The sequence below is a fragment of the Apus apus genome, chromosome 10 (genome assembly GCF_020740795.1).
Source record: "Apus apus isolate bApuApu2 chromosome 10, bApuApu2.pri.cur, whole genome shotgun sequence".
Classification (NCBI taxonomy): Eukaryota; Metazoa; Chordata; class Aves; order Apodiformes; family Apodidae; genus Apus; species Apus apus.
This window is the reverse complement of record NC_067291.1, coordinates 5,997,826-6,525,793: the sequence shown is the minus strand read 5'-3', so window position 1 is coordinate 6,525,793 and position 527,968 is coordinate 5,997,826. Positions and strand designations below refer to the sequence as shown.

The 527,968-nt window shown below is 38.2% G+C and overlaps 8 protein-coding genes and 1 long non-coding RNA gene across 40 annotated transcripts; 3 read left to right on the top strand and 6 right to left on the bottom strand.

Moving 5' to 3' along the window:
* Positions 1-38,272: 38,272 nt before the first annotated feature.
* LRRC49 (leucine rich repeat containing 49) lies at positions 38,273-78,871 on the bottom strand. Of its 5 annotated transcripts, XM_051629022.1 has the most exons (17): positions 78,678-78,871; positions 77,821-77,883; positions 77,208-77,295; positions 76,354-76,551; positions 74,748-74,847; positions 73,638-73,841; positions 72,056-72,122; positions 67,304-67,447; positions 64,219-64,280; positions 58,374-58,521; positions 52,271-52,354; positions 48,268-48,419; positions 47,013-47,250; positions 45,579-45,764; positions 41,592-41,701; positions 40,772-40,925; positions 38,273-39,376 (listed from the first exon to the last, which is right to left on the bottom strand). In XM_051629022.1, exons 1-17 carry the CDS (start codon positions 78,729-78,731, stop codon positions 39,170-39,172), a joined length of 2,259 nt encoding a protein of 752 aa, XP_051484982.1. In that variant the 5' UTR covers positions 78,732-78,871; the 3' UTR covers positions 38,273-39,169. The 5 variants fall into 5 exon arrangements, with proteins under 5 accessions (XP_051484982.1, XP_051484981.1, XP_051484983.1 ...); XM_051629021.1 differs by lacking the exons at positions 48,268-48,419; positions 58,374-58,521 and having other exon boundaries at positions 78,678-78,850; XM_051629023.1 differs by lacking the exons at positions 72,056-72,122; positions 73,638-73,841; positions 74,748-74,847; ... (2 more) ...; positions 77,821-77,883; positions 78,678-78,871 and adding an exon at positions 68,414-68,583.
* A 2,586-nt stretch (positions 78,872-81,457) lies between these two features.
* On the top strand, positions 81,458-86,474 carry LARP6 (La ribonucleoprotein 6, translational regulator). Of its 2 annotated transcripts, XM_051629028.1 has the most exons (4): positions 81,458-81,680; positions 83,200-83,392; positions 84,501-85,581; positions 85,711-86,474. In XM_051629028.1, exons 1-3 carry the CDS (start codon positions 81,469-81,471, stop codon positions 85,554-85,556), a joined length of 1,461 nt encoding a protein of 486 aa, XP_051484988.1. In that variant the 5' UTR covers positions 81,458-81,468; the 3' UTR covers positions 85,557-85,581; positions 85,711-86,474. The 2 variants fall into 2 exon arrangements, with proteins under 2 accessions (XP_051484988.1, XP_051484987.1); XM_051629027.1 differs by having other exon boundaries at positions 84,501-86,474.
* A 1,421-nt stretch (positions 86,475-87,895) lies between these two features.
* On the bottom strand, positions 87,896-97,133 carry ADAL (adenosine deaminase like). The gene is made up of 10 exons (XM_051628331.1): positions 96,918-97,133; positions 95,269-95,399; positions 94,773-94,833; positions 94,070-94,157; positions 93,421-93,502; positions 92,515-92,641; positions 91,737-91,817; positions 90,610-90,748; positions 89,994-90,094; positions 87,896-88,735 (listed from the first exon to the last, which is right to left on the bottom strand). The coding sequence occupies exons 1-10, from the start codon at positions 97,125-97,127 to the stop codon at positions 88,544-88,546; spliced, it is 1,212 nt and encodes a 403-aa protein (XP_051484291.1). The 5' UTR covers positions 97,128-97,133; the 3' UTR covers positions 87,896-88,543.
* Positions 97,133-102,861, bottom strand: TM2D3 (TM2 domain containing 3). 2 transcript variants are annotated; one of them, XM_051628332.1, is made up of 6 exons: positions 102,767-102,861; positions 101,746-101,844; positions 100,752-100,909; positions 100,017-100,191; positions 99,379-99,454; positions 97,133-98,245 (listed from the first exon to the last, which is right to left on the bottom strand). In XM_051628332.1, the coding sequence occupies exons 1-6, from the start codon at positions 102,846-102,848 to the stop codon at positions 98,080-98,082; spliced, it is 756 nt and encodes a 251-aa protein (XP_051484292.1). In that variant the 5' UTR covers positions 102,849-102,861; the 3' UTR covers positions 97,133-98,079. The 2 variants fall into 2 exon arrangements, with proteins under 2 accessions (XP_051484292.1, XP_051484293.1); XM_051628333.1 differs by having other exon boundaries at positions 101,746-101,841.
* Positions 102,862-103,630: 769 nt separating this feature from the next.
* Positions 103,631-118,165, bottom strand: LOC127388960 (threonine--tRNA ligase 1, cytoplasmic-like). 2 transcript variants are annotated; one of them, XM_051628986.1, is made up of 19 exons: positions 117,878-118,165; positions 117,237-117,329; positions 116,263-116,453; positions 115,552-115,675; positions 114,467-114,588; positions 113,560-113,677; positions 112,907-112,971; positions 112,147-112,225; positions 110,793-110,939; positions 109,753-109,851; positions 109,258-109,424; positions 108,571-108,733; positions 107,739-107,876; positions 107,282-107,359; positions 107,083-107,183; positions 105,871-105,975; positions 105,362-105,434; positions 104,515-104,629; positions 103,631-104,392 (listed from the first exon to the last, which is right to left on the bottom strand). In XM_051628986.1, the coding sequence occupies exons 1-19, from the start codon at positions 118,148-118,150 to the stop codon at positions 104,244-104,246; spliced, it is 2,400 nt and encodes a 799-aa protein (XP_051484946.1). In that variant the 5' UTR covers positions 118,151-118,165; the 3' UTR covers positions 103,631-104,243. The 2 variants fall into 2 exon arrangements, with proteins under 2 accessions (XP_051484946.1, XP_051484947.1); XM_051628987.1 differs by lacking the exon at positions 117,878-118,165 and adding an exon at positions 117,626-117,775.
* Positions 118,166-127,376: 9,211 nt separating this feature from the next.
* Positions 127,377-149,570, bottom strand: LOC127388961 (uncharacterized). Of its 4 annotated transcripts, XR_007890520.1 has the most exons (5): positions 149,539-149,570; positions 147,183-147,334; positions 144,007-144,109; positions 129,785-129,927; positions 127,377-128,105 (listed from the first exon to the last, which is right to left on the bottom strand). It is a non-coding gene; the product is annotated as an uncharacterized LOC127388961 (long non-coding RNA). The 4 variants fall into 4 exon arrangements; XR_007890522.1 differs by lacking the exon at positions 147,183-147,334 and having other exon boundaries at positions 149,539-149,569; XR_007890523.1 differs by lacking the exons at positions 147,183-147,334; positions 149,539-149,570 and adding an exon at positions 148,541-148,698.
* Positions 149,422-310,370, top strand: TJP1 (tight junction protein 1). 10 transcript variants are annotated; one of them, XM_051628978.1, is made up of 30 exons: positions 149,554-149,615; positions 158,501-158,633; positions 262,712-262,753; positions 266,580-266,636; positions 271,581-271,705; positions 271,910-272,012; positions 273,446-273,725; positions 274,232-274,335; positions 275,074-275,242; positions 275,602-275,746; positions 282,283-282,419; positions 284,792-284,897; positions 285,608-285,758; positions 286,271-286,379; positions 287,041-287,260; positions 287,683-287,867; positions 288,021-288,116; positions 288,548-288,630; positions 289,521-289,731; positions 290,256-290,356; positions 291,494-291,844; positions 292,247-292,498; positions 293,276-294,175; positions 294,520-294,614; positions 295,680-295,904; positions 301,501-301,676; positions 302,398-302,839; positions 303,893-304,110; positions 305,377-305,520; positions 308,783-310,370. In XM_051628978.1, the coding sequence occupies exons 1-30, from the start codon at positions 149,554-149,556 to the stop codon at positions 308,875-308,877; spliced, it is 5,517 nt and encodes a 1,838-aa protein (XP_051484938.1). In that variant the 3' UTR covers positions 308,878-310,370. The 10 variants fall into 10 exon arrangements, with proteins under 10 accessions (XP_051484937.1, XP_051484936.1, XP_051484935.1 ...); XM_051628977.1 differs by lacking the exon at positions 262,712-262,753 and having other exon boundaries at positions 149,422-149,615; positions 305,377-305,460; XM_051628976.1 differs by lacking the exon at positions 262,712-262,753 and having other exon boundaries at positions 149,422-149,615; positions 305,377-305,481.
* Positions 310,371-317,506: 7,136 nt separating this feature from the next.
* Positions 317,507-436,617, top strand: ENTREP2 (endosomal transmembrane epsin interactor 2). 9 transcript variants are annotated; one of them, XM_051628195.1, is made up of 13 exons: positions 317,507-317,534; positions 371,647-371,703; positions 387,998-388,108; positions 399,009-399,140; positions 412,138-412,245; positions 418,465-418,482; positions 420,505-420,665; positions 421,290-421,425; positions 427,695-427,770; positions 428,645-429,232; positions 433,134-433,208; positions 433,770-434,092; positions 436,070-436,617. In XM_051628195.1, the coding sequence occupies exons 3-13, from the start codon at positions 388,010-388,012 to the stop codon at positions 436,253-436,255; spliced, it is 1,902 nt and encodes a 633-aa protein (XP_051484155.1). In that variant the 5' UTR covers positions 317,507-317,534; positions 371,647-371,703; positions 387,998-388,009; the 3' UTR covers positions 436,256-436,617. The 9 variants fall into 9 exon arrangements, with proteins under 9 accessions (XP_051484155.1, XP_051484154.1, XP_051484158.1 ...); XM_051628194.1 differs by having other exon boundaries at positions 421,287-421,425; XM_051628198.1 differs by lacking the exon at positions 399,009-399,140 and having other exon boundaries at positions 421,287-421,425.
* Positions 436,618-437,752: 1,135 nt separating this feature from the next.
* APBA2 (amyloid beta precursor protein binding family A member 2) lies at positions 437,753-526,939 on the bottom strand. Of its 5 annotated transcripts, XM_051628191.1 has the most exons (15): positions 526,890-526,939; positions 523,629-523,694; positions 476,164-477,170; positions 468,341-468,421; positions 467,004-467,040; positions 461,392-461,537; positions 460,043-460,078; positions 458,429-458,515; positions 452,940-453,125; positions 449,616-449,795; positions 447,553-447,765; positions 446,637-446,756; positions 440,437-440,577; positions 439,549-439,603; positions 438,946-439,005 (listed from the first exon to the last, which is right to left on the bottom strand). In XM_051628191.1, exons 3-14 carry the CDS (start codon positions 477,130-477,132, stop codon positions 439,571-439,573), a joined length of 2,229 nt encoding a protein of 742 aa, XP_051484151.1. In that variant the 5' UTR covers positions 477,133-477,170; positions 523,629-523,694; positions 526,890-526,939; the 3' UTR covers positions 438,946-439,005; positions 439,549-439,570. The 5 variants fall into 5 exon arrangements, with proteins under 5 accessions (XP_051484148.1, XP_051484149.1, XP_051484150.1 ...); XM_051628188.1 differs by lacking the exon at positions 439,549-439,603 and having other exon boundaries at positions 437,753-439,005; positions 526,890-526,938; XM_051628189.1 differs by lacking the exons at positions 439,549-439,603; positions 523,629-523,694 and having other exon boundaries at positions 437,753-439,005.
* Between the last annotated feature and the right edge of the window lie 1,029 nt (positions 526,940-527,968).

Sequence of the window (527,968 nt, the reverse complement as noted above, 5' to 3'; positions counted from 1 at the left end):
CGAACTAGTAAAAGAGGTTGTGTTGACTGTGCTATTTGTGGCATCTAAAAACCTACCCTGCTCCTGGATACAGGCTACGGGCATAAGATCCACTGCAGAAAACTTACTTCTTCCTCTATGTTCACCAGGCAATCGCCACAGCACAGCACTCCCAAACAGTTCCAGATGCCTTGTGGGCACCACGGCTGATCTCGGTTGTAAAACGACAGCTGTAAACAGCTGTATGTTAAAGATTTCCCACAGGCAAAGAAAGGCTGCATTACGATACCAAGAGAAGGTAGCTATGCTACTTCCAAGAGATCAAGGTCTCATGTGTAGGAAGTAAATAGACTTGGAAGCCCCAGATTAAATCTGGACAGAATTCCTCCAGTGCCTCCTGAGTTATGCTGTGCTTTGGTAATGGGTAAACCTGTATCCATGCTTCAGAAGCTAGACTAAAGCCTCTCTGGCAGTGGTAGACAATCTAGCAGGAAGCAAATACTGCACTACTCTGGACATGATCTAATGAAGGACATAAATAAGTGACTAATTGCTAAGCCAGGTAGCATGTGGGCAAGAACAGCTCTGGCAGATTACAGCATTTCTAATCTCTACTACAGAGCAGATGCTCTATTTCATCTGCTCCACCAATTATATGGCTACTGTTAGCTTCTGGGACAGACACAGCTGCAGCCAGATGCACCTGAGACAAGAGCTTCTTTCAAGAGCAAAGACTAGAGCACTTGGGTATTAATATACTAATTAATGTATTTAGCTAACATTGTGGGATTGTTCTGCTTGAGACAGTTCCTAACTCCTGATACTGAGGAAAGATTACTTAACCTGTACCAGCCTGCCACCTAATTCTGTCAGCCCTCAGGGGGAGAAGGATTTGCTTCTACATTAAGGGAAGCTGAACATCATCAGCCTCCACCCTGGAGGTCCCAAAGGCCAGCTCAGCTGGGAGCTAATGGCATCAGAGGAGTTGGAGCCTCAGTAAATTAAAGCAGAGACCACAAGGAGGCCTTTTGAAAAGCCAAGGAATGTACACTTACGAATTTTTTCCTTCCTGCCTCTTTTGTGGCCTTTAATTTTCTTAACCTATCTCTTGTTTCTATTTGACTTTCACGATGACTGCTCCCTTCCAAGGGCTAACGCAGAATCCCATCTCTTATCCCTCCATCTCCTCCTCCCCTTCCTGATGAACTGTTCAGAGCAGCATGCATTTCCCAGCAGTCTCAAAGGAAGTCCTCATGCTGCTGAGGAGAAGAGCAGTCCTTCCCACACATTATCTGTGCATCAGAGCAGCTGACACTCAATTTGTTCTGAACAATTGTAGAGCTACTAGTCCCCCCGCCTCTATATATTGCAATGTTATCTGAAGTCTTTAGTGGTCTCATATAACAAATGTGGCTAACTAAGAAAAAAAACAACCATGTACTCAGGCTATTGGCTGCTCTTTTCTAGGAGATGGGCATGAAAGGGATTGTGAACCGGCACCATTCATGTAAAAATAAATGCCTGAAAGAAAACATCATTCACTAAGTGATTGAATGTAATGGTTCTTACAACAGTTCACAAAGGAAATGCCTGTTTGTAGTTTTCATTTGCCAGCAGAGCATGCAGTAGAAAATAATGCATTTGAGGAAAGTATCAACTCATCAAGCAAAGATCTGAGCTAGGACAGGAATCAACCTACTTGACCACTTGTTCAGCACATGGTGATCCAGCCACATCTTGTCTCCTTGTGTGAGGGCAGGGATAGCCACCAGCACCACTCACCCAGCAAGTTGCAAAGATTCAGCTTTGAGATAGGAGGGGTTTCTTGGTATTTTTAATTCCAAAGGTGAAAGACTTGCCTGCCCATGAACCAGTTCTTTGGCCAGCTGCCTCAGTGAAATAATAGGAATCTATTTCAGTCAGTTTAATTAAAATTCTTTGGGTTACAGCAGCCTGGGAACAAGACATTACTGCTACTTTGAAAATTCAGACTAGATTACAGCATAAAATGATAAGGCTGGCAAACAGATAAAAGGGTAGAAGAGGGGTCTGCCTTGCAGGACTGAACGGCTGCTCACTAGTCACAAAGAGTCACCTCACACTAACAGTGAGAATGGAAGTGTGTGAAAATCCCCACTGAAAAAAGGGAGGAGAGAATCTGAGAAAGAAGATCAGATTGTGGTAGAGTAGGAAGCTAGAGTTTCCCTCCCTTTAATTGTTTCAGCCACTTATTATTTGTTTCAATACTTCTCTGTGAGCCACTAATTGTCGCAGTGGGATCTTTCTGCTTCATTTCCTTCTCTTTGTGAGAGCAGGCGTCAACATTGCAAAGAGTTAGAAATCTGCTGCCTAGTATACAGAAGACAATGTCAGATTTGCAACATGTCCAGCACAGGTCAGTGGCACAGTTAAGCCTTGGAAAGCACCTTTTATACAAGCATTAGATTTCAAAATCTGGGAGGAGAACACTATTGCAAAATCCAAAAAAAACACTAACAGAAAAAAACATTTAAATGGAGGCATGAGTTAGCTTGCTGGCCTGGAAGGGCAGTGTGGTTTTAAAACTTCTCTCTTCACCCCTAGATCTGCTGTTCCTCTCTAAGTAGTAGTATTAGATAGAGTACGTGACACCAAAGGAAAGGAATAGTAGCTAGCTCAGTTGCAGCTTGGCTATCCTGAACAACAGCAGTGTCTTGTAGTTCACACCCAGAAGCTGTGTTCAGAAAAGCCTCCATTTTATGTCCTCTATCTATGCCTTCCCCCAGTGCTAGGAGCTCAGTCGTCCCTCAATAGTAGGGGACATTCTTAATGTGGACATACTCACTACTTTTTTCCATTGCCTTTTCCTACTAACATCTTTGGTCCCTTACAGCTAGTATTACAAATTTTGTGTCAAATAACCTGTCTACACATGTTCCCTGCTTAAGCTTTCCTTTTAAAACATCTTTACAGCAGGAAATCTGAACAAAAGACAAGCAGAAGCTTACGTAGATTTAGGTGAAGCAAAAATATGCATTTAGGAAAACATGAGTGTCATTCCACTGAGAGGCCTTTTTAGCTTGTTTTTCTTATCTTTACTATCTAATAAGCAAGATTGTAGACCTACAGCACACAGAGCATGTGCTGGGTTACATTTATTTTCTTTTCTTGTTTCTCAGCTGTATAATTTAAACCTTCTTTCTTTTACTATATCTGTAACTACAACACATTCTAATATTTACAAATGGAGAGTGACTTGGCACAATACTGGGTCAGTCTGTCTGCCATCAGAGAGGCCTTCTCCAAACGGGCCTGCCTGCTTCAAGAGCTGGGAGATCTGAACTGTTTGTTTTAAACCTAACAACTTCCTCCAAAAATAGCCACACACAGCTGTAGGTCTATTGAAAACTGTTAAATAACTGGAGATGTAGATCAAAATATCAGAGCAGGGTTAGAAACCTTTTAGTGACCAACTAGATATCCCAAGGTAAGTGGGTGCCCAAATTGTTTAGAAACAAGCAGCCAGGAAGCAAGCTCCTGTGCTGGGCTATTAGGGCTCCATAATGCCATGGAAAAGAGGAAAGAACTCAACTCTTGGACCTTAGAGATAATCATGGACTTCAGCATCTCTCATAGGTTAGAAACTGCAGATGCCCAGCCACAAACAGTCTTTGCCTAAGACATCTTTATTTCCTCTGGATGCAAAGGGATAGTTGCAAAGACCTAAGCATAAGACTCAAAATGTCCTGTATTCTAGCCAAAAAGCAACTATGAAACAAGGGACAGGAAATGCTGAGTAGAAGACTAGTTATAAACACCCAGCTCACTTAAGATGCTCCTAAATCAGGGATTTATTGGTGGGAAACAATAAATAGCAATGTTTGTAGTGCAAACATGTAGTACTGCTGGCCACAACAGGCAGCATGTGCCTAGAAGCTTCCAGTAGAGAAGCTCTGCAGCCAAGATAACCACCTCCATTAAGTGCCACAAAGATGGTGGGGGGAAAATCCACACACCAGTTCTCCTTGCTTTGCACCCCCTCACTCATCACAAATTTGTGCTTTTCTCCCCAAACTGCAGCACTACACTTGAACCCTCAAAAAAGTGTAAGAATAACAGGATGATACTGAGGAAATTGTTCTTGAGCATGAGCTTTGACCCTTCCAGGCAGTGAATATGAGACATAGGATCTGGGCAAGTCCCTGGCACATTTGCTGCCTTTGTGAAGTTATTTGCTGATTCAGAGGTGTGAAACTAAAAAACACTGTGGAAGCAATGGCACTGCTTGTGGTACTGAAACAGCATGGATTCCTCCTGGGCTGTTACGACTTCGTAAATATTGACTTTGGATAAATCTTCTGACAAAATGTTGCTGTTTCTTTTTTTTTCTTTTTCCTCCCAAGTGGGTTTCCAGAGCTAATTTGCTTAAGGCAACATACATGACACAAGAATAAGCCCTTTCAATAGGGATGCAATTGCTTGGTCATGAAATGAAAAAAGGCTGGATTTTGATTGATAGTTGGAGTTCATGCTGTTTGTTTGATTTACTCTGGATTCTTTAACACCTCAGTGCCATACCTGCCAACACATGTCAGAGCACTATTGATTACAGGCTGAAATACTGTTTTAAAGTATTTTCTGATTTCTACCCTTATCAGTTCCCCCTCTCCTCCCAGAAGCAATGCAATATTACACATCAAAGCTTTTTCTTAAAGAAATTGTCCATACTGGGCTTCATTCTTCCTTCATCTGCAGCAATATGAAATTTAAAACAATTTACTTCCGTGAAATTATTCCTATGTAGTATATCAGCATTAGGACTAATATACTTTAGAAAGGTATTGTTTCTCACTTTGCAACATGACTGTAATTGCCTTAGTGCACTACTAGTTGGCAGTCACAACTGTGACCCAATCAACACCAGGACACGATTCTCCCAGTGGTATGCACAGGAAAGCCCTGATCTAGTCCAAAAGTGTCAGGAGGTTACAGTGAAGACAAGTACACTGAGGAACTGACCATTTCTCTGCTTTGGAGCAAAAATCAGACACTTCTTCCCTTAGAAAAGCGCTTCAGTGTCAAACGTGCTCATGTGTTTTGCTGAATTGGGTTCAAATTTCTCGTCTTTTATTCTAAACAGAACAGGCTGAGAGAAGAACAGAGAGAAGAATGAGGGCAGACAATAGCTACACCTGAGAATACAGGAGATTAGTTATGGCATAAGGCACTGAGCTATGCTCTCCCTTGGCAATAGCAAAGGTAGCTTGGTAGACAACCAGCAATATTTCCAGGAATGCAAGAGTAAAATATTAATATTTAATTTGCATTTATTTCTTGCCCTTCACCTCAGAGCCCACCACTGTATCTATATCTCACACATCCTCCCAGATCATACTTTCACACTCAGTTTAGAATAGAGGCTGTTTTCAAACAGTTTTTCTCTTCAACATTACCCACTTTCCTGAAATGCTGATTCTTGGCTGAACTTTACATTATCTGAAAACCATTGCCACTGAGAAAAACTATAGTATCCATAATCAAGCTCTTGCAGAATATCTAACCTGGAGAACAACATCCAGAGATGCAGCTTCTCTGCTATGACTGTGATCAGATACTTGAATGCAAGTCATTGGCAGGAAGACTCCTATCATCATTTCTTGTCATGCTGTCTGCTGGCAACTTGATGCTAAATAGTTTAACATTTGTATCAGCAACTCAATCAGATATTAATTTGAAGCAGAGGAAAGTTGTTTACAAAAAAAAAATAGACAAAAAGCTTATGGATGATGTAAGTGTTGAACTATGGGCTTGCCTCTCCATGCAGTGGACATGCCCAGATGTTTTTCCCCTCATTCATTAAAAACAGTTGGACCACAGGCAACCTGCATACTGAATGCAGGCAAATCTGATATCAAAACACTGGTCTATCCTCAAAACATTTCCAATGTACAAGGAACAGCATGAAAGAAAATACTGTGGTTGCCCCCTCCCCTGTACCTCCTGAGCATTAATAGGTCTTTATCATCTTTTACCCTCAATGGAGGGTGTGAGGGCTAGGGCTCTCCATTCTACACTGAGAGCTGAACACTGTGTACTGACTGAATTGGTAAATGATTAAAGAGAGAAAAAGACAGGACAGTGGAAAATGGACATGTGTTCAATTTCCCTTTTTGGAAAGAACAGATTTTTAGGACGAGGCATGTGCACGCAGCAGTTCAGAGAGTGCACACACAAGTTACTGGTCAGGGCCAAGAATATTCAGCTGCTTTGTAATACTTTCTGCACTGTGAAGAGTCATATTTACAGCTGAATCCCTATGAGCATAACGTGAACTAGATTTTACCCTGTCCTTTGTAGATAGAGGAAATAATTTTGGGGCAAGAAATCAACACATGTTCCACATAACTCATGAACAACAACTCCCTCATCTAATAAGCCCACCCTAGGGCTTATTCTTGAAAAGTTTACCAGCAGAGTAACTAGAAGAAATCCTAACACACTTGAATATATTTTCTATGCTAGAGATTCAGTCCATAAATTTAGCAATATATAATCCAGCAACTACATGATGCACAATTTTTAGCTAATATTCAACAGTTTGAGTCTGATAAACCATGAGTTTTATCACGAGTCACACATCTATTGTACAAAACACAGACACTTTCCTATAATTTCAGTTTGGGCTCTTAAGAAGCATGAAGCTCTAGTAAATTGTTAAAATCCTGCTCTTTTTTTCACTTTATTTATCCCTAGGTAGAGGTGTACAGTAGGCTGTCGATATGGTTGTCTTCCTGCCTTCCTCTGAACACCTCACACAAACAGCAGCTATTTTATAACAGGAAGAATCTTTTCCCTGAGATGATCCAGCGGAGTTGAGCTACACAAGAATCTCAGGTGGCACAGCCCATCCAGCCTTACTTTGCTCCTTCCACTGGGCTGTGCAGAGTAACATTTTGCTCCAGGTTGCTCCCTGGCCATGTATAGCACAAGGCTGAGCTGTCATCATGAAGCCCAACCCAACCAGAGCTGGATCTCACAGAGCCAAATCCTGATCTTCACTGATAATCCCTCCCAACAAGTGCTTGTTCAGCAGCTCATTAGCTGCCTGTTCTCTGCCTGCCCTCTAGACACACGATCCAGCCTCTCAAGAAAGCAGTTGTTTCTAAAACTTTAATCAAATTTATCACCTACAGCAAAATACAAGGAAAAATAAAGGGAGTGGGGAGGAGACGGAAAATATTCTGTTTCATTTAAATAACATGAGGATAATTTAGTGAACTAGACCTCGGATGTTATCTTTTTTTGTCTATAATGTAAACTGAACTCAGATGCTCTAAAGATTCCAAGCACTTAAAACAAGGGCCAAGCAGAGACAAACATAAGGGGACGAGGAGGACCAGGGCTCTTGGAACATCTCAATGTAGACATATTCTTAGGGCTGTTAGGCACTACATATGCCGTAACAAAACACCCAAACTCTGCTGCACTGATCTACCTTCCCATAAAATCTAATCTATATACCAGCATCTGCTCAGCAGGACAATTATACCTCTAAGTGTATTAATCTATATAAATATATATATACAGACACAGAGCCTCAGATTAGATAGCTTCTCAATTCCGTAAGGAAGTAAATGCAAGTACTGTTGTGCAAGGCATTTTTCTCATGTTGGAAGAACACCTTACAGATGTTTAGAGTGTGCAATACTCCTCACTACCTAAAATATCTTTAATTACCAGATTCCTTAAAGCAGGCATTGGTAATTCTTTCAGAAAACCATTTCCTTATGCATTTCAGCTGCACAGAGAAGAAAAGCAGTTCACATGTAGCAGATGTGTTTACAGGCACAAAAGAAGAAAAACATAACCTTAAAGCTATGTAGCAACTTTTCTATTTATAATGTTTCTGGATGTTAACTTTACAGTTTGTGTAGTTTATGGCAGTTTTGGGGGGTTAATGATAATCTTTCTACAAAATCGGACAAACATGAGGAACAAGGGAGGGAAAGTGTGCATTTTATGTACTGTCTATTCATCTTGAGTGAAGCCTGCCCCATGTGTATGATCAAACATCTGTGGAAAGCCTGCACTTGGATCACAGCAATTATTTTTTTGCATTCCAGTTTTTGTAGCTGGTTCTTTTCTTGAATTCTGTATGTGTTTGTATGCATGCACACACATGTGGCTTCAGCATACTTTGCACAAATGAAAGAAAACAATTTACACGACATTTTATTAATGTAAAAGCCAAAAAAAAAAAATCAGTCCTTACACTGTAAACAGGCAGTGCTCTAGAAATTAGCTCATAGGAATTAAGTAGCCTTTAAGTCATATGAAATGATGTGAGATCAGTACAATCAAATAAATGAATCTAGATCATATTTACATTTTACATACGCATAGGATCTTAAAATGCAGGAGATGATCCAAAACAGAATTAAATCAATGAAGAAATACCACGTGGGTTTCAGCCAGCTGGATCAGACACACTGCAAGTAATAAACAGCTTACAGTCAACTTTTCTGTTATCATTTTAGATAGAAAGATGGAGCCATGACTGCTTAAGAGCTCATACTCCTCAGGCCTCTCAAAAACACAGTTTCCTGGTTGTGGTAAATCCACCTGACAAAATAATTCATTTTGGTAACTAAACATTACTACTCCTCCTGATGGAATCTGGCATTTTACTCTTCTCAGGTACAAACTTGCAAATACAGAACGGCACTGATAAGCTCTTAATAAAATGTCTTCAGTCACACCAACATCCTTGCCTTAGTACTTTGAGAGCTCTGAGATTAACTGACTGTTTCCTGACAGCTTCACCACTGAGTTAAGAGTCACACCGACAGAGAAGGCATATCTGCTTCTGGCTCAGAAAGAATAAACGGCCTAGTTCTCCATATATGAACTTTCAACAGACAGATGGAAAGAGCTCCAATGAATTCTGCCTGTTCTGAACTCATTTGTCAAGCCTGAGCTGCACCCATGGGTGGCAGGAGTTCCACATCCACATTCATGGCACATCATCATGCTCTGGTAAACACAGAATAGAGTAAAACATCTTCCCTGAAACAGCACACATGTGCATGTCAGCTGTTCAGTTTAAAAGGCAGGCAGTGTGTAAAAGAACACAAAAAAATTATGGTATCAGAAAAGTAGCTCTGCATAACAGACTTTCAGATACTTTTATTCACTGTCATGTCATCAAGAAGACAGATTTTATTTAAATTTTACATATTATTTTTGATAAATCGTTCTGTCATCAGATGCTGCGATTCCCTTGATCCAGAAAGACACTGCCATGTTCTAAGATGACAAAACAACCAGCAAGAGAATCTGCCTCTGCTCATAGTCTCTGTTTTTAGAAAGTACCAGTTCTCTACTCTAGCATCTCAGATAATACACGGTATTTTTGATACTTATATAACTACCAAGTAGGTTCCAACAAACCAGGCTTTTTAATGGGCTATTAAAACTGCTCCAGCTCACTTGGTTATTACTTCCCATATTATTATGTAACTTCTACTATTTTCTGTAGCAACCACAACCTTTTGGAACATTTTGCAGCTCAGAGACAACTGGACCAACTCCCTAAATTCCATAATGCACCCCTAAAGCATCTGTACATCTTGCCTACCTTACATCATGTTTTTCCAGGGTTCAATGTTCATCTATAAAAAAAAGTCCCATTTATTTTTCCTCAACAGCTTTCCTTTTGAAACTTTAGCATTTTCTATTAAAATTTCATGTAATTTCAGCTTTGAGAAAGCTAGAGAGAAACTTACATCTCTGTATGTATTATACACACTGTCTACACAGTGAGTCAGAGCCTAAGCACAGCTTGTCAACACAAGTACCTAGAGCCAAAATATAACCTCCACTTTAAGGTGTGGACTAGATGAAAGGAATAGAAGATGTATTACACTGTCAAGAAACCTGTCAGAGGCTGAGAGAGATCTTCAGTCTTAGGTAGCACTATGCTGTGCCCTCCCTGTTCCCAGAGTACTGTGCATTTGGGGATTCAAAGTCCCGGTAGCTGGCTGGAGCAGAGAACTCCGGCCCTGCACAGCTGAGGCTTTTCACACATCCACAGAAATGCTCTGCAGAAGGAACTCTGAGCCAACTGCAATGTTTGTTCTCCTACCTGCACAAATTCACAGTTCCCTGGTGTGTGCAATGAAGAACATGAAGCTGTTCAGCTAGTGAATTCTCTTTTGGATGGGACAATCCAGTGCATACTTTAAGAACTAGAGATTTTCCTGACAGATTATGAAATAATTATTTGGACAGAGATCCAGCCCTGGGCCCATTCAGTAGGAAGGCAACCTTTATTCCCTCACAATCTGACTGGAGCTGGATAGAAAAGCTGGAATTTTTGGAATTCAAAGATTACTGTTAGTACAAGGTAAACTCAAGCTCCAAAAGAACTTCTTTAGTAGCCAGCAGAAGAAAACTTATCACAGTTTTGATAACCCAAAAAAAGAATGAAGCCTTTTATACTTTGCTGACACGAGATGAAAGTATTTGGGGAAAAAAGAAAAAAATTCAAAATGAAACAAAACCTAAACACATGATTTAGAAACACTTTAGCTTTATAAACACAGTAGACTGATGCAGAAAATACTGTAATGTCATAAGGAATCAGAAGTTCAAGCAATTAAAAAGGAATGGCAGTACAATGTCCAGAATTATAAAACTTGACACAAAAGAATTAAACAGAATTTGTGACAAAGTAGTTTCTAAAATACATTAGGGGTTTTTAGGGGTGTCTACCATAATGTACCACATGGTCTTTTAGACCCATACCAAAGATAGTGACTGACACCACTCAGTGCCTAAATGAAGTTGAAAAATTACTTCCACAGTCACTTCTGTAAAAAAAAAAAAAAAAAAAGAAGTGGGAAATAAAAGTGCAGTAAACAAATGCAGTCAGGTTCAAGTAGTTTCAAAGCATGTAAAACTGCTTTTAGGATTTTTTAACCAGATTAATTCTGATTCATATTACTTCAGGCTTGGACAGCAATAAGCTAAAAAGCTCAATTGTAAGAAGAGCTAGAATCACTGCTGTTGAAAAGTGAGAATATTGAACTTCAACTGTTGAAAAGGCTGGATATCTTACAACAGAAAATGTCCTGGTATCTTGCAAAATTAGATGTTTCAGCAGATAATTATGTTTCTAAATATGCTAAGATGAGCTCTTTTGTTTACCTGGTGACAAATGAAGTTCTATACAGCTTCTACTGTTAAGAAACCAAGACATAAAAGTAAGGGCTATCAATCTACATGCATTAGGTGTCCTTTGCATTGTTCAAAATTGGTTCAAATTAAAATAAATCCTTTATCTCAGCCATGATTGTTCTGTTAAGAGCATCTTTTAAGCCAGGAAGTGCAACAGCTTAGCATTTCAAGGGCATTTATCTGAGTGTCTTCTGTGTACACAATGTATCTAAATAGTCAGAAAGCAACTGTACAAGCAGACTCAGCTTTTATTCACCAGTTCCACAGGATACCCAGCCCGCCTGTTGAGTGCAGGTTCTTGAAGACTCTTCCTGCTCTCCTACTGCACCAAATTCCTGTCCAGAAAGATGGCTCTGAATAATACAGATATGGGCAACAAAAAACAAGGAAGGCCAATCATAGAAACATCTCTAAAATTTTGTACCTTGCTAGTTGGAAGTGCAGCAACATCACCTGGGGAAAGGTCAGTGCTCAAGGAGAGCAATAAACTAGAAAATCACATACTACAAGTAATGGTGCACAGATGATGTAGAAGCCAGTTGTACAGACACTAAAGCCCACCTTAGGAAGAGCTCAGCACTCTTCATTTACCAAGAAAGCTGCTGCCTCCTCATGTGCTTCACACCACGTAGTTACAAGATAACCCAGCAAAGACCATCTGTCCATCCTTGCACAGAGCAGAGTAAGACTGTGGTCACGTGCAGACATCTTTCTGAGATATTGCTTAGTTGCCTAGGTAATTAATACAACATGGAACTCAACCTGTTATCATAGACCCTCTAACAGCATACAGCTTCCCTGTGTAATGAGAATAGCTCATCTTTACACATCTGCTGGCCCACGATTGATCAGACAAGAACCATCTCTTCCTAGAGTCCTGTCTTAAAGTGATCCCAAATCCTTCTCAGCTTGGCTGTCCAAGGATAGCTCAGGTATGAATGGACTCAAGGAAATGAGATACACATCATCCAAGGCTATTCTGCACTTTCAAGACACCTGTGAGACTGGAGGACCTCATGGCCCAGGACACAAAACCAACACGAGATACAGACTCAGCACACCACTTCATCACGTTCCCTTCTTCAGATTTTTTCCCTTTTAAATCCTTAAGGCAATGCAAAGGGTCATGAGAATTACATGTTGACACAGCATTCACGTGTTTTTTTTCCATGACAGGATACCAAGGCTAGGAACAACAGAAAAGGTTTTTTTCTGTTGAGGAAGACAGGAAGGCTGAAAGTAGCAGGAGATGGAGTGAGAAGGAAAGAGTCTTCCCTAGACTAAATAAAATAGAAAAGGTTCTTCTATTCCGTTTTAAAACACAGAAGGGCTTCAAATGTGTCCATTCTATTACATTTACACCTGCCTACTCCATGTTGCTTGGCTGACAGCATACAGCAGTGTCATGGGAAAGAGGAGCACTTACAAAGCCCAGCTGCAATATAACAAGGTGAGCTATGATCCAGGTATGTATCACTGATAATCACACCTCCACAGAGAAGCCAGAACACCAAGCAGCAAATGAGAACTGCAGTGCTGAAGGATGAATTAAAAAGCAAGTCAAGTAAGTGACAGAAGAAATCATTGCCAGCTTCCTCCTTTACTTCATTTCCCATGGACAGATTTTCACCCAAAGTCTGATGCTGTCTACAAAGCTTCTGCCAGGTCATCTTGAACAACTACCACTGTGCTTGGGCAAAAAAAAAGAAAGTAAAAAAAAAAGTTCCCAGTTGCTGAAAGCTTTCCAGATGCCAGCATTAACTGTCAACTCTTGCTGAAGTAGTCCCCATTTCTTACTCCTATGTTGCTTTATCATTTTTTTTACCATCTACTCACTCCAAAAGGGCAAATGCTAAAAAAATATAGATACATAAGATACATACAAACATACATACACACACAGAGATAGAGTCTATTTCTAATCTTGCCACTGCAGGAACCCTTTTAGTTTCAGAAAAAGGAGCCTGGACATATTTTAATCACAAGAAGCTGATTAGATAAATCTGGCCTGATTTGTTGTTTATGTGATAAATTGCTGCAACAGTTTCACCTACCATGGCACATTGCCAGTGCTGGCCCACAAAGCGGATTTGAGCTCCAGCTCACTCACACCCCTTCCTCCAATAGTGACTCCTTTAGGACTATAAACATGAAAACTTCTGAGGCTGTAACTTGTGCTGTATTAAAGCCTTGTTTGTTTTTTGTTTGGTTTGTTTTTAAACAAACAAAAAAAGAAACCCACTGCTGTTGTCAGTACATCCATTTCAGCAGGTTTGTTTCTAACTCAAACACATTGTTTTTGATGCCAGAGCACTGCTTTACCAGTCCATAGTGCTCATTCACCCTTAAAGAAGGGTCACAGAAAAGCTCAGCAATCAAGGGAGAAAGAGCATCACTCACCCCCTCCTCACATCTGCCAGGCAAACAGGAGATGTGGAGCTTGTTGTCAAGTCACACAGTTCTAATAAGGCTTTCAAAAAACAAATCCCTGCTCAGCACTGGCCAATTATGCATCTTGTCCGTTTTTCCTGTACTCTGGCTTATGAAAGTTATGATGTGTGAAGATAAAGCTGATCAAAAATAGCATGGACTTTATGTTCAAGACAGAAATTATTTCTCAAGCCCTGTAATACAAAAATAATCCTAAATAGCAGCTGAAGATTATTATATGATAAATTCCATGCTGAAGTGTGACTTGAGAAATTTGATCTACATTTTGCAATATCCCTGAAGAACAATATGCTATAGGATCTTAAGTCATCAAGCCAGTCTCTCAGTACCACTGTAAATTGTGCAGCATTATGCCTTAGTCAGACACATAATAAGTCACTGACAGAAAACACTGATGGAGGTAGACCATTCCTCTGCCCATCCAAATTGGTCCTATACTATGTACTATAAGTCCACTTTAGTTTTAAGTCTCAAGCAACAGGAGCAATATTTTAATTTTTGCTGTAAAACTACCCTACATTTTAGGCTGACTCTTTTCCTTGTCTTCAACAGAAACTAAGTTCACTTCCAAATTCACCTCTTTCCTGGAATTTGTCTAGATGTCATTAATCCAAGGAGAGAACTTAGTCACAGCTGGAGTTACTAAGCATCAGCTATGGACAGCAAAGAGAACCCCCCAAAGCTTATGTGCAGACATTCTGGCACCTAAAGGCACACTAAACTATTTCTATACTGTCCTTGAAATTTTATTGAATTTCTTCTATTTAATCAAAATAGCTATAATTTTCTTAATCTCTTTAAATTTATGACTCCTGGTCCCTGTAGTGTCTTCATTTGTGTCTAGGTTCTTAAGTCGCCCAATAATTCTACTTCAAAGATAGGCTGAATAACCAAACCCACAGAAGCTATGAATCTTGTAATCACAGAATCACAGAAAATGCTAATAGCAGGGACTCCAGAGTCTTCTTTTCTGCCCTACAACAGGATCAGATAGACTTGCCAGTTGCCAGTTAGAGCTGTTGTTAAAAGCCCAAGTGACAGAGATTTTATAATCTCCCAAAGAAAGACTACTCTATCCCTAAATGACCATTAGCCAAAACTTAGCAGAATGTATCTTATTGCAATTCAAGCCCGTTATTTCTTATCAAAACTTCAAAACACATTAGTCTTTCTTCTAGGTATCTGAAGGCACTATCTAAGGAGGGAATTTTTGTTCTCTCAGAAATTGTAGCTATTTGAGAAAGCACCATCGCACTTGGATGATGAAAGAAACACATGTAGATGTTCTGGGAGCTCCAAAATACTGGTTTATTTCACTCACTTGAGTAGTGACCAAGTACAAATGACATAACTGATCTTGACCGCACCAGAATTTCAGAAGTGACTCACTGACCCTTTCTCTTCTATGCAACTGCAAAATTAGCAACTTCTAGTGTGTTCTTATTTTGAGTTACTCATGTATGGTCCTTTGGCACAAGTCAGAAAAGCATATTTTATGATGGCACTGCAGGGTCTCTGAGGAGCAGCTGAAACACCTTAAGAGCTGCAACTGTATCTTTTTTTCATTTACCTCCTATGCTTCTTCATTCTGGCTAATGTAAAGAGCAGGATAGAGCAATCATGGGTATCACAGAACTTTGTGCTGGCCATTGGAGCACAAAAACCAACTGTCTGGGGAGAGCATAGCTACATCACTGTGTCTGCACACTTTGCAGTTTAAACTTAACATACATGAGTGACCAATGGCAACAAATACATACCCTTATCTTTGTCCACTAATTTTGATAATTAAACAGTTGTCCTGCTTTACTCCTTTACCTTCAGATTATTTTCTTCTACATGGCATTTTCTGATCAGAATCTCTATCCTTGGTCACACTAGAAAAATTACTTATTGCTGGTTTGGAGTGCTGAAGACCATGCAATTGCAAGCAAAGTGCAGAATGTGCCAGATTAATGCCAGTTCCCAAAATAGTTCTGAACAGACTTTGTCCTTGTGTATGCTGGCAGCAAACCCACATTCATTTGGGATTCTGCTGCAATACTGCTAACATTTAATATCAGCAAGAGATCATTTTCCTAGTATAGACATGAATTCTTTCTTGCCAGATATTAAACTTGTGTCATTCATTCAATGTTACTTTGCCATAGAACCCTTGGGAATAATTTCTACTTGAACTCATTTTGCCTTTCACTGTTGAAAGGTCTAAAAAGAGCCCAATGAAACAGAAGGAAATGAGTTTATGAATGGTCTAAATCTGTGCATTTCTGTTGATGGTGCCAATAAGGTCCATACAAGAGTATGGAGCATATTACAAATTCACATTTTTCCTTTCATTAATATAATATGCTCTGGTCATCTTCATACTAACATAATAGAAAAAAACCCCTCTTTGATTCAGAAGTCAAAACCCCATAAGAATGCAGAACTTCTGAAACCTTGGACTGGGATGCAAGAGCCAAGCCATGTCCACCAGCAAAGGCTGCTGCTGTAAACTGCTTACTCACTTTCATGACCCAGCTTGATGGAGGTTTCTACTTACTCTGCCTCTCTCATTTACAGGACATAAATTGTAGACTAGAAACAATTTCAGGCAAAGATCGTTTTTACACAGAACACTGTTCAGTGTAAGTGAGTTCTGACTATTTCTCTGCGTGTGATCACAATGACTATTAAATAACAACAAGGAAACAACCAGACTCTTCTCCTACACTAAATTCAGCTAGTTATCATGTGCACCATACTACATATCAGCAAGCCAGGGCCCAGTAGCTGCCAAAATAACTTTAAATGTTAGTTATACTTATTCTCATTCAAGTGCATCTTTCTGGTTTCAGGGACCTAAATTGGAAAGTTAGGATCAGTATATTCCTTTGAGTATTTTTTCCACTCCTTACTTATTTACAGTTATTTTTCAGCTGTCCTGGGTACAAATCAGAGATACACAAAAGCCCTACAATTCCACCCATTTTCTTTCCTCCTCTATAATAGTGATACTCGTGGCTTACACTCCAACTTGTCATTCTCCTGCATATCTGTGACTGAACAGAGAGAACTGCACACAGATCCTTTATGTCCTGTATAAGGACTCTGTCCCCAAGCAATCCAGTAAATATTTTAGGAAGACTTCTTTTGTCTACCTGAAGAAATTAGCAAAAACACTGAAAGGCACATGCATTTGAATCACAAACAACAGAAATATCTGCATTAAAAGCCCTGCTTAAGAATAGTTTGGTAATAAGAGAGACACAGAAGAGAAATAAATCCCACCTAAAAGGCCCTACAGCATCTTCAGCAAAAATCCAAAGGAGCCTCAGATCTTCACATAAAGACACACTGTAAATTGCAATGCATTAAACTGAAATTTCTCTGTAGTTCAAAAAAACATGTCTAGCAAGTAACTAGTGACTAAACAAAGATAAGGAATCTGTATGCAGTCTTGAAAACCTCAGGATTTTTAGTCCAACCTTATACAGTTTTGATTCCAACAATTTCAGGAGTTATCAATAGGCGTCCACCAATTCATCTGTTGTGTTTATCCAGAAGGGGTAACTGCATATTACAAGATATTTACATGATTATTTTTAATGCATCAATTCCCAAGGCACTCACAAAGCTCCACATGCCAAAGAACTGCATGTTTGTACCACAGTAGTTTTGTTTGATTTTGTTCCCTTCCCTCCCCACCATCAGCTGCTGGATCAAGGACACATGGTATTTTATGGAGACTTTATATCTTACATGAGAAGATATCCAGAATGCACAACTGCATTCCTCACAACAGAGGGCATCTATATTGTGTTAATCATTACAAGGCATACTGATTTCTGTCCTTTTTCAAAGTTTCACTCTGCTAGTAAGGGGTCAAATGCAATTTTTCTTCAACTATGTAACCAGGCATAAGATGCTTCTATCTCACTCAGCTGATGAAACTGTCAGAGAAAAAGTCCAGTTGCAGACACAGACTTCCCAAGAGAGAGACTTCTGTTCACTAACAACTGGACTGAAATTACCCCACATCTTCAGATGTTACTGACCAGTAAAGAATCACAGAACAGCTACACAACTGTATTTTCTGCATCAGTTTCAGTTTTTGGAGGCTTTCCCAAAATTAGAGGCAGCAATAGTGTCAGAGTGGCTTTTAAGAGCCCCGAGAAAGATCACCAAGACTCATAATGCCAGACCAGAACAAATGACAAGCGAAAACCACCATCCCTAAAAGCTGATAGCCTAGCCAAGCAAAAACAAGACAAAACACAGCCAGGATATTCTTACTCATTTTAAGGCTAAGGCAACATGGCACAGAGACTGCCCAGCCTGCCTAGTTCCCTGGGAAGTGGCCTTGGGTGCTCTAAATTAGCACCATAACTAAACATCATCCTTCTCGTGCAGTTTCCACCGAACTAAACAGCAGAAATCAGTCGGTGATTTTCTTTCTATTTTGTTCCAGGACAACTTTCTGTAGCCCAGGGCACAATAAAATAGTACAGCAAAGCCCCTGCATTCCCTTGCTGCACTCTAACTATCATGAAACTGCAGCCCAAACACTGCAGCATTTAGCTGGTCTTCCACATACCATATTCTGTATAATAACCTGAGAAAACAATAATCCCACTAACTGGCTCCAAATCCATCTTAGCATGTGCCTTTCAGGTCCTTCTCTAGACATCCATACATAAATGAGACTAGATTCAGCTGTGCTGGAAGAAAAAAGTCATGTACTTGCAGTGCAAGCTGCTGCACCCTCCTTTATCCTACCATGAGAAAATCACTTTCAAGGGTAGCTGCTGGATGCTGCCTTGGTATCTTCCCAAAAAGAAAAGATGTAAGATTGTGGAGATCAAAGCTGCTAACAAGAAATGCTGAAATGAAGTCAGCTGGCCCCCAACAGCTGCATTACCTGGGTAAAAGGGGCCAAGGGAAGGCAGAAAGGGCATGGCTGTCTTAGTCAAGAAATGCACTGCTTCAGAGTATGTTGGTTACACTGTCCACTGCCAGGACTAGCCAAGTCTTTTCTGACTGAGTATTTGGAGCTATTCTTTCCCTTATTCATCTCTGAATTTCATCAAAACTCACACAAGCTCTTTGCTAGAGTCAAGGTATAAAGAAGCTGATGTCAAATTAACAGCCTGAAAAAAAAAAAACTCCAACAATTTTTATTAATTATACTGGAGTTAGAAACCAAGCCTACCTTAAGTCATAATTTTCAACTTTTATAATTTGGAAAAGGTGTTTTTTCCCCCCTTGTAGTTTTATAGTGGAGGATTTGCAGGTGTCTTCACACCACAGTTCCTTGGAGTCTTAGATTTCCTTTGAGTTTCTGCCCTGGGATTAGATATTCTCAACTAAAGAAACTTTCTAAGAAAACCCATACATTTTTGAGACTGGTCCTGCAACTCTAAAAGCAAAACTGAAATCACCGCTATAGTCAAGGATCCTGTGACTAGAGCAATCATTAATTCCATATCTCTTCTACTAATAGGTTTAAATGACACTTTGAAAATAGCTACTGAACCAAGACACTTAATCTTAAGGTCACTGTACCGCAGTGTTGACAGATTTAGCACAATCAGGTGATTCAATGTGAAGATGGAGTTGTAGTTTGCACCTGAAATGAATATGTTGCTGTGTCTAAAGTTTCCAAAAACTGCTTTTATTAAACAGGAAGTCAGACTTGTCTGCCCCTCCCATAGTTCAGCAAAAACACTGACTGGCAGTTTTCAAGTAATCACTGCTTTGCACCAGCCTGAAACCTATGAACAATCCTAAATTATCAGTGGAAGGCTTGTGTGTAATAGCCAGGAAATCTGAAGCCTGTCAAGCTCTGAGCTCAATCTGGATGTTCTCTTTTTATAAAGCTTTCTTTCTTCAGCACATAGCACTGTGTGAAGCAAGCCTCCCCTGACAGATTAAATAAATAAATAAAAACAGCACATATTACAACACACACAGCTAGAACCCACATGGAGAACGAAAGAATGTCAAGTTAATTTCCTTACCAAAATTTGTCCCAGCTGCTTGGCTACTTTCAACTATAGTAATAAGAACAATAAAAAGTAATGAACTTGAGTTCTTGATGACTCATACATTTTAAAAATCCATTAGTAATAGATAAGTATATGTTATTTCAGGAAAACACACGCAGAAAGAATGTTTGTTTCAAGATTAAAAAATTTGCTTGGAATTGCTTTATCACTTTCTTAGCATCACGAAGTCTTGAAAGGAATTGTTTAAGAGGACTGACAAGAGGAGCTATATGACAGGACAATACAACTGGGAATCTAATTCTGCTCCTATTGACAACACAGAATAACAGAAATCTCAGGAGTTCATCTGGTTCAACATCTGCTCAAAGAAGAGCTGACTTTGACAGTGTTTCAGGTTACTCAGGGATCTGTGGCCAGCCAACAGAAAAAAACCACCCCATATCTACCAGTAAAATGGCATTCATTCAAGTGAGTCCTGAGAATGAGCCTAGTTCAAGGAAGTTCTTTCCAGCGTTATCATATTTGAAATACTGCTTCCCCAGAATGGGAAAAGCATCATTATCTAGCTGATCCAGATTAAAAGTATGAGGAATTTTTTTTTTTTTTTCAGATATTAATCTAAAATTGCTGTCTTACTTCAAGTAAGTATTATCACATCCCTGGGAATTTTACCAGCAGCACCAAGTATTGGTGTCTCTGTAAAAGCCCACGAAGTATAATTCTATTTGAGAAACAATCTGCTTTGATGAAGATTTGATAATTATTAATAAATATGCCAAGTGCAGTGTAAAGGTTAGAACATGGGAAATTGAGCCAAAATACTTGGCTCTCCTCCAAACCTGACCATGTAATTAGCATGTTGATCTCAAACAAGATATTAAAGTATTTAATTGAGTGATTTTGGAATTGAAAGTCTAAGTACGGTGACACTTCAGGTGTGGGACAATTGGCATGGTAGGAGAAGAAAGGACAGCTGATGTTGTCTCACAGTCAAGCCACAAACACCTCATGAATACAGCTTCTGGAATGCCTCATAATAATGCCTGCAACATTCAAGAATGTTGGTGTGTTCATAGAAATTTGCTCTTGACTTACAGTTTCCACAGGTTCACTTCAGAGTTATTCCTTAAAAACTGCTAGGAGACTGTCAAGAGTATTACAGATATCTTAAGTACAAATTCCACCATTATGCATGACTGGATTCAGCTTTCAACTTTAAGATACTCCAAACACAAGAATGTAATTCTTTACCTTTTTGCGTATCTCTTTCGGAGGAATGCCAGAGTTAACTAATCCTTTTTCTCTCTCTCCATTTCTTCTCTAATGCTTGTTCAATCTTTGTCTTGTCTCAAGCAACAACAGCAGTAGTTGCAAAAGGACACTGGTTGTCATAAGCAACTGTCACTTTTCTTGAAAATTACAATCTACAACTCACTGCCAAGAAATATGCTCTGTAAATCTGCAGCAATTACCTCAACTATCGCTTGGCTCTGAGCAGAACGATGTTTTGTGGAAAAAAGATATTTTACCTCTAAGTTTTTTATTTCACATTAGTCTCCCAGAGAACTTATTTTCCATTTCTTTGGTTCTTACTGAGATCAGTGCTCTGAGTCATATTTCATCCCCAAGTCTAGCATTTTGAGTATGCAAACCCTTCCAAGGAAGAGTTCCAAAAGCTTTCTGATGTTTTGGTCCTACGTGCTCAAAGGCTGCCTTCAGCCCAGCTCCCAGTGCTCTTGGACAGCTTCCTCCTGAAAAGAATCAAGATTTTCAGAGAACCTGCCATTGCCCAGGCAGCAGTCAGTGAAATCCCACAGACGTGTATGCTCTCGAACAAAACATTCCAAGCGTTTGAAGAGAAAAAGCTAGCATGCTTTTTACTCAGTTTCTTACTCCCCCCCATCCTGTAAAAAATCTCAAGTTTTATAAGATAGCAGAACTTATGGAAAGACATGGAAAAGACATTACTATTATAGTATTAAACACACCACAGTGTCTGTCCGTATGTATTTATCCTTTTAAAGAGAAAAGCTAAAAGAATATTTTAAGACTTAAGGGAAAACATTTCTAAGTTTTTTTAGAATCAATCAAATACCATTTCTTACAAGACTCCACTGGGCTCCACTTCTCTTTCACCTTTTCCTCCTTTTTTACTTTGTTAAAAAAAACAAAGAACAAAACACAAAGACAAAAAAACAAAGAACCTTCTGAAGCTTCCCTGATGCACACAGTAAGCAAACAATTTTTCTTCAAACTCTGGAAGGTATTTGAACAAGGAAGTGAATCTTTAAAGTTACTGTGCTGCTACTTTACCTCTTCCTGATCTCCAGGAACTAGTACAACTTACTCATTTACTAGTTGTCCTAATACACACTAAATCAGTCTCATTTTTTTTTAAGCCTCTTGGAAAGCTATATATAATAATTTAACACTCCTTGAAACTTTGCTGGGACCTTTTCAGGTAGAAGCTCTGGAATGAACAATTTTGAAATAGCTGAAAAATCAACAAAAAACAACAACTAGGGAGACCCTGCTACACAAATCACCCTCCAGACAAAAGGTCCTGCCTTTTGCAATCAGTTGCTAGGCTCAGATACTGATAACTGACAACTGTGGTGTTTAGGCTTCAGTTTTGTAAGTTCCTGATCTCATTCATTGTTGCAGAGAAGTCATGGCTTCAAATTTGGTGATGGATTTTAAAAAGAGATTGGCAAATCACATTGAGGTAAAAATAGATGGTAAATTGAAGAATTTATAAACCAGTCAAAGAAAGGACTGTAGAATGTAGACTATAGAATGGTGGAAGTCTACATATTAAAGTCCTCATAATTGCAATGTCTTCAAAGTGGCACGTTACAGTCATTGTCCTATTGTGTGGTCTCATGTCTTACGGCAAAACTAGTTTTCCTCTTCCTTTCACCAGATGCTCTGGTATTCTGAGTTTGTTCCAGCATCCTTAAAGGCCTTTCAGATGTCTGTTTAATAACCCTGTCTTGGGTTATTAAACTCTGCAACTGCTTGGCCCCTGGCTCTAAACAAAACAAACTTTTCTCAAGCACTATCAGTGAACGTAAGGAAATGAATTGCACTCCAACACCACCCAAGAGGAGAATGTTCTCTCTCTCATGCTTGCAAATTTTAAAGGAGCAGAAGAAATCTGTATCATCCCCTCTACCCAGAAAGCAGAGAATGCCCTCTCACTGAGGGCAAAGATTAGATTGTTACTACTATCATTAGCAGGGTCCTGACTCAACAACACATAAAAGTCAAGCTCAGCTATAAGCACATACTGCAATATTAAGTATATGCTTGAAAAACTCTCTTATTAATCCTTTGTTGAAATGCAACCCAAGTACAGACAGATGCATAAAGTTAATATTTAGGCAACACTTCACTTGTACATGTTTTTGTGAAAGGTAGCAGTAACAAAAATGGTGCAAGGTTTATTATTTAAAATTGAATCTTACAGTCATGTAAAAATGTATTCAAGGACAGTTGTATAAACATTTAAAGAACAAACTACTTAATGGAGTATATTTCTCATCAGAACTCTCACAATAACCTTAAAGCTGACAGAAGCAGTGAAAATATCTAGGGTGAAATGCAAAGTGTTTTCTGAGAAACAGGACTTATCTACTCAAAACAATTTATGCTACACCAATTAAATGCAGTGGAAATAGTTCTACCAATTGGATTTCTCCTTAGAAATTACATAATTTCATAATAATGAAACAGTGGAAGGGTTATTATTCTTAACTGTAAATAATCAGTGGAAGAAAACTAAGCTCCTGCAGGTCTGCGCTGAGAAAGTTGTGGGGGTTATTTTTATACTTATCAAAGAAAAAAGTAAACTAGGATGTCTATAACAGATCTGTATAAAATGCCAGACACAACCAGCCCTGGCTGGTTCCTAGTATCACAGATAAAGTTCTATTACTTTCACCTAATAAAAGGTTGGTGAAATCTGCTGAACCATGAGGTGTCCTATCAAGCTCTTTAGTGTAAGATGAATTGCTCAGTATTAAGACCTACCACTTAGTAAGTCAGATTCAGGTTGCTCTAGAGTGTGTCACTGAGAAACACACAACTGTGCTTCCTGTTGTTAGTAACAACTGGGTAAAACTATTTGAGACAGTGTATACAAAAGCATGCACACAAAAACAGGCATAAACATGCATGTGCATACACCCAACCTAAGTATTAATCAACTCAAGCTTCTGAAAAAAGGAGGACAGAAGGGAGCATAAAGACAAGTTATTAGTCAACTTGTAAGTTTATAGATTATTCTTTCTAGATCAAAAATGTTCTTTTCTTTTTTTTAAATGTATAGACTTTATGGGCAAAGAAGAAAAGACTTTATCCGTGAGTTTGTATTTGCTTTTTGTTTGTTGTGTTAAATGCCTGGCCTAAGTTTCTACCATTACAAAATATAATCTTTCACTTAAAAATTTGAGGGGTATGGACCATTTTATGGTTCCTACAACTGAGCAGCTCCTATTCTGACAAAGACAAGTCTGAATGCGGGACTGATCCAAAGGTGAACTCAACCTGACTGCATTCATCAAATTCATAAAGCTGCTGCAAGTATGCAGGTAGTCCCCTCGTCTCTGATATGGTGGAAGCATATAAATGAGCAAATAAAAGCAGTTGGTGCAGTAGATAAGATAGGCTAAACTCTTCCTTTCAGCTTTTTCAGCTTGCTAGGCTTCTGATAAATGTTACAGGCTGAGAAAGGTGGGTGGAGCAGGACAAAAATGTATGCACAAAATGAAACACTTAATAAAACAGAGAATGAGATTCAGGGCAGTAGGTTTATGCACTTTAACATATTTGCTTCCAAAAAAAATGAAACACAAAACGAACACACAAATATGAGGAGGTAAGTAGTTTGCACAGCTATGAAAATTAGCCTTAGACTATTCTATGAGTAGGAACAGCTATAGCATGGTAAGTAGTGTATACAGTACAGAACTTAAAAATAGTATCATAAGCAATTATATGAGGTTCAGAATATAAGCATTTTTAGGACGATCTGGAATTAAATACTTGTTGGGCTTAATTTGTGAGCATCTTTAGAACATTTAGGATTCCTCACACTAGCAATATACTACAAAATGCTACAGCCAAAACACTTACAGAGGACTGCTAAAGAAACATTCTTCTGTTTTGCATTTTAATGCTTGTAACAAAATGATGTTTTTGCTCTGTATTGTGTTGGCCAAGATTTATGGAAGTACCTAACTGCCATTTCACAGTCAAAAATCTCTTGCTGACTTTCAAAGACTGCTTTGGGGAAGCAGATTTACAGAGAAAGCATGTACCTGATGTGTGCATGAAATACAGTATGGCTCCAACATGCCAAATGCCTCTTTCTTTTTTTTTTTTCTTCTTAGTTTTGTTTTTTTTTTTTTTTTGGAAGGAACAATACCACAAGAAAGAACTCTTACAATATAGAAAAAATGCATACTGGAAAAAAAAAAAAAAAAAAAAAAAACAAAAAAAAACCAACACCAAACACCTAAGCAATTGCAGTGAATCATCCAGTGAGTCATTAGCTCAAAGAAGTCAAAAAAACAACTGTAGCACTGGACCCAAACAAGGTGATGTGGATGCAATTTTTCCTTCAAAAAGAAGTTTGTTTCACCTCCCACATCTACAAATTGGTACATACAGTCCTGTTTGATCCGGTTCAAACCAGAACTGATTAAAGGAAAAAAGCATTAGGGTAAAGAAAAACAACAACAACAAAAAACCACCAATCAACCAGTAAGTGTTCAGGACTTCAGGAAGAAGTGTTGGAATTTCAGTCTTGCAAGTGTTTGAATGCTTCCTCTTTAACAATAGTGAGAGTAGGAATGTGGATGAAGGGTGACAGGATTTCTTCCTACTGGATAAACTACACCTCAGAGCTGTCAAAAAAACCTATCAGCCCTGCTCCTTGGTTCCGACCCCACCAAAGCTTCATGTTTGACTTTTGCTTCCTAACTCCACCAACCAGAAGCAAGTCCCAAACGCCACTAGCTCACGCCATCAAAATGAGATGTCCCCCGTCAGACATTATGCAGCTCTGTGGCCTTTTGTCTTCTAATTAATTTTATGGAATGAAGTACTTAATATACATTATTAGACACCACTGCTGAATCTTTGAGTTAACACCCAACAGAGGGAAAGGCAGTAGTTCACACTTCACACTGTTGTTACAAGCTTTGTGAAAACTTCTGTCTGCACCACCTACATCCAACTTCACATATTTGAGGTTTTATTTGCTACCAAACCAGCTAAGACCTAACTTTCTTTAGAGAAAGAATATAAAAGCTGAGGGGAACTTAATGAAAGTCTCAAAGATTTATTAATATGGGAACCTCCTGGCCCTTTTCAATTCCAGATATAGACGAAGCGAGTGGGACACAGACAGAAATGAGTTATCTGCAGCATTTGCTTAAGTTCTTGTGAAAACAAGAAATATTTTTAGTACTTGCACGTCCACTAATAATAAAAGCAGGAGCACTAGCAGTGCTGTGTTTTTATCATGAAGCGTCCAAGAAGGCGTGGATGTTGCTGCAGAGTCAGCCAAATTTCAGCAATGCAAAAACCAGCTGTATTCTCTAGTGATACAGTTGTAAGGACAAAGTGTTGTAGAATCAAAGACAACTGCAACATGCTTTAAATAACTGCATGTAGTTCTAATTCCACTCTCTTTTGCATGCAGGTACAGTAGAGGAATGAGGATTAATGCTGCTACATGTTGGACATTGATTTTAGTTGCAGCTCAAAGCAGAGCTTGAAGTCAATAAAGTAGCTTTTAAATCACTTAACTTGGTGTTGGAAACTTCAACATATTGCAAAGACAACACCACACCTCAGGATGAAAGTATACATCTCTTACTAGCTTGGTTAAATAAGAACAAAGATTTTTGTCTCAGTATATTGGCCAGACCACACTGAAATATGAGTAGAGGTTGATGGGAATATAAAGGAATCAATCAAAAAATTACTCAGTTGAAGGAAGAAAGAAAGAAGAAAAGAAGAAGAAGAAAAAAAAGGCCAGAAAAATGCTTGAACCTGTTTGATCAATAGCCTAAAGTTCAAGTCCTGCCAGAGAAAATACTTTAAAAATATTTGGGAGAGGCATAATGGAGTAACAGCACCATTTTCTGTAAAGTAAAGGGTCTGTTTAGGAGACATTTTAGGCCACTTTGAAGATTCTCTGCATGTTTGTCTCTGATTTTCCAAACCACCAAATAATTCAGGAGACTTCTCAGATCAGAGGCTCTTGATTTGCAGATGTTCTGCAGGAGTGTCTTGCTTAAGGCCAGCAACATGAAAATTTCAGAAAGAATTCTGAAATCATAGACCATCCTCTTAAATCCCATGTAGGAGGAAGACACAGACTGCTGGCAGGCTACCAAATGATGTCACAGACAACATTATAAAGGTGATTAGTCCTGTTCTCAGAGACAAATATGAGCCAGCTCGAACTATAAACTTCTCCCCAGCAAAGGGGAATAGGTGGCTGGGCTGGTGGGCCCTTCCCTGCTTCGTGACTGGAAAGGGAACAGTATAGTAAATTTACATGTGCATGACATTTGCCCATAGAATGTTTTCTGCTCACACGCGAATAGCACCAAGGCAAGATGTCTGTTCATAGCCAGCTGCTGTAATCCACCCCTTCCCACCCACCTGCAGTGCTTTTCAAATTAGGACTGGAGGTACTTTATCTTTTGCCCCTGAAGAAATTATCTGCCATCTTCTCAGCAAAGCCAACAGATGGGAACAAGCTGCTGCCCCATCAGAACAGTTCATCTAGCTTGAATTTCTCTTGAGTTCATCTGCTCTAACACAGAACAGAACTGTAAAAAACACTTTTCAAGAAATGTATTAACCCCTTAATACCAGTGAGCAAATAACTGCTCTCTCTAGAACACTTGAGATGATGGGTGTCACAGACTTGCAGGAAAGTTTAGTTAAGACACAGTGCTGCCTGGGCACATCTCTGATGGAGTACTAGGTAAGAGACTTCATGTAGTAAAGATGACCAACATAGCTGTTAAAGCATCTGTAAAGGGTCTACCCTTTCTAAACTGAGATAAGTATTCATATGATACAGCTATTTTTTGTCATTTTATTAAGTGATCAGTAGGAGTTCCTAGAGTAAATGTAGTAGTAGAAAATACTCAATAGTGAGGTAAGTCACTGACCTGACAGAGGCAACCTGTTTAAACAGTCTGCAGAAAGCTGTCTTCTGGAATGAACTGTGAGAGCAACCAAAGCGAACAGCTAAAGAATGTCATGAGAAAAAGTTGAACGTGCATTGAGGTTGGTGTGCACATATTTCTCACTGAAAACTACAGAGACCTGGCAAGCAGTAGAGACCTGAAATCACCAGTTGCAACCCTGGCTCCCAGCTCACTCTTTCTTGTGTCTAGCCCTCTGTTTCAGCCAGCTGCAGCACCATGCCCCAGAGGCGGCTGGTTTGCCTGATGTGCATCTAGAAGGAGCCCTTCTGAACAGCAGAGTTCCTGACTTCACCTTACCCTTAGAGGCCCTCCTATCTCATAGCCAATGCTCCTCCACTTCTGTAACCCATTCACTCTCTCTCTCCTGCTCAACATAGTCTCTGAGAGGTGAAAATAGAAAAACCTAAATTCCAGATTTTAAGCTGGTTTGCTCCTTATCTCTATTCCAGCCACAAAAATGACCAGTTCCTTCACCTATGTATGATCAGAAGTGAGTCCAAAATTCTAGATGCAGCTGCAAGAATCCATGGCCTTTCCAAGCTCAGCCTCAGAAAGGAGTAATATAATTTGCTACTAATGCAGACACACATTCCACAGATCTGAAAGAAGATGCAAGTTTTCCAAGGATCCCAGTAATTAAAAAAAAAATATAAACAATAAAAAATTGTATTGGCCCACAGTAAACATGCTGCACACGATTGCTTGGTTTAACTGTGTACATGTAACTGGTATTCTTCATTTCCAGATCACCCTTGAGTTTACCCTAGCCAAAAACCGTGATTCCAGACAAAAATGTTATACCTTCAATCTCTTTCTCTCTGATATGAAGACTTGCATCATCACACAATGCTAGAATAAAGAAAAGCCAAACAGACTCTGACGTCATGCTACTTTAGTCCAGAAGTTAAACAAGATAAACAGTTACACTCTCCAAGTTCATCTCTGGCACATTCTGTAAATTCCTCTGAAAAAGATATGCTTTATGAAAGTACTCTTGAGCACATCGTGAAACTCCCTTGAATTGTTGAAAAAGTATTTTAAAGCTTTGTCTAAAACAGATGAAAAATTCAACCAAAAATTATAAAATAATTTTTAATTGAGCTGCTAAAGACAATTTCCAGGAACATACTTAAGCTTTTACAAGATTTTTAGCTGTATGGTAGTTGCCATAAAAACATTAAAATACTTCAAGACAAAAATCCAAGAACTTGGCAATCTTGTTCTAGATTTCCAAATGCTTCTGATTAGGAATCACTGAATTGATTGCATTCTGAAACAAATGTGGATTAAAAACACACAGAAAAAACCTTGTCTAAATAAGCCAATATTTCAGAGAGATGTGAAACATCTCACACAGAAGGTCACTCAAAAATATCTAGTTTCAGTCCATTTTATTTATCACAAATTCCACTCATTCTATAGGTGCAGGGAGCAAAAAAAAGCAAACGGGCATGATTTCTCCCTAGAACATAAGGCAGACTACTTAAATAAAAGTAAAAAATCCAGGCAATACTTGACCTGTGACTGTTACAGGTGAAGGTGTGGTTAATGAAGTCTGTGTTAGCAGCAGCCAAGGAACAGATTCTCTCATCTGGCGATTGAAATCAGAGCAGTCATTTCTTATTTGTTTTGTTTTCTTTTTTAAAAACACCAGGAAAAACAAAATCCCACTTAATCTAACACTACATGTGCTAGAACTATTTTGCACCACACTGACAGCCGTCCCTAGCTTTCTTCCTCTCCACAGAACACAGCTATAGCACTTTACCTTTATCCCAATAATTAATACTAATTAAGGAACAGCCTCTCTCTAACTATTCCCCACTGCAGAGATGGGCAAGACAAAAAAGTTGCCCCTGCTTGCCTTCTGTTGGACCAAGCACTGAAGCTACAAGCAGTGCTGACAATATTTTCCTTAAATAACAACAAAATACAATGGAGCTTGGAAACAAAGTGTGGGGAAAAGTGAGAGCTTTCTAAGGGGAGTAGAAATATAGAAGGATTTGGCTTTACACAACAGTTCTCACACCTCTAAAAATACACAAGGCTGCCTCACTCTCTATAGCTGCCCAAGACTTAAACATACACTAAAGATGAGATATACAGCACCTGGCTACCTTAACACCTTTGTCAGTTCATTACCAGATATCTAATGCAACCAAGTGTTTTTATTTCACTTTTGCTGCTGTTAAAATGTAAGCCATCAGGGGATGATCCTCTCCAAGGCACTGCTATGGTCTCCTTTGAACACTATTTTGGATGAATTTGACAAGTGTATTTTACAAGGTGTCTCTAGAATAAAAAATGAGAGGCAACCAGCAGTGAGGCTGTACAGATGTCTTAAATTAAATATTATTTTGTATGAGAATATTTAAAACTGACACTCATCTGTTATGGTTAAACACTTAAAATACATTCACAGATCACACACTGAGATATGCATTACTGAAATGCTAGGTTGTCCCTGCAGTGCCACAAAGCTCCTTGAATTGAGGCATTAATGGAAGATGCAAAATTAAAAGACTAATCTTAGATGGGCAACCTATGTTGACCAAATCTGAAACCTGCCCTGAGCACGTGTACATCTGTTACAATACTACCCTGACACAGCCTTTAGTTGCTCCCCAAGAGTGAGCCTACAGCTGGCATCAAAGGCAAATACTCAATAAAAACAAAGAAGAAAGAGCAAATAATCAGTAAAACTTTTTCAGATCACCTATGGTTCCTTTTTTGGGTTCTTCTCCAAGCAACTTAAAAAGTTTTATGCAACTTAAAAAAGAGTAACAATAAAGCTTAAGCATTCTTAGCATCTGTGAAGTAATTTTCAAACCAATGTAACTCACTTTCTTTAAAGATGTGGACCACTTATTTTTTTATTTAAATATAATTGGAAATACTGTGAACGGTAACGTGCAGAACACGTGAAGAACGTGTTCAACAACTTGAATACCCACACTATCTGCAAATGACCTACTGTCTTCGTAGCTGCCCAGCTCATCAAAATCACTGTATGTGAGACAGCAGCTGCCTTGCAACCAGTCAGCTTCCTACCAGTGAGATGGCTCCAACTGAACTGAGATAAACTTACGTCAAAATAACAAATGTAACACGTTTATTTCTAGCTTATCACCAAGCACATTTAACATATTTTGCAACACTCTTTACCACCCACATGTGTATACTATGGTAATGACCCAAGTGAAGAAGCAGTTATCTCCTATCTAGCAATGTCTATCCTAATTCAGTCTCCCACTCCATCCATGTGACCATGTCCCTCTCCTACTTTGGCAATGTATGTATTCAAAAGAGCAAAGGAGAGACCTCAAAGCATTTTCAAGTGTGACAAAAGCACCTACTGACCTGGATTTCATTTATGTCTATCATGATTTGGGATATACATCTCTCATTTCAGAAACTTTGGACACTCAAATTTTACTCCAAATCCAAGCAGAGCTCATGCTTGTTCATCATAAAGAGGGTTACATCCCTGGGTTCTGACCAGCATGGAAGAAAACACTGCGTTTAATTGTATTAGAAGGAAGCAGACAACAGGTGGGAAAGACAAAACTTGTCTGTACAAATTCAAACCTTTGAAGACATCAACATCTGGATAACTGTCTAGAATACCCTTACAGGGCAGGGGGTGGAAAAAAAGCGCAATTCCAAAGCATTGGAAAAATGGACATCTAAAACAAGTAGTATGTTTCACACTGTTGAAGTGTCTGTTTTCCTCTAGACAGCACAGAATCTAGATGACTGGTTGAGACACAGATGTCATCACCATAGATACAAAAAAAAAAATGGTTAGGGTAATTCTCACCTTGCATATAGACCAGGTGTGAAATCCCAGTCACTCAAATCACTGGAAATCTTGCAGCAATTTCAATATCATCAATGTTTTAACTCACAAAGGTTACCTAGTTTAGATTTTGCTTTTTTGTTTATGCATCCTAATAAAGAGCACAAATCAATAAATCAAATCAATACCTTTTAGAATCTCCAACAGCACATCAGCTCGCATTTAAATCTTGCACTATTATATCTGCACAGGAGATGTATGATAACACTGAAATAATCCAGCATAAAGGGATCGGTAACCAACCCTGTGGATCACGAGAACTTTTAGTAATCTAGAAATTCAATCCACAAACAAAATTCATAAATTAAGAGTTTAGGCTCAGTTCTACAGCATCTTTTATACAAAGTGTACTCTGCAATACATTACACTGGGGTGGAAAGGAATGGAGACCTACACCATTCATTTTTTAATTAGAAAAAACAAACCAAAACAAAACCCCAGCATCTATAGTTTCATAAGACAAGCTCTCCATTTCCATTTTTAGATACACATTTTTTCCTATACAGGCAATTCCATATGTTTACAAAAAGATGGAAATATTCTTATAAAGCAATCTACTTCACAATCCATCATTAAAGACTGAACAGTACGTTAGGGAGACAATTATTATAGTAAATTAAATCCCTCATGTTAAGAACAGTTCATAGCGTACACTGGATGGGGCTTGGAGGAACCTGGTCTAGCAGGAGGTGTCCCTGCTCATGCAGGGTGGTTGGAATTAGATGATCTTTAAGGTCCTTTCCAACCCAAACCATTTTGTGACTAATAAATAAAAATAACTGATCAATAAAAAGTCTTTAAACGCTCATAATACTTAGAATAATCTAAATATAACTATGGTTATATCAAGATTTGTCTTGGATAAGATATTAATTCAATTTAAATCTACAATATTAGGTTTTTAAATAAAAAAAGGACCCAATTTTTTAATTTAAAGCAATAAACATACCTAATTATGTTGCCTTTAACCCTACATCTCATTTCAGGTAAAAAAACAAAGGCATTTTTTTGGCTATGAGTCCTAGTCTTGGACCACTCAAAAAATAATGGAAATATTCAAGTGTGAGATTAGAAGTAAGCATGTGCTTAAGTATTTTGCTGAATAATGGTAATATGCAATAGGTGGAACTCAATGTCTACAACAACATCTAGAAGTGTTAGCAATTCTCATAGAAAAATCTCATTGTCTATAGACTCCTACACTTTTTCACAACAGGAAAGAATGATTGGCTATCCTGCTTTAAAAAACAAAAGCAAATGTTTTTTTTCTTGACTAATTCTACATACAGGGAAGGCCTCACCTCAAATAAAGCAATTAGCATTGCTATAACTGTTGAATGCACAGTGTAATGTTTCTTCTCATCCAGCTGTTAATTGCATACTGAAGACAGAAGAAATAAAACCTCTAAAGATATGTTGAAAATCCAGATGTAGCCTCTTGGTTGCTCACTGCATTGACACAAAAGCATTAGACTTTTTATTAGCTGGTGGTTTATAAAACAACCAACCAAACTCAAAACAAGTAACTGTTACAACATCAGAGACAGGTTTTCATTCCAGTTTCCACGTACTCCCATGCAGTATCCAAAAGGATGCAAAAACCACAGCAATACATGTTCTCTTTGCTATTCATTCTCCATTCCCCAATAGCACTTGTCACACCTGGGAATCCTTCCCTATAATACTTAACCAGTTGCTCTCTAAACTGACAGGCCAGATCACACTTTCTGGATTACAAAAACTGGAATGTTTACATGTCATTACAGTGATTAACAACTCTTTGGAATCCAAGTAACATTTCTCTAGAGGATCTTGTTTGTAGACTTACACAAAAGCTTCCCAGTCAAACAACTGAGAGCTTTACCATGCACACTTTACCCAGGATATGACAGCTGTACGAATTAATATATTCTGTTTTCCGTGCTGAGTTAGAAACGAAAAACAGCTTTACTCTGTGCTCTTGGTTTCATTTATCACTCTTCAGGATTAATTCTTTAATTCATCACAAAACATGGATCACTGAAGCCTAATGCAAATAGGCAATAAATGTGCTATATCCATATAGAACACCAGCCACAGCACATACTGTGCAATATATGAGCTAATCAATGAAGTCAGCATTTTTTGATTACTGTGAAGTCACAGCTTCTGTATCACTATGATTCTTTTCATTGAGTGTGAAATAAATTAATACCACCATTACTTGTATAAGACTACATGAATATTTAATACAAACACCACATTCACGAGCACCATTTCTTCACCACCGTAGTCCGAATCAACTTTACAATCTCTTGTCAAATGTTATAATATAAATAGATGGAAACCATATGTCACTGCAAACTATCTTCTCCTGAGCTTAAGTATTAATTGCTCAATGCTACACACAAAAAGGCTTTTTGTTATCTTGATGCTTGAAAAGTATCATTCTCACTGCTTTGAAAAGGTTAGTGATGTTTATGTTACCCATGTCTAGTATTCCAGAAAGTATGAACTTGTTTATGAGCTGCTCAGCATTCGTGTGAAGTTCCAGATTTGTTAGGTGTAAAAAGTATTGCTAATAGCAGCATTTAATCTCTGGGGTACCCATTCAAGTCAAACAGAAATGAAAGCAACAGTTTGTCTGAAACTGGAAAGCATCTCAGTTATGGATGTAGCAATATGCTAGGTGCTGTATTTTTATCAGTCAAGTATGTTTCTTCTTGCAATACATCCAATCCAGCTACAACTGAAAAAAACACACCGAAAGCAAACAACTCAGAACTTGAGAAGAGTCAGTTTTTTCCCCAATTAAGCCTTCCCAGCCCTTCATCAGGGCTTCCTGACAATTGATATAATAAGCAGAAGCATCTGTCCACCCAATCCATAGACAAGTATGGCACATGAGATCTAATACGCAGCTTGTAAAGAAATGCTGTTTTCAACACAGTAAACAGAGACAAGAGTTCCTCCAGATGAGCTTATCTTTCTTCCCCTGGGAGCAGAAGCCTAGCAAAGCTAGACAACAAAATTAGGTACTTGGGTTGTATAAACAGTCCCTTAGATTTCATTTCTTTTTTCTCATGACCAAGAAAATCCAGCTCTGAGATGATGTGTGTAAGCAGATCCCAGTCAGCCTTTGGTGACATTGGTTAGAGTCTGTGTAACCTACATTCCCTTTTTCATATGGTACTCTGCAGAAAAATCAGTTTATATTCAATTTTGAGTAAAAGCAACTTTATCATAGCACAGAGCAGAACAAGAGCTAGTCTCCTCTTTTCCCTCTCCTTGCTCTATATGTAACAAAACATCAAGTCCTGCAAATCCCCAAAAGACAGATGCTGCCAACTTGAAGAAAAATAATTTCACTGAAACTGGACTTGAAGATGTAGCAGAGTTTGTGTGATGTGGGAACAGAAACATGTTCAAGTAATCTGTTTTTCCAATCAAATAACTGTTATTGTGATTTTGAAAATATGCAGTACACTGACCTCCCAAACTAAATCACAGCTTTGTGGATGTTACTAAATAGGATACATCAAGTATTTGCCTCAGCTTCTTTAAATAAATTAGTTTTTTTTTTTTAAAAAAAGCATTTAATTTTGATGTATCACTATGATAAAGAATAGCAACTGAAAGCATCAGTATTGGTCACCTTCACAGCCTACAGCTCTAATTAAGAAAAAAGTTAACTTGTCCTGAATTTACAGAATGTGTACATAGCTCGTGGCCTTGCTACTGTTTGCACAATAACCTAACAATCTGTAGATGGCCAGCCTTTTAATAGGTTAACCTTTTAAAAATTATTTTTTAATTCATTTGTAGTATTGGGAAAAGGTATTTTACTTTGGTGTCACTGATCTACACAGACCAGAAAGCGAAGTTTTCAGCTATTTCCAGGTTCAGATGTGACACTTGGTCCCAGGAAACGGAATGGTTTTACTTACTTTATAATGCCCAGTTAAAACCTTTTCCCAGCACTGTTTTTTTCCTCATAACTGACAGGATTCAGCTTTTGGTTTGCATCAAGTGAATCACCTCTCCATTCCACTGTGGAGGCAGATCTGTGGCTCTATTACTTTTTCAGACCCTATGTCAAAAGGAGTTTATGAAATACAGCTCGTCTTCAACCTCCTTACTGAGGATCGAATTTCAGTTGCATGACCAACAGTGACTCTGCATGACATAATGGGGCCTTCATGCATGATATGGCTAAACTGAAAAAGAGATACTTCATTATCTGCCCACGTCTGGACATACAGGAAGTTTGTCTCAGAAAATGAAGACATTGTACAAATCAACAAAAAAATCAAGGGAAAAAAGCTCTCAAAAAGGACTTGAAAGCCAAAACAACATCTTTTTAACCCTTAAGATGATATCTAGCTAACATGGTATTTTTTAAATGATAGCTCCTGCCTTGTGCAGAAATCCAGGCTGCATGAGGGGATCACAAGAATCCATTTTGGATGAAATATCAATAAAATATTAACAATATACAAATTATGGATTATGCCACATTTGAAGGCTTTTGAAACACAAAACCCCCCTCTACGTTCAGCCTAAAATATTTTGTGAAAAGGTTCCCAGCTCCAAAAGTCAATGGCTATTTTAACTCCTCAATTTATACCTGTAACCACAGGAAGTATATATATGTAGTACTTCAGTTTCAGAATGTCTAAGAATGGGCTGCTTACACCATTGCCAATTTTTTAGGTAGTCAGAAACTCCTTAATAAGCAACTACAGCAATGTATCCTACAAATTTGTATGAACTGACCAATAGTTTTGATAAACACATCAATCTATAGCATGCTAACAATATTAAGATTATCTGGCTGCTTAAAATGTTATGTACTCTTAGGCCCTACATAATTTTAGTCTATCATTCACTTGTTTCCTGAAAAGATTTAGTAAAAACCTGAGACTTTTTTGCTCCTACTGGTTTGCTCCTGTGAAAAAAGCATGCAGCCCAACATTACTCTTCTTCATTCATAATAGCTGCTTAGCTACCCTCCCTTCAGCCATTTAGCAATCCTGTTACGAAACAGCTGCTGTGAGTGAAAAAAGTCCAAACTGGCAGCATTCACAGACCCCTGGGAATACAGAGCATTTTAAGGAGATGTTTCTACAACTTGCTCTTAAAAGCCTCCGATTCATTTAATTTAGATTTTTCAAGACCGTAACTTAAAGCCTCCAATCAGGATCATGTTTCTAAAGCCCAAGTATCAGAATTTTTGGCTTTTCTCTGGCTTTTCCCATGGAGAACTTCCTGTTCCTCTAGACCAATCCATCCTTCTTAAAACTTTTAGTTTTTTATTGCTGCTGAATCTGATTCAAAAGGGGCCCATCTGCTCCTGCTACATCATCAGGAGAGTTCTGCACTTGGACACAGCTGCTAAGGTTTCTGTCCCCTTGCAGAAGCTGGAATTGTTCCACCTACCCCCTTTGTACAGAAATAATGTAGATAAACTGATGGTTCCTGAAACCTTTTGCATGATCATTTCTATACTGACTTTTGATAAAACGTAAACTCCCCTTTTCTCACATTTGTTCCCTTAATAAAATGCACCATAAAACCTGACAATGCCATTTTCCAATGCAGAGAAAAAAGAAATCCTATCAAATACACTAATCTTACTATAAATGTCATGAAGCAACTCAGAAAGCCTGGAGGGGTGATTGTTACTATTAAATTCTATCAACTGCTGGAACAGTTCCTTCAGCACTTCTAACATTTCCTTAGAATTTAAGAAACTTAATCTCCATTAAATTCTGTGAAGACTGCAAAGCAACTACCTGCAAGTATGCTTTAAAAGATCACATAAAACATACACCAAAGTGAAACTTAGGTCTAACACTACACACGTCATTGTTAACCTGTAACATTCTCTGAAAATGGATTCTGAAAAGTTAGATGCACCAGCTTGACCTGAATGCAAGTGGATGGTATATTCCAAAATACCAACAACCCCTTGACTCCTGCTACTCATTCAAGGATATTTTCAGGGCACAGAAATTTCCAAAATGGGGCTGTAAGCAACATAGTCTAGCAGGTGCCCCTGCCCATGCAGGAGGCTTGGAACTAGATGAGCTTTAAGTTCCCTTCCAACCCAAACCACTCCATGACTCTATGATTCACACCTCTGCTTTGCCAGAGTCTTGTCCCCCTGAAGTTGAACAACAACCTAGTTTTGAGCCCCAGAAACCCTTCCAGAAGGTTTTCTTTAGTTAGGAACATTTCTATAAATGAGCTTAAGTAAAATAAGTTTGAATTCAGTAAAAAGACACAAAGGTTCTGAGTTAGTTAAGATACATTGGAACTATAAAATTAATATGGCACAACTTTCTACCTGCACATGAACACTAGCCATGGGAATCAGCCGGACCTTCTAGCAGCTCCTAAATCCTTTATTTCTGGGCAGAACTGGCAAGATGCTTACAGCTGAAGTTGTTGTACTATGGAATGTGGTTTTTCTACCCTTCACAGCAAGTTGTGCCTCATCTCTTCATGCAGTATTTAGAAGAAATCTTTTCTTTGCACACAGTACTTCTTTACAGTATCTGTGAAGGGCAAAAGTGAAGAATTTATTTTTATTGATAACAAACATGAAATTTTCACGCAGTCACAAATTACAACTGAATAGTAGTCATCAGTTTTCTTCCCAAATGTAATGCATCCATTTTAGCTCATTTTGACCTTGCCAAACCTCTAAATCTAGTAATTATGTCATCAAGAAAGAAAATGAACATATTTTAAGAGCACAAAAATAAAGCTCAAGTGAGTACAACTTGAATTTATATTTTACCTATAATAATTAATACAAAATAATACAAATTAAATTAAATAAAAACACTTGAAATCAAGTTTAGGCAATTTGTTCAGCTGAGAATTAGGCTCATATGTTGATATACTGGGCACTTTAATGACATTGATAGGAAAACCTCTTATATGATCTCACAAATTAAACAGCAATAATACGTCTTCATCGAGTTCAGGGTGTAAAAATAATTTATTAGCTTTTGCTCATTAAAAAATTGGCTACTATTCTTGATTTTTTTTTTTAAACAGCAGCAAACGGTCAAAAAGGTGACAACTGAATAGTGTTCAATAAAAAGTAAGGCAAGCAGAGTGTAAATCTGTCCTTTAAAAAAAATCAGTACGCAGCACTACAGAGGCAAGGGTAGCAGAAAAAAAATCATTAAGAATTTAGTAAAACATGACAATCACCCAGTTACTCCTTTGCTGTCTCATCAGTTTACCAAGGAAGCATCATTAAAGCACTATGCAAGTAACCTTTTTTTTTCAAAATCATCAAGAGTTAATGAAGATTTCAAAGCATCCCTTTGGGGGGGGGTGTGAAGCATGCCACAGGGATAGTAATTTTATATTCTATTGTTTTCAGTTTGCAAAACATCATAGAATACTGAAACCAAAAGCCTGCAAGACAACAAGCCTTGGGTCTACTGTTTTTGATCAGTGATCCGCTGCAAGCAGAGTTTCATGTAGGAATTTTTATTGCGTATTTCTATCACTGCGTCTCTGACAAGCTCAATGAACATTTGAGGCCAGAGCTTCTGCAACGACTCATTTTTCATATTGATGTCAGCTGCTTCTTTCACCAAGTTCTCGACGTATGTCTGGCAAAATGTTTTTCTTTCCTTCATTTCCTGCATGGGAGAACCATTACACATTGTGTAAGACAAAGGAAGAAAATGCTAAACAAGACCAAACCCAGAAAACAACCACAAATATGTACTGAATCAAAGAACAATTAGCAGGCAAAGAGACCATTGCATGCTTTTTCCTGGTGGTTTTAAGATGCACAGCTCAGCGTCTAAGTCAAGCTTCTTCTGTGTGGCCAAAGATTCTTACTATACTCCTAATATTCGTATTATGTTTATTAATGTATCTGAAATCCACATTCAAGCAGTCATGTAACTATCTTCTAACAGCATTATGATTTTATTTTTTTTTTTGCCTTCTGGTAGAACACTGGAAATCTACAGAAATTCAGCACCATACTATTTTCCTTCCTTCTCTCACTTCCCTTTCCAGCTTTTCATGATTACAGCACAAGAGTTGGAAAGTATGTGGGAATCTACCTGCCCTAACAAGAACTAGGCATATTCTCACAGGAAAAATATATCTGCATGCATCGTTTCCACTGGATCCCTGATGGACTCCAGCAAGTGCATGGTTCCCAACATGTACTACATTAGCTACTGAAGGAACCCCAATCTCTAAAAAAATAATAGAAAAAATATTGCATTTTGTGCAGCTACTAGCTCTGGATTTTAGTCACTCAAATGGTATTAACCCCTCTTTCTATAGAGTTTCTATGAAATGCCATAATAAGCTTTGAACAACAGGTTAGACTGGTGCTAAATAGCTAACTAGGCTGATTTATGGCACTGTTAAAATGTTAGGTCATGCTTCAGACCATTAAAACAAAAGTTTTCTTAACTGAGTGATAAAGCAGAGAAAATACTTCCCAGTTGTTCCATCAACTTATTCAATCATATTTATTTTGTTAGTTTACTGCTGATGGGGAACTGGAATCAGTCTTTTTTGCCTATCTTACTCTATTCTTGTGACATCCTGTAATATCTCTGCTGCCACATACAACATCATGCTGTAACAAAGGACAAGGTGTGAAATGCTGCACAGAGGCATAAATGCATACATTTAATGGACTGTAAAAATACCAAGCTTATTTTACTATAATTCTTGTTCCATGGTAAAGGACAAGAGGAATGCCCCAGTGCTTTACCCCACTGAATCAATGCCAATCACAGTTTTAAAAGCTACTATCACAGCTTTTGAAACAAAAAATTTTCATTGAATCTCTTCATACATGCAGTCACTGTCTCTTATGCTATGGATCTGAGAAAAAAAAACCACAACGCAGTAACTGTACCCATTGTTTACTGAACTTGAATTTAATTTCTTGCACTGGAGGATTTAGGTATTTCCACATAATTAATAAGGGGAGAGCGTACATGGGAGGACAAACTGGGGAAGCCAGAACTCATGATGAAAGTATTTTGCAGTAACATACTTACCTCAAGCTTTTCCAGATATAATTCCTTTGTCGTATAATTCAGCGCTGCTCGAGTTGTGCTTTCCCCTCCAATTCTTCTGTAATCACTACCTTCCTCACTCACAATCCCAGATTTCTTTGCCTTCCCCTCCAGCAGATAATGGAATTGCTTCCTCCTGTGAAATTTTAATAAAGAGATTTACAGTTTAAAGTATTGGAAAGTTTTTATTGAAGTGCAGATGTTTCTAGTGATTTTTTTTTTATTTTCTCCCTTTGAACATGTACTTTGAGCTTTCAAGTTTATTGCATCTTCAAGTTACTCAAAATACATATTACTCTAGATATTCCTCCTTTAATTTGCTTCTATACAATTCACTTTTTGACCTATATCACAGATCATCCCCTACGGAAGAAGTCTTGCAGCTTAAACTGTTATTAAGTATATATCTATAGAAGATTAAAAATAGGTTAAGCATCCTTTTTTTCTTGCAGCACCAACACTTAAATCTGTTCACTGTCACAATACCCACTAAAAAGTCAGCGTTCATTGTAAAAGTCCATAGATCTTCATCAATACCAGTACAATTGAAAAAAAAAACAAAACAGGCAGTACATTTGTGGGCACCTGCCTTTTAATCTTACTCTGCAAACTTCACACAGCTTCTGTGAAAACCTCTGGCTACACGAATCAGAAGATGCTAATATTTCTGCAATAAGCAGAGAATATAACTTCTGTTAGATGTTACTTGTGACATTTTTATCCTTTTACCCAGAAAGAATTTATCACAACATGAATGAAACACTATGTCTTGGACAAATTCCAGCTCCATTCCCTGCATTACCTAGATTCTCCAAATAACGACAGCACGCGATAAGGCGGCAGCTCAGAAGATGCTACGTATGCCAGAATGCCAAAGAGCCTTTCTGCTATGACAAGATCGTTTTCTGTGACCTGTGAGGGAAGGGGGAGAAAAGAAAAAACAATTAAGGCTCAAAATTGGCACATTTATATTATATATGTACGTTGAGAAGTAACTGAAATTTGTTGTACAGAACACTGCATACGGATCTGTTGCAAGCAGATCTTCAAAATGTAGACTGGCTTTTACTGGCACTTTAAATGTACTCTAAAAGAAACCAAACGAGGTACTTGTCCTTATTTCCTGTAATTCTAGAACCTTTAATGTAGACAACTGCCACCCTGTGCTTCATGATAGCCTTCATGAAGGCCAGACATACTGATTCTGCTCCATACTGCATGCACTTACAGAAGGTCTTGTGGAAAACTGATCAAATTATGTTGGAGAAATGAAAAGGTTCTAGGTACTCACATGTGAAAAGGATAATTTACAGTGTCTTATTTTGACAGCATCATAGAGAATGCTTTCTAGAAAGAGAGACCTTAGAGAGGTGAAAGAAAAAACAGAAGAAAAAGGTTGTTCTCTGCATTTTTCAGCACCACCCCCCAAAAAAAAGTGTTCATCCATTATACTTCTCTAAATATCATACAAAATATTGTGTTAACATTCAGCTACAGATGTCTCTTTAAACTGATTTTCGATGGTTGAAAAATTTTCAGTATTAAATTTACACATTTCAATTTTTTACAAAGAAGGTGGAAGGGGTTTATTTTTTGGTGGTTGTTGTTACTGTTTTTTGTTTGTCTGGACTTGCAATCTTTAGGGACCATGGCCTGCATTTCTCCTGCCCTGATGACCAGACCATGAACTGACTTCAGCTGCCAAGAGTTTGCTGGCAGATTTTCCAGGCTTCTAGCTTTCCAGTAAGTGAAGAGAAATCTTTATGAATATCTAAATCTGACCTGGGTAACACAGGACAATGAAATACACTCAGTAACTTCTTAATCTTCTGGATCAAATTTAATTGTTTATCTCATTTTTAAAAAGCAAAACATTATTAAACAAACTTCAATACTCACAATATTTACTAAGTACTTCCAGACAATATTTGTGTTCTGTATCATTCAAATGTGTTAATAAAATTAAATTTTGATCCAAATTAACAGAATTTTATTATATTCTTGTTTAATGTATACTGCAACAGCAGAATGCAGGAAGAAATTCACTAGAGTAAAAAAGGTTAGAAAATTAGAAATGTAAAGTTAATTCCATTTTCAATGTGTTTAGACTTGCTCATTTTCACTTAAATTAGTCTTGGTAGCCTAAGAGTAGATGACCTTGCTAAACACTGCTAACAGAGTAAGAAAGGCAACCAGGGAAACAAAGACCACTGTGAGCAGAAATATCTGCTGGATAAATAAGTTATTTTAATTTCTTTACTTAAGTTAAGAGATGCATAAGGACCAGGTTGGAGACAGCAGCACCAAATGCACTCTCTAGTTCACAGAAACTCATGTTCTGTCTCTTACTCCCATTGGTTGCTCCATTAAACACAAAAAAGATTATAATGGTAATACCACAAAAGTGCAAGTCTGTTATGCCTCCTTCTTGCCAAGCAGAGAAAACAGGCACCAGTTCAGTACACGTGATTTAAATAAAGCATTATGTAAAGTTTAGTAACTTCAAATTTTGACATCTCTTAATTAAGCTGTTATTGCTATCACTGGGAAAAACGTCAAACAGTGCATCTCAATGAAGAGAATTGGCTTCTTTACAGTAAATATAATGATTTGACAAGGGAACAAAATTGTTAAGGACAGACTAACATTCAGCATCTAGTCTGGAACATCCCCAGAATGGAAGGAGAGGATGGGAAGAAAAAAAAAGTTTCCTTTTACAATTTTAAAAGTGCTGGAGTTATGCAACTCTCTAAGGTCTCTCTTCCTATAAAGCATTCTCTTATGATGCTGTCAAAATAAGAGAGAGTTAGTATAAGAGAGTTAGTATATATTGCTTTTACTTCCTGACTATATGTACTCCAGAGCCGGCAACACAATAGTCTTCACCAACACTGCACAGAAATGATAATCAGAACAGCAGTATATGCACATTTCCTTTTCTGTCATCTGAAACTATTCTTTAGGGCTGACTTAATGTCCAAGAGCACACTTCAGGGGCTTGTATCCTTCACATTGAAACTGGATTTTCTATTACTGATTTTAAAATAAAAGGTAATATATTATCTGCAAAGCTGGATACCATGACTTCTGCTGTAGACTAATGAAAAACAGTGATCTGAGCTCTATCTCTTCTGCTTACCTATGATACTCCTCAAATTACTAATGACACCAGGAGAAAAATCCTGTGTGCACATCTTCATACAGTATTGTCTGGCTGAAAAAGTTTAAGGACAAACATATTCTTCAGGCATATGTACTTGAGATTTGATAGGTGTCCTACGTAAAAAGCATGCTATGCTACATGTAAATCAATTACTAAGTTCATCTCCAAACACTATAAAATTAAAGATTGAATTTGCTGACCTCGAGATCGTAACAAAAGGTCTACTTAAATAATTGTGTTATATTCTTTCTTTCCTTTCTTGCTTCATTAAGACCAAACTGGTAAGATTTAGATTAAAACAAAATAGTAGATAAATCATAGCTGTTCATTTTGCAAATATGATGCAGTAAAAAAATAAACTTTAAGCCCATGTTCAACTTGATTTTTTTTAAAAAGGCAAAAAAGTCACTTTGATGGACATTTTTTGTCAAGTACTAAATTCAAGGTAATTTTAAAGTTCTCATGGGATCATTGACTATAATTTTCTGTTTTTCTTTTCATGATCCTGAGCTTCCATGTGTCTTCATCCTTCATCTTTTTCTTCCTCCTGTCTCTGACAGTTAAGTTAGGTAAGCTCTTTAACCCACTCCTGCTCTTCTGTGAAACTACTGCACATTTTACCAAACTAAAACCAAGTAAACCACAACATTCATCCCATGGTTTTATAAGACAACAAATAACACAAATCCTATGTTGATGATGACAACCAAACTAAAATATCAGATCTAATGCTTACACATTATTTTTGCTCTTATTAACTTCTATAACACGTCTTAGACTAATTTGGTATTTAAAATCTAATGCACATTCAAATATTGTGATAGATAATAATTATTCTCACTTCCTTTATGATCAAAGCTCAAGTATAAAAAAAACCATTTTATAAAACAACCATTTTAAATGCATGAATAAATTTACTTTCCATTGAGGTAATGGGGAATAAATAGTACAAAGAATAGCAATATTAGTGTTCTAACTTTCTACTTATTTACTCATAAAACATACACTCAGCAAACAACACACTAACGATTTTGTACATAGGAAGCTGAAGAAGAAAAAAATCCATTTGTCAGACTTTTCATGTAACATGCTTAAAATAAATGCTATTTTAGCTATATTTTGTAACATTGACAAATATAATAATAATGCATAAATTACTAAGTAAACTGCCAACCACACATTTTTGCACAATTATCCACTGCGATCCTTTTGAACATCATAAAGAAGTGCTTCTTGAGATCAGGTTATATTGTGCTTGATTTTTTAATTTTTATTTTTGAAGCACACATGCAGAAAGAAAAAAAAAGTCATCTCTTCAGGCAGATCCCAACCACTCAGGTATAGACTTGGACTGTCATTTGCAACTGCAAACATCTGAGACAAAACAACATTTTAATGGCAACTGAGAATCTCATGAACTTTGTTATTTGTAACACAGAGCAGTTGGACTTAAAGGCACAGCCAAAGAAATTATATGGTGAAGTCTACTGAAAATTTTTTTTGTACCTAGTATTGAAAGGACACCAACAGGTTTCTGCTCATGTTCTTAGCAACATCTGCTTTTTTAAAGACAACAGTAATTTATCTTGTAAGACTAACAGTAAGAAGGAAGCAACACTGTCCTACCTTTATTCCATTTATCTGCTGTAGATTAAAATGGTTCAGTCTAAAGAGAACATAGTATTTCCATAAAGTAAAGTTGACAACCGGATTTCCCTGAGGATCAACTGTCAACTGTTCAATGTGATGCATCTGGGCTAGTGCATTGAACTGCTGCAGTGCCACAAGATTTGTCTCCTTAAACTTCAGGTGCTTAAGCAAAACAAACCACAATAAATTAAATAAGGAAACAATGAAGAGGAAACACAATTATTCCTAGTCTGTGAGACTCAAACACTCTTTAGGGCTGATGAAGCAAAAAATTCACTTCATTTAAGGTCTCCGTGGCAAAACACAATGTATCAACCAATTGGTGTATTATATATTTGAAAATGTCACCATTACAATCCCCTAAGCAATTTAGAAACCTTTCAGTAACAGCATCAGTATTTTCTATGTTATAAAAAGTAGTGATACTACACAAAATATTTATTTTAAACCTGCAAGTTAAGCAACTATAACATCAACATATAAAAAGAAGTACAATATATGTTGTTAAATATTCTGCTTTTTTGGCCAGAGCAGGCTGGCATAGCCTGTTGTTTCTCTGAACCATGCCCCAGGCTAGTGCTGCCAAGAGCATGGTCTGTTTGGCTACACAGTAGCATTACTGAGGGAAGGAAATAAAAATTATGGTAAAGATAGTAATTTAGCTGAGATTCTGCTATCTCCTACAAATGTTTCCCACCATAATGAAACAATTGTGCCACTGAGATAAATAAATTGGTCTTAAGTCCCTCACAACTGTATTTGTCTCAATTAAACCATTAAACTCTGTTATACTCAAAACCTTAAAAAGATGCAGAGAGCTCAAGAGGTATATCATCTGAATAACCACTTGCTTACATCATCACTATTTTACTATTTTCTTCAAAATTACTTATTTACATGTCCAAGGCAAAAAAAAACAACGTGTAGTATTAAAGGGACGTTTCGCTTTATCAGGAATTGAGGAATTCCAAAAGCTATACTAATTTCACTAGCTATTCCCTTTGAATTTTACCTCTCTTTTTATCCTATCAGCTATTTGATCACTGAACTCACAACACAAGTGAGTGTTTCCTGATATCACAGATCAACAACAGTACTGTAGAATAGCAGTACTGTATTTACACATTGGTTTCGCAATTTAAAAAGAATCAGCTAGATGAAAGGAATTAAGAAAAATAAACCAGTCTAAAAAGAAAATACTATCCTATGGGAGAATCTAAATTAAAGTATTGATTTTTGACAAGTATCAAGTTAAAGTTAGTATTATAGGGTAACACCAAGCAGATACATAATTCACAAACATGTCTATTCACATGAAAACACTCAAGGGTGACTACGGCACGTTAAGGTTCTAACGGACAACACATACTCCATAGCTGTTCACACAGTTGAAATCCGAGGCATTCTTACCACAAAATTAGGAAATTTTATCTTCAGTTTTGTTAACACTCGAACAATTTCATCAAATTCTATGAACACAAAGGAGATTGTGACAATAGTCCCAGCTGTTTGAACACTCCAGTTTCGATCCAGGCACTCCAGTGCTCCAGCACCATACAAGCAGAGAGTATCCCCTTCCACTTCCACTAAATGAGACTCAAGAACAGACAGGCCTTGTACTGCACTGCTCAGTATCGTATCAAGAGACCTGTAGGGAGAATAAAAATGCAGTGATATAAACAAGATTATTTTGAGATACTACTATCATTCTGTTGAATTATAGTCCTTTCTGTTACCCAAACCCAGCTGTCAAATGAGACTATTTCTCAGCATTAATTTATTTGCAGTACTCAACCTGGTTCAAAAACATTAAGGGCTGGAAAATCCTTTTTCCATCAGGTAACACTGCAAATGTTCTACTTCTTTGGCAGAAAGGCTTTGGGTATACTTGAGTTGGACAGTGAGGTGGAGGTCTAGGGGTGTGGAAGAATTTAAATAAAGAACTCACTCATATTTAATAATCTGCTTAATAATTTGAACTAAGTACTAACGTAACGTTGTGTTGCTTTAGGTATCTAAAAACAACTTCAAACAATGTATTTATTCAAGCAAAGCCACCTTCACATTGTTTGCTATATGAAATGTAAAAGTTATTACATGATTAATCACTCTAAGAACAGACAGTTGATAAAATAAAAAATTAAAAAAATTCTCAGGAATAAGACTAAGCGAAATAATTGCTGTTGCTGAAACATCACAGTAAGAGCTGCTGCTGTTCAAACTAAGAACACCAACTCAACACACAGATTATGAAACCTCCTGATACACACCAAGAAGTTACAAACGTTTGTCTTGCTCACACATCCTCATTCTGTTCATTTCAGATGAAGGCAACAATCCAAGCTCCCACGGAAATTAATAGCCTAAAGAAGGCTCAAGAATTCATGTTGAACACTCCTTTCAAACATCAAGTCCTCCTTTAATTAGCAAAATCACAACGTAATTTAGCTTGCACTTCTTTAGTCAAGGAGGTGCTGTTACAGTACTTATTTAATATATATTATTTATTACTACTGGCCAACAGTATAATCACAAAATAAAACAGCTTTTTCAAGATCGATCTGGATATATTACTTTTGATAATGAAATACAGTGCGATCTCAGAGGTGAGAAGTAGTCACCTGGAATATAAGACATGAACAACAAGCATTTCCCAATAAAATACCTGCTTTCTTCAGGAAATACATATGCAGCACTGCCATTGATCTGACAGGGCTCATTATCTTTATCTTGGTTTAAAGAAGCCACAAGAGCTATTCGATTCTGCTGTATCTCCCACTGACGAGCAATATTAGAAATTGTTAATCGCTTCTTTTCCTAAAACAAGATGTAAAAATCATAAGTTATTACACACTTATTTTTCTGAAATAAATGTGTTGCTTCATCAAAACCCTTTACATGTTATAAATTGAAGAAATGATAGTACTGGTTGGTGGTTATGCATGAAAACCAATGCATCTTTCTAGTGCTCTTTCGTACAACTGCCAGCCACCCATGATTTCACAAAATAACAGAAAAAAGAGAAGTAACGTAATAAATCCACAAATTCTGAAAGAATGAAGTTAATCTACTTAGTTTGGATAACCACAAAAGTTTCATTTTGACAGTCTGCAGCTGCTTGTAATAGTTCTCACACAAAACAGGGCAGACTGTACTTTCCTCCAGGCTGACAGAGTGACTCCAGCACTTGAGCTGAGGCAACTGTGTAACCGCTCTAAGTCTTGGCAGTAACTGCAACATACTCTGGAAGGAAAGAAAGTTATCTTCTGAAAAAAGGAAAAAGTGAATTTTATAAAAACAGAAAGTGAAATTACCTTCATGCTAAACACCAGGACTTCAACAGATATAAGTTCAAATATTTTGCAACAGTTTTTTAAAGTAGTTTTTATGTTTTACACAGGTCTGGACAATAAACCAGTATTTCAAAAATCTATTAAGTACTTGTTCTGGTACAGCCATGCAAAGACTGTCAATTACATACAATTCTATATACAGGTTACTGTTCTACAGTATAGGTAGATATGATTTAATATTTCCACTTTGGCATACTTCAAAAGGTTCAATAACAAGTGGCTTTGCAAGAGCTCTGAACTGGAAGCTGAACTTTCATCAATTGAAAACTGCACAACCTAAATAACAAAGGGTAAATTCATTGTTTGTTTTACTTAATTTAGTTTTTCTGAAACAGATATAACTCTCTGGAGCCAGCCATCTCACTGCTACACTACTCCCAGTGAAACCCAAGCAGTGGCTTAAAATTTCTGAGAGATAAATATTATAGAACAGCTTTATATAAAAATCAATTAACACCCAGAAAACATGGAGAAAACAGAGTCAACAATTTATTGGTTTATAATATCATACTCTAAATTGATACTGCTATAGAAATGTAGCATTCGAGTCCATACAAAGTAGAACCTTAATTTAAAGCTTCCCACTCTTAGGAAGTATTAAAAAACTGTGATGTTGTAAGAATGCTTTAATTTGTCTCATACTTCAAATGGTCACTATTGGAACTGGAATACAGAAGCCCTGATATTTTAGAATGGAGGGGAGGAAAGTGCAAACCTTAATTTGCCTTGTATAGTATAAACAGCAGTTCATAGGCAGCCTTGTGCATTTGTCATTAATTTCACCCATAAACAGGGGCAGGATAAAAGTTGCATACTCTTCAGTTCTACTAATGAATATTCTACTTCAATGGCATGAAATGTTTGATTTAAACATCAAGTACTCTTTAGCTTCAAGTTGCAATTATCTCAAATTTGGTCTCAAAGGATCTCAGACAAGGTAAATCCCTGTTAAAAAATATCTCCTTTGAGTCTAAGCTAACCACCTTTATCAGTTTCTCACCAGCTTTAAAAGCCAGTTTAATATTGCGATTTTAAACATAATTACATTGTTCCCATCTCTCTTTTGTTCAGGCTGATTAAGATACAAGAAAACAACACAATACTGATTAGTATTTAGAAGGCTGTACCAAAAATCCTGAAGGTCAGAAAGGCTTTGTCTTAAAACTGATCATTTACATTTCTGTTTTAAGAGAGGCTATGGCTGGGAAGAAAAATCAAGACAAACCACAAAGTTTTATTTCAGCCCCTTCATTTTACAATAAGCAAATTTTAGAAGAGTGAAGATTCTGCTAGCAGTATCTATTTCTTGTTCCAGTAAACATTAAGTTCAGCCTCTGCTGGAAAGTAATTATGTTCTCTGTACATTTCAAAGTACATCTTGAACTTTCCCAGAGGAGTGGGTTTTTAAGCAATAAAAAATAGTCTGGAATAAGACAGATGAAGTGACTCTGCTCTTAAGGTAGACAAGTATCAGCAAGGGAAAAAGAAAAGATTACATTGCTGGAATTAACTTGCTTGATGCAGTCAATACAAGAAAACAGCAACTGTTTGCTACTGAATGTTTGTAATTTCATGTATACTGCATATAGTTACAAGGAAGTTTGGACAAAAGTGACAACAAAAATTGCAGAATATGATTCACTAATTACTTCCCTCAGTTTTGTTTACTATAGTTTACAACTTCTTTCACTGTACATTTTATTATTAGATTTCTTCCTTTAAATTAAAATGTGCTGAGCAGAAAAAAATCAGAATCATAACAATAACATATTTACAAAGGAAAGAAAAAAAATCACTGAATCTTGCAAAAGACATTGGCATTTGGCTCTTATGCCACTTAATTATTTGAAGATATGAAAGAAACCTCAATTAGATTATAAAATCTACAATATAATGTTGAAGTCTGAATAACAATGACTTTAAACATTCATTTTTTTTCTTCTAAGGCAGGTTTCCACTACCAAAATGCACTCAGAAATCTAAGCCATCAAGACAAATATATACTTTTTTTCCAGTCCAGAGACAGTTAGCTTTTCAACAGCATAAAACATAACTATGTGTCAATATTATTTACTAGTTTCTCTTTTTTATATGTTACTAAGAACTGGCACCAAAACTCTAAACCTAAAGAGACTTTAAATACATCAATACCTTACAGGAAAAAAAACAACAAACAATCCACACACAAAAAACCCCCACAACACTGCTTAAAAAAAGTATCTTTTGTTATATTAGGCTTTTTGTTTTGTTTCACACAGAAAATCAAAATACACATTATACAAACATACACTTAGGCACCAGACATGGAAATAATTTTTTTCCCTGTTCATATATTTAGATCCTTGGGATTTTTTTAATGTACTTAAAACATCTTTTAATATACTGTCAATATTCTGTTTGTGTCTTGTTTTCAGTTACATACATTTGCTACACTTCTTACAGCCTCCTGCAACTACTTTCAGTTAAATCCCCTTAATGAAATACGATTTTACCTAGGCAACTTAACAATATGGATACCTGAATATTTTTTTGTTTGTTTCTCTACTAAAATGAAAAAGCTTTTTGTATAGCCATTACTGGATGACAAGTTTTAGGAATTTCTTTTTTCTCCAAAGGAAAAGCTTTGGTCTTGCTTTGGAGACAAATGGCAATACTCATGCAACAAATGGAATGCAGATACTTTTAGATCCTTGAACTTTGGTCTCCTATTAGCAACACAGGACATTTAGTCACCAGTCCCACAAGAGCATTCTGGAGTGCATCTCAGTCTCCCCTGTTAGAGCTATTCCATCTCAAGTATATAAGCATTAACTAGGCCAGGTGGCCTGGTAGATAAGCATTCTTCTGAAAAAAAGAGACAGCTGCAGGCTAGCTGCTGCTCTGATGGCTGCTTAGTTCTTGCTACAAAAAGGAAGAACTGCAACAGGAAGGAATGAAGAAAAAACTACTTCCAAACGCCCTGCATGGCAGCAGTTGGAACACTCACCTGAAATGGGGGAGACCAAGTTCAAGGAATTTGAAATCACTTTACTTTAGTCTGGTTTATTTTTATCTCTGGATTTGTGAAAATGAAGCTTGCCATCCTTTTACATGTGTCACAGTCATGCATTCGAACTGGGGGTTTTTTGCTAAAGTATAACTTGCATAGTAGACTGTGGAGAATTTCAGCTGAGGAGTGCACTGCTTAGGCTGTAAAAAAAGTTCACAGAGATTGAGGTGTATTGGGATAGGTAAGAACTACAGCAAAATCTATTAGGATATAGAATATTGCTGAAAACTGGTATGCAGTAGGCTTAGAACAGCCATAGAAAATACCTTAAGCAAGGCCTGTTTATGGCTTTCACGCTTCCTTTCTTCCTCTTTCCTTGCTGCAACAGATGCCATACGTCTTTCTTCTTCCTGGATGGAAAAAAGAAAAAAGCACCTCATAATAGGAGAAATTAATCAGGTTCTGAAAAGTATTACTGATAAGTTAATAGATTCTTGTATTGGTATTTGAAAAGCAAGTTTAAATTTTTATACAACTGTGGGATTTTTAACATTTTAATGTTTCTAAACATTAAAGTAATACTGTTAATTACAAATAAATACAGAAGATACATATCTACTCAGATGGAAATACTGAAGATGAAGCTATTTAATACCACTATTTGTGAAGGTCTTTGAAAAAGCATAAGGCACAATGGTGAGTATGACAGTGAAAAAGAACATTTGAAAATATAATGGTGCATTATATCTTTGCAGTAGTTTTTGCAACCAGGAAGACTTTCTTGCAAAAAAAGACAGAGTAAATGAGCTCATTCTATTTATGCTCAAATAATAAAATAAGATTGAATTTTATCACTATAAACTCTTTCCAGGGGCTTACTCCTCTCAATTAGCAACAGAACTTAAGAGTATTTTCAAAACCAACTGTAGTACATTATTTTGTCACCAATCTTATCACCTATTCAAGAAACTTCAAGAATAAAGTAATTGATTCCTAAATAATGAAAACAATCTTAGTGAAGATGCTCAATTTTCCTAGTACAGCAATTTAATACTGCAGCAGACCCATGTTAGGTTGAATGCTCCCTGTTTATAGAAGTCTAAACATTCTCACAGCACAGTATTTTTAGAACATATATTTTCCAAGAAACAAAAGAAACATTCAGTATGAAGTGAAAAGCATAGAGTTCTTCCAACACAAATATTTTGGAAGCATACTTTAACTTATTTTGATTTACTTCACATGTCATTTGGGCGTTTCTATTAAAGTATCTTCCCAGAATATACAGAAAGTGTTTTGATTTCCTTCAAAATAAAAAGCTCCTGTCCTAACCTTTTCACTTTCACTTTCCAGAAAGTTATGCACTAAGAAAATTAACAAACAAAAATGAACAGAAAACATCATAGGCCTTGAAGACACATATGTCAAAATTTCTGTATAAATAAAACATGCTATGTTGAAAGAACACTGTAAATCCCTAAGCCCATGGGTGAATGTTGACTGGAAGATAAAACAGGAAATTTACACTTAGCATCACTGTTACATTTTTAAGAAACTCAGTTCCAAAGCATTAGAAGTTAGGTTCACATAGCAAACATACTTGTATCTGTGTAAAGCCCACCTGAAGCCCCTTGACCTACCATGGATTTTTACATCAATCTGAAGTGGGATTACTCAACAGACTTCCAAACTGTTTCTCTAAGACTTCAACCTAATATGCATATAAAAAAATAAAAGGAATACCTTCATGCAGATGAAGACATGAGGCTTTGGCAAGAGTGCCCCTAACCCAACTGTATGCAGTAATTTCTCTTGAACACTGTTATAAAACAAAGCCCTTAATAACCTTGTCACAATTCACTTTTACTGTCACTCCTCTTTCAGCTCTCGCTCTTTTGAAATTCTACCTCCGTTTTCTTTGTTCTCCCTCATTCAGCTGCTATTGTCCAGAACCTACTTTGGTCCTTAAACCAACACTTGGTGGAACAAGAGGAGATGTTTTTCCAAAAGGTCAGAGTGTCAGATCATAACAGAAGGACCTGGATGTCCTCTTGGATATTGAGATCTCCTCAATTTCTTAGCTCTCCACTTCCCATCTAAAAAGGTACTAAGTGGCTAAGAAGCAATCTTCACCAAAAAAACCCTAAAAGCTAAAAGGGAGAGGAATATACTTTCTAAAGAAGCAGCACTTTCTGCATTGAGGTGTTCAGGCTGCAGGTTTCTACTCTCAGTGCGAAGCAACAGCAGCACACAAGACTACTAAGGCTCATGAAGGCTGTCCCCAGGGGTGTGTGGCTCTGGCATGCTGAGCGCTCCCCCTGCTGCTACACGAGCACCAACGACACCGTAACGCCACAGACTTTGGCCAAACCTGTCATTTTATCTATCATCAGTCTTTCAAATGGGTAACATTCAGCCAGACCTGAAAAGGATCCTAAAGAGAGTGCAGTGAAATGCACATATTCTTCCTCACTGCCTCTTTGCTATCATTCAAACAAGTTATTTTTCAACAGATTACACTATTTAACTCAAAAGAGGAAAAAACATGGCTACGATAGCACACAAGAAATGCAGTATTTCATTTTCATAGTATACCTACCTTAAAAATACTCAAATAATTTTACTGTACCTTAGAAACAACTATAGTATACTTGGTATCAACTAATGTGGGTAATGGAAAACAACCAAAAAAAAAATGAAGAATGGCCTGGAATACACGTTTCAGCTTTCAAAGCATAAAGAAACTCAATGCAGGAGACAAACCACACAAAATCCAGCTCACTCATACCTGCAGAAGGCAGACTGCTTTTTCTAATTAATACCACAAAGACTGATTTTTACACAAGAATGAATTAAGAATGTAGGGGTGGACTCTAGTGGAAATAAAGCCAAGGAAAACAACATGTACCAAACTTTTGACAAACCGTTCTTTTGTGTGATACTTGACAATAAGCTGTATCTCTTTTTTTTTTTACTTTTAGTATTTAGTATATTTTCACAAGACCTGGTTTAAGAGAGAGGATTACAGCCCACAAGAATGTCTCTATCAGTTCTTAAAGTATCTTATTTTCAAGGGAAAGAAAGAAGAAATAAGAGATCCTTCCCTAAAATCACCAGAACATACCATAGTGGTGATAGAATCAAAAGTTAATTCAATTCTGGATAAAGCAGTACAACCTGCCCCCTGATCAGCAGAGATGTATCTAAGCAAATAATCAAAACCAAACACAGCTCTCTTACTTTAAGCATCCAAAATCTATAAAACCTCAATGAAAAGCAGCAAAGCTTTACTGTTAAAAAGCTGCCGCTTGTCTTTCAATTTAGGAAAGACAGCACATTAAAAATATATGTACATACCCATTATACCTACATGCACAGATAGAATATATACACTTAAATTATTCCGAGAAAGTTTATTTATTCCTGGGTAAATAATTTCTTAGCAAGGAATGTGTACACATTTCATTCATATTTTAATATTCTATTGCATCTGCAGACAGCATCTGCTTGCTGTTATGAAAGACTGGAAGAAAAAAGTTAAGTCACAACTAAACTGTAAACATCACTGAAAAGGTCCACTTTTTCAAAAGTTCAAACCACAAAAAGTATTCAAAAAGCTTCAACTCCCAGAAAAAAAAAAAAAGCATTACAGTATGTGAACCAAACAACGCAAGTGTCTATATATGCAACCTGAGCCTAATCTGAGTGTAACACACTCCACATTAGCCTATTTCTTTGAGCCATAAATCAAGCCACATGACCTCCCAACTAAGGTGGACTAAAGGTGTCACTGTCAGTTACTGAAGGTTAACAAGGTGACACACAGAAATCTGTCTAGCCACTGCCACTCAGCCTCCTCCCCACTCTTTAAGCCTCTAGATTGATCCAAAGTTTGAGAATGTAAAAGGCTTCCACTGAGTTGTTGTTTCAGATATAAAGTAATTTATGTCTTAGTGTAGACAGTGAATAAGTATTTACAGTCTTACAGTAAAACTTGTAACAGGTGACCAACCTCCACTGATTTCAGTGCCATGAGTCCATGCCTCAATGGTTTAAGAGCTTAAATCTTATATTAAAAAATGGCTTAGGAATGAGATGGCCTAAGAAAACATCAGCTTCCTCAACGGGCGGGGTTTAAAAGCTGTCATAATGTGATGCAATCCCTTATAAAAAGGCAAATCTGCCCTGACTTAAAAAGGTATCAGAACAACTACAAAGCAGAAGTTTTATTCCAAGTGCAGAGTATTTGATTTTCATGGCAGCTTCTGAATAGTCCCCTAAGGCAGAGGCAGGTACCACCAAGACTTTTGCTCCGAGGTTCCCTTTCTCCAGCAAATCCTATAGAAAAGGCCTGGTACCAAGGAGCATATGTCTTCTGGAAAACAAATATGAAAAAGTCTCTAACAAACTTTAGGAAATATCCCTCAGATTTTACTCTGTCTTGAAATAATTTTCTTGTCACAGTGAAGCCAGCTAGTAAAAAAAAAAGTTAAAAGCAGAAGTAATAATTGTGTAAAATTCAGTTCTAAAGCAGAAGAGTTTCTGAACAGGTTAGTGAAGAATTCCTAGTTAGAAAGAACCAACATCCAGGTCCAACTATCAGTTCTTTACAAGACAAAGCAATGTGTAAGTTCAAATGGTCTGGACTCTTCAGACTAATGAAGAAAAGATCCTGTAGATGTAATTAGAGTTTAGGTATACTAATAAAAGTGAGAAAAAGCACATACAAAATATTGTACTTCCATTCCCTCAACAAGTTACATTCACCCTTACAGCTGACAGCAATAGCATGTTGTATTACTAGGCAGAAGAGCTGGATATGGAATTGCCAACTCTCTAATTTTATAATGAATCTCACAATGTTTATTATTTTTCTTAAGATCCCAGTTTAAGTTATACAACTATCTGGGTAACAGTTTTTATTAGAGACAACCTAAAACAACCTGTACATGGAGAAAATGTTAAAAAAGTTCTCAAGCCTCAAAAACCAGAAGGCAAATAAGAGGAACACAAAACACATTGTTGTTACAAGTAGATTTATGAGAAGCATAACTGGTGAAGCCTGGTTTTCTATGGATTGTCTTGTTGATTCTCTGATGTTTAACAAGGTGTGAACCCAGATTAAGTTCTTCCCATGGCTTTCCATTTCTAGTAGTTGTTTTTTTTTCCCCTCAGAGAGATCTCATAGGACTAAGAGTTCTACCAGGATGCATCTCCCCTTGAGAAGCAGCGAGAGAGACATTTTCTTTATGTAACTCAAGTTTCTCAAATACTACTGAGAAAACGATCTTTAAAAGCAAAGCAATTAGCAAGTATTCAATTCAAAGAAGTCAGTATAAATTCAAAAAAATAAAAAAATCCATAGAATACCTATGACCAAACAGCTATTTAGTAGCTATTTAGTACTTTTGGTGCTGGGAGTAAAACTCATTCCTCAAAGCATTTTTTTAATATAATGTTTTCTTTCTAACTGGCTCTGTTTTGAACTCAGCATGGATTGGCTACAGGACAACTGGATAGATGGTAAAGCAGTTGGTACAATTTCTAATTCAGTACAGCTGTTGTACAAAGCAAATGAGCAATTAAATAAGGTATACATGTTAGAACATGATCAAAAAAGATAACACTACAACACTGCTGCTTGTAGAGCATATTATATGTGCTATTTTACTGTTGGATAGATTTTTCTTGGAACAAGAAAAATGCTTAAACATCACTTCTGAGTAGAAGAATTAGCATGGCTATTCCAATATTAAGAGATAAAATAGCTGACTTAATGGTAAGGCTCCAGTGATTGCCCTTTATCCTCTACCTTACAGTAAAGGTTCAGGAGTCTGTAGGAGACTTAGTTGTCAGCAAGTCCTCTCTTCTTTATCAAGGTTATTTGAACCTGAGTAGCAGAAACAAATGCATGGGGAGAGTAGCTTGGGTAAGGACAGCAGAAATACAGACAGAGACACATCACGCTGCCTTAGGTAGGCAGACTAAAGAAACCAAGATTTTTAAATGAAAGACAATACCAACAACTCCAGCTTAGGGTGAACAGCTATTCCTTTGGAAGAAATACGCTGTCCCTTTTCAACTACACAGCAAGCCAGTAAAGATTGTGTTGAGAAAGTTCTAACCAAAAGCTTTGCAGATTTTCTCATGTCACATGGTAATTGATCACACAGTATTTACTAATGATGAGTTTAAGCATTTAAAAATAAACATGTTAAAATGGAGCATAAAAGCACACCCTTGCATAATCCTGAACAAATGGAAAAAGGTTAACATTTTAAATACTGTACTGTGTATGCACCACTTGATTCCACACTAACTCAAGGAAAAAGGATGGTATTTTCAATATACATATATGCATAGAAAACCCTACATTTTACTTCTGAAGTTAAGGATCTAGTAAATTTGATGAAAACAGGAATTTCTTACTGTGATTCTCTTCATATCTAGCTGTCGGAGCTGCATCATATGATGGAGAACAGTGTGTTTGTACCATGTCTCCTGAGCTATTGGATTGCCATCAAGGGTGATATCTGACAAAGATGAAGAATCAGCAAGGCACAGAATATCCTCAAAACTGTAACCAAAAAAGTTTAAAGTTTTAATGTCATAGAGTAGGAAAAATTTTGAGATGGAAGATTTGATTTCTCAAGGACAGAACATTAATATTTACTTGTACTGAAAAAAACCACACTCATCAATATTATGTATGATAAATGAAATTTAAAGTATTTTGAAATACCAACAGCTGCTACTGTTAAACTTCTTAACCTCTTCAAACTTGGGTAAAAAAAAAAAAAGATGCAGAATAAGGAGAACTTGTTAACTATGGCAGTTTAGTTTCACCACAAAACCCCCTAAAACAGGAGACAAACTCATATTCCAAAAAACAAGATTTATTTGCCAAAGCCAGCATAAAAACCATGGAAAATACAATAAAAAAGCCAACTACAAATACCACAGAAAGATCCTGGCTGTTTGCAACATCAACAAATATTGGAAGAAAACTACAAAAAGCACCAATTCTTCAAAACAGATCTGTCAACTGTTCCAAGTTCGGTCTACAAACTAAAAATTTGGCTTTTTTAGACATAATCTGATTTGGGTTCCTCACAAAAATAACAAGCCTGTGTAAAATGCATTTAGAGATGTGCAGCCTGTATCATGTTCCTTTCGCTGAAGATGGAATGTGAAAAGAAAGCAGCTGACTGATAAATAGCATTTTTAAACAGAGAACTATTTACCTTGATTTAAAAAAGCTGAAGTGTTATTGAAGTAAATAGGACTCTTCAATGCCTTTTAAGAAATTGATTACAGTATATATAAATATACAACTGTGCACCCATCCTTATGCACTTTGACCTTCAAAAGTCAAGCCTGTGTTGTTAAGTTAAATATAAACTCAAGTGGAAAGTATGAAATAATTTGACTTTGTATTTTTGAGAATGAAGTTTAAAATAAATCTGAAAATGACAAAATAATCAATGATTATCACAAAATAGAAACAGACTATTGCTTTACCAAATAAACAAATACTTAATTACATTCTGAAATAAGAGACCACTTTTCAAGTGGAAAATATTGAATTATTGCAATTTTCAAAATAATCTGATGGTCCTACTGATTGCCCCAACTGGTTAGAGTTCTCACTCTTGCTGGTAAGAAAAGTCTTCCTCAACTAATACTTGAAAGGATACCCAGCCTTAAGTATGCTCTGATCTTAGGGATCAGAAATCACACATAGTACAGATATTCATATTAAAGACTATAATTGAATAAAGTGGCACTGTCTTTATCATTGCTATCACCCAGCTTTCAAAAAAGCATACAATAATCTGCTGAGGACTGATCTGCAGCTACAAAGGGCTTTGGATCTGTCACAATACCCTGTTTTACAATCAGATATCCCTGAAAGATTCTATTTATTAGACAAAAACAATGTATTCAACAACAAAAAGGAATACAGATTAAATATAAAATAGTATCAACAAACAGCAGTTAGCCTCAAGCAGAAAAAAGGCCTGGTTACCCACATAAGCTAACAATAGTAAAGGAAAGGTAACACCTGATAAAAATCTTGAAAAAAACCAACACAATTGGTACATCAGACAAGTAACTTCTACACAATATACAAAATGGATGCAGCAGAAAAAAGACAAAGTGGAAGAATATACTGCCTTTCTGCTTAGTGTACTAAAACATGACAACTGATGGATAATGAACTTTGCACAGATTAAAGTGAAGGCAGTGAAGGTGCTCAGCATATCTGAAGAACTGACTGTTTTGTACATGTGGTTAAGATGACAGGTTTGATTATAATCTTCTGCTTATTTTTGTGATCCAGTTTCCTCTCCATAAAACAGCTTGCATGACCACATTTTTGGAAGACAAAAAGGCTGACATATAACTCCAAATACAGAGTCAGTATGCCCTGAATAGATAATAGATCATCTTCCCAAAAGACACAGAAGTTAGATTTTGCTTGACAAATATGAAAATTTGTTGGTCTTCAAAATTAGGTTTCAATAATGTAAATATATTACAAGCATTACATATATTTACTCCAAACACTTCCCAGTAAATGTTTAACCAAACAGTGCCTCTGCCATTCCATATGATTCACAGATTTTTAACACAACTAAGCTCTTCAGGAAGTGACAGAAAAGTTGAAAGTTCGCTGGTGTTTTCACATCCTTCCAATTACACATACTGCTGTGCTTTGAAATGCTCAGTGCTTCAGTATGCCAGAACAGTCATTCTGCAGCTAAAATGCTTTATGTTTTTAGTTGTCTATTAGCAGCTCCATTTTAGAGTAAAATAGCACTGCAAAATAGCTCTGTTTTCACACCTTTGTATAGACATTAGAGCTTTAGAAATTCAATGTAGAAAGTCTAATACACCGTACTGGTCATACTGGTATGCCAGTCCTAAAGCCAAGCACAGCTTTAATGTAATACACTTACCAAACAGACCACATACTTTACAACCAAGCTTCTGTCTGCTTCAGCACACAGACAGCTGATTGAGCCAAGTGGGGACCACTCTATGGGAATCAAGAGACCACATCTCAATGCTCTCTCTAGCCTCTGCTCACCACAAAAGTCTTTAACCTGCTCATGAAATACAAAGCAGCTGTGGATGATGCTGTTTCAAACTGCCTCAATCAATCTTCAAGTGAAACAACTATTTTCTTTCCAAAAGACCTTCTCCTGCAGCAGTCCCACCAAACTACAGCAAACACCTTTCCCTCCCTTCCCTTCTTTATTCCTAGGTTAATTTATCTTTGCTAGAATGGTAGCTTCAGCAACACAGACACAAGTTGTGAAACTGGGCTAAACTAGTCTGACAGGACTGTATGTTCAAAAAACTTTTGAAGAAGTAAGCTTGCATTTTCCCAGGTTTCTAACCATTAAACTACTGATAATAATAAATATCGCCACAGTCAACCTTTCATTCCTTTGTACTGCTTTTGTTCAAGTATTTAACAATGAATTTATAAATTTTCATTCTGCTGGGAGAAAAAATGGTATCTTCTTGGTTTTACTAGGCTAAAAACATTCCTTCTGTCAGGTTTCCAATTCAGGAACCAAATAAAGAAAAACAATTACATGTCCTTTGAGTTGGTGTCCCACTTCTTCCATATGGCTAGACAACATGCCTTACTAAAAGAAAAAGCAAACACTGCAAATATGGACAGCAGTTTAACAGTGAAAATATGTATTTTGTTTCCAAGACTAAAAAATTAACTTCCTTGGTTTCACATTTTGAAATATGAACACCTCAGTGACATCTTTTCTGAAGAAGAGAGTTTGTTATCTCTTCCTAGTATCTCACAACAAATTAAAAATGGAATTTCTCCCCCTTCTTTATCACTAGTTCTAGAGATATGTATTACCTTCAGCCATCAGGTATGAAAACCTTCAGTTTCTAACTGCTAATTTTTTGGGGGCTTAAGCCAGAAGTAAGATTTCTTTTGTTTCAAATCAGCATCAACTTTTACAGCATTTGGCTTTAGATTATATTATCTTGCCAATACATCCCTTTTCACTAAAAGCTCTGCAGAGAAGCAGCAGCATTCTGGGTCCTCCTCTGAAGCATGAGGGAAAAAGAACATCAGTGATTAAACCCATGACAGATTCTCATGCCTGAAATAATGACACTTTTTAAAAGGCATTCCCAAATCTTTTACTGAAATAGTAATTCATGTATGTCAGTACATATCAGTTAAACACTTAATCATTTTTGCTGACATACAAAAATAGCAAGCAGCAAAACTCTCCATGGGAGCACTGCCTCAAAAATGCTACATATTTTTAACAATCACTAATAAAATGTTTTAATGAACCTGTAACATAAATACATCCAGGTTTTCGCAACATACTTTGTTTTTTTCCATTTACAGGTTTTCTCTATGCAACTACAGATAAATGAATTAGAGTATCTGTGTATCAATTTGATTGTCTAAAAGAAAAGTCAGTTGTAAGGACTGTTGCTAGGAAAAACAATTTTTAGAGTTACCATATGGCACAGAGTAAATGCACACAAGTGGCTCAAAACCACACAAGATAATTTTTAAGGGTTGTAGAAATGTTCAGATGTAGCACAGCACACTAGTACTATGGTTGCATATAACTTCTTCAGTCAGTTCAAACCATATGGTAAATAAAGAGTTAAACTGATCCATCCACCTACCCACATATGTACACAGAATTCACAGAACAGCAGTGTCTTTGACATTAAGAATTAATTTTTATACCTATTCCAACTACAAATTAAAACCAAATTACATGTTTGCATGAATGTTCTAAATAAGTATTCCTAGCTTACTGAAAAACAGACTACATCTACCAGTAGTTTGACTGAAGCCCCAATAAACAAATTACATCAATCATGATAAAGTACCAAGAAAAAGTACCAAGAAGCAAGCTATTGATTACATAAAGTTTAAGAAATCTACTTTAAAAACCTTACAGAAATGTCTTTCCTTCTTTGAACACTGTAAAAATAACAGGAATTTGCATAAAACAACACGAGAAAGAAGTCAGAAAGCTACACAAGACAAAGTATATAAAAAGCTACAGAAATTCCACTGACTGCAGTGATGCTCCCCAGTCGCAAGGGAGCCAGCTACTGCAGTCCCTCATTGTTCTTGCCAAGCTAAGACATTTTTTAGAAAAACAGAAACAAAAGGCCTGTTTCAATACTGGAAATTATTCAGAGTAAAAATGCCAACACCCTCTCTAGCAGATTAATTAAGGGACAAGCATATTAAAGATTCCTGCAGTTCATCTCTGATTTATTTATTTTTTTAATGCTTAATACACATTAGTATTTTAAAAATACTGCATTGGTACTTTCAAGAACTTAAGGAACACTTAAGGAGCTGTCTGCAAAAACCATAATGCACGTCAAGTTAAAATATTCAAGCACCTATTACAATAAAAGCTCATACTAAGTATAACATCTTACAGAGAAAGCAGATACCACAGGAGCAGCATAATATCTGCAGTAATTAGAACCTGAAGCATGTTTCCCCTAACCCACATTAAATTACTTAATTCAAAGCAAAGGTGGTGACTGAAGGGGGGGAAAAAACCATACTAAAATGAAGATAATTTAGGCACTTTTTTAAAAAATAGTGGCACTAGTATAAATGCAGACTGCAAAAATGCATTAATATGAAAAACCATGGAAGACAAACATTTCTTTTTATAACAAAATGCAGTTAGCTACTAGAAACTATAAAAGCCCTGCTTTGCAAGTTGACGTATTCTGCTTCTGCCATCTGGTTTTGAAAGGGAAATAACCACAAATATACCTTTCAGACTTTATTAATATATGGACAAGTAAAATATAAGCATGAAATAATCTAATCATCATACACAGAATCTGACTCAGCAGTTTGTGTAACTCCACAAAAAGGTGACTGTATATTAAATTTGAACCTTGTGCAACATTGTTTTAGCAGATATGTAGTTTAACAGTAAAACAGCATATTTACTATTTCTCATTTTATTATCACTGTAAACAGTAAGATAATTTTTAATTAAAAATAAGTTTCTCAGTAGAATACTCCAAGTACAACTGCATTTACATGCAAAGGGCTTCAAGAATTTTTCGGTTTGAAGTAGAAAACACACAATGGCTTGATTATGCTATCTCATGTTAGGGGGAAGAAAGTATCTGCATTCATAGTGTTTGAATTTACATTTTAATTAAATACAGCTCCAATAGGCTCCTTCAAATATAGGAAGCAAACTGCTATTTCCCTTACCTAGATATGTTGTTGAAGCTGAGGAAGAGACGTTGAAGACGGGGCAAAGTATCCACATCTTTCTAGAAGGAGAGATAGAGGCATAAATTCAGTAGCTGAAAGTAGCTCTTGACCCTCTCTACCTTGCCTGATGAAATATTTTCATTTCTATATGCTATAACCTTGCTGCAACATTGATTTCTGTTGAACATGCAGCTCCATTTCTCCCTAGTGCAGACTGCAAGGGAGTGTTTCAGTGCAGAGATATCTACTCTGCAGAACAAGCTGCATCACTTGCAAAGCAAATCATGTTAAAGAAAAGAGAATAAGGCTGCTGCTGGCTTCTGAACAGGCTTTTGGGAAATAAGCCAAGGTGCTGTCTCAGCATTTAAGGTGCAGGATAAACACAATGTGAAGAAGGAAAAAAAAAAAAGGTTATCCTGTGATCATGCCAAAATAAGGTTTTTTTAGTGCAATACAGCAGTACCATTGCACTACCAGATAGCAGAGACTCTTCTGCCAGAGAATGATCTGAAGGACTCTGTCTCCTTTACAATTAAAATTTATAATAACGAATGAGTTTCATTTATGAAATATAAGCCCATGAAGGCCAGACAGCACAGTCAGCACTGACCCAAATGCCATTCAGACTTCACACCCAGCCCCTCAGCTGAAAGTTTGTATCTCCTTATCCTATTAAGGAACATGCTCCAACTTAGAACCAGTGGACAGCAATGTCACAGGGCTCACTACCCAGCTCTAAACAAACCATGCAGTTGCTATTAATGCAACACTGAATGTGAGCTAACAAGCATTACTGAGAGCCAGAGCTCTGTTTACAATAAGCAGGGCTTACTAGCTCAGCTCTGCAGCAGCAAAGCTCCTGCTTCAGACCTGTTCCAAATCCTCCCAGATCAGGCCATGAAAGATTGAGTTCACAACAGAATTACATCTGAACATCGCCCCTGTCCCTAAAGCTACTCAGTAGTGTTGATGCTTAAAGGGGTGAGTGCACCTGATACAGGTGGATATACACATGAAGACAGGCACTATAGGGCTGTGACCAGTTATTCTTAAGCAGCAAGGATTTTAATTAATCAAATATTTTTGTACTGGAGAATACAAAGTAATTTCCCCCAAAGACAATAACCAGCATGATGTGTTGCTGTCCTGTAACATAGGTTGCAAGTCACACAGGCATGATAGCAAACATCTTAGGCATTAGAAAAAAACCCAACAGGATTGGAGAAAAAACGATCAAACAAGAAGAAAGAAAAAAAGCAAAGCCTCCAGCCACTTGTTTTGATACAAAGTCAAACAGGGCAGTGGACATACAGGGCGGGAGTTTTTTGTTAAAAGATGGTAAACACCTTGACCATTCCTCTTTCAAGTCCAAGATCAAGCTGCAAATGACAAAAACCAAAATTCTACTCTTGATAACCCAAAGCAATCAAACAGGTCCATCTTTCAAAAAAACCCACAAACAACACAGCTCATCTTGCTAACAGTGGATGCGAATTCACAACTGGAAAGTAAACAGGCATTCTGTAATTTGTGGTATGTACAGATTCATGCTTTTAATGCCATGAGACTCTTTGTAATAATTTATTCTATTTGCTCTTCTTGAGAATAGTCAGACTTCCTGAAGACACTTCCAATCCTGTAATATGTGATTCAGCTAGAAGGCAAGCCTCAGGACTGCCTTTTAAAATACTATAGCTTTGGATGAGCCATAATTCATTCTTACAATAGTAACTACTAATGATTCAAGGATTTGCAAAAAACCTCAAAGGCAAGAATAATAAACTTACAGCAGGTGGAGGGGGAAGGTGGAAAATAAAGAAGGTTAACAAAAAATGTACAGAAAGAGAAAGATATTTAACTTATTTTCAGACAGCATGTTGTTTCCAAGACTTGCCTTCGTATGATTTGAGTCCTTCTCTAGAGGAAGGAGAGTTAGCATCATACCTGCTAAAACCACTGTCCAATTAAAAATGAAACAAAATCACACATAGAAAACACCATTCCATTAGAATTTAACCAAGATAAAAAAAGAAAACCTAACCAAACCAAACAAAAAAATCCCAAACAAACCACAATTACAGAAAATAAAGCACTGCCCTGAACAGATCATCTTCCAAATCACTTTGTGGACAGGAAAGACTAAAACATTACATTGAGATACAGCACAGAGTTCAAGCCTGTAAATCACTACTTGAAATTTCATGCTGACTTTTCATTTGTGTCAACACAAAGCACAGAGCAAGCACAAGCTACACCCTAGAGGAGTGAAAAGGCAGCAGCTACAAGCAAGGAAGAAAATTCTAGGTAACATAACTGATGTAGGGGGAAGATACAGTAACAGAAAGAGCAATGAGCAGAAATTTCTTATTTCTGAGCTCATGCATGGCAAGTAGCAGAAGTACATGAAAGGAAAAGCCCAACAGCAATGGCAGACACCAAGAACTAAAGGAATAACAAGGGCCAGAAAACCATAGCTATTTAAGTAAACTTACTGTATTGTTTTAAAATGTGTTTGTTCAATTAATCTACTTGCCATACTTGACCTACAACTCAAACTGCAATGTCCAAAGCTTTATTTTTTAGAACATAAAGACTTAAAACACTAGGTTAAAGGCACAGTTGGGAAATTCTGCTTTTAAAATCAATACCTAATTTTATCTGCATTTGCCTCAGAAATATTAATGAGGAGATGAAATTTAAGATGGTCTGGCTGCTTAGCTGAGCTACAGCAATCAAGAGAGGGTTTGTTCCTAGGAAACACACTGTATGAAAGAAGTCTCCAAATTCATGTGTTAGAACCACAAAGCTGCTTCAGAATCTTTTTTAAAAGCCTGGAGAACCATCATGAGCTATCCCTACAAGCAATCACATCTAAACAAAGTAAGTCCAAAAATAAACTGCTGGTTTTTTTGCCTGTATGTTGTAAGAGTGTGTGTTGCAGCAAGAAAAGCAACAAAATATGGGAAAGCACAAGATTTCACAAATCTGAAATGCTGATATGGTTTTAAAAAGTTACAGAAACAGTGCATTTTGTTAAAAACAAACCAAAAGAAAACAAAAATACAATAATTTTGTTCCTTACTATAGCAGAGACTTGATTATGACGAAGGTTGAGCTCCGTGAGGGAATCCAGTCCGTTAAGGTTTTCTACAATGTTCAGTAGGTTTCTGGCGAGGTTTAACACTCTCAGTTCACTCAAATGACTGATGTTTTCTATTTTAGTAATCTGTGAAAGAGGTATAATTATAAAAATACATACTATGTTTTATATAGATATGCAACAGGTGTATGTAGTACATACATCTGCATGTATGTAGCTTTTTAAAAAGCATACATGAACCATCAACTTAATACAATATAGTGCTTCTTGTGTATTTTTCTAAACCTTAATCATCACGTCACAAATTGCTGCTACAGAACAGCACAGACAAAGTAACTGAATTCCTAATGCTAAGGAAGGGTTAACTAATTTTACTGCAGTATGAGTAGAAAGATATTAGTGAATACTAGTCCTCAATCTCTAGCAGACTGTAGCTTGTTTTCAGCAATCTTGACGATACCATAAAAATAAGATGACATTGCTGATATCATGGTATACCAAAATGAGGAGATTTTTGTGGATGGTTCATCCTTCATTTGTCTGCAAAAGCACTCAAACATATCCATATCTCTGATATCTATGCTACAAGAATATGTGTCATCACATCTCTCTAGCGCCACAGAAGTCTGCACCAATTTCCCTTCATGCCTGTTAAAAAGCCAGAAGGTCCCAGCTCTGCCGACAGACATTCCACTGACAGACTTCCCAGCAGGTCACGAGAACTGGAGCTGCTGAGAGTCAGGGGCAAGGAGCTGCCACAGCCCTCTGGAGAAGGAAGCAACTATTCTGACATTGGAACCTGTGAGGAAGTTGTATGAGAAAGTAATTGCTGGAATGAGTAAGATATACTCAGATAAAAAAGCAGTGTCATCCTTTATTTGGATACACAGCACCTTTGCTGGATAGTGCCCAGCACTCCTTCAGTTAACTCATGGCTTCCTGTGATTAGAAAATTGAGGGGATGAAATAAAGCTACAGTAAACTGGCAGCTGCCAGAGTCTCATTTTTATATTTAACAGCCTATTTTAAAGATTGTCATGATATTGATTTAAAAAAAAAAAAACATCAAAAGAGTCATAATAGCTACTGCACCTTAATTTTATTTTGACTTCTAGAGCACAAGTGCAATTTATCGAGGCTCATTTTCTTTTTTGCTGTTTGTACTTCTCAGAGTGATCCACTCAAGGATCTCTATCCAGATATTTATCTCTCATAGTGCTCTGCATTCTGTCTTCCAGCACCTATTCAGACACTTCAGCACGACTTGCATTCAGCAATCTGTGATGGAGAAGACAAAGTACTGCCACTCTGCAGGGGATATTCCTGTCATACTGTTACTGAAACCCATACTGTATGGCAGAAAGAAAGGAGCCCGTTATCCTAAAGACAAGACTTCAGCCTTCCACAATGTGTGGCAGTGCATCCAAGGATACAGTGCACAAAGCTGCTAACAAGTACAATGAATTCCCTTCCAATTAGAATGATCATCTGCTGGACCACTATAAGCTCCCTTCAACACCCAACATGCTATTCCCCCTCAAAGCTGCCAAGAGCAATTAGATGCAGACAAGCAAGATAGCGACTGGCATCACACCCCGTCCCAGGGACAATGAACTATCTGATGCTTTAGACCAGTACAAATCTGGCCGTGCTAATTTCCAGAAAGTGTCTATCAGCTCCTGGGATGTGAGCAGAGGTAAGGTAGCTGTTATTTATCAGTTTGAGAACTCAATTTCGTTGGGAATTTTCATATATATATGTATGTACACATATAAAATGGACTTAAATACACACCTATGCATATATATGACCAGAATATTCTGCTATAAGTAGTATTTCAGATATTTTTCCATTAAAAAGCATAAAAATGTAGATAGGAAAAGCAAAATTTAATAACATCTAAAACCAACTTTTGATTCAACTGCTAATTCAACTATTGTGCCTTTTCCATTTATGTGTATTATATGTAGGAAATAAAAATTATCAGGATACAGAAATACTGCAGCAAAAGCAAGAGAAAATACCACCAGTTAGAACAATATATTTTGACAGAAAGACCTGTAAAAGCAAAGCCAAGAGCAGATGGTTGGCATGAAGAGCACAGACCTTTGCAGATGTCTGTTTAGCTAAAATTTCAACATGCCACAATGCAGAATATTCATCCTTCAATCATTTTACTGTTTACACAAATATAATTATTTCATCAGCAACATATACAGATACTCTTCATCACTTAGCTAAGTTTTAAGATGAATTCTACTGGATTTTCTCTGTTAGAATTACACATGCACACATGAAGACACACTTGTGTCCTGGTTCAACTCCAGATCAGCAATTAAACAAATTAATACATACTGGGTGTGGGTTGAATAAAAAGTCATTATCCCTTCTTTTTAGGGAATTCAAATCATATTTATTCTACTAAAAAGGAACGATGACTATTTCTATTAATTATAAAACAAAAAGGATTACCAACTCATTTTAGTTGCTTTTTTAATACATAGGTCAAAGACTATAAACATTTAACAAAATCACTAATCTATTGTCTTGTTTGGTTTTATGTTTGAATATTTGGCTATGAAATAGATATGTTTCAGAAAAGATTGTTATGCATCACATTATCCCCCATGTACAGTTAAACCACACAGAAGTTGCATCTTTTAACACACATTTCTGAGATTATCAAAAGTAAGTTCAAGTCTGAAAAAAGTCAAGTTGCATTTTTTCTCCTTTTACTTCTACCCTTGAATTTTTTGTAAGGACAATTATTCACAGAACAAAACAGAACACAAAAAGTGACTACTGACTTTTTAAAATTTAACACATTACAGAATCAGCTTCATTGTAGATGAAGTTAAAATGAAATTCAGCATAAACTTGACTCAACAGGAATACATCAGTTCACTAGAAGACTAAATCCATTTTAACCCTTCCTAAAATATAAAGTTTTAAAACATTTATATAGAACATCTACCGTTTTTACTATTTGACAGCAAAGATTAAGCTAACAATTCACATTCTCTCCATCCACTATTTATAGTGCTTGGAAGCACACTATTTAGAAATTAAATGTTTAGTTCAAAATAAATTTTAAGTTGCAGTCCATTAAATATACCATGCACACAACCATGTGCAGGGGCTTCAAATGATGTAGTGTGTTGTGTGTCCATATGAGCATGTTAATAACTACAGAAACAGTCTCTACATAAAAATTTGATTAAATGTTATTAAGATGCTGTGTTTCCTTATAAATATTTACTGGGAAGTATTAAAATCCTCTACTACCTCTACTAAATCATATAGAAAAACATATAGAAATCATATAGAAAAACAAAAATCATATAGAAAAACAAAGTGTAGTAATATGACATTACATTGATTATTTTTTTCTTCTTTCTTTTGGTTATTTATTATACAAATGGATTTTATTTAAATAGTTATGCATTTAAACGTTTGGTTTAGAAAAAAAAAAATAAATCATACAAGGTTTATCATTAAGCATATATAACTACACCTCATTGTTTTAAAAAACATGTGGTTCCCAGTATGTTTCTCACTCAGTTGGGAGAAGTCTCAAAGTTCAGATCTAGTGATATTATCCAAAAAAACCAGCACCCAAATAAATAAAAATATTCTCCCAAAAGTGAACAAAATTAAATTTTCCTCCTTCTGTTTTTCTCAGCTCCAACCTCTTGCAAGTTTTCCAGTCTTAGAAGTTTCACATTCCATATATGGAATTGGTTTATAACTCAAGAGAGGGAGGTAAAAACTATGATTAAAACTAGATTTCCTCTTAACTTGTACTACTCCATGAACTTGAACAAACAATTTCTAGCTGGGCTCTAGAACTATTTTTGAAAAATAAGGTAAAGAATATTGATATTCTGGCCATGTTATATTTGAGTATTTATATTCTGCATCTGTTAAGAGTGACTGCTGATATTTCTTACCTCATGTAGAATCACTATGTATCATGAAAGAGTTAACATTTTGTTAAACTAATGCATTTCAAATACCTTTAACGTAACTTTTAAACAAGATTGAATTGTCCAGTGATCCTCTGAAGATATCAGCAATAGCTTTGAACACAGATACACACACAAAATAACACTGCAAGTATCTTAGAATATTCATGTAGTGAATTTAACATACCCATTAAGAATTCCTCTTACATGTACTACAACTAAAACTTAATGCATTGATTGAAACAAATGACTGCTCAGTCTCAAACTGGGGAAATTGAAAAGACGTTAAGTGACTTAAGTCCATTCAGAAGCAGCCAAGAGCTTGAACACAATCTGCTTTCTCCTGTATAAATCTAAGTCTTCTATAGCTATGGAAGGGATCTAGTTTTGTAAGATCAACAACAGTAGAAACAACACAAGAATCAACGAGACCTTAAATTCTTCTATGATTTTAAAGACCTCATTATTGTAACTGCACCACAACTGCTTAGGCTAGATCATGATTCTGTAGGTGTGAGTGCTATTATACACTGTTGACTCAGCATTTCAACCATGATAACTTTTCAAAAGTACAATGCTGAATGTACAAAAGAACTAATACCAAGATTCAAAATGTAATATCACCTTTTACTCATTTCCCAATTTCTGTGACCTCAAGAGTTGCAAAATTTGCTACCAGCTCCCTTTCAAAAAGCAATAGTTTGGTAAAAGACAGAAAATGCATGATGACTACACAAGAAACAAAAATAATCAAGTTATTGTACTGTACCTGATTCCCATGAAGATCTAAAACATCAAGATTTTTTAGGTTTTCCAGATTTGAAATCTTCTTTATCCTGAAAGATTTCAATTATGACACGAATTATTTTTCACATTAGAGAAAGTCTCTTTAATTTAGCATCTAATACAAAACATAGCCATTTGTTCCTGCCTGCGAAGAGTAACAGAGAATAACAAAGTTATGAATCATGTTAAAAAAAAAATATTAAATTAATGTCTGCCTGAAACTATCCCCTCCCTTTCTGACTGTCAGTAACACAATAGCAGCAGTGTACATGTACATGGCTCTTCTAAGAAGATGAAAAGGGAAGAAACACTTGCACCACTAGAAAGCAAAGTCATCAACCAACCTACCCAGATCCCTAGATAACAAAAAAACACATTACTAATTTCAAAACAGTTTAAAGAAAGACTATAGTGACACAAGCTTTTGAGAGTTTGTTAAAAAACAGTAAGAAAAATCTGAAAGCCACTGGCCCTTTCTACACAACATACGTACCTACATTCAGCAGTATTTCATCCCTGTACAGCTTCACTGTCTTAAATTTTTTCAGTCCTATTTTCTCAGAGTCTAAACATAAGCTATTAAATACTCCACAGCATCATCTACTGGCTGATGATATTAAAAATCACATGTACTGTGCTTTTGCTTCGAGAATAATCCAAGATCACATAGATATCAAGCTGAAAAGTTGCTACTTTTATGTAAACAAACTATACAGCACTCAATATATTAAAATTCGGAAAATAATTCCTTAAAGCACCTTAAAATTATCTTTTCCATGTCCCAGTATTTTGTTATAAACAAAATTAGTTTCTACAGGTGAGATTTTCAACATAAGAGCTGTAAGCTGTAGTAACACACTGCACTACTGAAAGTTGCCAGTTTTTAATACAGGCTGAATTAGGAGTTACATTCTTTGTAATCTGCATATAAGGTTGTTTACCAACTCTTTCTTTACTAAACAAAGAAAATAAGGAAACTGAACGTAATCAGCACACAACCCTTAGATGTGCAAGCAAATCCTCAGACAGTTCAATTAAATTATTACAATTCAAAGTTATAGGATTTGAACTTCATTTTTAGAAATTAACACAACCTTTATCTCCCAAGTTTTATCTCCCAACAGAGCAGAATCTATAAAAAAGTAACAAAATCCATGATTCATCTTTTTTTTTCCCCAGTTAAATAAATATATCAGGCACAATCACTTTGTATAGGTTATGAAGAATAAACAAATACTTTGTGATAAGGAAAGACATTTCACCTGTCACCCAAATCTAAGAACACATTTAATAGCTGATCAGAACAGAAAATTAGATGGAAACACTTGAAATACTTCAGAACTGTTGTCAAAATTTACATAAGAAAGTAAGTTTCTGAAGAAAACTACAGGCAGAAAGTGTGTGCCTCCTTGGCTGGATCCCCAACACTTGGTTAGTGTTATGAACTAGCTCAGTGGTCTCACACCCAGCATCACAAACTGAAAACTGTGACAAAACCAATGATAGTTCACAGTTGTTAAAGCACCTTACTACTTTGTGGTGTAAGTTAGTTCTATTATTTTTACCTGTTCTTTCCCAACAAAAGGACTCTTAGGGATCTAAGAGATGAGACCCCGCTTATTTCCTCTATCTGATTATCATATAAATCTAAGAAAACAAGATGCTGTAGATTAGAAATATTCTGGATCCGGGTTATAAAGTTATGCTGGAAATTCAAAAGGCGAAGATGATCTTCCCCATCAATAATGGGGCACACTGTTAGTTTTTGCCTGGAAGTAAAAAGAAACAAAACATGTATGTAAGTAACAAATTGGTAACCCACCTCCTACTCCCCTAAGGAAAATATATCTTGATTAAGGTCATACTCTGTAAGTAAGGCAGTAACTTCTTACTAGAGAAAAAATAGCATGAAAATATAGCAGAAGTGCTTCCAAAATTCTCTGAAAGTCTGTCCTCTTAATCAGTGTTGCTTCTTAAATGGAAAATACATAGAAGATTTGGGTTGTGATGACTAAAATGAAACAGATAACAGTCTGCTTTTTTTTTTTTCCATCAGATACCACATAAGCAGCCTGTGTAGATCAGAATTAAGAGTGTTTTATGTCTATGCAATTTTTCTTTTGTTTATAGAATTTACATTTCCAATAAGTGTTAATGTGAAAAGTAAAAGATACAGCAAATGATGCTGAAAATGGTTATTCTTATTTTAGGATTACTCCAGAAGGAGTCTTACAGACCTGGTAAAACTTTTTGGACTGCATGAACTTTACCCCCACCAATACTAGAATTTTTTTTTTTGAAAGATAATCCATTGTCTTTCAGTTAAAACTTTTTTTGTGTCCCATTAAGAAAAAAAAAGACCATTCTACAGTCAATACATCAACCATAACTAAGGAAGACAGTCTCTTTCTATAGATCACTTGCATGACCTTGCATTTGTCTCTTAAGCTAGCTCCTTATTTTCCAAAGAAAAGCCCTACCTGCCTGAGATGACTGCTGTATGGATATATTCATTACAAGGACACTCATAGAATTTCTCTTCTCCAAAAGCACACACACAGAAAACAAAACCAAACCCAGCACTCACATCATTGACACCAGGCATTGCAAGGATGCTCATCCTTTGGGCCATCAGACCCAAAAGAAGCAAGCTACGGGCTGTGTGACCTTCTCACCTTTCCAGGCTGAGTCTATCAGAGTTCAGGATTTTTTCTTCAGCAGTACGTTGCAACACAGGAAATGTTCTTGATGAACTGCTCCCAAAATTTACATTATCTATCAGAAAATCATACAGAGAATTTATGAGCTACTTCTTTGTAGAATAATTTCGTTAACTACAGATAATAAAAGCAGAGTTTTCCTTCTCATTACAAGTAAAGAGTTACACAGTACATCAAAGTGCATTTTGCCTCCATTCAGTGCTGTCTGTTCTATTTTCTGCCATGTTTTTGTTTACAGCTACATCCCTCTAAATCCTCTTTCCGAAGTACATCAATTTACTTACTTTGAGAGATTTTTAACAACAATTGGTTGTAAGCAGATATTCTGCAGATGCTTTTATTTTGATTAAAAATACCCAATGATGTTTTAAGCTAAGGTGTATAATTGTTTCCCAATTTCAGCACCTAAACTTAAAGAAGATACTATCTAACCTTATGTAGATATGATAGATCTAGAAACTAAAGCACAAAAACATTTTAAGAGTCCCACTGTGCCACAACCTAAAGCAAAGTCTTTTTAAAGGTAAGTGCATGCAATACCTAGTAATGATTGGTATTATTTTCACTCCATTATCAAGAGATAAACAGGCATCCCTTTAAGACATATTTACAAACTTTTTCACCTTCACCCATTTTGTTCATAAGGGGGAAGACAGAGAATGACTAAAAATATTTGCAAAGATATAAGAATGGATGCGTTCTGCAAGCTTTGGCTTATTTGGAAAATAAGTCATTGAAAAATATAAGCCAAAAAGGGATCATCATGGATGCATACTACCACAAGAATACAGGATCAGCTTCTACATGTTTGCCCCTTATTCTTAATGTTAATGGGAAAAAAAATAATTCCTCAATTAACAAAGATTAATTGCTTTACCACTGTAGAGAGTTTATTGTTGTCTATAAAATGCCATTAGAAGAGATACATATATAAGTAAAACAACATTTTTCAATTTAGAATCTTTTCAGCGCTACTTTCTAACATTTTATCACTAGTTACTCCAACAAACCAGTAAAACATTCTCTATGTAACCTTCAAAGTTAAAAAAAAAACAACTGTGAAGAAAAAAAACACAATTGAGACCAAAACAAAACAATTAACATTGTTGCCAAAGTCTAAAATTAGTTGTGCCTCAGGTTTTTAAGCCAATAAACATAACATCAGCGACTTAAAAAGCAGTATGACACATGACAAGGTGGCAGTACAGTGAATTTTTTTCTTCTAATGTCATCTTCCTAAAAACGTGTGAAAGATCCCTATTATTGCCTTTGTTACAAAAAGGTATAGAAAAAGCCTGTATTTAAATATCTACATTCTATTTTAGAAAATATTTCTGTTTTCTGACAATGATTTATTAATTTCTCTTGATACCTGAAGTGAACAGTAGGCAACATTTGCTTTAGTTTTGCTATATATAATAATTGATTATAAATAATTCAGTCATACATTCTGACAGCCAGAAGCAGCACGTTCCACAGGTCACAACTTTTCAATACAGCATCAGCTAAAATAAAATTCAAATTAAAAAAAGAGACTAACAAGAGAAGTTCTGGCTGTTACCTGAAACAAGTGAACCAATATTGTGGCTGTTTTGTCGGGATCTGGATTTTGTAGGGGTGTGAAAAGAGGACTCGCCAAATCCTGATAAAGAACCTGTATCCTGCTTGAAGTCCAAACCAGAAAGTTCTGTCAGACTGGATGGTACTGGAAGATATATCTGCTTATTACGCACCAAAGGACTCAATACTCTATGGTCTCCTGTGGGGGAACAAAACCAAACTGCAGACTTAAATTTACTCCACAATATTGCATAATACCCTAAAAATCAACCCATTCTGAACAACCACTGGTCTTCAGTTTTTCCCAGAGTAGAGTAAAGAATTGCCATGATAAGTAAATTGATCTATCCGAGCCAATTACTGTTTTTATACAATAGGCAAGACTGCAGGAGTGTGGCAAGAAGTTTTGTGTTTCAAGGCTCTTCCAGGCTTCGGCACTGTTAGCAGCAGCATCACCAAATATCTTGCTTTTCAAAGCAAGCACAACAGGAATACTCTTCATATTTGGGTTCTGAGTTAGAAATTAATTTTGTATAAATATATTAAAATGTTAAGCACCCAATAAAATGCTACACTAGAGAACTGTGTGGCTTGTGAGAGAATGCAGAGTAGGGCAGAGATTGTGACTTGGTAGGTAGAAGAAAGGATACTTCATGGACAGATGAGAGGCAAAAAGTGATCCAAAAAGCCATCTGCACTAGGACACAATGCAGCAGTAATTATATTGAATTACTGCAGCCAATTAGGAAAAGCTGTCACTCTTACAGATGCTAATGATAATACGGTCTTTCTTCACTGGTCAATCAATGAAAAAATATACAGCAGATAAACAAACCAAACCCTACTGAATATCACCTTGCCTTCCCGAGTAGGTTTTTTCCAAATCATGCTGCAGAAGTCTATTGTGGAAAGATGACTGCTCTTTATTTATCCTGAATTCAAACTGTAACACAATATTTAAGATAAATGTTAAAAGTTTTCAAGTGCCAGTAACATCTAGACACAGACAACAACTGTGTGTGCAGTAACAACTGCAGTTCTCAGGAAACTTTACAAAATATTTTTTAAATTAAGTAATTGCTCCAATAAAAGAGCACTCATTCTGTTAAGATACTACAACTGATAAATTTTACTCTGTTGGAAACCAGAATGAAAATACGGAAGTTACCAACACATTCCACTACAGCTGACTAAATTAAGATTAAAAACCCCACCCTTTAATGAGTACCACAATTACAGGAGGAAGAAGCATAAGAAATCATTTATATATATATAAGTTTATGGCAGTTATGTATATTTCCACATTTCTACTTTATGTATCTTTAATAGGGTGAAATAAATTACCCAAACACTGTGAGATACATTAGATATTACATGTTAAAGTCAACATATTACTACTGAAAGCATAAAAATTGGCTGTGTCATACAACTGCATTAATATAACTAGTAAAGAAAAGGTAATAATTACAGGTTTGCTCTTATCTGCAATTGATGAGGTCTGAATGACCAGCTGAAGACTACAATTATTAACCTGCAAGTTGGAAGAAATGGAATGTTACATTTTTAAAAAACGACAATCAATACAGAAAGGTGAATACAATTTGTTGTTTTGTTGTTTGTTTTTTCAAATAAAGGTATTTTCACCACCAAAATCTGCCAATAAAGGAATTATTTTGCAAAACTATTATATATATCACAGCACCGATGCTGAAGAATTTTTAGTTTTGAAAAACGGGTTTTAGTTTCAACAATACATGGAAAGAGTGACTTTCACGAGGACGTTATCCCCATTGTGAAGAAAACAAGCGTTGACATTTAAATACTTGAAAAAATGTTGAAAGGCAAAGCGTGCTGGTCTTTCAAGTGGATTTAGATGACAAAACACAGCACCTACCTGCTACATAATAACGCGTTTAACAGAAATACCGAACACATCGCTTACAAACCCACTCCCCAGCAAGGGGCACGCAGGCAGCGCCAGGGAAGCCGCCTCCCGCCAGGCCCGGCGCAGAGCAGACCGAGCTGCCCTCTGCCCGCTGCCGCTCCCCGCCAAGCGCCAGCGGCTGCCCCCGGGCCTCTGCCCCCCGCCAGGCACCCATGGAGCCGCCCACCGCCCCCTCGGCCCCGACCCGCCCGGCCGCACCCCCGGAGGCACCGCCCGCCCCGCCCCGGGCCCTCCCTCCTGAGCAGCGGCGGGGCTCGGCGGGGCGCCCCGGCCCGGGAGCGGCACAGCGAAGGAACGGCACCGTCCTGCCCCCGCACCCCTCCCACCAGCGGCTGGGGAGAAGAGGCGGCCGTCACGCCCCCGCCCCCCGCAGCACCTACCGGGCCGGGCGCGGCCCGAGGGGCCCGGCCAGGCCGGCCCTTGCTGGGCACCATGGACACCTGCTCCCTCAGCGCCGCACAACACCTGACACCTCCGCGCCGGCCGCCGCCCCTGTCGGAAATCGCTCCGCTGTCACCGCGGCAACCGCCGCTTCCGGCGCGCTCCCGGCAAGCCTCGCTGGCGCCCGGGCTGCCGGCGCGGCCCCGCGCGGCGGGAAGGCGTGAGGCGCCTTGTCCCGTTGTCCCGTTCCCCGGGGCCCACTCCGGGAGCGATGCTCAGCACCTGCTGCTTGGAGAGGCGGCCTCAGGTAGGGGGCCTGGGGGGCAGGGTTCGGGGAGGCGGGCTCTCCAGCGAGCGGCTGTTCCGCCCCGCTTCCGTCAGGAGAAAGACAGTGATGCGGCTGTGTTTTTCTGAATTCTAAATTCAATTGATCGTGTATGAAAACCCGTGAAAAGGCACAAAGCTGGACGTCCCTGCCAAGTTCTTTTCTGCCTCGGGAAGTTTTCTTGCAGGCACATACTTGTCACAACATGTGCAAATCTGACTCGGAGAGCCCGGGCACAGACGCGGAGCGCTGGGACCCGTCTGGGTCCAGATCGGTACCTCAGCCTTGGGTCGGCTCTTGCTGCTGGCAGGTCAGTACCTGCCAACCGCAGGCAGCTCCTGGCGTCCCGAAGCCCCACAGGTGGATGCTTTTAAATATACACATCAGGAATTCGGTGGTTGGCGAAGCAGCGGTGCGGCCGCCTGCGCGGACGGGCTGCGCGTCGCCCCGCAGGGGCTTCCGCGGCCCTCCCCGTCCCGGGTGTGACTTGGTGCAGTGTCCCTTGAGTTACCGTGTGCTGTAAGGCTGACAGAAAAATCATGTAATTATGGCTCACCTTGTGAGAAACATAGTGTGTGGGGGTGTGCTTTTTATGGTATGTAGACAATACTGTGCCAACAATCTATGTGCTCTAAGAAATCTGTGGAAGTTCTGAACAGTTGAGGGGGGTAGGATTATAAACCTGAGTATCAGAGGCTTATCTGAGAGATGTGTTCCCCTCTGAGAGACTTGCCTATATTATTCATTTGGTTCTCCCATGATTACAAGTACTGCTTAATCTCTGCTGGTAGTGAAGCATTATATAACATTGCTATATTAAAAAAAAAAACACAACACAACAAAACCCCAAAAACAAAACAACAAACAAAACATTAGCCTGGTAATTTGAATGGAGATCTAATAAACAAAGTGCTTTAAACTACATCAATTTTAATCTACTCTAATTCAATATTACTAATGTATTTGTAGCAGACTAGATGATAATTATTGTAGGACTCCTCAAAGAAATGAGCTAAACATTGACAAGGCCTAAGGCCAGTTCTGTGCAGTGACCACTGGTGAAGCATAAAATCAGATATTGTTTTCTTCCCTAGAAAATGAAGTTCACTTAATCTTAACAGAAGGAGTCATCAGATAAACTGAAGCATCTCTCTCAAACATCTTTTAAGTTCACTGTAGCACAAAATTGTTCTTTGCTCATACTGGTCTTTACCTCGATCCTACCCAAGCAGGCAAACAACTCCCATCAACTCAAATACAAAATCAGAGCCACAATCCCTTTAAATACTCTCTCCTAGGATGAGTATTTGTGTTCCTATTTCTGCTCCCACGGAAATCGATAGCAGAGTGATGCCCTGGCCAAGACTTACTACAAAATGCTGCTCCAGCAGATGAGAGATTTGGTTAGTGATGCATGTAAGTGTATTTCATAACCAAAATATTTCACTGCTTAAGGCACCTTAAAAAATAAGCCAAGCCCACTGAGGCAGTGTGGTAATCCCTTCGTGTGTTCGTGCCAGCACATCTGACTCATGAGGACTGTTTGTCACAGTGGTGAGAAGAACTGGCCCCAAGTGCAGTCTCATTTTTTGCCAATCCAAATTTTGAAGAAGAAAACATGGAAGTGGAGTACAATGCAGATGAATTACAGAGACAAAACAAGGATGGCATAAATGAGGCAGTGACTTAAAGATCCAACCTGCATTTTGCAGTTTGGATTCAGGTGGTATTGAAAGATCTTCCCTGACAGAAAAATGAATAATTGCATCGTAAATTGAAATGCTTTACATTTTAATCCTGAAAACAATATTACCTCACTTTACTAGCTGAAACAGTCCAGTGAAATACAGTGCAATAGCTTTTCAGTTCAAAATAAATCAATGCATAAGTGTTTTATAAAAGGGGCCTCCATATTTCAGTAAGTTTTTGCAGAGGAACGTTTTTATTCTGTTTTAAGTACCACGCAGGATTAGAGAGGACTATTCCACAAAAATAACGTATATCCAATCATGCTCTTGTTCACTTCGGTTTTCGTAATTTCCAAATCTCGACCTCGGCATGTAAAACCACACTTACCCCAGCGTGAACTGTCTGAATTTCTGCAAACGCAACGCCGTGTTCGGACACGGCAGCGCAGCCCCGAGGCTGCTCCAGGAGATGAGAAGTCGGGGCGTTGCTCTTCGGTGAGAAGGCAGTTGTTTTCTGTTGAAATAAACGCAGTCCCCGTTCAACCGTCAACCCAAGAGAGACACTGGAACCGCCCGGCCCTCCCGGGGCCTGCAGCCGTCCCGCCGGGCCCCCGCCCCGGGGGCAGCACCGCTGGAGGAGGGACAGACCCACCCGCAGCCGTGCGGGGCCCGCCCGGGGCAGCGGAGGCGGGGGGAGCGGGGCCGCAGGGGGCGGCGGCTGCGGAGCCCGGGCAGCGCTGCCGAGCCCGCCGGCGGCTCCGCGCTCTGCCCAGCGCTATGGCCCAGCGGCGGCCGGGAGCCCGGGGGAGCCCCGAGGCAGGGGAGCCCGGCCCGCAGCTGGCGGCGGGGAGCTGCCCCGTGCAGATCCGAGTGGCCGTCCAGGCGGCCGCGGCGGAGGAGGAGGAGGAAGGCGGCGAGGCTGCGAGCCCGGCGGCGCGGGGCGGCGGCAGCTGCAGCGAGGAGGACTCGGGGCGGTGCGGGCGCTCCAGGTGAGGCGCCCGGGCTGCGCTGGGGAACAGAGGGGGAAGGAGCCCCGGCCCCCGCCGTTCCCCGCGGGCCTGGCTGTGCGGGCCGAGCAGCGGGGCCGCCGCGAACGCCCACGTAACGGTGCGGCCGCGGCTGATGCAACGGCGGCGGGGAGGGGGGAGAGGCGGGAATCCCTCCAGCGGGGACACGGGGCGAGGAGCTGCCCGCGGCCGCGGCGACTCCGCGGGGCTGCGCGTCCCGCCGGGGGCAGGGCTGGAGCCAGGCGGCCTCCGCCGCGGGTGCGTAGCGGGACGTGGCTTCCCACGGAGAAACCGCGGGCTGCGGTGCCTGCGGCAGCTCCACGGCACTGCCTTCTACAGAGGGGGCTTTGGGTTGTTGTTCTGGGTTCTTTTTGTGAGGGCTTGTTTTGTTCGGGGTTTTGTTTTTTGGGGGGTGTTGGTTTGGGGTTTTTTTTCCCGTTTGGCTTTTATTGCATAGAACCGCAGAGATTTTCTTCAGCACAGTTAAGAACACAGACAAGCAGACATGTTCTATGGCTTTGGAAATAATTTGACCAGACATGAACTCAAGAGCAGTTTAAATGCAGAAATATTACCACGTTATAATCTACTCTATAATCTAGTGTTTGATAATGTCAATAGTGTTATCTGTATCTAATGGTAAGTTGCAGGAATTATTACTGACATCTATAGTTGCTTTGATGCCTACCTCTTAACAAACCTGTGCATATTCAGCTTCTCCTGAGGTACAGGTAAAGAGTCATTTGGATGTGGTGTTGGCGGATATGGTTTAGGGGAGAACTTTGTAGAGTAGGAATGATGGTTGGACTCGGTGACCCCAAGGGTCTTTTCCAACCTGAATAGTTCTGTGATTCTACATGAGCTGCTACTGCACCAAAGTCCTTAATCTGAAATGTAACTATGGTTTAAGCCCCTTGGTGAACTGGTATTTAAGTTACTCTGTCACTCTGGCAGTGACCTGGGAAAGGTGCTATAGTCCTGTCACTCTTTCTTACTCCCTGGATACTGGCTGCTGCTCTCATGCAGTGATGAGGCTTGAGAAATCACTATTGCATCAAGTTGGAATAGTCATTCACTGGTATGTGACACTACTCACAAAGCACATAAATATCAAGCCCGTATTTTATAGCTTCATACAGAAAAATAAAGCAGTCACTGGAGAAAGTTTTACAGCACCAAGTGCCTGTGCACCTGCATGTCATGTTTTGGTGAAGGATTTGAGTTGGCAGTGTATTTTCAAGATGCTAGTGTATACATCTCTTGTTCTGCACTGAGATCAGCTTTTGGAATGAGCTCAGGAACTTGACTTCTTCTGCTGATTGGAAAGCTTCAACCTCTGAGCTGCCCTCCTGCCTCAGATGGATAGGGCAATACCTGTTCAGTGCCTATGTATAAATTAAGTTGGGATCAGCATTTCAGTTATGCCTTTTCATTTTGAAAGTCTATTTAATCCACTAATATAAGATAAAGATGTTAATAAAATGATTTAACTCCTTTACAGTGGTGGAGAAAATGATGACGACTCTGACCAGAACTGGAAACCACCAGAAAATGACCTGATCCAGAAGTTAATAGCACAGATTGAATATTACTTCTCAGATGAGAACCTTGAGAAAGATGCCTTCCTTCTAAAGCATGTGAGAAGAAATAAGATGGGCTATGTCAGTGTTAAACTCCTCACTTCTTTTAAGAAGGTAAGCTAACTTTTAAAGACTTCTAAGTGCCTTCTGTAAGCCTGATGAATCTAAAAACATTAGGAGAGATGAGATGAGCATAACTTATTGGATAGAGGCAGTTTTACAGTCATCTTCTTTATCTGCCTCTCTCAGCAGTTGATTTGAGGTTTGATGTGATGTTTAGTTAGTTCTCATCCAGTACTTAAATTGATGAGCTTGTTGATGATTGGCTAGAGAAATAATGGGCTTTTAAGCAACTGGGCTTTTAAATTATCGTTCTCTGTGAAAGTAGGGCATAATAAATGGGATGCAGAGTAAAATATATTTCTAGATCAGCTACTCATGAGTAATGGATAAGTAATCCTGGTAAAGTTACTTTCTTGTCTCTGAGAAGTGAATTTGACCTTTGCAAATGTATGGAGATCCAAAAATTAAGAGTAGTATGAAGTATCTGGTAACTGAAGTCACTTAAAGGTGAGGTGGGTTTTGTTGTTTTGCTTTACATTAGAAACTCCTATGTAAATGTGTACATTACAGATTTGTAAAATTACATTAGAAACACTTTGTCAAGATTCTGTCTGCTTTGCAAAGCTATTCAATGTAGAAGTTAAGGCATTCCCAGTTTCTTCAGACCACTTCAGATTATACCATTGACAAATAAACTCTTAAAAGCAATCCTTGGAAATGGGAAAGTCTGGAATTCTAAACTGAGATTTTTGAAGGGGGAAAAATCGTGTCAATTAAATTACAGCCTAAACTTGGCAGAACCACTTGTTTGGCATATTTAACAAAACCCACAGAACATGCATTTTCATCATTGTTCAGACCTAGATATGGAATGACTGAATATCACTTGAGCAGGCTTTAAGCTGAAGTAATGGTTTTCGGTTAGAGATTTAGTGTCATGTCCTATTTTCAGTAGATTGAGCAGGACATGAGCTTTACAGGTGCTCACCAATGCCCATTATAGCAGAAAAACTGTTAACTTTTTCACTCAGGTCTGCTACATGAAACTTTAAAATCAGTTTTTGTTTGTAGACTGGATCCTGCATCTGCCTTACACTTTCTGTAATTAGTTTGAATGGTTTTTACCAGTTGTGATGCTTAACCTGTGTTTGTCTTTAAGGTGAAACACCTCACCCGTGACTGGAGAACCACAGCCTATGCACTGAAGTACTCAGACACTCTTGAGCTCAATGATGATAACAGGAAGGTTAGAAGAATTACTCCAGTTCCAGTGTTTTCAAGTGAAAACCTCCCTACCAGGATGTTACTGGTGTATGATATCCACATGGAACTGCAGGCTCTCAGCAAACAACAAGAGAATGGATGCATGCAAGAAAGGATAATGGAGCATCTCCTCAGAACCTTTGTAACTTTTGGTGTCATTTCATCAGTTCGTATTCTTAAGCCTGGTAGGGACCTACCACCTGACATCAGGAGGGTCAGCAATCGGTACCCCCAGCTGGGAACTCAGGAATGTGCAATTATAGAGTTTGAAGAAGTAGATGCTGCCGTACGTGCTCATGACTTCATGTGTGCTGAAAAGAAAGAGACTGGCATTAAAGTTGTCCTAATAGGCATGAAACCTCCAAAGAAAAAAGTTCCCAAAGACAAGAACCATGATGAAGATACTGGCAAGAGTCTTAGGAAGGCTAGATCCCTTAACAAAAGGGTTGAGGAACTTCAGTTTGTCGGTGATGAGTCTTCAGCAAACAGCTCTTCTGACCCAGAGAGTAACCCTACATCTCCATTGTCAGGACGCAGGAACACCACAAGTAATTTGAGCCCCGTCATTCATCCAACCAACCATTTGAGTCCTCATGTGTCACCCAGATCAAGTCCTTGGAACAGTCCATCCTCGCTAAGAAAAACAACAAAAAAGTCTCCTCTGGCTGAAGACAGAAAGCTTAATCCAAGCACTAGTCCTGAAATTCCAAGAAAATGTACAGATTATTCCTCAGATAGCAGTATCACTCCTTCTGGTAGCCCCTGGGTACAGAGAAGGAAAGCTCAACCTGTAAGACAGGAGAAGAGCCCTGTCAGTAGCCCCATGTTAGCTCGGAAAATACAAAATGCAGATGGTCTGCCCGTGGGGGTGCTGAGGCTGCCCAAGGGTCCTGATGGCACTAGGGGCTTCCACAGTGGATGTGAACAAAGGAAGGCTACAAAGAATGAATAAATCATTCTTTTAAAAAATGTCACAGGTCAGTCAACTGCTTTTGTTCAATCCTGGTGAAAAACTGTCACTTGAGTGACTAAGCTAGGTCATTATTTAATTTTAAAATATTTTGTATTCATATAGAGACTTTATTATTTGTTTATTCGCTTCACAGAACCAGAGGATGGTTGAGGTTGGGAAGCATCTCTGGAGATTGGCCAGTCCACCTCCTTTGCAGGGTCCACTGCAGCAGGTCACTGAGGGGTTTCAGTATCTGCAAGGAGAGACTCCCCAATCTCTCTGGGCATTGTGTTCAGCCATCCACACAGGAAAAAGTGTTTCCTTACATTCAGGTGGCATTTTCTTTGTTTTGTGCCCCTTTTCCTATTACTGTGGATTTCTGAGAATAGCCTAGCTCCATCTTCTTCACTCTTTCCCATCAGATATTTAAAAAAAAACACTGATGAGATCTGCCCTGAGCCTTCTCTTCTCCAGTCTAACCAGCCCCAGCTCTCTAGCCCTCTCATGAGAGCTGTTCGTGTCTCTTAATCATCTTATGGACTTACCTAATGCAATGCCCTCATCTGCATTATTGTTTTAAAATGTATTAGTTTGAAACAGACATAAATCCTTCATGTAACTACATTATTTGCAAAGCAGCAGTGTGTAAATACTTAGAGTGGTTGTATTAGAAGCTGTTGGTGCATTACCAGTCTAATCATAAGGAATTAAGGTTTTAAAGACTGTCTCAAAAGGAACTGAGAAACTTATGCTACAGGGAGCAGTTGCTGCTTGCATACATCTCCAAAGATGATAATGTTTAGTTGGACCAAAGTGTGTATTTTTGTGTGATGTGAATGAAGACTCTGAACATTGAAGATTGTTCTGGAAGGGTTATCTCACATTATGAGATGGAAATAAATGAAATTACTAACTTGGTCTAGATCTATTTTGTTTACCTAAAAAATAAGTTGAGCTGCACCTGAATAGATAAATAAGCCTTATCTTACATGATACAAAATTCTACATATGGTTACTTGGAATTTCCATTGCATTTGGTGCGGGGGAATAAAGGTCCTCTGCCCCATAACTGATGGTTACTTAAGTGGTGATGCTTCACTGACTGTATGTCATAGGAGTTTTTATACATTGTAAACTAAACAGTGGTTATCTCACTGTTAACTCTGAATTTAAGAAGCAGGCTCAGCAAGAAGCACTTACCTGAAGCCAAAGAAGGAACCTCTGCAGTTTTAAATGTAAAAGTTACAGTCCTAAAAGAATAGCCCAGCAACAGTAAGAAGATAAGGTTTAAGCCTCTAATGTACAGCTTGAGAACTGTGTGTGACAAAGTTCTACCCAGATTATGATTCTTCATCCCAAAACATCTCCCCTTGCTTTCCAACTTCCATTTTTGAAGACACACAGAAGTCAATTAAATGGAAATCTTGATAAATTATATATAATAGCCCATAATATTAAAAATCTCCAAGATAGTGTATGCTTGCATGCAGTAAAAAAGGAAGTTCAAAAGAGCAGCATTTACAAGGGCTGTGCTCTCTGACTGAACACATCTACTCATCACATTTAACATGTAAACCTTAAAAATCAAACTTTCTGTGTAACACCAGAAGTCTGAAACTAAAAACCTCAGACAGTGAATATGACTCTTATTTTGCTTTAGAAAGTTTTTCACTTCAGAGATAAAATGAACGCTGAGGATGACCTCTTCGTAAATAAACAGTAAGTTGACATTCTCTTTGCTAATAAACCAAGTGTTAAGTTATTGAAGAGTTATTAGAAGGCTGTAACCTATAAAAATACTCGCTTTACAATATATTGCCATTTCAGCATAGGCAAACTTACCCTGAGACCAAGATAAATGTAACCAAAACATCTGAGAGAGCTGCTCAACCTGTCTTTTAAAGAGCCTTTCAGTAAGAAAAGAAGAAAACACTTGCCATAGTAATTATTTTTGTAGAAAGAAAATTCAGAGAAACATGATCAAAACACAAGTAATAATGCAACTTGATCAAACAACAAAATAAAATGAAATCAGTGAAACTTTGGCAAGTAATTTAAAGTACTGCTTATAAATTAAAGGTCAGTATGAGGTCATCTGCATTTAGGTAAGAATATATAAAAATCACAGTTTGGCTTCACATAATTTTCCCTTGTCCCCAAAAGGAAAGTTTCCTTCTGGGAAAATATTCTGTGAAAACCTCAGGTAACCTCACAGATCAAACAACTTTGCTTTTCTCCCTCGTATTTTTTTTTTTTTGCCTTTCGTTTCATATTGCCACTTTGGAGTCTGAACAACTACTTTATGCTGATATTAAAAAAGACCAAACCAAAGTCACAAACAGCTTTTGTATCTTTGCATTTATATTCAGTATTCCTTGTACAGCCCAAAATGCTTGCTTGTTTAATTCATCAATGTAAATACATTCTAGGCATAAAATACCACATATCCTACACAATCCACAACAGGCTTCAGTCATACATATATGCCAATAAAAAATGCAATATTTAATTCATTTGGGACAAATATTTAATTCTCCCTGAGTTTGTTCCTGTCCACATATTCAACCAATTGCTCAAAACTTCTGTTTAAAAATAATACAAAACCAGAAATATACACACAGCATACATATAAACTGCTTGGCATAATGTTGCCAGTCAAGACATTTTAAATCCTAACAGCTCTGCCTTTATTTTTTTCTGACTCTCAAATGTTTGAAGTATGATGACATATTTCAACTACTTTTTAAAAGTGTCTTACCCACTGGAGAGAAACTACATGACAACACATGTGGCAGTTTAGTCACTGGTTGAGAGCCCTGCCCAACTATAGAACCACATTTACTCCTGTCCCAGCTAACAAAGAATGCATATCTGTTGTCTTCATTTTTCATAGGCACAGTTTATGGGCTGGTCTAACACACCAAAATTCTGAAAAAAGCCAGGGACTTCAGTAAAAAAAGCCTTACTAAGCTAATGCACCCAAGCTGTTAAGCAAACAGAGTTGGCTTCAGCTTACACCACTGTTCCCTTAGCTTTGATTTGACTACACTTGAAGCAAAGATATAGTTGATTGATTCATAGGAAAGATCCCACATCTGTGATCGAGTCAGGTTAAATGTTCTTGCCACCAGCTCATATTCTTGTGATAGATCTGTTGCAAAGACTCCTTTATCATCAGTCTGGAATAAATTGAAAGAAAAGACAATAAAAAGTTAAAGTTAGTTTCTCTACATAAAAAAGAAATTTTTCTATGCATTACAAAACAGACTTATCTTGCTATTCCACATTTTATTCCAAGGTTCTTTAATCTGTTGGTCAGTATTTCATACTTTATTTGCCCTATTTTCATTGAAAAATAGTAAGTTATTCAAACATGTAGGAAAACTTCTTAAAGTGATGGTACAGCTTATCAAGAAAATATAATTTCCTATTGAAGTTGCGAGAAAGCTGATTATCAAATGATGCATATATGCAAGCTATGTCCATATGTGCAGGTCTCCTTATTCCTCTTTTCCCTTTCACATCTTCAGGGAAGAAACCATCTCACCCTCTGCACGTAGTATCAGCTAGAACCATTTCTTGATTGTCACTGAAGTCCCAGGCTAGCATCAAAAGCTTGTGCTCAAAAGCCACCAAAAAGTTATTAGTCTAAAAGCAGCAAGTTAGGATTATTTAAAGGTTAATGAGATACCCATCAGCAACTCAAAGTCCTTGTGTCCCTACAGAGAAGGGGGAGACTATATGCTAACTATATCCTGCTAAACTTAAGACGCTGTACTACATTCTCTTTTTACTACTCTTGTTTTTATAGGCCTTTATGGGTCATCTGCTTTCTTACATGACTTCACTGGTTATCAAGACTTTTCACAATTGAAAAATCTCAGAAATAATACCTAGTTATGAACTATTTCTCACCTAACACAACAGACTTCAAAACTCAGTAATAAATAATACAATTAAAGACCGAGGCTTATTTCAATAATAAGCACAATGCTCTAAGATACAAATACTTGGACAATGGTACAAACTATACGGGTTAAACCCACAGGATGATATAACTCAAGAACTCTGATCCAACACAATCAATACCCAGGTAAGCAGAAGCTTACAAGCAAGCACTGAACCAATTTGTTTAAGAGAAATCTGTCAGTATGTAAGCCGTTCAAGTTCATTGCATGTATAGCTGATCATCTTATCTATACAGAAGTATTGCTTTACAATAAAACCAAGAGGAATACTAAAAATTCCCATTTGTATTACAAGCATTCTGAAATAGAACATTATGATTTATTATAAGCAGATGATTTGCTGCAAGGTCAGAAATTTTAAGTCAGCTCTGATCCATAAAAGGGATACACTTTTCCAATTTCACACTAGTTTGGCTCGTTGCCCAAATACATGGTTAAAATTGAAAACAAAACAAAACAAACAACTTACACAAAGGACTGCAGGGTGGCCCATGTTGTACCAGTATCCAAAATGGTGTTTGTCACAGGAAGGCACTGTCTGGGTTTTGATATTTGATGTCATGCAAAGTTCTACCGGGGGAAAAAAAAAGAAGAAGCAAAAATATATAACAAAGAAAAACACATTTTTTGACACATTGACTTCTCTGTCAAAGATAATGTCTAATGAAAATCAGAATCATCTATTGTTGTTGCTTTGATTTTCTGTGCTTCAAATATTTGGTAGTATCTTCTGAGGCAAGTTTGCTCATCAATTTGTTCTTAACTACTGGGTCGGTATAAAATTTAGGGAGATTGGAAAGCAGATACAGAGAAAGCAGAATCACCACACAACCTTGCACAGCAACTGAAAGTTATCATTTAGCTTTGTTAACCTGAGACATCAATTTCCTTCTGCTGCCACAAATACATCAATAACACAAAAACCTCAGCAGTGCACCTTTGCAGAGAATTCTGTCACATACACTGCCACGTTTCTCTCAGTCACCCCCAGTCAAAGACAAAGCAGAGTTACTAGCATCAGCAGTATTTAGGACATTCTGAAACCCGGAGATCACCAAGTAATTTTCTTAGCTTTTTTTCCATACCAATAGGTATACGATTCTGTCGAACAAGTGGCACCAGCTCTTCTGAACCTGTTGTTGCAGAGTTGAGAAATGTTCCATGTCCAATTCTGTCAGGGGGCAGGCCCAGGAGAACTCTGGTCTCCTCCTCCTGATTTGGAATCTAGAGAGGATATATTTTACATTCTGTCAAGGCAACATAAATCAGCACATTAAATAATTACAATAATTTCAAGTTCTATTTTCACAGCATATCTTATCCAAAAGAAAATGTTACTGAGACTAAATTATCTGCATTACTACCCTGTAAAGAAGTAAGTAGTGCATGAAAGTGACTCTCAACCAAAGCAGCCATAATCCTACACTGGTGTGTACAATGAGACAATCACTATTTGCAGTTCTGAAGTACTTTCAGCTGGAGGCCTCAAATCACCTTTGTATTCTTCAGTATCAAAACTACCCCATCAAGGCCACCTTTAACACCTGTTTTACACAGAGATTAAAAAAATGGTCCAAGAAGAACTTAAACTGCAGGAGGCCAAAACCAGCCAAACAAATTAAAAGATGAAACTAAACAAAAAGACCATTTAGACGTTAAGAAATAAATTTTCAGAGAAGCATGCAAAAAAGCCTCTGTAAAAAAAAAAACAACCAGAAACAAGTAGGAATAGGCCTGTGACATCATGTATCATACTTCACTTCCTGAAGTAAAAAATTATTTTCGGTATTTATCAGACCCACCAGAGTAAACTTTAGCCACCACTTCAACAGTTTGTATGAAGAAGCCTAGCTCTTCCTACTGATACAAGCAGAGCTAACAGAACTACTCGTGAAAATGTGGATTTTACTATACATGGCTTCTGATAAAATACCTGGAAAAAAACAGTGGATCTGTTGGAATATTACTAATTTTCAATTTCACACCTATCCCCCAAATAGATATAGTACAGTAAGAAAGGATTTGACAGTTCTGATTGAGAAAAATTGTTGAAAATTTCTCCTTGTTTATTTCTCTGTTGTCAAAATGCCCCCTGAAATACCCCTACTTTGGCCTGAGAAGTTCAAAACATACAGAAGTTTAGTTTAGTTTCATCAAGGTTTTTATAAAAATCGTAATTACAGAGAAAGAACAAAATAAAGAAAACTTTCACCTCTGATAGATGCAATGCCAGCTTTAGACCTGCTTTTTTTGCCTCTGAGAGTGGTTCCAAAAAATCTTGACCTTGTCCTGCCTTGAAGAAAGAAATACAACAGCATTCTAAAGCTTGTTTTACAGAACTCTTTCTCTTACCATAATTAAGAAGTCTAGCAACATCAAAACACTTCATTCAAATACAGTTAAATTGAATTCTTTTTCTTTCTTCATTACTTCAGTTTTGAATGTACCAAGTCACATAATGTTCTGCTATATGGGCACAATTTAGACAAACTGGTCAAATGTCAGTAGTTTAGATGATGTCCAACACTTATAAGACAATTGTCTTCATTTTGACATCCTTTCTACAGCTATCACCCAGAGCCACTTCATTTCAACTTGACATCCATCCTCAAATGTTTTTGCTTTCTTAATACACAATAACAATGCTGCATCTAAGCAATATTTAAACTAGTGTCAACTTGCAGTATTATTTAACTTGCCTCAACCCAGTCAATCTGACTGGGACAATTTAGTAACAGACACTTCCCAGATAAGCACTACTTGTCAGTGCCTCATTCTTCAGTGTCATTTATTAATCTATTGATTCTTCATTAGAGTATCTGTCCTTTACAGCAACAGGGACTAACCTGGTATCAAGATTACGACCCATCCATTCAAATTAGCAAAAAATATCAGACAAAAACTTGTAAGAACAGAGTATGATTACAACTGCTTCCTGTTACACATCATTATATACTTGCTTTCAACAACAAAATAAAACAAAAACTTACAGTGGGATCACCACTCAGGTCAATTCCTACTACAACCCCATCAGTGGAAAGAAGGAACTCTTCAGCAAGTTTCACAGTCTGCTTAGCAACAGCTGGGCCACCTCTTCTGTTTATTGCTATTAATAATCTGGGATAGAAATGCACCTATTAACATTGAATACAACCTGTAGTATCAGAAGACTAAATAATCTGATGCCAACAAAAAAGGCACTTCACACCCTTCACAGCTGAGTATAAAGAGTATTTGTCTAGGAAACTGTTGAAGGGATGAAGGTACCAAGTGCAGAGGGTCATAAATGAGATAAACGTAAGACTGAGTGATGCAGTGGGCATGGTGAGAGGTAGGGCAGGGAACAGGATCCTGCTCATTTGCTGCCTGCACTATCATTTGAGCAACCTCTCTAAGGGGCACATGTGAAGAACGAGAATTCTTCTGCTTCCACAAATACATCTAACAGGGGTTGCTCCTAAGAGTATAAAAGACAGGCAAGCAGACTGCCTTCAAGCAATCACTGACACCTTCTGAAACCTTTCTGCTGGTTAGGACTCCCTCTCCTTTACAGAAGGTTGCTTGTACAGCTAATCAAGCAGAACCTTAGCAGTGAATCTAGGCTGTGGAAAAGGAGTCTTAATGCAATTTCCATCAAAACTACTGCTTTTCCCAAAAATGCTGCAGAGAGTATACAGCCTTACAGCTGAAAAACTTTACCCAGTTTCATTCTCTATCTGTAAAAAGGAAGATAAAATTCAGGTTTCATATGAATTACCCGTTTCCATTCCATGTAATCTAGTTTAAGCACAATTTTCTTTCCTACACTTACGGTTGGAAAACATCTCTGCAAACCATGACAAAGCATCAGACTACACACAAACTTGAAACAGAGGTACTTGATGTGCTTTATTTACCTTACATCTATATCCAAGCCTTCTTCTTTACACTGCTTTATACCCTCAAGTACAGTTTCAACATACGCCCTTTTGGTCATACCTACGAATACATGTACACATTTGGAATAAACATTTTAATTAAATTATGTTGCAGACCCACCTCTCTAGCCTTATAAGTTTCATTTTGAACCTTTGATTTTTAGTCCATGGTATTCTAATCTACAGATTTTCAATTCTGTGTACAAATACAGCTTTACTTGGAGGTAGACATTTGAATTAAGCCTCCTCCTAAGCATCTGAAACCAAATAACTTAATGTGAACCAGAGAGTAGCAACAGGAATTCTCTTAAGTGTTTCTATTAAACCACACCTAAAAGAAAATAAAAAATTAATTAACAAAAAGAAAAGGTATCAGCTATTAAAAATGTTAGTAGACTCATGTCACACTGAAGTAAATAACCCAAATTGTTGGGTAGTAACCAACACATTTTTGTTCTCAAAAAGTCTAGTAGTAAAGTGACATGCTTTTACATGGTTAAATCTTTGCTTTTATATTAAAAGTCTGTTTTTATTGACTCAACTGAATTTGACTTGATGTTATTAACATAGCCTTACCTAAGTTTTACAGCACATCGGACTTAAAATTAAAAATTAGAACAGACTGTACCTGTGGACTTTTCTTCTCTAGGAGTGCTCCTCAATTCCAGATACTTGACACCATCATCAGCAAATTCTTTAATAACATCTTTAGTTATCTGATTAAGAAACAATATATTTGACATCATGAAAGCAATGCTTATAATTGGTTATATTTTTATATATATATACTTATATGTAGATACATATAAGTATATATTTATAACTAAAGACCCAGGTATCTTTCGGCATGAAACACTTGTGAAATTTTTAGCTGTGTTTTTAGCTCTCTCCATCTCTGGAAATACTGCCCCACAGAAGGTACTTCCAGTTCCCTTGGTGATACTAAACAGAGTTAGGTCAAATGAGAATTCTCTTTTCTGGCCAAGAATATCCCTTAAATGGTGCAGTCACTATCCCTTTCACAGCTACTGTACCTTTCTGCAAGCATAACAGCCTGCCTAAAAGCCCCTTTACAGGAGGAAAGAAGACACCGCACCATTTTCTGCTCCTTTTTTGATCACACAAGAGTTCTCCTTGAGTTTGAGGTGAACAAAATGGAATTCCAGTTCTGTAGTTTTTGTACGTAATGAACCCAATTAATGTGTTTTACAATAATAGTTCTCCAGTTGAAGAGGTCATTGTTGGTATTGTTACATAGAATTCAATGCTGTTAATTAATTCTGACTGTGTGTATTGCTTGCTTGTTGTAAGTGAACTTTTAATTAACTTACCAGTAAAATATCTTCAGTACTAGTGGTAATCTGATAGATAATCTGAAACATCTGAAAACATCTAAACCAAAAAGTAAAAAAAAATTAATTGGACAAATGTTGAACAGCAAAATTACTATTAAAAAGAAAAATCTACTCTTTGAAAACATGTACTCACTATGCTCGATTAACCAGCTTGTATCTTAAAATACATAGACCATCTGGATGGAAATTTCTGACCTTAGATGCTAACACCGCATTTGCAACAGAAATTATTATTCCTATTACTGCAAAGCTTTTTGAAGAACAAAGGAAAACATGAAAGCGTCCAAAAAAAATGAAACTATGCAAGTCAAATTTATAAATATAGGTAGCACAAAAATCTAACAGACTGTACTGCGACTGAAATCTGAAAATGTATTTTCTGTAGTCACTGTGTAAGGCCACACATTTCTCTGTTTTAAACTTCATTAAAAGACACTCAGCAAATGTTCCTCACACACACGTGTATACTCACTCATCTAAGGTTCTTTTCTTTCCTTTGTCAATCATAGTCATCCCATTCTGGATCTGAAGGTATGGCTTCTGGGCCATCAGCTTCTTCATAGTGGCAGAACTGATAGAGCCATTCAAATGAGCATGAAGTTCCTAGAGAAACAAAAGTAAAAGCCTATGGATTTGTGTCTGGGGAAAAGGATGGCTTCTACATCTCGTTGGTATTACTATTCTATGAGCCTGGCAATAAACCTGTCCCATTTGCTCCTCCTCCCCTGGGGGCAGCTGTTAGCACCGAGCTCAGTGGGGGGAAAGCTGGCCCAGCAAAAAGGGCTCTCCAGTTTATTGCTGGAGTGGTGCAATGGATGGGGGGGGGGGGCACAGGGAAGAGGAAGCCAACAGCTGCCTCAGGGTTAAGAAAAGTGTAACAGGGATTCAAGAACTCTTTCCCCATCTGATGCAAGTTAAATGTATGTGCACATTGTTAAAAAATAGCAACATCTGTATATCCAGTCACCTTTCTTTTTTCATATTTTGAAGTTTTAACTCACATGAGAGATCCAGCAACATTAACAGCCACTGGAGTAACTGCCCTCCTGTGTCTGAGACTGCCTTCTGCCTTTCTCAATAACCTGCCTTTGAAGTTCAAACGTACCATCCTCAGCTCCATTCTTCAGTTTTGCTCCTTCTTAAGATCTCTTGGCTCCTGACATAGAGAATAGCTTCCCAGTCTTCCCAACTCACTCAAAATACATCTGCAAAGCATCTGCTTTGTTACCTACCCCCCGGAACACATCCTTTCTCACTGGGAAATGAAAAACCAGATAAATATTTCTTCAAGCTTTTGATTGGAAAACTTGTTGAAACTGTAACTCCTTCAAGATCTAATTATTTTACCTTTGTGAAGCACTGTATTTCAGATTTCCTATTTTAAAGTAGTAAACTCCCAGAGGAAAAAGGGCCAGATTATCTCAAAGCGTGAAGGTGCACAACTCCAGCTGGCCACCAGCAGCTCCGGCTGCTTACCCCTTCTGGAAACCCAGCTAGCTGCATCCTCATACATTATTTCACAGTCTAACAAGAGAAATACCTCGCAGAATCGCAATAAACACAGACCTTGAAAAACATCTTACTGAAAAGCAACATGAGCATACAAGGATGGTGTGATGTGGTTGTGATTGTGCCCCAGTGTCTTCCCTGCACCAGCTCCTCACTGCAGGACGTGCCGCTCGCTGCTGGACAAGTCCAGAACGGCGACACTGATAACAACACAGCGACCCGTACCTAACGACAGCGCAGATACACTGCAAGTATGGCACACCCTTGGGGACGTGGGAAAAACAAAAGTGTTATCAGAGGCAGGCTCCTTGGTCTAGCCTCGGGGAAAAACACGACAAAAAAAAAAAAGAAAATAAAGATCACGCTCAAGTGATTCACCTGGAAGATCAGACACTAAGCACTGCAAACAAGCTAGACAGGCAAACACCCGCCGCACTCTTCTGTGGGATGAAGGACCTCGTAAGAAGTGGACGTTTAAAAGGAGCTCCGGGAACACGGCGGCTGCCCGCCCGCCCGCGCCCCGCCCGCCCCTTCGCCCCCCGACCCGCACCGCAGGGCCGGCCCCGGCCCCGGCCCCGCCAAGCCCCAGCCCCGCCAAGCCCCAGCGCTCACCACTTTGGGCAGCTGCCGGTAGAAGCCCCGCTCCCGCTCCGCCGCCATGACGCCCGCGGCCCAAGCGCCGCCCCGGGCCCGCCCCGAGCCGTGGGGCCCGCGCCTGCTCCTTCTCGCCCCCGGCCGGGCTCGCTCCCGCCGCTGCCCCAGCGCTCCTCGCTCCCTCTTTCCCGCCACCAGGAGCAAAGGCCTGGTCACAAAAACCACCATCAGTATTGAATTCCATAAAAGCTTCAAGTTTATTCAAGTGACAGGATTTTCAGAGTTACCGCCCCTCCGTGCTGCGACAGTTCAAGTCCCGAGGAAGGGGCAGGGCGCGGCCGCAGGGCTGGGCGAGCAGCGGCAGCCAGCTTCGGGAATGTCAGCGAACCAAACTAAGTTCTTCTTCTGTAATGGCACTGGAGTTCGCTACATGATCTTGTTATGAAGTCTGAAGTGCATAAACACATCGATTATATTGCCAACTCTTTTTTCAAATTAACTTGGCAAGACTTGCTAGCACATGAATATGAGTTGTGCCTTTCACCGATAGGCAGGTCAAACAAGATCTACTTCAATTATTTAATATTTAGCTTTTAGTGTTACTGCAATCTAATTCTAAAAACACCAACATTTTAAGTCAACAAGCCACTAAGCAAATGTTAGCTCTTGCTAGATCCCAACACAGAGCTGAATGTAATTCACATCATAAACTGTGGTGATCTACATACTGCCAGTGTAACTCAGGTAAGTAAGTCATCCTCCCACAAACACAAAAAAGTATACTACTGACATATTTAGGGAAGTTAGCTTTAAATTTAAATTCAAGCATACAAAGATGAAGTAAATACCTCAATATTCAAGTAAGATTGCATTTCTCTGGGTGCCTGACAGCATACAAGTTCAAGCACAGTGCAGAATTTGGTTAGCTGTTCAACTTTTTTTTTTTTCATAGAAAAATAGCATGTCCACAGAAGAAAATTAATTTCAACTTACTCAGTGATCCACTCTTTTATTTTACCTTAGTTCAAGGCAACCTAAGTACAGATACTGTACATTAAAATGTATGCACAGAGAAAGAACAGCTGTTCTTCATTCTACCGTAACAACTCGCATCCCTCTTTTTTTAATTTAGAGCCCTTTCCAAGCAATTACACCTCTCTGAAACATGTTGCACCCACATTTAAATATACAGGGAACCATCTGCAGGCCCCACATAGCCAACACCTATTAATAGCACATCAATCAGTGTCCATATTCCAAGTCCTCCAAAGCTGAAGAGTTTTCCCAAACCTTCCCGCCACTGACCCAAATAGAAGCGATCGGCACCAAATCCACCAAGAGTGATGCTATAGGAATAAACACATGATTCATTATTATTATTTTAGATTAAGTCAGTTTGGGTATCCATACACACTTCTGACATATCTACAAGTTGATGATAGTTTTGCTCGACGCCACTGAATAAACTATACATTTTACGTTCAGAACAGCTAACTGGGTTATTAAATTATAAAGCTTTTGATGAAATTGCACTATTTCTGAGTTAATACTATACATGGACTTGAAAGTTTTGCATTAATGACAAACAAAAAAAACCCCAAAACTCTCAAATTTATAACTGTGTTAATTTTTCTAAGCTAGCAGAAGTTAAAAAAACCCAAGAAACAAGCTTTAGGAACAGACTCAAACACTACACTCAGTAGTATCTTAGGCTTCAGGAACCATCTCGTTACCTAATTTATCATACTAACCACTTTTGAATTATTAAAATTTAGTTTAAAAGGTCTTATCACCAAAAGAACTTCATTTACTTTCAATCGCTATTGTAGTGCTCTGATGACTTCATATTCCAAAATAACCTAAATAGTTTTTCAACTGCTACACTGCTCTCTTCCCTAATAATTTAAAATGCGAGAAACTTTGTCTTAAGGCCTGTCTAGCTGTTATGGGAAAGAAGCCATAAGCAATGTATACCAGCTATACCCAGCTCAGTGGCATCTACTGAATTCATTTCAGATGCCAGAAGTAGTTTTTACAATCTTCAGGCCTAATTGTTTCAAGCATATTAAAAACTAGGATTAAAAAAAAACATAAACCTGCAGACCTTTTGGAGCATTTGTATCTCATTTGACACCACACAAAATACAAGTGTGTCCTCCTCTCAGAAAATGCATCACTTTGTGAAGCCTAAGGATCACTGGCTTTAACTCCAGAGGCAGTACATTCCATGCTGAAATAGGGGAGATGTTTTCTCTTGAACTCTGTTTACTGAACACAGCTGGTATCGTTGCATATGAACTCTTTGGGCATCCTATGCTTCCAAATTCTAAGCTAGACTGCATGAAATATTGGTTACTCAGTACACCATTAAAAAATACCAAGCAAAAAACCACACAAAGTGAAGATTTTATAGACAATTAATATGCTTCTAACAATATTATCTATTCTAGCTTGACACTATTTAACAGTTCTTGTTTACCTTAGTGCCAAGGCAGTAGACCACTTATAACCTCCAGTCCAGTTGCAATAGAGCATCTTAGGAAAGACACGATTACCTAAACATTAGAAAACATCTTAGTGTAACAAAGACCACGTAATACTAGGGAAATAACAAGGAAGAAAATAAGACTCTGGTTAGAGAAACACACTAAGAGGGTTGACACTCATTGAAACTAACACTCTGAACACAAACGCTCATATATAGTTCACAGTCCTCTGTTGCACCCATCTGTCCCACACCAGAAATCATGCAAGAAATAGGGGGAAAGTTAAACTAGTTGGGTGAAACCAGCAGTAATTGTGTAAAACATTCTATGGAGGCATTTGATATTGATTCTATTAGTGATGTCCACATTAGTTTAATTTATAGAATCAATACAAAAATAAAACAGGTCTTCTCTCAAGTGAAGGTATACAACAGCATTAAAATCCAGTGTTTTCAGTTGTATCTCCCTCTTATGCTTAAAAAATAAAATGTAGCTATAAAAAAATTCAAGAGATTAATCAAGGTGCAGGCTGTTACTGCAATGGACATAAAGAATAATTATACTGACCCATTACAAAAATGTAATTAAATCCTTTAGAAACCAAGCTTCTTTACTGTTCCAGGCCACTTACCCAGGCAATGAATGTGATCCCGGACTGTGCACGTGGCGTTGTATCGTTGTCGCGGACAAGAAACCGTCATGCAGCTTGTAGAGTTAGTACACACATAATCAGTTGTTGGAAGCTGCCAGCAAAACTGGCATGTCATGTTAATGGTAAAGTTCTCCTGCTCATGGTTATTCTGATCCTGTAAAAGGACAGTGTTGTCACCTCACTAGTCATACCAAAAATTCACGGTGTACAGCACCAAATGACATTTCATGGATAGACATTTTGGGCAAAAGTAACTATAACCCCCTTTGCTACCTCTATGTCATCAAGTACAATAAAAAAAAATCAACATTAGAAAAAAGATAAAAAATTAAAGTGCAGTTTAACATTAGAGCTTCCTCCAATCTAAGGCGACTGCCAAAAGGAAGACTTAATCAGTCTCACCTGTAAGATCAATCTCTACCTGACAGATATTTAGCCCCCTCACTCTCAAAATGGTTCCATTTTGATTGGTCAATAAATGGATTTAACTCAAATTGTATGGCTGTGTAACAAAACGATCCAACACAAGGAAGGCAAAACAGAGAAACACAAGGTCTGCCTCTACAGCAAAGGCCCCAGCTGAATCAGATTCCATGTGTCACAGACCTGCAAACCTGCCTACGGAAGATCCTGGAAATCGTTTTTTTGTATTTTATTACAAGATACCACAGCTTAATTACTTAAATTTGTGTTTCAAAGCAACAGGTTACTTACAACACAATGAACGTGTGGCTTGACTTGGCAATCAAAAGTGGCTGGCTTCCCATATATACAGGAATAGTTTGTGTTACATGTCATACAGTCTGGTGGCAATCTACTGCAAAGCCCGTTGCTAGGACATTTAGTCACGTAAGATGGAATTTCTGTACTTTCTGAAATGTGAAATATGTGAATGAAATAAAAAAAAAATAACTTTAAAAGCTATACAGACTGAAGTGTATATATATACACGTTTTCTTTTTTACATATGTATACATCCCCCATGCACTGAGGCTCTATGAAGGGCTTTCCTTATTATCCAGCAAACAGCATAACACATTTGTGCCACAGGAACCTGTGTTAGGCAAGTGAGCTACACAACACAGCAGGGCACCCTGCAAGGGTCTCACCCAAGCTTTGTGAGGATAGCACAGCACCACAACAGAGCTTAGCACAGATTAGCACCACCTCAGCCAGCATTTCTTGGTGGAAGTAATCAGTTTAGGTACAGAAGTAGGCTGACACATGTAACCTACTTTTAGTTGAGGTCTAATTAAGTTAGCCACTAGCTCAGCCATTGCTGTTTATTTGCATTCAGAAAAACCTCTTAATTTACTAGCAAGCATTACAGACAATCCTGAGGCACCCCCTAGTAAGCTACAAAAACAGTATTTGTGTTTAAGAGGGAACAGTAACAAATTCTTGCAAAATGCTGAAGTTTTAAAAGAATTTCCATCATCCTGATAGGGCATAAAACACACGAACAACACAGCAGTTGAAGTGGTTGTTTTCTAGTTGTAAGACCTTATATAAGCTGATTTTTTAACTACACAACCCAAACTAGTTGTTAAAGACATCAAAGAGTAATCAATGATGTGTTAAGTGTCTTAGAACTCTGAAAGCATATGCAGGTTTCAAAAACATAATTCAAGAACTTTTCTATTAAATTCAAGACACTAAGGAAAAAGGGCCACAGAAGAAAGTCAAAAGAAACAACATAACACTGTACCTGCTGCTTTAAAATAAGGAGTATTTGTACTTGTTGAAGTCAGACTTTTTGCAAATGTAGACTGTGGCTGTGAATGCTTTGTGGTCATCAAAGACCCTGCTATAAGAAAAAAAGATACGGAAAAAGTTTTATTTCTAGAATAAAATTCATCTTCAGTCACGGTCCGATTTCAGAAGTTACTAGTGAAAAGGTGAAAAAGAACTTTAAAAAAAAAATCCTTTTCCTATTCGATAAATAGCAGGATTTTTAGATTAAGCATTAAAATGAACAATTGATACGGAGAGCTTCTCTTAGACAAGAAGCTCTATTTAGTGGCATTCAGCCTTACGCAGCCGCTTTGACAGAAAGCTGGAACAGGAGCCGGGCTGGCAGCCACGGGCCTGGCCGTGAAGGCGCTTCGTGTTTGTCCCCTGCGGATCCCGCGGCTCAGGGCCGCGCGGAGGGGCGCGGAGGGGCGCGCAGCTGCGCTGGAGCCCCGCAGGCCGCGCAGCAGGAGCGGCCGGGCCTGGGAGGAAGCGCACACCGCGATGTGCCCACCTGCCTGCCCAGAGGGCGCCGAGAAGCCAGCCAGCGCCCCCGCGGCCCCCACACCACCCTCCCCGCGGAGCAGACAAGCCCCGGCGCCGCGGGTGAGCGCGGCCCGGCCCGGCCCGTCGTTCGCAGCGCACAACGAGCAGCGGGCAGGCCCCAGCACCTGCTCTGCCCCCTCGCCCCGCTCAGGGACACAGCAACGCGGCTGCAGCAGCCGAGGGAACGGTCACCTCCCCAGCTCCGTCCCTCCGAAACCGGGTCCGCCAGGGTCGCGCTCAGTCCAGCCCTGCGCCACGGCTGAAGACACCGGGGAGACCAGCCCCCCGCGACCAGCGAGGCGCTGCGGCACGACAGAGTCTCTCCCCCGCCGAGCTCGGGGCTCGGAGCGCCAGGCCCGCCCGCCCCGGTAGCTCCCTGCACCCCCCTTCTCCCACCCAACCCGCTCCGTCTCGGCCTCGGGAAGCCCGAGCACAGCGGTGGCCGCGCTCACCGCGTCCGGAGAGGACGTAGAGCTGGGAGAGGAACAGTGTGACCGCGCACAGCCCGCGCAGGCCGCGCAGCCCCGCCGCCATCTTCTCCGGCTCCGCCCGGGGCGGGGCGGGGCGGGGCGGGCATCGCCTCCCGGCAGCGCGGGAGGCCGGGCCCCTGCGCGGGCTGCTCGTCCCCCTCAGGCTGCGGGTCGTCTGGAAACGTGCATGGCGACAGCAGGGACACAGGTATGCTACAAAAACCACCCGCTAGTTCATCCTGTAAAGTGGTACAGAAGGCTTTCCTAGCGGTTGTGCCTTCTTTTTTTCCCCCCCTCTTAAAAGCAGCGGATAATCAGGTGGTGAAAACAAGATAAACCAAACTAATGCAAGACAAAAAACAGGCCTACTGTGCGGGCCTTTGCAAGTGTCAGGCAGAAGGAAAACACTAGCTTTGTAGTTGTCTAAGATTTATGCACTAAATAGTACTTTCTGCTTCATTTCAGCAACATTCACATCACAACTACAGATGGATAATTTAGATAATTGAATAACATCTTTAAACGATCTATGCCTTGTAACTAAAAAAACCCAGCATATAAAAGTGAAAAAATGTGTTAAGAAAATCTGATTTGGTTGCCTGCCACCGTGAACTTAGAAATCACTTACAAGCATAAACAAGTCAGATAACTATGATCAATTTAAATTCCAACATGCTGGGTTTTAAAATGAAAACAGGCCAGCTGCACCTTTCTAGCATTCTCAGCATTGCAAGCAAACATAATACCTTACAGTTTCTTCAAAGCTAGATTTAGTGGGGGCTGGTTTAGAATAGAGTCAAATCAACAGCAAACCCAATAAAAAATAAAATACTTTCCACACACAGATAGGGTGAGTAATTCAGCTTCATTCTTGGCAATCACCTTTACAGCAACCGATTATCACACCAACTCAAATCAGAATCTTGTTTCAGTTACATTTCCAAAGACACCAATGTAGAACATGAACTCAGAAAAAAAAAAAAATCAACCTATTCCTCCCCCTGCCCCCAAAAGACAGAATCTAGAGTTAGAAAAAGTAAGCCAGAATGCTCCTGATGCATACCTACCAACTGCCAAGCTTTGGATCCAAGCTCACACCAGTGACACAACTGCCCTGTGACTGAGGCAGCTCAGCTGTGGCAGCAGCAGCCCCTGCACTTCCCAGCCTTCCTGCTCCACTTATTCATTCCCACAGCAAAAGCAACATATTTTAATACAGGTGTAGGACTTTTTAAATAAGCAATCTGCAACTTGTGCAGATTGGGATCCCATGGGATTGTGAAAGAAGTTGGCAGTTGCATCTATCCTCTCATGCTGTTCCTGGAGCACCAACATTGCTACATTTGCTTATCTTGGGTACCCATTAACTGAAAGTTCTCAGATGAGCCTTACTGCTCTACAGCAGGAAAGAAACTGTTTCACATGGGCAGCAGATATTTCTTTTTTTCTAATGGCATCATCACAATAATTCTTCTGCATTTAGAGTATGTGAAGTCTTAAATTTCTTGAGTTTTTCAATAGCAGAAGATACTGAAATCTCTCCATGAACTTTGTTGTCTCTTGTTCGCACGTTGACAGCATTATTTGCTTTCTCCTTTTCTCCAACCACTGCAAGACATATCACAAACAATATTAAAATGACTACCCACATTATAGAATGAGTCTAGACAAACTCTATGCCCAACATTAAAACCTAAATGATGTTCATAAATGTAAGATACCACAATTACCTAAGATGAAGTTATACTGGGCCAGCTGAGCATTTCTAATTTTCTTGTTTAATGTGCAACTTTGATCTAGATCCACATCTGACATAAATCCTGCTTCAAAAAATTTGCTGCAAACCTAAAAATAACAAAAAACACAAAACCTCTCACAGTATACATTCCACAACATGAATTTGTACATGCTGTAATCCCTAATCTCTTCCTGTAATTAATTCACGTCTGTGCATAATTGTGTTTTTGTGAATTGTTGTAAGAAAGCCAATGAAGTTATTTGAAGACAACTACATAGACACTTAAGGGCTTAGCAAGAGTCCAGCTGAAAGACAATATAAGGTAACATTCATATCAAATATTTGCTAATCTCAGACAGCTACACTGCTGAACGTCAAAAAGGTTTCCCCAGTCTAAGAAACAAGAAGGAACACAACCACTTATGCTTGCCTTAAAAGAAAAGCTGAGGAAAGGGGTGAACCTCCTCCCCAAACATGGTCAAATAAAACATAGGCCATAATGTAAGTACACATGCCAGGGAATGGAATAAACCAGCTCTGCCCTTATTTTCAGGAGGTAATTCTGTAATCAAACATGAGATAGTATCTAAGATTAATCATCCAGAATGTTTTTTCCTTTAATAATTAATAAAGTACATACATAATACCAGAACCCAACACACTTGCATATCTCCCATTCTCAGGCTTATAGAAATTTGTAGATTATATGAAGAAATTTACCTCTTCCCCTCCAAATAGGTCTCCAAATTTTTTAAAGCATTCATTCTTTGTTCTAGGACAAATACTTAAGGAGCTATTCAAATTACTTGCTAGTATAAAAAGGAAGGCCCTGCTCTCACCTCCTGAGCATACTCTTCAGAAGTAGGTCCCACAGGCACAACCATCACCTGCCGAGGAGACAGCCAGAATGGCCTGGAAAGCAGGACAAATAAAAATATGAAATTAATGTGCATTTCACATTTGCATTCACAGCCATAGTCATGTTCCCCAGTAATAATTGCTTTACTTCATAAAAATATGTCAATCAATTCCCAGTACAAAATAGTGACTTATAAGAAAAAAGGAACAAGAATAATGCAGTATATTCAATTATAATTCTTGTTTCTGCTTTATTGTATAATTTTTCCCTGCAATCTCATGAAATTTAATTTCTAATAATGAACTGCTAATAAAAGGATGTAATATCTCAGACTCAGACCCTAAAATTGAACTTCTTCTCTTGTTATCTTACCCACTAATTTTGAGAAAATTCTAGGAATATTATTTTGCATCATGCCGTGGACATTGGGGAAGATCTGTTCTCTGTACCTTATTAAACATTTCTTAGAGCTGTATTTGTGCCACATACCATTTTCCTCCATAATTTTCTGCTAGGATAGCTATCATTCTCTCCACAGATCCCAAAATAGCTCTGTGAATAATCACTGGCCTTTTCTTATCATCGCCATCCTTCCTGAAAAAGAGTAAGTAAAGTTAAAAAAATACCTTATTTTAGCTCACTGATAATCTTACTAAAATTTTTCTGTCTTCTTCCCATGAAAAAGCAATTTAGTTATGTTTAGGCACAATCTACCATTTCTATTAAAAATGTACCTTTAAGTCACCAGGGCTTTTAAAGGAACTCTGAATAATCACAGTGACTTAAAATAATCATGCCTGTAGCTAGTGACATAGGCACAAACTCCTAATTTTAAAACTCACTCGACTGACTCAGCTCTATTTCTGTACATTTTAATATTTGATGTTCTGCTTCACTCTATTCTGCTGTGTCTTCCTTTTTGTTGTACAGGGTCATACCTGCCTTTACTGTTGATTTCTTTCCTTAAATTACAACCCTGTGATTAAAAAAAGCCAGCTGCTGTTTGTAACATTATTATCACCTACCAAAGAGCTATGACATCTACTGTGGTCCATGCAGCAGGACCAAAACATAAAGATACTTATTTTACATTCCCCATCAAACTCTTTATTATAATGTGCAAAAACAAAGTAAAACAACCCAGAAGACACATGTTCACATCAATATGGTACTAAGATTAAGTGACTCAGTGGATAAATAACCCTCTTCCTAGCTGAAAGCCAAAGTGAATTTTTCATTAAAAACTGTTCTTATTTTGTTCAAAGTTAATTAACTTTATCTGATTAATAGAACAAAATTTTTACAAACATACTAGCTCCTTAAGACACATTTGAATTTGCATGTGATGTCTTCAGAGGAGACAGTGACTAGGCTGAAAGTGAAAACTGACTCAACCAAGTTTTCTATAGCACTACTTATGATCAGTTACCTTCAGAACTGGCAGACAAGACAGATGATGGAATTTTCCTGCAATCAGTAGCACTTAAAAGTAAAGTAAGCTATCATTGCATTGAGGAAATATACTCACCAGGGATGTTTGCTGCCTAACCAGCCAACCAATATGCAGGCTAATCATTGGTTAAGTGAGCAAGAGAGCATTAATACATCTCAGTTTAATGGGAATTACAGATAATGAAAGTAAACTTTAAAAAATAGATACATTTAATTTAAAAGAGGAAGATAAGTTGGTTAACCACTTACCCAACATAAGTAAGATTAAACCGAATGGGTAGTTGGAAGTCAAGTTGGATAGTAGCGCATTGATGGTACCTGCCAATAGCATCTTTGATTTTAATATCAATCTGTGAAGTAAAATAACAGTTACTAAATATAGTTTGCCTGCATTGTGTCTGCAACCTTGTCCATCCCAAAGCTGTATTAAAAATGCTGATTCACTAACCTTAGGACCATAAAATGCTCCATCTCCTGGATTCAAACTCCATTGCTCCCCAAAGTCATTCAAGCTGTTTTGAAGTTGCTAATAATAAAAACGAGAAAATAATTTTTAAATGTACAGCAGTGCCTTTCATTACTGTAAGTCAAAGCATTTGCCTTTGAAATACAAAGGAAGTCAACAGGCAGCATGAGTCCTATTGTTCAAGCATTTAGTAATTTATGAGAAATAGTCTTGAAATAAGAGTAGTTCCTTCTGCAAATGTTGTGATTAATAAAAATCCCATCAGTTAAGGTGTTAAGTAATAATCAGAAAGTTCTTGTTTTATACAAAAACTTCACATCTAATGTGATGGTTTTTAACACTCATTTTTAGTAATCTCACTATTCAACATAAAATAACCTAAATATACACGTCTACTAATACAAATATTAAGGACTCTATTTGCTTTCAAATGCGTTACCTTTTCTGCATGATCCCAGATGTCTAACTCTCCTAGGTAGTTTTCTGGTCTTGTAGAAAGATGGAGTTGAAAGGTGAAACCAAAAACAGCATACACTGACTTCAAGAAATCAAGACAGCCCATAATTTCTTCTTCAATCTTAAACATAAAAAAATATATTAATTATAATTTCTTTACATAAAATGTAATTAAGTTTACTGCATTCACCACAATCAGAATAGAGAAATCTGTTACATAAATTAAAAAATTGAAAATCACATGCAAATGATATCCTACAAACCCAAAACTAGGTAATGGGTGAAGGGTGTTGTGGCTCCAAAGCATGGCAAGAAAAGTAATGTTCTTGTTAAGCCTGGACTTTTGGAGCCATACTGCATGAGTCAGACTTGACAAGAGTATCACTTTGTTCACACAGCTCCACTAAAATCCATGGCATCACTGACATTTATTCAGCATTAAAACCAAAACGTGGTCAACAGCTTTTTCTTTTCAGAGGCAGAAGGGAGATATAAAAGATTTTACTTTTTTGGGATTTAGTTGCCAAATAGATGCTTTTACAGGAAAAAAAACCTATACAGAAAACCTTACAGTGTAATTCACAATTCATAATGCCCCTCAAATATAATTATTTTATTCTTTTTATATAAGCCTTTTCTAATTTCCAAGAGAAAAACAAATTATGACACTGCTATTTGAGAAACTTGTAACAGAGAAGCTAAGTTCAACAGGCCACTGTCTTAAGGGTTGGTTTTTTTTGGTTGACTGATAGGGAGTTTGTTGTGTTTGGGGTTGTTTGTGGATTTTTGTTTTGGTTTTTGTTTTTTTTTCTTACCTGTTCTATTGTGCAAAAGATGTGAGCATCATCTTGTTGGAAGCGCCTCACACGAGTCAAACCACTTAAAGTCCCAGAGAGTTCATTTCGGTGAAGAACTCCAAAATCTGCAAATCTAAGAGGCATTTCCCTCCAGGATCGTGGACGATGGGCAAACATCAAGCTAGAAGTCACATAAAAGAACACTCCTTTTATCCTTCTTATAGAAGGCAACAAACTAAAACAAGATTAGTACAGACAATAATCACATGTTTAAGAATTTACTCTTTCAGATTTGTCTGTATTCTAAAAGGCAGACAAACAGAAAAAGTGCAGCACTCAGAACATCATGCCAAAAACTATCCAGAAAAAAAATCAATGTGAGAGTAAGAATCAAGAGTGGTTTACCTGTTATCTTCTTTTGGTACACCATGTCTGACACCCACCTCCATCTGACACAACTTGTATTTATTAATGGCACAGACTAGTACTAGTGAGCACAAACCTAGCTCACTTAGTGCAGACTTAAAGGCCCTCCTACAAGAACAGTATTTGGTCTGCTTGGGAACACTGTCAGAGGGGCTCCCTGAGCATAGTGGTTGCTTAGTAGTCTACGGGAAAGATACATGACCTATTAATACTAATTTATTTCCCCTCAGCCCCACCCCCAAAGGCTAAATAACAAGTTTTTCACTTGAGAGTACACACCAATGTCCTGGACAATTCATCGGTTTTAGGGCAAAAGTTTCCTTCTCGACCTCAAAGGAGAACATATTTTCACTGTAGTGCTGCCAGTGTCCTGAAGCTTCCCAGAGTTTACTGTTGAAGACGTTTGGAGATACAACTTCAGTAAAATTACGCCTACGATATTCCTCCTATAAAACAAATCCAACATGTCAAAGGTGATAAAAGCTTTTGACAAGCAAAAGCCTAATTCTTATGTGTGCTTACAATGACTTTTTTCTGGGAAAGTAAAGGACTACTGCACATGTAGGTTTTTCACAACTGGAAGAAGGACAGGTCTATGCTTTACTCTGCCCTATTTTCAAAAAGGTTATAACTGCATAATCATAGTGGAAATCTGGTATATATTTACATACATAGATGTTTCCTCTCTCTGAAGATAGATCAGTACTATGAATGGCCTATCAAGTACTTAAGATCAATAATCAGTACCAAGCTTGTTAGGAATTATATACTCACTCGTATGAAATCCACAAGTGTGTTATAAAGAAAGGCACCTCTGGGGAGGAAAAAGCAGCTTCCAGGACTCAAATCATGAAAGAAGAAGAGTTCTTGCTCCTAAGTACATTAAAAACAGCATGTTGTAACAACACTTCAGAACCACAGACCATGACTACTTCACATGTTAAGACTGTCCACAAAAATGAAATATTCCTACAACAAGGTGATTTCCAGCAGTTTCCCAGCAACATTAGTTAATTTATCTGTAGTTCTTACTCTTACAAGTCTGCAATAATACTGGAATTCTATTTGACTGTCTATGCAAATACACATTTCCTCAAAATCCTGAGGCCTTAACCAATCTTAACATTAGTAACCAAAGCAATTAAGCATATCCCAACACATCTGAGGGCTGATGGCTGAAGGCTGGGAGCCAGTAATTCTTTATCAGAAATCTGTCTCAAAACCAGAGGCTCAGCAGTGTGGCTCCAATACATCTTTGGAGAACCTTAACCTCATCAGTATCATTGATATTAGATACATGAGAAACTAGATTAGTTGCTTTATTGATACTAGATAATTTGAGAGGTACAGAAGCAATCAAACAAATACTATAAAAATATTCAAGTCTTAATGTATTAATATAAGTATGAACACTTCTGTAAAGATAATTTCTCCTTCTTCCCTTTGTCCGTTTTCTGTAAGTTCACCAGTGACTCCTCTTTTGAGCCTATTATACAGTTTTCAGTAATTTATCTCTCCTGTGAAAAATACAGTGTTTTGGGTAGGATCTGAAAAGATCTTACATTAAAACGTTTAAGATATACCTCCCTAAACCAAGGGACTACCCCATTACTTCTTCCCAACATTAGTTTAACATTCGTATGCAAGTGACAAGGGGAATTTGTAGGATTAAAATTTTAAAACACAACTGACACCAAGAAACTCATAGAACTAGCTCCCATTAAAACTGTCAAAAAATTGAAAAAAACAAACCACAAGAAGAGACTGAATTATACTACAGGAGCATAAGAGAAGTAGACCATGAAATAGCATACCTTTCCAATTTTCCTATGGTCCCGGTTTTTGGCTTCTTCCTGGAATTTTTCCCATTCCTTCATCATTTTATTATCAGGAAAGGATATTCCATATATTCTCTGCAGAGTTTCCATGTCAGATTTTCCTTCCCAATACGTAGAGGAATTCTGATGCACAAAACCCATACTTTAACATAGTATCGTATTCCTTCTTTCCCTGAGATTATAAAAACTAATCCATTTAAGTGTTATGACTTTTTTCCTCGGGAAAAATAATTATATTCAGTCATCCAGCACTTTTTTGTAATACAAAGATACTTGCACTGCCTTTTAATCAGCATAGTAATACAGGAAACAAATGAAAACGACCGGTGAAGCCATACTTTTATTTTACTTAGATACCTTGTTTTAACTCCCATCATGGGATGCTTTATTATCTCATGTTGTATCTTCTGAAGAAACAGAACGTGACTAGGGAAACATTAAAGACTAAACCAAACTGATTCACCCTCCACTAAATCTTAGCTCTTCTGACTATCTAACACTTAATCCCTTAATCAAGACTTCAATGGACTTCAGGTAGGAAGCCAGCAAAAGCACCTTGATGATGAATATTTCAGCGAGTTTAGTGTAGTAAAGTTACCAAAATTAGCACCTGCAAGTAACTTAAACCACATCATAGCCAGAGGCATCTGCAAACACTGTATCTGGCTTTCCTATGAGCACTACCATTTTTAAACAGCCGCACTTGCCGGTCTGCCAGAGCCCACTTTACCTCCTGTACCTGAAAGAGACCACCTTCCAAGGTCAAAATACTATTCTATGACCCAGTGATTACCTTTGCTGTCTGTTTACTGCAGAACTGAGTGCACACACACACCCCCCATGCACAGATGTTGACAGCAAGTACTGACTCAAACCAGGACATCTGTGTTACAAAATGCAGAGCTGGATGGAGATGCTAGGACAGTACTGCCACATCAAGCTTAGGTACTACACTCCCCTAACTGCCCAAGGTGTAATTGGTCCCACAGCTCATCTAGTCACTACTAGCTTGAGTATTTTTGCAGCTCTCTTCATTACAGACTAAGCATGCATGTTACTGCACTGATACTCTGATGATAAAAAAAGATGCTGTTAACTTTCACTGATGTACTGTTGTGATGGTCAGGAATCAGTAGCCCTTGGAAACAGATGAATGATGGAAATCTGTACTTACACTTGTACAATGAGCAGGGAAAGAAATGAAGGACTATTTTCAGAGTAAGGAAACAACACAAAGGACCAAACATAGTAACTTTATGAGAAATGAACATGTAATAAATAAATCAACAGACTTCTAGTTAAGTTTTAATGCACCATTTCTTTAACTTACCTTAAATATTTTAAGGGCTTTAATTTTTCCAGTGTGTCTCACATGTGGACCCCTGCAGAGATCAATCAGTGGACCACATCTATACACCAAAAAGACAAGTGTGTTTATTTCAAAATACTTGCAACATTTTAAAATACAGTCCCTAATGGCACACAAGATAATGCTTGATGTGTTCAAACACACTAACAAGTATACATATGCAACACTCAGCCAATTCAGTGCATCTGAAAAGTAATTGTGCCCTCTTCCTGAGGCACAACAGTCACTCAGTAAATACTCTGCAAACGTGATCTATTACCAACAGCATCGTAACACACCCATCAATTAATTCAGTACTACATTGAAGTTGGCCAGGAAATTTCAAGCTAGGCACATCAAACAGAAAAAAAAGCTTTGGGCATTTTTTAACCAACTAGTTTTACCCTTGACAATTGAATGAACAGGTTCCTCACAGCTCACTGAGCAAGAGTTAGCTTTACCTATTAGCCATCAACTTAGGTTGTAACTTATTTTAGTAAGCTTACTGAAACAAGGTGGAATGAGTGAAAAGCAGATTTGCTATTAGTCCACAAACTGAGGCGTAATCTGTTCCAGCAGAGAAAATAACATCTGATTTTACGTAAGTAGCAATATTAACTGCAAACTCAAGTCCCAAACACACAAATATTCAGAAGTACCAATTAAAACAAAACTTTCTTCAGTTTAAACAAATACACCCAACTACATAAATACTTTGTACTACCTTTAAATTTAATTTTACCTGTATATTGTGGTAGTTGGTGTGTTCACCTTCTCATTAAGGATACGACACTTAAACTTGTTATACTACAAAGGGAAACATGAAAAGTCAGAAACATCAAACTGTCTAATAAAATTCAATTTTTAAATTATGTATTAATAATGCAAATGCATCAGTAAAAGACAACTAAATAATCACATGATCACATATATATATGAAAAAGTTCCAACATCCTTTTAGAAGGGTTATAAAACAAGAGGCAAAAGAGACAAAGGAAAATGCTTCACACACCCTCAGGGAAATGAGGATTAGTGATTACCACCTCAACACCCCACAGCACTTTAAGGCAATTAAAACACAGCACAGTGAGAGTGGTAACATCCACTGTATGACAGAGGTGACTAGAGCATGAAGTTTTTTTCTCTTGTCTCTGTAAGTGAGCAAGAATGAATGTGTATGTATACTAATTTCTGTGTCATCTCACTGAGATAGAGGTGGTTTTGCACAATAAGAAATTATCTTTATTATTGCCTGAAAACATTCTGAATACTTGAGAGGGGTACAGACAGGGGGAAAAGGATGTTATCAGTTTTTCACTGGACAGGTACTATTCTAATGAGTCAGTAACATGCTGTATTTTATAAAAGTTACATTTTAAGAGATCATTGATTTACCTTAAACATGTCTAAGAGGATCTCCTTTTTGACTTCCAGCCTTTCAAAAGCCTGCTTCTCTTTTATTATATTTTTACAGTGGTTCTCCAGTAGTGGGAATTCAGTACTAGATACACCTCTAAGCAAAGAAGGGCAAAAGAAATATAAAATTAATTGGTTTGATATTCCCATTTTTAAGTGACCACTTTCTAGTGGTCTAATTGGAAATACATGGGATGTGTTGTGATTTGTCACTGTATTTTCTTAGTTTCTAATAACAAGCTGCTCTTTCAGACACTAAACTCAGACCACAAATGGAATCACCCTGAGTAAACTCCCTGCCATCACTCCTAGAACAGTTTTTTGACATGTCTAAAGGTCACAAAGATCCATAGCTCAAAGATCTAAGAGAAAAAGGGAAAAAAAACTCAACCTAGCTGCAAGAGCTAGTTTATCAGTTGATGCAGATTCAGTATTCTCACTGAGTACTAAAGATAAATACATTAAAAACAGAATTGCAAAGCTGTACACAAGGATTAGAAAAGCAGTAAACACCTCATGAGTCACATGCATACATGTCATTTCTACAAGTGACTATGGCACCTTGAAACCAAACTCCCATGATTCTTTAACCAACTGCCTCCTGTATCTCCCAGGAACTTCAGAAATTTTCACTCAAACACTCTACTTTTTTTTTTTACAGAACATTCAACAACTGCAAGTTTTAATGAGCAGATGTCTGAACACTGCTCTGGAATTTAAATATACACACATTCAATGAGTATGTATATGAATAAGACTAACCTGTCAGCTTTAAACCATACTACATGATTTTACTTTTAACACGCAGAAACAGGACTGAGCAAAAGTAATCCTAGTACTGAGCTTCAATACAGAGTATTAAAGGTCTTAGACAATGGAATGTTACCTGTTTTCAAGGTACATGTCGTAATAAAATCCATTCTCAATTGGTGGTCCATAGCATAAGCAGCCCCCAAAATAACCTTCCATGGCCTCTCCAAGAATATGAGCACTTGAATGCCAATAAACCTGCAAATAAAAGTCAGGTGAGCAAGTCCTAAGGTCATTGGCATTGTGTTACTGACAAGAAAAAAAACAGGTATACCTGCAGATTCAATTCCATCACCATAGTACTTATTATACCTTGTTCATTTATCTTAGTTTTCAGTCAGCTACAAGTCTATACAATACTAACTGCATCTACACTAACACAGCTAATAAAGTTACCATTGCTCACATATAGTACATTTATTAATAGGGCTGCAAACCACATTATCTGAAATGTCAGAAGGGAATCAAAAACCCAGATCAATACAAGTCTTGTAAGTCCCTAGTAATTCAGACCACTTCATAGCCACTGCTACAACATCAGACTTTACAGGCTCCTGAAATGGCTCAAACAAGCTTAATCACATTAATAATTCTTTGATAAAATGAAGCCTAATGCTAGTGCATAAACACAGGCTTAGGTCTGAATCCCATTAAAAAAATCTTGGGTGTGCCACTAAGTATATTCATAGTTTAATTGACTAAGATGCTCCTCCTTCAGCTTCTAATAACTGTGCTGGCACAAGGAGGTGTAGGTTTTATTTATGACTCAAATCTGATATTGGACAATTTTTACAAAACTGTAAGACAGCCTCACTGTTGCTTTCAGTGTCTGACTTCAAATGCACCGAGTCAAACCAAAGAAGACACGTTTCAGAAGACATCAAACTATTTCATGTCAGCATACAGAGAGACATTCTGTAGGGCTGTATTTGAGAAATAACCTATTTAAGTAAAAAATACAGGGAGAACAGAACATTAAGATTTTATTCACCTACGGATTGTAGGTACTTAGTACCTCATCTGGGTCAAATACTGTCAAATACATTAAACTTCCGGATGTTTTTTTTTTTCTAATTCAAGATTTTAAAAACCACAGTGGTGCAATCAATTCCACATCATTAGTTCCTTTAATCAAGCAAAAACCACTAGGCATTTACTCACAGCTTTTGCTTCTTCATTATCAAATGTAAGCAACTCCAGAGTGCAATCTCCCTCCAGTGGACGATCTAGGTCCCACAATTCACCATTCACTTTGGCTATGACTGCATTTGAAGCCAACATTGGACTAAGGAAAAAAAGAAACAAAAGACAAACAAAAAACCAGAAAAACAGATTACAAGAGAGTAAAATATTTCGGTTCAGATTTGCAAAAGTGCTTAGGTTTCTAAACCCTGAGAGAACTCACCCACGTCATGTAGCACCTAACAACCTTTAATTTTTCTTTCTATGGTCTTAAACACTTTTCTACTTTTAAGGTACAGACTCTTTAAGTCTTCAAGCTGCATTCAGTGGTTTTCAGTGCTGGGGATCTGAAGGAAATAATGCTTCTAGCAACAGCTTCTACTGTTATCTGGTAACTCTCAAAACTTTAGATGTCTATTAATTTTGAGCCATCTCACTGATTGCTCTATTTTTTAATTGGAAGCAAGCAGTATGATCCCAGCACAGAACCTCAAGCATCACTCAGAGCAGTTACCTCACCCAGCATTTTCTTCTGCATTAAGCTGAAGTTTCAATACTTTCCAAATAAACCAACTTCAGAGAGGCAACGCCCCCTGACCATAACACGTATTTCACGCAGGAATGTAAGAGACAAATGATAGTAACAGATGTATCTCTGTAAAAATACCACTCCTTGAATTTGCAGGTTACCTAATTCCTATAGCTAATTGATATGGTGTGGTTTTCCAAGATTCCCCTTCAGCCACCTTTCCACCTGTCAGAGTAATTTTTATAGGCTTGCTCTCGTTGGCTGCTCTGTAAGCTAGCAAAGCATCATGTTCTTTCTTCAGTGCTTCGTAAAGCTTCAGTCTGTCTTTTATGAAGCTTGGCTCACACTGGACCTGTAACAATTAAACCATACACATCCATGTTTGTGAGAGAAATAGAAGGGTTGACAGTGTTCATGCATGACTAGAGGTTCCAACTGAGACAAGATTTTACTGTACTAGAACTTATACTAATATGCAGTACAGCATTTGTAAGTAATTATACACAGGATTGTCCCATCCAACTTGCTGACTATTTTATAGCGGTTTTCCAATTTCCAATTGGAAATCTGGACCTAAATGGCTTTGTAGCTCTATCTTAGAAAGCAGCCTATATTCCTGCCCCAGAATTTGTATTTAGCTGACGTCCTAAAGCAGCTTGGATCACTCCAACAAGCCCTTGCTTCTGCCACTTCATTCAAAGGATCAGATTCAATTAAGGTAGTTCACAGGAAAGTTTTCTTAACTTTAGCATTAGGTGACTTACTAAGATCTACAAAACTACAGGCAGTGCTGCCAACATCCCCTTTCAGTCATCACACACATGCTGTTTAACAATTCATGAACCATCACTCTCTTTAGGAACCACAGCATCCTGACCCTTATCTCCTCAATAGCCCAAAGCCTTTTGTTAGGTAAAAAAAAGAGATCCAGGAACATACAAGTAACCATACCAATTACATGCAAGACAAAGCTCTTAAATAATTATTTTTCCTGTATGCATGCCATAGCAAGCCTTCTTCCCAAAATCTGAAATTTCAAAATACAGTGAAGTATTTCAGATTTCAGGACCTTTTCAGAACACAGCCAAACAATACTCCTTCTTCTACTAGATCATAGTATAAAATAACTACTTACATCTTTTTGATGCCTGTTCACAGCATCGTTTTCTGTTTTCTTTTCCTCTTTACTTCGATTCACTGCAACAGTTGGACCAACACTGGAGACTTCCTGAAAATAACGGTAATACAAAGTACACCCTGAAGCCTTTAAGACTTCTCCCACTGAAACAAACCAAGCCAGATCAGTGCAACATCGGCCTAAAAAGGGAGTTACAACCCAGTAAGAGATGTCCTTATTACAGAGGAAAGAATTCTCACGACACATATAAACTGCCTGTTGATGATGTTCAGCAGACACAGCAAAACTGCTCACCAAGCAAACCCTTCTAAACACAGTTTACCCAAACTTTACAGCCGTCCCTGGCAAAGCCTCCCCAGGCAGGCTAACACGCGATGATTGCCTACTGAGCAATAAAAACAGCTTTCGGTGGTCAGATAAACTTGTTCCACGCCAGCGGAAAGGCAGTGACGATGGGGGGCAGCGCTGCCCCCCGCCCCGGAGCGCGGGCAGGGCCCGGGACACGCTGCCATCGCTCAGGCCGCTGCCGGCCCTGCTGCCCGGGCCCCGGCGAGTCCCTCCCGCCCCCTCTCCAGCAGAGGCCTCAAGCCCCGCCAGGCCCGGCCCGGCCCCGCGGCTGTCCCCGCCCCGGGCACTACCTCGCCGCTGCCGCTGCCCGGGGGCTCCGCCGCCGAGGGGCCCGGCGGCCGCTCCGCCCTGCTCAGCTCGGCCGCCAGGCTGCGGCGCAGGTGCAGGAGGCGGTAGCGCAGCCTCTCGTTCTCGGCCCTGAGGCGCTGCAGCTCGGGGCTGCAGGCCCCGGGGCCGCCCGGCGCCTCCTGCTCCCTCAGCCGCCCGACCTCCGCCGACAGCCAGCGCAGCTCCTGCTCCTGCCGCAGCAGCCGCCGCTCCGCCAGCTCGGCGGCCGCCGCCATCTTCCCGCGGCTGCGGGGCTGCCCCGCCCCCCCGCGGCGGGACGCGCAACGCGCGCCCGGCCTCCCGCGCTGCGTCCCGCGCCGCATCCCGCCGCTGCTGCGGCCTCAGGCTCTGCCCTTTCCAAGAGCTCAGGGCGCTCAGCTGAGGCGGGGACCCCACCCAGGCACGGCGGGACTTGAGGGGCTTTGCCGGAGAGTTACTGTCGTCATGATTCGTTCTGCTAATTGGGTAAATACGTGGAGCAGCCCTCACGGCTGCACAACCACGCACAGCCGCCCGTCTTGCTCCGGGGCAGAGAAGCAATTGGAAGTGTCAATACCCGCCACACGTGTCCGAGTCCCGCTCCGGTTTACCTGCCTCAGGGGGTTCTTTGAAACGCTCATGAAATAGAAGTTGCACAAAGTGAAGAATCACATCACTAGTTCTTAAAATCCTGGTCATTTGTGGAGATCGTGACACGCACAGGTAGTTGGTGATAGGAAGGGAAAAAACCGTCAGGTTGCTTTATGTTCCCGAGTATCCAGTTTAGCATCTGTGCAGCTCCTGGGCCAACCTCATGGCTGGGGCCAACAGACCCTAACGTTCCAAACTGGGACCATTAATATGCCATAAAATGACACGTAGTTCCACTGACCCTTTCTTCAGATAATGTGTCACATGTGAGGCTTGTTACAGCTACAAACCACAAGGCGACAGGCGATGCTTCCAACGCGGGAAACCTGGGGGGTTAACTGTTGGGCAGGTGATAGACACGATGGAATCATTATATGGCCAGTGATCAACTTTAATGCTGCCTGATAAGTACTTGTAATTTCAGAAACAGAAGGAGCCTGGCAGGAGGATACAGTGGTAGCATCATAAGATCATAAAGACTGAAAATATTCTAAATCTTGTTTTCCTAGAAGCTTAGCAAAGTATTTCTGTTTGCTGCGCAATAGGCAAAGTGCCCTTCAGGAAACTCCAGGTAAAGCCACAGGAGTGAGGCCGGGGATGCGGTGTCAGCTGAAAGTCATGGAAACAGAAAAAAAACCCAAACAACAAACTAAGGAAACAGCAGGAGAAGGAGGAGGCGGGAAGTAGTCATAGCTTTTCTACACAGGGAATTTATGTTGACAGGAAGTCTAAAACCGAGCAAAAACTCCATGTATTAAACAGCATTTGCGTAAGAGAGGTTATGTAACTGTGATCCTGAGTGACTGATGGGCAGTGGCAGGACACCTCCCTGAGGATTGCACTAATCCCCCCTGGAGCACCGGGGGCAGGAAACGGGTGCTGCATGGTGGTTTATTTTGCTTGGGCACAAAGATCAAAACACGTAGAAGTTCCGATGTTCTTAACAGTGCCGTGTTTACCTTCACTAAAAAGGTCTTATTCTGTCATCTTTTTTCTTTTTACGTTTTGCATGTAGGATTACAATATATTTACATGTTTACATTTATATTCATATTATACGTTTTCTAAAGTATAATTACATCCTAATGTAAAGCTAATATTTTATGCAAGAATAAAAAGCAGAGGGCATTTATACAGTGGTTTGGGGATGGCCTCTGAGGAGGACAAAATTAAAGTGTACAGAAGACACTTCATGTCCTGTATCAGCTTGTACAGATTGTTTCAGTTTGATCAGCTGTCTTCTTCAATTTTTTTTATTTTTTTTTTTTTGCAAAGAGGTATCCTTGAAGATCAGCTGCAGAGTTAAAAAGTAACAGTAACTAAGCAATTCTCAGTCTCATCATTACGGTTCAGAAGCTGTTAACAGTTGTAAGGGGCTAATTAGTGTAATGTAATCCTCTTAGGAAGCTGCAGGCACTGAGCTAGATTTCTTTATAATTTGTATGTAGGCCTTCTTCATTCCATTAGAATTACAATAATTACAGACAGCAGTATGTATTTGCATTCTATCCATCCACATTATGTTTACTTTGCTTGCTGAATACTGCACAATAAATGCAGAAGTAGAATTTTCTGTTTTCTATTTAAGTATCAGCATGTTCGGACGAACAGCCAAATCTTGGTTTTATAACTGTGCAAAACCTACCAAAAGGGAAAATGAAAATAGGAATAAGTGGCTTTCTGACATCCCAAGCAAGCACAGAGAGAAAATACTGGAAGAGCTGGATGTGAACAAAGTGCTGTCATATTTGGTTTACAAGAGAGTCTTTTCCTTGGAGGAATACAAAGACATTTGGTCCCAGGAGAGCTACAAGAAGCGAACTGAATATTTTTTAGATAAACTCTTTTTAAAAGGCCCAAGTGCTTTCTCCGCTTTTTGTTCCATTTTGGAGGAGGTCTGTCCTAACTTGCTGACGTGCTTTCTCCTTGGCTATGAAGGTAAGGTCATTGTCTGCTCTGAAATGCTTAAGTGTATATTGGTAATGTCTGGGAATCCTGTGACACTAATAGTTATTTGCTATAATTAGTGTTTACTTTCTCTCTAGCACTAAATAAGAGAGAGTATTTGCTGTCTTTATGGTTCTTTGTTATAGAAGAGAAAATGATGGGAAGGAAAATTTATGAAACAAATATATGTTACTATAATACTTTGAACATTTAAACGAGTAGCGAAGTAGTGTATATTAGCATTGCTGCCAATAATAAGAGTCAGGATAGGGAAAAGGATTCCTACGTTCTACTGATAACCCTTAGGTCAGAAATGTAACACGGATCTTTTGCTTCCCTTCCCATTTCTGAAATATTTAAAAATAGATTGAGAAGTTCTGTAGGCACAGTGCCAAGTAATTGATCCCGTTCCACATTCTTCTTGTAAGTTAAAATATTTACTGTACCTGTCTGTAAACAACTGCAGGAAAAAGATTGTGTTTAAAAATATCAACAATACAATTGAAATTAATCAAAATGTTAATTGCACATCAGGCACTGTTCATACCTATTTGAGAAACAATGTTTTACTAAATATTAGTTAAGATAATGCAAACAAAAAACCCGTTCAAAGTGTTTATAATTATATCTTAGTGACCTATTTTTATCTTTCTGTGTCTGTTATATTCCAAATTTTAGTCTCTTAGGTCAGCTAGAGTGTTCTCAGGGATGACTGCAGGGTTGTGCTCAAAGGTTATGTACAGAATGTTGTTTAGAATTAAAATAGTCATGTCTTTTACTGATCTGTTCAATAACAGGTTTAAGCACCTTAGTATTACAACTACTTAAAAATAAAAAGCACTAAGTCTGAGTAATGTGATAATTTTAACAAATTAAATAAAAATTAAAATCTAAAACCATTTTTACCTTTAAAATAGCAGTAATCTGTCGTCTCTTGAAAACCTGATGATTTTTAAAATGGACAGTTGGAAATCCAATTACTTGAGAAGGTACCAGATATTTTACCATAATTGGTTTCTGAAGAGATGCCGACTCAGATCAATTTCCAGCACGGTTTTATGGCAGTTACAAGAAAATTGAAGGAAGCTCACAAATGTTATTCTAGATTTTAATACATGTGGAGTGTACTTCTTGAACAGCCATGTTATGAAAAGGCTACTTTGGGACTTTTTACAATTTTATTTTTTTTTTAAAGAGCTTAAAAACATAAATACAATGGATTATAAATACATTGTAAAGCCAGATCTTCCAGAATAGACATTTTGGAATGAAGTTTTTGCTTCCTTTGAATCAACTACTGAGAAAGTTCACAGGTATTTTTATTATTTTAACAGATCTAAATCTTCAGGAGGGTACAAAGATTGGGGGGTAGTGCTGTTATAAAGGGTGATGGCCTCGGCAGCTGGGTGCAAGCCAAGGACTCTGTCTCCCTGGCAGCACCTAGTAGATACAGACAAAAAAGGAGGAAGCCACAGATTTCCAAAAGAGTAAAGGATCCTGTTGGAACAGCATCCCCAATCCATTCTGTCTGTGCCTTGTGTAGGCAGAAAAATGCCTCAGGCTGCCTTAGCTCAGCCACTATTACGCTCTTTCCTCCCTCCCCTCCCCCAGCAGCATACATCAAATGTGCAAAGCTAGTTTTAGAATCTGTTATTGCTAATAATAATCAACTGGATACCAGGCAAAGAAAAACACATCTATATATTCACATTAATTCATGCACATAATCCGATTAAATTCACACATGCATATGTCACAGATCCCATTAAGTGCATTATGGATTTTCATGCATTGATTTGTATAGTTTGATTTTGATAAACCTTGTTATAAGGCACACAGAGAGGTATGATGAAAAAGAGCATTGTTCATTATTTCCATTAAAATAATGTTCATCTCCAGCCTATAAATAAAAGCTGAAGGATAGGACAAAGGAATCAAAATGGAAGGAAGACTGTCCAGATACATGATGAGAAGTTGCCATCCCTGTGCCACGTGGCCTCAGCAGCCCAGCTAGCAGAGCAGCTGTGTGCCATCCTGACCACTGCCTTCCTTAGAGCCTGCATGGCAGCTGACTGAGCACACAGAACAGAATCAATCCCTGTTATTTATCAACTGCAGGGGCAAGTTTATTTTTTCTGGACCTGCCCATGTTGGTAGATATGGTCATTTTAATGTGTTTCCATTGTCTTCATGCTTTGCAGAAAGAACCATTTGACAGGTGCTGGAAATGTGGATCCAAGAGTCCACTCAGTCTCTGGACTCATGTAGTTCACTGGGAAAGCTGTAAACTGTGCTAGTGAAATGTGGCCAGTGAATGATGTACTAATTGCTTGCACACAGTTGTTTTAACACCATTTGGAACTCTTTTGTCTCATTATTTCAAATAATTACACCTGCAGTAATTTAAGGGGTGTTACTGCAGTATTTATTCTTCAAGACCACAGTGGCTTGATTTTTCTCTTCTAAAATTCTCATTATAGAATAAGCACAGCTCTTAGGACTTCATGAGGAGAAACATTTGGTTGTTACTTGCCTATATGATACAGTAGGTAATAAGTTCTTTGGCCAGGCAGGAATCTATATGGTGTAAGAATTTCAGGTTTATTTCCAAAATTCCTATAAATTGTCTTGACCTGTACCTCTCAAGTCTAGTGGAAATAGCAATATGGTGACAACTTTATCTATGAAAGGTCAAAAGAAGTTATGTTTACCTAAAACAGCCGCTTACCCAAAAGCAACATCACAGACATAACTACATCAAGCTGTAGCTGTTATTTTGACTTATTTACCAGTTTTTATAGAAATGTCTTTCTTGTTCTCCAGACTGTATGCATAGACGTTTCCCAGTGTTACCAGAGCAAACAAAACTGACAGCTGTGTCCGAGATGGAGCTGCATGAAACCTGTCAGATGAGTCGCCAAGAAGGAAGCCCTTCTGCTGAGGAACAGCCACATCGATCATTCAACAAATACAGGTTAAAATTATCAGTGTCGTTATGTCTTTAATGATCACAGTATTTCCTGCCACTTAGTTTCCATGTAAGTGAAGTATACCACTGATGCTTTCAAAAAGTTTCTAGTTTGCATCTGATTTTACTTGGCATTTGTAAACTATGATTCTGTTTTGTATAATGAACATGTTTTGTTGTTGATGAATGCTGGGGTTCACCTCTGGTCTTTACTACAGATAGTCATTAGTGTGTGATGCACTGATGGCACCGATAGTTTTCAGTGTTCAAGGACTAAATACATACATAGATTTTCTTCATAAACTTTCTTGGAATTTGAGTGACAGGCTAAGTTAATATCACAGTTCCTGTTATTTTTATTTATTTTAAGAGGAATATAAGAACCGCATGTCACTTGATACATGCTGTGATACTGGGATTTAAGTCCTTGCTTAAGAGATATGAGCATAAAAAAGGGACACAAACAGAACTCTGAAAAGTCCTAAAATGCTGCATTTTATGTAGACAGTATTCAGTTCAGGCATTTGCAGTTGTGTGTTCAGAATCATGCCTTGCTTAATTCAATAAGGAATCTAGCTGCGAATGGAATAGAGCTCTCAATATCTCATTAGCAGTTACACTGTAGATAATTTACATATGTCAAGTTAACAGAGAACTGCTTGAAACTAGTTAAAAGCTGTACTGCTGTTTTGATGTGTCAGTAGCATATAAACAGTACATTATGAAGCCTTAATACCTCAGCATGTCTGGGTTAGTTTTGTTAAGTTTCAGCTAGGGACTGCATTACACTAGCTTGTAGAAGTGTAGTAAAACTTAATGACTGTGAAGTGATTGAAAAAATTGTGGTTGTAAAACATTTAAGTTCATATTGAGTAGCAGTGAAACTTGAAATGGTACTAGAATATGAAGGCACTTGATGCAATACAGTATGGGCCCAAACTCTGCAGTATGGGTTGATCTATACCCACAAGTAATGGATTCCCAGTCAGAACTCCTTTCTCTACATACACTCAGAAGAATTCCAAGAGACTTGCAGTCAGTCATAATCTGAATATGGGCTGTTTGGCTTTAAATAGATTAATTCTGTAGCACTGGTCCTGTAACAGCACAAGACAGTTCACTTACAAATCCAAACCAATTAAGAAATGCCTGCAGCAAAAGAGCCACATTAGGGAAGTAGTAGACAAATACGGAAGCTTTCCTGAAGCTAGTCTGTGCTGGAAATACTTGATAGCTCTAAAAAAATCTACCAGCTATCATAAAGCATGACAGTATCAGCATTTGCTTCACTGCCCTTTTGCCAATATTGGTAAATATTCTCAATCATTTGTAGTGTATTTTTTTCTAATGACATGAAAGTGTCAGATACATAGACACACTAGGGACAAGATTTTCCTGTCTCTGAAGTAAATGACAAAATTCCAGATGGTGTTATTGGGAGCATCACAGTGAGCTAGAGCACTCTGATAATACACATAATAGATGTTTCACAATTACACAGCAATTGTAAAATGATGTTTTTATATTTATTAGTCTTACCACTGCAGAATAAATGCTTACTTTTATATCTGGGAAGAGCAAAATCACCTCTAAATACTAGGATGATCCTGTTAGTTAAGAGTCCACCAACTATTCCCATTACATAATTCAGTCAGTAAAGCACATGGGGCAAAAAGAAAACACAATTAAAGATGCAAAAAGTATGTGGGTTCCCACTCAATTTTTAATTTAAAGATATAAGCCCAAATAAGAATACTCTGCTTTACTTTCACAATTTCCCCTCTTGAAACAGCTCCATGATTTCTGATTAATACAATCAAAATGTGATCTTTAACAGAGGAAACTGAGTAAGTCTGGGGTTTGCATATTGTGATTCGGTCTGTGACTAGACAGGGCAAGCAGCTAATCTACAAATGCCCTCACAAAGGTGCCAGACAGAAGTACCATGTCACATGTCTTCTGCAAATCAATGTTAAGGATGTTCCTGGTCTGATTTAGGATCAGAATAACCTTGCCCCTTGAGCTCTTTATTGTCCTCTCTGTACCTTCTTTCCCAGAACTTCCAAAAAGGACAATCTCTATTAGACAAGTGGATGTAATTACAGGTTGCCTGAATATGGCCTCAAATTAATTAGTACTGCTTTCAACACACTTTTTTTTTTTTTTTCCTCCCCCTACTTTCCTTTATCTCTCAAGCATCACTGGACACTTGGTGGCCCTGTGAAAGTCAGGCAGATGATATAAAAGAAAATATTTCATTATTACTTCATATTTATTCTCTTATTGATTGAGAACTAAAATGCTGAAGCAGACAACTCTCAGTAGCATTAATAGTACATATATGTGTTACTCCCATGCATTAGGGTGGTGTCAATGTCTGTCAATTAAATGATCAGAAAAAGAAATATCCAAACTGTAAAAATGGGAGACTAATTTTGCAGTTGTTACCACACCATTTATTTTCACACTGCAACCAACAAGAGATTTTTGCACCAGCTTTTCCATTTCTATGTAAATGGATTATGTTTGTGTATATACGTGCTTTACAGTGCATGAACTTAATTTGTATTTGAAGTCTGCTTTCTAGATTTCCCATCTGTTTAAATAAATAGGTTTTCAATATTTGAAATCAAACATTTTGCACTGGGAAAAAAAGCTCAAGTGTGGCAAAACTCCCCTGCTAATTGTAAGTTCTGTTGGAAAGGAGACAGTCAGAGCATTGCTTTAGATAATAAAAAAGAATGTGTACAGATCTTATAAACAGCATTTATTCAGGAAGAAGTGCAGAGCTAACTTACAGTGCCAGATTTTTACAATTTATCTGGACAGCAGTATATCAGCATCTGGCACCTCTAAACATCATTATTAATTGAGGAATTAGAATTTTTATGGCATTTTGGCATGTGTTTTGTGTCCTGCCAAAAACTTGGTAAAAGCACAGGGAGCACAGTCCAAAAAATTAAATTTATGCCTTAATCTCAGCACTGTTGAGGCCAAAGATCCAGTTATCTGACAAGGCACTAGAGTCTAGTGGTCACAAAATAATTACTTGTATTTTTCTGTAAGATGGCAATCTGATGCTTATAAATTTATGTTTCTACTTCTTACTATTTCATCATACAAACATCAGGTTGTCTAGACTGTATGTCAAGCTGAAAAGCTTATGGTCTGGCTAAGTAAGTACAACATTTTGTTTTCAAATAATTAAAAAACCTGACTTACAAAAAGTAAAATCACACTAAGACAGGATGATTGAGAAGGTTTTACACTATCAGGCATATTGAATGGATGTAGAAAATTGGCCTTTTTTCATTTTCCAGACCATTTGGGAAGTAATAGCTCAGAAATCCCTTAAGCCTTCTGCTTTAGATATAGAACTTACTTTTCTTTCCAATCAATACTCAGTGAAACAGTAATTGCCAAAAAAAATCTCAAAAAAAACAATGTGGGATTTAAAACTGCAAAGACATTATTGTGAGTAGGTTCTGTCCTCTTCAGTCAAAATCACAGGATTCAAAAAGCTGTCTCTGAGAAGCTGGGTGCACAAGGCAGGGCAGTATGTAGACTTCTTACATTTAGACTGTAAGATCCATTTACATAAGGATTAAAAGTAGAAGGATGCTTTCTGCACCATTAATAATAATCTCCAGCAGCAACTATGAAGCACGCGGCAGTTAATACTGAAAACCCAGGGTACCAGTCTCTGAAGAAGTCCTGTTTAATGTGGCCACTAGATGGTACTGTACCACAGTTGTTTAGAATTTCCTTGGCTACCTATTTGAAAATATTGCCGTGAATGATTAATTAGAACGGTAACAATATCATAACATTAAGTAGTGGTGATTTGTTTCCCCAGTTTTCCTGAGCACGATGCACACACACACAAAAGAGGATACATATAAGCAGTTTAACGCATTTATTGATTTTATTTGCTAATATCACTGAAGGAGTCTGTGTTCCTTACCAAACAATACAAATATAACTGTGACGTTTCAAACACATAGTGACAAATACTGCGTGTGGTAAGCAAAACACTCTTTTGGAGAAGACAGTGGAATACTGCAGGGGGCTGATTCTTCTTAACAACCTCAAAAATCGATTGCAAAAAGGTCTTAGAAGCAGTGAGGTGGAAAAGTTTGCTGAGGATACATGTTTACCCAAAGTAGGAAGTGTGAGGGCTGAACTCATAGAACTGTAGATGGGCCTTCAGACTAAGTGTCTGGCTAACAAAACGGCAGGGGAAATTTAGTGTAGATAAATGTGAAATGATGTCTGTGAGCAAAAGTGTTCTGGGCTTCATGAATACAGTGATGAGCTCTGTGCTGCCTCAGAAGTGAAGGCTGGGGATTGTGACAGTTTCATAAAAACTCAGTGCCTGGCAGAAGCTCAAAAATGAAAATGTTTGAAATTGTTAGGAAAGGAAAAAAAGAACAAAACAGAAATATAATTATGACAGTCTATAATGCCACAGTTTGTTCACAGCTGGAATACTACGTGCTGTTCTGGTGCTTGCATCTTGAAAATGTTCCATTAGATCTGAAAACACCTCAGAGAAAGGTAATGATCATCAAACACATGGGATGGAATGGTTCCCCAGGAAAAATAATTCGGCAGGCTGGAACTCTGTGTTCTGGAAAAGAAGCAACCTATGGAAAGAGATAAAAAAGATATAAAAAAATAAAAAAGGAAAGAGTGTAAGGATCAGATACACAAGTATGGGAAACTAGGCTGAAGTAGGGTACACTGAACAGGACAGCACCCACTGCCTGTAAAAGAAGCTGTTAGGTCCTGCTTAGTTGTACTTTGATCAGCTACATAACAGGATAAGGAAACAGAAAATGGTTTAACAGTGAGTTGGTTCCCTCTTGTCAGGCTTCCCCCTTCTCTTGGTGTGGTGACAAGCCAGACTAGGCTGGCAGTGGCCATAGGACATCGACATGGAGGTTCTCCAAATTAGAAGGTCCTTAGAAGCACCACTGTTAATTCATTTTTTTGTTAGTGAGAAATTTGTGAGACAAATGAAATCAACCAACCACTGAGCAGGCAGTTCAGAGTAACTAGAATCTGTCCAAAAACAGAAGTCAGGGCCACTGTACTTTTAGACCATGTACCAGAGTGCCCCAGCTTGCACTTTACAGAAACCACACTCTTAAATCCTAGTAAATACAGTAAGTCCATGTTGTATCAGACAGGATTGTTATGTTGCTCTGATTCATTACTTTTTTATACTCAAACAAATGTGTAGGGAAACTGAAATATGCCCATTTTAAATGAGTTGCCTTGAACTATGAACGGGAAATAATAATAACTGAAATCCAAACACAACAGGCCTCAAACATAATTGTAATTTCCTTCCTGTAATCATCTTTACACTGCTGATGTAGAAACTCGTATAGAAATGTAAAGCAGCATTCCAGCCAACCCTCGTGCTGCTAGTGCTAGGCAATGCTTTTAAAAAGCAGGATTGATTGTACCCCATATTCTGTACAGATCAATTCTGTATGTGCAAATTCATTCCCTTTATTCTGAAAGAGGACTCACAGGCTTAAATGATACTACTGTCCTTCTTTCCCTTCCCAAATTCCTTTGTTTTGTCTGGGCAAGGAAGTTGGGAAGACAGATATTTCTATAAAAAATAGCAAGCAGAAAGGAAAAACCAGAGCCTGGTGCTCTCGTTTATTCTACCTCATATTTTCCTACTTTCAAGGGTTATTTAGAGAAGTAGTTAGTCCTCAAAAGAGCTTCTAAGGATTTCCTTGGTGTGGAAAGACAGAGCTCCTTCATGAATGGTAAAGTTTTTCTCCAGAACTGAATGATTTGAAAAGGCATTGGAAACAGAAAACAAATCCTGCTCTCTTGATGAAATTTATGTGAGAGGACTCTCTAAGAAAAAACTCTAAAGGATTATGCATCTCCTCATAGAGGGTATTCTGCAAGAGAGGATGTGTTGAGCCCATCCAATTAAGGACCAAGAAAAGCAGGAACAGCCATTTCTTGGCAGCAATTACTGAGACAAAACCTTGACTGGCTTCCTCCAAACACCTGCTAGTTGCCATGCCCAAGTCATTGCCAGCATTACTGCTGTGACCTTGCCACCCTGATTTTGCATGTGCTTTTAGTGCAAACCTGTTTTGTAAAGTGGGAGTGAATACAGCAGGTAATATGCATAAAAAAAGGGTTTTATTCACATGATGCCTGAACCCAAATGTTAGTGAGGCTCAAGAGGATTAGGTTTTGATGAACTAAGTGACTGCACTTTGTGCTTCTTTGCCACCTGGTATTTTTTTATGAAGTGGATCAACAATAAAAAATAGCATTTACATACATAACAATTGTTACCAGTTAGCTTGTGGCTTTTGGCATCACAGCTGTCACGTCAAGGTCAATTCATCCAGTAGCATTGGCTCATTTGACAGGAAGCTGCTCAACTTGGTTTGGAACTTGGGACAGATAAGCCATGAGTGTAGTCTGCAGTAGAAAGAAGTGGAAAACAGAAATGAAGGATAAGAAGAGAAAAGCAAACAAAGATGTCAGAAGAAGTGTTTTTCACAAGTAATTTTGGAGATTTCCATATTAGAAATACTATCAAAAGTACCTTCCAGTCTGTTACTGGAATTTCTTGCAGTTCTCAGATATTGTAGTTAATCGTAGTATAAATATAGTATGTTAAAATGAAGACAAGGCTGTTGCTTCAGTAGCCTGCTCAGCTCAGGGTAATAACCTGCGTTTTCATCTACAGAAATTGTTACTTCTGTAAACGGCTACCTTTGCTACACAAAATGTAAAAGATGACAAGTTTTAAGATATTACAGATAACTGAAAGGCAATTCTGACTGAAGCAGCAGTTGCTTATGTAAACTAACTATACTTACATAGAATGTAATTTTTTTTTTCCATACAAGATACCAACTGTGGTAACCATTACCATAGCAATGCATTATGCATGCTTCCTAACACAATATTCCATGCCTCAAAATATCCAGAACCCAGCTATCTAGTCTCCCTGGATTCTGCTCGCAGCAAAACTAGAAAAAGGCTGAAGGTAGCTTTTGGTCTTGAAAGGGCTTTTTACTGATCCTTGAATTTCCCTAATTTCTGGCTTCTGCAATTAATTACAGCAGCCTCAGATTACTCTTATTTTTGGCTACTCTTGGTTAGAAGTGCCCAAAAGGTAGTTATTTGTGTCAGAAAGAGTCAGAATACAGCAGTAATCCAGCTAAATACCATTCTCTGGGAGCTGTGGTGGGGCTATATGCATGTTAGGGCACTTCTTTACTACCCCGAGAGCCTTTGTGCCTTACACATTTTCCCCAGGTACACTTTGCATTGTCATAGTAGCCCAGCCAAGGGGATGAGGCCTTCCAGCTGCCTGTCTGGCAGCCACCCACTCAATATTCTAATTTCAAGATAATTCTTCCCTTCTGTAATGATTTCATCTTCTAAAATGAGGGTTTTTTAATAAAGAGTAATACAATGGAAGTGTCAGTTTTGAGAAGGGGCAAGTATGAGAGGAGGTGGACTTAGTAGTATGCAAACCCTTTGTCATTGTGCTGCTCACTTGGAATATGCATCCATTTTTGCTATAATCTAATTTACATGTAAACCAGTCCTTGAGTAGCAGATCATAACAAATGACTGCACCTTAGCAACAATTTTTCAGAGAAGCATTCTGTCTTAAGACTTAGCTGTATTTAGAAAGACTACTTCTCTGTAAACATATTTTTTGCCACAGCTCCACCCCAACAGCATTGAAGAATAAAATTGCCATCCAAGAGTGCTGTTGGCAAATGCTCTGCTTGCACACCAAGAGCAAAAATGGGTTAAACTATATGTTATCATATAGATCTTTCCATCATAAAGGCATCCTTAGATTGTAAACACTTCTAGGTCAGAACATGTTTATCAGTCACACCTGGGAGCTCCAGGCACTGAAGTCATACAAATAATGCTAAGAACAATATTACCAAGAAACAGATACCAAGTTTCTGGAAGAAAAGATAAAAATAGTATTTGTTACTTTTGGTGTCATTCACAAGGCTATTGCACAGTGTTTGGGAAACTCTTCTGTTGTAAACTGCATGAATAGTCATGTGAATTTTAGCACAAAGCTTTTAGACTTCTTCTGACTATGTAGGTTTTTACTGTGCAAGCAAATGATTTCTCAAGAGGCAGAGAGCTATATACACAATCACCCAAAAGAGCATTTAAATCAAATAAATTAGTATTTTTTTAAAGTTTTTTAAGACTGAGCTATAAATAAGAAATTGTACTATCCACAAATCTGAGAATAAAGCAAAGCATTAAATCTAGAATACCTTTTATGCAAGTCTAAGTGGATTGTTGAACACACACACTCAAAATTACAGTACAGGCACTGCAATCTTCAGGATGCTTTACAAAGCCAGAAGAAAACTGACAAATGCAGACACAGGATTATGAATTGATTTTTAGAAGGGATCAAATAATTTGTAACCCCTGTCCAAACTCCAGATTCATGTAATGATTTCTGAGAAAGCTAGACATTAGTCTACATTGGTGATGCAACACTTGTGCAGAAATGGCCTAAATAAATTCTCATGAATAGATCAAAGAGATTATTATCTTCTACTTATACATTTTTCTTTATGCTGCAAATGTCACAGCCATATAAATGATCTGGAATGCTTAGATTCAAGACAGTTTATTTTCACAAGTCTGCTCCCTAGCTTAAGTTTTAATGGTAAATACGGATGAAGATTTTCACCTCCTGTTTAAATTCATCAATTGACATAAGTAAGGAAAAGTCCTATGGTAGTAATATTCTAGTTTTGATGTTTTATTAAGAGTTTAGCATCAAAGTACTGCTTGTATTTTATAAATCTTTCTTTACTGGAGTAGTAACCCTGATGGTTTTATTCACTGGTTTGTCTGTTCATTTACAGACACAGTTATCACTGAGATTAACAGAATTGCCTGCAAGTTAATTTTGCCTGTTTTCCTTATTTTTAAATTTACCATGGAAGGGAAAAAAACCCAAACCACTTGCCAGTAATATAGAAAGTTCAGTAAGAACTGATGATTGGTGGTCTATAATAGCCAGAAGAGCAAACAGAAAAACTGGGTGCAGAAAAATCTGCTCAGTAATACTGTTCACTGTTATTTTTACTCTAGCCCAGAAAAAAAAAGAAATAAAAAATCAATAAGAATAAAATTAAAAATAGGCAGTATATATTATTACTCTAATAAGCAAAGGTATCTTTCTGAGTTTGAAAAAAAGGACCGTTTGATTTAGACTAGAGACTAGTACAAGGCAAAAGATAAGGTACAGAGGATATGACTTGAACTTTTAGAGAACCCCTTCTTATTTTTGTCCTGAAACCAGAAAAAAAATGGAGTTTGAAAGGATAGAGAAGAACAATTACAAAATATTTTAAATTTGTTTCTAAAAATTGTAAGTAATCTGTAGAATTCATTGCCACCAGATAGTATAAAAATCATTAATTTAATGGTATTCAGAATATTTGCACAGATAACTTACACTGCTGTAATGTTGCTAACAGTAACTGCAGTTTCCCTGCTGTATTGTAAACCCATGTCTAACAGAATAGTGTTTAGAAGAAACATCTCCTAGATTGTGCTTGTTGTTACTAAAATCCAAAGAGAAGGCAGCTGTGGTAACACAGGTAGTGCAGCACCATGCAGAGTGTGTGGGGCTGGTGCAGGAAAATCACATTTGTGTTAAAAAACAGCCAAAAAAGAGTAGATTAAAAATGATGGCATGTGAGTGACCACAGCAGGGAATCCTTGCCTACTGGTTCTGCCTCCTGTTAAGATTTATGTTCCACTGTGCCAACGAGTCCCATGGCTTTATTAAGATACAATCAATCAGCTATTCCAAGAACAGTTTGGTCCTTCATGTGCACCGGTTCCTCTCTCCTCTTCTCAAGGCTACTTTCTCAACTCTAAATAAAAGGAGTAAAACAAAAATACTGACTGGAAGTTTCAGTATGTTTCTTAATTTTACAATGTCCCTAGAAACCATTGATGTGATTTTGCATAGAAAATAAAAATACTTCAACTTTTTGCCACAATACGTTAAAAAATAATATAGTAAGGTTTAAATTAGTTACTCAATATTAAAAATGAAACACTTTTGGTCCTAGCATTAGTGAATAACATTTTTGTGTGATTTAAATACCACAGAATATCTTAAATATGTTTTCTGATAGATCTGGGGCAGCAAATCCCTTCTGGACATTTATCTCTGAAATTACATTGAAAGGAATAAACAGCTGTCGGGAATATAAATGCTAACTCATCAGAATGCTGACTCAGTGCTGCAGAAATCAAAATATGTTCATACACTAAAGAGGTAACACATCATACACCAACTAGTCGTATTTTATGTTGGACAGCCAGAAAACCAGTTGAACTAAAAAGCCAGGGAGTAAAAATCAAACTATTAATAGGGAACATTTTAAGGTCCTAATAAAGAAAGACCTGACATATGACTGAAAAAACAGTAACCATCAAAGTCAGGGTTTGTTAATCTGTCACCTTCAGTGGTAAAAAACCTGCTCTCCAACAAGGATTATCTCTTGAATCATAATGTGATTAAAGACCCACTTCTGCTTTCCTTGCAATTAATAGAATTTATTAATATAGTGGAAGCAGGATCTAGCAAGGAATGAACTGGACAATCATTCTGCAGTGCCATATTTATGCTAAGTGTCCAGTTAGAGACATTGGTCCAATTTTGTCACTATATTGGAGTTGAGTGCTAGTGACTTTTTGTACTAAGATTTCTTAAGGGTAGAAATTTGTTGCAGGAGAAAACAGTTGTATTTTAGTACAATATCTGATGTTCTGCCAAAAGATGTGAGAAGATTTTTTCTCAGTAAGTTTTGATCTGGTAATAAATTATCTTAGGAAAATAACTGCTATCTAGGCATTATTTCAGGACTTTTTATCCAGACTAAACTTATTTTTGATACCTTGGGTCAACTACTTTGACTTCAGTTGAAGCTCTCTGCACTCCATGGCAGATTTTGGCTCAGGCTGGAGTTTTGTCCAAGCAAGTAATGACTTGGAATAATAGCTTGCTGTATGTTTTCTGCTGGAACAAATTACCTTAGATTTAATGCGTATCTTGATTAATATTTTAAAAAATGCATATACATGTGAATGTATGTGTATATATTCCTAAAACCATTTCTACAGTTGCTGACTTTCCCTTTCATATTTTTGTAACTGAGTGCCAGACACATCCCTTACAGAATTCAACCTATATCTTAAAAAAGGACAAGTGCCCAGTCCTCTGGATTTTTTTACTTTACCATAGGTCCTGCAGCAATGCTGCAAAGGAAGAATTTGCTTTTCAAAAGTATGACCCTGGGCATTACTCAGCAATGATGGCCATCAAAGGGAAGACCAAAGACAGCAAGAAAATTTCTCTTGAAATGTGATATTAAAGCTAAAGAGTCTTTCCACTGAAAAAAAATCCCACCCCTCTGACAAAGGAGAATCTGAAAGCAGAAAATCTTAATCACTTCACACAGTGAAATATTTCTAAAGATAAATGATTCTCAAAGAAATAAAAATATTCACAAAGACATACTAAAGCACAGAAGCAAAGAATTCTATTTTTAATTTTACAACCTCAAGCTTAATTCCTTTATTCATTTCAACACTTCAAGCGATCAGGATTTCTCAAGCCAGAATCTGTCCAGGCAGCAGAATTTCTCTGCTGGGCTCCCCAGTCCTGTGGCATCTTTGTCATGACTTAGTTAACAGGCAGTTTCACAAGGAAGCCCCAGGTTCTGCAAAATCCAGTCTAGAGGCATTGTTTCATGGCCCTAAGTAAAGTAGTCTTATTTTGTAAACGGAGTGAAATTTGCCCTGTACTGGCATGTCAGGCCTTCTGGTTCCAAACCATCCAGTTGTTACTAATCTGTTATGTAGCCAGTATCTCTTTGTGCTGTGTGATCTGTGAGCAGCCAACCTTTCTGCTTATTCTTATACATCAACATGCTTAATAACCTGTAACATTATAAAATACTCATGCAGATATTACAGAATGAGACTGCAACTTGGACCTAGTTAAGGCTCACCATAGCTTACTGCTTTTGGTTTGAGATGTTACTTAGTCGAGCGTATCTCTGTATTTAGTCCTTGGACATATTTTGTTTAAAAGCTGTGAAGCAACTTCTAGTTACTTTCAAATAACTACCATAATTTAAACTTTTGACTTGTGCTCATTAGCTTTTGTTTCTTAATTAACAAAAAAAAAGAAGCTGTACCTCCTTCCATAGTGTTTTGTTTTTTTTTTTGTAATAATCCTACATGAAAAGAATAAAATGAACTTTTCCCTATTACACTCCTAGATACAGTATCTGTTATCTTGCCTCTTAAACCTCCTGGTTTATGAAAGATTTGGTGGTTTGTAAAGATGGTTATCTCACCCAGAACCTCACATCTGGCACCAAGATCAGCACAGCTAGAAAGAATCTGAAGCAATTTAACTTAGCGCTCTACTTCCAACTTCTGTTGAACAGCCTTTCTTCAGCTGTTCTGCTTCCAAATTAGCTTAGGATTTCTTATGTCATGATAGTTTTAATCCTTCTAGTTAGGGACATGTTATCCAGTGGCAGCCCCAGGGCAAGATTTTCACCTTAGCTGCATACATTCTTTCTCCAGAATTCAAAGAAAATAACACATTTATACTATTTCTTTTGTTTTAAAACTTACCTTTTTTTTTTTTCTCCTTTTTTTGATGTTGTAACTGTAGACAAGATAGTGGATTATTTTTGAAATGGGATTTTTACCTTGAGTAGTCTTGCCAAATAAGACTTCATTTATCCAGACTTGCCCATGGCTTTTGATTCTGTGGTTTAGCTGTCTTGTTTGTATTAACAGTAAGCTTTGGATTTGCTACCCATCTCGGCATACTTGGAAAAGCTGTTCTTCTCAGAGCTCTGACTGGATTATGCAATTCTATCCCATTTTTCCTCCTGACTTTCTCCTGCTCCTTTAATTTACTTCTTGCAGTCAGGCAACTATAGGAGTTTACTAAATTTTCCAGGTTTCCTAAAACTCTGTTGTGAACTCTCTGTCCTGAATTTCACATTCTTTATATCAAGTTTATTATCCCTATTCCTTTGGCAATCTGGACTCTCCTGGGAACATGTGCCTTGGGGAATCTGACCCTGCACAAAGGAGTTCACAGCAGTGTCAGGTCTCAGCTGCTGGCACTTCTGTTTGGGACTCTGGAATATGCAGTAATGAAGCCTGATTAAGTATGGTTGGAGCTATGTGATATTTCTGTATGATAACAATAAAGATCGAGCACCATTATTTGGGATCAGCTCAAATAAATCTGGCACCTTAGATCTTTCCTTCTTTAAAAGTGACTTTAAATCCAATGAGTCTTTCAAATAGAAAATAGAATTGATCCTCACCTAAGGTTTGACACTAAATTTTTTGTGATAGCTTTCTTTATATCAAGCAAACAGAACTCCATTTTAAATCAATGTAAAGTGTCTGAGTAATAGGAATTTTAAGAGTGCCAGTGCCGCAGGGTAATAAAAACCTGGCACAGAGACACTGCTGTCATGGAGAAATGTTAGGTTGTTGCATTAACTAATAACAATAGATGAATTAATCAGTTTGCCTGGTGTTTTTTTTTGCTGTCAGCCTGGTAGACTGTGCTAAAGTTCTCTGTTGCTGGCCAGGTTGAGGGTTTTACTTTTTTCCTGTTTACTTATGTTTATTTTTCTTTTGTCAATACAATCCTCATTCTATTCTTACATCTCCATAGGAATCTCCCTTTAAGTGTTACACTTGTGACAAAGAACAGTGTCAGAAGAGCCACAGTCTCCCTTGGGAGGCATTTGCTCATTCTTTTTATCTGGATCACTTAAAATCTTCAAAGACCAGCTGTACCTGGGTATTAATGCTCTTTCAGAACCATATGTTTCCCTTCTGCATAAAACTCTTGTAAAGGGGACACTTACATAAAATTCTTGCTGCAAATTATTGCCACGTGCTCCTTCTGTAAGGGATAAAGGATAAGGAACAAGCAGGAACCCATGATTTTAATCAACCCATGGAAGACATAAGAAATCCTATAGGATATTTAAACATGGCTAGATCTTTTCCTTGCCTTCCTCCAACCCTCCCCCAGAGTGATAGCAAATACTGACTGCAAAGAACCCCTGTGTATTCAGCTGAGTAGAAACATAGGTGGCTCTTTTAGAACTAGGCACAGTTGGTTTCTGCTTGATGAGTTCCTCAGTTACAGCATACAGACACATGAGGGTTACCTGATAAAGGGAAAAGGAGATTTGGAGAAGTAGACTGAGACAAAAGGTGGCAAGAGTATGTATTGTAGGTTAGAAGTGGAGTAATTTTAAAATGATGTTATATAGCAGAGCAGAAATGTTTGTCATTGGGGCATTTTAGGTGTGTTAACAGATAGATGTTATTTGTACAGTAGTATAACAATGCATTTGTAAAGAGAAAAGCAGTGTCTCTCAAACTGACATTCTTTGTACTTTAAAAGACCTATGGCACAGAAAATGGAAATTAAATCTTAAGATTTGATGAAGGTTCAGACAACTCTTGTAGCCAACTCTCCCAGAAATTCATCAGTCTCAAGGTTGGTGTTATTCACCATTATACTCCTTCAGAGAGGCTTGTATAAATTTGAAGATGACAGAAAAGGGAATGAGATTCTATGCATTATATTTAACTTAATCACATTCACTTGGATTCTTAGCTATGACCTTGAATGTGATTGTATTTGTAATATAATTCACCAGAGTGAAGGTGAGCTTCTGGAGCATCAGATTTGTCATGAGATGTCAAATCTCTGCATCAAGTAGGATGAAGAGTAACTGAGAAATTACATTGGTGTTATCCTTATTTTAAATCCATCAAAAGAATAAAACTCCTTGCAGCCAGAACAGCATCAGGATGCTTATACAGAACTTTTCATCCTTGCTGCTGGACAACTCTGTCCCACTGCTATAATGGGTATTTTTTCTTAGTGTGCATTCCATGCATTGGGAATTGCTGCAGTGTAAGACAGTTAAAAGTTTTATTTTATTCTGACAGAATAGCACTATGTTGTCAAAATTTACAGAAGTCAGTGGGAACTGAAGGTATTCAGTACATCACATGATCAGATAGAAGCTGCAGCACAATGCTAAGACAGATGCTTTCAGAAGTTGCAGTAGAAGATATAATTTTAAATTAACATAGAGGTATGTTCACATGAAAATACAGGAAGGCAAGAGCAGGGACTGTTTCTTTCATTCACAGTGTGGATACCACATAGTAACATTTCACAAATGCCCAAGACAGATGGCATGTATGTTATTTGCAGAATAAGATAACCAGAAACTTACCTATTGAAAGGAGTGAATCCTATACAATGTGACCCACCTTAATCTTTGGCTTCAGGTTCACAGGAAACCTTCCCTCTACACAGTTTCTGATTTATTCCTGCTGTCACAACGATATGCACAGATCACCAGACTGAATGTGTTTTGCAGTGACTACTTGCAAGTGTTGGTATTTTTGCTTTGTTCCTACCAACACTGTCTTCTGTCTTAGAGATCCCTGTGTTTTCCTTTAGTGTCAGAGTACTCTGGTACACATGCAAACTGCCAGCACTGCAGAAGGGTATCTCAGCCACCACAGGGTCACTCACAGTAAGTGGAACATCATCATTTTTGGCTACGTGAGCAGATATGAAGCATGGTTTCATTATTTCCATTTGAATATTCCCTGCTATTTATTTGTTCTGGTGTCTGGCCACTGCTTTACTCATTCTATTTGTTTGTCACTAAGGTCCAGCCAAAGTTTTGGAGGGGAACATCCCATCAGATTTGTGTGAGAAATCAGCTGATTTTCTTCAGAGAAATGCACTGAGCTTCTGTAGCATTTGTATCCTTCACTTGGGAGTGAGACCAATGAATATGTGCTCTAGCTGCTTGGACAGCTGGCTTGGAGCTAAATGCAGTGAGTTTGAGAGTGCCCCTGCTCATTATGCATTAAGCAAGGGTATTTTTTGTGTGCTTTAGTTTTCAAAACTCAACGATGGTGCAGATGGTTCCAAAGAAGGGTTTGCACTACTGCAATAAACCAAACAGATCTGCAGAGATGTTTAGGGTGCCAGAAGACATCTCTATTTTATGGCTGTTTTAGGAAGTCTTCAAGCTTCATCCTTTGTATATTAGCAAGGAATTTTCACAGAATCAAAAAAATAGGGATTTTTAACTAAAACAAAAATAATAAAATCCATAGCTTTATTTTAATTTTTGTTGCATCCTCTCTGCTGCTCCAGAGATTGGAGAACCAATGAATAGCTCCCAAAAATACACAGTGCTGAGTAAGAACCAGGCAGTTTCATAACTGCTTGGGTGCTCTTTACATGGAGACGGTAGGTAAATTGCTTGGTTGGCAAGAGAGCAAGTAAGCTCTCAAACCAGCTAGTGTGTAATGAGAACACTCACTAGAAATACTGCTTCCAAAACTCACCAAAACTAAACTACACTACCAGACTCCCATGGTATAAAATTATTACTTCAGTGTAGCCTTGTTATTTTATGCCAGCTGAGCACACCTGACCCTAACAGGGTCTGGCTTTTTCTTTGGATGCTCCAACCAAAAGTATTAAATATGAGAGGCAAATAAAGGGGCAGGGAAAAAATTAACTTCATTTAATTTTGTTTATTCGGTTTTTGAATATTAGGAAGCAGAAATATTTTAGTATCAAAGAGCACTAATGCAATGATGATTTTTCGTTAGAAGACTAAAATCTTCTACATCAGTATTGTACATGATTTTTTAAAATCTAAAAACAACCAAGAGAAGCTGAACTGATCAGAAAAATGTTATATAAACTGCCAATACAGCAAAAGGTGATTTAAGTCTACTTACCCTACTAGAAAAAAATCTTAGTAGTGCATTATTTACATTATTCTTTAGTTAAAACCAACCGACCAGAACACCCACACCCCATAACCCAACCCAAACACTCTGTGCAGTACAATAGTAACTTGTTTAATTCTCCCCTTTTTCTCTTTTGCTATTCATGTGTTTTCTGCAGGATGTAAGGCATCAAGCAATTTGATAGTGTAACATCAGGAATGCAATAAAGGCAGTTTTATTTTTATACTGGGACAATTAAAAAAAAAAATTGGCCTACTCACAGCAAATTTGGAGCCAGATCATCTATGCCAAAAGTAGCAATGTAGAAGAGAAGCTAGAATTGATTGTGTCTTCTCTGAAGCAGAGGACAGAAAAATGCTTATTTGTTATAAAAATCTGGTTTGTAGCAAGATTGTTGATCTGCACATTAATTTTTATTGTTTATAAATAACTTAATGGAGTATGGAAAAGTCTTGACACCAGTTCGTAAAAGAAGATAGAAGACTGGAAATCCCTTAAGTAGAGGAAATGAATTAAAACCCCCCATGTTCAATATTCAAAAATACCTGTATCTGGAATGAACAGATGTGTTCTTCATTTTGTATTTGATTGTCTTGCAACTAAACAGAAAAAGTATTTTCAAAATTGAATAAGAATTTGGGATACTCAGTCGGACATATAATATATTGCCTCAAGTTAGGCTCTCAGAAATGGAAACATTTTTAAAATTTTGGCTCAAGAGCTCCTTTAAGATGATTTTTATCTCTCTCTTATATATTTTTATATACACAGACACACTTGATGGGAGGGCTTTATGCTGTTTTCTTAAAATGAAAAATTCACTGGATCTTATAAATTCTCAGCAGCATGAACAGCTTTTGCTCTGGGTCATACCAGATTTTTGAAAATTTTGTAGATGCAACCTGTAAGCCATTTCCATATTTGTAATCTAACCAAATGTCTCCAATAGGATGAGATACCAGTTCACTAGGGTATGGCATCAACTCATTACTGATGAAAGCAAAAGTGATGTCATAGGAGCCAGTCCTTCAGCCTGGTGTGCTCAAGCTGCCTTTCCCCAGGTGTACTCCCAGATACTCATTACTATCTACCAGGATGCTCTGAGAGACAGGTAAATTGTAACACTATAACCACTTGGGAAACAGATCTGCAATGTGCACCAAAATTTCATGAAGGTTTTCCTACAGTGGAATTACAGGAACATTTGATACATATTGGTATTGATAATTATTGAGCACTTGTAGGTTTAAAACCATATATTCAACTGTTGTTCCTTCATCCATGCTATAGAAGTCTTGTTTATCACTATTTCATCATTTATACTCTCCATTTTATCTTTTATTAAGACAGGACAATGAAATGAGTAGCTTGTAGTCTGGTTTTGTGTGGTTTTTTTTTTAAATTTAGTTCCACTTCTCTTTGTCCCAGACAAGTAATACTTAACTATCACTAATACTTCTGGATTGAATTATTTGATTAAAGTTTTGTTGGAAAAAAAAAATAGAAATCTGATTAAAATCAGGCTTAAAATTGTGAATAATTAGCATAAACAATATCCCTGTAATGAGCTCCACTAATATTGTTGTGATCTTTTCACAGCAGATTATTGTATACTTGCCTCTAATCATAGTAAATCCTACTACATTAATTTTCATTGTACTGGTAATGTGATTAAAATAGTATAGTGTTAACAGTCATATACATTGTAATGAGACCAGATTTCTTCCTGAAAGTAAAAAAATTATTTAATGTTTGTATAAAGTGTTCAAATATACAACTAGTTATATATAAAACAGTCTTCAACTGGGATTCAGAACAATTTCAATACATTCACAAAACATCCAGTTAGCTTTCAGGCTTTGTATCTCATGGATGTAGAAACATTCCTACCAGGATTTAATCAAAGATATGAATCAAGCTAAATAAGGGTCTGAATTACTACTAATTTATAAAATGATGCATGCATATATTTTTTGGCAGAAGAAGCTCTTTAAATTTTAGTAATACTCTCTCTCATTTTGATCCGTTTATCCTGATGTGTAGCTACCGTGCACAGAACTCATTATTCAACTAAAATAAATGTAATGGAAATGTAAGGAAGCATTCTTTCTAGACAGCTGAGTACAGTCCTATGAATTGGTCCTCATTCCCAGTTTTTCACAGTGGTTCTATAACACATCTGCCACGACAGTTCAGATACACTCAATATTACACATGCTTTTTTTCAGAATTCCACACCCTTTCTTCAGTAAATCATCCTTATCCCTGCTTTTCACAAGCTTCCTTTCTCTTTTCAACATTTTGTGCTTGGAGGCTTCCCCATCAGGCATAACATCTAAAAATGAAAGCTATTAGCAACTCTACATCCCAGAATGAGAGCAAGGGCTGATCACACCTCACCTCAGAGCTACATACTCTCATATGTCTAACAACACGCAGTTAGCAGGTCTAATTAATTAGACCTTGGTGTAGTGAGATTGTGATGTGTTGCAGATGGTAATCTATTTCTTAGAATCTTTTCTGGGAAGTGATGTTACTTATGCTTCTTTTTATTTTGCATTTCACATTGAAATTGTATGCTTGGTGATTTCTTCCCTCCAGTAGTTTTCTACATGAATAAGCCGTATCAGAGAGCTCTAATGGAATTCATGCATACGCTTGTTTTTTTCTACATTAAGCTTATTTTATCCTGTGAGAGGGTCATGCTTGTCAGGCATAATGTGATATTTAGATAGTTTTGACTTAAGGTGTTTTTTCTATATTTTTAAATTATTTTTTAAGAGTAAAATCTTAAAATACAAGTTTGCAAGCAGTGGGTAAAAGTACTGGACATTGGCAAGACAAGCCCACTTTGTTCTAGCCTTAATTCTTCAGTTTAACAGGAGTCTTATTTTTGCAGTGACCTAAAATTTGACAGTTAATAGTATAAAGCAGCTCCACATCAGACCTCGTAGAACAGCACTAACAGCACTTGTACAGGATGCCATTACTAAATAGCCCTGACTGTGAAACAGGGATACTCACTTCCTTGCAAGTTTCTTGTAAATATTTCAATTGCTTAATCTAGCAAACCCTTCCTTCTTGATAATCCTGAGTCAAATAAAAGTTATTTATTCTGTGAAGATCTTCTTTTGAGAAAACAGGGTGAATGTTCTTTTCCTTCAAAGCAAAATTGTTTACCCCTTTTTATTTTGGCAGCATAAATGAGTGACTAGGAGAAACTGTTCCAGAAAATGAAAGGTAGTTCTAAATGACTGTGTCAGTTTATAACCACACCCTCTTAGATCCAGAGTTTTCTGGCACTAGGCAAGCTAACCTGTTGTGAAGGCACTTCAAAGAAATGAGAAAACTTCCCCTTTTGTAGATGATCTATTGTGCAGTAAAGTGTGATAGGAAAATTCCTCTGAGTACTTTTGTTTTGTTTGTTTGTTTATGATGGCACTGTAGGTATCTTTATAGATCTTCACATAAGATGGACTTCATGGAAGTAACAGTAATAGACCAGAAAAAGGGTTTGCACTATATACAATAAATAGTAGATGAGAAGTCACAGAATTATGTATTAGAAATGTATAGATAGAAAACACAAACACACACACACTTTTTTCTTACCTTCAAGGAGGGAGAAAACTCATTGAGTCACTGAATCTGACATACTTGTAGATTTTAAGGAAGTCTTTTGCCTTTGACAGGTATGATCCCTTTCTTTTTCTTTCTGGAAGGAAAAGGAGAGATGTGTGAAGCTTACACACGACAGATCAAAATGGCAAGAAAGTCTGTTTCAGTAGCATTATTGCCTGAAGAATCTGCATTAATGCTCGAAGTTAACATAAATATTTATTAATATTATTATAATTGTTGTACAAATTAACAGAATAAAATATTCATAACAACTACTGCAGAAATAGAACCCTTGTTAGTAAACAGGAGGATTTAGATTAAATTAGAGATTGAGATCAGCCATCTAATGTCATTTTTTAATGTCAGTGTTGTATCCGTCTCTGGAATGTTGCCAGTTTACCAAATGATGTGTGTAATAAAAAATCCCCAAATCATATTAAATACTGCAGAAGCATAGAATATGACATGTGTATCAAGATTTTTTTTTGTCAGCCACTGGAGTAGAAGTCAGCAAAGGGAACAGGCATATCCTAGGAATAAACAAAATGTTAATTCTTCAGCATACACTGTAGCACAGTATTGAGAACTAGATGGAAAGGACAATGTGATGTTATGCTAAGTCTGTTACGTGCAGAGTAAAGCTAAGATTAAGAATATTCTAAAATGCAAATAAAAGATGCTATTTCATATGACACAAAAATAGCAACAAGTTTATTTAATGTTTGCTTTAGTTCTAATACAATTTTGTCAACCTAAACAGAAACGCAATTGAAGGCTTAAAATGTGTCATTGAGGCCTAATCTACCCTCATGAGCTGCTGATGCTGCCATTACAGTACTAATAAAGATGCCATTTATTCTAGGAACATTTTTTTATTTTTTTCCAGAGACTGTAGCTTATGCAGATTCACTGAACAAAATAAGCTACATCAGCAAAAAAGTATTTTTGCTTGTTCACCAGCACAGCTGTGCCAGTTAGAGGTGTGATTTCTTTTTCCTTACATTATTGCAGAAAAACTACATTATCTGAAGTAATTTAAGCATAACCAAGACTTTCAGAAGTGCATTTCTGTAATGTTTCCTAAGAGTCTTTTTGTGTCAGACCTAAGTCTCTTCTCCTCCTGTGAGCTCAGTCAAGACTGAGCGACACAGGTGAGAGTTTGAAAAGGATGTCACCTCATGACGACTGGCACTACAAGCATGTGTGATGGACTAATGACAAAGGAAAGCAAGAAAAGGTTCCACAATCCCTGTTCTAGCAATCGGCTTACTGAAACCAAATATAAAATCAACAGAAGCAGATAATTCTGTAAAATCTTGCTTTGCTCTACCTGGAATCTCATATATTCAAGACTGAAAAAAATGAGGCACAACCTAGGATGAAAACAGCTTTACTCCACAATTCCATTCCTTTTTTCTTAGCTGCTAATGGGAGCTCCCAATGTACAATGACCTCAGTGGCATCCTCTAAGTTGCAGCCAGTCAAGTCTCCCACTGCTGGCAACAGCCTGCTCTCCACCTAAAAACACCGAGGCATGGGCCTAGCTTAGATCACACACACTGGCATTAAACTCCACCTTCTCAGGGTCCATCCGTCCATCTCCTAAATACAACACTGTCCTCGTATAAACACGCTATCAGGAGTGCTGTTTGTGCCAGCCACACAGCCATTCAAGTGCAGCAGTCAAACATAATATTGGAACTTGTAACTGTCTGAAAGAGTAGCTCCGCTCCTCTGAGCCAGGAAGTGCATTGGAAGGTCATTGTGGGGTCAGACTTCAGCAGAGGCAGGGACTTTGAGGACTGTAAGCAACAGATAGAGTTTGTTCTGAGGTTAAGTCTGAGTTAAGATAGCTAAGCAAGTAAAATTAAGAAATTAGTATGGTTCTGCTTGGGTTTGTACTGAAAAAAAAACCTATGAAACAATTACATTACCCTGAAGTGATCTAAGAGGAATTAAATTGCTTTTAAAATGCACGTTAGGCTCAAAAAAATGCAAGCAGCTTCCAGCTTTCTGTAGTGAAGAAGAGTATATCTTGTCAGCCAGAGTGAGCTGGCATTGAGAACAGCAAATACGACCAGACTGCCCCTCTTGCAGGGATATCTACTGCATCAATTTTGAACTTAGCTCAGCCAGTGGGTCCACAAAGGCCTCAGAGCTAACAGTGGGATGTCTGGATGCTTACCCTAATCTGGAAGCTGCTTGTTGACTCCTGCTAAAAATAGGCTGCTCACCTGAAAGGCAAGAAAGGTGGGATGTTTTGACTCTCAGCATATAAACCATAGGTGCTTAAAGTAAGATGCTCTGAAAAGCAATATATAATGGAGCAACACTAAGAAGGAACAGGTATGAGACAGAAATAATGCCAAGTAAAATTAGCGGATAAAATTTCTTCATTAATATCTGGGGTTTTTTTGTCTTTCATGTACATCAAGTAATATGGAAGAAGATCTATAAAACATACAAAACAAGTTGATTTGTTACTACCAGACGAACGATGTATAATAATTGAAAATGATAGAGCTTAATCTGGAATAATTGTAATTATTTTACACATTTAAATAGATTTACAAAATCTTACTGAGTTAAGACTAGGAATCACACTACAGATGTTTAAAGAAGTTGAATAAAGATTTGAATAAACAGCCAAGGTCTCTTGTAAGTCTTCATGCAAGCTACTGCTGGCTTATTTCTTAACTCTTTTGTATATAGATACTTAAATTTATGTCCCAAACCTGGTACTGTAAAAATAAAAAGCAATGTTTTGGGACTCTAATGCCCTTTTACAAGGACAAGAATTCTGACAGCTTATCTGCTTTCACGTTTATCAGCTTTCAGATAAACTTTGCTTCCCTTGTATCCTTGCATTGTCTTATCTAAGAAATTTCTACCACTACAACCAGACCAAGGCTAGAATTTTTCTTTCAAGAATTTCTACATGAGATAAGAATAACATGTATTTTTCTATCCAACAGGTGTAACGTTCAAACTGAAAAGTGACATTCCAACTAATACAGTCTCATAATTCTTTTAGTAAACATTTCCTACCATTTCCAAGTTATAGATGATTTTCTTAATAGGATTCCATACATGTAAATGAATATTTAATTACAGGATAGCTAGCATTCTAGTAATGACGGTGAGAATAAAATCCAGTCCACACTTACTCTCATGTAATTTGTGTGGGCAACAAGTGTTTGTTCAGTCAGGTAATGATGACTAGATACACAGAAGGAGAAAGCAGTATGTTGGTTTTGCAGTTTTTGTTTTTAAGGCAAAGTAAAATCCCTCAGGTTTTCAAGCCGATTTGATGATCTGTCTATAGAATATATAGGATTTCCAGTTAGTACACTACTAGCATTGTTTAAGTACCAAAATTAATTCCTCCTTCTTAACCTTCCAGATAGTTTCAAGTTAACCACCCCTCATTGCTTTTAATGCTTGATCTCTCCAAAGACAAAGAGCCCATTAAGATGTACGGTCTCATATTGGGCATTGAGTTGGCATTTGAATTTTTAAATATTTGTGACACAGAATTCCAGGACATTTGGATACATCTCCGATTTCTTGGCTATCCATCTCATTAACTATAGTAATACAACTATTATGTTTCTAATTAAAATCTGCTGTGTTCTTAAGTAGTACATTCATCTTCTCTGCTGCCTGTGTAATGAACAGGCAGGTAGACTGTAGCCTACTACAGTCCTGAGGTATATATTACATACCAAAAAAAGGAATAAAACTAATCACTCAGCTCTGAGCCATAAAGCAACAATGCTGTTCATGACATGTTTCCTAGTTGTCAGTGCCATCTTAGAACCTCAACTCTGGCTAACTATTAGAATTTATACTATTTACATTACAGCACCTTAATGAAAAGCTGTCACTTCAGCATGGATTTGTTCATACCTGCATTCTGCAAAATATCTACATACTTAAATAGGTTTATCTCTAGCCAAAGTATTTCCCAGCCCTCTTGATCAATGTATCAGCTCAGCACTACCCTTCACTTCAGGGATGTTTGTGCTGAGGTCTCTGATTGCATTGTAGCATGTTTTAGAATTAATTCCAACACCACTTGTCAAATGCCACAGTCTTCTGCTGCTCTTAGCGCTTGAGGAAGACACAGATTAAAGCTATAACAACAACTGTGTCACATCTAAGACCAACGCACAGTTATGTGTTCAGCTATTTTTGCTGAAGTACCCAGAAGCTGGGCACCCCGCTAAAAACACCGCATACTTTCAGATTGACTTAATCACCATCTGATTTTCAAACACGCTTTAGTTGCTTTCCTCCCTCGGGAGAGAAAAAGAAAAATAAAAAAGCCGTGGGGGGCTTAACCCGCCTTTCCCTGCGGCCTCAACTGGGCTTCGGAGTTCTTGAGGTGCCCCGGGGGGCCCGGAGGGGAGCGCGGCTCCCGCGGCAGCGCCGTCCCGCCCGCCCGCGCCTCAGTTCACCTCCAGCCTCGCCTCAGCGTGACTTTCACCTTCATCCTCACCTCACCCCCCACCTTCCCGCTCACCTTCGCCCTCGCCGCCTCCACAGGGCCGCGGCGGCAGGAGGGGAGGCGTTTGCCTCTGCAGCTGCGTTACCGCTAACCCGCAACCCACGCTGTTAGCCGGGAGGAGGTGCGGGGAGATAATTAACATAACGTGGGGCTATTCTAGGCGCTAATGGGCTTAAGAGGCGGCAGGGAGGGGGCAGCGCGGCGCGGCCGCCGGGCTGCGGCATGGCGCCCCTCTGACGGCGGGCGGGCAGCGCCGCAGCTGCGCCACATGGGCGGGGGCGGGAGACCCCAGGTAGCTGGGGAGGGGAGCGGGGCGGGAGCGCCCCGGCAGCGGGAGAGATGGGGGGCAAGGCCCGCTCGTCCAGGGGGGAAGGGGAGGAGCGGCCTCAGCAGCGGCCTGGCCTGTGGGGCGAGGGGCTAGAGGGGGAGGCCGTGGCTCAACCGAGGGCCTAGCGAGGGTAGGGGGCGGCCGCCGGGAGCCAGCCCAGGTGAGGAGGAGGCGAGACAGGGCGAGAGGCCTGGTCTGAGGCAGGTGCGGGGAGCGCGGCCGAGCGCGGGGGAGAGGGAGCCCCGCAGCGAGGGGAGCGGGGAGGCACGGCGGCAAGTCAAGGGGTAGAGCGCGAGGTGCGGGGGGCTGAGAGAAAGGGAGTGCGACAGCGGGAGGAGGAGGAGAGGAGCGTGGGCCCGGGGGAGGGCAGAGCGCGGCGGGAGGCGGAGGAGAGCGTCAGCGGGAGCGGGGATAGCGGGAGCGCGGCGGGAGGCGGAGGAGGAGAGCGTCAGCTGGGGGCAGAGATAGAGGGAGTGCGGCAGGAGGAGGAGAGCGAGAGCCGGGGGGGCAGAGAGAGGGAGCGCGGCAGGAGGAGGAGGGGAAGAAGCGCGACGCAGGGACGGCAGATGCCTGGAAATAAAAATTTGATGATTGCATGCAGCGGCTGGAGAGACTCTGTCGGTGGCGGCGGCGGGGACGAGGCAGGGACAGGGGGGGCGACGGCAAAATGAAGTATCAGAAATACCTGACTGTCTTGCAGATGGCCATAGGGGTGACCGCCTCCAACAGGGGCAGTCTGATGCCCTTAAAGAGGAAGCTGTGGTGAGTAGGCACAAACCGGGCCGGCGGCACTGCGGGCCGGGCCGAGCGGGGGGCTCCGCGCCTGGCCCAGCGCGGGCCGCGGCGGGACGGGCGGGGGGTTCTCCTCGGACATGCCGGGCGGGGCGGGCCTTCGGCTCCTGGCGGGCATCTCCGGGGCAGAAAGTTCCCGGCGAATTCACCGCCAGTGGTGTGGAAAGCGCCCGGAGGCGGCCGCGGCGGTGCCGGGGGAGCTGTCCGCTCCGCGCCCGCCGCAGGACTCGGCGCTCTCCGCGGTGGGACGCGTGGTTCCCCGGGCAGTGACTGCCGGGTGCGGTCGCACGGTGCCGGGCAGAGCCGCTGCCGGAGCGGGGCGATGGCAGCTTCAGCTGAGGGGCGCGGGAGTAGCTCAAGCGGGGTCTGCTGCTTGCGTGACGGCCCGAGTGTTGCCTCCGACTGTAGCGCATTCCCCTCCCCGGGCTGTGCAGATAGCCGGGGTCTGGATTCCCCAGCCTTGCTTCGGCTGACAGGTGTATTTGAGATAAATAGGAAAAGGGAGATACCAGTCTTACTAGGTTAGCAAGCGACAGAGGTAGTAGTGTTCATATATCATCGTTTTTATTTAAATTCTGTTTTTCCTCTGACTTATTTCCATCGTTGTTGTGGTTGCTGACGGTGTGTTGAGCTGATTTTTCTGGATGAATCAACAATATGTTATGAAAAATGTATTCAAGGATCATGGTGTAATGTGGGTGAGTAGGGCAGCAACAAGCATATGGCACTGCAATACCCAGCCAGTCACTCATGGGCTCGTGAGAGCCCCACTGTTCACTTGATTGAAGCAGTGGCATGTGTGTCATCATGAAGAGAAATCACAAGGAGAAAATTTCTGAACTTGTCAAGTCAGAATTTCTGGGAGGAAAATAGCAAGAACAAAATAGTACACTGATCACTTCTTATCTGTAAAAGATGGAGTGGTAGCAGGCATAAGGTTTTGTTTTTTCTAACATGTTTCCAGTGAAGGAAAGTGTTACAGAAGGCATGATAGGTAATTTTATTTAAAAATAGGCAATTCACAAATAGAATTATTTTCATGTCAGCAGTTGAAGAAAAATGGACCTTATGTGAATTGTAGAATGTGGGTTTTTTCATGTTTCCCTCCCCCCTCCACACTGTCAGCTAGTGCAGACAGTATCAAGGAAATGCATCACTTGAAGAAACATAGTGTGGAACTAGTAAGCTTTCTGTCATTAGTTCCAAATTTTCCTGTTCCTTGCAGATAGGAACACAGTTTGGCAAATCTGTACATCCTAACTGTAATGCACAAAATCAAATGTAGTCTTAGACAAAAGTACGTTGTCAAACAGTTAAGTTTTATTACACTTAATCAAAGGTTTCTATAGTGTATTGAGTGGATTGATTGTGATTATGTAAGTTACATAAAGTGTACCATGCCTATTTTATTCTCCCCAAATGCCACTCCTGTCTTTGTGCAGCATTGTACATATTGGAGTGTTTCTTAAAAGAAACTTAATTATGGAGAATAAAATTATAATAGTTGCTTTATTTCATATTTCCTTTGTCTTCTTGGAGATGTTTTCTTTGCTGGTGTGTTAAAGTGAAGCTGTCTGTATTCGTGTACTTTAAACATAAGTCTGAAAGGACCCAATTCAACTCCTACTTTTATGTCTTCAGTTGGAGTTAGGTGGCTCTAGATTGTCTGTTTTCCTGGTGAGATTCTGTGCTTTTTGAGGTGTAGCAAAACAATACAGTGGGTCCCTACCAAATCAAACTATAGGCATTGCATTTCATAACGTTTGTAACTTGACATCATGTTGCTGCAGTGCAATGCTGTGGGAAGATTTAGTTGACTAAGAGTGTTAGGGAAAAATAAGGTACATTTTAGGGAGATTTATGAATTCAGCATTAGAAAACATGTTTCTGGGATATTCCTATTAATAGGCTACTTGATATTATGTAGTCACATTTCCTTTAAGAACTTTAATAGCATTAGGCATGATGTGTACGGATAGAACTTATGCTGATGGATGAAATACTGTTTTCTGATGCATTTAGAGAAATGCTTAAGGATACTTTGTCATGTTATTATTTTATTATTTGTGCAAATACTGTATCAAATAATGCAATAAGAAAATCTGAGTGTTGTCGAGAAGAGTACGTTGATGTTACTAAAATCAATACAATATTATGTATTTCCATCATGTAAAATTGAAGTGTGTTCCAGTACTGGATCACTGGAAATCTCAAAAAATACTTAAAGTAAATGTATACATCAAGTCAGTCTATAATCAGAGGATGGTTTTTCATCTAATTTTAATTGCTTCTTTTTAAAAAACTTAAAACATTCTGATTAACTGATCAGATTAATAGATTCTTTGATGTGTTAATACATATTTTAAGTGGATGCAAATACATAATTTAATAAATATATAAAAAATAAAGGGTTAAAATACTCATCTTTTTGTTGATGGAGATAATCCACCTGAATCCTACTGAAAGAAAATGAAAAAGGTAACAGCACTGTTTTATTTCTTTATAGAGCATCTGTCACTCCAGTTTTCTCCTGCTTCCCCCCAAATATAAGTCATATTCTGTGATGTATGAGAGCAGAGCTACAAATGAAAACCAAAAATCAGACACCAGTGTCTCCTGATGGGTTAGGAGCAGATTGGTACAAACTAGCTGGGAATAAACCAGACAACTGAAGAAGCAGAAGTAAGCTGTGCCACAGGCTTGCAGTGGTGGAGCAACAAACTTGCTTGTGTTTAATGTGGGGCTTGACTGTTTTATGAACAGGTTTACCTGAGGCAGTTGAGTTTTGGACTTGGTGATGGAGGAAGTTGCTGGAGTCCTGAACTGCTGATTCAGACCCTTTCTTGTGTTTGTGCAGCATTGTAATCTAATATATAGGAACCTAAATGAGATGAGTAGGATGTTTTTAATCCTCTAGCTGGGGAACAATATTTGAATACAAACCCCACCATCATAATGCTGCTAGCACAGGTAGAGATCAGTAGGGACTAACGTTTGTGAAGGCGCTCAAAAAAAACTAACTACTGACCTGGGAGCACCTTAAACCAGTAAATTCACAGAAATGTTTACTGAAATCCCGATATGTGTAACCCGAATGCTTTTATGATAGGGACAAGCTATATCACATATTTAAGGCAAACTATTAAAATAGACCATAATTTCTTGTCGTGGTGAGTATTACAGTCCTCTGCTGCTAGGAGAAGGAGCAGGCAAAAAAAACAAACCCAAGCAAACCAGGATATTCTAGCAACTCTAATAATTATCACAAATACTCTGTTCTGTTTCTTACAGCATTTGTCTCTACTTTGAAAGGTTTCCTCTGCTTTGGCTTACTCCCCGTGTGATCCTTTTGGTGCAGAGTCATGAAATAAGATGATAAGCTTGGTTAGTTATAAGCTTTCATTGTGAGGAATATTATAGAAATGGCTGAGGCTATTCTATATTTACATTTCCTGCATCTGGTTGGTAATTGTCTGAGGCAATGTAGGTTACAGAAAAGAATGCAGATGCAAAACACTACAGAATTTGAATTTTGACAGGATCCAATTCCCCTGTTTGGTGCTATTGTTAAAAGAATATGTGATACAGAAACCTAGATGTTAAAGGATAGCTGCTTCTCCTGAGATACTGCAAAGGCATCTTTATTGTCAAGCTTAGGAGTACACTTATTTGAAATCATTGAGAAGTAACCAGCATGTCTGGAATTAAGAACCGATCTAAGAACTTTGTTGAGTCAGTGTCTTTGTCTTCAGGCTGTGCCTTGGATGTAGAAGTCCAGGCTTGCAATGAAGGATGCTTGTTTTGTCATTAAGACCATCCATAGGGAGAAAAGTGACATTGTTTTTTGTGTTCTAAGTAGAGTCATATTTAGAATACTAAAATCATGGAAGGTGTCACTTTAGTATAGGAGAAAGAAAGCATTGAAGATTGAACCTCTTGTGTGTTTCTACAGAATTTTGTGGAAAAATACAGATCACTAGAATCGATGTTTTCCGTATTTGATTACTAGTTACTGTTAATATTTGTTTGAAATGGGGATAACAATTGCAGTTTAGCCCATTGTAAGGATTTGTTCGTGTTGCAAGTTACTTAATGCCTTTTCTTTCTGATGAAGGCAGCATACTGTGCTTAGAACTGAAGATATTTGCAGAGATGCACAAGAGTTTTGTGTAGCATCTGGCTGCTCAGTGTTACTACTTGTAGCTTCAAATCTGCCTTTTTTTTTTTTCTTTTTCCAAAAAAATGTTAATATTGAGCAACTATAACTGCTATAACTATAACTTCCAGTCTGATCAGTGGAATAAGTTTCAGTCTCACTGATGTTTGAGCCAGAAGTCATACTGGTAACATTTGGCTGAGTCCAGTGGACTCCCTCACTTTCTGTACTATTGAGGAAGGCTGGTTTCTAATGAGAAAACATTTAATTATGGAAATTTTATACATATCTCAACTGAGATCTGTGCAATTACTAGAAGTGGAAGTTTCTAAGAAGTTTGATTTGGGCATCTTGAAACTCTTTACAATAATAATTTGCTGGAAGTACCTAAATATATATTTTTTTTGTAAGATACACAGACAACTTGCAGTATATGAAAATACACCATTGTCAGTCTTGTTGAGGCTACATAGCTGTCAAAATCTTCTCCTCTTTGCACTAACTCTAGCATTAATGCTAGACTATGAAAACATGTACAGAAAATTTATCCTTTTGAGACTTGTTTTTTTAAGTATTGTATTGTCTTTTATAAAATGATTCAGAACTGTAATCACTAAACAAGAAGGGAATTTGAGTTCTTAAAAGATGTTCGATTCGACTGGTCTGTCTTGAAAATGACATCAGTTTTGTCGTTGCAGACAAAATTTAACTGCTATTTGTTACAAATAGTAATTACGTGCAAATAGAATATAAATAGAGTATTTATTAATAGGAAACTGTTATATACATTCCATCTGTTATGATGTGTATTAAGTCATTAGCCCTTGGTGATGCTGCACCTTGAAGTCACTATTGTAATTCTTTTAGGCTAGCATGTTTGTCAGTAGGCTGCAGATACTGAAAGTTTAAGGTTTTTTGCTGATTTTACAAAGTAGAGAAATAATTTAGAGTCATGGTTATGTAATGTGATATATGATCAGGAGCCAGTCAAGGTCAATGAAACTGTTGTAAGAATTCTGGATAATAAATAAGGGCCTTGGGCTCCAGGTGGAATTTACAAAACGGTTCGGTTAACTTCACTAACACTTCCAAAAGGTAATGAATTTGGGTGCCTTAATTTAGGATTCCCAAGATCAACTCCATTAGAAAGGTGTTATGTTTCCAGAATATTAAATGTATTCTTTATACAGAAGCAGCATTTTAAAACAAGGCATCTGAAGTTGTTTGTTCCTGTCAAAGATCTCTATGCTATAATGTACTTTTTAAATCTCTAGACTGCCTTTGCCATACCATTCTTAGGGACTGATGCAGGAGTACTTGCCTTGAAGTGGTTGATGGGCTGCAGACATTTTAGAAGATCTCTTACAAATTTTTCTGCTTTAATCTGTGATATTTCCTCTGCACCCCTGATGCATGTACTACGACCAGTGACTTAGCAATTCACTTACTTATTTATCTTAATTAAACAATACAAATAAAAGATGAAAGAAGGAGATAAGATGTAGTAAATTTAATTAATAATTTTAAGCCTGAAGTTCAGATACCAGAATAATAGAAAATTGCATTGTAGTTTCAGTATTCATTTAGAAAGAGTAAACTCTGTTTCTCTGATTACAGTGAACACTTGGAGAGCACAGAGCGACATTCAAAAGTGAGGATTCTAAAAAGTTGTTTTTCAGATTTCTGAATAATTTAATTTCAAGACAAACTCAAACACTTTGGACCTTGTCTCATTGCTCTGGACTCACTGAAGCTGACACTCGTATTTATCTTGCAGCTTCTGAGTTGTTAACTGTGGAAATTTCTAGTGCTCGAAAGAGTTCCTGTTGCAGCATTACATGAGCGTTACTGCAGATGGATTCTTGAGAGTTTTGTTGCTGCATCGAGCATTCTGAGAAGGTGGTGTGAAGTAGATCCAAGTCTGTTTCAGGTCTGTTACTGCTTCTCTTTGCTAAAACAGAAGGCGTAGCAGAGGCACTGGAGGAGGTGGTGTTTCATTTCTTTGCGCTTGTCCTGAAGTTTCCTCATCAACCATAGAGTCGAAACATGGTGATTCTGTAAATAGGGCTATCTTGCCTCATATTCCTTTGGTGCACAGCACAGTGCAAAGCTTCTCAGTAATGACATTGATTGGATTTTTTTGTTGTTGGTTAAATAACTTTATTTTCTTGTGAAGACACCTAGAAATTAATAATTATAATTTATAAAGGATTGAAAGTATTCTTTCAATGGTGATGTTTCTTCCTATAAAACTCTGTTTTGAAAGTTAAATGTGATTTTTAAAAGCCTTTTTCTGACTCTTAGAGGCTAACAAGTAATAGCCAAAATTCTTCATCAGAATGAAATGATGGATGGATTTCAGAGGCAGCAAGTTAATTTTTCCAAGTGGCTTTAAAGAGTGGAGCTCCCAAGTGGAAAGGCCTTCAAAGTATATAATTAACTTACTTCTCTCTTAATAACAGGTTAATCAAAGTTACGTAGGTTTTCTTTTTCACATAAGGTTTGGGGTTTTTTTATGAAGAATTCTTGGTATCAGAAATACTGAAAAACTTGCAACTTAAAGACATGCACATTTATGGGTAAGGCCCTAGAATAAGTGGTTTGAAATATAGTTCAAATTTAAGGAAAGCCCAATGCAGCTTACAGCTGTTTTTCAACATTTTTCTATTAAGTATAAGGAAGAAGTTTAATGTACCAAGCATTTAATTTGCCAGAGGGGCACGTGAAGGTGCCCAGGTGAAAAGAGATTTTCTGGAGAGAAGTAGAGATCTCCAGCTCTACTGAAAAAGTGGATCTGTGGCTTCCAACGGCTGCATTTGACATGGAATATGTACAATTACGTGCATTTGGTTTAACTTGATCAGAGATGTTTGGAGAGCTTGGTAGTAGAAGATACATTCATACAATAGAATTGTACTGCCACTGTAAATGTCACTCTCTGTAGAACAAGAGTTGAGACTGAGCAATTGTCTGGCTTTGGAAATTTGTCCTGCTAATACTATTTTATAAGGGAATCTGGCATTTTTGAAGTTTGTGTTCTGTGAACAAATGTGTTACTGTAGTAGCCAGGCATGTTTCTCAGAATTTAATCCATATATAATTAGACAAAAAAATCTGGTGCCATTTCAGCAGGAAGTTTGTAATGTAGTTGAAATGTCTGAATATTATAGTTGTGTTTTCAGTTAAATTTTAAAAAAAATATTTTTACAGTTAAAATTTGCAGTAAATTAACCCAAGAGGACAAAACCATGTAAATCAAATTACTTTATTATAACAAGATAATGGCTTGGTTTAGATTTTTTTTCTCCCCTTGGGTTGTTTTTGTGTAAATATGGGAAAAAAAGAAAAACAAACAAACCCTCAGGCATCTGAAAGTAAAATCTTGATTTGTTAATGGCAAAATCAACAAAAAATTAAGGTCTTCATAAGTTGAGTATGACATTTGAAGAGATCTGTTTCAGTTTTCAAGTTTAGTTACTGTAACTCTTTCTTCTCCCTGGCCTCTTACAAACATGCATTTGAACCTTTAATGCTGAGCATGGAGCTGTGTAGGTCTGGGAGTCTCACTTAATCGAACAAGTGTATTCAGCCTGTGGATATTATATTTTGTACTTTGAATTTTGGATTTCAAGTGTTAATTAACATGGCCTACTCTGAGCAGTGTCCTTTTTTGATGATGCATATATATTGGACATATCTACCTTTCTTACTTTTTTCTGGGAAAACATGTACATACCAAAGCTGTTAATTCTAAGTTAAAGAACTTAAACCACATAATAAAATATTTTTCATGAGAGGATTCTTAACGATTACAGAGAAAAACACTGTTTCACTGTTTTAAGTCTCTTATGGCTGCAGTTGAGAAATTATATGAAACAATGTAAATGTGCACATTAAGAATTTTAGATTTTTAGGTTATTTTTAGTGAGCTTATATGCTGGAATGCAGTTTTCCTTTTTCTAATGTGTTGTCAGACTAGCTAGAGAATATTTGCATGGAAAAAAATATTGACCTCACAAACCTTAATACATTTGGTTAATTGTTAACTCCATTTCTACTCATTAGCAACTTCCAACAAGCTCCTTGAAATATGGATTGCTTAGTCAAAATATTTTATTTATAGACTTCTGTTTAGTACTGCATGCAGACTACAGTGTGATGAAAGGCTTTATAAAATGTAGTTCCTTAATATATCACTCCTGTAACTTCAACAGATCCTATTAATTTTGTTATAGTTAAGTGTTATTCGTTGCTGAAGTACCATTAGCATTCAGACTGGAGAAGGTCAAAATCCAAATACTGCCAGGTTCCCACTGATTTAATTGACAGCCACAACATATATCACAGGACTCTGTTTTTCACTGAATTAACAGAGAAAAATACTCCTTGTAACTTTTCAGAAGTTAAATGTATTTTTCTGTAGTCTTTTTTCTGATGCTTCTCACTTTTAAACAAAAACAATGACTGTGATATCCTTTGGACTAAACCTGCAAGCACTGGTGGACTTGACATGAGCTAGATTTCCACATAATGTTGTGTTCTTATTTTGGTACTTGATTGAAAACTAAAGCTTGGGGTGGCATTCTTTCTTTGTGGAGCATGGCAATAGTTTTTCCTTTGTACCTTTTTTTTTTTTTACTTTAAGGAAATGTAATCAATAAAAACATTTGTCTGATATGTGGCTCTTATTCTTTGGCAGGGTAACTCCATCTTCTGAAAATCCCAATGGTGCTACCTGTAGTGTAAGTCAGGGAAAGCCATCTTTAAGAAGAATAAAAGGGAGAATACACAGAAGCAAAAGTCTCGACAGCATTGATTTCTGTGAATTCACTGTAAGTACCATATCTCTGACATTTATTCTATATGAAGTTGAGAATCTTGCTAATAAAGCAGCTAATCCCTCTTCCATTGTGTTTATCTGTCAGAATTAGAGAGGTTGTTGTACTTAATGATGTAATTGCAGTTCCACACTGCCAAACGTTAAGAATAGTGATGTGCTTGTAGAATTAGTGATTCATAACTACATTTTTGTTCTTCAGGAACCTTTAGATAAAAATATTGATGTCAGATTTTAATATTGCTGTCTGCATAATATGAAGAATTAGCTGGAAATGGAGGAAATATGAAATGATCTGTGTCTTCAATTTTTAAAAATATATTTACATTTTGAAAATTATGTTTAAAGTAAAAAAAGTTATTATTTAAAAAACTAAAAAAAATATTTTAGTTGTGTATAGCTGTAATAGAGTACTAGAAAAATGATGTTCCTATAAGATGTGTGTGTTTGTAGTGCTTAGAAACTACTGTCACAGATGATCTCTTATTACAGTTAATCAGTACTGGTATATACTTATTTTTTTCTCTTTGGTTAGGGTATAGATATGTTTCTGAAAATTCAGTGTGATCATGTTTTCAAACAATTTGGATAGTGATGCTTGAAGATTTAGTTGAATTGAGAGAGTTTTTTACAGAACTTTCAGTTCAGGAGTTGTTTACCATCAGATAATGGAAGGAAAGAAATTGTTAATATGAAAGAGTATGGGACATGGAGGTACCTTTTCTGCTATTTGTACTGTTCACAAAATCTTAATCAGTCCTAAAAGCAGTATGGTTTCCAAAGTTCTTTACAGAAAAATGATTAAAAGCCACAACTCTCAACTAACTGCGAGAGATTTGGCCAAAACAAATGATATTCTGATAAATTAGTATAATGTAGTTTTGAAATATTCAAATAATGTCAGAAAATGTTAAATTTTAAACGGGTTATTAGTTTTGAGGATGAGAGAGGTAGATAGTAAATATGTGCTGTCTCCAAAATGGACAAATCAATAGTGACATAGAGATACTGTCTGGTATTACATGATAACAAACAATATAACCAAGACGCTCAGATGCAGTTTGGGAAAACATCTTTATCTAAAGCAAAACAGTGGTTTGAGTCTGTATCATTTGGTGTGATGTTTTTTACGGGTGATACCCGTATGTACTGGTATTTACTTCTCAGGACTATTTTGTTTCCAACTACAAAGTCTTGTAGTGCTGTCTTTGGGCAAAGAGCTTGTTGTTTGCTGTTTAGGGAAGTAATAAAATCAGTAGCAAGGAGTTGAGACTTTCTGTATTGTCTGGTGTCCAGACACTTCTAGCAATGTGGATATGGCCAAGCTGGGTCCTGTAGCTGTTCAGACACAGGTTTAAGGAGCCTGTGCTGTCAGGAGCTTGCTCTGCCTCATTTAAAGCTAATTGTGAAGTCTGTGTAAACTGTTGTCACAGCAGTGGTGTCGGTGTAATCATTACCTTACTGAAGGTTAAAAATTCCCTTAGGGAATGAGATTACTGAAGCAATAATTTTAGCTTGTGCTGTATGGGTCTTCATCTGTGTGGTCCTATTAAGGAGTTTTATCTAAATCTATCTCTACACTTGGGGCCTTCAAAGAAAAAGAGATTATAGTCAATGGTCATAAGAGTATCTTGCATCCCGTAGAACCTTTGTAAAGAGATTTGTGACAGATAATAATGGGGCATGCCTGTATCTGCAACACACCAATGGTTAGAGTATGTATGTGTATATGTGTAAATTCATACATTGATAGCTAAGTATTGATGATCAGGAAAGGAAGCTTGCTTTTTATTCTGAGGTCTTGTGTTAAAGCATGATGTGAGTTCAAATAGCTAAGCAGACAAATCAGAGTTATAAATATGGATTTTCTTGCTGCTTCGTAATTTCTTGGTGTTTGTATAATGACACTTTTATTGTCTTAAAATTGTGATTAAAAATAGATCTGAAGAAATAACCGAGGAATTTAGGATGCCTAAATCTTTCCAGAGTGCTCTTAGAAGTGAATGTTTTTCATGCTAAGCATCTTTTCCTAGTAAGAAAGTTCAGACACTGGCAGATAGAATAAAATTGAACAGAAAAGTTTTAGTATAAATGAGAAATTATTTTATACAATGAAGGGGAAAGAGCTTTTTAAAATCTTTCTCTTTACAACTATTTTGTGGTGCAATATGTATCCATTTTATTTACAACAAAGATTAAGGGTTTCATTTTTAAATATGTGGAAAATTTATATGCAGACAAACTCAAAGTAATTTGTGTGCCTAGTGAACTGTTGTTTTTTTTAATCGTGTAATGAGTTGGATATCTGTTAATTCTGAATGTTACTGGATTTCACTTTAATGACTGTGTGTACATCTTGGTGTCATTTCTGTAAACCTTTTGTTCCCTACCATAAAGCAAATTCTTAATGATAGCAAATCCTAACAGCAGAAAGACACGCTTTCTCAAAGTGTGACAAAATGTCTCCAGTGGGAAAGTTCTGCATATGCAAAAACTGACAAAAATACTGTATTTACTGCTTGACTGTGACTTTAGGTATGGAAGGGGATAAGTTGCAGGAACCATGTTAAGTTGTGAGGCTCATTAAAAATGGGGCTGTTATTTCTAAGGGAGGGGACAACCAGGGAGGAGCCTATCGCACCTGTAAAATTTCAGCAGAGGCCAGAGGGTGACTTGGAGGGAGTAACATGCCAGCAGTTGCAGGGCTGTCTGAGATGTGATGCTGCCAAGTTTCTTGTTTACCACAGTTAGTAACATCTGAAGTTTGTGATATTGGTGACTTTTAGTTATACCTGTGGCTTTTTATATGGTTGATATACCTAAGAATGCTGGAGAGGTCTTTGCCTCTAAAGCCTCATTATTGGATGGCCTGCTGCTGCAGTGACTTGCTGCAAGCCTCAGGTATTTGGGAGAGACTCAAAGCACAGAACTCCTGGTTGGTGTGTTGTGTTACCATTCCATAGCTGGCTCACGCTGTATTATTCTTGACCTCCTTTCAGGAGGTATAAATTCTCCCTGATTACAAGTGGTGGGATTCCACAGGACTACTGACAAATTTTTTTTTCATAGTGATGCCTCTGCTGTCCTAAGTGGGTGATACTGGCATTTCTAGTAGTGATGCCTCTTGTTACTGTTTTGCTAAAACAGCTACTGAGAAGATAAAGCATCTAAATAATGTTAAGCCACAAGGTGATAGTGCAATAGCTCCCTGAAAATGTGTGTCTGCCTTCAACTTCTTTCATCCTTTTTCTTTTTTTTATAATCTCTGTATATTAGTGCTATCTTTTGGTCATATTGGGACCTGATTCCACAAACAAAGTAAAACATTTTATTGCTCTTCAGTTCTTCTTTCTGCAGTATCATCATGTTGTGCTTCCCCATACATTCTCCCTTGAAATACTCAGCTTTAGTAGCATGCAGTAAAAAAATAAATCAATCTGTTTTTTATTGAATGTTGGTAAATAGTTATCTGCAACCCAGAGATGTTGCAGAACTCCTGTCCCACGTTGCAGAAAACTTGAGAGAAAAGAGAGAATAGGATTGTCAGCTCTCGGAGAATAATGTGGAATACATACTGTATTGTAGAATGAGCTTGTTGTAGTAATGTTCATAACATCCATATTTTAATGGTTATTACACTGAAACAAAAGTCTGGCTTTGCACAAGTTAACCCGTGTAATAGTAACACTTCTGAGTCCAATCCATCGATGGATTTTGTTGTACTAGGCATTGTGCACACACCAAGTGTTTGCTTTCAAGGACCTTACAATCTATTTATAACAATAGGTAAGATGTGACTAACCTTTGATTCTTTAGCTGCATATGGCTCTCAAGCTGTTCAAGTGCTGCACTGGTGCTAGGGCTTCTGAAGGTCAGCTGCATTTTGGGGCTGCCCTGTGAGATAGAGCACTGGTGCTCCTGGGGCGATGGCGTCTTCAGTGATGTGTGAGCTGCCTGGGCAGTCTGTGTGGCAGCTCCAAGGTGTATGAATGGATCTTGTGGTTCCTGATCGTATGACAGGTTTTGTATGTGGATCATAGGTTTGCAAATGTTGACCACCCCTACAGTATGTACAAGCAGAGAAATTATTCCTTTCTTTTCCTGTGAAACAGGGATGATGTTTTGTGGGAATGACAGCAATGGAGACTTCAAAAGCACTTACAAAGAGCTCATCTTATTAACTTTGATGGTGATGGAATGTCTTAAGTAATCTTCTGTTTCATTTTTATTATTGTGATTCTTTGATTGGACTTGAGAAAATATTAAAATCATCTCCAAAACTGTATGTTTAAAAGAATATAGACATGACACTCTCCTGCTAAAATCAGCCGTTAAGGAAGAAGTACCTCTCCTTGGAAATCGGAGGACTGCAGTTATTTACAAGATGAACAAGTCCAGTTCTGCCTATTTTCTGGAGGCAGCTGGTGCTGACCTACTCTCAATAAACATGCATGCAGCAAGTTTTCTGTTAACCTGCAGTCATAGTGAAGCAGTTAATCTCCAATATACTTCTACTTTCATCAGGGTGGAATTCCAAGGAATTATTTTGCAAAATGTTATGGAAATGCTGAATTTTTATTTATTTTTTTGCCCCCCATTCTTTTCTCATCTTACCTTTTTCAGATGTATTTTTTTTTGTCTCCCCTCACTATGTACTGATGATGAAGTGAATTTGGTTAGAATGGCTGTGTGCTGCTGCTTTAGAGGTCAGTGGATGTCAGCTTGCAAAATACAACAGTAACCACAGTAGAGGAGGAGATTACCCAAAAGAGGAAAAAAGAGAGACAGCTAAGTAGAAAGGACAGTCTTAGTAAAGCGCTGTGGAATGCCTGACAAAATGGAAGAGGCAACAATGAAAGAGAATCAGAAAGTGAGAATTAGCTAACATGTAATTGCCTTTTTTGATAGGGTGGACACATGTTCACTTATTAATTTTTCTCTCACTGTAGTAAGTGTTACGCCATGGAATGAATATGTTATCTTGTATACTTCCTTTCAGAGGAGATGTAGAAACCCTGTTTCTCTCAGTGTTTGCCTGCTTTCATTAGCAGGATGAAGTGATTGACCTCACATGCTCTCTGTGGGGATGTGTGTGTGCCCAGCATGCTCCGTGTGCAAGGAGGTGCGTGTGCCTCGGCGTGCTCAGAGAGCAGCTGGGAGGGAACGGCTGGACATGATTTTGCTGTAGCTGTTGTTAGTAGGAGCTTCACCCTCTTTATAATTTGTATTAAAGTTTCAAGGCTGTTTAGAAGCTTTGGTGATTAATGGATGTTTGCAATGACATCCATATTCACTTCCACAATCTCTTTGGTAGATTTTAAAAGTATACACAATTTAAAGATACTTTTTAAAAGTTAGGCTGAAGAATGCATTTGTTTTTTGAAATGTACTTTGAGTAGATTGGGTGTTTGTTGCTGTGGTTAGTCCAAGGCCCCCACCCCTGATCAGAACAGGATACTGTGCTATATTGCTAAACCAGTTTGTAGAGCATATTGCTGAGCCAGGTGATCTAGTCTGTACTGAAGAGCATGGTTTTATTGCAGTTTTGATTTTATTTAATCCAACCCAAACTCAGCTTCCCTTAGAATCATTTTATAAATGGCTTCTAAGGTGGTAGATATTATTCTGTAGTTTGATTTTTTTATTTTTTTTTTTTTAAGATATTGTTCTTGTTTTATACTTTCATTTGTCTTGATTTTTCCTGCTGAGTATTTTAATTTGAATGTGTCTGTAAAACTAATAAAAGGATAAATGAGTAATAACACAAATGCTAGGTATTGGTGTTCTTTCTTAGGGTGGAAACATAAGAACACCGACTGTCTTTAAAAAGTGCTGCAGGTATTTGATCATCTCTGTAGATGTGGAAGGAAGAATTCATTAGCACAGCTGGAGTCTTGTGGATGCCCTTAATTTGTTACTGTTCAGAGAAGTGTGGTCGTTATGCAGCTGTTTCAGAAAATTAAATCCTTTGATAGTAGCTCAGACTTGTTTCTCAATATTGTTGCATTGTGACTTGTTTATTATAATAATTTCATCTATTGATGGATACATGAATGCAGCACTGACTTTATACAGTAGGGATTTTTAGCTAGTTTGTTTTACTTTAAAGTTTATTAAATATTTTTTGTTTACTCAAGACATTTTACAGTTAATGAAATGGAAGTACATGTGTGTTTCATTGGTGGAGTACATAGAAGACAATGCAGACAAATACATATTACTGGTTGTAATATATATAGTTTTAAATAGAAAAAAAAATAAATTGGAACATCTTTTGAAGTAAAATACTGATGGAAAGTGAAAAAACAGTAGGCTTTTGATCCAAGATTACATTGTTAATTCTGTCATCTTGCTTTTTATTAAAAAAAAAAAAGCTGAAGTTTTATGTAAGAGCTATGCTAAATGTCGAGGCAATATTAAGTCTCAAGCATGATACTATGTGAAGCTTATGCAGCCCTAAGATTTACCTAAGGATGTTAACTATAAATGAACAAGTAATTTTATTGTATAAAGTTTAAATTGTGTTTTTTGACCTTGATTTGTGTTTCTGAATTGATTCAGGGTGATTGATTTGCATTTCTGAATAAATTCAGCACTCCCATTTAAGTCTGCTAAGAATATTAATTTCATAAGTCAGTATACCAGGGACTGGATTTACGTTTAATTTTAATTAGAAATATGTTTTTGAGAGAGTACATCTTTACGTTGTTTTTATTCTCAGAATGACATGATGAATTGGGGCAGATGGAGCTGTATCGAAATACTCTTCGGAATTTGTTAGAGTAATACCTAGTTGATTACTTCAACATTGTGATACTTTGCATATGATGGTCACTTGGCAGGTCTGTTGTTTCTGAGGAAAATGTCAGAAGGTGTGCAGGCCACTGTGTAGTTCATCTTTTTATATAATACCGGATCCCTTTCGTGTAATTGTACAGGGTGGGGAGCGTCATGTATTCAGTCTCAATATTACAGTGCACATGCAGGTACCTTTCAGTGAACTGAAGACCCAAGCAGGATGAAGGTCCAATTGTTTGTCCTTCAGCTAGCCCAGAGATCCAGAGAAGCAGAGAGGTGATTGAGAATGGGTACTATCTCTGTTTTTGAGGTACCTCTGTGAGATCCCTTCTATATCATAATACCTGAACCAGATTCTGTCTGCATCCACATGCAGATCAATGTTGTATTAGAGTAATTTGATGGGATGACTCAGGGAAAAAAATAATTCATATAAGCTTCTTTAGGTAAATGCTAATTTTTTTTTTTTTTTTCCTAAAAATCAAGATTTCTTGATCTAGGTTAGATAGCCTAACATTTTGTTGGCTGTTATGTATTTATGTAGTAAGTAATTATTTGTGACCAAAATAATTTTATCTGAGTGAATCTAAACTGTTTCTAACTACATTTATCTTTCATGCCAGAAATTCTTCACTGATTTATTTCTAGAGTAGAAGTTCAGATTACATTGCTCAATCTGTTTTCCTGTTATTGATAGATTTTATTTGTTTGACCTTTCTCTACTCTTGTGCTCAAAGAGAGGCAGACTGATTATATATGAGGAAACAATGACTGCAACAATTTCAATTGCAGGTACTCAGCCTTGTACTTAAAAATAGTAATAACAGGAGTGTCAGTACGAGTGGCTTTTCAGATATGTCAGTAGAATGTATATGCTGAGAATTCTAGTAGCTTGCTTGTTTAAATATTTTTATTAGGTTGTTGTTTTGGGTTGTGTTTGGCATTTGGATTTTTTTAGTTTGTTTTTTTTGGGGGTTGTTTTTTGGCTTCTGCCAAGTTTTTGGCCCTACCAGAACTTTTTCCTTTTGGAAACTAGAATTTGTGTGTTTAATTCTAATTGCCTATAAAATTTGTTTTTTATTATAAATAAAGAAGTATGTGTTGGTTTTGTTTGCAAAAGGTGCTTGGAATTTTCTGTCATGAAATACATGTTTAAATGTGGGCACTGTTGGCCAGTCTGTGGATAAATAATAACTTCATGGAAATATTAATGAACCTATAGTGCAAATGCAGTCTTTGGTGGGGGCAGAATTTTTTTCTTGCTGCTATTTCACTCGAAAATAACTAAATGTTTCCTATGACCTTCAGGCACTTAGTGTCTGTTACTAGCTCAGAAGTAGGAGCCCTTGGTTCATGCCTGGCAATACTGCAGGAATGCCTCTGGTTAAGGATGAGAATATTAGTATTTCCTATCTTAAAACTTGTTTGTGCACTGAAATGAAGACTGTTTTCTTCCTGAAATGTGGGAACTGATGTATGTGAAAATCAGACTGTCTTCATAACTTGTGCACAAAGACAGTTAGCCACGGTGATAATGAAGGTCTTCAGATTCTCAAGAGTTTTTAAGCAACGAGCCTTTCACTGAGTTGAGTTCTCTTATAGTGCCCGTTTGTTGGTATTCTCATGAAGCAGCATTTCAGTCAGACAGACTGAATGGTCTGGAGGTACTCTTCTAGTTTTCCAAAGGAACAGGTTTATTTGTAAACAATGCAGACAGAATATCTCTGCAAATGTTGTGCTCATGCTCAGTTTTGTTATCACAAGCTCAAAGACACAGTCAGATTCTAAAGGAGAAGCTGAGGGGCAAGCTATGTAAGATCTTTGAAATACGTTTGATCTTATTAGAAGGTATTGGGAAAAAAAAGTTCATAAGTTATGCTAGAAGAAATATTAATCCAAGTATTCTGTAACCGTGACTTAGATACTCCAGTCAGAATTGCTACCAGAACACTCTCAAAGAGGGTATTTAACAGTACTGGGTTATATTTCTTTCTTTTCACTTTGAAGGTGATTTTTTTTTTTTAGTTATCCAGAGTGATGAGAAGACAGTGAGTTTCTAAACAGCTGTAGAATACGTCTATGTAAACTCAGCCATGCTCAAGGTTATCTGCCACTATCCAGATGCTGTTGTGTTTATCTGTCTATATAAATTATGTAAAAAAAAAATAATCTGCATATATTATATATAAACACACATGCATGGACATTGCATTTGATTTACAGACTTCTGCTGGTTACGGTCACTTTTTGTCAGCATGTTCTCTCCATAATTTTTAGAATTTTGTTGGCTGAACTTTGCCTGTCAAATTATACTGTCTGCCAGTAGCGAGCATCTCCAAGAGCAGGGCCTGACCCTAACCAAGCAGTCCTTCAACAGCAGTTGTAAAATATCATTGTCACCCTGTCAAGTTCTGCTTTTACCAACTTTTTTTCTTTGCTCTCCAGAAGTCCCAGGGGGTGCTCAGGATTGTGTCATTTATCGTTTAAGTAAAAAGCTGCTTTTTTTAAAACATTCTTCATCATTCCAAAATCTCCATTTAGCCCTTTTCCCCGTCTTTGTCATCCAAATGGCTGAGGAGTGTGCCTAGGCAGGGAGCAAAGGAATGTGCCTTTAGCAGATGGTTTAGTTTAAGAGGATGCGCCAGCGCTAATGTAGAACAATTGACAAGATATCTCAGCAGTGAAAAAAGATTTTGAAATATGGGCTGTAGCATAAGGTTTTGCTGCAGTCACTCGAAAATATTAAAAAGAAAGAAAATGTTGTTAAAATAATGGAAATATAATTCTGTGCATTGAAAGTTGAAAATGAAAACATCCCACCCAAAAACGAAGTCTTCAAACTAAATGTATAATACAGTAAGAAAGATTGATGGTAAGCATCTTGGAATTCAGACTGCATGAATTTGCAAAAATGTTGTAGCAACTTCTAGGAGAATGTTGTGTTTTTTAGTCCAAAGAAACTTTTTATTTTTAAAATATGGGGCTGTGAATGAAAAACAAATTGTTTCTAATCTGTGCTTAGAATGAAAAAAAAGAGTTAGAATGCATTAATGGAATAGGGCAGTTCGTGTGGGCTGGCTCATCCTTCTTGCAGCAGCAAAGATACTTTTCATTTGCAGGGTTTCTGGTTTCTTTTGGCACAGATGTCCTTTTTGTCCTCTGGCACAGTTGTTCCTGATTTTTCAAAGAAATACTGGATGTTTGTTGCCTGTCTATATCTAAGAAGAGCAGCTTGCTTCTCCCACTGGTATAATATGCCTTAGCTTATTGCTCTGCAGTATTCCGTGAGGGAGCATGCAGGACTGGATAACCTCTAAAGAGCAGCTGCCTTTGGATATTTGGCACTGCTATTAGCAATATACTGTTGGGATCACAGGCTCTAATAAATTTAGCAGTCTTGGCTGCTCTATCATTATACTTATCTAGCACCCCTCAGAGCTAGTGAAGTTGAAAAGTAGATATCCTCTTCTCACTGTGGTGAATTCTCCTGCATTGGTAGGATACAAATAACGTTGTGTTTTTATTTTTATGAAGACTTGACATTTAACTTTTGGTATCTACTGACTTCCTCTGGCTGTGTGCTGTGTTTGCTTTCGTTGCCTTTAAGGACAGCCCAGGGGAAAGGGGCTGAAAGGTTGTTGATGTCAAAGAAAAGGAAAAATCAGCAAGGAGATGATATCCTCTTGGAGCTACCCAAATGTTCAGAAAACAGAGAGTACTTTCTCAACCTGCTGTGATGGTAAGTTAGGAATAGACAATACTCAAATCTGGACAATATGCTTTTCAGTGAGGTTTCCTACAGTTTTTCTTCAGATAAATGGAATATAATGGAGTCACATACTCCAGTGTAACAGAGATCATACAACATAACCTAACTACACAGTTAATTTTCTCCCCATTTTAGAAAGCCAGTGTGTCTTACTCTTTGACCTGATGATGATGATGAATGTAGAAAAGAGGCTTGTGAGTTCCTGTGCATGAAAGTTGAATGCTGCCTCAAGAGCCCAGACAGCGCTTCAGCTGCACTCTTGTAGGTGTATTTTTTAATGTATGAACAGTAAAACGCTGCTTTGTGAAGTCATGATTCATTTACTTTAATGAGGTAGGGATGTGAACTCCCAAAGGAGCAATCTCTCAAGAGCTGGTGAAAGCTTTTCAGAGTTTATAACTGCATATGCAGTCTATACTCTTTTTTTCTTAAACATGTGATCCCTGTGAAACTTGGGGACCAAATTCACCAATTTCAACTTACTTGGTTATCTGCCAGTGTTAGCATAACCAGAGAAATACATGGCTTTTCCTTTCTCTATCTAGAATGTTATGTAGGGGTGCTCTGAATCGGGCATCTTCATACTGCACTACCTTACTAGAAGATTTTTCCAGTAGCTGCATGCAGCATTTCCTCTGTTTCCCCTGACAGCACTTTTGGGCAGTGTAACAAAATAGCTTGGGATGCCTGCAAAGCAATAGCTATCCAGGGGAGGCAAGCACCCCGAGCTGACCTGCTTTCATTTTTCCATTTTGTAGTGATTCTTCTGTATTTGCTAGAATGAGTTTAGACACATGCCCAGAAATGTGATGCATTAATCCAAAAGTTTTACAGACAGTACTTTGTAATCTCATATTTACGTTATTAATCTCCTCTGAAGTATCTGTTTCATGGATTCCTATCTGCTGCTGCATGTTCTCTGAGGGGAATCTTGGGCCTTTAAGAGGGGTGCACAGAGAAACACAAGTTGGAATGGAAAACAGAGGATTTTTTAGAACAAGTGCAAAACCAGGAAGATAATGGATGAGTCAGGAGGATTTGTTGGACTTGAGCCCAAGCACCTAAAATTCCCTGATAGGAGCTTTGTTTATTCTTCTACCACTGCAAACTTTTCCATTTAAGATGGTACTTAGAATGGTGCCTGCGCTCTGTGGGGTGCTCACAAAAGCGGTGCCATGTGATTTGCCTGTTATACTTCTCCTGCTGGTATGTAGCTTCTTGTGAAGATATACTGACATGGACAGCAATTGCAAGTGTGAATTATCAGCAAAGCATTAAATTAGCTGCATGCCAGCAGAAATATTTCCTATAAACTTTCTGCTGATCATCTGGGTTTTCCAATATGGAGGTGGTGTTCTTTTCAGACCATACCTTTAGAAAAGCTCTTTGATAAACCAGTGGGGCTAACACAGTCTGCAGGGTTGGGATGAGGCATTAGGTATCCTTGGAAAAACTTCAGAAAGACCAGAGAAAGATCTGCAGTTACGTTTTGTCTCTTAATTGTTTTCTTTACTTAGGGGTTGCAGTGGCATTTACATTATTGTTTACACTGCTTGTCTTCTATTGCTTGTTTTCATCTTCAACTTTTGTGGTTCTTATTATTTATGTTAGGGTAGTACTTAGAGCACCCTGTTAGCATCAGTCCCACTGTACCAGATGTTATACAAATACAGAAGAAGATCGAATTCTCTAAACATCAAATATGTTAAAATGTATTTAAAAACCACTAGTGCAGATATATAAATTAAAAGGAATAAAGTAGAGACTGCTTATCACCATATAGTTTGTGTTCCCCTAATTTTATCTGAAGCAAGGCACTGCATGTAACTCTGTTAAGTGTTTGCTCTTCTACCTCTTCACTCTCATGCAAAAATCCTAAAATATTAATATTTAGCAAATTGAGCTGGATTTACCCTGAAGTCACTTTTTTTCAGTGCCTGTCATTACTCTGGCATTAAAACACGGACACTGGTTCTGCCACTTCTGCACTAATTGAAAGTGGAAGTGCGTGCTCAGTACCCCATCAGTGGGAAGAACTGTGTATAAGGATAATTGAATGGAGCTCACTGAAATGAGGGGGTGTTGGCAGACCAGAACGAACAGGAAAGAAGTGAAATTGAACAGAACAAATGTGCTATAGGGGAGCATGTGGGAGGAAACTCAACCAGTGCGTTTTTGCCCAAAGGACAGTCTGGAATGTTTGTTTGAAGTTTGTAGTAATAAATATTTGAATAATAGTAGTAATAAATATATTGTAGTAATTTTGTAGCAATAAATATTTGAATAAAATAGAGTACATTTGAGAGGAAGAGGACCGGGAGTAATAGCTCTCTTTAAAAAAAAAAAAGCTTTTTTAAAAAAGAAAATTCTGATTATATTCGTTGGGATAATTTTGTTTATGCTTCAGAATGTGTTGTTAGAGGAGAGGGCATTCTATTTGAAGATTATTGCAGAAATCCTAAGTCTCAGACAAATGCTGTGTTCACTTGTAATGGTGCAGAGAGAGCAAACAAATTTCAGTACAACATCTGAGAACAGACGTGGCCACCTTTTTAAAGTAACTGTTCCTGTTTTATGGAGTGCAAAGAATTGTTCTCAAACAGTTCCTTGCTGGTGAGGAACAAGATGACCAAGAGAAGCATGAGACCCATTAATGGATAGTTTTTGTTCTCCCTGACTCATGCATGAGCCTGATCTATGTAGTGTTTTAGGATGCTACCTAACTAAAGGTAATTGCATCTAAACTTTACATGTGGAGATGCTCAACATGAGTAAGAGTTTTCATCTTGGCAACTATTGTTATTAGATACACTTACAGAAGGTGGGGTAGAGGAGCGGCAAAAAGTTCTACCCAAAAAAGTTTCTGGGACCTTCCTGATTGATGAAGCTCTATGGAACATAGAGAAAAATACCAACATTTATGTTTACATTATGTCAAAGTTTACCTGACATTGAGAGAAATGTGCTGTGTATATGCTCACGTAGGCTCAAGTCAGAAGTGGTCAGTACTTACCTTGCTGCTTATGAGTAGAAGTCTGAAGAAGTACAAAAATTCCAGAACCTCCAGTCTAGTCAAGATATCTCTGTGTGCCACCTTTCCTGCAAATTAATTAGATTATTTCTAATTGTAATGAGAAGGAAAAACAGTCTTTGCCTTATAGCATATATTAAAAAGATAAAACAAATGCAGGGATTTATACAAAATTGAAGGGGCTTTTAACCAAATGGCATGGAATCTAAAAACCAGCAAAATTTTCCTCTTTGTTAACATGATGCATTTTCATAGGCATTTTGGAAAAACACCAGTAGGGTGCATAGTTGGGCTGCACAATGATATGGTGTTGCCATTTACTGTAGTTCTAGTCCAACCTTATTGATGTCTATGGTGCAGGTTTTTAAGTTCTTCCTGGGGAAGATTTTAATTGATCCCTTCCCTTGTAACTGTGGGAAAAGCTTTACAACTTGGTTACTGTCTCTACCAAAAGCTAAAACGAGAGAGGACAAAGAAATTGGCAGAGGTGAAGAAGATGTGAAAGAAACTCAAACACCCAAACCCTATGCCTTTTAAGTCACTTATGACTCACAGTTTTGACTGACTCAGTTTGGCAGCACCTGTGGTATTTTGGGTATATTTGTGGAAGCCCACAGTAGTGGGTTTTGTCATCCCTTGTATTCAATAATTCAACACAGATTTTAGTCTTTGAAAATCGTTAAGAGTCCTTTTGAGATCTTTACAGGAGTGAGAGTTAGCTTTGAATTACTTGAGAAGTATTATTAAATAGATTATGTAAAGAAAGTGTGATCTCCTTTGGAGGTTTTCTATTCTTTAATCAGGGGCGGAAAGCCTGGGAGCAGGGCCAGAAGTAAGGAGCTGGCAGGGACTGTGCCTCCTATAGAAGAGGGAAGGGAATTTGGAGTCTAAACCTAAGCAGACAAGGGGATGGAGGAGAGAACAAGCCAAAAGCAGGGTGTGCAGCTTTGAGGAGAAGGGGCAGAAGCAGTGGGAAGCAAGGCACGCTGGCAGCAGCCGTTTGACCAAGCAGACTGTACCATCTCTTTCACAGCTGGAGTCAACCTGCATGTGGTCTCAAAAGTTGCAGTCGGCTGCCCTTGTCCTGTCCTTAGGGACAGCACTCTGCAGAGCTGTCCCCACATCATCATCATCTGCCCCCTCAATAGCAGGTCCCCTGGGACAGGGTGGTGAGTGTGCAGCACTACAGCTGTCACCCTCAGCACTGGTGCTGGGAAGGGCCTGTCACAAGCCTCTGACGGACCCTCTGTGTTGCTCTGGGCCCTTTACCTAGCAGAGGAGACTGGAACAATTTGAGGATTTTAGCCTTCTTTTGAGTGAAGAATTCTCTAGCTGCTAGGAAGAGTCAGCAGAAAAAAAATAAATATGTGCAGGATTTTAAGTGCTTGGTGTGAGGGTGAATCATCTGCAAAGGTTGGCAGAGTTGAAGTACCTGAACGCCAGTAAATTGTGTCTTTATCAAAGTAAATTACAGAAATTAAAGGTTTGACAAAGATTTTAAAGAAATTATTCTGACACTCAGGATGGACCGTCATCTAAGCCTGCTGTCTGCTATTTGATTAAACTCCTGAAAATGCATTTGAAAAAAAGGTAAATTAATCTTCAAAGGAAATATCATGTCAAAAATGCTTTAGAAAAAAGCCTCTAAACAGTCATTTATTTAGAACATCAGAGCTGAGATAGTTCAAAATCTAAAGAGTAATGTTGGAAGAATATCAAAGTAGTATTAAACCCCTATAGACTGCTTCTCAAGAGTTGTGTAGCTTTTCTCCAAAAACTAGGCACTGACCTTTAGTTAGAGGTAAAGCTCTTTGAATATTGGCAGGACAGTACTAGAAGTAGTACAGGTGCAGTCATTTCAAGTGCAGGGGATCTGTCCAGGGCCAGTCTCTTGATGTGAAGACTTGAAACACGATACACCATTTTCTCCTTTTTGAATAATTTTTTTATTTACTCTGTAACTACGCTAGATTAATTTTCAGTAAACAGTTTCTTCATGACCTACAGGTAGTTTCTGCAGCTTACTTACCCACACTGCTTAGCTATGATTTTCAGTTTACACAATTAAACTGTTGTACTTACAAAGCAAGTAAATAACAGTATATTGTAATTAAGCCCCCTTGATTTTTCTTTTCAACTCTTCTGGATATTTGTTTTCTTTCTTCAAAAGGCATGTAAGAAAATCCTGCAACTTCTTTTGGTGAGCCGTCCCAAGCTTTCTGTCCTGCTAAGAAAAAGGAATACCTCAGTTTGTGAGGGATCATGTCAAGGAGGCTGTGGAGCTTATCACATCCTTCATTGTAGGGTGCTACAGTAGTGTTACATAGTGGTTTATGTCCTAGACTATATTTTGTTGTTTCTTTTTTCTTCCGTTTATTTTAACTGTTCCACATTTCTAGCCTAATCTTGTTACACTTCGAGTTACAAGAGAAGCTTCAGAACTTCTGACAATTCCTTCACTGTGAAGCTTTGAGAGCTGGAATCAAGTGTCTAAATTAGGCATCTTTTCACAACTGCGTGTAGGCTAAATTTAAATGTGATGTAAGTAGTATTGCTGTGTCAGTTTGAATGCAAGGAAGAAATTAAGTTTTAAGCAGGAAAAGCAACTAGAAGAATTAAGAGTCAAACTTATCTTACCTGATACCACCTGTATCTTTGCAGCCTCATCTGTCTAAGACAATTTAACATTAAATAAGGTGTTCAGACCTCACAAATACAGCTTGATGCTGAACCCTGTTGAAAAGTTTTTGAAGAGACTGCTTTTACCACAAATCTGCATGACTATGTGCATGATAGGAAATGTATAAAAAATAATCTACTCACAGAAAAGTAGCAGCATCTGAGAAATTAATAGAATTTGTTAGTATGTGGAAGAGCATTTGTATTAAAAAGTTGGATATTTCCATAGGGGAGCCTACTGGAGATTTCTTAGTAAGGGCCACTTGATTTCTTCTCTCATAATGTTTCATTTTCTCCCATTCTCCAAATCTTGTGCTAATTAGCCCCCTACCTGCTTTTTCCTAATGCCAATTCTGACTGTTTCACACTGTGTTCAGTGCTTGAATCCCCTTCCTTCTGTCTTGTGCTGGCTGAAATCCATCTCTCTGCATGCTAAATATGTTAATTAATTTTCCTCATACACTGGACTGATACATAGACTTGTTTTATCTAATCACATGGATTGGTCATGTAGTATCTTACAGAATACATGTACTTTTGTGTATGTTCTGTAATAATATGGGAAAATTAACTTAGGAGGCCATATCTCCAAATAAGTACATCATCCCTACAAACTGAAATAATCGGTCACCCAGAAATGCATCATGAAGCAATCCAGCTCTGCTTTCCCTGTCCTTTTTCAATGCAGTTTTCTCTTTGAAAATGGGGGGACCATGCAGGGAAGGGAAAGCTATAATGGACAGTGAGCACTGTGATAATATTGTAAGTTAGAGCTGTTGTACTGCAAAGGACATTGCAGTACAGACCACTGAAAAATTGTACAGAAAACTACATTGCATTTGGGGCTACATTGTCTATGTAAGGGATCATTAGCAAATGTCCGCCTCGTCTTTAAGGAAATTCTGTGTAATCCAGTATCTTTCCTCTAGTTCTGCAGTTCCCTTCTTCAAAGGAATACACATAAATGTAGAATTCAGATGAAGACTCATTATTGTTTCCTTGAGGAAATTATGGTGGTTTCAGTGTAATTTTCCACCTAGTTCCCTGTGTATTTTAACATTGTGTTACCTTTTCCTGGCACAATGATCTTATTTTTCTGTTGAGCTTTCTATAGTTAAATCAATGGTCAATAAATGCATTTGGCTTGATAAAATAATTTAGAACTTTTGTTTTGATTATGTGGTATTTTTGAGCATTAAGTTTTATATGTATTTATGTTGCTTGTTCAGCTTGGTTGTTAAGGATTTATGAAACTTTTATGGCATTTTTGGTTCTGACTTGTCAGTTGTTTTGTCATCTGCATGTATTTTTAAATTTATTATTCATTACTATTTCTAGGATGATTAGATGTATGGAGCAGTTGATTGCCATAGTGGAAATCAACCATTTGTTTTTATTCTTTACTTCACAGCCAGGTTTTGATCCAATATCATGATTTTATATTGGGCCAAAATGTGCATCCAGATTAATAGTGATTATTTAGCAAGAGATGAAACGTTCCTATGCTGCCTCAGCACAGGAGGATATTTCTGTGGAAAGCACAGGTTTTACAAGTGTTAATTATCTTGGCTTGCTTTGAGTTTTTTTCATGTTTTAAAGGATTCCATAGTATATTAATTGCATATACCAAGGAACAATCTATTCCATTTTTAAAAACTTTTATAGCATCTAGCAAACCCTGTGAAGGCACTTTACAAACGTAGGTGCATCCAGAACCACAGTGAGGCATCTTGGTCAATAAGGACCTCCCACCATCTCCTTGGTTTTACTCCAGCTGCTTCACTAGTTACCTCCTTGCTTCAATAGAGAGGAAACTGCAAATAATAGTATAAATGTAGTGTGAATTAAAAAAACCCAAAAGATTAATCGCATGTAAATCCTTTAGCTCAATTTTGTCAATGTTTACTTCTGATCTTTCTTTTCTATTTTTGCCTTTTTATTGCCATATAGTGTTCAGACCTCATTAGTGCTGTCTTGCTTCACTTTTAATAGCTTTTGTTTAAATCTATTAATACTCTAAATGGGATTACTCTTTCTAATGTCCAGGAATCAGAAGGGAATCCCCAGAAGTAGATTGTTACAATTTAAAAATCCAAGTATTGCTCCTACTGATAGAAAATTTGAATTCTTAGTAGTCATACTTCTCTCACAAATGTGAACTGAGCTGTCTTTGTTGAAATTATCTGGCATGGGGTTAGAGAGCAGAGAATTAAGCTTTTATGCATCTTCCCTTTTTCATCCTTGTCCTTTGGAATGTGCTTTTGTGGAGGTGTGTTCTCAGACATTTACCCCCAAAAAATGCAGTAGGGTTTTTGTGTGGGTAGTGAGATTTTCACAGATCTCTGGGTGTACCACATCTGCAGGCACAGCTCAGGACCTGGGTGCAGAGCACTCCCATATGGTTTGGTGAGAGGAATGTGGTATAGCCACAGTAAAGGTATAGCCCTTACCCTGAGTAGGTCCACAGGTTTGCTGGTGCTTGCAGGTAGTCAGAGCTTGAAGCCTCTCTTCAAAATGTCTTTGATGCTATCATAAAAGTACTAAGACGGTGGTCAGTTACTGTTTTAAATGGTTGGATGACAGGAAATCCTTGAAACACCCTAAATTTTTTAAGGTTGATGTTTTAATTAGGCCAGTTGGCTTTGCTTTCACCAGCTTTTTGCAGTGTGACAAGCAGCAGATAGTAGGACTGGGAAAGAATTTAGAAACAAAGCTGCTGACTTGCAGTTACTGTTCACCAGCAGTAAGGGGTTTTTCTCATCACTTTTCCCTTGAGGTCTAAGCCCAGCCCACACACATACCAGAATAGTTAAATATGTATAGAAACTGTTTTCAAGCCCTTTTGAATTATATTTTTTTTTCACCCCAGCTGGCTTCATCTCTGTGTCTTTTCCTCTGTTGGGTTCCTGTGTTGAACTTGTAATGCTTTCTTTAGTGCTTCTTTAAGGGAGACAACAAAATATGCTGACACAAAAAAGTTGTCAACTGTGTGAGTCAAACTGTGTTCCAGGTACGTCATTCTTAGTATCACTTGAAGCCTTAAGGTCACATGGTGTGCTGGAATGCATCCCAATGTTGTGTAGCAGGAATTCACGAAGAAACCTGCAGCCTGTCTTCAAAAAAATAGTTCTTTGTTGTCTTTTATTGAGCTGTAGATCTGAATGTTTTCAACAAAGTTGAATTGTCTACAACCATTAATGAAAGGTGACCAGGAACCTAGAATGAGAAGATGAGAGTAATTTCTGTGACAGATAATTCAGAGAAATTTCTGAATATTCACTGGAATTTTTTTAACCTTAATTCAGTTTGGAACAGAAGCACGCTCAGGGCCAAGCTCATTGAAGTATAAGGTCCCATTACAGATAAATTCCATCTTATTTGGAATCTTCCATTTCAGAAAACAAAGTTTTTTCCTTTCTCACACTGAATTCTCTTTGATGTTTTGGAGCATAAAGATGTCTCTGTTTTGTAGAAGAGACAGAATATGTAATGTCATCTGGTGATGGGAAAATAATAGTTACATGATGAATCTTCCTACACTGATACATATTTGTTGACATGAAAATTTAAATATTTGGGTTTGTTATTCATGTTTATACAACACTCCATGGGTGCTGCAGGGGTACCTGCCTGGTACATTTAGAGAAGTGAAAGGAAGGGCAGCTTTAAAAATAGCAGGGTGGGAGCACAGCTGGGTTGGATGGTGACCAAGTGTCTCAGAAGCCCTTTAGTGACTCACGGTCACAACTGTCTCGGCACTCCCATTCCCAAGCAGCTGCTCTGCAGCACAGCCACGCTGCATCAGAGTGTGCATCAGAGCTGACTTGAGCTGCTTCAGAACTATTTGTAGCTCTAAAGCCACATGTTGATTCCTCTGGCATAGATTGTTCAAATTTGCTATATTTTATGACTGATGGGTATGGCTGTATGGTTTGTTATCCCACTTGGTTATACAGGTTTCACAAGGCAAGAAGCACATCCCTCTGGTAGTCCCCTTTGAAAGAATTCATACAAGTATGAAATACAGATACTTCATATTTCTCTGAGAATTTCTTCATGTGTCACTTTGATTTTACAGCAAAGCTTGTTTTCTGAAGTTCAGCTTCAGTTCTTACTCAGCATTGAGTTACATTAATGACTGCTGATTAACATGACTGACTTACTGTGCAATTTGTTTCCAAAGTAAATTTTTAAATTGGAATTTATTTTCGGTGCCTCTGCTATGCATTAGTTATTAGACCTTTACTGATTTTATTCTTTTACTGATTTATTATTTTATATCATTACACCTTTTTTCTTTTGTTATAACAAAAATCTATGTGAAAGCATGAATCTCATGTTCCTTATTCTCCATTTAGTGCTTTGCTTACATCAGGGTTTTCAGCACGTACAGAAGACAGAAACACTGAATACTTTTCTGACTATGAATGTATTTTTGCCTACTGCCATCACAGTTGCCTCATGTGCACTTTTTTAGTTGATGCTGATTCTTACTGACCTTAATCCCTCTTCTGAAGAGAAATGCCTGTCGAACCTTGCAATACTGTCAAAAAGCATGAGGTTCAGGGAATCACAGCCTAGTGATGGAAAAGTCCTGTTAGGTCATCCAGTCCATCTCTTGCCAGAACAAGATTCTCCACACGGATATTCTCTAATGCTCTGCCTACCTAAGAATGGTCTGTAGTTCCTCAGCTGAAAACCCAGAGATTGATCTATTGCACATACAGGTGTCCTGTTGCAGCATTTCTCTTCTGTATTTGTTAAACTCTGACCTGGAGACCATTCAGGTAATAACTGATTGTCCACCCAGGAAGTCTACGTGTGCACGTGGCTGTGGTGTATTGTATCCAAATGGCAGGAATGAATACTGGCAACATAACAAAACATTGCCAGTGTCTAAAGGCGCACATGACTCAGCCAAGCAGCATCCTATTTCTGCACTGGCAGGCAATTCTTGCCAAGAAGCTGAGTATCAGTGACTGACTGTGTTTGTTAGCATGGCAGCTGTCTTCTCAAGTATCTCAATATTGTATCGGGTGCAATTTTGAGCTTAGCAAGGCTGTGTATTTCTTTCAGGTTACCTGACCTATAGAGTAGTATGTAAAACTGTACATCTTCCAGCAGAAAATCATTTGTGATGCTGGAGGACCTGAAGTAAATGATTATGGATTGATACTACTGAAAAGCTATCTTGCTAATAGTAGTCTCAAGTGAACCCTATATTTAGATCTCAGGGTCTGTTTATTTAAAAGAATTTTAATACAGACCTATTAAAAATTGAGAGATTCTCAGGAGGAGGAATGCTCGTTCATTTACATGGTCCTTGGCCATAAGATTTCTCATCTGCTTCAGGCAGTGTTGAGCAGAGACTGAGTTCTGGAGCTTTTCATTTTGGAGGCTTTTATCTGTTTATTTGTAATGGTCTTTAAACCAATACTGTTTCTCGAGGAACAGCCCCTAACTCTGATACCATGTTTGGAGTTCAGTGCATTCTCAGGGCTGTAATGAACAGTCTATTAGACCTCTCTGGCAGATTTTGAATTGTACTGCCAGTCATTACATGTTTGGTTTGTAAAATGCATACTAGCCAGTCATATTTCAAACTGTAAGGACAGTGGCTGCCTTAAATTACTGTCCCTATAATGAATCCTTAAAATAACTGTCTTTTCCAATGAAGGGAAAAGCTTTAAAGGGGTTTCTGAAGTATAATTTTTTTCCGTAGTGGTTTGATTTAACTACTTAGTACAATGTAGGAGAAGTAGTGCCATAAAAGCTTAGAACTGAAGGTAGAACATACAATGTCTTTTGTTGTGTTTAGTCTCAAGGTGTGCATTTTCCTATTACTAATGTGCAAAATTTTAATATTTTTGTACTAGATGTTCTAAAAGTGAAAATGAAAAGGTAATGGACTTAAAAGTTAGTTTAATTTTGTCAAGGGGAAAAAAGGCAGCTTTGAAACATATTTTTTTTCTCCAAACATCATCTGAGACAACCGTATCTGCCTCACTTTGAATCATTAAACTAATCTTTTGATGAGAACTACCATTTATTAGGTCCTTCAGGAATGAATTCTTAAAGTTGCTGAACACTCATCAGCATAGCTCATAAACGCATTATTGAAAGGGTGATTCATACTGAAGATAGTTTTTTAACTCTTTGTAAAGAACTGCTCGAGTAGAGACAACAATTGAAAATATCTCTTCATAGATAAGAGCTGAAATCTGTTCTTTCAGTCCTCGTGATTTTTTGGGTGGGTTGCACTTGGTGAAGGATCAATTCTATGATTATATCAGCATGACAAGTTCTATTCAAAATCTTTAATAAAATTGATATTTGAAGTTGAAATATAAAATTCTGTATGGGGAAAAGTGTCATGGCATGCAGAGATAAGAGCAGAACTGAGGTGGTCTTGCAAATGTATGCTGCTATTTCATTAGAAGTATAGAAATCTGTGTAGATGCAGGGACTTGGGTTTTCTTAAAATACAAGCTTTATCTATATAATTCTCATCAGCAGAAGAAAAAGAAAGATTGGCTGAAAAAAACTATGCTTCAGTTTGAGCAGTCTTCCTTGTCACAGAAAATTTTCTTTTTTATCCCATCTAGGATTTGAATTTACTGTCCCTGTGAAAAATAACAAAAATAGGATAGGGTTTTGAAAACTCAAGTCCTTCATTTATTATGTACTCTTTAAAATGTTGAGAGCAAGGTAGTTATTAGAAACAAAAATGCCATGTCACTTAAAAAGTTAATGGAAGGTAAAACTTTTGACATTCCTTAAATTTTAATCCCTCTTTAGTGCATGTGATTTCATGTGATCTCTCACCCTCTGAGAAACTGCTTCATTATCTTGCATAACACTTTGGCAGATCTCCATCTCTGCTCTACAGAATAAAGGAATAGTGTTTCTACAGAAGCAAGTTTGAGAATTTACAAGATGGAGAAGGAGCTCTAGGATTAAAATTCAGATCTTAAATAACTATTTGTAAGAGGCTATCCTTTTTTACTGTGGTTGAGTTGATATTAATATTAGAATAGAGTTAATTTTCTAGGAGCTGAAGTTTTAAAAAATGTTTTTGCAAAATATGTAGAAGCTGTTTTAATTCTTCAAGTGACAATTTTGTGCTGTGTTCCTCTGTCCTTAGAATCAGCACTTCTAATGTAGGATTATTTATGTTTCGGAGTTTTAAAGAGCCAACTTTGTTCTGGTCTCTTTTCTAATTTCTGTCAGTATAAACAGGATTGGAGACAGGTACCTCATGTCATGACAAGTTTATTCTGTTTTAGAGGTGCAGGTTGTTGTGTTGTTTGGTTTTTTTTACTTAAAGAAAGATACTGTTCATATTTTATTACCTGACCTCGGTTTCTACAGGGTTTTTTCTCTGCACACAGTTAAATTTAGGACATGGCAATTTTTTTTTTGAAAAAAATATTTGACATACATGTATCAGGAGCTATAAACTTCAGTTCAAAATTTGTCTTTCCTGTATGAAGAATTCCCAGAGAGTGGCTGAACTTTTGTGGCTTCTCTTTATAAGTGAGGAAGGCTGCACAAACTGACTCTGTCCCTGTGCTCTGCAGGTGATGTGAGCTCCATGTCCAGGGTGAAAAGAAGCTTCACTGATTCACTGCCCACAGATCACACGTTGAAGGTTGTGCTGGGCTGGTGTTGGTCTGAGAGGTCTGACAGCATGGGTTAGAAAAACTTTGTGCAAGGGCCTGAAGCTTCCCATGGCATTGGAAAAATAGAAAGGCTCTCTTCACTTGCTGTGGGCATATGTGGATAGCACTCTATACTTTGCTTATTGTTCCATTTTCTCTTCTACAGAAACAGATTTAGCCAAATGCAGTTCAAAAGTTCAATTAATGTCCTGTCATTGATAATTGGAATTCTTAAATACCAGATTTTAAAGGAAATTTATAAGGTTTATACCAGTTTATACAGCAACTCCAAATGTGTTCTGTGACTCCTGTTACTGCTGGGATCCAGTCCTAACACTGGTAGAAAGAAGCTGCGTGTTCTTTAGGTCTGAAAAAGCAAAGCGTTGGCTGAAGATTGTTGTGAGTGGGTACATGTACCTGTTAGGCATATGTATGTGCATGTGTGGAAGCTAGAGGTCACATGGAATGGCTTAAAATCTCAATTTGAAAATATTTCTTTCACTAATGAACAAAATCAATAGAAATCAGTGAAGTTTTCATTAGATTAATGATTTACACGTGAAACCTGATTCACTTAGTTATGAAGATGCTTTTGAAATGATTTCAGCTGCACTTAGTTTAAATTTGAATTAATGGATTAATCTAATACCTCAGAGAGTTAATGAAATAAACTTAAATGTGTCTATGCTAAACTGGATATGGAAGTAGTTTAATTAATTTAGAACACTTCAGTAAAAGAATTTGCATGTACAGCAGTAGCTGATGCTTGTGTACACTGTCTTTGAAGTGGTGAAGCATCCGTTCCAGTTACAGCACTTTTTCCAACTTAGTGTATTGCTGAAGGACTGGGCAGTTTCTGTCATTCCACAGACATCCAAAGCATTATCAAATAGATTTGTAAAATAATCGGTGGTGTTCCTACTCTGATTCACTGTGTTCAGATGTAGATATTCCAGCCGAGAGAAGGGTGCTGCACTGATGACAGCAATCATTTGCTGAGGAGTCAATCCATTCATCTGAAATAATTGTATTCACTGTTGATCCACTATGTTTAGTCACCTGCACAGGCTTTTTGCTATGTTTGAAGTGATCAACACACAGAACATTCTTCAATTATTGCTGCATTAGCTGCTGAATTGGAAATGTCATCTGTCTCTTGGGAATGGAAATATAAATCTTGAGAGAAATTAGGAGATTTGTGTCCCTTATTTAATGCTTGGTTCCTTTGTTTTGCTAGACTGCCACAGTAAGTGAGTAGTTCCTACTGTGAAATGGAGTAGAAATAAAAGCCAGTGAGCTTTAGCACAAGAAGGTTTTGTCTCTGTCACGGGAAATGGGAAAACAACCTCCCTTAATATGTGTGAGTAAAGTGTTTCTTTGCTACAGTGGAGAAATCAGCTTGTTTACCATACTGTTGGTGAACTGGTAGTGTCCTTAGGATACCAGGGAAGATTCTGTTAAGTAACAGCATCTAAGCTTGCCTACATACAAAGTACTGGTATTAAGACTGGTCTCCTAAAGGAAGATAATTTGCTATTGGCTAAAAATAAAGTTTGTAGATATGAAAGAATGAGCCCTGGTGGAAGAAGATGCCATTGGGACCCACACAGGCTGTAAACATTTTATGATATTTGCCAACTTCATTTAGATTTCCTTTTCTTAAAAAAGAGGGGATAAGTGGATGCAGTAGACTGATGTAATATTTGATGTATACATTATGTAAAATAAGGGGGTTTTTGATGGACATGTTTAAGGGCATATACTACCTACTTTAAACAAATAATTCTTACTACACTCATTTAAAATATAAGCCAAATTTGCCTTCAGAGAAAAGGTACGTGGCTGTAGGCAGTGAAACTAAAATTTAGCTTAGATGTGTTACATATTAGAACAACAATAGAGCCAACAAATGGAAATTTAAAAAGTTTTAAGGATTTTTATTTTATTTTGTATCTATTGAGTCGTGTGTTTTTTTGCCTACAGTATTTTTTTTTTCAAGTGTAATCACTAGGAAACAAGGTGTAGATCGATTTGAAATGCACCCCATTTAGATGAGTTTGGGGTGAAGTATGCTAAGCTAGTCAAGGAAGTAAACATACTCTTTATTGTTTATTTTCAGCAGTGACACATACCCCACAGAAAAGATACTTTTATATTTATAGGAGCAGTTAGACTAGTGCTTAGTGAGCTTTTCTACTTTTAGTCTAATTGTAATTGTCCTACTTCTTGTATTTATTACTAATAGACATGGATTGAAAAATTTAAAATTATTGCCAAAGGGCAAGATGCCACCCTTAAGAGTAGCTTCTGTTGGAAGAAGATAACAAGGGTTAAGAAGATATTTTTTAAATTATACAATATGGAGAAACAGACTCTAAAATTAGTAACGTAATAAAATAAAGCTCACAGCAACAACAGTGAAACATTGAGAACCTCAGAATGGTTTGAGTTGGGAGGGACTTCCTAGATCCAACCTCCTGCGTTGTCAGGGTCACCTCCCACTAGATTAAATAGCCTGAAAAACTGAAAGACACATTTTTCAAAAAGCAGCCCTGATCGTAACAGTATGGAGAAGAGACAAGGACTAACTTAAAAGAAAGCAAAGGAGAAAAAAAGTGATCTTTCTCTGTTGTGCATTTGACTTCACTTGAGCAGTGCAAAGTATCTCTTGAAAACCTGCTAGAAGGTACTGCCTCACAGCAAGCCTTTATCCATCTTAAATACACAAAAATGATAGAAATGCCGTTTAAAAACAATTATATAGAAGGCTGTCCTTAAGTAGAACCATTATGCAGACCAAGAAATACCACAAATTCTTGGCATTCTCGGTCTGTTTGTGCTGCAGTTGGACACTCCAAGCTGTGTTAAGGCATGAGAGGAGCTGGGCAGGGCTGTGTTTCTATCTGGGATGTGCTTGCAGGACTTTCCATATTAAGAAAGTTGAAAAAAAAAAAACAAAAACAAAAACAACAAAAAACCAAACAAAAAACCGAACTCCACTTGGAATGGCTCTTAGGATGGTGAAATTGTTGCTACCAGCCTGCCAAAAGGAATCCTGATAAGGAAAAGTAAACAAATCCAGCAAAAGTAGAAAGGTGACTTCTTTGCTTTCCTTTTATTATTCCCAGAGGGAAGGGTGGAGTCATAGGGAATAATAGTACATGTTTCCTTTAACGTTTAGAGACAAGGTGATTTCACTAGCAGAGTAAATATCCTGTGTTGCATGAATGTGTTGCAGTTTGTGTTTCAGAGTGATTTCAGATGTGGAAACTCTTAATTGAATTTAAGTCATAGCATGTCTATGCTCTTTGTGTAAGAGAATAAATAGCAGTGTCCTGGTTTAAGCTGGGAGTTCAGTGACAAAAATTATCTTTAAATTCTGATTGAATTTTTTCATTTTCTTTGAAGTTTTAAAGCAAATTTTAGAACTGGTGATGTGGTTAATTCAGTCACAGTTATGATCTGGACACCTTTGTAGAAAATAAATAAAGCTTACCTGATGTGTTCAAAAAATAAAGGACCTGTTCACTTATTTATACAGCTGACATCTAAGGCCAGCTTCCAGGATTGCCAGTTTCATGTAGTGCAGCCTGTTTTTTTGGATTTCATTCTGATTGGCTGTAGATAGTTTAATACCACTGTGTCTACTAGCCTATTCCAAATTCCCTCTGGCTGTCAGTGAGATCATGGGTCCAGATATTTGAATCTTTACTGTAAAAATCAATTTCAAAGACAAAAATGCAAAGGGCCAAATGAAACATATAAATTTCAGTAGAACTCCAGGAGTCTTACAAGAGAGTTTGTTCCCTATCTGTAAGAATGTCCTGATGATACGGTAGTCCCAATTCCACAGACAAGTGAGAAAAACTTGTGCTAATAGGGTAATTTGCTTTCAGTCTGTCTAAAATAAATCTGTAAGTTAGCAGAGGGCAGGCAAAAGGTGGATCTGCTTTTTTTTTTTTTCCCCTTGTTGTTTTAATCTTATGAGTTGAAGCCCTGTATCTCCACTGTTCTGGATTCATAAAAGAACAGAAGTTTTTAGAGATGTATTTGCCACTCCAGTAATGAGGGACTAGCATGAAGACTACATTTTCCAATCTTCTATAGAAAGCATAAAGTATATTTCTGTCATAGAAAGCATGGCAGGTTATGTATGTTAGGTAAATACTTGTAAGATTTTAGAAAATGATACACCTTTCTTTCAGAATGTTTACTTGGAAGTGCAAAATGAGACAGGACTTCTGCACTCATTTGATTTTTAGGAACTGCTTTTTCCATTATATGGTTATTTCAGAGGAGATTTCAAAGTACCATGTCAGAACTGTCCTGCTCTGCACTGCAGTTAGCTGAAAGAAAAATTAGGTAGTTATCTGCAGCATTCACTCAAAGCAGTTTCCTTATGTTTTGTCTTCCAAAATTATTGTTCCTCTTGTGGAATTATTGTTTGGTTTTAATTGAGGAGGAATAAGTAATAATAGCACTCTGTTGGTATAGTGGCTCATTTACTGAACAGCTGCAAAATCTGGAGCCTTGCCAGTTGGTTTGCCACTGGAGGAAAAAGACTGTAGCATACTTTATGAACGTGACTTAAGAAAGTACCTACCCAGTCACTTATCTTTATCTTGAATAAAGATACCTACAGATGGTGTGTAATCTTCCCTTTCAGCCTAAGTATTGGTAGCTCAACAAAAACTACATAAAAATCTACATTAGATAGAGAAATTGAGAAAGCAACTGTTCTTCCTGTTTGCCTGAATCCAATTTTTTGTGTCAGTAGTTAAATCTTTTTTCAGAGACTGAAAATTAGCTATATGTTAAGGAAAACCACTGCTGAAACCAAGTGATGCAGTGCCATCTAGCAATTTCCAGCTTAGCGGTGTTTACTGTTTCTTGCAGTGGTAGCATTGAGAGACCGCAGCTGGTGATAGCATCTTATTGTGCTAAGAGCTCTCACTGTATGTATATATAGTAGGAGGCAGTTCCTGCCCTGAAGAGTCTATACAGTTAAATATAAAAGATGGACAAAGCACAGGGAGGAAACATCCAAATAGTTGTCTACCAGGGTAACGAGAGAACTAGGAATGGCATCCATCCAGGATGCCACTGGGCCTCTAGGCCAGGGGTTTCTACGCTAAATGAGTGTGTCTTAGGGGGGGGGGGGAAAAGTAAAAAAGAAACAAAAAGTTGGAGTAAACCTGCTCTTTTATTTTGAGAGTGTCACAAAAATAGATTTTCCTAGCTATTTTTTTTAGACAGTTGGAAGTAGAAAGTCTCTGACCTTCCAAATTACATTCCTAGATTTAATTCCTGATGATTTATGAGTGTCCTGTGCAATACCTATTATTATGTATTTAAAAATCACTGTCCAGAGTGTTTGGATTGAGCTTTTCTTGAACATTAGAAAAATCCTCCAGGTGGCAGAGTAACTGCTTCAGTGTATATACAGTAGATGGGGATATAGTTTCACCTCTCACTACACAGCATTCCTGTTTTCGCATTGATACCTGATAGAGTAACTGATTTGAGAAAAAAATAGAAGAAAAAAAAAAAGACTTTGTGGGAAATGACACAGTTTAAGTAATATTTGCTTGTGATGTTCTTCAGAGTGCTTAGTGGGTACCTTCTCTTTGTTCTATTCTTAAATAATTAAAAGTCAGAATTGAACTGATTTATATGTGGAGTGGTTTAGAAGATTTCATTAACAGTACAAAGAAAGTGGCTATACTAGGAGTATGTGGGATGTTTCCAGGTCACATTTTGTATTCCGTTTCTTACTGCCTAGCACAGCAACAGTGGTAGGAAAGCTTCAAAATTAAACAATGTAAAGCAAATTCTGTTTTGGCATTTTGCTTTTACTTTGTGCACTGTAATTGTCAAAGAAAATTGATTCTCCCCTCCCTTCAGAAATCTCCCTTGCTTAATGTCTCTTCAGTAAATTTGCGTGGAAATACAAAGCTGGTACAGAGTTTGTCACGTATGCCATCTTCAAATATTAGACTCTTGTGTCTAGCATCTGTCTCAGCTTCTTCAAGATACGTCTACAGAATGCATCCTTCCTTATATTTTCAGGATTTCTCGTTCGTTATCCAGTAATACAAACTTGTATTTCAACAGAGAAGGTCATATAATTAATGTATTGAATATATTTAAGATTTCTTCTAATGCAATCTTGCTGCTGGAAGCAGCAGAAAAAAAATAGTGTAACTCTCCAGGTCCTTAGAGATCATCAGTGTATATGCTCTAGGTAGGTGATAGTCCAGCTGCCACAGAATGAGGGTATCAGTGCCTTTTTGCATCTTCATTTTGGCTTCTTTATTTGTGGAGGGGCAACAGATAGCTGGATGCATCCCTCCCCAGTTGCTTCTGAGTCCTGCATGATGGTAAATGATTTCTAAAGCAGTGATGTTATAAATAAAGCATGAAATACTCTTGAAAGATGCTTGTCCAGAGTTCTCTTGTATTTAAGTACAGGATTTGCTTTGAGAGACATTTTGACACATCTGGCTGCACAGCATGTTAGCTGAAGGCAAACAGACATTGCAGTGAAAAGGGACAGCTGGGTCCTGCTGGCTCAGCAGACTGGAGGCTTGCACTAAAATGCTGATGCTGCATCGTGACCACAGTTCCCAGGTGATCACTCCATTGCCTGTGACATTAGAAATCAGCAGAAAGTTGGCTGAGAAATCATTCATGCAGACTCGGAGAGGAGGCAAAAGAGAAACCACCGGTGACTCTCTAGAGAAGAGGCAAATGAGTAAGTTGCTCCATTACAGAAGTTATGGCTGATTCATTCCATTCCTCAAGTGAAGTTAGAGGTAAGTTCAGATTCAGATGTGTACATTCTGTCAGTCACTGTGCCCTGATGTCAAGAAATATGAATAAATACACAAATTTGAGTTAAATTCACATGACCTGTATAATTGTGTAGAACTCCTTTCACATTAGATCTCATTCTATCTATTTTTATCTTTTTGCTGCTTCTAGGAGAATCTGCAAAAGGAGGGAGGGGAAGTAACACACAAACCTGCACATGGCTTATGCCCATTATTTATCATCTTGTTAAGCAAACACCTTCAGTGGTTTTGTTTTCATCAGTAGAAAGAAAAATTTGGAACACTTGGGCAACTCCAGTCTTTACATAATTTTTTTTTTGCTTTACTATAGCTTTTACAGTTTGGCAAGTAAAAGCTGAAGTAAGTGCAGAGAGGAAGAAGTGTTCATAAATATTTTTTAGTTTACCTAAAGGATATAATATCTCAAAATTAAAATAAAAATTAAATAGTGCATAGTTAAAAAATTAAACCAGTGACAGTTTACTGTTTCTTTTGTGATTATTAAGTATGTGCTGTCTAAATGACATTAACCATGGAAATCTCCATATCTGACAATATTTGAAAGTTATAAACAGATATTTAGGAAGAAAACAAGAAAAACCTAAACCATTTTGAAATATATTTGCTTAGAAAATATTTTTATAGTTGCAGAACAGGAGAGTTAACTGTTCTGCTTCGAGTTCTTGAATATTTATTCTCAGGCTTAAATTCAAAATGTAAAAGTCAAATATTTCAGTTATTGTTATATGGTTTCTAACTTAGCTTTTTTCATCACCATGAGCACAAATGAAAGATGCAGAGACGGCTGCAGGATTTTAGCAAGGGATAAAAAGCAGTTCAGAGCAGGAGAAGACTGAGTTACACTGAGTTTAAATAAGTTGGATATATTCAAGTTGGCAGTTCCCAGTGGAATTCATCCTAGACTACTTAGGGAAGTAGCTGAAGCAATGTCTGAAGCATTAGCTATTATCTTTGAAAACTTATGAAGGATGAGGGGGAGAGGTCCCAGTGGTCTGGAGATGTGCATAATACAATGTGTCTCTTGAAACAGGAGAAAAGAGCTAAGGAATCATAGACAGAGGAGCTTCACTAGCATCAGCAAGATGCTGGACCAAATTGTGTAAGAGCCACTTTACAGTATCTTGAGCATAGTAAGGTGGTAATAATGTGGAATGTGCCTTTGTGGTGTACAAATTATATTAAGCCAAGTTCCTTTTTTTTTTTAATAGTTAAATAGCCTGGTAGATGAGAGAAAGTCCAAGTGGTGTTATTTATCAGACTTTAGCAAGGCTTTTAACATGACTGCATGTAGTATTCTGAATAGCAATCTAATGAGGTAAAAATAGAATTCCACTTTAAAACTGTTGAAAACAACACCCTCAGTGTACTACTCTCAGTGGTTTGCTGTCAGAAAGGGTAGCTAGCTCAGATGGTGTTTGAGCAAGTGTTTATCCTTCCATCCCTGTAAGGACAGTTTTCTGGGTCCTAACAACCTGAAACTGCTTCTAAATCCTTTGAGGGGCAGGTTGGAATTTGGAATTAGATTGGTTAAATGAAGAAATAATCTGAGATCAATAGGATGTAATCCAGTAAATTCAAAAGCAGATGAAAAATAAATCAGATACAAAATGTAGAATGAGGAATAACTGGTTGGCAGTGATGATACAAAGGATGAATGGGGAATTGTGGAGGGCTGCAAACTGAGCATGTCAACACTGTAGTGCTGTTTCAAAAAAAAAGCAAACATTGTTCTCAAGTACATTCATAGGATTGTCAATATCAGATGTAGTAGTGAGATCTCTTCTGAGACCGGGAGTAATTTGTTCACTTTTTGGCTATGCCCTTAAGAAGAAAACAGATAAGTTAGTGTAGAGTAGCAAATCTGGTATGTTTAGAAAAATTAGCCAAATGGGATTTGCTAAACCTACAAACGGGAAGAAGAAAATGAACATCAGTTTTCAAATAGGTAAAAAGTTGTTGAAACACAAACAGCAACCATTGGACCCCAGAACCACTGGCTGTCAAATCAGAGATTTGACATTTTATTGGCAGCAAAAGTGACAGGTACAGGTCAGTGCCAAGTCCATCAGTCTCTCACTTCAGTCCCCTTCCTACCACTTCTAAGTCAAGTCATGAACTGTGTTTTGTGCTGAGCTACCTGCACACAGACCATGTTTTGGAGATTTTTGAAAACAAGTCTGAAAAATAGCTGCAGGAGTTTTAGCTATATTTATCTTGCCTCGTTGGGAGAGAATGGGCTAAATCATACAGAACATTTTAATGAGATAAAGGCTGGATTTTGCTCTACAGCCTTAACTGATTTTTACTGTACAGTCTTGCTAGATCATTTGCTGTGATGCAGCAAGGGATTTGTGGCCTCAGCAGAGACTGTGGTAGGGAAGGCAGTACTTCCGAAACTATTCCTGTGACTCACAGCTTGCTCCTAACTACTCCTTGGGGAAAAGGAATGGACCTTTGCCTGAGTGAATTGTCCTTCAGGCTGTTGATCAGGCCCTGCTGGGCTAGATGATCTCTTGATGTCTCTTACAGCCTCTAATTCTGTGATTCTTTGATAATTTAAATGTCATTTTTCTGTAGTCAGACTTACAGGCTAAAACAGCGAGTAGTATTTAGACTTTTCACTTTATGGTTCATTGACTGAAACAGCCATTCTTGTATGTTGGTTTCCTGTGGGTGATAAACATGTAGCTAGTCACCACTTGCTAGGGAAAAGAATATTTCTTCAGTATTCAGGCTAAAATAGTTCTTAATTTATCTTCATATGTTTCCCTAAACCAGAAAATTTATATTTGGAGAAGTTTAAAATATAAATAACATTTTTTAAATGGGGAGTAAACAGGAGGAGTTGGAGATGCAGGTGAGCCTCTAGGGCTGTGATCTTATTGGCATCACAGAGACCTGGTGGGACAGCTCCTATGACTGGAGTGTCAGATTGGAGGGTTATAAACTCTTTAGGAAGGAGAGGCAGGGGAGATGATATGGAGGTGTTGCCCTCTATGTCAAAGACCAGCTGGAGTGCATGGAGCTCTCCCTGGGAATGGATAAGGAGCCAACAGAGAGTCTGAGTTAAGATTAAGGGGAAGGCAGGGTCAGGGGATATTGCAGTGGGGGTCTGCTACAGGCCACCTGGCCAGGAGGACAGTATAGATAAGGCACTCTACAGACAGACAGGAGCAGCTTCACATTTGCAAGCCATGGTACTCATGGAGGACTTCAACCACGCTGATATCTGTTGGAGGGACAACTCTGCAAAGCACAAACAGTCCAGGAGGTTCCTAGAGTGTGTTGATGACAACTTCTTTTTCCAAGTAATGAAGGAAACAACAAGAAGAGGTGCAATGCTGGACCTTGTTCTCAGCAACAAGGAAGAGCTGATGAGGGTTGGTAAGCTTAAGGGCACCTGTGGTTGTAGTGACTATGCAATGGTGGAGTTGAAGATCCTTAGGGCAGCAAGGAGGGCTCACAGCAAGCTTACTACCCTTGACTTCAGGAGGGCAGATTTCAGCCTCTTCAGGGATGTGCTCGAGAGAGTGTCATGGGATAACATCCTGGAGGGTTGTGGTCAATGGTTCAGTGTTCAAGTGAAGGTGAGTGGTGTTCCTCAGGGGTCAGTATTGGGACCAATGGTTTTCAACATCTTTGTTGGAGACATGGACAGTGGGATTGGCTGTATCCTCAGCAAGTTTGCTGATGATACCAAGCTGTGTGGAGTAGTTGACACCATAGAGAGAAGGGATGCTATCTAGAGGGACCTTGACAGGCTTGAGAGGTGGGACAATGCCAACCTCAGGAAGTTTAACAAGGCCAAGTGCAAGGTGCTGTACTGGGGTTGGAGCAGCTGCAGGCACAAATACAGGCTGGGGAGAGAATGGCTAGAGAGCAGTCCTGAGGAAAAGGATGTGGGGATGGTAGTTGATGGGAAGCTCGACATGAGCTGCTAGTGAGCACTGGAGCCCAGAGAGCGGCTGCATCAAAAGAAGTGAGGCCAGCAGTGCCAGGGAGGGGATTGTGCCTCTCTGTTCTGGTGAGACCCCCACCTGGAGTACTGCGTACAGCTCTGGAGCCCTCAGCACAGGAAAGACATGGAGCTGTTGGTCCAGAGAAGGACCACAAAGATGATAAAAACAGCCGGAGCACCTCTGCTATGAAGACAGGCTGAGAGAGTTGGGGTTGTTCAGCCTAGAGAAGAGAAGGCACTGGGAAGACTTTATAGCACCTTCCAGTACCTGAAGAGGCTCCAGGAAAGCTGGAGAGGGGCTTTTCACCAGAGGGGGCAGTGATAGGATAAGGGGTAGTGGTTTTAAACTGAGAGAGGGGAGATTTAGGTTAGATAGCAGAAACAAATTCTTCACTATAAGGGTAGCGAGGTGCTGGAATAGGTTGCCCAGGGAGGTTGTGGAAGCCCTCTACCTGGAGGTGTTCAAGGTCAGGTTGGATGGGACTTGTACAGCCTGGTCCAGTGTGAGGTGTCCCTGCTCATGGCAGAGAGATTTGAACTTGATGAACTTTAAGATCCCTTCCAACTTTAACCGTTCTGTGAATCTGTATTGATATAGTTGATGAGATAAAAGCATGCAAAATAATGTGTATGGGAAGCTAATTACATTTCTTACTTACGTGTTTTTCGTATTGTTAAAAACCCCAAATGTTTCATCTTAATGCAAATTGTGACTGTATCCAACAATTTTTAACGGTTGACTTACAATTATGTCTGAAATTAGTGTTTTGCTAAAAGTGCTTTACAGGCTGCTAGATACAGAAAGGGGTCACTTATGAGCTGGACTCTCTAATCATCCTCAATGTCCAGTTTCTTTCGTGCTGGTTTAGTATTAGACGGGCTAATACTCAGCTGGTGCATCCTAGTGAGGGTCTCTCTACATCAGAACATCTGCTCTGATCTAGACTGTTTGAGAGTCTTTTGTGTGACCTGCAGTAGGTGCCTTCAGTTCCTGCAGTAAGCTTTTGGTAGCAGCTAAACACATTTTAATTCCTCAGGACCAATTAACTGCATTCCTGTGTGTTCAGAACCCAAGCAGATGTACAGATAAGCTGGAAAGAGCAAGCTTATCTTTGGCTGCTGTTTTTTCGAGTCTGCTGGCCTGAAATACGTGAGTTGAACTCTCTTGTGTGAAAGATGTATCATGAATTCCCTGTCTAGTTGTATTATAGAAATAATCCTTGTTACCACAGTGCCAAGCAGGCATTTCAGGCAAGGAGCAGAAATCATTTCCTAAAACTGACATTGAAGCATTTTTTATCACCTACCATTTTACATTAAAGAAATGTGTAGGGTATTTGTATTCAAACTTCCAGCCTGGAATATTTTGAGGAGAGGGAGAACATTATTATGGGTCACAGACTGAGAAGCTGGGTGATGCTCTTAGTGAATGACTGCATTAGAGTACATGGACATACTGCATCTCTCTGGGATAGCGTGCTTTCCTTGGTCATGTACTATTTAAAGTTAAAGGGCTTTTAGTTTAGTGTAGGCAGAGCAATTAAGATTTCTCTAGGGGTTATCTAGAATTATTTTGTAAAATAGGAAGCATCGTCAAGAAATTTCGTAACACGCTCAGCTAATTTTCTCAGTGTTGAGAGAATTTTCTAGGTTTTTTGTGTATTCTTTAGTTTTTATGGTTTCTATCTCAAGTATTTTTCTAAGGGGTCAAATCCTGCAGAAATGGAGATCAAGTCGTATAAGATAATGTTAAAAGCAGTGATTATAGTAGCAAAGCAGCTATGTTGCTGGTAGAATATAACAACAGAAATATCTTTATGCATGTTGGGCTGTGGGGAAGCTCTTTCCCTTTCACTGACATCTGAAAGTTTGGTTCAAAGTTGAATTCCTGGAGTGGGATAAATGGGTTATTAGTGGTCTGTTAAGGTGTTTATTTTACTGATGAAAAAAGATTGTGATAAGCAAGAATACTTTGTGGAAAAAGGTGGAATGTATTAAAAATATATATAAGTTTAGTGGACTTTATTGCTCAAATTTTGTACTTGGAGTGCTGGTGTAGAAGATAGTTGCCCCTTAAGTAGTTGTTTCTGTAGTATTATATATCTCTCAATTTAAATAGTAAGGGTGTAATGGTGCCGAAGGATACAGTCTTTGAAACTGCAGTACACCAGATTCCTGAGCTGAAATTAATCCTGATCCTGGGGCCAGCATCAGGTTTGACATGGGCCCTTGTGGAGGGTGTCCAGCCCATCAGTGAGGAGGTACCTAGAAGTCCCTGCTCTTACCTGACCCTGCTTCATGGCCTGGCCATCTCTGCAGGAGGTTCCACTGTTTGACTGTGGGTTAGTGAGTTCCAGGGGGGCTGTGTGGCAGGTCAATGGGCTGTCAGGGCCCTGTTCCCTGTCCTGACCTGCTGTGGTTCCACCAGCTCCGTGACTGCGCTTTGACTCCTGGCTTTGAAATACAGGCTCTGTGGTGTGTTTCTGTGCCAGAGAGCAGAGCAGTTTTGTTCAAATTCTTGAGCAGATCGTATGCAGCTGACTCTAGTAAACCAGAACCAGATTCTGGATGGCTCTGGAAAACAGATTAGTAGTCTGTGTTACTGTCTGTGGTTACAAATGGAGCTGCCACATCAGCTGAGGAAGCAACTGCTTCCTGGGTTGGAGTATGTGATCTTCATACTCATGTAATACTGTGCCATCACCAATGAATATAACAGTACTTTTGAACTGCAAAAAAACCATGAGCATTAATGTCTTAGAGGAAGAAAATAAGATATATTCATGTTTTCCTGCTGCATTTGCAGAGCCAAGAGAGTGGTTTGTAGTAACAATACACAAGCTTCAGAAGACTCTGAAAAGGTACTGTGTGCCATTAATAAAATCTGCATAACTACTTCTGTTGTTTGCACTGAGGAAACTGAGAGAGAACTAATCTAAGTAGCAGGATATCACCGTGTGAGGACTCACTTAAACAAATCTGACTAGTTCTATTTTATTTTCAGATATCTCTGATTACTCCATCCCATGCTGTGCTTTCCCTCATGTCTTTGTACTTGCTTTCTGTTGTGAGACTGCAGCTCAGCCCAGCTTTGTCTATGTTAGCAGCAAATTTGGAATCCATCCTTTTACAAAAATCAATGGAGCCAGGTCCTGTGCTCTGCAGTGGTTGTGTAACTTGAGATACTGCGTTATCTACTAGGCAAGAAGAGCTGCAGGGGGCCTTGGTGTGCTTAGGTGGGGCCCAGTAACTCAAGGGAAGGAGTATGACTGAGTAAAAAGGTTATATTCTGTAGAAGAAATTTGGAAGATGAGAGAGCCAAATGTCTGGAGTTTTAAAGTGGAGAGGAAATCAAGTAGGCACCTTTCTAGTGACCATGAGCCCACAGCTGTCAGAAACGTGATGCGTACTCCCCCATTGCTTCCCCATGGTGACAGATGTCCTACTTTTGCAATTCAAGAATCTGGTCCTGCTAACTTATGAATTATACAAGGAAAAAACCACAAAAATCAGTTCACCCATCACTGAAAAGAAGCTACCTCTAGGCTCCAACATTGTCACTGTTTAATGGTGCGGGGCAACTGTATAGAGCACTTAAGACTTCAGGAAAATGTTAAGTATAAGATAGCAATTCATTTTTAAAAAATGACCAGGCTGTTAACACTCTAACATTGCAGGAATAGAAAATACAGACACATATGCATTGCTTTTTCATAGCTACATGTATTCAAGGCATTTTGTCCTTTATCTGGTTGAAAACAATACCTTAGTGTCCTATCCTATGTTGACCTGGGGGAAAAACTGACTGCCTAGATAGTGTGAGCATTTCTAATAACACCTGTACCTTTTCCCTGCTGACCTTTTGGACAGGTAGCCAAGCTAATCCCGGGTTATTTAAAGGAAACAATGAACTACTTTTCCAGCATTTCTCTTTGCAAAAATGTATTTGCTTTGATTTATGAAAATTTAAAATCTTATGGGCATAAGGGATCAAACTTTGTGCACACTTAGTAGTGTTTTTTTGCATTATTTATGTCTTCAACTGCAAACAATAGCAGCAGCATTTATACTTGGGAAACAGTGCAGTTAAATATGGCCTGAGTTAGTTGTCTGCAGAATAAACTTTCACCGCTCTGAAGGAGGTGAAAATGCTGTAATAAAAGAACTTCTGAGAAAATATTTTAACAGTGAAAAGTACATAGGAGTGGCAGACCAGTCCTGGAAAATAATGCAGTACTATTTTCTAGTGATATGCCAAAAAAAATGGCAAACATTGGGGTATTGTGACTTGAACTTGGGTGGGAATGCTATTTTAATGAAACTGCCTTTTCCACTGACATAAAAAGTTGCAAATACTCAGTGTTATGAAAGGAAGAGATGGATCTTCTGTTCATTGAGAAAGGTGAAAAGCATTAGACCTCCTTTGCTTGTTTTCATTCTGCATAACAAGTATAATTGCACATGTTTGGAAATAATTAATCCAGTAGTAATTTTTGTCTGTTGTGCAGAAACATTTTTATTGTTTTCGTATTCCAGTACAGTAGTAGCAGAAGATTTAGATGGGTCCCTCTCCTCCCTCTCCTCCCTCTCCTCCCTCTCCTCCCTCTCCTCCCTCTCCTCCCTCTCCTCCCTCTCCTCCCTCTCCTCCCTCTCCTCCCTCTCCTCCCTCTCCTCCCTCTCCTCCCTCTCCTCCCTCTCCTCCCTCTCCTCCCTCTCCTCCCTCTCCTCCCTCTCCTCCCTCTCCTCCCTCTCCTCCCTCTCCTCCCTCTCCTCCCTCTCCTCCCTCTCCTCCCGGCATATTCCCACATTTACGTGTCCACATCCCACACAGTTCCACAGACATGTGGCTTTCTGGACCATAAAAATCTGCAGGCTTTGGTAGCTTTGCCAGCATTTTTGGAAATGCTCAGTAGCTACACTTGCTTTCAATTTTCTGCCTAAGTACTGTAAGAGTACTGTTTTACCTCATCCACTGAATTCTCTTGAGATCAAATGCCCTGCAAGGTTTCCTGCAATCCTAGAAGTAATTTTTTTGCACAGGGTCTGGTGGGAGAAGGAAGGGTTTGTAGATGACATTTACAAGATGAGATGATGGCACATGTTCAGGACAAAATGGAGTTGTCAAGCACTAATTCATTCACATGTAAGGTGGATATGGAGAGTTACAGCTCACAGTTTGTCTAGTGCAGTTTGTTTCCAGTGTTTGAATATTCTTGCTAACCATTTTTCTGTGTTGTACATACTGTAATATATTAAGAGACCAGCAAAATACTTTATTTTAAAGGTTTAAGTTTTGATATGCATTTAAAGATGAATAGTGTTAGAAATCGTGGTCGTTGCTTCTGTCTAAGTAAATGTGTCTATGTAATGCAATGCGATATATAACTGTGAGCGCTGTCATTGCAAACTGTCCTTTAGAATTTCTGGTAAAGGTTTGATTAAGACAGCCAGAGTAGAGGTTCCTTTCTGGTGAGATGCTGTACTTGAGTAACCTTGGAGGAGAAAAAAGAATCTTGTCTTGTAATGTTCTAAATGTACGACCAGGAAATGCATACTTTTCACTCTAATTCCTTCAATGAACTTAATGTAAAAAGAACCTGCCGTTGCTGTAAAGTTAATGGTGCAGAGAATTTTCCCTGGAGTTGGGCTGACTTTGACAATTCTCTTTCATCCTCTCTCTGCCAGACCACGTGGTGTTTCTCATAACAGAATGGGCTCAGACTGTGTTTGGAAATGCAAAGCTGTGTGGATGCACATGTGCACGTGAAAGCAGGAATGTTTACTTTCCAAGTAATTGAAATGCATGAGAGAATAAATGTGGATTTTTTAAAATATATAGTTGCATCTGCTGTACAAAGTTGATCCTTAGTACCTAAGTAACAAACATGCTGCTTTGGAATAAACTGTCCTGCACATCTTGAGCCCTGCCTTTGTTCAGAACTGTACTGACTGTCCCTCAAAGCTTCCTCCAGAGTGCTCCTAGGTTCTTTGGTTATTGCTGCAGTGCCAGGCAGTAACTGCGGAGTTACCCTGAACTGTTCAAACCACCTCCAGAAGGGCTCCAAATCCAGCCTCTCATACATATTGCAGTCAGCAAACTTAAATAAAAAATGATCAGATTCTGCTGTTTTATCATTTGCATATCTGCAAAATGCTTTCTCAGGGCTTTGGCATGTATGGCATGAAGAAAGATGAGCTGTTGCACTTTTTCTTTCCTGACCATTTCTTTATGCAGACTACTTCTACTATAGGATTACAAGCTGGCAGAATAATGGCTGACAGGAATTGATAAAGAATTGCAACATGAATCCCTGCAGGGCACATTGGGGCAAGTTTGTTATAGGAACAGTCTTCCTCTGTTTACATGAACAAAAGCTGGGTTTGACAGTTTCACTGATCAGCAGCTTTGGGAGTGTGTGAACTCACTGTTATTCTGTGCGGCTTTTTCTACGGTTTTCTCTATGGTAGCAACAATCTCTTTTTAAACTATTCTCTCTCAGAGTGTTCTCACCCTGATTCTCACTGCTTTGCAGTACTTTCCAACTCAAAGCTTGGAGAGAGCATCACTGATCAAACTAAACTGAATTTGCCTTGTACATTGATGTATAAATGAGAGCAAGTGAAGAATATGAATACTGGGGGGAAGTGAATGATTATTATAGCTTGGTTTTCATGTGTTTTCCTCTGATACCTAGTTCTATAATTGCAAGGTAACATTCCCTTTAAAATGAAGTTGTGTTCTAAAACAGTCATATCAGTGCTGATACAGATACAGTTCCATTGGTAACTTCTGTTAGGGCTAAATTTCAACCACGTTATTATCAGCCTTGTGTAGGAAGGGTGATCCATTTCAGTCATATAGCTCCTCAAAATTCAACAGGGCTGATGAATCTGTACATGCCATTTCATCTTGAAATAATGCATTTTATTTCCTAGATATTTTAGTCTAGGATTCTGCAGAGATGGAGTGTAGCATTTAACAATGATGTTGCATTTATTGTGCTCATGGTATTTGTCGGAGTCTTTACACATGCAAACGAGAGACCAGTCATTCATTTTTACACTGTGCTTCCTTCTGATGAGCCTATCAGCAAAGTCCTGCTCCACAGCAGTGCTTGGTGAAGGTCCTGCTCCTCAGAGGACAGGAGGGCAGCAGCTCCTCAGCTCGGGTGTGCTGTGTGCTCTTTGGCCACTGGTTTCCAACCTGGAATAGATGGAAGTGTTTTCTCTCTTGAGACTTTAATGGTGAGCATACACATTAATTTCTGATTATTATTGTGCAGACCTGACAGTATGTGGACTCCTGGCACAGGAATATAGCAGTGGGAGATCTTGTGATCGTTTTGGGCAGGTTTAATTCTTCTGGCATCAGTGGAATAATTTTTTAATTATGCCAACAAAAACATTTGATTCAGGCCTGGTGAGAAGGTGGACTGAGTTGTGACTTTTATATTGCCAGTGACATAATCAGAAGGATTCTGGTTCATTATCCATTTCACAGAATTACTCAAATCATCCTGACTTACTGAAAGGCAGAGCAGAAATGCTTTTAGATACATGGTATCTCAACTGACTGTGTAGATAAGAATGTAGAAACAGGGTTTTTTCTTTGATGCTTTGATTTTAAAAACATCTGAAAGATTCTCTAAGCATAGAGGTACTGCTTTATTGCATATTTCCTGTTAGTCATGTTGCAGTTGTGCTGTAGCACTGGACCTAAAGAAATGTATTAGCAGTTGTGATTTTTCTTCCCCTTCCTTTCCCCACCCTCCCTTTTCCTTTATTTTCTTTCTCTTCCTTTTCATTCTTTTCTCCTCAGTTTAGGGTGTGACTGTAGAGAAAATTATCCTCTCTGGCAGAAGGAAAACAGACTTACGTGGCAACAAAAAAATTGCAAGGCTGCCATAGCTATCCCTGATTTGTATTCTAAAAATAATAATTTTCCTAACCATATGCTGGGAAAATTTGCATCAAAATTAATGGGGAGTGTAACAGCATTTTCCATGGTAATATAGTCGAACTTCAGGTCCAAATTAAAAAGGACTTTTATCTCTCATTCAGCTTCTTATTTGCTTTTCCTGCTACACCCAGTTCCGCCACTTGGAATTATGATTAAACAAAGAAGTAGCAGAATCAGTTGTGGCCAGAGAGTCGTGTGTGCCCCTTCTTTTGCCTTGACTTCCTCTCATTTGTTGCTGGTAATCTCTGTGAGAACAATGGTGATGGAAGTGGCTTCAGGTTACCATTTCTTTGAAGAATTTCTGCTGCTTCTAAAACTGCTTGTAGCAAGAGCAAAATATGTGAAGTGAGTCCAGCTTTTATTCTGCAAGTTGCTGTGGTTTTGAACAGCCCGAGTGTGCTGAGAGGGAGAAAGAGGCACAACCAGGGAATTGCCAGTTCAGTTCACAAGATTCAATTCACAAGCTTCATCTCCCGAAGATGGGTGACCAGTGGGTCCAGCTGACTGTTCAGACTCCATTTCTGCACATTGTTTTTCATGTCCATTGTAGAGACATCTTCAACACGTTCATCGTCTTTAAAAATAAGCTATAAATTCACTTCTCCAACAGGTCTTTGTGGAAGAAGAGTTTTATTCTTTTCCAAGTACCTGTTGTAAAACTAGTTTGAATAGGTAGTACAGTCATAAATAATTTCCAGGTAATTTCCACATGTGAAGTATGTGTTAGATAGTCCTTCCATCCTTCTTCTCCAGTGTTGGTTTACTCCTCAGACTGCAGAACTGGAGAGAGAGACAAAGGAGACAAGAGAGGACTGTTCCATTCAGCCAGTGTCATTCTGCCTCTGCATCTACAGGCACAATCCAACCCAAAGCATTTTTCAGACTTGGAAGCAATATCTGGCAAAGGACAGGAAATTGCACACATCAGGAAAGCTGTGTGCTCAGAGGAAGGAAATGCACTTTGTAAAATGGTAGAGCGTACAAACAGCAGATGCTATTATAGAGCAGGAGTTCCTAGACCAAGTTTTTATTAACAAACAGGAGTTAATGTCTTCTGAAGGTTCAGTTAACTTCACTGGGGGGAAAACAGCTTTCATCTTTGTTGAAGAGCCATTTAAATATAGTATCATAGTGTTGTCACTGATTTAACATACAAGGATTAAATGACTATAAACTAGAACCTAATTCCTGGTGGTTGTGAGACTGACAGGCATTCATTGCATCATCAGGTGAGTAAGCAGTTCAGTATGGAATTTTTGTTTACAGAAACAGATGTATTTGCAAATGCTTGTTTAGGCAGCTATTTCAAAAATGGGATTAAAAGGCCAAGAGGAAATCACACCCCTTTATGAATGGTCTGCTGTGACAGTTTCGTATCTCTGAAGTCTTTCTTCTTTTCTGCTGAGCTAATTAGGATTTCATATAACCTAGTGTCATCATTTAACTTATAGGATATTCATTCTCTTTAGAGAATTATGCTATTGAAGCATGTTCTAATCAGCCAGTATTAGTCCTATTGTGTTGAGTATTAGCAGTAGAATGTGTGTGGGGTTTGGAGTGTGTGAAGAGGAGTCAGACTTTAAATGCTAAACCAGACCAAGAGCTATTCTTCTGGTACACACAACCAGGGATTTATCAACACTGCTGTTTTTTCAGGTTGTGTATGTGGCTCTATAAATAGAAAAGATACTCAAGCACGGGTTGTTACCTTATCATGTTTTCAGTATGTTTTTTAATTATCTGGCATTTGCTTAGGGGCTTCATATTCCTCATTATATGTGCAAAGGAAATGAGTGGTTTTCTAAGTCACACAGTTTGTACGATTTAGGTTTTAAGGTATTTACTTAGATACTTATAAATCATGTAAGTTCTGATAAGTCTATGAAAAATACCATGGAGACATATAGAAGTGTTAATGTTTGCAGGTTACCATGAACCTGGTTAAAGCTGCATTAGTTAGAACTCAAGTTTATATTCCAAAACTTATCCATTTTGGACTGAAATATTCTGTTCATTTTGTTGCGTAAAGTCATGTTTTGTAAAAGCTAAGCAAGACTTGGAGGATTTGTTCACTTATTTGATTTGAGGAGATTATGCATGCTCTTATTTGAACAATACTTAAACTAAATAATCAACTTAAATATCACTTGTAAATTATCCTTTCCAAATGAGAGTGCATAAGAAATTGGTTTTCACCTGGCTGATCTGTGAGCATGTGGAATCTGACTTCCAAGTGCTTACGGCAGAGTTTTCTTTATTTTCCTGAGCTCATTATTGTGCACTTAGGAAAGGATGTCCTTTATATGCACATATCCCAGTTAGCTTTGCAGGGAGCTGACTGTCCAGTCAAGGATAAGGTGGGCAGTTCTTACAACTATGTAGGATTGTTTATCCAGACTTCTGAGCAAATAGAAGAGAGAATCCTTTCATGCAGCCTGGCTGTGTTTGTTACACATGTACAGTTAAATTAAATTGAATTTAAGGAGAGTGGTATTTATATGGTAAGATACTGCAATGAAATCCCTAATAATATGGCAGAATTGAAAGAGACTACACTGTAATTCTCAGTATCTGTAAGAGACAGTAGGATTTGATCACGCTCTTATTTAAACAGATGTTATTACTGCACAGGGCTCCACAAGATTTAGAATAAGGTGGTTTCTGCTTAAAGATCCTACAACTTCAGTAAAATGTGATACAGAAGGAGCAGCATGGGGAAACAAGGAATCTGGATTGCTTGATGTGAGAGGATCTATCTCAACACACCTTATGCCAAGTTTTTGTAGACAATGGAGAAGTTAAGAAGGTTTTTATTGCATAGAGCTCTATTCAGGAATGAAGAAGGTACAAAAATGCTGATGTGAAAACTTAACAAGCCTTAATAGAGGCTGCCACTGTTGCCAAAACAGAGATGAAAACTGCTCTTTAAATGTTTCTGATCTGATTGGTAGGTAGATTGAGGAGGTGTTCATGTAAGGGAAGAGTGTGAAGAAAAAATACAAAGGAAAACCTATTTTACGCTTTACTTAGAGCTTACTGCATATTTTTCAGACAATACTATGACTGTGTTTAGTTGCCAATCACCTATGAAGCTTTTTCTTGCTATGCTTACATGTCTAGATACATAGGAAAAATAAAAATGCAATTAAAAAAAAAATGCTTTATGGTGCTTTTAATTGAACAGGAGAAAACCCCATTAACTAGAAAAACAAATGGTATCAGTTCAGGATTCAGTTAAAGCTGACATTTATGAAGTATTCTTACTTACAAAGACTACTTTGAGTAGCTTGTAATACCAGAGCTACTCAGCTCATAGCATAGGTGAAAGAGGTTATTCCACTGGGAGTATCAAATTTAAACTAGTCACTTCTAGTTTGGCTTTTGACATATGACAAGAGAATCAAGGATTGCTGCTGTTAAAAATTTGAGGAAGCCTTTGGCTTACTAACAGTCTAGATATTAACAATTATGAAGTCTCTTCATACCAAGGGACTATTAAGATGAAACAGTAGCTATAAATTAAGAACCCTTATTCCCTCAATTTATCCTGAAGGAGAGAACTAATTAAGCTTGTTTATCTGGGATAAATGAAAGATCAAATTACAGGGAATGCACCTAAACTGACCCTGTGACTAAGTTGAGTTTACCACAGACTTCATCTTTTTCAGCGTTTTAGCTCCCATTCTCAAGCATGTTCCCTCTTACAATTTAAAATGAAAAATGTCAAACTATGAACTGAATTTGAGTATTTTCCTTTTAGCAAAGTCAATGATCCCATGCTTCAGAAATCACACATCCTTTTTTTTCTTCTATAAAGGTTGACACGATATTGTAGCAAAGATTTTGAACTGTAGTTTACAGAATAAAGGGAGCAACCTGTTTTTAGTTAGGTGATATTCCTCTGACTCTTCAGTTTCAGCTACATCCTTATTCTGTTCCTGCTTACTCTGGGTGAAAGTAACACCTGGCTCTGGTGGCCCAGTCCATGAACTGCAAAAATTAGAGTGTCAGGACTGAGATGGATCAATTCCCAAGCAGTAGACTGTTAGTGTATTTGTCTTTTTACCACACTGCTACCATTTACCTTGCCACAGGTGATGCAACTGAATTGTAGAATTTTGAGTGCAGTAGTGTGTGTGCCTCCCTGGCACCTCTGGATAAACTTCAGGGTCTGTGTCAGCTCCTAGCACTGTGATTCAGGGGCAACTCTGCTGCAGTTAGTACTAATGAGCACCAATGAGAAGGAGAGTGAAGAAATTCTAAGACTTTGGAAGTCATTAATACTGAAAAAAACCCTAATAAAATTGGTTTGGTTTTGGGGTTTTTTTTTGTGTGTTTTTTTTCAAAAGAGGTACTTGTGCAGCCTGGTCTAGTGGGAGGTGTCCCTGCTCATAGCAGGGAGGCTGGAACCTGTTGATCTTGAAGGTCACTTCTAGCCTTAACCATTCTGTGATTTCTATGATTTCTCTACTGGCTGTTTTTTTTTTTTTTTTTTTTACCCATTAATTTTACTAAGTAATTAATTGGTCTTTAAGAATGAAATTCAGAAAGCCATTTAAATAAACTGTTATGATAGCTTTTCCACATTTCCCTGATGAATATTTCACACATTAGGTTTCTTCTGCTTCTATTTGTAGCTGGGACATGCAACTCATTCCACATTTAAAGACCATTCAGTAGCATAGCTTCAAGCCAGGCAGTGGCCCTGTTTGAGATTAAATAGCTTTGTTGAAAATTGACTCTGTCTTGACTATATAGTATCAAGCTTTAAAGGAAGATCATCTACATGTGAGGAAGTATGGCCTAGGTGCAGGTGTTAAAAGACCCAATTTTTTATGTATGATTTTGTCGCCTTCTGTGCAACAAACAAATGGTTTGAGCTCATCATCATGTTGGTTTTCTTCCTAGTTAGATGGCAGGCTGTTTGGGGCAGGCTTGATCCTTAATAGTATTAGACATTTCAATAGCATAAATGCCAATAACTTTATTGGTCCAAGTGTCATATGAGAGAAGTGCATTTGAGCAGCTGCAGGGATGGCCGTCCCCTTTGATGCAGAAAAAGATAAGAAGTGTAAAATGTGTTGTGTTTTACGTGCCATAAGCAGTCATCTACACACGTGTGCCTGGGGACAAAATGGACTTGTTTTTTCATTTATATGGAGAGAAGCAGGAGGGAGAAGGATCTGGATACCCATCTGTAGAAGGGAAAATGCTATTTCACTTACATGTTAATCTGGTATGTCCAGCTTCTCCAGATTCCTTTGCAGAGCTTCTTTCTCTCTGAGCTGTTCCTCACACAGCCCCTGCAAACTGCTATTCCCCTCTTCTCTGCAGCTGAAGTGGTTTTATACTTTGCTTTTGCTTGTGCTTCCCAGATTGCAAAACAAGACAGATTGTAGGATTCTGCAAGTTAGTAGTATTTTGGATATACACAAAATATTCCGGTTTGGGGCCCTGCTGTGACTTCCTGCTTGTTCCTCCAGCAATTCACATTAAATCATCTTGGTATAGAATTAATGCACAAGGGAGTTGGAACTAAATTATCTTTAAGGTTGCTTCCAATCTAAGCCATTCTATGGTTCTGTTACTAACTTAAGCAGACTTCAGCTACATTATATTTCCACATTCTGACATTAATGTGCAATCACATCTCACCTGTCAATCGTGTTACATTACTGATGAATTAATCAGTCCCATACAGTGAGCAGGTTTCTTTGTAGCATCCCAAAAGAATTTATGGAACTCTATGCAACTTATTTTTTAATTGTCTTACTATTTCATATTAGACTGTAGGGCTGCTGACAGTCAAGAATAATACTGATCACTGTGCAGGGGTCTGTGTAGCATTCCTCTGAAGCCTGCTCAGGTAACATCTGCAGTGGCTCTTAAGGCATATGTGAAATATATAGATAAGTATGTAGCTATTTTAGTATATTCTTGGGAAATGCTAATTATCAGTGAGAATTCAGTCCAACCCCATGGAATTAAGAAGGTGCTTGATTAATAAAGTTTCATCTTATGTAAAGTCACTTTATGCAGTGTGACTGCAAGTCTCACACTTTTTTTTTTAGATAAATCATGGCATTTGGAATAAAACAGTTCCAAGTGGGAGAGAACATTTTCAGCATTTAAGGAACTGGTATCTTAGTATGTTTCAGACTCTTCCTTTTAATGTGCTGCTTAATTTTTTTAGAGGATTTCATAATCAATTTTATTTGGCAAATTTTTGAAAACACTGTAATTTGACATCATAATTAATGTTTTTCAAGTGCTTGGAAAATATAAACTGTTGTATCAGTGTAAAATTATTAGTAAAAACAATGAAATCACTGGTATATTGTAATTAATATTTATTGTAGAAATGCTGTCTTGCTAATGATTGAACTTAAGAGGGTAAGTAACATAGAAGTGAAGAGAGCTGAAAAGCTCTGGTCCTTATCAGATGATGGGTTTTGCAGGAGGGGTTGTAGTTGGGTTTTGAAGTCTATATAATCGTACCCAAAGCTGTCACTCACCTGCAGTCCCCAGGCCAGCCTCGGCAGATGTGTTGGCAGCCTGTGTGCCTCTCGGAAGTTTCTGAGGTTCGTAGTAAAAATTAATGCTGACTTCCTTCATTAGTGGTGTTAAAAATTTATTTAGCTAAGAGACATCAAGTGAAAATTGAAAATGCTAAAAACCAGGTAGAGTTTGACATCAGACTTGGTTACTTAACATCTGTGTGAGAAGTTTGTATAACAGGCTAGTTTGAACTCGCTCCTAGAGTCTTGGGTTGAGATCCTCCAAGCATTTATAATTTTAAAACCAAAAGTTACATATTTGGTTTTAGCATAATTAGACACTAAAACTGACTGTCCATAGAATGATATGTTTACTGGATAGAGAAAACCTTGGAAAACATGAGCATTTGGGAAAGGGGGGATGAAATAAACTTTTAAGAAGTGCTGAGGAAGGATGTGATGTATGGTTTGATATCAGCAGACCAGGATTCCCCTTGGCAGGTGTTCTCATGAAAAATGCTTACACCTTTTCTGTTCCTGGACCAGGGTAAATAAACACAGATAAAAGCAGGTTTTTTGGGCCAGCTAAGGATGTGTCTTAAGAACTGTCTGAAAACACATTCTCTTAATGAGAAAGTTTTGCAATTTGTTGCAGTAAGTGACTGTGCAGAAAAATGAACTTTCTTAAGCAGTCATTTATTTTGGTGACGTTTCCTGTTTTTCTTCTAGCAGCAAGTGCAGTTAAAACACAGTCCTAGAAAGCAGTGAGCTGCTTTAATATATTACTAAGGCTTTTTATGTGTTCTGTCTTGAGACTGCATAATCTGTATGTTATAGTATGACCACAGAATTATCTTTATTCACAAATGAAATAGCAAGTGGGAAAAGCATATAAATCAAGAGAAATGGAGTAAAAATTACAAACTAGATACTTCTTTGTGCATTGGTACTGTAGGAGAGTCATACGTGGTGCAAGAGCATGTATTGCATCCTGTGGTTGCTGCTCAGCCACGGTGTGGTGGCATGGAGCCAAATGTGTCAGGTTTTCACCACCTTGGTGTTTCTTAATCAGGAGGGAATCCCTGGTTTACTTATGAAGAGACATCTCACCTTTCTCTTCAATTAATGCCAAAGGGGTGGAGTTGGAGCTGAACAGAGTTCTTTAACTTTGTATGGCCTCAGGGCTTTCAGTGTATTCATACATGTTAACTAATTTAATATTTCTGTGACTTTTACCCAGAATGAATGTTTCATTTTGTGGCGGTAGTCACATAATGTTATAAAAATCCATAATTTAAACCCTAAGCTGTCAGCTCCATGATATTAATACAAATTCAGAAGTCAGTTTGTTATGTGGTGTACAAGGACAGTTTTGTTTAGACACAGTATGTCCCCTTTCCTGGAAAGGATGGTCTGCCAAGAAGTGAAATAAAGACAAAGATACATATGGTGCTGAGGAGGTGAGTAGGAGTCCTATAAAATGTGTAACTTCATTATGCTTAAGACTCTTTAGCACCATCAAAAATAACCCTTTGCATTTGGTGTAAGGCAAGAGCAGAGTATGTGTTTCATTATTGCAGATCCAGATTCTGCAGCGAAGTAACATTTATGCCCATCAAAACATACAAAGTTGTCTATCTTGGTGTTCCTTAAGGCCAGCCAAAAAGTGTGTTGTGTGGGAGTTAGGGTGTGGCATTTCAACAGAAGTTCAAGAGTCAGATCCATCCCATGCCCACATGCAGAAACGCCTTGGTCTAGTCAAGGGAACAGTCTGTCCAGATCCATGAAGCTCCGAGCAGCTGTGGTCTGTGTTGGAGACAAGATGCACGAGACTAGTTGCTAATTAGAAGGCAAATCCTTTTTAACAGTAACTTGCATAGTCCCTGGTAGTTTGAGTCCACAATTTAATGATAGTTTATCTAAATGTTGTTTGCATGCAGTTCAAAAGTTAGTTTATTATGTGGCGTAAAAACATAGCTTTGCTTTGGGAACTGTGTGTCCTTTTAGTTAGAGAGAATGGTCTGCCAGGAGCTGGCATGGGAAACCAGGGAAAACTGGCAAAGCTTACTAGGGGAAACTGGTAAGTGGTGATAGAATATTACCCTGTGTCAAAACCTGTTTAATGTGTTGTGTCACTGTTGAGTCATGGTAGTGATTTTGAGCCAGTTTATAAACAGCTTTCTTCTAAATCCGTTTGGCAGACTGGAACCAGAAGGAAGTGAACATTTTCAAGAGGAATTTCCTTGAATGTGTGTATCTGTACGTGTGATTTTAAAAAAGAAAAAAAAATCACTTTAGTGAGTAAATTTCTAGAATTGTATTAGAATTAAAGTCTCGTCGATGGAAACTTTTTGATGGGAATAAAAGTTAAAATCTGATCAGTGAATTGGTTCTTAATTTGCCTGAATGTAACTTACTTCATTGCTGCAGACACCTCAGATTAAGGCTAAGCTACAAATGGAACTGATGTTGATAAGTCTCATTACCATCAACAGCATAATTTCTAGTTGGAGAGTGGTAGTTTGAGCACTAATATAAACAGTAAAACTGATCACACCACAGCGTTAGGTCCTGCACTGCTTTTACTGAATTCTAGGGCAACACTCCTACTGGCTTCAGTAGGAGCAGGAACAGGTCCAACTGAATTACTTGACCAAGAAGATTTTTCCTTAACTCTGTACTGGCTGAGCTATGTAGGCAAATTATTAAAAACTCTGATAAGTAAGCCAGAAAACTTTATAGTTGAACAAGGCTGATTTATGCACTGTCTGCTGCTGGTAACAATTTAATAGCAAGAGGATATTCACTCTTTCAGCTCCAAAATGCTTCGTGTTTGTTGCAAGGTTTTGTCCCTCAATTTTCTCTTTTAGTAGTAGTCTTTGAAATTTGCAACCTTAAGATCACATCTAATGTTGAAATCCTCTGTTGTTTATTCAAATAATAGAGATGTTCAATTAGCTTTTTTTACAGACTATAGTTTTTCGAAAGAGTACTTGGAAGGGACATTTTTAAACTACAGCAACTAGGCAACTAGGCATTGCCGTTATCAGAGTTTCAGGAAACAATACTATTTTTTTGCCTTTTTCTTGGGAAGACTATGAATGCAGGATGTTTTATGTACCTTTGGACATAAAAATGTCTGAAAGTGATACCTCCTAGATTTCTAGTGCATACATTGAATATATTTCATACGACTGTTTCTTATTTGTAGTAACACTTGCTTGTTTGGATGTCATGGACCACTCCGTGGAGAATGTTGTACAGAAGTATGTGCCAGGAAATTCATGGCCCTGTGCAAGAGTAGGGGAGGCATGTGAGCTGCACTGCTTCCAGATGATATGAGATACTGTGTTTATAGTGGCTGCATGCTGGGCCTTCCTGGCTGATGCTGTGAAGAGGTATTTAAGGGTGTGGGTCTCAAGTTTACAGCTCTTGCTCCCTGGCCCAGCAAAGGACCTGCTCACATCGTTGGGTAGAAATTATTTCTGGCTTTAGTTAGAACAGATTGCATATGGGGACTTATTTTGGCTAGCACACAAATAAACTTAATGCTGACTTTCCAAAGTATGTGTGCTCCCATTTGAGGCTAGATTTTACTTTTTAATTTAAAGGTAGTAATGTCAGATGTTTGAAGAGGAACTTTATTCTGTCTGTCCTTTGATGCTGTCCTGTACAAAACTGATTCCACATTACTTGTATACAAATAAAATACTTTTTCTCTGATACCAGATAAAATATCAGTTCTCATTCTGCATCTCATTATTTCTTAGGACCGAATTGTATCCTTTGCAGCAGAAACAAGTGAAACCTGTGGTAGGGTTCCTGAACAGGAGAATTCTGTCCTTCAGTTTGTTTGTATTTGCATTTGTGTGTGTGTGTAGGCTTTTACTTCAGTTTGCCTCAGTTACGGAAAAAAAAATGAAAAAGCTAATTTTTTTTAATTGACCTTAGAAGAGCGTATAAAATCAAAACATGCTCCAATTCTTGAGCAGCAGAAATACTGACCTGTGGTTTTCTATGAGTTGGTGCCTGAAGGCCTGACCCTCTTAGTGCAGGGTCTTTCCCCACAGAGTCGTCTTTCACCTGGCTCACTGCTCACAGCTGCCTGGGCTGCCCTGCTCCTCGACGCTGCTCTCTTCTGTCTGGTGGGTACAGCAAGCAGGTAGACCAGCTGACAAAAGAAGTTTCTTTTCCTAGGAGACCTAGAAAAAGATGAACAGACACTCTCTTGTCAGGTTTTGCTTTCACTTCATCTTGAAAGATCAGTTTGGCCTTGATAATCGGTTTTCTTTCATGCTTCCAGTGTCCTTCCAGGTGCAATTCTGTTCTCCTTGCAATTAAAACATAAGTGATTTCTTAATATAAGTTATGAAGATCTGTCTTCAGATTTTCCTTAGGAAACTGGGAGTTGGCAGTGATAGTAGTGCATTTAAAGATGAAATCAAAAAAGGTAAACTGTGCTTTGATGACAGACAAAATAGCCCTTCAGTTCTGTTTACCTGTATTGATTTCCATTAGTTTTCTTCTTACAACTTACTGCTACTAAGCACAAGATTGTTTTAACATTAAAAATACAATTTTTAGTTTAATGTAAATGATGTGATATAAACTAATAGGTTTAAGGAATTATAAAAACAAAATTCCACTTTGAGCTGTTTATCTCAAGTTAGGTATGTTTGTAGTGCTGCTGATACCTGATATTTGTTGTGCTCAAGCTAAAAAAAACAAAAACAGTGAAAGTTTTTGCTAGAAGGTATTTCTTAAATATTACTGTTACTATGGATAACACAAGTTGACAGGATCTGTAGTTGAGGGGCAAGTCATGTGGAGTCTTCATTCAAGGGTTATATTTTGGCAGGCAGAGGACAGGTTGGAAGCACTTCAGCAGAATAGTATCTGCTCTCAGATACAGGTTTGTGCCAGGCGTGTACACAATCTGTCAATATATCCTGACTAGGTGGGTGTCTGTGAGGTACAATGTAAAAAAACAGGCATTGTAAAGGCAAGCTGTGTTCAAAATGTCATCAGATATCAGAGCAGAATCTTGTCCAGATGCATCCATTGTGGAATGTGTTTGCATCTGTGTGTGAACTGAGGGGAATTCTGCATGGTGAAGGTGACTGATGGCAGTGTTTAATTTTATGACCAGATACAAGTGATTTTTAGGATCTGTGAACTTCTTGAAGTCTGATAGAGCAGAATACTGTTCACCCATGGCTTAACCAAATTTCCAATCTGGCAAATCTATGTTGGAAATGTTTTTATTGGTTTGTGTCTGAACATTGTTCTGCAAGTGGTTTTGAACTTTCATATGGGTGGGATGCTGAGCTGTAGCCAAGGACACCTGGTTTTCCCTTTTTAATTATGCAGTTAGCTCTAGTGTAAGGAATTACAAACTGCAGCCTCCAGTGAAGTTGAGAGCCCATCAGGGAAACTGTGATGGAGGGATTTGTATATTGTATTGCCAGCTGTTAAAGCTAGAAGCTCTTTGCTGTTTTGTTCTGTTGAAAGCAGGGATTTGGTCTGCAGGGCCTGTGCAGCCAGTCTGTTCAGAGCAGCGTGAGCAAGATGCCACCATTATCAAATGTCCTAGTCCAGGCTCGAGTTGAACTGAGCTTTCTGGTAGTGATTTCCAAACCGCCACTCCTAAAACAGCACAGGCCTTCTCCACCCTGCTTCTCGTCCTTGGAGTTCAGTTCATTGCTTAAGTTTGCTCTTTGTTGTGCTTAGGTGATCTTAGGGACAGACAACTGCAACACAACAAGGCAAGATGAGTCCTAAAATTAGTTGAAGGTAACTGTGTAGAGAAGCTTCAGTGTAGGGGAGCATAACACAAGAAAAAAGTGACTATCAAGTATTATTAGGAATGGAAAATTAAAGTGAAAAAAATTTTGAATATGTTGATGTAAGAAAGTGTGGAGAGAGAAGCTTGAAACTGATGGTGGAATATCCTGCCAGTTTTTCCCTGTTTGTGAAGCCAGCCCCAGATGATACGGAGCCAGTGATTATTCAGCTGCTAGAGAGGGATTAATGTCCATTTTTAGATGGCTGAAGGAGAGAGCTCTACCTTCAAAATAATTTGGAAGCAATATTGCAGGTAGTGTACCTGTGACTAAAAAAATGTCTTGGAGCAAAAATCAATGTGCCAAGAAAACCAGGATTTCAATTAGGATGGACTGGGAACACAAGTGAATTTCTTAGCGAGTTTACACAAGTGAAAAATACCCCAATGTGTAATACTAGAGTAGGATCATATTTTGCAGAGAGTTATATTCTACTACTCATCATATCTGTGACATAGACCCACCTGGAGAGGGTTTAAATACAAGCACAGCTTTGTGGATTGGAATTTCTTGGGGTACATTGTGGCAGTGGTTCTGATATTACAGAGTCTTAAACTGCTTTCCTTTATTTTCTTGAGTGAGGCGACCCTATACTTGTAAGGTTTCCCTTTAAGAGCAGCAGTAGGCAGTGTATTATGCCTCTGCCTGAATAAAACATCAGCTAAATCTTTGTGCAATCTAACTGGGGAGTGGTTGGGGAAAGATTGTTGATTATTCTTTAATATCCTAATAAAACCTTTTGGCATAATTGTGGCTTCTAGTTTCACTCAATTAAGTGAACAAGTCCTGAGCATGCACAAAGACCTTTATTAAATTTGCAAATAGACCTGAGGAGAAATTAAAAGCAATGAAATGAGACTAGCTACTGCCAACAAGGAATTAAAACTGAAATACAATAAAATCCACAGCCTATCAGACTTTTTTTTTTTTAATTAGGCATCTTCAACAGAGACGTATCTGGTACTTTTATTTTTCTTCCCCTCCTGCAGTATTTTGTACAGATCACGTGCCAGGTGCTTACATGTCTTCTGCACTTGCTCCAATTCTCCATCTCCTGTGAAACATGGGATAATGTTCGGTCTTGAATGGCTGGAGGTGGTGCTGATGGGGAGCTGGGAGGGGCGGGCAGGGGCTGGCCACATTCTTCGGGGAGGAGGGAGCTGTTGTCTCTCTACATGTTCTGCTGGTAAAAAGTACACCACCACCACCAAAGGTTCTGCTTGCACAGCGAGTTGCCCCTGTGAAATGACGAGTGTCTGTGCAGATGCTGACCCATCATGAGCACCTGCAGGGACTTGTCAGTGCTCACCATTGCCTGTGGTCTGTAGAAATTGTGTTCAGTTTTCCATCATTTCAAGAACATCAAGTCTCGCAGCTCCTGTCTTCCCACACCTGTAGTAGCTCTTTGAATTTGGTGCCCTGCTTTTGCATTGCTTCAATTAAAGTTACTGATTGCAAAGTGGGTGTGCTCACACTCTTGGGCACAATAGGTGGCCTTTCGGGTGTTGAAGTGCCTGCAAGGAAAAGGAATAATGATTCATTAATGAGGCTTGGGCGAAATGGAGGCAGTGAATTTCTGCTATGCTATTTCTGTACCTCAGTGCTTGTAAGGTTGATCGTTTCTGATCTGCAGTCTCTCCCATCTGTGAATCTTTCTGTCAGGGAGTAGCAGGTGACAAATAGAAAGTTTACAGCTGAGAACACCCGGGCAAGTTTTCTTTATTATTAAAGTTTAATAACTTTAAATGGATGTGGAGTTTTACATAGCCCTGGCCTAGTGAGACTGGAGAAAGGCAAGGTGATGCCTAACAAACCGTATGTTACCGTCTTGGGTTTCGTGGTTGCTTCACAGGCAAAGAACACATAAGAGACAATTTTACTGTTTCTGAGTGATGTTCTGTGTCCAGAAGGCAGATTCTTTAGCCTTTCCAAAGGATATGTTAAGTACTGTGACCATGGTATGGTAAAGTAAGCAGCAGAAAAAATGATGTGCAAGAGCAATGTTTCCCTTACCATCCAACCAAATCAGTCAGCTAAAATTCCAGTTGTATATCTAAATTTCAAGCATTATGTTTACAGAGAGACTTGGGAAAGTAGATGAAGGCCCAAAGAAAGACTAATAATGGGTTGTTACAAGTGCTTGTTTGACGAGTAACTACAAAGTGCAAGGAGTTCAGTCCATCCCAGAAAACCAAAAATGATCTGGTAGGAATTTTGTCATTGCAGGTATCTGAATGAGTTTCATGTGCTGAAGGGAAGCTCAGCACAGCAGCCTGCAGATCCTTAAGATGTTTCCCAGGGAAAAGGATTAACAAGGACAACACTGACATCTGCTAGGTTTTGACTGTTGGATGTTGATAAATGTTAGTAATTGAAGAAGTTTTCATGAAAAATCAAAGTTATACTTTCAGTAAAACTTAAAAGAGGCAAATCTATGAATATAGTAGTTTTGTAAGTTGTGTAATGTTTCATTATTCATATAGCATATAATTCATATAGTATATAACATACAAAGAATCCTAGAGGATTTGTTATACTGTGAAATTTTTGGTGTCTGCCTCATGCGAATGTTTTCTTTCTTAGGAAAACTGCAAAAAGCATAAAAGTGGGAACAGAGGAGGCACAGAGTACTCTGTGAAGGGGAGACTGCTACTGAGTAAATCCTTTTCTTAGAGACAATGCTGCATTGCTACAAATCGTGAAATGCCAAAGTGCAGGGGATCCAGGCTTCTTCCCAGCTGTGAATTTAGCCACCTGGCAGGGAATTGCTGTCTCTCTACTAAAAGTTGCAAATATAATAGGAAGTGCTAATCAGTTTCTAGCATAATGTCTTTCATTTTTAAAGTGTGGTTTGGATTAAGGAGAGGGAGCATAGGGCATCCCATCAGTCTGGTGCTGCACACGTCTTTGGAATATTTTCCCTGAATGTTCAGAGGAACAGTTTGTTGCTCCGGGTGTGCTTGGGACAGAAACACCACTGTTAATGTCACATCACAGGAACTTTCCAAAGATTCTCTTTCTGCTGTTGCCCCATCAAAAAAGGCTTCTGGTGAAGGCATCAGCCAGCAAACTGGTTTCAGTGCTCGGAGCAAACAAGTCATCAGGTGAGGGCATGGAGCTGCCACAAGCAGCAAATCTAAGTAACACCCTCAGTGTGGCTGAGGAAGGGTTAGTCAACAGTCTGAAGCCAGAAGGTACCTGTTGAAATCTGGAGCAATGTGAGCGAAAGGTTGAGCAGAAGGGAATAGGACGTGGCTCAGAGGACAGAGGAATAGGAAGCTTTGGGATTGCCTGAACCTGGTGTTCTTCATTCATAGCTATGTGGCAGCCACAGTGACATGTCAGTGTGTAGAGTTGAGGGGCAGCTGCAGGGAATATAGACCAACACCTGGTGAACTGAGGTTGTATTTGATTTGTGCAAAAGCAAAGTAGAAAGGGAAAGAAGTGAGATGGGGACTGGAAACCTGGCAGTGTCAACTTGTCTTCCTGCTGAAAGCACTGCAGGGAACTTGTTTCCCCATAAATCTGCTAAGACTAACTTACCCTAAGTGCCAAGGACCCTTGATACTGTCATTTGGTAGAAGCAGCAACCTTTCCAGGATTTCTTTCTGTTCTCTAGGCAAACTGTTTTGCTGGTCTTCCCTCAGTTCATCTACTACACTGCCATCCTCTATGCAATCCACTGACTTCCCCACTTCTCTTTGATGTATTTTTACTGTTAGGTGAATTCAGTTTATTAATAGGGGCACATTTGGGGAGAAGATGGGAATAATGTCTTGATCTTGAACTCCTACTTACATATCTATATTAGTAAGTCACGGTTAAATAGATGTTGAGTTCTTCAATTAGACATTCTGCTTTTTTCACAGTCTGTTTTTCTTCAGGTTTTAATCTCTGTGGGTTAGAAAATGCCAGCAGACTATAGGGATTGCCAGAAACTAATAATAATTAAAATTCCTTGCTATAAAAAGCAGAGTGTGCTATTTGAACTGAAAGCATTAGAACACTTTCCAGGAATTCCAGCATATTAAATTCTGCTGTGACATTTGACTTATAGCATGGTAATTTTTTTTTTCCTGCTTCAGTGCAGTGTAATGACAGTAAGTCCCAGTTTTGTAAATAAGTTCCCACACAAATTCTTCATGACATTGCGTGTGGGAGTCCACATAATCAAAAAGGAATGTTCCTCTTTTCTTCATGTATCTTTACAAACCTGTCTCCATCATTCAAACTAATGTAATATTTTCTTTTAAGGTAGGTGTGTGCCTGCCTGATGTGCACTGGTAACTTGTATTAATGTTTAGAGATGCTGTATTCTTAATTGACCTCATGGATAAGCAGATTTTTTAAAAAAGGAAAACCTTTTGTAATATTCAACAGCAAAATCCAGTTGGTGTGGTCGATTGGACTGGCTAATTCAGGGTGCTTTGGTGGCAACTGCAACCTCAGAACTGGCTTAACAAGTTATGTAGGGATTCCCCAGCTGGCATGTTGACATAAAAGCAGTGCAGCTACCTTCATCATGGGGCTCTGGCTGAGGTTCAGATCATGGAGGTGGAAAGGAGGAAGCAAGACTTTAGCTCAGGTCTCTTGAGTCTGTACTGTGGCAGATGATGTGAAGCTCTGTAAGGTCCTGACCAATGCAGTTATTTTAGGCTGTGTTGATCTGTTTCTGAATGGTGCCGGAGACTAAACCTTAGGGACAAAATGGCTAATTCAAGTCCACTTGCCTCATGATCACTGATGTGTAGACATTAAACCTATACTGTAGCTATGAATTTATTTTTGAGTGCCCACGCTCTGTAAGCAAGATCTGCATCACTGAGCTGATTTAAGAGCAACCCTTTTTAGTTTATTGCTCATGTACAGGAAGAGAAATCTGTTCCTTTTTAGTAATCAGTGTTTGGTTAATGAGCATGTCTTTTATATTTGTAAATTATTGTTGATAGTTTGGTATTAGCTTTGCAAAAGGAGAGCTGTGTTAAAACAAAGGCATTCCAACAGTTAAGTGGTTCCCTTCCAGTGCTGCAGCCTCATCAGGGGTAGCGTTCCAGTCTGAAACTGCCTGCCTCCTTCACAGAGCCCAGGCTCTGGCCAAACTGGGATTGTTTGGCACTTGCATGCAAGCACATTTCCAGAACAAGATTAAATATTCTGACGACTGACAATTGCTGTTTCACCAAGGCACACTGGAGATGTGTCAGACTCGTTGAAGGGAATATAATTGCCAACTTGGATTTGAGTTACAATTTTAATATTGTTTACTGTCTTAGTGGTGTCAGACACTCACGTTCAGTTTGTGATGTAGTTGCTCTGTCTGTTCCACCTGCACTCTGGTTACCCAGAGAAATATTTTAATACATTTCTTCTGAGATGGATATTGCTGCTACTGAGGTTGATCTGAACTACATAGGCAGCTGTAGCTAGGAGTGGGGGGCACTGCTGTTGTTTCTTAGTCTGCCTGAAACATTAGCACCAGAATTTCCTTGTTAGGATCCTAAAGGAAAAAAAAAAAATTATGAAGCTTTCTATTGAAACAAAATATGCTTAGAAGCTAACAGAAAATGTTTAAAGAAAATATGTATTTATGTGTCCCGAATGCTTGCTTGTGGTACCAGTGGGAACTTTTTTCCTGTTTTCATATTTTTTTGATGTGTAGAATTCTGCATAATGCATTGAATATGTGGAGATTGAAAGCTGGTGTGATCTCATTGTTCACCCAATATTCTCTTAGCATCAAAAGCCATACAGTTTGATTTGTATTCCTTGATACTTTTCAATCCATGTCTCCAGTTTTTAATGTTTTAAAAAGTAATTTTATTATGTCTTGTAATAAGAAAAGACAAAATGAAAGTGTATATCTATTTACACAATGGAACGAGAAGGGGAATGGAAAACAAAGACAGAAGGGTCATTCCCAGCAATTAGACACCTCTTTCTCCAGTAACAAAGTAATTGCCAATTATACATGTGAATTCAGATCAATGGTAACAGTATTTTCAGAGGCTTGACCACACAACAAAATAGCCTTTTATTTTTGGTGGGCACGTCCTTAATCAGTCTGTTGCATTTTAGTTTATCCTATTTAATGGGAGTTCTGACATTTTCATGTGCTAGCTAATGCATCAGTATTTATTCTGCTTTTCTGCTTTTTCTGGATGCATATATGCTCCAAATAAAATTAAACCAAGGCATGCTAATGTTTCTTTTGTATTGTCTGCTCAGTTTTGAATGCTGCACAGTGTGCTGTAAGGTGCTGTGGCATATCAGTTACTTATAAATGACTTATGTGGTTCTGGTATTACAGTAGGAGTCATGTGGAAAATGCCATGACCATCTGCAGGCTGGAGATCTGGAAACACTGTACTACCAAATACAGCATCCATTCATTCCACAGGGCACTGAAGTCACCCTGAAGAACAGTGCTGTTTGGTTACAGAATGTCTGAGGCTGATGATACAAATGGATTTGAAGTGTCTCTTGTGTATCTTTGAAAAGTATCTGTTATGGTACCAGATCAGTATAGATTAAATATTAAAAACATTAAATATACTAGTATTGCTCTAAGGCAACTAACAGGGGAGTCACAAACAAAGCAGAAGTTAGGATGAGCTGGGCAGCAGCAGAATTCTTTCTAAGCCCACAGCATTGTCACAAGCAGCAGATGTTCAGAAGGGTCTGCAAGCCTGGCATTCACAAAGCAGTGCCCCATTGTCACCCTGGTCTTCCAGATTTTTTCCAGTGTCTTGGCCTCTGTGCAGGTTTAGCTTACATTGAGTTGTATTTTTCAGATTGCAAGTGTAATTTTTATAGCCCTTTTTGCTTCTGATAGTCAGTTGAAGAAATTGTTGTGTTATTAAGGGATGGGATTTGATTCTATTTTTCACTTAGCTCAACTGTGAGTCTAATTTCCTCCTGTTCTCTGTGCTGCAGTGACATGGAGAATTTCAGAGGGCTTGCAAGAGTCCAGGACAGAATTCCCAAGTTATGCCTGATGTTAGGAGACCCTTGTTTTTCCCTCTTCTGTTCCTGTCCTAGGAGGTCCACAGAGGACATGACAAAGTATGTCCTTGCAGCATTGCTTGTAGCGTTCTGCTGATTTACATCAGGAACTGCTGTAATTGGGCAGGGACAGCGTTCAGGCAATACAGATATGACAGAAGTAATTTTTGCCTTCCTCTGGGCTGCACCTTCCAGAAGAAATGAAGTGCAGCATCTACCCAAGAATATACGGACAGATAAAAGCTTAATTTTAGTTATTCAGGGTCAACTGGTGAGCAGAGAACTGGAATGGCAGGACAGCTTTGAAATTCTTTGTGTCTGTTCCTGCACTTGGTGAACAAACTCCACTGATTCTGCCAGAGAGCTACTGTCATACTCTCCTTGTTATTACATTGCATAAATAACCAGCTGTTGTCTCTTACCTTTAGTTCCAGCTGTTAAGACCTTTAAAAGACAATGGAAAATGAGGTAACAGCATCCTGATAATTTTTCCCTTTCAGGTAATTGCTGCGGTTCCTGTGCTACTCCAAACTGGGGAAGGCCCGTTGGCAACAGATGGCTGGCCTCACTCAGCACTATGAGGAAGGATTTGTAGATACAGAGCAGTGTTGTATCTCCATAGCTCTTAACTCATTTTGATGAATATCTTACTGTATGTAAGGAATGACAGAACCCATTCCTCTGAAAAAGCACAGGGACCCCTGGTTTAGAATAGAATTTATTTTTAAATGCAGGCCTTCCCAAGATATCTTTGTTTTGCTCTGAGGTTATTGCCAAAAATATGTTTTTGTGACATTTAAAAAATGTACCTGCATCCTTAGATAACATTATTTTTGTTGTTGCTCAAAACTACTTGCAAAAAGAACCAGAAAGAAAGAGGTGTACGTTCTGTTGAATAAAGTGCAGGCAGTTACCTAGGACAAAAGGAAAATTACAGAGATGCTGAGATTAAGGCTGGTTTTGAAATGCAGCAAAAATGACTATCTTGCAAAATTCATTCCAGCATGTGAGCTTGCTGCAGTGGAGAAATGTGATTGAAATAATCATCTTTAGGTTCAAGTGAACAGAAGTTTACAAACATCACATAAAGTTAGGAAGTGATTCTGGAGGTTAAAGGTAGTCAAGAGTCTGAAGTGGCTGAGGCAGTGTAAATGAGAGAGCAACTCTTGCCTGGAGATTGGGAGAAACATCAGAGAGAAAAGGCTGAAAGCAGATTGAGTAGAGGTGGATACTCATGTTTACAACCCAAACTGCCAAGTAGAGGATGTCAGTGGAGTATTATGCAGACATTTTGAGTTGTGTTTAGAGATAGGTAAGAAAATTGTGAATGTAGTGAAGAAATGTTTACCATAAAAAATAGCATTTATATAACATAACAATCACGTGATCTTGAAGTGGTTTACAAAGGCACTTATGTATTTTATTTTTACTTCAAACTGAGCAAATTAAGTCACCTGAACAGTTATACAGAAAGTCAGTAGTGCAGCCAGACTACTAATCACAAGCCACTACATACAATAGTGTAAATGTAAAGATGCTGGAATATTCTCTTTCAAGTAAGGTAACTGTTCATCTCACAGCTGATATTTCTATGTAACTAAAGCACAAAAATGCTGGACTGCTGTATTGTCTGTGTTACCTGAGTTCAGATCTTCAACACACTGTTTCTAAGCGTTGGAAACCGATGTCAAATGTTTATCAAGATAGCTTTAAATTTCTCTTTGCATTTGTGTGCATTTCACAGCATATTATAAGTGGCATGTAAGTAAAAAATAGATTCAGTCTTGCCAGCATTAGAAAGCAAAGAAGGAAGCAGCAGTAGTTGGCTCCCAGCAATGTTCTCTTGGGAACAAGTCTGAACTGAGGCAGCTTTAGGGCTCTTTAGTTAAATTAGACTTTTCCTTCTGTCCTCTACATGATGCGGTTGTACTTTTAAGGACACCACCATTTTGCAAACATCTAAAAAAGATGAAAGAAACTCTTAGGAAGCAGGCATCTTGCTGCACTGGCTAGGTTATAGTAGATACCAATTCATAATGCACCGAGAAAATACCTCTCAGTACCATGTGAAAGAGAGCAGAAACATTCCAAAAGACACTAGAGGAAGACTGTCATCTAGCTGCTAAGTTTTTACCTTTAAGGTACGTAACAAAGAGCCACACATACTAGGAACAAAATACAGTTGTGGCCATCCCTGTTCCTGGGCAGAGCTGGAATGCCTGTCAGTCCTTACTGCTGCCCACTGTCTCATAGCACTGTAGCAGGCTGAGTTTTAGAAACTGTTTCCATTATTGTTTCAGTTGTTTGAGGCTTTTTCCAGAAAACTCATGTTGTGCACATGTTTTGTTTAAGTTATCTGCCACTTGTATTACTGTGCTGGATTCAATTTGATCTGTGGGTTAAGTTTCATAGGTGAAAGTGGACCTGGATACATTCTAGTCCCCAGAACTACTGTTTCCCACCTTCTAGCCCCTCATTTTAACATTACCTTTTTGCTGATTATCCTGTGTTGCCTACTTATGTTATTTCTGAGATGTCCAGCAGCTTCTTTGTAGTCATTATCATGTCACTAAAATGGCTTAACACTGCTTCCTCCCTGTGGCTTGTCACAACTGGAAAATATTGATTGTCCTAGATGAACTGTAAAAGGGAATGAACAGATAATCATAGAAATTATTAAATGTGGCATTGTGGTTTATTGCCTTAGTACCACAGTTCTTGGTGTTACAAGCTCGAATGTGGGATAGAGATCAACGGATCTCTGAGCAGGGGGATGTGAACCTATTTGGAAAGGCTCCAATGTAGAGTGACCACAGCAAAAGGAAGTAAAAGTGGTTTAATCATCGGATAATCATACCATGGTGACTCACTGATCATGAGCGGATTGCTAGGCTTGTCTATCCAGAATCCATCAGGAGCTTTAAGAGTGAACAGGCCTTGGCAACTAACTGAAAAGTGTACAAGTGTTCGTGCAAACAGAGAGTCCTTTTTTTCTGTAACTTATCAAAAGAGAGTTGTCTCCTTGGATGCCTGATCATGAGGATGGAAGCACTCTCACTGTTTTGCTCAAAGCTGTAAGCAACCTTCAGTGATGTGGATAGTCAGAAAATATGCCAGACTTACGTGGTGGCCCTTGAGGAAAATTACTCACTGGAGCCATTTATACCAGCTTATATTTGCAAGGAAAAAAAAAAAAAAAGTTATGTTGGTCTAACATTACAGATCTTAAATCCATAAAAGCAAAAATAACGAATGTGTTTATGGTTGCATATTGAATGGTGCTTAAAGGAGATAAAATATCAAAAATATGCTGAAAAAATTAAGTCTAGATAAGGTGGGAGTAAAAAGAGTTGCATCTTTTGATAATTTTCAATCTTCTCTCTTCTGGTTCCTGACTCCAATAGTCGTTTTACTAAGTTTTGTATGTGAATTACTTAGTTTTCACATTAGCTTTTAAAGACAGGAGAAATTCTCATATAGGTGCAAGCAGAGCTGATCTGCTTTTTATAACTCTTACAGTATCTCTTTGAGAAAGGAATAAAGAGAAAAAGGAATAGCACAGTGTTTGCCAAATGGCAGTAATGTCTCCTGTCAGACAGTAGGAAGAAGGGAAAAAGGTATAATAAATCTCCCTGCTATTACTTAAGAAGCTTGAAAAAGTGACCACCACTGGAGGTGGAAGACACTTCAGGAAGCTAGTTAGGGAGGCTGAAAACATAAAATTAATATTCTGTTATAAAACCAAGCTAGTATGAAGGTGGAAACCCTGAGAAATTCTGATTCTCACTAGCAAGAAGCAGTAATCATAGAATTGTGGCATAATTTGGGTTAGAAGGGACCTAATGAGGGCTCCAGCCTCCTCTCAAAGCAGGGTTGGTTATGAGGCCAGACCAGGTTGCTCAGGCCTGTAGCCAGTCTGGCCTTGAAAACCTCCTAGGGTAGAGATGGCACAGCTGTAATGCTGGAGGAGACACTGAAGTGATAACATGAAGAAATTAAAAATCTGATTGTACTTTGCAGTGTAATGTAGCTTTCAAAAAATCCCAGACTGTCTGCCCTGTATCTGCAAAAACTTTCTGCTGTGGAAGAAGGTGACAACAGGTGGCCTTTGCTGTTAAGAACAACCTGTCAAAGTCCCACACTTTGCTAGTACTTAGTCACCTATAGTAAGCTACCTTGCTGAAGTAACAAGGACTTTTGTGACACTCAATTAGGAGTGAAAAAAACAAAATTAAAATACTAACAATTGAATGCGTAAGCTGCAGGAGTTTTTAAGAGTGACTACCAGTATTTGGCTTAATTTTGTCTTTTTCATTTACATTTTTACAGCAGTACTGTTACATATGTACTACTAGTTAATTTCTAAAGCACATTAAAAGTTACTTCAAATTACTAATTTGGCCATATAGCCCCCATTGATGTTTTACTGATGTACAGAAAGGTGAAGTGATTAACCCAAGGTCAGTGAGAGTGCCTGTGGCAGCTGGGTGGTGAAACCCAGGTGTTTGTGACTCAGTTGTCCTCTGTGAGGAAGAGGTGACAATACTAAGGTCATGCAAGGCACATTGTTCCCTGTGAACAATGAATACTTTCTTCTAAAAAGGTCGCAGAAAATACTTGGAAAATTAATGTTGAAAAGCAGTAGGCTTCATGCTGTGTATTTTACACTTTTTTTTCTTGAGATTTTTAACAAAGCAAAAATGAAGAGCCAGTACATTATCACCGTAGAAAGAAACCCAAAACTAGAAAATAAAATATGTTTGCAGAGCTGGAGGGATGTGAGGCCAGTGCAGTCCAGAATTTAACATCTGTATCCTGCTGCTGCTAAAATATGGGTGTAGTCACAGTTGTTTGCCCTTCCATTGCAAGGTGGAGGTTAATAAACATCCCTGACAATAGAAGCACGTATGATTTAATCACAGCTGTTACCACAGACAGGACTGTGCCAGTTAGGTTTGCATTGCATTTATATTTACAGAAACAAGTTTGTTCAGAAGAAAATTATCTGTCTGTGAATCTGTGCTTACATCAAAATATGTCTATTAAATGCTTCTTCCATACAGCAGAGGACGGAAATGGAAAGAGAGCAGTACACATTAACATTATTTCAACATTTTAAACAAATATTTAAAAATAAGAAAAGAGATAGTCAATTTCTGGAGCATCGTAATATTAAATGTGGTTTCATAATCAGTACTGACTTCCCCAGAGAGAAGAAAGGGCAGAGGATGGTTTCCACGATAACTATCAGATTGCTTATGAAGGTTACTACAATATTTGTCTTGCCCATTCCCTGCTCTGCTATGCTGTTGGAAACAGAATTCTGTGTTTCCAAGAGCTGTTCAAGCATAATTAGAGGCTCAGAAGGAGTTGAAATCTCAGCTGGCAGCCTAGCAATTTATTTTCGTGCTGCAAGCCATTCAAGATTTATATAAGCATAACTTTTTGATGGAGTAAGGGGATGTCCTCCCTCTCTGCTAGACCTCCATTTTCATACAAGATACAGGGCCCTCGGTGTCCAGCCAGGTGCCCCTCACGTGGCAATCTGTGCTGCTGTCTCTCTGAGGCAAAGACCGCAGTAGAGTTGGGATCATGTTATCTAATGGTGCATTCGTTTCGTTTGCAATACGTTGCAGCAACAGGGTCATTTCTAAAAATATTAGCAGTGCAGGGAGTCAGGCTCCTCTGGAGTCTTGAGGAAGGTTTTGGGGGCAGAAGCTGTCCCTGGGAGAAGAAGGCTGTAGTGGGCAGGTGAAGCATGGCCCAGTGAGCCAGGCAGGTCAGAGCGGGTGTCTGGGGAAGGTACCTCCCAAGGAAGGGCACTGACTCACTGAGGCCTCTAATGACCTCTTTTGGGAGGGTTTTGGTGGAGCCCCTTGGCAGAGGTGGAACCTTCCTCTCCTGCAGTCAACACCAGAACTGTCACCCTCTGTCTTTCAGACAACTTCCCCCAAAAATGCAGTGGGACTCTGCTTAAGGGGCTGCAGCCCATGAGTGACTGCACACGCTGAGTAAACTAAGAAATTCCTCCCGAGCAACTTCAGATGCATGAGTGTTTAAAGCGTCTCTGTTTCCTTATATTCAGAGACACTTTGAATAAAGGGTTGTATATGTTGGCTGAATTATTTTCAGTTTCAAATACAAGAACTCTCTTTAAAAATGGAGAACGTGCTGGTGCTGTAGAATACTATTTTTCATGCCAACTAAAGAATAATCTGAATACTGGCAAAGCAGATTGTCCCCAGGTGTACTCCTCACTCGGACCTTTCCTTTCTCTGTTCCATGCAGTAGTGTGTTGGTGGAGCACTGACCATCTTCACTCTTGACACGACACAGATTTTGGAAGGGGAGTTGGAGGTGGGTCATGTAAGCTCTGCATTTGCCTTTTCAGTGTTGGCAGGAAGACAGAAAATAATTGTTTTTATTAAAATCAGGAAGTTTCTCTGCATACATAACATGCAAATTTTGGAGACCTCAGCCAACTTATCCTTGAGACCACTGGAATTAACCTTTTTCATGCCACAGAAAAAATACGATGTAGATATCCTTCAGTTGCACAGTGTGATCTGTTAGCTTAGAAGCAAAACACTAATTTTAAAATGAAATATGATACATAATTAAATTTGAATTTTAAAAGTCATAATTCAAATAACAATATACACATGCTAACCACCCAGCTGGAGTCACGACATTAAATCACATTTTGATAAAATCTCATTACTGGTAGCATTGTCAAGTACTAACACAATGAGACGTTCTGAAGACACGTTCACCTTCTTGCTGCTCTGCCTCTCACTAGCAGGTTGTGCAAGATGGGGCTTGTGCTGCTGGAGGGAGGCATCCCTGTTCACACCCTTGTCTCTGGGCCTTTCATGACTATGCATCGGTAAAGCTGACCCTGCATATATATATGAGCAAAGATACTGCAAAGCTCAGAATTTATATACTGTTTTTAATACAAAGAGGGCAACAACTGCTATATTATCCTGTGCTGTTGCCAATATAATAAACATTGTACATTACTTGTAATCATTGTTGAATGTGCTTATGAAGGAAGAGATTTATTTCACTGATTTTCCCAGATGATCTAAGCATTCAGTGATTACCCCTCTAATTTATTTCTGTGCCAAGAATAATGAGTGGGTTAACTGCTGCTCATGATGCAGCTCTGGCGAGGGAACAGAGAGAGGAGGTTTTGTGTGAGTTATGGCAACTAGTGTGGTGTTCATGGGGGAGAAAGGCCTCCATCTCTCCTTCCCTCTTCCATGTAAATCTCTGTCAATCCCCGTTGCTTCCTTCATTTTACAGGGCTTTTAAAGAGAACCAATTAAGTATCTTCATAATCATTTTGTCAGGGCCACTAAGGCCTATTACTGCAGCCAGAGTCCTGACACAGTTATAGAAACAGAAAAAAGTAGGCTCGGGAGAAAAACTAGTCTATACTGGAAGACAAGTGTATAAATGATTTTTTTCTAATAAAATGGCTTTTAAAGCTTTTCGTGGTGACTTAGTGGCTAAGCTTGCTCAGTTCTTTGCATGGTTTTGACACATGTAGTTCAGAAAGCAGAGAGATGCCCCGTGGAGAGAATAGATAGAAACACTTGGAAGTAGTCTGAAATCTATTTGTCCAGCAATGCATGTCTAAAAAGCAGCAGTGGATGTATTGGATGTTCTGAGAAATACCAGTATAACACATAGCCAGGATGGGGCTTATTTCAACCTCAGTATTTATAATCAAGTCTTCAGGAGACAATAAAAAAGTCTGTTTTGAGGGCTGCCCTTTTAATGAGAAGCTCTTGAAAAGTATGGGAAAATTAAGTCTAAATAAAGTATCTGTGGAAGACCTTCTTCAAAACACTTGTTACATTTTTCATAAGAAGCTGTATAAATCACTTCAATATCAAGCATCTTGTCAATTATAGTATTTACTCATATTAAAAAAACGCAAGAAGGAAGAGTATTATATGACTCATGGAAGTTCTCACAGTTGGCAAAATTGACTTCTCCAGTTTTGAAAAGGCTTTCAGAAAGGCTTGCTAGGTAGGGAGCAAGATTTATGGGGAGAAGCTGTAACTTACTAGACCAAAGCTTAGCATTGGAAATAATGGACAAGCTTTTTGGCCAAGGGATCGAGGGACTGCAAACAGCCACGCTGACTGGGCTTCACAAGGAAGCTTGCTTTAACGCTTCTCCTTGCTTTACCTGCTCTGAAAACAAGAAGCTTTTCAGTCCCTAGGTTGTTGCTTTAGCACTTTTCACAAGTATCAAAATCTCACACATTTAAAAAAAGGTATGGCAGTTACAGTTTTTCAGCTTGCATGCTAGATTGAACTGGCAGATGTGTAAAGAAAAGGTTTAGCTAATGAAATTGATATAATGTTCACTTTTCTGTGAAGCCCATGCTGCCTAAAAACTTAGAAATGTAGTATGTGAGAAACACTCATCCAAATGTGGTAAAAATCAGCATCTGTCTTGTTGGCTTTACACTGTAAATATTTTTGCTTTGAATCTTTCTGTACTGTCTGTATACATTTTGCTAGATTAAAGCATCGTTCTAAATAGAGCCTCTTGGCATCACTAGAACACAGGTTGTGACATGTGATCCTGAATACACCAGGGAAGGCTTCTCTAGTGACGCAGCAGAGTCAGGAAAATGTATGACTGCATCTTTCTCAGATTTAAAGTTGGAGTAAAGATACACCCTCAGTCACATGTTTATCTTCTCAAACGCTAATTTCTGAGTAAGCAAGTGCACAACCAGTGTTAACCAGCAGTGCTCAGCAAAGATCAGAATCAGGCCTCCTTCCTTCCTGGAGACAGATGCCACCTTTGAGTTTATCCAAAGAACTTATAGTTTGGCAAATGTAAATCAGCTTACAGATATATTTGCAGTATGAATGCCTAGAGAGCTGGACTGAATCTCATCACCTGAGAGAAATAGGTGAAGTTGGAACTCTGTATCGGTATAAGCAGTGGGATGAGTCATAAAAAAACCCTCTCATTTAGTACTTCCCATAATTTTGAACCTCTTGTTTACTGTGTTAAATATATCCAATATTACTTTGTGATCAAAATTTGATTTTGTAAATCTTGAACTTAAATTATATTTAGTTATTTTAAAAAGAAAATCTTATTGAAAATGTGCTACAGGTTGCAGTTAATGGGACCAAGCATAAAAAGCATGCATACTTTCTGAGGGCTTTTGAGTGATTCAGTGACAATTGTTTTCAATGTGTCTCTGTACGGTGAATCTACATAAATCTCCAAAATAAGGAAGTGTGCATCTAAGGGTTTCTTGCACGTGCACAGAGTCATACCTTACAGGACCACTTGAAAAATGTAATGCAAATATGCAAGGAGTGAAGTAAGCAATCTCACCTGGGGGTAGGTGTGGCTGTCTTACCTCTGTAAGGCAGAGGATGCCTTTGTCCACAAGTTCGAAAATCTGCAGCTGAGGTCTGGGTGCTTGAGGTGTAGGCAATGGTAGGTAAATGAAGATACATAACCATGTTATCTTTGCCAGTAAACCCAGCTTAAAAAGTCTCCTTCTTTGGCCGCTTTTTCCTGCCTCTGTGCTACAAGGGTAGCTCTTTAACCAGTATCACTTCAGCTATCCCCATGCAGAGTTAGCTTGATGCAACTAAGGAGGTGGTGACATGATGCAAGAGCAGCAAGGAGGGGTCAGGTAACATTAGAAGACTGTGGGTCTTCCATCATGTCCATGTATTTTGCCCACAGATTTCGTGTGCTGTGACATACTAAAGCCCAAAAGCCAACCCATGACATGTTTTCTTTCCTGACAGGAAGTCAGGAAATAGTGCCATATCCTCCCACACTAAGCACTTTCTGTTCTATTATTTTCTCTTGCATATTGCCATCTTGAAACTGTTACAGCAAATGAAAACTTTGTAACTTTTTAAAAAACTTGTAATGAATTTTATTTGTATAATTAAAAAGATTTAACATTAACCACACTATAAAAGTTACAGATGAGATATTCCACCGGGGCATACTGTAAAACCACACGTTGTCCCTAGGAGCTAAATGTTGCTATTGATTGCAGACAGCTAAAATAGAATATGTAATATCAGAGGTAGCCAGATGTCTCCTTAGTTGCTACAGACTAGAAGTGACTGAAAAGCACTCTTAAGATGGGAAGTATGTGATGCTCAATAAGTTTGTCATAAATAAGATCTGTTGAGGGGGTAGGCTGAATTACAGTTTTAAAACTCATAAAACTGTGTTCAACTTTAGTATTTTATAGCAAAATAATATTTGAGACATTCATGTCTCAGGCTGATGTCTTCAAATTATAATGGTCTTGAAAGGGAGCCCTAAGTAAACCATTGCAGACCAGTGGTGACACTGCTTTGCAATATAATCATCCAGTAACATACAGATAAGAAAGCTGTAGGGGGTACAAACAAGATAGCTTGAGTTTCTTCCACTGACACAGTGATCTTTTTAAAGGGCATTTCTTTTAACTGTTTTTAGTATCTGGAGGTAGAAACAAAAGCAAATACTAAGGTGGAAAGGGTTCATAACACTTTGGGCGTGACCATCAGGAGCTTAATCCCTTTACTTACCTCTTCTAGACCAGGTGCTACTAGGACAGAGCTACCCACTAAGGTAAAGATTACACTGGAATTACTGGGTGTAATCTGGTGTTCATACTTTCGAATACATCGTTAGGCCTTTGACTTGATGGTCTTGTGTATGTGAATTTAAAAAAAATAGATGGGAGTCTTGTACCAATTCTATTAAGAAAAGATAAGGGATAAAAATAAATCTTGAGATTCTGAAAGTCAAGATCTGAGTGGCAATAAAAATGGATTACAGTTTAAAAATTTCAGTAATTTCAGTGTCTAATTTTTTTGCAATAACACAGTGGAGTCTTTCTTGTACGAAGCATTAAGAATCAAACGAGCTCACGCTTTTGTGGTATTATCTATATACTTCACTAGCAGTGTAACAATTTTCAGTATATGATTTTGTGTTGACTATAACAATTTTCAGTACATATTTTCATGTTCTGTGTGCATGCCCTTTGCATGAACAAAAATGAGTCACAATATCAAGACACCAGAGACAGGATCTCACATTTCAAAACTATCTGGGTTGGCAAACCACACCTCTGCAACCCCCTTTCCTCGTCAGCTTCAGTCTTCCTGATACACCTGCATTTCTGGTTGGGTTTCAGAGAACAGTTTTGTCACTTTGTATCTTGTGCAAGGGTTCCTGGAGAATTTCTGGGCTTGCCAGCAAGGTCATTAGATCAATCAATTTTATTAAGCTGACCAAGGGCTGCCTTTCAGAAATACTTACATTTTCTAAGTAACAAAGATCTTTATCCTGATGTGCATTCATTCTTCACTTCTACTTATCAAAGTTACCTGTGCAGTTAATCTTTGCTATATGATGCTCCTTGTTTGGGCAAACTAGTCGTGCTCTCTGTAAGCAAAATATGAAAAGAACTCTAGATTAGTGGAACATGGGCAGTTCTTGTCTGTGGTGGAGCTGTGTATCATGCTGGAACCATGTCAGCAGTGCATGTATGTCTGCTTAAGCTTCACAGCTGTCTTTGATTATTTTTACTGTCCCCTGTCTACCAAATAAACATGAACAAAGTACAACAATTCAGAATATCTGACATTTTGACATCTAGTGGCTACTTACAGTGAATTATTTTGTAAAATCAGCCTTGATCATCCGGAGTGCAATTAAATCTACAGTCCTGTTCACAAAACGTCTGTCTGAGATGGAAATTAGAGTAGTTTTACATAACATTTCAGTAATAAATTAGCTGTCATGAATCAAGACTACAACTCACAGATAACATTTTCTCCAATACTAGTCTCAGATTCTGTCACTACACATAATTATACAGATGACAAATATTCTCTAAGACCTGATCTAAACCAAAGAGACAAGAGTTTCTTTATGTAAGGATATCCCAAAATAATAACCAAAGAGACTACTCTTCAACTCTACAGTCATAAATAATTATTTTAAGGCTGAAAATAATCTTACTTTGCCACTGCAACCTACTTGCAATCTATTTGTACACTTGCCATTTGTTTAAAAATTGAAGTGATATTCTGATTAAACAGAAAAACACACTGCATTGTGTTAAACCTAATACTTTTTAATTTAGGTGTTAAACAAGAAATAAAAATGAGATCAGAACAGCAGGAGTTTAAGACAGCCTGATTGGCAAAACAGGTTGGGTTTGTTCCCATTCAGGGCATATCCAGCCTGTGGTGTGCACTTGAGGTGTATGCTTTAACCTGTTACTGAGAGGTAAAGTACAGGTGTTTAGGATTTTGTCTTAACAGTTCCAGTATGTGAGAGGCGGTGACTTATTGGAAGAGTCTGTTCACTGTACATTGAACAATTATGTGCAGTGTTTTTCAAAGAGGCACCTGCAGTGGTACACAGCCTTTTAAAAAGGAAGTAGATATAGGAAGCAAGCTTTAACTGTGTGGAAGTGGGAGGAAGATAAGAATCATTAGTAGACATCATTACTGCATTAATTTTTTCCCTAGGGACTTGATTCAGCACTGAAATGCTGTGTGATTTTAAGGACATAAATTTCCCTCAGCTTTCGTTAAGCCACTTGTTATTTTTTGAGGTGGAAACAGATACTTTCTTCTCTTGTGGTTTATGTGGTGTATTCTGATTTTCTCTTCCTCTTTCTATTTCGTTCCTGAAATGCTGAAATCAAGTGGCAATTACTGATACAGAATGTACAATATCAACTAACCTTCTTGACATCATAGATAATATATAGGCATATTTATAGCTACGTATCCCAAGACTACCTCATAGCGCAGCAAAACCATCTGGTATCTCTGAAAGATCTTACATGAACTGTTCTCTTTCTGAGCCACAAACACCACAAAGCCCACAGGAAGTTGTCTCTGTAGTGGTTGCAGTTCTGCAGTTTCCTTCTTCCCAGTCCTTAAGTGGTCAAAACATTTCTTAAAAAGTTAAGTCAACACAAAGCAGAGAATAGACTTCCTGTTCTTGCAGCGTAACAGATACATGTCTTTGGTTAGAAAGGAGGATTCATACATCTGATTGTCCTTTTGTGTCCTTTGAATCAATTTAGGATTATGGTTTTAACTATACTAATTAAATAATAGTTTTATTTTTAGGTTTCCTACCAAGAAAATATAATAGTATGTTTTTTAGACATTTCCCAGTAATACTTGCTCCTCCTCAGCTGTTGAGTTTTAAGTCAATTTTCTCCCTAAAGGTGAGGAAGCCATCTCATTTCAGGACCTAAAAGGGTAGAATTAAAAAAAAAAAAAGTCAAATACGAGTATCATTCAAGGTTTCTTTCACTTAATAATTATTTTGGGTGGATTCAGCCAGCAAGTAACCAACATTTGATTTGGCATTTTCAGTACTGTTGATGGTAACTTTGCTTGTGAGCAATTGATTAATGAAGAGATGAAAAAGTTCCCTGGAAGGAAGAATTTAAAAGGACAGGAACATGCTCCTGCTACTGCTTTGCTTAAAAACAAGCGAAAAATATTCATTAGAATAATCTGTGTGTACCAACAAACACACTTTTTACCAATGCTAATAGATTAAGATGGCATTTCTAGCTCCTCTAATTCGTATCAAGAGTAGAGATGGAGTTTTAAAAAACTGTTAGAAGGAAGGAGAAGGGGTATGGGAAGGAAAGGAAGAAAAGGAAGGAACAAAGATAAAAAACCCAACAAAACAGGAATAAAAGGAGAAAGAGATTGAGAGGAAAAAAAAAGGAAGGAAAGAAACTAATCCCATCAGGCTCTTAAGACCAAAAGAGTTATGTGTGTTCTCTCCTAGACTGCTGGATGTTTCAGCCCCCTGGATAGAAGTCCGTCCTTGTTAAATAGTCTCCTCCCGTGTCAAATTCTTTACCCTGGATCTGCTCCCTTATTTCAGGGATCCATCTCCACCTTTCTGTGTTTGCATGCCCGTGGTCCTCTCTCATTCCCTTGCTGAATGCCTCATCTTATTTTATGGCCTTTATCTTTGTTCTCAGCCTGTCCTCCTCCCCAACTTGCAGGCATTGCCCACCCTCCCCAGAATTTATCTTTTTCAAGGAGAGGAGCAGGGGGGTAACAGATGAAAGGGACGAACTATTCTACCCTGCTTTTTATCTGGTCACCTTCCCCTGAGTTTCTCTTTGTGCGTTTCCACACCTTGAAATCTTCCCCCTTCTTCCTGTTGTGATCTCAGCCTTTTCCTTCCTGCCTCGCTGATGAATACTCACCATTAAGCATGCGGGCAGAAAAAAAAAGTCCTATTCTGCCTTCTGCATATGTAGATAGATTAAAAATAATAATACCCGAGGTGTAGTTCTGTCTGGCGGTTAACAAAGGAAAACCCTGCAGTAGCGTTGTCGGGCAGGGGCCAGCAGAGGAGCTTTGGCAGGAGAACTCCCAGGGGGACAAGCCCCTCCTGAGCTCAGCGCAGCCTCGCGCCTCTGCGGGAGCGGGGGAGGGAAGCCCCGGTATTCGGGTGCTCCGGGAACTAAAGCTAGAGGTTACTGGTGAGGCTGTCCTGGGATGTGCTAGGGACAGGGCTGGCACCGTTTGCTCCGAGGGGGAGCATCCCAGTGGGCTCGCTTAGCCGCGCAGGGCTGTGCTCCCTGCCCCAGGGCCAAGGAGCTGGCCCTTCCTCCCTGATTTCGGACTGCTGCCTTGGGAATTTGCTTCAGCTATTTCCTGGAATATGAATTTGTTTATTTTCAAAGGAGAACAAACGTAAAACTCATACAGTAGCTTTGGGTAGGGCGTTTCTGTGTAGAGGAGTGATTTGGATCATTGAATCACTGCCTCTTTTTAAGAATTTTAAGTGCTTCTGAAGATTGCACAGAGCATGAGAGCAGCTGGTAGCACATACAAAGTACAACTGCAGGAAGGTCGTGGTGCTGGTACCAGGTCTTTTACTGTCACCTCTGCCTCGGGAAATGTTTGCAAAGCGAGTGCAAAATATTCCAGTTTTGGACTGGGATTTTGGACTGGGACCTACTCTCACTGGAAGTGGATGTATCTGATTAGTCGTTGAATTTCTGTTCTAGTCTACTAAGTCAAGAGTGAATTAACCAGCATAGTAAACTATGGACGGTAGTGATGTAGCTCATACACATCGTGTGCCACCTTTTCACTGAGGTTTGAAGCACTTTGGTGGGTGCTTCTTTTGGAAGTGGTTTGATTAACTTAGAACTTGGTCCTACAAAACTTGGGAGTATGCACTGAGTTCTGTGCCATCCTGTTGAGTAAAGCAAGAGTGTCCTGGAGTCACAGCTCCAGCTCCGTTTTCAGATACAGCCTCATCCTGCTTGGGTTAGGCACCCTCCTCCCAAAAGTCAGATAACATCTTTTAAAAGCCTTTTTCTAAATGGAAACAAAATGTTTGCAGTGTTTCTCTTCGTGCTTAAATAAATACTTATTTTGTAAAAGATACTAAAACCCCTTTGCCTAAAAAACTTGGAAGAGTTTATTTTTTAAAGCCACAGGCCAGAGTTCATGGCGCTGTAGGAAATGCTAAGGCTATGTAGTCACCACCTTAAGCCAAATCAAATCTCCCGAGTTGTTTTCTTTTTTGTGTCTTTATTGCTTTTATCTCAAGAACAAAATGTACAATTAGGAACTTGAAAACTAACGTCCCTCCCCCTCAAACAATAGACAAACACAAAAGCAGGTTTGAGCCCTCGCTGATTGACATCCCAGTCCTGCAGTCCGGGACCGCGTGTTTGCAGGACAAACCTTAGCCCGGCTCAGCCGTTCGCAAAGGATCAGCGGCCGCCCAGGCCTTTCCCCCCGCACCAGCGCGTCCCGCTCCGCTCGCAGCCTGCGCGGGGCCGCCTGGCGGGGCCGGCTGTTGCGGGCCAGGCCCGCTCCGCTCCCCGCGTTTCAAACCGCCCCCCGCGCTCCCATAGGCTGCGGCTCGCCGGCCGCTCGGCCTCCGCCGCCGGTGCCGCCGCCCCGACCATCGCGCGGGGGAGCCCGGCGGCGGGCGAGTGTGCGGGCGGCCCCGCGCCGCGCGGCGGCCGGAGGGGGCGGCGGGGCCGGGGGCTGTGGCTCTGCCGCCGCTGCTCCGCCGCTGCTCGGCGGGCCCGGGCCCGGCAGCGGAGCCGGGGTAGGGGCGGCGGCGGGTCGGGGCGCCCCCCGGGCCCCGGCGGGATGGGCCGCGCCGGCAGTCGGACATGTCAGTGGCTGCGCGGGGGGAAAGGCACGCGGCGGGGCCGGGCGGGGGGCGGTGCGCGGCGCGGCCGCGGCGGGACGGGCGGGCAGAGGGCAGCGGGGCCGCTCCCGCCCTCCGCGCCCCGGCAGCCGCTCCCCGGGCGGGCTCGGCGAGCCCCGGCCCCGACGGCGGGGTGCGAGGCGCCGCTGGCCGCGGGAGAGAGACCGGACTTTATCAAACTTGAGCCTCCGCTCCCCTTCCTCTTTCTTCCTCCCTCCTCCCCCGTCCCCGCCCCTTCCCCGCTGCCCTCCTCTTCCTCCTCCCCCCCGCGCCCTGGGATGTTTATTCGGGCAGCTGCGTGAGGCGCGGGCGGCGGTGGGGAGTTTCTCTCCCCCGGCCTGAGTAGTTGCAGGCGCGCACACACTCGCCCTACTCCGGGGGAGAGAAGGAAACAAAATGTCTGCCAGGGCTGCGGCGGCTTCCACTAAGGTAAGGCTCAGCTCCGGGGCGGCGGCGCTGCCTCCCCGCTTTAATCTCCGTCGTGTCCCCGGCGCGGTTTCGGCCGCGCCGCTTTGCAGCCACTTGCCGTGCCGGGGAGCCCGGGACCCGGTGGCCGCGGCCTCTCTCTCCCCGCCCCGGGGGCGCGGGCAGCCGGGGGGCCGCGGGGCCTGAGGGGGTGGGTGGGCGAGCGAGCGAGGCGGGCCTGGGCCTCCCGGCAGCATTCCCTGTGCGGCCGCCGAGCCTCCCGCCCGCGCCGGCCGAGCGCGCAGGTGGCCTCAGCCCCGCAGGTGGCCTCAGCCCCGCAGGTGGCCCGCAGCCCCCCGGGCCTGGGGCGGCTGCCCCCCCGGCCGCCTCCCGCGGCGCTGCCCCCGCCTACCTGTTGGAGCCCAGGCGCCTGGATGGCGGGCGGGGAGCGCCGCGGGCGCCGGGCCCCGCCGGCGGGACGGGTCCGCCCGACCCCGGCTGCGCTCCCACGAGTTGGGCCCTGGTGGGGCGGCCCGGAGCCCCCCGGGAGGAGCCCCCCGGGAGGAGCCCCCCGGGAGGAGCCCCCCGGGAGGAGCCCCCCGGGAGGAGCCCCCCGGGAGGAGCCCCCGGCGGCGGCCGGAGCGCGCCCTTGCCGGCTGCGGGGCAGAGGCGTTTGCGCGCTGGGACAGGCCGTGCCCTTTTGTTCCAGGCTTGAAGAGTCGGATAGCAATTAGGAAAGGTTTAACCGGGAGAGTCCAGTACTGCAGGATTTTTCTGTAGCTGCTGAATCAGTTGGGGATGACTGTTGCTGACATACGGTAAACAGCTTTGGGGCGGCAGTCATCCTTGAGAACCCTGTGCCGGCCCTCCACCTGATCCGTAGGTGTTGATGGTGCAGGTGCAGGTTGCGGGGTGTGTACTCTGACCTCCCCTGGCACTGCCGCGGTGAGTAACGCGGAGCGACTCCGAGGGAAAGAGGTGGAGTTAGGATCGCTCAACAGGTTCTTTTTCCTCCGCGTGAAATTAAAGGTTTGCTTTGAAACTAGTTTGAATTTAAATTTCCAGCTAATTTTTAGCTGTGACTGCCGAGTCGCTGCCCTGGCTTCGGTGTGACAGGTTCCCATCGTGTGTTAGCTGGCGTGGCTGGAGCCGGGCTCAGGGCTGGCTGCTCTGGAGTGAAACTGTGTGGTTTCGGTCTGATGTCACTTGCTGGTATGCACTTACTCAGAGGTGATAGTCTGCAGGCCAGAGCAAAATACACACCTTACTGCTGAAAAACTTCAGGCCACTTGAAATACTAAGTTACTGGTGAACTAAACGGTTTGTAAGATGTTGTTAGCTGTGGCACTCTGAAGGCTTAATTTTACTTTCAAGGTGTATTCAAGGCTATTTCAGTTTCCGGAGTGCAATTTAAAAAACTTAAATGTCAGTGTTGTCATACTGAGCTGTATGCCCCTTACCAAGTGTGCTTTCAGAGATCTTTTATTACACTTTGACATACATGTGCACACATTTCGATCATAAGTGCATATGATTAGAGAAGTAATTTTTTGGGGGTAATACTTCAAACTGGTAGTATCATCTAGCTACAGAGACAGGTAAAGCATACGTACCTCCCCACCCTCCCCATGTTCAAATTAATTTGTATTGACAACAAACAGGACTTGAAGATAAATGTTGCCTTGGCTCTTAAAAAGAACAGTGTTGTGTTAGAATTCTGCCAGGTGAGGAACTGTGAGAAGTGGCATCAGCTTAAATTTGCCAGATTTTCTCCTGTATAAAATCAGGTTGCAAGGTTCCTACTTACTTTTCAAAATACTCTCTTAAAATACAGCTGTTTTGTGAGGGTTTGGAAAAACACTGCTTTCCTTCGGTGCATGCAGTGTGTTAAGAAATAATTTTATTTTTTAAAATACAAAAGTATTATCTGTTTTGACTGTAGGCTGGTGTACAGACTGGTGTAAAATTGAAAGTTGGATCTTACCGTAGGAGTTACTTGAAACTTCTTCCAGATCACGGTGATATCAGATTGGCACTTGGAGCATCTGTACATGCATACGATATCAGCCAAACTTAATTATACTGAAAGGTTAATTTAAGAATGTTGCAAAATACTGTCTTCCTCAGGTTTAACTCTTGAGTGGTGTGTTTTCAGATTTTATAAAAATAATGTATTTAAAATAGCATATCTCTTTCTCAGGACAAAAATATCTCTAAGTCCTGTAAGTTTTTCAGTGGACATTCTTATGGTCTGTAATACCCTTTTAACAAAGCCATTTTTTATCTATTTGACCTTAATCACAGAAATGTCTTTAGAGACTAGAATCTTATGCATACGGTTCATATAAATTTCCTTGTCAAAACAGAAGTGTTTTCAACAGATAACGTTATTTTTTCTTATCCATTAGTTCCTTGGCTACTGTTCATATAGTTTTATGGTAGAGGGGGAAACTAAAAATATTTTAGAAATACTACAATATTGGAGGACTTAAGTGTTCAGGTTTCAGATCTTTTTTCATCCAGTCAGCCCTTTGGATATGGTATCTGCTTCCTTGGTTTTTGTGATTCTAACATTAAAAAAAACCCTCTGTGAATGGTGTTCTCTTGATAGTTAGAGAAAAGACTTTTTAGCTTTGTAGGCCTTGTGTCCATGTCCACATTTATCTTGGCACACTTGACCAGAGAGAACTGAAAAAAAAATATTTGAGTAGCTGAATAATTCTTATTTGTACGTGTGGGAATCTTGGCTGGTATGATTGATTGTGTTACGCCCTGTTATCAACAGTCTTTGTACTACCTTCCACTACTCTTCAGTTTTGGTTACTTAACTTTTCCCTGCTATGCTGTGAAAGAATGTGGATTTATTAAGATTTTAAATGCTTGCTGTAGCTGTTGGCAGTGTACAATAGAAAACTGTGAGCAAAATGAAATCTTGATTGCAGTCTAATCTAGTGGTGGCTGTGACTACAAAATGTAAGGGGCCTAATCTCTTCTGATGTCTTTTTGAACAACACTAGTGGATGCTGAGGGAATGATTGTGTCATGGTAGTAGTGAGGTGCAAGTTTTCCAACTTTAAGTCGAAGGTTCAAATATAGTCCACATGGGTTAAAAAAAAACAAAACCAAAAACACAACACACAAATACTTTCAAGTGGTAAATGTGGGGAGAAGTCTTCTTGAATCCTTGAGCCTTTTTGAATGCTGAACCTAAGTTCTTGAGACTTCCTCCTAGTTTTAAATACGTGCGTAAAGAATATTTCCAAGTCATTCACCTCAGTCCTGTAATTAATTGGATTTTAGCTGTTCTGTCTTTCTAGCCCCAGGCATGTATCTATTATCTGCCACTTCAATCACAAGTTGGAAACTTGATCAAAATAACAGTTCAAGACTCGCTGAATGCAAGGAGAGCCATGAGCTCTACATTCTGTAGGTCATGATGAAGTATATTCTGGAGTTTGTGTCTGGTTCAATATACAGCACAGAGATTACAGTAATGTAAACAGAGCTTGAAATCTGACTGTGCCTGGGAGCTGGTTCCACCTTTGTAGAGTGGAAAAATCAGTAAGACCTTATCAGTGACCAGTAATCTTTGTTTCAAGGGAAACATCTAGAAATGGGCCATTTTATGTCACGGGTATTTTAATGTTCACATTGTACTACTATTTACGTACTGTGAGAAGACATATTTGGCTTCTGTCTGTGCAAAAAAAGGCTTGGAACAGGGTATTTTGAATGGGTGCTTAAGGTCAAGAGAGGTCATTAAGCTTGAAAATATATATATATCTGGGTTGACACCACAATGTACCATCATGGTCAAAACCTTGATAACAAGTTCTTAGCATAAGATACTGATTTGAAAAGCATGACCTGTTCAAGCTATGACTTGTGCTAAATACTTTGGTTTTATTACTTGAAATGGTCTGCAAAAGTATTGTCTATCTCGGGTCAAAGCACTCATCCAAAAACGTTCTATCAAAGTTGGTGAAGTTCCAACCAAGGACTCAATTGTTCACCCACAGTGTTACAGGCCGTACCAGTGAGCTTGCAACATGAAATAGCATCCTCTTTTATTTATTTTTTTCCTCCTATCCTCTAGAGGAGGGTAACTACTTTCCTCTGTAACTAGAGGAAAGGTGAGGTATTGTGTATATCGGGGGTGGAGGGGAAATCAGATTACAGTCAGCATGGGGAGAGTAGAGTCATATGTGTGTCTGTCAAAAATTATAGTCCCAGTGTTTGGTTTATGAATGCTGTGTTGAATTGTAAGTGCCTATTTGAGTTAAGGAGTAGTATTTGAATCAAAAGCTTATTTTTAAGTTTATAGGATGTCTGTAGTTATGTAATCTGTAGAGTAAACCACCCTCTGGTTAATAAAGACATTGGTCATTTATATCTCCTGAATTTTTCCTGGTTATCATAGTACAAATGCAACAAAAATTAATATTGAACTATGCTCAGTGTTTTCTAGGGGAAATATATTGCTCATGACTTCTTCACTGAACGTACTGATTAAGCAAACAGCCGTAGGGAAGTCTTAAAATGAATTATGTGATTCTGTTCGGTGTATTTATGCTGAATCCAGAAAGTCCTGAAAACAAAACATTGTCTTGTCTTGTAATTATGCTATTTTAGGGACAGATTGTTCAAATATGTGCTCTACACTCATAAATAGTAGGGGTGCCCTTGATCAAGGAACTGGATTGTGCTTCAGTGAAGGATATGAGAAAATGGAGGAACACGTTCATCTGAATGCTGTAAGGTCCCATGTGGGTCTGTTGGATCCTATGGAGTAACAAAGCACTGCTGAGGCCACAGGTGTGGTGCCTTGTCCAGAGACGGTGGTGTCTGTGTGGTTTTCCATGGGATTTTCTTGCTGTGGTATATCCTCAGATAACTCCTTAAGCTACGGGACCATTTGAGCTATGTAGATGGGTACTGCAGGGCTAGAGAACTGCCCCAGTGTTTGCAGGACTGGGCGCTTTGCTCACGTTTGCTCTTCCTAAATCTGTAGGATCTTCAGCAGCTCTGTAGAGTTGTTTCCTGCCTCTGCACATCAGGATTTATTTACACACTTGAAAAAATTAAGTCTATTGTAGGTGCTACAAAATTAAATATTTGCTTTGTGTTAAAATAGTATCTATTTTCTCAAGGGTATTTGGTAATCTCTAATAGGATTCTTGTTTCCTAATCCGTTATAAACAGATGTTCTGCCCTTTTGTAGTGGGGGAGGGCAGCCTAAATTCAGTAAGATGCCAGCAGTAGGGAGTGTTGTGTTGGAGAAGCTCATGCTGTTGTGAGAAGTGAACAAGCTTATTATGACCCTTCTTGGCCTATATACTCATAAGGTGTTGTGTTAGTTTTCCATAGAAAGGGAAGCACTGACAGAACTTGGTACTTCTCTGGAAGTCCTTTCGTCTTCCCACCCCACCTCTTCATATCCAAAGTACTGATAGCTAAAAATAGAAATTGAGCAAAAGTAGGCAGTTTTTTCTGTTTGCAGTTCCAAGCCTTTTCCCGGTAAGTGCTGAAGAGCAGTCTTCTCTCTTCCTCACCACTGTCTTTTGCATTTCAGTTCTTATCAATTTAATTACAAAATATTCTCTCCCATCCCTCCTAAACCAGACAGTATTTAGTTTTCAACTTACGATCCTTTGGGACTGTATATGTGGTTCCTTGCCCAGTTTGAATGGGGTCCAGTAACAGTGGCTTCCCCTCTGCCCCACTGGGTGGGCAGTCACTTGAACAGGTGGCCCGTTTATGTGTCCAACTTGATGTTTTTCTTGTAAATATTAAATGTTCCTGTTTCAGCTATTTATACTCTAGGCTGGTGACCATTTCTTATGATGTATCCAGATGAGAGAGAGAGAATAAGAAAGATGCACAGTGTCTTTTAGACTTGTCAATACACTTTGGAGCCTATGGTCAAGCTTTTGGACATAGCTCTTTCAGAAGAGTCGGTGTGGCTGGAAGAACGTCTGTCGCCCTTTCCTGCAAACCTTGTTGGCTCTCTCTAGACCACAGCAACTACAGCTGTGTTGCTACAGCATTAATGACCTGGGTTATATTCATTATGAAGTTGGATAATACAGAAATTATGAAGTAACTTGTGACTGAAGAGATACTGCTCAATTTTTGAGTAGAGTTAATGAAAGGAAGTAATAACCTTAAATTAGAACTAGAAGCAGTAACATAATGAAACAGGACAGATTGTGAAATTTGTCAGATTTTGTATTACTTAAATTACAAGCAGTGGCGACATGAGTTTGCAAAAGAACTGACTTGGCATACATTGCTATAAAATTATTTTTTTAAAAAAAGTATTTAAAATACAGAAGAAAACAAAGGGAGGAATACTTACACAGTTGCTTTCAGCTTTTTCAGCTAAAAGTTCAATAGCCTTAAACTGTGCTATCTAAACATTCATTGTTTCTAATAGAAAGTAACAATTGGAATTACTGTAGCTGTAAAACTGTAGGAGAACAAACTTTAAAAGGTGCTACTTGGCAGTGTGGTATAAAATAATTAGTCAGTTGTAACTAACATGGGATCAGAATACTACCTGGGGCTAAGTATGCCAAGTATTGTTTATCTGAACAAATTCCAAGGCTCATAATAAATCTGTAATTCATGTTCATTTTAGATGGCTGGCTTCCCCAGAATTAAATCTGGCAGAAAGCCAGATCAATTTAACCCTCTCAGCACAGGATGTTTGTCTACAAACTTTGCCACTTGGCCAGGATTGTGTGTACGTGTTATGTAGAAAAATACTCCTATACCCATGAATACCTCCACATGAAGCAGTTTTCTAGCATAATGTTAAGTGAGAAAGGTAAAGGCTTTTCCTGTAAATGTGGACTCAACAATAGTATTTCCACTGGGTATTAAGATCTTGAAGCCAGGCTTGAAGGCATGGCTTTCTGACAAAATAACTTGTGCTTCCCTAAAAATTGAAATTAAGTTGTGGGAAGTGATTGGCCATTGCATAAAGGATAAAATCCCCTGTTAATAACCCAGCTATGTAGGAATGGAAATTCCTGGAGGATAATATCGTATGAGAGAACTAAATGGACTTGCATTTTGTTTCAATTTTGCCCCTGCTGGATCATGTAGACTGGATTAATGCTCCTAAAACAGGGAGCCTTTAGGAAGGAGTACAAGAAAGGTCTACAGGTTTACAAAAAGCATATTAATGGCTTGAACCTAGAACACATTTCATCTGACTTGGATACAGTGCTGTAGAAGCACTCAGTAGTATATCGTTTTATTTTTTCCAGTATTGCTCATGAAGTTTATTGTAGTTTGTCTATTATTTGCAGTTTAGATGGTAAATCTCCCCTAAAGCTGTTCAGGAAACTACTGAGTTTCAAATTATGGCATCTGCCAGTAAAATTGTTTTAATGCTTTGTCGATATGTGACTCGATATATCGTCAGTTGTATTTGTCTTGCATCTGCTGATTCCTATATTTTACATTTCTTAGGTGCAGTAGTACCAGTTCGACTGAAAAACAAGTATCACTTACCTGTAAGATTTTAAGGGAGCCACAAAAGACAATCTTTGGGACAGTTAGGAAAAGCATTCTTGACTGAATGCGACTAGCTTGATTGGAATGTTAGGGGTTTGTTTATGTTGCAGTGAGCAGCAGATCTGCAAATGTTATGTAAAGATAGTATAAACCCATGCACTGTTATGTTCTGAAGTGAAAGGCAGAGTCACTGCATCACTGCAGAGTTGTTGCTCTTCCCATCCTCAGGTCTTCTGATATCATGTGTCTTTTGGGAATATTGACTTTGCCACTTAATATTTCTTGGACATCTCTGAAACTCAAAACATCTGCATCAGTGTGTTCTTCATGGAGATGCCAAAAGTGTGTCAAATGAAGTTGGTCTTTACAAGCAAGGAGGAGGATTCAGAAATTAATAAATAGCAGACATGTTCCAGGCTGCTGTAAGAGAGTATTGTCTCCTAAGAATTAGGAGGGGGAAGCTGGAGTGGCTATGGCTTTGCAGTACTTTCAGTTGTTGGAATTCAGTCATCTTCTGAATGAAAGGTTGGCATCTGGTTTCTCAAATGAACTTTCAGCAGGGGGAGGCCAAAGATCTGTCTTTGATTATATTTGCCTATCTTCCTTGGATTTTTGTGCAAGCTTCTGTTGGCTAAGTCCAAGTTGAGAACTATGATGCGAGGAAAGGAACTGCAGAAAGAAAACGGGGCAGAAAATACTGGGTGGTACTTGAGGGAGAAGAGAATGAAAGGAAATAGTGAGCCAAAGGCAAGCAGACAGTTACTAATCCTGAGTCAACTACCTATGCTTTCTCTTCTTTCTTGCCTCTGTGCCCTCCCCAGCGAAGAAAAGAAAACCTTAGCACAAAAGCTGAGGTCATTGGGCTCTACAATTATTGTGAAACCTTGTGTTGGATGACTGAGCTTTATTCATAGAATTGTCTCATCAAGACTAACTGCATAGTTGTATGTAAAGTTTACTATTAAAAAATACACCACGGTTGTAGTGTCCAACTTAACCTCTGAAAGAACTGTAATAAAAATGTAGATGTTGTACTCAAGTTGCAGGACTATTGTTTCTTGTAGCTGACGAGAGCTCTATAGCTTATTTCTGCTTTCTGTGAGAGCTGAGGCAGTAGGGAGAAGAAAAGAAAATCATAACTCTCTTAAATGCTAAAGCAAATAAAGGGCAGTTTGAAGGACACTAGGATACAATACAGAAATTCTAAATATTAAAACCTTCCATAGCAAGCTGGAAATATTTCAAAACCAATAAGAGTGCAAATTTCAGATGAGAAATAATCAGAAGCTGTAAACAAAACCTGCTGAAATGCCCCTAACTGCTTATCCTTCCTTGTACTGCATTTGGAAATAATGACACACAAACTAGTGTGTTCCTCTTCAGTTAGTGTTTATCTGAACATATTCCCATGTAACTGGGAAAGGGCAGAATCTGGAGTAGGAGTAGAATTTGGCAAGCTACATCCTTTCAAATTTGTATCTATACTTTTTGTAAGTCTTTTGTAGGTATCCAACAAAGCAAGCATCACCTGGAAATCATTGGTCTTGCTGCCTTAACTCTTGATGTAGATAGGACCTGAATTACAGGTGAAATAAAACAAAGAGCTCACCTTTCTGGATACTGTGCTGTTTTCAGGGAGAGAAGACACTGACTTACATGTTCCCACATGTGCAAAAAGTGTTAGCTTTAATTAGTTCAAAATACAGTAATAAATCCCATGATGTAGAAAACTGACGTAAAATCCTAGTGTGGTTTGAGTTGGAAGGGGCCTTTCAGATCATCTAGCTCCAGCCCCCCTGCATGGGCAGGGACACCTCCCACTAGACCAGGTAGCTCCAAGCTCCATCCAGTCTGCCCTTGAACACTTTGCAGGGATGGAGCACTCATAGCTTCCCTGGGCAACCTCTTCCAGTGTCTCACCACCTTCCTAGTGTGAAATTTCTCCCTGATGCCTAACCTAAATCTCTCCTCCTTCAGTTTAAAGCCATTACCCCTTGTCCTGTCACCCCCTGCCCTTGTAAAAAGTCCCTCCCCAGCTTTCCTGTAGGCCCCCTTCAGGTACTGGAAGGTGCTCTAAGATCTCTCCGGAGCCTTCTCTTCTCCAGATTGAACACCCCCAACTCTTGTCAGCCGGCCTCCAGAGCAGAGCTGCTCCAGCCCTTTGATCATCTTCCTGGTCCTCCTCTGGACTCACTCCAACAGCTCCATGTTGTTCTGGCTTAAGGAAAGAAAGTCCTCCTCTTCTCCAGCTAAAACAGCCTATTTAAGGAAAGAGTTCAGAATTAGTTACTTTCTCAGTATGCCTTTCTCTTCCAGCTGAGAGGGAACACCACCCCAGTGGTCTAAAGGTGCAACCCCTCCTGACTCTCCAAAGCTCTGTGAATACTGGCAGTATTTTTAATGTTAATAATATGATTTTTTTTCTTTGTCCATATTTATCAGCTTCCTCAAATGTCCTGGGGTTTCTGCCCTCCTGATACTGGGGAGAAGCTGTGGTGGGGGCTGTTGCATGCTGAGAGGAGCTGTACGTAGGATTGAAAATTAGTGTTGTTTTCCCCCACCCCATTACAAGAAAGAAAAGCTAGGAAATGGCTTTCTGGCCAGTACAAATTGTAGTTCCCCTTGGGCGAGGGGAGTCAGTGTTCCACAAATCATCTCTCCATCGGTGCACTAATCCCAGTTTCTCTGCTGGTGCACTATTCCCAGGAACCCATTCCATTGCTTTAACGTGTAGGCTTTTTCCGGTCAAGTTATCTGCCTGAAGTACAGGATTACATAGTCAATACATGCCTTGTTCCAAATGAAATTTAATAATTTTGGTCTGATTTTTATAGCTGCCTGTCAAGAATTTTGGGATGGGAAGTTGAAGTATACATTAATTGTATGTTTGGATTTTTAGTTTTGAAGAACTCTGTCTTTGAGGGTATATAAAGTCAGAGATTATTAATTTGAAATAAACCAATGCTAGTTTAGAAGGTTTTCTTGTTGCATTTATCTGCAATCATTAAATACCTCTATCTTGGAAAGATGTGTAAACAATAGTAAAATAACAGTGTTTAAGAGTTGCTGATATCATTGCTCCTTCAAAATGTTTTTGTGTTTTGTTTTTTTTTTTACTGTCAGCATTATGAGGATACCTTTTAGGTCTGTTGGTTTATTGTAATGTTAGGACTGTCTTTTTGACTGTAAACTTAGTTTGGTTGACAACAGTGTTCAAATTGTGCTTGCATCTTAGTTTAAAATGCCAGCAGGCTGGAGACTACTTTTAAACTTGAAGGTAATATTTCTGCAGCCTGCGTTTTGCTTTAAAAAAATCCAATCAAACAAACATGCCTGAAGTGGTTACTGATAAAAATGCTTTAAACAAAAGCAAGCAGTCAGGAATGTTGTATGGGCTTTTCCCCTCTCTACTACTGAATGAAACTTGAGAATTTTTACAATGTTGTTTCTCCTTGGTTTTGCTCCCTTCTGTATGGATGAAGAATGCTTTTAAGTCACTTAGAGTGAAATAGTAGCAATACATTTGTTAGTAGTTTTCTGTGCAGTAAAAGGGCAACACGGGACGGGGTGAAGCGAACTACATGGTGATCTGCAAATACAGATACCTGTTCCATGAGCCTTGTGATCAGAGTGATGTGCTGTGGTGTATGACAGAAGGGGGAAGCACATGAATCAAAAAGTGAGTTGGAATAGTTTGACTCTTACTACAATCCTGATTAGGGTGTTGGCTACTAAATAGTAAGTTTTTAATCTTGTGAAGTAGACTGATCTAATTTTTTTATTTCTAGAAAAACCTCTGAATCAAGTCAATGACTAGCCTCACTTTGCTATGAGTAAATTGCTTGGGATGTTTGTAGCTGGCAGTAATTTCTCTTTTATAGAACGTACTTTTTTCCAAATGGAACTGGATGCATAGTAGGAAACTAGATTTTGTTTGCTTTACCTTTTAATACTATTTTTTTTATTTGTGCATTAGTCTGTATTTCCTGGATATGCTTACAGTGTAGAGGATAGTATGTAGCTGACCAAAACATAATACCTAAAATCTGTCCTAGCCCTTCAAGCAATGTAATTATGTTGCTTCCAAGCGATAAGCCAAGGCAATTTACAGATTACTGGAATGCTTGAAAACACTGACCTTTCAGGTCACTCTGAGCACTCCTATTATGCAGAGATTGCTGTGGCACTGTTGTAATGTGCTGGCCTGTCACATGCTGACTAACTTGCAGAAAGCTTTGATGCAGCTGTTTTAAAAATGCTTTTGCTGACTGATAGGCACTTAGGCTACTGACTGTGAACAAAGCTGGCTCTCATTCCCTGCTTTTAGCCCCCATTTTCTATAACAACACTTCTCCCCTGCTGACTGCACGCACAGTTCTTATCTGGGCCCAGTTGTTGACTTGTCTCCACTTAAATTGTGTTTGTGTTAATTTTCACTTAAAAAATAGCCGTCTGTGTGAGAGATTTGGTTTGTGTGGTTTATTCAGAGCTGCTGCAAACAAGCAGCCTTGAAAAGTTGATGCAGTGGCTTTAAAGAGTGGGTGGATTAGGGGGAGAGAGAGTGTGTGACTGGGCAAAGCAAGGGAGGGAAGGGATTAAAAAAAACAATGGTCCTTTATTGGTCGTGACCAATACAGTGGAAAGTAGCTTCTGAAATGTAGCATATATTGTGTAGAAGTTTGAGATCTAATGTATTTTCTTGAATTGGTACAAAGAATAGGAAGAATCCAATGAGTCCGTATTTCTTCTGAATATGTGGTTGTTAATGGGTATCATACACGATAACTATAATGCCAGTGCCAGTACCTTTTTCAGTATTTGAAGCAGGACTACAACATGAGTAAAAATTAAATGGCTTGCTTTTTTTGTTTAATCTCTGCATTGTCATTTAATTTTATTAATAGTTGTTAGATCAGTAGTGCCTGATTTGCAAGGATCATAGGAAGAGTTGGAAACTATAAAACATTTCATTCCAGTATCCTGACTAGAATGTTACAAGGATAAACTGGTTTTTTGCTTCTCAAAGACACAGAAAATAAGGTGCCTGATGTTTGTGAGAAGTGGATGTCTAATCCAAGTAACCATGTACAAAGCATAATATCCCATTACCTTTGAAGGACAAAGTTTACCAATTCACAATTTACCCTTTGATTCCAAGGAGTGTATTTATATTTAATATAATTTGTTGGTTACTTGTACCTCAGATTCTAATCCTGTTTGAGTTCAGTGTGTTTGTATCAAAACTTAAGTATCTCTGCTCTGTTCTGCTGAGAGGTGGAAAGTGAAGGAGTAACATTTGTTTGGTATTGTGTATGTCTATCATGTATGAGGTTTTACATAATTTTAAGACTGAGCTGCTGCTGTGCAGCCTGCCATCATGTCTGCTTGTCTGGGGGGAGTGTGACTACAGACACTCACCTGTGTTTGCTGCATTTGCAGGAACTCCAAAATACTCACAACCTTTGCCTAATATCTCTTGAAGTAGTGGTGCATATTCTGGGAAAGCAGCTTGTATATTAAAAATTCCTTTTTCCTGTTTGGCTAAACAGTATATGCTGTGGCAGTGCACTAAAATACAAATTTGTAGTTGTAGAAAGCTGTCATATTTTTCCTGCTTTAGCAGTGCAATGAAGAGAACAGAATGAGTAATGAATTTACAGCAGGAAACAAAATGAACAGTGTAATTTCATAGTGAGTGTTTTCCTTCTCTTCTGGGTAAAAAAACGTTACTCTGGATCAATTTCGTGGCACAGTGAGGCAAAAAAGATGCATTATTACACCTGTTGATAATGTTACAGTCTCTTTTAAAGGATTGAATTTCAAAAGGAATGACTTCTGAAGGTGAACCTACAAAAACTAGTGGAAAGGATGCAACTAAATCAATACATTGATACAAGAAGTACAAATATAGATATTGTCAGTGCACTTAATTTTCACTTAAATTATTAGAAGTTGCATTGCTATGAAGGTACAAATAATAAATCGGGCTTTTAAAGCACTCTTTATAATAATTTTTCTTTTGCTGTCCAATTTTGATTTTACTGAAAAAAGACAGTATTACAACTGTCTTTGCTGGAAGTACTGTTTAACTTCTCGTTTCTTCTTTCTGATCAGCTTTTTCACTCTGGATTTTTATCCTCACTTATTTAGTCCTTAGGATGATTTTCCCAAGAATACTCTTGATTACATAGTTTCTCTGCAAACCATGGCATTCTGATAGTATTTTCTGTTAAACTGGCTTATCAAACCCATTTGTTCGGTGTACTGAAGCTAAACTGGAGGTTGCTTACTCATTTAGGAAAGATGTTCCTTTAAAAAAAAACACAACTGATTTTGTGGGTTTTTAGGTGATTCATTTGCTTCCTTTGCTTCCTTTCGCCCCCCACCATCCCCAGCAACTGCTTCTTGTAGAGGTGTAACTTGATTCTTTCTTGGTGCAAGAGTTGAATGAATTGTAGCGTAACCTAGCATAAACAGGTCATTGGCCAAAATTATACAGGCGTTTCAGCTGTTAACCAAAAGCTTATCCAGTTCCTTCTCCAGCTGGTTGGATAAACGGCTAGAATGTCATTCATGCTTTTTCGTTTCCAAAAATGTGCTGACTATATGAAAAAGACATCTGCCCATTAAGCACAGATGGGAAATACTTGCTAAGAGGTGGGTTGGCGGGCAGCATGTCTGAGTAGTTATGTATAGACTTTTATTTTTAGTCGTTGAAATACTCTTTGTGCTTGTCATCTTCACCACAGCTTGGCTAGCAATCAAGCATTATTCTTTATGAAATGATTGTTACCTAGGGAGAAAGAGCAGCTTCTCCTGCTCTTAAGACTGTGGATCTCCTAAGCAGGTGGTGTCTCTGCTTGATACTTATTGTGTAGTTCATTTTTATTTCGAAGCTGAATTGAAGCCGTGACATCCACTATTACTTCATGGACACATCTTTATGTAGTGATTAGTTTGGGATTCTTGACTTCATGTGTCTTATTTGGAAAAAAACAGAATTATGTTCTTGAAGATAATTAGGGGTTTTTTTGTGTTTAGAGAACGTATTAATCTGACTGGTATAGAAAATAATTTGTGACGTGTCTCTGTTAGGTACTTAAATTGATAGCTTCATAGACTGAGAATGAAGGTAGCTCTTCAGGCCTGTACAGACAGGGAGACCACTAATAGTTTAATGACAATTCGAAGAATGCCATGACATTCTCTCGCTTTTCAAGCAGCCAACAGAAAGCTTTTAGTGTTACTTACAATGCTGATATGTATAAATTTTTGTCAGACATTACTGATGGGTGTCAGAACTGCTGCCTGTATGTAATGGGCTATATTGGTAGCTTTCTTTAATACCTCAGTAATTTTTTGGTGTGGGTTTTTTAGTTTTTTGTTTCTGGTGAGTGCTTTTAGAGTGTGTCAACTTTCTTCCTCTTATTGAAGTGTGAGCATCACTTTTGGTCTTAATGGATGCTTTTCTTGACTCCTATAAATGGCTTATGCTAAATGTTCTTTTAACTTCTGGTGGTGGGGAAGAGCCCCTTAAAGTGTTCTAGAACAAATGCAAAGTGAGAGCACTACAAAGCAAAACGCTTTGAAAAACCATCAGCTATACTATTCAATCAGGCTTGTTTAGGCTGTCTTCCAAATGCAAACTTCTGATACTGCAGTTGTGTGTGTTTTGATGGTTATCACTTGCTTACATGAGAAACTTAGATTTCATCTTGGAGAAAGTGTGTACTCAGCTCTAGTAGCAGTAGAGAAAAAAATATCTTGAAACTATGGTTGTATTGTATCCTAAAAGTAAAGAACACAAATCTAAAATACCACTTTTGAAAATTATTTCAAAGTAATACTAATGTTTGCTTTTAATTATACTGATGCAATGATGTGTACTATCTAGGGGTGTGGAACTGTAGATTATTTGAAATTATTGCACCTTTGCTTTGCAACGGCCTTCCCTCTAGTTTGGAGGAGGAAGTGCAACCCTGCAGAAAGTTTGTGCTTGTGTGGAGTGTTGCAGTGACTCTGGTCTCAATGTTTAATTCTATGCATGAATAACCTGCACTATTGATTTAATAATGCATGTGGTTTGATTTTTTTGAGAGTAAATATGGCTTGGGAGCACTGATTCCTAAGTTATTGCACTGTGAAGGAAAAATGGCACCAGTATGATGGTATGAATGTGCAAACTAATATTGGTACATGCTCATGGAATTTTAATGTGTTCTATTTATGATGTATTTTTCAGGATTGGGCAGCTAAAAAATGTCCTTAGTTTGCTGTGTAGTTGCAAGATGTAAAGCAGAGTGAAATGGGAAAAGAGCTTCTTAAGTATATGCATTCTGTATTGCTTTGTAGCAACAAAACCCAAAACTGGAGTGGAGTTCTGCTAACTCAAGTTTAGCCATGAAGTTAAATGACTGCATCTTCCACTTGGAATCAAGTCTTGCTCAAGTAGAGCAAGAGTATGGAAGCACTTCTGGTGATTGCTACTTTTAATGGCACAGATTTGGGCTAATATGCAACAATGTGAACAAATACAGGCAGAGGGGGAAAGTGCAGCTAAGTGGGACTTCTGTTACTTTTCTTTCTTCTTTTTGAACTTTGTCACTCTTCAAGTGAATTTCTTATTTTTTTGTAAATTGAAGCTTTAACTTGCTTTAGAATGTGAAGCTTAAAGAGACGAGGTAACAGATGGGGAAAGACTTAAACTTCTGCACTAGTTATTTCCCCTGGTGAGTAACCTTTTTGCTATTTTCTTAGAATAGATTACATTCAGAATGTAGAAGTTCAGTTCAGAAGTTCAGCTGCTTTCTATACCACAGGGAGTGCTGGAGTATTAAAAGGGGTGAAGTAAAGATGGAGAATTTTCAGTTTGCAAACTGGAGTGTGAGGTTGTAGTTTTGACTCTTGCAGTTTTTAAGTTAAAATTACAGTTAGAGCAACTTCCATTTTTTTTTTAAGGGCTTTGTGTTTGCAATGTCAATTTTTAGTATGGTTCCAGGTAGTTAGAAGATGCATTCTGGTAGAAGCACAGTGCATATTTTAAAATAGCTGTGATCATTTCTGTCCACATAGTTTTCTTGCCTATTTTGGAATGTGTGTTCCAGAATGGTGATAAATGGACATGATACAGTTTTGGTCTAGAATATAATCCTGTATTCTTGATATACTTCAAATTGTGGGAAGAGAAGTTAGCGTGGTGGTTAAAGCTGCTGGTGAGGCAGTTTGTTCCACTTGGATGATTTATTTGTAATTGCTGATGTATATACAAAAGTAGCTTTGTGACCATTTTTAAGGTTAACCTTTGGCTTTCTGGGTGTGGCTTTTTTTCCTTTGATGGAACTGTGCTTTTAGATACACTTTGGCTTTTTCATGACTTTAAATGCTCAATTGGGGAAGTAGAAAGAGAAGTTTAAACTGCAGAGTAAAGGCCCTGAAGCTATTTGATCTGAAAGATCATTGCTTTTGGTAATTTCTTACTTAGAAAGCTTTCTAAATTTGCCTACTAGGTTTTACGTAAAATTCAGTGTTAATTATCCTTACCATTGTACGTGAAGTAAGAGTCTACCAAATGGCTCTTCATGGGAAAAAGGCATTTTAGTGGTTTTGAAGTGCACTGTTATGCTTTGTATGCATAAAGGCAACATGCTGCTAGGAAGTTCAGATCTGGTCAACAATAAATGCTCTTGAGCTTGTTAATTCCCTAGTCCTTCTCTTGCTTTCATGTGCAAACAGGAAAGAAAAAAAACCCTAGCTGTACATCTGTAAGGTGGGATGGGAAAAGGCACAATTGTCATGCTAATCTAAATACCTACAGGGTTTAATTTGAAGCTTTGTGTAAAGCCTCTTGTCCAGTAATTACTGTCACTTTGTTCTAGTGACTGTAGCCAATGTCTCTTCTACCCTGGTTTCAAAAGGGAAGGGAAGGAGACTGGGTGTTGTCTCCTGACTCAGTGAATGAGAAATGCCTCATGTAATTCTTCAGCCTGGGATTGGTGGGGATTCAGAGTTGTTTGGAGTGGGGGTAGGGATGCAGAAAATCCAAACCCACAAAACCCAGAACAAACTATTTAAAAAAAGGCTTGCTTTTCTTAGCTGAAGCTTAATACATGGTGATTTGTAGCCATCTTTTCTTAAGAGGCCTCCAAATTGGTTAAAGGTTTTCAACCACTGGTCTAATGAAAGGCAATGCTGGGATTGCAGCCAGTAGGAAGTCAAAGAGGAAAACTGTAATCCAGGCAGCTGGTGGTGCTGGGCAGTATCTCAGGCCTGCTTTTAGTGCCTCTTGTCCAGTCTTTTCTCACCCCAGTGGAGTTGGTGTCATTGCTGTTATTCAAGAGGAGGAGTTATAAGAGGAGTAAAAGATACGTTTTGGCTTGTTCGGGGTGGCAGGGTCACCCAGGTTGCTGTTGTGTGTCCTTTTAAGGGAAGGGAAAGTGAAGTGTGGAAATGGCTTGCTGGTTCTTCTGTGCTTGCTGATTCCTGTGGAGCTGCTGCTGTTTTCTTTTGTGCTTGTTAGTGGCCATGGCTCCTGAAGAGAAGGAAGCAGATAACTGGAAAAAAAGGAAAGGTTATAATACATTTGATGGTAGAAAAATATGCATGTATTTTCTGTAAGACATGTTTGTAAGCCTTACTGTGGTAACAGTCTTCTTTTGCCTTCTGAAAAGAAACGTCCCTATCTTTCAAATACCTAGTACTATAGCCAGGATTAAGCTTTTTAAAAAATTCTGTACTTCCAATTTATAACTGGCTGTGAATAAGCAATGGAATTGTTACCCACTAAAGCAGATAGGGTTATGAAAGCAATTGGATGTATGATGTTATATGGGTGATGTTCCTACATTCATAGCCTATGAATAATCCATTGGAGACTTCTGCTATGTTAGCTTCTCTTCTTGCCTGCTCCTTATTCCACCTCAAGAAAGCCATCACCAATGCCAGACTGATTTCTTGATTCAAGTCAGTGTAGCTTTGCAAATAAAGGAGGATGAGTGTAGCCTTAAGCTCAGGCTCCTGCTGCTCCTTAACCCCTTGTGCTGTTAAGACAGCAGCCTGAAGGTGAGGTTCTAACGGTTGCATGTCTCCTGGCAGGAGAGTTTGCTTCAGGTCCTCTGTAGCACAGCTGGACACCTGCTCAGTTGGTTCACACAATCACTAAAGTAATCCGTCCTTTTTGTTAGACCCCATTCACCCCTTTCCACCAGTCTTTCAAAACCAAACTTTCACAATCACTTCGATTTTTCTTATTATTAGTGGATAATTTAAATCAATTTCTATTACATAAACACTGAACAAAAGGGTGCAAAGGATTGATGAAAATGAAGCAGCTGAATGAGCTGCAGGAATGTACTTCTTGGGATATGGGGGTTCATCTGTAGGTTACTGAATGAAATTTAATGGCTTGGTATAAAAAAGGAAAGAATTCTATCTCATCTGTTCTCCTGCATTGTATTGTTCAGAATTTAAGTACTGGTAGTATTGGCTAATATTAGTATGATTGGTTTGGTTTTGTTAATTTTACATCTTCAGCTTGAAATATTCCCTGGTTTTGAGTTTTGTTAGTGCTATGTTACTCCATTTTGTAATGGGATGTAAGGAGAATTGTAGCATCCTAATTTTTTTCTTAATTTAGTTAATAGTGTGTTTGCGTTTGAAAGGAAGTTCTCCAGGAAGAAAATCCTGGAACAACCTTGTGTTGTGCATGTAAATGGGGAGACTGGGAGACAATTGTTGTGAAGTAAAATGTCAAAGTGTACTTGGTTGTGCCTGATTAAACAGATGCCTCTTCCCCCTTTTTCAAGGAACATGTTTTGTAAAACAAGGTAAACGAGTACTCCCATTTCATTGTGAGTTAACACAAACCTGGGGATAGTCCTTTATTGCTGAGGAAAAATGATGTGTTTTCCTCTTCCCGTGCTTGCCTGATAAGAAAGTTTAGGAATGTTTTCCTTGCTGGTAGCTGAATAAGCCTTTCGGGTACATTAACATTAATCACTGCTGGAGTGTTTGTTACCTTGTTCTCCCCTCCCAGTCTCAGGTCTGCCTCTGAACAGTGGGGTATTGCAGTGTTGCTCCCGTTCCTCCTTCACTTCCTTCCCATTGACTTCTTGTACTTTTTTTCTTCCTCTCTCAACTTACAAACACTGCACTTCAAAAAAACAAAAACCTGTTGTGTTTAGGTGCTTTTTTAACCAATGTATTTGTTACTCCAAAATCACTAACAACTTTCTAATGGAGAAAGTTGCTCTTTTTCAAAGAGTAATATTTATCAATATTCACCATCTCCTTCTAAGTCCTGCATTTCTGTATTCCTGGCTTCTAACTTACTTCCTTTGAATACATAAAATGAATGTGAGCTTAGAGTTGTAATGTGTTCTGTAGATACTCTATAGCAGCCACGTGACTGCTAAAATGGAATCTTCTTAACTGACAATTACCCAAATTGGGGGTGGAGAGAAATGCCATCTGTGTGTGTGTGGTTGTTGTGGGTAGGGAAGGACACCTAAACCCTAAATTTTTTAGTGAGGGTGCTTGGTTGAGATTCAGAGAGAGAAATTTTGTACCTATAAAAAGAAAAAAAGAAAATCTTCATACTGAGATTAAGTGGGGGAAACATCTGGAGAAAAACCCTGTGGAATTCTGCAACTATGTAAGAAGTTGTCAACTGCAAAGGCAAAAGGCAGTTTGTGTGTTTGGAGATCTTAATTTCAGAAGAATTTGGTCAGTTACCCAAAAATTATATTGTTTTGTTGTGGCTATGTGGGCTTTAAAAACAAAACCAAAGCAAAAAACCTCAAACATTTTAAGGAGTAATTAAGTTGTGTGTGCTGTTCTATTGTCAAACTGGAAGATGGCAAGGCCATAATTCTGTATCTGTAACTTGAACTGTCATGTAAGGCTCTTAAATATATATTTGGTCTGGTTGATATTTGAAAGATCTGACTATTAGGAAAAGCAACCCTGCTCTGTCTCAGTGGGGTACTGCTGCCTGTCCTCAGGCTCTTGTTTGATGGGTCTTCAGAGTATGACAATCTAAAATTGGCATGGTGCAGTGCTTGGTAACTAGGTTATGATTTTCTGTATTAGAAACAAGGTAGGAGGCATTCTGGCCTGCACTGAGGTGCTTGAATGCTTTGGTTGCTGCTCTGATGTTGGTAGTTCATGTTGGTCGTTTTCTGGTGGCTGTATCTTACACCTGTGTGCATTTTGGTTTTGATTTTTTAAATTTAAAAACAATGGTCAGATACATAAGCCTGTTGCAGGTTTCTTATGTAAAACTAATAGAGTATGACTGTTTTCTGTGTCACTGATACTGTGCTCATCTCCTCCTCCCCCAAGGGGAAAAAACAAATTGGAAGAACTCCAACTAATGTTCTTGAGTGAGTGATAAAATGGTAGAAGAGTGGGTATGGAGGATGTGAGATCAGCTAGTCCAACCCTCAGTTCAAAGCAGTTCTCCCCACTTTGAGCAGAGAGGATAATTGCAAAACAGAGGTGTCAGAAGGGACCCCTGCAGTTCAGCTCTCCACTTAAAGCAGGTCAACTACAGCTGCAGCAGGTTGCCCAGGACTGTGTCCACTTGAGTCTTGAACACTTCCAAGGCTGAGCTTCCACAGCCTCCCTGCGCAGCCTGCACCACCATTTCACCACCTCTGTGGCTGTAAAACAAACCAGCCAAGGAGGTAATATCCAATTGGAATTTCCGATTCTATGATGTGTCAGTTGCTGAGAAACTGTGGTCACAGCTGTGTACACTTCTTGAGCTTCACTTGTGTACTTCAGTATAGCCAAATTTTAACTTTGATGTCAGACTCTAGTCTGAACTTTTATGTTAACAGGGCTGGCTTGCAAACTGTGCTACTGGCAGTGGGGTTGAGATGAACTGGTGGGGAGCTGATGCAGGTAGAAACAACCACACACATGAGGGTAACACTTGCACAAGCCTAATCTGAGGGAGAGGAATGTTTTTGAGGATGGAAACTGGTAGGAAGGCAGTGTGTAATGCTTAAGCTGTTACTTGTGCTAGAAGAAGTGCTTTTCAGGTTGCATCCTGACACTTCAAGAATTAAAACATCACATTGAGTTTCTTGAAGACCTTGGCTTTGAAATTATTTGGGCAAAAAAAAATCAGATATGAGCTAAAGCTGATGTTTAAATTAAAAAGTTCAGCTTTAATATGTAATTAAAATATTTTAATTTTGGAATACTTATGTCCTAATAATACTGACTTAGATCAGTATGCTAGAAGAATGACTTCTAGAGCAAGCTGTCTGAACTTTCCCTTTGGCAACTTCACCTGGGGGGGTGGGTAGTGCAGAGAAACATTATTACTTTGTTTTGTAGCCTTTCTGTTCTGTTGTGAATTTGGTTCCATTTTGCTCACATACTGGCCTAGACTAGTGATCTGTGAAACGCTGCTGCCAGTGCTTTGCAGTTTGTGATCCTACGTGGTTTCACTGCCAGCTGGAAAGCAAAATGGAAAGAAGCAAAACACACAAGGATCCTAAATTTCCCACGCCTTTAAGGTCATGAAGCTAGTAAGCTTTGCTTAGCTGCTAGCTGATACTGTTACCAGGGCGTTTGAGTGGTTCTCTTCATCTGCAGTTGCTTGACCTGAGATCATTTGACACGTATCTACATTTGGGTCTTGCGTTATGATTTGCTTTGCCTTCTTATTCTTTAGTGTCAGCCTTCTGCCCTTCAGAGATAATGGTATTCCCTTGGCCTGTATCATAAAAACTTCTATAAATACTCAGATTTAACTGGATCTATAATCCAGTATTTAATTATTTCAATAAAATGCAGTATTCCCCTCCCCCAAATTCCTTTGTACTGTTCCTGTTTTGGGCTTTTTTAGAAGTAGGATTTACAGGGGATATTTATTTATTTATTTTTATTGAGCAGCAGCAAGGTTTTATGACCCTGGGAGATCAGAGAGTTGTCTGTAATGTGTGAGGCTTTGACATGAGAGGCCATTATGGAAAAGTGAATCACGCTAAAAAAAGAGATTGGGTACTACTTGGGATGAATTAAATACTGAGCTTTTTTGGTTGGTTGGTTTCGGTTGGTTTTGTTTGTTTGTTTTTAGTTTGGAGGGAATAGTGCCCACAAGTTACAGCAGGAATATCTGAGCAGAAATGTACTGCACAAAAATTGATCAGGAAAACCAGCAGAAGTTACGTTCTTAGGTATATGCAATGCCTACGTGTTCAAAATACAGTAAGTGGTCTTAGGGATTTTAGAGCAGGAAGCAGTGGAAATTCTATTTAGTAACATAGTATCCTATGGAGCAGAATGTGGCTGTGCAAGCACAGGGAGAACTGAGTGAAATTGTGAAGCAGCCTATTATTAAAGACATATATATAAATTTCAGTCCTAGTATTTAGTTCATGAGCTATTACTGATGTAAAGATGACTTCTGTTGGCTAGGCAGTAGTTGTGTGCTATTGTAGTAGACTTTTTGCTTCTAGATTGGTCAAAGTAAACTGAAATTCATTCTATTAACATGCAGTGTTGAGAATTCTGTGCCTTTTTTTTTTAAACTTGGATTGCACACTGTCATCTGAAGACCAGCTTCAGTAATGGTGTCTTTCTTCATAAGGCTTTTTATGAGGTGGCTGGTTGAATATGGACAAGTGTTTGGGAGAAGTGGAACTCTTGACTAGAGCTTTGGACACAGGCAGTGAAATAGTGGGGGGGAAACTGCAGTGTGCACTGCTTTGCTTTTAGGTGTTTAGTACATCTGCTTGAGGGAATAAAGTTACTGTTTCTGTTTCTAAGATAGAGGGTCAATGTCTCTTCCATGGTTGTACTTTCAGACAGGAGGTGAGGCTAGGAACTGGCTTCTTAGCTTCATTGATGAGTATTTTCTTATACAGAACTTGAGAGAGTGCTTTACTTGGTGTTTTCTCCTCCTCTTAGCATTGCTAAAAGAGCTAACCAAATAGCATCAGGTGCATGTTGTTTGTTTCTGCAGCAGTCTCTGAGCTGCTCTCTGTTCTCTCTTGAGTCTTTTCTCACAAATACACTTGGGAAGACAGTCTTTCCTCCTTTCAAAGAGTGATTGATCAAGAGAAAAACAAGGATATAGGCTGCTTGCAAAGGCTAGTACAGAGGCACCACAGTCCTGTGTGCAGAGAGCCAGCTTTTTAGCAGTGTGCAGTCTGCCTTTATCCTTCTTCAGAATACCCTCCTCTTTGGCTACACTTGCTCTGGTAGTTGGCTTCCAGTATTTGAGGCAGTTCTAAATATCTCTAAGGTGCTCTGTAGAGATGTGGTGCATTGCCCATGTTGTATAAAGGGTACATGAGACAGAACTCTTAAGTTGATAAAATTAGTCTGATAATAGGATTCTGTCCCCACTGCAGCAGTTGCAGTAGAACAACTGTTCAAACATCTATTTAAAAAATTTTTAGTCAGCTGAAGACTTTTTGTCGTAAGACAATTGGGGGCAATCTGTTCGAGTTTAAGGTGGCTGTAGTTTAACTAGGCAAGGATGAAGGTAAGTGTCTGTAGGAAATCTTCCTGGGCAGTGTTGGGAGCAATACGTGGCTCCCACCGAGTGCTGAAAGATGCTGTGTGTAGGGAAGTGACCTTTTCTTTCCGTTCTCTGGGGTGGCTAAGGAAGATGCAGTTTTCTTTTCTGAACCTGTTCAGGAAGCAGTTTAAGGTATTGACTTGGATTTATTTTTTTAAGTGGATGATAAACATCACCCCCTAGATACTAACAGACCTTCTGAAAGTCTCTTTAACAGTTGGAAATGCTAATAAGCGTTTTTAATTCTCGTTCCCATAAATGTAATCAAAATGTGTTGATTTTGGATTTCACCTATAAAACTTTGAAGTTCAGTAGCATTCTACTGCTGAAGTTGGGCTTCCCCAAGAGTAGTTGAGAATTAATTTTAGAAGTCAACTAGGAATACAGGAAGATAAGGTGTATGAATGTCTGATTTGTCCTTCTGAAGAGACTGACTTAATATAAACTTATTTTCTCTTTTGGATGCAGCCCCTTACTTTTTTTTGATTTTGTGGTTTTTTTCTTCATGTCTTGAATAATAAAACTATTTCTCAAGGTTGTTAAGATTTTATCAGCGCAATTAGGAATATTTTAGATGTCAGCATTTTATTGGAAGTAAGGTGTACCTTAAAGCTACAACATGAGTCTGCAGACTTGGAGACAAGACAGTTTTCTTTATAGGGTTGTTTGTGATCTGGTCATTCAGCTTCTTGTTGGCTTGCTGTGGTTGAAAGGGTTAGGGCTTGGATCTGTCACAGATAGCTTTCCACTCTATTGTGTTTTGCAGAGAATGAGAACAATATGCCCCCTGAGGTAGCAGAAGTCGTTGCTTCATTTTATTGTCTGTAGGACAGCTGTCAATACTGATCCACAAAACCAGGCTTGTAAAGATACTAAAGATACTGAAAGTATTTTATTGCTTCCCACAGTAGGTTATTCTTGTGTTGGCCAGAGGAAAATTCTAAGGTAGATAACCTAAACAAAACTTTCTGAAAAATGTAATAAACTCATTTTCCTTAGTGAGAAATGTGTGGAAATGTGTAAGAGTAGATATTTAACATATTATTTATAAGAAATTACTGTTGGATTTTACTAAGAAATAAGTTGATTGAAAACTCATTTGGCCCCTTGTCAAAATTTGATCATAATTAAGCAAACAATTGCTTAAAATCTAACTGGTAATTCTTGACACATTTTTAATAAAAAGCTGTTCAGTTAAAGATAATTCATGTAGTAAGTCCTCCTAGATTTGCAAAGAAACATTGGGAAACTACCCTGACTTTAATTTCAAGAATATGTAGGGGCTTTGACCTTACTCTGAACTCTTCTTCTAGGTGTCGAAGGCTAAAGAAGTTTTATCCAGCAAGAAACTGTATGTAAGGACCCTTGTGTTACTACTAGTATAAAATACTAATTTCTGTGGCTGTTGTTTCAATCTTTCCAAATGTGCACTTGACCTGTCTTCTCAAGCCCATGGGTGGCTCCAGTGCTGCTGCTGCTAACAGCTTTTCCAAGGGATAAAGATGTAAACTGAACAATGCTATTTGCAGATATGACAGCATCGTTCAAACTGGTAGCCAGTAAAGCTGTTGGTTTTTTTTCCCCCCCCCTTCATGATGCTTGAAGGAAAAATCTCAATGCATAACTGCAGAATTAAGTCAGTCTTATGTATGTGCTCATGTACCCAGATGTGTGTGAAATGTGGTGCGAAGTGGAATAAAAATGGCTTGTTCTTGTTTGAAGGGCCTCTGTAGCCCACAAAGGGAGCTTTCTAGAAAGATGTTAACTTTGGTATGTTTCTATCTGGGGACAATTTCAAATATTAAAAAGTAGAAAAAGTTTCTGAGCAAACGGTAAGTTGCACTACTTCCATATTGATGAATGGCAGCTTCATGTATGACTTGATCTTTTAGGTAATAATAATAATAAACAACAAACCCACAAACACATCCACTTGCCACATTCAGAGCTGGGAATGCTACTAATTGTCAGTATAAGGATGTTTAAGCTAATGACCTAAAAAAGCATAAGCATGACAAAAATCTTTCCAACACTGAAGTAATTTCTTTCTCTTCTCTTTGTTCTTAATGCACGTAGATACCCATAGGTAATAATGTTAACAATATTTCGAGTTGGCAAAGTTCAAATGCTGTCAGTTGTCCATTCGTATTTCAAAGATACTTAATGGCCTCTGTTAAGTTACTCTAGACTGTAGCATCTTGGTATTCTCATGTATTCCTAGTTCCTGGGATGCTAGGCTATATGTATTTCTCGGTTCCTGCTGTCACCTTTGAATTCAGTGGTGGGTAACATTATTTGGGGTACTAGGCTTGGCACCAGCACTCAGCAGGGCTGACACCATCACTGCAGACTGATGTTGGCCCCACTTCTTAATCACAAGCAGTATTTGTCATTTCTAGAGACTTGGGAATTAAGTTCTTAAAAGATTTCTAAAATAGAAATGTTGCATGAAAAATAGAGCATTTGTGAGTATGGTCTAAGAGCAGCATTGCAACAGGGACCTCAGCTGATGGTAGCACAAGCTAGTTCTTCTGCCTCAGTTGTCAGTGCTTAGTAGGGTGATTACCTTCACAGTTCTTCATCAGAGTTCTCCATCTTTTGTGAGTGAATGCAGTTCTTCACAGATGAGAAACTAACTCATATCAGCAGTTGGTGTCAAAACCAACATCTCACCTCAGGCTGCCTTTGAACTGTTTTCACTGTTCCTGATTGGACTGTTTGGGCATGCAGAAAGAATGAAAATAACATATTACTTGGTTTGCAATCTAACTAATGGATATTTGATGTTCCCAAGTCTTGTGAATTTGAAATGAATGTATTAGTAAAACCTAGGTGAAGTGATAGCAATGGATGAGTAGAGGAGATGGTGAAAGCAGGAAAATGGAGAGCAAGCAAAGAAAGTAGAAAGACTGAGCATCTACAGAAAGGACAAAGGTATTAAAAATGACAGCCCCAGTCAGTAGTTTGAGCAGCGAGCACCCTGTCCAGGTCTAGAAAGGCTGATGGGTGTTTTTGTGGGGGTTTATTGTGGGGTTTTTGTGAAATAGGAAGTCTTCTCACAGTTCTCAGAAGCACTATACATGAGTTGTTTCCATTTTTTAGTCATTGCTCAGCTGTTTTTCTTATCCTTCTCCAACTTCAGGCTTGCCAGTTCTCCCAGATACAGTGGGAGCCATGCTTAGCTGGTTCAGCTGGGTTTTATCAGTCTTCATCATATCCAGAAGCAGTTGGTGTCTCTGCCCCATGTACCGAGCTCAAGCAGTGAGGCTCAAGAACTCAAAGCTATGGAAATCTGGTTCCTTGTTAGCCAAGTGGCTCAAGCTGTGCTGTGCAAAAGTGCTTCTTGAGTCTGCTGGAATGCTGTACCTGCATGGTGTTGCCAGGACCAGTGCAATAAACGAGCCAGTCAGGGTAACTTCTTTGTTGTTAATTGCAGATAGAACTGAGGCAGCCTATTGCAATTACAATGTGAATTGCTACTTTTGTAGTAATTTATTGGATTCCTGTTGCACCTTTTCCTGAACAGGAGCTACTTAAAGCTTTTTCTTTTAGAAGTTTACTTGCGGAGATAGTTCTTCACTGTTGATGAGATGTTGAGCCTGAGAAGCTCTTGCCAAAACTAAGACAGAATGAGAGCATCAGAAATAGGGAAGAAAATCAGTATTCATTAACCGTTTAGCAAGCAAGACCTTCTTTTTTGTTTCAAAGATGGCTTTTTGTTTGTAAATTGTTACTGTTTAAATACATATTTGGTCTACTTTTAAAAAGCTGGAAAGAAAAAGTCTAATTCTGGGATAGACTTAAGTCAGTTAGTAATGCAAAGGAGTAACATTTGGTACTGAATAGAGGCAGAAGGAAATCTGTTTGTATGAAATAATACGCCTATGAAGTTGCACTGAATCTTTCAGATGTGAACCCTACAAGAGAAATGAGGAGTGATGTAGCACATCCCAACCATGGAAATCAGAGCACAAAATGTGGAGGAATAAGCCAACTTTCTGGGGTCATAAGAACTCGCTTTTTAAGCCGAGTTGCAAATTCTGATGTAATGAAATTGGATAAAGTTTTCAGAGGTATTGATTTTGAGAGTAAACTGTCCAGCTGCTGTTCTCTGTTGTAATACAGGACTGGATTAAAAGTTAGGATTACTTTATGTTTCAGTGGCTGAGTTACTGTAACTGAAACAAATTAACAGTAAAGTAGATGCTCCAAAGAACAACACTCCCATACTGCAGGGGTGTCCTGCTTCTGTTTTTTAATTAATGGATTGTTTCCTTATGAGAGCAGAGAGTGTGGAGCAAAACACTGGGCACTCTCTGGAAAGGCAGAAAATGTAGCAGCAGGGTAGCAGGAGGCTTCATGCTGTTCACTGTGTATTTCCTGCTGCCTTTCTGCCTGTATTCAAGCCTTTGGCTGTGCTAGTTTTTCCTCCCTCACTCCATCTTTCCTTTTCCAAATGTTGACTTGTCATGGCACATTAAGTAGTGCAAGTGTCTACTTTTTAAAGCAGAAATGCAGGTATGTAAATATTGTCATAAAGTTACTTTTAATCTACTTCCTTTAGAGAGGACCTTGTTTATTTCTGCAGTGCTACTGTTCACTAAAGAAATTAGCCTGCACTAAAACTTGGAGTCTGTTCAATGCGACCTTTATGCATATAATACAGTAGCACAGGTACTGTAATCTACAGCTGGGCATTAATGAATTACTGGTAATCTGCATAGACTTAGAATGAGCAACAGGAGAGCATTCACAAAAAAAGTGGGAAGTATCTGTTAGACTATAAATACAGCTGATCCTAGTGGAAAGCTGGAAGTGGGCCTTGGACCAGCTTCATTTGCTGTACACTTAACGAGCAATCGAGATAGCCTACATCAGAAATGCTTCTTGTAGTCCTTCCTTTTAAACTTCTTTATAACTAAGTTCTGAGATATATAATGATTAAAAATCTATTTTGCCTGTTCTTCCCATTGCTCCCCTTCCCTTGGAGCACAGGAAGTTTAGATGTGACATAGAAAGACAGGAAATGTGTAACAAATGAGCCAGCCTTACTTCTCCATATCTATTCAATATGAATATGAATTTTGGGTGTAAGTTTCTATACGTAGTATTATACAGTTGTTCAGTACAGCTGTTGACAGTAAAGTCTAATTTTTGTGTTGTTTGTTTTTTTCTCCTTAGAGCACAACAATGGAAGAAACAGCTATATGGGAACAACACACAGTGACTCTTCACAGGGTAAGTTCATACAATTGGTTGTGTGTGCCTAATGCAGGATACTGGCAGCTTTTAAAAACAATAGGAAAAAGCCAGCTGTCAGGAAGTAAAAGAAGAGGAAACTGTCATATTCCTTTGTTTAAATTTAGAAGTGTTGTAAAGTTCCATGTGATAGTAGCTCTGTTTGTTGAGTTTCAGAGATAAGCCTGCCTACAAATAACCATGCCAGCAACAAAGTTTTAGATTACTTCTGTATGTAACTGAGACTAGTTAGAAATCTAAGTGTAAAATAACAGTTGTGCTGTAACTAAAATGTTTGAAAATTTATTTGTGGGGGCATAAAATGATATAGTTAAGGATAACTAAATGTGTTCAAAACTGCCTTATTTGCTTGCTATTTTTTTAAAGAAGCAGCTGGAAATAGTGATTTTTAGGGGGTCAGAATGTGCACCTTACACAAATTGTATTAGGAATCAGTTAATAGAAAAACAACTTTTGTATTTAGACTGACGTCTCCTATTTGAGTTACTCTTAAGTGAAATTTATTTCTAGTGTAGCTATTGTGAAGCTGTACAAGAGAGACAACAAGGAATAAATGCTTAGGGAAAGTTGGAACAAGGTGGTATGTTGTTTCTGGCAACAGGTTGGTGTTAAAGTGACCATGGAATAGCAATTGCCCAAATAGCAATTCATCCCAACAAAAGGGAGATGCACAAGAGTTTTCTCGAGGGAGCAAGTTAATCATTTGCCTTCAGTTCTTCAGCACAGAATCAAGGCATTCTAGAATTGTAGCATTGATCAGATAAATGGACCTTTGTGACTAAAAATGTGTACTAAGAGATCAGCTGATCAGATAAAATGTTAATTCTGTGTACACACCTAGTATCTGTGGCTTCGAGTGAGTTTAGTGTTGTAGACCTGAAATACCCATTTTAGTCCCTGGCCTCTTAAGAGAGCAGTTGCACCAGTTTGACCCAGGAGGCTGTCTAACAAAGTACATTGTCTCTAGCTGCAACCACATGTTGAAAAAAAAAAAGTATAAGTAAAAAGGAAAATGGGTGATTATACTTTTCTAGGCTACTCATCAGGCTTCCAACAATTTTATGTCAGCAAGTTCTTGAGCAAGAATTATTATTGCTACATGTAATTGCCCTTTATATTTTCCTCTTGAAAAGCTGTCCAGTCATCCCTGGAACCTGTGTGAACTTAATTTTTTTTAACTGATATTTCTGATGAAATCAATACTGTCTGATATTCAAAACCAAATAAAAATGCTCTAGCAGTAAAAGGTTGGCTTCTAGGCTTGGTGATAGCTTCATTTCTCTTGAGGGGGATATTTTTCTGGTTAGTTGAAGAAGTAACTTCAATGAAACCTGAAAGTGACAAGTTTGGTCAGCGCAGGAAGGAATAATGAATTGCTGCAGTATGGTGTTATCTTGAACAAGTTTTGAAATATTAGGTAGGAAATAGAAATCATGTTTGGCTGCACTTGTAGCATCGTCAGAAGTCCTTGCGTGGTATAGAAGTGAAAGTATGATTTGATTATTCTTTTGTTTATGATATTTTATGTGCCAGACTTCTGCCAGTTGCACTGGTTTAACTGTTTTATTAGCTGAGTAAGTATCTCTCATTTAGATGTTGAAGGCTGATGGCACGTACTGTTGATAACATTGACAGCATTATTTGTTTTTAATTGGCTAAATTAATTTTTTCTGTCTGCCAGATGACAACCAAAACTCTTATGCTAATGTTAAATGAATTGATACTTAGAATTTATCCTTAGCACTGGGAAGAGGATTTAGGAAAGCAACTGCTTATTTGCTTGGGAGGTTTTTGATTTTGTGTTTTATTAGTATAATTGTTGTAGCATTAGATGATCAAATAAATGAGGTTACTTCAGTTTAGTCATCAGAAGTGAAATGCATCCAGATCTCAGTTATCCTCAAAGATATCTAGAAGTTAATGTGATGGGAGTAGACTGGAAATGCCACTCTGAGTGGTTGTGAAATATTTTCTGTGTGAGCTTATCAGCTCCACTTGGCTGAGCTACAGAACTGCTAGAGACCATCTACTGTCAGCCACACAAAAATCATTTTGAAGATCTGCACTTGCTTTCTCTAGTGAGATTGCTTTCCAGAGATGTCATTACAAATTAGGGGCAACATGTGCTTAATCCCAGTAGCTGCAGTATGCCTCAGTCTGTTCAGGCACTTTGGTGCTGTGCTTCAGGTATCTTTGAGAATCTAGAACAGAGCCACTGAGGAGTCTTACTTAACACAGTAGTTGTTGAGTTCCAGCGCTATTGTCAAAAGAGTCATTAGAAACAGTTTTGGTTGAGGGGAGCCTTGAGCTTCTAACCAAGAGGTTTGGTTCCCTTTCTTGACTACCCTTCCAACTTCCTGAACTGGTGTTCAGCTCTTAAGTGCTTGAACCAGTCTCAAGTTCAGTTAAAGCTTATCAGATAGCAACAGTTTATCTTTTATATGCTTCTCCATTTTTATATATTTAACAGTAAAGAGCTTTAAGGAGGAACAATGCATTTTATATGTTATGTGGGTTTCTTCATCCTTGGAACTCAAGTTTTGTGTGGCTGTGTTAGATGTCTCCTTCCTCAAGGAAGAGAAAACAAGTACGTATGTACTTTCTTGCTTCTCCCATGCTGCCTTCCTGTGGGAGAGCAAAATAGTACAGGTGTTTTTTTTGTTGTCAGCACAACCTCTAACAGGTGACTTAGATGTGGCAGATTTTTAAAATGCAGTTTTAGTTAAATGTTTGTATCTTGTGTAATCTGTAATGATCAATATCTTGCTATTTCTTGACATGTCTAGGAGCTAGGTTTTTTCTGAGGGTAGTACAGTTTATCTTTTAAGATGATGGTAGGCAGCAGGATAAAAAGATAAGTAGTAGGCTGAGGCTAACTGGAAGGTTTCTTATTTAAGCTATTTAATTTTCAAAAAGATTTAGTGTGTGATTTGAACTTTGTAATATGGAACATTTCTTAACACTAATTCATGTTAATAAAAAACTTAGAAAGCTTTTATTTGACTTGTGGTCTTTTTTGACTGCTGCCTGTATGTAACACTGCATTGTTCCAGGGCTTCTCAAAGAATATTGAAGCATGAAACTAGACATCTTAATATTGGTGGTTTTGGTTTGCAAATAATTAGAAAGTCAAGCAGCAAGATAAGGTTTACAGCTGCATCTCTGCTGTCTTTGGCCTGTTGTATTTCTTCTTATGAGTGGAAAACTGTTAGAAATTTTTTTGTTTATGGTGCAAGTAAAGGCGTAGAGAACATTTATATGAAATTTTACATAAATGTTTTAGTAATTGTTTCCTCCCTTTCCTTCCCCACCCAAATATAGTGCCAACTGAATTCAGTTTATTAAAGCTTATTAGAGTAATGGAAAACTGAATGATGAAGTAGTGTTATTAGAGAGGGGAAAACACTACTGTTTCGAAAGGGGTTTTTGTTACATCTTTTCATAGGCTTATATATATTTTGTTTACTATATAAAAAATGAAACTGAAAGAAAACCTCAGTTCTGTTGATAAGTAGTCATTATAATTCTTCAGACTGTCCTCCTTCATGGCATAGGGTTTCACTTAGCAAGGATTGAATCCCATCCATGATAACTGGTTGTTCCAGCTGGAATGTATTTCAAAGGGGTCCAGTCATCCTTTAATTAATTAAAATTAATTTAATAGATGCAGTAAGGTGTACCCCTCTCCACTGCCCCATACGTGTTAGACCAACTTATTTCTTCATACTCTGCTAACTGTTGAAATCAATTTCTGAACAGTGAATCTCCACATCCTTGTTTTAATACTGCATGGTCTTAATCACTGCTTACAGGCTAAATCTCTACCATCTTTTCATGACCTCTGTTTTGGAGGGCAATAGGAAACAAGTTTTTTGAGCAGTAGTTACTATCTGAAAAGCTGAATGTCACATGTCTTACAGCCACATGCAGGCTGCCATGTTGCTTCAGCTGTCAATATAAGGTTATGAAACTCCTTGCTAAAGCAGAGTCATGTTGGCTGAAAAGTCTGAAACAGAAGTCTGCCAGCTTGGAGTGTATGCTCTGGGAAATGGAGAGGAGGAATTGACTGAAACCCCTTCTTTTCTATCCAGTGATTATTTTGCATAGTAAAAAATTCCAAAGTAAATTCAAGAGCAATATAAAGCATTTAAATGGTGATATTCTGCTGACAATGTTTTCTGGGCAATGATGAAAGAGCTAGGTAGTTTGCAAATCGGTTATATTTAGAAAGTTTATTTCCCACTCACTGCTTCCAGGCAGAAATGTAAGAATCGTTGTGTCTTGAAATAGCTAACAGGAATAACTTTTCAGAGGCACTGACCTTACTATAGTGGCAGGTCACCCTAGAGGGAAAAGATTGAAGAGTATTACTTTCGTTAAGATGCAGATGATTTGCAAGTGCTGACAAGGTTTTGATGTATGTAATGGTACAAGTGATCTTGGTATTGTTGCTAAGAACTGAGCCTGCAGTCATAGGAGCGTGTGCTGCGATCCTGTCAGCTCCTGAGCGAGGCTGGGTCAGGCTGGGTAAATACCAGAATGTGAAACCTCAAAGAAGGTGTTACAGGGAGTGATACAGGTTTGAATCAGTAGCTCAGCAATGTGGTATGATTTGTTATGAGGTCTTCCTGTTGACCACTTGAGGCCTAGACTATGAAAATGCAAATGGGAACTCTAGCATTTTGCTGTTGGGAGAGACTGGGTAGCTTGAAACACTCTGCCTTCTGGAAGTTTGTTTTTTTTCTAATATATTTTTAATCTCTCTCCTCTTCTTAAATTGCATAGCATTGCATGGTTTGTTGATCCTTCTTTATTCCAAAAAATTGTATTCATCCTATAGGACTTTTTGTGTTCCACACAGGAATGTGAATTTTGATGTTGTAAATATGTGAAGGTAAAAATCTTCCTCTTGTTGCACTGTAGGCCCCTGGATTTGGATTTGGTATTGCAATATCTGGAGGAAGAGATAATCCTCACTTTCAGAGTGGTGAGACATCAATAGTTATTTCTGATGTTCTGAAAGGAGGCCCAGCAGAAGGACTGCTACAGTAAGTGCCAAGCTACAGCCAGATTCTCATTTGAGGGGCTTTCACCTTAGTCAGTGACTTATCCTCCTGACTGTTTTGCTATCTATCTGTGACTGTATAGTGGGTTTATAATACAGGTAATTTCTTCATGGACACCCATTACCCCCAGTATTTTCCCCTTGGCATAAAGTATTTACACTGTGCATTGTGATGTTTTCCATTTAGAGAAAATGACCGTGTTGCAATGGTTAATGGAGTTTCAATGGATAATGTCGAGCATGCATTTGCTGTTCAGCAGCTGAGGAAAAGTGGGAAGAATGCCAAAATTGTAAGTGAATGTCTTGAAGATTTCAGCTTGCTTAAGTTCTGTATTTCTAGAGCAAAAGTGAAACGGTGTCATGTCGGCTATGAATACGTGTGATGCAAGGTACATGAACAATACCTGTGTGACGCTTCAGGTTTAAGTGACGATCATAAGTTTATCACAGGAGTCACAAAAGGTTTTTGTAAAATGTGAACGATGATGTTGGGGTAGTGTGGCACCAGATACTTTAGACTTCTTCTTTTTAATGGTAAAGTTCTTCTCAGTTTGCCAAAAGTTCTGTTCTTATCTTTGTTTAATATTTCTTTGCTTTCTTAATTGCACTTAGCAGGTTTTTCAAAGGCTTGTGTATGCTAAAGGACTTGACCTGCTGTTCAGTCACTAACATGGCTCTTTTTATGCTCAGTAAACAGTTTGCCAAAATAAAACTTAATTACCTTAATTCCTATAATTTTGTAGGTTTATTCAAAGTGGTTAGTTTCTGTACTTTGCAAAACAGAGCAGATCATCACTGAAGGGTAGTAATCTCGCTTTCTCTAGAAGTTTGAGATTTGCATAACAAAAAATAGAACACAAGTGCACAAGATTTAACAGTTTTTAATTCAGGAAAACAGACTTCTAGGGTTTGTAGAAAATCTTTGGTGCTGACAGATTTCCAGTGCTCCTGTGTGCTTTAATACAATTGCAAAATATTGTGTTGTGTTTTGCATCTGAAGATTGAGCGGTTCTTTAAAGCTTATACAGAACAAAACATGGTGAGGTGTGCAGGGCTTTCAGTATCTTAAGTATTTGGTGTGTAGATTTATGTAGAGAAAAACAACAATGAATTATGAAAGTCATGGTGTGACTTGGTTTAGCTTTGTAACACACAGCAAATAAACATCTGAATAAGGATGGGTCTTATTCTGGAAACAGCTGTCTAAGTTAGTGGAAACCAGCTTTGAACTTGCAGCAGGAATGTTCCCCTTCCTCTGTGGCTTGCATCATAAACATTGCTTTGGAAGTTTGGAAGGCTTCAAAGATGAGGAGAATTACTGTCAATAACACACTGAGGATGTAGTAGATTACATGTTAGCAAAAGAAGTTCTTAGCAGTGCCAGTATCTGATTTGTGGGTTTAAGCAAAGAGAGAGAATGTTCAAATATGCATCTCTGAAGATAGAACACTGTGTTGTGCTGCACAGGCTGTTCTTACATTTGCCGCTTCTGCAGAAGCAAAAAAGGACTAAAACAACTGTTAAAACAAAACTGATTTCTAGTAATCTATAGTGATGAGTCTCCTGTGTTAGTTGGATAGAGTTTTATAATGAGAATGCAAGAATGCAGAGCATTTACTATACTTCTGTGTGTTTTGCATTTTGGGATTAGCTTTGGCTTCTGATATGAGTAACACCACGAGCATTATACAGCCAGTGGCTGACACCTCATGTTTGCTTGTAGACTATCCGAAGGATGAAGAAAATTCAGATTCCAGTGGCCCGACCAGAACCTGAACCAGTATCTGAAAATGAGGACGATAGCTATGATGAAGAGATACGTGACCCAAGAAGCAGCCGTGGTGGTCCAAGTGCCAACAGAAGGCATGAGAAGAGCTGGGTAAGAGATCGAAGTGCTAGCAGAGAGAGAAGCTTATCGCCGAGGTCAGACAGAAGGTCGGTTACTTCCAGTCAGCCTGCAAAGCCTACCAAAGTGACACTGGTGAAATCCAGGAAAAATGAAGGTAACTTGTGTCTAGTTCTTTGCTTAAGACTTTTACTGCTTTTCAAAGGCCAGTTGCTTCAGTCAGTATTATGTTAAGGGCTTAATGGAACAAAAACTTAAAAACTGCGCTTGTCTTTCTGGTGGTTTGTTTCATATTCCAAAATGTGCTTAATAAGGGTAAAGTGTTATACAGAGTAAACCAATCCCAGCTGTGCACCTGACATCTGTTAGTCAGTGGCTACATACCTTCCATATACTTGAGTTGTGTCTTCAGAGTCTGTCCTGTTCCAACGAGGGAAAACTGTAGTAGCATGTGAATTAAGCTATTGAACAACAGCTGTAATTGCAGGCAGAGTTAGAAAACCCCTAGCATAATTCCATTACAGTCTGTCATGTGCCAAGTTCACTTGATTCTGTGCTTCCAGTGTCGATGTGTAAAGCAGTGTTGTTAATCTTCAGATACCTCTCTCCTGTTTTTACAGTAGCTTTATCAGTTTCCTCTTTTCTTTTATTGCTGTTATATAGAGTATGGTCTACGGTTGGCAAGCCACATATTTGTGAAAGAAATATCACAGGATAGCCTGGCAGCAAGAGATGGCAATATTCAGGAAGGAGATGTTGTACTGAAGGTATAGTAAATGGTGATGGTGTTTGTTCAGAGTGAAAACTCATTGATCTCACTGTTCTTAGAATTAATTGTATCTTAATAGCATAATTATTGTTAGTAGAAGAGGGATCTTTTTTATTAAATTATTTCAAAGACCAATAAATTGAAATACAGATCGACCTCTCTTAAGGAAAGGAAAAATATAAAGCCCTTTTTAAATATTATTCTCCAGGCGTTATTTTGACAAACAATGCCCACTGTTAATGCCTAATAAAAAACATTTGAGGTTGTATGAGATTTTGGGCCTCTGTGCTTAGTTATACAATATAATGTGGAATTGTGCTGTTAAGCTATGCTAGAACTTGCCTTCAGGTTAAATTTTTATTTTTGTAGGAATCAATATACCAGGGCTTTTAAATTCATACTAATTTTTATTTCAAGATACTGTAATGTGTTGGTGCAGAAAAAGAGAGTTCCTTACTCTGCTGAGTTACAGCAGTGCTGGTTCAAAAAGCACGATTAATATTATCAAAGTTTTTTATTTCAGTGATAGAGACTTTGTATTTGAAAGATGAAAATAATTTTCTGTATTATGTTAGAGTTTGGGTGTGCCAAGTAGTCTTCTGTTGTATTGTGGTAATTTGATAAATATCTCTAGCTCTTTCTAAATATCATCAGGCAGAAAACCACTATCTTTACTGGAAATTCACTGCTTTGTTTTCAGTAAGTTTGTATCTGCTCTTTTCTTGCTCTGTTCCAGATAAATGGCACAGTGACAGAAAATATGTCCTTAGCAGATGCAAAAACACTAATAGAAAGGTCAAAAGGCAAGTTGAAGATGGTTGTTCAGCGAGATGAACGAGCTACACTGTTGAATGTCCCTGATCTTTCTGACAGTATTCATTCTGCTAATGCCTCAGAAAGAGATGGTGAGTATAAATAAACTTGATTTCTAAAGGGCGAGAAGAATTCCCTGTGCTGTGAAGATGTGAATTAGCTAAGTGGGATGGGAGGTTGGGGAGTAGAGTTAGGACTAGGACTGTCCTGCGGGTAAATTCTTGTTTGAATGTGATTTGAAATCCACACCTTCAAAACCAGTGGAGAAAAATATAGTTGTTGTTCTTGCGATAGTTCTTTTAGGAATGCTAAGTTTTAGTTGTTATGAAATAATAAACCTAGATCTAACATCTTCATTAAAATTCTCTGCAAAAGCTTATTTCCATTTGAGCAGGTCACGCCACCATTTTAATTACAATCATTTCATGAAAAAACAACTTTTATTTAACAGACATTTCAGAAATTCAGTCGCTGGCATCAGATCATTCCAACCGATCACATGACAGGCCCCGCCGCAGTCGTTCACGATCTCCTGACCAGAGGTCAGAGCCTTCAGACCATTCCAGACATTCTCCACAGCAGCCCAGCAACGGCAGGTGATGGCAGCATTGTATTATTTTTAAATCAACTGTTTAATGTTACATATAAGTTGTAGGAGTGCTTGAATGTATACAGTGTGACAAACGTGGTGCAGAGCTGTGGTAGCAGTAATACGGCCTGCTTGCCAGAGATGCAGCTGGTAATGATCCCGGTTTTCATAGATTTCAGAAGAAATTGAACTGAAGTTAAAACTTCAGTGTTACTCCATTCTGAAAGAGTCTTAGAGCATGGTTGTATGAATGACAATGTAAATCTAATCGTGTTATGTGTTACTGAATCGTATACAATTATATTTTGGTTTTAGAAGCAGTTAGCTACAAGGGTATTTGAGATTATAAGTAGCACGGTTGCTGCTGAATTTCCAAACTGGGTAAACTTGTTTAAATCTTACTTTATTTAGGCATAGGCCTTTTATTTTCCTCACTGTCCTTCTTGAAAAATTCTTATGTTTTTGAATACGTTTAATTCCTACAAAATAAGATGTATTGCATAGCAGATTTGGCTTTTGGAATGTAACTTACAGTATTTGAACTTGGTAGTGAGGTGTTCATGGTAATTCAGAAGTAGGTAAGGCTAACCTCATGAATTCAGAGAAGTAATGTATTGTATGGTTTGGAACATTTTTCTTCTGCCATGTGAAACTTTAGTCTTGTATGACATAAATCTGTCATGTTTTGGCATTTTCCCATTTTAATTTATGGAAAAAGGGTTTCGGTGTTGGATTTTAAATTCTACTAAATATCTGTAAGAGAAAAGTTTAGCCTATGAATGTTCATAGATGATGGAGCAAAAGTTAGACTTGATGTTTTGCAAATTGCAAATCGAAAGCCTGTATTTGAAGATTTTTTTTACATGCTGTCAAAAATTCTGAATAACAAATTGCAGCTGGCTCTTCCATAAAAGTAAGATATGCTTGGTTGGTTATTAATAACATTTTGATTGCTCAAAAGGAAAAAAAACCCATACCTTCAAGGGTTTTAGAGTCTTTTAAGGGTTAATAAAACTGCAAGACAGATCTTACCTGCATGTACACCTGGTTGGGGTTACGGGTTTACAGACACTTTTGCTCTCTTCCATGTATGTTTCTTGCAGGGACCACAACACATGAAAGCTTGTTTTCAAGTAGGAACTCCACTTTAGTGGGAAAAACTCACAAGTAGAGTCCTGAATGCAGGGATTTGATTGTGAAGGTTGTGAGGTGTCTGTCAGATAAAACCCCCTTTATTTCTTGACACGCCTTTCTAATGCAGTGTGAAAAGGGCTTGTGGAGGGAGGGGGGGGGGGGGAGATCCATTAAAACTGGAACTGTGACTGACTTAGCCTAGTGTTAGGGCTTTCCTGTACTACTAGAGTGGCTTAGGTAGATGGTCACTTCCTCCCCATGGACACCACTGTCAGAAGAATTAAATCCTTCCTGAGAAGGAACTTTGAAGTTATCTCAACTCTGAATGCATCCGCTGTATCTACTTTATGAACAAGAGCTACCTTGGCATGAACTGACTTCCTGTTGGACATGTCCCTTTCAAGATCAGAAAATCTGGGCCCTGAGCCACATAAAGAAAAACACATTGAAAGTAACTTCTCTTTGTAGTGGCTATTTGTGTAGGTTTAAATCTATGGTAAGATTGAACTAGTTGCAACTGCTTCATTTTTTAAAATTTGGTAAAAAAACTAGAGTGGGGGGAAAAGCTTGAGAAAGACAATCTGGGGTAAGAAAGGTGCAAAAAGTAGTCTAACTGAGCTTAAGGAGGACATGAAAAATGTATCTAAGATAATGAGTCTTCATTTAGACCCTGTTCTGCCAAATGTTTTTATGTTCATGTGGAGAGAAATTCCAGAGGAATCCTCTTAGTCCTTTTATACAAGCTTAACTACTGGCTGACACTCCTAAATATGCAGAGCACAGAAATCTGCCAGCAGACTTCTGCTTCAGTATTGCCTTGGGGTCTGGCAGCATCTTAAGTGTTGTCCATCTTTCAGTCTTTCATACTGGTATGTACACCAGTGTGCCTGCAGAGTTCCTGGATATGGAATTTCCATAACAATTGCTATTGAATATTCTGTCAATGCATTAAATAGCACTTGTAGCTGTTATTTAATCCAGAGGAAGTTCAGAGATGTCTCTTGAACAGTCTTTTTAAAACTCAGATTCTATAACGTATTCTTCTTGATTTACTAATAAAAAGGTCTAAGTATGGTTCTATGTGTTTGTTTTCACTTGTTAGTCTTGAAAAGAATCTAGAGAATGCATCTTAAAAATCTCTAGGGCTATGATTATTTCTCTGTGTTTGGGTACTTGGAAAATTTATAGCCAGCTGATACTGAATTAGGTACTAAGTGAAACATAAGATACAAATATGTCCTGGCTTTGAGGAGGAGCTCTCTGAGTAGATAATGTTTTAAACATTAAATATAGTTTTTTAAAGATGCATATAACTCTGAAGATACACAGAACAACAACTGCTCAGGCAGAGGAACAATGCATCTTAGAAGCCAGATAACATAAGGCAACTTTGTATAATCTCTTGAGAGCTGTACTTGAAAAGCTGGAATGAGCACAAGAGGTCACTGCATCCAAAGTTAGAGAGTATCATATATATACTCTTTCTTACCTGTCTGGTCTTAATGCTGGCAGTAACAAGTTGTTGAGCAGAGTAAGCTTTTGGTGTGACCTATCCTGAAAAGTGGCATTTGCAGCCAGGTGCTGGGAAGCCTGCCAAATACATCTTGGGCTGCCCTTTACTAGTTGAAAGAACTCCTACTTGAAAACTCTCCCTCCTATGCTGCCTCCCTCACCTGGATACTGGAATAGCAGGAGTCATTTCTGGTATGTTTAACACTTCAGCCTCAGCAAGAAAGATGGTGGTAGCTTGAAGAACTCGTTGTAGAGGTCATAATTATTTCTGGAAGGATGAGGTTGTCCATTTTTATATCTTGAGAAATAATGTTCTGTCTGTTTTCAAGAGAAACTGAAACCCTGTATTATAGGACAAAAATCAACCCTATTTTGAATGTGCTTAGAAAGATGCCTCTTTGCTCTTACTGTTTTCTTACAGAGTCATAGAAATGTTTGGGTTGGAAGGGACCTTAAAGGTCATCTAGTTCCACCTCCCTGCCATGGTCTGAGACACCTCCCGCTAGACCAGGTTGCTCAGAGCCCCATCTAATCTGTTCTGGAACACTTCCAGAGATGGAGCAGCCACAACTTCCCTGGACATCCTGTTCTAGTGTCTCACCACCCTCACAGTGAAGAATTTATTCCTAATGTCTGATCTAAATCTGCAGTCCTCCAGTGTGAAACCATTCCCCCTTGTCCTGTCACTCCATGCACTTGCACGAAGCCCCTCCCCAGCTTTCCTGTAACCCCTTCAGGTACTGGAAGGTGTTCTGAGGTCTCCCTAGAGTTTTCTCTTCTCCAGACTGAACAACCCCAGTTCTCTCAACCTGTCTTGACAGGAGAGGTGCTCCAGCCCTCTGATTGTCTTCATGGCCCTCTTCTGGGCTCGCTTCAGCTGCTCCATGTCCTTGTGTTGGCCCCAGAAATGGGGAGAGTACACTAAACAGTTTAAGATATGCTGAAAACACATTTGGAAAGAGCCTACATGTTCATAATTTCAACGTTTTTTCTGTGCAAACAAATGTGTGTTGCATACAATCTTTGTTCTGAAGTTGAAGCCACAATTGTTGGCACTAGTGTGAAGCTGACTGCATTTTGTGACTCAAGGTTATTAAAAATGCTTCTGTTAGGCATACTTTTAAATTAAAAAAAGGAGGAAGTGAGGTAAAGGGGACCCTGACACAGCACAGATGTTAATGAATAGTGTTCCCGTGTACCCAGTGAACAACACTTTTGTCTCTTGCCAAGTGCAGCTGTCAGCTTTTAACAAGTTTCCATCACCTAGAACCAGTGACAGCATGAAGTTGTTTTCTGTTTCATCTTGCATTGTGAAATATTGAGAGCTTTCTGGACAATTTAAGCAAACCAGGAAAAAATCACCTCTCTTGCTCTTCTGATTTTTTTTTTTCCTTTCTGTTCTATCACAATTGTGTCTCTGTCAGCTTTTTCTCATTTAAACTTTGGTGCCTTATGTAGAGCAGAACTAACCTTTTGCATGTATTTTAGTTGCAGGGTGTATTTGTGTACATGCATAGCAGTAGCCCAGTCTAGGAGCATATTGCTTCAGACATTTACCTGACTATGTTGTACTATGCTCTCAGTGGCTGTATTTTAGTTACTGCTCTTGAGAGCTGTTTTATTCTGCATTTGTGCTCTTTTTATAATATCCACGTGCAGGTATAAAACCATAAAATTATAGGAGTTTTGGACTTTGTGGAGTTGAAATATAAAATGAACTTTGTCCTTCTGTAGTAACTGCAGTATTTTTTTGCCTTATTTTTAAAGTAAAATAGAATACTATTTTAGAGTAATGCTTCTGTTGAGGCTTAGGAGATGCTTGGAAACAGGTAGAGAGGGCTCATGGGAAAATTTACTGTGAGATCTCAATAACAAGTTCTCATTTCCCAAACATGTTGGGGAGAGGAGGGAAATCAGTGGTAGCTTAAACTACTGCAGGACTTCTGTTTATAAGGCACTTAGGGTGTATTTGAACAGCTAAATGCATGTCTGTTTTTAACAAGCCAGGAAATATTTTCAGGGGAATGAGGAGTCTAGTCATGCTTCAGTGTCAGAGTAAGATACATAAGTTTTTTGCCTATGCACTTAATTTTATATACAAATGAAAAAATGCTGGAAATCTGAAAGAGGAATAAGAAAACTTTTATCTGAAGTCTGAGAACAAAGTAGAAGGATAAATGCTTACTTTTCATTTTGCTAGACATAGTTGTTTTAGCCTAAATTGTAAACCACTATGGAAACTACCAAAAGGTGTTTATCTGAACAAAAAAGATACAAATGAGAATTCTAAAATTAGACTACTACTCGTTTTTACCCATGACTTAAAATGTTGGTTGTTTGCAATGCAAGGTTGCCTGTGTCTTCCTAGACTGTTGTGATGATTGCAGTATTTTATGTATTGTTTTTTAGCTGCCTTCAGGCACACAGTTTTAAAACTGTCAGAAGAAAGTGCTGAAAAGTCTTAGTTTGTCTAGGCTGAATAGCTGAGCTCTGCTGATGCTTCAAACTTCACATTGTTTCAGGAAAGCACTTTCTGCTTGTCTTTGGATGTTTACTGTTTGTTCTTCCTTGCATCTTGCATGAGTAGATTTGCTGGTATCTCTTTACATCCAACTCTTGAAGTTGGTTCTGATTAAAATAAGCAGTCTTTACTCAGCATCATGGGTTTTGTGTGTTTTTTAGTAAATTTATATATTTTACTGAAAGTGATACTCATTATTGCCTAGTAGCACCATCTAGCTGTTGGTAGTGAGAAAGCTTTTTTTTCCCCACCCCAGTGCAGACCTCTCCCTTATAAGAGGAGATGGGCTTGCACTGACCAAGCCACTGCTATCTTTAAGGAAGTATCTTTTTCTCCCTCCTTGCCAGTTAAGACTGATTACATAAAAAGCCCTGATTTGTTTGTATCTGTCTTCTCTCAAACACTTTTTATATCTTTTTTTTTGCCGACTCTCAGGAATTGAATAGATACTTTGAGCATCTCATGACTTTTTTTGGTTTTTTTTAGAATGTACACGCTTGGGACTTAAGACTGTCTCCTTGGTGTATCCATGTACTTCGTTTTTTTCCCCAGCTGATTATTTATGTTCATCTGGTTCAAATCTACGAAATTATTTCCTATTGCACAAATAGCAGTGTTAACAGTTAACATTTCAACAAATGGCTTATCCTCTGTTCAGTTCTGCTGTAGTACACCTGGTGGCTGTACCTCTATGTAACAACATAAAAATCTCATTTTGTGCTAAAGGAGCAGAAATTATGTTCCTTTGAACTTGAGTTGCTCTCATAATGTAAAGAACAACACACTTTTTCTTTTTTAACTTGTATGTGCCTTTGTTTTGCACTGTGAGCCTGTATAGCAAATGCATAAGAAGTAGCAAGTTGTCTTTTTTGCTAAAATATATGGATGACTTGAGTGGCAGCTGCCACACAAAGGAGCAGATAAATTAGCTTGATCACAGCAAAGCCTAAGGTCGAAGTCTAAAAATCCATGATTTCTACAGGAAGAGGTGAGAAAAAGACCATTGTAACTGCTCTTCTCCCCTTCTTCCCTTTGTTTCTTAATTCCTTTATTGCTTTCATCATACAGCACATGTATATGACTTCTACACTTGAAGCAGAGAGCAGCCTGTTTCACCATGTCCTCCTTTCTAAATAGCTGTATCTAGAGAAGTTCTTTATTAACATCAAGTTAGGGAGAAAATGCTTGGACTTAGGAATGGTAAAAAAATAATTGATAATGTGATATTCTAATATCAAAACCGTGTTAAATAGTATACGGTAATTCCTTACCAACCAAACATGAACTTCATGAATAAAAGGATTTGTTTAGTCTTAGTTGACCAAGGTCATAGAAACAATTCTGTTTCTGGACTGAAATATTTTTTTCTAATATAGTCTTCGAAGCAGAGAAGATGAGAGAATAACTAAACCTGGAGCTGTCTCTACACCTGTGAAGAATGCAGATGATATTTCTAAAACTATGGAAGAGGTGGCAGTTGAAAGAACTGAAAAACAAACTCCACCCCTCCCAGGTAAAAACATTAAAATGTTAATTTTGCATGTCATTACGAATGAATGGCCAGTAAAGACTTTATGCCATTGCATATTTGTGGAATGATTTCTGAAGTTTTAAAACAGACCAAGTCCTAATTATTTCTGAATATGAACAGTCTTTGTAACCATAACCACATTATATCTTGAAGTCTCAGTGTTGAAAACCTGAGCTGTGGGATCTGCCCATTTTATAGGGGTCGGGGTTCAGTGTTTAGAGCTCCATTTATAGGTGATGATCATGAAGAGTTTTGTCCTGATTTCTCAAGGTTAAAATTGGTCATTTCTGAGGGTCAAGCAGTAGGCTGGTTCTTACAGGCTAATGTAACAGACTGTATTTTTACAAGGATGTAGTTAAGCCTGTTTAGCACTACAGTTTACAAGCACCATTCAGAATGCTCTGGAATGCCTCGTTCCTGTAGTGCTTACTAACTACAAGCATGGACCAAGTAGGCATTTTAACAAGTGCAGTAGAACTAATAAAACCAGAATGAAATCTCAAGTTTTTCTGAAAGGGAAGGATAAGCTAAATGGCAGCAGGTAAAGGCCAGTTGGTGCAAAAAAAGAAAATATGGTGACAGGGAACTGTTCTGGGCAGGTTGCCTTACAAGATTTTTTTATTTAGAGTGAGGTGCTGTAGTGAAATTTTATGTGGAGAAAGAAGAGCTGTGCAGGTGGTTTAGAGAGAGCTGTTCTTGAAAGGCTAGGTAGACTGAGATAAAGCACATTCAAGCTTGAAAATATTTGAAGACTTAAGGGATGAGCAGTGACACTTCTGCACACAGCATTCAGTATTTCAGTGAAGAATTGGAAGAGTTATGATGATAGACTCTGAAAGATCTTGAAAGTGAGAACAGTAGGTTGTCTGATGCAGCAGCCGTTATTAAAAAGACTGCCATAGGTGGTGATCTTTTGCAGTGTTGTTATGAAAAGATGCAGATGAAGTAAGTTTATCGTTGCCAAGATAGAAAAAGGATATGATAGTGAGATTGGAAAGATGAATTATCTATTTCCATAAAATCCTGAAGATTAGTAATTGGCATAATACAAAGTCAGTATAGGAGACCCTTGGGATGGTTCTTAATCCAGTGTACTGGACTGGCAAGAAAGTAAAAAGTGCTGTGGGGATTTTGTTGGTTAGTGGGGAAAAAGAAATGTCCTGTTCTTGGGTGAACAGGTAGAGGCACATGGAAATAATAAATTTGGATGGGAGGAGATACAGGCCAGTAACTAAAGATAATATTTAAATTTGTCTGGAGATAAAAATTAACTTGCCATAGTTTATAGTCTGAGATAAAAAGGTGCCATAAAGCGCATAATTATTTAACAGCCTCGCAGAAGGCTCATGGGGAATGAGAATCTCTCAGACCATAATGAAAATGTGGTTAGAAAAGTAGTTGGCAGATTCTGTGACACATGCTGCCTAGACTTAAGGCAAGACAACTAACGGCTGACTGTGTCAGAGGGTGGAAGCAGAGTATTTGTTCAGAGGGATCATCAGAGGCTGGGGCTAGGAAAGGGTCATTAAAGACTCTAAAGGAAAAAACTGTATTACTGTATGGTAAGGACAAAAGTCATGTTAGAAAAGGCACTATTACCAAACTGTTTTCTGAAATTCCCAATTTCAAACTAGTCTGGTGATTTGAAAGGAAGACAGCACAGTTGTTGAGAAAATCAGGGCTATCAGACTAGTTCAAAACCAGCCTAGTTTGAAATCAGCCTTGTTCAAGTGTGCAGAGATAAGCCTTAAATACAGATTCTTCTAGCATGACCAACCATGCAGCAGGGAAGAGCCACTGATACTGCTTATTACTGGGGGAAAACTGCAGTGGTGCTTTCCTCCCAGTCACTCCAGAGGATCTGTGCAGCAGGGCTATACTAAGTGCATATTTTTAAGAGCCACCAACTGAACCAAAGCGATCACTGAAATCTACCAACCTCAAAGCATGCAGAAGTAGTTTGAGTGTTTTGTGGTATTTCTGTTTCAAAAATTGATTTCTTGAGGGAAGAGAGCCAATGGAAAATGAACACATTGTCAGATAAGGTGAGAAACAGCAGGGTTGAAAGTGATCTTGCAAGCATGAAGCCTTCTAGTTCTTGTACAGTGTTCAAAGTACTTGATGAAGTATAAAGTAAGTTCTGAGATTTTTTTTCTGTGGTATAATTAGGCCAGTAATCATGCTGATTTGAATGGCATAGAGTGTCTTCTGTTTTAGTAAACTTCTAATATTATGTTTAAGTGGGGTAGAGGAAGGCTACTGAAGAAGTCATTACGCTCTTAATTAAGTTAACCTCTGTTTCCTCATCTTTAAATGACTAAATGGACATTTGGAATCTTTTCATATTTTAATAGAGCCAAAGCCAGTTTATGCACAAGGAGGCCAGCCAGATGTGGATTTACCAGTCAGTCCATCTGATGGTCCTTTATCCAATTCAACCCATGAAGATGGAATGCTTCGGTAATGTAACTCTGAGCTCTACTCTAATCTGCTTGGTCCCTGAGCAAACCAAGCTTTTATTCAAGGTGATGAATAACCCCCGTAAGTGGTTTGATGTAAAGTCTGATATGTTGTCCTGGGGCTTCTTTTCAGAAATTTTAGGATGTAGACCCTAGGTTTATTCCTGAGCCTTGTTGGCACTTGCATTGTGTAATACACCTTTTTAAAGTCTATTAATTTCCTCTGGAAATTAGCAGTTAAAATGAGCAATAGGTGAAAAGAATTTGCAGTACTTCTCTCTCCCTGCACACAGCTGCTGCCCCTCCCACCTTGTCCCAGTCTCTAGAGAGAGGAGAGATACTGCAGCATGATTCTAGTTGAGTTTCGTCTCTAGTTCGTCTTAATCTCTTCAGAGACAAAATAGATCTGTATGCCAGCACAGCTCTTTAAAGGGAGGAACATTTTTGGAGGAGAGTGAAGTGCCTCACTTGAATCACTGTATGAGCATAAGACAAACCCCACTAAACAAGTAAATACAGGTGGGTTTTTAGAAGTGCTGCTAATAAGTGGGTTGTAATGCTGCAGCTGATGAGCAGTTACTGGTATGCATCTCATAGTATCCTCTAATTGAAATGACAGGCAAATTAATTCTTTGCATGTGTTCAGTTTCAAATTTACCAGGGTATTTTGTGCTATTACACCTCTAATTGGAATATTTTCTTGATCTCTAGGCCCAGCATGAAACTTGTTAAATTCAGAAAAGGAGATAGTGTGGGCCTGCGACTAGCAGGTGGCAATGATGTTGGCATATTTGTAGCTGGTGTTTTGGAAGACAGCCCTGCAGCAAAAGAAGGACTAGAAGAAGGGGACCAGATTCTCAGGGTATGTCAAAACAGTAACAGCACAAATGTTTTGTTATAACCATGTAGGTTTTCTTTCTGTGGTATTGAAGTTCTTACAGGGTTTTTTTCTGTGTGTACTTATTAGGTGGCTTTATAGTAGCAAAACCTCCTGTTACTGTACTGCTGTTAGAAGGTTAATACGTTTTAAGTCCAGTTTCTTAGGCTAATTAAGTTGATAAAGTTGTTTGTTTTAACTTTTGGGTCGCTAAATTCTTAGAGGGCTCTGCGTGTTACTGATATTTATAGGTTCTTCATCTAAAGACTAGAAAATGAACAGGTACTTGTTGTTCTGGAAGCTGTTATTTTATCAAGAAATGTACCTCTAAATAGTTGCACTTTAAAAGACATTTTGAGATACATGCATCTGGTGTGTGTGTGTGAAACAAAACTAAAAAAATGTTACCAATAAGTTATTTAGATTTCCCAATGTGTAGTTAAATCTCTGTTATAAGGTTGTGTGCTAAATCAAACTGGTTACTTCATTGGTAACAGGTAAATAACGTAGACTTCACAAATATCATCAGAGAAGAAGCTGTCCTTTTTTTGCTTGATCTTCCTAAAGGAGAAGAAGTAACTATTTTGGCACAGAAGAAAAAAGACGGTAAATATTTGAGTATCAGGACCCAATGTAGTAGACTGTTTGGAGCAAGGTGTGAAGTATAGAGAGTGATGTCTAACTTCTAGCATGCAGGGAATTGGCACCTTATGAAGACTGTTAACTTCTTTTACCTTTGGGATAGGTTACTGCTACAAACCCACTAGAGATTAATACTGTAACAGAAACACACGTTTCCTTTCCCCCCAAAACAAAACAGCCCCCCCCCCCAAAAAAAAAAAAAACAACCAAAGAAAAACCCCACCAAAAATAACCCCTAGCATTTGAGAGAAGTATTGACATGAAACCTTGGTTGGGACTAGGAGAGTGTTGTACTTCCATTTTTAAAAATTATTTCACTGATGTGCATGCACAGACAAGCTCTAACCCAGTAAGAATCATTCCTTTCAGGGGAACTGAATTAAGCTTGTATTAATACTGCATTTTTGACCATGAAAATTGAATTTATGTTGGTAGAGTTTGCTCTTAATAGTTATGCCCCTTAAAATAGTGCAGCTCTAAGATGTTAAGGCTTCTTGAAGTAATAGTGTATATTTAAAACAAAGAATTAAGATGAGACACTGTTTTGAGTAATTCTGGTGAGCGTAAAGACATGTCTTGAACTTACATAACACTGTATTTTTGGGGTTTCTCTCTATTTTTTCAGTTTATCGTCGCATTGTTGAGTCAGATGTAGGAGATTCTTTCTATATCAGAACTCATTTTGAATATGAAAAGGAATCTCCTTATGGACTAAGTTTCAACAAAGGTGAAGTGTTCCGTGTGGTGGACACTCTGTACAATGGCAAACTGGGTTCATGGCTGGCAATTCGAATTGGCAAGAACCATAAGGAAGTTGAAAGAGGTATCATACCTAACAAAAACAGGTACGATCTTAAAATACTGAAATTGCTGTTTTAAAACTACAGTTTTAAATTCTGCATCTGTATAACCATTTATTGGACTTGTCTGCAGGACACTAGTTTATAGAAATGGTTTAGTCAGAAATAAGTGACAAAGTGTTCAATTGGAGTTAAGGATCTCATCTGTGAATTTGCTTTTGACTCTTGTACAGCCCACAAAAACCCTCAAAGCTTTCTTTTCTATACTAGAGACAAGGCTGTATGAAGCTTTAGAAATGTGGTTTCAGCCTCAGTAGTTCAATCTTGCACTTTTTAATACTGAAAAACAGAGCTTGATTCAGCAGGTGGTAGTTTTTTTTTTTTGAAGTATAAGCTTGCTAGTCAAGCATTACTTCAGAAGCTGGTGGGGAACCTTGGTAACTGGTTGGAATTTGTTGTCATCTTAGAGCTGAGCAACTAGCTAGTGTGCAGTACACGCTTCCAAAGACAGCAGGAGGAGATCGAGCGGATTTCTGGAGATTCCGAGGCTTGCGCAGCTCCAAGAGAAACCTCCGAAAAAGCAGAGAAGACCTTTCTGCCCAACCTGTTCAGACCAAGTTTCCTGCCTATGAAAGAGTTGTTCTTCGGGAAGGTATGGCTTTGTTCTTACTGTTGCAGGTTAACAGGTTTGTGTGATTGGCTTTGCATCAGCTTAGGAATTTAAGGGTTTTTTGCATTTGTTTTAAGCAATTGATATATGTTGATTTTTTTTATTATTTTTTTTTCCCCCCCCCTTCTCTTCTAGCTGGGTTTCTCAGACCTGTTACCATTTTTGGTCCAATAGCTGATGTTGCACGGGAGAAACTTGCTAGAGAAGAACCAGATATCTTTCAAATTGCAAGTAAGTGTGAGATCAGGTTTTTCTGCTGTTATGAAATAGTCTGCTTTCCTTTGCTAGATTGTTTATTTCTACATTATTACTTTAGCTGTTAACATGTTTAATAGGTTGCTAACAGTGTAAGGAAGAGACTAAACAAACTCACTGTTCGGTTGCTGGTAATTCTCATAAGGTAAAAGTAGTACTTGTTCTATCTGTAGCCTTCTTGAATTTAATTTTTAATTCAGTACCATATTGTGCTATTTCTAAGTGCTTATGTAAAGATGTCCTAATTTTTATGGCTAAATTAGTGGGCAGTTTTTTGTGTATTATTTTGAAGCGGGGGAGTATCTTCAATCTGACTTGACTTTCTGAGCTATTTTTTCTATCTTAATGAGGGAATGAAGAGTGTGTGGTAAACTCACAACAGATTTTTACTGTGTCCTCTTTACCAGAAAGTGAACCAAGAGATGCTGGTACTGACCAACGTAGTTCTGGCATTATTCGTCTCCACACTATAAAACAGATTATCGATAGAGTAAGTCTTTTTTTGTCACTGGACTTCTAACACAAGAAGAGTAAAACTGGTATTATCAAGTAAAGTGTTGAGTGTTTTATTTGTAGAATCATAACGAATGAGCATGTTCACTGGAAAAAGCTTTCTCACCTCTCTATTAAGGTTAAGTAAAAAAACCACCATTCTTTTCCTTCTCTGTATGAATAAATGCAGCTTAGAAGTAACTTTAGGCTTTTTCCTGGCAATTGTTGCCCTCTTTCCATTAAAGCTGTTTTAAGCTGTTTCCCCTTTAACTTTAAGCCATGATGTGACATGACAGCTGCAAGTTGTTACTTTATGGTGTCATTAGTCTTCCCCAACCTCAATTTAGAAATTATTAACTTGAAATCACATTTTTTGTGCAAGGAGTAGGGGAAAGGCTCCTTCAGTCTCACTTCCTTGATATCCTTAAAACTTCTGACATTAGTTGATACAAAACTCCACTTCTTACCTTTTTATTTCCTTACTTAAAAAAAAAACAACTGCAAGCCTTTCAGATACCCAGTTAGAGTGGGGGTGGGCAGAAGCTATTCTAGCAGCACAGTGGGGATACTATGTCCTGGAGATCAATCTTGCAGTGGATGAAAGCTGAACAAGTTATTGCATTCAGAATAACTTTTAAAAAGTAGGATGGAGGTGTGTAATGAGACTAGGTCTTGTGTTTCAATCTTTCCTTTTTTTCTGTTAGCAGAATACTAATGGGAAACTGCTTACTTTTAGGGTTTTTTTTTGTTTGTTTTTTTTTTTTTAAATAGTGATTTACTTTGAAACATTGAGCTCCATAAACAGAACAAATTTGTGGAGGAAGTTTTAACAAAAAAAAGTATGTAAAAAAATTAATCTTCTTGGCTCTGTTCTTTTTATCACAACAGGACAAACATGCTTTATTAGATGTCACTCCTAATGCAGTGGACCGTCTGAATTATGCCCAGTGGTATCCTATTGTAGTGTTCCTAAATCCTGATTCTAAGCAGGGTGTAAAGACTATGAGAATGAGGCTATGCCCAGAATCAAGAAAAAGTGCCAGAAAGCTGTATGAAAGAGCTCACAAGCTACGCAAAAATAATCACCATCTCTTTACAAGTAAGTGATTAGATATACTGGATTGGTATTTCTGAGGGAGAGGGGAAGGTGAGATGAGTGTCTTCTTCCTCCAGACTTTTCTGCAAATGGACCAAGTCAAGCATCTGTTGACTCATTCAGGCTCCCCAGTCCAGTAACGAGTAGTTCATTGGTGTGTGCATTGTTTGCACACGACTACACAAATGTAATGCAATCTGAAACATCAAAGTGGCATTTTTAACAGGTCTGGTGGCTTTGCAGGATTATCAACCAAAATCAAACGTGAGTAAATAGGAAGATGATGTAGTTTTGTTAGTCTGGGTAAACTGAAGCCTTTATTCTAAGCTACTCTTAACTCAGTATTTCCTATGGGATACAGTGTCCCAAGCCACATCAGGACTAAAGGTTGCTTTTAATACTAGTATTTACATTACTATTTAAATCTCATATTTTTAACCTACCAGTTTATGTTGCTTTATTGCTGGTGATATAGATCCTTCTGTAGTTCTGCAGAAATAAATCAGACTAACCTGCTCTACTTCTAGCTACCATTAACTTGAATTCAATGAATGAAGGATGGTATGGAGCTTTAAAGGAAGCAATTCAACAGCAACAGAACCAACTAGTGTGGGTTTCAGAAGGAAAGGTAAGAACTAGGTTTGGGGAGAAATGACAAAAATGTATTTCTGACATATTTTGGTTCTTTCATTGTTACCAGTATTACAGACATAGGCAGATAGTTCTGGAAAGAAGTTTGTTTTCCTTTTTTCCTAATTTTAACCATTTACTGAAGCAGCAATACCTCATGGCTGTGTGGACTGCTTAAAACAGATTTGTCACTAGATTAGTGTAGTTATGCTGTTAATGAGGGCTCTACAGTTGTCCTTTTGCATGTAGCAGTGTAGTAAGTGAGAGCATTTGCTCATGGCTACTGTTTACTTGAATATATAATATTACTGTGGGGATTGGATGCTTTTTCCTGAAAGAACTTTTGGGTGTTCTGTGTTGGTACTAGAGGCTAAGATTGCCTGATGATGAATAATGTTTTTGTTAATGTATTCATGTTCTTTCTGACCTTTCTGAGAACTGTATTCTGTGTTGTGAGAGCACAGATACGAAATCACAAGTTAGTATTCAGTGTTCCCCATTGAAACTCCACTTGCCTTCTCAATCTGTGTCTTACACTATGCACATTAGATCCATCCTCTTGAAGAACAAATACCAAGTGAAGTGCCAGCTGCAAGTAAGCAAATGATGAATCGGCTATTGCTGCGTGCTTGATAGTATTTGTGTTGTCTGTTTGTTCAGACTGAGCTTCTTTCACCTCCTTAGATCTACCTTCAAGTTACTGATTCCAGTATCATAATATCACTTTGAAGTGCAGCTTTGCATCTTGCCAAACACTTCCATTTCCTGCACACGGTGCACTGTCCCCTTCCTTACACTGACAGTCATCTGACCTATTAGTAAAATGAGTCAGAGAGCTAGATTGGAGAAAAGGCTTTTAGGTATAAGTTTTAACACCTTCAGTGACTGAAACCCAGTTTCTTCTCCCTTGTGCATTCACAGAATTGTTGAGTTCTCATATTATTGCTGGGTTTGGAATATAACTAACTTTTTTAAAACCAGACTTTCTGTTGTGGTTCAGAACAAGATAGATGCATATCATTTTTTAGTTTCTTAATTATTCATAAAAAAAGTCTCCTAGCTTTATGTTGCAAGAAAAATGGTGTTCTTCCAAAGGCATTTCAATAAATATGTGCTCTGATTGTGTTTGACACAGGCAGATGGTGCTACAAGTGATGACCTTGATTTACATGATGACCGCCTTTCTTACCTCTCAGCTCCTGGTAGTGAATATTCAATGTACAGCACAGACAGTAGGCACACATCTGACTATGAAGACACAGATACAGAAGGGGGTGCTTACACTGATCAGGAACTGGATGAAACTCTGAATGATGAGGTTGGGACTCCTCCTGAATCTGCTATTACACGTTCTTCTGAACCTGTTAGAGAGGATTCTTCTGGAATGCATCATGAAACTCAAACTTATACTTATGCATCTCAAGCTCAGCCACAACCAAATCTCAGAATAGATTCTTCAGGATTTAAAGCAACTACTTCTCAGCCGGTAAGGAAGTAATCTCTCACACTCTGCTTCAGGTTGCAAGTTCTCCTGAACAAGAAATCTGTGTTTATAGTCTGCTTACCAGTATTGTGAGTGCTTACAAGAATCTGTCAACAGCAATAATATGTTATAAAGAATGGGGTAGCCAGCTTGCCCTGCCTGTTTTAGTGACTCATTCTTACAGGAGGGGGATTGAAGTACTGTTCTACTTTGATTAAATGTTTTGCTTTTTTGGTCTTCAACATACTAAATTTCTGAAAGTGCTAATGCATGATACTTTCAGTACATTTCATTTGACATCTAGCTGCGTTGATCAAAGTATCATTTAAATTATTTTAATATAGATCAAAAACTCATGCAGTGGTTCAATAGCCGTATATTTAAAATATTTTAAACACTTCACAGAAAGCAGATGCCTCACCTGCAGTCCCTTACCTTTCCCCGTCGCCTGAATCAAACCCTGCAACCTCATCAACCTCTGCAGTAAATGCTAATGTAAACCTAACTAATGTCAGACTGGAGGAGCCTACTGCTGCTCCTTACAACTCTTACCAACCACAAGCGGGCCCCTTAAGAACATCAAGTACTGAGGGAGCTCATATAGTCCTAAGAGATCAAGAGCCATCATCCTTATCGCCGCATATAGATCCAGCAAAGGTACCTGTGCCGCCTTGTTGCGCTGATTTCCTGCTGTACATCAAGCTAGCACATCTTTTTTTGTTTTGCCCTAATTTGGATAATTCCTTCTGATTTTTTTTTCCTGTAAGGAATCATTGCAGGTTACAGAAAACAGTGCATCTGAATTGCTAAGCATCATCTAATGTTTTGTGTGCATGGCTTCAAACTATGTATTTGTCACTTCTCAGACATACAACATTTTTAAAAAAAGGCTGCATTCTGTATTTTGATTTTACTTTATCTGTGATGTTTTTAGCTTGTCCATGTTCTGTTGTTTGTTAATGAGGCCTTGAGAAAAATCTGTTATTTCCCTAAAATGACATTAGATCTTTGTCTTTAAATCATACCAAATCCTTGATCATGAAGGTGAATCCAGTTTGTTGGGTGACTTGATATACTTTCTTAGCAATGCTAGAACTAACTAATACATAAATTGATTTACTTCTGCTCTTCCCATTCCCTGCAAAAGTGTCCCCTCTCCTCTATTCCCCAAGACCAAATCTCAAAGATGAGACTGTTACCTTTGTCTTTCCCTTTTTAATCTGCTTAAGTGTTTTTACTTAATAATAGGACCAGAAGGGATCTCTTGAATCACCAAATTCAGCTTCCTGTGATTGCAAGCAACTGCATCAAATTATTCTGCTTTTAAACAAAATTAAAGCCAGTATTTAAAACTTGGGTTTTAAATGTGACGTTTCTAGTGCAGCTGCAGTTACTCCTCATTGTAACTGAAAAGCATGCCTCTCTTTTTAACAGGTATACCGAAAGGATCCCTATAGTAGTGAAGAAGCATCCAGACAAAGCTACGTCTTAAAACAGCCAGCAATTAATCACCCAGTTCAGAGACAGGAAAGAGACCCAAATCTGATCTATGAATCCCAGGCTCAGTATGCAGAAAAACAGCCAAGTAGAGACTATGAACAGTCAACATACAGGTATGACTCTACAAACTATGTAGATCAATTTTCTCGAGGCTATGACCCCCGTGTACACTATGATGACCGTGTGCCTCCCTATGAGGAGCACTGGGCATATTATGATGAAAAACAGCCCTACAACCAAACAAGAACAGCTTATGAAAACCAGCCTCCTAGGGATCTTGATTCCAGGCAAAATCTAGAAGAGAGCACAGACCGCAGCTACTATCCAGCACAACCTCGTTTTGAGGAACCCCCCCCAATGAGCTATGATGGCAGACCTCGCTACGAGCACGCACCCAAAAACTTCAGCTTGCCACAAGTGCGATACGAAGAGCAACACACGGTTGGATATGACACGCATGGTAGATACAAACAAGAAGCTCAGCCATACCAGTCAGCCATATCTCGATCTCCTGAGCCGAAGCAGTACTTTGATCCACATGTAAGGGGCTATGAACAAGTTCCTCCTCAAGCTTACAATGCTAAAGCTGGACAGTATGAGCCCTCTCACAGTACTTCAGGTGTTTCTCTTCCTCCTCCCGCTTCATCACAAACCAAACCAGAAGTTTTGCCTTCTAACAGTAAACCACTGCCTACACAACCATCCCTAGCAGAGGAAGAAGAAGATCCAGCCATGAAACCACAGTCTGTGCGAAGCAGGGTTAAGATATTTGAAAGAAGAAGATCACCATCTTTGGAAAAAATGAAGGAGCCAAGTGATACATCAGCTGTCAAGGTAGGTAATTTGTTTTTTAATTCCTGATTTTTGTTAATGAGACTATGTTGCAAGAAATAAAATACTGTCTTGGAAAGAAAGCTTTACTGCTTGTGGAATAGCCTCTTAGCAACTTAACTGTTGTAAAAGTGGAAGCTGAAAGCTTTTATGAAAACACTGAAGAGGATTTTGCTGTGCTGAAGACTCCTCCAATTCATCTTTAACTAGTATTTCATTCTGTCTTCCTTCTGGGGTAAGTGGGGGGGGGGTGCAATCTTAGTATTCCTACTTATGAGTTATGTTAGGTGATAAATGCTATGTTAAATGTTAGAGTCTAAGAGAATATGCTGTGCTTTTCTTTACAGCCTCCAGAACTAGCACCTAAGCCTACACTCACACCTGTGGGTGGTCCAAAACCAACTTCTCAAAGCCAGTATGAACACGACAAAACAACTTTCAGGTAGATGCACAACTGATTAATTTAGTTTTCAATGTGAGATTAGAATATTCAGAAGGCATCTTCCTGTTTAAGTTGGAAACAGCAGAGTAGGGAGACAGTGTGTCAATATAATTTCTGTGTCAACAGTAAGGCGGGGCAGAAAGTCTGTTCTCATGGAAATGATTGCTGGGAAGTTAAGCAAGGACACAGCATGTTTTTCAGTGTTTTTCAGGGATAAACTTAGGCAGTATCTTAACCTTTTTTTTTTCTATGTTTAATTGAGATAAATGGAATGTAAAACAAAAGGAAAAAGGTAAGGTGAAAGGGGAAATGAGATAAGGGTGCATTGAGAAAAGTGTCTAGGGAGATTCTGCTCTGCCTCTAACTCTGCCCTGGTGAGACCACATCTGGAATACTGTATCCAGTTTTGGGCTCCCCAGGTCAAGAGAGACAGGGATCTACTGGAGAGAGTCCAGTGGAGGGCTGTGAGGATGATTAAGGGACTTGAACATCTTTCAGGGCTGAGATTAGCCTTAAGAAGGCCGAGAGGGGACCTTATAAATGTCTACAAAAATATTTGAGGGGGGGTTGTCAAAAGGAAGGGGCCAGTCTCTTTTTTTTGTGGTGCTCAGTGATAGGACAAGGAACAATGAGTATAAGCTAGAGCATAGGAAGTTCCACCTCAACATGAGGAGAAATTTCTTTACTTTGAGAGTGACAGAGCACTGGAACAAGCTGCCCAGAGAGATTGTGGAGTCTCCTTCTCAGGAGACTTTCCAGACCCCTCTGGGTGTGTTCTGTGTGAGCTGCCCTAGGTGGTCCTGCTTTGGCAGGGGGGGTTGAACTCAGTGACCTCTAGGGGTCCCTTCCAACCCCTAACATTCTATGATTCTCTGATGTTCTTTGTGCATGCTGTGTTGCAGCTATCTAATTTCCATGCACTGTAGTTTAAAAAGGCAAGGAGTATTATTCTTATAATTATGTTTTGGTTACTCTGTTACTAGTTAGGTTGGAGTAGAATTGTAATGTAGGTACTTAGGCTTGTTCAGCAGTTCCAGGCAACTGTATATTATTATTCTTGATTAGGGCCCCAGAACCACAGAGACCTCAAGTGAAGCCACCTGAAGATATTGTGCGTTCAAATCACTATGATCCTGAAGAAGATGAGGAGTATTACCGAAAGCAGCTCTCATACTTTGATCGCAGGAGTTTTGAAAACAAGCCATCTGCACAGGTTCCTGCCAGCCACCATTCTGAGCCCACTAAACCAATACATTCACAGAATCAGCTGAATTTCACCAATTATTCTAAGTAAGTTTGGGGGATTTCTTTTTTTTTTTCTTTTTCCATTTTATTTTGAAAAAGGAGGGAGGCATGTAGGACTGAAACAAATTCTGTCTCCAGGGCCTGGGGTTCCAGGGGTTCATGATATCTAATTGCAGTTGTGTATTCAGTAAATCAGTTCAACTGTTGAGATGTAGCTTCAGCTTGAAAACACATAACAGCCCAACTTTTTATTGTGGTAAATGAAATGTTTCATTTTTGTAGGCTTCAGGATCTTCAACATGTTACTTCTTTTGCTTACCACTTGCTAACAGAATGTAACAAAGTATTTCCTTAGTCTAACTAATACTGAGTGCTTAAACATCTTTCAAAGCAAAGATTTGGGTTTAATTTGGTTCTGCATGCAGTTATTCTGCAAACAGGCTTTTACATGATAGCCATGTTTGACATTAGGAAACTGAGCCTTTAGGGAATATTGCTGAGGCCAGAGTTTAATCTGTTGATGGAAACATCTGTTTCCTGTATTGTTCTGCTTCCTTGATTTGGAACATTTTGATACAGAAATTGTGTGAAAGCTCATAACACATAATTAGTTCAGGTAAAGAACTGGCTATCTTGGAGGCTGCTTATGCAAACTTTGAGTACTCTCCTGAATTTCCAAAACTTGTTTTGATTCAAACTATAACAATGTGTTTGTAGCTGTTAGTTTGAAAAGCTATCTTGGATTGCTGTGTGCAGGCTGAAAATTAGACCTTTTTGAAGGCATGAACACTTTTGAAGGTTGTATTCCTGCTTGAAATCTGGCTATTCAGATCAAGTTCAAAATCTGGCAAACTTAATGGAAAGATATTGGAAAGGTATAATCAAAAGATCTTCAGAGTGAAATAATAAACTAGCTTGCTGAACTTATATAGTGTTAAGTGTATGTGCAAGCTGTCTTTCATGTACTTAATACACTGTGTTCCAATGCTTGTCTTAAAGGATTTGAGCTAGGATTTGTCATCACCAGTGTCTTATTCTGTGGATTGAGACTACTGGAATCTTTCCAAAAGCTTAAGTTTTAAAGGATTCACTTTTTTGCTAATCAAGAAGTCTACATATGATAACTATTATTTTTTATATGCTAAATGTAATCTGTAATCACTTCTGATTCTCAGTCAGTGATGTTCTTTATCCTTCCTTTTCACTTGCCCTGTGTCTTCTGATGGAAAGATGGGAGTATATCTGTCCTGCTCTCTGGGCATTGTAGGAAGAGACCTTTAAAAAAAAATGTTAGTTGGTCTCATAATGCATTGCAGTAGCTTTCAATTACATTCCCATGTACAAAAATCAACATTACCCATAGATGGTCCATTTTCATCTGTAGACATCAACTGTGTTGTCATCATAAAGGCAGGTAATACTTTGGGGAAAAATGTAAGCTTTCATCAAGTAATTGTGAAGATAGTAACATTATTCAGATAGTGTTGTGTAAGCCTGTGTTGTACATTTGTTGTCCTTTACAGTTGTGTCACACATGCTGAAAAACCTGAGAAATGTAAACAACTGTTGAATTTGTGCTGCAGAACAGCTGGTAGCTGAGACACTTTTCCATACTTTTTATCTACCCCTTCTGCCTGCTGTAACACTTCCATGATTTTGGCTGCTCAGTTCTGGCTTTGATTGTCAGTTGGTGTGTAACTCCAGGGCTTGCACATATGGGCAGGTGATGTCTCACTGCCATGGAGGGGTAAGATAATACTGTAGTAAGGTCTGGGGAGTAAGTCTTACAGGGAGAAGCTGAGGGGACTGGGATTGTTTAGTTTGAAGAAGAGAAGGCTGAGGGGTGACCTCACTGCTCTCTACAACTACCTGAAAGGAGGTTGTAGGGAGGTGGAAATCGGCCTGTTCTCTCAATTGAATAATGACAGGACAAGAGGAAATGGCCTGAAGCTGTACCAGGGGAGGCTTAGGCTGGATATTAGAAAGAATTTCTTTACCAGAAGAGTGATTGTACAGTGAAACAGACTGCCCAGGGAGGTGGTAGAGTCAGCATCCCTAGAAGTGTGTAAAAGAAATGTGGATGTGGTGCTTAGGGACATGATTTAAGCACTGAATGGTTAGATTAGTTTATGGTTGGTGGAGTTAGGTTATGGTTGGATGATGATCTTTGAGGTCTTTTCCAACCAGGATGATTCTGTGATTCTGTTTCTAAGGCTGATCGTTTCACATGTCAGAGAGCAAAAAATTGCGTTGTTTTTTTCTTTATCAAAGAATGTAACCCCTAATGGGAAGGGACTGACATGAGAAAGCAAATTTCCCCAGGGAAGTCCAGTGCAAATAGACAAAAATGAGAATATTAATGGAAATATGTGGAAAGAGATAAATAGCACTTCTCAGTTGGACAGTAGTGTCTGTAGAAGCACACTGCAGTGTCCTTCTGTGGAAACACAAAGCAAAGTGCTGTCTCCAGAAAGTGTTCATATTTAGGACTCCCTTTTGCCAGCTTCCAGTTTGTACCCTTTTACTTTTTTGTCATTAATTTTTTTCCATTGAATTTATGTGGTAATTGCTATTCTGTGAATAAACTCTAAGAATAAACAGGACCAATTTTCAATGATACAGGAATGGTTGATTAAACAATCTCTTGCTGTTGCATATTCCATATAATGTATTCTGAGTACAGAGGACACATTTTATTATTCATGGCCAATAGCTACAACTTTTTAAGTTTTAAATATTAATGTTAAACACTAAATTATATAAAGTTTTTTGCCACTAAGTGTTGTTAAAGTATTTTCCCCATTATGTGTGTATAAATTTGTCTACTCTTAATTTGTTGGGATTTTATTTGCATCATTTCAGAAGCTTATGACATTACTAAAGCTGATTTGTATGGGTAAATCCATATCTGGATGTTACAGTTGTCAGTAACTAGAATAAGGAGTAGTTTCTCTTGATGTGAGGAAAATAGTAGGATTTGTAAGTGGACATGTTTTGGTAGATCTAATTGGGGAAATGATGGGGCCTACTACCTGTGTTGCTGAAAGCAGTGGATTTGTACCTGCTTGGTTCAATGTAGTTACCTGCATTTTACTGCAGAATGAAGTAGCTGATTTAAATTTTTGTAGTGTTAAGAATATTTTTATATTGTTAAGAATATTCCCACGGTCAGTTACAGCCTCATCTGAGGAGGCAGTAAAGAACAGTGTCCTGTGTTAAGTTCTTAAACTGCTCTATCTGAGCTCTTGCATGTCTGTTCGAGTTGGAGCTTTTTGAATGGAAACTGAACATCAGCAATGCAGTCTGCTAAGTTTTCTCTTGTATGCCAAGGCTTACAACCCATTGTCCATAGGTTTATTCTTGTGGTTTATTTTTGCTTTGTTTCAAATTGAAGTAACGATTTTGTAAAAAAAATAAAAAAATAAAAAAATCAGGAACAGCTTAGAAAACATCACATCAATAATTAGAGGACCTTCATTAATTCAAGTTGTAAGCAAGCATTTTTTTGTGGACTACTTTTATTGCATGGAGGTTCTGAACCATGTTGTGGAGATTCTGGCTGACCTTTGGTCAGGAGCCTATGACAGAGCAATTTACTTCATATTAAGCACAACTTTGTGCTGTTGTGTTTGTGTTGTCATGGCTTTCTTTTGCCCCCTCCATCAAAATGTACTACCCTTTCCCATTTTATAGTTCCTCGGAAAGCTGACAAGGTTCTGATTAGGTGTGGAGTGTGGGAGGTGTTTTCTATGGGCTTTGGCTGTGCTGCCCTCGCCAGGCTAACACACCTCTGAGAAACAGTGATTTGAGGTGGGCAGTTTTCTGAGAAGGCAGCTATTGCACACTGGAATAAAGAGAGTGGGTGAGCGTGCAGTAATAACTTATGTTGTTGGATGAATGTCTTTATATAACATCAGTGAGAACAGAAGCTTATACAGCAGATCTAAAATTATCTTCTGCAACACTGGTTTTAGAGATACATTCATACAGATGCTGTTTAGTTCACTAAGCATCACACTTGTGTCGTCATCAGGCAGACATCCAAAAGTTGATCAGCCCTTTTCTTGGTTTCATAACATACTCCTCTGAAGCAGTAAGACTGTTGGATCCTAAAATTGTTGCCCATTACATTTTAATGAGTATACAGAAAGTGAAAGGATGAGGAAAAGCTGTCCTAATGTGAAATGTATTTTCTTGCAACATATAAGCAAGATAAGTGTTGAAAATCAAGGAAGGTCATTGGTATACTTAAGTTTTTTGTCTCTCCTGCTATTCCTAAACTATGTCTTAAGATGTCCTTTTAGGAACTGTTGAACAGTCAAGTATTGTATGGTGTGGGCTCTGCCACTGGGTCAGCTGGTAGTGCTATAGAAACATTTGCTAAGAATGTGTTCTCAGTACATGATCTGCAATATAAAACCATCATAATTCTGTGTATGTTGAGACTGAAGAAGTTAATGCAACTGGAGCATAAGTGAGAGATTACTGGAGTATAGAATTTATATTTTGTTCACTTTTGTCAGTATATTGAATAACTTTGTTTATACATTTTGTAATAAATGGCTTAGTGTAATCTCATTCTTACTTTCAGTATCTGTCAGTTCTTGACCACCTCCTAATTCACTGACAAAATCTCATTAAATATGGTAGATGATGATTGTACATCTCTGCGTGGTAAAGGTCTTACAGAAACATCACTGTTAAAAATAGTGTCTCTTTGCTTCAGCAACCTTTTAATACAAGAACTTCTAGGACTAACATAAGTGTGAAGAAATAATATGCTCAAGAGAGAATGACTATTTTCTTTCATTCTTCTATTGCTGTTTGCTTTGCCATCACCTAGATTTCTTGGCTCTTACACTAGCTATGACTACTTGAAAAGGAACATCAAGTGGTAAGACTGTTGTTGATGTGAGGATGTTTTCAGGTGTCCTCTCACTGTTACATTTCATCACGGGCATTATGTGCACATAAAATTTTAAACACACAAATTCTGAAAGTAAGTGCAATATATTGTAGTCCAAAATTCCAGGTATTTGTGAAATCAGCAATTTCCTGAAATATTTCTATTATAAGCAAAGTGTTTTGAAAAGTAAGTCTTTAAAGTTACCTACAATATGCACATAAAGCTAGTGAAGCTTAAGCTGATTACATTTCTAATTAAGATGGCATTGTTCAAATACTAGGTGTATTTAGAAGAGTTGTATTGGAATTCATGTTCCTATTGGCTGATCATGCTTTCAAAAGATAACTCACCCACTTCCCCCAAAAAAATGGATTTATATTTTTTATTTTGAAGACCTTATAAACTAGAGAACACTTTCTAATTGAAATTAGCCAAAATAAAATTGAAAAATTAAGATCTCGTAGGCAATTGTGCAAATACACCTGAAATGTCATCTGCCTTTTGTTTGCCATGGTTTGTGTTACTAATCTTCTAAAGATTCAATGTTGTCTTAATCTCTTGTGTTTATCAATAAATGTTTCTATACTTGAGACAGGATATTGAAGAAAATTGTGGTTTAATGTTTATAGGAAAAGATGGAAATCAGGTGATCATAGAAGAAAGAAATAGCAGTGAACACAGGAGCTCAGAGCCCTGAGGAAACCCAAGTGAAACATATTTCTTTTATTTCAACAGGGGGAAACTAGCTGACACGGAATCCGTGGATAGGCCTATTGGTGAAAAGCGCTATGAGCCAATCCCTCAAGTCACAACTCCTCCTCCTGCTCCCTCAGTCCAGTACACACAACCTCAGTCGATTAACAGTCCTATCCTCTCTCTCCCAGCACATCACAAGCCTGCACTTTCTGAAGGTGAGCAGTTGGATAGCTTGCCTTTCTTGGGTGCTAACAAATACCACTTATCAGGTGCTTCTTTGGGGGCTTCAACATGTCTGTGCTGGTAGCTGTGTTGTTCCTTAACTGAAAATTGGAATAATTCTTGGTGAAAATAGCTTTTTACTATAGTGAGATTAAGTTTTGTGAAATTATTTGATGCTCCTGTCTAAAACTAACTTCCAGGTGTTAACAGTTGCTGTAACGGTCTCTTCCATATCTGGTGGTCTGAGGGAAGATGAAGTAACATTCCAGTACTTACAAAATTTACTTCTCTGTGCTTTGGACCAGAATTCTTTAGGCATGGGTGATAGTTGTAGGCTTCAAAAAGCAGAATAAAAAGTTGTTTTCTGTCTCACATTTGAGAGGATTGCCTAGGCCAACTGAATTTTCCAGATTTGCAAGTGCATGATAATATTTTAATACTAGTTTTCTTCTTTTCTGTTAGGTATAAATGCCTAACCTTTTTATTGAAAGGTTATACCATTGTATCTAGTGTATCTGTTTAATGAAATATTAGATAAATTGAACATGCAAAACATAATAGGACAGATGATCTAAGAGAGCTAAGCTGAGCCTACATATGTAATTTTATATAGTAGACTAAATTGATTGAAATGTACTCTTATGCTATAACGTGTGATTAGAAATTTCTGATGGTCGCTGATGAGTTCTGGTAATGTGTATTTTTGTGTTGCAGTTAACTCTGTCTCTGACCCTCCTCCACCTCAGAACAAGCCAGCAATTTTCAGATCCTCTAGAGAGGACACTGTGCAGTCCACTTTTTATCCTCAGAAAAGCTTCCCTGACAAAGGCCCTGTTAATGGAACTGAGCAGATTCAGAAAACAGTCACTCCTTCTTACAACCGCTTTACAACAAAACCTTACACTAGTGCTGCAAGGCCCTTTGAGCGCAAGTTTGAAAGTCCTAAATTCAACCATAATCTCTTGCCAAATGAAGCTCAACATAAACCAGAGTTGCCATCAAAATCTCCAAATTCTCCTCAACCAATTTTGAAAGCACACAGCTCGTCGCAGCCTCCCGAGTTTGACAGTGGAATGGATACCTTTGCTGTACAGGTCGACAAGCCTAAATATCAACCAAATAATGTTAATGCTGTGCCTAAAGCCATTCCTGTGAGGTAAGCTGCTCTTTTTTTCTTACTACATCTGTAGGAGTTCGTCTGTGAAACCTGTGAAAGATGGAGTGTTTTTTTTTCTGTTTCCAATTTCTGTTGGTGTTGTTACACTTGAAAGTTTGATATTATGATTCAAAAATTCCACCAAAGGACATTGAAAAGCATTTGGGCAGATGCTTAAATTATGTCCTATGTCCCTGTATCATTTTGCATCCTATTACTAGAAGGCGTTGTGACTTAAGTTTCTCATTTCTCATACTGTAATTAAGAATCTTCTGGTAGATTATTAATTAATGTCTAAGGATAGCTGCTGCACCAAGTCTTACTAGCTTTGTGTGCTTAGAGACCTCATGATAGATACATGAAAGGGATACTTTTTAAGTACTTGTAGAAAGAGAAAATCACTTAAGCAGTTTCATATTGCTTCTCTTTACTGTGAAGGTAACCAAGTTGCTTAAAGGCAGCTTGTACTTGCCTAATATGCTCTAAGAACTGTGTCAAGAGCTTCAGATTGTAATACTAAATTGTTAAATTCTTTTCACTAATATTTGAAGAACAGTGTTTTATTATTCTTTGATTTCAAAATAATGCATGAAGCAGCCTTGGAATCTTGCTTGATGTTTTAGTAACTCAGAAAAGTAATAGATGAATGAATCCTATTTGTTCTCAAGAACCCAGTTAATGTTTTGATGCTATGTAGATTTTTGTAGGCTGCTAGAAGTTTTTAAATTTAAGAATTTCACTCAACCAGAAGAAAGGGATATGAAATTTACTCATACTAGCCATTTGTTAATGTTTTGTTTCTATTTAGTTATACCCTGGCAGCATGAAACCTTTGTGTGTTTTTTGTGAAAACATTCTCTTCTTGTGACAGAACTTGAACTCCTTTTATCTTAGTTATCCCGCGCAGTTGAGTGTGAGACACGTTTAATGTTTTCCCAATACCAGTGCTAGCCTACTCTAGGCTATGCTCTGCTAAAATGTTAGAGGAAAGAATGCCACTGACTTTCAGGAAGAATCTTGATAAAACTGCTAGGCTTTTTGTCTTATATGCAGCCCTTCAGCACTTGAGGATGAGGAGGAAGAAGACGGACACACTGTTGTAGCCACAGCAAGAGGTGTATTTAACAGCAATGGTGGTGTACTGAGCTCCATAGAGACTGGAGTTAGTATTATTATACCGCAAGGAGCCATTCCAGAGGGAATAGAGCAAGAAATATATTTCAAAGTCTGCAGAGACAACAGTATACTTCCACCTTTGGACAAAGAGAAGGGTAAGAGCTGGTCCCGTACACTTTTTTGTCATTTAATAAAATTCTTTTTAACAGCAGCAAAATAGAATATTGAAAAAACCCAGTATATAGTATATAACATAGAAGATCTGTTTCTGTATGAAGATGCAGAGTATACATCTCACAAGAAGTATAAAGGAAGCAATACTCTGCATAGTACGTGAAGTTGGAGGCCCTCAATTATTACTTAAAAATATTTCATTTTTAGACTAAGTACTTGCAAAAAAAAGTTAGGTAAAACTTGGCACACTAAAGGAAGGTTCTAAACTATTTTTAGGAATCTTTGATGGTTTAGATCACCTTACAAAAGTGTAGGGATTTGTTTTAGGCATTCTTGTTAGAGATATTTCTTCATCTCAGGACCAAAAGATGATGATTTAAAGCAGATGATTTACACTAATTTGATTAGAGTTAAATATTTGGAATTTACATCTGCACTTAAACGTACTTAGTGTTTTAATATTTTTCAACTTCACTGAAGGAAACAGCTTCATGGTTTTAAAAAAATACTCATATAATTATGTTCCTGACTATCTTATTATATGGGTTGACTATTGTATCTTAGTTTACCAATGTCTTCAAAGTCATGTCTTTCATACCACTAGTCCAGTGTACATGCATTTTCTGACCTGTCTGAATTTCCTCAAGTCAAGAAACTGAAGGGGTTAATGTAATAAATTTGCAGGTAGCACATTACTTGCAATCCTCAGTTCCACTGAATCTTCAAGAATAGCATGTTCCTCAACTGAATAATCTTTCATTGCCATTTGGAGTTTTAAACTTAAAGTAGACCTGTGTTTGTATGTTTTGTCTTTTGTCTGTTAGGTTAAGGTTCTTAGGCTCCTGAGCTGCTCGAGGCTTTATTCAGCCCAGTGTGCCATAAATCCAGACAAGCAGAACATCACAGCTGTGGTGCAAGCAGACGCATCAACAAGGCTTTTTACACATTTGGGGATTTGTTTTTTGATATACCTGCTTAGAAACTAGTGGCAAAAAAATAAATCGAAACATTATTTGTCACTTGTTTATCCTTTTTCATTTTGAGCTGTTGATACATTCCATTGACAAGTCACTGGAGTGCTCTGAGGGAGGCTATGAGAAGCAGTCTTGCTTGTTTACTGATAGTTGGAAATGCTTGGATTTTTCTTCGAAACTAAGTTGCTAAGTAACTCTGCAATGAAATTATGTAATGCTTTGAACCTATTTCAGGAAGAATTAGTAACAGGTTTTTCTTTCTCTTAACTGTAGGTGAAACACTTCTTAGCCCCTTGGTAATGTGTGGGCCACATGGACTAAAATTCCTGAAGCCAGTGGAGCTGCGCCTGCCACATTGTGCGTCTATGACCCCTGATGGTTGGTCTTTTGCTCTAAAATCCTCCGACTCCTCGTCGGGTATGCTGTCCTCCCTCTGTCCTTTTGGGGCTTTTGGGTGCTATCGTATAATTTAAGTTAATTTGGCTAAAGGTGATGCTGTGTAATATAAAGAATTCAATCATTGTATTTGTGTCAAACTCTCCCATTTCACTTTCATTACAAATGTCTTTCTTACATTTACTCATGGTGCAAATTCATAGCTAAAGCCATGATAGGAGAAAAAGAGTAATATCTCTAGTCTATTAAATATTATCGTATTTTTCTATTCTGTCTTCTTTCTTGAGGACTGCTACAGCTGAATACACTTGAAATGATAGTCGCACTAAAATTGAGAGGAAATGACTATGTACCTCTGATTGGCCTTTGTAACAAAACTGGTGTTTGTCTGTTGCTTAATTAACCATATAGGACTCTGACAAATCTTAACAATTTGCATGCTCATAATCATGATTTATCGCTTGTTAACTGTTCCCATGTGTGCAAGTTGACGCTAACAATTGGGTCATTTAAGAAAACTATAGTGTTCAGTAAAAGCATTTACAATTCATTCTAATGTAGCTGGATTTTCCACAAGACCTTTCTTGCTTGCTTCTGCCTGTTTCTTCTCTACCACCTTTTACCCAGAAGTCTCTGGCCGATAGTAAAAGTTGCAACTAGATTGCAGTTTTATTTACCTGTTCATCTTTACCTCACTGTGGCTTTCTGGGATGAGAGGGAGAATGTATTGGCTTGAAATTGTCAGTGAGGAGCCTAATTTGAGAATTCTGGGCAAGTTTCAAGCAATTTCATGAAATGGCTGTGAAGTTACAGAGATTTTTGAAAGGAATGTTTGCACATCTGGGGAAAAAGCCTTAAGGTTTTGTTCAGCTACCTTCAAAATTTATGGTGGAAAGTTCAAACCATGAATGTGTACGTATGATCCAAGTCATGACTGAGCGATGTACTTCTGTATACAGCATCTAAGCCACCGTGTATGCATATCTTCTGTCACCAATGTATCTATCACTGTCAACACCAAAGCACTGATGCTTTGAAAGATTCAAGCATCAACCCCCTTGATGGGGATTCAATAACCTAGAGGTATTAATGGCAATAATTTTTAGTTGTTTTTTATAAGCTAATATATGCATGTGTTGCATGCATCTATTTAACAATGTGTGTAAACATGGCAGTGTTAAAAAAGACTCATATATGATAGGGTCCCAAAAGGTATGACAACTATGTACAAAAATGACACAACCCTTCCTTTGTAACTAGTAGCACCCGTTCATGAACTTACTTGAGATGAAGGGAGAGGACTCAAATGATCTGAACACTAACTGAAGTTACTGAGACACTTTTCTCTCTTTCCAAAGCAGGATGTGTGTGTGCGTGCATGTGTGGGTGAAAGCAAGAGCGTGTCTATTTAAACCCTAACACTTTCTGTACTGTAAATATAACACCACATTCTGTTAATCTGAAATGGGATGTATATCATAACATTGCTCTTTTGAGACAAACTTAAAAATTAGGCAATTCTGTCTTATGATATGTAAGTAGACCATACTGTGTCTTAAATAAATAATTGTTTTCTCTCTTTCTAAATTAGTTGGTTATGGGACTCTGATTTTTGAGGTGACTTTATAATAACAATTTATACAATTCCTGGGTTTTTCCTCTCTTCAGTCGTCTGCTCTACCTCATCTTTTCTCAATGTATCCATGTTCTCTCCTAAAAGTGACATTCATTTGCACTTACTAACATCTGTTCTGCCACATTTAAGCCTCATATATTAATATTTTACTGCTAAACCCCTATAAAAGCTTGAATGATTCTGGTATTAAAATGCTCAGGGGAAAAAAGTTGCCTTTTAATGACCACACCTATTAGAAAGTATTAGTAAAAAATACTGAAGGATTTCTTTTTTAAAGCAGTTGTGTGTAAGTATGGGAAGAACATCCTCAACAGCTAGAGGCTGCACTGACTACAGCCTGATCCTTGCTATGTATTAGGAGGAGAGGCTGGAAAAAGTCTGCCAATGTCACATGTGCAAGACTAGGACCTGGTTGTCCTACAGTTCTGTTTTACCTTTCTCCTGATATATTTGATAATATGACTTTTGAATGGAATTCCTGCATCTATAAAATGAAAAACCATCCAGCATTGTTGAGCTTCTTGACTGAAATAAGTAGTCTTGGATGTTTGCCGTGAACTTGTTTGCATTCTCTAACTATACACTGGCCACTTGTATGCTCTGTCACTACATGAGATGTTGCCATCACTCAGTGCATTGTGTTCTTCATTTTGTTTTCATGAGTTCCAGAAAATTACATGGAATTTCCATTCTCAGGTGTTTGCAGTCTATGTGACTGGACTCTCTTAACTTGTTGCACATTTTTCAAGGCAGATCTGTTTCGGCCAAGCTATTTATCTGGAAGGCATAAGAGAACTCAGTGCATTTTACACTGTTCTGCTGTGTAGTGGGATGGTGACACTTTGTGTAAGGTGGCAGCATTTAGTAGTAGTTTTAGATTGGTAAATGAAGAATACTTTCTTCAGTTGAAAGAAAGAACTGCAGATGGAATATAACCTTTATGAGGCGAGATGGCAGCTGATGACTTTCCCTGTAACAGAATGTTACACAGGGCCTTTGACCATGAGTAGATAAAATCTGTTGTAAAGATTTTTAAAGTATGTGCTAGTTAAATAGAATACCTTTTTAGAATGTCAGTATTTCAGGCTTTTAAATGAGGATACAGAATGTAGCTGCAAAATTACTACCATTGTGTCTACAGTAATTTTCATAATAGAAAATAAATCTGTGTGCTGTAGTGTTTAGTTAAAATGTAACTTCTTATTTGACTCCCCTGTGTTCAGAACTGTTCCAAGAAACTTCAAATGCATCCTACCCAGATTAGTTTTTAAAATGTGTGTTGTTTTTTTTTTTTTCTCCTGACAGTGTAGAAAAGAGCCAGTGAATAATTGATTCACTGTGAACAGTTCTCAAAGTGCTGTGTTGGTGCCATAGAGTAGAATGGCTTATCCTTAAAAACAATGCCTGTGTGCCACAGAGATACGTTTCCAATAACTGATCTATCCTACAGTAAATTAGAATAGAGGGCTATGTTTTTCAGTAACAAAAAACTGCAGGTGTTTTTTTAAACAAAACCCAAAACCAAACCAAATTAAAACAGGTGTTGATTCAGAACTTAGGAGCTCCTGTCCAAAAGCTTGGTTGTTTCAAGATGTACACTGTTTGACAGCGGATACTAAACACCAGCATTGTGTTTTCCTCCCACAGGTGACCCCAAAACCTGGCAGAACAAGTCTCTTCCCGGGGATCCAAACTATCTTGTTGGAGCAAACTGTGTCTCAGTCCTAATTGACCACTTCTAAATATTAAGTTAGCTGACTGAGTAAATAATGTGAAACTGACATGGACCTTACATATAAACTGAACCACTCTATCAAGTATTAACTGTTCTATAAGTGATAATGGACCTTAGTGTTTAAGCATCTTGCTTTAACTAACAATGGTTTAGCAAGTACACTCTTTGAACCATGGTCACAGAACATGCCACAAGCAGGGAGTGTACAGTGGGAACAAGGTAGGGGGTTGCAGGTTCTGTATGCTTTGGTTTGTTGTTCTTTTGTGGTTTTTTGTTTTGTTTCTTTTTTTTCTTTTTTTTTTAAGGACACTACTAGTATTTCATTGTTTAAAATCTGAAAGTACCCATGGAATTCTATTCAGCGGAACTGAATTGGGTTTGTGCTCCACTGGCGAAAACACTGAATTTGGCCTGCATTTTTATGACTGTGTGTTTGTATCTCACAAGACTGTTTTGGTCTCTAGTTTTTAAATGACTTATGGTGTTCATGTCCGATGACATGGCAATCAACTCGGGGTAGCACAGTTTAGATGTTTTCCTCTGCTGAGAGGCAAATGCAAACACATCTACTTACTGTATATGGAAACATTGTTATGAGAACAGGGGGAGGGGGAAAAGCATGTGGGATGACTATGGTTCAGTTGCCTCTGTGGATTTGTAAATTAGCCACATAATTACAGACCTATTAACCAGCAGGGATGCCTTACCCTCATGTTTTTAATAGTCTTAGCTCTCATAGTTCTCTGTATTAAGTTTGTATGGCTTTTGTGCTTACCTAGATAATATATAGTGAGAGACTGGGGAAAGAGGAAAAAAAAACATGAAAACAAACAAAAAACACAAAACACTTGTGAGTTTGGTTTAGAGAGAGTATTGTTTGTGTTCATCAGCCTGAAGAGAACCAGAAGAAAATGATGGTATGTTTTCTGCTATGCATTTGAAAATTTATAGATGTTATAGACTGCTTGTATATAATGCGTGCATACCACTTTTGTTCTTGGTTTGTAAATTAACTTTTATAAGCTTTACCTTTTTATATATAAAAATATATATAAAAACAAAGTTTCTTAAGGATATCTTTGTATTCTCATACCTTTTGAGCCTTGAACTTTGACATCTGCAGCAATAAAGCAGCATTTCTACAATATATGAACATGGACATTTTTTAAAAATGCACAAAGTTGTTACCTTTTTAAGTGCTGCATTTAAAGAATATAACTCGGAATTCTCTACTTTGATTAAATTCTTGAAAAGTATCCCTACTGTAATTTGTCATAAGGATGCTGTACTATGTGCCCTGAAATGTATTTTTTTACTAATAGACAATTTATTACGGCACAATGGCACTACTACTGTTTAGATAATATACCACTGCATTCTGTTAATGAGTTATTAGCTATTCAGGTGTGGCTGATTTTTTTTCTCTGCAGTTATTAAAATTACACATTTCTAAATATACAGAATAAAACTGTTTTTAAAATAATAAAGGAGATTGTAGTACCTTTTTGTTTCTGAAATGCATTTATGTGAACATGAAAAAATCTATTTTGATTTTTTTCTGTGTGAGTAGACAGCTGGATTCTGCCATATGTTCATACAAGAAGCAGAGCTCTGTTGTGGAGTCAGTTGGAGTTGTCTACAGCAGGGCTTCTGAGATGATGAACCCCAGTGTGGATCCATTGGAAATGCTCAATACAAGTAGGAGTGGTAGATTTGTCCCTTGAATCACTGTGTTGGTGCTAGTTTACTTATTATACCTGCTTTTCCCAATACTTCAATAGTGTTCTAGCATGTAGATTTACGTATAGTCTAGTTATAGTTTTGAAGATGTTCCTACAGAATCCCTCTATCAGGCCTGTTTGGAGTACTCAGTGGCTAACTAGTAAGCTACTGTTATTGTATAAGAAAATAAATTCTAAAAGTTGTTTTGAAATAGTGCTGGAAAACAGAGCTTATCACTGATGTTTCCTTTTGTGCTTTTACTGACCAGTTAGTTTGTTTCTCAGACACGACTTGACCTGGAAGATGCATTCACTGCTGTTACTACTACTCCTTAAGGCTTTTCTTGACTCCAAGAGCAGGCAGAAAATTGGAATAGCAAAAACCTTTTCATATCGGGGTGGCATTTCTCATTTGTCTTAGTGATAATATCTTGGTGGTAATTTTTTGAATCGGCAGAAGGGAAGTTTTCAAATGGCATGAAGAGCATCTTGGTGAATATCCTAATGCTGAAATGTCAGAGTTCAGAACTTGGTAAGATGTATGTGGAACGCTACAAAACAAGTCAGTCAGTCAAACTAGAGGAGCCCTGGAGTTACACTGCATGGATTATTGGCAGTGGTGTCACTTGTGTCTTGGATATCCTGAGTCCGGCATGGTGTAAGGTGTAACTGCTGGGTTGCTTTGACTGTAGTGACCCAGGTGATATTATTTATGCTCTTCTTTTAAGAGTGTAGGGTCATGTCAGTCTATCAAATGGGAAAAAAATATCATCTTTTGCTCTGCTGTCATTTCATAAATTAAATGAGAAAGTTGATGCTGTTAAAAAATGTAGCAATTCTCTACTGCTGAGCAGCCTGACATTGGAATTGTCTTGCTGTCTACCTGAAGGGTGTTTATCATAGCAGCTAATTTAAATCACATGCATATTTTCCTTGTCCTTAAATCCCAGTGCTTTTGGATTAAGACATGGCCATTGAGAATAACTGCTAAAATAACACATTTTCTTAATTTAAAATACTGATGTTTTTGAAATATTTATCCTTGCAAGAAGTTACATTCCTTACAGTTTTTATAAAGGCTAGGCTCTGCAGGAGGTAAGTTCACTTGTAATACTTAATTTATTATAGTTCTCTATTCACTATTTAATGAGAACTTCACAAATTGCATCTCCCAGTTCTTCCTGTTTGTCTCAGCATTGTACTGGCCAGCTGTAGTCCTGCAAAAATTGTACATTTATTTCAGTAATGTAAATCTCAAGTCTTGTGCTCTTTTCTAAACATTGCTTCAATGGTTGAAACACTGAATGGATACAGAATTACTGCTCATTTCTCTGACTTGGGTTCTTCTTCATTTTTTTTAAATAAGAGAAGTAGTGAGTATTCAACTACACATACACAAGTTATGGTTGTGAAAGTACTTCTCTGTTCCTGCCAACATGGTTTAGGTGAAACAAATCAGCAATGTTTAGGGTCTGACTGAAAATTCTCTGCTGTAATGTAACCTGGACCGTGGTGACAGAAATCGAAGCCATACAGGTTTGGAGATTAAAAGACACTAAGCACATTTGATGAATGTTTTCCTAGTATCTAAGTTACTTATCAGGGAAGTGTGTGTAGAAGCCTTACTGAGTGCTGTTGGTGGTCTGTTGTGTATGGGGTTCTCTGGCAACTAGCTGCATTCATTGGCAAGATCAAATAAATGGGTAAAATTATTTTCCACTATTTCTAATTGAACTGTGCATTACAACCCTGTGAGCAAGCATTTGAGAATAAATACACTTAGTATTAGGGAAAGTATATGAAGCTGGCAGTTTGTGCACACACATGTGGACATGAATATTATTTGTTATATTTTTCTATTAGCTTGGATACTGTGGACTACTCAGCTCTATGCTAGACAGTTGTCATTCTGATGATTCTAAAATAATGGTGCTATTATTGAATTGTACTTGAAATCCAGTTCTGACAAAGATTGGTGGGAAGCAGTGGTGCTATCCTAGTTACCTTAATAAAATGTGCAATACTAACAGATCATTTCAGGTTGTGAAAATGGATTTTGGCACATACAGTTGTCTCATCAGTGATTTTAAGTAGTAACAGGTCTTACTGTGTAAGACACAGAGAACAGAACCTCTGTCTGCAAGTTCAGTTGTCTTATTTTGTTACTGCAGGAGTAATAAAGGAGTCCAAAAGTGCAGAAAGAGAAAACACATAGTTTCATGTGATTTTGTGCATCTAGAATTGCCACCATGTGAACTTGAGGAAGAAAGCAGAGTGTACAATTTATGTTTAGAATGACAAATTTTAGGTTAATTTTGTCAGTTGTTAATTCACTAATGGTGAATCTGAGTTGTCTCTAATCTGCCCTGTGACAATATATATGAATTTTCCCATAGAGATTTATGCAGCACTAACTGCCTGTCACTCCTTGTCTCTGACATTGACAAAGTGACAGCGGAAGAGCGAAGAGAAGTGCAAAATGTCCAACTGTTCCTTTGGCCTGGAGAGGCTGCCAGGAAGGTGGGTTTGGTGTCTGTCACTATTGCTGGGTGGTGACAAAGGAATGCCTGTGTTTTTTGTTACGTAGTTGGACCTTACTGTGTCATCCAGTCCATGTATCTGAGGAGTGCAGTAAAAGATGTTACACTTTTGTACAAAGAAATTGGGTGCTGTGCTTGTGCTCAGGGGTCTGTACTGGGTTTAGTGTGTAGATACCATTTCATTGGTTTGGTGGGGTGTTGTTTGTGGGGTTTTTTTGTGGCTTTTTTTTGTGTGTGTTTTTTGTTGGGTTTTTTGTGGTTTTTTTTTCTTTTTGTGAGGGTTTGTTTTTTTGTTTGTTTTTGTTTTGTTTGGGGATGTTTTGCCTCATGGCTTGCTCTTTCTACAGAACTTCCTAAGTTGCAAGTACTTCAAAACCTCCAGTAGCTTCATCTGGGTTTTGGATTATACATGCCAGTGTTTGGTACCACTACAGACCATTCTCAAACCAGGAGAGTCATGTGTTATCATTGTCTGCAACAGCTTACTCCATTTTGTCGTGTTCTCTTGCATTTCTGACCTGATAGCCTGTATGTATGTGCTGAGTTTATTTTGGGGCAGGGGAGGGCAGCCAGATGGAAGAATGACAGACATGAGGGACAGGCCTTCTGCTCACGTTGGGACAGCTGGAATATGATGAGTACTGGACAGAGTCTCAGAGGTTAGTTTCTGTAAAACATTGCTGCTGCTGCAGTTACCTGTATTCAGGAGGCTGATAGTTTCTCAGCGTGATGAAATCTGCTGAACATTGTTGCTACTCTCAAGTTAGTTGAGGGAGGTGATGGCAGACGGGAGCTCTTACCTTAAGTAAAGTCTGGGGAGAGGGGAGCTAAGCAGATACACAAGCGTGGGATCACATTAGTTTTATTCACATTACTTGAATAGACTTGAAAAACCTCCATAAAACCTGAAGATAACTTATCTTTAGAACAGTCAAACATCATATGTCTCTGTGTGCACCATATTCTGTTGCAGCAAGTCCTTCCCACTAGAGAAACCTGCGGTTATCTACTTGTTTTCCTGATGCCAACTATAGCAGTGTTCTGAGTGTTCTTTTTATTGACTGTAATAGTAGTTAGCTAGACAACTGAAAAAATTGATTCTGAAGGAAATAAACTGTATCTATTAACGGCTACTGATACTACCTTTTTTTATGGGCTGTTAAATGCATTTTAAATTGTTCAGTTATTTTTTTAAAGAAAAGAAAAGCTTGTTACTTAAATATTTGGCTAATGTACCTTGTCTTTACAGTGTTCTGCAGCACTTGTCCACTTTATGCAAAAGCTGCTGAGCACAGTGAATTTGATAGGCTGTGAAAACACTATTTAAGTTACAGCCTGTTAAGAGGAGTGCAGGTTTAAAATGTATCACTTTCTAAATTACATTAAAGACAAGTAATGTTTGTGTGGAAAATTATTACATGCTTCCACCCTTCTGCCTTTCAACTTTAGGCTTACAGTTCGGAGGAAGAACTAAGTGAGAAGCAGGCTGTGGAATTTCAGGAAAACGAGATCCAGCATTCAGTTTGGTAGATGCTTTTGTATCTCGGCTTTGGTTTACCAGCAGTGATACTTAATCATATGTGTAGCATGCAGTTAAAACTAAATCTACATACATTTAAAAGCTTTACCAGAGTGGAAACCTGGCATTGAAAACTCTTCAGAAAGAAGATGAGAAGAAACTTGATTGCTAGAAGGAGCATGTATACTACAGAGCTTGATAGTGAACTTCAGTATGGATGATGTAACAGTGAAGCTGGCTGCAGTGATTTCCCTCCTATCTTAGATCTAATCTAATACTAACATTTTGTCTTTACTGATTCAGTGAGCAAATATTTCAAGTTTCTCACATAGCAGAATGAAAAGGTAAGATAGGATTAACTAAATTGGCAATCAGGGAATTTAAGTATTTGATAACTGGTGTAGCACGTTGGTAAAGTATTACATCAGGGAAATCAGCTTAGTGGCCAGGAAGTAGTTGCCTTAATTTTAAGGTTTGTATTAATTGTTTGTCTGAGGGGGGGAAAAAAACAAACTAAGAACAGGTACAGATGTATGCAGATCCCAACGTTACTGTTTGGTGTATAATGGTATGAAATAAGCTACAAAAATCATTACTTACTGCCCCTGTAGAGGAGTAAGAGCCTGTGCCAGAAGGAAGAGTTGCAGCCCTTTTCCCTTCACACCACTGGCAGTCCCACCAGTGCTGCTAGTACTACTACTACTATTTTTTTATATCTACCAGCAACACTGAATTTGTTTACAGCACTTAGTGTCTGCTGAGAATGCAGGAGTGGCAAGAGCAGGCTTGTGTGTCTCTTGAGTTACATTTTATATGCAGGCTTTATTAAAATGATTGACATCTTCATGGTCCTTGAAAAAGTAATTGAGACAAACTACAGCAGTAATGTTTGTCAGTTTCCCCCAAATAGGAAAGTTAATTATTTTATCTGGTCTTCCTAGTTTCACATTCTGATGTGGTGCTCTGCTAGTACAGAGGCCTGGGGCCTTGTTTTGTGTCCAGGAGTCTAGAAAATTCTGTCCTGTGGTTTCATTGTACATAAATGTAACTCCCAGTGTTTAATGGGCATGGATGGCATGGAGTAAGTGGGGAGAGCAGTTTTTCACGAAGTAAGCTGAAAATTGTCACAAAGCAGAAAAAAATTTCCCTAAAGCCCATAAATGGAGTGTACTCTGTTGCAGTGTTGTATTGACACCATCCCCAACCTCACCCCCCCCAAAAAAAAAAACCCACCATCACTATCAAAACTCCCTGATTATATGGGGGTTTTTTTGACCAATTTGTGTACAGGATGTAAAAGTTGGTCGTCCCCAGTGAATGTGAGGGAAATTAGTGTCTATCAGTGAGGAGTTTGGACTTGGGAGCCTGATCAAGCAAGGACAGAGGTATGACTTCACATTTACTATATTTTATTTGAATTAATAACAAGCACTGCTCTGACACACCCATAACTTTTAACATGTTTTCTGTTTCTCCTGTGTTCAAGTTGCAGAGTGAGAAGGCTGCTGATGGCCTTGCTGCTGTGGTCTGTAGGCAGTAGCTTTTCAGAGTATAACAGTGGCAGTTTCTGGGTGATGAGGCCAATGTACTTTGTACTGCTTTGCATTTGTGGATTTCAAAGCACTTCATTTTGAAGGAATTAAGTGCCACTCTTGCTTTCTAGGCATAAGCCTTGATTTTTAATGCAAGAAGTACAAAGCAACTAGCTCTGACTTCCTAATGATGAATCCATATGTAGTGAATGCACCATACTCCTGTACAAACATATCTACATGGTATTGTGTTAAGGTCAAAATGTGACAAATGGAAACAGAGGAGTGTGTTGGTGTTCTGTTTCAATTCTCTTTTAAGAGAAAAAGAAATTGTTCTAGCATGGGCAACTAGTTCTACGGTAGCAGAAGCTATCAGGGAGGACCCCTCTGAAAGCCTTTCAAGGAACCAGAAAACGGGTCTGAATGTAGATGGTGGAGCTTCCTGGAACTGATCTTCAGATGTAAAACACTGCAGACTGTGGCACCTGCCCAGTGGATCCTGTAGGACTGGTTTTCTGTGCACACATACATCCCTACCTGCCACCGCTTGGAGTCTGGGCTTCAGCAGCAGGGGAGGTGTGTTTCCATCTTGAAGCCTGGTTGGCTTTCCCGTAGGATGCATTGGACAGCCCGAGATGGGCAGAAGGCCTGTGTGCAACACAGGTTGGTAAGCTTTGGTCTTCTACTGGGTTTTCATATAAATTAGGAATAATTTTGCTGTAGGGTCAAGAGGGCTTTTTGTCATGTCATAATAATATCTGTGTGACTGGGCTACTCCTGGTGAACACGGAAAACCAAGGTTTTGGAGCAAAAGCATCTTAAAATAGCCTTTGTTTTTCTTAACGTGAAAGAAAGAATAGCTGGTTAACAACGTTTCCCTTAAAAGAGTCGTTCAGCTCCCGCTTCCCGCGCGCTCCCGCTTCCCGCGCGCTCCCGCTTCCCGCGCGCTCCCGCTTCCCGCGCGCTCCCGCTTCCCGCGCGCTCCCGCTTCCCGCGCGCTCCCGCTTCCCGCCGCGCGAGACGCCGCCGCCAGGGGGCGCGCGACACCACAGAGCGGCGGCCGCGCGGGGCCTGCGGGGCCGGGGGTCGAGCCCAGCGTCGAGTAGTGCCTCAAATGGCGTTCCTTGGTGCCTTAGTAAGACATAACGACTGGAGCGGCGATGGCGGGAGGGCGCGGTGCTGCCGCGAGGTGCGCTACGGAGGCGGCAGACACGTCGGGGCCTTGGTGTGAAGCGGTGAGCAGCCTGCCGGCTGTGAGGTGAGCCCCGGCCCTGCTGCCGGGGCCCCAGGGCCTGCACCTCCTGGGCAGGAGACGCGGAGGCACCTCCGTGTTTCACAGCGCTGAGCACCAGGTAATTGCTCTTCTGTTTGCTAAGGAGAATGACAGAAATGTCGAACTTGAAACGGATTAGCTGTGGTTTAAAGCTGGCATCGTAGTTCGCGAACAAGGAGCATGATTTTAGAGAAGGTGGCGAAGAGGTGGATACTCATAGTGTTAATTCAGTCACCAGAAGGCTTGGCTTGGCCTTCAGTTGCGCAGTGTTCAGGAGCTGCTTGTGCAGCTACAAGGTTGGCCACGTTCACTTTGGTTGTAAAGGACAGTTGGCACTGGCAGAAATGGTCCTTTATCATGTTCCTTCTGCAAAGGGTGTTTGCTTAATTTTTGAAGACTTGCTGCCTCTTTCAGAAGACAGTGGTTGCTTGAAGGCTGCTTTTGTGGTTACAAAACAGCTGTTTTTATTTAGTCGGCCATGAAAAGTAAGGGAAGAGACAGTGGAATAGGAATCTAAAAGTCACTGGGGTGAGTTGCATTTGCTCAGCTTCTGCACAGTGTTTTCTGCCTTTGTCATTTATCCAAGACTCTTGAGTTTTCTTTATGGACTAATAAACTGGCGGGCAAAATGCCCAAAGGAGGCTTTAATGTAATATACCCAGCAAGAGATTATGAACTTTTACAGACTTTTGTAGTCTGCAGTTAATTCATTTTTCTTGTTCTCTTTGCATGAACTGTTATCTCTTCTTAACAAAATTGGAAACAAGCCTCAGGAAAGAACTCAATCTAGAACAGAGTAACTTTCTAAAGAACAGACTATGAATGGTACTGTTAGGGTTTTTTTACTATCTCAGTGTTTCTTTAGAGCCATATCATGCCTGTATGACAATGCAATTTTTATATAGTCTAAATGGTGTAATCTAAATCAGATTATAAAAGAGAAGTATTTTTTTGTTTTGCAAAATTGTTTTTCTTCAGGAGGAGAACACATTTGTGCTATGGGAATGTGTTCTGGAAATTCTTTTGTTTCACAGAAGTAAAGAGGTGCTTTATAAGGTCCTCAGTGAAGAGCTGTGATCATATAGGAGCATTTTAGGGGATTAGTTTGAATGTAATTTCGGCTACCTGGAGCATCACTTAAAAAGCTCATGCTTAGACTTGGATAATTATTAATACGGAGTTAATGAAGTTGTTATTAAAGTCCTTCTCAGCTTTTGAGACTTCACTGTTTTATTATTAACTATTAAGCCCCTTTAAACTAATTTTTTCACTTGTCCTGAGAAAATAGTTATTTGGAGTACAGATGACAATTTTTCTATTAACAAAATAGAAGTTAAAACTTGAATATTCTGGAAATACCTTCATGTAGCCTCATAGCGGTTGAAAAAGTCTACGTGTAATTTCTAAAAATATCTTAGAAATGTCCTTTTTCTGAATAATGTTTTAATCCAAGAAGATAAAGAGTTTCATATATCTTGTAACTAGCTTTCTATCAAACTGTACTTATTTTGGGTGACAAGATCAGGTAGTATTTCTTGCAGAAATCACAGCTGAATAAGAAGAAGCAAAAAATTGACATTCCAGAAATGTTTCTGCTCTTGACAAGAGTGAACAGATATTTTAAGTGTTTAGTGAGGTAATGAAATTCAGGGGTCCATCTGTGCATCATTTTATTCATAGCAAATGTTAAGTTCTAAAAATACTTTGAAAAGGGTGCTGAATTTCTGGTGCAGAGTTACGTAAGGATAAATATAACTATGGATAATAGCATTTGTTTACGGTATGTGTGGAATTCCAGAATCTTTATTCCCCTGTGTTTATGGACAAGATGTTGGCTAAACAGTTTTTTCTCTAGGTTTACTTTGCATTAAGAACAGTCACATTGTGACGAGTAAGTTGACAGAGAGACCCAAAAGGAGGTGTCTTAAGTAGCTTTTTTCATTCTGTATGTCTTGATAAATTATGAACATGTACAAGGTCAGTCTTGCTAGTCAAAATTCTAGTTTGTTGACAAGTTTCCTTACGTGAATCGTTTTGTATGTAAGTAAAAGTAATTAGAAGAAAACAGTAATTCCATTGTAGAGATCCCTTTTGAGAACATTCTGAATAGTATGAGACTTTTAAACTATGTATGTTTGGAAAATAAGTTACTGAGGGAGTCTCATACTCATCATTACGTTTCTGTGGATACTCAACTTGTAGCTAATTATGACTAGTGTGGGAATAACAGTCATACCAATACTGAGTGTCTTTACCAGCCAAAAGAACCAGTAAGATTTCTGTCTTTTAACTTCCTCACTTGCATTCTCTGCCGTGTTGCCATTTAGCCATTTTGGAACCATTTTTGGAACCATCTTTTCCTCTAGTCATTCCCTTGTATCCTTTTTTTCTCTGCGCTTTTTTTGCCTGTGTGGTCTGCTTAATCATACTGTCCTTGGGACTCAAATTGCCACTCAGCAGCTGCATCTGAGTGTATGTCACTGAAACCTCAGGGTTACAAACTGTATAAAAAGCTGCAATGTGGGTTTTAAAATATGTAAAAAAAAATTGTCATTGTTGAGGAGTGATCAGGACCTAAACAAATTCTTTTTCTTTGAAGAAGTTTTTCGGTTGTTCACAGACTAAATGTAATTGTAATATTTAAGAAGGATAACTTGTTAGATGTCGTAATAAGATTGGTTCCTAGAATATTACAAATTCTCTTTTGCAATGTGTTTTCCTTCATGGCAGCCCAAAACTTTAGTGTAGTATTGAGTTTGCTCAGTGGAATCTCCCACCTTTTCTAATATTGGGATCTTCTCCAAACCCAGGAAACAGTGTTGAGAGTAATTCCAATATGTATGGCCTTGGTCTGCTGTATTAATTGCCTTTTTTACTATACTTGGTTGCCATTTGTTATGGGGGAATGGAATAACAATAATTTTGTGGAGTTGTTCCACTCCAGGGTTTATATTTCCAGGCTTATTTACAAACTCCCCAGCACCACCATTCCCAGCTCTTACAATGTCAGCTCCCAGCAATGTGACCTCAGGTCCTCGTAGGGGGACGTGTTCTCTCCTGTGTTTGTGCATCCTGAGATGAAAGCTGCTGGTAGGCTCTGGAGCTGCAGTAGCTTCCTAATTCTTTGCACTCCTCACAACAGCTCTGATCTTTCTCCTGTGTTCTTCCCTGGCTCCTCGTAGTCTTGCTGTAAATAATTATGATAATGATCAATCCATCTTTTATAGAATGGAGATCCACCATCCCAGGGAACCTGCTCCAGTGTTTGAATACCCTTGTAGTAAAAATAAATAATGACTTAAAAAAACCAGAAGGTCATATACTATCTATTGACTAATACATACTGTAAATACTCACTTTACCGTCTTCCATAGCCCTGTTTTGCTAAAACAAAATTATCTTCATTCATCAAAGCTGTTTTCTGCAGTTACAGAAGTTATTCTTACACAGAAATCTGACACCTACAGTGCTGCCTGTGCTGTGCCATTTACTATGGGTCCTTAATACTTGTAATGCCCCCTAAGTCTTGGAAAAAGAATCACAGTGGAAGCTGTCAGGCCAGGGGCCCAGTAATGTAAAATACACACTGCCACTCATAACATCGTATGTTTTGAATCAAAGCATCAAGTCTCTTTTATTTTTATTACGAGCTTAGTCTTTTCAGATGAGATAGAAAAAACAGATTGTGCAGTATATAAAATCTGTTCATACTAATTATACTTCTATCCGTACACTTTAATTTTGCTATTAAAAGGGACTTAGTTAACTAAAATCCTTTGATTTATTGAAATAGCTTGTAATAGATCAGTGTGCTTACAGCTTCCTCCTCGAATTCCAAAAACATGTTGTGCTAATGTAGCTAGTGGAAAGTCCATCATTATACCAGCTGTCTGTGATTTGTAAGGCTAATTAAGCCTATATATAATTCAGCTGATAAGGAACAGAAGAGAGAATGAGGTTAGAAGACAAATATTATGGAATTAGCTGTATCAAAGTTAGTAATTCACAGGCTCCTGGTGTTGTTTTTCCTTTTTCAGTCAAAACCCCAGGACTTTTATTTGATGCTTAGATCTTCATAAATACTTGTGGGTGAGATAACAAGTGCATTAGCTAAATATTAGCTCTATTAAATAAAAGAACCCTTAACATTTAATTTCATTTTTTGGGGAAAATATTTAATGGGAAAAGGGCAGAGTTCCTCTTCAACAATAAAGGGGTTGCACAAAATTACCTTTTAATCAGAATGAAAATGACTGATGTTTCTTAAAATGTGTGTCCTGGGTTGCTTGGTTGGTGTGAATGCCAGCATTTTTGCAGATACAGGAACCTTACAGATCCTTCTATGTTATGAAAAGTAGCTTGAGAGGTGAAAAACAAAATCATTAAGAAGAGGCAATTTACATTCTAGGAATGTTTTTCTAATGCTACATAATTCAAAGGTGGAAAGGACTTTAAACTTTTTAGTTCAGATTTTTATCTGGAGATGACTTTAATGAAGTTGCGTTTGTTACAGCCTTGCTGATGTTTCAGTGTGTTCAGCAAGTGGTGTTACCTATGTGGAGAGCTAACTAAACTGATACCAAATAACTGGGCTGCTGCCTCTCTGTTTTTCTGTGGATGTTGGCCAAGGTAAATTAGAGCTGAAATATTTGAGCACATTGCAAAGGCCTTTGGTCATTGTATGCGAACATCCAGTCTTTGCTGTGTTTTAAGGGTCTTTGCTGCAACTCAGCCATTGATGCAAGTGGCAGCAGGTTTGCTTGCTCTGTTACCAAGTTCCTGTTGTTCCACACCAAGTCATCTACTGGGGACTTTGTGTGTTGTTTCTGCAGCCTTTTCTATCATCTGTAAGAAGTCTAATTGGCAAAGCTAGTGACCAGAGGCATTGGTGTTCCCTGAGGCCATGAGTTAAAAATGTAATTTTTTGGCATAAACTTTTGAGCCATATGAGTGAGACAGTTGAGCTTCTACCTATGTGCCCAAAACACTGTTTGATTTGACTTACATTTTAGGAGAAGTTCCTCTAACTAAAAAGCATGAGGGAACCCAGAGTAATCCATGTCAGGAAGGTAGATTCAAGTTTTTAAAAGTACTATTTGCTTCAACTCTACTGCTGAGGAAAATGGTATTTTCTGGTGTTCTCTGTTACATTCAGAATGGAAATGGTTTTGCAACAGGAATGTGAAATGAGAGAAAATTATGAGAACTAAAAGATCTTGTCAAATATTTGCTCAGCTTTTGAAAAAAACAAGTTTGAGTAGTGTTAAGAGAAATGCAGGCTTAGAAAAGAACAAAACCTTGTATTTTTTCTTAATTATATGGCTAGCCATAATTGACCCATCTCAATTTTAATGAGAGTTTAAAGAACAGAGTCACTTCAGAATTGGTTAGCACATATAAGCTATAGTATTTTTACTTGGATTCTTTTTGTCAGTTTTGCAGTGTGCATTCTGCACTAGTTTCCAGGCAGAACTAGCCAGGCATTTTTCAGGAAATGAACTGGACAAGGTGAAGCATTCGTTAATCTAAAATAGAGGAGAACTTGTTCATTCACAGTTCTCTAGTTCCTAGCATTTATTAAGAACAGATAGGAATATTCCTCTAGACTTTGATTAAAAAAGCAATTTTAATACATTTGGGGGGGAGGGAATAATTTTTTTTTTTAAATGGTGACAGGTTCTTTGAGAGTCCCTGGCAGAAATTTTTCCCTTTGCGGTCTGATAATCAAAGGGAATAGGCTATGGGGCTTATCCAAGTCCTGAATTACATAGGGTAGGCATAGATTTTTGGATAAATTTTGACTGTACAGCAGTGCAACTCCAATGTAAATTTTAGTTTATTTAAAGCTAATTCTCCTTCAGGATAGCACCTGTGGCTTGTAAGCAGTTTCCACAAAGATCTGGGCTAAATGCTAATTCTATATGTATCTATCAACAATCAACTGAAAATACAAAAAATAAGTATGTGTATACATTCACAGCAGAGAACAAAATAACTAGTAATATATTGGAAATAAACAATTACAGAATGCTGTAAAATGTAATTTAAAAATGTATTGCTCCAATGGCTTTATCTGGGAGAGGGAATGGGGGGCTATAATTCTCCTTTAGTTGCATAGATCATATTGGAAAGATTATTGCATTTGTGTGTTTATTTCAGTCCTGTCTTGTGTGAACAATATGCTAGCCTATAAGCTTCTACCTCTATATCAGAAGTAAAAATATCCCTTATCTTTAACAGCAGCAGAACACTTAGAGTAAATGCTTTGCTTAAAAACAAAAAAATCACTAAAACGAGTGCCACCTTAGCTTTCAGGATGCATCTGTGTAGGACACTGGGTGTAGTGACCCAGTGCAGAATTCCTGCAAATGCACTTCTTTGGCAGTGTCCCTAAGTCCTGTGTAAATCCAAGGGATTGCTTTCAAAAAGGTAGCAACCCTCTAGTTGTTGATGCAAGACATTCATGAAGAACTAAAGAAGAGTTGGTAAGTACCAGTAGCCTTCAGAATTCTATGAATGGCTGACTCTGTTAGAATTCCTGTCAGGTAAGAAATACAAGCAGAGTAGCAGACTTTTTTCATTGTTTCTAAATGATTTTGAAGCTTACCAAGTGGCTTTTCCAACCTCAGTAACATTTTGCCCTCATAATGGTTAGAGACTACATTACTAACTTGTCTTGTTACTGCTATTGAGCAGGGGGGTTTCTTTAAAAGTTCAAGTGTATTCTCACTGTAAGACTCTTCAGGTGTGTTCCTGCCTATGCCCCTTTCACATCACATGAAAAGAGTCTTCTGAAAGGCTACAACTCCAAAATGGAGCAAAATGAAAAAAATACGTATTTTCATATCTAAACAATTTGTCATATAAATCCAATTGACCTGTTCTTGTAAACGTACTATGGTATCTCGAGTTACGTAAGCAATATGAGGGCATCATCATGCGTTTCACTGGCCTGAAGGCTAAAACCGGGTTCAAGTCTTCCATGGAAGCAATGAGTACATGTCCAGAACAACAAATATATTTATTTATTGGTTTGTCCTTCTGGAGACATTTAGTTGTCTTTATTTGTGGGAATTAACATGTTAACACATCCAAAAAACTCCCCTACTCGGTTCTGTTGGTGCTACAGCTGACCCCCACATCTTCCTGCCAGCTTCAAGGAGGAAAGTTATGATCAGGTATGTGACAGGTTGACTTTTATAGATTACCTGATAATTCTTGTGCTTATAATTTGTTAATTAACCCCTGTATTGCCTTTGTGGGTTGAGTAGGTTGCTGTAATTTTAAGTAAAAATCACACTAGTGAATGTTTCTATGTGAAGTATGTGCCTGGCACATACCTGTCTTAGATTTTCTTGAACTATATAGTCAGAACATTTTGACATAACTAAAACTAATGAACTAGTAATTAACAATGTACATTTGTACAGAGCTCGATTAGAATTTTTAATTGTCCAATTTGAACAACTTATGCATTGTCCTGTAATAATTTATTACTGAAGTGTTGACTTTCCCAAAGCACTAGTGACTTCATGATGTCTAAATCTCAAAGCAATTTACTGTTTCTAATTTTTTTTAGGTTTCATTGTATTAAACACAGTATTTGCAGAAAGACTAAAATTTTAGCAAATCTTAATATTCTCATTTAAAAAACTGAAAATAATACAGTCCTGAGAGGATAAGTTGTACAGTGATGCATTTGAGGACAGTGTTTGTCATGTAGAAAATTATATTAATGTTTTATATAAACATATGAGAATTCATATATCAATAAAGACAAATATTAGCAGAGAAGCAGGATTTTTAACATCTTTTTCATCAAGATAAAATGTAATTTTGGCAGAAAATTATTTGTGAGATTCCAGGGTGCTGTGTTATACAGCTGCTGAAGCCTCAGTTTTATTGTAAGTGTTTTGTTATCTGTGAAAATAAGACAGAATTTGGTCCTTGATAAGTTTATTTCAGATAACTCTGCAATTGGCAAATATGCCTTATCTTTACTGCTATGCCAGGTTCTTCAGGGACTGCAATGAAATGGTACTGTCCATACTACGTGTCATTTAAGAAGCACTGTAAGGTGTTATCTTTTTTATAGTAGCTGTAAATTATTTGTGGTGATACTCCAACTTTGAGTAGGCCTTGTAGCATCTAAGACATCTGTTTAGAGAACCTGTTTGAAAGGTACCTCTTCTGCAAACTGCTTAAGTGTTTGTCCAACAGCTCTTTTCCTAAAAGGGAGCCTTTCTGAATTATTTAATTCTACAATACAACATAAACTCCTACCAGGGAATTGGAACATTCAGAAAAAAAAGCTAAAATAAGAATCCAGCTAAGTCTCATTCTGGACAATGAAACAACTTCTCTTGGTATCTCAGGTCCCAGTGTTCTTTCAGCTATATCAGTGTGCATTAAATTGTACTGGTTTCACCAAGAGGTAAATCTAGTCCTGTCTATCTCTGGTAGTGCCAGCAGGAGGAATGCTTATTGCTGCAGGGTGAAATAGAGTGCACTGAACAATCTGGCAAGCTGTAAAAAGGCCCTTTGGGAAGAAATGCTTTACCAAGAGGGGGATTAAAAAAAAAGAGTATTAAGAATTGTGCTAAAACACTGGATGAAGAGTAATCCAAGCTGTACTCAAGCTGACCTTGTTAATTTTGCCAGTTCTTGGAGAAAGGAGCACAAAGCCTTAATGACATTTCTCACAAATTCCTTTGTTTGAAGGGCAGCAAGACAATCTGCTTAATTATTTTTGGCAGTTAAGATAAGGCTGTTTTTTAAAAGCTTGTCATAATAACTAATACTTTCTTAAAATAATTGCTTTTTCTATATGCCTCTTTATTTAATGTTTTTTGTATTATTGTATTTGTTATAAGCCCTGTAGGGAATTTTTCTCTGCCACATTGTTTTATATCCTTGGCTTACAATCTGCCTGTTTAGTTTTTGCTAGTTTTTCCTGTACTGATCTGTGTCGACTACCATAATTTAAGAATTATGTGGAAGTTGTGGTTTTATTTTTTAATTATCACCCAGAAAATCTCCATTTTGAGACATCAAAAAAAATGAAAAGCAGAAGTTGTTGATGGAATATAATTCTTCAGTATATTAAATAGTTCTCATCTTGGCACTGCCAAAACCAAAAAGAGGTTCTAACTCTGCCTGTCATCTTTATACCGACCCCAGGCTACTGTGCTGCCAGCACCATTCCCCAGGCAGCAATGGCAGAGGACACTGCTATTAGGTACTGATATTTCACATCCATTTTTTTGTTCCTCAGGCCAACAGTTAGCTGGTTTTGAAATTATACAGGCAGCATTGCTTTAAAAGCCTCCCTGCCACCTGTCATCAACTGTTGGGAATTCAGTCATTTGGGTAAAAGAAATGCAGTATTGGAAGTTGTGGAAAAGATTGTTTTGCTTTTGGGAAAACCACCTTCTAGAAACGTTAATAAGTGTGATCATTGTTTGTAAGAACAGTAAGAGAACCTTCTAAATTCATAAATAATCTAGCATGTCATGTGGACTTGGCCACAATGAAGCATGTGTACTGTCATGTCCTGCTTGTCTGATCTCTTCTTCCAAAGTGTAGATCTACTGAATTTTTGCACCTTCCAACACAGGAGTATTAATTCTGATAAAAATGTGGCTATTTACTTTCTGACCATAAAAACCTGCCTTAAGTGCCACACATCTGTGTTGAATGAATGTCCTGTTTTAAAAGCACTTTGGAGGGGAAAGTTTTGTGTGCAGTTTAAAAGCAAACTCACAACCAGCATTCAGAACATTGTCAAAAATTAAATAATGGATTTTTATACCACTTAAAGTGTACAGCTAAGACTAGCTTGTCCCGAAACAAATGTCAATTCTTAACTTATTCCATACTTAAATTTTTATGCTGAACGGGAAATAATAGGTTTGTGCATCAACAAACCTCTTAAACCTACAATACAATTACAGATACTTAGTACATATGACTAACAATTTTATAAAGGCTTTTTCAAATGTTAATTGTACATTAATCATAAAATAGATAAAATATTTCTGCAGAAGTTACAATCTCTCCCTGAAGACTATTTGTTCAGAAAGTGTAATTAAGATTCTCTCGACTTCTTTTTCATAGTAACTATACATATTTCTGCCAATTTCTATTTTAGAAAGCCCATATAATGCCTAGGAATCTTGCATCTCTCAGGGAAGCATGGAATTTTTTCAGCTATTAATTTATATCAGGGTTGCATTTCAGAAAAAATAGCTTCTGTTCAGATGTATTTGTTTTAAACAATCTTCTGTTGAACCTCAGAAAAAAAAAACCAACACTTTTCTTTCCAGCCAATCTGTTGAAGTCAGAAGAAGTTTCCCTGCAGTGTCTGGAGACAGATGAGCAGTAATGAAAGTTTAACTTAAAAATAAACCTTCCCCACAGGTGAAAAAAAAGAAAAAAGCAAATTGGAGTAGGTAGCATAAGAATTAAAAAAACAAAAAATCTGACAATGGAAATTCAAAAGGTTCTAATTGATAACTGAGATTTTATTCTTTCCAGTCCTTACACAGAGTTCTACTTAGTTGCCCATTTGCCATCCTCAGCAGCAGGTTCAGCCCTACCATTCTGCAAAGGGAAACATGAGGTGTCTGGCTGACTTCCTTCAGAGCAGTGGGGGTTTCAGCCTTTCTCAGTGAGGGCAATTAAAATCTTCTGATGAAGTGTGGATCTTAGATGTTTTGATGATGGGCATTTACATGGTGGAGTTGTCTGATGATATAATTATGCCAAAGCAAGTGGGTTTTTTTCTGATGTGAGTCAGAACAATGCAATATTCTGAACAGAAGTGATTTCCTTAGCTGAGTTTTAAAAATCTGTATCTGTAATATAATGAAAAAATATTTAATTCTTCTCAAATTATAGACAATGTGGAGTTCTAGAAAGAATGGCTGAAGAACCATAGCCCTACTACAAATCTTTTCTTCTAACCTGCCACTGAAAGTGGATTAAGTATTGGTTCAGGTTCTCATCAGGCAGGGAGGTTTGTCCAACCTTGGATGAAGAATAGATAATGCTACAAAGAAAGCTCAGGAAGTGTTTTCTTTCCAAGGTAGGAAGTATCTCATTATGACAGTTACTAATTGAAATAAGTAAAAGTTGGGAAAGAAACAGTTGCATAAAAAAGAACATAAGGGACACACAGAATAAAAACAGGGTCTGAATAACAGTGAAACAGTGGGAATTAGACAAAAACCAGATTCAAATTAGAGAAGAACATGTCCCAAGTAGTTGAGAGCCTGGCCTTGAAGACAGACCTGCAAGACGCCTGCTAGACAGATGAGAGGGCTGGAAAGGAGCACTCCCCACAGCTTACCTTGCTTACAGCCTTGAGCACTGGGGAAACAAAAAAAGTAATTGAGATCACCATAATAATATATTAATGAGCCTTTAGCATACTAAAATTCACACCCATAGGCTAGAGGGATCCCTGCTAACAACAATCCCCCCACTCTTTGAGCAGGCGTAGTGAAGTTCTTGAGTGTTGCCACTTGAAATGGAAGTGAGGGGTTAGTGAACAATTGTGTGTGCCAGTGATAGAATAACATTAGAAATAAAGTTCATTGTCACATTTTTGGTTTTAAAAGTAGCCCTTGTATTTTGGGAAACTGAGCCTGCTTTGTTGGATACCCCCCTGCTCCCTTTTCTGCACAGAACTGTATATTAAAGCAAGGATCTCGATTCTGTGGACTGGCTTGTTGCACACTGGGGGAATGACCCTGCTTTGGGGACAACATCAGGCACTCTAAAAAGATGTTTCAGTCAAGTTACTAATGTTTTATAATTAATATGAGAACTATACACATTCCGAGAAATTGGTAATTCATGTAATCTAAAACAAGAAATGTTTTGGGTTGTTTTTTGGTTTTTTTCATGTTCTCAGTACTATGAGACACTATGTTGAATATCAGTACTGTGACAAATCTTGTCCAATATTTGGCCTTTCACAAGTGCTTTACTTCAGGGTTTTTTTTTTGATCTCTTAAGTATTTCTGCATGGTATGTTTCTTATATAGGCAGCATTATGATGCAAGTCAGTCTTTCTCAAAGTTTGTGTAAGTGTGTTCTGAACATGCAATAGACCATTCTTCCAGAGTAAAGGGTATGAAGAAGAATCAAAGTGCTGCATCAAAGTATTTAGCATTTTTGTGGATAGCATAAAAAAATTACTAAGGGTAATTACATGAGTCTGGACAAATAAGTACTTAGAACCAGAAGTTTCAGCCTCTGCATCAGAACTATTTTGTATCATCCTTTTCATTTCTTTAGCTGTCTCTGTCTTCCCCAGGAAGGTTAAAACTCAGTTAAAAAAATAAGCTGTAGCTGACTTGCAACTGTCATCATTTTATTTAAATAATCTGACAACCTTACTACCAGCACAGATTACATGTAGCAAACTCTTCTAAACAGAGAAGGTTGCACAGGGTACATGGCAGATAAGGTGTCTGCATAAAACATCGCTTGCTCTGCAGTTCAGTGCTGCTCTGCATCTTAATGTCCAAAGGTAGCCAGGACGTTTTTGGATCCTGGAGCATTCCCTGCTTTGATAGATCTAGGATTTTGGCTTACACCTGTGCTTTTTTTTTTCCTTCTCTCTTCCCCTCTGTAGTGCTTTTTTTTCCTCTTAAACTGTGACACACACACACAACCTGAAGCCAAAATGTTGCTCCTAAAATTATGAGAAGAAAGTGCTTTTGTTCAGTTTTTTTTCTTGCTTGTAGGTTCAGATAAAGTAATCTAGATTAAAAGTAGGAGAAACTGCCTAATAAGTTGCACAGGGTAAAATGTAATGGGTGTAAAGTGGTTGTTTTGTGTTAGTACATCCCGTGGGGCAGCATGTGTTTATTTTTAAAATCCCAGGCTAATGATTTCCATTTGATATAATTGTGCTTCAGTTTCATCAAGACTTAAGGCTGTTGACTGTAATGAATGGGAAAACAGTGTGTTTATTGCTAAAGCAGAGCTGTTGATGTTGTAGGGGATTAGAAGTAGAAATATTGAGTAGCATAGAAATAAATAAGGTAAACATAACTAAATATGAGTTAATAAATGCAAATGGAAACCAAGTACTGTTTTTATCTCAGCCTCAGTTTCTGAACTGCTAGCTCTAATGCTCCCTGTAACAAGGAAGTTCTTTGCATTGTTTATATGGCTTGTAAAAACTTGATTGCTTGGAATAATAGAGTGTTTTATGAGGGAAGCTTTTTCCTGCATTTGATCCTAAATACATCCTGTATTTCATCAGCTGTTACAACAAATTCATGCTATACTGGTGTGTGATGCTCAAATAAACAGCAGCAAAGTCTTCTGCTTTCACAATGGACTTGACCAAATTAAAAAGAACAAAAAAATGTTGCAAGAGCCTAATAAAATTTCAGTGTGCTCTGCAAGTATAGATTTCCAGACAATTCTGTCATTTTCCTCACTTGACTTTGCATGTTGTCTCTCTGAAAACCTAATATAGAATACTTATTTTGGGAAGGCTAGAGGTATTTAGGAAGACTAGAGAAATGCAGAGGCTCCTGGGGACTAGGTAAGCAAAAAGGAAAGGAAGGTGAATGTGTTGATGTCACTGGAAGAACATCTGTGCTGGTGGAAAATAGTGGACTGGAGAAGAGGATATGAGTTAAAATAAAAATATTATACCAGTATCTACAGGTTTTTGCTTGCAATCTAGTCCTGCTGTCTCTGGAGCAGGAGGACAAAGTGGTAGGGGCTTGAGTATCATCAGAAGGTTGCTTCTGCTCTAGGTCATTCAGTCTCTGAAGGAGGAGGACGAGTTTAAGATGGACCCATTTCAAAACTGCAAGTACATTGCAGTGGAGTTAGATGTGGGAGGTGGATAATGCTGTCAAGCATGTTTGTGTGCCTTAGAAATCCAAGTTGAAACCCTGTGTTATGAAGGAAGAATTTCTGGTGGCAAATAGACTTTGAAGTATTTGAGAGAGTCTCTGTGTTAGTCTAACCTTAAGTATTGCCAAGGTCAGTGAAGGACTTGCTGTGTCATTGCCAGCTGTAGAAGTTGAAGGTTGAGGGCTGTTCCACCTCTCACAGGCAGGTTTTCCACAGATGTGACAAAATTATGCAACTTTTCTGAGTTCTTTCTTCTTCATACAACTTTTTTGTATGTTATACAGTTTAACCCTGTCACAACAGGCAAAACTTTGTAATGGGTTTTGATACCCACAGCCAGCCGACTTTGCCTTCTGATTTTTTACTGCATTTTATGTAGAAAAATCATGAGGAAATGACCTAATATATTGGAGGGTGATTAACACATTTCAGTAGCAATTTCATATAAAATGTCCCACATCAGTTATCAATTCATCTAAGAACCACAGTTATTTTAATAATCCATAACTTCAACATACTGGAGTTTTTGTGCTTAATTGTCTGATTACTTCAATTACCTAAACTAGAAAAAACTGTTTGTCTGGTCTGGGCCTTAATGAAATTGTTATGAGCAGCTCAGCTGAGTTAACTTACTTAATTACCTACCCTTTGCTTCTGAAAAAAACTGGAATGTCTCAGCCACCAAGCACTAATCTCTGGTTCTCCAAGAAAGGTCTTTTTGCCCTGTGTTTAAATATTTGCAAATGACAACTAAAAAGACTGTGTGCTTTTAATAAGCTACTTTCTAGAAGTGTATCCAGCTAATAAATAGGAGACTTTTTCTTGTCTTTAAATTATTGTATCATACTTTTTGGTTAATTTGGACATTCAGCTTCAGAGTTATTGCTACTTTATTGCCAGGTTCCCTTACCAAACTGTTAGGATGGATAACAAAGCTAGGACTCTATCAACATAAAAGTCTGTATAAAAGGAAAAATCCATAGACTAATTTTTTCCTAGTGTTCTGTTGATTTTGCTTAGCAGTGATTGGAAATCGGTTTGTTTCCTTTTATCTTTTCAGTAATGTATACATGTCTAAGAAGAATAGGTAGTTTTGCACAAGTAGATTTATTTCTGATTCCCTGTCTTTTATCAGAAAATCCACAATCTCAGCAAGATACTTAGGGACTATTGATTTTTTTTTTTCATTCTAAGCACTTTAAATCAGTTACATGTAAATCAAGCAATTTCTTCCAAGTTTTATTTTTTGAATCATAGCAAGTTTTGAGATGCTGTTCTCAGCAAACTAAGTCTGACTTCTGTTACATAAAAAAAAATTAACTGTCATTTTTCTTGCAGTAAAGGAAATAAAAACCTACTTGTAAATGTTTAAAATTATTCTTCAGCCAAGTCACTAAAATCCAGATGTCATTTCTAATGAAATGTTGATATTGTGCACTACTAAAAGTGAACACGTTAAGTTTTATGTGGGACTGTTAGCTACTTAATTTCTACAGTAGAAAATAATAAAATAGACTCTGGCCCTGTAAAGGCCAATCATTTTTAGAGATAGTATGCAGCAGCTAATTCTACATTACTACATTTTTTTACTTTTGACAATGAGATCAGCAAGGAATCTGATCACCTACTACCAGTTAAATATATATACAGAGGTGTTGCACATTTGTAAGTTTTACAGAATAAAAGTAGTATGGTTTAATGTATCAAGCAAACTTCTGTCCAAACCTTCTTGTACAATATTGGATATGTATTTTTCCAAGCTTTAATTTCTTAGACCAAACTCCTGATTAAGAATGGTTTTGCTAGCCTTTGCTAATGCTTGAAGAGAAAATACCAGGTATACAGTTTAGGTGATTTCTGTTTATTTTTGCAGGGTCATTACGTTGTCTGCTAGGCCATGGGTGATCTGGGAAAGAAATCTGTCTGATTTTAAAAATGTCTGAGTTCTAGCTTGCTTTTTGTAAAACCAAAGGACAATATGCTTTTCAGATCCGTACCCAATTTCAACTTTCAAGCAGTCATAAAATGTAGGGCAATTATCTTCATTCCAGTAGTGTGTTTAGCACTCCAGGTCAGGGCAGCCAATCACATGGAGGAAGTAATTCCAAGGTAGGTATATCTGAAGAAGAGAACCAGACTGTTTTCAGTTCAGTTTTCAGTTTAAAGCATGGAAATTGAGATCCTTAATTTTTTATCTGCAAAGCTTTCCTGTTTAAAACCCCTCTGGCTTACATATGGAAGTAGAGTTAGACATACACTTAAATTATGCTATTAAAGGACGCTGGGTTTGTAAAACAAACTAATCTGTGATTATCCTCTGTAAAAACATGAGAAAACAGAACTAAGAATGGGTGTAAAGTGATGTAAAGTTACTACTCCGTCTCCTTTAGGTCTGTTGTTTGGGTAAGGTAACAGACCAACCAATACAATAGTACAAGGTGGTGCAGAAAATACCTGAAAAATGTTTTGGGGATCCACATGTAACTCCAAGTCCTTAGACAAGTCAGAGTCTGTGCATGATCACACGGCGATGGCAGTGTTCTGCAGCCTACAAGTGGAGGTGTGACAGTCCTCTTTATTCATGTTACCTCTTGGAAACAGACTTTGTCTCAGTGTTTGTTTATTACAGGGCTCTTGATGATTGCAAGGTAGATGTTCTTGATTTTAACACACCCTTTGAAAAAACTTTCATAAATAGGCACTTACGTTTCAAGCACAGAAGCAGGGCTTAGGCAAAATCTGCTTACCTTAACAGTATTATGGTTTTATTCTTAACATCTTTGTACACAGAATCAGTGTCCTTTCTGAGCACTTCAGTCATTCACTTCCACAGAAAAATGCAGTAAAAGATGGGACTCAAATGTAAGAAAGCCTTCAGAGAAAGCAAAGAGCTAATTCACATCTTGGGCACTATCTATCTAGACCTGAATTCTCAGGAAAATTGGAGTGAGCAAGATGTGGTCTAAACTCCTGTGGATTCCTACTGGAAGCCAAAATAGTTGTTTTGTGGTAGCCTTAGTTTGCCATGCTGAAAGTGGTGCCCATATTGATTACCCAAGTGGTTACCCCCATGTGGTGTTCACAGCATGTGGATTTGCAGTGCCATATCCTCCTCTGGACTTGTTTGCCAATGTGGACTTCATTTGCATGTGCTAGTTAAAAGTCTTTGGAAAGGAAAGTAAATTGATTTGCACTTAATGCATACAAAAGTATCAACACAGGGAGTTGGTAAATTCACACCCCTGTGTAATGTGTTCTGATTCCTCCAAGCCCTAGGGCCATCTTACTTCTGCAGGAGAGCACCCAGATGAAGGTTTAAATGCATTGATTCTTTATCAAGTTTCTAATTGTTCTGCTTTTGAATATCTAAGCATTTCTGGCAGGCTCAGGAATGGGCTGCTCAGTCATGAAGATTGCACAGGTTCAGTTCGGTTCAGGGTTTTGTTTTGTTTCTTCTTGCCTAGCCTGTTTCACTCTGTGTGGAAGAAAATTGCAACACAGACTCTTCCTTGACTTTGGAAGGTAAACATTAATGTTTCCAGTGTTGAATAGCAAGCAGTTCTACTTGACAAAAAACAACTGGAAGTTAGTTTTACTGTGAACTGGTAGGAACAAAAATTGTGTGATCTCTTACCATGCATCCCTACCCCTCTTCATCTGGCTGTTCCACCTGGACTTTCAGGTGGGCTGGAGCACTCCTGCATTAGAATAAAATCTTGTAGCAAAGCAGCTGTGTCTTCAGTGTAGAGTTTTGTCAGGTGCTTTTTGGATCTGCTTAAAAATATTACTTGCACACGTGCTGGAGCAGTATTTTAGCCATGTTGGGGGGTGGCAGCACTGTTGTCTGCTATCCTAGCCTGCTTTGTGGCACAGACAGATTTAAGTTAAAAGCAGCAACTTTTTTAAATTTTTTTCTTGTCACAGTAAAATAGCTGAATGTTCTATGAAAAATAAGAGGGGACTTAATCTTTTGGTGCTTTCCTATCAAGGCACACTTTCTCAACTACCACCTTCCCAGGACACAAACTATTTCATACAAAAAAAGAGCTCTTAAAAAAAGAGAGGGGACATAATGAACAAAGATTGAAGCCTGGTTCACACGTGATGTTTAGGATATTATTTTCTGAAAAATCTGACAGTATTATGGGTATGTAGATTATACATAATGCTTTGTGAATTAAAAAATTATACTGCCCTAGTCAGTTATGATGCTATGAACATTAACCCTGGAATGGCTTGATTACTGTGCTGCTACCTAGTGAGATGATGTTCTTATTTTTGGGTTCTGTTGGTGTGTTTTTCACAAGTAGGCCTAGATGTTTGCAGACAATAATAGACTACCACTGTGCTTTCCCCTCTGCAGAAATCTGGCTTTTAAATGTGCTTCAGGTGTTGTGGGGTAGCCTTCCCATGCTGGACATCGTTGTCATGAGCAGCAGCTGGGCAGGAAAGTTTTACTAAATAGAGGCTCGTTCTGGTGTTTTTTATATTACTATTAACAAAGATGCTGCAAGCTGAGGCTTGGGTGTAACGGGGGAGTGGGGGTGGAGAAGAAAATAAGGGTTAAAATGACCCTGAGGATGGTGGGTTTTGCATAGCACTACGAGGTAACTCCTCCCTGGAGCTGGCCGCGAACACTCAGCGCAGGGGGCGGGGGCAGCGGCTGCCAGGTGCCCCGCTGCACAAAGCCCAGGTGCGAGCGATTGCTCCTGCGCTGCCCGGGCGCACCGGAGCCAGCCCGGCGCGGGCAGAGGCCGCCGCCTCCCGCACACCGCGGCTCGGCGCTGTCCCGGCGCGGGGGGTGTCCCGGGCGGGGCCGGGCGCCGTCTCGCTGCCGAGTGCTCGCCGCTTTCCCCGCAGGGCCGCCGGCGCTGATCCTCCTGCCGCTGCCTCCGCCCGCCATTGGCCGTAAACAACCCTTCCCCCTTCCCCTCCCTGCCTCTCTCCCTCCCCTCCTCCCTCCACGGGAGAGACGGGAGCCGCGGCGGACCGAGGCTCCGCTTCTGCCCGTGCGTGCGCCCAGCCAGCGGCGCCGGGGACGGGCCGCAGCCGGGGCCGCCCCCGCCGAGGGCGAGCCGACCCCTCCGTCGCTGTGTCTGCAGCGGGGAGAGGAGGCGGTGGCGGCTGCCCCTCTCTCGCCCTCCCTGGCCGTGCCGTGCCCTGCCCGCCGGCTGTTGCCCTCCGGCCGGGGCATCGCGGGGCGCCCCGGGCGGCGCGGGCAGCTCTTCCTCGATGCGCCGCGGCTGCCCGCCGCCCTGCAGCGCCCGCGGCCGGCTGCCCCGCGAAGCGCGGGGGGCAGGAGGAGGCGGTGCAGCCCGGCCGCGCCGTGAGGGGCCCGGCGGAGGATGCCGGTGGGTGGCGGCGGGGCGGTGCGGGCCCCGGGCGGGCCGCGCGCCCTCAGCCCCACCGCCCTGTCCCGCAGCTTGTCCCGCTTGCGCGAGCACCGCGCCCGCTCGCGGGCCATGCTGGCCCTGGGGGTCACGCAGATGGTGCTCGGCTGCCTCATCGTGGCCGTCAGCTTCGCCGCCCTGGCGCTCACCACCTCGGCCCGCGTCCGCCACTCCTGCCCCTTCTGGGCCGGCTTCTCGGTGAGTGCGGGGGCGCGCGGGGAGCGGGGCAGGGGTGGCGCGGGGGCGGCGCAGCCACGCGCCCCCGCAGCCGTTAGCCGGGCCCAGCGGCCGGGGCGCGCGCCGCGGCGCTGCCAGCCCGCGCCTACAGGTGGGAGGCGGCGCCGCGCTCGGGCCTCGACCCCCGAGCGGTCCTGAGGAGCGGGGCGGGCAGGCAGGCAGGCAAGGTGCCTTCCCCGCTCCTCCGCCTGTGGGCGCGGGGCCGGCCGGCTGCGGGGCGGTCAGGTGAGAGAGCCGCGTACGGGTGCGCCGTGTTCTCTACGGTTCTGGAGCTTCCTCCGCCCCGACCTGGCTCTCGGCTCGGCAGCGGTGTGAGGGCGCTTCGTTGCCACCTTGGAGGGATTAGCCAGGGTGGTTTGGCGTTTTCTCGACAGCATCGCCTGAAAGTTGGGGCGCCAGGTTAACCTTTGACGTTGTCTCAGCGGTTGGTGGGGTTCTCGGGCTCCTGTTCCTTCCCTGGCGTCCTCTGTATCTCTTCTGGCTCGGGCGCTGCCTGAGGGTGGACCCTGAGGTAACGGCCGTTTCTCAAGGTCTTGGCGCGCGTTTGTGCTCGGATGCAAATTAAGCAATGATCTGCGTTGTGTTGAAGGCACTAAAATGTGGTGAGCGCAGCAGGAGAAGGTTTTAAGGTACACAGAACACACGGCATCAAAGAGCTCTCTGCTGAGGAGAGTGCAAGTGCACCACGAGGGCTTGAAAGGCCTGCGTCTTTGGGGCACCTGAAGAGAGGCAGTTGGTCCCACGAGACTGAGTATCTGATGGAAAAGCTCGTTTGTTCTGAACGCAAATGTCTAGATTGGGATCCTCCTGACTTTTCTGTGACAATGATGACTTTCCATTGTGCCCTGCTAGTGTAAGTAAAAAAAAAAATCCACAAAACAAAAAAAGTTGGCACTCCTTGTTACTCTGGCGGCCTCAGTCAGTGATGCACTCAGTGCTAATTATCAGTGTTTGCATGTGTGTATGGATACTGTGCACACATGGGTGCATTAGTATAATATGGGCTTATGAAAGTTTCTCTCATAAGCAGTGAGATGGGTCTCGATGGTTATGAAGAATTAGACATTTCTGAGGGTACTAGTAACACGGTCTGTTTTATTGGTGAAGATATGCTCCATTTAATTTAATCTGTTACTGGTTTCAAGTATGTCTTTTCAGCTCTTTTAATGGATCAGAGATTTTTCAGCTTAAAAAGTGTTTGTTAGACACAAGAACTGTTAGGTAAATGATTTAGGTTATTTAGTTCTTAGCATGCTGTAATTTTAAAAATAATAGTTTAATATGCCCTCATCTAGCACAGTACTCAATAACTTTTTGACTTCTCCAGAGCAAAAGAGTAGTTTTGGACTAATTGTTTAAAGGTTTTCTTTATTTCACCAGGACTTGTAGTCTTGAAAAGAAATATCAGTTGACACTAACAGCTTTGATATTGTAATAATACTTCTGTTGAGATTGAACCTCTGCAAGCTAATATGCAACTATTTGTTGTGATGAGGTATGAATTTTAAGTTAAAAGTCTGGCTGTGTGCATATTAATGTGCTCACTTGAAACAACACAGCTTAGGCAGACTTGGTTTCTTATCTTGACAGACCAAGCAGGAATGTTCACAACTGAGTGCGTGTTCCAGTAAGCACAACATTTTCAGTAATACTTTTATTTCCCTGACTCCTGTAATCTTTGTGAAAAGAGACTTTTGGGGATTATCAGTATGCTTTAAGATACGCTCTTTTTCTGATTATGGATTCCTTCTCTCTACATAGAAAAGTATGTTTTCCAGTTAGGCTTCATGACTGATTTGCTCATCGTAGAGAAGAAAGCGATGATTCCAGCTCATGGAGTGAGTTGATAGAAGGTGCAGGCAAAGTACTGCAAGACTGTTGACTTGAAGGTCATACTGTCCTGTGTTACCAGAATGGGGCAGGTATGCATTGTTTCCTAAATTAAGAACTTACTTTTTGAAAACAATTTCCCATTGTTTGTAACTTTTTAGCTGATTGAAAAACAACAATAAAAAACCAAAACCGAGCCTACACAGAAAATTCTCTAATCAAATAGCAAGAAAGGTTCTGATTCAGATCAACTGACTGTACCAGCAAGAGCTTATTTAAAGAAGAAGACACCGTAAATTCCATAAGACTTTGAAGAATTCAGGGCGTTTTTTAGGCATCACTCCATAAATTAAAGCATTTTGCATTATCTTTTATAGCATCGTATTAGGAAAATAAAATATTTTCAAGTATTTTGTAGTAAGATGTTTTAAGGTAATTAAGGAGAGTCAGCCTCACACTGAGCACAAGAGAGCTGGGGCATTAGATGGGCAGGCACTGGTTGATTCTCTGCATAGGCAGGAATCCTTGGCAAGATGTGCAATGCTAGGCAGTCTTTCATTCAGGAGAGCAGCAGCTTCATCTTCAGTCTCTCAGTTGGGTAAAAGTATATGCTTTTTCATCTAACATACATGAACGTTGCATCCTTTGATTCTTTTCAGAACATGAAGAACTGAATATTAGCCTCATTTTGATAATGGAAGAACAGCTCTCAAAATTAGGCCATTCTGATAGATCACTGAAACTTTTCTGAAAATAATAAGCACTAACAAGGTTCTTTGTCTCTCCTGTATGTCCATAGTTGTGTGAATATGAGAAAATATTTCTTCACTCTTTGCCATTTAGAATCCAAAACATACGATAATTTGTAGTTTACAGGCTTTATATGTGCCCAGGTTGATTGTAATGCTTCAGCTAAGTGTTCTTAATTATTATGGTTATTATATCAGTGTTAGGACACTAGCAAACCACAGGCCTGATGGACCCGTGTTAGCATGACTACAAAAGCAAATCTTGCTCTCAACAGTCATTTACTGAAAATATTTGGAAGCTGGCAAGATGTTTATCCCTTCCCTGCTCTGTTGTGATCCCAGCATCCTGAGAAAATTACTAGCCTCAGAGACTAGAGTTATCCATAGTATAGAAGAGCATTAATGAAATTGTAAGTTCAATCATAAGATTACCCAGGTTTCTAAAATTGTACCATGGCACTAGAAATCCTAGAAGAAAATACAGCGAAGTACAAGCTATCTCCTCTTTTTTATGTAGTTATTTGATTATGGTTGTGTTCTTGTGTAGAACTGTGTTGCTTGAAGATCTTGTGCTGCTTCTCATTTTTATTGTTTCATCTCAGTTCTGTCTCTTTTCATCCACATCCCATATTCTAAACAGATAAAGTCCTCTGATTTTGAAACAGCTTTCATATAGTATGTCTTCAGGGTTCATGACATACATGGGTTTTTTGTGTTCTTTGAAAAGGGAAACATGTAGGGAGATTGTCAACTCAGACCAAATTTCTCTCTCATGTGAAATACCTTACATACTTGTCCTCGTTATCTGAGAGAGGTGAGTGTACAGCCTTTTTCTGTAATCTTCAGTGATATTACAAAATAGGTTTAAATCCCTCAGATGATATGTAGAGGGTCTAACTTTTTTAAAAGCTTCTACTAGTCTGTGACTCAGTCCATTCCTTTGCTGCAGCAGATTGTTTTAGCATGTTCCTATGCAGTATCACTGTGGAAGTGAAGGAGAGAAGATTAAAAAGAGCGTTTGCAACTGTGAGTGTTTATCTCTTCTCCGTTTCAGATACACATTATTTTTTTCCTTCTTTCCTCTTTTTCTTTCCTTTTCTGTGTTTTCCATTATTGTTTGTAGATAGTCAGGTGAAAGAAAGGAGATAGAGTGATGGTATTTGTAGCTTGGAGGAATGGGCTTTAAGTTTGCATGAAAAGCTTGCTGCCAAGAGAGAGTCAGTTATTGTTGAAGTAGAGCTAAGCTGTGTGAGACAAAGCAAATTTACTGCTAGTATTGAATGCTTCATGTTGTATATACTGACCTTGTAAGATCTCATAACACATGTAATTTATTTGTTTCAGAACTGATAATGTCATATCTAGAACTTAAAATGGTAGCTTTCTTGTCCACCTCCTATAGGTATGAATGGAATACTAGCATGGATCTCAAGTAGTTCCGCTTCTCTGTGACAGTATGGATTGCTTGGTTTTGAGTACCTCTGGTCGTCACACACAACTTTAGTGCTTAACCTACAGCTTTCTTAGGTGAAACTGATTTTTTTTCTAGAACTTGCATAAATAATTAGAAACATTTCTGGACATTTGTTGTAGCCACAGAAAGGTCAGAATCTGTATGGGTAAGATTATTTGATCAGATCCCTTCTCTATAAATGGTTGTTCTAATGGCAGATTTCAAATCCATGGACTCTGTGACCATGATGATTAGTTTATCATGGACAATTTGTTATTCTGTGAAGTTTACTACTGGTTCAGACAATGTTCTGTGTATGTAAATATTCAAATTCTTTCAGGCTTTTTCTGAAAGTTGTTGGTATTGCTGTTTAGGGAATTGACTAGTTACATTTCTGCACTGAAAAAGTTTTTATCTTCAGGAAACTTACCAGACCTCTGATGCAGATTGTCAAATAGAGTTGGATTCAGGGAGAAAATGGAAAATGGCCTATGTGGCTCATGAAGATCTTACGTCATTCCTGAAGGATGATACATTCCACACACTAGAACAGTTACCTCAATGTTCTTTACTTCAGATTGATGAAATTTAGAAGACTGGGAAATGGATCACCTCAGAAGTCCTGCAAGTGATTCATTAACCTGTCTTTTGCCTATTCACAATCTCCTTTCTAGTAAATTCTTGGATGTGTAAAAAAAAGTTGTGATAGGTTTTAGCCAGATTGATAGTCACAAAATAAAAGCAGGTAGATTGGATGAACTTGAGAAGATATTATAAAGTTAGATTGATCACTGTTAATGGATGGAGACCCCATCCCTGGAGGTATTTAAGAGATGTGTAGATGTGGTGCTTAGGGACAGGGTTTAGTGGTCGACTTGGCAGTGCTGCGTTAATGGTTAGATGCAATGATCTTAAAGGTCTTTTCCAACCTAAATTATTCTATGATTCTAAGATTATTTGTTTTCTTAGCATTCTTGATTTGTACATTTGTGTGACAGACCAAAAAATAGAGCAAGGGTGCTATAACCTGTTAATAGATTGTGGTTAAAACTTGGTGGTGCTGGTGTATGAGAATAAATCAGATTCATAATATAATCAGAAAGCTTAAGAAGTCTTGGGTGCATCCTCTGTACTATCAGGAGTCCGTGGTAAGACAGGCTTTGGAACATTGGATTAATGGAAAATATTGTTTCCATATCCAGATGGACTGATAGCAAATTAGGCAGCTGGAAAGAGGAACAATTAGAAAGCAGATGGTGTTGAACTATACATGTTAAAATGATTACTTGTAACTTCCTGGGGATTTTGGGCCAAGTGTAACCTTGAGTTTTCTTGTCTTAGGTGCACTGAAAAATAGCAGACTTGTAGAAGTCAGTGTTGTTTATTTCATGAGGCAAATCAGCTTTTAATCCTTCTCAGTATATTCTGTTGCCTAAGCATTCTGAGATTTAGAAGCACTTGATCAAACAAGTTAATTTTAAAACTCTCTGTGTTACAGGAAGGAATAGTTGAAGAAAGCAAAGATGTCACATTATGGTATGGGAGGTGTTTAGTCTATTGAGAAGAAGTAGCTGCTTTTTTTTTTTAATCCTGTATGAATTACCTGTGTTCTGCAGTCTTTATTTTTCTGTAGGCAGCCAGACTGCAGAAAAAAAATACTACCAGTCTCTTACTGCTGTCAGCAGAAGATATGGTTTTAATTTTTATTTTTTAGTTCATAGTAGAAAGATGGGGATATGCCTCAGTCTCTTTAGGAATTAAGTATTTTCCCTGAATTCTGGTTGTCCTTTCCAGATGTTTTGCTGTTAAGACAGTAAATACTGCCCTGGACCATATAGGAGCTAGCTGTGTGGAACAGTTACAGTCTGCTTAGAAAGAAGTAGCTTAGTCCAAGTGGGTGTTTCCAAGGTCAATTATCCATTCGTTAGCAGCTGCTGAATTTATTACACATCAATTTTGTTATATAGCAACTTATTGAAGAGTTGCAAATTAACATGCGTAATTGGCTTTTTTTTTTAGATTTCATTTTTTTGCTCACTCCTGTGCCTTGTGGAATCTAAAGGCAGAAGATATAATGGGACTCTGTTAGGTGTGAACTGCCTGAAAATATGTAAGTTACAGGAATATAAATATTTCAGTGATGTATTTAAAGAAAGATACTCTTCTAGAAACAGAATATTGTGTGGTTATTACCTCTTCTCTGTGGGAGTAACCACTGTTTTAAAGGAATACTGTGCAAATGTAACAAAACTAGGGAATTTATAGTTGAGCAGTGTTTTTATACATAGATTGTCATAACTTAAGCGCAGGCAACGTTTTAAGATCTAAATACCTCATTCCCTCTTCGGCAAAGTCACAGAATCACAGTCTCTATTCCAAAACCAGGGGCCACAATCTGGATTTGTAAGAACAGTATGTTTGTAATTCCATTAAAAGTACTTGTTCATGCTGTTTGAACCTTACTGTCATTTTTAGTAGTTTGTGGCTCCTTCCATATCAATGTTTTAGTTCTGATCATGAACGTGCTCTCACTCACTGTTTGTTCATGTTTTGGAGCATTCTCAGAGCACACAAACTTGATTATTGGGGATAAAATGAAACCAAAAGATGTAAGCCCAGAAATGCAATTTGACTTCTAGTAAGTATTAAGTCTTGGGACCAGACTAGAGCTTGTCTGAAGTAGTCACCCATCCACTATGTGTTTAGTGTAGATGCTCTCTTCTTAACAATTAATTCTTCATTATCACTGTGTCTTTATGTGTAGGAAGCTCTTACAGCTGATCTCGTGGTGTCTCTGACACATCTCTTACACTTCTACCATGGAAACTGCTGCATGGTACAGACAGAGAGGACAAATGAGGTGGCAGGTACACTTTTTCTTGCTTATAACCTACAGGTTATGTGAAGTGTCAAAAACTTTTCCCTGTTGCCTTTTATGAATGAAGGTAGGAATTATACCAGCAGTGGTTGCCCTTTCAGAAGGACATTAGTAGTATTGCTGTGGTAGGTAGGAGTCAGCTTCATATACCCATTTTTTTATGGTTATTCTGGTATAAGTGGAGATATAGGCCTTTTCAAAGAGCTCTTGAAAGACATACCTCCTGTCCTGTTTATATTTGTGTAAGGGTTATTCTGGGCCTAAAGAATTTAGGAATAATTTAAGAATTGTTTTCTTTCCTTAAAAGTTCACTTCCTTCCTCATGAATGCAGGTCATAGATTTGAAATAAAGCTTTGCCATCAGGCTACACTTTGAGATCCTGTGAAATATCATTACAGTGTGTAGCAACTAGAATCAACCCTAAAGCATTAGTATGTGTTTCTGAATTTCACATTTATTCAATAAATACCATCTCAGCTAGCTAAATAATACAGTCAATGCAGCTCTCCTGCTGTGTAAAGGATCCTTTACTGTAAAGGCAATAATAACAGTACAAACAATAAAGAGTTCTACAGATAGTAAGCATAAACAACATCAGAATGGCATTTTGCTGTCCACCAGATACCATGTGCTCATCTTCCTTAACACAGACCATGTGCTTACCTTCCTTAGCCTCACATACTGTGAGCTGAATGTCTGAATGTCAAACCAACCATTAGGAAAAGTCACGCTCAGTGATGATACCTGTCAGTTCTAGATGAAGATTGTCTGAAGTGTTCATTAGTTTGTAAATCTAAAGTAACTGAAAGGAAGGTAGAAGGAAGCAAAACCATTTTCTGTTTTGCTTGTGGAACCTTCCACTTGACAGTTCCTTCGTGTGTCCTGACAGCTTAAAAGCTTGCCTTACAGTATGAATTGTTTGGGGTTTTGTCCAGACCAGCTGCTGGATTACAAAACTACACAAGCAATTATCTCACATTATCTGGTTAATTTACCTGTCTTGAAAAATAGAGAAATTAAGAAGTAATGGGCAAAAGAGGAGTCACAGTTATTTTTCAATCTTTAATGTTTCTGGGACAAAGTACTTTGGTTTGGTTGGGTTTTTTTTTGTATTCTGAACATTTCTTGCCTTCTTCCACATCTATTATGATTTATATAACATCAATGAAATAAGATAGGTTTGTGAAGGATGAGTTTTTCCCATAGAAGTCTACATGTGCTTAACTCTAGCACTCCTGGAAGGTAAGAATTAATTAGATTTTTTGTGTATATTTAGGTATATTTGGGAACAATATGAGAGTCCACACACAATGTATTTTCTTCTGTGTACTGCAGTTGACTTCATCAGGAAAGAGAATCTGATGCCAAACTGAATTCTCTAGTAAAATGTACTAATGGGCTGTAGCCCAAATTAATGAAAACTAGTTCATTTAGAAATTAGAGCTATATTTTAAGCAATGTTTCCCTAGTTCAGAAAGGTCTAGAAATACTTCTGGTATGTTGCTTCAGGATGTTTACCATAAAACAGATGAAAAAGATGTTAAACCAAGAATTTTTAACCTCCTTTGCCTGCAGTATAAGTGCTTCAGGACCAAGTATTCCAAACAGATAAATTGGGCTGTTATTGATTTATTTCTTATGTAGAATGTGAGAAGGTAGACAGGAACAACGTTAGGAGTATATTTTTTTGGCAAAAAGCTTTTTGGTAAAAGTACATAGAATACAACACTGAAACTGTGACCTACTTACATGATTTGGCCAATAAGTTGAATCTTTGAGCAAGGAGTCATCTGATGAAAGCAGACAAAAATACAAGCAACATCTCATGAGAACATGTCATGAATCACCATCTGCTGCAAAAGTGAGTCTTATAGTCTTACCTGTTAAGAAGTAGATGTTTGACCATACATGTTTTCCTTGTTATTATTTAAGAGCAACCAAAGATAGTTTGGAATGTTTTAGAGTTATATTAAGCCCTACCTTATAGGCAGACAATACAGGATGAAGGAAAGCAGATGGACATGAAGTTCTGACTAACAGCGTAGACCACAGATAATGCTAAAGGTGAGCAGAATGTAAAAAGCTTAGACTTAATACGATTCTTTGTGAAGTGTTCTGTTTTCTAAAAGCAGAAAATTCAACAGTCAGTGTAGTTATATTTGTTAGATGCCCAGAAGGAGTCTGCAGATTAACAGTAATGCACAATAATTATACTAATCATTAAAGTCTTGTGGAAATTAGAGTTTTGATGGTATAAATACATATAATGATACTTTGGATGAAGTAAAAAATTACTTTTTTGAGATCAGACTTGATTGAAGATGAAAAGTGATTTTATAATTGTACAAACATGGATTTGCAAAAAAAGATGCCATTCTTTTCCAGTTAAATTACCAAAGGATAGGCTGAAATAGAAAAGGCAGGCTTGTAAGGTGGTTAACAATTGGCATTTAGCTATTTTAGAATGTAAAGTTATAATTGGAAGAAGCGTGTTTTACTGGATTTCTCAGAAGCAGACTCTAACTTTGATAACTTTAGTGTAAGGCAATAAAATGTATTTTTAGTAGAAGAGTCAGTGCATTTTGTCTCTGTTAAAGAACTCTTTCATCGCTTAACTGGGAAAAATGTTTGCTCCCCAACTGCCATTTGAAATGGCTGAATAGCGGGAAGATGAGGATAAGCAAACAGTGCATTCTCAGACAGGATTCACACCTCCTCAATCCCATAAGTACTTCTTAAGAAATGTGCTATCTCTTCCTTCTGTCTTTCAGTATCTGACAAGTGAAGATCTGTTATTTTAGTGAGCTATAAATATGCCATACCATTAAGATAGCAAACACGCAGAGAACTGTAATAATCATAATACTGATGAGTTCTTGTCACCTTTTGCCTGAAAAATTAAAACATTTTCTCTGTGTTTGAAGGCAGCTACAGAGTGCCCCTTCTATCAATAACTTAGGCACCTGCAGTCTTTCTGTTATGCGCAGTAGACCTGGGAGCTTTCTGCTGTTGTTTTTTTCTTCGTTGTTTAGCTCCTTCATTTAAAGAGTGGATGAGATAATAGTATGCAGAATACTACATGATGATTCTTGACTATTACTAAAAAAAATGGATACATATTTTTCATGAATAGTTTTGCATTCACCATAGGGGAAAAAAACAAACCCAGGAAGTAGTAAACTTCTAATTGATCTTAATAGTGGTCCTAGCTTCATATTTGAGGAAGGCAAGAAACATCACAGGCATAAAGTGCGTACCTTACAGTGTATGATGAAAAGGAGGATAAGGGTTCTTTAGAGGTAAGAATTGTCTTCTACTAATAGAATTACCTCCTTCTACACCAAGAGTATAAAGACTGACTTCCAGGTGACACAGCTTTTTCTAAGGGCATAAAAAGAAAGTCCTAAATGGAAATGAAATCAAGCCAAAGAAGAAGCACTACTGAGATGATGTTTGTGATTAGCAAGATTTTGGCAGTTGCTGAGTTTCAAATACACTTCCTTTGTTAAACAGTAAAATGGTGGCAGTACCTGGGCTAGCTAAATTACTTTATAAATAGTGAATACAGGTTTGGATTTGGAAGCTGCAAATCCCAGGTGTGGTCAGTGATGAAAGAATTAGGAAAAGGCTGCTAGTATAATCTCATAGAAACTGCTGGAAATGCAAAAGAAACTTTTTGAACACTGATCACATATTTAATAACATTGTTTTCATTGGCTATATTCTAGCTGCCCAAAAAGCTATAATACTTACTGATAGTTTTTTGGTTTTGTTTGTTTGTTTGTTTTTCATTTGCTAGCCTCCTTGGCCGACAGAAGCAGAATCTCCTGATTTTTATTAAGGCATTTGTTTGACAAAAATCAAATTTCACGCGTCAAGAGTTTAAAAAAAAAAAGAGGCAGGTAACACAGAAAAATTTATCAACCTTATAGTTACATTATAGCAACAACAAATGAAAATAAATTAACAGGGCAAGTAAATATAACATGGACTCAAAAACAGCGCCAAAAACTGTTTTCTCTGTATGTAATTTGATCATGGATACAAGCTGTATTATGCCTCATAGACTCACATGGTAATATTTGAGTTTTACTGTTTTTAACATGTATTTTGAGTGCTTTTTTCTTTTTTTTTTTTTTTTTTTTTCTTCAGATCACTGGCCTGTGTGAATTAAATACCTGATGGTGTGGAACTGTCTGGGCAGCAGCAGTAGCTTAGCAACACCAGCCACTGCTGATGCCAAAGAACAGTGTCGGCTTTCATTATTTTAAAATGCCAGCTGGTCCTTTAATAGTCTTTCTATATTTAGAGATTAATTGATAATTGTGTTTTAACTTGATTGGATTCCACCATCAGCTTGTTTGATAAAGAATTTTGGAAGCTCAGAAGTCTGTAACTGTAGGCATGGATATAAGATTTAGGAAGAGCATGGCAATAATGATAAATTTCAAAAAGAATACTGGTGATACTTGGAGAGTACAAACAAACCTTTGCTTCATATTTACTGTAAGTCCACAAGCAAAGCTTTTAAATGTACTAAAGGAGTGGTAAACGACATTCTTCAGGAATTATGGTTTTTCCTTAGTAAATAGTAATCTCTGATAAATACATGCACATTTTGGAAATACAATTTTGAAAATAAATTTAATATTACAAATATAAACAGACATACTCTTTGTGTGTATGTATACACATACTGAAATAAAACATCAGGAGTGTATTTCTGTGATAGAAAACAAGAAATTGTAGAAATGTGTACCTGGAATGGGTCTCAACAGCCGATCTACTCTGTTTTCCCTGTGAGATCCATCTGCAAGCAACAGCATCTCTAGCTAACTGTTAATCTAGATATTCCTAAATTTATGTAATAAAGGAAACTTTGTTAACCTATTTCAGCACTTAGCTATTTCTGCGCTGGGGTGAATCTCATATGTTAACTGTATATAATCTAATATGTAGTGAAAGTCTTTGCTTCAGGTTAAGCCTCTGATATTTTAATTTTTTACTCATATTTGGTGAACACAAGGGCAATTTTTTAAATTATTGTTTTGTTTTCTTGTAATCTAAAATACAAGTTCTACTATTCTTTGACCTGGGTAAATGAACCCAAGTCTTTCTCTTCACCTACAAGTAATTTTCTGAAATCTTTTGACTTGATTTCTGATTTAGACTCTCTACAGGAGCTGGCCGTATTTAATGAATTATGGTGTCCAAGCTGGGCAGAGTATTCTTGCTGAGAATCTTCACCAGTGCCTGTTGCAAATTTTGAAAATGAAGTGTTTTGAGTACAAGCAGTGGTAAGCAGCGCGTGTTCGAACAATTTATACCTCACTGTTTCATGAAGGGTGTCAGAAATTCTCCTGTACTCATGTCAGGTCTCAAATGGTTACCTAGAAACAGGTAAGTTGTAATACATGGTATATTTCTTAGCCTTCATCAACATTGTCTGGCACAGTGTCTGTGGAAGTTCAGATGCAGCTAATGGTAGGGAAGGTTGGTGGGAGGGGGTGAGGGATGTTCACTATGTTTAACTTTAGGGGTTTAATTTAGAGACTTATTTTCTAAACCTGTAGTCTGTAATTAATGGCTTGTTATCTTTGAATATGCAGTGGTTCTGCATTTTAACATGTGAATTAAAGTTTTGTAATGTCCTGTATTATATATAATAACATCATCAATAATAACCTAACAGCCCACTGTAAACTTCTGTCATATCTTGAGATGCAAGGAGAAGTTACTTCTGTGTTTTAAGAGCAGCAATCTAGTGATTTTTTTTCTCTCTGCCGAGACAGTAGAATAAGGTGTTAGCTGGACAGGCATCAGTGATAGGCTTCACTAAGCATGGTCTGCCTAACTGCTGGAACAGTAACAAGAAAGTTTTATATCTGCATTGCTTTGCTTGACATAAATTACTCTTCTTTGAATTTTGCATTCTGTCTTGCAGTATCTCTGCTGCTTCTCCCTAGGTTCACTGATCATTCAGATATTTTCTGAAGTTTTCAGAATATATCTGCCTAAGACATAGCTTAGCTTTCATGTCAGATTTCCAGCTTTAAAGGAGATCAATTTTTCAGCTACTCAACAGAATAATTTAAATTTTGTTAGTTATATCTCAAATACATTAGTGTTTTGTTTTTTTTTCTGATTGCTAGGAGAATTTGATGCAGTTGGCTGCACTTATGTTAATAGTGATAACATTGCTTTAGTTTTAATGATGTTTTTAAATTGGGTCTCAGTGTTTCATGACATTTTTCTGACTTTACCATTGAAGCTTTTACTTCACTACTCTGGCCCTCTCTTTTTTTGTATCCCATTTCCCCAGTCCCTGTCTGCTGTAGATCTCTCTGGTTAAGCAGTTACCTACTTTTACTTTTTTGTGTGTGTTTAAAAGCCAAACAAACAAAAAGCTAGGAACAACAAAAACAACCCCCACTGTTGATTTGGAATACTGTTGACTTCCTGTCTTGGTAATCGACTTTGTTCTGCTGCTGTTGCTAATTTCTGCAGATCTTAAGAGGGGAAGTAGGATAGGAAGTCTAATGGGTTGGAGGAACAAGACAGGAGAGTAACTGTTTTCCTTCTCGTTATGAACAGAAGCAGCAATTTTGCTGCCCTGGTCACAACTGATCTGCAAAATTATTAATAATATTCAGCAGTGCTGTTTGTTAAAGCTATCTTGGAATTTCTACAGCAAGTTGGTTTTGAGGTGTTACTGTAAAAAAAAAAGACTGAAAAAATGAAGTATGTTTCTCTGTCTTTCTCACGTGTCTGGCTCTGTTTACCAGTTTATGACTAAAAAAACATTCTGTCATTCAAAGCAATTACTAGCATTGTGAGAAGGTAATGAAAACCCATTAGAACATGAGTGAGGGTCCATCTGTAACCACCAAATTTTTGTGGCAGTCTCCATAGGAGAGATGTCAGGATACAGAGAAGGAAAAATTTTAGATAACTACAGCTGGGATGAATTGTTAATCTATAAAGGTGTCTTTTCTGAAATTATGTTCATAGAACCCTAGAATACTAGATTGGAAGGAACTTCAAGGATCATCTGGTCCAACCTTTCTAGGCAAAAGCAAGGTCTAGAAAAAAGTACAATAGAACTTGTTTATTAAAACTTATTAAAAACATAATCTGATGTACAGTGTAAGGTGCTCAAGGCACTTAAAAAATGTATTGCAAGTTCATTAAAATTTGCAGCATTACAATAAATTAGAAAAGAGCTGTCTTAATTTGCAGAGAGCCTGAAGCATGGGAAGGTGGGATGACCTACTTAAGGGACAAAGAATTGTGCTTTTTATAATTGGGAAACCTAGTATTTGCAAGAAAAGCCATGGCTTTCCAGCTTTTTCCTTTGTGTTTTCTCCCTTTGATTCTGTCTCTCATTTTTTTTTCTCCATGTTATTAGACCTTCCAATATCTCAAGTGATGCCTTTAGTCATTAGTTGTTTGACTGCCATAACCCTGAGAAGGTATGTGATACTGCTTTTGCCAGTGTAAGGTTAAACCAGGGGTTTAACCTTGTGTTGTTTTGGGTAATCTTTACTGTCTGGGAACAGTTTTACACTGAGTAGGAAGAAAATGCTAAAGAAAGTGGGATGAGAAGATACAGATGAGAAGATATAAAGTTCCTGTGTATACTGAAATACAAAAATGGCTAAGAACATAATTATTTTTTTATTACCCCAGAAACAAACATAGTGTCATTTTAAAGAGTAATTTAATTTTTTACTAGATTTATTTGAGAGTATTGCAAAAATGAAAAGATTCCCAATCCACATTAATACTGACTGAATGCTGGATATCATTGCCTGTTGTTCCAGACAGCTCCCGTTATTCTTTACTATTCAGTTTCTTTTTTGCTGCTTCTATAAGGAGTATTTCATTAAGTATAAATTGTGATTAATTGAAGATGTTCATGCCATCTTAGAAATCAAATTGAATTTCAACCGTGATTCCCTCTTTCTGTGTCCCAGGTCTCTTCTGAAGATCTCTTTGACTCCAGAATTGCCAAAAGTATATTTTGTTTGGCCTTTGATAATCTGATTTTACCTGAGCTAATCTTGCATCTAGTTCTGCAGCTGGGAAGTACTGAGGTTGCTAGACTGACTTAGGTTAACAAGGCTCCAAACCCTGCCGATGCTGTCCATCTCTGATTTAGCTTCTCAACAGCAACTCAAGTGGCTGCAACCAGTTTGGTTTGCTGGGGAATGTACTGAGTCTTTTGAAGTGACTACACTGTTGAGACGTTTTCAATTTTTTAATGTTCAGCTGTCACTCTGTTAGTGTGCTTCATCACGACTAACACATTCCAGATCTAGTGCTTTGGCACAGTCTCACTCATGTTTTGGTTACTTGTTCTTGTAAAGTGAGTTACTTGATATTCAGGACAGTCTTATATTCACGCCAATTTAGCACTTGTCAGCTCTGCAAAATGCATTTAGCAAAAACTAAATACAAATGCCAAATTATGCATGTGCACCCATGTACTGCATTGAGGCTCATTTATTGGAGTTGTCTGTAGTCTCATTTTTGTATTCTTTTAAAGATAAGAGTTGGAAAAGTCTTTTAAAAATTGATTTACAGATTGCTTTACAGTTGTTATGTTTCATTCTGTCTGCACTGAGATAATTTCCTTGTGACCTAGTCAATATACTGTATAAATAGAGTTTTAGAGGAAAAATCTTTTGGAGTAATGTATTGGACAAGTTACTTGTTTTCTGGCTCTCAGATGTTTCTGAATTCCTGTTTGTTAGGATCTCTGCTTTCCCTTTGATAGATTCTACCATTTTATTTTTAATTGGAAAGGAATATAAAAGTTGTTGTGTATAACTTGGCATAAATTCAGCAATAAGTCTTTGTTAAGATGAAGAACTTCGTTTTACTGAGGTAAACTTAGAACTTCCTCTCACTTTAAATTCTTCCAGTTTTAGATTTGTCATGTTTGTGTGTTTTGTGTTTTTTTTTATTTTTATTTTAGTGTAGAAATATTTTCCCTGGTAAGTATTAGTTAGTTTCCTTGTTTGGGTGTTCACCTTCCTTATGAAAAGGATACTGTAGTTGTGGATGAGTGCACTTTCTACCTGCTGTTGTCATTGGTGTTCCCTAGAGAAAGAAGCTTCTGAAAGATTCGTTCAGTTGAGTTTACTAAGATACTGTAAAATCAATTAAACAGAAGATGGCTTTTTCTTTTGTTAAAACTTGCATAAAATAAATAAAAGCAATATTTTTCTTAGTGTGATAACTCAAATGTTTTTTCTTCAGACATTCATAAGGTAATTTTTAGCAATTCTGAGTTACAGTTGGTAATCTTTCTCTGCCATTTTGATGGCTGAAATTTTTTTTTTATCTCCTTGTAAAATTATATAGGAATCACAGTTGGGGGACTGTCTATAGTTGGATACTTTGTTATAAATAATGAATTTCTAAATAAAATTATTGCTGTTTACTGAAAATCAAAATGAATTATTGGTATATTTGGAACTTATTGGGATATTTGCTGGTAGTTGATACAGATTTGAGGGATTCTAGGGATCAATATTTCTGCTGGATCTATTGTATTTCCTGCAGTCTGAATTTTTATATGTTGGGGCTCATTCAAGTTTGTAGTAGTATTATTTTCTTTTGAAATGTAAACTATTTAAAGGAAATTATCTAAAATTAAGGAAATAATCCTTTAGTTAGTGATTTGTTATTACTTATCTCTTTGTGAGATAACGTTTTGATAGTTATATTCATACTAAAGGTGTCACTAAAATTTTCTTTATTTTTGCTTGAAGAAAAAAAGGCATTGACAGAAAGCAGAAGCCTTACTGATTTGTGTATTTCTGTAATATTTTTGCAAACAAATAACAAAGATAATGCTGTCCCTTATTTCACTGTCCTCTGCTTAAGGATATTAATGCTTCAACTGCAATATTCTATTTAACCCTCTTTTTGTAGCTCAAACTATTAGACAATCTAAAGCAGTTTTTTATACAAAAAACAGAAAACCTTTCTTGAGAATAACAATAAATATAGAAAAGCTTAATCTCAAGTCTTGTTGAAGTTCTTTTGTATTTAGGTTAGTGGTTTTAAGGTCTAACACTTTTTTATTATGCTGTGAGAAAATACTGTGAATTCAAAGGTATGTGAAACTAGTAAAGACTCTAGATCAGGAAGGCATTTTTTTTTTAGTTCTATGTTATATGATTTACGGGCAGGGAAAAGGGATACAGAAAAAACAAAAGACATACATCTCTTTCAGTTTTGTAATAGCAAGTTCCTTTGAGGATCTGTTATTTGGTTATTTATTATAGGAGACTATTATGCAAGAAGCTGATATCCAGAGTAAATTGTTGTGGTTATCTGTTACCCAAGTATATAATTTCTCTTTTGCCTTTGCAAGCTGAGCAAGATTTTCTTTAAATAATACTCTACTGTTGCAACTCCAGGTAAAACATAAATAGTGAGTATTCCAATATACTTTGTAATAATAATAATACCAAGAAAATCTAGCAAGAATTATAAATACTAGAGAAAGCATGTGAGATTGCAGAATGTATTACATCTTAGAAGTAACGGTTACTTTGATGTTAATCATGTTGAGTGCTTGTTTCTCTAAGTTGTTTCTTACTGGATCCTAAATTACTTTGTTGTTTGTTGTCTCAAAAATTGGGAAAGAAAGCTCCTATAGAAATCATCCAATGAGCCTACAGTGTGGAGCTTGCTAGCAGTTGGGCCTCCAAGTTTAATAGTTATCTTTCATATTTTGCTGTTTATTAATCTTTAAAAGCACATCAAATTCTTATAAAAGCCAGCTCATAAAATGCAGTTGATTAAGTAAATAATTGTAAAAGCTTGAAAACGTTGTGATAAATATCTGCTTTACCTAGAATTTTTAGTATAGCTACAATTTTTGTTCTCATATTATTTACATTTCGTTTGGACACCCTTATGATGAATCTAAATGCTGAGCCTTTCCTGCTCAGTCAGTTCTTTGTTTCTCAGCTACAGTATGTGCCCTGAAATATCTCCTAGACCCTAGTATACAAGTGAGGACCTCCATGTAAATTCTTCCAGAAGCATTGTGGCTGTCTCAGTAGAATTAGTATTTTCTGCTAGGTCATGGAATGAAAGTACCCATGTTATTTGATGTACTGTGGAGCGAAATCTGGAAAGAAAACAAAAAAAGCTGTTTACATTGCCCACCTTAACTAAGTTAAGAGGCTAATTTCCTTAGGTTCCAGGTGCCTAAGTCACTGGCTTCAAGTGAATGGGTAGCTATAGATGCTTTGAGAGATTCATCTGTGTAGGGTCCTAATACAGCTGCATCCTTTAGAGAAGCCTATCACTTCTGACAGGAGATGAGGAATTTACTTATGTGCTTTGGATAGACCTCCCACATTATATTTTCCTTTTCTGCTGTATTCAGTGGCAGCTGAACCCCATTCTGTGGCAGAACTGCACTGCTTTGTGTCTGCAGTCATGCAGTCTGACAGAAAGTGTATACTGCTTCAGTAATACCAAGAAAAATGGTAAATCCCAGGAAAATCCGTACTTGCATCAGCACTCTGCCGCTGGTGGTTATGTGTAGCTACATAGAAGTAGTATTAGCACTGCCTTGGTTGGTTTTAGAAAATTGATTAAATTGATTGCTGTAAAACCAGTTCTTAAGTTTGGAGAACCAGGATTTTACTATGAGTCATAAGGAGCAATACCCATAAATTATTCTGAAAGTGCAAAATGCATAGACTTTTGGGTGTAGCTCCGTGCTTTTGTTCTTGTTCATAGGTAATGGAATTCTAGAAGCTTGAAATGGTTATGTGCTCAGTATGTATATACTGCAGGATAGAATTATTTTCATTTTTCATGCTTAATTTATTCTAATTTTTCTCCATATCTGTCCAGTTGTTTGCATTCATATCTTCTTTTGAACTGTCTGAACTAACAAGTAGGTGAAGGAAGAAGGGAATGAGAAGACAGGATGTACTGGTTGTGTAGACTTCCTTTCTGATGCCTGTGTGGTTTGTAACCATGTGGCTGCATCTCATTGATTTCTAACCTGTAGCCATCTACTTAAGGCACCTATAGAGATACATACTGCTCGTAAACCTACAGTGTGCAAAGTTCTTGCACATGCATGTCCGTGTGTGTTAAGTTGTAAGACTGGCCAATGTCATCTTATGCTATGGTTTGTGGGAGAGTTTCAGTGCTAGATTTCTAGCCTAGTTGCGTGTGTGTGTGTCCTATCTCAGATGTATGAAGTCTGTTTTGAGCACAGATCTGTTAGCTGCTTATATATGGAAAAACTTTCTAAAATAAAAGCTGTGGAAGCTATAGTAAATTTGTGTTCTTTTTAGTAGGCTTTGAATCTTTTCTTTGATGTTTTATCTGATGAAAATCAATAGTATTCTAGATACTTTTTAGCAATCTCTTATTTCCTGAGTCTAGACAAGGAAAAGAAATAGTAGACTATTTGCATAACATTGTAGTTTCTGTTAGTGTGGCATTTTTCAAAGCCTTTTTTTTTTTCATGTAATTATTATTTTTATCACTATACCATTTTATTCCCCCCTCCTTGTACTTTCAGCCAGCTTCATTGCTACTTGTATTGATTATTTTCTTTTAAAATAAAACCACAAAACACTCAAAACTGTATTTCTGCTAATGTTGTAGTTGATTGCCACAGTTCTGTTGTCTTTGTTTTATTTGCCATGTAGTGTTTTCTGTAATCCAAGATAAGGTATAATTTGTGTTACAAACTATGCTGTAGAGAATATTTTCCTAGTTAAGATGCCAGTATCTGATATACCCCCTAACCAAAGACTCCTTGGAACACTATACACAGGTCATCATGTTCTTACATATCAATAGCAATAACTTGAGAGAATTTTCCTTGGCATCACTGGAGTACTGAGACTGATTTTTTTTTCACATCAGCTGCTAGCTAGTTTTTGAGATGGGCTCAACTCATGAATTTCACTTACCAGTTAATGAGCAGGCTTCAGTATGCCCCCCAGTTTGTTTCATGTTGCTAGAAAGCAAATTTTCTCTGTTAAACGTTTTTGATACTTGAAGGTTTTATGTGAGGACAACCATCATTATCATTGTTTTCCTGTCGACTTTTATCAGTGTGTATGAAGAAAAGCTGCTGGCTAGAGAATCATGTTAAGAGGTCCACGTCTCTTAGCCTTTTGCAGCTTAAAAACTAAACTTTTGCTTCTCAGATGGTAACTTTGGGCAGTTAACATGGGGAAGTAGTGGGGAGATAGTTCTAGAAACAGATATTCCACACAGTTAACAGCCTGTTCTGTTATAAGCTTAACCTTAGCAAAATAAAGCATATTTTTTTTTAAAGACAGATAGCACCTTATCTTCTGGAATACAATCCCATTCTGGTTTGTTTTTTGAGAGCTAATTTTCCAAAATATCTGATTTAGATTGAGTCTGAATGCCAAAGTTACTTTGAAGTACAAGTTAAAATTCTCAGAGTTCTGTTGCAAATCCAGGAATCTTATGCTCCTGCCTTCATTGATTCTTTTTAGACTGTGTGCAAGTGTGTGTAAAAGGTGATAGTCCTAAACCTCTTGCAAGTATTAGTCTGCCTGTCTTGTTTTCAGTTTATCCTGTCTTAATTAATCAAATATTTCCAGACTCAAGGGTGTAGCTTCTTCCATGAAAGTCAGTATGTCACTCTGTTGTTGAGTCTGTGGTCAGCCATGCTGCAGTAACGCAAACATCGAGAGTGTGGGAATCTTCCTGGGATGACAATTTCAAACCTTCTTTGTGAGGTTTTTGCAGGCAATCAAGAGACAAGTAGAACAAACCAAAGAGGCCTTGCCAGTCTTTGAAATATAATTGAGTTTGATGTACTGTGTACTCAGTTTTCTTTGTCGCTGACCCTGCAGAATTTGTTAAAATGAAGGCATTTGTCAGTGTGTGAGGAAGCTGGAAAATGGTCACATTTGAGATTAATCCGTTAATGTTATATGAAGTTATTACAGTTTCTCAGGGGATACTTGAGAAGGTGTTTTAAAGTTTCTGAATTCTTGAGAAAGATCAACAAGTCACATTACTGGAACAGGGAGCTGAGAGTGATGCAAGTGAAGACATCCTTATCTGACTCTAACATAGAACAATTCTGTGTCCAGTTTCTCTGAACATAGTTCTGTGGTGATACAGATGTTGTTTCATTAAGACAGAGCAAAGTGTTCATATGAGGGGTGGGGAAGGGATGGAGTTGGAGCTCTCTAGATTTCATTGTGATGTACACAATAATTTTTTTATCCTTGGAGGAATACATTTCCCATGTAAATAAGATGTGAGTTGTAAACAAGATGGACAAGACTTTATTTGCACAGCTTAAGTAAGGTGAATTAAAGTGGCTTTTGTTATAGTGAGAATCTTAATGCTGCTTTGCCTGCTGCCCATATGTGAAAGGTTGTATTGTGTGAAATTCATTTAAACTGTAATTTTGATCACAGTGGTGGATCCACCACTGAAGGTCACACATAATGCTAATTTATCTGTAATCCTTGTTAAGCAAGCGTGCTTAATATTGTAATGTGAATCACTTCTTCATACAACATGTATCTTGTATAACATAGCTTTTATTTGTCTATTAATGATGCAGCAAGGAACTGCAGTTCCTGCAGGTCCAAGTTGCTTCTGATGTAGAATGATTCTCTGTAACTCCTGGGAACAGGTTTTCACAATAGAGAGTGCAAATCTAGTGGTAATGTAAAAATGTGTAACTGCTCTTTTAAGACTACAAGGTATTTTGCCTCTTAATTGTGACACGAAGTACCCATTATATTTAATAGAAGCTCTGGCCATATAATCAGGTTGGAATAAGCCTTTGGACTCCTGGAACTTAATTCTTTGGTGGAGAAAGGGTTTCTCTAGAGAAAGTGAGAGTTAGTTTTGGCTGAATGACCATTTGCAGCATTAGCCTGAGAAGTTGCAAGGATGCCAGGGTGTTAAAAAAAAAAAAACAACAAACAAACTTGAGAGAGTGTTGGCATGCAGATAGCAATGCAAAACTGTGAATATTTAATAAAAGATTGAGCAGTCTTGGCATTTGCATCTAAATTAGAGTGAATTTAGACTCCATTTTTTGGCTAGCCCAGGAGTGCACTTGAGATCCTTCTCACTTAGTCTTCTTTTGGTAGCATAAAGTATCATGGACCTCTAGAAGATTAAATAATATTAGAAGGCAGACCACAGGATTTGGGAAATGGGTCTGTATGAGGTGGGGCCTTGTATAAAGACTGGCGTTTTATTCTTGCTTTATTTGTAAAATCCAGACGGAAGAAGTTTGAATGTAATAATGCACTGTGGCTTTGTAACCAGTGTTGTACAAGATTAATTTCTGCCTGTAATATTTCAGAATCCCTTTATTTTTACCCTGTTTATGATAAATTACAACTTGCTGTTCAAATGTGTTTAGTGTTATGCATCAGTAATCTCTTTGAATCTCTTGCAGAGTGGAAGTAGACATAATTTTAATTGCTCTGTTACGTTTTTAGAGTATCTCTCCGCTCACTCCCCTTGCACCTGAAATGGCTCTGGGTTTTGATTTTGGGAGTAAGGGTTATACTTTATTCAGTGTTTTGACTAGTATTACCCAAATTATCTATTGCATTCAAATCACTGAAATAGTGTGTCACGTGCTTCCCAAATCTGTTGCCTGCTGACAACTTAAGAAGCCTGTATATCAGAATTACACTTTAGAGGGTTGTTGTTGTGTTTAGTTCTTGCTTAATGTTTGGCTGGAATTTCCTGGGCATATTGTATGTCAGATTTCACTAGAAAACAACTATGCTTTTGCAAAGTAGCTCTGCAGTCTTAAGCTGTAAGTCCGTATCAGCATGGTACCAGTTTGGTGTTCTTGAACAAGATCAAGTCTTCTCTCTTAGCTAGATCATTCCAGTAACTTGCATTGTCTTCTGTAAGCTTGGTAGCTTTTGTTACTCTGTGCAGTGTAATTGAAAACTCATTTTCTTGTGGCTGCATTTTAGAACTTCATAGATGGTTTGTGTTGTTGGAGTGATACATTATTTACTGCTTATCCAGGTCGTTTGCTGTTTCTTTCCAAACCAATTAGAAACAGATTTTTATAAAAGTCAGTTTCAAAGGTTGTCACATGACATCTTATGCCTTGTATGCAGCATGTCTAAAATAATGTATTTTTAGTCTTCATTAATAATGAGAATTATAATTAAGAATAGAGCTAATGCTGTGGATTATTATATGACCATTGAATTCTTTGTTCAGTCTATTTGTGTATCAGCTTGATTTAGTTTGCACAATTTTCTGCTGACTGGCCCTAGGAGTCAGGAATTCAGGCTTTTGACAATCCTGAGCAGGGATTAAATGTAATGCTATTGCTACTGGCTGCTGGTGGCACCTGGCTTTCCATTCTGTGGCATCAAGACCAAATCTCTCTTAAGGTGGTAGCTGAGATACATTAAGTGGGAAAACAAGGTGAGAGCTGATGAGTTACTGCCTGCACCATTAGTAAATAATAAGCATCAGGCTCTAAAATGGTTTGACATGTTCCGTGAGCTTTCAATTTATCCTTAAAAAATGTAACAATTCATAGCAGAAGCCATAATGACTAAAAGGGAATGCACTACTTTAGGTGCCAAGGCAGTTGCTGCACGCAGAACATAGAAAATGAAATTATTGTATCAATTTTTTTGACACAGGACAGAGTTCTGCTGGAAGTCAGAGATGATTGGTTGTTTGTACTAGCTAATCAGCTAGTAAAATATTAATATTAAAATCTATATAAAATTAATTTGAGGGAAAATGCCTGCGTTTGTATCTTTAAATCATATTAAGTGGCAGTTGATTCTCTGTTATCTTGTCAGGGAAGTATCACATCAATCACTTGATGATTCTGGAGCAAAGTCTTTGGAATGAGTCTTAATAGTGTCCTTGCTACCTGTGATTTAAAGTATTTCTTACCTTACTATGTTTTATTTAACCTTAAGGTACAGGTTAGTTGAGTTCCCGATAACTAAGAATACTTCTTATTGTTAATATGCAATGTCTTTAAGTAATAGTTATACCAATTGCTTTTCTAAGAACAAAAATTTTAAGTCCAAGCAAGAGAAACACTTTAGGCTTCGGATGTACTAATTCTGCTAATTAATAGTAATAAATTACCTTCAATATACTTTCTAGGATAGTGGGATCCTTTGAGAATAATTACTTTTAAAATTACCAGATAGATACATGATGTCAGAGACATGAAATTAATCCTTAGGATGCTTGGATTGTCAGGGTGTTTGGAAGGCATCTATCTCTCCTGTTACTGTACTTGTGGTTATGCAAACTAATTTGTCCTTTCTCTCTTGAGCACCATTTTGGATATGATGACTAACAGTGTGTCGTGGTTATAAATGCATGGGAAGGGTGTTTTAGAAAAGGTAATAAATGCAGTAGTGTAGGTGGCTTTCACCAAAAGTGTGACCAAAGTTGGTAGGCTCATGATGGAGATAAGGCAAATATTAAATGTTTATGACAGATAAACACTGTCTCTATCTCTAGCCTCAGCCTCTGTGTCCTTAACCTTTTCTTATATCCAGTAGCGTGGCCCTGAGACAGATCGCTCATTGTGCTCATTAGAATATGAGGTTTATTACTTTTTGATTAACCTTTCTTGTGTGCCCTTGCGGCAATGCAGTTAAGAATGTAGCTTCATACTATCTATGGAACTGGAAGACTGGAGCTTACAGTGTAATAGTGTTATGCAGAAGCACTGCATTTGGACAAAGAAAATACTGTAATTCCTGATGTTTAGATCACTTTACAATCCACCTCAGCTGTCATCCCTTGAGAAATTGTGTCAGTAATTAAAAGAGCCATCGTCTCATTTTACTTACCTAAAGCAATCTCAGTCTTCATTCTTATCATTATTGGAAGAGCCCAGCAGCAAAAATCTGATTAGTGATTTCCTGACTCTTACTGGAAAACATCATTTCTAGAAGCATATTCTGTAGGGAGTCAATGATACAAGTCAAGATGGTGTGAAAACAGATTAGGAAATGTCTAAAGAGATTTATCACAATATTTTTCTTTGTCACAGTGACAAGATACCATAATTTATTTCTTTTTTTGTTACTGAAACATAAAATGAAAATGTTGAAAACGAAATCCTCATAGCTGGGTAATAGCTTTTGCCTTTGTAATGGAAAAATCATGGAATATTTTATTACTAGAGTTAAGATGAAGTTTTCACATTCTGAGCCCTTGAAGAAATTTAGCTATAATTAAATTATAAAGAATTAAAAATATACCAGTATTTTGGGAAAAGAAATTTGGTGTACTTTTAGGCTTGGAAGTTTTGCCCTCATAGAAATTATCTTTATAAATCTATCCTATGGAGCGCATATAAAGACCAAGAAAACAAACATTCAGATGAGAAAACATTAATACTTGAATGTACAATACCTGTGTACATATCTATCATAATGGACAAACTGCTTATAATTTCACTGATTTATTTGGTTCACTGTGTTTAAATTAAGCTTTTGACTGCTGCCTCAGTAAAACCTTCCTGTTTCAAAGGATCGATAAGCTATCCAGAGTTGATCTGAGCTTCAAAGTGTGGAGGATTGGTTGCAAACTGCTTAGGTTCCTTTCTGTTTCAGTACTCTTATGCTAATAGCTCTGCGCCTGATGAATGCTCAAGGCTTGCATTATGGGATGTACACAATATTGTAATGGTGTGTTCTGTGAATGTGTTAAATAAAAACCAGATTAGAGATAAGAATGTATTGTGAGTCACTGATGTATCAGCTCTGTACTTAATATCTTATCTAAATCCCTGTCCATTGCTTTTAATACTGCTTGCGTATTGTAGTGAAGTTGAGCATAACAGATCTGAACCACTTGGAAGAATAACATACAGAACATTAGATTTTTATTCGTAATGGGAAAAGATATTATTCTGATGTATATGTGCTCCATTAGCCCTTTTTTTTCTCTTTATTTCAAAGGAAAAAATATCTTTTTGTATTAAACCTTTTCCTACAAAAACACCAGATTTATCATGGGTATGGAGCATATTTCATGAGAAAACATAGTAAAAAAAAAAACCACCTCACCCTAGAGCTTAAAAGGAAATTAAAATTGCATCCTGTGAATACATTCTGATAGCTGTGTCAATGTGTAGGTAATTTTAGTGTCCTGTTCTTGTGGGCACTGGAGATTTTTATTTCTCTGTGCCTGTTTCCATGGCAATTAGATTAGTTTTAGGTTCATAGTGGGTAAATGAGAGAGACTAAGCTATGATGCAGTGTTTGGAACATACTGAGTCTTTTTAGAAGATAGCTCAAATCTGTGCTTAAGTTGTTGCTTTTTTGATTGCTGTTGACTTGCTTGTATTTATCTTGCAGTGTGTGGGTCGTCTTAGGCAGTCTGGTAGTACTTGTGCTCTTTGTTTTCATAGGAATGTAGTCTTTCAACAAGAGAATGGTCCCTGGATTCTAATGGTAGCTGCATGTCGAATCAGTTTGTGTATCTGCAAATAAATAGCTGTTTTAAAAAGTCTTTAGTCCATTACTGGTTTTTGCAGTATTTTGAATGTGATGGTATGGTATGGTTTTTATCAACACCCACTATTTAGGATGGCTTATTTGAAAGACCATTCCAAAATTATGCCACTGTTCTGTATTTGTCCACTTGTGTGTATGAATATAGAAATACATACTCAATTTTTTTTTCTGTTTCTATACTTGTTAATACATTCCCACCATCCTCACCCCAATATATTTTAATCCTCACTATTCTTCCAGGAATTGTTATGGAGAGTAATATTACTGGTAGATTTTCTAGTTCCCTTTTACCTAATTTCCATGTTTTCAGAGTTCTTTTTCCTGTAGCATGTATTCACTTACCATAATTTTGCACTAATGGATTGCAGATGCTGCAGGTAGTATTATTATATGGTGATTTTTTTGTACTCTGGTACTAATGTGGCACGCTTTTGTAGTCTCTGAGTATGCACCATTGGTGGCATTGCTCCTGAAATATTTAATACTTGCATTTTCTGAAGTAATTATCTACCTGTTACAAGGTCTACTGTAGATGTTACAGAAACATAATCCTTGAAAGTACTTCAGCTGTGAGGTGCTCCTAGACCCAAGCTAGTTGAGGATATCAATACCTTGTAGTTGTTCAGGTGCAACTGAACTTCACCCTTCTAGGAACATTTGAGATGGCAAAATTAAACCTTGCAACCGTTTGTATGCTGGTAGAGGAGAGAGGGCAACCTTGGAAAGTGTCAGGGATTTCAGGCACTTGTGAAGATAAGCAGTTGCTGTAGCACTTAGCTGACAGCACGAACTAGATGATACTGGTGCTGGCAGTGCTGGGTTTTACCTCCTTTGGCACCGTAAATTAGGCATCCTCATTTGCTCAGCTCTGTCTAGTCAGCTGCCTTGCATGTCTGCCTAGTTGTGCTATGCCTGGTTCTGCCTGGTCTGCCTTGATGGCCGGTTGTCTGATGTGTTGTTAAGAAAATCTGATGATGGGAATTCTATAATCTACCCATTGTACCAATACTGAAATATCTACAACCTTAGAAAGTCCTAGTGTCTGAGCTGAATCTCTATATAATGTCTAACTGTACTGTGTACAGTTCTGGTACCCTCAGTACAAGAAAGATATAGACCTGTTGGAAAGGGTCCAGAGAAGGGCCACCAAAATGATCAAAGGCCTGGAGCACCTCTGCTGTGAAAGCAGGCTGAGAGAGTTGGGGCTGTTCAGCCTGGAGAAGAGAAGGCTCCAGGGAGACCTTATAGCAGCCTTCCAGTACTTGAAAGGGGCTACAGGCAAGCTGGTGAGGGGCTTTTAGTCAGAGAAGATAGTGATAGGGCAAGGGGTAATGGTTTTAAACTGAGGGGAGATTTAGGTTAGATATTAGAAAGAAATTCTTCACTGTAAGGGGTGGTGAGGAACTGGAATGGGTTGCCCAGGGGGGTTGTTGATGCCCCCCCATCCCTGGAGGTTTTTAAGGCCAGGTTGGACGAGGTTTTGTGCAACCTGGCCTAGTGGTAGGGTTCCCTGCTTATGGCAGGGGTTTGGAATTGATGATCTTTGGGGTCCCTTCCAACCTTAATGATTCTGTGTTTCTATGATTCTATTAATGCACATCAATTATTTATTGTTCAGCCCATGGTGTATTTGAAGAACAATAGAACAGTATCTTCTTTGTAACAATCTTGTGTGTTTTTTAAACTTCTGTTATGTTCTCTCTCGGTCTTCTCACGTATAAAACCAACTTGTTTCAACCTCTTCTATTTGGAATATCCTTTAAAAAGATGCATAAAAAAAAAAGTCTGGAGAATGACAACAAAATGAGAGTTTGCAGTGTAAAAACTATAAAAGTATAAAAGGCAAGATGGAACTATACAGGCAGTGGAAACGGGGACAGGTATTATGGGAAGAGTATAGGGACGTTGTCTGGTTGTGCAGGGATGAAGTCAGAAAGGCCAAGGAGTAGCTGGAGCTGAACTTGCAAGGGATGTAAAGAAAAACAAGAGGGGCTTCTACAGGTATGTAAACCAGAAAAGGAAGGTTAAAGAAAGTGTACTCCCATGATGAGCAACAGTGGTGAACTAGTAACAACAGATGGGGAGAAGGCTGAGATTTTCAACAACTTCTTTGCCTTGGTCTTCACTGGCAACCCCTTTATTCACAGCTCTCAAGTTAATGGCCAGCATAGACAGAGACCAAAAGTCCCTCCCACCATACAAGAAGACAGGGTTTTGACCAGTTGAGGAACCTGAACATACACAAGTCCTTGGGACCTGATGAGATGCATCCCAGAGTCCTGAAGGAATTGGCTGATGTAGTTGCCAAGGCACTCTCCATGATACTTGAAAAGTCACGGCAGTCAGGTTTGTCCCTGGCGACTGGAAGAAAGGAAACATTATGCCCATTCTGAAAAAGGGTAGAAAGGAGGACCCTAGGAAATACCAACCTCTCAGCCTTGCCTCTGTGCCTGGGAAGATCATGGAACAGATCCTCCTAGAAGACATGCTAAGGCACATGGAGGACAAGGAGGTTATTCAGGACAGCCAGCATGACTTTACTAGGGACAAATCCTGCCTGACCAACCTCGTGGCTTTCTACAATGGAGTGACTGTATCAGTGGACAAGGGAAGACATAGATATCATCTGTCTGGGTTTCTGCAAGGCCTCTGACGTGGTCCCCTACAACATCCTTCTCTAAGTTGAAGAGATATGGGTTTGATGGGTGGACTGTTTAGTAGATAAGGAATTAGCTGGATAGTTGCATCCAGAGGGTAGTGGTCAGTGGCTCGATGTCCAGATGGAAAATGGTGACAAGTGGAGTCCCTCAAGGGTCTGTATTTGGACCAGTGTTGTTTAATATCTTCATTAATGATATTGACAGTGGCATCAATGACACCAAACTGGGTAGTGCAGTTGATATGCCGGAGGGACAGGATGCCATCCAGAGGGATCTGGACAAGCTGGAGAAGTGGGCCCAGATAAACCTCATGAGGTTCAACAAGGCCAAGTGCAGTGTCCTGCACCTGAGCCGAGGCAACCAGAGACATGAATATAGGCTGGGGGAAGACATGCTAGAGAGCAGCCCTGTAGAAAAAGACCTGAGGGTACTAATGAATCAAAAGCTGGACATGAGCCACCAATGTGCAGTTGCAGTCCAGAAGGCCAACTGCATCCTGGGCTGCATCAAAGAAGTGTGGCCAGCAGATCAAGAGGTGATTCTGCTCTTCTGCTCTGCCCTGGTGAGACCTCACCTGGAGTACTGTATCCAGCTCTGGAGGCCCCAACACAAGAAGGATGTGGACCTTTTGGAGTGTGTCCAGAGGAGGGCAGTGAAAATGATCTGAGGACTGGAGCACCTCTCTTTATGAAGACAGGGAGAGAGTTGGGGTTGTTCAGCCTGAAGAGAAGACTCTGGGGGTGACCTTATAAGCAACCTTCCAGTACCTGAAAGGTGGGGAGGACCTGTTCACAAGAGCATGTAACAATAGGACAGAAACTCACACCAACATACAGTATTTTTTTATTCTACTTTGAGTACAGCAGATTAAATACAATACCAAAATGTAAACATACCCTTGGGCTTACTGAAGAATAATGGTAGCGACAGCTGATCTTCTTAACTTCTTGGAAGAAAAAAAAAAAAAGAAGAAATCTAAGTTCCAGAAAGCTGCAAGTCCTGAAATTGTGATGAGGGGTGATATATGGTATCTGAACAGCATCTCAGCTCCTGTTATTAAGAATAATAAAAGATGACTGACAGCTGTATGAATTTTCCTCATTTGTAAAGGTATTCCTTGACACCAGTTTTGTTACCTTTTGTCTTACTGTTCTGCATACATACCAGCTTGACAAATCTGCTTTTACAAAATAGAAAAAAACCTTTCTTAAGAAAGCATGGGAAGTAATATTTTTGCAGTCTATATTTTAAATTTAGTTTGAGATGCAAATTGAAGATTTTTTTGTAACTGTGCCAATTTACTGTTCTTAATTCCAGGCTCTTTACAGCAGCACATTGAGGGACAAGAGGCAATGGGTGTAAATTGAAATAAGAGAGGTTCAGACTGGGTGGAGGCAGGGGGGAGGGTGTGCAGAAATCCCCATGGGGACAGAGAGGGTGTTTGGTAGGTCATGGAGTGCATGTGTGGACAGGCTGTTTGGTTTTGACGTTAACATACGTTTTTGAAAGTATATGCATACAAATATGTAACCATGTAAATTTAGCTCTTGTGGCAATACCACAAACTATTTTGGTTTAATGTTGTAAAAGCACATTCTGATTGTTTGTGTAAAGTTTTTTTTCTGTGAGCACTTTGAACTGAAATCACACAAAAGATACTGTGTTCTTGGATTTCATGGGAGACAAGTCCAAGGGAAACCATGGTCAAATGCTGTGTAGTGTGGAAAAAGAACATAGGAATAAGAGTAGACAATAATACTTAAACATCAGTAATTTTACATTTATGTAAAAATCTTTACCTTGGTACTGTTTCACTGTATTTAACATAGTTTTAATTAAATTAATATTTATGTAAATATACTTCTAATGCAGTTCAGAAAATAAATTTAAAGAAAGTGTTTAAGAGGGTGTATTATGTACAATAATACTTCGGGAGATGAAGTACTGGAAAGCAAATGCTTTAAGATATATAAAGAGACTGCATCATCTGATCTGTTCCATAAGTTTCCCATAAATTTTTGTCCTCAGAATTTATAGAGACTTACCTGAGTGTGGAGGGTTGACATGTTGGAAAAGACTTCAGGGCTTTTTCAAAAAAATCCTTTGTTTGCAGTCCCTCTACTGGAAAGTAATTTTACCTTCTGTTTTTGTTCTGCCTCAGTATGTGCCTATTAAAGTAAATGCACCTTTTTCATGCGTGAGCACACTTTGCATTGATGATAAGGGAGTTTTCATATGCGTGTTGAAAGGTCTTCATACCTAATGTTACTGCATTTATAGTCAATACTGATGCATTCTGTTTTTATAGTGAATAGGTTCATGCATCTGTAAGAATTTTGATTAAGGAAGCTGGCAAATCTGCTTTTATTTGAACATGTTTTTAGTAGCTTTGATTATGTGATGGAGAGATTGGATTCACTCCAATTCAGCAGATAGAAGTTAGGCCTGAGATGTTAGATAAACGTGCTATACAGGCTCTGAAATGTGTTGCCAAAGTTAACTAGACATGTTAAAATCATGAAACTCCTATTTACTATTTAAGGAAGAAAAAACCTCTGCACAGCATACATATGGTGTAGTGATTTTTGAAAAACATAGAAGACCTACAGATTGCGATGTTGTGCTATAGGTATTTAGGAAATGACAGTGTTTCAATTACTGGTGTAAAAATAACTCCTTTATCTTGTGCCTGTGTTTCTTGGCACTTAACCTTGTGAAATCAAGTATGAGTTTTACTGCTTCCATTGAAGTAGCCATGAGATATTCTGACATTATTATAAGGTCTTTTGGGCCTGTAAGTTACATACTATTTTCAAATAATTCCTACTTTTGTATATAAGCCAGGTGTGGTTCAATTTATTTTATTCAATATTGGCACTGCATTTATAAGAGGTAAAAACTGAAGAGAAAACAAAATGTTAAGGAAGGATGGTTTGTTTGGGGTTTTATTTATTTTAAAATTCCTTGTCTTCTGCAAGACAAAGAGAAATCTTTAGATTTCTCTTTTTATGGTCATTTGGTGTATCCTAACAAATGTTGGTATGTGATGTTATCTGTGTCCTTTTTTCCTAATTATATAGTTGTGTTTACTGGTGGTCTAAAGTATTGAAGGTGCTTGGCACTGGAAGTTACTGCATCTCAATCACTTTTGGTTAAAGCAATATTGTGGTATAATGAGGTTTGGAAAATTACATTACAGCATTGTTGAGGTGAACTCTTACAATGACGATATTAAAGGCATAGGTGGAACGCAGAGTTTTACTGTCTGTCATCAGTGCATATAGAGAGATTATCAACTGGCCTGACTGTGCTTGACCTTTTGCATGGTGAGCCAGTAGGGTGAGTGCCACAAAGCTCTCTTTCCAGACAGAACATGTGTACCTCTTTCAGCTTGAAAGGCCTTTGTAAAGGTCAGACACAGCTGTAGTTCAGCTGAACAAAAAGGATCAGCTCCATCCTTCCACCTTCAGGAATGCACAATGCCACATATATAGTAATGTCAGACAGCAGTGGGAGAGGTTTAACAGGGAGGTAGCACAGTAAATGAAAGCAAAGAATTGCTACTCACAGGTAGCACTCTAGAATATCTTGACTCAGAACATGTGACTTCTTTATTGAGAAGTACTGGCTTATGTATGAGTATTTTTTGCATCAATACGTACTCTGTTTTGGAAGGCAGTTTCTTATTTTTCCTAAAGGGTTTTCTTTAATAATTTCTCCATTTCAGCCATCCCATTTATTTAATTGAGAGCACGTGGCTGTCTAGCCTACAGTCAAGCTAGCTAACCCTGTCATTTTGCCTTCTTGAGATCAGTTTCGCATTACAGAACTATCAGCCCAGAGAGAGTTATCATACAGTAATAATAAGCTAACACAGCTGTGTGAGCAAATTTAATTAACTGCAAAAATGGAATTCTCAGCTTTTCCCTGGCTTGGCCAACATCCAGAATCATGTAGTTGATATCTAGCTTTTATGCTGTAGGAAATGCTGTAGAATACAAACTATGCATATTTGCGTGTAGGGCTTATCTGCATAGTCTTTGGTATCTGTAACCTGATTCTGGTTCACTTTTTACTGTGCGTTTATGCCTTCTTATCTGTTGCATTTGTACTTGACTTAAAAACTAACATTGAGGTTTTACTATGAAACAGTGCAGTTTCCAAGATGCTGCCTTTCTGCTGTCTTCCTACAGCAGCTGTGGCTATTATCAAGTTGTGAAATATGTTTGAAACAGGCTCACAATATAAATGTCCACAGACTAGATACAGTGAAAGCTTAAACTGGGCACTCCAGAACCCAAATTCTCCGTATAGCCAACAGCTCTTTCTCTTACATTCATGCCAAGCATCAGTAGACAAGTTTCCAGCCTGATTCCCAGTGCAGTGTATATTGCTTCTGCAGTGGCTAGACAGAGATGCATTTTTAATTATTATGGTCTACTATTATAATACTGAGAAGATTGCTAGTAAAGCATGACATAGTGGGAGTGATGACTTCCTGGCATTTTAATTTCAACCAACCTTGAATATAATTTCATGGAAAAGGGTACTCATTAGTTTCTGGGCTTCCTCCCTTTTGAATATCAAAGGTCTGTAGAGAGCAATAATTATATTAAAGATTATTCTAAGCAATTGCAGGAGGATTTGATAAAGATTGTAACAGTCTAGCGATGTATGTAAGTTAGTCTTCACGCAAGCAGAGGTAAAAAAGTGACACCAAAAACTCATGAAATAAATACATAATGTATTCTTTTCTCTGCATTTTATTTGTAATCTAGTTTACCTTTTTATTTTTTTATTTTAATATTCCAATGAGAACATTCATCCCCACCTTTTTTTTTCCATTTCACGGTCAATATCCCTCACCCGATTGCTCCAATTCCTCTATTTTTAACTGTGTGTAAAGCTATGGTGTCTCAACTGTAACTTGCTTGTTATTTTGCAGTACCTGAGATCACCTAGGTGCATGGAGCTCTGAATTCTGCTTGCTTTTGCTGTGTTGTGGAGGGGTTTATGTATCTGTAGGTTAAATAGAGGTTTTAAACAAATCTTTAATCTGTGGGATTTTTTCAAGCATAAGAACAAGCGGTGTGGTTGTTTGGATAGCTGGGTGGAATGAAAAAAACCCCAAATAACCCACTTTTTGTTGATTTAGCCATATACCCTGCCTGATTTGTGATTGTCCTATCTTTAGTTCCCTTATTGTGAGGTAATTTTCAGTGATGCCTAGAGACCAGAAGAAAGTTTACCTAAAACATTTATTCTCCTTCAGTGCTGATAACCTGGAGAGAAAATGTTTGAAGACCTATTGAGATCTTTGTGATCTGATCAGAACTAATTGGATCTGTCAGCCAGATTGAATTTAATTTTAAAAACAGCTTAGTAACACTTTTGTCTATTTTTAATTGAGAATAACATTAAAACATTATCTTTTCAGCAGTTTGTTTCCAGCCCCCTGGAAATACACAACATGACTGTGTATTAAACTTAATACTTATTTTTAAATGGTACTGGAATAAAACTCTGGTCTCTTTGGTGACTCTGCTCTGTTTATTATAGGTGCTGTTGTCAGGATTGATTGGTGTTGTTTCATGGAAGAGGCCCCTTTCACTTGTGGTAAGTGGCAGTGTGGCTTTAATCATGTTATACAGACTTTACATAAGTGACTAAAGGATTCTGTGGAGATAACTATTAGTGGTTTTGTCTTTATGTAGAAGCCTAATAGCCTCTAGGGATGATTTTCCGGTGCATTTATGTATTCTAATATTTATAAACACTTGATAAAAATGTTTTGAGGTTTTCTTACATAAATGATCTTGGTGACAATTATATTTTTCTTCTATCTGTACGTAAGTTTTAAAGAGCTGTAATATTCATTGTGTGTAAAAAAATGTAGATATCTACTGCCCCTTCCTTGCCGTTGTTATAGTTCTACCTCTGCTTTAAAAAGTGATAGCGTATGGTTTAATAATTTAAATATGAGAAGTAATGAATCATAAACATTTTGCTAATGTATATGTTTAAAGAAAGGCAACAATCATAATGTAGTTGATGGTGTGAAATTAAAAATGGCTAAAACCAATGAGCATTGCTGGCTAATAGATATGCTCAATACTGCGTTATGTCTTGGATTAATAGGTGTCAATGAAATAATACAATTTTCAATCATTAGTTTATTAATATATTTTTTTAAATTAATACTGAACTTAGAAAAGTGCTTAGTTGGTCATTATTGTTCTACACAAATAGACTGTTCATCTGCATTTAGCTTTGCATTTAACTTCCCTAAAGTTGCACTGCAGAGAAATCTTTTTAACCAAAAACCTGTATGACAAGAAGACATATTCTGAAATAGTAGCTGTTCTTCCTTGACTGCAAAACATTTTTTAGCTACATTATGTATTCTGTTGTAAGATTCATATAGTTACTTGACAATGAAAAGTAATTCATGCTTTGTGTGTGCATGCAAATAGGGTTTCAATTAACGTGAAGCAACATTAGATTCAAATCCATCTTGTTAAAAAGGTGAGATGACTGTGTAATAAGGATGTATTAGGTAAATGTTGTCTTTGAAAAAAATGTGTATATGTAACATAGTAATATATGTAGTATTTGTAAGGTAGTTACTACTAAAGATAGTCTCAAGACATAAGAGAATATAATGAAAAGTATGAAATGAAAAGACCTGTATTTATAAGTCTAATTAGAACTTCAGGTATGCAGTGTTGAAGTTTAGAGTTTATCTCTGGGTGCAGGCTGGACTAAATTTCTGCTCAGAGTTATCACAAATAGCTGGTATACCTTATTTTTATTCCAATATATTTTATTTTACCTTTGTTAATAATAATTTTATACCTGGTACCTGGGGATGTTGCCTCTTGGATTCAGTGAAACTAAGTAAAACTGTAGCAGTATTACGTCTTAGAAATACTTCAAAAGACAAAATTCTCTCAACAGTGAAAGAACCATGACAGTGTATGTTTGGTAGCCAAATCTCATTTGATTTTCATTTGTCTTACACTTCACTGCTCACATATTGCAAACCATTAAAACTAAAGTAATTCCTCTGAATTGAGCACTTGCACAATTGTGACATCGGAGTGAACCTAAGACTTTTCAAAATAGTTGTTTGTAAGCAACTGTAATTGCTGCTTACATCATTGGAGTAAACAGTGCATCAGAAATGTTATTCAAGCCTATTGAGACTTGGCTTCTGAGATTCCTGAACACTTGTGTATTGTAAATTCAGGCAGGCTTTCAGGTAGCAGTTCATTCAGAGAAATGTAACTAGGCAGCTACAGTCAGTATCGTTCAAGGAAATAAATATAAAAGCAAAGAAATAGTAAGTGGTAGCATTACTCCTCTCAGAACACTTAACCTTACCAAGATCTACTCTAGGAAATTATTTTTTTTCCAAGAGCAATCACATGGGTTTGGTCCCAATTGTTTTTTTCTTCTGTATTGGCACTTGGTGATGGGAGGAATAGTGGACAGGCGTGATGGGTTTTGCCTTTGTGTGTGATTAAGCTGTGTGATAGCCAGTGATAATAGTTTTACAGAGGTTGCATAATGTCTTTTTCCTTGGTTAATTGCAAATATCTTTCAGCAGTTGGAACCTATGTGTGCACGATGACTTTTTGTTCTGATGAAGCAATTAGTACTGCATAACTTTATAACCCTACAGTATAAAGTACCACCAGCATGCTAATAAGTCGTATGTCTTGTGGTCTGCTTACACATTGCATATACAAAATACCTATGGTCAATAATTATCTTATAACCTCATTCATAGTATTATAAGTAACTATACAATCAATTACATGTTACTTTTTTTTTTTTTGCCATGTGTTACAAAATCTGGCATTACAAACAGCAATAACGAAGAGAAAGAGAGCTTTATCATTTGAAGCCATGAATAAAGCTTTATAAAATTAAGCCATAGACCATCTGTGGCGTTGTGAAAACTGATGATACTCTGATAATATTTTAAGGTGCCAATTTCTTGCTTGTTTGGGATTTGTGATTAAGACAGGGTTCATAACACACCAATGTTTTTGGCTGTTGCTGAGCAGTACTTGCACAGTGTCAAAGCTGTATCTTTTTCCCACTCTGCATCACTTGCTTTGTTTTTTTTCTTTCCTTCACTTACTTAACTACCTTTGTCTTGACCCACAAGTTTTTTTTTCCACTTTTGCTCTTCCAGTTCTCTTCCTGTCCTGCTGCAAGGGGGGGAGCAGCTGTGTGGTGTTTAGCTGCTGGCCAGGGTCAACCTCTCATACTACTGATTCTTGTTTCCTTATCGCAGCTGTCATACAATTCTTTTCATTGAAAAGAAATTTGACTGTGATGTTATTGTGTAGGAATGTAATTACACTTAAAAGCTCTTATGCTAAAGTGTCTTTGCATAGCTTAATTATCTAAAGGATTCACCAGTTTCAGCTTATCTGAATTTTATTGATCACCACCTAGCGTTCCATTGTTTGCTGCCAAAATGTCTTATGTATACAAGGAATCAGTCTCTGTTAGCAAACTAGTATTTACATTTACCAGAAGGGACAGCTGGGCAGAGAAGATCTTTAAATTGTTTATGCATTAATTTTGAACAGTATTTTCCATATATTTCATATGTTCCCGCATTAAGTTTTCTGTATGTTTAGTTATGATACCTCAGAGAATGTGTAGCGCTTTGGGAAAATCTTTCATGACTCCCTTATTTGGAAACTAAGTGCTGGCATGTCAGCACCACTGCTTAAGCTTAAAATGCTGTGTGCAATAGCAGTTTGTTTCCTTGTGGTTTCTGGAAGTGTCTAAAATTTAGAGAAAAGCTTGTGTAGCTCTTGAGGTCGAATTACCTTGTACAAAACTTAATTCTGTGTGGCGAAATTATTTTTCTGTTGTAGTCTATGGTAATTGCAAATCTCTTTGTGCTAAGGAGATTAATTCAACCTCTGAATTGAGTAGAAAGCTCCTCTTTTGCCATCTGGCATTTTGGTGATCCCAGAAAAATATTTTTACATTTCTAACTGAAAGCTTTTACAATACACTGATAGTTTTAATATTTTTTTCAAGGAACAGAAGCTAATTTTTTTAATGTCTGTGAATGTCAGTGAACACAACAGAATACTTAGTAATAAGTGATCTTGATTACTCAGAATACCTATTTAAAATAATTTCCTGTCAAATCTGTATTCCAGATACAGTTCCATGCTTCAGCAAACATGCAAATCTGTGCATACCTTTAGTAACTATCCTGGATCTAAAGGCTCAAAAATTTGGTCTACACATTTGTTTATCAGAATGTTTTCCAATTTCTGTCTTTTGTCTTAAACAGAAGGGGACAGTTTGTTTTCAATGCATTATCCCTTCAAATGAACTATTAATTCTTGGGGTTTCTTGTTTTGTTGTTTGTATGTTTTGTTTGGGTTTTTTGTTTTGTTTGGGTGGTGTTGGTTTTTTTTGTTATTTTTAAATAAGCAGATAGGGCATTCATCATTTAAGAAAAATAAGAGGAGTCATCTCAAATAGCAGCAGCTGAACCTGCACATCAGGCACAAGGGTGAACTGCTGTGCAAGGTCACACACTGCACCTGTGCTAAGAATCAGTCAAATACTGAGCTGACTTTGTTAGAAAATACTTGTCTTGGGCCAGCTTGGTAGTTTTGTTGCAAAATGAGAGCTTTTCTTACTAGAAGTCCTGTTAAAAATTTTAACTCTCTGAATATCAGACTTAACTCAGTTTCTGTTTTCAGTAAAAATCAGTAGAAAAAGATCCATACTTGTACAAAACAAATTACTAAAAATTTTAAATAAATACATCCATGTATGCACAGGATGCATGGATATGCACATTTCCACATGTGGAAACCTCATTGGTTATCTCCTATCACTATATATAATTGCTGAGTATAGCAAATCCAACCAAATTATACATAAAATGTATAGAAATAACATACACGTAAGTTTCCCATATTCTTCTCAGTGATGTGTGGTGTTTGACATGTTCCTGGCCATATTATTTAACTGGAGTAGCTAAGTGATGTGTTTTTAAACTCTGGTAAGAGAATTTACAGCTTCAGATGAAATCTGATTGAAATTTTTTAATTAAAAAGAAAGTTGAGCTTCCCCCCCCAAGCAGAGATTTGGTTTTGGCAGCTGGTATAAATAGATCATCTATGTAGAGAAGAGATAATGTTAGCATAAATGGCTCAAGATTTCAAAAGAACAGTAAAAAAATGCACACCCTAGGAGAATGGCTGACTCTAAAGGCATCCGTCACTTCGTATGTCATTGTTGGCTTTGATACTTGTGTGATATTGAGGTGAGATGCAGAATATCACTCTGCTCTAACATCTCTTGATCACTGCAGTGTCATTTCAGCATGCATATTCTTTGAGTTGGTTGATCAAGATGTTCATTAGGAACCCTGCTATTAGACAAAGAACTTTCTTTGCGGCTGAAACATTAGTTTAAAGGTTAACAAAACATAGGTAAAAACAAGTACATCTTACATACAAGAGCTTTGAAAATTTTCTGCTAAACTGGGATATGGTTGAATGCTGAGTATCACTTGCTTTCAAAAAAAAACTTGGATAGCTATAATCACTTCTACTTGCAAACCAAATCCAATGCTGGCTCACTAAGTAGCTTTTCTAATATCAAGCTGTAAATACTGCTCAGAGCTGGTATGAACTGGAATGTGTTCCTAGGCTTTCAAAATGAGGGTACAGTGTTTTTCTTCGATCTCTTTACGAGCATGGAAAGAAAATACAGAAATTGAGAGGAACTGAATGCTCAATGAAAGGGAAGAGAAAGGTGGAGGACTAGGACGAGAAGGAGGAATTATAATATGAGTCTGGCAACACAGGGGAGACTGAGATCAAAAGCTGTTGAGAAGGGGACCTAGATCAGTAGAGAGGTGTCCTAGTGAACCAAAAGCATGCCAATAAGAAATCACACAATGGGATATCTGATTTTTCAATGTAATTTTAAAATATAGTGCCATAAGCACCATAAATAATCAATCCTGTCTTATAATATATCTGCATACTACTGCATTGTGACTGTAGTTACACCAAAAGTCTGCGAGACAGTATCTAAAAATGAGGTTAATGTATTTATTGATAACCATATTCCTGGTTATATTAATTTGAAAGCAGATGTAAAATATATTACTGTTTCTGTCAAAGACCAGCTGAAGAGAATAGAAACAGATCTGCAGTTGAACAGGTCTGCTTTAGACATCCGTAGCTGCATCTTGATTGAGCCCACAAAAGTTGGTTGTAGATCTTTCACATTTTTGCCTTTCCTCAGCTTCTGGCAGCAGTTCAATTTCAGTTAACAGCAGGACAATGACAATGTTTACTCTTTCCTTTTATTAGGGTATTTTTATTCTCTCTGCATAAATTTTATTTTTCAAATACTTGAATAACCAACTGTATGCAAAACAGGTATTTCTTAGGGTTTTGTTACTTAAATTACCTCGATGAATAACATGACTAGGTAAGAATTGTAAACATTTTATATAGCTATTCTGTATTTAGAGACTAGTTTTGCCTGTACTTGTGCTGTTTTTTGTGTTTTGTTCTGTGAAGATTCAAGTGATCAGATTTTACTTGGAGCTCTTCTCAGAAAGCAAATTTCAAAGTGTTTGTAAAGGATGTGTGTAATTTTTAATGTAGCCCCCCAGTATCAGCTTGCGACATTTACATATGCAGGAACGGACCCTATGGTGTTTGTACAGTTATTCAGAAAATAGAAGTTATCTGTTCAACCACACTTGCACATTCCAGCTTGAATTTTGATGTTAGTGATCAGTCTGTGGAAATTAATAAAGTATGGCATTTTATTTACTAGGTATTAGCACAGTGAGATGAATGGTGTTTTTTCCAAAACTCTTTAATAGTGCAGTAAAGCTTAATGTTATTCTTAGGTTAAAGTGCTACAACCTCCAGATGCAACTTCTGGCTTTAGCCTTTTCTGATGCTATGCCTGCATCATAAATGGGGATTTTCTCCTAGAAAAGCAGGTGGCTAGAAAGTCATCTTGTCAAATCTTATCAGCTTTCCTATCTGAATCCTCTTGATAGATGTCCGTGCCTTGAATCTGAGGCTTCTGAGGATTTTGTTTTCTTTTGAGAATGGTCCTCCTCTGAATCTTTATTGGTTTGGAGCACACTGTTGTTGACTTGTTTCCTCTTATTTAAGCTGTTGGTGGTCATGCATTTCTGCAGTCTATTACCTAGTGTTAAGTGTTGCACCTTAGTTCAACTTCTGGTTGCCAAGAAGCTTTTACATGTGTACGCACATCTACATGTGAAGTGGGGAAGGCAGAGGATGGCTGGAATTTCCACCTGTGTGCCCTGCCCCAAGTGATGCTTTTCCAGTGTATGAACTGCTGGTTGAGGCTCTAATTAATACCTTGTGTTGGATTGAGCTGGGGATCTGGAAAGTGTGGTCTTCCAAGTTTGTAATTAGAGTGTGTGTAAATTGATTACGTTCACGTCCCAAATTGCTTTTTGCATGTAGATTAAAAAATAATTTAGATTTTTAAGTGTGCCCTCTCACCTCTTCCTGTTTGTTTTCTAAGACTGCCAATTCCCTTCTTTCGTCTTTAGTATGGGGAACTAGCTGACAGAAAAACCTACCCCCCGTGCCATTTTTTTAGAATATACCTGATAGAAGAGGAAGAAAGAAAAAAAATGGAGAATGACTCAGTAAAGCTGTGAACTGGGAGAGAAAGAAACAACTCTTTCAATGAAAATACAGGGAATGAATCAAATAAATCTTTCTAAAGCAGGGGGGAATGGTGTCACAGAACAAAATATCTATTTAGAATGAACATTCCATGTCCTCTTTTACAGCTTAACACTTCTTACGACTTTTGCTTGCCTGGCTCTGTCTGTCTGCAGCTCTCTGCTACCCTGGCCCAGCTGCCACTAGCTCTCACCCATGTCAGGATCTAGACTCCTCTGTTGAGCATTCATCTTTAATTAGTTATCCCCAGTGGCAAAATTTAAAAGACCACAAGCAGCTTTTCCTAAAGAACAGACAAAGCCTGCTGGGGCATAACACTTGCCCCTTCCTAAACAAGCACATCTTAATTACCCTTAAACAGACCCATCTGCTCCCATTGCTTTGTGTTGCCATGGCAGCAGTTAATGCTAGCACGGCACCATGCAATATGAAACTGTCACAGTTCCTGTATCATTGCTGCTGCTCATAATGAAGAGTATGATATGGGTACTACATTTGCCTCTCTCCAGTCCATCAGTAATTCCCCTGTTGTCACACGCTTTCTAAATATATTTGCTAATGGTTCTTCCATCTCATTTGCTCCTTCTTTAGAAATGCAGGCTGCATCCCATGTGGTCCTGGAGTTTTTGGCAGCCTTTGCACACTCTAATTTCATCAACTCTTTCTGGGTGTGAGTCTGGTTTCTTTCAGCATTTCTTCTTCCTCCTTAGGAAATTAATCTTGGTTTCTGACATCTGCCTTAATTCTTTCATAAGCACTGAGGAAAATAAATTATTTTTGTTTAGAGATGTATCTGTCTTTCAGTAAAATACTTAGTTTGTTCCTAGGAAGTCTGCAGTCATCTTTATTGTTCACTTTTTGTTTATATGCTGAAAATATCACATTTTTTGCCTTTGCTTCTAAAAGTAACTTTCTTTTCAGTCTAGAGTAATTTTTTCATGTTAAGGGTATTCAAGTCCCTTTCTAGTTCTTAATTCTACCATGTGAAGCTTCTGACCATAGAGCAAATAAGGAATGAAAGAATTAACTACCCTTAAAGCCTGAGAGTTCGTTATAACTTTAGATTTTAGGCACGACTGTGGTTAAATGCATTTCACAAGATGAATAAGAAATGTTTAACCATATCAGAACAAGAAAAGCAGGGGCATTTCAAAGACAAGATGCAAAAATACAAATGTTAAAGGCTAAATGTTAAAAGACTGAAGTCACTTATTGTACAAAATTATATCTTCATAAAAAGGAACATATCTAATTGTTAATGTGGATTTTGTAAAACATTTGTAATGTGCTGTGAGAGCATATTGTTTACTTTCTTGAGTGATACTTCATGAAAATGCAGGCAGAAAGATCAAGTGGAGAAAGCTTGTGAGGAAAGCAAGCCCCTAATTCTCAAAGTTACATTAAATTCTCAAAGAACATTAAATATAAAACACCTTATATTTATTTTTATTCTTGGTATTGTGGTGAGTAGAACTCTATACTTGAATTTTTGGCGTATGAATATCACAACAAATGTATTCACACCACAGAGAAAAGGAGTTTGTGACAGTTAGTAAGAAATGTGAAATCTTTGAGGGACTCAGGAGAAAACTTAATAAAACCTATAGACGGAGATATTAGTGGGGGTTTTAGTGTATTTCATTTGTTTGGTTATTTTTTAAAAACAAGTAAGGTTAATAATTCTGTGCTGGAAATCCAAAAGGAAGTTTAAATTCCAGTAGTTTCATTAACAGCTGTAGAGGTTTCTAAAGATCATAAAAAGTAGTAAGACAATTGTGCTTTACCAGAAATTGTATGGAGATGATAGATAAATTATCATATTTGTAGTTTTCAGATTACAAAAATGAAATATCATTACTTTGGGCCCTGATAGTTGATGTAATCTCAATAATGTTGGAAGTGCTGTAGGGTTTCCAAAGTCAAAGGAAGCTGGGAGTGAGCTTTGAGAGTGACAGAGTAAGTATGTTCTTTAGTTGTAAATACATACATTGAAGCAAATATGTGCAAATCCGACTACTTCTACTATTTTTTCACATTTCTAATAGTTTTGACACCTCTGCCTTGTAGGGTATCAATATGAAAGTGATTACAGAATCACAGAATTGTCAGAGTTGAAAGGGACCTCTAGAGATCATCTAGTCCAACTTCCCCGCTAAAGTGGGATCACCCAGAGCACATCACACAGGGCTGCATCCAGGTGGGTTTTGAATATCTCTGGAGAAGGGGACTCCACAACCCCCCTGGGCAGCTGGTCCCAAGGCTCTGTCACCCTCACAGTAAAGAAGTTTTTCCTTGTATTTAAATGGAACTTACTATGTTCCAGCTCGTGCCTGTTGCCCCTCATCCTGTAACTGGCAGCTACTGAAACGAGTCTGGCTCCATCCTCCTTGCACCAACCCTTTAGACATTTACAGTGATTAATAAGGTGTCCTCTCAGCCTTCTCTTCTCCAGGCTAAACAGTCCCAGCTCTCTCAGCCTTCCCTCACAAGGGAGATGCTCCAATCCCCCACCCATCTTTGTTGCCCTCCTCTGCACTCTCTCTAGTAGTTCCCAGTCTCTGTTGAACTGGGGATCCCAGAATTGGACACAGTATTCCAGATTGCACAAAACATAATCTAGAAGCAAAGCTATTTTGGTATCTGTGATTCATTTCCTACTGAATTCCTACAGCTGCTAGTTTGAGACTTCCACTGAATTCAGTTGATCCCTGTTTTTTACAGTGTATAAAGCATAATCCTTGCAGAAGAGTTTAAATGGATGACATAAAATTGCTCTAGGAGACTCACCTAATGCCAGATTCAGAAAAATTGTTTATGGTTCAACATTTTATTTGCTCATATATTGCAGAATTTAGTTGTTCAGTGTTGCAAAATATTTGGGTAGAAAAGCTGCACAAATCTAGAGTAACACAAACAGAAATAGACTGTACTCAGTTGGAGACTGAAAATGTTCTTGTACTGCTGATACAATTCAGCATTCATGGCTTGCTGACCTTGCTTACCTGACAGAACTCTTCCTTAATGATGAAAGTACAAGTATTCTGGTGTGATAGCTTTCAGAGATACCACGCAATTGTTCATTAATAATAATTCCACATGAGTAGTTAATTGCTATTAATGTTTTGGGAAAGGCACATACAAAATATCTGTGTATCTGACCTTTACCACTTGCTTCTGTCTAATTATGCTACTGCCAGGAAGGGCTGCCTGTGTAGCCTTTTGATGCCTGTCCTTGTCAGCAGCACAAGTTGTTGGGTTTTTTTTTCCAAGCTTTAATTTCCTCAGGGTATTCTGCTACAGATGTTATGGAAGGTTAATTTATATGGAGTAGCATTTCACCAATAGTTCCATGGAGGTGAATCCTTCCAGCAATGTGACACTTGCAAAAAGTAATATATTGTATATATGGAGGGCCATATTAATGCACTTACTATGGAATTATAAATTCAGTCTTAGGTAGATTTGCTCTAAAGTTACTAGACTACTCAAACATTTAAAAAAAACCCATTAATTTCTAGTTAGTTACTTAGCTGGCTGTTTCATTTAATTGAGTGGTAGGGAGATGATACAACCAGCAGAGCAACTAATAAAATTATATTTTGACTAAGCTTTTCATTTTCAGATAGGACTTGTTATCCAGTGCTTAATTTTCAAATTACAGCTCAAGTATTCCACAAGCTGTAAGATCCTGTATAGTAGCTTTTTTTTATGCTTCAGAGGAAAAATGCTTTGGTTACCAAGCTCCCTAGAATTACTCCTTGTTCTTTCTAATGGACTTCAGAAAGGTATAGATGTTAAAAGTGTTAAGTAGGATCAAAACAGCAGAAAATGAATAGATGCCAAAGTTACCGAGTTTTGACAAATATCTACTTAATTCATGTTTCTGAGCTGAGAGCACAAGGGCTTTATTACTAAGTCAGGCTGCCTGTTACACTTCCCTAAAAAATTTAAAATAAACTGTAAATTACTACTTCTAGTCTTTAAATAGCTGTTGTTCTTTGGGATGCAAATCCTGTTGGAAACAAACAGTGCCTCTTTCTGTTGTGCACCAGGCTCCTGTCAACAGCTGCTAGATTGTTATCTTGAGGATGTGATTTGCTAGATTATTCTAGAAAGCTTTTATTATAATCTGAAGTGACTAAATTTTTGAAGTTTTAGTTAGGTTTTCCACCAAAAATTTTTATAAAGAAGTACAGGAATTAAGATAGAACCTAGCAATTGGTATTAAATTAACCAAATTACAGAATCTCTTTTGATGAAAAGAAGTTAATAGAATTGTAATACGGTCAATAAAATAATGTACACCAAGTTTCATTTTAGAAGCTTCATCTGAAATATTTAGCTTTGAAGTTAGGAGTAGCTGAATGTATTTTAATATTTATACCAGCATTTCAGCTTCTCCTTAAAAAGTTATATTCTCGTTAGATCTAGTCAAAAGAAATTTTATCTGGAGGTAATGCAATTTAATTTAATAATATCTGGAATAATTTAAAATATTTTAGGATAAACCAGTATCATTTATAGTTCATAACATGAAAATCTTAAAATTTTAAGCTGATGCTGTGCCACACATCAGGGAATATTTCTTCCTGCTTAATATTAAAGATTGCTGTAGACCTAGAGAAAATATTTTTGTTCAAACCTTTATTTTAATTTAGGTAAAGGACATGGAATGCTCAATCAAACAGACCTAACATACTGATTTTTTTTTTATTATTATCAGTCTCTTCTTGGCAAAGAAAAAAATTTGGGTGAGATAGAATTGAATCATGGAGTATCTCTGTTATGAGACAAGTAATGGGAAGCTAAATTTTGTTGTTTCTCATGCACTTGTAAACCATTTGTTGATAGTGTCAGTTTGATTCCCATTTCTGTGTAATACATTTTTTAATTGGAACTAATTTTAAGATTATGTGTGAGTTGCCTATTCAATTCTGTAATCTGTAGTTAAATGAATTTTAAGCAGGCAATATTTGAGTGTGTTTATTCAGAACATGATGAATTATTTGAGAATACAGAAAACAATTGGATCAGATATATTGAAATATAAACATATCAAGTAAATAATTAAGATAAAAATAATACTAATAATTGAAATTATTTTAATGATAGCAACAGCATTGTCATTACTACTATTTTATTTAATGAGAAGTAATCCTCTATTTGTAGGGTTATATGTTGATGTATTTTGGAGGTTCTGCAAAGCTTTTGATAGGACCATTGGAAGAGGATGTGTATGTAGAGACCATTATCTGTTACTCAGTAAATATATCTTAAAAATTCATCATACTTATTATTAGGGGTGAGATTATTCAGTGAAATAGGCAAGAGAAACTGTTAGTCTGAAATAAGGTATGAATGTACCATGTTTAAGGTACTTGTGCAGGTTTCCTGTGAGCTCACTGTTGGCCCTAAGAATGTTATTTATCTCTTGGTGAGGTGAGATGAACTGCTTGTCTCCATTGCAGGGAAAGAATATGAACATGTGTGTATTGTGGAGAAGCTGACTTCACAGAAAAGTCAGAAATCTTTATAATAAATTCAGCATTTGGCTGATCCAACAGGTAGATTGTAGCTGTATCCCAGATAATCTTGCATTGACTTAGTAGTGGCACAGTTGCTGATCTCACTGCTTCATAGTGCTTGATGCTCATAAATTTTCAGTGTTGCTTCTGCTTGTGTCCTTCTGCATGTCTGTCGTGGAAACGACCAATCCAGTAGAATAAAAAAATAATAAATGTTACTATGTGAAGGCCATGTAAGCCAAAGCTTTGTGAGCAAAATGCCATGCTGCAAGTTTTTAATCTACTTATACAGTAGTTTACAGAGACAAGCACATTTCCCTCTGGCTATTCTTGCTGCTTCACAAATGATAAATGTGTGTATTAAAATGCATATATTTTAAACCAATTTAAATATGTGCATAAATATTTAATGTGGTTGGAAAAAGTCTGTAGTGTCTGATGTCATACTACAGTGGTTAAATGCATTTCACAAAATATTTCAATAATGTAAAAAAATAAAAGTTCATTCAAGAATGACTTGATGACCTTTCAGAGAACTACAGGACAGGAATTAACAGGAAAAAACCACATATTTGCAGTATTACAAGTACAGAGGATTGGCAGGTTTGCCAAAGCAAGCTTAACATGTCAGTTCCCCATGTTCCTCAAAGTACTCTGCACAGTAGTGTTAGGTAATGTTTCATCAACACAGGAGGTAACATTTTCTAAGTGTTAGTGTATTGACTCCCAAACCAAGTAACGTTTAAAATGCCAGCAATGAAAATAAAATCTTGTTTTGTATATATCTCCAAATGAAAAGTGTGAGGAATTCAATAAAAACTTGCTTTTATAAATATGGTTTCATCTGATGCAACAGTTACATCACTTTTGGAGGACCAAAAAGGACTTCTGAAGGAGCCCAGAGAAGCTGTGGCTGCCCCATCCCTGGAAGTGTTCAAGGCCAGGTTGGATGGGGCTTGTGCAGCCTCGTCTAGTGGGACGTGTCCCAGCCCATGCAGGAGGGTTGGAACCAACCCAAACCATTCTGTGGTTCTATGACTTTAATTGCTTTGCATATAGAGACTTCTTCCTCCTTGTCGTAGTAAGTTGCTCTTCAAACCATATTTAATATGTGCTGTTCCTTTTTACTGTGCTTCTGATTTATTGATATACAGTAGTTATTTTGCCTTATGCATTTACTTGTTTTTTTCCACATACCAGTCATAAAGGTATGTCACCCCCTTGGTATCAGGAACTGAAAATGTAGGGATGCTACGTATTTGATATAATTGCTTACAGCTAAAGTTTTCAGTGAGTCAGCTTTCACACAGTTGCGCTTGGTGTGAGGTCGTGTCATATTTTGACATTCAGTTTAAAGTGAAAGTGCAAATTATTTCTGGGAAGATGGCTCATTTTGGAACGGATTATTCATCTTTGAAACGTTTTCTTCAAACACTTTATGGGGCTTTGTAGCAGCAAAATGCTCTACTTCTGCTTTAGTCAGCGAAAGAAATGGGTGTTTGCCCATAAGAAGCAGAACAGCAAGATTCAACACATTGCCAGAAGAAACTTTTGAAGCTCACTGAGCTCAAGCTCAGAGGGCTGGCCCTGCAGAAATCAGAAGGAGCTCTTGATTTCTCTATTCTGGTACAAAAAGTCTTGATTCATACAGGAACCAGTGCCAAGTACTTCTGAAGCAGCTTGAACTCTTTTGTAGGTGGCTAATATCTCTTTCTGTGTGGGGTGTAATTGGTCTCTGAGCCTCTGTTACCCCAAATCCAGAATTCTAGGGGATGACCTCAAGTCTGCCCTTGTGCTTTCTGCCAGAGGCTCCAGGTAAGACCCAAGTGCAGTGTAGATCATGTTCTTTATCCCTGGTTCTATTTGGACAGGTCCTAGCTCCATAGCTTGGACAATTTCTTGTTTTATCTGCTCAAATGTCTGTACTTGTTTCGGGCCCACATTAAACTATTTTCTGAGTTACTTTATAAGAGAGGCTTCACAGTTTCACTGTATAATGCAATATGCATCCTCCAGAAACCTGCAACATTCAAAGAGGGTCTCTTACTGGTAGGTGGAGACATAGCTGTTACCTTATTCACTATGTCCGTAGGGATATGGTGGCGTCCATCTTGCCATTTAATTCCCAAGAACTGTATCCCTTGGACATGTCCCTTGACCTTATTTCTCTTAATGGCAAACCCAGCTTCCAATAGAAGGTGCATTATCTTCTTGCGTTTTTTGAAGATGACTTCTGCTGTGTTGCCCCATACAATGATATTGTCAACATACTGAAGATGATCTGGAGCTCCACCCTTCTCTAGTATAGTCTGGATCAGTCCATGGCAGATGATTCCAGGTGTATTGGATGTTCCCCCAGGTGAAAGCAAACTAGGACCTGCATTGTGCTGCTAAGGGAATGGACAAAAATGCATTAGCAATGTCAACCGTGGCACACCATTTTGCTGCCTTGGACTCCACTTCATACTGAAGTTGCAGCATGTCAGGCCCAGCAGCGCTCCTTGGTGGTGTAACCTTAGTAGTCAATAGTTAATCTCTACTCTCTGTCAGGCTTCCGCACTGGACATTTTGGACTGCAGAAAGGCAAGTGAGCCTTGCTTGATGACCCCTTGGCTCTCTAATCCACGAATCAGGTTCTGTATGGAAGACTGAGTGTAGGTCCAGTTGCCTCCCTGGAAAAGCACAAGAGAAAGGTGACAGGAATAGTGATAGGTGGGATGATTGTCTCAAATAAGACAGATTCAATTCTCCAAAAGGCATTACTGGCCTCAAAAATGGGGCATAATTATTTATATTTTTTCTTAGGAAAAGGTGGCATCAAATGAAATGGCAAGTTTTAAGAACAAAGGAAGTATTTTTTGAGATGGCTCATAATGACATCACGGAACCTGTTAAGCTATTTTAACCATTTTTTTATCTGAACTTCACGCCTACAGTTGTGAAACATCTCTTCTGGCATTGGTTATCAGGAAAATATTATCTGCATGGGAGTTAGTATTTCCAATGTGCACACTAAATTATTACAATTTCAAATTTGGCAAGTTTATTTCTAAAATTCGTAAGCAGAATTTTCAAGATAGTAGTAGTATTAACTGAGAAAATCATGTAGCAATATAGAGGAGTGTGTTGGTACATAATGCTTTGATATACCTACTGTTAGCATGGGCATTTTTTGAGTGTTTCTTGGTTATAGAAATTTAATAATGTCTGATAGTTTTTCTTTAGCTTATATGTTGCATTTAATTAAATATTTAACTGATAGTTACATTCGGACACTGTGAGGGCCATATCTTTGCGAGTATTAATTTTGCAGTCAGGAGTCCCTAGCTGTGTGTTTTACGAGCAGTTTTAACTTTTTTTAAGAATGTGATGATACTGAATTATTATTGTAATGGAATTTGAAGTTCTCTGGTTATTACGTTTTTCTCCTATTGCATAAGAAGATGTCTTCTCAAACTCTGTGTTTCTCTGCATATGTAACAATATAGAGACACAGATTATCTAGTTGCCCACTCTTACATGATAGCAATATTGTGTGACAGGCTGGAAGTTCTTGAATGTCTAAATTATTTTTTTTCCTTGCTTGCCTCGTGCAGTGAATAATAATAGGCTCTTTGTTTTTTTTTTTCCCAGATAACCTTTTTTATGCTGCTGTCTGCAGTGTGTGTAATGCTGAACTTAGCTGGCTCCATCCTCTCTTGTCAGAATGCTCAGCTGGTTAAGTCCCTGGAAGGTTGTCAGTTGGTGAGTAATATAAAACAAGTCAGTTATAAAGGGTAATGGATTTTATTTTTCATTTATTTGGTTTTTATATGCATATTCCTTTAATGTTGAAAACAGTATGTGTTTAACAGAGCCTTACAACATGAAAAAATGTGTTGTGGGAAAAGTTGAGAAGTGCTAATGTATATACAGTGTTTTGTCACCTCAAGAAGCAAGCTATGATTTTAGAAATCCTTGCTTCTTAGTCTCATGGTATGAATGATGCTTAAACAGAATAGGTGGAATACAGGCCACATCAAAGCAATGCAGTGATTACCAAGTGAAGTCATCAGTATCAGTATTTCATCCAATAGCTCCTTATACAGCCAGTGTATTTCACATATGTGCTGATAGTAATATTTTGGTATGTGTATGTTAAGCAAAGGTACGTTACTTAAATAAAATACAGAATAATAAAAAACATCATGATGTGACATGCTCTCAATTGTTAAAAGCTGCAGTGTACCTCAAGTCTTTGTATTTTATCTCAGGAAAAAAGGCACATGTACATTGAACTCTGATATATTTGATATATTGAACTCTGATATGCCAGGGGGATAGGATGCCATCCAGAGGGACCTGGACAAGCTGGAGAAGTGGGCCAAAGTGAACCTCATAAGGTTCAACAAGGCCAAGTGGTGGGTCCTGCACCTGGGCCGAGGTAACCCAAGATATGAATACAGGCTGGGGGAGGTCGCACTTGAGAGCAGCCCTGTGGAAAAGGCCCTGAGGGTACTAATGGGTCAAAAGCTGGACATGAGCCACCAATGTGCAGTTGCAGCCCAGAAGGCCACCTCTATAGAGGGTTGTATCAGAAGAAGTGTGGCCAAGAGTGATTCAGCCCCTCTGCTCTGCCCTGGTGAGACATCACCTAGAATACTGTGATGAGCTCTGGTGCCCTGAGCACGAGAAAGATGTGGACCTGTTGAAATGTGTCCAAAGAAGGGTCATGAAAATGATCTGAGGGCTGGAGGACCGGCTGAGGGAGTTGGGGGTGTCCAGTCAGAAAAAGAGAAGGCTCTGGGGGGACCTCGTAGTGGCCTTTCAGTACCTGAAGGGAGCCTACAGGAAAGCTGAGGAGGGTGTTTTTACAGGGCCTTGCAGTGAGGGGTAATGGTTTTAAGATGAAAGAAGAGAGATTCATGTTAGAGATCAGGCGTAAAATCTTAAGTGTAAGGGTGGTGAGACTCTGGAACAGGCTGCCCAAAGATGTTGAGGGGACTCCATCCCTGGAGGTGTTCAAGGGCAGGTTGGATGGGGCTCTGAGCAGCCTGTTCTAGTGGAAGGTGTCCCTGCCCATGCAGGGGAGTTGGAACTCAATGATCTTTAAAGTCCTTTCCAACTCAGAAAATTCTGTGTAATTCTGTGGTATTTTCTGACATAAACTAATGAAGGTGTCTCCAGAACTAAACTCATTTCTGAAATCTCTGATATAAAGTAAATAATAAAACCACTATTTCCTGCCTCCAATACATTCAGGAAACTAATGTCATTTAATTGTAAGACTGACAAATAGAATGGACAGTGTTTATGGGTATGCATCAGTGCTCTTTTAGTATAATCTGGATGTCGGTAAACCAATTAAACTATTTAAACTGTATGAGTATGCACTTATAGGATTCTTTAAGTATGAGGAATATGTGCACATACACATCCCCAGACACTTACTTGAATACATTTTTCTTTCTAATGCCAAAAGATGACTCCACAAAATGCTTGTGCACCTCTGCTATTAAGCCATTGTTTTCCTGCTTTGATATCTAAGGTTTTTGTCCAGTAAAACTCTTCAGGCTTCCGTTTGCACACAATATATTTAATAAAACTAAGTTAAAATAATATAAAATGTTTCAGCAAATATTTCAAAAGGGCCCGTGAAAAACAAAGAACAGGAAACCATTTGAGTGTGACCTGTTGCATGCCTTCACTTTGTTTAGTCAGCCTGTAAGCCTGTGTTTTGTTTTCCTTTCATCCCTCCTGTTTCAGAGGGGTGTGTCTGCAGCTCCATCAGTTAGGTAGTCTCGAAAACCTCAGATATTCACTAAGCTTTCTACAGTGTTTGTGATTTCCTGATGTGATTGTGGTAAAGGTGTTAGAGAAGCAGATGGACAGAGCCAGATAGCTGTTAGTGGAAAACCAGCAGTACCCAAAGAAAGGAAGGGAGGATTTTTCCTGTAAAATATTTATCTGGGAAACTCTTGATGAAGTTCCTGGCTCTCATTTTGATGGGGAGTTAAAAGTGTGCTGCAGAGCTGGAAAATTAGTAGAACTTGGAGTTTTTGTAAGGTGTATGCTTTATTTTGGGGTGCTATGGAAAAATGGGGTTTTTTATTGTGGGTTTTGTTGTGGTTTTTTTCATGAAAAAAATATTGTAGGTATTTTTTGTGGAAGATCTTTGAAATGAGTCTTACTGATTTGTTTTGAGATCCTTGCTTTGATATTAGGACCATTTAGAAGTTATTTTGATGGACTGTATTAAAATTAGAACTTCCCATGAAGACTTACAAAACAGCTTCATGTCTGCATGGAAGAAAGAATAAATAGTCTCAAAACAAATGTTTTCCTAGCTGTATAATGCAACTATATAACTATATTATGTGGCCTATCTTCTGTAATTTTAAAACACAGTATTTTGACCTGGATCATCACTGTAACGAGTACCTGAGGCTTATTTCTAGACACTGTGCTCTGCTGGCTGATATGTGGTGTTCCATATTCTCCAGCAATGCCATCTTGCCACATCTCTCACATAGGATGGTATCAAAGCTCTACAGAAAAAGAGGAAGAAACGCTGGAATTTTGGAAACATAAATTTACCTCTTCCTTGCACAATAGCTCTTAATTTGATTTGTTGGCAAAATCCCCATGAATATCTGTACTGATTGACGCATTAATTACTTCAGATCCAACATATTCTTAAATACTTACTGGTTTTGACATTTAATTGACTATAATAATAATAAATGGGGAAAAAAAGTATGTATGTATATATGGCTGAAGAGAGCTATTTGTACTTGTGTGTGCATCTCAGCAGAAACCAGTGTCATTACTGACAGATGTCGAGTAAGCTCTGTGAATAGAATTTAAACAGCAAATCTTCTCCCAGGTGGAGAGGAATGCACGTAGTAAGAGCAGAGCCATGGGTGCTGTTGCAGCTTAGAGCATGCATGGGTCTTGCTGTGTATGTGTGTCTGCTGTTCTAGTTCCTTTTAGGCAGCCATTAGCAAACAGCTACTCAGCAAAGCCTGCTGAAAAATCCCTATGCCTGCAATTTAGTTGCTTACTCTGACTACTGTTAACTGTGATGATGTATGTGCTTGTTGGAGTCTATGTTTAAATATATAGGCAGCATTTATCATTTAATAATACCAGCCAGCCATATGTGATCTCTGTTTTGGGATATTATTGTGATATGGTGTTTGTGTTAAGGTTCCTCGCAGGCCTTTGCACCAAGCAGAAAGATTGAAAGAAATTAAAGGAATCATTTTAATTTCTCCTGATACAAGCTATAGTAGAGGTGTAGGACAAAAGGAAGAAAATCAAGTTAATGAGAATCACCAAAGTGACATTGCAGGGACAGAAAGTTGAAATAAGCAAATTTTTGCTTAATTAGCACATCCATAGACAAAGAAGGCACTGGCTCCAGCTGATGGTTAGGTGTTCACTATGAAGAAAAAGACCTTAGTCAACAGAAAGTGTTTTTAGTCTTTTTAAATGTTCTGTTCAGTGACCTCTTTTCTGATTATGAACCCCATATCTTTTCAGTTTTGATTAGAATCACCTCTCCCCTCTAACAGGAAAAATACTGCTGCAGAAGTAAGCAGAGTGACTAAGCTGTGCAGTTAAATTCTGAGATCATTAATTAAAATTAAAAGAAATCTACTCATTTTGGATACGGTGAAATTTAGAAGAAAAAAGCTGATTCAGGAACAGTTACTTTTTGTTGGTTTTGTTTTGTTTCCCCTTTGGCTTTTTGAAAAAATTGTTTTGGTTATTTGAGTTTTTTTACTATTAGAAATTTAATGTTGTTTCAAAACATCTTGGATCCAGTGATTTTCATGGGACTGCATTTGATCTGAACTTTAAAGTAGCCTTGAGTTCTTTAACTGTAAGATCACAGAATCATTTCTGTTGGAAAAGACCTTTAAAGTAATCGAGTCCAACCATTAACCCAGCACTGCCAAGTCAACCACTAAAACCATATCTCCAGGCACCCCATCTACATACCTCCAGGGATGGTGCCTCAACCACTTCCCTGGGCAGCCTGTTCCAATCCTTGACAACCCTCTTGGTGTAGAAATATTTCCTAATATCCAGTCTAAACCTTCTCTGGTGCAGCTTGATGCCATTTCCTCTGCTCTATGGCTTGTTACTTGGGAGAAGAGACCAGTTCCAACCTTGCTACAATCTCCTTTCAGGTAGTTGTAGAGGACAGTAAGTTTTCCCTTCAGCTTCCTTTTTTCCAAGCTAAACAACCCCAGTTCTTTCAACTGCTCCTCTTAAGACTTGCTCTCCAGACTCTTCACCAGATTTATTGGCCTTCTTTGGACACAATGTGTATTTTCCCCCCTTCTTCCCTCCTTTGTCTTGCCCTCTGTAGTCTTGCAGTCAGAGGGTTAGCAGGTGGAAGCAGGCTTTGCAGAATTCAAAGGCAACCTCTGCTTGTTTCTCCAGGTTAGTGGAAGATTTTTACTTAAGCAAGAATCTTGTTAATAGTTTTTTAATTATTATTATTTTTTCCAAAGCCCACTGTATGTGGCTAGTAAATTAAAAGGCAACTATTATGTTTCATTTTTATTTACTTGAGCCTACTAGAGATGGCACATGCAAATTTCCCCCTGGACTAACAAAACACTGAGCTGGCAAAAGAAGATAAAACAATTGTTCAAACTGCTAGTTTCAGTTTTCAGACCATGATGAAATACTAAGTAGCTTTGCCACAGTGTATTGCACTAGATGAGGGCAACTTGATTTCATAGTGAGTCTTTATCACATCATGATTGTTTAAAAAAAAGTTTCTTCTGCCCAGACCTTACTTCTAAGATTTTCCTTACTCAAAATCTGATTTCAGTGATTCACTTGCATATGAATTCCTTATATTGTCATGTCGTACTGCTCATAGATAAGAAATCTTAGAGTTGTGTTCTTGTAGACCACCCTCTGGGGCAGATACATTGTAGTGAACAACACTGTTCTATGATTAAGCACAGGATTTGACTCAGAATTTGGTAATGTATTGTGTTTAATATATTATTTTGTTACTATTTTCACTCAAAAAGGAAAAAAAAATGTTTCTTAACAACTCGTTCTGAACTTGTATTCCATGTGAATTCCTTCGATGGCTCACTTTAGTGTTGGAGATCTGTGCAGTCCTGCAGTATTTGACTGTGTGTACATTATCAGAGAGCTCTAAATCCTTTTATTGCCTTCTAGGATAAAAATTTATTCTCTAGGATACAAATTTACTTTATGGTGCTACTGTTCTAGCTTCAAACTCCAGCTTTTGTAGACATGCAGTTTGAGATGTATTTAACAACCCATCTAACTGTGCCAGACAAAAATACACTAGGAAATTTCCAAGCACAACACAGTACAAAAGTTAAATTCAAAATAAATTCTGTTTTACTTGTAATATTTTTGTCAAACCTTACGTATGCTGAAAGGAAGGTTTTAAAAGTGATAACAGTAGCTACTGTATTGTGGAGTTTAAAACCAGAAGCGTTTCACATGTAGAATAGTTGTTTTAATAAAAAGAATGAGATAAAAGGGTGTTACTTTGCTTTAAACACTGTGGATTTATTGTAGATTCTGTAATATATATTTTTGTGTGAATGTGAACAATGTGCTCACCATATGTTAGCATTTTGAATGTTTAATTTGTGAATTTAGTATTTGTGCTCTTTATCCTGCAACTTAGCAATATACAGCACTGATTAAAAAAAAAAAGCGCCCATAGCTTTAATGGCCTGTTATGAAAATTTAATTGGATTTTTTTCACTATTAGTTGTAGATCCTGCAGCCCAAACCTCAAGAATAATGCATTAAGTCAGTGAGAGTAGGTTATGTACAGAACAGTTGCACACTCAAGCTGTTCCTTAATGTGTGTGAAAGAAACAACTTTTCTGTCTTAGAAATTTCATTCTCAAAAAAATAATCTCTAAAAATTGTGCTTAACATATGTGGGTAGAGTAATTTGTATATTTTACCTTATATTTGCTGCGCGAGATAGAATTTTGTTAGTGATACTTGATTTCTGATTCTTTATTTGTCTTTACTGGGTGTACCTGTCTTACTGTAATTCACTTACTCATTTAAAAAATGCTCTAGTTTTAAAGAAATTTACAGCTGCTTATTATTCAGAAAAGTAGTGATAGTGTCTATCTCTGTATAGAAAGATTGCTTAAAATTTATTTTTCAGTTGTGCAGCTGAATTTGACCTGTGGTTATAGTAACATAAAAAAGAAGATGCCTTTTTCCCTGAATTATGTTTAGCTGGAATAGACAAAGCAGGGAAAAGCAAAGCAAGTGCAGGTTCGTGTGGAGATGGATGGCATAGCCCAGTTCCAGAACTGAAATTCGTTGTGCTGTAGCTCCATTCAATTCTGTGCATACTGAAAAACAATTTTTACAATTCCAGGAAAAATACATCCTTTCTATTTTGTTCCTACACTTCTCAGTTTTTTCTGTTGATATTTCCCTACCATTCAACTTCATTCCTTAGTGGATCCTCCTGCTCTTTCCCTTTGCATAGGCTGTGATCATTGACTGATGTTCCTTCCCATAAGGGTACTGCTGAGGCTTTCTTGCACTTCACTGCCTTTTTTTCAACTTTTTTAAATGTTATGTTTTGTTTTGAAATTTTGTCACGCAGTTTTTATGTTTCCTGTAACAATCCCTGAAGGCTGCTTCAGAAGAAAAAGTAAAATCTATTACTTTTTTTACCAGAAGTTTTATTTTTGTAATAGGGAAAGGGTAGAATGCAAAGTAACACTGTTACTTCATCCCTGACTTACCCTTTTTAGTAAGGAAGTGCCTGCACTCAGAAGAAATTTCTTCTTTCTTAGGACACCTGTAATACCCAGACAGAGTTTGATTAATTGATACAGATGAAAAAAGTCTGATCTGCACAGACTTTTTGTACTTAATTGTAGTATAGGAGTGTGTATGTATGTGTTTTTAAGAAGTCTGAAGTTTTCAGTGTTCTTTATTGTTCCAGGATCCTTTACTTTTTGATCCTCTGCTACATAAAAGTCAGATTTAATGGCTTTTATCACTTTTGAACTAACAGTACTGCTTTTTGGCATGACAAAATAATCTTAAAAGACAATTTATGCATGTAGGGAGCTCAGCCTGATGTTTGAAATCTTAAATATGGTTTGGATGAGCGTATACTATGCAACTGTTATAAATATAGAAGTTCACAAACTATACTGTGGTTACTGACTAGGCTTACTAACATGAGTTAGAATCACAAAGGGGAATACAAATATATACATGAAAGCTGATGGTGGGGAATATGTTACAGGGGATGAAGTGAATGATGCTTTGTTTTTGAGCTCTGCCAACTGACAAGAGATTGAAACACAGCAGAGAGAGGAGAAAGAACAGGGATTTGGAGCCACTGCTGATGTTCTTGTGTCTGAGGCTGGCAAACATTAGACATGCAGCTGGAAGGAGTAATCCCAACTCCTTCTCCCTGTAATGTTGTGGCTCTGTTGTTTATGCCACTTTCTGTATTTATGAAGCCACACAGTGAATGGCTTTTGAGGTCTGGTCTGGACTGAAAATGAATCACTCCCACACAAAATAAGAAAAGTGAATTTTGACAACACTTAGATCATAGGATAGCTGTGTGAATTCTTGATCCTGTCTGCACAAGTGCCAGACTGCAGTAGGGCAGGGAGGAGCATTCTGGAGCACAAGGGCTCAGAACTGCTCTCAGCTGCTGTATTGTTAAAATCATGAATGCAGTGACATTCTCAGCCTTTAGTACTGCTCCCCTTTTCAAACACAATAGTTAGCAAAGATGTCACTTTACAAATTTTAGAAGGAAAAGGTACATGGTGGGACAAATTGTTAAAAGCTCTCAAAAAATATATGTCAAAGTTGAAAATAGAGTTTTGTTTTTCAGATTGGGTACAAATCTTACATGTTTTTGAATATGCTGTGATTTTTAAGATGTCCCTGTGTTATGTGAAAACTTGTAACTATTTTTAAGAATTGCATTACAGGGAGATTTACTGGGCAGTACAAAGTTGTAGAACGTCTTTCTGAATTAATTGAGAATCTTTCATAGACAGGGAATCTTGGCCAAGAAAATAATCATCTTTTTAACCTTATTTTTATTACACCTATTTATTACATGAGATGAAAGGAGACTTGGGATCTGTATTTTGTATTAGAACTGTCAAATACATCCCATCATGAGTCAGTGACTGTCTTTCATTGAACAGGGGCAGCGTGAATCTGAGAATAAATTATCTTGCAGCAGATAGCTTTGTCTGAAGTCCACTTTTGTCGTTATAAAAAGTTTTTAGCAGCTGAAGTCTCTATATTGATTTGCTCTATGTCTGGTGCTGCTATAGCAGGTGTGCTGCAGCATTCTGGACACTGAATTTGACACAGCTCTAATTCAAAGTGTAAGTTTTGAACTACCTCTGTAGCATTTATCTAACAGTTGACACCATTTCCAGAAAGATGCAGGAGCAAGAGCTCCCCAGTGGCATTTAGTGCTTTGTATTTTCATGGATGTGAAGAGCTGAGGTTATCTGATCATAAACCATGGAGTTGGGGTTTGCTCAGATCTTTCACTTTTTAAAAGAAGGTATTAAAAGATTACAGGAATTGAAAAAAATAAATAAATCACTGAAATAGTTAAAGCAGCTTTGCTAATTAAATTGTATGTTAACTAGAAATAAAACCCACAACTATTATAAAGGTGCTCAAACTATATACGGCTTACGCTATGACCTGTCTCTGTGACTTGCCATAGATAATTATTTCCAGTGCTGCCTTCGAGTATATGGGAAATTGTATAATTTATGCTCCCAGGTTTCTTTGTAAGCCTTTTTACAAATTATCCTGGCTAGAGGGCAATCTGGAATCCCAGGAATTAAAGCCCACAGAGAAAGCATTCTGCCTTCATCACTGTATATGGCCAGCATTCTTTTATCTGCATCTCATCTGGTAAAGTTTATTGTGGTTTTTTAATTGGCTCTTATTTCTGCTCTTCCAACTGCTGCTCTTATCACTAGCAGCATGTAAGCAGAGAGTACTAGATAAACCTTGTAGGGGTAACAGTAAAAGTACATAGATTTAAATATGTAACTACTAAGATAATATTAACAATTTAAACATTCTTCAAGGTCTTAAGCAGGAAGAAAATGCTCTGTTAGAATGATTCTGTGTGTAAGCAGTGCATGGTAATTCTGCAAGGAATGCTGCTATCTATCTTTGTTCAAGGAAACTGCCAACATCATAGCCAAGATTTAAATATAAATAGTTAATGCATATTTACATTAGGAATTTTTTTGTGGATTTGTCTGGTTTGGTGGGGGGTTTTTTGGTGTTTGGTTTTTTTTTGCTGGTTGTTTGGTTGGATTTTTTTTTTGTTTTGTGTTCTCTTTTTTTAAGTAACATGGTATTTGGATCCCACCCAGCTAATGGGCTTCCATTTTTTCTTGGAGAAATACAGAACTGATTGAGTATGCCTGAATGGTACATTGAATCTTATATTCTTTACATGAAAAGCCATGGAAGTTTCTCATAAGTGTCATTCTTTCTGCTGATTGAGTCTAGAAACCTGGGATCTGGTATTTTTAAACTCATGGTACTCCCATGTGATACTAATTACTTTTCTCAATACTAATTCTAATTGAATTGTACCTAGTGACCTGGAGAAGTAGGGTATTGTATCCCATTGTTAGACCTTTAAATAATCTGCAAAATGGGAATGGAGAAAGCACAGAAATACCCAACTGAGAAAAATTAAATCAATGACAGTTCAAATGAACAGGCTAGATAAAAATATGTGTAGAGTTAAATTTTGGCTTTAAAAGAGTCTTTGTTTTTGTCTTTGAGGAAGCAGAAAAGGAAGCATTTGGGTTTTTTATTTGTGGGGTTCTTGGGTTTTTTAATGAGGAAGTCAGAATCAGTATAATGAGTATTTCCACTGAGCTGAATGGCATTATTTTAGAATCATTCATAGGTATCTTAAATTTATTTTTTGAGAATGATCAGTGTTCAGTATTCTTAGCAAGGTATGCTTTAATGCAGGCCTTTGAAGAACAGAATGCTTAGTGCTTTTTCAAATGTTAAAAAATTGAATGCTTATTGTATTCAAGACAAACTGAACATAGGAAAAGGGAGAGCAAACCTTTTCCAAAGTAAAAATACATATGAGATTACATATACCTCTTGCTTCCTCCACTTTTTCATTATGCTGTGTTACCTTTTTTCAAGTAGGTGTCATGCTTTTTGAGTAATTATATTTCAATGAATGTGTAAGCATGTTAGGTTTGTGATCATGGCTGCCTCGTGTTTTCTCACTTTTTCTATTATTTTTTGCCCTTCCCTGTTGAGTATAAATGGGTGTGTATTTAGTTGAGTTACACTGGTTTCATCTGTCACTGTAAAGCAAATTTTTTTCAAAAACAGGCATTAAAGGTAACACTCTTCTTTGGTATTCTATTCTCTTTCTGTATTTTACCTGCTTTTGTAGCTTGCATTAGCCAATGGAAGGTATTCTCCTTCAGGGCATTACTCGTAGAGATTTTCATTTTGCATTTAGTGGTCATTGCTGTCACAGTAAGTATAAATATAATTTTGGGAAGTGTGTTTCTGTTGATTTATACTTTCTCTGACCTTTTTTTTTTCCCCTCCACAGATTAAGTTCGACAGTGATGGTGTCTGTGTGTGCTGTGAAATGCAGCATCAAACGTCAGGCTGCAGTAACCTGGGAGAAACGCTGAAACTGAACCCTCTGCAGGAGTGTAATGTTGTGAGGCTGACCCTAAAGGTGTGTTAAGAGAGAAATTAACATTTATTTCAGTTTTAACTAGTGATTGCTTAGCAAGCCAGATGTGATGAAAGGAGTAGCTGGTGTTTGGCGTGTTCGTACACTCTTACATAAAAAAAAATAATCTTCAGTCAACAGAAGTTAATGCTTCTGTGCATTAAAATGGTTTTATGTTACACACTTAATATCTGTATTTGTAAAGGTAGCTATTTTGTTGGAGGTTATTTAAGAAACAAGTTAGAATTAGTTATGACGGATGCTGGAAGCTGTAAGAACAGGTATCTTTCATGTTATTGTTCAAGAAAGCTAGAATCAAAGGTGGTGGTTGGTGTTGTTTAGTAGTGTCATGGTAGGTTGCAGAGACACAATGAAGTGCTTAATGATGCACTGCCCACACAAAGTATTAGCAGTGTTTCAGATGGAAGTTACTTTGGGCTAGAATAGTAAGTGTTCTTTTGGGATAATGCTGGAAACATGCTTATAGATTGTTCTGCAATATTATAAGAAGTTTAAATTCTGTAGAATTGTGTTTTACCACTACCTAGGGAAATCTGAGAGGAAATATGAAGAATGTTTTATGAGTGAGTTATATCCCAGTGTAATTGCCCACATCATCACTTCATTGTTGCCAGACTCATAAGATGTGGTGTTACAGTGGTGTTACAGTTACAGAAAATGGTAAGGGATCCATGAAAGAACTGGTTAGAGAAAAGTGCCCTAGCCTGAGAGACAGATATTGAATCATTTTAGGTTCAGTTTGATGATCAACAAAACTATCTCTGCATCCACAGCTCTCAATTTCAAAGTATGTATTTTAGTAAAGTTAATTGAATATAATGGAATATTAATATAAAGTATATAATGAATAAAGTATAATGGATATGAAATAGTGAAATTCAATGTGATAAGTATCTTAGGTATTCAGACTATGTGAGGCCTGAAAATGCTAAGTTATATTGATACTGGAGCCTGTTCAGAGCAGGTAAAAATCCTGAAAAGGTGTAAAATTAGTATCTAAATTTTCTTCAACTCTGATAAGGAAAATAAAAAAAGAAATAATATTACTGCGTAATAAGGATAAGTTAGAAGTAGAAAAAAAATATAATGGCCCCAAAATTAAGAGCTCTGGCCCAGGTTTTAATGAGGGTGATAAAGGAGACTATAAGAGCAAAACCCTACTGGGTAGCAAGAATTTAGTAGGTGGAAAAGAAGCCTAACTTGTCATTGTTGGTCAAATAATAATAATAAACTGCTATTCAGAATGCTAAATTCAGGTCTGTATTCAGTGGTGCAGTTTCAGCAAAATGTGTTACGAGAAGGTAATGCAGGAAAATAACTTCTCAGAAAGACATTCTTCAAAATATGACAGATGCAAAACCATGAACCTGTCACACAGAAAAACCTGACTTGCTGATCCTATAAAAAAAAAAGATTGAGGGAGCATATGGTTGCTCACTGTAAATATGTCAGTAGAGTAAACTTTAATGAAAGAGAAAATAACTGTTTATCTTTGAGGACATTGTCAGCATATGAAATGAGTATAAGTGACATATGCTGAAAATCAGGGTAGGGTTTCTAACCGATACAGCAATAAGAATAGAAGCACAAAATATAATTTATTTTAAAATGTAGCTCAATGATTTATAAAAGGAATTGATGACATGTCTGCTTGCACTAGCAAGGACTGATTTAAGCACTGGAGTTCCTCTGGGCATAGTCTGAGTGCAGATTTAATTATGTTCAGAATTCTTCATTTAAGAGAAAATAGTTCAGAAAATAACTTCTTCAGAAAGTTTCCTATAACTTTTTCAGTTTTAATTCTACATTTGCTTTCTATTTGGCTTTGAGAGCTCTGTATTCCTGGCTGCAAATTTAAGAACAGCATCCTACTAAGCCCATAAGAAAAAAAGATGGCAGCTCATTAGGTAGCAACTATGGGAGCTGCATTGTGAACGGAACAATTGTGCATGTATTGCCTGTCTGGTCTTGTTCCCAGTCAGTCAAACAGGACAAGGAAAAATAACAGTGGATACAAGTCTTGTGTATGCTAAATTGTGCTGGGATCATGCCTTGCATGATATTGAATGATTGGGGTTTTTTTAAGGTTGCTTTCAAAAGTTTCTAAGTTGTTTTTTTTTCATTCATTTTTGCCATCTCTGTTCTGATCTCTTTATGCTCCTTTGTAAATTAATATGTGTCTCTTCCTTTCAAAGTCTGAATGAACTACCCAAATATTTTAATGGGGACACAAGAATTGCCACTGCAATATCTACTATCACATATATGTACACAATAGATACGAATATAGATTGCAAAAGCTGACTGAATGTGATCTGTGAGATAAGGACTACATCGTATGATTACTTGAATATTGAAATTTGAGCACAAAATTGTATTACAGTAAAATGGATAAAAATATTCAGCTATTTCACTGTTGTGTAATGATTGGGGGCTCCACCCATTTCAAGGACAGTGAATTGGTGAGTTTAGAGTTCTATTGATAAGATACAATACCTGCATCACATCTCCAGTAAAAATAGCACAGTTGCTACAAACTACCATTAAGATTTGCAGACACCAAAGTCTGATCCATCTACCCTGTTTTACAATGGAGAAATTGAATGGTTATTTTTTTCCACCAGAAGATACATTTTCTACATGGTTTCCTGAGTTAATAGCTCCTAAACTGCCCCTAAAAATAAGGTTCCTGGCTTCCTTATGGATGCTCAGGGTCTATATTCTGTGCTGCTAAAGAATATTGGTGCCTCAGTTATGTTGATTTTAACAGTAATTGCACTTGTAGAACAATTCTGCTCTACGTTAGGAAGTTACCTGACTTAATTCAAGCCAAATTAAGGTAAAAGCATATCCTTTCTATATACAAAATTAGCAAAACGAGTTAGAAAGGCTAATTAGGAATCATCTCATTTCTGTACATCTGATGGCCACAGATGTGATGGATTTAGGATGCGGTTTCACTTACATCAACTTAATCTGCTTTCCACAGGGCTGCCACCAGAAGGGGCAGTTCTGTATCTGGTTGTTTCCTGCCACTGAGTTTGGTGGTTTGAATTTAACAGTGATCCAGTCCAAAACTACACTGCATCCGCACTGAGCTTTTAGTGAAGGCCATTTAGTGAAGTGCACTAAGATCTACACTTTCTTCTGTCACACAACTCTACCTTTGGGATTACTGGCAGATGATTATTTGGAATCTCAGAAGAATGTAGTGAAGGGCTATAGCCAAGATGCCAAGAGAAGCATCTGCTGGCCTCATCCTTCTGAGTTGTCTCTTTCAACAGCAAAATTCACTCTTAAATTGAATTCAACTACTGTGAAACTAGGCTTGGTGTTAGCCACTTTATATGCTGAACTTCATATCTCATACCAGGCAATAATGCAAATCAAGATGCAGACTTCAAAGAAACACGTTTGCTCTCAGCTGGTGTGTGTACTGCACTAGGCACTCTGGTTTAAGGAAATTTTGTGTTGATAATCAAATATAAATGATGGTTTTACAGATTTATGAGGGGTTACTGTTATACAAAGAAATTTGCCTCAGGACATCCATTTTAATATTTAATGATTTTTGAGAAATCATTTTTATGGGATGAAATATTAGAAATAATTTGTCCTCTGCTACTTATATTTTATACAGACGTTCTTTTGTATTGGGAACTGAGGTAAAGAAAATTATTCTTACAGTAAAGAGATAACTTTTTCACTTAGAGTAAAGTTTCTAAAAGAAAAATACTACCTGAAACATGAAGCTATGGCAAAAGGTTTTATTTTAGCAATACGTAGAGTGCCTTACCTTACAACTAATTGAATTTTGAAGAACTTGGTATTCTATATTCTTGAAAGGTCCAACATAAGAAAACTCTTGGATAAAACACTAGAGATCAATTGTTTGCCAGGACTGGGATTTTTTGTGCAAATAACACTTTGTAACTTTATCTTGTGCTTGGAAGCAGCTGAGTATTTTTTTCACTTTCTGAGAACTTAATTTGAGCTCATTTTGCTCTTACCTTCTGTCCAAACCAGAGAGGAGTGATTCTAATGTATAAAGTAGAAGTTTGTGGCCAAAGGTGCCAGGGCTTATGGACCACTAATGGAACTGTGAAAGAGGACCGGAATAGAGACCTGTTATATATAGGTTTGAATTAATTAAAGAGCTGAGGCTCCACTGGAAAATTTCTTAGAGACTCACAAATTGATGAAGATTTAAAAGCACTGTATTACATAAAACTGCCAGTCAACTTAGCCTTGGTTTTCTCAGCAGTGTATTACTTTCTTGACTGTCTGTCAGTCATCTGATATTGCTGTTCAAGTTGGCTTTTATTTGGGTAAAACCAGAAAAACTGCAGGATGGTAAACCTTATTTTTACATACACACACGTATGTAAACAAACATGCCCAGACCTAGTTATAAAACTTTATCATCTCTGGTTCATATTACTGATTATACTTCAAACGAAGTCTTCCAGGATGAGACCAGTATGAATGAGATGCCTTTTTTTATCAGCATTACCTCTTGAGTAAGCATAAACTGCTGACATAGTAGCCTCCACTGAATGTGTTTATTTCTAGATGAAATGTTAAGTAACTTAGTTTTTCTTGTCATATTAATTAAAACTTGAGGACTGAATTTTCCTGGCGGCTCTAATCTGTGGAAATTATTCCTTCTTTTCAAGCTCAATATATTTTTATATAATATATATTTATATAATTATAAATATAAAAGACGTGTGCAACAAAGCTAATCTTCTTGAGATTGTATTTTGAGAGGATGAAGTTAGGTGTTTAGAAGATAAAATTATTTAATAATGTATTTTTACTGTCTGATATTTTTCATTTAAGAGGAGAATGTTATGATGCTTTGGATTAGTAATGATCCAGTAGGATATTTTTAATTACTTGAACAGCCTAGAATACCTGCAGTCATGTATACTAATTTATGAATTCGATATTTAAATAATTGCTCCCTACCTAGTTAAAGTGCTTCTGTAGAATATTTTTGTTACTATACAGACCAGGGGGAAAAGCTGATTCCCCACTCTATTTTCTGTATAAATATTTGGCTTGGAGCTGCTAAAATTGAAGTACAATATAAATAGTGAATACGTTTTTTAGGTTAGTCATTCAATTAATTATTTTGTAAGCTAGACATCATTATTAGATTTACGTAGCTTGGGGTTCTTTCAGTCTTCTGTATGAATCTTTCCTTTCCTCTCCTTTGAATCCTATTGTTACTGAGTTTCCTGATGATGAAGCCTACCTATATGTTTAAAATTTTTCCGTTCAGAAGAACATACATTCACATGACAGGACAGAGGGTGTGATGGCTCCTAACATGTTCTTTGGAGTTACAAGAACAGATTTTCCTCAGATGCCCTGTGTGACCACATGTAAAATACTTAATTTTGCTGAATTATTTGCCCAATAAACTTCATAATCTGCTTAAAGTTGGATGAAGTATAGAATAAGTAACTTTCTTACCATCTTTTTAAATGCTTAAGTTGTTTCATGTTCATTAACAGTGAACTGAGAATATCTTCTGTGCTCAGAGTGTATTTGCTATACTAGGTACCATAAAAAGATAGAGCAGTTCAATGTGGGCTTTGTAATCTGAATAGTTGAGCTACAAATACTCCGAAGTTCTAAGTAACCATTGTTTAACAGACATAGTCTGATCATACTTTTCCTTCCTTGGAAATGTTTTTTTCCTAGCTGAAGCAATAAGGGAATATGGTTGTTCACTTTTCTTATGGTTAGAAACTGCCTCTTTGAATGACTGGAATCTGGTTAGTGCATGCTTTTCCAGTTATTTTATGGAACCCTAGTCTTTCAGGACTCTAACGTAAATCCAGGGTAAAATTTAACACAGACACCTGAGCTGATGAGAGATATGCAAACTTGTATCTGTCAGAGAAGACCTTTTTGAGTGTGTTTCTTAAGTAGCAGCTGTGAACTGCTTCCTTAAAAATACAGTAAATATTTTAGACCCATAAGAAGTGGTGTATTATATTGTACTTTCATGCCTTGAATCTACTTTAGGAAGCACAGGCTGTTTCTCCATTTACAGTTCAATCTGCATTTGACACCCCTATGGTTCAGAATTGATTCTTTGTAAGCAAAGATAGTCTTCTGTCCAATTAAAGCAGCTATTTTCTCTAGTGTTTTTCAGACCTATCCAGTTAGAACAACTGAAGTTATAATTTGTGTTAAAAGGATTTGTTGTCCTTGAATTCATGATTAAGAGGTACACAGACACTAATTTCATGGGTGAAAAAGCTTTACTGCTCATTATCTCTTTTCAGGTTATAGTAGTATAAGAAATGAAGCATTGTAATTGAAGTCAATCAAGGGGAAAAGTAACCATCTTCACAACAGCAGAAGTGAAGCTGGTCTTAGCCCTTGATCAGTGTGGATGTTTGGATCCATGTGTTCAGGGCTACTCATTACAGAGTGTTCTTTTTGTGCATCAGCATCGTTATTTTACTCCTGTTCCTGCATATTGACTGAGCTCTCAAAAGTGCAAAGGCTTGAGAGCCTCAAAGACTATGAACTTTTCATTTCCCCAGGAAAACAATCTATTGACCCAGCAAAATGTGTGTTATAAAGAGGGTGGCCGGTTCAATCTTGTTGCACAGGTTAGAACTCTTAGGAAGCGCTGGGTTTCTGCTATGTAATTTTTTTATTATTTTTTTTTTTTAATATGAACATAAGTAACATTTTTCACACACAAAAAAAAATGTTATAATGTGGAGACAGAGAAGTGGGGACAAGAAGCATGGATCAGTTTCCTTCTAGAGCAGTATGGGTTTAAATAGAGTTTCTCAGTTTGATGTAAGCAGCAGAGCTGGATAATTTTCTATATAATATTTGACAGAAAGAATGAATATTTTGTCAAAATAGTGCTCCATCTCTGTGGTATGTGTCTGTATTGAATGTTAAATTCCCTAGTTTGATGTTCATGCATGTAACTTAATTGACAGTACAGTTCATTCCTATGATACGAAGCGGCAAGGGAGTGATTAAATATTTACCAAAGTCTGCATTTCAGTTCAATTGTGAAGGTGTCCAGAGATTCTTGTTGTACTTTGGCTTACTTGAATTTTAATGTGTATTTAGTGGATATGTAAAGGGAATCAGGGAGCTCCTGCAATAATTTGGTGAAAGGAGAGTAATTAAGCAAGGCCATCAGTTTTTTTTGCCCAAATAGCAATTATCCTGAAGCATATAATTTTATTTGGCTTATGCTAAAGTCCTTTGATGTGGTCGTTGTAACTTGGCTTCATTTCAAGCCCTTATAAATGTATTGAAAGGAAGTTGGAGAGAAACTTTCTGGTTTTTACTTTGTTTTATGGACATCACATATGCTTTATGATTAATAAAGTGTGTACAAACAAGATGAAACACACTCATTTCAAAGGTTATTGAGACTTACTGGTTTCTCATAACTATGCGTTTGGAGATACAACATATACGGAAGCAAAGCTCTTTAGGACTTCACCTTATTGCCTAGTTTCATATGCAGGCTTCTGTCAGTCCTGTGTTACTTCCCTTCCAGGCATGAGACTACATCGAGTTTTTGCTGCTGATGTTGAATGTGTGTATTATTACATGCATTACAGCTGGATTTCAGCTGTGGTTAACTAATATGGCTTTTCTACAGCTGGTTCTGGAAGGCAACTTATGGTAGAGAGAAATCCAGTTGTAACTTTGTTTCTAAGATGAAGGAACTCTACAGATATGGCACACCGTTAGAGCAAATTGATAATATTCCAGTTTTACTTTATATTTGCTGTGATAGGAGGTACTAATTACATTTTGAAGGGCAAAATCTGCAGTGAGTGTTCTTTGATTTTAAAGGACCCAGTTCTGCTACCTCTCCCATCACTAATGGGGGGCTCAGGCCATTGTAATTTTTCAGTTTAGATTCTGTCTCCTTCCAGACATTTTATTTGCTTGTGTCAGGTAATTGCATGTGCTAACAGCTGTTTTAAATTGCTTTGTTAAATGTTTGTTTCTGTAGTTGAGTTATCAAAGTGATAAATCAATCTCCATTTTTTCCCCATTCCAGTTTAATACCATCTGACCACCTTATCACCCAGCAGTTTGATGTAAAGCAAAGAAAATGAATTTATAGGACAAACAGCTTTGCCAGTGTATTACTGTATTTTTTTCATATCACATTTTCAGTTAATTTTACCCTAATATCAAAACTATATTTTAATACAAAATATTAAAAATTGTTCAATTAAACATTCAGATTTTTTTAAATACTCAGGTTTGGTAATACAGCTTCTATTTTTATGTGTTATATAGGCTTTGGGGCATAGCTTTAGACTTAGAGAATGTGAATTTTTATGTAGTTACTTCTCAGAAATGTGGTGCTCTAGAAAATAAAGGTTGTGTCTTCCTAAGACTCTGCAGCAAAAAAGAAATGGATGATGTGTAGCAGTGTTGAGTGTGATTTGCTTTTACTTCATTTTTTGTAATTTACCTTAAATATTACCTTCTAGTAATCTTAATTTTAATAAAATTTGAGAGACAGTAACTTTGGCCAGTGTTTCTTCCCTTGCTTTCAGTCACTCACCAATCACAAAAATCCCTGGCATTAACTTAGCTTCACCAGTGAATTGCAAATGGGTGAGGGATATGGGAGAGAGGTAAAGATATGGGAGCAGAGTTTTTTAATAAGTGGTGGATATAGGTCCTGACAATGTAGTAGCATTCAACTGAGAGGCAAATATGTTGTCTGTTTAACTGAATTTCTACTTTGTTTTTACTGTTTTAGTCTCTGTTGTTTTTTTTTCTCTGAATGAGAAGTTGGCGAACGGTTCCTTGTTACTTGAGATCTGCATAAGAACCCTTTTATTTGAAAATGGACAAGTATCCTTTGTGGGACCATGTTGTAAGTCAAAGGTGTCTGTCATTAGGGGAGAAAAAGGTCATAAAGGGTTATTTAGGTAATAACACAATTAATTTGGAAATCGTTAATCTGTAATAAAAATGGAATGCTACAACCATTAAATATGTATTCAGTTTAAATTCAGCTTTAGAGATTTGCCAAGGGACCTGCATGGGAAAATCAACTGGCCAAAGAGAAGCAGCTCACAATTCCATCTAATTCCTCTGAGCCTGTATCTGAATTGTTCTAGGCTTGTTTCCAAGCAATTCTGACAGCTGCTTCCACTCTTGAAGGCATTTGTGTATTCAGCAATTAATAAGTTAGTGTGGCAAGAAAACTGTATGCATAAGCTGCAGAAGAATAGTTCTACATAGTACATTATACCTATCAGAGCATTAATTATCATATAAACATTCTGAAGAATCAGATTTTCTCTTAAAAGATACAGGTACCCTGAGAAATACTGTGAAAGAGAAAATTGGCTCAGCCATTTGTGAAAAGGAAAGACTTCTGTTTCACACTATTCTAGATTAATGTGTTTCCTGATTAGTGTAGTTCTTCCAGATACCAACCAAAAATCTGCCATTAAAACTCCTTGCTTTTGTGTTTAATACAGATTTCCTACTCCTATAGATCGCTATAAATATAGTTGTCTGTGGCCAGGTGCTGTGAAGTTTGTCCCTTCCGTGGTTACTGCTTTTTCACAGACATTTCCTAAAAGACATCTTAATTGTTGTCCTTTTCCAGCTGGGATCTGCGTAAGCGCAGACACTGTTTCTGGTGGTGTTTGGCTGTGGAGGGGTTTAGATCTTGAAAGCCTGTGCTTACTCACTTGCTATGTATAGTAAATGTGTATAGAATAAATGAATATCCTGTTAATTACCTAATTACTTGTTATGTGGAGCACGGGGAAGAAATTCCCTGAAAATGGTAAATTGCCTGATGTTGATTAATGTTTGTTTGGGGGTGGAAGAGGAGAGGCAGAGAAGGATTAGTTGTTGGTTTGTGGGTTGATTCCTGTTTGAGTTGAAAGAGACTTTAGGAAAATGAAAAATGAAGTAGCCTTGCTTTATGAAATACCCAGAATCATTGCTCAGTTATTACCTTCACTGTTAAAAATTTAAACTTAACATATTTTTCAAATCTGTTTAGCTTTGCTGTTTTGTTACATTTTTGGCTGATAGATGTCTGCTCTTTGGTGATCTTCATGAAATACATAAAAATTTTGCATTGCTAGATTTGAAACATCCTAGTTGTATCTTTACCTTGAAAAAGATTGCACTGGGAACAATACTCTAACTGTTGTGTGCTTAGCCTGGAAAGAGGACCATTGTTTCTGTGGACAGTAATCCCTGCCCTGCATAATGACTGTAATGCTGAATGGCAAAGGGAGTTGCTTGTGTGGGGCAAGGGGACAACCTCAGACCATGACAAAGCAGTTGTGAGCATTGTGAGTGTTCAGTCTCAGACACTACTGCAGCTCAGGGTACTTGCAGGGTCTCAACTTTGTTGTTTCATAATAGTCAGCAGTGAGTAAAAATGAAAGCAACTGGTTTGACACTGTCTGGATATGTTTTCTAGAATTACTGGTAGAAGGAAGGAAAAAACCCTAAAAATGAAAAGCATTGCTTGGTTTTAGTCTGTATTTTAGGGTGTGGGAGGCAGGAATTGGTGGAAAAAATATCCTTTTTCTCTCTATCCATGTTCTATGAAATTAGTTTGGTTTATTCCTTATTTTTTATAGACATGACGTAAGTGTAATTGAGAAGGAGGTTTGTTTTTTGGCTTTTTTCTAATAAAAATAGTTTTGTTTTTATGATGTTTCTTCTGTACTTATCTACTAGCAGTATTAAGAGGGTAGTAATTCTGCAGGACTGGATCTAGGGCTTTGTTGGACAAAATATAAATCAGTAATATAGTGTTGCAAAAACTTAAGTCATGACTGCAGAATGTGTAAGGATGAGTATACCTTGTAAAGCACAGTAAATAATAGGCTGTAGTCAACATTTGTAGGGCCTTGGGTTTGCCCAGTTTTAGGATTCTGCATTTGAGGAAAGATGTGGACCAGCTTGAGGTGAACCAAGTTATATTACTGAAAACTATCAGAGGCCCGGGAAATTGGTCTCAGTTGAGGATTGGAGGGAGTGAGGTTAATATGTCATGCAGTAAGGGTGGAAAGACTTAAACCATGATAATAGAGTTTAAATGTGCAAAAGTCTGCTGTGTAATAGCCTGCTCTCAAAAGCTATGGACAAAAAAGGAGCAATGGTTTTCAGCTGTAGGATAACCATAAAGAAGACACTACTGGTAAAAGAGAAACATTGGAATAGTGGGATAAAGCTATGTCATCTTTAGAAATAGATCAAAGAGTGAGACACAGCCGAGCCTATTCTGAGGCATGTAAGTTGTATGAGGGTCTTAATGACTCTTTGGATCCTAATTTACAACTTTGATGTAGATTTTATTATTTAGCATAAATTATATCAAGTTATATATTTAGATTAGCTGAATGTTTTGTTTCTAAATGGCTTTGCTAAGCAGTGAAGATTCATATTGCTAGGAAATAGTCCTATTTCTACCCTGGATCTTCTGTCTCCCTTGGTGTTCTGTAGGTTTATGTATGGAAAGCACAACACACAGGGTCTTGATCTCTTTTTGTGGCATTGCGAACTAATTGGATCCTTACTTGCCTGTTTGCCTCCATTTGAATGCTCCAAGTGGGTCTGTATGACTTTGTATTTGATGAGTCTCTGTATCACCTGCTATATGTGAGCTAGAGATTGCCCCTTCCAGTATTTTGCTGTTCGTGCTATTGATTCATTATTCCCCTGGCTGAGGGGCTGACCAAGAAGGCGGAAAACTACTGACCAGATCAGCAAGAGCAAATCTGGCTCAGTGTAAGCTATTAAATGACCCATTTAATATCTGTCTGATTCCCATGGCTGACATTTCCATCTTCAAATGAAGGTCACCTGAGGAGCATGCAATTACAGTGGCAGGAGTAACTCTGTGCCTTTCTATCATTTTTTCAGTACTGATGGAAAAAAAAACAAGCAGTGCATTGATTTATAGCATGAAAGTTCTTTTATGCACTGGCAGTGACTGAAATACTTCTTAAAGCTTAGATCCTACAGAATGTTCTTTACACAGTCAGTGTTTTTACTTGTAGTTTATTAACAATTTTTATTATATTTTTCATCCATTCTTTCTGTGATACTTTTTCTCAAATACTTTCCCTGGCTGTTTAGAACACTAACTGAGCCACATAATGTCACCAGTACAACAGATACACAATTGCTGTAGAAGGATTGTAGTTAGTTTTGAAATGTTGCCATCGTGCTAAATCAATGTTCCTTTTCACTGGCTGTTGGGAAAGTAAACCCTGTGATTAGAAGAGTTTCATGCTTTTATTTAATTATACTATTGGTGCAAAAATGTTTCCTTTTTAATTCAAAAGTTTATTTTATTCTACTTAGTAAACAGAAATACTTTATGTTCTATTTTAAATGTTTGTGATTTTTTAAAAAACAATGTGGCCATATGCACTTACTCCATCAGCACAAGGTGAAATGCCTGGATGTAGTCACTGCTTTTCTCTCATACTTGAAATGTTTCAGCTGTATAGAGTATCTGAGACAGGATAAAATTATCCATTTCATACTAGAGTTTCCACTGATTTTTTAACACACAACCCTAAGTTGTAGGTTTCAGCTACTGAAAGCAATGAAATTTCTGTTTGTATTTGTTTTAAACATAAGCCTGTTCCTTGGAGTCCACTGTGAAAGCAGTCTTTTCTTGGTCTTTTCTTTCAGGAAACTGTAAAACTTGAAATATCAACATTTCTGAAGAAATCTCTAATACAAAATGTGTTGTGAGAAGTTGGGAAGATACTTGTTTCTGTAATTGTTCCCTTTGCAGACTGGTTTAAAGAAGTTATTACAAGCTGAATGAGTTCTACATAGTTGAAACCATATCAATCTATAGCAGTTGACAGTCATTTTTAAGAAATTGCTAAAAATGTTTCCTGTCCTTCATATCCCTGAGATCAGAGATGATATTCTGATGCATGTGTTTCCACAGGACCTGTTGTTCAGTGTGTGCGCTCTCAATATCATCTCCACCATTGTCTGTGCTTTGGCAACAGCAATGTGTTGCATGCAGATGGTTTCTTCTGATCTTCTGCAAATGGTGAGTATGTTTCATTGACAGCACAGGATATTGTCCAATGTAACACTTTGTCCTTATCCATGTGTACTCAGTTGTACCTACTCTTTGCTTATAAATTTAAGCCTATTCGTGTGTCTTATGTGTAGTGTTAGATATGTGTGAACATGAGTGGATTTTATCTGCGTACGTCTATGTAAATACGTCCTATGGATGTACACAGTATCAATAGCTGCTGTGTTTAAAATGTTTACATAGAAAGTTACAATCAGAATTTTGCAATTGGCAGTATGTTATTTTTGTTAAGATGGTTATTAATGAGGTTCAGTTATACATGCACATTAAATTTTCTGTCATTACATGTTTGCTGTCTTCATTTTCCACAATACCCAGAGCAACTACCTTTGAGATACTATTTTGCACTACTTTCCTGGAGTGAGAACTATGAGTTCAGAACTGTAACCTTTCACAGCCCTGTGCCAACAACAGTGTTTTCATAAGGAGAGCATGTTCAGCTTCGGTGTAGCACTTGTGTTTAAAATAAGAGGGAAAAAGAATCATTAGTCTTCTGCAGTGGCAGCCACATCACAGGATACAGTCTTGTTTGGGTTGGATGAAGACAGCTTCCCTGTCCCAAAAGACCACTGTGATTTTTTGAGGATTCAAGGTAATGTTCAAACAAACAAACAAAAAATTTAAAATCCTTTGTATTTGGTGCTGTATCTAACCCAGCACTGTTATTGGCTACTCTAGGAAATCGTCCTCTGTTTAATAAGAGGGCAAGGCCACAAACCTGATACCAGTCATTTGTAAATCACTTGTATTTTAGAAGTTTGCATAGACAGAACACTCTCCCAGGAAGTTAGCTGCAAATCACTTACCCAATACAAAAATGTTGGATAGCCTGCCATGCAGCCGTGTGGTTGATTTAAAAACACATAATTACAAACCCCCTATACACTAGCTGCCATGGATATTGATTTGATGCACAAATTACAGAGATAAGGCTGTCCTTTCTAGACAAATGTTCCAGACACTGGGTTACAAACTCAGTTAAAGAATATCTCCAGTCTGTGGTCTGGTGATTACTTCACCCAGTGGCGGATATAATGTTAGGCACGTATGTCTTCATAATGCATACAAATGGGACATAAATGCAGTTTTTCTTGTAGTACTCTGTGTATTCATATTGTGCATGCTTGTGTAGGCTTGTAAACAGTGCTGATTTAATATCTTTTGGATGTCAAACAGAATTGACAGCAATAATTATTTCAGCTGATGATACATTGTATTTTAGATGTTAAAGGATTTTTTTTTCATACTGTAGGTATTCTTTTCATACACTGCCCCCTCCCCAGTAATACCCATTGACTAAAGATCTTTTTCACCTTACAGTGAAGACAGGGAGATGAAGTGATCATCACACTTGGAAGGATCTGTCTGTTTAGTGTTATCCAGAAGCAAAACCATATATATTCCAGGAATCTTAACCTACACTTAATTTTATGGTATTTAGCAGTGTAAGAGGAATAAAAATGTATACATGACAATAAACCAAGAATGATAATAAAGTGCTTCTGACGACCATGTGCAAGAAGCAGTAATCTCAACAGGAAGTCAAATACCTTAAAAGCATGTAATTTTTTTCTCTGTCACTTCATTCTTCCCTTCTTCCCTAAAATTCTTTCTTTACCCCCTGATGCTGCTGCTATTTTGTCAGTTTCTTTTTGCTTCCTATGCTTTGTGCTTCCAGCTTTTTGTCTTCCTGCTTAGTTGTTTGTTCTTCCACCCTTTCAGCTTCACTGACAAGAATTTTCTTCTCTCTCCACAGAAGAAGGGAGTTATATCTATCTTTCTGCTTGACCCCAGTCTTGTCTTGTTTATCCTTAAGTTTTTCCCTTTCTTTTTTCAGGTTGCTGAGCCAGATTCCTGCCAGGCCTAAGTGAGTGTAACTTCCCTGGGGCTACGCTGACTTAGACCAGCTGAACTCTGGCCTGAAGATTTCTTTTTCTTCCAGTATTTTCAGTCTATTGTCCCATAATCTGCAGTTCCCTTTTCCTCTCCTGTACCTAGAAGTCTGATTTGCTTCCTTTTTTCTTGCTTTTTAATGCTTGATTTGTGACTTTTACTTTTCGCTGAGGTATGCAGCATCTTCTCTTAGCAGGGCTGTACCGTTCAGAAGTTTAAGATAGAAGCAGCAAGAGTTATCACCCCTCTTAGATGAAAAAGTTTTAATTATTGTGCCAGTTCTTTTACTGTGTTCTTCCAGTATTCAAGAGCTACATAAGCTCTCTTGTAGGAAGAGGAGGCATGGAAATATAATTCATAGCTAGCAAAGGCATTATGCAGTAGGAAACATCCTCCTCAGGCATCATTAGGTTATGATTAGGTCAAAACTTTTGTGATTCATGCACTGTGTTAGTGTTCTTGTCTCGAAATCAGTTAGAATGGTGAATTTTTGGAAATGTCAGATGATGTCAAACATTAAGGAAAAAAATACTGCCAAATATTGCAAACTATTTTTATTGAATTATATTTTCATTTCCCTTAGTTTTTACTTTCGTATTCTTGTATGGAACACAGAAACATATTTTCCTACATTGTTCCTTCTTTGAATTGACTGTTTCAGATATTACCCCAATTTTTTCACCTCACTTTACCTTTCTCATCCTGTTAAGGATACAAAATTGCTTAGGAAAAACAATATCTATTGTACTAAAGCTGCCAGAGTAAGTGGTACCATAGTTAAAGACTGAAATAGCATTTGATGTGTGTTTCACTACCTTAGACACTGCAGGGCTGCACTCTCTCACAGAGCTTCCCAAAATTGTTCTTTCTGTGTACGCTCCCCTCCAGCAGATACATGTGAATGATATCAGATTATATCACCATTCTGGTATGTGAAGAAGCATCTCTTAATAACCAAGCTGTCACTTCAAGGATATTTCACTTGTTGCCTAAGGCAGATTCAGTTTTCATCTTGTCTAAAGAATGGCTACTGCAAAATTCACACTGTTTTCTTGAAAAGGTAGCTGCCTGAATTGGACAAAGAAATACAAGAAGTTACCCCTACTGTGGCCAAGTTAAAGCCTGAAGTACAGCTATATCAGTCCTGCCTTCACTCCAAATGCCTTTATACACATCCTTACCCAGTACTGATCCTAGAAGTACTGGCACTGGTATCATTCAGTGTATTCTGATTTTAACACCAACACCGTTAGCAAGTGTTTTTAATGTTATGTGATACCTAAACAATCTGTTATTTTGGAAAGGAATTAAGGTAGTGATGACACATGCAAGCTCAACATTTAATTACATTTTTCATTATCCATGATGGTAATTCAGCATGTCATTAATTTAATAGACTAGAGTTAATATTTCTACTCAAACACCTCAAATAAAGCACCTCTGTGTGAGGACAGTATCTTGCTGGCATTGTTTAACCCCTTATCCTGGTGAAATACTAATAATCCCCTGCCTTCAGGATGAAACTTCAAATTAAGTGAGAACTGATCTTATTACACAATTTTTATTATCTAACCTAAATATAAAAAAACCTAAATATTGCCACTTTTGGCACAAAGCTCACTTAAAGGGACTGTAAAGGCCAGATGAAGATTGTCTTGGAAGTGTGCATTGAGTGATGCACATCCTAAATGTAAATGTGGTTGCATAAATATTCCTCTCAGCTCCACCACAAATAAAAAGGTAAAACAGCAACCTTTAGTGTAGGAAAGCTTATGACATTTTAAGAAAATGTACTATTTTCCATTTCACATTTTATTGGTAGGATAAGAATGTTTAATGCTTAAGACTTTTGAAAATACTGTCCATACTTCAAGAAAGATGTATTGTCACAGACCAGTCCCTCTGAGACTACAGACCTACTGGCTTGTGATGGTTATAGAAACAGCAACTGGAAACAATGGAGCAGGAAAACTTAAATCTCTGTTTTCCTTATAAAAATATCTTTTGTGTTGCAATTTCTCTTTAATGCCAGACACAAATTAGAAGGGTCAGCCATGATTCTTCTGGTCTTGCAGACAATTAGTATGTAGATTACCCTTTGGGAGGTATTGATTCCTGTGTTTCAGAAAACGAAAAAAGCAACCTCTCCAGGAGGAGGACAGTTAATTAAAGACAGAATTATAGACCCAAAGATATTGCAGAGAGCTTTTAGTATAGACAACATGCCAATATATAATTATATGCAATTAATAATTTTTTTAAATTTCCCATTCCCAAGAATTAAAATATGTTTATAAATGACATATACAAACTGAAATGAGGATAACAAATCATGGAGTCTCCAAAGGACTCATTTCAAAATTATATAGTAAATATATTAAATGGGACATGGAGGGCAGAGGTAATTACATGCAGATATGGGAAATACTCTGGATAAGATGATTCCCTTCAAGCAGTCGACACTTACTGATATATGGCAGTAACTGGATTAGATATGTCATAGTTGCTAAGCAGTGAATGCCAGCACTGATGTTTATCTGGAGTCAATAGTGCTGATCAGCTGTGGAATATGTAGAATAGTGGATGTCTTTGTTGATGTTTAGTAGGGAGGTGACAGTAGATGTGTCTTGCTACAGGTTCCAATCTTGATGGGGTCACTGGTGTCTAGCCCGACATCACTGGCTGTGTGGAGTTCTCAGTACTGTGCCACACAGACCCTTGAGCATAACTGCATTTCCAGAAATCTGAAATTCTTCTGCTCCCACTGAAAGTGACGTGCTCCTAACATTTGTGTTTCTAATTCCCTTCTTGCTGACAGCTTGCTGCTGGTGCCATGGCTAACCCCTGTATTGACTTGTCCTGGTTTGAGCCAGGATGAAGCCACTTTTACTGATTTTTTTTTTTTTTTTTTCCTTCAATAAGCTTTCTTTTAACTAGTAGCAGAGTGTTCCAGCTAGGAATGATAACAAACGGTGGAATGTTTTCCTAACTGCTGGCTCTTCAAGGTCACATCTTTGCCAGCTCAGGCACAATGGGGAGATCTATGACCCCCCATGTAGGGGCTTAATCCTGGCTCAAACCAGGACATTAGTTCATGTCCAGAAAGTGGGTACAAAACCACAGCATCATACAGCTTCCTTGTTTACCATGCTGCATTCAATAATGTGTTTTATCCTTCCCTTATAACTTCAAGTAATAAATTAAGTAGTCCTCAGTATGAAATAAAGATAAGGGCTGCTTAAATCAGGCTGTTAACTGTCGAAGATAGGCATACCCCATTTAAACACAAAATTAACTCTCTGCAATATGTGCACCATGTTGCATATCCATTTAGCACCTGTATGAATCTATGTATAATGCTTATTAGGTATCAGGTGTGTTCCAAAGACTAAAGTAAGACTGTCTTTAGTCCAAGGATGAGAAAAAAGCTGCATGTGTATAATAGTTGGAGTGCCAAGCTTCCAACATAAGGTTGCTTCTTTCCAAAAAGAAGAACGTGAATTCTAGATGTGTATTTCATTGCCCATCAGATTTCTGAAAGCTCCCAGCATTCAGTAGCTACAGGTGGTCAACAGAAATGGTTGAGTGTTTGAGATTTCCTGTATATCCTTGTCTGCAACCGTTCTCTGCCCATTGCTTCTGCAGTGGTTGGTTCAATGCCCAGAGCCTGGCTAGAAACCTGCTTTGTGAGCGGTTCCATAGTGGGAGCTGTAGCTTTTGAAATGCCATTGAATGCAGCCTGGTCTTGTTTATACTTGTGACCAATCAAACCACCCCAGTTTTGTTTTGGCAGTTCTTGTTGTCTGTCCTACTTGACATCAACATTTTGAGACTGGTTATTTAGTAATAACTGTCTTCTCATTTTTTTATTATTATTTTTTTAAAGCCTGTTTCCTTGTAAAAGCATTTGTCAGTGTTCCTCCATCTAGTCCAGCTTTGTCAGCTGTTTGTGTTTGCTTACCCTGTCTTTTTCTTACCTATGGAATTTGTATTTAGTCTTTGCTGAGCCCCTGCCAGCCTTCACCATTAGAAACTAACCCTTAAAGATTTTTAAAATACATTTTACTCTAGAAAGAATAACCTTTTGTAGGCTAGTAGAGATTAGTAGATAGACTAGTATGGAATAAAATATTATTTGATTCCCACTTAATAGCTTTCTGATTGTTTTCTCAAGGATGTCTTTTCTTTGTGATAATCCCTTATATTTGCTATTGTTTCATTTCCTGCTAGTCACCCTCTTACAGCCTTTTTCAATTTAATTTTTGTGCCTTCCAGCAGGATGATATCACACAGGTAAACTGTTGTTTATAAACACACACACCCAAAAATGTGCATTTTTCATTTCCATTTTGCCATCATTCTCAGCGTTGGTCACACAAAGTTTGTTGCCATGATTTGTATTCACAGTAAAGGTTCTTGAAAGGGATACAAATGCTTCTACTGTTAAACTGAACTGCATCTAAACATTAGGTCTTTTCCTTCTTGAACCACAGCCTCTTCTACCCTGTGTGAATCCTTTCACTTCTGTTGCATCTCACAAAATGTACACTGATAGTTCACTTGCTGTGAAAGTGCTGTGTGTTTGACTGCCTTGTTCTGAGGGGTGTTAAGAGTATCACTTCCTATATAGGGCTGAATGAAACAAGCTCCAGGGAACTGAAGGGATGGAGCTACGTGTTCTCTGGTGCAAATCAAAGCTTGGGTTCCATGGCAGTATATGGAAATAGTCTGGGAGAAGGTAAAGTTGTAAAATAAAATAGTTTTGTTTCCAGACTGTGAAAAGTACTGAAATTATCAACTAGAAAAGTTAGTGTCATCCTAAGTTTGGTGGAATCAAGAAGGGTACAAAATGTGAGTCCATAGTATACAAGTATTTGTCTTGATTGTGATAAATTTGTATACAGTTTTCAGGTCACTAAGTTGAAATTTGTCTTGCTTCCTTTTTTTCTAAAAATTCTTCACTGTATTTGAGGTGGTAGGAAACTGGTAATTGCTGATGATTACATCACTTTGAGCACTAGTTTGGTGTCTGACAGTTAATGTAATGTTGTAGTTTGGGAAATGGCCGTTTAAAAATCATCTGGATTTTAGACCAAATAGTTGCAAAAATGTAGGTTTATTCTGTAAGACAAACCTGTAGAAATGTCTGATAGCACTCAGGATAACAGCATCACATCTCGTGTGAGAGAGGGTGGCGTAAGAGCATCAGGCCTTTTTTGTAACCATGAGTAAATCAGGTTGATGTCATGTCTCATATTCCTATACCATCAGTAGATTGCAGTGGGTGAGAGTCATCAATTGGCTGTAAGATAAAAGATTCAACATATTCTGCAGAGGTGGTTCTTTATTTAAGACACGTATTCTCTTGTGAAGAACATGCCTTCAGCAAACGTTCTTGGCTCATTTGTTGGAAAAGGCAAGACCAAGTCATCTGCAGATCCGAGAAAAGTGATATGACAGCAGAAGCTTGCCTGGGGAAGAGAGAATTCTTCTGTGGTTTTGGATTGTCTTTTATCCATGGGGACCATATAAAGCCAGGTCAAGGTGACTGGGTTCCCTGCAGTCTGTGGAATGGTCCATATTTGATCTAGAAGTAGTTGAAGCCTTTGCTAGAAGGCCTATTAAATTACACTGGTTTTGGTATCAAAGGTACCAGCATGGCTTCTTGATATCACTGCTATGCTAGAAGCTGATCAGTTCCCTGTCACAACTGTTGACAGTAGTTCTCAGTATTATTTTTTATTATTCATTTGATTGTTTTTTTTTTGGTTTTGACATGTTTATACAGAATAAATGTTTCTTTCATACCAGTGTTTAAAACCTTTATGCTACATTTAAGTGTGCAGCGTCTGTGTCACCAAACCATAAATGGCTATTAAGGATATTTTATTTTACAAGAATAATAAAGAATAGTTATAAATTCACCTTTTCTTGGAAGCAAAAAATAGGTATGATATTTATTCAAAATTTAATGGATGCATGGTAACCTATTTCTGGTTTGTTTTATTTGAGTTTTCTGGAGGGGTGGGGTTGGTCTTTTTTCTCATTTCAGACTGGAAACAAAAACATGCAAATAATTATTTGGGTACTTTCATCTGTTGTTCATAAGTTATTCAAATACAGCTAATTATATAGTTCTATAATAAAATGATATTACAAGGTAGAAGCATTTCTTGAAAAGCTATTTAATTCCAAATGTCTGTGTTCTGCATCCTAAGATTGACTGACTGGTATTGGTTAGGGTTGCTAACTGACCTTTTATTAAAATTTTTGTTATTGGTGTGATCTGAAGGAATTTAACCTGTTCATTTTCAGTTTCTGCCACAGAGGCCACATTCTACCAATCCTGACTGCATGACCCCACATGGAACTATCCTGCATCAAACCTTGGATTTTGATGAGTTCATACCACCAATACCACCTCCACCCTACTACCCACCAGAGTATACCTGCACACCAGTCATAGAAGCACAGAGGTGATTCTTCTTCCCTGAAGTTACAGTCATCACAGAGTTCTGAGCTACAGACTATGAAGCTTTTTGAACGAATATGAAGCCAAACAATGTCCTTCACTTACATTAGGTTCTTCTTTCCCATAGAGATCACACACTTTTTTTTTCTTTGCAAACTTCTTAGGATGCACCTGGAAATATCTGTGTTAAAGCACTGCTGTAATAGAGAAGTGATTGAACTTAGCTAAAGACAAGGATAGCAATATCTGAACTTAAAGCAGAGATCAACTCATAGGTAATCCTGTCACAGTTCGCATTATACACTTGAAGTTGAATATGAGATTGAATTTTCTAAGGAAATCATTGCAGTTGATACGTATTATTGTGGAGCAGTGAAGGACATTAATGACTGCAGAATGGGCTGGCAGAGATGGCAGGCATCCAAAATGAAATACAATTTTTAAAGCTACTCTGTGAATGTGGTCTACCTTTTGGTTGTCTCGTAATTTTCTTCATATACTTCTTTGTAGTGTATTGGTTTGGAATTCTGAAAATGCTCTACATTACTGTGGTGAAGGTAACATTTTACCAAAGAAATCCAGTGCAATTGCTCAATAATTAAGTTTTCTTGTTTGTGTTTTTAAGCAGAGGTCTCCATTTGGACTTTCCTCATTCCCCATTCAGTGCTTTATATGAAGTAACCATTAACAGCCCAGGAATGCTGTATCCAACTGAGCTGCCTCCTCCGTATGAGGCAGTGATTGGAGAGACACCAGCCAGTCAGGTAAGGAAAGCCAAAGGAAATTCCTTACATAGTCTTCAGTTTTTAATGATGTGAAACCATTTCAGATAAATTATATTATCTAAAATAACTTCGGAGTTAATTGTACTTTGAGGGAACAACCATTAGAAAATATTCTGTTCTTTAAACACTTTTTTCAGACTCTTTTCTTTAAAGGGGTTTAACTAACAAATTTTTCTTAATGTGTGTCCTCCATATGTTCTTGGTTGAGCAAATGCTTATGTGAGTAGTAATAATTGAGCTGTTACCATCTGTTAAAAAAAGTTGTATGATACTGGACTATCAGTAGCAGAACCCTAGAAGAATGGATTGGAGTCACCAAAGCACAGTGTGTTTCCTTATTTGAAAAGGATAATGATGTTTTAAAATGAGATGACACTTCTTAATTTTTATAGGTAACAAGAAATCTTGATTTGGAAGCAGGTAATAGTGTATTTGCCTTACTACTTCTAGTTGGATCTCAGTACAACAGTGTAGCTTTAACAGGGAAAAAGATATCTCTGTTTTGTCATGTTATGCTAATGATTTCTGTGGGTTTGTGTGTGCACAGAGCTAATGGGATGCTGAGGTTTGCTCTTCATGTAATCTGAGCCAAGACAATTACAAATTCTCATTTTAAACTTTTTGTGTAGGTAGAATATGTACTTGAAAATTCCTAACAATCTCTGTAAACAACCTCAGATTGTAACAAAGTTAAAATACACATCTGCAGTCCCCTACCTGTGTCAGATTTCTTATCATATTCTGGAATAGTATCTGGTTTATAGTATAGGTTCTTGCAATGTTATGCTTTAGTCTTGACAGATGCCCTGAGCTCAGTGCCAAATTGATGTTTTTGTAGTTGCAAGATGCAGCCTCCATAAGGAGGGTCCTGTCAGGCACCAAAGTGCTAGAAGCTGGTTCCTGCTTCAGTGTAACATTAGCTGATATAAAACCATGCAGAGCACATATTTGAATGATAACAAGATAGAGATAAGTTCATCCTATGAAATAGCAACAAGTAGGTCTCTATCTATTGCATATATTTGGCTGTTACAGCTTTTAATAGCTTCTGCTGTATGGCAGAAACAGTTCCTCCTGAGAGTGCAGGACACCTTTATTCTGAATTTTGAGAAAGGATCCAGTATGCTTCAGACAAATATTTGTTACACCTTTGACTTTATTTTTTACTACGCAGCATTAACTTAGCTGAAACTGAACTATAATGTACGTGCATGTACAGCCAAAGCTACTTTGAACAAAGTTTTGCTTGATTTGTGGTAATTGAGTCAGCTGTCAAAATGGTAAAATACTTAAAATTGCTTTTAGAAACTGTAATTTATTGCAGGCTTCAGTAAAAACTCAAGGAGTCAAATATTCTAGATACTGTTTATCAGTTGTTAATAGTACACTGTGGAAAAGTGAGTGTTCAGGTTGCTGAATTGCACCCATGTTACAGAGAGGAGTACTTTGCATTTGCCCAAAATATAACATTGAAAAGTTTGCTAGTAGCTTTTTTAACATGAGGGGAAACCACAACTGGAACCACAAACATTTTTACTCTTATGCAGAAGAAGACAATAAGACAAGTGTCTGAGAAAAACAAAACCTTGAGATGCACAGTCCCAAGCAAAAATACAGTTTAAAAACTCCAAGTTATGTCTAACTCTGCAGCTTCTGTGACTGGCAAAGCAGCTTCTGACAACTGTTCTCAACAGCAAAATTGGAGTTTCCATGGCCTCTTCTTGCTAAAATATTTTTTATCCATGTTACATCCTTCTTCCTTTACAGTAACATGGAAGAATCTGCAAGCCGTGGAGTTGGTATTAGTGATTAAAACGATTGGCAAAAATTACATGAATTATACATGGTTTGGGGGGAAAGAGAAGGATAATTCCTGTGATACGAATGCGTATGTAGTACTAAGGAAGGTTTAGAAAAGTGCCTGTTTAGACTGAAGTACAAAATCAATTTGAGCCCTCTTGTAATTGGCATTACACTTTGCACGAGCATTGACATCCAGCAGCACGATAGCACCAGCATATGACAAGGGTATCATTTAACAGGGCATAATTTAAAGCAGCAAAGTCATGCTCTTGAAAGAAGAGCACAAGCTTTAATAAGTAGATGTGTTGACTTATTTTTTGACATCTGGGATCTGTGTCAGTGTCATGTCTATTCACCTCTGGCCACCTGGTTTCTAAAAGTGTTTGTTTTAATCATAACTGTAAATTAGTTACGATTTTTGATTTCTAAACAGTGCTAATTACATAGTTTCTTACGAGGAGTGAGTTTATATACAGCTGATAGTTATGTTCAGAGAGCTTGTTAGGGGAAAAATAACAAGAGGTGCTGAAGTACATGGGCAGTGCCAACTGAAGCCTTGTGCATTTCTTGACAACAAAAGGCCTAACATATTTATTTTGCAGTCAGTGTCCCAGTTGATCTGTAAATGGAGGAATGCAGCCAAAGTCTAGGACAGTTTTAGGTCTACAAGAGGAACAAAATGGAGTCCTAAATTCTTACATTATGCAAGTGCTCCCATATAATATGCACCAAGCAACAGTGTAGTATGAACTGAATAACCAGATTTACAAATCACTCAAAGGCAGACTTTGCAATGAAAATCAAGGCAGAGCTTTAGCTACAGAAGTGCTTCTGGAAACCATTATGTAATAATGTCATAATTGTAAAACCTCTTACTGAGCATCAAGCAATAGGTTTTGTTTGGTCTTAGAAGGATTGAGGTCCTTAGAATTCTATTACATTGCATCAAATTATGCTCAGTATTTCATGCATATTATGGACAACAAATGTCAGAGCTAATTTAAATGGTTGCATGTAAGTAAAAATTGCTGGTTTTATCTGTACTGATTAGAAATTCCCATTTTATGACTGCGGGGAAAAAATCACACGGTTTTCCATGCAAAGTACTGGCTAGGATATAGAAAAGACAAGTACAAGTAGATCAGAATTTTGAGTGAATTATACTAGTGACTGTTTTATGAGGTTTACTAACCCGTAGGCTGTACAGTCTTATTAAAAGCATGGTCTTTCTTTCATTTTCCTGTTGATAGCTCAGTGACTGTCTTTATGAGCTTTGTCTGAGGATGTGCAAGTCAATAAGGTTTTGTTACCCTGGGCTGTGCAGGAACCTGTATGAAACCACATGTGAACCAAAACTCTGACCTGACCAAAAACTGTCTTACCTCCTGCAATTAAAATCACGGTTTTCCTTCCCCTCAAGCAAGAAGCTTAATTAATTCCAAATGCATATAAAATACATGCAGCAATTATTCCTGTAAAGGAAGAAAGAGGCAAGGGAAGGAAAAGGAAAAATTAACACATTGATCAGATAATCTTTAAATAGCTTATGTTTTCCAAATTATGGCTAAATACTGAAAAAAGTAGGAGGAGAAACCAAAATTCAAATTATATCCCTGATTTCTTCTGCATGCCCAAAATCTTGAAATCTCTTGTTTTCCCACAATTAATAATGCTAGTCATCAATGAGGCCCTTAAGAGGTAAACCTTAATGAACAATGAGTGCTTTTCTATACATGACAGATTTTATATAGAGGAGAATATTCACAGCCTTTGGTCTCAAGAAGCAGTTGCTTTGTGTGTAAGTTTGTCCCACCTATTTATCATGTTGCTTGGGTTTGATTGTGGGGCTTGTTGTTGTTTCTTAATTTCCAGCAATTTGAGAAAATTATTATATAGTCTGCAGTGTATATAAGCAAGCACCCAGAAATTAAGCTGAGAGGCCATGTCCTTTGATTCACATAGCAACAAGTCACCTCTAAGAATGTTACCTTGTTTATGCAGCCCAATGTCTTTAGGTATGTTGTTGCAAGGTTTCCAGCCTCTGTAGGAGCCTCTGAGATTGAGGCAGAGCCTGAGAAGGTACGTGGTATGCAGTGTGTGTCTCTCTAAATTCCAAAAGATGTGAAAGTCTGATTTCAGTCTCATTGCCTGGAGGACAGTGCTGAGAACAGTTCCTTCCTGTAGCTTCCCTGAGTAAAACGTGAGTCCTCACCCCAGGTGAGCTGAAGGACTCTTAATATGAACACCTCCCTGCAAGGCACAATAGCTGGTCTCCTGTCCATGTTGGAAAGCATTTTGGGTCTGTGGGGTGCTCTGTGCAAGCTCTGTTCCAACAGGGTGTCAAAGCAGTTACTGGTAGCTGCTTTGTGGCCTGTGTCAAATGAGCTTAGTTGTCTTATTCCCAGGGCAAAAATTTCTGTCAATCCTGTAATTGTTTCTTTTGGCAAACTAAGCAGAGAATAAAAAAAAAAAGAACATGAAGATTGAAAAGTTGTAATCTAGAAATATTTGTTTAATAGGAAGCTAAAGTATGTAAGTACAATATATGAATTTCTTCTGCCTGTAAAATAGGGTGTTTTTTTAAAAGAGTTGCAGTATTTTGATTTCAAGAATTGCTAAGCCAGCTTTTTTCACAAACCTTAAGTTTGCTCTTTATGCTGTATAATAATGTTATTTTAAATGTACTAGATGAAAGCTACAGATGGTTCTTTTTAATTAGTACAAGTTTGCCAAAACCTCAGCCTTGCATGTAACTCATTATATAGGTATTAGGCCATTTTATAGTTACTATGCAATGTCACTTCAGCTGCCACATGACTGGGAGAATGCAGAAGGTCAGTAAACCTTTCAGCACGAATATGGAGCAGGTATTTTCCTGTCAGTGATAAAAAATCTGTGAAACCGCTTAAATTTAAAATTTAAAAATTTTTTAAAAGAACCCCTATCTTTTTAAAAAGGAAAACCTTTCTTCCAAAATGTAGTTAGTTTGATTGAGTTTTCTCCAGGAACAAAGAGGATTTGAGAACACTTAGTTTCCAGTTAGTTCTCAGCAGTTCCACACTTAGTTCCCAGGTATTGTATGCAAGTTCGTGGCACCACAATTTTATTTTTTTTTTAAATAGATGCAATATTCTTCTTCAATAGATTCTTTCAGAATTTTCCAAGCAAAATGTTTAAAAATATTATTTCACCTTTGCTTCCCAGTCTTCTATCCACCTACTGCTGAGTTAAAGTATTTCTGTACTGCTCGTTGTTGCATTCACTAACTCTTAGACTTAAAATAATTTATAAAAAATAACTTTGTATCAGAAAAGGTTTCCTGTTCACTTGATTATAGTAAGCTATCAGTGAGCACAATAAGTTATGCATATATGTGTGTGCATTACTGTATACTGGCATGTTCACTGGAAACTCTTTCCTTAATAGCTTCAGAATAATAGTGTCACATTCAATTTTTAAAAAGGCCAGATACAAATTAAGTTCTTGACAAAAAGGTTTTCACAGAGGTGACTTATGGCTGTTTCTAGATTCTGTCACCAATCATGATAAGCTTAATTGAGGCCCTACAGGCAGAAGCAGATATGTTGCTTTCTGCTAACTATGTTATAAACCTCATTCCCTTGAACTTCTCTTTTTATATATTTCTCATTGATTGTTACCAGCTATTTATTGGAACAATCTTCTAATAATCATCCCAAAGAACTGCTAGAAATCTAGTAGATTGGCAACCAAGTCCAATCCAAAGTCTATTAAAAGCAGTTGAAAGAAAATTTCCTGTGTTTCAGGTGTTTATGGATCAAGTATTTCTAGCAGGACTGATTCTTTACTTTGTTCTCGTAATTCTTAAAAGTGAAGTTACACACTTAGATCCATCTGTTCAGAGTAAGTCCCAGTATTTCCCTTCAGCAATCTTTGATAGCCTGGAGAACACCCTACATGGGCCATGGTGGGTGGCAATGATGTTATAGGGCTTACAAATACATTTGGTATTAACATGAACTAAAGGAAAATACTTTGGGGCTTGTTTTCATGGCTTCTGTTCTCTAGTATGTTTTAGGGTGATACTATGTGGTGGAAAAAGTACAAAATGGAAAAATGCAGACTTCAGAAAAAGAGATTGCTTGTAATAAAACCATTAGTGTTACTTATTGCAGACATTAATTTTTGTAATGCGGGGCTGCAGCCCCGGCTGCCTGTGAATTCAAGATGAATTTAGCATGTGGATTATGGAAAAATGACAACTTGCTTTAAGCACGTTCCTTGGCCCTGCATTGTTTCTGATCCGAAGGCATTGTAAAATACTGTCTCTTTAAATACCTTTCAGTCTGCAGCTTTTACGATAGTTATTTCACATTGACGAGTGCGTTCTTAAGATCATCAGCACCACCCTTTGTTTTAGGAAACTGCAGATTAATGTGCTGTTTCATTAAACCATTTTCATTTAGGTCACTGGTACTGATCAGCGAGTATCTGAATCAAGCGTGGGAGAGAGGAACATGACTCTGGACTTCAGCACACAAGGTAATCATAGTATCATGTTTGTCTGCTTGACAAAGATGAAAAGGGATTTTTGAGTGGACTTTTCATTCTCTTCTGCCCTTCCCAGTGGAGAAAGAAAGATTTGCTTTCAGATTGTTCATGGCAAGAAGAACCTTTTCACAGTCTTAAATTGCTGTGGCTAGAAATGCAGAGGAGAGCTTTCCTCAGCAAGGCGTGCTCTGTAAAGCCCCTGGAGGCAGATATGACAACTGTCATGTCTTTTTGAAGAGTGATGCACACAACTGGCAGTTTGTTTCTCAGTGTCAGCAACCATAGGTGTCTTCCTGGCAGTCCACATGCCTTCTCCATGTAGTAGTTTTCCTTCATGGCTTCCAGCAACCTGAACAGGAAGCTTGCTGCCTGAAGTATTAGATATTGTGAATGCAAGTAGATGAGTAGCAGCACAGAGGCTGTGTAAAGTTTAAAAGTTACTGGACTAGATCTTCTTATTGTGTCTGTTGATATGCAGAGCTTTTTAAAAATTACAGCCTCAGGGGATCGTAAGTTGTTGAGCAATTTATATGAAATTACTAATTTAGTAAAACTTCCAGTAGTGAAAGAGCTGTTGTGTACAATTGTAGTTAGAAATAATACTTTGGTATCAGTGCTCAAGCATGCTTATTAGTTGAAGAAAATACCCAAGGATAGCAGAAATTATCTTTGCTGAAGGACACTAGGAACAAGTACGTTACTTCAGACTTTTTTGATTTGGCATTCTGTCATCTGAAAGCTTTTGAGTAATTATTACTGTACTTGCCAATTACTACATTTAAATGAGTATATTGAAAACTGGGCTGGGGGGAGTGGGAGAGGGGCAAGAAGTCTTTCATTTCTCTCTAAATCTCTTTTTTTGCAGTTTCTGTTGAGAGCACCTCTTTGATGGTCTCTGAGGCTTTTGATATCCCAGACTGTAGCTGCTCTTCTGAAGATCTTTGTTCGCTGGAAGTTCAAGGATCTCTCCATTCTGCAGATACTTCTCCCTCCTGTACCCCAAAAGGCGCTACGGACCAGAGCTGCAGCACTCTGGATTACAGCAGTAGCTGCAGGTTCCACAGAACTTGCCCAGAGAGTTTTCCTGATGAGGATGGCAGTTCGCACAGTCAAGCCTCTACAGACAGGTCTCAAGGACAAGAAAAGAACTGTGCCCACGGCGGGTCTTTGGACTGTTCCTCAGAGAATTTCAGCCCCTCAGAAAGAGAACTGCAGAGTTCTGCTCAAGAGAGCAATGCCATGCCACCTTTGAAGCAAAAGAAAATCTGCTGTGGAGTCTTTAGCCACCCTCCGGTCCCTTCCCAGATCTCTCCCTGTTTTGGGCCTGCAAATACTTCACCGTGTGCAAATGGCCAGGAGAGTGCTGCCCAGCAGCATCCTGTCACACAACACCCTGTTGCAAATATAGTCCGATCAACTAGTGACCCTGTTTCATGTTCATCTCACACAGAAGGTAGGTGTAGTGCCACAAGGCTGAGGGAGCATGGAACAGATGAGTGGTATGTGATTTATGCAGCAATTGGTGCTGCTGGAAATTACATTAAATGTTCTAGTGAGGGTTGACTCACATGTGGAAGCTTAAGTTCGGTGCACATTTTCTAGATTTGAAAAATGTTAAGAAGAATGAAATGGGAAAAGTGACAGAGTTAAATAAGTTTTAGCTTTCCTGAATTATACCAGCCTTTTTGCAGTGCTCAGAAAACCATTGCCAGTAGATGCTTCCACGTCTCTGTTACTGTTACTTTGAGAAGCTAAACTAAGCAGGGGAGTGGCGGCTGGGGTCTGGTTACAAGACAGTTAACTGAGCTGTCATGCTTGTAGTATAACAGGTTATGTTTCCTGAAGGTGACAGTGACACTGACAGTATTGGTGCATGTCAGGACAGTCAGTGTGGCTGTGTAGTGGCAAGCTGGACTGTCCAGTGAAAAGTTTAAAAAGACAAAGAAATTAAAGATGAGGCACATGACCAGATATAAGAAGAGGAAAAGCTTTTGGCTGTTGTGGATGAGCATCTTCTGATATGAATCTGCTCTTAGACAAGTAGGGGAGAGGAGATGAAAGGTGTATCTTCCTGAAAATGTGGTTGTTAGTGGAAAAGAAATGTTTGATTTAGTAGAGAATGGCTTGATCGAATAACAGCAGGAATGTAGAACAGTCTAAACCATTTGAAAAGGGCAGATTTTACAAAAGGATGTAAGCTGTTTGGAGAGTTTCAAAGGGATAACCTGCAGAAGTTGTTTGAAAATAAAGATTAAAAGCCTTTTAAGATGTTATAGATCGTGCTGTTACAGATGCATTCACTGGGCTTTTGAAGGGGTCTAGAGGAAGAATCACATGACGAGCTCAAAACACAAGTAGACAAAATACTGAAATAACTGGTCTCATTTTCGAAGACAATATATTGGTTCTACTTTGCATCATTATTCTGTTTCTATGAATTTTAGAGACCTTATACGTGGCTCAATAATTGAATGTCTTTTACCCTTAGAAATCATAGCCTCAACATCCTGTCCAGGGAAATTGAATCTTTAATCTAGAATTCTGCATTTATTTTATTAAATTTACTCTGCTGCAATATATGTGCTATGAAGCTGCTGTGCAGACAGTAAGTAGGAATTTCTGAATCCTTTCTACTGTGCTAAAGACAGGAAGAGCAATACTTTCTCTTCTGGATCATGCTCTGCAAGTTTTCCATATTATGCTCCATATGCTCTTTGAGTAGTGCTGGAGAGAGAGATTACTGTAGGCAGCCGTATCTGCATGTTCTAGCTGACTGCTGGGACACCTGGTAGAACAGATGCTCTGCCTTAATTTTTAACATGTCCCAAATACATCCATCATCTTTTCTGGAGGAGTGGCATTATGGGAATTACTCTGACTAATTTCTAAGTTCTCAGTCCTACATCAGCTGGGCGACATGGGTTCAAAATCACTGAAATATCACATAGCTTAGCAAAGATTGTAATAAAGGAGCAGAGATGGTTGTAGAGATACTGATACACACCCAGCTGAGGGGGAGCAAGAGAAGTAACTTGGAGGGAACGTGTTTGTGCTGACCTAGTTTGCCATTCTTTTGCTGCTTACAGAAGACTCTTCAAAATGAAATCTTTAAGAGAAGCACTCAAGTCTAGATGTGCATATTTCATTTATTTGTTTGGCAAGCTACAGTTTGTAAAATTTTACGCTGAAGGTTTTTACAACTTCCCATTCCTTCCCTTTCCTCCACTTTTTGTTGAGCTTTACTTGGAAATCACACATGGGTTAGAAGCAGCACAGTTCTAGTAACATGCACCGGCTGTTTGTAGCAGCCCTGAAGCTTATTTTTCCTAAGCTGTGACACACAGCCCGAGTTCTTTATAGTTTTTATAACTTCAGAAAGGTGTTTGATCTAGATTTTGCATGACTGGCTATTGGTATATAGATCTCACTGCAGAATTGTAAAATACATTCACAGAGTTGAACAACAGGCAAAGATGAAAGGAACCAACTGAGCTCCATCAACTAACCAACCCAGGAGAGGTAGTGTTTGGGTTGGTTTTTTCGGTAACATCCACTTATTTTTTTCAATTGTCCTGGAGTAAAACTGGCTAAATAGACTGACCAGATGAAAGACAGAGCTGTAATTGTGTATTGTTAGTACTAATAACTCATGCAAGAGACATACTGAGGATTTTTGAGAACTGAGGGGTGTGGGAGCTTCAGGCATTATCACAAATGGGAAATTACAGTGGTCAGATTGTTAAGTAGGGTTTGGTTTTTTTTCTTAAGACCTTATCTTTCTACTTTAAGAGAAAGAACTACTTAATCTTCTGATTAACCTCCCTATAAAACTCAATGTGAAGAGATTTAGAAGTGCAACCTTGAAATTTTCTGCATAGAGTTTTGTTAAATGGGTCTTGAATGTTACTGTGGTTGCAGGGCACGTGGTTTGGATCATAAATTATGTGACACAGGGATGTTGCACATGTGCAACAGCATAGTGAAGCAACAGCAATGAGATCTAATAAATTAGTAATGTGGGAATTTTAACACTGACATAAAATGCTGGCCTTTCTGGTCAGTAAGACACAATTCATGTGCTTCAACCAGATCTTGACATGATGGTGTCTTTATTGTATGTACAGGCAATAATTCTTCCATGAATTCTTTAATGCTGAAAGTGAGCTTGTTTATTTGTTTTGAAGTATCTGTCATTCCTAGTAGGGAAATAAAAAGTTTAGTTTAATAGGTGCCCTCATAGTCACTGTGTAGCCCCTGGACAATGTAGGAATGGTGGGTTCACATATAACCTCTCTAAGAACTAGTGCCCTCTTAAAAAAATTACTGATATATGAACACATAGCACGTTTTTCTGTCTTTCCATGGAAAGTTTATCATAACAAAGAAGGAACAAATCAGCTTCTAGCACTGATACTTGTTAAATAAACTAAATCTATAATCAAATATGTATCAGTTAAGTGCCTCAGTGATTATGGTAGTGTTCCAGATAACTCAGGACACTGTCTAGTGGTGTAGTTTTGTCTGTGCTGCAGGGACATTAAGCAGTATAATAATGGATGACAAGACAGAACTTCTGAAGTGTCTCCTCTTAGTAAGCATGCCATGATTCATGTGTTGAAGTACTTCAGCATAATAAAGCGAATTAAAGACAGATCAGAAGCTGTCTCTTAATTTCTTACAGATTTTCTATGTTTGTAGCATCCTACCTTAGTTTTCTGTCATTTAATGATTCACTTTGCCAGAGAGGATTATATGGGCTTTTCATTACGAACTTTACCTGAAAACCTCTTCTAATCTTCCTTTTAGTTAAGAATAGTTCTCAGTCTTGGAAACAGGTGTAAACAGCCCCAGCATAAATGTGAGAGCTTATTCCATCTTGACTGTCTCAAGCTTGAAATCAGGAAGATGGCACTGGTAAGATGTAGATGAGATGTATATGCAGAGCACTTTGTAGATGCTCTGTAGCCATTTGTTAGTGATTGGATCATCAGTAACCAGTGTGGTCACCTCCCATTAATCTGATCAGTGGTGGAAAGCATTTGTCCTGCAACAAATGAGATCCTTTAAGAAAGGAGGTAGAATTATTGAATAAAATGCTGGTTTTGTAGATATAAGAGGGGTTTAGGGTTTGATAGCTGTGTAACAGAGAGGAAACCATCAAGCAGGAACTTGTATTTAACTGGTTGTAGGTCATCTCTGTGTATAGTAGCTTCTCTTTATGAATAGACATCTTGAAAGCAGTATTTCTTCTGCATAGTTCATTCTGTAAAGGAGATAACAAAAGATTCCAATGTACTTTTTTCCTTGCTTTGGATGAAGAGTTGATTGTCCTCTTTCTGTCTCTTTGGTTAAAGGTGATAATTGTGCCTGGACTCCTATATGTAGCCAGCATCAAGATGCAGAATTATCTCCAGCTGCACTAGAAACAGGTGAGGTAAAGCAGGATCATACAGGTGTCCTTCCTTTTAGAAAAATAATAATTAAAAGCTTCTGATAAATGGGCTCTGGAAAAATTGTGGTAGAAAAATAGGTGTATTATGTACAGTGCTGATGGAACCAGCCTTTGAATAAAAATAAATGCTGCAAATGAAGACTTGTGTTTTAGTTCAGCATTTTTGCTTTCTCTGTATTTCTCACTAATCTCTCTCATATAATTCACTGCTTATAATTTTCAAGGTCTAGAAATAAGGGGAACTTTATTCTTAAATCTGGGGGTAGGTGAAGGGGTTAGGCCTAAAGCATTAAAAGTTACATAAGTAACACTGAGTACCTGGTGGTTCCCCGTACTGTTAATAGCAACTGAAGACCTCAAAAGTAGAGGAAACAGAAATGTCATGTGTTTTTTTTTTTCAGAAAAACAGACATTTTATGACAAAGTAAAAACATCTGTGACAGTATTTGTTTTGCCTTTTCTTTTTCTTTTACTTTTTTTTTTTTTTCCCATTTTTTAAACTTATTACTTTAAAGATATTCTTCCCCCCCTTTTTTAGTTTCTGGTTCTCATATGGCTGCCTCAGCTTGTCAGCATTCTTTGAGCAGTTTCCTATCAAGTGGAAAACAAAGGGATACAAGGAAAACTGATCTACACCTAAAGCCAAAGGCTTTGCACAGAGTCTCAAAAGAGCGACCACACTCTTTAGTGGACCTTAAGGCCTATAAAGACACCAAAATTTTGGTGGCAAAGTTTTTGGAACATTCAAACTGTAATCTCCCTCCAGAAGTACGTCATGTAGTGAACAGCATACGGTCAGTAATAAAGTCTGATGAGAGACACATGGAAGAAGCCATCTTCAGTGCCAATATTATAGACCAGGTAGGCCATTTAAGTTGTAAAGATTTGTTCAGCTTCATAGACGCATATCTTATTTAAATGTTTTTACAGCTTTAAGTACTAATGACAATTGCTACAAAAGTTCTTTTACAGTAACATGGCTTTAGTAAGAAAAAATATTTACTGGACAGTGATGCATTTTACACTGAAGCACTTATAAAGGCCTTTAAAATTCTTCAGCTGGACCCAGTAGTATCCTAGGAGGTCTCTAGGGAACTGATATTTACACATTGATAGTCACGGTCTCTGATATCCAACGATTTTCTGCACCTCTGCAATATATGAATTTGTGTTCATGTACAGAGACACACACCATTGACTTGGATCAGTTGTTTTTGCAGCCAAATCTATTTGTAGTGTAAGGCACTAGCTGCAATGAATAGGTAGATACAAAAGCTAAGCCACAATCTATCAAAACAGAGCAGTGCAGTTACCCTTACTCCTGACTAGAATGATAATATGACCCTTGCTATTTTTAAGAAAAAGAATTGAGAAATTCTGCTTTTCCAAGTGAAGGAATAATGCATCTTCTCACCTTGAATGAGAATAAAACAGACACAAGGCTTGGAAGGAATCCTTTAAAGCAAGGGCATTAGTAGTGACAGCAGCTTTTATTATCTAATGCACATGTAATAAATCTTTTTTTGCTGGAAGGAAGGTAATGAATCACCTCTGGCTGGTATTGTTACGACAATGCCAGCTATAGAAATGAAGTTCCTTTTATAGTGTCAGCTTTGAAAAGCAGAATGTCCTTAGCACTGACTGCCACATTCAGTTTGCTTGCAGGGTTTCCACAGAGTGGGACAGACACTTAAGGATACACTCTTGGCAGCAGTTTCCCCCCTTCCTGAGGTACTGTCATTTCTAAGGCACCAGTCTGCTGACCCCTAAGAGAGGGAAACTGGCCAAGTATTAAAGTAGGACAGATTACAAAGCACGTGAGATAGTGTGATGTGTCCCAGGAAACACACAGGCTTTAATGCAAGATGGTTTTTGCCAACTATGAGGCAGAACAAAGTAGCAGCACTATCTGTTACCTCTGTACTGACATGGGTAGAGAAGCAGAGCCAGCATGACATACTGAAGGGTGTCAGGATGGAAGTAGATTTTAATGTTTTTATTGCTTTACAAAATTTATATATCATTAAATCCTCAAGGTTAGAAAGTTGAAAACAATTTTCTTTAAATGAAAAACCCATAATTTCTCACAAAACAAAATTGTATTAAAAAAATTTGAGTTTTTATGTAGATCATAAAACTGGAAACCAATGGCCTGATTTTTATCCTATGTGGATTTCTTACGTCCAGGAGACATATGGTTTTTCCACATTAAATAAATAATTTTAGTAATTACATTTTAAAAACAAAGACCGTTATTAATTGGTGAAAGTCCAGGGCATCCCAGCCGTCCGCTTAAGGAGTAACAGAATTTTTGGTAAAACAGTTGTCTAATTCAGGTTTGAGAAGTAGCTTGACAGTTCTGTTAACACCAAAATGTCTACCAGGCTTGCAAGGTTTTCGCCCTCTTCCACCTTCATCTAAGCTAGAAAAGCATCTTTCTCCTAAAAGAAACAGGTAAGTTTAATTTGCTCCAGACTTGTATTTGTCAATTATAAGGCAGAGCTGCTGCCTTTCCCACAGGTTTCCCCTTCATTCCTAAAGAGAGAAACAAATACTTGTTTGTGCCTTTGTTGATTCAACATTACAGCAGAGATGAGTCCTGATGCCTCTCAAGCCTGACTTGTGCCTCCCAGTAGCCAGTCCTCAGCCCTGACCAGTTGTAAGAACAGGAGAAGTGGGATGGCTGCATAAACACACATCTCCTCTGGGAGAATTCCATCACTGAATTATTAGATAACTGAATTAAAATTCTATTACAGGACTGACCTTCTGAAATTAAAAATAATTCTTACCCTGTTTTCCCCATTTTTTCTTTTCCATTCCTGCCCTTCTAAACAGGTAATAACATGTTCCCAGCAGAATGTGAATACCTCTAGAAAGCGACTTCAAGAAGATCTTCACCTTCAGAGCTGTGGTGCTCTGAGCTCTCCAGTTGCCTTCTTGCGTAGGTCCCACATCTCTCACAGCTCCGAGCGGGACAGGCCTCACAGTTTAATTGGAGTTTGCCGGGAGACCATCCTGTGATGGTATCTGCAGGTATGTGATTCCAGCAAAGACAATTAAGGAAGAAACCAGGACTGGGAGAAACAAAAGTAGTGGATGACTTAAGAAGTGTCTTCCTTTGGAATTCCACTTTTTTTCCCGACAGCAGGAGAAGAACACCTGTTTTTCTGAATGTAAATTTCAGCCCTGAGTTTTGCAAAATTTTAACTGATTGATTAGTGAAGACATAACAAATGTTTTCCCAACCAGAAATGCATTTATCTCACTGTACTTACAGAAATGCTACTGATGCTGCCTTGCATTTCTTGAGAACCGTTACAAAACTGCCAGAGACCGGCTGTACAACTTAGTAGTTGTATTTATTTAATGTACCTCAAAGTGTTTTAACTATGATCAGTGTTTTAATAAAAAGTATTTCTGGACTTTGCTTTTTCAACAACTGATTTGGACAGAAATGTAAAGGTGATTCATTCCCACATACAGTCTGTTTCTAATCCGGTTTTCCAGTGTTTTTCCTGCCAGGCTCACTGATCTCTCCTGTTAAAACTGCTCCCTGCCCCTCCAGCCCCCCCAGTATGTTGCCCTGTTAAATTACAGGAAAGGCTGCAGTGTGGTTTGTTTCTGCTTTGTTCTGAATGCCCAAGAGCTCATTAATGGAGTAGCGTTTGCTACTACACCAAGGCTGAAGTATTCTGCAAACTGGGTCCAAAAGATGCATTAGGGACAAAACCTTTGAAATTCTGCATTTCCAAAAGAGCAGATTTCACAAAGTTTACAAACACCGATAGGAGTTAGGTGAATTTTTATCTAGCAGAGCCTTGAACATTTTTTTAAAAAAGAATTGTTACTCCAATTAGAAGTTTTGACAATTTTATTACTAAAACATGCCCTTGTTGTTCTGCTGCATGTATGATTTATATAACATTGCTCTTAAAAAATAATCAAAAAGTAAATATTGACACTAATTTGATTACCAGTATAAACACAGGTTTGCCAGCAACGTCTTCCAGTGCAAGCTTCATCCTGGCTCTCTCAGAGGAAACTGGAAAGGCCTTAAACAAAAGGTTCTCTTAAAGAAGCTACCACAGGTGGATGTTTCAGGGGCTTAATTTTTTTTGCAGTGCTTGTCAGTGTTAGTTTCCATTTCAGGTTTAATCATACAGTGGTCTCATTTGTGTCACTCTGAGCTGGGCAGACATCCTGTGAAAAGGTCACAAAGGAACGCAGCTGAAGATGGGTAGTTTTAAGTTTTACAGAATCATCTGCTTTAATGTATTTTAATTACAGCATGCTTCTGTATTGATGTGAAGTCACAGTGACATCCAGTGGCAACAAGGTATGCTAATTGAAAGCATCTACTCTCAAAATAATGGTACAGAAATTCCTAATTCGAGAGCTTAATTCCTTTTATAAAAAATAGTCTGTGACCTTTGCAACTGCACTTAGATGAAGAATTAAATGATCTTCTGCTTGGATTTTTTTATTATGTAAACTTACACAAAAACAAAATAAGCAAGCTTCCTTTATTATTTCAGATTTATTAGTGATAGTAGCTTAATTCTTTCCTAAGGTCAGTTGCATGCAACACACTACTCCTTGAAGTACAGTCATCTTTAGTTACTGCATGGTAAGGCTTCTTAAGTCACAGTGTATTTTCTTCAAGGCCTTGGCCAAAAAAGAAATCTAGACAAAAAGTTACACCAATTAACATTTATCTCATAAGGAATACAACTTTACTACTAGGTTTTTTATCTACACACATTCTAATACTGCTGATGGTGCTAGATTATTTGTCAAAACAACTTACATTCAGAACACGTTGCCTTAGGAATATAAGAATGCTTTATAAAAGACAGAAACAGGTTAAGCATGGCTTTCCCATTTTGAGCTAATATCAACAAAAAGGTAATATGCAAAAATTAAAGAAAAAAAATCCCCAGCCCAACACATACATCACACGACCTGTGCAATAAGTTATTCATGAACTGTTAAATCATAAAAATCACAAGCATTAAAAATAAATATGTATCTAAATAAATATTTTGATTTTAATCTTGTGGCAATTATTCTTTATTTAGCATATGAAACACTTGTTACATGTTTATGTTCACACCTTGCCAAACAGGTTACACTTGTCATAACAATACCAAGTACTACAGTGGTTTTCTTTACATCAGAATCTCAAAGTTTCAACTGCACACATTCCTTTCCACTGAAATACCATCTATTCAGCACCAGTTTTAAAATTATGCAAAGCCATCAGCACTTTATGGGACTGGGATTTTTTTAACTTGAGGCAGCTGTAACTTTCTCTGATTGCTTCTCTGCTATTTTCTGCAGTCTCATTCATCAAATAGTCACATTCACCGTGTTATCAAACAAGACAGACATACATACATCACTCCACAGAAAGGTTACAAATAAATACTTTTTAAGTTTTATGAGAAAAGAGTTTAGAAGATGTTGCAAAATACTTAAATGCTTTACAAAGATTTTTGTCAATGATTATTGTCCTTGACCATCCTTCTCATCACTTTTGGGCAAAGAAATAAAAAGGAAGGAGAGAAAAGGCAGAGACACCTGTCTGTTCCTTGTTTGGAGTTCTCAGATCAGCTTCAAAGCCTTTCATTCATACAAAATACAAAATTCTCTTCAGCTTTGATGGAATCATTTAGTTATTTTGCTGCAAGAGTTGCATGCTAGATGTACAGGGGTGTCTCTTGTCCAGTTAGAAGCCTGAACATGGCAGCTGGCATAGTCTTCATGTGAATCTGTCAATTGATTTACACAGAAATTAACAGAATTGTTACTAGCTTAAAATAATCACAAGGCCCAATCTGCCTCTTCCTGTGGTGCGAGTGCATTTATTGCCCTGGTTGCTACAAGTGTGAATGTTACCAGAGTTCTCTGGCACTAACAGTCTGGTTTGCTATCTTTGCTTTTTTGTGTGGTTTTGTGGTTGTGTTTTGTTTTTTTTTAATGACAACAGGTTGCAAAATCATACAGCTAAAAAGACCCTACTCCAATTCCAATTACAGCCCTTAAAAAAGCAGTGCAAACCTCTGAAAATTCACTCTGCTGTTCTGATATTAACTGAACTTAGATTTTTCTTCTATATTCCATCCCTGTGGGACTGTCATTTCATACCTATTTTCTCCTAACTGGAGTATGATCCTCTGAACCCAGAACTTGGACTTTATCACCTGGTATTTAAATGCTGGTTGAGAGAGTTTGATGGAACAGGTTCTCTCATGTATTTACATTCTTTCTACAGGAAGTTCTCTGATAAGTGTCAAAGAAATTTTACAGCCTACCAGGGTTAAAGGCCTCAGGTAATCAGAGTTGTATCAGAAATACTGCTGTCAGTACCTATCAGAGAACACAAGAGGAAGGAAGGTAAACTTCTCTACCTGATAACACAGACCCTCAGCAGCCATAGCCTGCCTTGATAGCATGGTCTCTTCATGCTGAAAAACAAAATTCCACACTGTCCCATGTTTAGTGAGATGTTATGCAGCAAAGAGGTACCCTAAGGCATGGAGGTTTTATTGAAAGCTGCAGTTTTGTTCCTGCCAGTGTGCACATATTCTGTGTTATTTCCAAGTATCATTTTCCACAGGAAAACAAGTTCCCTTTGATTTTTTTTTTTTTGGCAAAGGAATTAGTGGGAGATCTGGCCAGGGTTTTGTATGAAAATAGCACCAAATTCAGTAGAGACTTGGATAAACTGGAGGATCTTGTTCATCCATTGCTGATTTCACCAAAAGTACTGGAGAGAGATGTCTTAACTTATTCCCAAGGTAGGTTGGAAATGTTCAGGGGAAATGAAATCATTAAAATACCTATCAATTTGAATCTCTCAGCTCTTTGAATATTTAGTTCTGTGGCACATGCTGTAGTGATAAGCCAAGAGACATTTTCATAGCTAACGTTCTTGTGTGATTTCTTCCCTTAACTGGTTGATTTAACTCAAACAGTACATTGAAGGTTCAGAATCATGCCAGGAACTCTTGAAATTGAGTGGACAAATGCAGTGAATGTGTATCTAATTGTTAAAAAAAATGTTCTGTTAAATATTTATTAGTGCTCAACTACAGTTTACTGAGGTGGTGGTTTTAATACTATGTTAGGACATTCTTTTCAACTGAAAAATATATTCTTTCAACAGTTTTAGTTCCTTGATAAAGTATTTGTTTTCTTACCTCTCCCACTGAATTAGACAATGCTTGTACTATCTTCTCATGAGCAGTTGCAACAACACTCTGTCCATTGATCTCAATTATACGATGTCCTACTCTTACTCCTCCCCTCTCAGCTATTCCACCTCGCATCAAGCTGCAAATCTGCCAGGAGAGAGCAAAGTTTATTGTAGTTTTGACATGTCATAATGTAGCAGTTACTAGGATTGAATACATTGTAAGTGATGATGCCATAAGGATTCCAGAAGATACTCGTGGAAAGTATTAAGCAATATTGTGAGTTCTAAAATGTGTGGTGGTTGTTTTCAAAATTTCTCCAAGTTACAATTTTTATTCTTATGGGCTGGGAACATACAAACCCTTAACACAGTGATGCAGGCAGCAGCCATGCAGAGGAGTGGAGTTAGGGGGAAGAGAGGAGTTTTATGTACTGCTGAGATAGGATAAGTGATTTTTACATCTTTCCGATTGTGCCACCTGGACTTTTATTGCAAACTATCACATTATTTCTTCTGAATAATAGAGAATATAAAGGGCTCAAGTAAAACTTAATCTACAACAGCAATTTTATCAAATACATGGGAAAAAATTATGTAAGGTTTAATCTCTAACCCTGCACAAACAGTAATTTAGGCTGAAGCAAAGGATGATGCCATAAAGACATTATGTATTGAAAGCTGGTCATCTGTCAAAAGGGTCACAAAGATATAGGGAAGAGAAAATGAAAGATCTTAAATATTTAAGGAAGACATTTTTTTATTATGAGGGTGGTGAGACACTGGAACAGGTTGCCCAGGGAAGCTGTGCCTGCCCCATCCTTGGAAGTGTTCAGGGGCAGGTTGGATGGGACTTGGAGCAACCTGGTCTAGTGGGAGACATCCCTGCCTATGGCAGGGAGGTTAGACTAGATGATCTTTAAAAGGTCTATTCCACCCAAACTGTTCTATGAGACTATGAAATGTGCAATTTGTTTCCTTCTACAGACTCTTCTCAGCCTAGTGAAGTATGGCAGCTTGTTTCCTGTGCCTCTGCAGATTGCAAAAGGGCACTGCTCTCCAGAGCCACTCCTTTTTCTCCATGGTTTACAGTGCTGTTGGCCACAGCTTAAGATGAAGAAGGCAAGTCAGGCTGCTGTTTAAACTGATAGCTGCAGGTACCAGTGAAGAAATCAGGATAAGTTTTGAATTTATGCCTCCTACAATAGGGGAAGAATTTTACAAGAAGTTACATACTCCCCTGAGAAAGTGCTATTAGAATTATTCTGAGGGTGCAACATGAGTGGTGTAGAGGCAGTTAGAAAAATTTCAGTCCAGTATGAGGAATTTAAAATAATGTTTCCTTCTCAGCAACAGTATCTGTGCTAAGAAAGGGCCCTCCTGCACAGCCTCCACAGCTGAAGGTTAGATAGAAATTGTTGGTAAATTGTTTCAGAAGACTAAGCTCATGCAGCACAGGAGGTAGATAATGTATAGCCTCAGTCTCTGCAACTATGCAGAGCTTGGTTGGCAGCACTGAACCTTTTCTTTACTGAGACAAACCTGTTCTTGGAGGAAATAAGTCTTAGAGCATCCAGTGATGGGTTGTTTCTGCAGTTGCTGTCAGTGGTTAAAATCATAGGCCAAGAATTATTATTTCCTGAGATATGGTAATTTGCTGAGAGCTAAATACAAGCATGGTAAGATGGCTTGTATCCCAGTGAGTTTGTAACCTGATTGAGAAACATAGTATGTGGAGAGGTGGCAAGCTGAAGGTGTAACATTGTATGACACCAGCAGTTTCCTTTAAATTCCTCTTTACAAACAGCAATGCTATAAAAATTAAATCCCTTTGTAGTCAAAGTTCAGGTCGTTTGATATGGGGAGCAAAAATATAGTTATTCTTTGTTTATAAAAGGTCTTTCTCAGTTTTCTGATAAAAGACTTTCTCCTGCTGTGAGAAAACCATGACACTCCATGCTATCATTAGTGGATGAGTTTTACCTACTGTGGTTCATAAAACTATTTCTGATGGACTTTTATGGATAGAGGCACCATCTGGACCCTTCACGGAATTGCATCTTGAATTTCAGTCACATACAATATATTGGTTTGCAGCTAGTCTCCCTTCTAATCATACATCTGATAAGATTAAGTTGTTCTACATAGATCTTCTTGATTATAGAAAGCTTCTCAATTCAACTCACTGTTAGACTAACTGTGCTTCCAGCTGTTGGGGACTGTATGCAGAAATCTGAATGGACAAAACTCAAAATGTGCCAGAAGAGACCCTGTAAATGTATTTTTCACTGTAAAAAAGAAAATACAGAGACAGTACAGCCAGCTGAACTAAAACCTTTCAGAGCAAATGGAAATGTGACCTCTCACCCTCCTGGCATAAAGAAAAGATAATGGGTTGCGTATCTATCCAGAGCACCTTTCATTGTGTGGCTCTCAAATTGCTTCTGACAGCCTGGGCCAGAGGAAGGTCTCTTATCTTCATTCAAGAATGTGATCCCTCTCCAGGGAGGGGAGTCAGCTTCCTTTTTGTGAGCATTAGCTATTTTAATGAGGTAGAAAGAGAGCCAGAGCCCAAGTGTCTCTACCCAGCCTCACACAGCCTGTTAAGCTGGAGACAGTGCAGATGTAAAGAATACTCTGTATTACAGCACACATTTACATGGCTCCTGTGTTTGCAAGTGGCTGACTCAGATGTTAGCCTCCAGCCAGTGGAGCTATGGCAGATGGGACTGGCAAGGTTAAGCTGAGCAGTACCACAAAGTAAATACCATTCTATTCAGCCAGGATTGTTTAACTTGCTATACTTGTTGAACATGGTGACAGCTGTAATATTACTAAATAAAACACGATGGATCTGGTTCTTCTTGTAACCAAAGCCTATACTCTATTTACTCTGTAAACTGAAGAAAAAAAAGAAGAGGAAAAAAGAAAAGAAAGGTGTAAACCATACTGGTTCAATCCATTCAGCTGTTAAGAGATTCTGCAGCATCTCAGACAAGCTGCAGTGCATCAATGTGAAAATTCTGTAGCATCACAATGAATTGTATTGCAACTGCCCATTCTGCAGCAAAACATTAAGTGCAAGGCAAATTAACTATTTATTCTGTGTAAATGCCTTTAATATGACTTATTAAACCAGGTTTCTCCTCATCTTACTCCTATATTACTCTATTCAAACCCTGAATATTTTTCCCTAGACAGTTTAAATAAATATAAACCAAGGCAAGTTTGAAAGAACAACGTGTCTGTTCTGTTAAGTTTGGCCTAATTTTACTGCACTTTTAGATAAAATTGTGCTAAGGTGGGGATGGAAGAGATACATACTTCTCAGAGAAAGTGTCTGAGCTCTAGATTGAGAAATGGTGCATTATCAGCAACGAAAATACAACTGGCAATACACAAGATTTTTTTTATAATCTAGGAATAATAATAGGAATCTAGGAATAATGTGATATGAGAGGACCATTGTATTTATGATAATTATAAAATAACATCAATCATTTTCAAGAGGTGAATGATTTGTCACATTATGTTCCCCTCCCCAGCACACAATGTTTGTATTTATTTCATATGTATGCACAATATTTCTTTTTTTTCCTTAACCTCTTACACTTAAAATTTTAGATTCCTTTTCTAAATATGCAATGGAAGTACATCTGTAGCTTTCAAGAGCCATGAAGAATATTTGCATCATTAGTGCAAGAGGAATTTTGTAAAATTAACACTGATTTATGTTGTTGTGGTTCCCTAACTAGAACTGAGAGCTGGCACTACTGGTCTTTCATCAAGCACACCTCCTGGCTTTGCATCCATTACACAGAATTACACACAGAATGCATGAAAAGAGTCACCTGCAGCAGCCCAGTCTCTGCATCTTCCTGATATCCTGTGCAAGCAAACCCCAGCTCAGAGAGGAGTTCTGTACATTCAGGTTGTTTATGGGCTATTCACTAATATAATGGCTGTACATCCTGCACAGATGAGATAGGCAGGGTGAAAAGGAGCCACTGAAAACCACTATCAGAAGAGGCACAGAAGTAAGTACCAGCTGCATGCAGAACAAGGGGATGGCACAGCAGTGGGAGACATTTAATTATACCTGTCCTGGCAAGCCATTTATTTCTTCACTGTGCTAATGCTGAGCCAACAAAGAATAAGGATATTATTTCTCAACTCTGTCATCATTTATAACAATTGCTGGCAATGACAGAACCACTTTTAGTGTCAAACTACCAGAGATGTCCTTTGCAGAGTCATATTTTTAAATGTTAAGTGAAGTAAGAGAGTTTATCTGAGGAAGAACTTAGAGAAGCTTGTCCATACAGCAGCCTAACAAAACGTTCATCTCTCCTTTTTTTGTGGATTGGCTTTCATGTTCAAACGCAGACTCTTCACAAGTGAATTTTATTACCAGGCTTTCTTTGGTAAACTTTATATTGGATGTCATCTAAATGTTGCTTATTTTAACTGGAATTAATTATGGCCATCCAGTGTGGTGAATATGTCAAATGACCAGTAGGTGGAGTGAACATGCAGTCTGCAGAGTTTACTAAATTAAGGCTGCAATGATGAAGGAGATAATAAGCTGGGACAAGATGGATAGAGTGTCTCAGACTCCATAACTGCCTCTCTCCATGTGAGGACATGATATGCTGCTTCTAATCCACCTTGGCCTGATTCTTTTCCACAGGCCTCCTAAAGGAATTGATAAACACACCGAAGTACAGCTCATTGTTCCTTAACTATTTTCCTCTTTTTATCATAGCACCAGCTGAACATACTACTGTCGCCTACAGTGTTATTTCCTGTTCTTGGCACCCTCTGTGAGAATCAGATCCCATCCCTTTCATCCTTTTTATACCAAGAGTTGGTGCTAACAAAGTGAACTTCCAGCAATACCCATACCCACTCAACATACACATACATGCAGGGGAAAGGAATTAAGCACAGGCAAAGGAGGACAGAAATACACCAGACCTGATTTTTCTGTATTTTTGTAGATACCTCTCTATGCTCAAGTGTCAGAGCATTAATCCCAAACATGACAAATACTTTAAACCTCTGCTTCTAAAGGCTGTCAGCCTTCAGTGTGTATCCAGCAGGGCCACAGCTTGTAGCTGTGTTCCTTATACCAGCCTCTGCTGTGACCCCAACACAGTAACATGATCTTAGGTAGGAATACTTAAAACTGAGGTACAATAATAACTTAGAGGTGACTAGCAGAGCTGAAAAGCCACTAATGAGCCACCTGTTTGCTAAAGCACAGTAAGACCCATAAACCATATCCTAGAGAGTTACCTGCTACTCTGCTAAGGGTGACAAACAGAAGCCTGGGAACTTCAATTGCTGAGTTTCACAGAACGGGACCAGAGCCCATAGTTCTTTGTCATGTGGTTTTCTGTGTGAGCAGCCTAATTATTTTTTTTCCTAGACTGGAGGAAGAGGGGATGGTGATGGTCCTGCACAGTGTCTAATGCTACTATCAGCTCCCAGAAAGGCCAGGTAACTACCTGAGCTATTTATGTTGGCAGTTTGCTTTGGAAAGGTGTTGGAGAATGGCTTGGGAAGGAAGAACTATGAGAGGAGGACCCTGAGCTGCACTGGGTAAGTCTCACCTGCCACATTCATTCTGTTTGCTGCTGTTGTTACAGGGAAACTGCAGCATGCAGAGAAGGGACACCTGGGCCACAGCCTATGCAGCTGTAGTGAGAGATGTTCAGTTTTCACCAGAGGAGGTCACAATTGTACTCCCTTGTCCACTGCCATGTGGTCCAGATAAATTTTGGACAGTGAAAGAAAAATGAAAAGTCTTAGGGAGTGTGTGCTGAAATTTAAAAAAGAGAAACAGGATCAAAGCTAAGATCAGAATGTTATAATTGTAAAAACCTGGTTCAGCATAACTGTTCTCCTTGTAACTCTGGCCCACTAGTGACAGAGTTACACATTAGCTAGCTGATCCAGATGTTGCACCAAACAATCTGGACTATGAATCTTGTGGCTCAATAATGTAGGAAAATACCTCAAGAATGGCAGTATTTGTTTTGGTGTTGTGCATTTGCATTATAATACTCAGAGATGTGATGATAAGGTTTTGATTAATTAAGGTCAGTGCAAAAATAGAGGTAATATGCAAGGATTTGTTGAATACTTCAGTGTGTTTCTTGAAAGAAAAAGAAACCAAAACAATCACTGAACACAGAAACTTACAATTCCATTCTGTACACTGAAGCCCAGCTGGTACTTTAAGTCTGGCCGTTTTATGAGGACGGTAGTAACAGGAGGACAGCTGACAATGTTCAGTTTGACTTGTGTCTGATTCTTGAGACCCTGTAAGATATTCCAAATGTTAATACTTCTGAAATTGATCATAATTTGCTCTGTCATTAATGGATTTCTAATTGTAAGAGTGTAAAGCAGCTGTTTTGAAAAAGATAAGCTAGAATTAATTAGAAATCTGTTGTTAACTTGGGGATACATTTCTCTGTTTTATTTATTTCCCAAGCTATTTAGCACAACAAAACAGATTAAAAAATTGCCTTTATTTAATACAGAAACTTTAAGAAAGTTTTCAAGAAAAAAACAGAACAGACTAGTTCTTGTGCTTTACCAGCATCTGGCTAAATAATCTCCTGCTGCTACTACTCTTGGTAAATCTGCACAGACATTAGAATCAGTCTCATTGACTAAAGATAATGCACTGAGATGGTGTCTACTCACTTCATCTGTCCTGCAGTCACAAGCCTCCAGCCATTTCATCTACACGGAGCCCAGAGAAACAGTAGATGTTAATCCTTGGATTTTAATTTGCAGGCTGTGGGGAAGCCTGAAACTTTGGAGGTAGCTAAGTAATTTAATTGAGGCAAGTTTTTCAGATCTTTGTTTGTTATAGTCCAGTAACAAAGCTGCAATCAAATTCTCCAGACCTACAGTTCTGCACATTATCACCCCTGAATCTCTGTTGATAATCCTCCTTGTTGTCAATGATAACTACTTTTTTTCTTTTTTCTTTCTTTTTTTTCATTGATACGAAAAATCTGCTGGAAGTCTACAGGGCTGATTGTCAGAATTGTACATCTCTGCTGGCTTACAATCTACAGCATATAGTTGTAAGTTTATAAGTTACCTTTATGATCCCTTGGCATGTAGCAAGAGGTAGACCAACCAAACTGGTCCCATTGATGGACATGATCTGGTCTCCAATGCTTAGTTTTCCTGAACGGGCTGCAGGGCCTCCATTCATCATGTTAGCCAGGATAACAGTGGGTAGAATGGATCCCCATCCAGATTCCACAATCACAACCCCAAGAATTTCTCCCTTCTGCTTTTCTAGCTGGAGCTGCAATTAAAAATAATTTTAAAAAACATATTTTTTGCTTTGATTTATCTAAATTTGAGCACTGGCATGTCAGTTGTTCCTGACTAACACCTGCAAATTACAAAAGTAGTTCTGTTCTTTGTCCTGAGGTAGAGCAGGACTTCAAAAACCCTGATAATGCTGTGTAACACATTCCTGTTTCTTTTCAGGGCCACCCTCCACTTGTTTGTTGAAGGTCGTACAGGTTCTCGTAATAAGCAAGAAACTAACACACTGGTTAACTCTGCAGAGGCTGGTGGAACCAAATACAAATGAGTGAATGCCAAGTAAGTTTTTATCCTCCCTGGAAACTGGCAGCAAGGGAAGGCTGTAACATTTTGTGGATAAGGCAATGCCTGGAACAGAAGCTTGAGTTCAGCTCCACTTCTGCCATAACTGCTCAGATTGTCTCTTGATCTCAGGGTTTGTCTCTCCTTATTTTCAGGCAAGGATCTCTTGATTATTGTTGCTGTTATTATTACTACTATTACTATTATTATTAACATTATTGAACATACTTGAGCTTAGCATGATGATCTAACATCCCTGATATGCTTGTGTAATGGAAATGATGACTTCTCAAATATGGTGATGTTAACTGTTCAGTAATCATAGTATGTCTGTCTTTTACAGAAGATGAGTAAGAGTTTAAGTAGAAAACACACTCTTAACAAAATGCTGGGAATTCTTTTCTTTCAAATGTGGAAGGACAGGGACATCTGTACTTGCAGGAATCATGAAGGCCAGCTGACTTTTGTTGCAGCTATCCATCACCCAATTAGAAACAATGATGCCACATAATGAACTTTCAGATCACTTTAAAAAATGACATATCTATATTTTCCTGATCCAGTTCTAAATTAGACTAAGATTTGTTCAACTGAGTTTTCCCATGTTTGCTACAAGAGAAACACCTTGTCAGGCTTTATAGGCACAGGAAAACACTCTGACTGCAGATGTATTAAACTACACATCAAATCAAAACCTTTCCATCTGCAGGTACAGTATAGGTGGAAAATACTCTCTTCCCAAGAACACACATGCTGTACAAAAGAATTTGTAATGCTAGAAAAAATAAGTAGGGAAGCTGTGACTGCAGGATTAAGCAATTTGCAGTTAATCTCAAAAAAGATTGCTTTAGGACTCAGCAGAGAAACTGACCTTTAGAATACAGGCCAGATCCATCCCTGCTGTAGCAACGCAAGACAGAGCAGAATCTGGGTGCAGCTGCACTGGCTGTATTCTGGTTTGAATGCCCAGCATTGCAATGACATTTGTATGAAATGTAAAATGTGAACTATATGGCTGTTGTACAGGAAGAATCCATTAAGCCCAAAACAAAATGTAAATAGTTACACTTATGTCATTTGGGGCACTTGAGGGAAATTCTTACAAGTGTGAAACTATTTAATGTGGCAGTTCTGTTGAAAAAGGGGAAAAGAAATTTACTTTCTCAGTGCCACAACATCCTGGACTCGTCCTTGCATCTATTAAGGATAAATCACAACATGCTTTAAAATGGATTGTCATGTCTTTCTCTGCATCAATACCTTGGTAAAACATGAACACCTTACACTGTGTACTGTGAATAGCAGAGAGCTTATCTATGTCAGATATACACGTGCTTTATTACTGTTTTGATCAGTAGACCTTGAAAATTAAAAGAAGAAATTCTAAAAACTTATAAAGCTGCTTTTAGTAGCACAGTATTCATGAAACAACTCATTTTGAGAGGTAAAGTCATCCTTAAAATGATAAAAGATATTTCCATGACAACTACATTTCCCTGAAAAAATGGATCAAACTGAAAAGAAATTCCAAAACTACTTTACCTCTTTGCAGTTTTCTGAATTGGAAAAGTGTATGAGATCATCATTGTACATCTCTTGGGTGTTGATGATGTCGCTGTATTCTTTCTGACTGAGATCCTCTGGGTTAATTCCATTGGCTCTTAAAAACTCTTGGTAAGCCACGCTGAAAGCCTGACCAATTGACTGAGCTATCAGCTGTGCCTGGAATATAGAACAAAACACAGCTCAGAGAAAGGGCCCATAAACAGTTTACAGCTGGAGCCATAAAAGCAAGAGAGAGATTGGATTTAAAGACAGAGTCACAATAAATGATCCTGCAAAGTTGCTACATTAGTCTACATTAGTATAGATATAAAGTCACTTTCAGGTCAGTTGTACAGAAAGAATCCATTACATCCAAAATCAAATTGCAATCTGCTTTTCAAAACCCTGTGGATCGCTCTCCATTAGCACAGTGCAGTAGCAAGCAGCCATATGCTCTTCATGTACTCGTTCCAATAAACACTGGAGAGGACTGGCTTTGTACCAATATGGAACAGAGCTGACAGAAATGACTGTCACAAACCCTGCTTCTGATCACAGCATATTTCCAGGAGTGAGGAGAGAAGGGATGCTCTGCTTGCACGTGCCTTCATAGACACGTACACACTGATGATTTTGGTGGTTGTGTCACCTGCTGGTTCTCCAGCTTGGTTTTACAGGACTGAAAACACTGCTTCAAGAAAACCATCTGCTCTCCTATTTCTGCCATGGTACCTGTGTTTCATATTCCCAGCAACCCAGTAATAGCCCTAGTTATCCATTCCACATCTACAGTAGCTATTCCCATTAACACCTTGACCAGCAATGTCAGGGATGCTTTCAAGAATGCAGACAGAGCCATGATTATAGCTTGTTAATTTTAAGACCAGCTGTTCGAAATCCCATGTCTTTATTGATTTTTGAAGCACTTACCTCTGCATGCATTTTACTAAAGTATGCAATAAAATGTGACTTCCCATTGGTTGCTATTTGGATGTCAGAAGTACGTAGGCATTGGAAAGAAATCTACAGAAACTGACAATGACGACAAGACAGCTTTATAGATCCAGCACGCTGCGGAAGTCAACTAATTAAGTAGTTATTGAACTGCTGTAAAATTTACTTTCTTGTTCCACTAGATGGCACTGATACACAGAGAAACAGGTAGAGGGAAGTACAAGGAATTTGTAGTCAAATTTTTCTAGGCTTGATTTTTTAAATGTTCCTGAGTTTACAGCAGCTCCCAGGAGAATGTCACATTGAGCTTTCACATATTTGTAGTTTGCAGGTACTGGATTCTGTCATTGGGGGATGTATCTCCCAATGATCTGAGGAGGAGCTAATAACACCTTACAATGTAATTCCCTACTAATATTTCTATCAAAACTATAAAACTATTCAGGAAATGCAACACACTTTCTTATTCAGCAGGTACTTGATAAATGCATTATGAATGCATAGGGCTTTCCAGACAATACTGTAAATCTAAATCTCCTTGCAATCTACCATCAGATACAGTGTTTTCTTTGATGTAGAAAGGTGGCTTTCTTATGACATTTGTGCTGCAGCACTGAAAAGCACCAATCTGCTTCACTGGAAAATTGTCCTAGAAAATCAAGGGCTTATTTAGCCTAGCCAGTCACAAATCATTCCTTTATGTTTTAAAACATCTTTTCCAATCCTATCAGTATACCAAGAGGTTTGGAGTAGTATAGAAGTTATAAATAACGGTTTTTATATCATTCCGCTACTGAAGTTTATCACCAGTCCTTACAGACTCCTTTGCTGTCTCTGCAGTTCTTTGCTTTTGCCTCCATTCTGCATTCTCAAAACAAACATGTCTATATGTCACATTCTCTTCTATTACTGCTAGTAACAGCCAGTTCTCACATCTTAATTTCATCTGTATCTCCAAGGTTGTTATGAATGGTTATTAAAATCTTGAGTATTAGCTACAACTTAGAGATAATGTAATTAAGTTGCTTGAAAAGGTCACCCCAGCAAATCAGTGGCAGAGCTGAGATACTAGGTCTGAGAACAATCCCAGTGCAGGACTCTCACCTTTGGACAATGCCATTTCTCCTTCACAGGCTTAGCTGCTTTAGAATAATGAAAATAAGTGCTTAGTTCAAATAATACCCAACCTGGGAGTTACGACTGTCTGAACCAAAGAGCTCAATGCTTTTTTAATTGGTATGACAGAATTTATATTTAAAGCTGTTCTTATGTAACAATGGTCAGAATGTTTAGTACAGCCAGTTACTAATATCTGTATCTCAGACAATAAATTTTGCTTTTTCAGTTTGACTAGCTTGGTATTTTTTTCCAGCAAATGTTTTGTGTTGAAGAGCACTACTTCTACAATGCTATCTTGAGAATGGCTCCAAGTTCTTTGATCTTTTGGTATTTCTGATGCAAGTGAAAATCTTCCTTTTTTAAATGGAATTTTAACAACAACTGTCATAGGGCTAATATAGTATTAGATCTCAGATTATCTTATGGCATAAAATTACTCTAAATTATGCTTTCTATTTTATAGATGTTCTGAGAGAGTAGTGAGAAGCAAGTTCTTCCTGGTCTTTTACTTAAGAATTGCTAAACTCCACTGGCCATGAAAAAAATGTCTATAAACATAGAAAACCAAACTTTCTTAGCTCTACTGCATTTATATAAACATTCTAATTCATAATCCTTGCTAGGCATGAAAAAAGAGAACTGAAAAATCAACAGCTGAATCTGTTCTTAAACATCAAAGTATCAAGGCAGATGTTTGAGAGTATGTGTACCAACCACAGGTAAGTGCACCATGAGGACTGGGCAGAGGGCAACCTGGTTCAGGCCTGCCAGGCTGGTAGACCTCAGCAACTTGGCTGCAGTTTGAAAGAGGTCCAGAATGGTTTCACCTCATTGCCAAGTGTCTGGAGGTTTATGTGTTTATGTCACAACCCGCTGAACTGAAGGACCCAGTACAGAATGAATAATCAATTTAATATCCCATAAACGAATTTTGACTAGGGATGGCTATCAACTTCCAGATGACTCCAAATAAGTAAGTACTAAAGCATTTGGAGCAGCACTGTTGAAAGAACACAAATTATTCTATAACAGAGGAAACAAAGAGGACTGAGAGAGACATGAATTTGTGGAGACAGAAAAGAGGTACAAACATGGATGAAGAACTGGCTGATGTTTCCACAGAAAAACCTGTAGCTGCAAGCAGAAAATATTATTGACAACAACAATTATTTCAATTAATTAGATACAATTTCAGAGATTTTCTAAGTGACATACAATGTTTAAATAAATTGAATTCCATGTACTTACATCCTCTGACTCAAAGACATGGCATATCATTTTGTACTGCTTTTTTCCTTCCTGGGCACCAGGTGTTGTTTCAATGCAGTCCTGAGAAGCTGATCTCGGCATGCGGCGCCGCGCCATCAGAACCACGATGTTCCCGATGTCGGCAATGTAGGAGATGGTGCGCAGGGCGTGATCCATCATTGTCTCCTGGGGAGAGCAAAGAGAAACCAAGTCATTCCTCATGCCTGCTGTTATTCTACTGATGCTGCATCTTCCCTCTCCTTGGTGGCCGCTTGCTTGAGAATGAGAAAACCTACAAAGGCACTTTTCACAGCCCCAGATCTGACACTCCGTATGCAGTCAGTGGGCCCCAACTGCAGGCATTGTGACTGTTCAAGAAATCAGCTTCAGTGGAAGTGTTGCCTGAGCAGATACAGCATGGTTACTCCTGCAAATAATGCAGTTCTAGACTTACAAAGATTTTCATGCTGTTGGCAAATTGTTTCCCTTTTGTATTGGTTTTGCTGAATGAAGCAGATGAATTTCTGCATTTCTTCATCACAAGTTTTAGCAAAGTCATACAGGTATGAGAAAATGTTATAATTTCTCAATTTTATTGTAATCATGTCCTATGATACCAATAACGTCTAAGGTAACATTTGCTCATACACATCCAAGCAAAACTTACTTTCTTTGTAAAGAGCTGTGAAAGGCAGGATTTCACCTTCTCTGTAGGCAGAATTTTTGATACTTTTTTCTGCCAACCTGCATATCTCAGGTCACTTTGCAGGGAACAGGTCTGGGCTCACAGTCAAGTTGTATTCCAGTCAGTGTCATCTGGCTGCCAATTGGTTTGTGCTGCGAGCATGAACTCAGAAGAGCTGCTGCCTTTGAGAATGATTTTAAGTAGAAATCTATCCAACCTTCATCCTAATGAACGTTTCTTACATAAAACACCATGAAGAGTACTGCCTCTATCTCAAATCCATGAGCTCTGCATCTTCTTAATTACTTTAGTCTTTTTGAACTCTTAATTTACTTTCTGCTTTCAGTAAGACTTGAGTTGCTTTGGACAAGAGAAAAGTGAGTGCATATTTGTAGTCCATCATGAAATGGTGGAATTGAAGATCCTTAGGGCAGCAAGGAGGGCTCACAGCAAGCTTACTACCCTTGACTTCAGGAGGGCAGATTTCAGCCTCTTCAGGGATCTGCTCAAGAGAGTGTCATGAGATAACATCCTGGAGGGAAGAGGGGCCCATGGAGGCTGGCTGAGATTTAAGGATCACCTTCTCCAGGCCCAAGAGTGATGCATCCCAACTAAGAGACAGTCAGTTAAAAACTCCAGGAGGTCAATGTGGATGACCAAGCAGCTCCTAGAAAAGCTCAGACTGAAGAAGGAAACATACAGAGGGTGGAAGCTAGGGCAGGTACCCTGGGAGGATTACAGAGAGGTTGTCCGAGCAGCTAGGGATCAGGTCAGGAGAGCCAAATCCCAGATGGAATTAAATCTCGGGATGCAAAGAGCAACAAGAAAAGCTTCCATAGGTATGTTGGGGAAAGGTATGTGAAGAAAGGAAAACTGACTACAGGATTGTTGTTTGTGGGGTATTTTTGTTTTGTTTTTTTAACTAAGAAGGCTATTTGTTGTTTAGGTTTTTTGATTATTAGCTACTAGTGGCTCTTGATATGTATCAGAATGTCCCACTGAGCAGCATGAGGCAAGTTTTCACTTAACTCAGTCACATTAGATGCCTGAGATGCCCTTTTGCTGTGTCTGTACTGGCAGGTCTCCCTTGAACTTCCAAAAAAACCCCTTATAACATGGTAGGAGATAATACACTATTTAAATAATGTATATAAGCAGCAGCATCCTTTATATAAACAGGTAGGCATTAGTTTACCATTAGCTGAACAAATCTCTAAGGCCTGAGAGAAAGATTGTTAATCAGGTTGACAAGAGTAATTATTGTAAGAATTTCAGTACAATTTAACTTGACAGAGAGAGAAAAATAAGAGTTGTTTCTTAGAACCACCTGTCTTACTGAAGAGACTCACTACCCATAAAATTACTCTAATGATTCTTCTAAGGCTTGAAAGAAAAAGTGTTAGGCTTATCACTAAACTATGATAAGTGGTGATGGTTAAGAGATGGTTTGGGAAACGTCTCTAAGGGTTGCAGCAGCTCAGTAGGGTTTATAGTACTTCTCTCAGTATGGAAAAACGTTTTATAATAGACATGTCTCAGCAGGATCCTGGGAGCCCTGCAGAGATAATTGCTTTTCAGTAGTCTGCACTAAGTATTCTGTAAGGGTGTAATCATACATGCAGTGAGCACAGTGAGTGGACTGGGAAAAAAGAATGCATTTACTCTCACCTGCCAAGAAAGACTGTCTGTCTTTATCACACAGAAGTTACTCAAAGGGTTTTTTTGTGTTTTCCCCTTGTAGCAGTGCAAGCAGTCATTCCTCCCCTCCCTGCCACCTTTTCCCTGTCTATGCAATTACAATTAGGAATAAGGCAAATCAGATACAGTGACTGTAAACACGTCTTTGCTTTTGACTCCATATTCCATTCCTCCTGTTTTCTATTACCATTATCTCATTTTCACCCCTTTTCCTCTTTTGCTGCTTTCCCATTAATCCCTCCATCTCTGCCCATCTGCTTCTCTGTTCTTTCCCTCATCCCTTTTCTAGTCCAATCCATTCCATCCTTTACATTTGTCCTTGTCCTCAGAAAGTCAGCCTCTCTCCTGGCCTTCTTCAAAACGCCTGTTCAGTCTTCTCCTGTCCAGACTCCCCTTTCTCAGAATCTCCATTTCTAAGGAACTCCACTAGAAACTTGTTTGTTGTCCCTCTTGAAACCCAAAGAACACCTGAAGGAGGAAAACCTAAGCATTTCCCAAGCTTTCAAGTGATGTAATCCTGTGGGAGTGTAAATTAGCCTAACAAGTCAGAAGATTTTATGGAACCAATTATCTACCAGAGGCTCATAACATAAACATTTGTAATACATTTCCTCTGTTAGTTTTCCTAGTTGCTTCACTCTCAGCTTCTCTTCACTGATGGAGCAAGAAGATGGGAGAGGCTGCAGTGGTATTTCTGCTGTTTTCATGCACTGCCTGCAAGCCCCTGAAGCTACAGCAGTTGGGGAAGAATTGCTCTCCTATGGAGCAGGCACGTGGCCAAACCTAAGGTCAGTTCTACCACATACACCAAAGAGGTGGTCAGCCTGGGCCGGATGCATTCAGTAACTAAATGCAGAAGCAGCTCACGAGTGGCAGGAGTGCAGTCTCCTGGTGTTCCTGAGGGCAGCAGAACCACCAGTGCTGGCTCTGCTGCACATGGCAGTGCACTTTGCTGGTGCTACTCAGTATTTTGAACCCTGCTGCATATTTTTTTTCACTGAGAATTTTACATTTTAAATCAGCTGCTACCTCATGTGAGCTATGCAACACTGCAGATGTATTAAAACATGGATAGCACACTGCAGAAAGAGATTTTATATAATTGATAAAGCCATGGAAGAACAGATTGTCTCTGCCAGCTGCCACACCAGCTGAAACAGACCTATGGTAATTACACCAGTCAGGAAACTTCACTAGCACTGGAAAATATTACCAAGCCAAAAATTATTTCGTCTAGTTGACCAGCTCACACTAGACTCCAGTGTTGTGCTGCACTGCATTTTGTATCACTAGAAATCTCAGGGGAAGCAGGAGAATAAGATAACAGTTACTTTGATCAAGTGTTTATGGTCTGCCTCAAAGGACTTCCCTTTTTTATTTTTAAAAGGGTTGGTGTTCAGCTGAAATGCTGAGCTATTTAGAGAAGGGAAAGATTGACTTCTACTAATACTAATCCTTTCTCAATAAAAAAAACCTTATCTATTTACTGCTATACATTCCAACTACAAACTGTAGCTGTTCATTTATCAGTAATTGTCTATAGTCATCTTTTCACTGCTAATTACTAGCATTTTATCACCTGCTAATGCAAAAAATAGTCATAAGGTTTGATAAAATACTCTTTGGATGATACATCTTTACCATGAGGTCACAAAAGCTAACGGTGGCATCAGTTATCATGGATGAAATGCAGTGTCAGGACAACTTATGGATGGCAGATTGTAAATATTGCTCCCCATAGTCATGGGAGATTCTGCTCCTCTGGCTCCATCTCTTGGGAGTTCTAGTGCCATGCTCAGGACATCTGTTTATGTTAAAAGAAAAATAATCCATTTTTTGTAGATACTATCATTACCCTCACATTAAAAGACAGTAATGCTCTCTTAAATTTTAGCAAGATGGAGGTGCCTCACAGTTTGCATTGTTATAAAAACAGACTATATACTAAGTATAAACCAAAATTCTAAATGTAGCCTGCTTTTTATCTCTTTATATTGCCATCTACATGGCAAATTATCAGAAATAAGTACAGTCTCAGAAATATTTTTAGCCTGCTTGTCTCTCTTGTATCATGTAATATAGATTATATTATAAGATATAAAAGTTGTATTTAATTCACTAAGTTACATGTGCTGCTTCTGTGCCATGGACAAATATATTCCCTGTCACGAAAGAAAATGACTGATTTGACATTATTTACTTTTGGCAAGTCTGTGCTAACTCTTGCTCTGCTCACAAACTGCCTAAGAGGGTTTGTTTTGATATATTTCTGACAGTTGAACTTCCTAGAACCCTTAGTCTTTTCTGCTATGAAAAAAAAGGACTAAGTATTATCTTCCTAAGTTGTGGAAAAGTATCATTGAAAAGATAGTGTAAAGTTCCTCCAAACATTTTTCTAAATACTACAAGATAAACTTTCTAGTTTGGCTGTATCTAGCTGAACTAAGCACTTTCTAAATGATTTGGTTTTTAATGTAACTGCTGGTCTGCTGTTAGCTACACACAGTGGAGCTTTTTAATGAAAACTAAAGCAAACAATGTCACTAAAATTTCCCTTTTCAAAGCCTCTCAAAAAGAAAAATCTGAAAAGTTTCTATACATATGATCAAACTCTAAAAGATCTTGTGAGATTATTATAGTAAATATGGGGATCCATTTATAAATTATGTGTATTTAATTGTAAATTCCTTCTAAAGATTACCTCTTTTTGAATATACATATGTATTCCTAGAGGATGAGGCTGATTATGGCTGTGGCCTCCAGATGCTTCCTTTATATGAATAATTAAAATAATTTACCTCAGGCAAAGAGGATGGTAGCTGAGATGTGATTTAATGGAAAAATCAGAGGTTAGATATTAAAAATGGCAAGATATGAGTAAGTTGAATTACAGATCTCACTAACATGCAGATATTTTCCAATACATCAAGTAGGCAAAACTGGTGTCAGCATTTCTGTATGGGCAAATGGCAGGTGTTACAACAATAGCAGATCTAATCTCACAACAGTGACTTTATCCAAATGTAGTGAGTGAAGTTTCCCACTGACAGTGTAAGAGCATGATCTAACTCAAAGTTATTCTTGAAGAGTTTTAATCATAACTTACCTGTGTGTCTGCATTTAAAACTTTGATTCTTTGTGTGGAGATGAACAGATCCACTTCAGTCAAGGCCTGGGAATCTCCCTCTGAAGTCTAAAAGACAAATGCTTTGTTACAAGGGGAATTTGAATTTCCTCTCTAGAATGACAAATTCACTGGTCATTTCAAGCATAATGGGATGTGAGGCAATTGCACTGTTCAACCACGACAGGCTATTCAAAGATGTTTCTAAATACCTGCAAAGAATGCATTTATTGCACAGAAAGAATGGAGCATACTCTGATTTTGTGGGTAAGACTGACACTTTGGAGCCCATGGGACTGACAGCTTAAGTACTAAAATTCTCTAATTAGAAGGGTATGGCTGTTTCTTCCCCACTGTCTCTTCAATGCACTTGAGTACTTGGGGCACTGGAGCTGAGAAGGTAGGAGAACTAAGGGTCAGTCACTGCCCATCAGCTGTGTAGCCCTTGCCATCTTCAGCAGGCTCACCAAAAAAAGTACAAGATGGTGCTCAGTGCTGTGGTGGGGTTTAGGGTTATTTTAGAGTTTTAGCTTAGTTTTTAAAATAAATTAATGAGTGCTGAACTATTATTTCTCTCATATCACAGCCAGCCATCAGCTGGCTTTTAGACCAACTTCTGAGCACTGCTTAGTTGGGAAATACTTCCATATCCCATTAGAAAACATGGTCACAGTGCAAGTGGGATTACAGTGTAAAGCCACATGGCAGTAAGTGTGAGTCCTGGCTCTGCACACATGAGGAAACAGGAGAGAAAGTGGCAAAGCAACTGCCACCTGTCATGGAAGCATCATCTAAGAGCTTACCTTGATAGTCTGAGCTCCAGCAGGAACCTATTTATTTCTCCAGGCTACTTGTCCACATTGCACTATTGCAACTGGCATTTAGCAGCCCCCATCTTAGCAGCCTCAGAAGAAAACAGCCAGAGACTGAATCACCCTGTGCTAAAGGCAAGCATCAGTCTCCAGGTCAGAGACTGGTTCTTTGATGAAACAGTACGAGGAAGGACAATGTATTTGCTGCTCTGTTCTGTAGTTTAAAAGGCTTAGCTATACCTATACTTAATTCAGTTTAATTTTATTTTAATTAAGTCTCATCCAGCAAAAGCAAGTGTATACTTCAATAGCAATTGCTTGCATTGCTTTCATCCAAGACCAACAAAAAGAGCAAGATTCATTCTAGTGATATTTTTGTCAACTCTATGTAGTTAATTGAAGTATAGTTTTTAACTGAGTGAAATGTCTCCTGTAATTTAATAAAGTAAGTAACAGGCACAGGAAATATATCTTACTGCTTTGGTTAGCAAAATAAAAATAAATGCTATCTTTTTTAAAATCTCCCAGGTAACACTGGTGGCATCTCTGGACTAAACAAACCACAGGCATTAACAGAAGGAGAGCAGCAGACAGGCACTCCAGCAAATGAACAATGAAGATAATGAGTTCATTTTATTCCATCTCGTGTTCTGCTACTTAACAAAGAAGAAACCAAAATGACAACTTCATGAGGACCCATAATGAAAGACACAACACTCCATGGAGAACAAGTGCAACAAAAATGTAGGCAAACATTAGCATTCAAGAAAAACAGTTTACACACCGCTTTTTTCTTGATTTTAGCCGCCTTTTGCATCCTCTGAGGAGTAGCATAAAAAAAAGAATGCAGACAGATGTACACACAAAGAAAGAGAAAAGACAGTGTGGGAAGTCAGGGAAACCTTTTGACTATGAATCCAGACTGTTAAAAAATTTGGGGCAGAGGGAGAAGGATATGCAAAAGAGAAAGATTTGTTTGTATCTTGCGCGGTTCTTGGGCGTAATTGGATTTAATGGGATTGTGCACGTTGATCATTGATTACAAAAAATTTGGTACCAAAGAGTGTTGTCTGTTAACAGCTGCTCATAGCTCTTATCCTGCTAAATATACAGCAGTCTAAAATGACAGCAGAGGCGCTATTTTAAACTCAAGGTTTTCTATCTGTATTAATCATACGTAACTGTTGAACAAATCTAACTCAAGCTCTCTTCCGTGACTTTCTAAAGTAGTGAAGTGTCCCTGAGAGATGGGGATTGCTATTGATACATGGAACAGCAATAACAATTCCTTACTGCCTGAGGAATCACAATATGCAAAATAGAAGTTCGGAGGTTTGAAAAGTTTAAAGAACTGAACCTTTCTTGTCTTCCCTTTTTTAATAAATGCCAAATCGATCATCATTCATGACAGTCTCTTGTTAATTAAACAATTGTCCCAAACTAGTTTCCTTCAGAAACATGCAATTTTTACTAATTAAATACAGTATTGACTAAGCATAAGATTTTTCTACTAGCATTTAAATGTACCTCCTTCTAAGTGTGAGTTTATTTGGATGAGATATTTACAGCAGATCCACTACAAAATTGTAAAAGAAAAAATATCCTAATTTGATTATTATATACAAAAATGCACTTTTTAATACAGCTTTATGAAGCAGTCTATGCTACATTATTTACACAGAAATTGTTCACTAAATAATACTAAATCCAAACACATCAGTAATCAATCTTCTTGTCCTAAAAAAGTAATAATTCAATACATTGAGAGTAATCTCCACAATCTGTAGTAAGTTAAAGATTCAATGATATAAGAGTAAAACCACAGTCAAACAAATACCCTGTGCTTTGCCACTGGAATGTTTCCTAATTGCAATCTGCAATTTGTCTTTACTACTTGGATTCTTCAGCTTCAAAACAATTCTGAACAGACTCTGGAACACTTTATATTTTTTTCCTCAGAGATGCTGTATGTAATTTCATAATAAGCACTAGAAACTAATGGTATTTACAGTACCAGATTTATACTCATGTAAGTGCACTTCTGAACAGGACTGAAGCTGGAGATCCTGTCCTGATTAGAGATCAACTGCCAAAGGATCAGAGGGTGTTCTACAAACCACACCGATCCCCTACCTTCACCCGGCTCACTGCCTCCTGGGCCTGCATCATCCTGATGTTCTTGGAGGGGTTGCGCTCAGACAGCAGCTGTGTGGAGCCCAGGTAATTGGCTGCAAAGATGATCCCATCAATGAGGTCTTCAGGTTCACAAGGTCCTGGAACTGACAGGAGACATTGAGAGTTACTGCCTTTCAAAAGAGGGTAGAGAGATGAGAAATGGAATAAGGGATCTTGAGGCTTGAACAACCTGTGTGAAACAGGAAGAAATCCCATGGAAAATAAATTATTTTTTCCCTATAAGAATTTCCAAAAAAACCCATCTAAACTGAACATACAGTATTTAAAATATTGCATAATGGTTTGATTGTGGAATTCTACAGGAAAATAATTGGAAAAATTTTTCTGTGTTGCACTGATAAACACATTGGCATTATTTGCAAGTTTCAATCATGCTGACAGTTTCCTTAACTTCTTTACTGTTTCTGGGTATGACTGTTACAGTGCATGAGCTTAACTGCTGCTTGAATACAGATTTGTGTTTCCACATATTTTTGAGATGCTTGTAGAAGTACACAGTTCCCAAACATCACTTCTGGCAAAAATACTGATGAACAATGGGCACAAAGGTGTACTTTGCTTCAGCAAAAGCCCGCTGTGAAACTTAACAGGTAAGAAAGTTCAGGAAACAATAAGAGGAGGCATCTTCATGCTGTTTAGTCATGTGTAAGGCCTGAATTCAGAGACTGATAGAAAATACAGTTGCCAGATTTGTACAAATTATAGGAACTGAGAGCTGGAGAAAGATGCTTCAGTACAGGAGTTCAGTAAAACCTTCATGGTCTAATCAGTGGCATCTGCACACCAGGTTAAACAGCCTTTCCTCAGGAAGCAGGGAAGTCACAGAAGGCAGTTATGGAAAAGCAGTACATGGAAAGAGTATGAAATACTTAATGTTAAAAAAGAGAGGAAAACAGTGGAACTTAAAAACTTGGTATTTTTAAAATTTTAGCCTTAATTCAACAAAATGCCTTTGCATACACTTATTATTTATACATAGTTACTTTGGTGAAATTCCTGTTTCTTTCCAAGGCTGAAAAAGAGGGGGCAGGGAGAAGAGAATACAGGATACTATTTATTTCATACTGGGATTATGCTCATCATCCTCTTTACTCAGCTGTTAAGCTTTACATCTAGATGGATTAGATCAACAGTAAAGAACAGTCATTCTGGGAACTGGGCAAAATCTCTTGACAGTGAATATTTTCTGTTCCTCCAGAGTTTTGTAAAATACATTTTCTTTGAGCTGTACCAACTTGCCAAGCTGCTAACAAATGTTTTGTTAAGTCCATCAATCTCATGTGTGAGAAGTAAAATGACACTGAAGGGAGATGCTAAATTAAAAAAAGGTTTTCTTAGACAGTGGATTAGTTCAAATGTATTGATAATCAATTGAATGTAGAAGATTAGAGTGTGGAGAAGGAATAACATATGGCATGCTATGCTGATGAAATTTACTGAAACAGTGGTTTGCATATAGAAGTCTTTCAACAGACAAGAAATTTGATTAAAAGAAGCTACTGTCTTCTTCAAGCAATGCTGCTGTCACCTGTAATTCCACACAGACCTTGCATTCGCCTGCTAGAAATGTCAACCTCTAGCAAAAAAAAACAACAGTCTTTGTAATTTAGCAAAGTAGATAAACACATCTATGTATTTGTAGCAGTCCTTGACTCTTCAGAGACCTGATATTAACTACCAGTGCTCACCCAAAACGGAGCTGTTTGTTTTGCTAGCAAACACCGTCGCTTTGCAAGGATAATAACACACTAGAGGAGGACACATTCTGCTTCAGATCTCATCCGTACAAATACAGCAATGGTTTGGATCTTCATTATAACTCAGAATACAATTCTGTGGAGTTTTAAATTCTCCAAGTATTAGAAAAGAGTTAAAAAAGAAAATAATTACAATCTCCACAGAAAATGTAAAAACCCTCAATTAAATCCTTGGGAAGCTATGAATTTTAAAAGTCACTTTAACTCTTCATGAAAACTAAGTCTTACAACACCTCAAAAAAAGAGAACCTTGTTCCTACAGCACTAATTCACTGAATGGAATCAAAGAAAATTAAAAATCCACAAAAGCTCCATTTACTATATCTCTATTCGTCTTTGCTTACATCTTTGCACCTTTACATTTTTCAGTAGATGGATGAGGTATTTTATATGGCACCTCTTCTGATGTTATTCGTACCTCTTTTCAACTTAGTCCCACACATCTGCACTTTTCTCAGCATGCAACAAAATATTAATGTTGCATGATACTGACATCTTGTTTCAAGGGTAGCAAAGAAGGAAATTAATTAAAGATGTGAATTTAATGTTAGGTTAGCAGAACTTCGTTAGATACCTGCATCAACACACTCATTCAAAATTAAAGTGGCTTTAATTTTGTTTTCCTCCATTCACTTCAGGCTAAATAAATCAGTCTTAAATTGAATCAAGGTTGCTTTAACTGAAATACGCTTACCCACATAATATTTAAATCAGTTTAACTAACATCCTTTAGTTCTTAATTTAGATTCTTTTTTAAAAAAATATTTTGTGTGTCTGAAGACAAGTGAAGTTGCAATTCTTGGTACAAATTCTAATACAGTCATTACTACATTGAGCAAAGACAAAAATTCAGAGAGTCTACAGGATTTGTCAATAACAAAAAACCAAAAAAGTGCCAGTTATTTAAAACATCAGTCCCTTAATCTACTTCCTTCCCACCTCAAAAACTCTGGCTGAACTCAGGAAAGCTTGTTTTCTCTTCAGTTATTTTCAAGAACGTAGAATTGGGGTCACTCTGGTCGTATCGGTGCCTTGTACATCTTGGAGCAGGACATTTTTGCCTTGATTTCCAAGTCACTGAGAGGCCACCTCAAAGGCAGGTTCAAACACATGTCTAAGGTCTAATCTAACATACACTGCTGGCACCTCCAAGCACAAAGTCATCCCCACCTGTCTTAGGGGTCTGTGAAATTAATGAGTGTTAACAAAGAAAACATGAAATCCTTCTCATGCCTTGCCTGTTGGTGACAGCAATGCTGTTTTTAAATTTACTGCACATGGAAATAACCTAGAGTTTTTAGCAATTTTCTTATCCTAATTTTATTTATTTGGATTCTTCAAAGAGTGCAGGTTTTTCGTAGGATATGGTTTCATCATCTCTTCATGGCATTAGAAAGTGATTTTTGCAGAATCATGATATTAGCAACAAATTCTGCAGCACCATGTATAAAACAACAGCATGTACAAAAAGCTAACAGCTAATACAGAAACAAAAATAAAATTAAGGCATGTTGGGCAGAAAACACATAGAAGGTACATCACAAAGGCAATGTAAGCAATTGCAAGGTAATGTAAGATGTGTAGGAAGGATGGAACGGCATTGAAAATTGCCAGGGTCAAATGGGGTCACCCGAGTGTTTTCTTCCCTTATCTCTGACTGCTTTAAATAATATAAAAATGCAGACTTGGCTGAGGTCCCAGCTCAGCAGAGCACTTCACATGCCCTTGACTGTAAGCACCAGTAAGGCTTACTAAGGAGGAAGGGAAGAAGAAAGAAATCGATTTGAAATTTGAAGATTAGTTCAGTGTGAGCAAATATTGGAATGTTTATGTTAAGTATTGGTACTTAAACACTAGATAACTGTTTCTGGAAAATTTAAATGTAAATTTCTGCACTATTTTATAAATGCAATAGAGATTACTTGGTTTTCTGCTGATCTATGAATGCAACAAGTACAAATATAATTCTAGAATGGACTAGGTCAAAACATTTTTAAATTAACTTATCTTTTGTATTCATAGAATAAGAAAAAAATATTCATTCAATAATCCAGCATAACTGAATTCCACAATCTGTGAGGAACATATTTTTATATTTAATGTGTAAAACAAGGATCCAGACAGTATTTAGAAACTGCAATAAGAGCACAGAAGCATGTCCTGCTGAGAACCATCCTCACCATCCCTGAGACCTTAGGGTGTGTGACACTGCAGCAGGTTTTGCATAAGGTGTAAATGGACTTAGGACATTTGTCACCTTGCAAAATACTTCTCTACAAGTTCCATATTTTGGCTGATTTCTTCACCTCAGCATGCTTGTGACTGTGCAAGGGAATGAGATTTATGGTGACAGGACAATCACAGAGAGCAAAAAAGCCAGAACCCCTGAACACAGAACTAATTACCACTACAAGTGTGTGGTGGTGCTACTACTAAAACAATTATAATAGCAAAAGGACACATTTTCAATGTTTTTGTGTGTGCCTGTTATCTAATTAGCTTTTATGTCCACATGGCCTATGAAAATTACTATGTGTTCATACAGATATAGTTACTGTAGTTAAGGAGTCATGCTGTAAGTTAGGTGCCTGAAGAGCTGAATATGCATATAACCAGAACATGGCTGTGGTACTGCCATCCATGTTCAGAGTGAGTGTTAGCTGCCAGAATCTGTTCTTACATGCAGTAGGATCCAGTTCCTGTTGGGGCTGTCTGTACAAATTACCAATAAAAACTGTTTTTCTTCAGATTCAGAGAGCAGACATGTTAGCTAACATAAGCTCCTACTAAGCTACATACTTATTTGTACTAGACAATGCCATATAAAACCTGCAATAGAAAAAGCCTGATAGATAGCCTATAGGTCCCATACTGTGTGACTACAGAAAAAACTACAGAGAAAAAAAACTATTAAGCTAAAAAGAAAAAAGTATAATGCTAACTAAAAGAGTATACTCTTCCCAACAGAAACTACCTTTCCAACAGAGTAGTGAGCTGATGGGTAAGAAAAGACATAACCTTTTTATCCCTATAAAATTAAAATGTGCAGTTATATCTGCAGGAGCTGTGAGGGGTGAATTTATCCAGTCTGTTTTAAAGCTCTGCTCATGCTGGCTTCCCTTTAGAGTTGTCCATTATACTATATATAGTTGTCCATTTATATTGTAGGTGATTTCTACAAAATGCCAGCTTTCTTTCTTGTCTCCATGACCTTTGGGGAATGCATTTAATTGACCTGTATTTAGGGCCTGTTAGCAATACCAGGTTAGTTACCAGCAGTTACCAGTTAGCATGCCAAGTGTTATCTGTCATCTCCTTCAGATGTCAATCTGTCTTAAAGGGGCAATCTCTGAACTTGCCATTTGCTCTAGTTCTTTAAGGACATTACTAAAAACAGAAGCTAATGAGATCAGGAAATAGAAAAAAAAACTGTGTTAAACTTTCTATTATTCTAAATCTCAGTAAGTTTTCCCCACATTGAGAATAGCATTTAATATTTTTTTAATTTCTTTATGGTTTCCATTGTGGGGAAAAGTGTGTTCATGGCAGATCTAAGGAGTAAGATCCTTATAAGTTTCCTACTGTCTTTTCTCACTTGACAGTCTAGAAATTGATTTCAGGAAGACATGGATGCATTTTCCCCATACAAAGTTAAATACTTCAATACTTAAAAATTTTCAGCTGTATTCTTTTGGGGTTGACTGATTTTTAGAACTGTCATAATATATAAAGTATACTAAAGCATTTACTTCTATTTTTTCCTACTTTGCCTACAGATAATATAAAACTTACCATCAACAAAACTTGGAAACGAAGACACTTTCTTTGTCTGTTGAGAAATAAAAATGGTACAGCTGTAACAAAATAATTTTTACAAACTGAAGTGGATTCATATTATATTTACAGAGCTGACCGTTGCTTATTAAAATTGAAATTTGTCTGTATAACTTCCACATAGCCACTTAACTGTTACATAGTGCTGTTTACCTCGAATCTCAGAACATTTTAAACAGATTCCAGCACGTGAGGAAATAAGGAGGTTTGGGGGGAAGAACAGGAAAATTACCTAGGAAGTCAGCTGAAAATGAGCAATACAAACCAGTAATTCCCAGGCCAGTAGTTTGTCCGCTGCCTATTCATGATATCCCAAATTTCCAATTAAGAACATTTAACATTTTACAAAGCAAAATTCTGGGTCAGTGCATAAGAAGATCTGTCCCTGATGGACAGTACGTAGCATTACACCTCATCTCAGCAGGGGCCACCCCAGGGCTCTTTTTATGCTGCTGCCTCTATGCTCAGTACACAGATATAGGTCATCCCTTTGCTTGTCTCTTGCCAGCCTCCTCAGGCATTCCTGTTTCCAGGAAAGAGGCAGATTTCTTCATTATGGGAAAAGGCTTTAGAAATGTGCCTCTTCTTTAACGGGCCACAGGCTAAATATGTTCTGTATTTTTGAGATAACAGACTTCTGCTTTCAAGTCTGAATTTCATCTCATTGTATCCAGCCTCAAGCAGAACCTCATTCTGCATTCCCAGGTGTCATCACTCCAGCCCTCGAGGACAAGGCAGGGCTGCCCATCACTGCCTCTTCCTCACAGCTGACTGGGCCACGATGCATCTTAGCACAGAGGCCACTCCAGAAGATGTGAATCATTTGAGCCCTCAGCACTGCATGTTGGGCTTGATATTAGGGGCTATTTAAAGAGAATTATTGCTGTGAGAATTAAGCAGTCCTTTTGTTTCAAAAACTGATATTTGGAGGGGAGGGGCAGTGAAAGAGAAAAAATAGCAGAAGCCAATTCCTTTTTGATGCCACTTTTGCTCTCCAGGAATCAGAACATTTCTGAATTGTTCTCCCTGTTCTGCATGCCATCAGAAAATGTTAGGCCTGAGTAGATGCTGGGGACAGTTACATAAAATGAATGTGGCAGCAACAGATTCATGGGTAAGTTCAAAGCCTTTCTGGAATATGCAGATGCAGTATTTATTGTCAGATCAGGAAAAGAAACAGAGCCTAACTGTGTGTGAGAGGGAGAAAGCTGACAGTTTGGTGCCTGCTTTCCCTCATGGCAGCCCAACAGCAGGTTGACAGGCAGCAGAACAGCCTGGCAGCCTCAGGTACCTACCTCAGGTGTGTTATTATTGTCAACTGGCCCATTGAGGTCTGAACGCTGTTGCTTCCTGGGTTGCTCTAAACCATTGCACATCTGTAAAAAGAAAAAGAAAGGATTTAAAATCCTTTTATCTTCTGAAAAGCTTCAAAATAGAGATTTCAGTGGAAGTCCATGGCACAAAGGTAGTCAAAATTTTCACCTGATTAAATCACATTGAGAAAAATGTAATAAAAATTAATAAAATATTAGCATTTTAAACTGTATTTAGCATGTTCTCCATTATTTTACCATAGTCATTGATCATGAAGCTGTTCTGTGTAGTTATTTATATGTATTTATATGGAGTTAGTTCTGTGCAATCAATATTCATTACTGTTGCTGAAATACCATAATATGATATAATAGCTGGAATTTCCTATTGTAACATAGCAAATACGAGAGTCATAAAAATGTTGAGCTGTTTAATTGCAATAAAATATCTAATTATGTACATAATAAGACATTTCAATTATCATTAAGTAGCAATTAAGTAGACAAGGCAAACATTCAAGCAAGTTGTAACCAGGATTTTAGGAAAGGAAAGACTGTCTGAAATACACACACAGCACCAAGACTTGGGGACCCACTGACTATGTGGCTGCAGTAGTTAAGCAGCTTCCATAGCCTGATTATAAATGCTGTTCTGTTTGAGAGATGACAAATCTAATTGTATTGCATGGCTAAGCTAAGATGGAGCAATATGTGTTGATGTGCAGTGAAATATATTCATGAGGAAAACAAGTATCTAGAGGGTTTTAATAAAACAAGCATAATAATATATTAGTCCCTAAAATAGTAGGATTAGATCAAGTATGCTTTAAGCAGGGAAAATGACATGGCCACAATGAAGATACATTAAACAGTGATAGCAAATTATTAACTTCAGTATGTACAACAGAATGTTAAGTTTTAAAGCTTTGTCAGTTCTCATTACCACTTGACTGAACTGAAACTGCCCCTGCATATAAAGAAAGAATTGGTTGACTTGGTTTAGTAAGCATACCCTGGGTGCCATAAACATCATTGCAACTTGTCTCTGCCACAAATCTTACATGTTGATGGACTTAGGGCAGGAGATCATAATACCAGTCATGCTCTTTAGTAATAGCTGCATCTATAATTCCATACAGTCTTAATATAAAACATTACTAAACACTTGGATGACATTTCATTTTTTTTATACATAGCTGTCATTTACTGGAGTTCCTGTTTTCAGGATTTTAGGAATATAAACCAGCCTTGCTTGTTTATTGTTCCTAGTCATATATGTAGTACCTATGTGCCACATATATAGTATACAGGCTGTTTTTGTGTATTTGCTGGGTTCCAAAGAGAAGCCTGCAGAATACATGATGAGTTGGTATCAATCACATCATCTGTACAAGGAATATAATAAAAGTTTTTACTTACTATTTGGTGTCTGTACATTTAATGCCTTTCCCCCCACCTCTATGTTTCACCCGTGTGCTTAGGAACACAAGCCTAATTAAGCAGAATCTCAGGTACAAAGAATTCTTCCACTTCTTTCATGCACATCTGTGCACACGATATGTCCCACCTCTGGCTGATCTATTAACACTTCGTTCTTTAGAAGTGCTGTGGTGGGGAGGGTGTCACTAGGAGCACTTCCTCCAAACAAAGCTGAATGTAACATCACATTCTTGAGAATTACTCAGCTTTGGGATGTAGAACACCCTGGATGTCCCTTCATCAGCAGCCTGAGGTGCCAAGTAGTCAGTAAGTGGAGCTGTGCACTTTTCGTGCCCAGCACTGGCCAGCAAATACGTGGGTTGTTACACAGACCCTTTTAAAAACAAGAGTTGAGATATTCATGCTACAGAAATGTTTGCTAACATAGAGTCTCAGAGGGAAAGGGCAGAAAGATGTACAGGGAGAAGGGCTTCTCTTTCTTCCCATAAGACTTACAGTGTCAGAGGAGAGAACTATGCAAAGCAGGCAAGGCTGTATCTCCTGTACATAGTTACAAACCATCTAGTCTTGTACATATGGATGGATATGCTTCTAGACCAAGGATGCAGGGAATGTTTTGGAGCTTCTTTATGGAATCATTTTTAGAAAACATAAATTCTGGTATGTTGATTAATGCTCCCAGGTGATCTGACGAATGTCAAATAAAATATCCTACTTGATACTTGCTTTCATGTTTCCTGCAGAATTTACAGTTTATATTGTTGGGTGAAGTTGTACCATAACTGGAAGAATCACATTTGAAGGAAACGTAAAGTACTATAAACACCGTATTCTCTGACTTGCAGTTTAGAATAGAACCTAAAGCTAAACCTGAAACCTGGGATTGACTGCACACTAACACGGAGATCCAGGTTAAAAGTCTCTCATCCTAGGTTAAGATTGTGGTAAGAGGACAGATTCTGCAATGGAAAGATATAAAATATTGAAGTATTAAAGGTGTAGTGTTGCTAATACTTTTGTTGCTGAGCAAGTACTGAGGCAGTGTCCAGCACCATGTGAAGGAATGTGTGGCAGCTGAAAATGCCACCTCTAGGCTGAGAGGAAAGCCAGACTCTACTTACTTGAGGTCACTGAAGCATCTATGCACATCTTTCAGAAATAAGGCTGGAGCTCTGCCCATGACCTGTCCTGATGGCTAATTGCCAGGCCTGGGGTCACCTGGACCTTCCTCCTCCCACCAATCTGGCAGGGCCCCTCCCAGCCAACCTGGCCCTCTTTATAACCACCCCTTCCTGCAAAGCATCTCTTAGCTGGAGGTGAGGGCTGGTAATGGTTGAGTTCTGCTGCTTCACAACAGTACTAGTTGCTTACTCCAGTGTAAGCTGTTTAGCTCTTCAGGCAAAAGCTCAGCAATGTTTTCATCCTTGGAGTTGCCACCTGTGGTCCTCAATGCTGCTGTGGTGCTCAGTGCTGATGAAGGACTTCTCTGCCCGAGAATATTCTGCTGGAAACCAGGTTAGTCCCTTTCTTGATTTATTCAGAGGAATAATTTGTCTGAGAGAGGAATGTATGATTAGCTTTTTTAGAATTGTTAAACCTTTTTGTAGAGAGCTGGTAAGCAAGCACTGAGTGCAGCTCAAAGGCATTGCAAGGCTTTATGATTATGTTTAAACATTTGAATACTGAAGCTTATCATCCATACCTGCCAATGTCTTTCCTGGCAATGCTGTTCAAATATTATCAAATAATGTGTTCAGAAACCAGTGTACTTGTGGCTTGCGTATTTTGAAAGTCATCGTGAAGACTACTAAGCTTCTTGGAAAACACATGTTTTGTGGTAGAGTCCAACTTAAAAATGTTCCTTATGGTAGGTTCCAAGCAGTAAAAGCCGTCTCAGAAAAGAGATGTTTTGTGGTAGGTTGACTAGATTATTAAGTTGCACAAGTAAGCCAACAGTTCTGATTGACTTTGCAGCCCAAGTTTGTTTTTTCTCTTTAGAAAAAAGCTAAAGCAGATGGGTATTGCTATGTCTGTTGCTTAAGGACAAAACTTCAGTTTCTAGTTTTAACTTCTGTCATCTTCAGTTGGATTCTGAGGACAGTTTATCATTGGGCCACGTGGCCTCCTCACATATAAATACTGCTGTGTTTCTAGAAACACATCAAGGTGTATCTGAAAGACTTTTTTGAATCAACAGATTGTAACCTAGTAACAAGTCTATTGTGGCAGTACTATTTGTATTAAACTACACAAGTCAAGTTACTTATCTCACAGATGCTGTTGATGTGTTGTGGGAATGACTTGATGTGCCCCTGCTGAGCTGCTTCCTTAGTTACTGCATTGCCAGTAAGGTGCTCTTGTCAGCAGGAGCAATTTCCCCCAGCAGGATCCACTTGCACAGACAGAATCTGAACGAGGTAGTTAGTGACTAGCTGAAGGATTTCTGATTTTGATCACAGAGAAAAAGGCCAGACTTCACACTCTGTTTTCTCACAAAGATTCCATTACTTTTGTGCTAATTTAGAGGTGGTCCTAGCACATGTCACAAGTGAAGAGAAAAATGTTTGTAGAAGGGAGTTGTTCCAAGTAAGTCAGAGTACAGAACTGGCATTAGGAAAAGAGAAGGAATTGAAGCTTAAAGACCCAAGCATTCCACAGAAAAATTTCAATACTCTATCCAATTTCAATTAACATTTAAAAAATCACAATTTATTTTTATCATCTTAAGGAACTAAGAGAGGTTTTTGTTATCTCCTTTGCATATATTTTAAATTCAGCACCAGCCATTATAAGAGATTCAAAGAAATAGCTGTGTTGAATGGTGCATTTTTATGTAAGAGTAATTTGGAGTGCATGCTGCTTCCTGCTTTTAACTTCCCAGGGAAGACTCTGGCAATAATGCATCTTTAAGTAACAGGCATTGATTTTGCTGTCTCCTGGTGGTGGCAGTTTATTGCTAAAAAGCCATAACTCTGCCAATTAGGACAGAGAAACTGGTTGGTTGAGAATGTTTGGACTGTTTGGCACTTTTCAGTACTTACACTTGCTAAGTTTGGGAACTGTCAGTAATAGCTATTTAATATTTCTGCCCCACAGCTGCCTAGGACACATGGGGTAATGCAGCAAGCTTTTAAAATACTCTTTGTTTATACTCATTTGTGTTTTCCCCAAATTCTATCAAAGGCATCCCAGAATACTCAGATTGAATTCCACATTCCTAAGATACAGGTTGTCTAAAATGTCTGTCACCTTAGTTGTTTCTGACTGCTGTAAGTGTGAGATGTTTTAAGGACAAACAACTCCTGGATGTGGACTCTAGAGCTGAAGAGCACGGTGCTAATGGCAAGAGAAGGGGATAAACCTCAAATACTGAGCTCTACTAGTATAGGTAAACAAACCACAGTAGCAGCACTGATGTGTGCAAAGCTGTTAGAGAACAAACTGAGACAAAAAGGAAGACTCTGTAAAATTTTCTTTCACAAATTTGTTAGTGATGTTTTACCAATCCCTGTTCATACTGAAAAAGTGTGAGGGCTCAGCCTACCTGAAGGTTGTGAAATGAGATCAGCACTGCAGAAGCTCACGGGTCCCTACCAGGGGAGTTTGTATGAGCATGATTGGTTAGGTTCTCAAATATATACCACTGATAGGGAAGTATGATTGAGAAATGAGAAGCAACAGGATTCATGTGTTCATGACATCCACTGGCAGCATTGTTAATAAGTAGATCTTGCTCTAAGGTCCTCCTCCTTAATGGTGCTAACAGCAAATCCCAGTTTCTTCAAAAGGGTAGAGTGAAGGGTGTTGGTGCTGCTAAAAACTTGACCTTTTATTGTTGGTAAATAGATCTATTTGAATAGGGTAGGAGAGAATAAGTGGACTCAGGAGTCTGCAGCCTGAAATCCAAGTAGAAGAGACAGGAAGAACAAAAGGCTGATTAGGCAGTCAGTGCTCAAGTGCTGAGTCCCATAGTCATCTTTAGTCCCCACCCATCAGAAGTCAATGCCAGTATTTCATACAGGGATGACTCTAGTTGGGATGAAAAGAGTAAACTCTGCCATATATGAGGTTCCACAGAGAAGCAATTATGTAATTATGAGTTGCTTGTTAGTGTAAAAGGCATCTTCCGTGGGCATAATGTCAGCAGCAGGATGGGCCTGGGACTGCCCCATACCATACTGTTTTGAGGGACAGGAGCAGGACAGGTTATGTTGCAGTGACTGCTGGGGAGACAAGTTTTTTTTGTTGCTCAAACTTCAGTTTAGACCAGGCCCTTTTTTGTATTTGGTGCAGCACAAGCACTCATCTGCAACAGGAGATTACTGATATTTGGTCTAGTAAACCTGTTCCTAGGTTGATTATCAGTTTGCCAAATCAGTGATGTTCTAGTTGAACTTGAAGCTATGCAAATGTAATAGTATTCCAAAAAGGAAAAAAACTTCAAGTCAACAGCAAGTCCTTTTGCACAGAGGAACACACACCCATTTAAAATATCTGGTCATACTGAATCCTAGCATCAGTTGAATGAGCCATTTAGTTCTGCCTCCTTACTCCACCCAAAGATATAACTAAGTTAATTCATGTTTATTTTACAACAAAAACTGTGATATTTCAGAAGAATCACAACAATAGGATGTCGGACTATATTTGACTTCTCTGCATAATGGTGAAATATATAAAATGAAATTATAAGCAAAAAACCCCCCACATTTATTCATGTGTCAATACATTAACAATTGGCTCAGTCTGAGATGACTAAGATGTCAAATGGGGGTGGGGGAAACTCCTAGCTTGAGAAGCTATTACATTTGAGTTGTGTCATAAAATGCCCCAAATATTCAATTTCAACTTCAGAGATGTAATGCCTTTCTTAAACACTGTAAGCATTCAAAACCTGCAAGAAATAAAAGTTGTGCTAAGCAGTGGGTTAGAGCAGATCTACACTCTAAATGTATTCTGGGTTCCCCTCAGGCTTGTATAGTGCAAATCCTCTTCTGCACTTCCCTAGAGGTGTTTACAAACAAAGGCTCATACAAGCAAGCTCATATATCCCCAAAGTCTTCAACAGTGAGCATGTATATTTAAGACTGACCCACACTGAAAATAAAATGAGATGTTTACTTTGTTTTCCCACTTTCTGTAGATGATTGGAACTTTCTTAGAAGTGACTACTGTTCTCTAGTGATTAATTGCTGAAAGTACACACAGCAAGTGAACCACTTAAAACTGCATTTGTCCGCTGGTTATTTAACATTTGGCATGCAAGTCAATTGCTAGCATGTATCATGGGCTAAGAATTAATAACTATATGGTTTTAAAGGTATGTAAAAATGCATTGTGTATCAGTTACTGTCTCCTGACTTGAAATTGTATGCAGCAGTATTACCTCCTATGGGAGGGAGGAAAGGAGAGGAGCAGAAACATTTAAAAAGCTGAGGACAGCACAGTATGTGCATAAAAGCACAAAATGCACATTCCTGTTTGCTTATTGTTGTATCTTGGTTTAACTTGAAAGCATTTAAATCTACATTCATTAAAAGAACTGGGGCAAGAAAGTGTTCCATATGCAGTTAAGTGTGCTTCATCCCTCTCCCTGTGGCAGTTTGTGCCATGTGATGCACACTTACAATAACTGACATTTTTTAGCAAGATGACAAAAGATCTTCTGAGGAAACTCTCTGCAAACAGTAACTTTGGCATGCAAATCTACTGAAAATGGCCTTGGATTTTTCTCCTTTCACTACTGAGAACTTTAATTATTGTAATTAAAATAATGACTACCTCCGTTTCACAAATGAGACACAGGTTCATGTAGACAATACACTAATAAAAAATATTGTAACTAGACAATACACTAATTACATCCACTCCTTAGACATGTTATAGTAAATATTAAAAGAACTGAATGCCCCAGAAAAGGAGAAAATCTTCTGCACTTCATTTAAATTATTTTAGGTCAAATATTAATGTTAAAAGTCCAGCCACACCTCATGTTACGGACATTTAAGGACCTATTAATGGGTCCTTAATGGAAAAAAAAACGTTAGCTATTTTAATGCTGACCCCAGTTTTAATTTATCTAATGTCACTGCAGAATAAAAATAATATAAATAAACTTGGTTTTGCTCCATGCATTTGCGTTACCTTGTTTTATTTAGAATTCTCTTCTCTGCAAAACTTCCTGATTCTCTACCTAAATTGACTACATTAGCACCTTCTTCTAAATATACAATGAGATTACCCAGCTGTGAATGCAACACAGTAAAAAAATAAAAATGTTGCTCTCTAATTCAGTTTGGAATAAATAATTTACATAATATTTGCATAATGCTTCTGGCAGTCTGGTTAAACAGAGACCCTCATACCTGCTCTTGTGGCCACTTCTGTCTGTCCTCTGGAGTTCTTGACTTGGCTTTAAAGCCTCTAGGCACCTCTCCACTGAGCTTAGAGGCAGATGGGATGTTCAGTGACTTTGGCCTCCCCTCATGCCTGTTAGTGTTGTGAACAGCTTCGCCCTTTGAACAAGTCTCTTTATAGTCATGTGCCATGTTTTCAGTCCCAGTGTGCTCTGGACTCATTTCTGTCGTACTATTAATACTGCTCATGCTCATACTCATTTTGATTTCTGCTACAATCTGGTCAATGTCCTCTTCCTGCTCTTCCAGCTCTGCATCCTCTTTTCTAGAATGGTACGGTGATATTCCCTGTGAGTTTCCATTAGCCTCTGCTGGGTAATAGTCCGGATAGCCACCTTCACTTGGACAATACTGTATGTTTTCTTCTTGGTCTTGAATCTCCAAAGATGACACTTCATCCTCCAAAATCTGAACACCATTATCTTGACCTTCCTGCCACTCTTGCCTGTCCATCACCTCATTTTCATCTTGGTGCTGAATTTTACCTTCAGCCCATTCTTCTACAGCTTCCTGACATTCATCTGTTTCAACATGGTGCTCCTCATGGGGAGCATACTCCTCCCCATTGCAGTCCATTCCTTCCAGGTAACTGTCATCCTCTGGACAGTATCTAATGTAGTATGTGATCCCCTCCTCTTCCTCTGGCAAGCCTTCATCATAGTCCTCCTCCTCAGATGTGTTATTCACATAGTCAGAGCTGGAGTCACCATCTCCACTATGATCATTGCACTCGTGTTCCAGAGGTGTAGGACTGCCTTGCCTGACAGTTGCTAGTTCTGCCTCCTTTGCTGCATAATCTTCAATAGGAAGGTCACTTTCTTCATTTTCAGGCTCCCTGATGTGAGCTGAAGTAGGACAAGCTCTAACTCTGTGATCCAGCATGCTGGCTGTGGTGCTTTGACGTTTCCTGTTTGCCATAGCCACCTCCTTATATGACAATCATTTCTAAGCAATTACTGTAGGGAAGATGGAAAAACACATTCAGGAAAAGGTCATCAGTAGAGAACAGTGATGTTAACAGGAAAAGAACCTGATAGATTTATCTGGCAAAAAGGATGTTTTTGTAGATTCACAGACAACTAAATTTTAAATGCTCATGTTATGGAACCAAAAATCAAAGTAATAACTTGGACACTGAAAGGAACAGATAGAGAAGGTTCTATATTTATGCTAAATGCATTCTAGTGTAGGATCTCCTCTGTCAGTTTGACAGAGAATTAATCCTGAACCTTGAAATTAGTTTTCAATTTCTTCTTCTTGCCAGGAAGAGGTCATGCTTTGATTGCTATGCAGCAAACAGGAGCTCTTTTCCAGCTTAGGCATTTTTCTAATGTGCACTGAAAGCACACATTTAGAATCTGACCTGCTCTTACCAAAACTAAAGGAAAACAATTCCATCTACTTGGCAGTCACAGAGGACACTAAAGGATAATTCAGTGTATTTAAAAATTTATTTAAAAAAATATATCGCTCACTGGCTTATTAGCTCTTACTAGCTGGGTGCCAGTAAGTATCTCCCATTGTTAAACCAAATATTGGTTTTAGAATAGAATAGACTATTTCAGTTGGAAAGGATCTATAATGACCATCTAGTCCAACTGCCTGACCAATTCAGGGCTGACCAACTTACAGCATGTTATTAGTGGCATTGTTAAACACCCACAGGCTTGGAGCATTATCCACCTTTCTAGGAAGCCTGTTCCAGTGTTTGACCACCCTCTCAGTAAAGAAATACTTTATGTCCAGTCAAAACCTCACCTGGTACAGCTTTGAACCATTCTTGTATATCTGATCACTGGATGCCAGGGAGAGTTCAGCATCTCCCTCTCCCCATCACCTCCTCAGGAAGCTGTGGAGAGCAACAAGGTTGCCCCTCAGCCTCCTTTTCTCCAAACCAGACAAGCCTGAAGCCCTCAGCCACTCCTTATAGGACATCCCTTCCAGCCCTCTCACCAGCTTTGCTGCCCTCCTCTGGACACACACAAAGACCTTTGCATCCCTCTTAAACTCTGGGGCCCAGAACTGCACACAGGTGAGGCCACACCAAGGCTAAACTCTGAGGGATAATCACCTCTCTTGACCAGCTGGTTATACCATGTTGGAAGCACCCCAGGATGCAGTTTGGCCCCTTGGCTGCCAGGGCACATGGCTGACTCATTGATTCTGCTGCCAAACAGCACTCCCAGGTCCCTTTCTGCAGGGCTGATCTTCAGCCACTCCTCTCCCAATTTATACTTGTGTCCAGTGTCACTCAGTCCCACGTGCAGAATCTGGCATTTACACATGTTACATTTCATCCCATTAATCACAGCTCAATGCTCCAATCTATCTAGATCCTTCTGCAAGATTGTTCATCAAGCAATCTAACCTGTATGCCAGGAAAAAGACACATTTACCACAAAAGCTCAGTAATTCTTCCCACTAAATTGTGCTACTTTAAATTACATATTTTCGTCTGAATACTGGATTCTAAATAATTAAGCAGAGATTATATTAGCTGTCTCAAAAACAGACAAAATAATGAAAATAGCTAATTCTAGGGAGGCTTGACAACCATGATCTGCTGTGTGTGAGCTGCATGAGGGAAACAATGCATCTTCAGTACATATGTTTCTCCATGTATTTCATTGTTGTATGTTTGATAAGCCTGGCCTGTGCAGTTACTTAACTGGGGTGAACTGAGCTCAGAGACAGGCTTCTGAAATGCTCCACACAACTGCACACTTTACTATATGCATGTGACAAAGGCACGCCAGCCAGCCACAGGATTGTTTTGGCATAACCAGTTTCCTAAGTCTTGTGTGCACACAGAGCAATGGAGCTCACACCAGCATGGAGCTAAAGGATTAGAGGAGCTATACAGAGATGAATTTTCTAGGCATTAAGAATTTAGCAAAAATATCCTGTCACTGTAACCTAAAAGCTCACAGACATCTCTGCAGAATTTCTAATACCACAAGGAAAAGCCTAAACCTTAGTTTGTGATAAATCCAGGAATCTGATGCATCTGTGGATCAGTGCAATGGCACCACATGGCAAATCTAAGCTCTCCCTGAAACAGGTATTCTAGATTCTGGGATACAAAGTGGAGACACATGTTACATGAGAAGACATGAAAGAAACCCAGTATGTGAAGCTCTTTGGAGCTATTATACTTGAGTTTGACAGAAAGCTGCGAGGTAAATCATGTATCTGAAGTTTTTAATGAGAAAATCAGTGAAGACAAGACTTCCCTGGTGATTGTTTGCACCTTCTCACTATTAGAAGAACTAGCAGACTTAAGACTTCCTCACTATCTGTACGCCTGCTATGATCCCTTTAATAAACTAGCTATCAGCTCTTACTTTGGAGTCAGTTAGAAGGAATTTGGAACACCAAGCCATCTATCCACCACTAGTATTCCCTCTGATTTACTGAGCTCTACTTACTGCAAACTAAGAATGTGTCTATTCTCTGAATGCAATATAAACAAAGCTTATTTACATAGCATTAAAGGAGCAATCTAGTTGCAACACTGCTCTGCACAGGCTGTGAAAAACTGCCCACAAGCAAGAAAAATAACTTGTATAACCAGATCAGGAATGGTTAAGCACAGTACACAAAGATGTCTAAAACAAGACTGAGTGCTGCAGAAAAGATTTTTCGAATGGCAATGTGAGATAGAACTATAGATATCTCATCTGTCTTAACTTAGTTATTTCTTGTCAAAACCACAGCAAATTATCTCTTGGGGAAAGAACTGTTCTCATCTGCAGTGGCCTCAGTTGTCTACTAGTCATTGGAAATCTTTTCCATGTTACTTATTTACAGTGCAGTAAACCCCACACACAAGCCACCAGTGTGGCTGCAGATAAGCATAAAGCATGTAACACAAGCACAGGTTGAAACCTGTGACTCAGATTTTCCTAAAGCATATGGAGATGAGAACCCTTTTTTTAGCCAGACTGTAATGGAGTTTTTCCACCCACATCTAAGAATTTGTTTAGTATTCAGGCCCTTCAACTGCCTTACATGGTATCAATGCAGTTGATATCCTTTTATAAATTGCAGTATTTGAATGTACATAGATCTTACCTGCAGGAAGACCCACTGCATGCTGGACACTGTGTAGCAGTGCATGTCCCAGGAAGCCATTCCTACCTCCTCTGAAAGCCAAAAGCCACTGACTAGACAGGGCATGAGATTGGAATGGGAGGGATGGCTGATTGTGGAGCTACAACAGCTGAGGGGAGATGGCCTGGTGGGGGGCTCTGAGAGCTCTAAGAAAATGGTTTTCAGCTGGGCAGCATAAGTGACAGCAGCTGCAGTTCTCCCCCAGCAGGGCCCTGTGAAAGTGCAGCATATGTGCTATGGGAGGGAGTGTGAAGGAAGAACTTCAAATAAACAGTGGCAGACTGGAAGCTTTTTAGAGCACAGGAGAGAAGAAACAGAGAAAAAGAATGCCTCTCAAGCAGGTCTAGCACTGACACACAAAGGAAACTGGTTTTCAGTTAATTCAGTTTGGGGCCATGACTAAAGACAGGGCTTTACCCCTGTGCACTAAATGGAGGCACATTTTGCACTGGAGGCAAAATAAGCCTGCTTTTTCAGGCAGGGCTGATCTTAACGCTATGGAAACTGAAGTTACAAAGCAATGTCTGCACAACAACTACAATTCTAGTTGGCCTCCTGACCTTTGCCATCTTCTCAGTCCAGGTGCTATTTTTAGGAAATCGAGTATTGATCACATTAAAATGAAAAGGCAGAATTTATTATTCTTAGCATCTTATACCATTTTAACTATGAAATGTAACTTTTACAACTGCTGACACATCTGCATTACTAAACCGTTTTCAAACAAGTATAAGAATTGCTCTTTAGGTAGCTGCACACACTCTTCTGTCAAGAAAACAAACAGCTGTATTTTAACTCATATTAGAACAGCCAAGGCCAGCCTAGTTTCCTTACATTGTTTCAAAATACCTCTCGAGCTTCCTAGAAAAATACCTAGTCTTACAGTAGGCTTAGCATAACCTGAATCTTTTAAAACCTAGAGTTGTTCTCATCTTTTTTCCAAGTTTTCTCATGTCACACAGTGAGGTTGCTATTTCCTGATGGCCACAGGCCCAAACTCTTCAGTCTTCTCACCTACAGAGATGTTAGTTTATCTATGTGGAGGACAACTGACTGAACCCAATGTGTTAAGATTTTAAAATAATAAAAACAAGACTTGAATGGTGTTTGAGAAATGCAAGGGATACCAAACTTTTATGATGGGTTCTGCCATTCAGTCTACTGTGCAGGAGCCTTCTGAGTCACCTACTGGAGGGATTAATGCTTTTCCTGATTTTGTTGAGAAATTTATGGTGTTATAAGGTTACATAGCTACTAATATTCACATATCAGTTACTGACATTGCTCTTGAAATTGGAGAAAATACTAGATTCTATCTAACACTATTCCAATGTCCTCTGAAGTAAAGACAGGAGTAATGATTTGCTGGATCTAGAGGCACTGTATGAATCAAGGCTTCTACTAAGTCAACAGGTCATTTCCTCTGCTTGGTGTAGGACTTTCTTCTAATTCTGGTATCTCAGCTCCCTCTTTGGTAGTGGAAAGTTGTCAAACCTCTGTATCACTCCAAGTGTACTGTTCAACTTCTAGCCAGGGGGAGAAGTGTCCTGGAGAACATAGGGCAGTGCTGGGTCCTTCTTTGCTCAGAATTCAGACATTTTATCTTGCTGATTTGTGTTGTACAGTCTGCCACTGAAGCTCCATCACTGTTGTCAAGATCAGTGACTAAGGGGCCAAGTTATTTGGGTTCTTGATAAAAATGTTTTGCTTTATTTTTCTTCAGTTTCTCTGCCTCAGCTTAATGCTGAGAGGAAATAAATCTCCAGAAAACACATACTGCATTTCTGTGAGGCAGTAAAAAGGAGTATGCATAGGGAGTAGGCATAAGAGAACCAATCTTTTCTGCTCCTAGAAACAGGACTACTGGCTTGCAGCTGGAATGTATTCTAATCAGTGCTTATTATACTAATTAGCTTGCTCCAGAATTCTTTGCACCTAATCCCAGGCAGCTGCAGAGAGGGTTTATGGAACTTAACCCTTCTACATCTTTTCACCTGTGTAGTTTCTTCCCATGGAGAGAGACTGATTAAATTAGCATTAAAAATAGAAAATGCTACACAATGGTAACATGGTGACAAAGTGAAATACCTAGAATGTTATTCCTGGCTGTGTTTAAAGAACTTCTTTATGTATGTACTTGATTTGCAGGCTGAATAGTATTCTAGTAGGAGTAAAACAAGCTCTCTGACAGGTGGGCTGGGGGGGCTGTTAGCTTCCTTTAGCAACAAACATCCCATTGCACACTTATCTACAGCCAAATGATCTTTTGAGTTCTTCTTTTGCAAGCTATAGGTGAACCTAAGAGTTTTACTAGCCTCAAATTGATATACTTGCTTTGTTTTGCAAGGCCCCTTTCTTATGCTTGCTCCTCCCCAGCTCCTTTCTTCATCTGCTTCTCAGTCTCCATTCTCCCACATCTCAAATACATGCACACTTTGTCAGCTTTGACAAAGTTCCCATGAAAGCTTTGCTTCCCTGAAATTAAATACCTCCTACTTCCCCCAAGTATCCAGTTCAATCTAGCTGCTATTAAATTGGTTCAAGAAAGATATAACTCTCTATCCTTTGTAAGTCATGTTCAGATGTAAGTGGAACATCAGCATTGCAACAATTCCTTGTCAAGCTAGAATCTAGCACGTGTGGCCTCCAGGCTTGCTGCTCTGCTGAGCTAGGATTTCAGTGCACTGCTGACTTAAGCTATTCCATATGTTAGTCCTATACATTCATACATGCTGTAACCCTCCCCTCCCCAAACAATCCCTTTAACACAGACGTATATGTGCAGAACTGCTATATTTATCAAGTTACTGAGTTCCACTGATAATAGTATTTTTCAACAGAACCGTATGAGAAAGTTCACGATTGCAGGACTTTACACTAACTATACCAATCTCTTTTCTAATAAGCAGATAAGTTAAAGTGGAAAAAATCTAGCTTAAATATCTTCAAAACAATTTAAATATCAAACTAATGGTATTTCTCAGTAGGCTTTTATTACAGAGGACTTAATAGACTCCCATCTGCTAAGTCAGCCAAGATGAATCGTGACTGATCCTAGACTGGGAACTAGAATTTTTAATAAGCAGATAACAGAACATGAGCTTGCCATGACTGTCAGATTCAGCAGTTATATGATCCTCCAAGGCCAAACCATATTAACTTCATGCTCATTTTTCAGTAGATCTGAGTCTAAAGATCATGAGAATTCATCATGCAGGGCTCCAGAGCAGAGAGCAGGATAACCTGCCAACTCTTCTAAATGCAGGTGTAAATGGAATACTTGCTATCATAGGAACCCTGATCCTGCTGTGTAACTAATGCAGGCTAAGCACCTGGACACTGATTTCAGAAGAAGCACAATGTCTCTAATGAAGGAAAGGTAGCAGGGTATACAGCAAATGAGGACTGGGGCTGTTGGTCCCTCAAGCACAGACTGAGCCTTTGTGATACTGATCTAACATCTATATATGGAAACAAGACTGTCCTCTACAATCAGAACTACCATGCTGTAATTAAACTAGGGTCATGTTGTGCCATTCTGAGTGGCATCTCAATTTTATTAAAATTGAAAGTATTTATCTGAGTAAGGCTGACACAGCCTGACACTAATTATTAGCCAAACCTGTTAAAAAATGTCTAGCCCTTTTCTTTAAAGCCTTTGAATTTAAAACAAAAAAACTCTACAAAACCAAAACCCATTATTTCAGGGAGGAGAAAGAACCAGGACAGAAGTATCAGTTCTTTGTTTGGACATAAGTAGAATTTTTTTATGTCTAGATGTTAGCTCTGCATATGCAGTAAATGCATGCAAATATAGCCAAATGCCTGCATGTTTTTGCTCAATGCATGATCAGCAAGTCCAGCATATCCGAAAATATCAGTTTCTCTGGGATTTTTGTGGCCACAGATGATTCAGGGTGTTGTAGGAACCTTCAAGGCTTAGAGATGGCCAATTTTCTCAACCCAAAAAATTCATAACCTTTTTGGACAGAGAAAAAACCCATCTCCAAAGACAACTGAGAAATCTAGATGTGGTACTAAGCTCTAGTCTCTGTGATTTGGATGTCCCTCTCACTAGAAGTTGGTTTGATTTATAAACCAATGAAACTGCTTCATTTACCTGATTGTGAAAATATACCATAAGGAACACTTTCAAGTAAGGAAGTGTCTAGGTACAAGAGTTAATTTTTTAGCAGCTTAGATCTGATTTTTCTAGTGTGAAAGCTGAGACTGAAAACTGGACTGAGGTCCTGTGTTTATGTACTGACTCCAACCTGAGTATCAGCAGTCTGAGCCAGCAGGTAAGTTGGTTTTGTTAATGCCACTTCAGCCTTTTACAGTGTATGCTAGCTGTCCTCTCTCAGAAAGCTTTCTACATATTTGATTAAAACACTTTATGAATAAAACAAGTATATAGCTAAGCCACACTAATGCAACCTTGCAGACACGTATCAGAGTTCAACATTTAAACACTATTTAAAAATAAAAAATCAGATTAACTCAGAGAATTAGGACACTGAATTTATGGAGAGTATATTTCTTCCTATGAGTTGTCACACATAAACAACACATTTGAGGAAGAATTTTTAAATGACCAGATGAATTTTTATACTGCCTTCTGCTTTGTTCAAAGCATAGCTGAGATAGTCCAGGAGGAAAACCAGCTAAAGGCAACTATAAATTTGGTGCTATTTAGTTTTTCAGAGCTTCAATTCATATAAATACTATTTTAATATGCTTAATGTAATCAAAACATAGAATTTTTTAATTTTTTATGCGGCACAGAGAATTATTTTTAAAGAAATGAGGGAAATGTGTCGGGAAAGTGAAAATGAGCAGCACCTAAAAATAGATGGCATTAAAATACATGACTTGCCAGTCATCTTAAGAGAAGCCACTAGGGTCTTCCTGTGTAGCTAAGGAAAAAAAACCACACTACATTAAAAAAAATCTTATTATTCACTTGTTACTCAATTGTGTCTACTGTGAATCTGAGGTAGTCACAACAGCTATTAATTTGAAAAAACAAATAATAATAATTGAGCAGGCAAACAGGGAAGAAATCCATCAGCACTCACCATTATGCTCATTAGTTCAACAAGTGACAGTAGAGTGAGAAATAAGTCTTGAGATAAGAAATTCATGTGTCTATATTAGGAATATTTAAGTTGTGGTCTTGCAGAAATTCTGCTTTAAGCTACAGCAGCTGCAGTGTACTAGATACCTCTACAGCCTAGGATTTCCAAAATAGATATCCCTGTATCTGCATGCTTTTAAAATGGAACAGACTGTCCTGAGTAACTACCTTGCTATAACAAATTGTCAGCACACAGGTTGCATTCTGAGTACAATATGAAATATGTATGCACGTATTGAAGAAATTAATATTGACCAGTCTTAACTAATGCACACCCACATTCTCACCCTGAAACCAAAGAAGCAACAGATAATTCACAATGGAATGTCTTTTGCTCCCATTAAACCACATCAACATGATTCCTCAGTATATCTGAAATGTTTCATTACATTAGAGGAAAGTGCAATCTGTACAATTACTTTTCTATAGATCAGAAAGTCTTCCTTTCATGCTGTTCACCAGCTAATTATTTTTCATATTTTTAAAATACTTTACATTCTGAGCTGTGTTCCTGCTTTTCTTTTCATGGTATTGAATATTGCTATGTTTGGTTTAAGATAATATGCCTTTCAAATGCAATAATTACCGAGTAAATGGCATTCTGAAAGTGCTCTATTAGAACCCACTAACAGAAATTAAATGTAGAAGAGACAGATATGTTAAAAACAATGTAAAGTCCTGTGACATTGCAGAAACACTACTCTTGAACATACATTCCAACTGAATGTAGCTTTTATAATTAAAACCACTAGCTTTTTGCTGCTGAAGTAATAAAAATGTGTAGTCACGTATTTAATTATTTATTGTTGATGTGGCTTAGTCATTCTGTAGGGTATAATTCCACAGCTCAAAACTGGATATTAAACCTGTAGTGCCACATCAATATAGCTGCTTGACAAAAGATTTTAGGACAAGTATCAATTTTGCAGTGTTACACCTGCTATACAAAAAGCCTACAAAAACCCCCACCTAATTACAGATAACTTAAACTGGGGAGGGACAGCAGCAGAATATTTTTATTCAATAGGATAAGACAAGCCCCCAGAATTAAGGCAGTGATGTGTTTATGGCCTGTTCCTGTGGCTGCCTTAGCCAAAGAGATCCCTCATGTCTTCCCTGCACACAAATGCTCCATTGATCACTATGCAGAGGCTTCAACTTTAACATTTCTTTCATAATAAATATGAATTTTAGTATCTTATAATTATTGTAAGTATTTCCTAATTCACTGGGAATAAGGGAGAAGTATAGTATGTACAAGAATGAGGGAAGGAAATAAATGAATAAAGTATATATAAAAAATTATGCATAAAGAATATATGCCAATTCATTTAAAATACATTCTGGCCACTGTGATACGGAGGGTTAAGTTGCATCTTTCTGTTAGCAGAACACTGTCTTTTTCAAACTCATAAAAATACTTGTGCTGCTGGCAGATTTAATAAATAAATCTTTTGAAATAATAAAATAGGTGTAAAGACTATTGTGTTGTTAAACAGAATCAGCAAATTACAAGGTTAAATTATAAGACATTTTACAAAATGAAGATTTAATAAGAATAGTAGATAATGAAGATAATCAGAGGTTTTGTTAGCAGTGAATTATGTAATGAGATTTTGCATTTCCAACCTCTGAAAAAGTATCTACAGCTGGTTGTTTCAGGCACACTGCTCCACAGTAGATGATCACCTCATTTGAAAAGCAAGATTAGAAAGATTTTTCCTGCTGTCTCTAAGGCATAAACTGCAGATCAGTAAAATTGCCGCAAATGTATTATAACTGGTTAGAAGATGCATACTCTGTGAATCACTTTAGCAAATACTCAAGATGGCTTGAAACCTTTACACCCACCATCTTTTCCATCAGATGTCATTGGAAAATTTGTATATATACATCTTGGGAAGATAAGACCCTTCCTTCTAAATAAGTACTTTGAATGTAAAACTATTTAGATGTGCTCTGAATAATACTATTGTAGCTCAGTAGGTTTACACACAAGCAGTTAATGAAAACAAGCTCTAACCATAATGCTTTGAAGTATTACTTGGTTAGAATTAGGGATGTGCATACTGCTGTGCTAGAGGTGAGCACATGAAGGATGTGTATTCTAAACTATGAAATCTGCAACTCAAACAGCAATTCATTTGTCAACATCCATTTGTTGTCAGCTCTCCCTTCCCTATTGGCTATGGGGACTAGGACACGCTGCATAAAGGGAAAACAAAAGATACTTTCGCATATACTTGAATTGATTTCCTCTAAGTCACTGCAGGTCCAGCAGGGGCACTTCTGAGGCCAACCACTCATTCCTTTCAAGCAGGTTCCAGAAGCAGCATGTATACTGGACCTCCATTAGTATATCTGGCAGAACTTAGCTTCGTATCTCTCTGTATTGCACAGCTTATCCAAAAAGCTATTTCAGCTCTTGTGCAGCAAAGTATGAACACAATCATTTATTTCTGAATGGGAGCAGTTCATCAGCATCCTAGACCCATGTCCTTGTACTACAGAGCTGCCTGTCTGATTTCAGGAATGCGCACTTACCATCCAGTGAGGACCCACGCTAAAGTACTTGCAGTATGTGAATGGGTTCTGTATTTCCTCATTCCCAAATTAGCACCATAGCTACAAAGATCTTTCTTCCAACTTATTGCTTAGAATGTAAATAGAAATTACATAACTAAATATAACAGCTAAACTGCAGACTTGGCTTAACCTTGTAGGAGACAGAGCATACTCAGTGAAAAAGACCCACCTTGAAATATCTCTTAGGTAGAAGAAAATGAACTTGCATCTTTCTTCTGTACAAGAAGTCTCACTTATTTCTGAGATTCATTTAAAGTTGTTTTTAATACTAAAGAATTTGACAGCAATCCTATATCTTGCCTAAAAAAAAAAAAAAATAAAAGTGGTGTCCTAAGCAAGAAGCAATCAAAAAAAAAGAGTTCTGAACTCACAGAAACAGGGAGACAGTACTGGGGATGTATCATTAGATGTTACTTTGTTCTTATCTTTTCTAAGCATCTGATTTTGGCAACTTCAGGAGATAGGATATGAGGCCTGATGAAATTATTGTGAGGCACTTCTGAGCAAGGAAGAGTTCAAAATTCTGGTATTGATACCTTAGGAGAAACACTGAACATAGTGTTGCATTTCAACCACAGAGTAGTGTGGAATTAAGTTTCAAACTATGAAGGCCCTACAGAAGCTCCTGTCAGCTACAGCAATCCTTTGTTATTGCTCAGTAAAGCACAGCGTAGAAGATATCTTTATACTGATTCATGTCCTTTTTCATAAACAGTGTTTCTTTAATGTGCCTTCTCTACAAAATCATTCAACCAAGAAAAAAAAATTAAGTGTCTCAGGGAGAAGTTTTGGATCTACTACCACAGATACAGGTAAATGATCTTTTCCTTACTGACTGAGTAGATAATCAGAAAAATAAGCAGGCTTAATTTTTTATTAAAAATGTTCAAGAGTTTCATAGCAGTACCATTTGATAAGTTACAGACACCCCATTTCATGTCTGCATTAATCTCATCAGTGTGTTAGAGTATTTGGAAACCTTTGAAGACAGTTCCTGGAGAAGATCTAAAGACTGTATAGTCATTGTATGAGCAGCTAACAGTCACCATGCACCTTAAAACAATTATCTGTACGTGTCAAGACTGCTGTCTAAAAATAAGGCTTTATTTCAAGTGCTAAATCTATGTTCTAGAAGTCTATAGAGTATTTCAGTCTCCAGGCTACTCCACCAACAGCTTTTCAAAAGCCACTATAATTCCATTCCAACAACAGATGACATAGGAATCTAAATAGTCTCAGTGCAAACCCTTTTTCATATTCACATTTTCTTCTCTGAATTAATGACTTTGAAAAGGAGAGTGTTTCTTTCACATTGTAAAGCTAAAACATAAATGTAGTAGTCTCACATTTATTCTTTTACTAGTATGTTTTTAAACCTCTCCCATCCTTCATTTAATTCCTCTCATTATCAAATTTATTATCAAGCCCTACTAGTGGGTCTCACTGCAAAATAATTGAACTCTGAGTTTCAGGATTATGAATCCTGTACTATATCTTTCTTGCCTAAGAGTAGTGTGCTGGTAATCTGTTATGGACTAGTTGTTTTTAAATTTCAGATTTTAGATTTCCACATCCTATTCTAGCATGTCTTCCTTTTCTGTACTTCAGTTTTTTATAATTTCAGCAGTTCTCCAAAATGCTAAAGTTACATCTGTTTTAAAATACAATTCTCCAAAATTAGAACAATCTTATTTTTCTTTTCATATGATTAAGCTGTGCCTGCTATTCAAAACAGGCCTCGAGCCAATGATTTAACATTTGGTAACAAAAAGAAAATGAGATTCATTGGCTCCAAGTAAATCATAGCTTTTGTACATCTTGACTATCTTGTGCCTGGACACTTAGCTTAGGGATTAAAACTGTTGATCTATAATGCAGCCATGAATTTACGGAATGTTGTATCAATGGAAAAAATTTGCTCCTAACTTAGAAAATATGTTTACTAATTCATTTAGCTGAAGTGGCAAAGCACCAATTGCATTCAGGGTATACTGTCTGATGAGAGACAGGAATGTCTAAAAGAACCTCAGCTTTCACAAAACAGCACTCTATTTTTTATCATGTTATTTAGAAGGACTTCAATGTAAGAAAAAATCTATGGCTATTACAACTACCACCCTGTAAGAATATTGTAACCAAAAAGGATTATCAAAAATTACTTGTCCTGTATGTTTAATTTATCTTTACAGCTTAGGGTCTGTTCAGTTTTGTTATTTCCAAAGCATGTAGAATTTCTGCTTGGCCTTCCATTCATTTGCTAAGAAGAGAATGTCTCTGGGGAACAAAAAAGGCATTTACATGTCCAAAGCTACAAAGTTGGCAGAGGGAAATAAGAATCACCTTGATTACTTTCAGGTTATTTCATTTTTTTAAATTATCAAGCTTCTTTCCTTTTTTTTTCCCAGATATTTTCCAGACGTGTATCCAAATATCCCACTGTTTTCTCTATCTACTTTCAGCAGTAATCTTGCTCAGGATGTCAGTCCTGTTCAGTCATAAACACTCCTATAGACTCTGTGAAGAAATATTAGAATTTCACTGGCTAAATAAAAGCATGAAACTACTCTTAGAGCATGCTCTGCTGAATAAAATTCACACATGCATCTGAAAAAATAATTATTAAAAAGAAATTTAAAAAAATTAAAAAATACTTAAGATCAAACTGAAATTCCAGTTAAATAATTTAGCCATAGAAGCAAATTTCCTTGTATTTAGATAAATTATTTGTATTTATAAACTATCCATAAATACATGCTACTACTGGGACCCTCTCTAAATTACCACTGAAAGGCCTGGTGAGAAAAATGCACTTCCAGTTTAATTTTGTTTCTCAGTTTGTATTATCTAAATTCTACTTGTCTCATTTTAATAGCCATGGAGTCTGTGAACAAGTGTATGCCTATGACACTAAGCTGGAGATGCCCAGGATAAAGTCTTGAGGAGTAGCTCAGGCATGAGCACTGTGCTATGGCAGCTCACACGCAGCACAGGGTCTGTGAGTGATGCTAAGCCATTTTTGGACCTTAGAGTCAGAAAATTGTCAGGAATCAATATGCACATATATTGAATAGATTGTTGTTCACATCTAATGTTTTAATTTGTGTTATTAGCCTGAAAGAATATAGAATACAGTGGTGAGGAACATCATTCCACATGATACAAATACAGAATTAAATAAGGTCTATCATGTCCCAGTAGATTTCCTAAGCCCTTTCACTATTTTTACTGAACAAAACCAGAATGCTGCCTGCCTTGCAAATTACAGTAAGAAATAAAATGCTCAATACCAAAAAAAAAGCCACACCTAGAAGTCATAGTCTTTCTCTTTCATTTGATCAGTTTTTAAGATGATTATTCAAGGCAATAAAAGGGAACACTGACTTTTAATTAATAGAGTGAGAATCCATACCCAGATTGTACGTATCTTAGGGAGCAAGTAAGAGTTGGTCTGGGAGAGCAAATTAAACTTCAGAAACAGACACCAGGGCCTAGCTATCAAATTCCCTGACATATCTTGTAGGTTTAATCATTTCAATAGCAAGTTGTCAGGTTTAAGGCTGGGCTGGCTATTAAACAGAAAACAGAAGGAAATTCATTCTGATTCTTTTTCTCCATTTGCCAAGGAATGTAGAAAGCAAAGGATCTGGGGGCTTTTTTTCTTGGCGAGGAGTGTGAGAATGGAGCAGGGAGAGTTAAATGAGCTTACTGACAGGTAAACAATTCTGATACTGATACATGTTAATCTCCAATGAACAAAAAAACCTCTTACTAATGTTAAAATAATATAAAGCTACCTGCATACATAAATAACCAGTACTTTGAAAAAAATGTCTAAAATGTATCAACTAAAAGAGGTTCTGTATTTTGTGATCTATACTCTAAAAGGATTCCTGATTATTTTGCTTCCAAACCCTCCATGAATATTGACATGCATTTTCAAAAGCATTCATAGCTTCTTAAATGGTGAGGATAACAGACTATGCCTCTGCAATAACTGGTTTAATATTTATTTATTATGTCCTTAATTTATTTTACTGATGCAAATAATTATTTTAATTTGAATGTGATCTACAAAGAAATCAAAGGAAATGGAAGATTCCTCCAGTATTAAAAAACAAACAAACAAACAACCCACTACTTTAAGCTCTTATCTCCTTTAATTCATGTATATCTATAGTAAAGGCATTTTAGATCAGGCAGAATACATGCATAATAAATTTAAAAGCTTTTTTGGTACTTCTAGCTAGGAAATGGTTTAATTGAGTCTTAGTTCTGTAAAGCCAACCAGGAGACAATGCTGACAACTAGGAAAGAAGGCACTTTACCAGTCCATGGTCCAGAACCATGTTTGGTTCTAACAGTCTTCCTGGCCAGTTCTAACCAGCTGTAGTCATGGTTCTTGGTCTTGCACAGGGCACAAGTTCACAGAGTAGCACTTTATTTCCGATTTTTTTTTTAAATTGCAAAGGCTACTTGAAAACAACTTCTACAAGAAGAAAAAAATACGAGAAGCAGATTCTTCTTGTAGGAGGTAGGAGAAAGGGCTTGTTTTCCTCTGGCTCATGAATTTGCAGCTATGAGGCTCATGAACAAACTAGAGAAAAATGCATGCTGACAATCAAGGACTTCTTAAATGAGAATCTTTTGCATAAAAAAAGAAACTAAAGAAGCAGTGTTATGGTTTGCAGCTTTGGTTTATTTATTGCAGTCATCTATAAATGTTGTCTAGTCCTAATGAGGAAATATTATTTGGAAGGGAAAATACTTTTTCTCTAAGTATTTTCTGCATTTATAGGCTGCCATGGTATCACTTTCAATGTTAGTTACAAATGGTGCTAAGCACACACTGAATGCCTTCTACTTATTTTTTCCACAGCAAATGAATTTTTTCATGCCAACACAGCAAAGCTGACATGCTACACTAATCAATGCTTGTAGATGTCTCAAACAAACATAAACAGCACCGGCTTAAAATGACTGCAGATGCACTGTTAATAACAGGCTGTCTTGAATAACCTCAAGGGCAGCAAATGTAACATCTCCAGATCAGCTTCTGCCTGAAAATTTCAGCCATGTCTTCAGGCGGTATGGCAGAATGTAGTATCATCGACTTCAAAAAAATCTATATAAAAGCACACCAAGGAAAAAGTCTGTCCTTAGTTATTTTAAGATAATTAATGCATAAGCTGCCTCCTTCTCCTAGTAACATTTAATTTTTCTCGTTGCTAATCTGCATGAGACATACAACATTATGAACTGAGAGGGGGAACAAAAGCACACGAGGTAAATTAGGTTATGTTTGAACAACAGTCAGCTTAATATTATGTGACTAGCAAATTGACCTGCTAACACAGCACACTGACAGCATACTTTTTTCCTAGGGACTGTTGTAATTAAGAGCCTGTACAAAAAAGAATACTGCATAGGATCTACAAGAGAATTAACGAGCTCCAGATCACTGAGGACAATGAGAAGTGGGAAATTAGACACTCGAAGTGCTGTCCCATCTGAGAAGGAATTTTGCTTTAACTTTTTGTCTACCCATTTTAAAATAAGAGGCATAGAGCTTAATGTAATTAAAACCTAATGACTAAGGAGAAAAATGTAATTATTTTTCTTGTGAAACCAGGATATTTTAAATGGTGCTGTAAGAAAATTGAAAGTTTTGACCAAGGAATAGTGAGAATAGACAAGTAATTTCTACTGCTTCAGTATTTCTTAACTTTAAATCCCCTATCCACAACTTAAATTTAAATATTCAACAGGAATACAAAGAGAAAACTGAAGACAATCCACAGTATCTGTGACAAGCTGTTTCTGCCCACATCTATACAAAAAAATATGTAATGTTTTCTGAGTTATGTTACATGTTAGCTCTTTAGATTGATGAGGATGGAAGGAAAAAAATATTTTATGCAACTTCTGAAGAGCACACAGAGCAAGCTTTTAATATGGCTTAGTTTTACATAAAGCCCAAAATTATATACCAAAAAGTAGCAGCCTATATTGTGTCAAAATTTACAGTAACCTAGACTTCTGTGTCAAATATACTAATTGTGAGGGTGTTGTCTCCACTGAAAATGTTTGTATTTTTGTGTGTAAAATGATGCAGAGGCAAAGGTTGTATGTGCATTTTTTCAGCTATGATTTACATGAGTCCTTATCTAGCCCCTATGGATAGTGGGGAACATTATTCTGCTGTCTTCAGTTGGCACGGAACTCTTCTTCCATCATACTTTTTACTCAGATATACTCACATGGGAGTCCTTTTGCATAGTTTCATGTATACCCATAGAGACACTTGTCCCATGCATGTATGTTCATGCATAAGCATACATGAAATTGAAAAATTAATGTATTATCCTTTCTTTTCAGGTAGTGGGCATATGTTCATTGCCAACAGCTACAGAATATATAGCTTCAACTTCACAATAGTTCAGACTTCAGCAAAAAGATAAAAAATACATTCAAAAATATCAAAGAGTAGTTTTCCACAATTAAAAACAATCTAATATTTTTTTTTTAATTCTAGAAAGAAAGTCCTTCTGAACTTAGGCATGTTATGATGTTCTCTCTGATTGTCAGCAGAACCAAAGTCTATCCATTTGCAGAAACAAATAGGTTACTTGTACTTCAAATCAAAATAATTTTAAGGACATTTCCTGACATTTTCTGTCAAGCTGATGTTTTTACAGGGTATTGGTGCATTTTATTGATGTGCTTATGTGGGTGAGGAAAGAATTTTCCCTTCAGATTAGAATGAAAAGTATTTCTGTTCCCTTTGATTTCATAGGCAAGAATCCACTTCCTGGCATCAGCTTACTCCTTTCATTTAGAAAATTTTCTAGGATGCTTGTAAACCCTTTGATTTCTGCTGATCTCTTAGCAGCACTTTATAACCTACATTTTTTTATTATTTTGTCCTATAAGCCTTACACTTTTACAAAAAAATTAGTTTGTAGCTGCTAGTACTGGGTCAGTTTCTAGGCAGTTGTGTAAAAAAATGCCTGTATCCACCTGACTTCTTGCAGAGGACCAAGTGAAAAGGTGGTCTCTTCTACCCTATTCAGCAACATAAATTGCATTTTAGAAGAAAAGTGTAAATTCTCCCTGAACTAGTAAAATTTTATATGAACTCAGAATATATTCAATACAAGATTAGAGATATAAGCAAAAATATCTTGTAGATTTCTGTTAATTATCAGAAAAGAAATTTTATTTAAGAAGCTATGAAATAATTAAAAAAAATCATGGGACCCTTTGACCAAAACAAAAAAATGAATTGTTAAAAGCACATTTTTTTAAAACATTGAGCACCTGCGTAATTTTGCCTAGTTTTAATCATAACATATATGTAAAGGTAAAAAATTAATACAAAATGTATATTTTATACAATGTTAATATGGATAATATGACAATAAATATACGCCTTCAAAAAGCTATTACTAAAACAAAAGGCTTTCATTCTCACTTTTTTCTTTTAAAATGTTTTAAATTAAATGCTCTCCCATTGAAACAGTTGTTGAAAAATACTTTTTACCAAGAAGTTCCATTTCAGATGTGAGCAGCTTGTTCTGAATTGTGTAGGCAGTATGAGAACACTGCTGAAGTGTTAGTGTAGAAGTAACATGTAAGTGCATGAATAATGTCTTCTTACTAATTTAATTCTGAAATATGTTATTTTGGCATTCATAAGTAGGGGCAGAGCAGATGGTGAAAGCTTAGTATGTCCATTAAAATAAATTACACTGACTGTTTTTTAGTCTATAAAACTTTGATTGGTTTGGCTCTTTCAGGTTGTTGGGTTTTTTGTTCTCCTTGGAGAACATATGCTGGAGAGTATTTTGTATCGCAACTGCAGCAGGAAAAAAAAAAAGGAAAGGGACAGGGAATTCCATCCAAAACTAACAACACTTTTAAAGGAAAAAAAAAATCAATTTAATTTTTTCATCTCTCCCTCAGTCTTTTCTTCACAAAAAGGCAGCTTAGTTGTATCCTCCTTTCTCTTCCAGTGTGTTAAAGCCTCAGAAACAATGCTTGTTTCTTTGTTTCCTTCTTCAAATGATCAGCAAAAACAAAGGGCTGTTATATGCTTTGCTGAATTGCATTTCTGATGTACAGTGTGTAAATTTTGTGATTCACATGCATTTTAACTGTTTGGAAGAAGAACTACTGCTATTGTTGGCCACAGCTTCTTGTCATGGATCAGAAGAAAGGCATATTATTTTCAGTGTGCTCCCACAAGCAGTTAGGAGTCACAGCTAATCAGCTGGTTTCATAGCAGAGAGTACCAGGCCATCTGAAGTTGAGCACTGAGGTTTAGGATTCACCTGGGACACATTCACAGAAGTCTTTCCCTTTGTGCAGAGGGACAAGGTAGTATCTGCATTTCTGTTCAGAGTAATCACTGCCAACAGAGTATGTAGCAGTCAGGGTTATCAGCGAGCAAACTTCACAGCTTGGTTTAGGCAGAAATGGAATTGCTGAATTTCCAGATCAATGGGTAAACTACAATAAAGCCAGAGCAGAGATGAAGAAGTAGTACAGAATATTTGGCTGGTATACATTGACTGGAGTGTAGTTAGAACACTGAGTGGTGGTGAGATTTTAAACATTCCACTTCCATCATTACTGTTCTATTGAAAACAGACTGATAGTGTAGAAAGACTTGATGCTCAGGTAAGTTTGAAAGACGGGGAATTGGGGCAGCATTCAAAGCCTCCTGGAGGCTAATCTTTGCTTTTCTCCCCACAGATGGACTTCTCTTATCAAAAGTACTCCTTATGTTAGGCTAATAGTTGTAATTGAATCCTATTGAAAATATAATAAACTCCATTCCTGCTGCCCAATAACATCAGATACTTCAGATACCTTCAGCTAGCCACAAAAATGGCATAGCAACTCTTTGTTCCAGAGTGACAACTGAAGAAAAACTAAATTTAAAGACTAGAATATAAAAACTAAGAAGCTCATTTCATTTTGCAGTTTTCTCAAAACATTCTGTATTGGGGAGAAAATTAGTTTGATTTCAATCAAATGTTTTCTAGGCAAGTATTTGCAAGATCTGAAATATGCTTTTTTTTTTTTAAATCAACAGTGGATTAAATAAAATAAATGTACTATTTAGAGTATGTTGATACATAATATTCTGAAATAACAGAAAGAATATCAGAATATGGGGTTGCAACTGACTTCTCTCTATATCCAGAGACAACTTATAGGAATTCAGAGCACTTTTAGGATATGCAAGTGATTATTCTGCAAAGAAATCATTAGGGACTGAAAATGCCTTTGAAATCTGAGCCAGTTAGTAGCCCGGTTCAAGGCAGCTGGGAAGCTAGCTTAATCACCCAGCTCAGCTCCTCCCTGAGCACTAGGATCCAGGCACAGTTACATTGCAGTGTCTCCTGTTCTGTTGCATCTGAACCAAATGGGAGAAGGAGAGATGGCTGGAGGAAAGAGATATTGCTGCTATGTTTGATTTATTCTTGATTTCCCGCAGAACCTTTCAGGGAAGAAATATGGACAGTCACAGACTAGGACAAATGGTTTAAAACAGAGTAAAACTGAAAGTCACAAATCAGCATAGCTTCACCACAGGGTCTCCATTAACACCCTTCTTCAAGTTGACCCTGTCATTAAAAAAAATCTGCAGTTTTAGTTTTTGGGATTCTTTTGTTATGGGTAATGTAAACAGCAGGCTTGTCTGAGATTTAGAGAAGATGAAGTACACTTTGTATGTATAAATGTTAGATGTGTCAACTGCTATTTCTACCTTTGAAATCCTTCTTTCAGTCTTTGCCATCTGTACCCTTTTTCCACTGCCTGGAGACCTGCTGCTCCTCTTATCTCTCTGCATGCCTGTGTTGTGCCTGATAAAGGATTCTGCTGTGTGAAGTGCAGATTAGTTCACTGGTTGCATTAATAGTAGCCATCACTGGTAACTACACTCTTAAAATGTCCCTCTCCAGGAAAACCAACTAGGGAAAATTCTGAAATAGTGTAGCTAGATGTATCTTTTAAAAGAGTAAAATAAACCCTTCTGAATAAACACCAAAAAAATCACCCAACAGACACTGCACCAATAGTCATCTAGTCCACCCCCCCCGCCCTGCGGTGAGCAGGGACATCTACTTGATGTTTTAAAGGTCTCTTTCAATGCAAACCATTCCATGATTCTATATAAAGAGCTAGAGCTTCAGTTTTCAAAAAACACAGGAATGTGGTTCTTGATAAAGTTTATATTAGCTCTTTGATAGGCCCATTAACTGCTAACTGGAAAACTGTAGCAGAGAAACTAAGGCATAAGTACCACAAATTGAACACTTTTGACAGAGGCAGAAGGAAAGTTGAGCCAGAATTGTTTGTACTATACATTATCTGAGAGTTTTATAAATTACTTCAGTTCCTGAGTACCATTTACTTCAGTAAAAGTTTCTGCACAATTAAAATTTAATTTGATTTTTACAATTAATACAGGGAAAATCTCATAGATACAGACCAAAGCATTCCTGCTGCTGTAGCTTTAGTTTTATGCTACGTTAATACACTATGCAAATAAATTTTTGTCACTATTACAACATTTCACTGCAAAGATAGTGTAATTCATATCAGTCTGATATGCCCAAGCAGCCACTGCAGCTGGGAAACTATTGCTTTTCTTAACCAGGGAAAAACATGAGTTCACAAATCAAGCTGATTAGTACAGGCAAGTTTTAATTTCAGCATATTTCATAAAGCAGAATTTATTGAGCAGAACAGCCCTCTCCTTCTCCATCAACCTATTAACAAAATATCTGTACTTTCACTATATGGTCATTATGTTTTAGATCAAAGCAACAGGACATGCTTTAGGAGATGCACTGCAGGCAGAAAACAAGACAAGAGCATTCTCAGATATCTCTTGGCATCTCAGCCTGAACAGGACCTGAATCATTCAGAACAGTTAGCTATGTACAATACAGCTTTCTACATATGTTAATTTCAGTTAAATGTTAATAAACCCATTAAGGTGAAACATGCACTTCTCTCAAAAAAAAGAATGGAAATTTTTTAAGTCAGTACAACTAATACATTAAAAATGAGCAGATACTTTGAGCCAAGTTCAAGTATTTGTTCCTTTGTCTCAAGAAACATTACACTACTCCTTAGTCTACTATTGATTTGTCTGGTGAAGGGAAATCTGCTTCAGAAAACATGACATCTTCTGAATTGCAAGTCTGTAAGAATCCTATACCAGAAATCAGGTATATTGATGTATTTCAGAAATGAAATAATCCTATAATTTTTCTATTACCTTAACTTGTGTATTTTGAAGAAATTGGTGAAAAAATAAATGCCACCATTGTGATACCTGGCAACTTGCAAGAAAGCTGCTAAATTCCTAATACTTCCTTCAGAGGGCTTGCAGTTATGTGGCACTTGATAAATAAGAGAAAAAGGAAAATGAGAGACGGAGTAGAGGCTAGCAAAGCAGAAAGAAAATGCTTTAAAAGGCTTGGCAGCTAGACAGAGTAGTCACAGATACTGATGAGAAAAGCCACCCATGCAGCTGAGAAAAGAATGTCACCAATAAAGAATACGCTGATGAAACTAATGATAGGAGGCCTCGAAGATTAATGTTAGTGTGTAAGGTCCTCTAAGACTACCAAAGTATTTTTCTGTTGCCATCCTTAGGCTTGTATTAGCAAAACATACATTAAACCCCCAGAGCTAAGATCATTACAGACTGTCCTAAATTATCATTTACATACTGCAGTATCTTTAGAAACTCCACCTGTTAGCTGTTCAGTGGGGTAAAGCCATGACACACCGTGCATTTTCAGGATGAAAAATGAACACCCGTGCTGTATTTTTTATCTTCCTCCCAGATGTCAGTGCTCTGCTTGGGGCCGGCAGGGCCAAACTGTTAAAAGTCTAACTACAAGTGTACAGTGTTCTGGTATAGAGCACTGCTGCACAATTCCTGCAGGCATTATTAGTGTGATAGAAAACTGTACTAAAATGTCACAGTGCACAAATCACACTGACTCCTGGAGACCCAATGGAACATGCTGTGCTCCTGTCTCTGAATCAGGCATTAGGGATCCCCCAGCAGCATCTGCACTTGTCCTTGTCATCAGACTGTGCTCCCATAGGCAGGGCATCCTGCACAGACTCGTCTGTTCCAGGATGGATAACTACACATTGATTCAGTTATGGGCCAGTTAGAAGTTCTTGTATCTTATTTTTGCAGGTTAATTGGCAGGAAGTTACAGTTCACATAAACAGAAATGTTAGAAAAGCAAGATGAGCACAATTTGGATTGACATTAAATAAATCAGGATTCTGGTAAAGTATTTTTAACCTGGACAGTTTAGGGATAGCAGTGTTATTATTTTCTCTTATAAGCTTGTCCAGCATCTCATACTTACATTATTGTTACAATTACTTGGTTATCACAGTTATGATAACACCCTACCTACTCCTTACTGTTGCATATTTTCATTCTCAGAAGGTTGCCTTCTGATCTACCCCAGTTTAAGGAATTGTTTTCTTTCACTAAAAAAAAATATGAAGGTCTCCTCCACAGGCACATTCAGCTTGGAGTATTGCAATCACAAGTGTGGCTATTGTTCTAGCTGTGTCAAGCATTCTTAGTGCCTGCTGCTCTGTTTGCGAGGAGAGGAAACATTTATTAAATGTTAGTTTCCTCAGACAGGAAGCTTTACCACACTGACAGATTTGGGAAGAGATTGTTCAACTTCCAAGTGCATCAGGCCTGAAATGATCAATTGCTATAGCAATTCCTATTTCTACGTGTAATAACGGAGAGAGGTTTTTGAACTGCCATTTCTGCAATTCATACTCAGGAAAAGCTTCCATTTAATGGGACGCTTCAGAAAGTTTTAGGAAAATCTGCACGAGTGGAAATTACAGGCAGCCCAGTGGCTGCCTTCTCCATTCTAAGCCAGCTCTGGTCATACCACTTATTCTGGACTCTTTGGGAAGTGTCTCCTCTGTGAGAAAACCAACTCAAATTGATCATTATGTTGAGTTATGCTAGTTTGTTAATCAGAATATGCTAAGGAAAAACGGAGGCATTTAGGTCTCCTTTCAGAAGCTGTTGGGAATTTTGCTTTCTAGTTCTTAGTTTGACTGTTCTTTATTTTTTAAAAGATTTTATGTATCTACAGCTTTCTAATTAAATTCAATAGAACATATTTCACTGAAAAGTCCAAAACACCTCAAAAGACATTGGCACCTACCTACTATACATAGAAAATGATCACAAAAACATATTTACAGACCGTAATCTGCTGCAATCTTCCTTGAGTTGGTTTGAAAGAATGGAAATAAAAAGCAACGTGAACAGAATAAGTGCCTAATGGTAAAAAAACCAAATGTTTCTAAACAAGTTTCTCTGGAATTTGAAGAATTCCATCAAGCTGAGATTTTTAATCAATTAAAATATTTGATTACACACTGTGTTTAGTAGCTCTTGCCTATCACATGACGAGAAACCTATATGAAACTTGAAGTATGCATAAGTAAAAAATATTTCTGTATTAGGAACAGCTGTTCCAGCTGTATTTTGACAATTCCTAGAACAATGTGACTCAATGGGCTTTTGGACCTTGTGTAATACAAGTATATGCAAAAAAAATAGTGTTAGCCCATCTTTAAGGAAGGCAAGGAATTTTAAAGGAAAAAAAAACACCTTGTTGCTTTTTCTCCCATTTAACCTACATCAACCAAAAGAACATGAGTCCATCACACAAACATTCATCATTCACAGAAAAGTCAGACCAAATCTGTTGTAATGGATTCTGACTAGAAAGAAACAACCAGCTCAAACAGTGAGTTGGCAGGTGAACAGTGAGAAACTTAGAGTGTGGAGAGTGACCCAGCTAGACACACCTCTCTTGAGCCTGACAAGTTAAGTGCACTCTGATGTGCAGCAGGATCTAAGGAGTCAAAGGGAAGGGCAGATGGGATTCACTAGAGAAGAAAAGATGTGCATTAGGATAAGCCACTGTAGGCAAGGGACAGGGTGCAAGAAGATATCAATATGCTGCTTTTTTCAAAATGTTTGTAGAATTAGTAACATTTGATTTTTCTTCATGGGTCTGTTGTCTATGTATCTGCCTCAGGGCACCTCTATGAATGCTTATCAAACCCTATACCTGTGAGATTGGTAAAGATTTACTAGTATTCTGCAGTCACTCTGCAAGAGCATTTTCTCATTCTTTGACTGTTTTCACACCTCAGCTGAAATTTGTCCAAACAGTTGAGCACAAAATGTACCCAAGTAGAGGAAAGACCAAAGTACACAGTAATTTCCTTCAAATGTCTCCTCAGCTTTAGAGGAACTTTAAAATTACAGACTACTATAAACTAGCAATTCACTATTTGAAATTACAATATATCTAGGAAGTGGCTGTAAATAATTTGTATTGCACTGTGTTTTCCACAAACATAGCTTCATTTAAATTTATGTTGGTAATGTGCATTGAATCATGCTTGGAGCTTTTATAGTAAGATGATCCTCCGTAGTATTATTTCACAAAAGAAAGAAATGCATATTCCTCCATTTGTTTAGAGGCCTGAAGTCCTCCCAGGAGTGTCTCAAAAGGAACATAGTGCTTCAAGAGCTGTGTTTTCCTTTCAGATCACTGGTTGAGCTGATTGATGTGAAAACTCATGTAGCCATTGGCTACAGTTCTGAGGAGTGAATACATTATTTTAGCTGAGTGGTAATTTACGCTCACAAAATGACTAAAGGTACCATCTGTTCAAGTATAGACAATACAATGTTTTAATTTGGTGTTAAATCACTCCCTTTTGATATAGCTGTGTCACTGGTGAATACTCCTTATATTGGAATCATACAGAAGCTGAAATCTACTGTTTCTGAACAACGGCAGGAAAACACCAGGCAAGGTAGATGTCACGACCTTGGAAAAGTAATAAATAATTTTGGAGTAATATAGGAAGGGAGGAATTTGAACATTTCATTAGGGGAAAAATGAAAAAAATGAGGAACATTTTAGTAAAAATAATTAGGAGTTTTAGATAGTTTCAGATTATCCCACCTGTTCTCCAGATGTGTTAAAATACAGAATAAGCAAGGAAGGAAACACAGCAGGAAACGCAGGCATTGTCTATGCTCACCTTATTTCATTTACATGTTTCTAATAAAAGCCTTGGCTAGCTTCTGAGGACTGAAGTGCTCATTCATCTCCCTAGAGATCATGTAGTCATTCCTCCAAAGTAATTTTAAATAGGTTAAGGCAATGGACATGACATGCATATGCAAGCTGAAAATTTGCAGTACAATCCAATTATTATTTAAAATATTTTTTTATTTTAAAGCCTATCTATGGTGTTCTCTAAAAGTAATTAATTTGTGCCTTCTTTTAGAGTGGGATCACTTCCTATATGTACATTTTTACTAATTCTTACCGGAGAAAGGTACAAGTCTAAATTACATGTTATCATATTGGACAAAAGAAATTATAAGTATAATAAAAATGGAGAGATTAATTACTTCAACTAGATTTGGTACAGAGCTACGTCATACTTCTTTCTCTTCTCTGTCCTGAGAAAGATGAAAAATCTACACATTTGTCTTCCCTTTGCTGGCAATTTGCTGAGTCAGAAGAAAATAATTGACTCCAATATGGTTTACTATTCATATTGCAAGTACTAGACGTAATAGCTGCAGTGGACAGTCAAACACAGAACAGTAAGATTTTCCATGTCCTAAGAAGTTCATGGTTCAGCTACAAAGTAAAAGTTAATAGACTCCTCCAAAGGAGAACATAAAGATTATAATACTAGGTCAGTCACAGTAATCACCAGAATTAGCACCTCAGCTGCCTCTATGCCTCTTATTTTTTGGGGGTGGGTAGGTAGTACAGCAAAATAAAATTTACATAATTCATTTGCAGGATATGGATAAATCTTAAGTTTTTCATAACACCTCCTCCTAGATGCAAGAGCCAGTATAAGAACAGACTAGTAAAAATAAATAACAAATGAAGGTATTCTAAAAGTTGTGTAGATGAGGTGCTTAGGGATGTGGTTTAGTGGTGGAATTGGCAGTGCTGGGTTAACCATTGGACTTCATGATCTTGAAGATTCTTTCCAACTAAAACAATTTTATGAAATCCCCTATTTCTAGTTGGCTGATGAATAGTAAAAAGAGGTAGAACTTTAAAAGTTTTAAACCAGATTTTTTTTTTTTAATGAAAAAAGATGCAGTGCTGATGAGACACAGTGATGTGGTTTTGCCAGAGGTGTGAGAAAATGATCTTTGCTGTGATAGCCTGAGTGGATATGAGAAAAGAGAAACAGCATTTACTGAGGTCAGAGAAACAGAAATCAGACATGACTTAAGAATTTGTAAAAGAAGCTTACTTGCATGGGTAAAATACATAAATAATATGCTACATTTAAGAAAGCACAGACGTGTGTTGTCAGGATATTTCTGGTTTAGGAGAGTACATCTAAAATCTTGAACAGAACACAATGTCTAGAATAGAAGTTCAAGTGTAAATTGTTGGTCTAGGGAGGATATTAATTGTGTTTGAGATCACTGAGATAAAGCATATGGAAAGAAGTGAGAGAACAATGGACACAGCCACACAGACTTCTACAGGAAAAGACTCTTGGGGAAGGTATCTTGAAAAAATAAGGCCACAGAAACAGATATAGCCATGAAAGATTGACAGGAAAGGGCACAATTTCAAGAAGAAAATCATGCTGGCAGTGTCAAAGATTGTTGAGAACAGAGTGATGGTTCTGATCTTCAACCACCAGAATGAAAAGTCTCAAAACAGCAAGCTGCCCTACAAGAGTGTCACATGAAGGCTGCAGTTTGGTCTAACAGCTCAAAGAAGAGAGGAACAGAGCTGGACAGGGGAAATTTCTATAGCCCTTAATTTTTGATATGTCTTCTTCGGTATCTACAATGTGTCACTGCAAATACTGCTGTATCATCTAATAGTAATTTTCCTATGCACAAAAGTATCAAAAGGAGTAAAAATAATCCACTTGATTAAATTAACAGGCATGTATTTGTTTCAAGAAGTTGGTGAGATCTGTACTTAAAATACTGCATTTCTTGGTACAGCACCTGTTTCTCACACACTGTAGGCAACTTGAGTAGTTAATTCTGAACTTTCTATAATGAAAATAGCAGAAATTATTGCAAAAGGAAGTAACAAAAGTAAAGTTTTCTTAATTTCACTGTGTCTGCTGCTTTTATTTGCAACTTCTCTAGTGCTGGTATCCCTCATGTTCTACAACTGCTGCTGCAGTCATGCAAATAAGAGTTTTTAAACAACAGAAACAAGAAATTAAAGCCTTCTAAAAATTTTAGAGGAAGTGGTTTGTTTTTAGACTCAAAACAATTTCTAGTGCTGTTTCTAAAACATTAATTTGTTTAAAGTTAATCCGTTTAAATTTTTTTGCTTTAAGATATGCAGACTTTTACAACACACTTCGTAAATTATCTGCTCTGTTATTAAAAGTCTGTGAATGTTACAGCTAATATGGCACGTTTCCTAGAAGCTGTACCCAAGATATTAATGCTTCCTACTGAAGTAATTTAAATAGGCCTCTGAGGTCAATCACGTCTAATTGATCTTCTAATACCTTGGTTCCATAGCATCCTAAACACATTTTCTCTGCTTATTGAGATGCATTTCTTGTACAACAGGATTATACAATCTGCCATTTATACTTCACCATACATTATTATATTACTACCTTATTATAATGTCCTTGAGATCTACAGTTAGAGATCAGTTAATTTTCTCAAGTCCTTTACACAGTAGGGCTTAAAAATACCGCAAAACTTGGCTGTGATAAGATTCAACCCTTGGGATCGATGCCAAAAGGTGGCAGTGAGCTGATGTACCACTGCACCATAATGCAGCAATTTTCTAAGTCTAACCCAGAGAACCATGCATGCATTCTGAATAAGTAAGTAGCATTCCAGCTCAAACAGTCACAGAAATACTGCCAGTACTCCTAGTAAATGTGACCTCATGAACAGCCCCACAGATTTCAGTCAAAGCTTTAGCAAGTACATATTTTAAAGGTCAAGAAGGAAATTACTTCATTTTTGGAGTAAGAAGGCTCTGTATGGTACTCTACTGTGTTGACAGAACTGATCATCCTCATGTTGAGGCATGAAGTTGTGAAGGAACCACCAAAACAGAGGACTAATGCTTCTACAAATGGGAGGCTAACAGAGGGCAAATAGAGGCTACTATGCCAAGATGTTGCACAAAGGATGTAATGTCCAAGATGACTCAGAACTGTGCCTCTTGGATAGTAAAGATTATAAGTATGTGGCATTTTTTCTTTAAAAACAGAAATAGTAATAAAATATTTCTTCAGAGCTTTTATAACAGTCCAAAGTAATCTAGAACTCACACAACAAGTATATAACTCCAGCTAATAATGACAAATACATAATGAGTTTATTACTGTGAGTAATTTTGAGAGCAGAGTCCTTCAGGGAGAGAACTTGCTTAGTTATTCTATAGAAAGAGTGAACATGTTATTTCTGATCAATTACTCCACTGGAGTTGAAAGATGGACCAGAAAAAAAAGTACCTTATCAGTTAGAAGTGTCCTGAGTTGGTCTCTGGAATACTCTCATGCCCCTCCTAAATAAACAAACATACCTATTTTTCTATTTCTATTTTCAATCCATCTTAAAGTATTTAAATACTCTCATGAGATCTTGCCTGTCTTGGGGCAGTACATGGACTTTACTCAAAAGAATTATCAAGAGAACTAAATAAAATTTCTCCTGAAGGAATTATGCTTTGTACTACATAAATTATGTGCCTTAGATATTGTCACGTTGTCTTCAGGGGAAGTATTAAATAATGTCTCCAATAAGCAGATAGGTACTCTTTCTTATAACAATAAAATAGGCTTTACTTGCATTTGGGTGGGAGGGAAATGCACAGAATGCAATCTGAAAACAGCCTTTATCCTTCTGTCCATTTTCAGAATTGTCAATGATGCTTCCTCTAGTCCAAAGGTAGATTATGAATTGCACATAAATTATTCTTCCTTACAGAGCTCTGTATTTTTGGCAGTGGCTAAAACCTCCCATAGTATAATTCTATATGGATCACTAAAATCACATGCTAGTAAATTACTTGTTGGTATACACATAAAATAATATCTGAATTGATTCTTCAATAGGTTCATGTAAAGATTGTCTGATAGTGCCAATTGATTAATTTTTACCTGACATACAAAATGTCTTACGTCACCTTAAATTCAGAAGGTTTTTTTCTTAAAGAAAGAGCTCAGATCTTGTAGTTATCACCTTAAAACGTTATTCAGTTCCTGTGTGTAAAAACAGAGAGATTTCATTCAATTACTCTTATCTGGGACATGAACAGACACTCTCCTGCTTGTGCCAGCAATTTAACTGCAAATAATTTCCTTGATTTCTGAAGAAACAGTTTGGAGAAACTCATAATACCAGACCAGTTTAATTTATATCCTAATATATAAGGATTTAATTGAAGTACTTCACTCTGAGGTCCCAGATGCTAAATAAAACAGAGAATCAAAATTTTGGTTGTGGAAAATTATTCTTTTTTTTAAATTTCAAAAAAAAAGAATAATGTTTCAGACAAGTGAAAATGAGGTGATTAAACAAACCAGTATCTGTACAATGCTGTGAAGATGAAGAACACCTAATCTTATCATACTATGTGCTTGCATCCATTTTGTTAGCTGCACAGAACCAGTAGACTGTACAGTATCTAAGCACTCAGACCTTTAGCAAATAAAACATTTAGAATCTGAAAAGTTAAATAAAATCCCCATAAAAAATGCTACAGGTATATGATACTGACTGTACTGCTAGATTACATGCTGGTAATGATAACCTGTATTTTACCTATTGTTAGGAAAAGCAATTTATGCTTTGACTTACATCCACTTAGATAGTAAATTAATGTAAATTTGAACTGTACACAAATCCTGATCAATTTCTTAATGTCTCTGATTATTACACTTGGATGTTTGTTACATCATGGGAGAACACATCTGGTAGAAAATTGCACTTCCTTGTTAAACTGCTATTTTCCAAAAGACAAATCATTAAGACAATGCCTAGAGGCTGTCAAGAATGTCCTGCTTTTATAATAACATAACTACCATATTATCTTAACTAAGAAGATTCTTAAAAATAGCAAAAGCATAAAAACTTTCGAAGGAGTATGTACTTTGCTGTAATCTCTTCTTACTTGAACATTTCTAATTTTATAATCATAAAACCTCAATTTCAAAGTGACATAGTTGGAACATGGCCTATACTTCAAACTCTTCAGGGATCACATTTAGCTAGTCAGTGACTCTACAGTTGACAACCTGCTTCATTCTCCCTTTCTAAATGCGTTAGTATTTTTCTTACAAAATCATGGACTCTAGTCCTCTGTAGTTAGCACATCAGCCCGCTACAGAGAGCCTTGTCTGTACCTGAGACTTCACAATTAATTTTCCCTAGGACAGTTGGTACAATCTACCCCTTCATCACAAGCTTTATAGCAGAGTTTGCTAAAAAAAATATACACACTAATATTATACAGAAAAGGATACTTAAAAGTCAACATATAATTCAAGTTAACTGAAATTTCAAGGTAAAGGCATGAGTCTGCTTGTTATTTTCCAGAAATCAGTTATTTCATAAATGATGCTGTGGGTATGGATTTGAAAAGGATGGATGTAAAGTATACATCATGCAGTCAGTAAATAAATTATGCCTATGCACATTATGTGAAAGAACAGATTGTAAAAGAAGAACAAATTGTAAAATTTCACATATATGTAATTCTCTTCTATAAGTTCTAAATAGCTCTGAATATATCATCAGTTGTTTTGTAGCCTATTAGGATTATGAGTTGTCTCTCAAAATCCCTTCCAAAATGTTCCTGTTTGCCTCTAATCCATATTACTCTAGTCACTGCAGATTTTAAATAGCTAGGCAAAGATAATTCAGTTTTATCAGTTCAGCTTCAAATCTTAATGGCCTGTATTATTTTCATTTTCCTATTCTGCTCAAACTGCAGCCCAAAAACATCATCATAAACTATGAGGCAGCAGCCTGGAGAGCAAACACTTTGTAGGTCTGCACAAAATCACAAAAATGTTAGTGATTTTGGTAACAAAAAAATCCAATCTGCAAAACTGTAACTGTATTAATAGTGTCACCTTTCCTATACAAGCAGTAAAACTGAAAGCTCTAAAACTGCTCAAGGGACTGAGGATTAGCTACCTAACCAGGGCCTAAACTATCAGTGTTTTTTATTCTTGAATTGTTAGTTGCCACCTTGAGAAAGATTTTCTTTGCATCCAGAAACACAATTATGGCAAGTACTTGGAAGAAAATAAAACAGCTGCTGCTCTACATAGAAAATCACTGCATGTCACTAGTTACAGACAGTAAATGAAACCCTGGCAAAAATCCACTATAATATACCCCAAATGACTCCTCTTTATGCTCTATGCAGCATAAAAATAAGTTGTTGATGTCTTATCACTGCTGTGCAGGTCTGCAAATCTGCATCAGATTTGATTATACTGCATGACAGCGAGAATGCTCTTTCCAATTCACATCCAGCCTTATGGACTAAAACTATACTCTTGCAAAACTGCAGCCTCTAGGCAGCATATCTTATTTGTTCAGGACAAGCCTGATCTAACTGAGTTTGGTTTTCTTTCTTCATTTAAGCTCAAGTGAAATTAAGCCTTTTGCTCAAAATTCTTTACCACTGAAGCCCTGACACAACACACAGGGATTAGCTGAATAACCCAGTAAAGACACATTTTAGTATGACTGCTAGTTTTTACATCTGTGTGAAGTGCTAAGGCTTGGGTAAGATTAACGAGACAGGCTTAGAGCAACTGGTTAGAGAGAAAAATATGGAGCATAGGTATAAAAGAGCATTCCAGGAACAAGCAAAACAGCTATGTATCTTCAAAACATATTTGCAACAGATCAGTTACTGAATGAATGGGGTTTTTTTGTGGAATTAGGAAGCAAGGGTGGATAATGAGAAAGTTATTGGACACAAAAAGATACACTATTAAAAAACAAGAGTACAAAGTATCAATAGGCAAACCAAATGGAAAAATTGTTCGAAACCAGAAGCACACACTGTAGGCACCTAACTCCTATCTTACTATAAAATCAAAGTGTATGTTGAGGAAATCTGTAATTAGCAGTGTCTTCTAAATGAAAATACAAGAAATGAAAGCTAGTCAGAAGAGTAAGAAATTGAAGATGGTAGCTCTTCTCCACTTTCAAACATTAAGGATAATACAAATATTTCCATTGCAGAGCAATATAAGCTATTTACGGTAAAGGGGGGATATGCAAAATCGCGTAGGAGGTTCCATGACCCTTCTCTTGTCTCTCTGAAAAGAATTTAAGGACTTTTTCCATTTAAAAGTAAGGGTGTTTCTATAACAATACTAAATGCTGTAGCAGTAGGTAGTATGAATCCATTGATCACCACAGTAAATCCTAACTGGTGGAACAATGACAAAAGAAAAGTCCAATTTGCACAGTGGTTTGCAAAGCAACACCTAGTATAGCATTTTATTCCTTCTGAGATTACACGAGACAGACCCGGAACACCTTCCTTTCCCAAGCACTGCTCACCTGCCTAGGGTTTCAGTTTAGTACTCCCAAATCACTGAATTCCTAAAACATTTTTGATACATTGTTTTTTTATTACTATTCTTTATAGCTTTTCTCCCAGAGGTAGAAGACTTCAACAATAGTCTTGACAGAAGATGGTAACAGTGAAACTGGATTACAGGACTGGGTGAAAAGCTGTCAGTTTTTTCTGCCATGATCTCGTAGATCCACAATGTCTGACAGAAGGTTTTTAGAATTAACTACTGGCCCTTCCCATGCCTCATCCTGAAGCTAAGAGCCAACCCTAATCAGCATTGCCCTTAACACAACTGTATGTCTTTGCTGCAGACATCAATTAAGGATGACATATTTCATATCAGGCTACGGCCCTGTGACACTGCACAAGAATTCATTAGGAAGACTGAAAAATCTATTATATTTCTTTTTAAATTATGATTGTTTAAAAATAAAATCTAAAACCTAAAGAGAGCTTTAATGCAGAATAGCCATGTTTTCACAAATGTAGCTGGAGATATACCTAGAGCAGAGATATTTGAAGCCCAGGTGAGGAGGCTCAAGAGCATCTCTTTCCCTTGCACACATACAAATAGAATAATTTGTTTATTCTTTTTTCCTCTGTTTGTGCTTAAGAGGGCATGTTTTTCTGTTTATCTGGATTTTATTTGATAACTATGTCAGGTGATTGTTGTAATTAATTAATATTTCCTTATGGTATTTTTCTGAAGCTTCTTCCCAGGTGGTAAGATGTAAATATTCTTATAATGGTCACTGGACAAAATGGCTCCAGTTACTGACAGCAATCATGGTATTATTTCAGATGTGCTTGCTGGCTGCAGTTACTGGGCTCTATTTCCTCTGCTTCCCAGTGTGGAGTAAGTTTTAAGTTTGTTTTGTTTTAAATCAGAGAGAGCTGGAAATAGCATAATAAGATATGACAGGTTATAGCAAAACTCAACTCTTAAGAATTCTTTTATTTCCCCATGTCAAACTTGAAGATGCCATAAACTTAAATCCTCTATGACAGTCATAAAATTTTAATTAGCCAAACTAAAAATACTGATACTATTTACCACTGTTCTTATTTGTTTCTTAAACTGCTAGATTTAACACTGCTAAAATAGATTGTAATTGCAAAAGTCTGACACTAGTATATTAATACTTCACTGCAGCATAGATGTGAGCATTCTGTTCAGCTTGATTATAATTAATCAGTAATCTAGTCTCTTGTTTCCCACTGCCAAATGAAAAATTAACTACTAGCTACATTCATGGATGGAATATTAATTTATACAATGCCCTGGGGTACTTCTGTATGTAGTACAAGACACCTCATGAATGGATCTCATTCACAGCTTTAGCAGCACTATTAAACAGAACAGAATAAATCTAGTTAGGATCAACTGCAACTGTATTAAAACTGGAGGTACTTGTATCAGTAATTTTAGTAAATATGTATAGGAAATAAAATTTGCACAGAAGAATAAATTCCTCTTTTAAATACAGAAAATCAGGTATGTTTCCATGCAAAGAGTATTTTCTGGAGGTTTGTGAAGAACACTTTGACTTTTTCAAGTTCAAATTATACTCTCCAGATATATGCATGTGTGTTGTCTAATGGGGAAATTTGTCCATTCTAGAAGGGAAGTTATTTTCTTTCCCCCTACTTGCTCTGCAGTACCTGCTGAAGCTTCCCACTACATGCGTGAGGGCAGCAGATGGATTCAGAGGCTCTGCCTCTGGTCCTGCCTATTTCATCATTCCCTATATGCTGCAGGCTTCATCTTGCAGCATCGCTTGGCTTTCTAGTGCATGAAAATGACCTTTGCACAGGTGTAGAAATTAGATGCAACTACTCGCCTCTTCCACAGTCATCCTTCTCATTTATCTGCATTTTTCTATCCTTTGAATGCCAGACAAGAGAGAGGAAGTTCCATTTTTTAATACAGGGGGAAGCTCCACGAAATACTAACAATCTTGTGGCACTTGGCGCTACCGAAATATGATTCAAATGTATTATAATGCAAACTTACATTATAACAGAACACACACTTCTGATTTAGCAGCACTGAAAACACAGTCAAACTTGAAAGGGGAAGTTCTATCCTCTGACAGTTTTTCATAGTGCAAAGAAAACGGAATACAGCCTGAGCTCTTGATAAGACCCTAGTGGGAGACTGCAGCCTCTCTAGAAAATGCAAGACTGTTTTGGTAACTCAGAGCATCCCAGACCAGAATGATCAAATCAAGGCATCTGGGCATTTGACTACAAACTGCTTGAGTTTTGAGCCCCACAGGAATCCAGAATGGCTCTCATAGCACAAGAAATACAGCACATTAAAATATTTGTCTAGAATAGGATGTAAATCATAGAGAAAGAAAATAGGATTATTTTTAGTTTTTTAACATAATATTAATTATTATGAAGCTTTCTCTCATCAGAATTCTTAAGATTCCTTCTCATTCTGAAATCAATAACTGCAGCATACATAAAATACTGTCAAGCTTTAATTAAAAAAGAATAAACAATGTGTTTTGAAAGCAGAGTAAAGATTTAACAAACTCAAGACTTTTCAAGCAAGACTCACATTTTTATTTCACCTCCTGCTCCTGCAGTTTAATGTTTCAAGCATCCTGCTTTATGAGAAGGTTATCCCTCATTGCATGGCAAGTAGAGAGCTCCTGTTCTCTCTGGACATGACAGTTCTGTCTCTGGTAGAATCTGATAGGAAATAGCTGAGCTGACAGGAAGCCTAGCAACAAATAAGGGCAAGGGAAAGAGGCTGTAAGCACTGACTGCTAGACCTGTGCAACTGAAGAATATTGCTTAGGAGGGAAGTGGCAGAATCTCATCAGTTCACAGCTTGCATCTGGACTACCATGGGGAATAAAGTACTTATATATCAAAGCATATTGTATGGAGCTGTCCCTACAGGAATATGCTTCTTTGCACACAGTCTAAGACTATGTACAACCCATTTACAGTCACTTATCTTAGGTATCATGAGGCTCTGATGTAAGACTTGGTCACGTCTTTGTTTACAACCTTTGACAAGACTTGGGGTCTCATTAGGCACACAAAGCACAAGGTTGACTTCTTCATCCTAGATGTGGTGGGTTTGGAAGCAAGAAGCATTGAGTATGTGTTTCGGAGCTTCAGCTGTTGTTCCTTCAGAAGGCCAATCACCAAATTTATCAGTAGAGGGCACAAGAAAACAGCATTCCTCACCAAAAAAAGCATAAAAATAGAGTTCCCAAGGTGACTCCTCATCATGCCACTAAGTTAGCATTATCTATTCCATTTAAAGTAAAAAAAACTCCACAACAGCAACCCTGGACCTCTCATATATAAAGCATAAATAATGGTTGAATAAACACTATAAGTGCATTTGAGATGAAATTAATTATATTAATAACTGCAGGATGCTTCAAACATTCAGCTGTATGAAAATCTGAATGTCTGAAGATGAGGATTTATAAATTGCAAATAGTTCCTAGCAGTATTGGCAAATGAACAGCATGTTGGTAGACATTAAATCCTAAAGCATAAATAATCTCCTTAAACCTACATCTGTGAAGCCTGACAGTGAACTTACAAAAATATCTGTCCCTTATGCTCAATAGAAAATAATTTAAACACAGGATGAAAAATCCAAAATGCTCTTCACTATTGGGTTGTTGGATACAGAGAATTTTTGTGGAACTGATTTAGTTAAGAAAAATGGCCCACCATCCTACAAGTTGCAATGTAGATTTCAGCACATTATTTAATGCCATTAAAAAAGCAATCAGCTGTGGATGGATCATCCACAATAACCAATATGTTTTGAGGATATAATATTTTATCTTAAATCAGCGTAGGTGGAGTTTTACATTTAGGATGTTGTAGTTACTTTGAACTCTGGCTCTCTGCAGCTTAGTTCATATGTCCTACAGACAGATCAGTTTCCAAAAGAAGTACCAAGCACTCACACAACTGTTTAAATCTTTCATGACAGCTGTAGATGCTCTGTACTTTGAAGGACCAGGACTTATAACTCTATAAGGAAGAGTTAATTAGTAAGGTGAATATTTAAAGAGAGCTGATTTCCAATTCTAATTAAGGACTTATTTCCAAATCTTACTGTAGTATCATGTTAGGGAAGATGTGAATTGGGTTGATACTGGCTGAATTTTCTGAGAGGTGAACTGTCTATTATCAATGCAAGGAATGACATTTGGGAAAAGTCTCTTCACCAAGTCAATCAAAGAACACTTGACACAATGTTTGGTATCTAATTTGTCCATTTCACTCTTCGTTGTTTGTAACAACTTGTATTTGGGTTTATGTGATTTATCTATATTTGTGTACTCACATCTTCCTCCCAAATCAATCTGTATTTCTGTTTTCAAGGAACCAAACAGGTTCCTAATATCAGCTTCATATTTATACTAGAATCCATAGATGTGTGACACCAAAGGCCCTTTTTTCCAGGTATCTAGTGGAAGACCAAGAACACATTTATGTATGTATTTATGTTCACATAGTACCAGGTATGTAGCTACATATACAAGCAAAGCAGTTAACCCTTTTCTTGGATACTCAGATAATGCACCAGTGAATGCCTGTAATTTACAGATAGAAGATGACCAAGTGCTAATTATGTAAAAGCTTTGAGTAGATAAAAAAATGATTACTCTATTCAGATTTCTACCCATTAAATTGCAATATCAAAGAGTGATATTTTTTTTTAAGGATGGAGCTACGTTCTAATTTTATTTTCCACGCTCAGTATCTTTATTGCCTGAAAGAAGACTGCAAAGCTTCGTTTATTTTCTGAAGCTACATAAAGAACAAATAATATTCATCCTTCAGTGAATACACACTTTGAAGTCCCTGCTAATTTCCAAAACATGCTATTTTTTCTCTCTGGGAAGCAATGAAGCTGTGTGAAAGGGCAGAGGGACAACTGGTGGTACTTTCAGGATTCTGACAGTAATCTTTGTTAAGGAGACAGTATCAGCTCCAAGTACCAGTTTTAGGAAAGTCTTGAGGTTTCAGAGGCACAACTCATCACTCAAGTGCTCTGCAAATAGTGATTGCTATAATAGTGATTGCCACTATGAAAATAAAAGTAAACACAAATACTAGAGCAGAAATTGTAAATAAGATTGGCATGAAACTTCAACAGTTCATACCATGTTCTTTAAAGCTTTCTAGACTACACCTCTTAAATAGTCTTTGACTGTATGCATGTCATTCCCCCAGGCTCACTAACTACTGCATGAAAGTACAGGAGACAATAGCAGGCTATCCTTTATCTTCTCTGCCATCCTGTGCTCTGCTAGAGACAAACACATTGAGAGCTCTCGTGATCTATAGAAACCCTAACTATTTGGAGACTTTACGCCTGGGTTTTGGGGTACTTTTTCTTCACATGCATGTAGATAAGACTTCCAGTATAAGTAACTGACAGGCTAAGTAGACAACAAAGCAGCACAGAGAAGCAAGAAGGCTGAAAACTCACTGTTCTGCAATATTCCAAAAAGTATTACACAGCTTCAGCCCTTCTCATTAGTAAGCGTACCCTGTGGTTAAATAAGATGCAGTGTCAGCAGAGTTAATTAGATCTACAGTTGGCCTAAGCAAGAGATTTGGTTTGGCCTGCAGCTGGACTACTGCAGCATGGAGAATAATGGTATTGCAACAAAAAAATAATATGTAACATATCTACTGGATAAAAGACACATCTTACCTAAGACATCACATGAGTACATTATGGCTCAGTCTATTTTATATTTATTTATGAGTTTTCTAATTCAGTACCCTGCATGTCTCGTCACTAAACTTGCAGTAAGTAGCTACCAAGGCAAGAATGTAAATGGCAATGTGAGTCTTGCTAATACTTATTCTTCAATGTTTTTATTAATTGTTCATAAATAGATTGGTTTATCTTCAACTGATGCTCAGGACAGTGTGTGTATAAATTTTAGTACCAGGTTTAGAAAAAGTAATGTCTTGTCTACAAAGACATATAAGTACAGCACAAAGTATTATGGTTCGCAGAATATGATCCTCGAAGAATACGACATACTATAAAATTGGGCTCATTGGGAAAGTCAAATATAGACTCATTCCTCTAACAATTTGAAAAAAATCCTATTATTCTCAAAGTCAACTAAGTTTCATCTTTCTAAGCTTTATTATTACCATCTGAACAACTGCAGGGAAGTCTGTAGCAAAACTGAAGTACTGAAGTACTCTCCATCAGATTCAAGCCCTGAACAGTCAGATTATATTTTCCTTTCAGTTTAATTCTACATGTTGTATTTGCTACAGTAGCAAATGTCAGCTGGGGTCAAGTAAATACTGAATTATGTGTGTTGTGTGGAAAAGTCCATTAACCAAGATTTCATTCTGTTAAGTATTCTAGAGACATTCCTGCCACAAAGAGCTTAAAAATCCATAAGGTAAACAGGTGATATGAACAAAACAGACCTTGGAGGTTTTTTTAAATCAAAAACAAACACACCTGCACCTCAACGTAGTACTGGTCAAAAACAGCAATGATGGAAATAGTGTAGTAACTGCAAAGCCCTCCTCTTATAGTCTGCACCACAGAATATTTTCCACATGCTATTCATATTTGTACAGGCAAATTATTTAATACAATCACTTAGTTGGCTCATAGGCTCCACTACAACTAAGATATTTAACTTTTTTTTAGCACTTCCATTCAGGAGGCTACTATGTTTAGTTCAACACATACAGGAAATTTCAAACATTGCTGTTTAAAAATTCCTGTTTGAATTTCCCCCATTGCATTTCTTTATGGTACGTGAGGGTCTCTGCAGCCTTCAACATGTGTCCTGTGATAGAGAGCCTGGCACATAGCTCAGTGGAGGAGCAGGAAGGACTGCTAGCAGTCCAGCCTGAGATGACAACAGTCATTGTATCAGTGGGACCAACAAACTACAGCCTGTCAACCAGCCAGCAATGGTCAACCTCAGTTGTCAGCCCCAGTTAGAGTCACAAGTTCACCAATTATTATAGACACCATCTTAAAGGCAACATAGATTTCATCCTGTCAAAAGACAAGATTCCTTGTGCCAGGGCACGTGGGAAACTTGGAGCAGCAGTACAAAGATTTCGTGTTTCTTAACCTTGTGATGGTATTTACCAGTACTATAATAGGTTACTGCATTACCTTGATTATTACATTAATTAGGATTACCATTACACAGATTAAAACATGTAACACCATGGACTATTTACTGATAAAATAGCTGGTTCAGAAACTCTGGATGGCATTTGGCTTGTTTATATTTATTACGAATGGTTATAAAAGCGTTAATAACCTCAGAACAAAAAACAGTAACTCAAGCTTATGTCATTCAAACAGATGTTCCTTAATATTAAGGAACTTATTTCCATTAAAACAGCTATAGCACCGCCAATCACGAGAATTCCAAAATTATTTAAAGGTATCATATTCTCCATAGATGTTTAAAGTACACACTCACATTTTCTTCATTCCTGGAGCCTGTGTGACTAGAAACTGGAAGCTGCAATTCTCATACACCAACAGCTGGAGCCTTGACTGTGAAATATCTTTATACTCACAATACTAAAAAGTGCTCACAAATATATAACCAACCTAAGTTTAGTTAATACTGGCTCAAGAACCAAATATTGGCTAATCGGTTAATATTGTCTCCAAACAAAACATAAATATATGCACAGCGAAAAAGAAAAAAGTCACAAAGGGCTACAAGAAATACCACCCTCAGTACTTGTTTTTCCCTAATTCCAGTCTTCGTGAAGCAAAACATAGATTACTAAGATTCTTTACTGTGTTTTGTACAAAGTACCTTCTCATGAAGCAAATCATTCTTGTACCAAAATATGAGAAAGATGTTGGCATGACAGAAGGCAGATCAGCTAACTGTTACTCTCCTAAATGCTACTGTACAAAGCATGAACCAGGCTCAGACAGTATTGTGGATAAACCCTTAGGCAACTATTCCAGAGATCGTGGTATTACTCCTGGTTCAGTCACCTAGCAGGGTGAATGATTCTGGGCAAGTCATTTCAGTGACTCCCTATCTGTAAAACAGGCCCATCAAATTTAGTTACTTTGCTTTGATAGTTTCTGATAAGAATTTAAAAAGTTAAATCTTACCTAGGGTGACAGTACTAAAGAATTACATTACCAACGTAGGCTTCAATAAAACTGACACAAAGTTATTAATCCCTAGAGTAATATAATCTTAACAGCACTTTTTTTGCCTCCAAATCATTAATCCTAATTAGATCATCTGCTAGTTGGTGGGGCCAGTTATGATGCATGTGAGTTGAATAATAAATGGAGGACAAATATCAGAGGAAATGAATGGTGATTTATTATCAGTGCACATAGGTGTACTTAAAACCCTAAGGTGGTCTCTTTCAAAGTACTGAAAACAGCAAGTATCACAATAGACACCTTCTGTGCCTTTTACTTAGGGAAGAACAGAGGGAGATTACCACAAAGAAAAAAACCAGGTTTTATTTAAAAAGCAAAACAAAACAACCAAAACAAAAAAGGCAACTGACCTGAAGGCATATTCCTGATACCACACAGGTATTTTCTTGGCAAGTCTTCCACAAATAAACCAGGCAGTCATATGAGGAATGAAGAATTCTGCCACCACAACCTTCATAATATAGGAATCAGAAATGCAATGGAGAGCAGTATTTACTAGGAAGTATTCCATTCCACCTCTTATTTTATGCCTCCAATGCAGCACTCAGCATGGAATTTCTAATCACCAACAGAATTCCTTCCCTTTCTCTCTATCATCCAGCATGCAACAGCTCTTATCTCCTGGGCCATAATATGTCAAATACTTCTACATAATTAAAGCCACACTGATTCAGTGGCTAAGAATATCACAGGGATAAGTTTCTTTTTAAAGCTGCCTTATCTCTAATCAAGAGTTGTCTTCCAGTAACACAAGATTTTGTGCACAAATGACATTATATATACACACTATATATATATAAAATTTACATTCCTTTCTCCTCCACAACCCAGCAATAACAAGAAAATAATATTATACTCCAATTTCCCTTTGTAGTGCTAAATCAGAGACTATGAAGGATGGCAACTGAAGTAGGCAAAATGCATATTTTTGTTGTGTATTGAAACTACAATTCACATGCCTCCCTTGATATAAACCTTTATTGCACTGCCAAACAGAACTTTTTTATATTTCAATGGTTGGTTCTTCTCTCAGATTTGTTATTATGGTGAGGTTTATTTGGGAAAGAAAATAAAAATCTGTAGCTGTCAAAAATACATTAACAAATTGGTGACAAGACTTATGTCTTGTCAGGTTATTTTATATTTTAATGTACTCCTAAGAGTTCGTTCTTTTTAAATGCAAATTTGTTAAGGGCAAATTTAAATATCAAGGCAAGCAATTCCGGTAGCATGGCAACAACCTCCTATGCTGCATAGTAAGAATTTTGAACCAGGCAAGTCTTTGCTTCTTTCCCATACTGGATCAGTTTATGAGTAGAAATACTTGTGTTCTTTGTCTAACTGCCTTTATGACTATTCCTACATTGATACTTGTAGTGGTCATTGAAACTCAAGGCAGGACAGCAACCCTGTGAAACCTGGTCGCAGTCAGAATGGTCATCCTTTAGAGACAGAAAAGCTACGGATTAGAAGAACACATTAAAAAAAAATAATAAAAAAAAAATAGGATATGCCTGTAACAGTGTTCAGTACAAGATTTTATTCCCAGGAGAGAGATTTGCTGAGGATTTGAGGAATATAGCAGCTCTGAAGCAATCTTGCTTCTGAACAAGAAACAAGCACTCCCATTTCTATGCACTCTTCCTGATGTGTTGAAAAGTCATCCCTCTCAGCTTTTAGAGTATGAGTTTTGAGGCCTATTTTAAGATTTGACTAAACCAAAAGGATGCATTTGTCCTTGCACTGAAATTACATTTTTGTGGTAGCTGATATTAGTGATTCTATAGAGCAATGACAATTGCTGGATGTCATTTCACTCTTGGTGATCGGGAAAAAAAATAATAAGTTAAATCCTATGACATTCCAGAACAGAATCTGATCTGTGCAACACTTTCTTCAGTTGCCCCAGCTGTTTCAGTAACCAGGTACTCAGGAATATATTACCATTTAGCTGGACAAGGAAAATGCTAAGTTAACTAGCACTTCTGAGACTCCCTAGAAAGACAGGCTAACCAAGTACAGCAGAGAATCTTCTGATTCGGAAGGGCACAGTGGTGACAGAAAGTCCAATCAAGTACCTTTGTTTCTGTCTAGTGTATGAAGGCAGTATATATATGTGGAGAGCTGTGTAACAATCTTATTTTCTTTATTATTTCTCTCACATAAAGATCAGCTGTTTCACTGAATTTGAATACTGAATGCCAAACACAGCTACTCTGTCCTTGTGTAACGTGGGCTTCTAACGCTGTTATAGCTTGTACAGAAAGTAAAAAATGCTGTTCAGAAATACTTGCCTAAATGATTTGGAATAACTGAGCATAAAAAAAACTCCATGGACATACAGCCTGATTTTTTATATATATATATTTTTTTGTTCCTTGGTAGTTATTTATCCTGGTTTAACGCAGACCACAAACTGATGACTTCATAGTCTTTTCAATACCATTTGATACCAGGTATCACCTTGATTTTGGAACTGCAGCTAATGTTTCATCCAGGCTCCCTACTTCCACCTAAACATTCACTTTTTTGAAGCCTACACTTCAAAAATCCCAGTCACTTCCTCTTCCTCCTCAGGGAATTTTCCTATACAGACATACCACTATCACCACCAACAGTTACAGATGTTGTCTTGTTTCCTCTCCCTCTTTTCTTCCTTCCGCCCATGTTCTCTTGCCTTCTGATATGCTAATTTTATTTCTCTAATCAGTTTAGAACTCCTACAGTAAGTCAGCACTTTAAGGTCTACAGGTCTCTCCCTTATGTAGATGATGAGGCTTCTCCATGTTTTATTACCATAACCATTTCAAAAGTGCCTGCCCATCATCAGTCCTTTGTGAGTTGGTTCCACCTGGCTTTTGATGCACTTTGTTTCTTCCTTAGTGTGAAATGCTGCAATGACTTAGTCTTCCCTGTGACTGAAGATTTCTGGGTGCTACAGGATCACTCTGCATGACACCAGTGGTCTTTTGCAGGGCAGGATGCCTAAGGAGTCCCTTCCAGAAGCCCTTAAAGATTTGACCATGTGATTCTCCCAAAGATAGGCACAGTATGTTTGTGGAGAACTGAGGTGACATTGTCACTGCTGTTAACCAAGGTTTACATCAATGGTTAAAAACCCAAGATAAGCAAAGTTGTCTACATTTATTCCTACCCTTCCTTCTTCAGCAGCTTATCCAGAGGAGCAAACCACACAGTGATCTCCAGGGATCATTCTGATGTCAATCCTAAATCCTCAACTAGATGAAGCTCTTTCTGTGGACTCAGGCTCTTAATACAGTGAGATAGAATAATGAAAGTCTATACATAAGAATATGAATTCTCCATCTCTGTTTATCTGCTATAATATGAATTTCCTGTTCAGTTTTTTACTGGAATTACTATCTCACTAAATCCCCTGAAGAACCCTGCAGTGTCACACTAAGATAATCACTTGGCTCTCACCCACAACAAATTCCAAGTACAACAATTGGAAAGCACAGATGACACCTCTACAGTCACTGCAAGAAAAACACCTTACTGGAGAAAATGGAAATGAACCTAGGAAGTCCTATGTTATCATGTTAGACAACATCCCTTGGCATTCCAGACTACAGTGGTCAAGCATATCTGGACCTGGCACACCCACCAGAACAGTGTTGCCACTCATGGTTAGTGTTACAAAAATTATGTTGGGTTGTGAGCTATCAGTTGTTTTTTTAAGATGTTGCCATACTAATGACAGTGAGAAGTAACTTGCCTGCTATAACCACATTATGAAATCTTAGCTAAATCTAACCACTGTAATGAGGTGAAAGAATTTCACTGAATTCTTCAAGGACTAGATCCTGTGAACTCTCAACATACAAAGGCAAATGACATAAGAGAAAAACTTGCAAGGTCAGGCCTCTCTCTTGCAGAAACTTTTTAGGAATAAAACCAGCAGATTTCATGCTTTGTAAACAATCAGGATTACAGTGCAACTGACTTAATGAGAGGAACTTCTTCAAAGACTTTAGCAGGCAAGTTAGTCTGTGAGGGAGATCTTTGAGAAAGTAAAAGACAGAAATCTGGAAATAATGGTAGCTGGTGACGTGCACAAACGTTCCTAACATCAGTGTACACAATTAAGTTAAAAAACCTGCTTCATTAAATGAATAGAATGGAAATAGTCAACCTGCCTTTAAGTAATAAACCAAGTTATTCCTATGCGGCTGAATGTTCATTACTGAGTCTATAGCCGGAAGGGCTATTATCTGAAAGAAACTTCATCTTAATAGTTCAAAACAGACAGCTGTCCCAAGATACTCCTCCATGCAGTTCCCACTGTTAGTTCAGGTGGGTATCAGCAGATATCAACATTGCAGAAATACTATTTTAAAAATCCTTATTTAGACTTCAAACTTGACAATGGTTATAATTGACATAATTCTCCATTCAAAGACTTTTTGTACACTTTTTGCTTACTTTTTGCCAACTTTCCACTTAATTTACTTCTATTTCAAAGAAAAGTATCCCTTAATGTATGAGTATACTTCAGAGTATGCACTTCCAGCAGTATTTCACGCAGCTGAGAACTGTGACACTTCTTCCTTGCCATCCCAACCGATAGGGCTTCCAGTCCTCCCTCTTTTGCTTAAGTGAAAGCACCTATTAATCCCAGAGGTTTTTTGTATCAGTCTCTGCTCACCTCTAACTTCTCTTGAAGTGCAAGTCGCCTTCCTCTACTGCAGCTGGTGAATGAAGACAGTAACTACTGCAACAAAAAAAGGAATGTCATGTACTCAAATGACAGTGCATTTACCTACCAGCATTAGAAACAAACACTTCATTCTATATGCATTTTTACTGGTTGTATCAGACCTTTCTTCTGGAAAATAGTATCATTAGCCAAGATGAGACTTAAGTTCACACAAAACTGAGAATTGGAATGAAAGCCCTCCCCTCGTGGATCCCATAATAAAGCCTAAGAACTGCATGTTCAGCTCCCACAGGCAGCACAAGCCTAAAGCACTGAACACTTCAGGAAACACATGGTGCTTTCTTGAGCTGCTTTTCACATAGCTCTCAAGGGAACATGGGTCTTGAGGAAAAACAAATCTTCAATTTTAAAGCTCTCTCCAACAGACTAAAAGCATTTGCAAATATCCAAAGTACTTATAATGAACTTTTGGTTCAGCAATTGCATGCTTTGTGGCATGTCTAAAAACTGTTCAATTCTGATTCTGCTTTCAACCCTTCCTCTTCACTTGCGAGTGCATGTGATTGCATCGGTGCTTTATTTTCTCCAGCTATAAGAATGCAGAACTCGCTCCAGTTCATTAGTATCTTCCCTGCACCGGAGAAAACCAAAACTGGACAGAGTATTATAGATGTGGTCTACTGGATGCTGAATAGAGGGGGATAATTACTTCCATTATCTACTGGCTGCATTCTTGTTCATATAGATCAGGATGCTCTTTGGCTCTCTTTGTTGCCAGGGTACACAGCTGGTTCACATGCAGTCTGCTGTCCAACAGGACCTCTGGTCCTTCTTGGCAGAGCTCTTCTCCAGCCTCTATTGTTGCAGGGGCTTAAAGCATGAAAGCATTGCCTTGTGTATTTAAAGACAGATATTAAAAGTCTACAAAAGCACCTAAAACCTGATGTTTTCTATGGCCACAATCACATTTTGTTCTGGACAAAACCAGGAACTTCTGTACTTCTCTTTGTGAGCTGGCAGGCTTGAACAGATTACTTCTTGCTAGATTTCTCTACCTTCAGCACAGGGATACAAACTGGGAGACATTTTAAACCATGGTATTTTCATAAATTATTACCTAGCAAATGTTCTTATCAGGACAGCTGGAGAGATGGTAAAATTATGCTTCTTGAAGTGGTTCCTCATGTTCACAACCTTAAGCAAAGGTCACTTTTTAAAGACCTAGTTCTTATTTAAATTCATGTCTAGTCTGCCACCTGAACTGCCATTAACAAAGTAACTGCACAAAAAGTTCTTTTTGAGATGCTTCCTTAGAATCATAAGACTTTGACCAAAAGAGTGAAGCAGCTATGGCCTTTTCAAGAACACTCTTCCTTTACGATCAGAGGGTTAAGGGGAAGTGATAATGCAGCCAATGATTAGAGGCAACACTGCATTTTTAAAAATAGCTTTTGAGATTTCCAAGTGCAGACAAGGGCTAAACTACCAGAGAATTTAGGTTTAGGAAGCCAGACAATCAAGGTTTTCCAGAACAAGTCTGCAGTCTGAAATCCTCTGAGCCTAAACTGCAGGAAAGACGGTGACTTCTCCTTTCATAGCTTAGTACCCATAGAACAACATACGGAAAGAAAAGGCCTTTCAACCTTGTCTCCTCCTTTTGGAGGAGAATCTGGACCACACTGACAAACCGCAATCCTATGCTTTAACACAAGCTTCAGTCTTACATACATACAACATACAGATAACCAGCACATACTGTATTTTTAGTTCTGAAGTGGCATTAAAGTATCACACTAAAATTCCTCCCTTTTAAAATTACCTTACATGGAAATACTATTGCTTACACACAACCATATAAAACTGCAATAGCAGTGGTTTGTTTTTTTCAGCTCTGCTGGTTAAGTAATGAGGGATTCTTGGGTAACAGGCATAATATATGAAATGTATTTTACGCAAACGGCTTTCCCAGCCCCTCCTGGAGATTATAGGGTGGCCTTGACCAGGTAATACAACCAAAACACTACTTGAATTTTTTACCCAAATTTGTAACAGTAATTTAAGACTTCCTAAGCATCAGCACAATGTACATTATCTCTGTACTATGAACACTGTATGATCTCATCTTTATTTAAAGTTATGTTCTTGTACACCCTCCCTAGCATGCTACAACCACCAAAACGACATTGAGGATGCAAAGTATGTAAATCTGAAAGCCTAGGCTGCTAGTTGAGGCAAAATAAGCCAGTCTTTGCCTTTCCAAGATGCAGCTCTGAACGCAGCATTCCCTTCCTCTCCCCCACCTCCATCCCTTTCCTTTTGTTATGGCAATACAAAAAAAAAACAACCCATGTGTTAAAAAAACCTCGTCAACAAGGGGAAAACAGACCCTGCTATATAATGTCTCATGCTGTTTAACACAACAAAAAACAAGTATTCTTTATTGAGCTGCTTTTTCCCTCCAGACCTCACGACGAAGGGAAAAGAGTGGATCAAGAGCTCTGATCCATTTGCTACACCGGAGGCATGAAATCAGAAACAAACTCTTAGAGGTGCTGCATTACACGAGGGCTCCTCTCGCATTTCTTCTGACTCTATGAAGACAAACAGCCTCTTTAAGCCTCCCCCCAAAACACAGACACGATGCGTACGTCGCATTGTCGGTCCCCGCGTTACCGAGAGCAGAGGCTGAGGCGGCGGGGACGGGCGGGCTGAGCCGGGGAGCTCCGAGCCCTCCCGAGAGGGAGCCGCACCCGCTGGCCCCGCGGCAGCCCCGCTCTGGGCAGCAGCTGCCGGCCCTCCAAGGGCTGACAGAAGGCGGGGGCAGCGCGGCTCCTCCGCCTCCCCGCCACGGAGCGGCTGGGTGGGCAGCGGGGAGCTGTGGGCGTTCGGTGCCCCCCGCGCCGGAGCCCCCCGCCGCCGCACCGGCGGCCATGCCGCAGGGGCTGCCCCTCAGCCCGGCTCCCCCTCAGCCCGGCTCCCCGTCCCCTTGCGGGCAGCTCGGTTGCCAGGGGATGGGAAGGGGGGTGAGGCGGGGGAGCCGCTGGCGGGGCGGGCAGCCCCCAGACCCAGCCCCAGCGTCCAGGGCAGCAACGGCCGCGCTCGCGCGGGGGCGGCCGCGGCGCCCCCTCAGCGCCCGCCCGCTCCCCTGAGGGAACCCGCGGGGATGCTGCCGCCCCACCCCTGGCGGAGCCGCCGATCCCCGCAAGGACACCGGCCTCCGCTCCTCCGCCCTGCGTCCCCGCTCCTTACCCCTGGTGGCGGTGGCGGCGGCGGGGCCGGTCCCACCCCGCGCCGCGGCGGGGCCGGAGGGGCAGCCGCTCTTTTGTGTGGCCGCCTCAGCGCCGCACACCGCGGCGGAGCGCGGGCCCGGGAACCTGCATGGCGCGAGGCACCGCCGCCCGCCCGGGAACCTGCATGGCGCAGAGCCTCTCCTCCCCTCGCCTCAGCGCGCCCTGCCCGCCCGGCTGCCCCCCCCGGGCTCTCCCCCCCCGGGCTGCTCCCCCCCGGGTTGCCCCCCGGCCTGCCCTGCCCGCCCGGCTGCCCCCACTCCCGGGTTGCCCTCACAGCCTGCGGGAGCCCAAACGCCCAAGCCGCTCTCCGCTCGCAGGGTCCTGCTCGGCCTGCTCCCAGCGAGAAGTCATGACAGAACTCCCCGGGCTGCCTCACTGAAGGGCCTGTGAGGTGATGCCGTGTCTGTACGCCCCTGAGTTTCTCAAAAAACATATAGCGCAAAAGCTGAGTGGGTCGGTGATGGGGACTAACCTGCCTGCTGTGCTCTTCCACAGATGCTGGAGGCTGAGGCTCAGCTCTGCACCCGCTCCGTGCGTGCCCGCGGAGCAGCTTGCCCAGAGCGGGACCCTGAGGGGGCTCTGCGGGTGTCCCCCGCTCCCCCAGCCCGCGGGACGCGGCGACCCTGCACCCTGGCTGCCCTGCGCCCTGGCTGCCCTGCGCCCTGGCTGCCCGTCGCCCTGGCTGCCCTGCGCCCTGGCTGCCCTTCAGAAGCCCCCCAAGCCACAGCAGTAGGCAGGTATGTTTGCTGGAGACCTCCAGTCCTGTGGTGACACATGGCAAAGCCACCCTGCACTGGGGGACTGTACACCTACAAACCCCACTTCAGTGATGGGCTGGGGCATATATTAGTTTTTGTCAGTCTTTCGCACTAGCTTTCAGTGAAGTGCACTCCTGAGTGCTATGTAATACTGTTAGTGAATGACCTCAGGTTTCCCTGCTGCATGAGGTGCTCCGGTGCAACAAAAGTAATATTAAATCCCAGAAGCCTGAACATTACAGCAGGGGACAGCACTGGACTTGGTCCATTAAATGGCAGA

Coding starts and splice junctions, on each gene's coding strand:
- LRRC49 (XM_051629022.1), bottom strand. CDS start 78,731: ATGGTGCCCAGCAAGGGCCGGCCTGGCCGGGCCCCTCGGGCCGCGCCC. Junction 77,296..77,820: donor TTGCAGATAAGAGCAAACCT/GTAATTATTACC, acceptor ATTGTGTTACAG/TTTGAATTCAGGATAAATAA. Junction 47,251..48,267: donor GTATTTCCTGAAGAAAGCAG/GTATTTTATTGG, acceptor TTCTCCCTACAG/GTCTCTTGATACGATACTGA.
- LARP6 (XM_051629028.1), top strand. CDS start 81,469: ATGGCCCAGCGGCGGCCGGGAGCCCGGGGGAGCCCCGAGGCAGGGGAG. Junction 81,681..83,199: donor GGGCGGTGCGGGCGCTCCAG/GTGAGGCGCCCG, acceptor ACTCCTTTACAG/TGGTGGAGAAAATGATGACG. Junction 83,393..84,500: donor TCCTCACTTCTTTTAAGAAG/GTAAGCTAACTT, acceptor TTTGTCTTTAAG/GTGAAACACCTCACCCGTGA.
- ADAL (XM_051628331.1), bottom strand. CDS start 97,127: ATGGTGGTTTTTGTGACCAGGCCTTTGCTCCTGGTGGCGGGAAAGAGG. Junction 94,158..94,772: donor GTACTGAAGATATTTTACTG/GTAAGTTAATTA, acceptor TTTCTTAATCAG/ATAACTAAAGATGTTATTAA. Junction 88,736..89,993: donor GCCACCCTGCAGTCCTTTGT/GTAAGTTGTTTG, acceptor AATTTATTCCAG/ACTGATGATAAAGGAGTCTT.
- TM2D3 (XM_051628332.1), bottom strand. CDS start 102,848: ATGGCGGCGGGGCTGCGCGGCCTGCGCGGGCTGTGCGCGGTCACACTG. Junction 101,845..102,766: donor CTACGTCCTCTCCGGACGCG/GTGAGCGCGGCC, acceptor TTTTTCTTATAG/CAGGGTCTTTGATGACCACA. Junction 99,455..100,016: donor GGATCACATTCATTGCCTGG/GTAAGTGGCCTG, acceptor TCTAATGTTTAG/GTAATCGTGTCTTTCCTAAG.
- LOC127388960 (XM_051628986.1), bottom strand. CDS start 118,150: ATGGCGGCGGCCGCCGAGCTGGCGGAGCGGCGGCTGCTGCGGCAGGAG. Junction 107,360..107,738: donor TCTGGGATCATGCAGAAAAG/GTAACGCATTTG, acceptor TTTTATTATTAG/CAACTTCAAAACAGCTTGAA. Junction 107,184..107,281: donor GAGCATTTTATGGTCCTAAG/GTTAGTGAATCA, acceptor TTTACTTCACAG/ATTGATATTAAAATCAAAGA.
- TJP1 (XM_051628975.1), top strand. CDS start 149,449: ATGCAGCGGCTGGAGAGACTCTGTCGGTGGCGGCGGCGGGGACGAGGC. Junction 288,117..288,547: donor AGATATCTTTCAAATTGCAA/GTAAGTGTGAGA, acceptor CCTCTTTACCAG/AAAGTGAACCAAGAGATGCT. Junction 301,677..302,397: donor CAAGCCTGCACTTTCTGAAG/GTGAGCAGTTGG, acceptor TTTGTGTTGCAG/TTAACTCTGTCTCTGACCCT.
- ENTREP2 (XM_051628194.1), top strand. CDS start 388,010: ATGCTGCTGTCTGCAGTGTGTGTAATGCTGAACTTAGCTGGCTCCATC. Junction 388,109..399,008: donor CCCTGGAAGGTTGTCAGTTG/GTGAGTAATATA, acceptor TCCCCTCCACAG/ATTAAGTTCGACAGTGATGG. Junction 434,093..436,069: donor GTGCCAATATTATAGACCAG/GTAGGCCATTTA, acceptor CCTTCTAAACAG/GTAATAACATGTTCCCAGCA.
- APBA2 (XM_051628189.1), bottom strand. CDS start 477,132: ATGGCAAACAGGAAACGTCAAAGCACCACAGCCAGCATGCTGGATCAC. Junction 461,538..467,003: donor GTTTCCAAGTTTTGTTGATG/GTAAGTTTTATA, acceptor GTCTCCTGTCAG/TTCCAGGACCTTGTGAACCT. Junction 446,757..447,552: donor CATGCCAAGGGATCATAAAG/GTAACTTATAAA, acceptor AATATCTTACAG/GGTCTCAAGAATCAGACACA.